This window comes from Mercenaria mercenaria, chromosome 2, assembly GCF_021730395.1.
Source record: "Mercenaria mercenaria strain notata chromosome 2, MADL_Memer_1, whole genome shotgun sequence".
Taxonomy (NCBI): Eukaryota; Metazoa; Mollusca; class Bivalvia; order Venerida; family Veneridae; genus Mercenaria; species Mercenaria mercenaria.
The window spans coordinates 91,621,933-92,151,553 of record NC_069362.1 but is presented as its reverse complement, the minus strand read 5'-3'; the positions used below and the strand labels follow the sequence as shown (position 1 = coordinate 92,151,553).

At 35.4% G+C, this 529,621-nt stretch overlaps 12 protein-coding genes and 1 long non-coding RNA gene across 16 annotated transcripts; 6 read left to right on the top strand and 7 right to left on the bottom strand.

The window, feature by feature from the left end:
- Positions 1-16,005: 16,005 nt before the first annotated feature.
- Positions 16,006-47,378, bottom strand: LOC123564573 (caspase-3-like). Of its 2 annotated transcripts, none has more exons than XM_045358247.2 (6): positions 47,248-47,378; positions 33,548-33,659; positions 29,737-29,984; positions 25,258-25,439; positions 24,249-24,390; positions 16,006-21,054 (listed from the first exon to the last, which is right to left on the bottom strand). In XM_045358247.2, the coding sequence occupies exons 1-6, from the start codon at positions 47,258-47,260 to the stop codon at positions 20,819-20,821; spliced, it is 933 nt and encodes a 310-aa protein (XP_045214182.1). In that variant the 5' UTR covers positions 47,261-47,378; the 3' UTR covers positions 16,006-20,818. The 2 variants fall into 2 exon arrangements, with proteins under 2 accessions (XP_045214182.1, XP_053393185.1); XM_053537210.1 differs by lacking the exon at positions 47,248-47,378 and adding an exon at positions 33,869-33,890.
- Positions 47,314-57,949, top strand: LOC123564572 (evolutionarily conserved signaling intermediate in Toll pathway, mitochondrial-like). Of its 2 annotated transcripts, none has more exons than XM_045358245.2 (6): positions 47,314-47,381; positions 49,356-49,859; positions 50,422-50,533; positions 53,487-53,710; positions 54,799-55,009; positions 56,367-57,949. In XM_045358245.2, the coding sequence occupies exons 2-6, from the start codon at positions 49,359-49,361 to the stop codon at positions 56,639-56,641; spliced, it is 1,323 nt and encodes a 440-aa protein (XP_045214180.1). In that variant the 5' UTR covers positions 47,314-47,381; positions 49,356-49,358; the 3' UTR covers positions 56,642-57,949. The 2 variants fall into 2 exon arrangements, with proteins under 2 accessions (XP_045214180.1, XP_045214181.1); XM_045358246.2 differs by having other exon boundaries at positions 47,379-47,472.
- Positions 57,950-69,057: 11,108 nt separating this feature from the next.
- On the bottom strand, positions 69,058-74,905 carry LOC123525283 (uncharacterized). Its single transcript, XM_045304200.2, has 2 exons — positions 74,170-74,905; positions 69,058-70,585 (listed from the first exon to the last, which is right to left on the bottom strand). Exons 1-2 carry the CDS (start codon positions 74,606-74,608, stop codon positions 70,032-70,034), a joined length of 993 nt encoding a protein of 330 aa, XP_045160135.2. The 5' UTR covers positions 74,609-74,905; the 3' UTR covers positions 69,058-70,031.
- Positions 74,906-78,256: 3,351 nt separating this feature from the next.
- Positions 78,257-82,039, bottom strand: LOC123562370 (uncharacterized). Its single transcript, XM_053527268.1, has 3 exons — positions 81,711-82,039; positions 80,492-80,811; positions 78,257-78,984 (listed from the first exon to the last, which is right to left on the bottom strand). Exons 1-3 carry the CDS (start codon positions 82,037-82,039, stop codon positions 78,257-78,259), a joined length of 1,377 nt encoding a protein of 458 aa, XP_053383243.1.
- Positions 82,040-90,215: 8,176 nt separating this feature from the next.
- Positions 90,216-92,390, top strand: LOC123562904 (uncharacterized). Its single transcript, XR_006688673.2, has 2 exons — positions 90,216-90,381; positions 90,498-92,390. It is a non-coding gene; the product is annotated as an uncharacterized LOC123562904 (long non-coding RNA).
- Positions 92,391-98,590: 6,200 nt separating this feature from the next.
- On the bottom strand, positions 98,591-107,224 carry LOC123562902 (uncharacterized). Its single transcript, XM_045355489.2, has 2 exons — positions 106,668-107,224; positions 98,591-106,368 (listed from the first exon to the last, which is right to left on the bottom strand). Exons 1-2 carry the CDS (start codon positions 106,988-106,990, stop codon positions 104,997-104,999), a joined length of 1,695 nt encoding a protein of 564 aa, XP_045211424.2. The 5' UTR covers positions 106,991-107,224; the 3' UTR covers positions 98,591-104,996.
- Positions 107,225-122,606: 15,382 nt separating this feature from the next.
- LOC123564570 (uncharacterized) lies at positions 122,607-137,914 on the bottom strand. The gene is made up of 5 exons (XM_045358243.2): positions 137,710-137,914; positions 133,789-133,824; positions 131,658-131,804; positions 127,968-128,119; positions 122,607-126,658 (listed from the first exon to the last, which is right to left on the bottom strand). The coding sequence occupies exons 1-5, from the start codon at positions 137,816-137,818 to the stop codon at positions 126,446-126,448; spliced, it is 657 nt and encodes a 218-aa protein (XP_045214178.2). The 5' UTR covers positions 137,819-137,914; the 3' UTR covers positions 122,607-126,445.
- Positions 137,913-194,920, top strand: LOC123564569 (DNA repair and recombination protein RAD54B-like). Its single transcript, XM_045358242.2, has 26 exons — positions 137,913-137,980; positions 139,560-139,660; positions 144,627-144,703; positions 147,142-147,335; positions 147,936-148,003; positions 148,216-148,237; positions 150,530-150,584; positions 152,262-152,349; positions 152,779-152,866; positions 164,442-164,599; positions 165,480-165,634; positions 165,938-165,985; positions 166,442-166,523; positions 166,740-166,820; positions 167,946-168,095; positions 168,486-168,597; positions 171,982-172,161; positions 173,334-173,557; positions 179,181-179,351; positions 180,180-180,306; positions 181,620-181,726; positions 187,280-187,345; positions 188,782-188,895; positions 190,635-190,784; positions 191,509-191,583; positions 191,953-194,920. The coding sequence occupies exons 2-26, from the start codon at positions 139,562-139,564 to the stop codon at positions 192,052-192,054; spliced, it is 2,793 nt and encodes a 930-aa protein (XP_045214177.2). The 5' UTR covers positions 137,913-137,980; positions 139,560-139,561; the 3' UTR covers positions 192,055-194,920.
- Positions 194,921-199,619: 4,699 nt separating this feature from the next.
- LOC123562369 (uncharacterized) lies at positions 199,620-421,154 on the bottom strand. The gene is made up of 163 exons (XM_053537208.1): positions 421,003-421,154; positions 408,441-408,578; positions 406,449-406,520; positions 396,185-396,366; positions 394,070-394,144; positions 391,190-391,291; positions 388,372-388,476; positions 387,497-387,622; positions 378,124-378,300; positions 377,170-377,287; positions 367,427-367,581; positions 364,319-364,525; positions 363,274-363,414; positions 362,208-362,375; positions 360,964-361,181; positions 360,092-360,221; positions 359,574-359,659; positions 358,902-359,004; positions 358,300-358,425; positions 349,855-349,907; positions 345,808-346,072; positions 345,291-345,515; positions 344,628-344,768; positions 344,145-344,285; positions 342,854-343,042; positions 339,201-339,353; positions 338,774-338,968; positions 338,275-338,421; positions 337,591-337,791; positions 337,016-337,165; positions 335,034-335,363; positions 334,167-334,352; positions 333,452-333,622; positions 332,057-332,239; positions 331,128-331,280; positions 330,025-330,228; positions 328,841-328,987; positions 328,081-328,284; positions 327,353-327,490; positions 325,795-326,121; positions 324,923-325,108; positions 323,846-323,983; positions 320,988-321,173; positions 319,214-319,351; positions 316,978-317,169; positions 315,130-315,276; positions 314,587-314,766; positions 313,685-313,813; positions 312,350-312,547; positions 311,576-311,731; positions 311,038-311,229; positions 309,415-309,546; positions 308,112-308,789; positions 307,614-307,811; positions 306,400-306,516; positions 305,517-305,696; positions 304,501-304,635; positions 303,688-303,876; positions 301,499-301,639; positions 300,608-300,925; positions 299,712-299,894; positions 298,217-298,345; positions 297,351-297,548; positions 296,836-296,979; positions 295,979-296,164; positions 295,496-295,639; positions 295,050-295,244; positions 294,309-294,443; positions 292,810-292,995; positions 292,141-292,269; positions 291,637-291,822; positions 290,714-290,842; positions 289,803-289,982; positions 288,814-288,957; positions 287,974-288,162; positions 287,155-287,283; positions 286,337-286,522; positions 284,756-284,890; positions 281,568-281,765; positions 280,976-281,222; positions 279,718-279,809; positions 278,701-278,823; positions 278,102-278,293; positions 277,468-277,599; positions 276,954-277,139; positions 274,834-275,004; positions 273,349-273,552; positions 272,531-272,665; positions 271,826-272,017; positions 271,374-271,517; positions 269,738-269,914; positions 269,179-269,307; positions 268,769-268,960; positions 268,006-268,125; positions 266,719-266,910; positions 266,165-266,299; positions 265,238-265,423; positions 264,206-264,325; positions 263,710-263,895; positions 262,949-263,080; positions 256,847-257,038; positions 256,270-256,401; positions 254,033-254,227; positions 252,817-252,951; positions 252,361-252,537; positions 251,607-251,726; positions 250,777-250,983; positions 250,209-250,334; positions 249,704-249,889; positions 247,800-247,916; positions 246,851-247,051; positions 246,124-246,273; positions 245,241-245,426; positions 244,561-244,701; positions 243,813-243,998; positions 242,974-243,087; positions 242,313-242,495; positions 241,761-241,883; positions 240,707-240,892; positions 240,149-240,277; positions 239,148-239,333; positions 233,291-233,416; positions 232,725-232,925; positions 232,184-232,312; positions 231,704-231,886; positions 231,015-231,149; positions 230,501-230,689; positions 230,149-230,268; positions 229,287-229,472; positions 228,476-228,601; positions 227,239-227,430; positions 226,851-226,973; positions 226,416-226,598; positions 225,921-226,043; positions 225,310-225,624; positions 224,434-224,619; positions 223,377-223,508; positions 222,865-223,044; positions 222,017-222,145; positions 221,510-221,692; positions 220,812-220,943; positions 220,229-220,417; positions 219,326-219,454; positions 218,444-218,623; positions 217,689-217,817; positions 216,850-217,032; positions 216,496-216,621; positions 215,760-215,942; positions 213,941-214,252; positions 213,195-213,314; positions 211,347-211,541; positions 210,614-210,751; positions 208,450-210,408; positions 208,024-208,145; positions 207,064-207,314; positions 205,285-205,466; positions 204,842-205,072; positions 203,379-203,467; positions 203,100-203,198; positions 202,485-202,568; positions 201,892-202,107; positions 201,022-201,252; positions 199,620-200,722 (listed from the first exon to the last, which is right to left on the bottom strand). Exons 2-163 carry the CDS (start codon positions 408,541-408,543, stop codon positions 200,662-200,664), a joined length of 28,773 nt encoding a protein of 9,590 aa, XP_053393183.1. The 5' UTR covers positions 408,544-408,578; positions 421,003-421,154; the 3' UTR covers positions 199,620-200,661.
- Positions 421,155-441,314: 20,160 nt separating this feature from the next.
- LOC123564567 (uncharacterized) lies at positions 441,315-442,501 on the top strand. The gene has a single exon (XM_045358240.2). It carries the CDS (start codon positions 441,327-441,329, stop codon positions 442,488-442,490), a length of 1,164 nt encoding a protein of 387 aa, XP_045214175.1. The 5' UTR covers positions 441,315-441,326; the 3' UTR covers positions 442,491-442,501.
- Positions 442,502-445,898: 3,397 nt separating this feature from the next.
- On the top strand, positions 445,899-463,682 carry LOC123564568 (methionine-R-sulfoxide reductase B1-like). The gene is made up of 4 exons (XM_045358241.2): positions 445,899-446,076; positions 460,082-460,224; positions 462,790-462,915; positions 463,437-463,682. Exons 1-3 carry the CDS (start codon positions 446,022-446,024, stop codon positions 462,904-462,906), a joined length of 315 nt encoding a protein of 104 aa, XP_045214176.1. The 5' UTR covers positions 445,899-446,021; the 3' UTR covers positions 462,907-462,915; positions 463,437-463,682.
- An 11,413-nt stretch (positions 463,683-475,095) lies between these two features.
- LOC123564566 (ribonuclease P protein subunit p21-like) lies at positions 475,096-481,778 on the bottom strand. The gene is made up of 5 exons (XM_045358239.2): positions 481,645-481,778; positions 481,035-481,135; positions 480,079-480,161; positions 477,499-477,674; positions 475,096-475,753 (listed from the first exon to the last, which is right to left on the bottom strand). Exons 1-5 carry the CDS (start codon positions 481,705-481,707, stop codon positions 475,577-475,579), a joined length of 600 nt encoding a protein of 199 aa, XP_045214174.2. The 5' UTR covers positions 481,708-481,778; the 3' UTR covers positions 475,096-475,576.
- Positions 481,779-503,295: 21,517 nt separating this feature from the next.
- On the top strand, positions 503,296-528,900 carry LOC123562901 (protein PERCC1-like). Of its 2 annotated transcripts, none has more exons than XM_045355488.2 (2): positions 503,296-503,394; positions 523,803-528,900. In XM_045355488.2, exon 2 carries the CDS (start codon positions 523,847-523,849, stop codon positions 524,861-524,863), a length of 1,017 nt encoding a protein of 338 aa, XP_045211423.2. In that variant the 5' UTR covers positions 503,296-503,394; positions 523,803-523,846; the 3' UTR covers positions 524,864-528,900. The 2 variants fall into 2 exon arrangements, with proteins under 2 accessions (XP_045211423.2, XP_045211422.2); XM_045355487.2 differs by lacking the exon at positions 503,296-503,394 and adding an exon at positions 511,525-511,821.
- Positions 528,901-529,621: the final 721 nt, after the last annotated feature.

The following is a 529,621-nucleotide window of genomic DNA, read 5'->3' as shown; positions in this document are numbered from 1 at the left end:
ACAGAGGGGATTTGATTCAAACTTAAAATCATTATTCCACTCAATAGACACAAGAACCATAACTCTATAACTCTATCAGCATTATTTCATGAATTATTTCCACTTATACTGTTGAATATTTGTGCCCACTTCATATCTGTTTACATGAAGAAATGATCTGCAGAGCAAATCTTAAATGATTTGTTCAAAGTCTACCACTGAAATCAACAGTTAAACAAGTAGTTCTGCTTGAGATATTTTCAACTTACTGAATTTGATTGAATTAAATTGCCTGACCAACCATCCCATGATACACTGAACAAAACATTTCTGATATTTCACGCAGAGTGGTTAAGGGTCCCCCAACCTCAGATCACTTTCCACTCAGTACTACAGATTCAAGCCTTACCAGGGGTTGATCAAGTTCATGTGTTGAATCTACCCAGTGAGCTTCAATAATGTTGGTGATTCTAGTTAAGGGTATCTGGCAAACAGAATAGGTCGTGAAAACTGGCTTATCAAGAGTCCAGTACATTGGTTCTGCTCAAGATATTTTCCACAGAAAATGTTTAAACTGTTTGACAAACAATTCTTTGAGTTTCAAAAGAATAGTTGAGCTTTTGTCAGCATCAGTATTAGCGTCCATGTCACAGTTCTGTTAAAGTCCTGCCTGTAAGCATGTTTCTCAGAAACTACTATGCCAAGGGCTTTCAAACTTCACACAGGTCTTTGGCATCATGAGATAACTAGTTATTATTTTGTCAAAATTATGACCCTTAAGCATGTTTCTCAGGAATTACTTGACCAAATGTTTTTAGATTCTCCAGATGTCTTTGGCATCATAGGATGACCTCACATGGCAAGTTTCTCTCTTTTTTTAGCAAAATTTATGCACCCGAAGGGACGTATTATGTTATACGCCTGGTGTCCGTCCTTCCGTCCATTAGCAATTTCGTGTCTGCTCTGTAACTCTTGAACCCCTTGAAGGATTTCAAAGAAACTTGACTCAAATGTTTACCACACCAAGACGACGTGTAGAGCACATGTTTTGGATGTCTCGCTTCAAGGTCAAGGTCACACGGCTCAAAGGTCATATCAGTTTGTTTCGTTTCCGCTCTGTAACTCTTGAACTGCTTGAAGGATTTCAAAGAAACTTGGCACAAATGTTCACCACACCGAGACGATATGCAGAGCGCATGTTTTGGATGACTCGCTTCAAGGTCAAGGTCACACTTAGGGGTCAAATGTCATATATGACTGCTTTGTGTATATTGCTCTGCATTGTAGTGCTCTTGTTTTTATTTGGCAGATCCCATTTTTGTTCACTTACAATAATTTTTTTTTTTAAATTACTTCCCTTTTATCTTGCTATAAATAGCTTATTTTGAAACTTTTTTAGTATTGACCTTAGGGAAAAACCGAGACCACTTTTCTGTGGTAAGACATGGATGGTACCTCCAATTGTTAGGTGTATTTTGACATACCTGTACCTGCTAAGGATTTTTTTGTGGACTTTTTGAAATTCTTCCCTTTGTTGTTCCTGTCCTTAGGGCTTCAACAGTCAAGTTCTTTAAATTTTGCTCCCATCTGATGTAACCCTTCGGGCGTATATTGCCCCGCTTGGTGGAGCTTTGTTCTAAGTAGGCTTGTATTAGTTGGAAGGGCTTAAAATAGTTGAGCACACTGTCATTAGACGGCCTGTTATATTATATGACCATCAAAGGTAGTTCTGCACTTTCGGATCAAATTTTTTTTTACAATGTAGAATTGGATTAAACGCTGATTTTTCAAAACTTCACAATATACTTAGAAAATTCAGCAAATAAAAGATAGGATGCTTGATTTTTTGCTAGACCAATTTGAAAGAATTGGACCTCACCAAAGTTTTTATAATGGGCATATATGGAAAATTACTATTTTGAAAACATTTTTGCTAATAGAAAATCTTCTACATTGTAGAATTTAATTCACAGTCGTAAATAAACATATGGTCTATAATATGGGAAAATACAAGAGGGTAATGATGACCCTATATCATTCAGCTGTTAAACTTGACCTTGGAATCATCAAGATAAATATTCTGACCAAGTTTCATGAAGATAGTGTTATAAATATGGCCTCTAGTGTTAACAAGCTTTTCCTTTGATTTGAGACGGTGACCTAGTTTTTGACCCCATTATAACCCAGTTTCAAACTTGGCCTAGGAATCATCAAGATAAACATTCTGACCAAGTTTCATGAAGATAGGGTCATAAATGTGGCCTCAAGAGTGTTAACAAGCTTTTCATTTGATTTGAGTGGTGACCTAGTTTTTGACCCCATCATAACCCAGTTTCAAACTTGGCCTAGGAATAGAGACCCTAAAATTTTCAATGATAGTAATACATTAAATAAAATCTAGAAATTGATTTCCAAGTCCTTGAAATAACCAAAAATGATTTCACAAATGTGAAGTTTATGATAGTTTTGTTAATATAAATAACAGAAGTTTTAATTTTTAATTTAAAGTTGTGATCCACAAAGAACGACAACTCCTGCCTAGTACTTATTAGCGGAGATATCTATTAGTTTACTTCCCTTGCTATTACACAATTGAATGGAAAATGAAAACTGTTTTAGACACAATATCATACTTTTTTGCACAACAAAAACATTAAGGATTTATTCATCTGTGTTTGATTTACCCCTCAAAACATGGTTCCTATGATTCTGTCAACTTGCACATGGTAAAAAATTAACTTTTAACAAGCCAATAATAAAATGAAGTACCAGTAAGTAACTAATAGTGCAGATAATACAGTTTTGCTTGTATCAAAATGTCACAATAGAAGCACTTTTGTAATACAGAACACCTGGTAGGATTAGTAAAGGTGCAATTATATTGATTTCTATTTCCTATGCCTACTAGGAATCATCAAGATAAACATTCTGACCAAGTTTCATGAAGATAGGGTCATAAATATGGCCTCTAGTGTTAACAAACTTTTCCTTTGATTTGAGTGGGTGACTGAGTTTTTGACCCCGCATGAACCAGTTTCAATCTTCAAGGAATCATCAAGATAAACATTCTGGCCAAGTTTCATGAATATAGGTTCATAAATGTTGCCTCTAGGGTATTAGACCTGGTGACCTAGTTTATAACCCCACATGACCCAGTTTTGAACTTTGCCTAGAGATTATCAAGATAAACATTCTGTGCGAGTTTGTTTCAAATCAAAGCATAAAAAAACCTCTATATTGATACCCATGATGGAATCTAGCTGGTTTTCGAAAGGAACCGAGATCTTATTCTAACTTAAGTTATATGTAAGTGTGGTTAAAATCAAGTATAAAATGTCACTTCTATTGTGTTCACAAGGTAAAAATTAACAAATTTTGGCTCTTTCAGGCGTAATTCCGGAACCTATGATTGGATCTGATGGATTCATCATGGAATGTTGTTAAGGATATTTTGCAATTTTGCATCAAATCAAACCATAAACTAGAAGATGGTTTTGTAGAAAAGCGCATGTCTCCCCCAATGCATAGTCATATAGGCAAGAAGTCAATAGGGGACAGAAGCGAAAGTCAAAGAGACACTGATGGTCGGCTGCAATAGGGATAATCTACTCGGCATGTCCAATCATTCCGATAAGTTTCAACATTGTGGGCCTAATGGTTCTCAAGTTATGAATTGGAAATGGTTTTCTATGTTCAGGCCCCTGTGACCTTGATCTTTGGTTGAGTGATCCCAAAATCAGTATGGTCATCTGCTCTGCATATCGAATCATCCTATTAAGTTTCAACATTCTGGGTCAAGCGGTTCTCAAGTTACTGATTGGAAGAGTTTTCGATGTTCAGCCCCCTGTGACCTTGGCCTTTGATGGTGTGACCCCAAAAACAATAGGGGTCATCTACCCTGCATGTTCTATCATCATATGAAGTCTGAAGGTTCTAGGTCAAATGGTTCTCAAGTTATTGACCGGAAATGGATTTCCATGTTCTGTATGCTGTGACCTTGATCTTTAATAGAGTGATCCCAAAATCTTTAGGGGTCATCTACTCTGCATGTCCAATCATCCTATGAAGTTTCAACATTCCGAGTAAAGTAGTTCTCAAGTTACTGACCAGAAATGGGTTTCCATGTTCAGGCCCCTGTGACCTTGACCTTTAATAGAGTGACCCCAAAATCAATAGGGGTCATTAACTCTGCATGTCCAAACATCCTATGAAGTTTCAACATTCCGAGTAAAGTAGTTCTCAAGTTACTGACCAGAAATGGTTTTCCATGTTCTGGCCCCTGTGACCTTGACCTTTAATAGAGTGACCCAAAATCAATAGGGGTCATCTACTCTGCATGTCAAATCATGCTATAAAGGTTTAACATTCTGGGTCAAGTGGTTCTTGAGTTATTGATCGGAAATGGTTTTCCATGTTCAGGCTCCTGTGACCTTGACCTTAAAAAGAGTGACCCCAAAATCAGTTGGGGTCATCTACTCTGCATGACCAATCATCCTATGAAGTTTCAACATTCTGGGTCAAGTGGTTCTCAAGTTATTGATTGGAAATGGTTTTCCATGTTCAGGCCCATGTGACCTTGACCATTGATGGAATAGGGGTTGTCTACTCCATAAGCCCTGCCATCCTAAAAAGTTTGAAGGTTATAGGTCAAATGGTTCTCCAGTTATTGATTGGAAATGATGTGTGACAGACAGTCGGAAGGACAGACGGACAGGGCAAAAACATGTCTACCCCAGTGGGGGGAGACATAACGAAGTCCATATGGCTGCAAAAGCCAAAAATAGCAAATTTTGGCCCTTTAAAGGGCCATAACTCTGAAAACCATGATGGGATCTGGCCAGTTTTCAGCAAGGAACCGAGATATTATGCCACTACAAGTTGTGTAAGTTTGATTCATCCCCCGCCACGAGTGGTGGGGAGTTATAGGAATGGTCTCTGTCTGTCCTTCCGTCTTCCGTCCTTCTGTAACATTTTTTTATGTCCGCTCTGTATCTCCAAAACCCCTTGAAGGATAATCATGAAACTTGGGTCAAATGATAACCTCATCAAGACGATGTGCAGAACCCATGAGTCAGCCATGTCGGCTCAAGGTCAAGGTCACAACACAAGGTCAAAGGTTTGATCCTTCCATTTCATTTCTACTCTGTATCTCCTAAACCCCTTGAAGGATAATCATGAAACTTGGACCAAATGATCACCTCATCAAGACAATGTACAGAACCCATGAGTCAGCCATGTCGGCTCAAGGTCAAGGTCACAACTCAAGGTCAAAGGTTTGAGCCTTCCATTTATGCTCTGTATCTCCAAAACCCCTTGAAGGATAATCATGAAACTTGGACCAAATGATCACCTCATCAAGACAATGTACAGAACCCATGAGTCAGCCATGTCGGCTCAAGGTCAAGGTCACAACTCAAGGTCAAAGGTTTGAGCCTTCCATTTATGCTCTGTATCTCCAAAACCCCTTGAAGGATAATCATGAAACTTGGATCAAATGATCACCTCATCAAGATGATGTGCAGAACCCATAAGTCAGCCATGTCGGCTCAAGGTCAAGGTCACAACACAAGGTCAAAGGTTTGAGCCTTCCATTTCGTTTCTGCTCTGTATCTCCTAAACCCCTTGAAGGCTTATCATGAAACTTGGACCAAATGATCACCTCATCAAGACGATGTGCAGAACCCATAAGTCAGCCATGTCGGCTCAAGGTCAAGGTCACAACACAAGGTCAAAGGTTTGAGCCTTCCATTTCGTGTCCGCTCTGTATCTCCTAAACCACTTGAAGGATAATCATGAAACATGGAACAAATGATCACCTCATCCAGACTATGTGCAGAACCCATGAGTCAGCCATGTTTGCTCAAGGTCAAGGTCACAACACAAGGTCAAAGGTTTGAGCCTTCCATTTTGTGTCTGTTCTGTATCTCCTAAACCCCTTGAAGGATAATCATGAAACTTTGACCAAATGATTGCCTCATCAAGTCAATGTGCAGAACCCATGAGTCAGCCAGTTGGCTCAAGGTCAAGGTCACAACTCAAGGTCAAAGGTTTGAGCCTTCCATTTAGTGTCCGCTCTGTATCTCCTAAACCTCTTGAAGGATAATCATGAAACTTGGGTCAAATGATCACCTCAAGACGATGTGCAGAACCCATGAGTCAGCCATGTCGGCTCAAGGTCAAGGTCACAACTCAAGGTCAAAGGTTTGAGCCTTCCATTTTGTGTCCGCTCTGTATCTCCTAAACCTCTTGAAGGATAATCATGAAACTTGGACCAAATGATCACCTCATCAAGAGGATGTGCAGAACCCATGAGTCAGCCATGTTGGCTCAAGGTCAAGGTCATAACTCAAAGTCAAAGGTTTGAGCCTTCCATTTCGTGTCTGCTCTGTATCTCCTAAACCTCTTGAAGGATAATCATGAAACATGGACCAAATAATCACCTCATCAAGACAATGTGCAAAACCCATGAGTCAGCCATGTTGGCTCAAGGTCAAGGTCACAACTCAAGGTCAAAGGTTTGGGCCTTCCATTTATGCTCTGTATCTCCTAAACCCCTTGAAGGATAATCATAAAACTTGGATCAAATGATCACCTCATCAAGACGATGTGCAGAACCCATGAGTCAGCCGTGTTGGCTCAAGGTCAAGGTCACAACACAAGGTCAAAGGTTTGAGCCTTCCATTTCGTGTCCGCTCTGTATCTCCTAAACTCCTTGAAGGATAATCATGAAACTTGGACCAAATGATCACCTCATCAAGACGATGTGCAGAACCCATGAGTCAGCCATGTTGGCTCAAGGTCAAGGTCACAACACAAAGTCAAAGGTTTGAGCCTTCCATTTCGTGTCCGCTCTTTATCTCCTAAACCCCTTGAAGGATAATCATGAAACTTGGACCAAATGATCACCTCATCCAGACTATGTGCAGAACCCATGAGTCAGCCATGTTAGCTCAAGGTCAAGGTCACAACACAAGGTCAAAGGTTTGAGCCTTCCATTTTGTGTCTGTTCTTTATCTCCTAAACCCCTTGAAGGATAATCATGAAACTTTGATCAAATGATCGCCTCATCAAGTCGATGTGCAGAACCCATGAGTCAGCCAGTTGGCTCAAGGTCAAGGTCACAACTCAAGGTCAAAGGTTTGAGCCTTCCATTTTGTGTCCGCTCTGTATCTCCTAAACCTCTTGAAGGATTATCATGAAACTTGGGTCAAATGATCACCTCAAGACGATGTGCAGAACCCATGAGTCAGCCAGGTCGGCTCAAGGTCAAGGTCACAACTCAAGGTCAAGGGTTGAGCTTTCCATTTTGTGTCCGCTCTGTATCTCCTAAACCCCTTGAAGGATAATCATGAAACATGGAACAAATGATCACCTCATCCAGACTATGTGCAGAACCCATGAGTCAGCCATGTTTGCTCAAGGTCAAGGTCACAACACAAGGTCAAAGGTTTGAGCCTTCCATTTTGTGTCTGTTCTGTATCTCCTAAACCCCTTGAAGGATAATCATGAAACTTTGACCAAATGATTGCCTCATCAAGTCAATGTGCAGAACCCATGAGTCAGCCAGTTGGCTCAAGGTCAAGGTCACAACTCAAGGTCAAAGGTTTGAGCCTTCCATTTAGTGTCCGCTCTGTATCTCCTAAACCTCTTGAAGGATAATCATGAAACTTGGGTCAAATGATCACCTCAAGACGATGTGCAGAACCCATGAGTCAGCCATGTCGGCTCAAGGTCAAGGTCACAACTCAAGGTCAAAGGTTTGAGCCTTCCATTTTGTGTCCGCTCTGTATCTCCTAAACCTCTTGAAGGATAATCATGAAACTTGGACCAAATGATCACCTCATCAAGAGGATGTGCAGAACCCATGAGTCAGCCATGTTGGCTCAAGGTCAAGGTCATAACTCAAAGTCAAAGGTTTGAGCCTTCCATTTCGTGTCTGCTCTGTATCTCCTTAACCTCTTGAAGGATAATCATGAAACATGGACCAAATAATCACCTCATCAGGACAATGTGCAAAACCCATGAGTCAGCCATGTTGGCTCAAGGTCAAGGTCACAACTCAAGGTCAAAGGTTTGGGCCTTCCATTTATGCTCTGTATCTCCTAAACCCCTTGAAGGATAATCATAAAACTTGGATCAAATGATCACCTCATCAAGACGATGTGCAGAACCCATGAGTCAGCCGTGTTGGCTCAAGGTCAAGGTCACAACACAAGGTCAAAGGTTTGAGCCTTCCATTTCGTGTCCGCTCTGTATCTCCTAAACTCCTTGAAGGATAATCATGAAACTTGGACCAAATGATCACCTCATCAAGACGATGTGCAGAACCCATGAGTCAGCCATGTTGGCTCAAGGTCAAGGTCACAAAACAAAGTCAAAGGTTTGAGCCTTCCATTTCGTGTCCGCTCTTTATCTCCTAAACCCCTTGAAGGATAATCATGAAACTTGGACCAAATGATCACCTCATCCAGACTATGTGCAGAACCCATGAGTCAGCCATGTTAGCTCAAGGTCAAGGTCACAACACAAGGTCAAAGGTTTGAGCCTTCCATTTTGTGTCTGTTCTTTATCTCCTAAACCCCTTGAAGGATAATCATGAAACTTTGATCAAATGATCGCCTCATCAAGTCGATGTGCAGAACCCATGAGTCAGCCAGTTGGCTCAAGGTCAAGGTCACAACTCAAGGTCAAAGGTTTGAGCCTTCCATTTTGTGTCCGCTCTGTATCTCCTAAACCTCTTGAAGGATTATCATGAAACTTGGGTCAAATGATCACCTCAAGACGATGTGCAGAACCCATGAGTCAGCCAGGTCGGCTCAAGGTCAAGGTCACAACTCAAGGTCAAGGGTTGAGCTTTCCATTTTGTGTCCGCTCTGTATCTCCTAAACCCTTGAAGGATAATCATGAAACTGGAACAAATGATCACCTCATCCAGACATGTGCAGAACCCATGAGTCAGCCATGTTGGCTCAAGGTCAAGGTCAAACACAAGTCAAAGGTTTGAGCCTTCCATTTTGTCTGTTCTGTATCTCCTAAACCCTTGAAGGATAATCATGAAACTTGACCAAATGATGCTCATCAAGTCAATGTGCAGAACCCATGAGTCAGCCATGTGGCTCAAGGTCAAGGTCACAACTCAAGGTCAAAGTTTGAGCCTTCCATTTAGTGTCGCTCTGTATCTCCTAAACCCTTGAAGGATAATCATGAAACTTTGGTCAAATGATCACCTCAAAGACGATGTGCAGAACCCATGAGTCAGCCATGTTGGCTCAAGGTCAAGGTCACAACTCAAGGTCAAAGGTTTGAGCCTTCCATTTTGTGTCCGCTCTGTATCTCCTAAACCCCTTGAAGGATAATCATGAAACTTGGACCAAATGATCCCTCATCAAGTGATGTGCAGAACCCATGAGTCAGCCATGTTGGCTCAAGGTCAAGGTCATAACTCAAAGTCAAGGTTGAGCCTTCCATTTCGTGTCTGCTCTGTATATCCTAACCTCTTGAAGGATAATCATGAACATGGACCAAATAATCACCTCATCAGACAATGTGCAAAACCCATAGTCAGCCATGTTGGCTCAAGGTCAAGGTCACAACTCAAGGTCAAAGGTTTGGAGCCTTCCATTTATGCTCTGTATCTCCTAAACCCCTTGAAGGATAATCATAAACTTGGATCAAATGATCACCTCATCAAGACGATGTGCAGAACCCATGAGTCAGCCGATGTTGGCTCAAGGTCAAGGTCACAACCAAGGTCAAAGGTTTGAGCCTTCCATTTCGTGTCCGCTCTGTATCTCCTAAACCTCTTGAAGGATAATCATGAAACTTGGACAAATGATCACCTCATCAAGACATGTGCAGAACCCATGAGTCAGCCATGTTGGCTCAAGGTCAAGGTCAAAACAAAGTCAAAGGTTTGAGCCTTCCATTTCGTGTCGCTCTGTTATCTCCTAAACCCCTTGAAGGATAATCATGAAACTTGGACCAAATGATCACCTCATCACAGACTATGTGCAGAACCCATGAGTCAGCCATGTTGGCTCAAGGTCAAGGTCACAACACAAGGTCAAAGGTTTGAGCCTTCCATTTGTGTCTGTCTTATCTCCTAACCCTTGAAGGATATCATGAACTTTGATCAATGATCGCCTCATCAGTCGATGTGCAGAACTGAGCAGCAGTTGCTCAAGGTCAAGTCACAATCAGGTCAAAGTTGAGCCTTCCATTTGTGTCCCTCTGTATCCTAAACCTCTTGAAGATTATCATGAACTGGTCAAATGTCACCTCAAGACGATGTGCAGAACCATTGATCAGCCAGTCGCTCAAGGTCAAGGTCACAACTCAAGTCAAGGTTGAGCTTCCATTTGTGTCGCTCTGTATCTCCTAACCTCTTGAAGGATATCATGAACTGGATCAAATGATTACTCATCAAGACATGTGCGAACCCATGATCACCATGTTGCTCAGTCAAGGTCATAACTCAAGTCAAAGTTTGAGCCTTCATTTCAGTCTGCTCTGTATTCCTAAACCTTGAAGGATAATCATGAACTGACTCATCAAGACAATGTGCAAACCTGAGTCAGTCATGTCGGCTCAAGTCAAGGTCCAACTCAAGGTCAAGTTTGAGCTTCCATTTATGCTCTGTATCATCCTAAACCCTTGAAGGATAATCATGACACTTCTGATCAAATGATCACCTCATCAAGACGATGTGCAGAACCCATGAGTCAGCCATGTTGGCTCAAGGTCAAGGTCACAACACAAGGTCAAATGTTTGAGCCTTCCATTTTGTGTCGCTCTGTATCTCCTAAACCCCTTGAAGGATAATCATGAATGACAATGATCGCCTCATCAGTCGATGTGCAACCCATTAGTCAGCAGTCGGTCAAGTTGAGCCTCCATTGGTCGCACTGTATATCCTAAATCCCTTGAAGGATAATCATGAAACTTGGATCAAATGATCACCTCATCAAGACGATGTGCAGAACCCATCAGTCAGCCATGTCGGCTCAAGGTCAAGGTCACAACTCAAGGTCAAAGGTTTGACCTTCCATTTTGTGTCCGCTCTGTATCTCCTAAACCCTTGAAGATATCATGAAACTTGGGTCAAATGACACCTCATCAAGACATGCAACATGAGTCAGCCATGTCGCTCAAGGTCAAGGTCACAATCAAGTCAAAGTTTGGCCTTCCATTTGTGTCCGACTGTATATCCTAACCTCTTGAAGATAATCATGAAACTTGGATCAAATGATCACCTCATCAAGACGATGTGCGGAACCCATGAGTCTGCCATGTTGGCTCAAGGTCAAGGTCATAACTCAAAGTCAAAAGTTTGAGCCTTCCATTTCGTGTCTGCTCTGTATCTCCTAAACCCCTTGAAGGATAATCATGAAACTTGGACCAAATGATCACCTCATCAAGATGATGTGCAGAACCCATGAGTCAGCCATGGTGGCTCAAGGTCAAGGTCAAAACTCAAGGTTAAAGGTTTGAGCCACTATCCATAACAGCGACGGGGGATATAGCTGTCTTTTAGACTGCCTTGTTAAAACTGATTGCAAAATGTGGTCCCTATTGTGTTCACAAGCAAAAATTGCAAATTTTGTCCCTTTAAGGGGCCATAAATCTGGAACTCATGATGGGATCTGGCCAGTTTTCGACAGGAACCAAGATATTATGCCAATACAAGTTGTGTGAAGTTTGATTAAAATCAGTCGCAAAATGAGCCTTCCATTTTGTGTCCGCACTGTATATCCTAAATCCCTTGAAGGATAATCATGAAACTTGGATCAAATGATTACCTCATCAAGACGATGTGCAGAACCCATGAGTCAGCCATGTTGGCTCAAGGTCAAGGTCACAACTCAAGGTCAAAGGTTTGAGCCTTCCATTTTGTGTCCGCTCTGTATCTCCTAAACCCCTTGAAGGATAATCATGAAACTTGGGTCAAATGATCACCTCATCAAGACAATGTGCAGAACCCATGAGTCAGCCATGTCGGCTCAAGGTCAAGGTCACAACTCAAGGTCAAAGGTTTGAGCCTTCCATTTTGTGTCCGCACTGTATATCCTAAACCTCTTGAAGGATAATCATGAAACTTGGATCAAATGACCACCTCATCAAGACGATGTGCAGAACCCATGAGTCTGCCATGTTGGCTCAAGGTCAAGGTCATAACTCAAAGTCAAAGGTTTGAGCCTTCCATTTCGTGTCTGCTCTGTATCTCCTAAACCCCTTGAAGGATAATCATGAAACTTGGACCAAATGATCACCTCATCAAGATGATGTGCAGAACCCATGAGTCAGCCATGGTGGCTCAAGGTCAAGGTCAAAACTCATGGTCAAAGGTTTGAGCCACTATCCATAACAGCAACGGGGGATATAGCTGTCTTTTAGACTGCCTTGTTAAAACTGATTGCAAAATGTGGTCCCTATTGTGTTCACAAGCAAAAATTGCAAATTTTGTCCCTTTAAGGGGCCATAAATCTGGAACTCATGATGGGATCTGGCCAGTTTTCGACAGGAACCAAGATATTATGCCAATACAAGTTGTGTGAAGTTTGATTAAAATCAGTTGCAAAATGTGGTATCTTTCATGTTCACAAGAAAATGTATAGGTCTGTGTGCTTGTTTATTTTTTTAGATATTTGCTGATAAAGAGATCACATTATACAACAAGAGGGTCATGATGACCCTGGATCGCTCACCTGAGTAATATGAGCTACATGTTTCAAATGTCAAACTGATGATAAAATATTAAGAAAGTCTGTAGGTCACATTCATGGTCAATGAAATTCATTTTTACGATTTGTGTGCAAAACTGTGTATGTCATTAAATTTCAAGGCTGTATCTTAAAAATCAAGAAAGTAGGTCAGTAGGTCAAGGTCACAGTCAAGTGACATCATATTACTTGGGGTCATCAGGTAATTATAATTAAACAGTCTTGGAAATAGGATCAGATGATTTTTAAGTATTTTTTCCTATATAACTCACATAATAACTAAGTGACCCCAGGGCAGGGCCTCTTTTAACCCCAGGGGCATAATTTGAACAATTTTGGTAGAGGACTACTAGACAATGCATCATACCAAATATCAAAAGCCTAGGTCATATGGTTTCAGACAAGAAAATTTTTAAAGCTTTTTCCTATACAAGTCTATATAAAACTTGGGACCCCCAGGGCAGAGCCTCTTTTTACCCCAGGAGTACAATTTGAACAATTTTGGTTGAGGACCATAAGACAATGCTACAAACCAAATATCAAAGGTCTAAGTGCTGTGGTTTCAGACTATAAGATTTTTAAACTTTTTTTCCTATATAAGTCTATGTAAAACTTGGGACCCCCAGGGCGGGGCTATATTTGACCCTAGGGGGATAATTTGAAACTTCTTGGTAGAAGACCACTAGATAATTCTACATATCAAATATCAAAGGTCTAAATGCTGTGGTTTCAGACTATAAGATTTTTAAACTTTTTTTCCTATGTAAGTCTATGTAAAACTTGGGACCCCCGGGGCAGGGCTATATTTGACCCTAGGGGGATAATTTGAAAAATCTTGGTAGAAGACCACTAGATAATTCTACATATCAAATATCAAAGGTCTAAGTGTTGTGGTTTCAGACTAGAAAATTTTTAAACTTTTTTACCTATATAAGTCTATGTAAAATTTGGGACCCCCGGGGCGGGGCCATATTTGACCCTAGGGGGATAATTTGAACAATCTTGGTAGAGGACCACTAGATAATTCTACATATCAAATATCAAAGCCCTAGGCCATGTGGTTTTGTACAAGAAGATTTTCAAAGTTTTCCCTATATAAGTCTATATAAACCATGTGACCCCCGGGGCTGGGCCATATTTGACTCTAGGGGGATAATTTGAACAATTTTAGTAGAGGACCACTAGATGATGTTACACACCAGATATTAAAGCCCTAGGCCCTGTGGGTTTGGGCAAGAAGATTTTTAAAGTTTTTCCTTTTGGTTGCCATGGCAACCAGAGTTCTGCATGGAATGAAAAACTTTGAACAATTTTGAAAGGGGACCACCCAAGGAACATTCCTGTGAAGTTTGGTGTGATTCTGCCATGTGGTTTTCAAGATTTTTTTTAGAAAATGTTGACGGACGGATGACGGACGACACACGACACATGTCACACGATGCACATTGAGCAGTCACAATAGCTCACCATGAGCCTTTGGCTCAGGTGAGCTAATGATTTTAAGTCCTTATTTGGTACCATTTAACATGTCGAATGTTTTAATATTATATTCTACCTTCAGAAAGATAGTAACATTGCCATTTTAAATAACTTACTCATAGGTGGCCATTAATTCATAAAACGATTTTCATTTCCGTATAACGAGTCCTGGCATTAGACTGCATTATGTGGAAAAATGATGTTAAGCTATTACTTCCAGTTAATCAAACTGGTATAACAACCTTAAGTAGACCATGGCAGAGTAGTTAAGGGCCTTTTCTTCACAGCACTTTCAGCATACTGCTCCAGGTTCAAGCTTTAACCTGCAGTTGACAAGTTCATGTGCTGAAACTTTCCAGCAAGCTTCTATAAGGTTGGTGATTCCGCTCTAGCAATCCGGAATTGCTCTGCAATCTGGCCAACCAGAAGCCAGTACATACAGTAGAATTAAAAACATGCTTCCTACCCCTATAATGGCCTGCCATAGTTAACTGTGTATGTAATATTCAGTCTTTAAGTCAACAAAAGGACAAGCAGCTAATGCCTGACGGCGTTTTGGCCAGGTTTTCCGAATTAGGTGATAATGAGTTAAAGATCTAATAATAGCATACAATAAATAACCCCCAAATTAATAAGCAATATTGAAGGAATAAGAGAAAAAAAGAAATGGACAGGTAGACAATGAAATTAAAGAAAATATTGGTGTAAAAAATAATAGTAAAAAAACATTTTCAATGTTTATATCCCTGTGACCTTGACCTTTGACCCTGAAATCAACTGGGGTCAGGTACACATCAAGACAAACATAACTATAAGTTTCAAGGTCCTAAGTGAAATACTTGTTCCGATATTGAGTGAACAAAAAGGTTTACATGTTCAGGTCCCTGTGACCTTGACCTTAGACCCAGTGACCCTGAAATTGATTGGGGTCATATACACATCAAGACCAACATAACTATGAAGTTTCAAGGTCCTAGGTGAAATACTTGTCCAGATATTGAGCAGAAACCATTTTCAATGTTCAGGTCCCTGTGACCTTGACATTTGACCCAGTGACCCTGAAATCAATAGGGGTCATGTACACATCAAGACCAACATATGTATGAAGTTTCAAGGTCCTAGGTGAAATAATTGTCCAGATATTGAGTGAACAAAAAGGTTGACATGTCCAGGTCCCTGTGACCTTGACCCTTTGACCCTGAAATTGAAAAGGTTCATGTACACATCAAGACCAACACATCTATGAAGTTTCAAGGTCCTAGGTGAAACACTTGTCCAGATATCGTGCAGCAACCATTTTCAAATGTTCAGGTCACTGTGACCTTGACCTTTGATCCAGTGACCTTCAAATAAATAGGGGTCATGTACACATCAAGACCAACATACCTGTGAAGTTTCAAGGTCCTAGGTGAAATATTTGTCCAGATACAGAATGAACAAAAAAGGTTAACATGAGACTCATTATCCATCCATCTGCCCGGACAGACCTAATCTAATCGAAAATCCGGCCAAAAAGGACTCTACTGACCACAGGTAATTACAGCCAAAGATTTCTACTTTTCAGTTAACATTTACAATCTCAAGGTAACTGTGACCTGGAATCTTTGACATACTGACTATCAAAGCAATAGCAGTCATCTGACCAAAGCCAGTCATCCACTGAAGACTGGGCTCAAGCATTTTCTACCTCCTGATAAAAAAAAAAGGTCAATCAACATGCTTCTCTTTGAGGCAAGGAATGATTTCTAAGAGGTTCAACATAATCTTATTCATAAATTAATAATAAAAATATAAATGGAATACAATAATGCAAAAAAAAACAAAACTCTAAAGTATTCTTATTTATTATCAATAATTATACAATACAAAGTTTAAATCAAGTGGCCTAACAATGAATATTCAAAATGCATAAGAAATGTATGATAAAGAACTGAGTAGTGATACAAGTTGTGTAAAAGTCAAAAGTAGTACCATGAAATCAGTAACATGTCAATAAATTAGCACTTAACTTTGCACTGTCACCTCTGACTGCTCCTCTATATACATGCAGTTAAACACATTTTGCGCTGAGGTAACAAATAAGATTCTTCACAAGGCAAAGTGAATGAGTTCTTACTGCAGCATTTCATAAACATAACAATAAAGAACATGGAATTCTAAGCATGCTTCAGACCTACAAAGCCAGACTTCAGAGTCAACTCTGGTGAAGGACATTCCTCCTTGCTTGCTAGAAAACTTGGAGCATGTCTTTCAATTCAAGTACACACAAAAATGTCAATGTTTGTAGAAGAATGTACAAAAGTCCTTGCACTTTTCAGATCTATCCTCACATTGCACATTATGAATTAAGTGTGCAAAGAATACTGAAGGATCAATCATGCCCAACCATACAGCAGAAAAATATTGCAATTGTTTTAAGTAAAACTTTTCAAAGGGGACATTGGCTACATTTGACCCATTAGTGCCATTGCAAATGGCTGATTGTAACAAATTTCTCAGACTGATTTTCAATGCGTATTATATTCCAATGTATGTTTTTTCCCAAGATTTTGATACAAAATCAGGGGTGCTTAATATACACGCTAGAGAAATATATTTTAGTTTTTACAGTAATAAAAACTGTATAGTCCACACAAATGTAGTTCATTGTAAATACTGCAATAACCCTACAACCGCAGAAAGTGAAATGAAGAAAGTAGGAAATGTGTATAATACCGTTTCTGAAGAGACTGATTTTTTCATAATAAGCCACTCATTTACAATTATTTATTGCAGAAAGTTACATGCAACCTTTCTTTACATCTCATATAAAGCTGCAAGGATTTTCCATATAGGATCAGTACCGAAAAAGAAGGCAGCTTGAAATTTAAGAAAATGGCAATTCACTGAAGGAACCAGTCAGAAAATTAAAATTTTTTTTTTTATATCATTCAGTAAATGTAATCTAAAAGTGCATGTGTATATAACCAATCAGTGAACATGCTATTTTGTTTTATGTTGCTATTAAAGGAAATGAAATAGTTGCATTTTTGTTAAATGTTTAAGACATTGGTTATTCTCTTACTTTGTGTCCAAAAGTTCACAACACTGAACTGCTTAGAAGGATCAAATATACGAGAATTTAATACAGCCAGTTTGAACAATAGCCTTTAATAAATCAATCATTCAAAATGTAAGGAATAAAAATGCACTATATAGTACTCACACTGTATATGACATAAATGAACACATTTATTATAGTAGTATGGCATGAATAAGCACAAACAAAATGAAAAAAAAAGCTTATAAACACATTAACCTCAAAAGCTTGTACTAGACACATCTAAGAAATTAAATCTACAATCTCAAACTGATATGCTTTTAAAAATAATTGCCTGTAAAAATTACAGTATTGGCCTATCACACTGACACTAAATTTGATAAGAAAGAGCATTTAAATAAAGAAACTGACATGGTTAACTTTTTCCTATCACATAAACACAAACAATGAAAGTTAGAATGAAAAGGCCTCTAGGTATCACCATCAACTTCATGCAAGCAATATGGCCTGCTTCCTTTTATGACCTTATATGATATTCTTTGTACAAACAGCAGATAGTGACAAGTCTGCAAAAGGCAGCCACTTTAACCATTTATCCAGACAGTTTCTCAGTTACTGTAGTTTGCCATTATGATTTCATTTTTCATTTTAGTATGTGTCGAAGTTTTAAAATGTGGAAAATTACAATTTTCACACAATTTCACACTTTCGATATGTAAAACATAAACCTCAAGATCTAAATGTGTATATTTAAGTGTAGCAATCAACTCCAGTAAATTATCGGACAATTTTTATGCTGACACTTATGTACAAGTACTGAAATGACTGCTTCTTTCATACTAAAAAATGAAATTAGAACATTTACAATGATAAATGTACATAGCAGAATTAAATTTCATAAATCATAACATTTGTTCATTTGGGCTGACAAAGATGATAACAGATCTCTATCAGCCAATTATTCTATAATCAGGTTCATGACATAATTACTATCTCTCTTAAGATGTTTTTGACTAAATTCCCACTATCTGCAAACCTTTCTGTCTAAATTATGTTAAACCCTTACCCTGCTAAAATTCTATAATGAACTTGTCCATCTTTCAATTTGGACAGTACCATTTATTTGAAGGGGTGTTAACTGAAAATTTACTGACTGAATGGCGAACACTGGTCGCAAAGGCAGAATCAATTGTTTCCAGCATGGTAAGGGTTAAGGTGTAAAATTGAAAGAGTCATGATACAAGGATAATTTAATGGAGAAGGAAGTTCAATATTTTTACAGGAAAGGTGCACAGCAGTTAATATACTTCTGACTGGAGAATAAACTCTTGCATACATAAAAAATGCATTTAATATTCACTGTGACAAAGCATATTTTTGTGTCAAATACACCACCTCAACTAACGGTCTAAATACAAATACTTGGATCGAAATGTAGTAATTCCATTTATAAACAATGTTGATTCACGGGTGGGGTGAATATTTGTGGATATCTATGCTAGCTATTTATCACAGTGTAAATATTATTCAATCTGTGCATTACAATACATCTTTCCTTATACCAGCATATATACATAAATGCAAAAATCAAACTTAGGCACTGGATATATCAGCAAATAAATTACTGTAACTAAAATATTTCTACAGCATACATAAAATACAATTCACTATGTGATATGAGACACTGAAATATAAATGTTAACATTTTCTTTAGGGTGATCACGAAAAGAATCTCAAAATATTCACCACCTGATTTCTAAAGAGCATTTACTAAAGTTTCTGACATTTAAGTTATTGAGACAGAAACTTTTAATTTATAAATCTTTATAAATAATTTATAAAGGTTTAACAAAAAGTTGTTATATAAATAAATAAAAAAGATTGACTTTAAAGATTTGTTTTTATCCAGGTTCACTTCATTTTTAAAAGACCAAGACTTATCATAGAAAAAAGGCAGTGGCTAGGGGTCTGGTAATTGGATCGCTAGTTCCAGTGTCCCAGGGCAGGTAATCAATATTTTAATACTTGCAGAGGTTTCCATTTAACTGATTATCGTAAACTGTGATTCAAAAATCCAATACATGTAAAAACATGCAAAAATTTTGTTTGCTCTTGCCACTGCCTAATATAAAAGAGTGCAATATTTATATTACAATATACTACTTGCAACTAAATCTTTCAATACATTTTTTGAAATAAGACAGTGTTTTCAGGCTTTTTAAAGCCTTAGACATCCAATTTCTTAAATAAGGATTTCCACTACATGAGTAATCACTACCTCTCTAAAATTTCATCAATATTTCAATATTTTCCCCTATCTCCATAGCTTAACTTACAGAGCTACAAACATGAAATAAAAGGTTCTCAAAATAAATTGTTAAAGACATAGAAAATATCCGACCTTGCAAGTTTTCTTCAAACTAGTTGCAAAACTCCTTACTGATGCTGTGCCCACCATTTTGTCCAAAGAATACACTAGCTATCACAAATGGGATATCATCCACACTGAGTCAACTACTGACCAATAAAATTACAAGCAAGTAGTATTCAAGTTTACTAAAGTGCTGTCAGACAACTGGTGATGCTTAGTCGGTCCATTTTCATGATCGATCATCGGAAGTAATCAGACAGGGGTTTTCAATCAATTTTCAATTATTAATCGAATTTTTTATAGCATAAAATGAAAATATATGTAACAATTACTGTTTCTTAATGTGGCAGCTAAGTATTTTATGAATCAATATGTTTTTGTCTGTCTATGAAAAGCCATTATTAATGTAGGTTTTCCGACATAACCGGCAAACCACAACCTGCAAATCAAGATAAGCCTTGACAGGAGGTCTTTCCTGGTGATGCTGGCGCTGTCAGATTTGTCTGATTTGTTGCCATTTTGAGAAACTTTTCCGCAAACGAAAGAGTAAGTCACACAGAGAGACAAAAACAACAGAAAAACTATGCAAGTTCTGTGTAGAAGCATACTCGTTTGAGGCACAATTGATTGCTCAAAACTATAATTGATTGTCACCAGCTTAAGACATTTTCAATCAATTTGTGAGTTATAGTCGATCATCGTGGCATCACTTCTGATAACTTACATAGTTAATTTGCTGTTTCGAAAAGAAATGTCCTTTTACTAACTCGAAATTCATCTATCCCAATTTATAAAGGCTGAAACCCCTGAGCTTGCAAATAAATGTTAAAGAGCTACTTATGGACACTGCACATTTTTTCAAGTTAACATCAATTCCTTAATCTTCCACAGACAGTCACAGCTGCCAGTAAAATGATGTTATGACAATCCCTTTGACACATGCCAAGTCAAAACCTCCCATATCATAAAAATAATGAAGACTATAATATGTGGTGACAGAATTTGGTAACATAAAAAACAATTGACCAACAGATTACCTGTTAAAATACCAAATTATGTGGTGATAATATTTGACTTTAAGTCATCCTATATTAAATAATACAATCAGGTGATATTGGATGGCAAGGCACCAACAAAAATTTGTTATTTACCCTTTCAAGGGGCATTTTCATTTGACATGGTTCTCATAAAATTGCCTAAAATAGATATCACAGTTTTCTTATGCAAAGTTTATTTCTTAGGCTTAAACAAGACTTCTTTAGTCAGCATGGACGTAATACATGGAATCTGCTTCTTCTGATTCATAAACTCTTTTCCCGTCTTCGACTCAAACTCGTAGGCGACTTTCTTGTTGACCCGCGTCATGATTGTAAGAAGATCCATATCATGCCAGTGCTTGGCAAGAACATCTGACAGAGCCTGAACAAACCATGAACCGTTGGCGCTATTTCTCCATGAGTAATATCCTATTAATAATAAGTAAGTTGGTTAATACACTGAAGCCATAAAATTACATTGCAGTTATATGTGTATATTATTCTGTGAAATTGTTTGGTTTTGGGGATACAAATTTTCGCTGTATCAGCTAAAATGTTTTGTTCACAGAGATATGAATTTGTGGATTCCTGCTGCTAATTTAATAAAAAGAATGGGAATTTTACTTGTCCATTTGGACTATTTGTTGACTGACTCAACCATGAATTCCACAAAAAGTTGTCCCACACAAATATTAAAGATTTTAAAGTATATCAAGAAATGTCTGAACATTACAATACACTGGTCAAAAACAGAAATCTAAGCATAAGTTATGAATGTCTTGAATACACGGCAGTAATTAATTTCTAACATACAACAAACAATCAAACAGATAATGGTATCATATGACTTTAGTATAAACAGGAAAGTAACTTATAGGATAATTAAGTCAAATACACATTGAAACTGGGCTGTATGCTGTGGCAAATAAACAAGTCTTAGACAGAAAAGTGATTTTCTGAAATTTAAGTTTCAACTATTTGTAAAGAAAACTTGATTCTTGCATGCTGGACTTGTGTGTTCTGGTGCTTTTACCCACGCCATAAAAAACATCTGGTACTCCCTAAGCTAGATGACTGTCGTGTTGTTAATGACAACTAAGATTTCTGCACTGGCTGTATGTTTTTATGTAAAATTCGATAAAAATCAAATACCTTAATAGTTCTTCTTTATTCCTTAAAGTATATTCCTTAATTCAATTATATAACAAAAGTGCAAGAATGTCACAATATACGCCTGTCGCAGCAAATTAGCAAATAGCAGCTGTGTTTGCAAATGGAATCTTAACTTTGTGGTTGTTTAGTAATTATTGTTATTCTTTTGTTTTTCTATGTCCACAAAAAAACTCCTTACCAAGTAGAGATACCTTAAAATACACCTAAAATTTGAAAGTAACATCTATGTTGTACCACAGAAAAGTGATAAAGTGATCTTGGATTTTTCCTACGGTCAATTCTAAAAAAGTTACAGTATAGGTTATTTATAGTAACAACTAAGGGAAGTTAATCTTAAAAAAAAAAAAAAAAAAAAAAAAAAAAAAAAAAATCCCAAAAAAATTTGTAAGTCCACACACAAATCCTTACCCTGTAGAGATAGGTCAAAATACATCTCGACATTGGATGTAATATGCATGTTGTACTACAGAAAAGTGGTTTCGATTTTTCCCTACGACTTGTAATGAAAAAGTTGCAATATAAGCTATTTATAGTAACAACAAAGGGAAGTAATTCTAAAGAAGGGACCTGCGCATGACACTTCGTCTCATGATGGTGTACAAATGTGCCAAGTTACATCAAAATCCCTCCATGCATGAAGAAGAAATGCTTCGGACAAAGTCATTCTTGTATCTGACCTTTGGCCTCTAAGTGGACCTTGACCTTAGACCTAGGGACCTGGTTTTTGTGCAAGACACTCCATCTCGTGGTGGTGAACATTTGTGCCAAGTTATATCAATTCCCTCCATGCATGAAGAAGAAATACTCCGGACAAAATTTTCGTTCTTGTATCCTTTGACCGCTAAGTGTGACCTTGACCTTAGACCTAGGGACCTGGTTCTTGCGCATGACACTCCGTCTCATGATGGTGAACAATTGTGCCAAGTAACATCAAAATCCCTTCATGCATAAAGAAGATATGCTCCGGACAAAGTCATTCTTGAATCTGACCTTTGATCTCTAAGTGTGACCTTGACCTTAGACCTAGGGACCTGGTTCTTGCGCAAGACACTCCACCTCATGATGGTGAACAACTGTGCCAAGTTTCATCAAAATCCCTCCATGCATGAAGAAGATATGCTCCGGACAGTCATTCTTGAATTTGACCTTTGATCTCTAAGTGTGACCTTGACCTTAGACCTAGGGACCTGGTTCTTGCGCTTGACACTCCGTCTCATGATGGTGAACAACTGTGCCAAGTTTCATCAAAATCCCTCCATGCATGAAGAAGATATGCTCCGGACAAAGTCATTCTTGAATTTGACCTCTGACCTCAATTTGTGACCTTGACCTTAGACTAGGACTGGTCTTGCGCATGACACCGTCTCTGATGGGGATCACTGTGCAATTTCATCAAAAACCCTCCATGCATGAAGAAGTATGCTCCGACAAGTCGTGACGCGCTACCACCCATGCCACATGGCTCCATAATACGTCCGTTTTCAAAGGGGTTATAAAGTTATATTAGGGAATAAATAGACTATGGTACAAATATAAAATAACTGCACAGTCTGAAACCTGTGGATTCAAACCACAATTCAGGTTGACAAGAGCTCGTAAACGAATCCCCTTGAGCATTCGTATTGCAAAGGAACAGAATATTTGGTCATGTATACAAAAGTACTCTACTTTTGGTAATTGTGACCTTGACCTTTGACCTATGACTTAAAATATAGAGTAATCTGCTGGTCATGATAAACTCCCTATTAAGTTTATATCTAGGCCAAGCGTTCCTGAGTTACACCAGAAGCTTTAACTGTTCTGGGTCACTTTACCTTGACTTTGACCTACTGACCTCAATCAATAGGGTCATTGCTGATCATGATCACCTCCTACAAGTTCTTATCTAGGCCAGATTCTCAATTATGTCGGAACCATAAACGTTTTGGTCACTGTGACTTGACCTTGACACTGACCTCAAATCAAAGGGGTCATTGTGGTCAGATACTCCATCAATTTCATGATCTAGGCACAAACGTCTTGAGTTATCATGCAGAACTGTTTAACTGTTCAGGTCATATGACCTTGACTCTACCTATAGCCTTAAATTAATAGGGTCACTGTTGGACAGACAATCTCCATGTCATTATGATTCTAGCACAATGCATCTTGAGTTATCATTGGAAACCATTTAATGTTCTAGGTCACGTGATTACTTGAATACTGATCTCAATCAATAGGGGTCACTTGGTTATGAATCTCCTATCTATCAACTTTATGACCTAGCCAGCGTTCTTGTTATACCCGGAAACGGATGGTCTATACCGACCGAAGATCGACGACGTCACATACGACTCTGCAAAATATACCTACTTCTTCGAAGGGGGATAAAAGCCAGCACTTTCCCTGACTCTTGTTACTTCCTTAAAGGCAACAATCTGTTTTGCAATCATCAAGAATAACATACATACCTGGTACAACAGAATAAGCAATAAGAAAGTCAGCCTCAGAGGGAATCTTGTATACTGTTATTTCTCGCTCCATTTCCATCTGACCTTTGGCATCTGATGTATTTACACCTACACCAGAGTCAAACTGCATACCTTGACATGCCTAAAACATAAACTTCTTAGTTTTACACTTATCCAAAACTTTGAAAATATCTCACATCTTGAAAACCTTAGGACAAGGTCACTAGATACAGGTAAATCATGATTATACAATAAACATGTTGCAGAGTTTTACCTTTTTTAAAATGGAGTGGTAGTCTAACAGAACTTAATGTAAGAATCAGAGATACAGTGAAATACCTCTCACTCGAGCATCAATGGCTGAAGCATCCAGGCTCACTTGAGCAATTCATATTGTTCATGGCAGTATTCCCTGATTTTTTATGTTTTGGACCACTTATTAACCCTGGAACTTGAGTATTATGGCTTTGCGACCTTGACTGATCAGTGTTATACTGTATTCAAAGTCTTACAGAAAAGCCAAGTCATTACTTAGTAATGACTGACTCATAGCCAACTGAATTATATCTGTCCAGTACAAATCTGATTAATTCATAATTTTAATTTTTTTTTAAACTCTTTAAGGTCTAGTTAAGTGTGGTCCTTTTCTGGAGTTGAATGCATGTTTTAGTAAATTGACAATTCTTTTGTAAAGTAATATATGTTTTCATGTCCTGTTTAAGTTTCATGTAAAACAACTCTTTCTATGATATGGTGTTGTTCGATTTTTTTTTCTCAAAATATGGACCTAGCAGTTAAAAGACATTATATTTTACCAAAAACACTGTGTCAGTACTCAGAAAATCAAGTTTTAAATATTCTATTTTCTCCAAATAGACAGACTCATTTAGAAAATGTAAGTAAAGTGCTGGCACTTTCTTACACTCACTTAAAGATTCAATAAAATTCATTCAAACAAACACTTCTTCAGTCATATTTCTTTACAAACATGAAGAATCAAAATACAAACCTGAATAAAAAATAACTTTGGTTTTCCTAAAAGTCCTTTGCAGTTATTTCCCTTGAATGGTTCTAGAAGAACTTTAACTTCAATCTTCGCATCTGTTCCAAAAACTATGCCCTCCTCACCATGACTAAGTATAGCACAAGCAAAACAATCTGAACTGCGATTATAGGAATCATCACCAGCAGCTGAAATATAGTGAAATATATTGATAGTTGCTAATGTATAAAGCATATAGGCATTAAATACTGTAGACTGAGTAACCTTCATATGTTTTGTATTTCCCAATCTGAGGCAATACTCATAATAGTCATATTCAGTTTTAAAGAATTTCAGGCTTCATAACTCGTTATACTTTTAGAGATAATGCTAATATTGAATAGCATTTCGAAACCATATTACACTTTGTGCCCAAACATTTATAGCAAAACTAGAATGTTGCAGGCCAAAGGCCAACAATGTCAAGCCCATTATTTTCTGATACAAAGTCTGAATGACTCAAACATTTCAGCCAATTAAAACAAGTTTCATTTCAATATCTTGAACCAAACTAAAATTATTTAACAGGAAAAATCATCTAAACAAAAAAAATTCTAAGTCTACAAAAAAGATCTTTACCAGGTACAGATATGTCAAAATACATCTGAAATTTGAGTCTGGGGTCTGGGAGTTGCACGCCACACTCTATCTCATTGAGGAAAATATTTATGCCAAATAAAAAAAGGATTGCTTTATGCATGGCAAAGTTACAGCCCGGAAATGTCCTAAAATGACCACTGACCCCTAAGTCTGACCTTGACCTTTGAGATAGGGACCTGGGGTTTCGGCATGACACTCCGTCTCATGAAGGTGAACATTTATGTCAAACAAGAGGGTCATGTTGACCCTGGATCAGTAGGTCACATTCATGGTCACTGAAATTCAGTTTTAAGATCAGTCTGCAAAACTGTACATGTCATCATTTCAAGGCTGTATCTTAAAAAACAAGAAAGTAGGTCCGTAGGTCACATTCGTGGTCACTGAAAGTCAGTTTTAAGATCGGTTTGCTAAACTGTACATGTCATCCAAATTTCAAGGCTGTATCTTAAAAAACAAGAAAGTAGGTCAGTAGGTCACATTCATGGTCAAGTTTTAAGATCGGTGTGCAAAACTGTACATGTCATCCAAATTTCAAGGCTGTATCTTAAACAAGAGGGCCATGAAGGTCCTGTATCGCTCACCTGACCTACTGACGTAAAGATCATCAAGATTTACATTCTGACCAAGTTTCATTAAGATATGGTCATAAATGTGGTCTCTAAAGTGTTAACAAGTTTTTCCTTTGATTTGACCTAGTGACATAGTAATGAGCCCGCCTGACCCAGATTTGAACTTGACCTATAGATCATCAAGATCAACATTCTGACCAAGTTTCATTAAGATATGGTCATAAATGTGGTCTCTAAAGTTTCTAAAGCTTTTCCTTTGATTTGACCCGTAGACCTAGTTTTCGACCCCACATGACCCAGATCCAAGCTTGACCTAAAGATCATCAAGATTAATGACCTGGTGACCTAATTTCTGACCCCAGATGACCCAATATTGAACTTGTCCAAGATTTTATTAAGGGTAACATTCTGATCAAGTTTCAATAAGATTGAGCCAAAATTGTGACCTCTAGAGTGTTAACAAGCTTTTCCTTTGATTTGACCTGGTGACCTAGTTTTTGACCCCAGATGACCCAATATCGAACTCGTCCAAGATTTTATTGAGGGTAACATTCTGATCAAGTTTCATTAAGATTGAGCCAATATTGTGACCTCTAGAGTGTTAACAAGCTTTTCCTTTGATTTGACCTGGTGACATAGTTTTTGACCCCAGATGACCCAATATCGAACTGGTCCAAGATTTTATTGAGGGTAACATTCTGACCAAGTTTCATTAAAATTGGGCCAAAGTTGTGACCTAAGAAGTGTTAACAAGCTTTTCCTTTGATTTGACCTGGTGACCTAGTTTTTGACCCGAGATGACTCAATATCGAACTTATCCAAGATTTTATTGAGGGTAACATTCTGACCAAGTTTCATTAAGATTGGGCCAAAAATGTGACCTCCAGAGTCTTAACAGTCAATTTATTGACGACGGACGGACAGACGACGACAGACACAGGGCGATCACGAAAGCTCACCTTTGAGCACTTCATGCTCAGGTGAGCTAAAAACAAGATAGTAGGTCAGTAGGTCACATTCCACAAGGCCCAGATTCGAACTTGACCTCAAGATCATCAAGGTTAACATTCTGACCAAGTTTCATAAAGATACAGTCATAAATGTGGCTTCTGGAGTGTTAACAAGCTTTTCCTTTGATGACCTGGTGCCACAGTTTTTGACCCCACCTGACCCAGATTTGAACTTGACCTAAAGATCATCAAGGTTAACATTCTGAAAAAGTTTCATTAATATATGGTCATAAATGTGGCCTCTAGAGTGTTAACTACCTATTCCTTTGATTTGACCTGGTGACCTAGTTTTTGACCCCACCTGGCCCAGATCTGAACTTGACCTAAAGATCATCAAGATTTATAATTTAACATTCTGACCAAGTGTCATTAAGATATGGTCATAAATGTGGCCTCAATAGAGTGTTAACTAGCTTTTTCTTTGATTTGACCTGGTGACCTTGTTTTTGACCCCAGATGACCACGATTCGAACTTGACCTAAAGATCATCAAGATTAACATTCTGACCAAGTTTCATGTAGACATTGTCATAAATGTGGCCTCTAGAGTGTTAACAAGCCTTTCCTTTGATGACCTGGTGACAAAGTTTTTGACCCTACCTGACCCAGATTTGAACTTGACCTAAAGATCATCAAGGTTAACATTATAACCAAGTTTCATATAGATATTGTCAAAAATGTGGCCTCTAGAGTGTTAGATTTTCCTTTGATTTGATCTGGTGACCTAGTTTTTTACCCCAGATGATCCAATATCGAACTCGTTCAAGATTTTATTGAGAGTAACATTCTGACCAAGTTTCATTAAGATTGGGCCAAAAATGTGACCTCTAGAGTGTTAACAGTCAAATTGTTGATGCCGGACGATGACGACAGACACAGGGCGATCACAAAAGCTCACCTTGAGCACAAAGTGCTCAGGTGAGCTAATAAAAAAAGGATTGTTTTATGCATGGCAAAGTTACAGCCCGGAAATGCCCTAAAATGTCACTTGACCCCTAAGTGTGACCTTGACCTTTGAGATAGGGACCTTGGGTTTGTGCATGACACTCTGTCTCATGAAGGTGAACATTTATGCCAAATAAAAAAGACTGCTCCATACTTATCAAAGTTATCACCCGGACAAGCTCTAAAATGATCTTTGACCCCTAATTGTGACCTTGACCTTTAAGATAGGAACCTGGGGATTGCGTATGACTCTTCATCTAATTGAGGTAAACATTCATGCCAAATATAAACAAGATTCCTCAATGCATGTTAAGTTATGGCCCGGGCAAGTTCTGATATGACCTTTGACCTCCAAGTGTGACCTTGACCTTTAAGACAGGAACCTGAGGTTTGTGAATGGCACTTCATCTTGAGATCAACAGTCGTGCCAAATATAAACAAGATTGCTCCATGCATATCAAAGTTATGGTCCTGACAAAAAAAGCCGGACGGACGCACTAACGCCATTTGGAAGACTATGCTTTTGCTTCCGCAAGCGAGCTCGACAAAAAACAAAACAAAAACAAAAAAGACTGCAAATAATATCAAAGCACTCAGATCCTATCTGAGCTTTAGAGTATGATTGCTGTAAATGTGATCTTCAGAATTGCAAAGTAATTCTTTGGTGTTTGTGTTGGATTTATAAATGGTACATACATATTACTGATATTTACTGAGAGGATCCCATTTATCCAACTTTTCCTTTAATAAAGCTTTGTTTTCAATTCTGGTTATGCAATCAAAAACAAACAATTAGTTTTACAGGCCTAGCCTATTCATGATATGTATTATAATTTTGCCTTTTCAACTTTAAAATCAATATCCTACTATTTTATTTTGACAAATATTGTTAATGGAGTCTACAGTCACATAAATGTACATACAAACAAAATGTAAATCAAAATAAAAACCTGCTTTGAAAACTACCTGCAAAGAAAGCAAATTTATAAAAAAAATTTAATGACTTTTCTCACTGTTGAATGAACCACCAGTTTCATTGATTTTGGAGCAATGTTAGTTCTGTATTCTGAAAAAAATATATCAATTAGAAGTATACTTCTCCAAAAGATGTAATTTAAATGATTACGGTATGTACAACATTTAGAACCATATTAAATGAGCAAGACATGAGGCATAAATACCACCGAAAGTGCCCGACTGCTTTCCAATATAAAGCAAACTGGTTTTCATGCAGCACACTGCTCAACATTTATTTACAAATGGTACAAAGTTTTTTCTAATGAAAATAGCCTGGTAGGCAAAAAATACCAATAAATCTCGAACCTTTTCCAAGAACTATGGCCATGTCTCTAACAACGAGATTGTGGTATATATCAACATCAAATCCCATCTCCATAAACCTCATATTCAGTGCCGCCGCATCCTGGTCTGTGCCAGTCCTTTCTCCTAGACCAAGCTGGCGATCAAACGTCCTGTTGTTTATAATTATTGCCTTGCCTCTATGTGGATAATCCATCTTATATTCATCCGCAAAAAAATCCTCAGCTGATATAACTGGTTCTCCATCACCACTGAAAACAGAAGTTTCCTCAGTTTAATACAGTGCATTTTTTAACTATTATGAGTGAAATATACATGTATTGCATACTGCTATAGAGGAGAAGATTTTTGAAGTTTTCCCTAAAGTTATGTTGAGAAAACTAGCCCAATCCACTGGCAGCCGTGTTTTTCAACAAATCAACATGACTTGAATCTGAAAGAGGGTCGCATAAGAAACATTTCAGTAAACCATTTTGAATTCTGGCCGGCAGTTTCAGGAGAAGATTTTCAAATTTTTCATATAACCATACAGAGAAAGCTAGCTCTCTAATGATGACACAAAATTTTCAATATAATCTGAAGGAATTTGGTAAAGGGTCACCTAAGAAAAATTACCATGATATTATTTTGAAACCAAGGCAACAATGTCTGAGGAGAAGCTTTTTTAGAACAGTTTTTCCTTTTAGTTGGTATTTCAATGGAAAACACAGATTTGAAGAAATTTGAAAGAGGTACACCTATATATATTCCTTTGAAAATTGGTTGAAATAGGCTGTTTTATTTATGAGGAGATGTTTTTTAAAAACGAGAGGCCCAAATGGGCCTAAGTTGCTCACCTGATGAGGACCTTGATCATCTGACCTTGCTTCTGACTAAGTTTGGTGAGCATTCTTTAAGAAGTTCATTAAAATAAAAGTTATTTAAAGGTGTCTTATATATTTTGCTGTGACAGCCGAAAAATGCATTGACATTTGAATAAACTTCAAGATAATAAGTTATTGATTTTTTTCTATTTTTAGCTCTGGTATCCCCTAAAGGGACCAAGCAGAATCATTTGAACAAATTTGGGAGAGGACCTTACAATGATGCTATAGACCAAGGCTGACAAAGATCAATCAAGATGCTCATGACAGATATTTCTTATTTTAGCTCTAGAGGCCCCTACATGGGGCACAAGTGCTCCCATTTGAACAAATTTGGGAGAGGACCTTACAATGACACTACAGACCATCCATCCATTCAAGATGTCATTTAAAATATTTTTCCATATTTAACTCTAGCTGCCCTAAACACTCCCACTTGAACAAATTAAGGAGAGGAACTTACAGTGATGCTACAAACCAAGTTTGATGAAGATCCATCAAGAGGTTCATGTGAAGAAGTCATTTAAAGGTATTTCTATTTTTAGCTCCCATGGTCCCTACACAGCGCTAAGCATCCCAACTGGATCAAAATTGGCAGGGGAATTTATTATGATGCTATACACCAAGTCTGATGAAGATTCACCCAGTGATTCAAGAGAAGAAATAGTTTAAAAGTATTTCTATTTTTAGCTACTGTGGCCCCATTTAAATAACATTGGTGGAGAACCTTATAATGATGCTCCAGACCAAGTTTGATGAAGATCTATCAAGCATATGAGAAGAAATACTGTTAAAAGTTATTTCTATTTTTAGCTCTAGCAGCCCGTAAAAGAAGCCCAGTGCCCCCCCCCCCCCCCCCCCCAACCACATTGAACAAACATGCTGAGAACCTTATATCTTATTATTAAGCTACAAATCAAGTTTGATGACGATCCATCAAGTGGTTCATGAGAAAAAGTCATTTATAGGCATTTCTATTTTTACCTCTAGTGGCCCCTTAAAGGGGCAAAGCACTCCAGTTGAACAAATGGGGAGAGGACCTTATAATGATGCTACAGATCAAGTTTGATAAAGTTCAATCCAGCAGTTCATGAAAAGAAGTCATTTTAAGGTATTTCTATTTTTAGCTCTAGTGGCCGATAAAAGGGGACAGTTGCCCCCTTTTGAATAAATTTGAGAGAGGACCTTATAATGATGCTGCAGAATGAGTTTGATGAAGATTCATCAAGCGGTTCATAAAAAGAAGTTGTTTAAAGGTATGTCTAATTTTTGCTCTAGCTGCCCCTAAATGGGGCTAAGTGCCCCAATTTGAACAAAATCTTGAAAAGGCCTTACAATGATGCTACAGACCAAGTTTGATGAAGATCCATCCAGCAGATCATGAGAAGTTGTTTAAAGGTTTTTCTATTTTTGGCTTTAAAAGGGGCCAAGCTGATCCATTTGAACAAACTTGATAGAAGTCCGTGCCAGGATGCTACTGTCTAGGTTTGGTGTAATTCTAACTAGTAGTTTCAAGGTAGAAGGTATTTGAGCAAAAATGTTGATGCAGGAAGACGGACGAGGAATGATGGATGCGGGACCAACCATGTTAATAACTCACCCTGAACAAAGTTCAGGTGAGCTAACAGGTGTGACAGATGAAAGATGGATGGACAGACAACGAATGGTGTGGGATCACAATAGCTCACCCTGAGCACTTTGTGTTCTGGTGAGCTAAACAAGTGACAGAGTATTGCAGTGGCAATACAGAAGTCCCCTACCAGTGATAAAACAATTTTGCTTGACCTTCAATAGTGACCTTGACCTCTGACCAACAACCATGGGTCATGTGTGCTACACATAGTCTAATCATAGAGAACATTTCTGTGTAGTACTAAAAAATTCCTTCAATGCAAAATTTAAAAGTAATGGAGCAAAAACAAATCGAACAGTGACCTCGACCTTTAACTGACAAGCATAGATCATGCATTGACAAACTGTCTAATCATCGGGAACGTTTGTGTGTAGCACTCCATCAATGCTATAAAAGCAAAAACAATTTTTACTTGACCTTCAATAGTAACCTTGACCTTTGTCCTACAAGCATAAGTCATGTACATGCATAATCTACATATTGCCCTCTATTCAAAGACCAAGATTTATGACTTTACCTTGAATACTTCTTGAGTTATTGCAGGATTCAGATTTGCGAACAGACAGAAGGACAAAACAAAGACAAAACTCTGAATCATCTTTTTACTCAAAGTGTTTCCAATTTATGTTCATACTGCATAGGCACGCTCTGAACCATAAAGCACTGGTATTACTCAATCAATAATCCCTGTATGAATTCACACTGAAAACAACGCTCACATAACTTTGGTTTGGAATCATGCAAAATGGAGAAAGATAGGCTAATCAGATTTTATGCTAAGCACTGGTTCCACCACTTTAAATTAACACACAAATTCTTTTAGCTTTCCTAAACATGCAGATCCATCATTGATTAGAAATTTTGTACTTGATGTATCAATGATGCATTGATTTATCAACAATTATTTGAAATAGTGGCACTTAAAAAAATTAACAGCATACAATATTAGTTACAAATTTAGCGTTACAAAAGACATCATTGTAACTGTTAGGTTTAGAGTCACACGGACACAACTGAGATCATATGGCAACTTTTCCAGTTTGTGACTGCGGAGAAAGACGTTTTTCTACTTGTTATGTATCGGGCATGGACTTGAACCTTAGTAGAACCAAAGATTTTCTACAAGTCAGCTGGATAGCTTCTCCACATGAAGAATTCTACAATCAGGTGAGGTTCAAACACAGACTGTCAGGGTCAAGTGATTAGAAGTTTGCACCCTTAACCACTTGGCAGCAGAGACCCCCTCCATTTTTTAAACAGATAAAAGGAAGTTTTAAAAATGAAAGTCAAATAATTATTATTAAAGCAAGCAACTTACCCAACAGCTTGGAACTTTGGAACACCAATGCCTGCACTGCTTGAACCACTCATAGGTTTGGCATCAGTGGTATCAGTGGGCTGAGCATCAACCACATCATTTGACTTCTCACCTGAAGATTGAAATATTATGAAATAAATTTCAACACATGAGTCATCAAGAAAGTAAGGAATATCTGGATATGCTCTCAAAACTCCAGGCTGTGCATAATTAAAAAATATTACGTAATAACCAGAAGAAAAACAAATGAATCAGTTTAATCTGTACAAAAAGAAAATATTTATATTAAAAAAAAATCTAGTAAAAATCTCTACACCACACCTCTCATGTTTCAGTCAAAGTCTAGTAAAGATTATGTTCCTTTACCAATGAATATTTTCCTTCTGAACCAGTGAACATTCAAGTTTGTTATGCTTTTTCTTCCTTCGCTTTAGTTTAATGGCCCTAATATTCTTCAGTCATACTTTTATCTTGCACAATGATATTTATAATATTTTTATAATACTGCTGACCATTTAGAAAAAACTGACCATCTGTGACCGGTCATTCTGAGTCACTGACACTTCTATTTCTTTCATTCCTGGTCACTGACACCTATATTTCCTGCCAGTAACAAATGCCAATATTGAAAAAATAAGACTTTTAACACATGAAGGTAACAAGCTTAATGTTTATCTACTTTTTCCCTGACAAAATGAGGTATTTAAGGTCACTGGCAGCAGCTGGTCAGTACACCAAAATCCAACATATTGCCCAGAACACACTTCAGAAATCAGTGTACCTCCAATTTTATGTCATTTTTTTCTAAATTTAGAAAATGCATCCTTAGTTCAATAGTAATTGCAAGAGAAATATTTTTAATGATTTTCTGCATTTCTATAATAACTCTTAGGCCAGAGTTTTTTAATAACTTGGGTTACGGGAGATTTTCCAAAAATGAGCATAAGGAGGAGGGAATAAAAATAAAGTAGGAAAATGTTAGCATCGGAAAAAAAAATAAAAATAAAATGAAAAAAAAACACAAAAAATTTTATTTTGTAAAAAGTGCCACTGGGTTAAAAAAAACTGTTGTTTCAGGCAAATGTAGATTCACAACACAGTCTAGATAAATCAGACAAGTTATTTTCCCAATTTGAAGCATTTTATTCCCACTTTCTTTATTAAAGCCTCCAGGTTGTATGTTATAATATTATGTTGTAGAAACTATTAAATACTTGAATTTTTTTGCATGTTGCTTGCCTGCTTTAAACATATATATAGCTTGCTAATAAATAGAGACTAAACATGCCTGGCATTGTATTCTGTTTCTGGTGTTGGTGTGATTATATATAGTGTAGTGTAGTATTGTTGTCACATCCTATGCATATTGTGTTTCTGACCTTTTAACCCTTAGCACTCTTAAGTTTCTAAAATGGACAGGTTCATCATTCAATTTGGGCAATACCATTTATCATTCGAAGGGGTGTTCACTCAAAATGTACTGACTGAATAGCGAACAGTGCAGACAATCATCAGTCTGCACGGATGTATTTATGCTCCGACATGGGCCGTTTTACACAACACATGCCACACAGTCCCAAGCCTGTTAAGTGTGAGGGGTCTCTTAAAAGTTACTGAACTCCATATCTGGCTACAACTTTGAAAGTAATTTGAGGTAGACTTTAAAATTTAAATTGCGAATTTTAAAAACAATCAGCAAAGGTACTACATTCAAACTTACACATACCTTTTCTTTAATAGTTCAAGATTTTGTAATATTACTCAGTATCAAATGTTTTAAAATATTAAAAGTAATTGGTCCATACATGGAGTTCAGTACCCTTGCAGGGCTTCCATTATGATTCAATTTCATGCATTCAGGACTGCCTAACATTCAGATTTTGGAGTCTCTCTTAAATTTTCTTGGAGTCCTACATATTTTCACTTTGTACAGTTACTTTCAATACCATCATCATCACCATCATCATCATAAATTATGATGTCACACTGGGAATTTTTTTCTCTGAGCCACTGCTTTTTCCGAAGATAAAATTATGAGGCCAACAACGGTGAATGCATAGCATTGACGTTCTTGTAGGACTACATTATATGTACCAAAGTACTCATACTACTCAAGAAATTAATGTAGTTATTACATATTTCTTAGTAACCTTTTAAAAAGCTATTTAGAAAATAAATTTGTGTTAATTTCTAAAATTATCATTTTTATAAAAATCATTCTGCCATTTAATAAAAAAATTCTGAAAATCACATTGAAAATAAAGATGTCAAAATAGAAAATTAAAAAAAAAAAAACAGTGTTTTATTTTGCACATTGCCTATAAGTGGGTGGGGTTCGATGCCTTCGCATGTTGTATTCTCGAAAAATACTTCAAAATAAGAGCTCCTTTTGCAACAGTTGTCAAATTTTTCTTAAATGTAGACTTTTTATTGGCTTTTTATTAAGATTGCACTAAAAAATCTCGTCAGAAATGACAGAAATATCCGAAAATCATGGTCGCGAAAACGGGTGACAAATTCAGAAAACGTAAGTTAGAATTAAATATTTGATAAAATACCTATGTTTTATTGCTTTTCTTTCATCATAGCTATTCAATACTTACAATTTCTGCTTGTGTAAAGCATTTATATTTGTTTTTGCCCAAACTAACCCTCGGCAATCATAGAAAATTTGTCTAACGGCCGACTGCTCATAAAATCGTATCAAGTGCACAAAATGTTGATTATAATTATCCAGTTTGTTATTCAATAATCTAATTATCGCCAATTAACTGCCTGATCAAATAAAAAAATTGCAAATTGGCTCCCTCCCTTTCAATACTACACAGATTATCGATTTTTTGGTTCGTAAAACTGGCAATATTCGTAGTTTTGCAGACAGACATAGCTTTGGGCCATTTTCGCCATTTAGAAAATTTCAGAGCCACATTTAATTTTTTGTCGCAAATGGCTCAAGTGGCGATCGACAGCGTGAATCATTACTTTCATCATCATACTAATTGGTTCAGAACAGTGCATAAAGTAATAGAATTTAGAGAAAAGGACCACTAGATTGATTAGAAAACATCTTATTTAACAAAAAATATTTTATTGTTTTTTAAATTTAAAGCAACAGTCAGCATTTTATTAAAATCACCAGACTTACTGTTGTTCAGCTACAAAACGAAAATCCACTTAAAAAAATCTGAAGTACATTTTGCTTGGAGTAGAATTATGTCAAATTACGTCATTCAGCTTGCAATACCAAACCAGTAACTTTTATCCCACATCAAAGAAAATCAATAAAGGAAAATTTTGCCGACACTCCTTTTGATGTCAGCCGCCATGTGCTGGTCGAAATGTGTCAAAGATATGTTTTTAAGAGGTCAGGAGACAAATTGAATGTTTTTTTTCCTTCTAAAAATACTGTAAAAGGATTTATCATTGATGAAAATCCAAAGTAAGTAGCAAATTTATTACCGGTCGGAAAAAGTGTATTAATTTAAACTGGATGTGAAAAGTCATTTGCTAAAATATAGTTACTTGCTGAGGTTTTTGTGCTGAAATTATCGATATATTTTCCACAATTAAGTTACTTTGTCTTCCAACTTAGGAGCTTGTTTCACCAATTTAATCCAAGCCTTTTGTTGTCTGCAATTAACGCCTTCTAAACATGTCAGCTGATCTGGATAACGGTTTATATTTACAGACGTTCTCTATCAGACACGATACTTTCACACACTTCAAACACTGCCGGCAGTTTTTACGAGGCTGTCAATCATCAAGTGTTAAACCGCTTTGATTAGTTATGGGGCGGAGCTAGTCACGTCATTCTAGTAAAGTTACGTCACGGTGTATTGATTTTGTAGTCCTTTGGGAATAGGAGAGATCGTGTTTGTATACAAATTCTATTTTTAGAACTGATAAGACAGTGATCGGGTGGGCAGAAGCCGACCGTCCATGTTTTTTGTAAACAGTGATGTTTTTCTAACGGTCTAAACTTTCTTAAAACACAAATTACATAAATAATTTTTTGATCAATGGAAAGGTTATAAAACAAGCAATTTATTGATTACTTTTAATTGTTATTTCGAAATAAAATGGATTAATTATGAACGCTTAACTTACACTGTTTTTCTAAAGGTTGTGAAAATCACTACGCCGCTTTTAAAATTATATGTCATTTAAAACGGTTATTCATTGAAAAAAGATATTTGGATACAAAAATATGAAGATTGTTAGTATTTCAAATCTTTTTGAATTTTGAAAATCCATAAATGAGCAAAAAAGTTATTAAAAATTAAAAATTCTGATTCAATACGCAAACGGTGTTAAAATCATTTGTTTTGCCAACCACCAGATAAACAGATGTTAACGCGTGACGTCACGGCGATCTCTCCTATAGGAGAGATCGTGTTTGTATACAAATTCTATTTTTAGAACTGATAAGACAGTGATCGGGTGGGCAGAAGCCGACCGTCCATGTTTTTTGTAAACAGTGATGTTTTTCTAACGGTCTAAACTTTCTTAAAACACAAATTACATAAATAATTTTTTGATCAATGGAAAGGTTATAAAACAAGCAATTTATTGATTACTTTTAATTGTTATTTCGAAATAAAATGGATTAATTATGAACGCTTAACTTACACTGTTTTTCTAAAGGTTGTGAAAATCACTACGCCGCTTTTAAAATTATATGTCATTTAAAACGGTTATTGATTGAAAAAAGATATTTGGACACAAAAATATGAAGATTGTTAGTATTTCAAATCTTTTTGAATTTTGAAAATCCATAAATGAGCAAAAAAGTTATTAAAAATTAAAAATTCTGATTCAATACGCAAACGGTGTTAAAATCATTTGTTTTGCCAACCACCAGATAAACAGATGTTAACGCGTGACGTCACGGCGATCTCTCCTATATCGGAAGTCCTTTGTACGCGCTGTGATATTTATTGTAGGTTAATATAGACACTGTTTTATTTTCCACCACGGGACATAGATGCAAGCGTCGGGGAAAATAAAAATAAAATCGCAATTTTGAATTTTATTTTTATTTGGATTTTTGGAGAATTAGGACCGGCGCTCCCGTAACCCAAGTTATTAAAAAACTCTGGCCTTATAGTAATTTTTTAACATATATAGAAAATATAAGGACTTAAGTTGTACATTCTTTCCTTAAAAGCCTAGTGTAGAGCTAGCTCATTGTTTCCTATTTAAGGTATAGGTCCATGTTTCGGAGAAAAAAGTTCGAACTTCATCAAATCATAGAAAGAAAGCATTGTTTTACATGAAAATTTAACAGCATATAAAACATTAATATTATTCTACAAAACCATTGTCAATTTACTCATATATGTATTGAATTCCGGAAAGGGACTGCATGAAGGGGCCACACTTCTGGACAGTTCAGCGCCTTTAAAAACTCACCATTTTTTAAAAGCTGTTACATGTCTTCGTTTTGATGCATTTGCAAACATCGTGCGTGTGTTTAAACTTTACATAACTATGTAAAACATCGTTTTTGACAATTGTTTACATTTATTTCTTTACAAATGGCATTCTTATTTAAAGGGGGACAACTCATTTAGAATATTTTAAGTATCCAACTCTGTGGGACAGAACAGTAAAAACATGTATTGGATAGATAAGTTGTGTGTCAAGATGCTGTTTATTTACTAAAAAAATCTGTTGTTTTGTGATATACTGCTAAACCTTAAGTTCATGCCTACTAAATAATGATTCTATTGCACTTGTTTTGATAGTGGAGGAGAATGACTCGGATTTGGAAGAGTATCCAGGGACTTTTTTTGCTATTTTTCACAGCCGAATGCATACTGTATTCCCTAGTCAAAAATAGCTATATTTTCCCCTGAAATTGTTATATTTTCCCTTCGATTTTAAGAAATTGATCCGTAATATGCATAGCGAGTAATTTTACGAAAGTCAGGATTTATGTATTTTTCAATACAAATTACCCAAACGCTGCTTCAAATTTACAACTTGTACAGTGGTTGTTGACTTATAATGTTATGTCACGATAACTGTGTTTTTCAGCCTGAAAACAGGTGCCGAATTCATAAGGACATTGACACCAGTTTTTGGAAATTGGTACAGGGCCTGTTATCATGAAAACAATGACTAGGTTTCAACTTTTGTTGTTTATTGTGCTATATTTTCCCCTCCAGAAAGCCGCAGGTTGTTTTAAAAAAAAAAAAATTTAAAAAAAAATCACTCCTATCAACAGTAGCACTTGTATCTTCCTCCCCAGCCACATCAGGTGTGATACAGGCTACTCAGGTATTCTGAATCAATTTAAACTGTGGGTCACTGTAATACTTTAATTACTGCAGGTCCACCAATACATAGTAGTCTGTGTCTCTGTACAGAGGTACTCCTCTGCTTACAGTATGATGTGACTGGGGGGAAAATACACAAATTTCATTATTTAAAATTGTATACAGTAAACCGGTAACATAAAACTTTAGTTTATAAGTAAGCTATTTCACCAACAAATTAAACAGTAATTAAGAATGAAGTACATAAGAGACAAGTGACCGAGTATTTCACTGGCAATACAGAAGTCCCCTACTGGTATAAAACTTTGCCAGTGTTCGTCCCTTGTGGTTGTTGGCATCAGTGTTAAGACTAAAATGCTTCAAGGCATTTTGGAACCAAGAAACAAGAACTATTTTTACTTAAATTTCAATAGTGATCTTGACCTACAAGCACAGACCATGTACATGACATACAGTATTTAGATAATCCGTCAATGCACATAAAAGTTATGGAGCTGAAATAAATTTTTACTTGATCTTTTACAGTGATCTTAACCTTTGATTGACAACCATGGGTCATGTGTGCCACAAATAGTCTAATTATAGGGAACATTATTTCTGTGTAATAATAAAACAAGAGGGCCCTGATGGCCCTATATCGCTCACCTGTTATCATTGCACTTGAGGACAAGAAGGTCCTCAGAAAAAATATCTAAGTCCAAAGGACAGGAACAACAAAGGAAAGAAATTTAACCAAAAAGAAAAAAAAATTCTTACAAGGTACAGATATGTCAAAATACACCTAAACATTGGAGGTACCATCCATGTTGTACCACAGAAAAGTGGCCTCGGTTTTTCCCTACGGTCAAAAATAAAAAAGTTACTAAAATAAGCTATTTATAGTAATGTAAAAGGGAAGTAATTAAAAAGAAAAATATTGTAAGTGAACAAAAGAAGGATCTGCCAAATAAATCTATTGACATAGATGAAATTTCTGGTCAGTATCTTCATTAGTTACAGAGATATACCCATTTTAATTTGAAATAAAGGGAGGTAATTTGACATAAAATCAGTCTATAGTTATCTACCCTGATTAGCTCAGTCCAACTAATGACAATAATGAAATTTCAAATAAGTCCTATAAGTACTTACTGATATAAATCCATTTTGACAACAATCAGGGAAGTTAATCAGACATAAAATAACTCTGGAACCTATGATTGGACCTTATTTGTCATGGAATCCAAGATTTATTGTTGTTGAAGATATTTTGGAAGTTTGTATCAAATCAAACCATAAACGAAGTCTCAATATGGCTGCAAAAGCCAAAATAGCCAATTTTGGACTTTTAAGGGGCCATAACTCTGGAACCCATGAAGGAATCTGGCCAGTTCAAAAAAAGAACCAAGATCTTGTGGTGATACAAGTTGTGTGCAAGTTTGGTTAAAATCAAATCATAAATGAAGTTGCTATTGTGCAGACAAGGTCAAAATAGCTAATTTTGGCCCTTTCAGGGGCCATAACTCTGGAACCCATTATGGGATCTGAACGGTTCAACAAAGGAATTGAGATCTTATGGCAACATAAGTTTTGTGCAAGTTTGATTAAATTCAAATCACAAATGAAGCTGCTATTGTGCAGACAAGGTCAAAATAGCTAATTCTGGCCCTTTCAGGGGCCATAACTCTGGAACCCATAATGGAATCTGGCCAGTTCAAGAAAGCAACCAAGATCTTATGGTGATACAAGTTGTGTGCCAGTTTGGTAAAAATCAAACCATAAATAAAGCTGCTATTGTGCAGAAAAGGTCAAAACAGCTGATTTTGGCTCTTTCAGGGGCTGTAACTCTGGAACCCATACCTTTAATATGAAAATATTTAAAATGCTTGGTATTTCTTTTTATTTCCATATAATTCCGAGTTTTACATTCGCATTGGATAGATATACCAAATATTTAACAATCTGAATCAAAAGGTGGGTTTTAAAATGCATGTAGCTTCTGAATTTCATTTTTTTCCATTCTATCTTGGTTGCGCAACCAAGACAGGCAAAGGGAGGTAATAATAATTTTTCAAACTTGCATTTCTAATGAATTCAATCTATATATGTAATTGTTAATGCAATTATTTTACGAATATAATACAATATATCGGTTAGTTATACATTTTCTTAGGTAAAGTATGTTTATCACATTTATACTTATGATAAAATAACTCGATCTTGGTTGGGCAACTGCAATAAGAAAACCAATTATAAAAAATATCTCCAGTGAAAACCTAACTTGTATTAAGCGCTAACTGAACATAAATGAGTGTAAATGATCAGATGTTAAAATTTAAAACAAATCCATTACTTAGCCAAAATCTGACTATCCACCTTTAACCGACACGCAAAGATCACAGGTTGACATATTATCTCATCATGGGGAACATTTGTGTATACCACTAAGATAATCCATCAATGTATATAAAAGTTATGGAGCAGAATTTGTTTTTACTTGACTTCCAATAGTGACCTTGACCTTTGACCTCCAAGCATAATTCATGTACATGTATTATCTACATATTACCCTCTATACACATACCAAGTTTAATGAACCTAGCTTGAATACTTTTTGAGTAATTGCAGGATCCAGTTTTGCGGATGGACAGACAAACAGAGGGATGGACAGAGGGCATTCCTATAGTCCCATCTGGTGTTCCACTGGTAGGGGACTTATGAAGTTATCAAATTTGGCTCACATATATATTAGTTTGAAATAACTGTGCAGAAAGTGCTAACCTGGGCAGCGGGAATAAAATAAATATACCGGTACTAATAATCTGAGCAAAAAAGCATTGTACAAAAAGTACATACAGGTTGGTATGACTTACCAGTAACCAGCACCTTCCTCTTGAAAGTAGAAGAATAGCACATAAAACATGAATAAAAGAAGGAAGAGGCTACGGGTTTGGTATCTAAATCATAATCGATATACTATAATTGTATTAGTGGTGCATATGGTAATTGCTGGGAAATAATTATAATGATTATAAAGTTGCTCTTATTACGTACACTTTGTACACTTCGTAAATATTTCTATAAATAGCTTTCACTTTAGTTGGAGCCATATTAGATAAGAAATTTTAACAATGATTTCTGTTAGTAATTGTTATACTCAAAATGTAATTTAAAAGCAAATTAACAATGCAGGTGCAAAATACTAAAGAAAATCATAATGTTATAATCCTTCAGTCAACATCTTCAATTTATAGGCCAAACAAATTGCTTACTACTATTGATATTAAATGATAACTTAGCAAATTCATGATCATCCTTTTGTTTGGATTGAAGGATTATAACTACTTCTTGCAATAAATTTAAAATAACAAAAAACAAGAGCTGTCACTAATGGTGACAAATGCCCCCGCAGCACCATGACCTTTGACCTGGTGACCTTGACCTGGTGACCCCAAAGTCAGTAGGGGTGGTGTACTCAATAAGTACTATCAGCATGTCAAGTTTGAAGGTCCTGGGTGCAGTGGTTCGCGAGTAAAAGGCTTTCATGCAAAAAGTTAACGTTGGACCCTGTGACCTTGACCTTTGATCTGGTGACCCCAAAGTCAGTAGGGGTGGTATACTCAATAAGTACTATCAGCATGTGAAGTTTGAAGGTCCTGGGTGCAGTGGTTTGCAAGTAAAGTGCCTTCATGCAAAAAGTTAACGTTGTGACGAAAGAAACGAACTAACTAACTAACTATGGAATGGACGGACAGTTGAAAACTAATATGCCTCCCTTCGGGGGCACAAAAACATGAGCTACATACTGTAATTTATATGTATATGAGTTTTTGATTTCTGAAATCATCTCTTGTTTTTGATAGCCTGTCAATGATTGGGGTAGATCGGAGGGGTTACCAACGGTTACTGAGGTAGTTTGCGTCATGACTTTTACTTCAGTAATCAAGCCACAAATTGACTCTAAACTAATTATTTAAAACGATTGTTCCTAATCCCGTAACTACCCGTACCGTACATTCATACTGGGAATTCATCTTTTGTGTATGGAGAATGGCAGAGAACTAATCCAGATATATTTTCATCCTTTGATGTATTCTATGGTATGGGGATTAGGAACAACCTTTTAAAACGGCATCTATAAAATGTGTCTATCTCTTCCTAACACACAAACAAATCTGAATTTTACAATGTAATACTGCCAATCTTTCAACACTTTTGACTTATGACCATATTTCCAAACTCTGTTCTGCATTTCACACCCATATCCTAAGTACTGACACGTAAACATTGATTTTAAAGCTTTCTTTTCTCTGCTGCTGTTAAAGCTAATCTATACAGTAAATATTAACAGCATAACATAATGTTTAACAGCATAACAATAAAGCAACAATTTAGAATTATTCAGACATTTGACATAGCTAATTATAGAATCCTCTCTGCAAATAACATTTTCAGTAGTCATACTGATTACCTGACATCTAGGCAGTCCATATTTGAGTCATCTAAAGTTACCCGAAGCCTTACCATCTATCTTATAACAGTGAAACAAAACACAATCTAAACACCTCCCCAACCCAATTTCTATGGAAATTACTCTTACCACTCTGAGTTACAGGGCCAATTCCTTTCACCCAACCCAGGATACGCCCGGTCACGTAAGCGGCAAAAATAAATCTCACCCATTTCAAAATAAATGAATAATTCGGCGTACACCAGCCGCACGTGCTGCATTAAGTAAAAATTAACTTTCTAATGTGTATATGATTTTCTATTGTCACCTGTTCCAAATAAGCTAGTGATTTTTTCTTGTGGTATGTTTCTTCCTTTATTGGTATTATACTACAAATTTCCAAATGTTTGCCAATCCCGTAAAATCACCGGCACATATAGGACTGATGAGGGCAGTGCCGGGAAGCAAAACGAATGCCTAGCCGGTTGCCAGCAGGGAAACAGCGTACATCGCAAATGTGGTCAGGGCACTCGTTTGGCCATTTTTGATGCCGAATATGGGTACCATTCCCCTCATAAAATAATATGTTTTTTTCCCCTTTCTCAGAAGAAAATTCCCCTGATAACAGGTGTTTGACACAACTATATATGAACTCTCTTTCAAGTTGTATTATAGTGCCTCTAAGGAAGAATACTGCTTCAATATAGTTACATTAGTTAAAAATGATTGAAAACAGTATTAATAAGTGTGAAAAGCAGTAACATATATATGGCTAAAAACTTCCCCTTTGTCTTAAAACAACGAAAAATTCCCCTTTCTAAGGGTATGGGTACTTGTCCCCAAAAGTTGTCTAGTGCCCTGGTGGTGGTAGTAAATAAAATCAAAGAAGTATAAAATACACAGAATCAAAACAGGAGTTGATCTCGCATTGTCTTGTATCACCACATTAACCGGCGTTACCTTACTGAAGCATTTGCTGACTTGGATCACTTGTGGTCAAATCAAGGCGCCCAAATCAACAGATCTAGTACGCTTAATTATTAAAAGCATACATGTGATAAGTTCAGAATCCCAAAACTGGAGGTTTGCCATTTTTCAGCTGGAGTTGGGGTCTCAAACTGGAGGTTTTTTATCGACATAAATTAAGCGCGCGGACACATAACTTAGAGACAAAATCCAACATTTTTGGCCACAAAATAATGTATATAAGTCTACACCAGAAGAAACAATCCTCATAACTCTTGATTCGAATTTTGACAGAGTTATGCCACTTTTTAACTTCATTTTTTTTTTGTTAAAGTTTTATATAATGTCTAACATCTCTGTTACATTCAAAGCTATTGACTATTATGCCCCTTTTACTGGCAAAGCTTTAATTGCCCCTTTTACTGGCAAAGCGTTAATTCAGAGTCAATCACTGAAAAAAGTCGAGCATGCTATCTTATAATTACAGAAGCTCCCTCTTGTTCTAACTTTAAACTTTCTTAACAGATTAAATTTGTAGAAACAAAGTCTCAATTTAGGTCTGAAATGGTGGTGAACATGCATTAACATTATTCTACTCGAGGACTTTAAAAAAAAACGAAGTTCTAAATTGGTCTGAACACAACTCATAAATTATGTAAATTCCTTACCCCACCCACTTTCATATAAAAATACTGATGATTTTGACATGAAAAATAGAAAACAGAAATGCATCAACATGTATTTACCCTTACCAAAATAATGTAGATTGATGTTATCAAATAAATGAGTGTGTTTTTCATCCAATTTTCAATGAAATATGTCCGATGTAGTAGCAAATTAATTTGGTAAACATTGGAAGAAAATGGCGTAACTCCATAAGGGGAAATAACACTCCTGTTCTAAAAATAGTAATGGGTTGGTTTTTCCAACAATTATTTATGTGATTTTATTACCGAGCAAAATTTTTCTTTGAATAATCAAAATTCATTTCAGTTGGGAATTATTTCTTATGACTGGGAGTTTTTTTGCTTCAAATTGGTAAAAAATGGAGCTTAATTGGCATTGAGAATGGGCAGATATTCGGCCCCGTGAGACAGGTGGAAAATGCCCTGCTTGTCTAATCCCTTATCAAAACAAACAATTAATAATTCACCTGTGAAAAACAACTCTTTCCTCCAGCTACATGTGTGTCAAACATGTATAATACACAACAGTCGGTGACACTTTGATTTACTGTGCAAACATGTTTGGCACTCCTCGGTAATTATCAACCCAGTCATAATACTGATTTTTTTTTTGAAAAGCGGGAGAAATATGGTTTTGGTCGGGAGACGGGAGGCATGGTGAAAAAATCGGGATTTTGACCCTCCCGCGCGGGAGATCACATGTATGATTAAAAGTATTACACAGGCAATACAGCCGACCGAACTGGGCCCAATTTTCAAACGACCACTGTTGATTTCTCAGACTTCCAATCATAAATTCACTCCTTCCCTGTGTAGAAAATACTAATAACATTAAAAAACACTATTAACATTATAAACAAACGATCTAAAGATAGAAAGTTTTTCGGCAATGGCTAGGATAACTTTATTATATGCATGTCCTAACATATATTTGATGCCTTTTAGATACTTCCTATCCTTATTGGGTTGTCTAGAAATACGGAACTTCCGTAATCTTAGAATCGGAGGCTTAGGATTACGGTATCGTAATCCTACACTACTGCCAAGTTTTTCACAACACAAATTTTTATCCTTCTGCTTTCTGTTTCATACACAGGTAAATCGAGATCTCATTCAGTTCCAACGTGATGTTGACGCTATTCGCTCTATATGAGTTTCAATGGCATGCCTTTTTAACTTGCCGATCTTTTTTTTTTAGGCTCTTTTATAAAATAAAGCTCATATATGTTGAAAAAAATGTCCGAGGAATACTACACTGCTAAGTCTATTTAAATAAAAATGTCTCGAGATATACAAGATAAATCTCAAAAGCATGGTGATATGTAAACACACAATTACCTTGTTCGCTCATTTTGAAATTAATATAAATCAATGTTACACTAAAATTCCCTTTCTGTTGTTTTTGATGACCTAATCTGTTCTGAGTCAGTGTACGCCAAGCGCTTGAACAACAACAACAACAACAGTGAAACGTAAGTTCATTTTTAAAGAATTAATTGATTGTCATCAAGTTAGATGCTTTGAAAAACGTTCTTATTTAAAAGATACGCCCTCCGACCATTAGTACGTACACAAAACGTTTACTTTGTAATGCAATCTTGTTATTAGTGCTAATAATGTAGTGGTATGGTAACCGGACAGAGGAGTAAGCGGATTGACTACTTAGCCCAAGGAACAACGTGGATGTCATTAGGGGTGTAACGATACATCGAACTATCGATGCATTGCGATACTAAGTGTCCCGATAGCATGCATCGATAGAAAAGTCACGATCCAATAACAATCGCCGATAGTTCCTTCAACAATCGATAGTTTCGATAGTTTTGAAATTTTAGTAAATACAGAAGTAATTTATAATTCATAAACCAAGAAACAGAGCCAGCTTTCATTTGCGCCTCGGAAAATGTTTACGTCTCCATTACAATAATTACCCTCACGGAATTTAACTACCATAAAGGACTGAGAAGTCTGGGAGATAATTAATAAATTTAGTTTCTTAGAAACTGTGATTAAATTTATTTAAATAACCTGTTAATCTTAGATGAGAAAATGTACTATGGACATTGAGAAAGAAGGCTACTTGTATTGTACAGCAAACAATTCGGTAGGGCCCTTCATTTAGTGCTGGTACACCTTAATCCGATCCGTTAATTTTCGTCTTTTTCGATGCTTTGGGTTATTAAACATGTTGACATTCGCAACAAAATGGCCGATTCGTTTGAGTATACCTTGCATAGGTTTATTGTTTTACTTATTGTTCCAAAGCCAAGGAAGGCAAGAAATATTTAATGTTAGAATTATTTCTGTCCATTTCATTTATACAAACATCTCAATGTGTGTTAACAGCAATTATAAACAGTGCCGTCTCTTACACTGTGTAACAATGCCAGTTGGTAGCTTTACTGTATAAAATATGATGGCCGATAACTATTGCAATAGTATCGCAATAGTAACCTGCAATAGAATAGTATCGCAATAGTTTTTAAGCAATATCAATAGTATTGCAATAGTCAAAATTGGCCTCAATAGTCACCCCTAGATGTCATATTACATTTTGCAAAATCAAAGCTGATTTTTCACCAGTACATTTTTGATAGTTAACAGGATTAAATCATAGTCAGCCCAACTGTGAGCTACAACGTACTCTTTCAATAAATATTTCCCAAAACCATGCATGCACCACTGACCTCGACCTTTTGGTTTCCATAAAAAACTTTTTGGTAAAATGCTAGTAAAAATAAATAGCCAATGAAGCTTCGGGTTTCCAAAGAGCATGCGCATATACATTCAGCATTTGTGTTCTGTCTTGAAGGTGGTTAGTTCAACTAATTGTATGGGAGTCGCGATATTGTGATAATTTTTGCACAGGTCAATACCTCTCCTCCAAGTACAACATAGGAAGGGCCTTTTCTGTGGTATTAGTGAAATTTTAAGATACCTGGGAGGAATATCCATTTTTTGTTCCATTCAGTTGATGTTCATGAGAGTGTCATTGCATATGTTTTAAACAACGCACCCTAAAGTTTACACACAATTTACATGGCCCCGCTTAGTGTCACGTGATCGATAACCGCACTGTCAGCAACAAGAGTGTAATGGCGGACATGTAATACAGTGGGGTAACTAATTGAAACATATAGTGTTATCGCTTTATTTTAATTCTACAAAACTCCTGCTCCTCCATCTTTGATGGCGCATGTGGCTGATCCGTCTGTATAGACATGAGTCCATGTTTCCGGAGGATAGTCTTCATTGATCATGGCTAGTGTGAGGCTCTTCCGATTGCCTTCATCCTCTTGTTTCCCGCAGTCAAGATGAGAAACAGCAAGTCTCACAGTCACTGAAGACAGATCATTCCCTAGAGGCTCTAGGTAGAGAAGTTATAAAAAAATGTCTTTACTTGATTTATGCACATGTATAACCGAATGTTTTTTATTCTTTTTCAGAGGATGAGTGCCTGTATTTTTTGGCAGTTGATTAAAAATAGATGTAATAGAGTTCCATTTCATCCTGTAATCCAGGTACTATGTCAAAGAAGTATACACACAAAATGCACTTGTGCTCAGTCCAGAAATCAGTCATATAAATACAAACAGTATCAACAATATATACAAACTAGACAGTTTTCTACCACAAACATACATAGAGCTGTGGACAAAGTGACAAAATCATTCGATGAGTACTACTCTGCAGTGTTGGAAGCTCACAAGTCGAATGAGAACTTGATATTATATAAATATCGTGAGATATCCAAGGATGAATCAGAGAGAGAGATTCAGCTTCGGAGATGGATGTTTAATGAGGCTGTTGATATTTATATAGAGAAATCAGACAGTCCGCATGCTTCTGCCCTCAGGAGAGGGCATGTAGAATTTATTAGTCAAGCCTTGCAGAGAATGCGTGAACTTGGTGTTCACAGAGAGCTTGCATGTTATAAAGCTTTAATTAAGGTAAGAACTTGGCTTATCATCATAGAATAATGTGTGTCCAGAAGTTTACTAATTGTTACATAATTTGTTGGTGACTGGATAAGGGATATACACTGTTAGGGAAATTTATATTTGGCAAGAGCTAACCAAACGGTGTTCCAGATTTTATACAAGTATGAATTTGTTCCCTGAATGTAACTGACAATTTCTGCACATACTTTTTATTCACCTATTCACCAATGGACTTCCTTGCAGAGAGTACGTACTGGGGTAGGACTTTAAGTTAAACGGGCTTCATTGAATGATATCAGTATCTGTCGGAAAATAGTTTTGAACCTTATACCAAAATGTTACAGGTGGTCTAGTGGTTTAGGTGTCTGCCACTCAACCAGGGAGAGGGTGGGGGTTATGGTTTCAAGCGCCACTAAGGTCATGACCACGCCTTCTCATATGACACCAGTACTGGTACTGGATTTTCCAGGAAGCTCTTTTAAGAGTGATTCAAATAAGCCTGAAGGTTTCATCAGTCAAGCTTAAGTAAATTAGTATAAACTAAAATGTTACAAATGATGTTATTCTTCAGGTATTTCCAACTGATATAATGGTACCTAGAACAGCGATGCAAGTAGAGTTCTATCACTATCCAAAACAACAAGACAGCGCTCATGAAATACTCGAACAGATGGAGGATAATGGTAAAATTGTTTTCTAACAGTTGTTTTTTTTGTTGTTGTTTTTTTTGCTTTTTCATTCATATACATTAAATACAGTGGAACACCACTAGCTCAAGTATCATTGGCTTGACACCCTGGTACACTCGAGCATCCATGGCTCAGCACCTTGGTACACTCCAGCATCGTTGGCTTGACACCCTGGTAGACTTAAGCATCTGTGGCTCAGCACCTTGGTAGATGCAAGCATTGTTGGCTTGACACCCTTGTAGACTCAAGCATCGATGGCTCAGCACCTTGGTAGACTCAAGTATCATTGGCTTGACACCCTGGTAGAGTCAATCATCGATGGCTCAGCACCTCTATAGACTGAAGCATTGATGGCTCATCATCTTGGTAAGCTCAAACATTGATGGCTCAGCATCTTGGTAGACTCAAGCGTCATTGGCTTGATACCCTGGTAGACTCAAGTATCGTTGGCTTGACACCCTGGTATATTCAAGCATTGTTGGCTTGATGTCCTGATAGACAAGCATTTTGTGTGGTCCCTAGCCATATTCCTGATATTTTCTGTATTTTGGTCACTTGAAACATTGGATAACTTAAGCATTTCACTCATCCCCTTGTGACTTTGAGCAATAGGTATTTTACTTTAATCAATTCTTTGGGTTCAGATCAGACGTGTGTGCATTTAGGGTAGAGACCACCAATTGTTTTCCCATAGACTTACATTATAACATTATGGCGTGTACGGCCTTCCATACATCGAAACATGTATATCTAACTACATATTTTTCAAGAACTATCTTAGTTCTACCAAAATATCGGACGAATAACATATGAATAGTGATACTTTATTTAAGTAATTTTCGTGTGAATGAGATGACCCCCTGTTTACATCGTTGGCATGGCAGGAGAAATTCGTTTGATAAAACTTTTTTTCAATACACATAAAATGTAGCAAATTTTGTCAAAATGTATAATAAAATAATGTAAATGCAGTGAAAAAATATCAATTTTGAAAAAATAATCACTTCCTGGGTTTGTTTACATGACTGACCAATCAGAATGCACAGACGTTACCTTATTCCCAGGTATACACTTACCTCATTCCCAGTAAGTTCCCTGTACTTTTTTGAATTGGTGGTCTCTGACCTATAACCATATAGACATCAGCATCTGAAGTTTAAACCTTGGCATTCCAGAAGATAAATCATAAGAATCGTAAGAAGGCCATGATTATTTTTTGCCTCATAAAAATGTGATGATAAAAAATATGCTAATCTAAATTAATTGCTTGGTAATGCACTTGACATTACAGTGTTTGGCAAAATTTGATGTTATGATGGACCTTCACTTTTATACAACCATGTTAATCTGCTTTGTTCAACTTAACATATACATTTGTAATTCAGGTCATGTTAGGATAATTATTTTTGCTTGGCTTTTACAGGGTTTAAAATTGATTTGGATAGCTTCGTCTTTCTTCAGTATGAGAAAACAAGTGTCAGTACAGTCTTACATGTGATTAAGTAGAGCTTGAAATTACAACCTCTAGGTGTAGTTTTTGATCCAGTTATCTTTTAGCCCATATTTATTATTGGTTACAAGTAATACATTAAATAACAATTCCGGTACTGCTAGACGAAATGTTTAGCTTTCGTCAATAAACATAAAACCATATTAAATTTTTAGATGGTGTTAGAGCATACTTAATTTGTTGTTGAGTTACTGTATTTACTGGCTCTTCCACTGTAATATAAAAGTCAAGGTGATTTACTTATAGCTACAGTCACACATACGGATATGTCCGTGCGTTGAGGTACGGTGCGGATTGGATTGATCTGTGGTGGGGCGGACATGGATAAGTACGGTGGAGTACGTCTTAGTACGGGAAAACTGGTGAGAAACAGGTAACAAAAAGATACAGGACGCAAATAAGTACAGATAGGTATGGCGTACTACATTGAACTACGTTTTACTGTTCCTGTCAACTTGCTCAGCATGTGGATGGGTCTGCAGTGAACTACGTTGAATTATGCTTAAGTACGGGCAGCCTCGGATAATTAAGTTCAGCTACGGATCAATACACATGACTACGTTTGCATTAAGGTTTAGTAACGGGTCGGTAAGTTTCATATAAATAGGCCACATGTAGCCAGCAATTTCATTACGATTATCTTTGACATCATGTCAAACTACGGCAAGGTACATTTCAGTAAGGATAACAACGTTTTGTATGTTTAACTACGGATGGATAAGTTTCAACCAAGTTGGACGAAAGTCACACTCAAATGGCTATGGATCGCTCAAACTTTTGTGCATGTTCAAAAGTTGGAGAAACTTGCAAGTTTGGGATAAGTCTTGAATACGTTTTGACCAAGTGTTGGTACGGGTTGATAAGGATTACTACTTTGAAGTACGGCTCAGGTACAGATCGATAAGGATTACTACGTTTTTATCCGTGGCTAGACATAGCTATCCGCGCCGTATGTGTGACTGGGGTATAATATACAAGGCAGAAATATTAATTTATACTACATGTACATGTAATTTATAATGCATATGTGGTTAATTTTGTAAAGTGAAGATGTTTGTGATTTTTTTTTTGCAAATGTGATTCATTTAAAAAAATAACTCATATTAGTTTGTGCAAAATCATAACACTTGGAAATACAATCATTTACATGTTGATTTTATTCTTATAAAACATTTGATCAATAAATGTTAGCAGCTTTTTTGCTAATTACTAGTATATAAAATGTAACAACAGCAGATGAAAACATTATTAATTGATAATTATTTTTACACACTTGACTGCTCACATTTTATTTATGACATTTATAAAAAAGACTCCAAAACATTTCTGCATGCAAAATATCTACTTTCGGTGTATAGTGAAATGATTGTGACACTGAAGTTATACACTTACACAATATTTTTTCATGGAAACAATAAATGATTTTCTTGTTCATAGGTTTGATGCCAGACCAAGAAACTCGGGATTTAATGGAAGCAAGATTTGGAAAGCACACTCATGTGGTACGGAAGATTAGACGAATGATGTATTGGTTTCGGAAGTTCCAGAATACCAATCCTTTTAAACTGCCTCACTATCTGCCGTTAGATCCTATAGAACTTGCCATCCTTGCTTTGAAAAAAATGTCTGTAGACCTTGAAAATGAAATTAAAGTATTTAAGGTAATTTTTTTTTTTTTTTGCTTGATGATTTGAGAATAGGTAGAGCTGTTGCACTCCACCATAGGCTGTGGCATCCTGATTTGAATTAAGTTTTTATCTGTAAGCTTGTATCTCAGTAACCACCAGTGGGAATGAATAGAAACTTCCTACACCCTTTTACTGTGATGATCTGATGTGCAATGCACATGTTCCATATCTCTGTTGTGCTTTTATACAAAGTTATGCCCCTTTTTTGTCTCTATTCATCTAGTTAGATTGCTTTTAAATATGTTTTTGTCCTCTGACAGTTCTTGTTAATATATATTATCAAACAGGTGTTGAAGGCTTCTTGTCTTTCAGTTAACACATTGTCACCTCAGTGCAAAAAGTGGATAACTCCATTGATTTAAAGGATTTATTCACTTTTTGCACTAAGATGATGTCATGTTCACATGTAGGATAAGTAATAACCTATTTAAAGCAGTCTCCTGCGTTAAAATACCAGTTTCAGTTGCCCCCTTAAATGACTACCTTAGACAGGGAAGACTTCAAAACAGAAATTTTGATTATGATATGATATTTCCAACCATGTTATTGGTATATTGTTTTTTTTTTAAAAGTATGAAAATGTAGTAATACTTAAGAATTTGTTCAAGAGAGAAATCTACATCAGGAAATATTTCAATATTTATTTCAAATAACTTTCAAGCTATTGACATATCCTTAGGTAATATAGCAAACTTTGATATATACATTTTATATCAGATACAAGTTTAATGCACAGAAAAGGTAAGTGTTTCAAAACATCATTATATTTAGGATCAGTTCGATTGATGAGTTTTTTTTTTTCTAATTGGTATATCAATGTTTTACTAAAGAAGCCAACAAAATTTCATGGTATTTCTTACCAGCTAGAATTGATATTGCATTTGGCATCATTTTCTTGAACCTTAATGCCATGTTCTTGTACTATCACAGTGCGTTCCAGATTACCATGGCCTTACCATTTCATAGGTTAAGGTGTCAAAATAACAAGTATAACAGAACACTGTAATCATGAGTAATACACATATACAAACTACTGTATCACACAACTGTTTTTGCTGCAGGTTACCGACCAGGGACAACAATTATTTATAGCATCAGCACAGAGTCCAACCCAGAGAGACATGATTAGGAAACATTCGGAATCTGTCCCCTTGTATGTAGAGGGAGGTTATCTTGTGTGGCTAAGGGACAAATGGCAGACTTACTTCATACTGAGATCAGATAGTGACTCCAAACTGTTTCAGTATCGTACTAAAGAAGAGGAGGATGAAGGTGAGAGTTAATTCAATTATCGTGTATCCATTTGTTCTTGTTTCATGTCCGCTTGATATCATTTTATCTCCTTCCACCACAATGAAACTATGTACAGGTTGCAACCAAGTTATACCCATATGTCAAAGATAAGAAAGTACAGATTGTTCCATGTGTCTTGTTGCTGGGGAGACTTAAGGTTTTTTATTGATCTTTATGCCCCTCTTTGGAGTAGAGGGGCATATTGTTATGCTTATATAGTTGGTTTGTCTCCCAGTGGGTAGACCATCTGGTTTCCGATAAAAAAAAAAACCTGGAGGACACTTGGGCCTACAATGGTCAAATTTCATAGGATGACTACCTTTGGTCACCTATTGTTTTGGTTGTTAGTAGGTCAAAGGTCAAGGTTAACCTTGAGACTGAAAATGATTTCTGTCAATACACGAAGAACGATTGGGCCTATGCCCGTCAAACTTTATAGGATCATTTCCTGTTGTCAGCGGTGACCCTATTGTTTTAGGTGTCATTAGAACAAAGGTAAAGGTCACAGTGACCTTGAGCCTGAAAATGATTTTCAGTCAGCATTTGGAAAGTGTGTGAACTTTTGGCCATCAAACTTCATAAAATGCTTGTCAGTTGTCAATTGATGACTCCTGGAAATTTGGTGGTCAGTGGAACAAAGGTCAGAGTCAGAATGACCTCAGGTCTGAAAATGGTTTCAGGTCAGTAACTTGAAAATGCTTTGGTCTAGGGCAGCAGTTGGCGAATGATTGGACCTTTGGCTATCAAACTTCATGCTGTTGATTGTCTATAGTCAGTTGATAACCCCAGTTGTTTTGGGGATTACAGTATACTTTACTGATCTGACTGAACACACAGTTTACTCTGACGTCCATCATGGGGGCATACGTGTTTTACAAGCAGCTCTTGTCTTAGCTTTTTTTATCCATAAGTGTTCAAAAATGGTTCCAAATTTAGAGACTAGTACAAGATTATGACATCAAGATGGTTGTCAGATTTTGAGCTTAATCTTAAAATAGAAAGTGGCAAGGTTGTATTCTGTAAGTTTTATAAACTTTGAATCTGTACCAATATTTAACCTTCAGACAGCTGGCGGTGAGTGCTTCTGCCTTTGCGACCAGTGCAGACCATGATCAGCCTGCACATCCTTGCAGGCTGATCATGGTCTGCACTGTTCTTTATTAAGTCACTAATTTTTCAGTGAACACCCCTTTGAGTAATAAATGGTACTGCCCAAATTGAATGATGGACCAGTCCATTATAAAAATTTAGCAGGGTAAGGGTTACTGTAGTTTAATTACTGATATACTATAAACTAAAGTTATTTTCACAACAGTTTTTTTTCCCTTTTATGTAGACTTTGAGATAGAGACTATATTTGACACTGAAGAGCCAAAGCAACTAGCTCCAAGGCCAAGTGTTCATCAGCAAGAAGATGGCACGATTCTAGGCATGTGTATAACTGAAACCAGCACTAAAGACTCACTCGTCAGCTGGATACGGTGTTTACAAGAAGCAAACCCTAATCTTGAGAAAATTCCTATAGTGTTTACCTTACGATCACCTGAAGAGGGTATAGTACCAGTTGAAGACGAGGACATAAAAACTGAGCAGCTGGAACCTTCTAAATGATAAATGCTCATTTTAGGATTTTTAAAATTAAGTATTAGATTAAATATTCTGTAACAAGTTTCTATCATAATTTCTTTCATAATTTTCTTTTCCAATTGATCTACTTGGTAAAATGATACTACACCATCATTTGAAGAACTTAAAAGTTGGGTAATAAGATTGTTGTTTTTCTAAAGTATGTTTTAATTTATCCAAAAAGTCTGGGATATTTTCCGTGGAATTTATTGTAAACTTTTCAGTTGGCATAATTAATCAGTGTATATTGTTTTTGTTGTAAATGAAAAATTTGATAAAAAATCAGTTTTCAAATTCTTGTCAGCTAAACTTTCACACTGATTTTGCTGTCAATAGTACTAAACTACCCTGCTACCTGATTTTGATACCTAAATGATTTCTTATGGTTCTAGTTAAATTAGGAAGAAATTCATGAAAATTTATGTTACAGCATACATGAATCAGACAGTTGTCATGTTTCTTAGGAAAATTGTTTTAACGTCTACATGGTTGTACATTTTGCTTGAAACAGTTAGTTTTAATATAATTTTTGCTTTAGTTATGCATAAATTTCACACTGATTTTGCTGCCAATAGTACTAAACTACCCTGCTACCTGATTTTGACACCTAAATGATTTCTTATGGTTCTAGTTAAATTAGGAAGAAATTCATGAAAATTTATGTTACAGCATACATGAATCAGACAGTTGTCATGTTTCTTAGGAAAATTGTTTTAACGTCTACATGGTTGTACATTTTGCTTGAAACAGTTAGTTTGAATATAATTTTTGCTTTATTTATGCATAAATTTCAATGTTTATAATACCGGTAATATTTTCTTTTCATTATTTGATTTTTAGATGTAACAAGACTGGAAATTGTTTGACTATGATAAGAAATGATTTATTTCTAAAATATGTCTCTTGTTAATCTATACCCCGTGTATTTTTTGGTTTGGAAGTACTAAAGTTTAATAGAGAATATCTTTTAAGCTTACACTGCCACTACAGGGTCAGTATTCATCAATGTTTATAGTCTGAAATTTTAGAGTTGGTCTTAAGAAAAATCCAACAGTAAGCAAGTGCTGTAATTTTGAATTTTTAAATTTATGCTGTGGATATATTTTGCTGTACACTAAAGAAGACAGGACTGGTGCTAGTCTGTGTTTTGTTCACAGGAGATAACGACTGAGGCTATTAAAATTTTGTTTAAGGCATCGCCTACAGTGGCGGCCATTTGACTCAAAATTTTACATGCAAATTTTCATAAAAATAAAAGATGACTGAGTGGTAACAATAAAGTCAATAAATTTGTCATAATTATGTTTTAAATATCTATGTGAACATATGCAAGTAAAAGGATGTGCATTTCACTACCTGTATTATGCCTTTATTCGATATTTTTCTATGACAAAATTTTGCAATTTTACATGCAGTCAAATTCAATATATATTCAATACATTTCAAAGATAATTACAGCCAATTGTAAAGTAGACCGTGAGGAATAAAGTCTTCAGAAATTATTTTGAAATTTTACCTGATTACTGAATTATACACAAAAATCACAACACCATCAATTTATCCAATTTGTTTTATCTGTTCACACATAATTTACATGTATATAAACAGGTGATATTATAGGATTATGTATAGGTTTACCTGGCTACCTGTGGTCAGTAATGCATGTACAAAGCAACATTTTAAATTAAATTTACATGGGGTTGTCTTTTTGTGTCTAATGCAATAACCAGGAACAATTTCCACAAATGATAATTTGACCAGCTGTTAAGGCTTTAGTGCAATTTTCAAGAGAAAAATACTCGGCCTGAAAATATGAACTGATACTGAATTGTGACTGTGGCGATGCCTTAATTATATCCCTTGTCTTCTCAAAACACTGGAAAATCAGAGCCAAGACTTATGAAGTCAGAATATATAATAGAATTATTTTTTCTAAATAAAAAAAGATTATCTAGTAGGTAGCCAGACTAGACAGGTGCATGCAGTTTCTTTTCAGTTAATAAGGGCAGAGCAAAAAGAGTATTTGACCGTTCTCTATGTCCGTCGTGCGTCGTCCGTCAACAGTTTGTAAAAAAATCTTCTTCTTGAAAACCACTGGGCAGAATTACACCAAACTTCACAGGAATGATCCTTGGGTGGCCCCCTTTCAAAATTATTCAAAGAATTGAATTCCATGGAGAACTCTGGTTGCCATGGTAACCGAAAGGAAAAACTTTAAAAATCTTCTTCTCAAAAACCAGAAGCCTAGAGCTTAGATATTTGGTGTGAAGCATTGCCTAGTGGACCTCTACCAAATTTGTTCAAATCATGACCCGGGGTCAAAATTGACCCCACCCCAGGGGTCACTTGATTTTACATAGGAAAATCTTAAAAAATCTTCTTCTCAAAAAGCAGAAGCCCTAGAGCTTAGATATTTGACATGTAGCATTGCCTAGTGGACCTCTACCAAAGTTCTTCAAATCATGACCTCCGGGTCAAAATTGACCCTGCCCCAGGGGTCACTTGATTTTACATATGAAAATCTTCAAAAAATTTCTAAAAATAAACCAGAAGGCCTAGAGCTTAGATATTTGACATGTAGCATTGCCTAGTGGACCTCTACAAAAAAATTTTTAAATCATGACCCACAGGGTCAAAATTGACCCCGCCCCAGGGGTCACTTGATTTTACATAGGAAAATCTTAAAAAATCTTCTCAAAAACCAGAAGCCCTGGAGCTTAGATATATGGTGTGAAGCATTGCCTAGTGAACCTCTACCAAGTTTGTTCAAATCACGACCCCACCCCAGGGGTAACTTGATTGTACATAGGAAAATCTTAAAAAATCTTCTTCTCAAAAAGCATAAGCCCTGGAGCCTAGATATTTGACATGTAGCATTGCCTAGTGGACCTCTACTAAAATTGTTCAAATCATGACCCCGGGGTCAAAATTGACCCCGCCCCAGGGGTCACTTGATTTTACATATGAAAATCTTCAAAAAATTCTAAAAATAAACCAGAAGGCCTAGAGCTTAGATATTTCACATGTAGCATTGCCTAGTGGACCTCTACTAAAGTTGTTCAAATCATGACCCCGGGGTCAAAATTGACCCTGCCCCAGGGGTCACTTGATTTTACATATGAAAATCTTTAAAAAAATTCTAAAAATAAACCAGAAGGCCTAGAGCTTAGATATTTCACATGTAGCATTGCCTAGTGGACCTCTACTAAAGTTGTTCAAATCATGACCCCGGGGTCAAAATTGACCCCACCCTAGGGTCACATGATTTTACATATGAAAATCTTCAAAATTTTTCTGAAAATAAACCAGAAGGCCTAGAGCTTAGATATTTCACATGTAGCATTGCCTAGTGGACCTCTACTAAAGTTGTTCAAATCATGACCCGGGGGTCAAAATTGACCCCGCCCCAGGGGTCACTTGATTTTACATATGAAAATCTTTAAAAAAATTCTAAAAATAAACCAGAAGGCCTAGAGCTTAGATATTTCACATGTAGCATTGCCTAGCGGACCTCTACTAAAGTTGTTCAAATCATGACCCTGGGGTCAAAATTGACCCCACCCTAGGGTCACATGATTTTACATATGAAAATCTTCAAAATTTTTCTGAAAATAAACCAGAAGGCCTAGAGCTTAGATATTTCACATGTAGCATTGCCTAGTGGACCTCTACAACATTTGTTCAAATCATGAGCCCCGGGGTCAAATTGGCTCCGCCCCATGGGGTTACTTGATTGTACATAGATAAATCTTCAAAATTTTCTAAAAAAAAAACCCAGAAGGCCTAGAGCTTAGATATTTGACATATAGCATTGCCTAGTGGACCTCTACAAAATTTGTTCAAATCTTGACTCCCAGGGTCAAATTGACCCAGCCCCCAGGGTAACTTGATTGTGCATAGGGAAATCTTCATAAATTTGCTAAAAATAAACCAGAAGGCCTAGATCTTAAAGCTTTAGCTAAGAAATTTGTTCAAGCAAGCAACTCTACTCAGGTGAGCGATATAGGGCCATCATGGCCCTCTTGTTTGCTTAAGTGAGGTATTTGAATAGGGAAGAAGTATTCACCCACTTCATTATTAAACACTTGCTTAGATTTTTTTAAGAACAGCATTTTTACCATGTTTCATACAGTTCGTGTAGAAAAGTATGGCATGTACAGTATTAAGAAGGGTTTTCTATGATTTAACCTTGTGAATGTTTTTTACCACTGCTGACCCAGTTAGTAGATGGATTTTATACAGTAACTTTCTCAACAACCAATATTCTGAAAATGTTTCATATAGATCAGGTATAAAGTAAAGCCACTAGAGTGTTAAAACAGTTTCAGGGCTCTCACTACTGGGCAACTCTGGCGACAGTCACTGAAACCTACTCCACTTAGATTTACTCCCATGTCAAGGTTAAAACTTTGCCCTTGATTTCCAGCACTGACATGTACAGTTAATAAACAGCTTACAAGAAACACATCTCTCAGTCACATATAGCATCCTTTCTCAGCATCAGTACTCCCTGAGAGATCATGCAAGTGAAACTGATTAATTCTTTGCAGAGTATTTGTGATTAAATTTTTAACTAGAGTGAGTAGCTGGCGTTTTGTAAGCTCACCTGAACCACAGGTTCAGTGTGAGCTATTTGAATAGGTGGAAAGTACAGTGTCCATCATCCGCAATTTACCTAAAGATATTCTCGTCAGAATTACACCAAAGTTGGTCTGTAGCATCCTAGCAAGGTTCTCTCCTAAGTTTGTTCAGATTGTTTAATTTGACCTCTTATGGGCTGCTAGAGCTAAAAAAAAAAATGGATGAAAAACGCCTTTAAAGGACTTGTTCTCATTAACAGCTAGATGGATCTTGATTAAACTTGGCCTTTAGAATTGTTGTAGGGTCCTTTCTATAAATTTGTTGAAATGGGGACACTTGGTTCCTTTCAGAGACTGTTAGAGCTAAAAGTAGAATTACCTTTAAACAACTTCTCATGAATCTCATAATGGATATTCATCAAATTTGGTCTGTAGCATCATTATAAAGTCTTCTCTCAAGTTTGTTTAAATGGGGACGACTGGCGCCTTTCATTGGCCACTATAGCTATGAATAGAAACACATTTTAACAACTTCATATGAGCTACTTGATGGATCTGCATCAAACTTGGTCTGTAGTATTATTATAAGTTCCTCTTGAAGTCTCCCAATTTTTGTCCAGCCCGCTTGCGGAAGCGAAGACATAGTTGTCCAAATGGCTGTTCGGTGTATGTGCGTGCGTCCAAGTGTGAATCCGTGTGTCCGTCCGGATTTGTTTGTCCGGACCATGACTTTGACATGCATGGAGCAATCTCATTTATATTTGGCATGAATGTTAACCTCAGTGAGACGGAGTGTCGTGCGCAAACCGCAGGTTCCTATCTCAAAGGTCAAGGTCACACTTTGAGGTCAAAGGTTAAATTCAATAATGACTTTGTCCGGAGTATTCCTTCTTCATGCATGGAGGAATTTTGATGTAACTTGGCACAAATGTTCACAACCATGTGACGGAGTGTCAGGCACAAGAACCAGGACCCTAGGTCTAAGGTCAAGGTCACACTTAGAGGTCAAAGGTCAGATACAAAAATGACTTTGTCCGGAGCATTTCTTTTTCATGCATGGAGGGATTTTGATGTAACTTGGCACAATTGTTCACCATTATGAGACGGAGTGTCATGTGCAAGAACCTAGAATTACTTCCCTTTGTTGTTACTATAAGTAGCTTATATTGTAACTTTTTTATTACTGGTCGTAGGGAAAAATCAAGACCACTTTTCTGTAGTACAATATGCATGTTGCATCCAATTTTGAGGTGTATTTTGACCTATCTCTACTGGTAAGGATTTTTGTGTGGACTTTGATTTTTTTTAAAGATTTACTTCCCTTTGTTGTTACTATAAATAACTTATATTGTAACTTTTTGCAATCATTTTTAGCTCGACTATTCAAAGAATAGTCTAGCTATTCTACTCACCCTGGCGTCGGCGTCGGCGTCACACCTTGGTTAAGTTTTTGCATGCAAGTACATACAGCTATCATTTAAAGGCATATAGCTTTGAAACTTATTTATTCTTTTTCTAGGTCAATTACCAACCTCACTGGGTCAAGATCCATAACTCTGACATGTATTTTGAGCAAATTATGCCCCCTTTTGGACTTAGAAAATTCTGGTTAAAGTTTTACATGCAAGTTACTTTCTCCAAAACTAATGCAGATATTGAATTGAAACTTCACATGTGTCTTCGGGGTTATAAAACTAGTTGATAGCCACAAGTCCCATAACTCTGACCTTCATTTTGGCCAAATTATGCCCCCTTTTGGACTTAGAAAATTCTGGTTAAAGTTTTGCGTGCAAGTACATACAGCTATTACTAAAAGGCATATAGATTTGAAACTTATTTTTTCCTTTTCTAGTTCAATAACCAACTCACTGGGTCAAGTCCCATAACTCTGACATGTATTTTGGGTAAATTATGCCCCCTTTTGGACTTAGAAAATTCTGGTTAAGGTTTTACATGCAAGTTACTATCTCCAAAAAAAACTAATGCAGATTTTGAATTGAAACTTCACATGTGTCTTCGGGGTTATGAAACTAGTTGATAGCAGCAAGTCCCATAACTCTGACCTTCATTTTGGCCAAATTATGCCCCCTTTTGGACTTAGAAAATTCTGGTTAAAGTTTTGCGTGCAAGTACATAAGGCATATAGATTTGAAACTTATTTTTTCTTTTTCTAGGTCAATAACCAACCTCACTGGGTCAAGTCCCATAACTCTGACATGTATTTTTGGAAAATTATGCCCCCTTTGGACTTAACAAATTCTGGTTAAGGTTTTACATGCAAGTTACTATCTCCAAAACTAATGCAGATATTGAATTGAAACTTCACATGTGTCTTCGGGGTTATAATACTAGTTGATAGCAGCAAGTCCCATAACTCTGATATGCATTTTGGTCAAATTATGTCCCCTTTTAAACTTAAAACTCTTTTGATATTTAACATTTTTGGTAATATTTTCCTGCTTCTGGGACAATATTTCGAATAGTCGAGCTTGGCTGTCTTGCGGACAGCTCTTGTTTATTTGGCATAAATGTTTGCCTCAATGAGACAGGGTGCCATGTGCAACTCCTAGTCCTTTTGACAGCTGGCGGGCTCGACATGTTGCCCGTGGGCATCTAGTGTTCAAATAAGGATACTCAGTCCCTTTTAAAGGGCCACTAAAGATGGAAATACATTTAAATGACTTCCACTGAATGACTTAGTGAATCTTCATCAAATTTGACCTGTAAGCATCATTATAAGGTCCTCTCTTACATATGTCCTAAAGGGGGCGCTCAACTTCTTTTAGGAGCTGCTAGAGCTAAAAATAGAAATACCAGAAACAATTTTTTCTAATTAAGCATTTAATGGACCTTCATTAAACTTGGTCTGTAACATCATTATAAGGTCTTCTCACAGTTTTGTTCAAACAGGGGCATTCGACCCCTTTAGGGGCAGCTGTAGCTAAGGTAGAAATACCTTTAAAAGACTTCTTTCCATGAACCGCTTGATGAATGGACATCAAACCTAGTCAGTTGTGTCACTGTAAGTTCTTCTCTAGAATGTGTTCAAATTTGGGGCACTTTGCTCCTTTAAGGGCTGCTAGAGCTAAATATAGAAATACCTTTACGGATTTTCAACAAATTGGTCTGTAGCATTATTATAGTGTCCTCTTCCACATTTATTGGATAAATTATGCACATAACAGCTTAAGAAATCCACATAACAACTTACAAAATGCTCACAACAACTTGTAAAATGAACAGTCAACTTGTTAAATGCAAAGAACAACTTGCGAAATATACAGAACAAAATGTAAAATGCTCAGAAGAACATGCAAACACACGGTATAACTTTTGAAATGTACATAACAATTTATGAATTGCACAAAACAACTTTAAAAATGTGCAAATCAACTTATAAATATACATAACAACTTGCAAATTGCACAGAACAACTTACAAAATGCTCAAAACAATGTGCAAAACACACAGAACAACTTTTTAAATGTAGACTGCATGGACAGAGTACAGAGTAACTTATAAAATGCACAGAACAATTTAAATATGGAAGAGGCTTATATATATCACTAGTGGAAGTAACGTATCTAGGATACAGTACAGGCCCATGAGCCATATACACTTATACACTTAAATTTATTACAATGATAATGTTTTCTGAGAGAAAAAATGCCAAAAAGTCATTTTGAATTTTTTTTTGCCCCTGTGACAATTCCGATTATTGTAATAAATTGAAGTGTATATGGCTCATGGACCCATACTGTATCCTAGATAGGTTACTTCCACCTGTGATATATATTATATGCCATTTAAGCCTATTTATAGGCGACTCATCATGGGCAACTCCTCCACAAGTCTGATAACTATTTTAGTTGGAGGATAGTGTAAGATACAGAAGATGCTCCAATTCCAGAAGCTTCCCTGGTTCTTTACCATGCCAGGTGTGAAGTTTCCATACACAGGACTCCTTTCCCAATGTTGTTATTTTGGTTTGAAGAGTGGGGGATAGAACTCACAAACCCAGGTTTCATAGTGAGACAGTGTTACCACTTGACCACTGCATCCAGTCTTTTAAGAAACGGCTATATTGTACAAGATGTCAATATAACCAACATGATTTCTATGCAGAGAAATGTAAGCCATGTAGCCGTAGTGTGCACATAATATTGTAGCAGATCAAAAAATGGTCTGCAAACGAAAATTGACAAGTGCCAGACAATTTTCTAAAATGATTAGGTAAATGAATTTCAAAGGCCCAGATATTATCAATCAGTATTTTTCTAGGGATTCCTTTGGATGAACAAATTGTATACAGAAGTGACGAAAGGATGAATAAAATTTCCTGGCTTCATAGAAAAGGTTGTAGCTGGAACATTTACCTAAGGTGCTGATAGTTGGTTTAAATCACTATCCATCTTCAACTTAAATTTTGAAAATTAAGCTGCATAGACACTATATGACCTCGAAACACGATTGAAGAAAACAAAAACATTAAAATGTTACCCCTGTTGTTTATAAGCATTACGGAACTGTATCTAGAATGTTACAAATGTATGTTGACATGCCAGAGCTCACAGCAACAGTTCTGTTAGTGTGAACATTGTTCCAGTTTAGGTTATGTACTAACGGAAAATTAACCTATATTTTTGTGTTAACTCAGACTGCATGTATTTTCTTAAATAATGCCAGTATCTGTGCTATTTTGTATGTAATCTGTGACACTGTTAACAAATCAAATAACATCCTTATTAAACCAACGTTGTACAAGAATCTGTCAAATCTCTGAAAAATATGACCACGACATTTTCACTTGTAACCAATGGAGCTCCTTCAGTACTGTTGTAATAAGATTGTGACGGAACGTTCCCCGTCGTTACATGACCGAAATACTGTTGAAAAACGGCGTTAAACCCAAACCAAACAAACAAACGTTCTGTGATAAAGCAAGCTGCTGTGTTCTGAACATATATATATATATATATTGCAGTTCGTCAAGTGTGCTGTTTGGAATACCACTTAACAAGGCATTAAATCAGCCTATCCGAGATTGACAATGGTCTTTGTGGTAACACTGGTAAGATACCACCTGGGCCCAGTCGTTCGAAACTTTAACAGGCGATTAAGCTAACTGTTGATTAACTTTTTGAGTTATTTTTCGGCATTTCAGACGACTTTGAAAAACAAATGTATAATGTAAAAATTATGAACAATGAAAACTCTTTACAATAAAATTAAAATATCATACAAGTACGTGTTTCTCACCAAGTTAAGTATTTTGAATTAAAGTTTAATAGGCGGTTAGTTTAACAGTCGGTTAAAGTTTCGAACAACCGGCCCCTGGTGTGACCTATTCTGTGTAGTTGAGCATGTCCAACCCGGCACAGGGTTGATTTGCTGTTCCATAGGCTTGTATAATGATCCTCAGATTACTATTGTGTATTGAAGTCTGAAATTGTAAACCAACGAGTATTATTAGTACGACAATGGTTCAAATAAATAAAAAAGACATAGGTAATTAAAGAAGATTTCATTATCATCTTTAATAGCTTCGTTTCATGGTGAAGACCATTTTAGACAACAAGGAATAGAAAAAACAGTACCTGTAGTTGCAGATTCGACCTGTTTATTCCCAATCTGAACCCCGCCTCCAACCACGTGTGAAAGGTTTTTTTTTTGTATTCCTTTATGATTTTAGCAAACTGACCTCTGCACAATTATCCTTGTGCTTTTAAAACTATGGCATTATCAAAAAAGCTTTGCGGGAGTGGTGGAGCATTATAGTCCCTGCCTTTTCAGTCTGTTCTATCCGTCTCCTCAGGGACTATGTCCAAAAGTTGTAAACTGTTACGTTATAAATTGAACTGATGCATAGTATGTTATACATATGATCGGCTTACGAGTTCTTTGAAACAGAAATCATCTCTCTAAAAAATTAAAACTAGACACATCGATCAGTTTATGTCTCCAAACCAACTAAGACGACAGTTCTGGTTCTTAGTTGGAAACAGAAATTCGTGTGAATCGATGCTCTACCCCGGGTACATTAAAGAACATAACTGTCTATTCATAATGATTTAGGCTAAGCCTTAGCCTATATCTAAAACTTCTCTCTCTGTCTGGTCCTTTTCGTCTCTCTCTGTGGATCTGATCGCTCTGTATCAACACTGGTAGATGATGAATATGCTGTATACATAACCAGGATCTGCAAAGACGTTCGTTAAGTCCTCTCCTTATATATATATATATATATATATATATATATATATATATATAAAACATGCCATGTTTAGGAATACAGTTTTACGAAAGGTAACTGGTATTCCCGTGAGAATTAGGCCCAATTGTTCATCACCTGTCGCAGATTTGATTTTATATTGTAATAAAAGATTTGTTTTATGCTCGAGCCTTTCTCCAAATACGTAGGCAGATGTATTTTACAATTTATAATAAATATATATAAAAAAAACAATTAATAAATAAAGCTAACAATTCGGATACTAATATTGCATTTCAATTTATTTACATCTCTTTAAATATAAGATGTAATGATATTATCCACACACAATTATGATGAGGGAGATTATTTAAATTTTATTATTCTAATTTTCGCTTATTTGGATAAGGATGTACCCCATGATATATTTCTCATTTAAGGGGACGCATACTTTGAAATTAGAAAAAAGTGGGTGGGGTATTATAAAATTTACCTGCAAAAAAAGTACAAGGTTTTGGTAAATGAAATGAATACTGTTTCAACTGTTATAAGTACACAAAGGATTGAGTCACTAAAATAAAAATGTGAAAAACTGAAACAAGAAAGTTATTGTTGAATTACATAACACTTCTTGTGTACATTCAAAGTCAACAATTAAGACTTTTTTGGTGCGAAAATAATAGTGCTTCACTTTGTCCAAACATTTATCAATGTCCTACAGATTCTAATTTAAAGAAAGAATGTGAAATTAGTTCACTGTCTTGCTTTTCATTTGGCATATGTGAGCTAAAACACATTATTTAGTTTGTTTACAAAGTAGTGCATAAGAAAAGATACGGTGGTCAAGGAATGCCACATTACAAAACTAAAAGAGTATATTCCCCTTAATACATTAAACATTTATCATTACAGAAGTCTAGTGGCTTACAATAAAGGCCTAGAAATGTTGCCATTATTAATTTTTAACTTGGTATTCATGAACTGCAATGCACTTAAATATCAAAACACATTCAACAAACTTTTGAAAATGTACTGTCTTAAAAATCCCTAAAATAAGGTATGAAATTTGGTTGCGAGGACCAATCAATGTGTATATGTGCAAAAGCAACATTCTAATCTTGTTCACAAAAGTTACTAATACACAGCAGGAATGTCAATGATCAAAACTGGACGAATATACAGTTATCCTCATTTTAATGTCATTTATAATTTGTCCTTGAATTCTCCACCATACTTTTCATAACTCTGTTTGCACGAGTTGCACGAGAATGCTGTCATTCACGTAAAAAAATGGGGTCAAATAAGTTGTAAATGTAATATCATGTAAACGTAGTTAATGGATTATGCAGTTCAAGACAAACTTTATCTCATAACGTAACGAACATGTATAATGTTGTAACAACAACTTTACTTACACTGATTTAAGTAGCAGTCGGTTTATAAGTGTCTTTATTGATTCATTTTGTGTTTCGTTATTGTTGTCAAAAGTATAACGGAAGTGCCTCACAACTGAAGCGGAAACCAGTTTGATGCGCAAAGTAGTCCACTGTAGGTAATATTTTTTGACAAATGTCCACAGAAATTAATAATTTTCTAATATTAAAGATGAATATCTGAATAGGATTCATTATTTTATCATTCGAAATATAGAACTAAACAAACGTTAAAATTAGAAATAACCATTTATTTACTAAAATTGCAGGGTGCCCTGCAAAGAAAGTTACAGAACATTGATCAACTATCTCATTTAAGACGTAACAATAATAAGTTTGCGATAATACACGAGATCATATCAGAATTTTAAGTAAAGTTTAAGTATATTCTGACTTATTATCACTAAAGAAATGGCATGTTGTGGCCACTCAGAAAAGGTAAGTTTTTCAGTCGACCGGAAGGAGACCGGACGCACCTGCCTAATATGAAATACCCGTATAAGCAAAATTTATCGAGGCAAGATATAGCACACACCGCCGTCTATGTAAAGGCTACAACGGACGCAAGGCAAAATTTACATTGGTTTACGCTAAGCAAATCCATGCAAGGAGACTGTTCAATAACCTTTAGATACCAGTCGGGAAAGTTATCAAAGCGAGGCTACGACGGACGCAAGGCAAGATAGACACAAGCAAGGCTATGTAGGTATTACCTCAGTACTAGGACAATACCTATGCAATTACACCCGACTTATTTGAAAGTTGGAATCTATATACAGACACTCCGTAAACCGCAACAGACGACACTTGCCACTGACCCGAACAATTTCTATTGCCCGAATTCCAGTTTCCGTTCTGCTCGGGTGCCCGAACTTTTACCGAAACCGGACTTCGAGTTTTTAATTAATAAAATATTGAAAGTGTATGTAAATATTTACCATTAAGAAATTTACGTCTTATAAAGTACGTCCGATCACCTCCCGAGTCGACAGAATTTTCGGCCACAATAAATTGCATTTCAATTTATCCCCCAAAATTCTGGTAAGCCTTTGATAATTATATAATAGAGGACCTAACTGATTGGTTAGTATACATGTATCAGAAGAAAACACAAAACGATAAACGTTATTTAGATGTTACTTCTATTTTATTTAAGTTGAACAGTGTTTAGAAATGACATCTTTAATGTAATCAAGGTAGAACTCCAATCCAACATCATTTAAATGTACACCGTCACTGCGGTAGAAGTTGGTGCTACTGTCGATGTCAGGCATTATGACATCACCATTTCCGGACTCCAGTACAATTCTACGGCCCAAACGATTTAAACGCTTTCTTTTTTGTTCTAAAGTTTTATGCCCATCCCTTGCACCCTTCCATACACGCCGTTGAAGGATATCCATCCAAACAATCACTGTATTTGGGAGAGCATCCCTTAGGTAGGAAACTTCCCTTTGGATAATTTCTCTAATTCCAGGGGTTTTAATGTTAGTTAAATCGTTCCCACCTAGGCTTACTATTATCATTTTTGGTGGCAGGCACAGGAGAACTTGAGCTTCCACCTGATGTCTGAATCCTTGCCAACCCAGTCCTCGCACACCCCACCAGCCTATCTGTATATCCTGAAGTCTCAGGTTAGGTTTTCCGGTTTTCTCAGCACGGACACCGGCCCAGTAGGGAATAGAATCCCCTAAAACCCATACGTCTAAAATGTAAGATTTCAATGTATTTTAACTTGAATAGAGGTGATATTATATGACTATAAGTAACTTATTGTGACCAATTAAACAAAGAGAGCGCGGGCAGATCATTAAACCAAGTAAAATCTACACTGGAATATTGCGTATGTATAATTTGTAACAATCCGACGACCATCTGCCCATTTTCATAATAACCTCGGACGGGAGACCTAAGATTGCGAGATCAGTCGCTCTTCCAATCCTAAAACTGTGTGACCTCAGATTTAGTGTACTATAGCCTGCCATGTAAATAGCTTTTGTCAAGACATGCGTAAATTGCGATCTCGTGACTGCCGCTCCATTCTGGTGACAGAACAAAGCATATTGGCTTTCCGACCGCACTTGTAAAAACTCAAGAAGTTTACGAACTGGGCATATATTTATCGCTTCCTTTTGCTTTGGTATTTTGAATAGAACGGGGTTTCCTCGTTGGTTTGTTTTATAGCGCCTAAGTTTGATGAGGATATAGCTATCGTTCTGAGTTAGGCAAACATCCTCTCGTAACAGTGTATTACTCCGCTGATAAGCGCGATTTGCGACTAATTCGCTGACCCGAAATAGACCAAAGTATGCTAGAGTGAATAATGATGTAAACAGCTTAGTTTCATAGATATCATAACAAACGGAGGGCAATGCGTTACAAACTGCTTCAAGTACGTGTTTTCTTAACGGAGCGCGTTTGTCACGGGTTTTTCTATTTCTGTGGCAACCTTCAATAAGTTTTTTTATTATAAATACTTGAGCAAGATCTGAGTATCCTTGTAACTTGTGAAAATAGTTAATGCCCGCCAAATATGTTGTGACAGATCTTGGTGAGAGACCTTTCTCGAAACAATTTGTCAAAAATAGCACAATCTGCGATATAGGTATTGGCCAGGATTTAGGTAGGTTATAATCAGACCTAAATGTTTCGAACATGTTTAATGCCGTATGATATGTTGTTAAAGTATTTGGTGCGACCGCTGTATTAAGGAGTTGTCTAGCTCTGTATTGAAGACGTGCTACAGGAAATCGGGTACCTGACAAGGTTCGGGGTCCGCCTCTGGCGCCAACTCTCTGAATCTCTGTAAGTTAAAACGGGACAAGGAGTCGCATATGTCGTTATGACAACCTTGAACATGTTCCGCTTTTAACCAAATGTTCATTTTTAAGCATTGCAGAGTTATTAACCTGACCAAGCACATAACCCTTTCTGATTTCGATGATAATTTATTGAGGATATGTACAACTGCCATGTTATCGCATTTGAATTTCAGTTTTTTATTCTTCAAATCCGAGCCCCATGTAAACAACGCTACTAATATTGGAAAGAGTTCTAACGTTGTAATATCTGCAGTAATACCCATTTTATGCCAGTTGAGAGGCCATTTTGCTAGGCACCAATGACCCTGAAAGTAAATGCCGAATCCGAGACCCTCACCACCTGCACTGTCTGAATATAGCTGTATATCAGTGTTTGAGACCCAGAACTTATCATGAAATACTGAAATCCCGTTGAAATCGCCCAAGAAGGTAAGCCACATGTTCAAATCTAACTTAATCATGTTTTTGAGTCTTAAATGTTGATAGGGTTTAGTTAAACCGCATACAGAATCAATTAAACGGCGTGAGAATGGCCTAGCCATAGGAATTGCGCGGCAGCAAAAGTTCAGTGACCCTATGAGGGACTGCATCCGTTTAAGAGTTGTCTTATTGTGGGGAAGCATTTCTTTTATTTTTTGTATAACCTCTTGAATTTTTGTTAAAGGTATCCTTACACGCATGTTAATTGAGTCCAACTCCAAGCCAAGAAAAACTAGTACCTCTGTGGGTCCTTCGGTCTTTTCCTCCGCCAATGGGACGCCTAAATCTGACATAATGTTCTCAAAAATGTTTAATGCCTGGGTACACCTGTCTAACGTTTTTTCACCCCCCAAAAAATCGTCTAAATAATGAATTAGGCCCCCGGTTTTGAGCTTTTGTTTTACGCAAAATTCCAAAAACCTTGCGAATCTTTCAAAGGTTATACAACTAATGGATGCGCCGAAAGGTAGAGCTTTATCAAAATAGTAGTTTTCATCAAAACAGAAACCAAGTAATTCAAATCTGAAGGTTGGATAGGTATAAGCCTGTATGCATTTCGAATATCCGTTTTGAACAGCTTACAGTTTTGACCTAGTTCTTGGACCATTTTGACCGCTTCATCAAAGCTAGTGTAATGCACTGTACATACTTCCGGATCGATAAAATCATTCACAGATTGACCTTGGGGATACGACAGGTGGTGAATCATCCTGTATTCCCCAGGAGTTTTCTTGGGCACAAGGCCAATGGGCGAAACAATTAAATTTGGAAATGGCCGTTCAGAAAATGGGCCACCTACTCTACCTGCTTCAATTTCCTTCTTTATTTTAGATTTTATCAATTCAGGGTTCAGTGCAGTTGAACGTAAATTGTTTGCATTTCTTGGTAATCTTGGGCCTGTATATTGAATAGGAAAGCCATTTGTAAAACCATTTAGCAGAAATTCGGCCTCTTTTTTGTCATATAACCGTAAGTATTGTTTTAAAACTGAAATTTTTATTGGGGTTTTAGCTAAACTATAGATGTTTGAAGTGATAAGCGGTACTGACGGGGTGCCCCGCAATGTATCGCTTATTTTTGTGGCATTGGTACTAATGTTTTCTTGGGCCTCTAAACGAGCCGCGTCTATTAAAGGGTCTCCCGCGAAATGTATTTTGAGTCTGTGGAAATTGCATTCGGACCGGAGTTGCCGCCCCTGATCTTACACATCTTACTTCCGGGTGCGGTCCCGAACACCTAGTGCATATATGCGAGAACCTACAGTTAGGCCAGGTGCAATTTCCACTGTTAAAGTCATTACAAGTAAACCTGAATGGGTTCACTGCATTTCTCAGTGTAGGACGGAGTTGCATACAACGCCACCAGAGCTCATTATTTATTTTCGACCACGGCGAGGGGGAGATAGCTTGGCGTAAGCGGAATTGTTGGTCGTATTCTCGCCAGCTAAGCCCATTGTTCCTAATTGCGCATTCCCTAATGTTGAACATGTAATGAAGCATTTCATATACTTTATCGGCGTGATTTGATAAATATATGGACGTGTAAATGATAAAAGCATTGGTCCATTTTTCAATGTCGTCAATCTTTTCTTTACATTCACGCTGTGACGTTTCTATACACCCATCTGCGTTCAGTTTAAATACAGTGCCATTACAGTACTCTGCGAGTTCAACTGCCCCTTTTAATAATAAAGAAAGATTAACGTACTCCCCTTTACAAATTTTTTGCTTCAAGGACGCTGGCACGTGGGCTGCTATGTCGTCGTCTGCGAGGCGGACCGACGGAAAATTTATATTTATACCGGTCTCATTGGTAGAACCAGCTGGAAGGTTTAAAATATTTGCATTTTCCCCGTGCGTAATGTCACATCTTGGAGGGTTAGTATTACCTGTAACATTACTATTGCTACTGGTAGGACCAACTGTAGGCCTATCTATAATTCGGGACTCCTGCATTAACTGTTCAAAATCAATAAATTGGTACCTACCCGCATCGTTCTGCAGCAGTGGATGTTCTGTGACTTCGTCCAGCTCCAGCTCATCTCGCCCTCGTTTCCGGCTATGTCTGGGTCGTTCGGCGTTCGCAGCAGGCGGGGTGCCCCGCCTGTTGCCCCTCTGTTCATCGGCCTCATTCCTTCGTGGATAATCTCCCTGTTCGTCGGCCCCATCTGCTCGCGGATTTTCCGGTTCGAATCCTTGAGCAACATTCGCTTGTGGTTGTACCGGTGGCGGAACATGAAGGCGTGCCCTGTTGCCTCTCAAAACTCTATCTGGTTCCTGTCTGTCGTCGGCACGTGCCGGGGCCTGAACCGGCGCCCTGTCCGGTGAGCGAGCTCTGTTTCCTCTGTTGTTAGCAGGTTGTGGATGAGCTCTTACCTGTCTGTTTGGGATACGACCGCGAAGTCTCCCTCTTACACCACGTGGCATAATTCGTTAACGTTGGAATTAACAAAAATAATTGTCAACGTGTAATTTCTAGTAGATTCTAGCTAGCGTACTCGTCGAATGTAGTTTTTCAACTGAAAAGGTTGCACGTGAATCGGATTTACTTGATTGCCCGCCTGGTTCCTTTTCATGTTTGTATAAAGTAACATTGAATAAACCGGGAAACAAATCTAAATTTTGCGACCAGCCGTGCGTGAATAAGCTGACCGCTTGACCGAATATCTCAGTATATTTCTCCAAAAATAAACGGAATTATTTTTATGCAAAATAATTTTTATTATTTGATAAGAAATTATAATCATCGACATGTTTTCTTTAAAAATCGGACACGTGCTGACACCTAAGTTGTCTCCCGTTGTTTATTAGAGTTACCTTTCGTCCGGCGCAGTAATACATTTGCAGTGAATCGCCGAGAAGTCGTGGGAAAATTAAAAACCATGTAAACAAACTAAAATTAACCACCTTTTCAAGATGAATTTCAAGTGATCGACATTATGCATTTAACCCGCCTGACCTGTGTAGCATCTTAGATATCTGTTCTAAGGTATTCATTGTGTAGAATGTCATGTTATGCCCTTGCAATGCTAATCCCCCTCTGATTTTTTTGTTTACATTTTTTATCAATGAGAAATATGGCGTCCATCCCGAGGTGAACTGACGTGGCGTTAAATTTTTACATCTTTAAGCAAACCTGGTGTGTTAGAAAGAAAATCTCATCCCTTCAACATTATTTGGAACACTGTTATTGTAAAAAACCTGTTTTTTCCTTATACAAAAGCTTAATATTTTGTGTTGAATGTACTTTCACAAACACCTCTGTTTTCCTATTACATTCATAGTACCACATCCTTATCCACTAAATACTGAATATTACAGGTGTCCATCAGTATTATATCAGTTTAGGAATATGTTTTTTATTTTCCCACCATCGATTTCTTGAATATGCACCACTTCTGCATTGCTGTATGAACTGTGAATGTAGCAATATGCGTCCCCTTAATAATATTTGCATAAGCGTATAGTCATGTTGGAAAACAACAATAGCCAAATTCAGGGACCACAGCCTCACAGAAACGAAGTCCTATTGCAGTGCATGTATGTGTAAATGATTGATACTCAAAAAAAAGACAATAAGATACTGAAGATAAAACAAACAAATAATCATTTCTTTGTTACAATGAAATGAAGGTAATGATTGATATATAGATAAACATGTTCACCACATAAAAACAATTGTTATCCACTTGAACATATAAACTACTTTATCTGAGGTATATGGTCACACATTTAGATAAAATGTACCGGAGTTTAAATATTACCGTCGTTGACATATTCCTGATTCTATAAGATTATTATTGTTATTAATATTATTATTATACCAGATTTATATAGCGCCCTTTTCATGATCAATTTCACGTTCAAAGGCGCTTTACATAGTTCAAATGCAGCCGCATAGGGCGCATAATTCATCCTCTTCCAGCCAAGATCAAATATTCTTTCAATATAGGATTTTTGGGATGTCTGTGCGTATGTAAACTATGCCTTTTAATGCACACATTAAAATACAGCCCCGACGCATAAACCCTGCAGAATAACGCACTCATTGAATAAAGCCATACATCGGTTTTATGACAACAGTATGTGCGTTTTATATAAAAGACAAGGTTTACATATGCATGAACACCAAAAAAAGGCCTTTAAATGAAAAATAAATGAACAGCTGAATCGCAACCATGATCATCGAATAGGAATTGCTCTATCTGAAAAATATTGTGCTTCGAAAGTTCTAGGTGTATATATCGATGACACTCTGTCTTGGCAATCCCACGTTAGTACCGTGGCCAATAAACTAAACTCAAAAATTGCTCTACTTAGAAGAATTGCATTTTTCTTAACAGATGAGATGAAAATATTGTATTACAACGCATAAATTATGTCAACCATGGAGTATTGTTGCAATGTCTGGGGACTTTGTCACAAATCGGACACTGATAAAATTACATCTTTGCAGAGACGCGCCATAAAAATAATCACAAAATCAAAGTGTAGCAACTTTGATGAAGTATTAAAAAGTTCAAAACTTCTGTCTTTTGAGAACAGGTGCAAATACCACATTTCATTATTAGTGTACAAAAGTAAAACAGGAGATTGTCCTATATACATTTCAGATTTACTACATTTTGTTCATAATGATCATTACAGTCTGCGCCCAATCGAAAACATGGATCTTTCTATTGTTAAACCTAAAACAAACTACCTGAAACAAACATTTAGCTACAAAGCTGCACTCATATGGAATTCACTTCCTTCTTACATTAAACTTCATAATAATAATATAACTACTTTCAAGCATAATTTAAAGAATTTTCTCTTGTTACAATAGTTTTTAGCAATTAATTACTTGTAATTACAAGAATTTTGTTGAATTGATGTTACTGTACTCGTTTCCAATAATAATAATATTCATACTATCTTATTATTCAAATCTGGAGCTATTTATTATCTTATGGGACAGACTTTCTTTTTTGTATGTATCTTAATTGTCATGTATAATCTTTTTGACGCATGGTAATTCTTTTAAAACATAGTTATTGTTACATTACGTTTATTTAAGACTTCTTTAATTTGAGACGTATTTGTCGAGAAAATTTAAGTAATTCTGATATGTGTATTTTTGTATAAATGTTAAATTATAAATTGACTGTATAATTGTGTGTATGTGTGAATGTATATCAGTTGAAGGCCATACTGGAAATAAGTTGTAAAATATCTGTATTTGTACACTTAGTATGTCACCTTCAGAAAATAAAGTTATTATTATTATTATTATTATTACACTTACACGTTTCGTCCAGAAATAAGAAAGTTATCAAACCAATCAAATTTGCATGTATTAATATATGCTGGATTATTTTCTGTGTAAATGCGTAATGCGTACATTCATTCGAAGCTCATGACTGATGTACATGGATTATTTAAACTTTCAGCCGCCGCAACCAGGTAACATATTTAAATTTCCATTACCTGTACTTACATTGTATTCTTGAATGCAGGAATACCACATTCATTCTCTTTTGCCATATATACCATGCCCATGCAAAGATAATTTCACTGAACTATATTTGAATATATAAACATTTTCTCCACTTCATATGAACAGCCTTCGTTTCAGTTCTGCTGAATAAAAAAAAACAAGACAAAACAGTACAATGGACTGTTGGCGGCACTGGGCATATCAAATGAAACCAGAGTAACACGCGACAAACCAAGTCACCCATGGACTTCCAAAGATCTGATATTGCAGACGAAAAAAATATGTACATTCGATGTAATAACGTCCAGATGGACAGTTTATATAAATAACTGTAAGATAAACACCTTATATATACTTAAAGCAGAGAGAATCGTGTCCAGAAGCGACATAGTCTGTGTACATGTTCAGTATAAAGTTCTGTATTGACATCAAGTTTTAAACGTTAATGCTCTTCGAACAGTTTAATACTTGGGTGCAAATATTGCTGTCAGAGCATATAGTTTTGAATATTATATGTACATTGGTATGGAAAACTACTGAGCCTAACGCAGAAAGTACTATCCTCTGTGTTTCAGATACAGTACAATGTATGCTATTTACTTCCGACGTAATGCATAAACACTAATTTCATTCGACTCACACCCTATCATTATTCTAGACTTCCTTTTATCACAGACCACAGTATATGGATTAATTAGTCCTTCTGTCGCATTAAGGAGTTCACCTACTTCTTTTCCGTCATCCCCTATTTGAACTAAATTCTTCGAAGTACGTCCAGTAACAAGCATATGATTCCCGGGTAGCTGACAAATCCCGTTCAAATCCCGTAATTTTGGATCATTAAATGTCCATACTCTCTTACCATCTCTGTTCAAAGCAATGACCCCATTTCTTTCATCTGCAATGTATACCATGTCCGTAATTGGCTCCATGATGATATTTTTCGGATATGAGAACAGACTCTTTCCATCTTCGTCTGTTTCAAAGATCCTAAGAATGTCCCCACTTCTCTTGTATACGCAAATCTTTGATTTACGTGACCAGCTATCGCAGGAGACATACAGTTCATCATGTTTTGTATCAAAGTAAAGACCTGTACACCTCTGTTCCGTGTTGAACGATGCTCCCAATGATAATGTGTCACCACAGGATACGAACTGCACCTTCTTCTCTGTCCGAAGTGTCACTGCTACTTCCACGTTCTCAGTTTTGCACAAAGATGAAGGGGATCCAGGTAATACTATGCAATCTGCTATCTCATTACTTTTATCCAGTATTTTTATTTTTTTATTTTTGAAATCAGCGACTACAGTGGTGTCATTTTCTAGTAAGCAAATACCAGTTATGACACAATCTCCTATGGAAGGGAATCTCCGCCAGGACATGCATGCTGCTAAATGACATTACTATGTTATTTACTTACATATGCGTTCTGCAACATTGCAACTGCATTTTAGTTTCTTACATTTGCCTTACAAGAAATTCATCTTTAATGCTTCTTAATGCTAAGAAAACAGTCCATTCATGAATATCGGTTATTCTTGCATGTAATTGACAAGTGCGTTTAACCTTTTTGTTTGCTTAGTGTAATATTGAAATGTATACTCATGCTATTACTAACTGTATTCTATGTTTTCTTACGCGTATTTGAAGTTGTTGCTACTGAATGTAAAGAGCTATCAACAACGTTGTGACTTGTGAATATTCCGAAATTTTCATAACTTGATTGTTACTGCTTTTTGGATTTAACATTAGTGATGCTTGCAACCACTTTGTTCTTGTTTATATTACAATTTCCCTGCAAAAAATGATATACTAAAACACACGGCTTAATAAATATTTAAACTTGCAGTATAACAAAAATTTAAGCGGTAGTGCATTACAACATTACAGGGAACCAACAAAAAGCAAAAATTTTAGCGCAAATCAGTATACACGGGAGACCACTCTCGACAGCAAATTCACGTGTTCGGTAGTTTCCGTTGGTTAAACGGTGAGAGAGTCTAAACTTACCCGTGTATACTTGTGTTGTTTTCGGAGGAAATTACGTCCCTGGACAGCTGGAAATTATGAGTACTATTTTACTAAAACACCGTTCATGGTTCACTGATTTTACGGAAACTGCCGGAAATTCTGGTTCCCAGCTTTCTACGAATTTCATATTACAAATGTTAAAGTCGCATTTGATTAACTTCGTGCTGCGTAGTGCTTACGTAGCACTGTTTTCGCCTTGCATACATTTCAATCATTGCAATACTAAGAATTTATGAATTTAAAGTATAGTATACTAGTAGGGACCTACATAGAAAAGGTCTACAACAGGGACCTATATATCAAAAACAAAAAACAACGGGCAACAACTAAATGTTGCATGTGTTAGTTTTATATAATGGAGGAACGATTTAATCAATTTCAGAAAGTAAAACGTACAAAACACTTAGAACTTGTCCACATAAACCTTTTAATATGCCACAGAATGGATGCATTTGCCATTTACACGCAAGAATATGCGTTTTACATACATCCAGTGACGAAAGATGCAAGGTATGTGCCACTAACGGATGGAAGGTAACACAAAGACGCATGGATGTTGCATTTAGTTTAAAACGAATAACACAAGGCAACATGCATTTGTCATTTAGCAGCATGCATGTCCTGGCGGAAATTCCCTAAAATGCAATTGCAATGTTGCAGAACGCATATGTAAGTAAATAACATAGCAATGTCATTTAGCAGCATGCATGTCCTGGCGGAGATTCCCTTCCATATATGTTGCCAATTAGTCGACAGGTTGTCTACTGATGCAGACACATCTCGGACTACCCATTCACTATTTTTGATCTTTACAAACATTTGTGCTTCATTTAGGCCTTTGGTATTTAACTGGTTTGAACTTTCTTCAGACACTGACAAAACGGTCTCCAATTCCTTCACATCAGCCTGAGCGACATTTACAAGTTTATCATGTTTGGTCCGCACTTCTTCTCTAGAGGCTTCTGCGAGTTCTTTAATTCTCATGATAATGCTTCTTTTATCCTTTTCCAATACAATTTGTGAAATGACTTTGTTTAGACATTCGTTTGTATCGCTGTGTTCTTCCGCGTCAATATTCTTTGCAGATTCATTTAAATCATTAACATTTTCACATGACCTGAAAAAAAAAACAACAACATTTGCTTGCATTTGAAATGTAGCATCAAAAGTTATATAGATTATCAGTTTATAGTTCATTGTGTCATTTTCTTGTCTAGACATAAATATCTTGTTTAGTTTGGTTTAAAGTATTAAGAGGTCGGATTTAATTGGCGAAATATCACTCCTTAGGATTTAGTGCGACTTCTTTCCAGATTTTATTCTTTCGAGCCGCATAATGTGTGTAACTAAATGTAAGTTTGAAACACAAACTACTTGAAAGTTTGTAACATAAACTTAAAGAAAGTTTGAAACACAAACTAAATGAAAGTTTGAAACACAAACTGAATGAAAGTCTGAAACACAAACCCATGTTCAAGCAAGCGTATGTCTAAAAATTTCATCTAGATGATGTTATCTAAATGACATCAGGTTATGTTATTCCTTATAAATTTTGATAGTAAATGAAACGGCCGAACATGATCATTTTTTAACTGAAATGTCATCCGGAATTTCTTTATTCTCAAATAACAGTTTTGTAACTGCAGGAATAACGCATTTTTTCGTGTTTTAACATCTGTAGATCGGTTGATTATTGAGCCCGATACAGACATACACAAAGAGTGTAGAAAAAATTACGTAAAGTTAAATGAGTTTCAAATATGAGTCAAGATTTCTGACTTGTTTAAGATGACAAACTACCGTGATTTAGAGCTTTAAACTATAATTCAAATGAACCTCTACACATTGCATTTTGACCTGTATGCTTATGATTTTGCTTTTATGTCAAAGTAGTATATTGTATGAATGATCTGTAATACTTTACATAACATTAAAAAATTATAATACATGTGTATTCCAGAAAGCTTTCCTGTTGTTTAATGTAAACCTTTTCTAAACATGAAAACTTACAATTACCTATGTTTGATGGTAACGCATGCCTCACAGCAAACTTCATCATGGTCCTTGCAGTATCTGTCTAAAATCCGTCCGTGGTGTATGCTACAACGTTCTGTCAATAGTTCTTGTCCACTACTGCACTCCGGTCCATCCGTAATATGATGTGATTGTAAAGATGGAAATTTACTATGACCATTTACACACTGACTGCAAATGTACGATCCACAATCTTGACAGAATTTCGTAGCTTCTTTATTTGCGCCATTCCTTGAACATGGAATGCAACAGTTGTCAAACGCCTCGTCAGAGTCGTTTATAGATATTGGTACATCTGCATTTGCCTCCATGTTAATACATATATTAACATTTTATTATATAACATATCGCTAGCTAAAGTTGTATAACTTCATGTAAAGTAATGAACAATTCTAAATGCCATGAGTTTTCATGTTACAAGTAAAATATACAATTAAAAGAACACCGTTCAACTCCTACGGAAACAACAATGTTTTATTGCCTGATTCGATTCTTCGCGAAGATAGAATATTACAGAAAATATATTTATTATTAATTATTAGTTATTATCAAAACAGATACATGTACTCATTTAACAATATTATTTGTGATAAAAAAGAGTAGAGGTTTCCACCATTTGCCATGGTACTATTAGTTTAGTTGTCTTTATAAAGTAGAAAGAATAAGTTTCAAATTTTTACATACTCATTATGTTTGATATTAACATTTGCAAAAATTTTAACAGTTATTTTTACATAAAAATAAAGAAAAAAAAAAATTACAGAGTGTAATGATATTGATATAAAGTAGTTAGGTACACTACCTAACACAAGTTTTAGTTTCTACATAACATTGAATACGAGACAAGTTCAAGACGTTCCATGGCATTTGGCTATAAGCTGGAACTCTCCTACTTTCTCAGTAGATCACCAAAACCTATGTCTCCGCCTCAGCTTTCCGATGCTCAGCCTATATTTGCTTTCGTCTATAGCATTCAACTACCCTTAAGGTAAAACTCCTATGCGCTGGCCATATAGCTCAAAACCATGTTGAAATTCTACAACTCTTCTTTAGTCTATGAACTTCATCCGCCCTGACAGTGTAGTTGCAATAACTTCCTTATCAAAGTACTGGGATAAATTATTAGTTGAATCCTCGGTGTGTCTTCTTCTATCGCTTGATACAGAATGATCACTCTATCATCCATCTACATATTTATACCTAAGCAGGCGTGAGCTTTGATTGGTGCTATTTATAAAACTTGTTTCTGATTGGTTCAAATTCGAACATGGTATTTTACAACGAGTACTTGCTCTAACAAATAGTTGGTTCCCTTTTATTATTATAGGGCGCGTTCGGCATACATACTCGAAGTAACCCGAGTCACCCTGAGTATTACTCGAGTATAACTCGTGTAACCCGGGCGGTAGTAGTTGTGTCACCCGAATTCTACCCACCTCCTGAAGCTGGGAAAGCCGTGTGATCGTATCCGAATGCATTAACACTTTAAACATGGCGTCTTTGGTAGACTGGTAAAAGTTTGGGTGCAATTACTATCAAGGCTTTATCTCAGTTACCACAGATGATATTGAATTGAAACTTAAAGCAGGTCTTTCCACTCATCAGACCTACCAAAATAATCTAGTTAGATAACTCTTGAACATATCTTATGTAAATTATGGGTCTCATTTATAGACATTTGCTTTGAAACCTATTTTTACTTTTAAGGTCATTAACTAACCGCAGGTGATCAAGTCTCATTACTCTAATACGTATTTTGACAAAATTATGCCCCTTTTGGACTTAGAAAATGCAGTTTTAAGTTTTACTTGCAAGTTAGTACATCCAAACTAATGCAGATGTTTGGTTAAAACTTCACACATTTCTTCGGGTCTGTAAAATATGGTCACATCAACATATCACAAGCCTCATAACTGTTACTTGAGTCAGACCCCTTTTGGGGGTTAAAGTTTTGCATGCAAGTTTTTTTTAAAAAAACTAATGCAGATACTGGGTTGAAACTTCACACATGTCTTCCATGTTGTAAAGGACATGACATCAACTTCCATAACTCTTACTTGAGCTTTGGCCAAGTTATGCCCCACTGTTTAAACTTAGAAGAAGCTGGTTAAAGTTTTGCATGAAAGTTACTATCTCGGAAACTAATTCAGATATTGGATTGAAACTTCAATACATTTCTCCAGTGATGTAAAGGAAGGACAAGGCATCAATTCCCATAACCTTTATTTTGGACAAGTTAATTATGCCCTCTTTCTTGTGCATAGATTTTGTTGTGTTTGCATGCAAGTTGCTATCTCCAAAACTAATGGGTTAACATTTCTCACATGTCTTCAGGGTTGTAAAGCAAGGTAAAAGCATCAAGTTCCAAAACAATTACTTTAATTTTGGCAAAGTTATGTCCCTTTTTCAGTAAGAAAATGACTGTTCAAATTTAATTTAATTTTTAAAAACTAAGGGCGGTACTGGGTTGAAAACTTCTTATATCTATTCAGAGTTTTTAAGTTAGATCATAGAATCAAGTCAAATAATCCTTGAATCATTATTTCAGTTCTAGAACCGAAAATCATTCATATTGACAATTGCCTTCAAATAGTGGAGTGTGCTGTCATTGTTCTTTTAAAACCTTTTACTTTCTTCTAAATGCAGAGTAACTTTGAAATGCTCTTTTGGCATTCATGCCCCCATCTGTAAATACTGCTGAATATGACATAGGTTGAGAAATCTGCTTCTTACAGCAACATCCATGTCAAGCATATTTCGAGGGTCCTCGATCTGATTCTTAAAGCTTGTAAGTTTTCTTTCTAGGTTCACAAGGGACAACTTTGAGAAAAACATCTAGGCTTAAGAACACATAATGAGTGATAAGGACAAATAATCCACAAAAGAAGTCACACATCGATGTTGAAGTTATAAGTAAAAAATCAACCTCCCTACTTGCCGACAAACCATCTTTCCACAGACACATATGGACACATATGTTGTCTAGTTAGCTCAATAGTTGATGTACTGTACTGCCGGTCCAAAGGTCACGGGTTTGATCCGGTTAGCGAAGAAATTCCTTCCATGGCCATTTGCAATCTACCTCAGTTCATACGAATGTAGAGTTGTCAGTTCCTTATGAAAGTGTACTGGTAAGCCACTTAGGTTGCTAAGCTTGCCAGGGAGAGTGAACATTTGTTACCATTAGTGACTGTCAGTCATATATGGCAATAAGATTGTTGGAAATGGTTTTGAACCCAATTGAACAACATCAAGAACTGGTACTTGGTCTTTTAAAAGTCAAATAAACATTTAGCACATTTCATGGCTGTACTACGTACAAAGTTTGAAAAAAAGTATACTGTTTGTTATGTGCTATTTGTGAGCATGGTGAAATCAGTTATGTCATTTTAAACAAAGACAATTTATTAAAAAAAAGGAAAGAAATTCATTAGCATAGGGGAATAGAGACAGCCAGCAGAGTTGAGCTTATTCATTTTCGTAACATATTTCTTCAATGGACATGGTGATATCAACGTCCCTGGCTAAAAGTTGTGGATTCGATCACCTGTCAAGATATACAAAAGTAGTTGAAAATGGTAAATGTATCAGCAACTGTCCCTGGTATTCATTTCAAATGAGGAAAAGGGATTCTCTAACACTTGCGTGGCAATGGTTACCGTCCAGAGCGATTCCTATAAATGGGTCTTGGCAAACAGTGCAGATTGAACACCGCAAAACAGATCAGGGCTCCACTGTTTCCTTAAATGAATTTCAGTCACAACAATGAAAAAAAAAATAATTATACCAAACACCCTTTTAATTTGAAATGGTCCGGGTTAGTAGAGTCATGTGAAGATATAAGAGGATTAATATATTCTTGCTTCGGAAATGATTTAAAGTATAAATTAACATAAAATAGAAATTTCTAGTCTATTAAACATTATGGGCTAAACATTTTTTTCCAAGTCAAGTATTACTTGATCCCAGAATCTGAAAAGTCGATTGATAATAATCCAGTCTGATTTTTCACTCTGACAGAAGTCGTACCAGTTCATCTCTAACAACGATACCAGACTGTCTGTCCTCATTATGGTCATCAAACATATCTATAATATGAACTAAGGCAAAGCCTCAAAGCGAGCTCAAAGAAATCGGATTTATCTAAAAAATAGTATGCATCATTTATTTGTCACAAAGAAACTATTCACTAGTTACAAGAATTCAGGAGAACCTATTCACTTGAAAAAGTCTACATTTAGTGTCACCATGCCTATAACAGTGAATATCATACGTTGCAAAATGTATGGGAAGCCGGTGTCACGGTGACGTCATTACCGCGTTCCCGTTTCTTTCTGCTTATTAATAACATTTTTTCCATTTTCTGGCCGATGCTTGATCTTTTAAATGCAAATAATATTTATTTCAAACAACTGGAAATCATTCTTTCATTATTGTTGAGTGATGAATAATTTTTAGCAATTGAATGAAGTTCTGTATTCACTCCGGAAAGAAGTACTTCCTGTAAGCACCAGTCCGCTAGGGTGCGCTTTTTTAAAACTTCCGACGAAACTTTTCAAATCCATCACCAAGTGTGAAAGTATACTTGCGTTACCGTAAAGCTCGATTCTCGAGCAGGCCCTTTGGGCCTGCTCTTCGAGCTCGCTATTAGGTTCTTCACAAAAATCATTTATTTAATTGTCATTGAAAATGCAAACATTATGTAAGATACACGCAGCGGCAATGTAATCAACTAACAGCACTGTATCGCATACATAAAACATATAGTCCACTAATTCAACATAATTTCTGATACGAGGGATACTGTCTCGTCTGATCAGCTGTTTATTTTGGAAAATGAAGTCATTATGTGTCAAAAGTAGCAACGATTCTTTATTATTGCTATTGTTACAGCTCAGAAGCTTTTGAACTGTTAGCATATAGGTAACGTTCTCCATCATTTTCAGATACTCGATAAAGCGTTCGGACTACAATTGTTACTCGTGTCACTCATGTGAACTCGGGTGATCTAGTCAGAGTTACACGGGTTTGTATGCCGAATGCACCCATATATAACATAATGTCTGATGCTGGGATCCAGCTAACACAGTAATTAACCCAATCGTCCATAAATGACTAAAATGCTATAATTTATAGCAATTAAACAATAATTATAGCAATGATAGCATGAAATGGGAGTCAAACACTATCTGTGCTTATGTGTTACGTTATCAATATATCAAATATACAAATTATTCTGACAAATAGCTCCCTTCCCAAGAAACACCTGTCAAGAATTAAAAGGTTTTATGGAGATAAAATGTTGTCTATATTGTCCAGATATTTTCATTATATTAAGGCTTATCAGGACATTATAAAGTAACTCTTGTTTAGGTTTGAAATCCTTGATAATTTATGTTGTTAAGAAAGGATGCTGGTATTTCATTGGTTAATGTAAATTTGCATATTTAGTTTCGAAATGATTTTATTGGTAAAAATGCTTTTAAATTATCAATATACGATTGTAGTGAGTTTTTAGAAAAGAAAAAAAAACTTGGTTCTCCAAGGTGTTCACATCAATGGTTTCCCATTAGAATTAATAGTCAGTGTTTAAAATATTTGTTTGGTTTACCAACATCGGAATTATCAAATTGTTATTACTTCTGTTTAACTGTTTTATGTGTGTACTCTGTGGACAATTGTATTTTTATGCAACAGTATTCATGCCGGGTATCCGAGAGCATAAAAGCATATTACATTTGGTACACAAACGTTGATTCCTATCAATGTTTGTATATCTCCCCTCTTCAGTTGCTAATTTATGCGAAGAACCGTTCTCAAACGTGGTAAAGCTTTTCTATACTTTTCATTTTCTATAACAGTGAGGTACTTTTCTTGAACAAAGTCACTTTTGAACATATTATTACTCTCTAATTGAACTCAGAACACTATTGTTGAAAATATTGATCACAAAGTCTCTGTATGACATTATTGATATGTATTGTTATCGCATTTACATCATTCCACAGGTATGTGTATCCTAAGTCAGCTAATAGATTTTTGACATTTTTAGACCAATTATTTATTGGATTACCGTTAGAATCTAACACATACTGCTAATGTATTTGGAGTCTTACTAATTCTATGCTAGTATTGGGTCATTTTGATTCTGCGTATTATTGATAATGGACATCTGCCTAGTTCTTCCAATACAGCGGGGGTAGTAGTCTGTTGTCGAACACCCAATAGCTGTTTTAGAATTTTTAGATGTACTTTTTCAATATCTGTTGCTTATGAAACCCCCATATTTCTGATCCATATGATAATATTGGCATGATCATACTTTCAAACAATCCAATATTTTAGTTACATTTAATGATACCACATCAAACTAGAGCGATCCATGAAGCTGATAAATGTACCCCAGCACGCACAGACACACAAGATTGCATAATTATGTGGACTGTATGTATACCGGTATAGTATAGTTATAAAAAACGAAATCCCATAACTGTGCAGAATTTTTTTCTGAAAGAACTTTACATGCACCATGCACAAGCAAAGCTGGTACTGAACACTTTCGTGAAGTTTCATTAAATTGTGTGCTATAGTTCTGGAGATAAGGCGCGCACGAGATTGCATATGCAGACTCTATGTATATAGCATAGTAACAAAAAACAAAGTCCCATACCTCTGCGGAATATTTATCTAAAAGATCGTAACATGTACCATGCACAACTAGGGTTGGTACTGATCACTTGTGTGAAGTTTCATAAAATTGTATGCATGGGTTCATGAGATTAGGCGCGCGCAAGATTGCATATGCAGACATAGTAACAAAAAAACAAGTCCCGTAACTCTGCTTTTTTTCTGAAGGAACCCAACATGCACCATTGACAACTGATCACTTGTGTGAAGTTTTATTAAATTGTGTCAAGGGGATGAGGAGAGTTGGTGCGCACAATGTTGTGTCTACTGACAGACAAGGGAGCAAGTAGGTCGCATTAAAGTCAAAATATCGTAAGCCACGTGCAGAATGTAATTCCTGTAACACTGCTGCCTCAAATTGTGTGCAGTCCATTTTTTTTTTTGAAACATTTCGTCATGATTTTAGCTTCAGATGTTCAACAACTTTAACCAATCCATTCAATTTTACTATAAAAGAACACCGTTTAAGCCAGTGCAAGGGGCGTGAGGGCAATTTCACATTCCATTATCTCTCATTATCAGACTCAACCAAGCCAAGTCTGCTATCATTTTGCTTGGTTGTGTTCTATACTTCCAAAGTATTATCTTCAGTTTTTTTTCAACTATCACAACAACGGTCTGTATGCGTCATGTGATGATTATAAAAAGTCTCCCTGTACTCCGATTTATTGTTGTTATATTTTCTGGTCCTTTGGGATCATTGAGTCCATTCATTTTTACTATTATAGAATTTTGCTTAAGCTGGTGCTAGGTGGTCTGAGGGGTGGTTCACATTTCATTTCCTCCCATTAACAGACTCAGTCAAACCGAGCCTGCTATTTATTTGCTTGGTTGTATTCTATGCTTCCAAATGATCTTCTTAAAGATGTTATTATTATTTCTTTAGCAAAATGTTTTCATCAACTATAGGTGTCGGTCAGAAGGCAATCAGTATCTTCGTAGAAGTTTTGAATATCATTAAGCATTTGTTTTTGTTTTAAAATAATTTAGTTTAATTAATACAATTTTAGAATATTTAATAAGATTTAGAATTAGATTTGTTATTGTGGTACTGTTCAAAACTTATTTTAAGTGTTTTTGACTTATAATGTCTTGGTATAGTGTAGCCATTAGCTATATGATTTGCAATATTTCAAATAATGTTTAGGATATATTAGAATATTTCTAAAATCTATATGTTTCTGCATTTTATATCCGTTCCGCAGCCCTAACGAATTAAAACGTATTAGCGTCGGATGGGCCCATTACTAAAACACGGAACGGAATGGAATGAAACAATACAATATACGGAACAGAAATTAAAAAGACGGAACATATATTACGGAATAATTTTGAATGGAACAGAATAAAAATACGGAACAGTGTATCAAAATATGGAACATTACCACTATTTTAGAATAAACGGAAAATATATAGATCTATATATAACGAATAAGTTCAAAATAATAAAAAAAACATACGGAACACTGCTATTTTTAGATTATTTTTTCGGATTTTCCAAAAGAAAACGGATTTTCCAAAAGAAAAATCTAAAAATAGAACATATTTAGCACACGGAACTGTATATTTTTGACGGAACAGGAATTTAAAAAAACGGAACACGGAACACTTCTATTTTTAGTAACTGTTACGGGACAGTAAATTACGGAACAATTATGGAATAGATTTAGGACTCGCTATTTAGAACAAATAAAAATAGTGTACGTCATAACGTAAATTGTAACAATTAAGACGTGACGTCGTTCCGTAGCAACGTCAGAGTTAGAGTCGCCATCATGGCGCAAGCCATGATACCAGATGATGAAAAACTATTCAAACATGTCCCTTTGTGTTTGAACGAGATCTTAACATTGCTGAAAAGCAAAGACACCGTCAGTGAGATACCATTTCGACCATCAGGCGGTGATATTTATGTTTACAAAGCTGAACCTTTGACGTCAACTGACTGGACTACGAATGGGCATAGGTAAGATTTTGTTAACACTCATGAATGTGTTTCATTTTCAGATCTTGTTTTATTAACAATGATACCTAAGTTTTTCGTTTAAAATTACTGTCACAAGCTACTCGGTTACATTTCAGTTGGAGCAATCTAGGATCGCGGAAACCACTTCCTAGAAAATCTCCAAAATATCAGCAAAACAGCAGCAAGATGTACGGCTTTCAAGAGACGCAATATATAATACACACGAATTAGCGTATGAGGGCAGCTTTGTGCAATATATGTCGACATATCCAGACCTCTGTGTTGTAGTTTGTGACAGTGAGATGATTGAAGAATTACATGTTGTAGCCAAATTGAAAGACCCAGACTTTCTTTTTTTAGCTATGATACAACCTTTTCTCTCGGTGAATTTTATGTATCCCCACTTGTATTCAAACATAATATGTTTGAACAAAACCCAGTTGTTGCAGGCATGTTTTTAATACACGAGCGGAAACTTCAAGAAACACACGACACTTTCTTTCGAAAGTTGAATTCCCTTGTCAGAAATATTAAAGGCCTGCCGATAGTGACAGATATGGAATCGGCTATAGTAAGGTCGATAAGAGAGCAGACATCGCTAACACAGTTGGGCTGTTGGAGACATTTGCGACACGATGTACAACGCTGGATAGCAGAAAATTACCCTAAAATACACAGGAAAAGGTACATTAACGATTTATATGATATCCTAAGAGCAAAGACAAAAGCAGAATGTCAAACAATAATTCAAGAGAAAAAGTCTTCATGGGAGGAAGGGTTCATAAAATATTTTGAACGCCACGTCGAAACAAAGCTGGACTACTTCTGCTTTGTTCAATTAGCAACAAGTGTGCTTTTTACGAAAACAATGGCGTAACTACAAACCTATCAGAAGGTTTCAATTTTCTATTGAAAGTCTTCCAGAATTGGAAAGAAGTCCCATTGGATTGTAAGTCCCATTGGATTGTTTAATGATGTCCTTGAAGCTCATATACGGATTTTATTCCGAGGAGTGCAGACGAGGTAGGGCAGGTCTTGGAAACTTACCAAAAGTTTGGCACACCAACTGAAGTTTTTGAGTCAAGAAAACTAGTTTGTCATGCAAAGGACATGGTTACCTCTATAAAAATAATGAATTTATAAGAAGCTCTGAGACTTTAAGACAACCTGAAAATGAACATTCGTCAAATACAAGGGTTTTAAGAGCAAAACAGTTAGTGGAACAAGACCACATCTCCTTCTCGCCAAAGCTTGGTGCTTTCACAATTATGAACACAAAAGCAATATACACGGTTAGATTATATCCCTCGGAAAATTGTTCGTGTTCACTTAAAAAAATTGCATACGTATTTTGTCTGTCAAGCTCGGAATGCGAATGGCATTAAAGCCGCAATACTTCGACCACCAAAATATTGGAGTTGTTAGGAAAAACGATAGACAATCCACACTCAAACCCGGAAGAAAGCGCCCAAGGCCAGGAGACGTAACACCAGAGAGAAAGCATGGCAAGTTAGAACCTCCAGAAAACGCGGAACAGTCACCAAAAATAGTGATCGAAAAATTACCGGAACATGAAATGGAACAAGAAAACGCGGAACAGCAAAATTCTGATAACACGGAACAGCTATTACCGGAACAGAAAATGTAACAAGAAAACATTTCTGAAATGTCTAGGTCTACATCCGAGGCATATACTGACACTCTCAGACAACAACAGAAACGACCTTTCGAGCGATTTGATGAAGTTCCAAAATTATCAATGTACCCTAGGTCCGTTACGAACCCCTGTAGGATTTGTGTTTATTCCGAGCTCAAATATCTTTTTGTAGATGATGTAGATGATGCCTGGCAGGATCGCATAAATATGTGCTGGCCGTCCTAAGGTTATCCATCAAGTCAGGCGAGTTGCTGGGAATATGCACTGACAAACGTGCGAACGTTTGATTTTCAGAAGTGAAAAAAAGTATGTTTTTTTTGTTCATAAAATGCAATAAAAATCATATTAGGTGTTTAGGAGTGATGGCCAGTCTAAATAGACTTATTCTGACTGTCTTGTCAGTCAGAATCCAAAATACGAGAACCGTTTATCACTGTAAAAATAATGCATACGTGGTGTACACATGAATCTCTCAGCAGTGAGGTATTCGTTTTCATTGACGAAAATTAAAACAAGAGCGCCGCCTTGCGGTTGTAGACGCTCATTGATTTTTTTGTCTCTGTATAATAGAAATATTGTCCTACCCATGATTTTCTAAGTCAAAAAGGGGAAATGATTCTTGCAATGTAGAGTTACGGAACTTGCTGTGCAGAGTCAGCTTTTAATGGCAAATAATTATAGCTCTGACCGTAAAGGAGAAAAGCTGACCTAAACGCAAAACGTAACCAAGACATCTGATATTTTCTAAGTCCAAAAGGGGCCATAATTCTTGCAAAAAGCAAGGTGGAGTTATGTCTCTTGCTGTACAGAGTCAACTTGTGATGAACAAGTGTTGCAAGTTTAAAGCAATAGCTTTGATAGTTTAGGAGAAAGCTGACTAAACACAAACTAACCTAGAAATTGATTTTCTAAGTCCAAAAGGGCCATAATTCTTGCAAAAAGCAGATGGATTGTGTTTCTGCGTACGAGTCAGCTCTGATGTGAACATCTTGCAAGTTTTAAAGCCATAGCTTTGATAGTTTAGGAGAAAAGCTGACCTAAACACAAAACTTAACCCCTAGAAATCTGATTTTCTAAGTCCAAAAGGGGCCATAATTCTTGCAAAAAGCAGGATGGAGTTGTGTTTCTTGCTGTACAGAGTCAGCTTCTGATGGTGAACAAGTCTTGCAAGTTTTAAAGCCATAGCTTTGATAGTTTTGGAGAAAAGCTGACCTAAACACAAAACTTAACCAAGAAATCTGATTTTCTAGGTCCAAAAGGGGCCATAATTCTTGCAAAAAGCTAGATTGAGTTATGTTTCTTGCTGTGTAGAGCCAGCTTCTGATGGTGAACAAGAGTTGCAAGTTTCAAAGCAATAGCTTTGATAGTTTTGGAGAAAAGCTGACCTAAACATAAAACTTAGCCAAGAAATCTGATATTTTCTCAGTCCAAAAAGGGTCATAATTCTTGCAAAAAGCAGGATGGAGTTATGTTTCTTGCTTCATAGAGTCAGCTTTTGATGGTGAACAAATGTTGCAAGTTTTAAAGCAATAGCTTTGATAGTTTAGGAGAAAAGCTGATCTAATTATAAAACTTAACCAGGCAACGCCGACGCCGACGAAGATCAAGTGATGACAATAACTCATCAATTTTTTTTTTTAAATCAGCTGAGCTAAAAATGGCATTGTCCATTAAAGAATTGAACCTCCTTATCAAGATGTATTTGTTGATTATAAGGTTTCTATATCAATTTCAACGACGACAAAATGCGCCGTCTAAACAGCAAATGGAAACTGTGCACAAGGTTGATTTTCCAAGCAGGTAATCCAATTTGGACTGTGAGTAGAGAATAGTAGTAAATTATTCATAATTATGTTTTTCGCAAAAAAAGGTTGGCAAAATGTTTACCGGAAAAACATGTCGACCTGTGTTTTCGAAAAAAATAGGCCGGAGAGCCAGTTTCCTGTCCAAAATGTGTGATTTTAATAAAGATTGTGTGACATTCTATTCTGATACTGTCCCGCTGAGACAGAAGCTGGAAATATATATACAATGTAGTTTAATTTCCTCTGTTTTCGAAATTCCCCTCTTTCGAGACATTCCCCTGATCTACCACCCGTATTTTGAAAACGTTGGCAATTAAACTGTTGCAATATGAATGTTTAACATGTTAGATGACATTCGTCATCTAGTCCGAGGGCTGTTCGAAAATATCGTAGACTTTTGCTGTCGAAAGCCGCCTTTTGTGTACAGTGCAATGAGAGATATATGCTTGGAATTCGCAATCTTTGTGTAATTCGGTCTTACATTTTTTCGTAACATTTTTGTAGACATACAGAGCGCATATAGAACGTTTTAATTACCATAGCTACGCATAACCGGCGCAGTCGCTTTTTCATCTGAGAACCACAACATCAAGGCGACATACGCCAAAAGAATGGCGTCATTTGGACGTGGAAAGCGGAAATAAACAACGTCTGGACTAAATGAGTATTGCTGTTGGTAGTTCACGTAAAGTCGTCATCGGCTCGCATAGACAAACAGACCTTTGCTTAGTGATGTAGAGATTTTGACAAACATCATCTGAAATAATAAACTAATGAAGCAGACGCCATGACAAGGTTCGGTTATCTGCGTTTTGATCTTCAAGTGGTACAGATGTCTCGCAAATGGCCCGGAATTGCTAAAAGATAGCGAAGGACGAGAGAGAAAACAAAATAAATCCGCGACTCGACGTTAACGACAATCTATAACGCATTGGATAAAGACCTACTGCTCATGGTGCGCACCCTGTCTGAGATTCTTGTCGTGTGTTTATACTACTTTCAGTATTCGAACTAAACAATTTCTTATGACTTAGAAATTGTTCGTTAAAATTATCAAAAGTATACAAATATAAATTAACGCAAACTTAATGAAAGCATCTTGATGAAGTCAAGGCATCGTTAACGTCGTTGAAATATGATCAACGACACCGTATTTTTCTGTTATTTAGAAATGAATTAACTGAGAAAAATAGAGTGGCTGGAAAACGAATAGCAACGAGTATTCCACAATGTCAGGAACACATTTGCTGTATGCCGTCGTCGACAATAATTTAGGGACAATTTTCTTACCCAAAATGACCAAAACCGCTCCATTTGATACGAGATCATGCATTACTGATCCGGTTTTTCAAAGTAACGATCGGACGCGGTGAAAAATGACCATCTAAAAATATCTGAAGCAAAATGGACTACTCAAGATTTCACCAATTATAGTCTTTATTGAAAGTATTCACACGTAAATATATTCAACAGAATGCATTGTAAGTTTAGTCTACATTCAACACTTTGAAAAAGGCTACATTAAAATTTCTTTTGTCTTTTAGTAAATTCAAAATCCAAGACTAGTCAAGAGTCTAAAACTTATCCTAAAAGATCAGTGTAATATAGAATTATATGCTCTTTATCATGAGCTTACAAAAATACAAAAACCATACCAGAAATGAAGTTATTATAGATTTTGTAATGTAAACAAGCCCGTAAAGAATTTTTTTCATCAATATTTTTCTACTGTGAATGCACTCAGAACAGGTGGTATTGTTATAATTGATTGTCTGGACATAATCCTGAATGTTTTTACAAGTGTATTCATATAAATTCCAGAAGGTCTTAGACCCAAGAGGACATTGTGATACATTATATGGCGGTGTATATAACATGATTTTACACATGAATTTTGACAACTATAAACTACTACTATATGATTATGATATCATGCCATTAATATCCATGACAAAGCAATATTTGGAAAGTTATTATTTCGTACTGGTAACAGTAAATGTCTGGTATATTGGGTTATAAGCTATAATTTCCTCCACCCTTTTTATACACACATCTATTTCAGCTGGATTTTTACTTGAAAAATGCATATAATTCCACTTTAAACCATATCTGACAATGACAGTGACCTGCGGTATGAAATTTAATACAAATACCCACAGTGCATTTCGAGTTATCGGGTAAATATTACTTATAATTACTTATATATAAATGCGAATTATGATACACTTACAAGTATATAAACAGAACTTTGACAATGACAATGGCTGCTGACAATAATTTTTGTCAATGTAATTACATACCAAATAATATATTAGTTATTGGGTAGATATCACTTATGATTAAATCAATTTTATACAATTCACCATGATAAAACGTTACAAGCATGGATCACCAGCTACGACTCAGCAAAATTACATATTCGGCTAAACAGATAATGTATGTAATAACTACAATTTTGGGACTCATACAGCCGGTTTATAATATGTATATGTTTTGGTCTGGCCAAAACCGAAATACAAGACCAACTTAAGGACATTATATGTATGTACAATTGTAATATCAAACACATGAACATGTATTTAAAACACATAGTTACTACAGAGATGAATGCAACTTTGCTAATATCATTATATATCTGAATCACTATAAAAAAAATCGGATCTAATTTCAAAAGCCTTATCTACGAATATACTAAAGTCCTTACTAATTTAACAATATCGGTATTAAATAGTTCTATGAGCGTCAACATATTTGGACGTCTCCAATAGTAAGTATGTAGTCTATTCTTAAGTCAGAAAGCATGGTACATTCTAAAACAAAATAAAACTCATCTTCTAAAATACTATAGCGGTTACATATTCTTTCATTTAACCAAAGAGCTATAAAATGTATTTAATATTTCTTTGACTTTAACGGAATACTTACTGGTTTCGTCCATCTTACCATTTCAACATTTAATCAATGAGAAGATAGTCTTAACTTTGAAACACATGGTGGAGGAAAACCCCAGGTGCCCCTCCGTGCATTATTTCATCACGAGCGGGTACCTGGGTAGAACCACCGACCCTCCGTAAGCCAGCTGGAGGGCTTCCTCACATGAAGAATTCAACGTCCCGAGTGAGGTTCGAACCCACATCGTTAAGAGGCAAGTAATTTGAAGTCAGCGACCTTAATCACGGAGGCCCCTTAATACTAATCAAGGTTAAATAAGGTTGGATTTGAAAATTTGAGATACTTCTGTAAAAAGAATTTTTGCTAGAATCATATAGTCCTCCAGACCAATTTTGTTTAAACTGATCTTTTATTCTTTCTTTGTTTAATCATACTTAGGAATAGACTTATATTTCCAACGTCTTGGGATAGTCAAGCCTCATAAAAACCAAGTATACAAAGTAAATCTTTCACCAATGAACACCATTCTTTTTTCAGTTAGGATTACTCTCTGTATCTTCTTTAAACACAAGATAAACTTTTCTAATGTATTTATCATCGGTTGGATGTAAAATCTTAATCCAGTACTTTATAATCTTGAAAAATCTTACATATTGAAAAAATTGCCTACCTAGCTCACCATATATAAAATTTCTTTACACTTAGTATATTTTTACAAATCTGTATATGAGCTCTTTCAATAGCGTTACCTTGAATAAAACTCGACACTTCACTTCAATCATTTAAAATCGGCGATACCAGTTTATCAAATAAATCCAATCTATGCTTTACTTTGGATTTATTTGATAAACTTTATTTTGCTATGCTTTACTTAAATATCAGTAAATTGTTCATTTTCAACATTTCGCTTTTAAAGCTTGGCCAGCGAGTGTTTTTTTTTTTTTTGAGCTTCAGAAAAAGATCCACAGGTTGTAAAAACAATACCTAAATATGTATTTGTTACTATTTCAAACGGGTTTCCATTATAATTGAACAATAGATTACGTTGTAAATGAACACCTTTTCGAAAAATCATAATTCTGTTGTGTTTTTTTTTTCTGTATTCACAACCAGTTTCATCGTTAAAATATTCATACAGTGCATCTAAACTATTTTGTAATTCACGATTGCTATTTGCAAATATAACAACATCGTCAACATATAGAATCAAAAACATTTTAAACATGTGTACGTCTATACCTTCATATCCATTATTTATATCAAAGGCCTGAAGGGCCTGAGTCGGCTAATGATTGATGTACTGACAGTATAGTCTACCAGTTTCAGTTTGTTTTTAGTTTTTTTCTTAAAATTTCATAACACAGCTCGATATTTACCCAAAATATCATATCCGGATACGATTACACTTTTCTCCGGTTTCAACAATATATTTTACAAATTGTGATGATACGAAGACATTTAGCAGCAATTGGCAGTATCTGACATTGAAGTTTACGGTTAAATTACCTCTTATTTAAATCTTTTCATAAAAAAGTTGTTTCGTTTCGTGAAAGCAGCCAAACATAGACGATCTACTTTCGATTTCAAAAACTACAAAAAAATACAATTTAATGTTTCGCCGATTTGTTTATTTCTCGAAAAATAAGAATTAAAATCATTTTTAATATCAGTAGTAACTAAACAAACCAGTAAGAGCTTCTTCTTCCGATAATTTATCCGTTTACTGACTGCAAAATTCAACCCACGCAAAGTTTATAGAAATCATACGATGCGTGTTTACGTTCAATGTGGGAGAATTAAGGCTGATCGGCTATGTTACCTAACGCATCCAGACGATTCAGATTTTGTTTTTAAAAAAGCATTGTGTGCGTTTCTGTAATTTTATATACGTTTTTATACGCTTAGAAATTATTAGACATGCGTATTTGCATTATTTCTATACGTAATTTACGCTAATACGCATCTTATCTGGAGCCCTGTGGAACTATTTTTTTGTCTTTCGCTGGATGTTACCCAAGCTTTGTAAGCCTGCGCAATTCTTAAAATGCACATTTATGCTTAATAAGTTACATCCGAGTATTGCACAATTACAAGTCATAAATATGACAGATTACATCGTATATTGGTCATAGCAAAGGGAATTGACACAACTTAACTTCATTCATGCAGTGAACTGTTTGAAGTTTGAGAAATCTAATGGAACTACATCTCTTCACGTGTTATTCGGTCCGCTTAGAGAATCGCTGAACAGCAAGGACTCGTCAAAAGGCTTTCAGCCTTTAGCCGACTCAATAAAAAAAACCCCCCAACATCTTCTATATCATTTAAAAACGGGAGATAAGCATTAATGTTGTCTGACACCAACATACATTGAAATTAATCAATATTTCACTCTTGACTTTACAGCTACATACATACAGAACAGAACAGAAACTTTATTTGAACTCAAGCATTTACAGTTCATCGTCATAAATGATTATTAAAATTAAAGAACTAAAAATTTATTTTTATAGCTCTTTGTTAAAATATACATTTACAGTTTCACAGATTATATGGAAATTTATAATAAGAGCATATAGGTAAACAAAAACGTACACGCAATGTATGAGAGTGTTTAACATGGAATACAATTAAGAATAAGTATATCATTACCTTTAGTACAAAACGTAGCTTAGTAAATTTATTTAACACTGACTTTTTATCCGAGTTGAGTAAAACAATAAACTTGTACATACTTGGAGCTATATTGAAATATCTTTGTTTATTCTATATCTTTTTTATTTTTCCTTCTTTTGAGAAGAAACACTTATGGTCAACATTTTACACTTGAATGAGCAGGTAATGGATACAAGGGTACTGTCAAAGGCATCCGAATACCAGTAGGGCGCCGCCATCTTGGACTTACGCATATAGTGACTTTAGACATAAATATCACCCTATTTTAGAAATCAAATTAAGATTTTTCACTGCCTGAGATGATGCTACAAACAACAAAACTTTGAAATTTCATTGAAATATTATATCGATTTAATACCTTTATTTTAGTTAAAAGTTTTTGATTTTACACAGGGAGTCTATGATAAAGTCCGAGTAAAATGTAATCATTACCCAAGTGAAATTAGTATCATTCCGCAATGTTTTGGACATGTTAAAATTATGAATTACAAATAGCCTCTGTGTCAATGTATGTTCGTACGTTTTTACGTAAATCTATTGTGAAATGTATGTTATTAAATAGCAGGCTGGCAAGGAACAATAATTCGTATAGAGTGCTAACCCGTGCATTGAATATTTGATACTGTAGAATAGAGATTAATATAATAAATGAATATGCATGATCTAAAAATAGACTCTCTATGTTATGAAATAGCAACTGGTTACGTGATGCTTCAGATATATCTGTGCTTTTTGCAAATGCTGAAGTACAGGTTTGCAAATGCTTCTTTTCATTTTTTAACCTGTATTGATCCTTTACTCGCGTTTCGGCGTTTCGTAAATGAATATGTGAAATTTTTCTGTATATATAATATGCGGATGCTCGCTTGGGGGGAGGGGGGTGGGGGTGCACAGAATTTCGAAGATTTTAATATTGAACATAAAGTTAACTAACTGAAATTCATCACTGTTATATTAGATATCTGTAATATAATGCTAAAATCAGACTTTTTAAAAGACAAATCATTGCCGCTATGCGCTATTATTCTATATCTATTTTATTTATCCAATTGTGAACGTTTATTTGCAACATGTGAGTATTTTTTGTGACCGTACAATATATTACCGTATTGGATGCACGTGCGTACAAAAAAAAACCCTGTATTTTTTCCGTACAGTCCCATGTAATCTGGTTCCCTGTTTCTCTACACTTTGTTAGATGGCCAAAGGCAATATTTTTTGCCAATTTGCCTAATAAACTGAACTTTAAGATACGAGTAAACAATTTACCTAAAACACTTACTCTTCATAAAATAAACAAACGTGTTTGTAAACATGGACGGTTCCAAACTGAAGGGGATCCATGCTCAAAAATAATGACAAAATACAATAAATATCGCATATCCGTAGCCCTGACCAACCTATAAACCGGGTCAGTCTGTTTCATCACTGATAGTTCCTTCCTTGTGTAATGGAATAATAAATTCAGGAAAAAATCCTGTATCAAAAAAAAATGTTAAAAAGTGACAACAAAAAAGGTGATAAAATATTTTTTTCCATGAATGAAAAAACTCATTTAAATATTTATCAGGACCACTACTTTGATTAGATTTTAGCTGATTTATAGCTTTTAAAAGACAACTCTCCTCAATTGGAATATGATGTTAAATCCATTCTGCTTTGATGTGACATACTTTAATGCCTTCGGTCATCAATGCCATAATAAGAACGCACTCGGAGGCGAACCTGATTTGAGAATCAAAAATAAACGTTTCACGTGATATCTAGTATTTTAAAATCTATAAGAATATACTCTGGAACTTAAATGGACATTTCCTTTTAAAACGATGAAAGTGTAGTTATAAAAAAAATCTAAATTCGTAAGATATGAATCAAATCAAGGACTATAACTACCTACTGAAGGAAAATACCTAAAATTAATTTCTATTTTTTTTTATCTCTTATGTTTTTGCTGGATCATTTTCATATCGAAAATGTATCGTGCGCAGAAGTCATTACGAAAATTATGATAAACTTGAATTCCGCAAAGAATAGGAACATCGTTTGACAACAGATAAAGAATGTAAATAGAACACCTCTCCCCGCTACCCCCCCCCCCCCCCCGCTGCATTCACCATCCGAACCACTTTGATATTGCCAAATAAAAACTTTCCAATTCAAAGAATAGATAGAAATAAAAAAATAACAATTTTAAGATGATTATTATTTTTTTGAATACGGAATGAATTGATCCCCATTTGTGTATAATTGGATACAAAATCAAAGGCTGAACCTTGTTAATTGAACATTTTATTTAAAACTAAGACTTTTAATTATATTACAAGTATTATGTAAGCTAATTGCGACAGGTGGTAAGTTCTGTGAGATCATGTTAGGAAATAAAACAAAAACTTTATTATCACTTTATTTCACTTTCCTTAACCTAAATTTGTCGAGATCAAAATTGCTGAAAAATAGTTTATTAATCCAAAATCATCAATGATAATGCGCATTAGTTAAAGTATATCATCTGTGGGTTTGCAAAGATCTACATATATTTTTCTTTGTCTTGCGGTGGATATTTACTATTAAACAAACTAATTATTGATCCAATAGATTGAAATGCAATATATAACTCCAACGTAATTTATATTCTGCGGTCATGTCTTTTTGCCCTACGTCTTTGTGCGAAAATTGTCTCCCTTTGCTAAGGAAATAGCTCTCTGTAAAAAGCACATAATTTTAACATGTCCAAAACATTGCAGAATGATACTAATTTCACTTGGGTGATGATTTCATTTTACTCGGACTTTATCATAGACTCCCTGTGTAAAATCTCAAATTTTAAACTAAACAAAAAAATTTAAATCCATATAATATTTCAGTGAAACTTCAAAGTTTTGTTGTTTGTAGCATCATCTGGAGCATATGCAGTGAAAAATCTCAGTTTGATTTCTTAAATAGTGTGATATTTATTTCTAAAGTCACTATATATTCATTGTAAATATACTTCGTTATACCAAAGTGGAAACTGGCAGGTACTCGAAAATGCAGCTCTCTGATTGGTCAGTTAGAACCCCTAATGTTCAGTGATGTCATGATAAAGTTATGAAAACATGGTAATTTTATGTTCATATAAACTAATATGCAGAAATTGCACATATTTTCAAACATGACATTTGGGTCTAATTAGTATACCTTTAAATCCTCTTGGGTAGGTCACAAAAGTTATCATAAGAACTCTGTGACATCTTCAGAGTTATCACCGGAACTCCGTAACATTTGAAAAATCGGGCATAAAACTGTTAAATAGTGGTTTATGTTTGCAACTTTGCACTAAAATTAGGCTATTGCGTGTGATGAGGATGAAAAACGTGAATGAGTAGATTAATATGTATGGATAAGAAAACGATTTCGATATTTTACAAAATGTCTTGATTTCAAAGAAGTGGCGCTGATTATTAGACTAAACAGTTTTTTTTCTGACGCATAACACAAAACATTAGGCAACCTTGATCATCAAACTTTAGTTTTACACCCCATTCTCTCTTTTTCAAGATAAATAATTACCATTTTGTCGACCGATTCCTTGTTTTGTCATACAGATATCAAAAGAACCCTGTAACGTTTTCCAGGAACTCTGTAACAATTATCAAAAGAAAACATGACAGGTTATCAGAAGAACTCCGTCCTTCATGTAACACTTCCTCCCCCGTGTAGGTACCATCTCAAGAGATTGACAGAATAATTTCGCGGATGAAGTTATTCAATGATGACCTAAATTGGCCATTTGTCATCTTGTAGTATAGCTGTATTATACCGGCATTATCAGAATGATTTTCACGAAGTTAATGTAGGAGGAAAAAGTAGGTCACTGGGTTGTGATGGGTCTATAGTTTAAAGACCCACCACAACCTAGTGACCTATTTTTCTGATAATACAGGTAATACACAACTATACTACAAGTTGTCAGGTGGACAGTTTAGGCCCTTCTTGGATAAATGTGTCTGCAAACTTATTCAATCAATCTCTTTTCAGCATAATTAAAAAATAGATAATAAGTATCTTACACACTGTAGTAACAAAGTGTGATCAAAATTTAACTATATACACTGATAATGGTGCGTATTGCTACAATAAAATGTAAAGACATTAAACACATTGTCTTGGTCTAATATTTCACTATCACCAGTTATTTCGTGGCGCGACGTTAAAGACACTGACCTCCAGATTTTGGCTAAAAAAAGGATTTTTCTTTCAAATTGAAGTTTGGTCATATTACGAACATTAGAATGTGAGTTTTTATTTTTTTAAACTATTTTTAAAACGCCAACTCAAGAAAAAAAAGATGACCGCGTCGGGAATCGAACCGGGACCGCCGCGGCAATAAAAAAGTTATCCGCTGTCGTTACCAATAACGCTATAAAGGATTAAGTGTTCAATGCGCGTTAAATATAAATACATGTATTCATAATCGAGGCAGTTTACCTCGAGTAAAGCGTTACAAAAGCTTTTCAATATTTATAGTAAAAAGTAGTAAAAACAAGTAATTCACATGTGTTTCGGTAACATATAGTCTCTCAGTAATTAAGTTTCAAAGCATTCTTAAGAAATACAGCATTTATTTTCAGATATCTAAAAAAGGTGTTTTGTTTTGTTGTCGAACGATCTGGAGGTCAGTGCCTTTAAACGCGTCACACAATAAATGCATTCTTTTGTATTTCTATGATTGTTATCATTTGTACGAAAAGTTGTTTTATACTGGGTAAGATCGTTATATTGCTATACTTAGAGATGGTATCTTAAAATTTCAAATTTTCCTTTTCAGGTTTTTTTTCGGTGTATAATCAGTGGCTGTACTCACAGTATTTGATGTATTAAGACAACAATTTGTTTATACAATGTAAGATACTTACTTTTCTCTGTTTTTAAAACTATACTGAAAAGAGATTGTCTAACCAAGTTTTCAGATGAAGCTGTAAAGATACCTTAATTCAGGGATGGCCTAAATTGGACATGTGTCAACCTGTAGCATAATTGTATTATACCAGTATTATCAGAATGGTGTCCAGGAGAGAAAGTAGATCACTAGACAGTGGAAGTTGGGTGTGAAACGTGCATGATTTGCAGGAGATAATAGATACCTAGTAACCTAAGCCGACAATAAAGTTTTAGGGGAGTTGTCGCAATTTTCTCCAAATATTTTACCACGGATAATTTTTCGGCTCAAATACCTCTTTTCCAGAAAATGCTACTTTTTTTTCAGATTTGAACTTTAATGCAGTTAACTACACATATATCTAAAATAGGTAGTGCTTAATTGAGGTTCGTATTTTAGTTCGACTGCCTATATCAAGGGGCGTTTAAAGTTTCTCTAAGTATAAATTTCATATTGAACACGTTTAGTTAAATACATATGCTATGTTGTCCGAAGTACCTTGGCAGACAACATATTAAAATTCAATTTGATATTGCGGTGCAAATATTGTAGTCGGTTCTAGAAATATTTTAGTATGCACCGTGACGTAAAAACAAGTAAAGAGGCGATATGACCTCATTTAAAGCAAAATGGGTTGGCTAGATACTGGTTCCTAAACATAAGGTATTTACTCTCTATGTAGTGCATAGACACATATCTCATTCGAAGAACACCCTACCATCAACCTAGCATTCCTTTTATCACAAACCACCGTATAAGGTCTTTCCAATCCTTTTGTCGCATCGAGGAGCTCACAGACTTCTTGTCCGTCATTCCCTACTTGTACTAAGTTGTTCGAAGACTTACCAGTCACCAGCAACTGATTCCCTGGTAGTAGACAAACACCACATAAATCTTTTAGTTTCGGATCATGAAATGTCCATTCTCTCTTGCCATTCCTGTTTAAAGCAATAAGTCCTTTGCTTTCATCTGCAATATATATCATCCCTGTAACTGGTGATACGGTGATATGTTTTGGATATGAGAATAGACTCTTTTCAGAAGGACTATTTCCAACTTCCTCGGTTTCAATGGTCTTGCACAGGGTACCACATTTCTTATATACGCGAATCTTCGAGCGATTCACAAGTCCCCAGCTATCACAAGAAACAAAGAGTTCATCATGGTTTGTGTCAAAGTAAAGTCCTGCACACCTCTGTTCTGTCTTAAATGATGTTCCCAGCGTTAACGTATTATCACAGGTAACAAACTGGACCTTCCCCTCATTTCGAAGTGCCACTGCTACTTCCTGGGGCCCAGTTTTGCACAAAGACGAAGGGGATCCAGCTAGCACTAAGGAATCCGTTACCTCATAGTTTCCATTCAGCCTTTTCAGTTTTTTATTTCTTTCGTCAGTGATTGCGACCATGTCAGCTTCCAAAAAACAGATACCGCTGATGAGACATTTTTCTTCCTGTTTCATTTTAACATTAACCATCTCATGTTTTTTAGCTGTGAACGGTTTGTTAACGTTGTCTTCAAAATGACCAAACGATTTCAGTTCTATCACATTTCGAAAGGGTTCAAGTTTGAAACAGTAATCAAGTACACTTTGTTGCCAATTAGTGGACAGCTTATCTACTGTTGCAGACACATCCTTAACTACCTTTTTACTTTTCTTTATATTTACAAATGTCTTAACATTCAGATCTCTGGTGTTTATTTTTTGTGACTTTCCTTCAACTAGCGACAAAATAGTTTCCAATTCCTTGACATCCGGCTGTACAGCATTCACAAGTTTTGTATGTTTGGATAGAACTTCCTCTCTGGAGGCTTTTGTTAGCTCCTTTATTCTCTTGATCATAGCATCCTGAAAATTGTCAATGTCATTTAGGATAGTATTTTTCTCATTGTCGATGCTCGATATGTAGTAGCTCCTTTTATCTTGTTCCAATATGATTTTTGAAATGACTTGGTCCAAGCCTTCTCTTACATGTTCGTGTTCTTGGACGTCAATACTCGTTGAAGATTCTTTTATTTCGTTTAGATTTTCACATAACCTGGAATAAATTGGTTGGTAATTTCTTTTTGAGAAAATCCCTTTTGAAATATATTTAAATCGTGGGTTATTACTGTTTATAAGCAAGATCATGTTATGTCTTGTACCTCCGCAGTGCAATTATGCGTTAAATAATACCTTGATAATTATTTAATGATACGCGCAGGCTAATGTAAAGCTTTTAAATGGATGGGTGGTATTAAACTGACTTTTTCAATTTTGGGTATAAAAAGTGAAAGTTAAAAGGGCAAAAACTTAAAATGATTTACATAAATTCTAAATTTGTTAACTTCTGATTACCTGTGATCGAAAACAACACATGCCCCACAGCAAACTTCATCATGGTCCTCACAGTATCTGTCTATAATCCGTCCGTGATGTATGCTACAACGTTCAGTTAACAGTTCTTGTCTTCTCCAATGCGTATTTCTGGCCACTGCCTTATCTACAATGCGGTGCGAATGTAAAGATGGAAATTTACTGTGATCTTTTACACACTGAACGCAAATATTTGACACACAGTCTTGACAGAATTTCGTAGCTTCTTTAAAAAATCCATTCCTTGAACATGGGGTGCAATGGGTGTCAAACACCTGATCAGAGTCCTTTGTACTCGCCGCCATATCTGTATTATAGAGGAAAAACTGTTATTTGATATCCTATTACTTCCTTATCGGCTTAAATGTAAATGTTCGCGACTACGTAAGTGTATACGTATTTCGATCAATTTCGAGGGGTTTTCTCAAAACATTATACAGAACATGTTTTAATAGCATAATTCAGCCAGCTTATAAAACAAATCAAAACAGGAACGTACGTAAAAAAGTCTGGCACAAACCAAATCCTGTGATAAGCAAAATCAGCTCTTCCTAGGGTGGTCTCACTCAGCTATGCCGTGACTACGAGACTTGATATAAATATGATATTAACTAATGATACGTTATTCGTTAATTTATGTACATAGAAAAATCTTGGTCCGAACCATCCATTTATAGTGGGTTGTTTTGTTTGTTTTGGGTTTAACGCCGTTTTTCAACAGTATTTCAGTCATGTAACGGCGGGCAGTTAACCTAACCAGTGTTCCTGGATTCTGTACCAGTACAAACCTGTACTCCGCAAGTAACTGCCAACTTCCCCACATGTATCAGAGGTGGAGGACTAATGATTTCAGACACAATGTCGTTCATCAAATAGTCACGAAAAACATCCCGCCCGAGGATCGAACTCGCGACCCCGCGATCCGTAGACCAACGCTCTTACCTACTGAGTTAAGCGGGCGGGCTTTTATAGTGGGTTGTGAATGGTGAATGACTTTTAAATCCTTGTGGATTTTCTGAAAGTTGGTTTTTATGAAAGGATAACCTCTCATGAGAAAGAAAAGTATCATCCTCAAATTTTCATGTCACTTTATGGCGGCCATCTTGAGAAACAAAATGACCGCCATTTTTTTGCTTTAAATGCCTTTTAAATGTTAAAAAAGAAGGGTTTAAATGCATATGTGTGCACAATTATCTTATTTTTAAAGATACTTCTAAGCTCAGATACAATGTCAAAATTGTTTATCAACTTTATAGGTCATTTCATTTATTTCAAATTGGCCGCCATTTGCTTCAAAAAACCCTATTTTTTTCCCATTATTTTTCGAACATTGCATCTTGAATAAACAAAGGATTAGAATCTAGTTTTGGCTTAGCAGAATGGCTAATTTATGACATGTGGTATATTCAAGATTTTTAAAACTGTGTGGCAATAGTTTTACATCACTATGTAACTGCTGTAATTTACGCTACAGGCATCTATGTTACGCAAATATAAGTTTTTTTTCAGTTTAAAATAAAGTTTATACAAGTAGCGTAATAACTGCGTTATTTTATGCAGGATTCATTTTCATAATGACTGACTTTTGCACATTTACTCACACCACGTTTACATTTCACCAACTGTGTCAAGGTATCGGTGGAAGCTATGTCTTCTGAGGATGTCAATACAGGTTTCATTTCCAAATTTTCATCATTTATTTCCCAACATAAAGCTTTAATGGATCAAGAAACACAGGATCAACAATTAAGTCTTGCAGCCAAATATTGGCTTGCAAATGAGACCGCAATATATGTTTGATACCAAGCAGCATTTTAATTATTCCATTCACAGATGATAGTGTTAAAACGTTTTCCAGCGCATTTCATCTGGATTTGTGGCATTTAACTTTTGTGAACTTAAAAGCCTACACAAACAATCCATGCACCCATCAATTACATGAGATGAGGGTGAATCACCTCCTAATTTAGCTATGGTGTCAAGAGTTTCATCGGAGCATTCAAGTAAACACTTCAGTGCAGTTTTCTTTCCCACACCATTGCTGTGGCCTGTTGTATCTGACCCATAAAGTGCATGTATTTCCGGTAGTGCCTTAGCTTTTTTCTCACTTTCTTGTGTTCCTGGGCTTGGTCCAATCCTATTGATGTAAATGGGATGTTGTTTTGAGAGCTGTATGCAAAGTCTACTCCAGGTCTGTAGATCATTTTCTTTTGCTGCATACGCTCTCGCTATAAATTCAAAGATGTTTTGGGCATAGTCAAGCCTGTTGTATACAAAGTACATATATGTTTTCCACCTTTCCAAAGATGACAGATACAAGAACAGTTGTTTATCCTTGATTGATCGATGGAAAGTCAAAAGTGTCATTACTTGGCGGAAATTTATACATAGGGTACTTTTCATGTTCTTTGTCAAAATCTGCTAGTTGCTTTTCTAAGTTCAGGCTTTCAGCTGGAATCATTACGGCTTGGTGAGCTTTCTTCATCTCATCCTTTGAACCAGACTCGATAGCTTCCTCCAAGCTCTTGAAATCTGTCATAAGGGCATCATATACATTTTGTCTACTTTCAAAGAAAGCAGACATCCAAAGGTCTGTGAATACTTGAAGGGTAGTCTCATTCACTTCAACAGCTCTATTGTAGTGATTGCCGTTTATGATTTGACTGGTCACAACCTCACTATATAACCCAGACTTTATCCACAAGTCATCTATACCACTGTACTAAAGTGTCTTTCCCAGACATCGCATGGCACATGAGCTCGTATGAAATGATCCTGGTAAAAGCCACCATTTTCCACTATAGTGTTCAGGGTTCAGATATTCCAATTTAAGAGCTCTTTTATATAGATCCATGTCAATTTGTTTGTTTGTTTGTTTTGGGTTTAACGCCGTTTTTTCAACAGTATTTCAGTCATGTAACGGCGGGCAGTTAACCTAACCAGTGTTCCTGGATTCTGTACCAGTACAAACCTGTTCTCCGCAAGTAACTGCCAACTTCCCCACATGAATTATCAGAGGTGGAGGACTAATGATTTCAGACACAATGTCGTTCATCAAATAGTCACGGAGAACATACGCCCCGCCCGAGGATCGAACACACGACCCCGCGATCCGTAGACCAACGCTGTACCTACTGAGCTAAGCGGGCGGGCTAGATCCATGTCAAAGGTAACCATAACCTTACCAGAGTTGGAACAAGCTATCTTATTCAGATTGTACAAGTTTTCTAACACAGTTACTAATGTTACCCAGTCACTAGCACTAGGGTTTATGATTGGAAGTGTATGTTCCTGGTCAGAAATATTACTGTACGTAGTCTGAGATGTGATTAGAGAATTATATGCTCTCCATACAGGAATTGTTGTCATTGGACCATTCTCCTCACTTGGCTCATTCACAATTTCATGTCTGTTTATGAATCTACCTAAAAGCCACATTAAATCTTGGTTCTCAGCATGAATACTTTCAGACTCATGTTTGCCTATGCTATAATCACTATACTTTGGACTTGAAGAAGGTTTAGGGTTGCCCTCAATATGGCACTCTTTCATTTTCACTACTGTTTCAGGGACATCTTTCAGAGCATTTGAGTTAGCATTTGATGGGTCAATTCGAAACTCGTTACGAATTGTTTCATTGTGTTTGTCATAATCAAAGGTTTGATACACACGGAGAGCTGTACCATGAAAGGAGTTTTTGCCATCAGTAGTGTCAACTGTTTGTTAATATTATCAGCACTTGCGCGAATGGGAATTCCTTGAATAAGTTCTGGTGGGATGTAACATCTGTCAAACTCTGCCATGCCTTAAATTACAGCAATTGCTATCTGGATAGTTAAATCTGTTACTCTTTTGTAAGATACACCCACTGATGCTGCATTCAGAATATCTACATGTATATTGTTCTCAATACGATTTATATAGCATAAAGTTTACAATTGCGTAAAGCATTTTAGCTCATTTGACAATCAACTTAACTTCTTCTATAAGCAGTATTATACGCAAATTAACAAATGTATAAATGAATGACAGGCACATGTGAAACAACAACTTTTGTACAATAAAAACTTATTACTGCGTAGACTGGTGGGCACAAATGTAAATTTTTAAATGTAGTTTTTTTTTAAGTTGTTATCATCCTCCTCCTCATCATCATCATCATTATCATTATACCAGTAATTTTCAAATTGTTTTCTTTTTCATGTTTTAACATCTGCAGAATTCCGAGTGATTGGTTGGTGATCGAGTTGATACAGACATACACAAAGAGTCACTAGAAAAATTGACATGATGTTAATTGTGTTTCAGGTCAAGATCTCTGACTTGTTTAAGATGACAGACTACCATGATTTAGAGCGTGACCACGCCTCCTGGCAGCCATGTTTTTTGACGAATCGGAATAATTTGAATAATCTTGGTAGAGGGTCACACAAGGACCATTTGTGTAAAATTATTTTAAAATCGGGCTAGCAGTTTCACACAAGAAGATTTTTAAAGTTTCCACTATATACATATAGGGAAAAGTGATCACACCCCCTGGCGGCCATGTTTTTTGACGAATCGGTAAAATTTATGCAGTTTTGGTAGAGGGTGACATAAGGACCATTTGTGTGAAATTGCTTCAAAATCGGACCAGTGGTTTAGGAGGAGATGTCGTTTGAAGATTTTTCTGTTTATAGTTCTGGTGGCCCCTGTGTGCAACCAAGCGGAATCATTTGAACAACTTTGGTAGAGAACCACCCAAGGAACATCCAGGCCAAGTTTTATCAAAATCCATTTTGTGGTTTTGTAGGAGATGTCATTTAAACACAATTGTTGACGACGGACGGACGACTTGACGGACGGACGCACGCACGACGGACGACGGACACCGGTCACAGCGTGATCACAATAGCTCACCATGAGCACGTTGTGCTCAGGTGAGCTAAAAATAATAATCGGGCGAGTCATTTTAAGATGACACTTTATATTTTGATCTCAACAGAGCCGTAGGCAGATTTGCTCTGTAAATTATGCCACATCATCTACTGTCCCATTATTATTTTTTATTTTGTCGCCGTGGCAATAAAAAAATCCGCTTTCAACAACTAATTCCCGTGTGTTTTCATAACATATAGTCAGTCAGTAATTAAATTTCAAAGCAATCTTACGAAATGTAGCACTAATTTCCTGATACCTGTTTTTAGCTCCACTATTCGGAGAATAGGGGGTCTATTCTACTCGCCCCGCCGTCGGCGTCGGCGTGACCTTTCTTGGTTAAAGTTTATCGGCAACCTTTGTTTTTCTGTCATATCTTTGTTACTATTGCTTATATCTTACTGTAACTTCACATAAACATTGCCCGGTATACAAACAAAGTATGTGAGGGGCTGAGCCCATTATACCCAAGGTCAAGGTCACCAAGGTGTTATACTTAGGTTATTTTTAGGTTAAAGTTTATCGGCAACCTTTGTTTTTCTGTCATATCTTTATTACTATTGCTTATATCTTACTATAACTTCACATAAACATTGTCTAGTGTACAAACAAAGTATGTGTAGGGGCTGAGCCCATTAATCTCAAGGTCAAGGTCACCAATGTGTTATACTTAGGTTATTTTTAAGGTTAAAGTTTTTCGGCAACCTTTGTTTTACTGTCATAGCTTTGTTACCATTGCTTATATCTTACTGTAACTTTACATAAACATTGTCCAGCATACAAACAAATTATGTACAGGGGCTGGGCCCATTATACCCAAGGTCAATGTCACCAAGGTGTTATACTTAGATTATTTTCAAGGTTAAAGTTTTTCGGCAGTCTTTGTTTTTCTGTCATATCGTTGTTACTATTACTTATATCTTACTGTAAGTTCACATAAATATTGTTCAGCATACAAACAAAGTATGTGTAGGGGCTGGGCCCATTATACCCAAGGTTAAGGTCACAAAGTTGTTATAATTGGAATTATTTTCATGTTAATTTTTTTTTCGAAAGCTTTATTTATAGACATATCTTTGGTACTTTAAAAGATAATGACTTGAAATTAAAAATATTTCTTTATGATCATCATTTGCATGTGTGGTTACAAACCCCATAACTCTGATTGTATTTTTGACAGAATTATGCCCCTTTTGTACTTAAAGTTTTTTTTGCAATCTTTGCTTTCTGGATATAACTGGTAACAATTCCCATAACTCTGATTTGTATTTTTTACCAAATTATGCCCCTTTCATACTTAAATTTTTTGACAAACTTTGTTTTCTGGACATAACTTTGGTACTATATATAGGATAATGACTTGAAACTCAAAATATATTTTTACCATCATCATCTGCATGTGTGGTAACAATCCCAATAACTCTAATTTGTGTTCTCGACAGAATTATGCCCCTTGGTGTATCTTCCTTTTAAAGTAGAGGTCTCTTATTGAGACATATATTCATTTACAGTCAAATCGCCGAATAGTGGAGCGCGCTGTCTTACGGACAGCTCTTGTTTTGTGTTGTTTTTATTTTATTTTTTGTTGTCCTACGATCTTCAAGGCACGTGCCTTTAAAATGAAATCAACATTTTGTTTCCCATATTATACTACAAACATGTATTTATATGAAAATAGAGATGGAGTTTGAATTAAGGTAGTTCTGCATATTTGGACCAATTTTTTTTCTACATTGTAGAGTTTGATTAAACCCTGACTTTTCAAAACTCCAAAATAATTAATTATATTATGCAGTTTGTCCGCGCAACGTCACGTGCATCGCATCATGACGTCATAATGTCGTGACGTTAGGATATAGTTGTAGAAATTCTTGCATACCAGACGGGGATTCCGGTGTTTTTACCGATGCTGGAAAAATCCAAGATGACCCTCGTGCTGTAAATGACGTATTACGAACTATATGTAGAAGATTTATTTAGTAATATACATTTTATTTCATAAAACGGAATAAAATTCCAATACCTTGACAGTTCCTCTTTGTTCCTGATAGTTTATTTCTCGATTCAAAAAACGTTATTTTATCAAAATATCATAACGTTACTCTGCAACTGATAAAACAAAACCGAAAATAAGCTTTGCCATTTGTCTTTGAAACGTTATGACGTCTTTTCTGTTTACGGACGTTGGTTTCCCGCGCTTTGTTTAAATGCGCTACTATAAAAGAAATAGTTCTAAAAAGAAAGACGTTCGATTGATTTTATTTTTACAAGAATTTCTTGAATATGGTATGCAAGAAAAAGATCCGATCACTAGCTGTAGGTGCAGATAGGAATATCTGGCTCTCGGGAAACTGTTTACGCGGTAACTCGGCAGGAGCCTCGTTACCGCCTAAACAGTTACCCTCGAGCCAGATATTCCCATTTTGTTTGAATGTTTTTGTTTTTGTTCTTTTTTTCCATAGGCCTATAAGCTGTTTCTCATATTCTCAGGGGCCTAAGGTGTTGTTTATTCACAACAAGAGATTAACCATGTCATAAACAGGATTTTGTTAAATTCACTAGTCTTTCAGATGGAGCCATCAAATGTTATAGAAATTATCCCGACTAATTGTTTTGATACAGTATTTGATACCGCCCCAACCTCAGAAATATTAATGCTAAGAGTTTCTCGTATTCCCGTGGATTTAGATTTGACTCTTCCGCACAAACAACTTGTAGAATTTAAAACATTTAAATAAAGAGATAAATAGCGGCATTAATTGTACTGATTGTTCAGCTACTTCATATCATAATACTTTGAGTGAACTTACGTATGCATATTTTTCTGTTTTCTAGTTTGGAGGACTTGTCTGATATCAAGGTATTCAAGGATAAGCCATGGGCTCATAGAGAGGAGGTCGACATGGTCACGGATGAAAATAGAGTCATTTGGCAACGTCTTGTTGGATGATCAGGAGATGCCTGGGTTTCCATCCCGTAGGGCTGTTCTTGGGGAACGGAAAGATCTTCAGTTTTCCAAGTTGACTCGGACTGAGGCAGGTCCAGTGGAGGTCCCTGTACCAAATGTGGTTCTTTCCAAGGTGGGTTTTATCTTTTTGCAGCTTGATCATCTTTTTTGATTGTCTGCTTAAAGACGAGATTAACATTCTAGTTCTTGTTCTAACGCCAGTTCTCCGTTGAACCTCCCATAGGTTATGTCGATCTCCTGTCTGACTTATAGTAATTTGGAGTACCAAGAGGTATAAGAATGTCCCTTTTAAGATTTTATTTGAGAGAAACGTTGTGTCTGAAGCCTCTAATTCTTGAGGAGAAGTTGGTAGTTACTTGAGGAAAGCAAATAAGTTCTTAAACACTGATTACGTTAATAACCTTCCATTGAAAAATGGTACAAGCCCCAAAACAAACTGTTAGGAGGAAGTCTTGGTACTTTTTTCAAGTCAAGTATTTCCGCCATGAAATAATTGTCCTTTATCTTTAGTTTTTTTACAAAGTTCAAGCCTCCTGTGTGTAATTTTTATACATTAGTTCATAGGGTAAAATGGTCAGAAAACTCAAATTTGAACCTGGATATCGAAAGGAACAAAAGTGCCTTCCTCATGTTAAAAGTGTGTGTGGGGTGGGGTTGGGGTTGGGAGGGGGGGGGGGGGGGGGGCTTTTAACACGAGTAAAGCTGATTGGCTGCAGAAGTGTTATACCATACACTGCTATACAGGACAAAACAGAAATTTCATTTTGCATTAAATAGCATATATGCATATTAATTTAAGAAATAATATATCTCATCCAGTGATTTGTCGTTGAATAAATCATTGTTTGGAGTTCAGATGCGAAGGAATTATATCACGAGGGCGCAGCCCGAGTGATATAATAATACGTATCTGAACGACAAACAATGATTTTATTCAAGGGCAAATCACTAAATGAGATATATTATTTCGATTCTAACACGTTACCAAGGATTTTAAAGTACATCCTTGACGACATTCATTAAATATTGTCCGTTTTCAATCGGTTTCTTTTCCAGCGCGTCGCTATGCCTTTTGACGCCATGACGTAATAATTGTGACGTCAGAACAGTGATTTGTTGTATATTAATTCACTGTTTTCTGCCTTCATTGTTTAATAGGAAAATGAATCGGATCGTGTTAGAATTAAGAAATAATATATGTCTCATCCAGTGATTTGTCGTTGAATAAATCATTGTTTGAAGTTCAGATGCGAAGGAATTATATCACGAGGGCGCAGCCCGAGTGATATAATAATACGCATCTGAACGACAAACAATGATTTATTCAAGAGCAAATCACTAAATGAGATATATTATTTCGATTCTAACACGTTACCAAGGAATTTTAAGTACATCCTTGATGACATTCATGAAATATTTGCCGGTGTTCAATCGGTTTCTTTTCCAGTGCGCCACTATGACGTTTGACGCCATGACGTAATAATTGTGACGTCAGAACAATGATTTGTTGTATAATAATTCATCGTTTTCTGCCTTCTTTGTTTAATAGGAAAATGAATCGGATCGTGTTAGAATCAAGAGCAAATCACTAAATGAGATAATATTATTTCGATTTTAACGTTACCAAGGACTTTAAAGTACATCCTTGACGGCATTCATTAAATATTTGCCCGTTTTTAATCGGTTTCTTTTCCAGCGTGCCGCTATGCCGTTAGACGCTATGACGTAATAATTCTGACGTCAGAACAGTAAATTGTTGTATAATAATTCACTGTTTTCAGCCTTCTTTGTTTAATAGGAAAATGAATCGGATCGTGTTAGAATAGCCAGTACAAGAGTATATACAATTGCACATGTGAAAACTCTGAAAACGATTTTAACACACTATAAAATATCACTATTGCAAAACATTTTTTACTGAGAAAGTATCTATGTGATCGAACCTTTTGTCAAGAAAAGTATAGGAAAACGAAGAATTAAGTTACTTCTCTAAGTTTAAATGCAAAATATAAATCTTTAGAAAGATTGCTTTAGTCCTTTGACTTTTCGCTTGACATTAACCTTTAGCCTGTTGGCGGAAATTGCTTCTGCCTTTGCGACCAAAGCAAACCAAGGCCAGTCTGCACATCCATGCAGGCTGATCTTTGTCTGCTCTGTTCGCTATTCAGTCAGTAAATTTTCAATGAACACCCCTTTGATAAACAAGAGGGCCATGATGGCCCTATATCGCTCACCTGAGTTTAATTGCTTGCTTAAACAAATTTCTTTGCTAATGCTTCAAAAACAAACAAAAAACTAGGTGAGAAGGTCATGGTAAAGATTCTTCAAGATAAGTACTTAAATCTGTTAAAAAATTATACAGGTGGTCCAAATATCTTTGCTGTAGCTTCAAAAACAAGAAAGTAGGTCAGTAGGTCAGGGTTAATAATATTTAAGATGAGTATTGAAATCTGTATCAAAAGTTCTACATGTGGTCCAAATTTATATACTGTAACTTCAAAAACGAAAAAGTAGGTCAGTAGGTCACGATTAAGACTATTCAAGATGAGTATTGAAATCTGTATCAAACATTATACATGTGGTCCAAATCTTTTTGCAGTAGCTTCAAAAACAAGAAAGTAGGTCAGTAGGTCAGGGCTAAGAACATTAAAGATGAGTATTGAAATCTTTATCGAAAGTTATTGACGTGGTCCAAATTTCTATGCTGTTAAGATCGGTGTGCAAAACTGTATATGTCATCCAAAGTTCAAGGCTGTATCTTAAAAAACAAGAAAGTAGGTCAGTAGGTCAAGGTCACAGTCAAGTGACCCCTAATTACTTGGGGTCATTAGGTAATTATAATTAAACAGTCTAGGAGATATGATTAGATAATTTTTGAAGTATTTTTTCCTATATAACTCATATACAAGTAAGCCCCCCACCCCGGGGCGGGGCCTCTTTTCACCCCAGGGGCATAATTTGAACAATCTTGTTAGAAAACCACTAGGCAATGCTACATACCAAATATCAAATACTTAAGCCTTATACTTTCAGACAAGATTTTTTTCCTATATAAGTCTATGTAAAACTTGGAACCCCTGGGGTGGGGCCTCTTTTCACCCCAGGGTTATAATTTGAATAATTTTGGTAGAGGACCATAAGGCAATGCTACATACCAAATATCAAAGGCCTCGGTCTTGTGGTTTCAGACAAGAAGATTTTTAAAGTTTTTTCCCTATACAAGTCCATATAAAATTGGGACTCCCGACAAGGGGCCTCTTTTCAACCCAAGGTAATAATTTGAACAATCTTGGTAGAGGACCACCAGGCAATGCTACATACCAAATATCAAAGGCCTTTGTATTGTGGTTTAAGACGAGAAGATTTAAAAAAAAAATCCTATACAAGTCTATGTAAACCATGTGACCCCCCAGGGCGGGGCCATATTTGACCCTAGGGGATAATTTGAACAATCTTGGCAGAGGATCACTAGGTGATGTTACATACCAGATATCAAAGCCCTAGGCCCAGTGGTTTTGGACAAGAAGATTTCCAAAGTTTTTCCCTATATAAATCTATGTTAACAATGTGACCCCCCCCCCGCCCCTGGCGGGGCTATATTTGACCCTAGGGGGATAATTTGACCAAATTTGGTAAAGAACCGTTAGATGATGCCACATACCAAATATCAAAGCCCTAGCTACTGTGGTTTTGGACAAGAATTTTTTTAAAGTTTTTTTTCCTTTCGGTTGCCATGGCAACCAGTGTTCTGTATGGAATTCATTTCTTTGACTAATTTTTAATGAGGATCATGCAAGGAACATTACTGTGAAGTTTCATCAAAATTGCACTGGTGGTTTAGGCTGGGAGGTTGACGGACGACAGACAATCACTGACCACAAAAGCTCGGCCTTGAGCACTTCGTGCTCATGTGAGCTAATAAGTTGTACTGCCGAAATTGTATGATGGACCAATCCATTTTAGAAATTTAGCAGGGTAAAGGTTAATATTTCAGTTTTTTTTTTCATAGTCGGCAATCTTCAGTAGTATGATTTGAAATATTTTCGTCTTATGTCATAGTACTTTGGACAAATAAGTAAAAAGTGAAATTCGCTTTCGATGACATCATTGTACAGTTTTAGCATATCCTTTCTTCCCAAGTTATACCATGATGTCTGCTTGCCTCGATCGCAAGGTTGTGTGAAGAGAGTCTAAATTAAGTCCGTGATATTCTTTATGCAGTTCAGATATCGTTCTTGATTAAATTCATGTTTGTATATACTATATGAGGATAATCTGCTCGAGTTATTAATATTTGAGTACCAATGTTGCATATAGATGTCTAATAGTCTGGTTTTGATAGCACAGAAATGATTTCTAAAATTTGCATTTTGGTATAACCATATACATTTCATCATTTGTAAACAAATTGTCAGTATCACTATTAATATTGTTTAGTAGATCGTTCACAAAGTACAGAAAAAGAAGTCTTGAACTTGGGTTTCCCTGTTTTGCGCCGATAATAGAATTTCTATATTTAACTGCTGCTCGGACAGAGCATTACATGCTTTGAATTGCTATTAAGAACCTTGAACTTACGTTTTCTTGAAATAAATTTACAAATATATACGATCCATCTAATCTGTCGAAGCATTTCTCAAAATCAACGAATGCTGGATACAGCTTTTACCTTGTGAAAGTGTTTTAGCGATGACAGAATGTAGTAGAAATATACAATCAGCAGTTGACTTTCCCTTTTGAAAACCATATTGATTATCAATGATCTTATTATTTTTCTGTGACCAGTCATTTAATCGATTTAGGTAAATCTGAGAATATATTTTTGCAATAATATTAATCAAAGTAATTTATTTCGCTTCGTTTTTATTTCCAATTTTAAATGTTGGCATTACTATTAAAACATTTGCCCCAAGATTTGGCACATTCGCCAGATAAATACATTTTATTGAATATTAATTGAACTAATTTCTAAACTTTTCAAATCTGAGAATACATTTTTGCAATAATATCAATCAAAGTAATTTTTTTCGCTTCGTTTTCATTTCCACTTTTAAATGTTGGCATTACTATTAAAAACATTCGCCTCAAGATTTGGCATATTCGCCCGATAAATATATTTTATTGAATATTAATTAAACTAATTTCTAAACTTTTCAAATCTGAGAATACATTTTTGCAATAATATTAATCAAAGTAATTTGTTCGCTTCGTTTTTATTTCCATTTTTAAATGTTGGCATTACTATTAAAAACATTCGCCCCAAGATTTGGCATATTCGCCCGATAAATATATTTTATTGAATATTAATTGAACTGATTTCTAAACTTTTCTAGTTTCGTTTTTTAGTTTACTGGCATTTAGTCTGCATTTCAAAGTAACAAACCGATAAGATGGCCACAGCAGTCATCCGTTTGAGAAGCGGGAAGTTACTTTCAATGTAGAACATAATTATCCTGCACGATATGTATATAATTTATAAAACATTTCAGTTAGATGGTCACCAGTGATGTTTACTTTTAACAAAAGTGCAATTATCAAGGTGTAATTTGTATATATCCTAATATCTCTGTAATTCCGGCTGTGCAAGATGTAAACATTTTATCAATTATTCCCTTTTCTTGCTGTCCCCCGGAATGTGGAACCAACGAAAAGAGCAAGTATTGTTTTTAGAGGGCATTCTTAGAGACCTTCTTTTTTCAACTAAAGTACATAGAAATGTGGTTCTCAAGTAAAAGGGTGTGTAAGTATTCAACTGGAGATGTCTTTCCAATGGTAAGGCATCTAAAGTTGCAAAAAGAAAAAAAGTATTTTAGGATCAAATTTGAGGTCTCCAGAGGAGCAAGTGATGTTCAGTTTTAAAATCTTACCAGTATAATAAGACATTACATTGGTCAAGCACAGATGTTGGTGGACAGTCGAAAAATAAAGCATCTGAAGCTACCGGGTTAACTCTTAATACACATTCTGTAGATCTTTTGAGGATGAGTTAATGTAAATTTTTTGTGTTGTGGCAAGACCAGAATTACAGAGATAATAAGAATAAACAAAATTGGCCAAATGTTTTTATACCTATATTTTTATTATGTTTGTTGTTCGGTGTTTGTTGTCATGTAGTCTTTTGTTTTGTCTTTTTGCAGAGGAAGCTTAGAATCAGCACATTAATAATTTGGTGTTTGTGTTAAGACTCTGTTGCTTTATGTTTTATGTATCTTTTAAACGTTTTATCATGTTTTATATATGAATGGATTTTTAGCTCATCTGATTTTTTAGGAAAAAAAAAAGATGAGTTATTGTCATCACTTGATCGGCGTCGGCGTTGGCGTTGGCGTTGCCTGGTTAAGTTTTATGTTTAGGTCAACTTTTCTCCTAAACTATCAAAGCTATTGCTTGCAACACTTATTCACCATCAATAGCTGACTCTGTACAGCAAGAAACATAACTCCATCCTGCTTTTTGCAAGAATTATGGCCCCTTTTGGACTTAGAAAATATCAGATTTCTTGGTTAAGTTTCATGTTTAGGTCAGCTTTTCTCCTAAACTATCAAGGCTATTGCTTTGAAACTTGCAACACTTGTTCACCATCAGAAGCTGACTCTGTACAACAATAAACATAACTCCATCCTGCTTCTTGCAAGACTTATGGCCCCTTTTGGACTTAGAAAATCAGATTTCTTGGTTAAGTTTTGTGTTTAAGTCAGCTTTTCTCCTAAACTATCAAATCTATTGCTTTAAAACTTGCAACACTTGTTCACTATCAAAAGCTGACTCTGTACAGCAAGAAACATAACTCAATCCTGCTTTTTGCAAGAATTATGGCCCCTTTTGGACTTAGAAAATATCAGATTTCTTGGTTAAGTTTTATGTTAAGGTCAACTTTTCTCCTTAACGGTCAAAGCTATTGCTTTAAAACTTGGAGCAGTTATTCGCCATTAAAAGCTGACTCTGCACAACAAGTACCATAACTCTATATTGCTTTTTGCAAGAATTATGGCCCTTTTTGGACTAAGAAAATCATGGTAGGACAATATACAGAGACAAAAGTTTAGATGAGTGTCTGCATCCGCAAGGTGGTGCTCTTGTTAGGCTTAAATGTTAATAATACAAGCTTTACTGTGAGGTGAAATATGTTAGTTTTTTGTTGCTTCAGACAAGGGAATTGTGAATCAGCTGATAAGTATTTTGTATGTTCGTTGTGAATGGTTTTTGTTCGGAGGTGGAAAATGCTTGTTTTTGTATTTTTGTCGCTTTAGACAAGGAAGCTGTGAATCAGCTGCTGTGCATTCAGCAAACCAATAGTTTAGTTTTAGTTGTGATGCAGTTTTATATTTTATATATATACGAGTAAATGTTGTTTTTTTTCAAATGTTTCTTTGTTTTATTGGATGATAGTCTGTATTTAGGCCACATTTTAAGTGTATGTGATATAAATTTTTCAGTGTTGTTTTTCTTTTCTTTTTTGTCATGGGAGTATTTTTAGTAGGTAATGTTTTATTGTATATTACTGCAACAGAACTAGAAACGAAGAGAAATGTAAGTAATGGGCAATTAAACTGTATTTGCTCTGCCATAACCAGAGGTAGCAGAAAATTTCTTAGAGACTTATTTTTGTTTCAGGCCGTTTAAGGTTGTTAGCAGAGTAACAGATACCTTGTCAAGATGTAAGTAATTGGGTATCTATTTTTTTGTTTGTTGGGTTTAACGTCGCACCGACACATGCAAGTATAGGTCATATGGTGACTTTCCAGCTTTTTTGCAGCAGTTAACATTTCTACCATGTTTTATCCAAGTACTCCAAACGATGACATACATTGTAATGAATTACAGACAGACAGGATGGATGGAAAGACATACAATGAATAAACTATCCCTCCACCTTCGGAGAGGGATAACAATTTAAATACACATCAAATCATACCACAGTCAACACTGTCATAACAGGTAACATTGCTGGTATTTTGTATGACTGTTAGGTTTAATTAAATAACTCATTCTAAAATCTAAAATATCTTAATGACAAGAAAAATTAAAGACAGAGATCTAAATCAAATTTATTGCATCACTAGTATAAAAATATAAAAAATCAAATGTTGCATAATTATATAATCAGTTTAAATATATTTTGCACAATTTATATAAAATCAAGGCAAAACAGCAGAATGTAAACAGAAAATTGACACTTAATTTTCTAAAACCAGTAGAATAAATTCTAATATGTTACCTCATGATATGATACACTGATGTTTTATGGTCATTTATTTGGTACAAGAACAATTTTAGACCTGTCCTCAACTTTCAAAATGAAATCTGCATTTTGGAGAAAATCTCAATTCAAAAAGAAAACATTTTGCTGATTCAGAAGGTGAAGACCATCATTCAAAAGCTTCCAATTTATTCAGTTACAGCACTTTTAATAATTTCTCTTTCATGTAACTTTGTTACGTCAGTTATATTGTTCCAGTGGTGTAGTGAAAGAAAAAAATCGTGCACTTAAAATCTATACTTGGCATAAGCTGAAACATACTCAGAACTTGAAAGAGAAAAAATCTGTACATTGCTCTAAATCCTGAAAAATAAAACATGAAATCTCTCTGAAAAATTTTGATTGTAAAAGCTAAATACTAACATTATCTTGATATGAATGTGTTACGAGACAGATCGCCATCATATATTTTGCATACTTAAGTACCGAATAAGCTGTATGTTTAATCATTACTAAAAGATAAAACACTACTTCTATACAATTAGAATATGTAAATAAGGTTTGATCTTCATTTTAACAATAAGCAACATAGCTGTTACCTAATTTGTTATGAGATTTATTGTTTCTGAAAATCAAAATAGATTTTCATTATGATAATTCCAGTTTCTATGTCTGAAGCAACCAAAAACAATTAACATTTTATTGTTAGTAATCACAGGAATACATATAACTAACTATTTAAGCTGCAGTAGTATACATTTATAAACACAACATATAACTATATGAGTTTGATTCTGTTAATTTTGATTTTAAACAAAATGGCAATAAGAAACAACATTAATTTAGGACACAGAAATGGGAACAAATAACAAATGTTGTACAATAAATCAAGTTCTCCAAAAACATTGTTCCCACCCCATCTCAAATCAATAAATTCGTCACTTGTTTCTATATAATATTTGAAATTCAAATACTGCAACTTTTAGTTCCCAAATGAGTTTAATCTAGCCCTAAGTAAGTTTCTTACCAAAATCATTATACGGAGAACGCTGACAGAAAATAAATTGCAAACTGAGAAAAAACGTAACTAATAAATGCACACAGATATCTATCACAGAATTTAAATACTATATAATAACAACTACACAATAATTCAGCCTATGAAGGAAACAAAAGACAAATATTTTAGAAAATGAGCAGAATAAAAGATGAATAACAAAAATGCACAAGTCAGTGTACTTGCCACTAACTCTTATGAGTATTATCACAGAAGCATGTAAAAATATATTGTCCATCTTGATGATATGTACTCTGCAGATATGTATAATTAATACAGGACTCCTATTAATCTCCAGTCCATAGTTTGTGATTGGTCTATAGTTAAACACTAAATTCTGCTCTTTTGAAGAAAGCTAGATGTGTTCACTGAACAAGGGTGCCCCCACTTCCTGTCAATGTATGGTCACATGTTACTTGTGGATAATGCAAGACTAAGTAAATCCTTATATTAACTTGAGTCGGGGATATGAATTAAAGTCAAAGAGGGTGGAGTTTGGATACTACAAAATATCATCAAGAAACACAAGATACAAGGATCTGGAAGAGTACAAATTGTATATACTTTAAGGAGTTTGGTGTTAGGTGGTGCTCATATACCTGTGACATAGACTTTCAGGCCCTCAATCAATTGTTTGATAAAGTCAAGGGCCATAACTCTTGTCTTGCAGAGTGAACTACCAAACAAACCCCAGGTGATCAAAGTCACTTGCTGAATAACTTTCCTATATGGGTTCATGACTAGGTCAAGTACATTGTACCTTTTGAAATATATGTGACAAACATTTACCGGCTTGGTATGTATCTTTTCCTAAGTCAATGGCAATAACTCTAGTCTGGCAAATCTCAAACAGCTTCACATGCTATGTAACAATCCTTCAATGTTTAATGTCAAATACTTTTTGAAATACATGCCACACTGACATGTAGGTCCATTCAAACATATGTTTGACTAAATCAAGGGAATAACTCTCGATCTCAAGCATTATCCCAGTGCACAACTTCACAATTTAAACAATATTCCCATAAGGTTAAATGATTCTAGGTCAAATATTTTTGAGATAAATTCAACACAAATACTGATAGACAGACATACATATGGACAAGGGCAAATCTAAGTCCTACACAAAATCAAAGCCTCGAGATGTCTGGTGGTTGCGGGTTTTGCTAGAGTTATTTTCATTTTAAATGCCAATCTATAAATATACATGTATAAGAAACAAATACAAATGTACTAATGTGCCTCATATCTAAGATAAACTCTGCCTGACCTTACATGAACAGCTGGAAGTCAGTGATGTAAACATGGGCTGAAATACCTAATCATTGACAGATCTTATATAATCTAAATGGCCAGTGTGAATGGATAGAGGATGAATAAGAACTATTAGATCATTGATAATTCATCCGCATTGTTCATGAATGGGAATAGTTTGTGTAGCACATGAACAAATTCCTTTGGATGTGATTTGGAATCAAATAAAGATGCTGCATGATTGTCAGAAATACACTTAACTTTGGTACCGGGATAAACCCCGCAACCAAAAATGGGGTTTGGGGGAGGGCACAAAAAAAAATATATATATTTCTAATGTTAAGGTAGTTCTGCACGTTTGAAAAGCCGGAAGTGATGGCGTAACGTCATTTATCCGGAAAACGTAGAATAAAGCCAGGATTCGGCGTACGGAAATGAAAATCACTTTATGAATTAATCGAAACCTGTGAGTAAATTTATTACAATGGCACTGTTTCTACATGTCTTAAGTCAAAATATGATATTAAAACATATGGGACGTTAAAAAATTCAAAATAATGTCTTAAAATTAACGTGAAATGTCCGGTTCCTTTTAATTATGGTCAAATATCTCAAAAATAAGCACATGGAGCTATACATTTTCTTACACCAAATTAGAGGCCATGTGATTATATACAATTGTGAGAAGTTTTATCAAAATCTACATAGTAGAAAAAATTCTATTCGATAAAATGTTATGAAAGTTATGATTTTCCCATAGACTCCCAGTATGAAATTTTGCGTGAGGTCCACATTTTTCAAATCAGTCTAGCAAAAAATCAAGCACACGACCCTATCTTTTTTATTTGCTGAATTTTCTAGGTATATTCTGAAGTTTTGAAAAATAAGAGTTTAATCAAATTCTACATTGTAGAATTTATTTCGATCCAAACGTCGGAACTACCTTAAATAATAGAACAATTACTGAATGGCTTTCCATACAACTGATTTGACTATTCACCAACAAGAAAATACTATTGCAATCACACTACCCCTGATTCTGAAATTCTATGAAGCCTTTTTCATGTTGGCTGAAGTTAGCCCAAAGACAATTAGTAACATCATGTTGACCTACTGTATGTTAGCCAATTAACAAATACACTGGGACATGTTTGCTCATTAACAAAGGTAATTTATACAATTTGATGATATAACTTGTCTTAAAGGTAATTTCCTAGTTTTTTAAAATTATTTATGACCTTTTATAACTAGTTTTCAAACAAAGCCACATTCAATGTAGATCAGACAATGTTAAATCAAGTGAATCCAACTTCCATGTTACTACACATGGTACTTGTGCTAAAAATGGAAAACCTAGATAATCATTAAAGTTCATCATGAGAATCTGTGTTTTCCTCAATCTGTCCAGCTTCCTCTACTGTTACTTCTTTCTCTTCTAATGGCTTGGCACTTGTTGCACTGTCAGCAGTATGGTTTGGTTCAACTACCTTCTCCTGAACAGGATTTGGGATTCGAACCTTTTTCCCTTGTTTAATGGAGAAATCTTCTGCAACAGGGTCATAAGTGATTCCACCATCCTGAAAAATGTATCATAATTCATTTTTTCATTTTTATGTTGATTTTCTACAGTGTGTATCCAGAGTATATATGGTAGTCAATTCATATGAATGATAAGTGACTTCTGTGGTTGGGTGGTTACAGTCACTGACCTTGAATCACTTCCATTCACCTATGTGGGTTTGAAACAGTGCTCAGGGTGTAGCATTCTATCATATGAGGAAGTCATCCAGGTAGATCTAGTTTACACAAAGTCATAAGTTCTCCCCATGTACAAAATAATATTTCAAGTGACACCTTAGGTCTTCCTCTACTATCAAATCTTCAAAGTCACAATATTCAAATCTTCAATCTAATCTTACACATAAAACTAGTTAATGTGATTAACCATGATTTAAGCATTAATTCACTGTAGGGAGATTATGTACTGTAACTGAGGTAATAAGTATTAAATAAGAAGTAGCTGGTAAATTTAAGTTGGTCTTTGATATGTTACATGAAACTGACTTCACCAAAACGCTTTCATCATGTAACCATAATAATTCTAATATATATATTGTTTAATTCTGTTAAAAACACGCTCACATTTAAATGGCGTCATGTTAAAGTGCGATGACGTCAATGTTTTTGTTGCGACCAAGAAAGAACGATACTATATTTTTACCACTGTTTTAGATAAAGAGCACATAAGAAGCAAAATAATGTATAGAAAAATCGTGTTTTACTCAAATTAATACACTCAAGATCGGTTATACGTTGGCAGAATAATTCACTCAGGCGTATCATAACGTAACGTAACGTAACATTTTTCGTCCATTAATTACGTTAAAACACAGGTTTTCTATACATTATTTCATGCTCAGGTATTTTACTTTCATGATTAACAATAGTTGAGTTAGGATATGGAAGGATACTGGACTAAACAATGCAGTATTCCAGTATCCTTCAAGGGTTGACATTACTGTGTCGAGGCACACTGCCTGGGGAGTTCCCCAACCCAAAGAATAAACTTACGCAAACTATTTCCCTGACAGCAACCCTTTGTCATAGATACATGACATTGAATCTATGTTCTGATAGGTGATAAAATCAAAATCCTGTTGCAGTGCATGATTGTTTCAATGTCTTAAAATTTTGCTAGTACTTATTTTCACTTTTTCTATACTTCTCTTAGTAATAATAAGAAGCTGTGTGTAATTTAGGATAATGAAAACATTAAATCCATCTGTGAATATCTTATATACAATAACTTACTCAAGAATTTCTAAAAGTAAGTCTTGAGACATGGTATCAACTGAATTTTACAAAATCCTATAAAACCTGACCTACCTCTTCATTGACCTCAAGTGTCCTAGTTTCATGACAAGCCTTAAGTACAGTGCCACAAATCATCTGTGTTATATCTAGATAACTTGTCTGTTTACCAGTGGCATGTTTCCGACCATATTCTGTTATCAGAACAGCTTCCATCCCTTCGTCTCCTACAGTCAAAATATTTATACATTACTTATTTCTTTATTCAAAAGAAATTAATTCATGTTTATTTGAAATTATTTGTCTGTTAACTAGAAAGGTGTCCATTGACGATGTGCCCACTACGTGATGCATAAAAGTGTATGTCCTGTATTAGTTCTTTGACAATACAATACATATTCTTAACCTACAAACTAACAAGAACTGTCTGTAAGACAGCACGCTCGCCTTTTCTCAGTGCTTGACTCTGAATTAGAGTTTTGCCAGTAAAAGGGGCATAAATCTGTCAAAATTCTAATCATAGTTATGGGGATTGTTTCTCCTGGCCTGGTGTAGACTTTGATAGTAAATAACTATTTTAAGTTTCAAGTCAATAGCTTTGATAGTAACAGAGATATTTGACTTTATCAAAAATTTTAATAAAAAAGTTCTAATTTAAAAAGGGGCATAACTAAGAGTCTATCAAATCTAAGTTATGAGGACTGTTTCTCCTGCTGTAGACTTTGATGTAAATAACTACTTCAAATTTCAAGTCAAAAGCTGCTTTGATAGTAACAGAGATATCTGACTTTATCAAAAACTTCAACCAAAAAATGCTAAGTTAAAAAGGGGCATAAATCTGTCAAAATTCAAATCAGAGTTATGGGGATTGTTTCGCCTGATGCAGACTGTGATAGTAAATTTAAGTTTCAAGTCAATAGCTCTGATAGTAACAGAGATATTTGACTTTGTCAAAAACTTTAACCAACGGCAACGTCGACGCCTGGGCGAGTGCAATAGCTCTATATTTTCTTAAAAAGGTCAAACTAAAAAGGACCACTAGGTCAATGGTCAAGATCACAAGGTGAACGTCATTCTTTTTTTGTTGTTGTCTAGCCTATAAATTTATATACATAGGTATGGAAAAGTTCTGCAAAAGTAATGCACCCTGACATTGTGTCACATCATGTGACTAATAACAGAATAATTTTGTAGGTCTAAAAATAGAAAAACTTTGTGACCTCTCTAGAGGCCATATTTTTCACAAGATCTTCATGAAAATTGGTCAGAATGTTTGAGCCATTTTTACGTGGTCGGTAGCAGGGTGGGTGTGGGGAGGGTGTTCCTTCCCGCTTTGAACTGTAGTCAGATTTTGAAATGGGCATTGTGGCAGGTGGTAAAAGGGCAAATGTATCAAACTGTAAAGTGGCAATATGGGGGGAGGGTGTGGGAGGATACCCCCTCCTGCAAGTAGGGTTTGGGGTATCACCACAAGGAAATTTTGAAAATGTAGACCCTTGATACAGCCTTTGGTGCGATTTCTAACTGAAAATTTTATGTTTCAATTTCTAAATATTACCTAGATTCTTTTTAGTATTACAATATTCAAAGTATGAATGACTGTCACTTCATATTTTTACTTTCAGGTCATGCCTCAGCGCTAGAATATAAGTCTGATATTGATTCTATGTATGTATTATAAAAATAAATTCTAGAATCATTTCTGTTACAATAATATCTATCATGTCTGTTACTTTAATGTTTAAATTTCATAACACAGCTCGATATTTACCCAAAATATTATATCCGGATATGTCATTACACTTTCTTTTATTCCGCCAAAATCTCCAGTTTCAACAATATGTTTTACAAATTGTGATGATATGAAGACAGTTTAGCAGCAATTGGCAGTATCTGACATTGAAGTTTACAGTGAAATTATTTAAATCATTTCGTAAAAAAAATTGTTTCGTTTCGTCAAAGCACTCTAACATAGACGATCTACTTTCGATTTCAAAAACTACAAGAAAATACAACTTAATGTTTCGCCGATTTGTTTATTTCTCGAAAAATAAGAAATAAAATCATTTTTAAAATCAGTAGTAATTAAACAAATCAGTAAGCGCTCTTTCTCGGGATAATTTATCCGCTTACTGACTGCAAAAATCAAGCCATGTGTCATCATGAAAAGCAGAATGGGTGACGGTTTCATTTTTTTGCGAACCTGAATCGTAAGCAAATTATCCAAACCAGTCAAAATTCCAGACAGGTTACAATCTAGATTCTTTCTAGTATTACAATATCCAAAGTATGACTGTCACTTCATCTTTTTACTTTCAGTTCATGCCTCAGGACTAGAATACGAGTCTGACATAGATTATATGTAGGTGTAATATAAATAAATTCTAGAATCATTTCTGTTACAATAATATCTATCATGTATGTTACTTGAATGTTAAAATTTCATAACACAGGTCGATATTTACCCAAAATATTATATCCAGATACGATTACACTTTTCTCCAGTTTCAACAATATATTTTACAAATTGTGATGATACGAAGACATTTAGCAGCAATTGACAGTATCTGACATTGAAGTTTACGGTTAAATTACCTCTTATTTAAATCTTTTCATAAAAAAGTTGTTTCGTTTCGTGAAAGCAGCCAAACATAGACGATCTACTTTCGATTTCAAAAACTACAAGAAAATACAATTTAATGTTTCGCCGATTTGTTTATTTCTCGAAAAATAAGAATTAAAATCATTTTTAATATCTGTAGTAACTAAACAAACCAGTAAGAGCTTCTTCTTCCGATAATTTATACGTTTATCGACTGCAAAATTCAACCTACGCAAAGTTTATAGAAATCGTACGATGCGTGTTTACGTTCAATGTGGGAGAATTAAGGCTGATCGGGATCGGCTATGTTACCTAACGCATCCAGACGATTCAGATTTTGTTTTTAAAAAAGCATTGTGTGCATTTCTGTAATTTTATATACGTTTTTATACGCTTAGAAATTATTAGACATGCGTATTTGCATATATTATCTATACGTAATTTACGCTAATACGCATCTTATCTGGAGCCCTGTGGAACTATTTTTTGTCTTTCGCTGGATGTTACGCAAGCTTTGTAAGCCTGCGCAATTCATAAAATGCACATTTATGCTTAATGAGTTACATTCGAGTATTGCACAATTACAAGTCATAAATATGACAGATTACATCGTATATTGGTCATAGCAAAGGGAATTGACACAACTTAACTTCATTCATGCAGTGAACTGTTTGAAGTTTGAGAAATCTAATGGAACTACTTCCCTTCACTGTGTTATTTGGTCCATTTAGAGAATCGCTGAACAGCAAGGATTCGTCAAAATGCTAAAGCGTTTAGCCAACTCAAAAATGGTTTTTGTTTAACTGTTGGTTATCCTTGAACATATTCATGACTATTTGGTAAGAGCCGTTGCAGTGGGTCATATTTTCAGTAAATAAGAAGTCTCAGCTACAAACTGGTTTTCATATAAAATACTCGTAGTGGACTTTTAATATTAACTTGTGGTGACCAAGAAAAGTGTTCTACTATATTTGATCTACTGTTTTACATATAAGACATATAAGAATTGAAATAATATACAGCAAACAGGTGTTACCAGGTATTTTCTCAGGCTAAGTAGTATGACATTATTCAGCAGGAAACACACACTCAATGTCAAATTTTAATTAATACATGCCTCAGCTATTCATTATTTATTATCAAGTTATTATTTATTTACTTACCTTTGATGTGTTTACAAACTTGTAAAACCTTCTTGGCATCAGTATCATACTTGTCAAAATTATGTATGTCACATACTCGTTTCAAAGCACGGGTAACTGTTTCACCCATACCTCTAGTGGGCTTCCGGCTTAACATAAAATCAAGTTCTGTAAACAGAATTGACAGCAAGTTATTTTAATCCTGTTTCAAAAATATGATAAATATAGAGTGATGGAACCAGTGCTCAGCATAAAATCATTACAAATAGGCTCCATACAGAAATCCAATTAGCCTTCTTTTCTCTAGTTTCCATCCGAACTAAATAATCAAGCACTAACTTTGTATTGTTTTTAGAAGAAAAAATAAAGGAAGGGCTATCTGTAGTCTCCAGTATGCTTGGGCTAAAACAAAATTAAAAAGCAGGACCAACTTTGAATAAAAAATGATTTCGAGTTTCACTGTTGTCAGTTGAAGTGTATTTATACCCTTTTTATTTAAAATTTACAGTTGTAAAAAGTGGGATTTTTTTCTTCAGATTTTGGCCTTCAAATGAAACTACAGATATGATTATAACTGTGGACAGTTGATTCTTCTTAAATGTAGGTTTCTTGTACTTTATAGCTCATCAGAGCACGAAGTGCTCAAGGTGAGCTATTGTGACCGGTCAGTGTCAGGTGTGCGCATTTACCTTGTGAACACTTCAGGGGCTTCAGTTGTGACCCAATCTTTATGAAACTTGATCAGAATGTTTGTCTTGATGATATCTAGGTCAAATTTGAAACTGGGTCATGTGGGTTCAAAAACTAGGTCAGTAGGCCAGATCAAAGGAAAAGCATGTGAACACTCTAGAGGCCTCAGTTGTGACCCAATCTTTATGAAACTTGGTCAGAATGTTTGTCTTGATGATTTCTAGGTCAAGTTTGAATCTGGGTCATGTGGGGTCAAAAACTAGGTTACCTGGTCAAATCAAAGGAAAAGCTTGTGAACACTCTTAAGAGGCCACAGTTGTGATTCAATCTTTATGAAACTTGGTCAGAATGTTTGTCTTGATGATTTCTATGTCAAGTTTGAAACCGATTCATGTGGGGTCAAAAACTAGGTCACTAGGCCAGATCAAAGAAAAATCTTGTCAACACTCTAGAGACCACAATTTAAGTTTGAAACTCATGAGAATTAGTCAGAATGTTTGTCTTGATAATCTTAGCTCAAGTTTGAATCTGGGTCATGTGGGGTAAAAAACTAGGTCACCCGATCAAACCAAAGGAAAAGTTTGTGAACACACTAAAGGCCACAGTTGTGACTCAATCTGTATGAAACTTGGTCAGAATGTTTGTCTTGATGATCTCTAGGTCAAATTCAAAACTGGGTCATGTGGGTCAAAAACTAGGTCAGTAGGCCAGATCAACTCTGGTGAGCGATATAGGGCCATCATGGTATTTTAACTTGATTTTCGTTTCACAATTGCTGATTTTATTTCTATTTTAATGGGAAAATTCATGTGGGACAATATATGCTTTACCACACAAAAACAAAACAAACCAATTTTATTCTTAAATTATAAAAACCTTTTTTGCTGTAAAATGCTCATTCCATAAATAAAAAACAACAACAACTAAGTATCAGTTTTACTCCAAAAATACAAAATTTACTTCCCAAATATGAAAGACAGCACTGTCACATCACTATACTGGAAAATAAAACTTTACTGCTGTCAGACAATATTTCTTAAAATTGTAGAGGTACTTGTGACATTCCATAATAATGAAGTGCTGGAATAAACTGAACACTGAGTCCCCAATTCTAGTCATGAATGTTTAAATACTGCACTTATCATTATTTTATATGGCTGTTTTAGGCAACTTGTAACACTGTGATATATAAGACATACGAACATAATAAATGAGCTCATAATTATAATGGAAATTTATCAATTAATCTAAAACAGTCAAAGACTTAGTTTATAAGTTCTTTGTAGCTTTTTATTTGTTATTTTAGAATGTTCAGAATTCACGTCTCGAACAATCACAGTCAGAAATATATATTCTTGAGACATGACTTCGTCTTCAACTGATAATTTATGTTTTATACGTCACTCAACCCATAGTAAATGAAATAGAGTACTTGCAATTAAAGACAAAACGAGATACTAACCTTTGACAGTGACCTGACAACCCAAACAGAACATCTCTGAAATATGAAAAAAAAAGAAAAATGCATTTAATAACAAGTGAGTGAAGTATTGCCATGCAATACAAAGTCCCCTACTGGAAGGCACCTAATTTTTTCTACTGCAGTATAACATAATGAACTGATATCTGTCAATGATGTATAAACAATATTGTACTACATATACAATATGTTATAACATTATAACAACACACTTGGATTAAAATGTGCATATATAAAAACCCACAGTTGTTTTCATATTGAATTTTTTGGGCTGATTATAAAAATGTTATCATGTAAGTTATTTATAGTAACAACAAAGGGAAATTAATCTTTAAAAAAAAAAAAAAAATAAAAAAAAAAATAATAATATGTCCACAAGAAACTCTTTACCAGGTAGAGATAGGTCAAAATACACCTAACAAGAGTGCAAGAATGTCACAATATATGCCCGTCACAGCAAATTTCTTCACTCTAGCACCTGTATTTGCAAATGGAATTCTAACTTTGTGGTTGTTTAGTAATAACTAAGTGTTTTGTTTTTGTAAGTCCACAAAAAAACTCCGTACCAGGTAGAGATACCTTAAAATACACCTAAAATTGGAAATTAACATCTATGTTGTACCACAGAAAAGTGGTCTTGGTTTTTCCCTACGGTCAATTATAAAAAAGTTACAATATAAGTTATTTATAGCAACAACTAAAGGAAGTTAATCTTAAAAAAAAAAAAAAAAAAAAAAAAACATCAAAAAAAAATTGTAAGTCCTCACAAAAATCTTTACCAGGAAGAGACTGGTCAAAATACACCTCAAAATTGGATGTAGCATGCATATTGTACTACAGAAAAGTGGTCTCGATTTTTCCCTATGACTAGTAATGAAAAAGTTACAATATAAGCTATTTATAGTAACAACAAAGGGAAGTAATTCGAAAGAAGGGAACTGCGCATGACACTTCATCTCATGATGGTGTATAATTGTGTCAAGTTACATCAAAATCCCTCCATGCATGAAGAAGAAATGCTTCGGACAAAGTCATTCTTGTATCTGACCTTTGGCCTCTAAGTGTGACCTTGACCTTAGACCTAGGGACCTGGTTCTTGCGCATGACACTACGTCTCGTGGTGGTGAACATTTGTGACAAGTTATATCAAAATCCCTCTATGCATGAAGAAGACATGCTCCGGACAAGGTTTTCATTCTTGTATCCTTTGACCTCTAAGTGTGACCTTGACCTTAGACCTAGAGACCTGGTTCTTGCGCATGACACTCCGCCTCATGGTGGTGAACATTTGTGCCAAGTTATATCAAAATCCCTCTATGCATGAAGAAGAAATGCTCTGGACAAAGTTTTCATTCTTGTATCCTTTGACCTCTAGGTGTGACCTTGACCTTAGACCTAGGGACCTGGTTCTTGCGCATGACTCTCCTTCTCATGATGATGAACAATTGTGCCAACTTTCATCAAAATCCCTCTATGCATGAAGAAGATATGCTCCGACAAAGTCATTCTTGAATTTGACCTTTGACCTCTAAGTGTGACCTTGACCGTAGACCTAGGGACCTGGTTCTTGCGCATGACACTCCGTCTCATGATGGTGAACAACTGTGCCAAGTTTCATCAAAATCCCTTCATGCATATAGAAGATATGCTCCGGACAAGGTCTGTGGACGCCGCCCGCCCGCCCGCCAGGGGCGTTCCCATAATACGTCCCGTTTTTCAAACGGGCGTATAAAAATTGGATGTAACATGCATGCTGTACCACAGAAAAGTGGTCTCGATTTTGTTACCGCCAGTAATAAAAAAGTTACAATAAAATCTATTTATAGTAACAACAAAGGGACGTAATTCTAAAAACAAGGGTGCCTCATGGTGGTGAACATTTGGTCCAAGTTACATCAAAATCCCTCTATGCATGAAGAAGAAATGTTCCGTACAAAGTCATTCTTGAATTTGACCTTTGACCTCTAAATATGACCTTGACCTTAGAGCTAGGGACCTGGTTCTTGTGCATGACATGTTGTCTCATCCAGGGGAATATTTGTGCCAACTGATATCTAAATCCTGCTTTGCATGACAAAGTTATAGACCGGACAGGAAAAAAGTCCTCTTGACCTTTGATCGCAGTGTGACCTTGACCTTTAAGCTAGGGTACTGGGTTTGCGCATGACACGTCGTCTCATCATGGGAAACATTTGTGCCAAGTAATATTAAAATCCCTTCATGGATGGCAGAGTTATGGACGGGACAGGAAAAAAACTCTGTTGACCTTTGACCCCCAATTGTGACCTTGACCTTTGAGCTAGGGGTCCGGGATTTGCGCATGACACGTCGTCTCATCATGGGGAACACTTGTGCTAAGTGATATTAAAATCCCTTAATGAATGTCAGAGTTATGGACCGGACACGAAACAGACCCTGTTCATGCTATGTTAACATTTGACTGCTAAGTGTGACCTTGACCTTTGAGCTAGGGGTCTGAAAGTTGTGCATGACACATCGTCTTATTATGAGGTACATTTGTGCCAAGTAATATTAAAATCCCTTCATAGATGGGAGAGTTATGGACCGGACAGGAAAAAAGCCTTGTTGACCTTTGACCTCCAATTGTGACCTTGACCTTTAAGCTAGGGGTCCAGGTTTTGCGCATGACACGTCGTCTCCTCATGGGGAACATTTGTGCCAAGTAATATTAAAATCTCTTCATGGATTGGAGAGTTATGGACCGGACAGGAAAAAAGCCCTGTTGACCTTTGACCTCCAATTGTGACCTTGACCTTTGAGCTAGGGGTCTGGGATTTGCGCATGACACATCATCTCATCATGGGGAACATTTGTGCCAAGTAATACTAAAACCCCTTCAAGGATTGGAGAGTTGTGGACCGGACAGGAAAAAAGCCCTGTTGACATTTGACCTCCTATTGTGACCTTGACCTTTGAGCTAGGGGTCCGGTTTTTGCGCATGACACGTCGTCTCATCATGGGGAACATTTGTGCCAAGTAATATTAAAATCCCTTCATGGATGACAGAGTTATGGACCGGACACGAAATTGCGGACGGACAGAATGACGGAATGACAGAATGACGGAAAGACGGAATGACGGAAAAGAGCATTCCTATAGTCCCCAAAACTGGTTTTAAACCAGTATGGACTAATAATGAAGCAAAACAGACTGATGGTCCAGTTTTTACTGTGGTCTAACTTGTTCAAGCTAGGTGACATCACTGCTTAATTTAGATTTTCTGGTGTGTGTAGAAATAACTTCCAGCAGCCTTTAATACGGGTTAAACCTATTGGCCTATGGTTTAAGAGGTGCTTGGTTTAATCCCCTGTAGACAACTAGTGGTCCTCGAGATGATTTTAATGGTGTTAGAAATTTTGTAACAGACTGATGCACAGGAATGTTGCTTAGCTTTGAAAAGTAAAGTGGGAGGAGTGCAGTGGCTGTATGTATACAGGAGGCATCCAACAGCAGTGCTGTTGGGTTTAACCCTTCAACAGCCTGGCAGCCGATCTTACCATTGAACACTGTATATATAAGTTTAAAGCTTCAGGTACAATAGCAAAATGACTAAAGCTGGTTCTAGATACTGGGATCAAACAGGATTCCTCAAGGGCAGATATATAGGTGAGAATATGGTCTTATTAAATTATACTTTAAAAGGTCCAATATGTGGAAGAGATTATAAAACAAATTGTTAAGTGTGTGCCCTTTTTTAATTTTTCCATACCCAAATTGGAAAGCATCATATTATTTGAGGATTCCAAAAGGGTTTGTAAGATTTTGTTCAATATTTTACAAAAACTGGGAATACAAAAAGAAGACCAATGTTACTTCTAGAAACCTGTCACGTCCAGTCTTAAATTCTAAATTCTGCAAGGTGCTCTGCTAATTGATACTTACCTTCACTTATATCTTTGGGTCTCTTTAATGCATTACTAACGCCATTAGTACAAAACAGAAGTGTGCAAACAATAAAAACAATCTTCGTCATCGAATTCGATTCCATCATGGTTTCTATAATGCCAACAGCCAATAAAGTGCAATCAATCAATCAAAGACACGTCTCCTACAGAAAGCGTCATTTTACCGGAAGTTGATAAACTGTGTTGACAGGGAAGGGAAATAACTCTGACACCGCAATAGCGCGGTCAATTCGATTTTATACTTTTAGGTAAAATTGATAAAATGAATAGGCTTTCAGATTATTTATGAATTTTTCCTAGTGTAATTATGTACATGTTATAAGAATGATACATATTTGTTGTCAGATTGTTGAAAAAACTACAATTCGTCAGTGTATGGATTCGTACTCAAATTTGATCGACCACAGTATATCTTGTGATGATGATCAAGTAAGTTAGGCTGCTTAACTTAAGTTAAAGGATAGTTTGTGGTAACCCATACAGAAATGTTATGTTGCAATTTACTAGTCCATAGGGAATGTGATGAATATTCCATTGTATACAATAGAATTCCATTTGAAAACCTTTGCTAGGGAGGGGCATTGCACTTTGGCACTTTGTCAGTGGCTAGAGAACCGGAATTGGTTCCCTAGACAGCAAACTTATTCTTCTGGAACTGGTTCTCTAGCCAAAGTACCGTGCATAGGCTAGGGAACCGGAATTTTATTTCTATGAATAAAGTTGCCAAAATTCTCTTTGTTTCTTTTGCTATGTATATCATGCATGTTATTATCTTACTATTATCAGGCTGGTAACATTGCCCGATCGGGCTTATGGCACAAAAAGTAATATTTCTTGAAAAATAATGAAGATATTTCTTTCAAACTTGGTCCATTTATTAAGCATAACAAATGATACAAATTAGAATAAAGATAACTTGTTTGCCTTCAGTTTTGGTAAAATTATTTCCCCTTTTCAGATTTTTATGACCATAATCTTTGAAGTCCAAAAAACAATGTTCTAATGCTAAGTTTAAGACAAAAAAGGGTTAAATGGCTTTCTAATGCTCAAAATTATTGCGCTAGTACATGAATGTATAGATTTTACTCTGCTTTCACTTACAACATTATAGAGAAATGTTAGTTCTAAAAAAAATGCTCGTACATCTGCACTAGAAACAAAGTATTTACCCTAAATATATAGAATAAAGATATTGGCGCACAAGTGTGGAGCAATAGAAAGCCATTGAACCCTTTTCTGTTTTAAACATTTAATTTAAACATAATTTTTTTGGACTTCAAATATTATGCATCATAAAAATCTGAAAAAGGGAAGTAATTCTAACTAAACCGAAGGCAACAAAGTTATTTCTATGTTGATAAGCATTATATGTAATGCTTAATAAATGGACCAAGTTTGAAAGTAATATCTTCATTATTTGTCAAGAAATATTACTTTTTGTGTCGTAAGCCAGATCGGGCAATGTTACCAGCCTGATTATGTATATAAGGATTTTTTAAAATATTTAATTGTTGTTATAATATAATATACTATATTATAAAATACTATTCCACATTTGCAAATTTTAATATTATCCAATAGATATGTCTTTATATGTATCAATCTTTCCCAATTAAGACAAATTCCAAGAGTGATTTCCCATTTCTACGAGTGTTGGTGGCATTACCAAGATGATGAAAATAAAGGCCTAGTAGCTCTGCAGCTAGCCTTCCCATGTCTCCTCAGTCATGCTGTTTTTCACTATCCATGGAGGTTAAAAAAAAAAAAGTCAAGCACTCGGGCTGTTCTTCAAGCTTAAATCATTTTATATAATAACTACATTTACAGGTATGAGACGATCTGCTGCGCCAAGCCAAGTGGGACGGGCAAAGTTTGTCTCACCCATTCTTCCATCAAAAGGGCCATCTAGCACCAACTTTAAACAAAAGGTAAATTTTTGAGATATGCCTATCAAATCAGAAGAAAGAGAGCTGTCAGATTTATTTAGATTAATGTATGCCATTGATTTGCAGGTAATTGTGAGTTTATGAACTGGGCTGTTACACCAAAAATGTTTTTTTTTGGCTCAGAGAAGGGCTGTGATCAGACAGCCCAGGCAGTAAACTGCATCATGAATCATAGTTTCATGTGATTCACTGAAAAAAATGCACACATTTAAATTGCACTGCAGATCCAATACAAGTGTGCCAGTCATTGTACAGCTTAATGGACTGGAGTGACATTGAATAAAGAAGGAAATATTCATAATTTGTACCTTTTATATTTTTGAAGAATTGTTTTAAAAGCACATGCAGGGTCTTTTTTTACGACTGGGGGAAGAGGCCCCAGCCTGTCACTGGGGGAAGAAAATAGCGCGCGACGAGCAGTTTTGGGGGATTTTTTCACTCAGGGGGGAATTTACAATTATGCATAATAAACCCTTTAAACTATGTTTTTATTACATATTCTTGCAACTTTTAGCAACTATACACACTGTCACTTAGCAATAGATGGACTTGCACTAATGTTCACTTATCATTGTAACAAGGTGGGTGGGGAGAGTTGAAATGCTCAAATCATTGAATATTTAAAGGTCACATGCTTTTATTCACAAAAAATGCTTTAAAATAAGAGTAGCTTTTGCAAGAGTCATCATATTATTATTAAATGCATACTTTTGTTGGCTTTTTATTTCAATTGTACTAGAAAATCTTGTAAGAAAGGATAAAAAAAGTCCGAAAATCACGATCGCGAAAACGTGTGACAAATATGAAAAAAAAACGAAAGCAAACATTAAAAATTCTTGATAAAATACCCGTTTTAAATTTCATCTTTTCACCAGAACTATTCCATACTTATAATATCTGATTACTTAAAACATTTATATTTTATTTTGCTCTAGCAAAATACCTCGGCAAAGATAATAAATTTGCGTAACGGCCGACCGGCTTATTTAATCGAATCAAGCACATAAAATAATTACTTTAAATTAACAACACATATTACACAATACAGCTTAAGCTGTTACCGCTAATTAACAAGAGGTACAAACACGATAATCTGACGCTGCATTGTTATTACATACTGATGATAACCACGTGTCAGTCGGCGCGTGGCGTGATTGACATCTGTCAGTAGCTAATTAACATACGACGCTCCGCCTACTGTCATACTTACGCTGGTGTCGACAAACAGTATAAAGTTCACTGGGATTTTGATTGACAAGGGGCAGAGCTTTCGAACTCGTTACGCATCAAAGAATATTACCGCGAGACAAGCAGACGCCCACGGCATATTATGTGCGGGTCAGATACGAGTTTTTATCGATTTTCGCTGGTCAAAACCGGAACCTCGGGTCCACTGAACGCTCTTTTAACATTTTTCTATTATTTCTAAAGGTTTTCACACCCATTGAAAATTGTGAAAGACCGTCTGCAATTGTGAACGGGTCCGATATTCGGTCGGGAAAATCGCTGGGAGTATTCACCATTGCTTTTTTATACGCCCGTTTGAAAAACGGGACGTATTATGGGAACGCCCCTGGCGGGCGGATGGGCGGTTGGGCGGGCGGGCGGCGTCCACAGACCTTGTCCGGAGCATATCTTCTACATGCATGGAGGGATTTTGATGAAACTTGGCACAGTTGTTCACCATCATGAGACGGAGTGTCATGCGCAAGAACCAGGTCCCTAGGTCTAAGGTCAAGGTCACACTTAGAGGTCAAAGGTCAAATTCAAGAATGACTTTGTCCGGAGCATATCTTCTTCATGTATGGAGGGATTTTGATGAAAGTTGGCACAATTGTTCATCATCATGAGACGGAGTGTCATGCGCAAAAACCAGGTCCCTAGGTCTAAGGTCAAGGTCACACTTAGAGGTCAAAGGATACAAGAATGAAAAATTCAAGAATGACTTTGTCCGGAGCATATCTTCTTCATGCATGGAATGATTTTGATGTAGCTTGGCACAGTTGTTCACCATAATGAGAGGGAGTGTCGTGCGCAAGAACCAGGTTCCTAGGTCTAAGGTCAAGGTCACACTTAGAGGTCAAAGGATACAAGAATGAAAACTTTGTCCGGAGCATATCTTCTTCATGCATGAAAGGACTTTGATGTAGCTTGGCAAAATTGTTCACCATCATGAGACGGAGTGTCATGCGCAAGAACCAGGTCCCTAGGGGTAAGGTCAAGGTCACACTTAGAGGTCAAAGGATACAAGAATGAAAACTTTGTCCGGAGCATTTCTTCTTCATGCATAGAGGGATTTTGATACAACTTGGCACAAATGTTCACAGCATGAGACGGAGTGTCATGCGCAAGAACCAGGTCCCTCGGTCTAAGGTCAAGGTCACACTTAAAGGTCAAAGGTCAGATACAAGAATGACTTTGTCTGGAGCATTTCTTCTTCATGCATGTAGGGATTTTGATGCAACTTGGCACAATTGTACACCATCATGAGACGGAGTGTCATGCACTGGTCCCTTCTTTAAAATTACTACCCTTTGCTGTTACTATAAATAGCTTATATTGTAACTTTTTCATTACAAGTCGTAGGGAAAAATCGAGACCACTTTTCTGTAGTACAACATGCATGTTACATCCAATTCTGAGGTGTATTTTGAGCTATCTCTACCTGGTAAGGATTTTTGTGTGGACTTGTTATTTTTTTTTTTTTCGATTTTTTTTTTTTTTTTTTTTTTTTTCTCTTTAAAGATTAACTTCCCTTAGTTGTTACTATAAATAACTTACGTTGTAACTTTTTTATAATTGACCGTAGGGAAAAACCAAGACCACTTTTCTGTGGTACAACATTGATATTACTTTCAAATTTTGGGTGTATTTTAAGGTATCTCTACCTGGTAAGGATTTTTTTTGTGGACTTAGAAAAATAAAAGAATTACAATAATTTCTAAAAAAAACAACATTGTAAACAACTAGAAAATTAAAATTCCATTTGCAAATACAGGTGCTAGTGTAAACAAATTTGCTGTGACGGGCGTATATTGTGACATTCTGCACCCTTGTTTACGATTTTGGAGGGGGGAATTTCGGACATAGGGGAATTTCGACTGCGGTAGGGGAAATCCTTGGCTGTGGGGGAAATCCTCGGCTGGGGGACGAGGCCGATATTCGGCCTCTGCTATAGAATAAAAAAAAACCCTGACATGATACATGGCTACAAAACCCTAGCTTCAACACCAAAAAGTAGTGATAAGGAAAGGAGCTGTCAGCATTTCCGTGGTGCAGCTGTCACCGTTTTCAAATTGTAAGGATTTACATTCTGTCATGTAACTTATTTTGAAAATCAGAGAAGTTTCAAATTAAACACATGTGAGTAAAATTTATATTGTTATAAACTTATGAAGCTGGAATACAAATATATATCAAAATCAGATGTCCAAATCGGGAGAAAAACTCAGGTCACCTCAATTTGCATAAAATTTTAACAAAATTTCTGTCGACCTGTAGTAAAACTGTACTTACACTGCACTACATTCTCCAGTCAGACGTCTTCAAATTAAGCTCCTTCAAAATGTAAAACACTTTGTAAATTTTATTCACATGTTTAAAATTTGAAAACAGTGGTAGCTACACCGCGGAAATGGCGACGGCTCCTTATCACCGCTTTTGAGTGGTGGAGCTAGGGTGTATAGTCGTGTTATAACAATTTAGGTAAATTAAAATTGAAGAAAAATGTATTTGGCTAGGTAAAGAAAAACTTGACAGTGGATTAGAATTAACACCCTTTCAGATGGAAAATTGTGTTTTATGTTGTATTTGAGATTTAAAAATCAATTTATTGATTACAGGTAATCTGCAGCTGAACATAAAGCCACTGTGTTGTAACCCCACCATGATTTGACAGTTATGTCTCCCACCACACAGTGGTGTGGGAGACATATCGATTTACTCCAGTCTGTGTGTGTGTCTGTCTGTCACAAAGCTTGTTCGCACTCTAATTCGAACATTTCTCATCTGATTTTCACCAACATTAAACAAAATGTGTTTGACCATAAGACCTCGGCCAAGTTCGATAACTAGCCAAATCAGTCCAGGCGTCTTGGAGTTATTGCCCTTGAATTACCAAAATTTGGCCTTTTTACTCTTGTCTGCACTCTAATTCGAACATTTCTCATCCAGTCTTCACCAAACTTGAACAATATGTGTTTGACCATGAGACCTCGGCCAAGTTCGATAACTAGCCAAATTGGTCCAGGCATTTTGGAGTTACGGCCCTTGAATTACCGAAAAATCTGCCTTTTTACTCTTGTCCGCTCTCTAAGTAAAACATTTCTCATCCGATCTTCAAACTTGAACAAAATGTGTTTAGCCATAAGACCTTAGCCAAGTTCGACAACTAGCCAAATCCGCCTAGGCACTTTTGGTTTATGGCCCTTGAATTACTGATTAGATCCACTCATCCAGACCATCTAATTGGATCCACTTGTTTAAACCATCTAGAGAAACTAGACATTTTTCATAGGAGCAGTTGTGGGAGACATGCGCTTTTCTCAAAAGCATCTCTAGTTACTCATTTGAAATTCTTTACATTTATAGTTACCAAATAACCCACAGCTTTTGATTTAAATGCTTCTTTAAAATATTCAGAATTTGCTGACAGTATTAAAAAAAATGACAAGGTAGTAGCTCTTACACTATTTTTTCAACCAATTGAAGTGGATTGAATCCAGCTTGGCAACAAAAATGACAAAATCAGTGAGGACAGGTAAAAAGAACAAGATTCCTGGCATACGGATATTGATTTAAAGTATATGATTTCTTTTTCACTTGTGTTATTCTTCAGTTTATTGAACGTATAGGATGTATGTTGTAACAAATGGCCTGATTAATCTGGATTATTCTGACTTGAGAACAGGTAATTGTGTAAAATATCCAAAATGTTTTCTATATTCAGGCATCTCTCTCTCCACAAGTAAATGTTTCTTTGACGTCACAAAACAATGTTTTGAAGAGGATTTTTCCAGATTCAGTGTGAGTTCTTTATATGGTTTTAATATGCATAGGTTTTTGGTTTCTAAGAACAGTACACATTATGTATCTTAGAAAAATAATATTTTCTTCAATTTAGGAATCATTCTGCTGCAATGGCAGTGCAGAGTGTGTTTGTTGTAACAAGGCTTTATTTGAATAATAATGATTCTTTTATAGTTTAAGTTATTATTCCTCCTGATAGCAAAGACCTGGAAGGTATTTATAGTGTTTGAACTGAACCTCAGTCAGTCACATTTCTTTATGTACTCGACTACTCCTATGATTTTCATCTGATTCAAGTGAAAGTTGGTTTGCTTTTCAACATGAAGTGGACATGTGCCAAGAACAGTAACTCTGCATTTTAGAGTTTGGGCCATTTAAGTTCTAACAAAATAGGAATTACTTGGTTTAAATTTGTGTTTCTGTCTACTTTTCTTAAATACTATAAGAGCTATGAACCTTTTTTGCAAACTTTTTTATCATCAAAAATTGACTTTTGGCCAAGAATAGTATAAGTCCAATTTTTAATTAGTACTTTATTTTAAAGAAATATAGCGTTGAAACTCCATACACTTCTTTATTATCACTAGATTAATAAGTAGGTCAAGAACGGTAAATCTTTTGCATTTTGTAACAATTACGGCCCTTTTTAGCTTGACTATTCATAGAGGTTCCATAACTCTATTTTACAAAATTATGCCCCTTTTTTGACTTAAAAATTTTTGGTTAAGGTTTTGTATGTAAGCTGGTATCTCAGTAACCACTTGTGGGAATGGATTGAAACTTCACACACTTATTTACTGTGATAAACTGACTTACATTGCACAGGTTCCATAACTCTATTTTGCTTTTTTACAAAATTATGCCCCTTTTTCGACTTAGAATTTTTTGGTTAAGGTTTTGTATGTAAGCTGGTATCTCAGTACTCACTAATGGGAATGGATTGAAACTTCACACACTTGTTCACTGTCATGATCTGACATGCACAAAGCAGGTCCCATAACTTTATTTTGCTTTTTTACAAAATTATGCCCCTTTTTCAGCATAGAAATTTTTGGTTAAGTTTTTGTATGTAAGCTGGTATCTCAGTATCCACTAATGGGAAAGGATTGAAACTTCACACACTAGTTCACTGTCATGATATGACATGCAGTGCAAAGGGTCAATAACTCAACTTTGCATTTTACAAAATTATGCCCCTTTTTGAACTTAGGAGTTTTTGGGTTAAATTCTTATATGTAAGCTGGTATCTCAGTACCCACTAATGGGAATGGATTGAAACTTCATACACTTGTCCACTGTCATGAGCTGATAAGCACTAAGCAGGTTCCATAACCCTATTTTACTTTTTTACTAAATTATGCCCCTTTTTCGACTTTCTTATTCATTCAAGCGACAAGGCTGTTAAATAGTCGAGCGTTGCTGTCCTCCGACAGCTCTTGTTAACTTAGAAAATTACTATTTCTTGGATATTTTGTTTTGTTTTAAAAGGTACACTATTCATGAATAGTATAGCTTTGAAACTTTATATATTTTTTTGTCGTCAATAGTTGAGTACGAAAGTCAAGAACCATAACTTTTAACTTATGTATTGCCTTATATCAAACTCTTACAGATCAGCATTTGCACCTGCAGGCAATGATCTTGTTGGACTTACCAATATACAAGTACTGTTGTACCTCCTCCTACAGTCTGTCTGTTTAAGATGAAATTCCACATATGAAATCAAGATAAAGTCCATATGACATTTGGATGCCTTAGGGTCAAGGTCACAGTCACCAAAAGTTGGTGGAACTTTTTTTTTTCAATGTGATCAACAAAAAGATGTTTAACATTTTATGACTTTAGTTAGGATCGACTTACTGACAACAAACTTGGTTTATAGAAAGCTTACGTGAAAAACTGGCTTCCTCCTTTGATGTAGAACTGTGGGTGAAATACACTGTATATTGGCCGGCTTTGCGGAGCTCTTGTACTATAACAAGAGTCATTTAGATGCTCTAGGGTCAAGGTCATGGTCACCATTTCTAAAAACAGAAAAAGAGTTTCTGCTTTGTAACTTGAGAAAGAATCGATCAATGGCAGTGTAAGTTGATGTGTAGGTAGTTTGCATGGAAACAAAGTTTGGGATTGCAGATGGGGTCACTATTCAAGTGTCAAAGTCAGTTACCATTGCTAAAAATAGAAAATACCTTTAATAACTAATGACTTGGGGCCAGGAGTGACATATGGCAATGAAACCCCTATGCTAAATTTGTATATGTACTTTGAATAGTATGGTTTGATGCATTCAGATATGTATAAAAGTTTTAAACAGAACATGATTGTGCAAAGTTTAAAAACTGGTTTTGGTGGAATTTTCACATTTGTTATTCTCTGTTTTTTTTTTGGGGTTTTTTTTTGGACTTGAGCATTTGTCATGCATGATTGATTTTCAGTGATGATAAGCAAATAAACAGTAAATCTCCAGCGGAAGTCCAGAACAGATGTAAACGTAACTCCTGTGACTGTGATGGTGAAAAGATTGTTACTCTTGTGGCAAAGAAACCAAGATTTCAGGCCCCAACACTCAACAAACAACCAGTTCTTGCAAGTCCTGCAACCAGCTTGAAAACAGATATTGAGAATATAGGTAGTAACCAGTCTGTTGTTAGTTTAGTCAGAGAATAAGTTACGAAAAACTTGGCAAGAGCCTTCAGAAATTGATTTCTAAGAATTGTCATGTTAGCAAACATTAGCTTACCAATTTGTATAACTTTTTTCTCAATTCATAAAATAATTTTGAGAGAACTTTTGCATCTGTGATTGCAGAGAACAACAACTGTGGTTTTAGACAGATATGTATGGGTTAATTATCTGGTCTATTGGGAGAAAGGAATGTTTTTATTAACAATATTAGTCTCTTTTTAAAACTAAGGCAAAACAGATGTATTCATCTGTGTATGGATTACGTCACTGAAACCGACCTTTCTTAGAGAAATTAACATGATACTTTGAAGATAAAAGGAATGATCACTCTGTATAGCACATTGGACCAATATTCTGCAGCTTAGTCAAGAAATCACATGTTGGAATTACTTTGATTAATGCTGTGCCAAGTTCCAACTGAAGTAACAAAACTGAATTCTTTTCCAATTCTCTCTCGCATATGGGTTACAGATCAAACATAATATTTAATAAACCATGTTTATGGGAGACAAAGACAGGAGTCAAGTTATGTTTTATTTTGAAGGTGCTAAAGAAACAGGAGGAAATACTGGTTATTTCAGTGTTGTTTGGTGCAAGAGATCAAACAAAAAGGTAAAAATGAATATATTTTACCGTAGGTTTACCACCTGGATTATTTTGCAACAAATGTTTTCTGTTAAGAGTTGTAGCCCATTGAAGTAAGATCTTTTTGTAAATTGCTGGTTCTGTTTCCTCAATTCTAGGTAAAGTTTCACAAAAGCTTCTAAAGTATCTGGGGTTATTTAAATTTCGTAGACTGATATCGTATCTTTTTTTTGTTGCAGCACAAAAAGTGGGAAGGTGATGGTGAGTGAATTTATACATTGTTGTAAATTGTTCAACAATAAGAAAAAAGGACTGTTCATTTTTTCAAATTTTTAAGACTGTTCAAAATACTGTAGTTCAACACTGCACTTGGATACTTTCTGTCATCAGAAACCCTATATTCTGATGGAATTTCAAAATTTTCTATACATGTATATAACCAGTAATTGATTCAACCTACAGAAAGGAATGATGGGAAATATTTCTCTAAATCTTTGTTGCTTTACATGAAACATCATAGCAGTTGCTGCAGTTCATGTAGCAGTGAGGTTATGATTTCCTACTTAATATATGGGTACCAGTATATGGCTGCCTCATATATCCTTTGTTATTAGCTTGACTATTCAAAGAATAGGTAGAGCTATTGGACCCGGATTTGGTTAAGAAACTTCACACACTTGTTCACTGTGATGATCTGACATGCAGTGCATAGGTCCATAACTCTGCTTTGCATTTTTACAAAATTATGCCTCTTTTTTGTTTTTGGTTAAGTTTTTAGCTCGACTATTCAAAGAATAGTCTAGCTATTCTACTCACCCTGGCGTCGGCGTCGGCGTCACACCTTGGTTAAGTTTTTGCATGCAAGTACATACAGCCATCAATTAAAGGCATACAGCTTTGAAACTTATTTTTTCTTTATCTAGATCAATTACCAACCTCTCTGGGTCAAGTCCCATAACTCTGACATGTATTTTGAGCAAATTATGCCCCCTTTTGGACTTAGAAAATTTTGGTTAAAGTTTTACATGCAAGTTACTTTCTCCAAAACTAATGCAGATATTGATTTGAAACTTCATATGTGTCTTTGGGGTTATAAAACTAGTTGATAGCAGCAAGTCCCATAACTCTGACCTTCATTTTGGCCAAATTATGCCCCCTTTTGGACTTAGAAAATTCTGGTTAAAGTTTTGCGTGCAAGTACATACAGCTATTTCTAAAAGGTATATAGATTTGAAACTTATGTTTTCTTTTTTAGATCAATTACCAACCTCTCTGGGTCAAGTCCCATAACTCTGACATGTATTTTGAGCAAATTATGCCCCCTTTTAGACTTAGAAAATTTTGGTTAAAGTTTTACATGCAAGTTACTATCTCCAAAACTAATACAGATATTGATTTGAAACTTCACATGTGTCTTCGGGTTTATAAAACTAGTTGATAGCAGCAAATCCCATAACTCTGACCTTCATTTTGGCCAAATTATGCCCCCTTTTGGACTTAGAAAATTCTGGTTAAAGTTTTGCGTGCAAGTACATACAGCTATTACTAAAAGGCATATAGATTTGAAACTTATTTTTTCTTTTTCTAGATCAATTACTAACCTCACTGGATCAAGTCCCATAACTCTTACATGCATTTTGAGCAAATTATTCCCCTTTTTGGACTTAGAAAATCCTGGTTAAAGTTTTGCGTGCAAGTACATACAGCAATTACTAAAAGGCATATAGATTTGAAACTTATTTTTTCTTTTTCTAGATCAATTACCAACCTCACTGGGTCAAGTCCCATAACTCTGGCATGTATTTTGGGCAAATTATGCCCCCTTTTTGACTTTGAAAATTCTGGTTAAAGTTTTACATGCAAGTTTCTATCTCCAAAACTAATGCAGATATTGAATTGAAACTTCAAATGTGCCATCGGGGTTATAAAACTATTTGATAGCAGCAAGTCCCATAACTGATATGCATTTTGGTCAAATTATGCCCCCTTTTGAACTTAAAACTCTTTTGATATTTAACCATTTTGGGTAATATTTTCCTGCTTCTGGGACAATATTTTGAATAGTCGAGCTTGGCTGTCTTATGGACAGCTCTTGTTGAATATAAGCTGGTATCTCATTACCCACTAATGGGAATTGATTGAAACTTCAAATAATTGTCCATTGTCATGAGCTGATATGCATTGTACAGGTTCCATAACCCTGTTTTGTAATTTTACAAAATTATGCCCCTTTTTCAACATTAATATTCATTCAGTTGACAAGACTGTTAAATAGTTGAGCGTTGCTGTCCTCCAACAGCTCTTGTTTCAGTATGTATTATAGTTGCAAAAAGTCAAAACAATGAAAGCTATTCATGAAATATAGCCTTACATATTTAACTGTATCTGTAAAGGGTGGAATTACATTTTTTGAACATGTACATTTACCTTTTAGTTTATAGCAAGTGATTAAATTTATAGAACAATTTCAACAGACATTTATTGTTATTATATAGAGATTTACTATACATATGAAATCACAACATGTTCAATACCTGCAAGTTTTTGTTTCAGCTGTGCTAGTTACCAGTGGAAGGAGTGTGACATTGTATGACATAGAGGGCAAGGAGTAAGTACTACCCTAAGTTTGTCTGTATTGAATGTTTTACAGAGTTTCAACTTGCATGTCAAGAAGATCTTATTTCCCTGTATTTCTAAGAAAATATCAACATACAGCTAAATAAAATTAAGACTCAAGCATTTATAACAGTCCCCATAATGTGCATTTGTTTTTTATAGAAAGTACGTTTTAGCCTGACTAATCGAAGAATAGGTAGAGCTTTTGGACTCGCTAATTCCTAGGCATCCATGTCTGTGTCAGCGTACACTTAAGAAATTAAATTTTTTTTGGTGTTAATGCGAAATGAACGACAGAATAGGATCAGCAAAGCTAGCTATTCATGTTTAATTTGCCGATCCTCTTCTGTTGTTCATTCCACATGAACTTTGGAAAAAATCAATTCATTTCTTATTAGCTCATCTGATTTTTTGAAAAAAAATGATGAGTTTAAATAAATATTGTCATCACTTGAGCGGTTGTCGGCGTCGGCGTTGCCTGGTTAAGTTTTATGTTTAGGTCAGCTTTTCTCCTAAACTATCAAAGCTATTGCTTTGAAACTTGGAATACTTGTTCACCATCATAAGCTGACCCTGTATAGCAAGAAACATAACTCCATCTTGCTTTTTGCAAGATTTATGGCCCCTTTTGTACTTTGAAAATATCAGATTTCTTGGTTAAGTTTTATGTTTAGGTGAACTTTTCTCCTAAACTATCAAAGCTATTGCTTTGAAACTTGGAATACTTGTTCACCATCATAAGCAGACCCTGTACATCAAGAAACATAACTCCATCTTGCTTTTTGCAATAATTATTGCCGCTTTTGGACTTAGAAAATCATTTTCTTGGTTGAGTATTATGTTTAAGGCAACTTTTCTGATAAACTATCAAAGCTATTGCTTTAAAACTTGCAACAGTTTTTCACCATCATAAGTGGACACTGTACATCAAGAAACATAACTCTATCCTTCCCTTTTGCAAGAATGATGGCCCTTTTTAGACTTAGAAAATCATGGTTAGGACAATATTTCTATTATACAAAAAATCAGATGAGCGTCAGCACCCGCAAGGCGGTGCTCTTGTATTAACATTATATTTCCTTTTCATCTGTAAACAAGGTTATATTATAAATTGCATACATTTTGTTGCATGTAACATTAAAATCAGCTTCCCTGCCATTCTATTCACCAGATGGAATAACTGCGACATCTAAGGAATGTTCTCCCTGACTATACGCGGATGTCGTCAAAACAGCGTACCGTTATCACTAAGCAATGATTGTAGTGATTTTCAATGGAAAAGAATAGTGCAAATGGAAATATATCCTTGTCAGAGTCACAATTTGGTTCAGATTCTGTATGTAAGGTATTTCAGTATTCACTTAAGGGAATGGATTGAAACTTCACACAATTATTCACTGTGATAAAACTGACATGCATTGTACAGGTTCCATAACTCTGATTTGCATTTTTACGAAATCATGCCCCTGTTTCTGCTTTTATATTCATTCAGTTGACAAAGCTGTTGAATAGTCAAGCATGGTTGTTCTCTTACAGATGTTATTGCAGTAAATTTCTCTGATTTCCTTTACACAAAGAATTGTTTCAGAAGGTAGTTGGGTTCTGATTAGTATGAACTGTTGTGATGAGTATAATGTTAGAAAAAAAATAATCTTAATTAAACTTACAGGATTGGAAAAGGTTCAGGTTACAAGTCTGCTGAGCTTGCATCATTGAAGGAAGATGAAACACTTCCAATTGGGGGAAAAGAAATACAGGTGAGATGTTAATATTGAAGTCAATTCAGGACATTGTAATGCAATCTGCTTGTCTGCAAAATTAGAAAAAAGATGAACAAAGGGACAAAATTCTTTGTGTTATATGATGTATTTGAAGAACTAAATAGTCTTGTAAAAATTTTAGACAGAAAAGAGGTATATTTAGGCAAATTGCTTCCAGTGGGTTCAGCATAACAAAAATAATACAGTATCCTGATTAAATCAAGGTCTTTCAGCCATTCATCTGTCTCCAGGAAGGCCTTTGGTTCTCAATGTGTTTGTACAATAATATCCAGAGTGGCACCATGTGTCGAGCAGTGACCATTTCAGACGATCAAAACTGTGTTGGAATGACTTAATAAGAAAACAACAAAAAACAACAGAATATAGGAATGGTAAATGATAATAAATTTTCTTTGTTTATTTAAGGTGATGTCGATATTAACAGAAGAACATTTTAAATCTGGCAAATGTTTCACAGGAAGTATTACAGCACCTAGCACTACATTAGCTAGAGGTAATTTTAGAGGAACTGTTCTAAATAGTGACATTAGTCTGTAATACTGGCTTAAATATAAAAAAAATCATATTTCATCGGATTATATAAATTTCAAGTGGAAATTTTTATATAAAATTAAATATTAAGTATGTTCTTGTATTTACAAACACTTATTGCTCAAGGGCATACAGACTGAGCAAAATGTTTAAGTTATCCATGGTTTCAAGCGACCCAAACTTTGGCAAACTACAGGAGGAAACACGATAATCTTCACACTGAAAAAACTTTACTGATGTTTAAGTTTATTCACTTTGGTGTTTCTTCCCCTTAAAATTGTTTTTGAAATCGAACAAAGCAAATTGGATTCACTCTGTGTGTCTTCAATAGACACTATGAATGCTTAAACAATTGATAGCTCAGCCACCAAGGGGTGGTGGTGGGGGGAGCAGCAAGAAGTTGTTGTCCTCTTTATTTTCTTTTGCTATGTTAGCTTCATGGATTTGTGTTCTGGATTTGATCACCTGATTGATGATTTCAGCATCTCTAGCAGATGCTGATGTTGTTTTCTGGTTAATGTCGTACTCCAAAAATGAAGGAAGCAATTTGGATAATGTACTTTTTAGCTCACCTGAGCACAAAGTGCTCAGGGTGAGGTATTATGATCGCTCACCGTCCGGCGTCCGGCCGTCCATTGTACGAGCCCACGAATGAACATTTGTTGGATACTGTAGGCTTACTTATTTTAGCGGTGTACTAATAACAGCGCTTTTAGCGCTATCGTACGTGCGCTAATTCATGTCCGCGCATTAATTTGTCCAAGCATTTTCATGTACATTTTTATTTGATGATGTTTTCTTCGAACTTTTGCAAATAAATACTCTTGAGAGTTTGCACTAGTTACACTGCTTGCTAATATTTTAAGGTTCGTATGATATTCCTGTTTATTGTTCATACTATTATTTTAAATATATGATCATGCAAAATAAAATATTTAAGCTTATAGTTTGTGTTTTTTTTTCTCATTTGATCAAGTTGTTATCGATTTCCGATCACCTTCGGGCATGTCCGTTGTTGCAGTCGCTCGTTTACGGAAAGGTGTGAACATTTGTATTAAGACACAATGCATGTAGAACAAAAGGGATTCAATGATTAAAATGTGTGACAATCTCGTTTTATTTCAGCAATTATAACTAGTATACAGAATATAAAACACGCAGATTATTATAATTAAATACAAGAAGACAATACAGTTACGTAGGCAATATTATACTTTATATACTGTACGTAAACATACAGCTACATCACAGTTGAAAGTATCTTTGAAACAAGAGGACCATGATGGTCCTGAATCGCTCACCTATCCCCACATGACCCAGTTTTGAACTGAGTATGATGTTGTTATTTCTATTATTTGACACAGTGACCTAGTTTTTGAGCACATGTGACCTAGATATCATCAAGATAAAAAATTCTGACCAATTTTCATGAAGGTCCATTGAAAAATATGACTTCTAGAGAGGTCACAAGGTTTTTCTATTATCTGACCTAATGACCTAGTTTTTGAAGGCACGTGACCCACTTTTGAACATGACCTAGATATTACCAAGGTGAACATTCTCACCAATTTTCATGAAGATCTCATGAAAACTATGGCCTCTTGAGAGGTCTCAAGGTTTTTCTATTTTTAGACCTACTGACCTAGTTTTTGACCGCACATGACCCAGTTTCGAAATTGACCTAGATATCATCAAGGTGAACATTCTCACTAATTTTCATGAAGATCCATTGAAAAATATGGCTTCTAGGGAGGTCACAAGGTTTTTCTACTTTTAGACCTACTGACCTAGTTTTTGACCGCGCCTGACCCAGTTTTTAATTTGACCTAGATATCATCAAGTTGAACACTCTCACCAATTTTCATGAAGATCCATTGAGAAATATGGCCTCTAGAGAGGTCACAAGGTTTTTCTATTTTTAGACCTACTGACCTAGTTTTTGGACTGCACGTGACCCAGTTTTGAACTTTACCTAGATATCATCAATGTGACATTCTGATCAATTTCATGAAGATCTCTTGAAAAATATGGCCTCGAGAGGTCACAAGGTTTTTCTATTTTTAGACCTACTGACCTAGTTATTAACCGCATGTGACCCAGTTTCAAACTTGACCTAGATATCATCAAGGTGAACAATCTGACTAATTCTCATAAAGACATGGGTGAAAGTTTTCCGGAATACTCCGGAAGTTCCGGATTTTCCATCTCGGCCGGGATCGTTTTTCCAAATCGTCTAAATCCGGGTCGAAATTCGGGGGGGGGGGGGGGGGGGGGGGGGGGGGGGGGGGGGGGGAGTGGGTGTTGGTATTGTGTCATCAATCAACAAAGCTTGAAAAATCAGTCGATCGGCGACAAACACAATCGACTCTGTGTTTGCAGCGCATCTCGCATATTGTCAATATATAACGACAATTTTGATTGGCCCGCATAGGCGCTGTACTTCAATGAAAACAACTGTTACGTTTTTCATAAATTTTACATGCGCCGAAAAGTTCCCGCGCGTCAGAATTTGCACGGACTTTTGTCTGCAGCATGCATTTCTCGATTTCTTGCATGCAATTTTATCTTCAAACACCACGGACATGTAGCCACCTCGTATATTGCGAGTTATGTCTTATACGAGTATTGGTGGGTTAAATTCTGGATAGGGACGAGTGGACCCCTCTGTATGCTCATCCGATCGGACGCGTGGATTTTACCTCGTAACTTTACCAAATGCAGAAATTACATCCCTAAAACTAACCTGGATTGACTGGAATTTACCCGCGAATCGTAAAGATATCAAAACGTCATACCAGTAATTTTCCATTCCACGAACACGTGCGACCTATCGTAATAATAATATCTAATTTAGGCTAGATCGCCGTTACTTTTGTTTATCGACACGTACACAAAAAACGCGCGTAGTGCATTCATTTTTTGATATAATCGCTTCAAATTTTCAACACCGCTTGAGAAGTAATACAGTTTGAATTCTATAACGATTTTAATAAGATATCGACAGAAATGTAGGCAAAAGTCTATAAAAACGATCGAATTTTCATACATTTATTTGTAAAATTTCAAACAGCGCGATCTTAAATATTTATTTATTTCTAAAAGTAAATAAATACTACATTCTATGGTCATAAAATTCAGACTTTTGACAAGAAAGTACAAAAAACAGAATTAAAAAATCTTAAATAATAAAAAAAAGCGGCAGCTATTTCAATACAGGAGTAAAACAATTTTTGGCAAACAGATTTCTGTGTAATGCGGCAGAATAGGTTACGTGACCTCGTGAACGTAAATAGAAAAATGGTTTTAAAATAAAGCAGTATGATGTCGCTGTGGTTTTAAATAAGTTTGATAAGTAAATGAATATTTGTAGATGTATTTTGACACGACACTATGTGAGATATTCTTCTCAAACAATAATGTAAAAAAAATTAGGGCAAATAGGTCACTTATCGTTTGACACATTTACCTGTCAGTTTTATACGGGATATTGCACATTCGCTTTTAAAAAAATTAAAGAAGATACTTTTTTTACTGTTTTAAAGAACCGAGGCGGTACGATCAGACAGTGATGTGTCACATGGCGCGAAAACATGACGTAATGCCATGACAGTCTCGGGCAACTTTGATCTCCACTTCAGATGCCATGATACCGAACACACTTCTTTTAGCTCTTTAAGGGGTTTTAACTGATGACGAAAACAAGGCCAGTACTTATTTTATCAACAGAATATTTACCGATAATTGTTAATGTTTTTTTCCGCTTTGAACAGGGGTGGGTTGATGATAATTATTTTTTCGGGATTTTCGAATCCAAAGCAATCTAGATCAGATAGGATACAAGAAAAATAATTAACAGCTGCATACTGATAAAAGGAAGAAAGATTCCTGTTTGTTTTATATGTAATGTTCGTCCCGGCAGTGCAGGACCGAATGTCCGGCCATTTTTGGCAACTTCCGTGATGTCTGGATTTTATTATACACACCTTGTAGAGTTCCAATTATAAAACAAGCGTCAACCACGGAAAAGTCACTTTAATAAAAAAATATTGTAGTGATGATTACTCGATCCCGTTACGTACCGAAATTTACTTCAACTGTTTGTTTCGGAGATTAACACACCGTAATTAGGGCTAGGGCTGCACGGGATAGTGCCTGAAAAATAATGTTTTTACCGCCAGCGTATAGTAGACGCAACTTGACCGCGATGGTTGACCTTAGGCTGATTATTCATATCGGTTATTTCATTATAGAAATCAAGTGTGCTTAGGGTAGCCGTGTATATTTATATGGAATTAGTTTGTATACAGTGCAGTATCAAAGTATATATACTTACATTTGATCAATTAAAACTTTCCAATATACTAATTTATATTTACACAAAATTATATTTCCTTCTTCTCGTGCAGCTCGTGTTTTACGTACACTCCTTTTCAATAATAGGTTGTGCTTCATTATGTATTATAATGCAGAGGTCAACCATCGGGGTCAAGTTGCGTCTACTATACAATACTTAGGACTTAGAAAGCAAACATGGTAACAAATGGAGATGGGCTTGGCTATCTGAATGTGACACTGATGGTGATCGATGGGGTCTTTGGCTACGAAAACCGGATATTGCAGGGTCTGCATTTTGTGAATGTTGTGTCAGAACATTAAAATATGGTGTCATGAAAAAACAAAAATGTTGCTAGAATTTTCAGGTAGTTTCAGTCTGAATCTTACAAAAATATGTTGAGGGTATATTGTTGAAACAAGTCCTTGACTTAAAAAAGTTACTGTTAACTGAAAATCATGCATTTTGTGCAATATAATAAGTAAATTTTTGGCACACATATAAGGGTAGAATAGGGCTGTTCTAAGCGTTCAAAAGCACTAATTCTCAGAAGCTTCCGGGGGGCTTCGCCCCCCTGGCCCCCCTACCAGGGCTTTGCCATGGACCCACCGGGGCCCTAGCGGCCCCCAAGCCCCCAGCAAATTTTTCAGGATTTTCAATATTCCATACTTTCACCCTTGTAAAGATCCCATGAAAAATATGGCCTCTAGAGAGGTCACAAGGTTTTTCTATTTTTAGACCTACTGACCTAGTTTTTGATCGCACGTGACCCAGTTTCAAACTTGATCTAGGTATCATCAAGGTGAACATTCTGACAAATTTTCATGAAGATCCATTGAGAAATATGACCTCTAGAGAGGTCACAAGGTTTTTCTATTTTTAGACCTACTGACCTAGTTTTTGACCCCACTTGACCCAGTTTCGTATTTCAACTAGATATCATCAAGGTAAACATTCTGACCAATTTTCATGAAGATCTCATGAAAAATATGGCTTCTAGAGAGGTCAAAAGGTTTTTCTGTTTTTAGACCTACTGACCTAGTTTTTGACGGCACATGACCCAGTTTCGAACTTGACCTAGATATCATCAAGGTGAACATTCTGACCAACTTTCATAAAGATCCCTTGAAAACTATGACCTCTAGAGAGGTCACAAAGTTTTTCTATTTTTAGACCTACTGACCTAGATTTTGACCGCACGTGACCCAGTTTCAAACTTGACCTAGATATCATCAAGGTGGACATTCTCACCAATTTTCATGACGATTCATTGAGAAATATGGCTTCTAGAGAGGTCACAAGGTTTTTCTATTTTTAGACCTACTGACCTAGTTTTTAAACCCACGTGACCCAGTTTCGAACTTGACCTAGATATCATCAAGATGAACATTCTGACCAACTTTCACAAAGATCCCATGAAAAATGTGACCTCTAGAGTGGTCACAAGCTAAAGTTTACGCGCGCACAGACGCACGCACGCACGGACGACGGACGTCAAGCGATCACAAAAGCTTACCTTGTCACTTTGTGACAGGTGAGCTAAAAATACAAGTATCATCACGGCACACTATCTTAAAGTCATACTTGGTACATGTTTTAAAGTTTTTAGCTAGAGGATTTTTTCGATTGCGTAATTTCAAATAAATCGTACTTTCTTTAGCCCGCTAACAGTGAACAAATTTGATTTCATAATCAGTATAACTTATAATTACAGCAGAAACACATTACATAAAAATTGCCGATGGTTAAGTTTATTTCCGAAAATATTCGTGAATCTCCGTAAATCTCCGAGAGCCTCATCTCGGACAGTGCTAAAATTAGAAATTAGCGGTCTCGCGAGAGTGCTAATTCACGTCCACGCATTAATTAGATATTTCACCAAAAATTGCGTTTGCGCTAAATTTTTGCCGCGCTAATAAATCTACGCCTACAGTATAGAGAACAATAGGTAACGGTAAATTCTTTTCATTCTGTAGTGTTTATTGGGTACTTTTTGTAGCATATTGGGTACTTTTTAACAAAAGAAATACCCAATAAAGGTCCATCTGTAGGAACGTCCGTCCGTCCGTCGGTCCTCCGTCCACACTTTCCTTTAAACAACATCTCCTCCTAAACCAACAGGCCAATTTTGATGAAACTTCACAGGGATGTTCCTTGGAGGGTCTTCTTTAAAAATTATTCAAAGAATTGAATTCCATACAGAATTCTGGTTGCCATGGCAACCAAAAGGAAAAACTTTGAAAACTTTCTTGTCCAAAACAGCAAGGCGTAGAGCCTCTATATTTGGCATGTAACATCATCTAATGGTTCTCTATGAAGATTGTTCAAATTATGCCCCTGAGGTGAAAAGAAGCCCCGCCCCGGGGGTCCCAAATTTTACATAGACATATAGGAAAAAAACTTTAAAAATCTTCTTGTCTGAAACCACAAGGCCTAGGCCTTTGATATTTGGTATGTAGCATTGCCTTGTGGTCCTCTACCAAGATTGTTCAAATTATTACCCTGGGTGAAAAGAGGCCCTGCCCCGGGGGTCCCAAGTTTTACATAGTCTTACATAGGAAATTTTTTAAAAATCTTCTTGTCTGGAACTGCACGGCCTAGGCTTTTGATATTTGGTATGTTGCGTTGCCTAGTGGTCCTCTACCAAGTATATTCAAATTATGCCCGTGAGTTGAAAAGAGGCCCCACCCAGGGTGTCCCAAGTTTTACATAGACTTATATAGGAAAAAACTTTAAAAATCTTCTTGTCTGAAATCACAAGACCTAGGCCTTTGATATTTGGTACGTAGCATTGCCTTGTGGTCCTCTACAAAGATTGTTCAAATTATGCCCCTGGGGTGAAAAGAGGCCCTGCCCTAGGGGTCCCAAGTTTTACATAGACTTATATAGGAATTTTTTTTAAAAATCTACTTGTCTGAAAGTTCAAGGCCTAGGCCTTTGATACTGGTATGTAGCATTGCCTAGTGGATCTCTAACAAGATTGTTCAAATTATATCCCTGGGGTGAAAAGAGGCCCTGCCCCAGGGGTCACTTGTTATATAAGTTATATAGGAAAAAATACTTCAAAAATTATCAAATCATATTTCCTAAACTGTTTAATTATAATTACCTGATGACCCCAAGTAATTATGGGTCACCTGACTGTGACCTTGACCTATTGACCTACTTTCTTGTTTTTAGCTCACCTGAGCCCAAAGTGCTCAGGGTGAGCTATTGTGATCGCTCACCGTCCGGCGTCCGGCCACACTTTCCTTTAAACAACATCTCCTCCTAAACCACCAGGCCAATTTTGATGAAACTTCACAGGGATGTTCCTTGGATGGTTTTCTTTAAATATTGTTCAAGGAATTGAATTCCACACAGAATTCTAGTTGCCATGGCAACCAAAAGGAAAAACATTGAAAATCTTCTTGACCAAAACCACAGGTCCTAGGGCTTTTATATTTGGTATGTAGCATCATTTAGTGGTCCTCTACCAAGATTGTTCAAATTAGCCCCCTAGGGTCAAGCATAGCCCCGCCCTTGGGGTCACATGGTTTATATAGACTTGTATAAGGAAAACTTTGAAAATCGTCTTCTATACAAAACCACATGGCCTAGAGCTTTAATATTTGGTATGTAGCATTGTGTAGCAGTCATTTACCAAGAATGCACACAATATCCTCTGGGGTTAAAACTGGCTCCACCCTGGGGGAGTGCACATGGTTTAAATAGACTTGTATAGGGAAAAACCTTTAAAAAAAAATTTGTCTCATTGTCTCAAACCATAAGGCCCAGAGCTTAGATATTTAGTATGTGGCATGCTCTAGTGGTTCTCTACCAAGATTGTTCAAATCATGGCCCTTGGGTCAGTATATGCCATGCCCAATGGGTCTCTTGTTTTACATTGACTAATATAGGAAAAATTTATTACCAACAGGTGAAGTTGTATACCCACACCCGGTCACCCCCACGGACCTGGTCATGCCCCTCTCCCCTTCCCCACCCCCTCCCCCCCCCCCAAAATTTTTATTTCTTACAGCAGCAAATTTATAATTTACTATAATTGTAATTTTTTCTCTGTATACAATATTGCAAATGGTTTAGGCTTCAAATGCTTACCATAACCATGTACATTATTAGGTTGCCCTCTTCATACACTACAATGAACATATAAGTATTTATGACTAACAAATATATTTTACCACAAGCATGTATGTCTCTGAAAGTTTAGTGTCATCTGTGAATGTGTTGATAAGTTTAAAATGTTAAATTGTCTATAAATAAAAAATATATAAATTGATAAATGAAGTTTGTCATATTTGAGTCAAAAAGGTCTGCAATGTTTAAAATTTTGCTTGCCATAGAAATGATATCCTGTTGGTTATGAACAGTCACCGTCTGGATGATCATTGAGCACAGTTATTATTAGCAATAACACAGATCTGATTAAGTATTGCATACGTTCTCTTTCACTCAGGTGAGCGATATAGGGCCATCATGGCCCTCTTGTTTCTAGTAAGCCTAGCAATTGGTATATAAAGTTCATTGCTGTTGTCATCATCACCCTGAACACCGATGTCTGATAATGTGAACCCTGCTTGACAACAGCAGTTTGTTGTTTGCTGTTTGTGTAACACACACAGAAAATGGGAGTGCATCTAGTTGTGACAACATGAAGTCATGGTCATCGATAGCTGAAAGCTGTTGGAGTTCAACTCTTTTCCTACAATGCACTTTTAGATTCTGAATCACTCCTAAGTCCATCAGTTGTGTTCTAAGTGTTCACTAAGTATTACTGAGGTTCTGAAGTTTCAGGTGACAGGGTGTGTTGTCTGCTACCATTGTGATAACTCTGTTGCTGCGTTTCATGTCAACATCAATTTTCTTGAGCAAGATTTCAAAGATCTGCCATGTCATCCAGGCTTTTTTGTTACTTCTGTATTGCACCATCTATGTTTTAATGTTCCTGAAGCATCTAGGATTCACAGATTTATCGATTATTATTAAGGTTGGCAGCTTGTCAGTGCCGGCCATATTTGTGCATGCCATAACAGTCAACAGCTCTTTTCTGCTATTACAATTGATCTGATTTAAGTTTAACACCTTCTAGGGTACCATAAAAACTAGAATATATGACGCAGTTTTTTTACGATTTTTTTCATTTTCTCAAAGGGGTGCGTCATATATTCCAAGGTAGAGCTTCAAACATTTTTTCCCAGCTTGAAAACCCGAAAATATCGGCGAAAATCAGACAATATTTTGTCAACTGTCATGTCATGTGTTTACATTTTGGGCCGTGCTTTTTTAACCTCCTCTTGAAGAGCATTTTATTGGGTGGGTCTAAAAACACGTACGGAACGGAACCTCTGATGATACATGGTAAAGTGATTTTATTTGTGAGTTTAAATTTTTTGTATTTGTAAATTTAATTAACAAGTATCGTACATATCCAGAGCACCGGATAATGTGTCTGTTTAATAATTAGGCAAAATACAAAATTTCGTGGTTCCGGGTTGTAGGTGTTTGATCATTAAAATCATTATCTTTCAAGAATGCTCAAATAAATTGCAATTAAAACAGATTGTTTGTTATTTCTTTATTTCCAGCAAATTATTACTGATCAATACAGCGGCTCATACATTGTTAAACAAACACGCTAATTAGCAGCGATTTTGTGCCCATAATTATGAGATGTTTGTTCGCACGTCTGTTAAAGTTTGCTAAGGTGTTGACAGCTTGAGAAAGTTCTCAAATACTTTAGAAAGAATTTGTCTGTCAGATATTGTCACTGTTGTTTGTAACCCATTATGCAGCAATTGCGATTTTCACGAGAAATCGTTTTTACCCATGCCGCTAATGGCCAATTTCGACTTTGTAAACAACGTTTTCTGATTGAATTTTCAGTGCGTAATGTAAGCATTTTTCCCAAGATTTTGATACAAGATCGGGGGTGCGTAATATACATGCTAGCGTAATATATTCGAGTTTTTACGGTAATATTTCTAGGAATAACCTAGTCTTATTGATGTTTCCCCAAGTGTTGGGACAGCCTCAAAATTGTTCAAAAAATTCTTTTTTTGTATCTAATATTTGGGACAGAAAATATCTTGGACATTTTTCTGTTCCTAATCTTTGGGAGTTGGGACATTGTGTGAAGTAATTATTGTGGAAACAGAAAAGTGAGAAAAATCTGGGAATTTTTTTTCTTGTTATATTGTAAAATATGCCAGAAAGAAGATGTAGTTTGAATCAATGTTTTGATTGAATGTAAAATGTATCAATTTGGTATATTTCACATATATGAATTTATGACAATAAGAATTTCATATTCACAGTAACTGTTATACAAATTAATATTAATTGTTTCAATCCTTTCTGAAAATCTTTTAAATCTATCCCAAGTATAAAATTGCAGTGACATTACACATGGCACATGGAGAGAACACAAGAAACATGTCATAATATCAGTTAATCTGCTCAAACAAACAAAATTTTCTTACCTGAAAATTAATTTATAAATGTTGAACATCTTTTTGTCCAGTGACACAAACTAGCAAAAGAGTTTCATAATTTTCAGATTCACAAGATTCCCTATTTTGGTGAAATTAAAATCCCATCCACTTCAAGATAAAAACATTTATGAAGACAGAGTTAATTCTGCTTTAGAGATGTAACAACTTTACCTGTCAGTCAAAAACTCTTAAACAAATGGAACTTCAAAGGAGGTGAGGACAAGTGTTGATCTTATGAAAGTGGTGCAGTTTTCTTTTGATCTCTCTAAAGGTGGTTTAACATTAGGCATAGTGTAAAAAAATAAATTTGACTTGGAAGTTTTATAACATATTCACTAATATGATTCCTGGGTATATATGTGAGAATAGTTTGTGTATTGTTCCTTTCTAACCATCCAAGGTAAAATTGATGTCCCTAATGTTTGGTACATTTTTTCTGCCCTTTTTTGGAAATGCAGTCTTTGAACAGTAAAAAACAATTATTTGTGTTCAAAAATTTAGGAAAAAAATACAGTACAGCATCTGTGGCTTAAGCATCAAGGCCAACTCAGCATTTCATGTAGTCCTTGGATGTATGTCTTACTTTTTCTGTGTTTAGATTGCTTGAAAACCTTGATAATTTCAGCATTTTGTTTATCCCTGTATGAGTTTGGGTGATCAGTGTTTTACTGTATTTTGAATGTAATGTGGTAACCTTCTTTGTTTTACAGTTCAAGTAAAAGCAGTGTCAAGGCCGTTCAATAAGCCTTTGAAGTCCGGCTGCACAGACAGTTCAATATGTAAACCAGAGCTTGTAGCAATCAAACCTCGACATGATCCTGCCATCCCTGGTGCCCTCATCATGCCAGCTCCAAGTGATAGTCACCAGGTACAGGATATTTTAGAATATTTTGAACTTTCTGTTTACACATATGTTGGGGACAATGAGTTTAGTTGTAACTTATATTTAGACATTGAACTTGCTTGTATTTATATAAAATTTCTGCCATCATATGTTGTAGCTGTAATGTATGCAAGATTATTTTCATGCATTAGTCTATATTAATGAACACAGCGTTTGTGAAATAATAAGCCTAAATAGAACCAATTTCAACACTTGCTGGATTTATCTACCCTGGCAGGGACAGTTTTTAGCTTGCCTGAGCACGAATTGCTTGGGATTAACTATTTTGACCGCTCACCATCTGGCGTTTGTCCAGCATCCATCCATCTGTTGACAGTCTGTCCTTACTGTTCTTCTGATGATATCTTTGGTCAGAATTGCACCAAACTTTGTCAGTAGCATTCTGGTATGGTCCGCTATCAAGTTTATTGAAATATTTCATCTTGGCCCCCCCGCCCGAGCTAAAAATAGATAACCATTTAAATGACTTCTTCTCATGAACTGCTTCATAGATATTCATCAAACTTTTGGTGTAGCATCATTATAAGGTCATCTCCCACTTTCATTCAAATGGGGACACTTGACCCCTTTGAAGGACTGCTAGAAATACCCTTAAACAGCTTCACTTGAACTGCTTGATGTATCTTCATTAAACTTGGTCTGTAGCTTGGACAAAATTCTGCCCAAAAACCACTATTTTGTGTATATAGGGGTTTACTCCTACCAGCACTAAAATTGTATATTGATCCATATTACTGATTTATTCTTTAGTCAGTTGTTTAATTATACATTGTTTCAGTAATGTCTTTATTTAGATTCTTACAGTTGATAGGCATGCATTAAAGCTAGAATCTTGATATTTCAGTGGCAGTGGAACAAGAGGTCTTTGCCAGTGGTGGATGTTGTAGTTGACCCCTACCTCTCCACACACCTCAGACCCCATCAGAGAGAAGGTGTCACATTCCTCTATGAGTGTGTAATGGGTTACAGAAACTATGGTGGACAGGGAGCAATTCTTGCGTATAAATTTGACTCAATTTTGTCGTTTATATCTTTTGTCACAAGTTAGATGAAAATATGTTGCCGACTTGAAGTTGGGATGACAGTATGATTTAAGTACTGTTTCTGACTACCAGGATGTTTACACACCATCTCTATGAAACATATGAAGAAATATTTCACATTTATTTAAAAGACTTAATTGTATCAAGCTAAAAAGATTGTTAAAAGAGCAATGAAGTAAGATGTTTCAGATATACATTTTGTTTGTGTTATTCATCTGTAATTTCTTTATGTTGAAATACTTCTTTCTTTCTGTTCCAGAGATGATATGGGTTTAGGAAAGACATTACAGTGTATTTCTCTTATCTGGTAAATTTGTCTTGGATTAAATTTCTAATTTTGAGTATGATGCAAATTGACTTACAAGGCCTCCTTTGCAGAGTTATTAAAGTCGCTCACTTTGAATCACTTGCCCCTTAGTGCTGTGGGTTTGAAACCTTGCTCACAATGTAGAATTCTTTCATGAGTGGAAGCCGTACTGACTTTCCGAAGGTCAGTAGTGTTACACAGGTACCCCATGGGCCTGAAATAGTACCTAGATAGGTATCTTGCATTTTCCTCCACCATTAAAAGCTAGAAAGTCGCCATATTACTTAAAATCATGTGGATATGACCAAAAATAATCACAACAGAACAAATTGACTTGTATTTTGTATGTGTCAGCCTTTACCCTGAACAAAACAAAGAGTGGCTATATCAACATGAAAAAGTTAAAAATGTCCGAAACTAAGACATTCAGTAGCTATATTTCACACTATTTTCTAGGACTCTTTTCAAACAAGGACCGTATGGGGGCAAACCAGTGGCAAAGAAGATTCTGATTATAACACCTGGAAGTTTAGTCAAGGTAAATATAAAGAAGATGTCATTCAAACATTGTTCCATAGAAACTGTTAAAACTTTTTTTCCTTAAAATTTGAAGCTCCCTAAAAATTGCCAAATTGGCTACACCCATGAAGTAACTGCTCAAAAATCCTATAATTTTACAGTACAAAGGACCCTTTTTAATGTTGTTGCTGTCACTATATCAAATACATGTATGGAGTTTTGCTATTTTACTTAGAATTGGTACCAAGAATTCAAGAAGTGGCTTGGATTTGAAAGAATACAGATTTTTGCAGTTAGCTCCGACAAGAAAGTTGAGGTATAGATTGTTATGGTTTAACTTTATTCCTGGTAACTACATGTACTTCCATTTAAAAATGATGGAATGTTGCTTGGCTAAACACTTCTAATTATATTTTATGTGATACTGACTACCATTGGCAAGTGGTATGCAGTCGTTAACTATGTGTTGTAAATTTTCAAAGGGGCTATATGGAAACAGTTTTTTGTGTTATCGTTTATTCAAAAAATAGGTAGCGCAATTGAACTCATCCAGGCATCCGCATCCTGATTTAGTTAAATTTTGTATGTAAGCATGTGTCTCAGTAACCACTTGTGGGTATGGATTGAAACTTCACACACTTGTTCACTGTGATTGTCATACATTCAGTGCACAGTTCCCATAACCCTGTTTTGCTTATTCAAAAAAGTCACATCCCTTTTTCAACTTAGCAATATTTTAGCTATCATTTAAAGGCACATAGCTTTGAAACTTATTTTCTCTTTTTCTAGGTCAATTACCAACCTTACTGGGTCAAGTCCCATAACTCTGACATGTATTTTGGGCAAATTATGCCCCCTTTTGGACTTAGAAAATCCTGGTTAAAGTTTAGCATGGAATTTACTATCTCCAAAACTAATGCAGATACTGGATTGGAACTATAGATATTTTAACATTTAGGGTAATATTCCTGCTTCTGGGACAACAGTTGGAATAGTTGAGCATTGGCTGTCTTACAGACAGCTTGTGTTTAACTTGGCCATAGTTTTGGTATTATTTTATTTAGCATCGTAAGAGGGGAAAGTTCTTGATTCAGAATTGTTACCCCATAACTACATGTTTATTTTTATGATTTTATTTTTTTAATTCTTTGGTGATAAGCCTTTTGAATTGTTAAAAGTTTCTGTCCTCAGAAGCTCTTGCTAAAATATATTTTGTTCACTGTCATGATTTTTTCAGGCAACATCTTTACCAAAATGCTGGTTAGTAGCTCTTGTTAGTTAATAATCTCTGTTTATATATGCACTAAATTCAAATAAACCCTGTTATGTAATGTGTTGCATTGTAACAGTACTTTATTTTGAATGTAAACTGATAACACAAAAGTTCCTTACTATGCAAATTTGAAGTTGCTTTACAACAGTGGTTCATTTTCTCTGCCAGGATTTCATGAAGACCTCTATATATCCAGTATTGATTATATCCTATGAGATGTTTGTCCGTATGTATGAGACCTTACAACAGTTGACCTTTGACCTGATAGTGTGTGATGAAGGTCATAGACTGAAGAACACCAACATCAAAACTACATCGGTATGTGTTTTTAACAGTTTATGTTAAAACGTATTCATTCTCTGCTTTGAAGATTAAACATTTGCAGATTTCATTTTGATATATCTAATCAAATGGTTCTCACTTAAGAATTTCTACTGTGTTTTTAAGCTGTGAAACTAACATGGATTTTAAGCTTCATGTTACCGGTAGTTTATGACAAAACAAAAGTAAAATGTTGCTTGGTCCGTCACAAGTTTTCCTACTGTTTTGTCTGTCAAGATGAGTAAATGATCTTCATCAGCTTTTTGCAGAATTATAACTCTAATTTAAGACTGTTCAGAAATTACTCTTGACCTCTGTGTGTTAGCCTTAATACAGAAAAGCATGAAGACACAGACAGTAAAAGAGGTAACATATATATGTTTTCAGCTGATTATGAGTCTACCAACACAGAGACGAGTTATATTGACTGGTACACCAATACAGAACGATCTTCAGGAATTCTTCTCCATTGTTGAATTCTGTAATCCAGGCGTGCTAGGTATTCTGACCTTATTTTATGCAATAAAAATCTTTTTTCTCAGGTATTTCATTTCCTGTATGAATAATTTCTGAAGTATTTTAGAAAATGCTTGTTTCCTTTTGTATCATCGAAATAAGTCAAAAGATCATGGCCCATATTCATAAGTATTTTAAGTCTGAATTTTGAAATGCTAAATTTTCTTTTTGTTCTGTCATTGTTATATTTGTACTCCTTGTAATGACAATTTTCACCAAGATCACTGCTAGGGAGTGTGAGGAATGTTGCACATTCCATTTCCTCTCGTGAACAATCAACCGAGTCTGCTATTATTTTATTTGGTAGCATCCAAAGGATCTTCTTGCAGATTTTATTTGCATGAATGTTCTTTAGTCAACTACAAATAACTCTGCAAAAATATTTCATTAAATTTGCCATGAACAACAAAGTTGTGACAAATTGAATATTTTGCATTTCAAACCTTAGACATTAATGAATATGTTTAATGTGGTGTCACAAATTGACATACGGGCCTTATTTTATCTGTAGTGTAAATGCAGGTATTGCATCATCTTTTTGTAAATTTTTGAGTTATTGAGGTAAATGTCAGATTTCACGCATGAAATACCTCTCATGTTTTTCTGTATTTCATTACTTAAATTTCCATGTAAATTTCATTGAATTCTGTTCAGTAATAAGAAAGTTGATATTTTATAAACTTCAGTAATTCGTGTTTTTATCCCCAAAACCACTATAATGGACCTCAAATTGTCAATTTAAATTCGCGCCAAAGTAGTTAGATTCCCCGGCTATATCGTGAATCCCGTGAAAATGACAATAGTCGGAGTCCACGGCTTAGCCGTGAATCCTATGAAATTTAGTATTTGGCGGGACATTATCCTTTAAATAGACTGGACTAGATATGCCTTGCGCACACCACCTTCCGACTTTATAGACGAATCTATGTCTGAATTATTTTCTTGCTAGAAATTTATGCTCGATCGAGGTAAGAAATTTATTTGTTAGATTTTTGTATGATTTTTGCATTACGATTATTATTTGGTAAATTTTTGTTCATTCTACAGAATTCTATAACATTTACTTTTCGGCACATGATTTTGGCTAGTTTCGGTATGTTAGGATAATTTATTAAATTTTTCAGACTTTTGTAAATTATTTCGAAAGAGGAATCTAAAAATGTTTCATTTATATAAGATGTTAGATTTATACTGAAATTTGTATCGTGATAATTGTAAAGCACTGTTTCAAAAACTTATGTCAAACATTTTTGTTAATTATGGAACGCCATTACTGCATTGTATTGTTATGTATAAATCTATATGGCAAGTCTAGTACCATGTATGTAATATATTATTAGCTCATCTGATTTTTTGAAAAAAAAATGATGAGTTATTGTCATCACTTGAGCGGTTGTCGGCGTTGCCTGGTTAAGTTTTATGTTTAGGTCAGCTTTTCTCCTAAACTATCAAAGCTATTGCTTTGAAACTTGGAATACTTGTTCACCATCATAAGCTGACCCTGTATAGCAAGAAACATAACTCCATCTTGCTTTTTGCAAGATTTATTGCCCCTTTTGTACTTAGAAAATATCAGATTTCTTGGTTAAGTTTTATGTTTAGGTCAACTTTTCTCCTAAACTATCAAAGCTATTGCTTTGAAACTTGGAATACTTGTTTACCATCATAAGCAGACCCTGTACATCAAGAAACATAACTCCATCTTGCTTTTTGCAAGAATTATTGCCCCTTTTGGACTTAGAATATCAGTTTTCTTGGTTAAGTTTTATGTTTAGGTCAGCTTTTATCCTAAACTATCAAAGCTATTGCTTTAAAGCTTGCAACACTTGTTCACCATCATAGGCTGACCCTGTACAGCAAGAAACATAACTCCATCCTGCTTTTTGCAAGATTTATGGCCCCTTTTGGACTTAGAAAATATCAGATTTCTTGGTTAAGTTTTATGTTTAGGTAAACTTTTTCTCTTAAACTATCAAAGCTATTGCTTTGAAACTTGCAACACTTGTTCACCATCATAAGCTGACCCTGTACAGCAAGCAACATAACTCCATCCTGCTTTTTGCAATAATTATTGCCCCTTTTGGACTTAGAAAAATCATTTTCTTGGTTGAATATTATGTTTAAGTCAACTTTTCTCATAAACTATCAAAGCTATTGCTTTAAAACTTGCAACAGTTTTTCACCATCATAAGTGGACACTGTACATCAAGAAACATAACTATCCTGCTTTTTGCGAGAATGATGGCCCTTTTTAGACTTAGAAAATCATGGGTAGGACAATATTTCTATTATACAAAAAAAATCAGATGAGCGTCAGCATCCGCAAGGCGGTGCTCTTGTTGTAATTTGAAATTGTGTGACAGTCTATTGCATACACAATAAATGTCCGTTGTAGTGTATGGCATTAGATATTATATGGATGCCAACTATCATATAACGTTTGATTTACATTGAATTTTGTTAATTTGTAGTTGTAAATAATAGCTGCAGTTTATCATGTCCGTATCTATAATGTTTCATCATATACTTTTCATATTATTTCATACTTTAACTTTAGTCTTTTAAGTAAGTAATCTTTGTAATAATGGAAGAAATTAGTGACGTATTTTTAATCATGTGACGTCTGAACTTAGTAGCACATATGTTTTGTATAAGTAGCACGTATTATTTATGGGAGCCTACGGAGGTATGGTGTACCCAAAGGAGCAGTTTTATGCCCTGACTTATTTGTTTGCTATGGTGCTTACCATATGTTATATATTTTAGCTTCTTCCGCCAGACGATTTTACCTGGTGATGTCATAACCCGGAAGTACAATGCCCGAGGTTCACTTGTCTTCACTCGCCTGGATGTGATATTCCCAGCGCAGAGCTTACGTCCCATGGTTGTGCTGTAAACCGCAAAGACGATGATTTTTGTTATCCTCTGAAGTCAGCTCAGGGATGCAATCACCTACCACCATAGGGAGCCAACACGGAATCAACGTATTCACGGTTTAAAGGGACTGTATTTTGAATTTAGAAGCTGCGTTTTGTTTGTGCTACTTAAAGTTCACAATTGAATTAAAGAACAGTGTCACGTCAGATTAGAATGGAATTTAAGAACTTTTGTATCTAGAGATACTGAACTTTCTTTTTTTTTTCTTTCTTATAATCAGTTTTTTTTTTCTTTTCATATCTATTCATTGTTAATAATCATCTTTTGTAAATAAATTTGTAAATATTGTAAAGGGTGTTGATTTGTTCTGATGGTTACTGTCGCCGGTACGGCCTTTCCTGTCACATGTGGTTCAGCCAAATTAAATGGTGACATGCATGTCTATACTATCCAGGTAGAGTTGCTTATCAGCATTTAAATTTATGATTAGGTACCAGTGCAGGATTTAGAAGAGTTTATGAGGACCCTATAGTAGCTGCACGTCAACCAGGGGCTACAAAAGAGGAAATTTCATTGGGTGAGGAGAGAGGGGCAGAGTTAAGCAGAATGACTCAGATGTTTGTATTGAGGAGAACACAAGAAATAAATAACAAATATCTACCACCTAAACGTAAGAAATTGTGCTCTTTTTTCATGAATTTACATTAAATAGATCTTAACATTTAGCTAGTTCTTTGCAAGATACAAGATTGAGGTATAGAAGTAACTTTCTTATTATATCTGAAAGTATGTAGATTTTAAGAAATTGTACCAGCTCATTTGTACTAAGTGTATGGAGAGTTATCCTACTGGCCTCAGCTTCTGTGTCTTGGTCCTCATGGACAGTTTGGTTGATGTACCAATGCACTACCACATTGTACTACATACTGTTTATGCCACTAAGAATTAATTTGTTCATAATACATTATTTTTATTCATGTCTTTCAATTCACTGTATATATTAGGATGATTTTTTACATTATTATGTTAGACTGGCTATAGCCAAATATGTTATCCTCTTTAAATAAAGTTATTATTATTATTATTATTAGGGCTGTCATCGATAGAAACGATATCGATGTATCAACGATTTTTTTTTTGTCGATCGATTATCGATTCCCATTTTCAAAAATCGATATTTTACAGGGAGAAAAAACTACCCAAATAAACACTCAGACCCTAAAAAACAACTTAAGTTCACAAAGTTGTAAATTTGGATGAATGCAAAAAAGGAGTGAAGGCAAAATAAAAAAGGAAAGATGTTATTAATTTTTTGGTATTTCTTTTATTTCATAAATACAAATACAACACAATCAAACAGAAATATGGAAAGTAGGCAATAAAACTTAGAATAGCATTTACAGGACGGTATATAGTATTATATGAACAGATAGGTCGTTTATCTAACTTAATAATCAATATATTGATGTATCGTCGATATTTGTCTTCTGATATATCGGTATCGTCGATACGCCTAAGACCCAATCAATGACAGCCCTAATTATTATTATTTAGGTCTGTTTTATTTGATGGTTTTGCTTCAAACTTAAAATAGTTGTTCAAGGTTGGAAAGTTGCCATATGACCTAAAGTTAAGTCTTTTTGTCTTAAAACCCAACTAAAGCATGTTTAAGACATCTGAGACGGAAGTACAGGTAGTTATGCGTACAAGTTTTACTGGTTTTATTGAGTTACATACGTTTGTTTATAAGCATTTTGTCCATCAACAATGCTCCTTTGTTGATTCATTTATTTGTTTCATTAACTGTTGTCAGTTGTTTGTTTAATGTTGCAATACTTGCAGGAGATATAGTGTTATTTTGCCGACCAACAGCCTTGCAGTTGACACTGTACCAGCAGTTACTCAGATGCCAGTTGATACGGTCATGTTTATCTGGCAGTATGTCTGGTTCACCGCACCTGATCTGTATAGCTGCATTAAAACAGCTGTGTAATCATCCCAGTCTAATATACAGGAAGTCAGAAGAACATGAAGGGAATAAACAGTGTGAGGAATATGATCAGAATGTAAGTTTGTGCATTCTTACATCATTGTTCAGCCTGAACAAAAACTAAACTTTTAAACACCAATACCATTGTAAGCATTTATATATTCCAATTAGGATAATAACTCCCTGAATTTGTTGCCAGCATTTCAGTCTAAGTTTGCATAACTTGTGATCACACTGTCTCAGTGAATCTGTTACAGAAAAGATGTTACTAGGTTACTATATCAGTATTACTGGTGGGTGGGGTGAAGTTTTATAGATTTTGTGGTTATACTGGTTTGCAAGATATCATCTCTGCATGGATAACATCCACACTTCGTAATTATGTTAGTTAAACACTTTATCTCATCAAGTTCACCATCGGTCAGAAACATTAAAACTCTTCAAACAAGTCTGTTATTTTTAATGTTTTTGAATGAAAAAAAAATAAAGTGTTATTTTATCTCTACTGCAAGGCAAAAAGACAAATTTTAGTTGCCCTTTCCTGGGCCTCTTAATAGATCATGTCCTTTTTAGCTCGACTTTTCAAAGAAAATGTAGAGCTATTGCACTCGCGTCGGCGTCTGCGTTGGTTAAAGTTTTTGATAAAGTCAAATATCTCTGTTACTATCAAAGCTATTGACTTGAAACTTAAAATAGTTATTTACTATCAAAGTCTACACCAGGAGAAATAATCCCCATAACTCTGTTTGAATTTTGACAGAATTTTGCCCCTTTTTAACTTAGAATTTTTAGTTAAAGTTTTTGATAAAGTCAAATATCTCTGTTACTATCAAAGCTATTGACCTGAAACTTAAAATAGTTATTTACTATCAAAGTCTACACCAGGAGAAATAATTCCTATAACTCTGATTGGATTTTGACAGAATTATGCCCCTTTTTAACTTAGAATTTTTGCTTAAAGTTTTTGATAAAGTCAAATATCTCTGTTACTGTCAAAGCTATAATCTTGAAACTTAAAATAGTTATTTACTATCAAAGTCTACACCAGGAGAAACAATCCCCATAACTCTGATTTGAATTTTGACAGAATTATGCCCCTTTTTAACTTACATTTTTTGCTTAAAGTTTTTGATAAAGTCAAATATCTCTGTTACTATCAAAGCTATTGACTTGAAACTTAAAATACTTATTAACTATCAAAGTCTACACCAGGAGAAACAATCCCCATAACACTGAATTGAATTTTGACAGAATTATGCCCCTTTTTAACTTAGAAATTTTGTTAAAATTTTTGATAAAGTCAAATATCTCTGTTACTATTAAAGCTTTTGACTTGAAACTCTAAATAGTTATTTACTATCAAAGTCTACACCAGGAGACACAATTCCTATAACTGTGGTTTGAATTTTGACAGAATCATGTCCCTTTTTAACTTAGAATTTTTAGTTAAAGTTTTAGATGAAGTCAAATATCTCTGTTACTATCAAAGCTTTTGACTTGAAACTTAAAATACTTATTTACCATCAAAGTCTACACCAGGAGAAACAATCCCCATAACTTTGATTTGAATTTTGACAGAATTATGCCCCTTTTAACTTAGATTTTTTTGTTAAATGTTTTGATAAAGTCAAATATCTCTGTTACTATTAAAGCTTTTGACTTGAAACTCAAAATAGTTATTTACTATCAAGGTTTACACTAGGAGACACAATTCTCATAACTATAATTTGAATTTTAACAGAGTTATGCCCCTTTTTAACTTGGATTTTTTTTTTTACTGGCAAAGCTCAAATTCAGTCAAGCACTGAGAAAAGTCGAGCGCGATGTCTTACGGACAGCTCTTGTTATCCCTGCCGAAGGGGGAGGGATATGGTTGTGGTGTTGTCCGTCCGTCTTTCCGTCCGTCCAGAGCCATATCTAGGAAGTAGTTTGGAATATTTAAATGAAACTTCATATACATGTTCACCACTATAGGAAAATGCGGCGCGTCAAGTTTCAGTCAGATTGCCTAAGTAACACCGGAGTTATGGCCCTCAGTAGTTTCTAATGTTAACTATATAGGGTACTAAAAATATGGCAATTTCTGCTTGATTTCTTGTGACATATTTGACCTAGAACTACGAAACTTGAATTACATTTAGATCACCATAATGTGGTAGTGCACACACAATTTCGTCAGGATCTCTTTACTATAGTAACTTCAGAGTTCTTGCTCTTTAATTGTTTAAAAATCCACATATTTGTACATAACAAACTAACCAATTGGTAGAATTTCATTAAACTTCTTTCATTTTTTTCCATTAAACATGTGAAGTTGTGTACCCACACCCGGTCACATAGTGACAAGTTGAGCTTTTGTGATCACCCTTCGTCCGTCGTCAGTCTGTGCGTGCGTCAACAATTTCTTGTCTGCACAATAGTGATTTCATTTATGATTTTATTAGCTCATCTGATTTTTTGAAAAAAAAATGATGAGTTATTGTCATCACTTGAGCGGTTGTCGGCGTCTGCGTCGGCGTCTGCGTCGGCGTTGCCTGGTTAAGTTTTATGTTTAGGTCAGCTTTTCTCCTAAACTATCAAACCTATTGCTTTGAAACTTGGAATACTTGTTCACCATCATAAGCTGACCCTGTATAGCAAGAAACATAACTCCATCTTGCTTTTTGCAAGATTTATGGCCCCTTTTGTACTTAGAAAATATCAGATTCTTGGTTAAGTTTTATGTTTAGGTCAACTTTTCTCCTAAACTATCAAAGCTTTTGCTTTGAAACTTGGAATACTTGTTCACCATCATAAGCAGACCCTGTACATCAAGAAACATAACTCCATCTTGCTTTTGCAAGAATTATTGCCCCTTTTGGACTTAGAAATCAGTTTTCTTGGTTAAGTTTTATGTTTAGGTCAGCTTTTATCCTAAACTATCAAAGCTATTGCTTTAAAACTTGCAACACTTGTTCACCATCATAAGCTGACCCTGTATAGCAAGAAACATCACTCCATCCTGCTTTTTTTCAAGATTTATGGCCCCTTTTGGACTTAGAAATATCAGATTTCTTGGTTAAGTTTTATGTTTAGGTCAACTTTTTCTCTTAAACTATCAAAGCTATTGCTTTTAAACTTGCAACTCTTGTTCACCATCATAAGTGACCCTGTACAGCAAGCAACATAACTCCCTCTTGCTTTTTGCAATAATTATTGCCCCTTTTGGACTTAGAAAAATCATTTTCTTGGTTGAATATTATGTTTAAGTCAACTTTTCTCATAAACTATCAAAGCTACTGCTTTAAAACTTGCAACAGTTTTTCACCATCATAAGTGGACACTGTACATTAAGAAACATAACTCTATCCTGCTTTTTGCAAGAGTGATGGCCCTTTTTAGACTTAGAAAATCATGGGTAGGACAATATTTCTATTATACAAAAAAAATCAGATGAGCGTCAGCACCCGCAAGGCGGTGCTCTTGTTTTAACCAAACTTACACACAACTTGTATCACCATAAGATCTCGGTTCCTTTCTTGAACTGGCCAGATCCCATTATGGGTTCCAGAGTTATGGCCCCTGAAAGGGCCAAAATTAGCTATTTTGACCTTGTCTGCACAATAGCAGCTTTATTTATGATTTGATTTTTACCAAACTTGCACACAACTTGTATCACCATATCGAGGGTTCAACGCAATAAGGGTGTATCTACATATAATTATTATATGTAGATACGCCCTTATTGCGTTGAACCCTCGATATGATCACCATAAGATCTTGGTTCCTTTCTTGAACCGGCCAGATCTAATGGGTACCAGAGTTATGGCCCCTTAAAGGGCCAAAATTGGCTATTTTGACCTTGTCTGCACAATAGCAGTTTCAGTTATGATTTGATTTTAACCAAACTTGCACACAACTTGTATCACCACAAGATCTTTGTTCCTTTTTTGAACTGGCCAGATTCCATCATGGGTTCCAGAGTTATGGCCCCTTAAAGGTCCAAAATTGGCTATTTTGGCTTTTGCAGCCATATAGAGACTTCATTTATGGTTTTATTTGATACAAATTTCCAAAATATCTTCAACAACAATAAATCTTGGATTCCATGACAAATCAGATCCAATCGTAGGTTCCAGAGTTATTTTATATCTGATTACCTCCCCTGATTGTAATAAATATGGATTTATATCAGTAAATACTTACAGGACTTATTTAAAATTTCATTATTGTTATTAGTTGGACTGAGACAATCAGGGTAGATAACTATGTACTGCAATTATGTCAAATTACCTCCCTTTATTTCAAATTAAAATGGGTGTATCTCCGTAACTAACGAAGATACTGATCTGAAATTTCATTTATCTCAACAGATTTATTTGGCAGATCCTTCTTTTGTTCACTAATAATATTTTTATTTTTTTTTATTACATCACATTTACGTTACTATAAATAGCTTATTTTTAGTAACTTTTTTATTATTGGCCGTAGGGAAAAACCGAGACCACTTTTCTGTGGTACAACATGGCTGGTACCTCCAATTTTTAGGTATATTTTGACATATTTATACCTTGTAAGATTTTTTTTTCTTTTTGGTTAAATTTCTTCCCTTCGTTGTTCCTGTCCTTTGGACTTAGATATTTTTTATGAGGACCTTCTTGTCCTCAAGTGCAATGATAACAGGTGAGCGATATAGGGCCATCATGGCCCTCTTGTTTCAATCTTGAACCTTCCATGAATATTTATCAACATGCATAGTTGTACCATCCCCCCAACTCACCCCCCACAACCGCACAAACTTTTTTTCCCCATTAATTTTTAGTATCAACATGTGAAGTGAAAATAAAAAAAAAATTATTCCTTTTTTTAATTTTTCAAACCTTCCATGAATATTTTTCAAAAATCGTCCAGTTTTCAGAATACGGAATTTCCGGTTTTCAGAGGTTAAAAACATATAGAAATAAGAACAGGAAAAGGGGGGAGCTTGAGTTTCATGCGGTTTTCAAAGGTTTCCGGTTTTCAGAAATTCCACTGTATTTAAATTATAATTTGTATTTAGGTTTTTAGTTTGAAGAGACAATCTTTTTATGCCCCCGAAGGGAGGCATATAGTTTTTGAACCGTCTGTCGGTCTGTCCGCAATTTTCGTGTCCGGTCCATATCTTTGTCATCCATGAATGGATTTTCAAATAACTTGGCATGAATGTGTACCACAGTAAGACGACGTGCTTTGCGCGCAAGACCCAGGTCCGTAGCTCAAAGGTCAAGGTCACACTTAGACGTTAAAGGTCATATTTCATGATAATGCATTGATGGGCGTGTCCCGTCCATATCTTTGTCATTCAGGCATGGATTTTAAAATTATTGGGCATGAATGTGTACCACAGTAAGACGACGTGTTGCGCGCAAGACCCAGGTCCGTAGCTCAAAAGTCAAGGTCACACTTAGACGTTACAGGTCATATTTCATGATAGTGCAATGATGGGCATGTCCGGTCCTTATCTTTGTCATTCATGCATGGATTCTAAAATAACTAAGCATGAATGTGTGGCACAGTAAGACGACATGTCGCGTGCAAGACCCAGGTCCATAGGTCAAAGGTCCTAAACTCAAACATCGGCCATAACTATTCATTCAAAGTGCCATCGGGGGCATGTGTCATCCTATGGAGACAGCTCTTGTTAACTTTAAAAATTCAGAAGTATTTTGTAATATTTCCAGAAATCAGTGTATGAAGGTCTTCACTGCCTGTTTCCTGAGGGATTCTGTACAGATGGAGATTTAGAGGAACATTCTGGCAAGCTGGCTGTACTGAGCTCTCTGTTACACCAACTTCACATGACAGATTCTGGTAAACCAGAGAAAATAGTGGTAGTCTCCAACCATACAAAGGTTGAGTAAATTTGTTTCTTTTGTTGAAATCGTAAGTAATTTAGGTGACTTGGTATCTTAATGTGGTAGTCTAAAGGAGAACAGTGTAATTATGTTATATGGCGACTTTCAGTCTTAATGCAGTTGTCTTAATTCAGTGTTTAAAAAATGCAGATAATCTAAAGAAATAAACAACGATTTGCAAACATTTCTTTAAAGGGAGGAATTAACAAAATAAATATTAAAAAAGAAAACAAAAAGAACAGTTAAGACAGAAATGTAAATAATTTAGCTTATTTAGTATAACATTTTTTTATCATTAGGAAGACAAACAGGATTTATAATGTCTGTCATGTGTTTACGAATCGGATAGAAATATCACTCTCGAGGGCACCTGCACATTGGGCTGTAACGAGGCTTGCCGTGATAAATTTGTCTGTGTATGATTTATCATTAATTCATGGCATCATGTATTATTGTCTGATTGATTATAAAAAAAAAACCTATTAACTATTCATGATAAAGTGAAGTATGTTCTTTATTTCATCGTTTTTGCTTATAACAAAATATCATACAGATAAGATTAACCCTTACTCTGCTAAATTTCTAATCTTTCAATTTGGACAGTACCATTAACTGTTAAAGGGGTGCATACCAAAAAGTTTTTGACTGGATGACGAACAGTGCAGACCATGATCAGACTGCACGGATGTGCAGGCTGATCTTGGTCTGCACTGGTCGCAAAGGCAGAATCACTTGCCGCCAGCAGGCTAAGGGTTAATTAAGGTGTACATATATTGTTTAGTCATACCTATGTGTATTATTTGAGCATAAATGTATAATTTACAGACATTGGACCTGATACAGTGCCTATGTAACCAGAAACAATACCAATATTTGAGACTTGATGGGCAGACTCCTACCAGTAAACGACAGGAACTTGTCCATAAATTTAATAGTAAACATTCACATGAGTGTAAGTTATTCCTTAAAAATATTCTCGTTTTCGAAAAACCAAAAATTGTTTTCCTTACCAACATCAGATAGAAGTTTTCGAAGTGTCAGATTTGCTCCTTTAAACTGACTTGATAAGTACAGATTAAATATCAAACAATTAATTTGTGAAATAATTGTATATAAGATGTATAGAGATAAAAAAAAAAGACTAGAGCAGGCTTTTTGATGTTTGTTTCTCACACAGATCAAATTTATTTGCATATACATTGTTCTTTTCTTGATAATTTTGGTCAATTGATTTTTTTTGACACTAATACTTCTTATTATTGGAGAACTTCAAAACTTAATAGCCGGCTGAATGTGACAAGTACATGTCCTGTATTGATTTTTAGGTCAGAAGCTCAGAAGTCAAGGTCACATTGACCTTTAGCTGAAAATTGGGTCAGTAGATGTCCTGTATTGTTTTGAGGGTCAGAGGTCAAGGTGACCCTTTGCTGAAAATAGGGTTGCAATCAATAACTGAAGACCACTTTGGCCTACATTTGTTAACTTAATAGGATGATTGCCTGTGGTCGGTAGATGACCTCTATTATTTTGAGGGTCTGAGGGCAAGGACAGAATGAAGAGCTGACTATAGGTTTCAAATCTATAACTGAAGAACAATAGAATGATTGGCTTGGGCCAGTAGATGACCCCTTACGTTTTAGGTTCAGTGGGTGAAAGGTCAATGTTGACATTGAGACTGAAAAAGTTTTGGGCCTAGTAATTAAAGATCGCCTTGGCGTACAGTCATCAAACTTTGTAGGATGATTACCAGTGGTCAGTAGATGACCCCTGTCATTTTGGGGTCAAAGGTCTACGTAACAAGTGACCTTAAGACTGAAAATGGTTTCTGCTTAGTGACATAAGAACCCTATGGTCTGCTGCATTCATAATTCATAAGACGATTGCCTGTGACCAGTAGATGACCTCTTCTATTTCTGGGATCAATAGGTTAAAGGTCAAAAGCCACAATAAAGTTGACACTGAAAACAGTTTCAGGTCAATAACTTAAGAATGCTTTGGCCTATAGTAATCAAACTTCCTGGAAGAATCCTGTGGTCAGTAGTTGATACTTATTGTGGGTGAAAGGGCAGCATCAAAGTGATCTAGGGACTACAACTGGGACAGGCCAACATAAAAATGGCTCACGTTTAACTCTGTTTCCACTTCAACTCAAACTGAAAGCTGAGTGAAACATTAAAAAAATGTTGACTTGTTTATTATTCAGATATAAGAACATTTGTGATCTTTGAAGTATTTTGATTTTCTATGTTATTTTATATGTTTCAGTTGTTTTTCTGTTGAGTTCCAAAGCTGGAGGTGTAGGTTTGAATCTTATAGGAGCGTCAAGATTAGTACTCTATGATGTAGACTGGAACCCAGCTAATGACTTACAGGTACTACATATATTAATCAGAATGTTTAAGGGGCCTCTGTGGCTGAGTGGTTAAAGTTGCTGACTTCGAATCACTTGCCCTTCACCATGGCTCCGAGCCTCACTCGGGCATTCACTTCTTCATGTGAGGAAGCCATCCAGTTGGCTTACGAAAGGTCAGTGGTTCCACCCAGGTGCCCACCTGAAATAGTGCATGAAGGGGCACTTCTTCCTCCACCATCAAAGCTGGAAAGTCGCCATATGATCTGTAATTGTGTTGGTGTGATCTTAAACCCAATTTTGTTGCATCAGAATGTTAATGTAGATTAATGAATTAAGATTTTTTTATTTTGACATTCCAGCTGTTTAATATTGTTGAGTAATTAATTTTGATGGATTTTTAGCTCAAGGTGAAGGTGAGCTATTGTGACCGTTCATTGTCCGGCGTCCGTCGGCATGCGTCATGTGTCAACATTTGCCTTGTTAACACTCTAGAAGCCACATTTGTGATCCAATCTTTATGAATCTTGGTCAGAATGTTTGTCTTGATGAATTTTAGGTCAAGTTCGAAACTGGGTCATGTGGGGTCAAAAATTAGGTCACTAGGACAGATCAAAGGAAAATCTTGTTAACACTCTAGAGGCCACATTTGTGACCCAATCTTTATGGAACTTGGTCAGAATGTTTGTCTTGGTGATCTCTAGGCCAGGTTCGAATTTGGGTCATGTGGGGTCAAAAATTAGGTCACTAGGTCAGATCAAAGGAAAAGCTTGTTAACACTCTAGAGGCCACATTTGTGACCCAATCTTTATGAAACTTGGTCAGAATGTTTGTCTTGATGATCTCTAGGTCAAGTTCGAATCTGGGTCATGTGGAGTCAAAATTGGTCACTAGGCCAGATCAAAGGAAAATCTTGTTATCACTCTAGAGTCCACAATTTAAGTTCGAAACTGGTGAGAATTGGTCAGAATGTTTATCTTGATGACCTCTAGGTCAAGTTTGAATCTGGGTCATGTTGGGTCAAAAACTAGGTCACTCGGTCAGATCAAAGATAAAGCTTACTAACACTCTAGAGGCCACATTTTTGACCCAAACTTTATGAAACTTGGTCAGAATGTTTGTCTTGATGATTTCTAGGTCAAGTTCGAAACTGGGTCATGTAGGATCAAAAAGGAAAATCTTATTAACACTCAAGAGTCCACAGTTCAAGTTTGAAACTGATGAGAATTTGTCAGAATGTTTGTCTTGATGACCTGTAGGTCAAGTTCCAATCTGGGTCATGTGGGGTCAAAAACTAGGTCACATGGTCAGATCAAAGGAAAAGCTTGTTAACACTCTAGAGGCCACATTTGTGACCCAATCTTTATGAAACTTGGTCAGAATGTTTTTCTTGGTGATCTCTAGGTCAAGTTCGAATCTGGGTCATGTGGGATCAAAAACTAAGTCACCAGGTCAAATCAAAGGAAAAGCTTGTTAACACTGTAAAGGTCACATTTGTGACCCAATCTTTATGAAACTTGGTCAGAATGTTTGTCTTGATGATCTCTAGGTCAAGTTTGAAACTTGTTCATGTGTGGTCAAAAATTAGGTCACTAGGGCAAATCAAAGGAAAATCTTGTTAACATTCTAGAGTCCACAGTTTAAGTTTGAAACTGATGAGAATTGGTCAGAATGTTTGTCTTGATGACCTCTAGGTCAAGTTTGAATCTGGGTCATGTGGGTCAAAAATTAGGTCACCCAGTCAAATCAAAGGAAAAGCTTGTTAACACTCTAGAGGCCACATTTTTGACCCAATCTTTATGAAACTTGGTCAGAGTGTTTGTCTTGATGATCTCTAGATAAAGTTCCATTATATTACTTGGCCCTAATGTATCCCATATTGAGACAAGGTGTCATGTCAAAATATATTTTGAAAATATGACCAGTTACATTTAACTTTCTCTGGCTGAAATGAGTGGCAGGAGTGTACAGATAAACTTATCTGAAGCAGTTTTTATCCCCTGCCGATGAAATCGGGAGGCGGGTATTGAAATGGCGTTGTCCGTCCGTCCGCAGCCATTTCTCAGTAACTAGCAGGTAGAATTTCATGAAACTTGAAATAAACATGAACCAACATACTGCGATGATGCCCGTCAAGTTTTTTTTTGGATTGGTCAATTTCCGTTAGAGTTATTGCCCTTTATTTAATGAAAAATGCCCAAAAATGTCCGTCCGCAGCCATTTCTCAGTAACTAGCAGGTAGAATTTCATGAAACTTGAAATAAACATGAACCAACATACTGCGATGATGCCCGTCAAGTTTATTTTGGATTGGTCAATTTCCCTTAGAGTTATTGCCCTTTATTTAATGAAAAATGCCCAAAAATATCCGTGCGCAGCCATTTCTCAGTAACTATCAGATAGAATTTCATAAAACTTGAAATAAACATGAACGAAAATACAGCGATTATGCCCGTTTTTTTTGTTTTGTTTTTTTTATTGGTAAATTTTCCTTAGAGTAATTGCCCTTTAATTGTTTAAAAATCTACAGATTTGTACATAACAAACCAACCAATTGGTAGAATTTCATTAAACTTCTTTCATTCTTTTCCATGAACATTTATTATAAACATATGAAGTTGTGTACCCACACCTGGCCACCACCTTGCCTTGGTCACACCCCCCCCCCCCCCCCCAAAAAAAAAAAATCATTCCTTTGTTTATCCCCCCACCAAAGGTGAAGGGGATATTAGAAATGCTCTCCATCCGTCCGTCCGTCCGCAACGATATTTGTCCGGAGCATAACTCCAAAAGTACTTGAGGGATTTTCTTCAAACTTCATACACTGATAGAACACATTGGGAGGAAATGCAGTGTGCAAAAACAATAACTCTGCCTTGCCTATTTTTTGAGTTATTCCCCTTTATCATATTTTCTTAAAAAAATTTGTCCGGAGCATAACTCCAAAAGTACTGGAGGGATTTTCTTCAAACTTCATACACTGATAGAACACATTGGGAGGAAGTGCAGTGTGCAAGAACAATAACTCTACCTTTCCTATTTTTTGAGTTATTCCCCTTTATCATATTTTCTTAAAACATTTTGTCCGGAGCATAACCCCAAAAGTACTGGAGGGATTTTCTTCAAACTTCATACACTGATAGAACACATTGGGAGGAAATGCAGTGTGCAAAAACAATAACTCTACCTTGCCTATTTTTTGAGTTATTCCCCTTTATCATATTTTCTTAAAGAAATTTGTCCGGAGCATATCTTCTTCATGCATAGAGGGATTTTGATATATCTTGGCACAAATGTTTACCACCACGATGCGGAGTGTCATACGCAAGAACTAGGTCCCTAGGTCTAAGGTCAAGGTCACACTTAGAGGTCAAAGGATACAAGAATAAAAACCTTGTTCGGAGCATTTCTTCTTCATGCATTGAGGGATTTTGATATAACTTGGCACAAATGTTTACCACCACGAGACGGAGTGTCATGCGCAAGATCCAGGTCACTAGGCCTAAGGTCAAGGTCACACTTAGAGGCCAAAGGTCAGATACAAGAATGACTTTGTCCGAAGCATTTCTTCTTCATGCATGGAGGGATTTTGATGTAACTTGGCACAATTATACACCATCATGAGACGAAGTGTCATGCGCAGTTCCCTTCTTTAGAATTACTTTCCTTTGTTGTTACTTTAAATAGCTTTTATTGTAACTTTTTCATTACTAGTCGTAGGGAAAAATCGAGACCACTTTTCTGTAGTACAACAAACATGCTAAATCCAATTTTGAGGTGTATTTTGACCAGTCTCTTCCTGATAAGATTTTTGTGTGGACTTGCAATTTTTTTTTTTTTTTTTTTTTTTAAAGATTAACTTCTCTTAGTTGTTATAAATAACATATATTGTAGCATTTTTATAATTGACCCTAGGGAAAAAACAAGACCACTTTTCTGTGGTACAGCATAGATGTTACTCTCCAGTTTTAGGTGTATTTTATTAATTTTATTACATATAAGGTATCTCTACCTAGTAAGGAGTTTTTTGTGGACTTTAAAAAACAAAAGACTTACAATGATTACTAAACAACCACAAAATTAACATTCCATTTGCAAATATAGCTGCTAGAGTAAAGAAATTTGCTTTGACGGGCATATATTGTGACATTCTGGCACTCTTGTTCCCTGTTAGCTTTCCATTCCTTCTTTTTACAGTAGCCATATAGAAAAACATCATAGTTATACTCTTCATGAAAATTAATAAAATTTAGCAGTAAACCACCTCACTACTGACTTATTCTTTCTTCCACATCTTAAAACCCCTGATGCGGACCACATCCTTCAATTATGATATGCCCGGTGGGGGGATTAGCCATGTCTGACATGGCTCTTGTTCAAACCTTCCATGAATATTTATCAACATGCAAAGTTGTACTGTTCCCCCACCTCACTCCTCCACCCAGCTGAGTCATGCCCACCACCCCGATCATGCATCCTTCCCCCGCCAATTTTTTTTTTTTTTTTTTCATTTTAAATTTTCCATCAATATTTATTATCAACATGTGATGTTTCTTACCCTCACCTGGTCACCCCCACTGCCCCCCCCCCACACTCCCCAAACCGAAAAATAAAAGCATTCATCGAATTTGCTTGTTCAACCACTGATACCTTTTGAAGCTAAGTAAATGTAAGCAGGATAGATCTGTTGAATAAGAGGGAGGGATAACATATTACATGGGTATATCTATAGATTGACCTTCAGGTAACTATGGATTGACTATCAAATCTTTACAGCTTTTCCATATTTTCTACTTTAGTTTACAATCTTGAACCAGATATTAGTTGAAGTACACATTATTCTTTGGGTATCAAGGTACTTTAGAATACCATGATTTTTTTTATCTCACCTGAGCACAAAATGCTTAAGGTGAGTAGTGCATCATTTACATCATAATTAACACTCGAGAGGTCACAATTTTGACACAATTTGGTCAGAATATATTTGTCTTAATAAGATGTCAGACAAGTTTGAAACTGTTGTCAAAACCCAATTCAGGAAGAACTATAGAAAAAAGCCTTGTTAATACATAGAGGCCATATTTTCTGCCAATGTTTTAATCAAACTTTGTAAGAATGTCTTTGAAATATAGGTTAGATCTAAAACTTGGTGACCTTAGGTGAAAACTATGTCACTATAGGGACCAATCATTGAAAACTTTGTTAATACCATAGAGGCCACCCTTTTTACTTTATCATGAAATATTTTTGTCTGCATATTTTGTCTCTAGTACATTTTGTATATCTATGTCAATTTCAGAACTGTGTTAATTATAATAACAGTATTTTAGAATATTTAAAGAGAATCTTAATGAAAATCTTGTCACAGAAAAGTTGAATCAGACAGTAACTTTTCCAGTTTCGAAAAACTTGGATATACTACCAGTTAATATTATTTTAGAAAAGGTGAAAGATACTGGCCTTGATTGCAGGAGCAGATTTGGCTCTGTAAAATATGTTATAAGTTCTAATCTATGTGCTACTGTTTTAGGAAAAGAAATTATAAAATTCTACTGATACACTCACATTTTTTCAGGCAATGGCGAGAGTATGGAGGGATGGACAGAAACACATTGTATATATATATAGACTGCTAACCACTGTAAGTATGACCTTAAAATACAGTGTAAGGATGAAATACACTGTAAAAGCTAAAATAAATAATGATGTATATATAAGTATAAGCTCTGAAAGTATAGCCCCTTTACATAAAAACAAAACCACAACATTATCTCATAAAGCAAGCATAAGTCCCAGAAATACAGTATAGTACATGTAAGTTCATATTTTCAGAATAAAAAAGTGGATGCTTATGCTTTCTTTTAAATTTGCATAATATCTTTGAACAAGACTTGTCTACTTTTATAGATTCATGAAACCTTGCGTGAGTCTTGATTATGATATGAACTTGTGCACCTTCTGTTTTTCGTCTGGCTCTGCCCCCTATTTTCGGAGTTATGGCCCCTGAAATAGTCAAAAATGCACATTTTCACCTTATACATGCCTAGCTCAAAAAGTATTTGATATAGATTCATGAAACCTTGCATGAGTCTTAATCATGATATAAACTTGTGCATCTTCAATTTTTCATTTGGGTCCGCCCCCTATTTTCAGAGTTATGACCCCTGAAATAGTCAAAACTGCACATTTTCACCTTGAGACACGCCTAGCTCGAAAAGTATGATATATAAATGATTGAAAACTTGAATAAGTCTTTATCATGATATAAACTTGCACACCTCTGTTTTTTTTTTTTTTTTTTGCTGGCTCCACCACCTATTTTTAAAGTTATGGCCCCTGAAATAGGAAAAAAAAAAATGCACATTTTCATCTAATTATGTGCCTAGTTCAAAAAGTATTTGATGTAAATTCATTAAACCTTGCTTGAGTCTTTATCATGATGTGACCTTGCACATTTGGCATTCTTCTTGAGAATCTTAGTGCTAATTACAGTGTTATGGCCCTTGATATAGACAAAATAGGGGATTTTTTGTTTGTGATGCTCATAGCTCAAAAAGTATATGGCCTATAATAATGAATCCTTTTCATAAAATGTTTGTTGAGGCTTTACCCAAACTGCAGACATTTGAATTATTGCCCCTTATTTGTGACAAATGTACCAGTGGGGGGCACACCCTGTGCGCTACAGACACATTCTAGTTGTTATATTTTCTGGTCCTTTGGGATCTTGGAGTCCATTCAATATATGTGTAATAGAGTTCCGCTTAAGCCAGTGCTAAGGGGCTTGAGAGGTGTTGCACATTTCATTACCTCTCATGAACAGACTCAGTCAAACCGAGTCTGCTATTATTCTTCTTGGTTGCATTCTATGCTTCCAACGAATCTTTTTATAGAAATGTGATTTATTCTCAGTAAAACTGCTTACTTAACAATTCTTTCAGAATTTGGATTTTTAGTCTGTGTTCTATTGGAAATATTTGTAATGGATTGTTTCAGCTGATTTCACAAACAAACTCAGTTTTTCTAAAACTATAGGGCAGAAAATTTGATAAAAACATCTTTGTAACCATAATATAGGGTAGTATAGAAGAGAAGATATATCAGAGACAGATCAGCAAGCAGGGACTCAGTGGTGCTGTCATGGATGTTAGGGAGAAAAATGTTGTGCAATTCTCATTTGAAGATCTCAGGGTTGGTGTTTTTCTGCAAGCATTAATGACCTAGTATTTAGTGATGAGATGACACTTGTTTTACTTTGGTTGACTTATACATTACCAGATAACAGCCAAAAAAAGGCAAAAATTGCCTGATCTGTGAGTCTCTAGCCTGTTGCTGTGTGGAATGTGGGCTGAAGGTTATAGAACTTAGTTTAAAGATCTGTCATGATTGGTTGTTTCTAATTGCAAAATGAAAATTTTACATATGGCAAGACTGCATTCTGAGGCTTGTGTTCAGAGCCAGTGCACATATGAATGTATAGAGTCTGAAATTTAGGTTATAGAGTTAAATATGATGTATAGATAACACATATTTTTGTGTATGTTATAATGTATGCAGAGTCCTGTGGGTTTGCATTGGGACTGTTCTAGTATAAACTGTTTAAAAGCTAAAAAAAGGAATACAGTGGTTATCAGTGTCATTAAATATTTGTGAAATGCACATGAATGTCAGCCTTGTTTTATCATGTTGACGTCGTTTGCTTTTACGTATTATAAGGACGTAGTACATTTATGCTTTGCTAGGGGCCGTGCATATGTTATAAGTTGTGTTAACAGCATGTGTGTGCAAGAATCAACGAAAGTTTACTCTTGTATTAAAACACGCCTGAAAATGACAAAAAAGGAAGTTTTATTCAAGAATAGACGCTAAGCCTGAACACACATACTCTAGACTTAAGAATACCAACTGTTCAAATTGCAAGTGGTTTTTTTTTTCGTTTTATAGTACATTTATTCTGTTGAAATATTATATACTGGTTGGGAGCAAGTTTCCGGACAGGACCAGTTTCCGGACACATGTAATATCCACTTTATTCCGTTGTTATTCACGTAATTCTTTCATCTAGATCATTTAGATGTTTGTTCTTCATGTCTACAACAAGCCACTATATTACAAGGCTGTATAATGTTAGGTTTTAGGATGATACTTCGCCTGTGTTTACAAAACAACTTTCTGTCTTAACGGGGCATGAAGATAGCATTGCGCATGTGCAGTAGTTTACACTTGCCGAGGTATAAAGTGGGGAAGAAATAATTTAACTACATATTGATTGTCTGCTGATAACATGTGCTACTTTTAATTTCACGGTAATAGTTACATAAAATGCAGGGCTGTCGATTTTTGCACTAATTTTATTCTGTATCTATTGGGCTTATCAAGAATTCGTGTTAGACGAAATTCGAGTTTTTATAGTCAACTTCGGTTTGTTTTCGTAGCTGCTACTGAACATCGGGTTATGTTTCATGTGCATTTTTGAAGAGATTAATGATACAGAAATGTGTAAAAGTAGTTTAATTACTTATTTCGATATCAAAATAACAGCAAAACATGGTCAAGACCTAGATTTGATCAAGGCTACTGGTTTACCTCACGGGGAAAATAACTACTTTTAGTGACTTCATTTGAGGCCTCATGGAACCCATATTTTACGTCACAACGCGATGCTTATTACAACATCGGATGCGGAAGGAGCTGAAGTTTGTGCAATGTGGGCTTCATTTATGTCAAATACTTTTTTATGGAATAATGGAGCCGAAATATGAAAATGTGTCCGGAAAATGGTTCCCAACCAGTATAGACATTATGTTTGAAAATTTGTATTTCTTAACACACATTTTGATTAATATGAAGATGAAAATTCAATCTGTTCATCAACCATGAAATTCATTTAATTATTTGTCAGTTGTAACATCCATATTTTCATTTAACAGGATTTATTTTCTGTGAATACATCAACAGACTGTGATACACATGATTTACTGAACTGTGATTGTGGTGCCAGGAAAACCTCAGAACCTGTCCAACAAAATACACATACAGTAGAGAATAGACAATGTCAACTGGGAATCAAAGCAAAACCTGTAAGTATGATGACTCATAATTGTTATTTAGAAAGGGTATCTTCAATTTTTGTGACTGGATGCAAATATGTTAGTATAGTCGATCTCTAAAGCAACATTTTTTTTTTACATTTTTGACTTTTCATAGATTTGTTAGAGATTAAGTTGAAGAACAGATGGCCCATTATATAGAGGTAGGCCCCTTTTAAAGTGAAGTTTTTGTTGTCTTTTGATATAATTATGCTGCACTTCCATGAACAAGAGGTATATTCTCTGACAGTCAGTAGACAATTTGGTTTCTGATCAATAACTAGAGAATACTTTGTCTCACAATGATCAATATTCATAGGATGATTGCCTGTGGTCAGTAGGTCAAAAATCAAGGTCAAACTGACTTTGAGACTGAAAACGGTTTCCACTTAATAACTTAGGAATGCCTTGACCTACAGTTGTTAAACTGCATAGGATTATTGCCTGTGGTCAGTAGGTCAAAATTCAAGGTCAAACTGACCTTGAGACTGAAAACGGTTTCCACTTAATAACTTAGGAACGCCTTGACCTACAATTGTTTAACTGCATAGGATTATTGCCTGTGGTCATTTGATGGACCCTATTGTTTTTTTTTTGTGTGTTGGTTGGGGGTGTCAGTAGGTCAAAGGTTAAGGTCACAGTAACCTTGAGACTGAAAACTGTTTTCCTTTAGAAATGTAAGAATATAGTGAAATACTTTTATATTTTGAAATAGAAGAAACAACATTTGGGTATGGATGAGTTGATGGAGTGGAAGCACTACCAAAGTTCTGTGATAGATAAAAACCCTGTAAGTGGTTTTTAAATACCTATTTCTTTTAAAGGTCTTCAGTAAATGTGCTATATACTCTTGTTTTGTTGGGTTCCAAGTGAGGCAGACTCAATTTAAGCTATATGGCAAGTTTCAAATTTCAGTGGTTGAGAAAAAGCCAATCAAATTATAACACCAAATTAATCTTATATTAACTTTACCAAGGAAACCTGTATGACAACTTTGTGCAACTTATTGCAATTTCTTACTACACTAAATGAAACTGAGCTTTGTAAATAGTTTACTTTTTTCCCAGTTAATTGATAAGTACATGACGTGATCTTGTTTGATAAACAGTAAGTGTGTTTTTCCCCACGTCTTTCATGAAATGTTTGATTTCTGTTCCAGTCCTGGTGTTTACACGGTACTGCAGACAAGGTGTCATTTGTATTCTACAATGAAATCAAGGGAAATACAAAACAAAACAGTACAGACTTGGAAGATACTTAGTCAAGAAATCATCTGTATAACACTGACATCAATACATGAAACATATTCAACCAGTGATAAATTAAAAATGCACTACTTCAAGCATTGTTAGTGGAGGTATTTAATTTGTCAGTGCTTCAAATTGTTCTTACATGTCCTGAACAGTGGAATGAATCATTTCTTGGAAGAAGCACCTTTGTGAAGCCTTGTTGAATTTTGCTGCAGTGAAATGGGGATATAACTGTCATACACACAGCAGTTTGTTGAAAAATAAAAAAAGCAGAGAAATAAGTTTTAAATTATTCAGGTTTTGCAAAGGCAAAGTTGGATAATGGTCTGTGCAGAACATCACCACTAGGGAGATTGGAGTTTTGTACAGAGGTTGTTCCGTTTAGAGGTCATTTGACAGAGAAACTTGTCTTGTTGGAAAGAAAAATATGTACATTTGTGGAGGTGTTTGCATCATTCAGTAACTTGGAGAAGACTGTTTTGTTACATTTGTTTGTTTGTTTTGGGTTTAACGCCGTTTTTCAACAGTATTTCAGTTATGTAACGGCGGGCAGTTAACCTAACCAGTGTTCCTGGATTCTGTACCAGTACAAACCTGTTCTCCGCAAGTAACTGCCAACTTCCCCACATGAATCAGAGGTGGAGGACTAATGATTTCAGACACAATGTCGTTTATCAAATAGTCACGGAGAACAAACGCCCCGCCTGAGGATCAAACTCGCGACCCCGCGATCCGTAGACCAACGCTCTACCTACTGAGCTAAGCGGGCGGGTTGTTTTGTCACATTGTGTAACATACACTTTAGCAATTCCCATTTCTCTGTTGAAGCCTATTTATTTATTCATAGACTGTAGAATTAAGTTTTTGCTGATAATGTTTGACTAAGCTTGATTACTGCTTTCTGGACTTTTGACCAATATTTGCTGATATAGGGATATTGTGAAGTTCGCTGTCAAATTTTGCTCTCACCAGAGTTCGAACCTGGGACCTTCAGACCAGGAGTGCAAAGCACGAGGCCTGCACAACTATGCCTTCCTCTGTTGGAATTTAACCAAAGACATTTTTCTAAAACATGGTTCGCACAGGTCCTTGAATCTGATCCTAAGTCCTTGAAAAGTCCTTGATTTTTTTCTTCCAAAAATCCCCTGAAAAAGTACTTGAATTTTGAAAAAAAAGGTAGAAAAGTCCTTAAATTTTGCTAAAAACATGGGTGCAATCGTATTTTAGGGGAAAAATACAAAAAATAAATAATAAGTAAGTCAAAACGAGCGAAAAAACGGTGTAAAATAAAAATACATGCACACCCACGGAGGGAACGCTAGTTGAACACCGTTTCGGTACGGAAGTTAGATACGGAATAGCGATTTTCACAACGTTAAAATATTATGCGCAAGGTCATTGTAGCGTGACTTATCAACAACAACAATGAGTGGCCCAAAAAATAAAATGTAGTTTCGCCAATAAATTGCTTACACAGGATGATTATTCATCGTGGTTAAAGGAGTTTAAGTCAGACAAGCATAAGTGTATGTGATAAACTCGGAACTATGGGAGAAAGTTTGTGAAATCACATGCAAAAACAAGAAGTGAAGTCCCTTTAGGACAAATTGAAAACTAGTCTTGAGAGCTTGAAAGACTTATAAGAAACATGTACTAAGTATGTATACAGGCAAATATAGCTCATAAAAGGTAATCCCATTGAAGATATCATAAAGGTTAAGATATGCAATTGTAGCTTATGGAAAATAAAATTGTTCTGTAACTTTTCTTCTATCATAATGCCTTATGAAGAGCCTAAATGGTTTTGTAATTTAAGATATAAAGCGATTAAAATAGTCCTTGAAAATTAATAAAAAGTCCTTGAAAAGTCCTTGAATTTTTTTTGCCAAGTCCTGTATGAACCATGTAAAAATATGTTTATGCTAAGAAGTTGTTAACTAGAAGCAATGAATAATAATGGTATTGCACAGGTAATGCACTGTTTAACAGCACTCGTGTTCATATATATATACCTATTGCAGTCATTTGCTTCCAACTTCTACAGATCATTTAAAGGTGTTCAATCACATTTAAACAACATTTAATGACATTTTTTACTTTTTGTATATTCTGGTAGAGAATTATTTAAGGAACAAAAAGACCGATTACATAGAGTTAGATTCCTATTTGAAATGTATATTTTATTATTTCTAAAAAAATTTGTAATTACTCCCCTTTAATATGAAAGTATATAAAAAGCTGGGTATTTCTTTTTATTTCGATACAATGTCTAGTTTTACATTTGCATTTGATAGACATATCAACTATTGAACAATCTGAACCAAAATGCAAGTTTAAAAGCTGTGTGTAGCTTCTGAATTCATTTATTTCCAATCTATCTTGGTTGCGCAACCAAGATAGGCAAAATGAGGTAATAATAATTTTTCAAACTTGCGTTTCTAATGAATTCCATCTAAATACATAATTTTTAATGCAAATATTTTACAAATATATTACAATATGTCTAATATTTATACATTTCCTTAGGCAAAGTATGTTTATCAAATTTATACTTACGATAAAATAACTCTATCTTGGTTGGGCAACCAGGATTGGAAAATGAAATTTTAAAAATACCTCCAGTGAAAATCTAATTTGTATTAAGTGTTAAGTGAACATAAATGAGTGTAAATGATCAGATGCTAAAGTTTCGAACAAATCCGTTGCATGGCCAAAATCTGATTATCCACCTGTAAGAGACAAGAACTAATGAACCAAGTACACAATGTAAGACTAACCTGGGTATGCAAAGCAAGTATTAGGGTTGGAAACATAACCATTTCTATTCAGAAATATATGCATGTGCAGCAATAGTTGAATTAAAATATGCAAAATGTTTTCAGTGTTTTCTTTTATTTGATTTTTGATAAAACTCTCAATGCCAAGTGTTAAATATACTTGAAGTGATATGCAGTTTCTATCCCCCACCCTTTTAGGCCACTTATAGTGATTGCAGAGTCGGTCTGTCCATTCCTTGTCCTGAATAAGTGTCTGTTCTGTAAATTTGTCATCCATCAAAGGATACTACTTGGTACAAATTTTCCCCATAATGAGATGATGTGTCATGCATATAACAAACCCCTAGCTCAAAGGTCAAGGTCGCACTAAGAGGTCAAGGGAAATGGTGTTTTTAGCTCAGTTTTGTGATCACTCGATGCCCGTCGTCTGTCAACATTTAGCTTGTGTATTCGATAGAGGCTGTATTTTTCAGCTGATCTTCATGAAATGTGGTCAAAATGATTACCTTGATAAAATCTAGGCAGAGTTCGAAATGGGTCATCTGGGGTCAAAAACTAGGTCACTAGGTCAAATCAAAGAAAAACCTTGTGTATGCAATAGAGGCTGTATTTTTCAACTGATCTTCATGAAATTTTGTCAGAATGATTATCTTGATAAAATCTAGGCTGAGTTTGAAAATGGATCATCTGGGGTCAAAAAATAGGTCACTAGGTCAAATCAAAGAAAAACCTTGTGTATGCAATAGAGGCTGTATTTTTTAATTGATCTTTATGAAATTTTGTCAGAATGATTGCCTTGATGAAATCTAGGACAAGCTTGAATATGGGTCATCTGAGGTTAAAAACTAGGTCACAAGGTCAAATTATAGAAAAATCTCGTGTATGCGATAGAGACTGTATTTTTTCAACTGATCTTCATGAAATTTGGTCAGAATGATTGCCTTGATGAAATCTAGGTCTAGTTTGAATATGGGTCATCTGGGGTAAAAAAGTAGGTCACTAGGTCAAATCAAAGAAAAACCTTGTGTATGTGTTAGAGGCTGTACTTTTCAATTGATCTTCATAAAATTTAGTCAGAATGATTGCCTTGATGAAATCTTGATGAAGATCCATCAAGCAGTTCATGATAAGAAGTTGTTTAAAGGATTTTCTATTTTTAGCTCTAGTGGGCCCTTTAAAGGGGCCAAGTGCCCCCATTTGAACAAACATGGGAGAGGACCTTATAATGATGCTTCAGACTAAGTTTGATGAAGATCCATCAAGCAGTTCATGTGAAGAAGTTGTTTCAAGGTATTTCTATTTTCAGCCCTAACAGCCCTTAAAAGGGGACAAGTGCCCCCATTTGAACAAACTTGAGAAAGGACCTTATATTGATGCTAAAGACCAAGTTTGATGAAAATCCATCAAACGGTTCATGAGAAGTCATTTAAAAGTATTTCTATTTTTAGCTCTAGTGGCCCCTAAAAGCGGCCAAATGCCCCCTTTGAACAAACTTAGGAGAGGACATTTAATGATGCTATAGACCAAATTTGATGAAGATCCATTAAGCGGTTAATGGGAAGAAGTCATTTAAAGGATTTTCTATTTTTAGCTCTAGCGGCCCCTAACAGGGGCCAAGTGCACTCATTTGAACAAACTTGGGAGAGGACCTTATAATGATGCTACAGACCAAGTTTGATGAAGATCCATCAAGCAGTTTATGAGAAGGCATTTCTTTTTTTAGCTCTAGTGGCCCAAGTGCCCCCATTTGAACAAACTTGATAGAGAACCACACCAGGATGATACAGACCAAAGTTGGTGTTATTCTGACCTGTAGTTTCAGAGGAGAAGATGTTTAAGTAAAAATGGACGAACGCCGGACCATCCACCCTATACTAATAGCGCACCCTGAATCTTCAGTTCAGGTGAGCCAAACAAGATGGCCCTAGGTCGCTCACCTGAGAAACACACCATACAGTGACCTATTGATTTCATGGAAACAAATATTCTGACCAATTTTCATTAAGATTGGACCAAAAATGTGGTCTCTTAAGTGCAAACAAGTATTTTATTGGATTTGACCTAGTTTTTGATCCCAGATTACCCATATTCAAATCTGACCTAGATTTCACTAAGGCAGCCATTCCTACTAAATGTTATGAATATCTGGTGTAAAATGCAGCCCCTATTGCTTACGAAAGATTTTTCTTTGATTTGACCGGGTGACTTAGTTTTTGACCCCAGATGATCCATATTCGAACTTGACCTAGATTTCATCCAGACAAACATTTAAATCAGATTTCCTCAAGATCTGGTGTAAAATGCAGTTCTTGTTGCATACACAATACTTTTCAAGGCAATCACTCTGACTAAATTTTAAGAATATCCAGTGTAAAATGCAGCCCCTATTGCGTACACAAGGTTTTTCTTTGATTTGACCTAGTGACCTACTTTTTGACCCCAGATGACGCATATTCGAACTTTACCTTGATTTTATCAAGGCAATCATTCTGACCAAAATTCATGAAGATCAATTGAAAAATACAGCCTCTATCGCATACACATGGTTTTTCTTTGATTTGACCTAGTTTTTGACCCCAGATGACCATTTTTCGAACTTGGCCTAGATTTCAACAAGGTAATCATTCTGACAAACATTCATGAAGATCAATTGAAAAATACAGCCTCTATCGAATACACAAGATTTTTCTTTGATTTGATCTAGTGACCTAGTTTTTGACCCCAGATGACCCATTTTCGAACTCTGCCTAGATTTTATCAAGGTAATCATTTTGACCAAATTTCATGAAGATCAGTTGAAAAATACAGCCTCTATTGCATACACAAGCTTAATGTTGACAGACTGAAGACAGACGCCTGACATTGACGGATCACAATAACTCGCCTGAGCAATGCTCAGGTGAGCCAAAAAGGGAGATACTTCAAAAATGGGATCGAATGGAGTTATGGTTCCTTGTCAGTTCACTCCCTCTCACTGACTTCTACCATTATTATATGTAGAGTATGAAATCAATACCTTATATAATATTCAAACTATGCCCCGGACAAGGTTTTCAAACAAGATGGCCCTAGGTCGCTCACCTGAGAAACAAACCATAACAGTGTAAACATGTTTGACCTAGTGATATCATGGAAACAAATATTCTGGCCAATTTTCATAAGGATTGGACCAAAAATGTATTTTCTTTGATATGACCTAGTGACCTACCTTTTTCTCCCCAGATGACCTATATTCGAACTCTACCTAGATTTCATCAAGGCAATCATTCTGACCAAATTTTATGAAGATCAATTAAAAATACAGCTTCTATTACATACACAATGTTTTTCTTTGATTTGACCTAGGTTTTGACCCCAGATGACCCAAATTCAAACTCCCATCTAGATTTCATCAAGACAATCATTCTGACCAAATTTCATGAAGATCAATCGAAAAATACAGCCTCTATCATATACATAAGTTTGTTTTTTATGTGACCTAGTGTTTGATCCCAGATGACCCATATTCGAATTTGATCTAGATTTTATCAAGGCAATCATTCTGAATAAATTTCATGAAGATCAATTGAAAAATACAGCCTCTATCGCATACACAAGGTTTTACTTTGATTTGACCTAGTGACCTACTTTTTGATCCCAGATGACCCTTATTCAAATTTGGTCTAGATTTCATCAAGGCAATCATTCTGAATTAATTTCATGAGGATCTATCGAAAAATACAGCCTCTATCGCATACACAAGGTTTTTCTTTGATTTAACCTTGTGACCTAGTTTTTGACCCCAGATGACCCATATTCGAATTCAATCTAGACTTCATCAAGGCAATCATTCTGACCGAATTTCATGAAGATCAATTGAAAAATACATCTTCTATCACATACACAAGATTTTTCTTTGATTTGACCTAGTGACCTATTTTTTGACCCCAGTTGACCCATATTCAAACTCAGCCTAGATTTCATCAAGGCAATCATTCCGACTTAATTTCATGAAGATCAATTAAAAAATACAGCCTCTATCGCATACACAAGGTTTTTCTTTGATTTGACCTAGTAACCTACTTTTTGACCCCAGATGACCCATATTCTAACTTTACCTAGATTTTATCAAGGCAATCTTTCTGACCAAATTTCATGAACATCAGCTGAAAATACAGCCTCTCGCATACACAAGGTTTTTATTTGAATTGACCTAGTTACCTAGTTTTTGAGCCCAGATAACCCATATTCGAACTCGACCTAGAATTCATCAAGGCAATCATTCTGACCAAATTTCATGAAGATCAATTGAAAAATACAGCCTGTATCGCATACACAAGCTAAATGTTGACAGACACCGGACGCCAGACATTGAGCAATCACAATAACGGCAAGCAAGGAGGTTCCAAAGCATTGCTTAGGTGAGCTAAAAAAGGAGATAATTCAAAACCTGGACCACCTAGAGTTATGGTTCCTTGTCACTGCATTTCCTCTGAATGAGCTCTATCATTGTATAAAGTTATAACTTGGTACCTTCAGTACTTTTTTAGTTATCCTCCGGACAAGAAGTTAGACGGCCGTACAAGGTGGCAACTATATGCTCCCCACTTCAGGGAGCATGAAAATTGAAATTGAATTGCAGTACCAGTCTAATAACTGCAGTATATGACCAATTGATTTAGAGCTTAAAATTGTATACCCAGACTTGTGTGCAAACTCAAGTTTTATAACTTGGAGACTGACCTTGGTCATTCTCATTATTTAAGAATAAAGTGTGGTTTCTGGTCTTTTTATTCCACACAAAAAAGCAACAGCAGAAGTATAGTATCATTTTTTTTATTTATTTATAAAAAATACAAATCTCAAAATTTAGCAAAAGCTATTTATTACAAAATTCTTTGTTCTCTTTTTTTCAGTTAGCACAAATTGAACAATTCAAAATCTATACAATTTTCCTTCCTGTCCAAAACTACTACCTCCACATGATCTAAGGATGCAGCAGTTGAGCACAGAGACTATGCTTTGTGACATGGATTTATCTTTTAAGTGTACAAAAATAACTCTTAGCACTCTAACAATATAAAAATGATATGTATATATATATATATATATATATAAGAACAGCAGTAACAGTATGTGTGCATTTACTATAGTTGCAAAACATATATTTATTTATAGTATAGGACATTCTAAGTAAAACTAACATTGTGTCTAGAAATCATTAAAGCTGAGTATCGTACCAGGTACAAATGTGATCAAAAGCGAGATTCAAAACTGTAAAATTGACATAAAAATTCAAGAAAGTTTCTAAAGTGACATTCTAAATCAAGAAAAATTAGCAAAAAAAATATCCAGAAGATAGCTGCTAATGTGTAACTTTAAGTTTAAAAATGCAGCACTAATGAAACTATGCACATAATATATCGGCTCTGTTTAGAGAAATAAGAATACATGGCATCAACATAACTAAATGCTTTTTTAATATATTGTCTATAAAAGCATGAATAAACCTATTTGAACAAAAATGGTTGTTCGCAACATCTGTGTGTCATTTTGAATATCTAACAAAATTAATATCTTGAAGAGTTAACAATCTATAAATTTAGCGGCAAACTCAAAATGTAAGAGTATAAAAATAGAAAATAATTAAGGAAAATCAAAATAAACTTTATTTCAAGTCATAACAAGTCTTTGATTCTCTTCTTTATCGATAATACTTCATGTCCATAATCCTTTGGTGTACGATTTTTAACACATTTTAAAGTCATTAACAAATTAGTGTTTTTCTTCCCATTTTTTTTTTTGAGTGACACAAAGTTGTAGAGTTGCATTATTTAAGATATGGCAAGCAAATTGTGTTATCTAGAGAAGAGTGGTATCTTGTGTATATGTAGTGTGAATTGCTGGACCTGTAGATTCATCACTGAAACACAGAAAAAAACAGCATTTTAATTGTGTTGCATAGTGTAAGGGCAACTATATCGCCAACTTTTGGGGTTAAAGACAAGTGTTTCAAATGAAGGCACTTGAAACTCTGGGGTCGACAGTAAAAGTTTAATGTCTTGCAAGAATACATTGATTTGTTCGAATATAACACTCCAGTCTGGTATTCAAGAATAAACTGAAGTCAATTTAGTATAAAATTGAAGGAAACACAGGTTAAATTTGCACTTTAAATGCTGTTAAAAAGAAACTGCTTGATAACAATAAAACAATACATACGCTACATAAACTGGATTTATGGCAGCAGTTCCAGATGTCTCTACGTCTGTTATTCCTTCTGCTGAAAAGTTCATTGATAACTGTGCTTCTCCGCCTACAGCTTCATCTGGTGGTACATACATGGCTAAACTTTGAGTCTCGTACTCGCGAAGGAAGCTTGGCGGCTCTACAAATTCTGGGGTCTGGTATGTTGTCTGATAGACACGGTAGTTATTGATGTATTTTGTGTATCTGTAAATTAAACATCAGCATTATAATACTTTGTAGTGCTGCCAGATAGTGTTAAGGTTTTAGGAAACATTTTCTTTTCAATCCTTTAAATTTATGTGCTTAACAACAAAGAAAGTTTATTTGCCAAATCCTTCGAGTATGCACAAACAAATATTGTTAATTTCATATTGTGTTTAATATTTTTCGTACATGTATATAACCTACATGCAAGGCATTGATTTGTTTTCTGTTGGGTTTAACATCAAACCAACACGTACATGTATAAGTCATATGACTTCTGATGGCAGAGGAGTGAGTGAAGAAGTTATATTGGAAAGGTGAATTGAAAAACATCCTAAAAAACATTTTTATGAAAACATATATACCGGTATAGTGTTAAAAATATCAGTTGTTAACATAATAATAGCGCAATAGATCTAAACAACCTTTCAGGCACCAACATGCTCCTGGCTAGAACCATTGACCATTCATAAATGAGCTGAATGGCTTTCTCACATGAAAGAATTCCACTCCGCAAACAAAATTTGGAACCCAGAGCCCTGAGAGACAACAGATTCAAAGTCAGCAATCAAGGAGGTCCCTACAAGGCAATGAGTTCTGAGAGACAAAACAGATTTGCAAATCTATACATAAACTTACCTGGAATGTGTGAAGACGAGAACTATGATTCCAACAAGAGCAAGTAGTATAGAAATTGCAACGAGGGCTACCAGAGATGCCCATGGATCATCCGTCCACCATATGTATGATTTGGTAAGAACAAAGTCACGAGTGATAGCACCTGGGTATGGTGGATGAACATCTTCAACACTAAGTTTAGTGGTGATATAGCTGATAAACTGGCCATCAAACAGACTGGAAAAAAGAACAGTTAAAATGTCATAAGTAACGGTATATTTGCCAAGTTATGCATCAATGTTGCTCTTACATTGTACAGGTGGCTAATGAAAATTAAGTTAACTGAATGGCCTATTTTTTCAAACCCGTCAAAAATGATCAACACTGATGTGAAAAATGACCGTGTGTGTGTGCATTTCATTTTTATTCTATGCCTTCTGGAATAGACATTTTTATTAAAAAGACTTGTTCAAAAACTGAACAACATAAAAAATTCATTATCCAAATCTTTTTGTGACTTTAAAGTTTATGTGGCCTACCATACAAAATTTATCGAAACTTATTTAACTATAATTCCAGAGACCAGTGATAACAAGAGAACATAATGTACTTACCCTTGAACAGTTTGATCTGTGTTGAGGAGAAGTGGGAAGTTTGGAGGTATATCTGGTTGAGCCAAGGCAAAGATTACATCAGTTCTGAAATGTTTTTTTATTGAAATATCAAACAATAAACTATATTTGCAACTGCTGATCTACGTTTAACCTATTTTGAAACTCTTAAATCCTGTTACTCATAAGCATTTGTGTGAAATCTTCATCAATTACCGATAGTAACATTAATATCTCCCAAAGTGCTGTTAAAGGTCCAGTAATCCAATAATATTTTCAGTAATAATGGCGTAGGCAATCATAATCTTGTGATACTATGCTTGTCTTCTCAATTGAGAGAATATAATTTTACCACAAAAATATAGAGTTTCATATCGATCTCCATCCGTGTTCTTTAATACTATCTAGTACATTTTTTTTTTAAATGGATATGCCTCTAGATACACATCACAATAACAAACTGTATAAAACAGATATTAACTTCTACCAAAAATCTAAAATAAGAAAATATTATTAATTGAAATACATAATATACAATATATAAAAACAGCCTTATTACTTCTTTAAACAATAATTTTATTTTTGCACAACTCAGTGGCCATCATTTAAGTGACTTACCCAGTCTCGTCTCTTAGCACTTCATTTTGTCCTTTCTGTATACGCTTGAATTCAAATCTGTCTATCAGACAGATATAGCCAGTGAAGTCTTGTATAGCCCTGAAAGTTTCAAAAATTAAACATTTTATGCCTGCAATTTTATGTAACTTTTCCATTTGCTCACATTTTCACAAGAGATACATTATGTATTTAATACATTATGTATTAAACAAAACTGACGTTATATCAAGTTTCAATCAACTAATGTGTCTAATGAAGGATTTTTTGAAAATAGATTACCTTCTGAGGTTTTCAATTTCCTCCACATAATTCCGTGGTGTACCAGGTAACACAGCAACAAATCTATGCTTATCTTCTACAAGATGTATCTGAAGATTATAAAACAAATTTATGTGCATCTCCAACAAATGGACAATATCAACTAACTCTGTGTGCATCTCAAATTAACATGACATTGTGACAATATAATTTATGTGAATTCTCAAATAAAACAGACAATATTGATTAACCTTATGAGCTTCTCAAATAAATAGGCAATTATTGATTAACTTTATGTGCATCTCAAATAAATAGGCAATATTGATTAACTTTTATGTGCACCTCAAATAAATAGGCAATACAATTTTTGTATTGATTAACTTTATGTGCATCTCAAATAAATAGGCAATATTGATTAACTTTATGAGCTTCTCAAATAAATAGGCAATATTTAGAGCAAAAAGAAGCCTGTCCCAAATTACCGGACAGAGTAACTACCAAACAATAGATAAAATACTATAATATTCTGGCCATGCAAAATGATGCCTGATGAAATACGTCTTCTTCCAATTGCAGAGCAAAATAATGTTTACTGCAAATTATGGAGCAAACAGACATCCAAAATGCATAGCAAAATTAAGTGTATCCAACAAGAGCTAACACTATTAGTGACAAATGCCCCCGAAGTATGCCCAAGAATGCTACAGTTGTCTGTGCATGATAAATTAACTCATTTTTGGGAACATTTGTGCCAAGTAATTTCAAAATCCCTTGAAGAATGGCAGAGTTATGGACCGGACAAGAAACAGGCTATGTTAACCTTTAACCTCTAAATGTGACCTTGACCTTAGAGTTAGGGGTCTGGATCTTGTCCATGACATTTCCTCTCATTATGGGGAACATTTATGCCAAATAATTTCAAAATCCCTTGATGAATGGCAGAGTTATGAACTGGACACGAAACAGACCCTGTTAACCTTTGACTTCAAAGTGTAACTTTGACCTTTGAGTTGGGGTTCTGGGTCTTGCGCATGACACATCGTCTCATTATGGTAAACATTTATGCCATGTTATTTCAAAATCCCTTCATGGATAGCAGAGTTATGGACCATACATGAAACAGACCCTGTTAACCTTTGACCTCTTAAGTGTGACCTTGAAGCTAGGGGTCTGGATCTTGCGCATGACATGTTGTCTCATTATGGGGAACATTTATGCCAAGTTATTTCAAGATCCCTTTATGGATGGCAGAGTTACAGCCCGGGCAAGAATTTACATGGACAAACAGACAGAGTGATTTTAATATGCCAACCTTCGGGGGGCATACAAATTCAGATAAAATGTCAAATAAAATGCTTTTGAATAATATTTTGGAGAAGTTTGTAAGACTAACAAATCTCACATTCTTCTCTTTGTTTACAAAAGTAAGACTTGCAAGAAAACAAGAATTTACACCAAGTGTAAGATAACTGAGGACAGCTTACCACAACTTCAGCATCTATGCTGTTCTGGTTAGTGGATTGTCCTGGGTTGTCCTTGGCTTGAACCGCAAATCTGTATGTTGGAACTTTATCCTTTAATTCGCTTGATGTTTTGATGTCTCCAGTTTGAGGATCAAGTGTAAATGGCATGCTGGTATCAGCTGGAAAATCTTTTTCTTCAAGTCCACGATTATACTCTACAAGACCTAGATTTCCAGAGTCTATGTCGGAAGCCTATCAAAAAAAAAAAAAGAAAAAAAGAAAATAGTGTTTTGATTAAAACAGAGTATCTGAGAAAATGTAACTTTTAAAGTCTTAAAATGTTTCTATATAGACAGTAGTCACTATATTTAAAATAATTTCTTAACCAAGCTGTAAACTGCACATGTACTTGGGGTAATATTTTGTCAAACATTTTTTTTTACTTAACATTCATCAAAACTTACAGAGATGGTAAGGATCATCTCGCCAGCTGCAATATTGTCTTGGTACAGACCAAAGTACTTGTTCTTGACTTCGCTGTCTTGTTGTGGGTAAGTGGGTATGGACCATTTGGGAGAGTTATCGTTGATGTCAATCACTCTGATCCGAACGGTTGCTTGTTTCCAGGCATTGTAGATAGAACCCACTAAAAATTACATGTTAAAATATGACGAATTAATATTTTATAGCCCATTTTAATGTACAAGTAAAATATGTCGACTTAACATTTTATAGCCCTTTTAAATTTACATGTAAAATATACTGAAGTTAAAGCTCACTAAAAATTACATATAAAATATGTTGACTATATTTTAAGGTATTATAAACAGAGCCTACTTAGGTTCCCATTACATTTTCAGATGTTTTAGACAGGGCCCATTTAGGTTTTTCTCCAAAGAATAATTACTTTGTTCAGTGACTGTAAACTAGATGCCCACGGGCAACATGTCGAGCCCGCCAGTTGTCAAAGGACTAACAGAACCAAGTTTTAACCTTTGACCTCTAAGTGTGACCATGACTTTTAAGGTAGGGCTCTGGGGGTTGCATGTGACACTCAATGAGGCAAACATTAATGCCAAATAAAACAAGAGCACCACCTTGTGGGTGCAGACGCTCATCTGATTTTTTTGTCTCTGTATAATAGAAATATTGACCTACTCATTATTCAAAAAGGGTCAAGAAAGGGTCCAAAAGGGGCCATAATTCTTGCAAAAAGCAATGCAGAGTTACGGTACTTGCTGTGCAGTGTCAGCTCTTGATGGTGAATAAGTGTTGCAAGTTTTAAAGCAATAGCTTTGACCTTAAAGGAGGAAAGTTGAGCTAAACGCAAAACTTAACCAAAAAATCTGATATTTTCTAAGTCCAAAAGGGGCCATAATTCTTGCAAAAAGCAGGATGGAGTTATGTTTCTTGCTGTACTGAGTCAGCTAATGATGGTGAATAAGTGTTGCAAGTTTTAAAGCAATAGCTTTGATAGTTTAGGAGAAAAGCTGACCTAAACATAAAACTTAACCAGGCAACGCCGACGCCGATCAAGTGATGACAATAACTCATCTTTTTTTTTCAAAAAATCAAATGAGCTAAAACGACTGCTTTATGCATGGCAAAGTTACAGCCCGGACAAGCTCTAAAATGACCTTGACCTTTGAGATAGGAACCTGGAGTTTGTGCAAGACACTCCCTCTCACTAAGGCTAACATCCATGCCAAATACAAACAAGATTGCTCCATGCATGTCAAAGTTATGGTTCGGACAAACAAATCCTGACAAACACACGCACACATGCACTGATGCATGTACATACACCAAACAGCCATTTGGACAACTATATCTTCACATCCGCACGCGGGCTCCACAAAAATGATCAATTGCATGTGAACATTTTATGGAAAAAAAACAATACATTCAAGGACTTTTGTTGTAAGTAAAAAAAATTCTAAAATGATTCCCGTTTTTAATTCTCTCATTTGTGACGAACACACTTGTCCATAGAACTTCAGTGCAGTATTGTAGTGTAACATATTTAGGCCAAGCAGACAGAACATATCAATGTAACAAGTAAGATATCCAATCAAATTCACTGATACATATACTGGTGCCTCTTGATTTCTGCATTACACTGAATTTCATGTACAGGAAACTAAATTTCAATCAAATCACAGCAAGTGTGTAAAGTTTTAACCATGTTCATTAAAATTTAATATTGAATCACAAATGCGTGAATGTGTCTTAATATGCAATACCTTGACGTTTGGTTCTTGACTCAGCAACTTGCACATATAAATCATATTCATTCTTTTTCTCATAATCAAGCTGCCCGCGCAAGATCAGAATGCAGTTCTTTGAATATCTGTCTGGTTCCAGTGAGAAAAGTGGACCTGCTGTTCCCTGAATATTTCCCTCCAAGATCGTACAGACTATAGAGCCCTCCTGGTTCACTACATCGAGCACCTGCACTTCAGTGCCTGAAGCTGTATTCTCTGCAACTAGTAGCCTTTAAAAAAAAATTAGCAAATCCAGCAGTCCGAGTGGGAAATATAAACAAATAACTTGAATAGCAATCTCCTGCATCTAGATTTAGTAAAATTAGGTATTTTTTGCAAGGTTTAGATGTTCCTTATATTTCAAATTGTGGCTGGTTTGTGTAGTATAATATTAGCTATGTAGTTGAAATGGTACCTAACCCTTACCCTACCTAAGTATACCACAACTACTACAGATAAGTGCGACATTGAAACACATATTACCTATCTCATATCAGATTCTGCAAGATTTTATCATAGCTCCTTGCGGAATATATAGGAAATTTCAACAGGGACACCAGCCTCATTATCTTGCCAGATTTGTTAAAAGAATGTTTTTGTGATTTCTTTGTTAAAAGAATGTTTACAATAAATCAACAGAAGTTTCTGTAACAGCAGCTATTTCAGAATTATGTAACACAAGATTTGACTCGTAAAAAAATGGAATATCTTCTTAACCCTTACCCTGCTAAATTTTAAAATGGACTGGTCCATCATTCAATTTGGGCAGCAAAACTTATTTTAGGTTTTATTTTCAATGTCGAGTACTGCCAATGTTGTTCATCAAGTTACAGCAGAAACAAAATCAAATGTTTTTTTAACATGTTTCTAAAATAAACTGGCCTTAAATGCAAGTTCCTAATTGAAAAAAAAAATCATAAATCAATCTAAAATACTTACGACCAGAGGGGCTGTATGAATCCCAGTTCTGTTCGTGAATCGTTGAACGGTACATAATTTATAATTACTGTGGCTTCGGTAGATCTTGGCTGCCAACCTTTGTCTGAAGCTGTCACTGTAACCTTTAAAGCAAAACACATTCCATTTGAAACAGTTACTGGTAAGCAAACGGAATAATAGAAAGTTGCATGATCTCCAAACAAATGAAGGACAAATTAAAAAATTATACACATGTAATTATCATTGAAAAACTGCCAATAAATCTAAATAGAACATTCTCACAGACCAGAGGTCTACCATGGTTCCTGGGGACCATGCTGAAAGTCTGACTGATGATTATGATAGAAAAATACCCTTACAATAATGTCAATAAAATATCTGTGATGTTTTTTTTTTTTTTCAAATATTAAGAAGACATTCACTTACATTGAAAGTGTTGTCCTGTAAAAAGGGCAAGTGCACCTGTTGTCTGATGATCAGCTCTCCAGACTGTCGAATTTCAAAGAACCTTGAGTATGAGTTAGGATCGTTTTTCAAACTATATATAATGTCTGCATTTGGAGTATCTTTATTAAGTGGCACTTCTATATCTGGATCAGAAGCAGGTAAATTGGCAATTACCAAATATAGTTGATCACGCTCATAGACTGTTTTCTCATATGTCAAACCGTTGGTGAAGACTGGTGCAAATCGGTTACGGACAATTTCTACAGTAACCAATGTAGTGGAAGTCTTTGGTCTAAATGACAAATCGTATGCTTCAACTTCTAGAGTGACCGTCAGTGGTACCGGCGTTGTTCTTATCAAACTTCTTGATATTGTAATATCACCGACAGTTGAACTGATGGAGAAGAACGGTCTTGCATCTGGGGGCTGTATGTTCTCGCCAAACTTGTAGCGTATTATACCACTGTTACTATTTGGATTATCATCATCTGTGGCTGATACTGATACCACTATTGTTCCAATGCTATCATACTCTGAAATTGAAGCATTCCATCCATCCTGTACAAAAACTGGTTTATTTGGATTTCTGATGATATCGACGATGACGTTGGCCTCAGCTGTTTGAGCAGCAGGAGTTTTATCAGAAGCAAGCACAGTTATAGTATAATATTCTACATTGTCTTGATATAGATACGCTTTGGTGGTGATCACACCAGTTGTTTCATCAATATTGAAGTAGAGAGATGCTGGAGGTTCATTTTTGATTTGATAGACTACATCATCACCGTCAGCATCAGTAGCCTCAACTTTAATAACAGAGTAATTGATCTCTTCGTTCTCATTAACAGATGTTCTGTATGGAGTGTTTTGGAATGTTGGAGGATTTGGATTTCGTAGAACATTCACTGTAACCTTCACCTGATTGAACTTAGAGGGAACTCCCTTATCTGCAGCAATGATAAACATGGTATATGTTTTGGTGTTCCGGTCACTCCTGAGATATTTAATTACACTAAGTTCTCCGTTGTTTTCGTTCACTTTAAAGTAATCAAACAGATAGTTTGGTGACCTGTCAGACTCACTTATCTGATAAACAATTTGTCCATTTGAACCTTTGTCTTTGTCTGTGGCATTTACCCTACCAAATACAGAATATAAGGCGATGGTCTCATTAATGGTAAATACAAGGTCTCCATGAGAAAAGATTGGAGCATTTGGGTTCCTGTTAATATACACTGTAATAATAGCTTCAGCAAACACATTGGGTTCTCGCTGTCTATATGCATGAACTCTAAGGATGTAAAACGGAGTATTGTTGTCATCAAGAATGAATGACTTGTTCACTCTAACTTCTGCTGCATCATTATTCATTTCCAGTCTGAAGTACTCCCGTGCCAAACCATCTCCTCTGATCGCGTAGATTAAAGGTCCATTTGGGGTTTGATCATCCGCTTTTAGAGTTACCAAGAATTTACCAACATTCTCATTCTCATCTAAGTAGTAAGAATATCTATCTGGGTTAAATGTTGGAGCTCCAACTTTTTGTATATTGATTGTAACACTAGCATTATCGGATAGTGGAGGAATACCCTTGTCACTGACACGAACAGTAAATTGCCAATTAAGCTGATCTATATCTTTCAATGTAACTCTAGGTGTAACTGCACCATTGCTGTCAATCTGGAATTTTTTATTTGCTTCTTCATCTATAATATCATATGTTAGTTGTCCATTCAGAGAGTCTGCTGGGTTACCATCAGTACCTCGGATCTCAAACACTACAGTATCCAAATCAGCACCTTCAGATATGGTCCTAACATAGTTATTTTTGTCCAAAATGACGGGCGCAACATTTCTCTCAACGCTAACTGTAACAGTGGCAGTAACTGCACGCACTGTGGCTGGGTCAGGGCTACGATCGGAAGCGGTTACATACAACTGAAAATCAAAATCAAAATTACATAACTTAAAATGTGCACGATTTTAATCGAGTTAGACTTTATTTCTTCAAAAATTTTATCCTCAACCCACCCTCCCCCTATTTATGTATATTTTTTGTATTTTTTTTATTGCAGAGAAGTAAGCAATGAAATAATATCAACCAAATGATATAAAGACATAAATAATAGCCTGCTGCACTTACCACATACTGTGATGGCCGGGCAGGATCATAGGAGACACGCTCGGACAAAGAGATAAGTCCGCTATTTGAATCAATCCTGAAATAATCTGTACCAACATTTCCGACTACAAGGCCCCAGTCAATTGCATTCTCTGGATACTGAAATAGATTTGGGAATACAAAAATACACTGGAAAATACTAAAAATAGATTTGGAAATCTGTAATAAGACAGTGTGTCTTAAACAATTGTCCCAGAAAACAAATAATAATAATAAAGACTTTATTTATAGAGGCAATACAGTTAGGTCTAACCCAATCTTCCCTTTAAGCCTCAAACAACTGTATGGTCAGTATTACAAGAACATTTAAGGGATTTATCTTCAGTAACAGGTTTGCTTACTGTCCATACTTGTGAAAAATGATGTCATTGTTTTAAACAGCCCTATCTGTTTCACAAGTTGAAAATGGATAGAATGAATAGTCTACCACACACATTAATTCCAACTTTAAACAAGAGCACCACCTACAGCTGCAAATGCTTGTCTGTACCTGCTTAACATTATGTAAGAATAGAAAATGGTTTTTCACCTTCTTACTCACCTATTGATGACAAAATATTATGTATAACATGGCAATATATTTCTTCCATTATAATATTTGCTTTTTGATTCGAAAAAATACATATTTAAGCTGGGAAATTAAGTGAAAAAAAACTTTCATTTAAAGGTTGTTTGGTGATTCTGTCAAACTTACAGTAATGTCGTCATCTGTACCATTGATTTTAATGACAAACGTTCCTGTTGGGTCATAATCCTTTATGGAAGCATAGTATGTAGTCTGGCCACTATCGAACCGCGGTGTGTTCAAGTTACGTAGAATCTTTACGGAAACTGTCAAATAACCTTTGTCCATTCTCTCCATTCCAGTGTCATAGGCTGAGATGAACAACTGAAAAACAAAAATCCATCTTTATAAAAGATTGTGGTCATCACTGCATTCTTGTCTATAAAATTTACACTCGTGAAAGACGGGCAAAATATTACAAGAATGATGTCAACACTGTACGACATATTCCACTTGAATTAAAATGTTTGATAGAATGATACATAAAATCCTCAACAGGGCATATATCCTAAAAATATTATTAGACATGACAGTCCCAACAATATGCACATGTCCACTTCATGTTGATGTTTGCAAAGTTTCATTTCAATTAGATGGAGTACACAATGTTCTGATGTAGTTGCAGTTAGTCCAAACATGACCCGAACTCCAGAAATAACAAGTGGCAAGAGTATTGCAGTGGCAATACAGAAGTCCCCTACCAGTGGAAAACTTTCAATAGTGCCCTTGACCTTTGACCAACAAGCATAGGTCATGTGTTATAGCAATGTTGCATCATGAACATTTCTTAGCACTAAGATAATCTATCAATTGCATATAAAAGTTATGGATCGGAAAGAATTTATACTTGACGTTCAATAATGACCTTGACCTTTGCCCTACAAGCATAAATCCTGTATGTGCATAATCTACCTATTTCCCTCTATTCACGTGCCAAGATTTATGAACTTAGCTTGAATTTTTTTATAATAATTGCATGATCCAGATTTGCGGATGGACAGGGGACTAATAACAGCACATGGAAGTCTGAAACAAATGCTCATGTCCACTCCATACTGATAATGTATACAAAGTTTCATTTCAATTAGATGAAAACTGTAGAAGAAGTTGAATACACAATACTCTCACACAGTTGTAACATTTCAAAGTCCAGCAAGGAACTATGTTTTCAAAACAGAAATGACCAAAGATGTTGGTTTTTTTTTTTTTGGAGGTTTTAAGGTTAAAGGTGAAGATCATATGAGGTTCCAGGTCATCTATATATAGGCCAGTTTGTAGGTTTTGTCGAAAGTATTTCAAGTATGAAACTTAAGCTGGGCATTAATGTGGGCTGTAGATTACAGTGTACATGTATGTAAACACAGTAACAAAAATCTGCAAAAATATCTAGTCCGAAACATTGTGAAATTAAATCATGTTAAAAAAGATAATCTAAACTTCATCCAGCGTGTCACTACTGAACAATTATGTATCAGTAATCAACTGATATTATATCCTCAATATACTGATATATCAATCAGAAAATTTGGGAGAAGTATTCAATCTATTTAATCTAAAGAGTAGGTAACAACATTTTGCACTTGAAATTTATATGGTTTCTCTGTAAGGTACAAGCATAGCTTAAGTTATTTACAAAAGTTACTTAATATTGCTGGTTTTACTTCTTTTGATTTTTTAAAGGCAGTATCTGTGCTTTTTCACTTTTTTTGATGTTACTGTAAATAAACCAATATATATTGCTTTGACTAGATTTTCAATACATCTGTATTACAATTAAGGATGACAGCCCTATATTGTACATGTTTGGAGAAAAATGCCATAAGTGAAGCTATTGAACAAGTCAACTATAATTCCATAATATTTGTATATATATAAAAAGGATCATACAGTGTTCTTTTGTGCTTCGCCTAGATCATAATGATATACACTGTCCTATATACAACATAATCAAGTCAATACACCAAGTAACAGACTTACCGTGTATTCCCTGATATTGTTGACAAGACTCTGTGTAACAAAGATCTGTCCTGAACCTTCATCCAGACGGAAAAAGGATGTTCCTGGCGGCATTCCCTCCAGTATGTAGCGAACGGTGCCCTGTAAATAGATGTGTTGAGCATTGCGCCATGTGTCCCATAAATTGATATAACAAGAGCTGTCCATAAGACAGCCAATGCTTGACAATTCAAACTGTAATCCCAGAAGCTGGAATATTACCCTAAATGTTAAAATATCTATAGAAGTTCAATCCAGTATCTACATTTAGATTTTAACCAGAAGTTTTTAAGTTCAAAAGGGGACATAATTTTGCAAAATACATGTCAGAGCTGTGGGACTGATGTTATGACCTAGTTTTATAAACCTTTAAAAAAAAAGACTATCCCATAGTATAAAAATAAATTTGTTTGCATGGGTAATGTTACAGTCCATACTTAAAAACTTATGAAACTAAGATGTGTCCATAGTAATTTTGAATATATAAAAATAAATTTCTTTTAAAACATGTTTTTTATTACTTTCAAATACTATAGCTTGTATAAAATGCAAAGTATGGAGAGTGGAAATTCCAGCCTTGGTTGGATGTATCCAAAACCTCGGGTGTGATAATTTCTCCATCAGTCTGAAATGTCCTAAAACTTGGGAACTGCAATTCAACCTTTGGTTGGAGATATCAAAAAACTTTGGAGTGGTAGATTCACATTGTATGAGGTTTATAAACATACCCTTAGATCTGGATCAAAAGCACTGACAGAATAGAATGAAGAGTTGATCGCCTGTGTTATTGGGATCTCCACTTGGACATATTGGTCTGCGAACCTCGGAGGACCAGCAAGTGGTGTAACAATCACCCGAACAGTTGCTGTGTCAGTCTGCGGGTTTGTCTTACGGTTGTCACGAGCCTCCACTTGGAATTCGTATGTGGTTCTCTGGGTCAGGTCTATCAAATCTTCCATGAGATACACTTCTCCACTCTCCGACAAGAACAGAACTTTTCTGACTTCTGGTGTAGCCAGGCTTACATAGGTGATCTTGTCCTACAAACAACAATTCATATAATATGACATGCTCTAATTTATATACAGTAAAATCTGCATATACAGACTAAACTTAGTAGACCAAACAATGGTCTTTCTTTGCATGTGGTCTATATTCACAAGTTGTGAATATAAATGAGCCGCGCCATGAGAAAACCAACATAGTGGGTTTGCAACCAGCATGGATCCAGACCAGCCTGCGCATCCGCGCAGTCTGGTCAGGATCCATGCTGTTCGCTTTCAAAGCCTATTGTAATTAGAGAAACTGTTAGCGAACAGCAAGGATCCTGACCAGACTGCGCGGATGCGCAGGCTGGTCTGGATCCATGCTGGTCGCAAACCCACTATGTTGGTTTTCCCATGGCACGGCTCAAATTTAAATACATAAATCAGAAATAATATCAAGTCTTCAGAGCCAGATCATCACAGGTGGTTTTAAGCCATTGTTGTACTGTATTTCTTGGTTACCAGATATATCAAGTCTACAGATTTTATTCCAAACTGTTGGCATCCCAAGTCAAATAATACATGTTAATTCAGTTATTCTATAAGTTTGTACAAAGGAAAAATATAAGTATTAAAAGTAGTCAAAACTACAAAAACTTTTTAAAACCAAGTCACTTTATTTTACAAAGGAAAAACAAATAAATCAAGCATCTAGAATTTAGCTAGAGTTAGACAGAATCTTCAAGGATGAGCAGTTCTAGTTCATAGAAGCAAACTTGAGCTGTATGCCTTCCTCACATGGAAAAATTAGCAACTCAAGCAAGGCTTTATATTCACACTTGTAAAGGGCAAGTCATTCAAAACAAGCCACTTTTTAAAACTGAGTCACAGATATCTAAATACCGGTATGAACTGAATTCCTTAAAAAATCAAATATTTCCATTTTTAATTTTTCTTTGTGGGTTAACATTGCACAGACACAATTACAGGTCATACAGTGACTTCCCAAATTTTTACTGGGGGAGGGAGTGGGCACCTAAGTAGAACTATCAAACTTCCACATGCAAGCTAGATGACATCCTCATATGGAAGAATTCTACACCAAAAGCAAGGCTTCAAACCCACAACAGTGAGGGGCAGGTGATTCAAAGCTGGCGACCTTAACTACTCAGCCACTAAAGTATTTTGACATATGCTTCTTTATATAATACGTCACGTTATTGCTGATTTATGTTTTGATATTTAAATTATTTGCCTTAATTCATGCACTAATATTGCATGTCTGAGTTAATGCGAACGTCTATTGCTTTTATGTTTTGATATTACAATTATTTCGTATTCAAATGCTATGCATGTATCAGCTTAACATTGCGTTAATTATACTGCTGTCTGTTTCCCACAGTTTTCACGTAACGTAATATAATATTACGTTATTGCTGTTGTTTATTATTATCATTCCCTGAAGAGGGCATGAAGCCAAAACGTTGGAATATAAGGATATTGTAACTTGACTGCGTGTTTAGTTTTTTATCCACTACATTATGACATATAATGTTCTAACCTTATCTGAATCTGTAGCATTTACAGTTAAAATGATATCTCCAGATGGGAAATCTGCATTGATTTGTTTTTCATAAACTGACTGGGTGAATGTTGGTTTTCCAGGGTTACGGTTGATGTTAATAGTCAATGTCCCGTATTGTTTGTTGTTTGGCCAGACGCTATCATAGACTTCTACCCGAATCTGCAAACAGAAATATTTTTTTACTGACACATATTCAACTAAGAAACTGACAATATCCTAAATGTGGTCTAATTTTTCAATAACATACCGTAGACAATTAAAGAAACATCAGGTTTTTATTTTTACTCGTCTAATATTTAATTTAGCTGTTTAACATATTTTGCACTAAGTTATAGGTGTATTATATATTGACATACATATAACGTACTCATACAGCTGCATATTTTTCATTCATACAGCTGTGTACATTTATACAACTGTGTATTATACGTTCATACAGCTGTATACATTTATACAGCTGTGTATTAATTATTCCTACAACTGTGTATTATTATATTCTATGTTTTATACAGCTGTGTATTTTACATGAAAACTCCCACTGGCATACATTCAAAACTAGCGTATTCAAAAAACGTCAAAATGCAGTGAAGAAAACAAATGAAAACTTCTCAGACAAAATAATTTAATAGTGACAATATAAGGTACCTGGTAAATTCTATATATACCAAGACAGAGTCAGAATAGTGTAATATATGGAAACTTATAAACTTACAGTGTATGTTCCAGATTCGAGCGTGTCAGACATTGGCGAGTATCTCACAGTAATTCTTCCCTCATCATCAATTTGAAAGTACTGGCTGCCTGGGAAATCTCCAACGATTCTGTATATAATTTTTCCCTGCAAAAAAACACAACGGTCAGACAATTTTCATCAAAAGTTTTTCCCACTTTCTGCTCAAAAAAACTTATGAAGATCTCATCGTGTAGGAACTCTAAAACACCTACTTTTTCATAAAATAATTTCAATAATAAAATCATTTCTGTGTCCTCCCTCTTTTTTAAAAAAAAAAAGGTCAGGACATAAATTGTTCAATGAAAACAAAGTAAATACGTTTTGATTGCTTACCCTTAAATCCTGATCAGTTCCATCCACGTCAAAAACTAGGAAATTAGGTTGAGCCGTTTCTTCAATATTTACTGTTCGTGGTAGGTTAATCTGAGGATCACGAAGATCACGTGGTACATTCACATACACAAAGCCAGTTGTGAACTTGTTTGGTGAGCTGTTGTCATCCACTCTTACTTGAATCTACAAATTGAAAAACGTGTACAGGTAAAGCTAAATTTGCCTTGTTTTGTAGGGTTTTAAGTTATATGGACATAATGATCATATCATCATATGGCAACTTTCATGGTGGAGGAAAACCAAAGGTGCTCCTCCAACTCCTGGAGAACTTAAACCCAATGAGATTAGGGCAACTGATTCTAAGTCAGTGAGCGTAACCATTGTGTCACCAGAGAAGAGATCTCAGTTCAATGCAGTGCAATATTAAATTACAAATCTAATGAGATGACAGATAAATAAAGAGCAAGGCAATAGCAGACATTTCTTTTTTTTTTTTTTGTATCTATTTCATAGTGATGGAATAGAATTTACCTTGTACAATTTATGAAACAAAAAAAAACATTACCTTTTAAAGTAATCACTATTCCTCACTGAAAGAATATATAGTTAAGCCGCACCATGTGAAAACCAACATAGTGCATTTGCGACCAGCATGGATCCAGACCAGCCTGCACATCCACACAGTCTGGTCTGGATCCATGCTGTTCGCTAACGGTTTCTCTAACTGCAATATGCTTTGGAAGCGAACAGTATGTTGGTTTTCTCATTGCGTGGCTCATATATATAATTTTGGTGATCTGAAATTATCTGATTTACAGTATACAATCTGGTAAACATACCTCATATCTTGTAGTCAGATCTGGATCATCTGCAAGGCTTTTCCTAAGTGTGATAAGACATGTATCTGGGTTGATTTTGAAGTACTCATCTGCCTTTGTATTACCAATGATGGAGCACTTTGGGTTTGACTGAAAATGTATTATAAAGGTATTTATATTTACTGCATGGTTTTTCATGACTTACCAAAATATTAGAGTGAAATATATCTGACATTTTCACAGTGAAAAATTCACTGGGTGAAAAACTGTAAATTCGGAAGAGTGTAAGTGAGTAAATTTAGTCAAAACATGAAATGAAAAGAAAAAAATCTGTTTGTTTTATATATAAAATCAAAATATCTTCCACTCATGAACAACACATCTTAACATTTTCACTTGTGGCTATGCCCCTCCTGAAAAATTGCATGTGGTGTTTCGCTTGTGAATGATATAAAATTTAAACTGAAACAAACAAATATCCTCTATATAATAAAACTTGTAAGACAACAAAGAAAATATTTCATGGCTTTCAAAACATACTGCATATAATGTTTGATTATAATAATTAATATAAATTATACATGTAGTTCTTACATAATTTATTTAAAAATAAACAAAATAAAAGTCAAACTCTGAACTTCTAATATGTGTAAAACCTTTTTTTGAAACAGAAAATTAAAGTTTAGTTGTAACATGTTTTCTTAGTTTTAAAATATGTTTTTCATACATAGCACAAGTAGCGTATGTATCTCTATCATCAATGATAAATTACTCACACTATCGGGATCTGTCACATTAACTGGGTATCCCCAGGAAAGACTTTCATCTTGATCAACATTTAGTTCAACATTTGGTGGATTTATTCTTGGTCCATTTAGGTTACGATTAACCTTCACATAAATTGTGGCAGTGGTCCTCAACAATGGACGAGCCGTATCATATGCAACAACCTTCAACTGTTGAAAATCATAAAACATTGTCATGGTCAGTCAATACCACAAAATGGTAGATCATTTCAAATTATAAAATTTTTAGAGTTGAAACATATCTTGTGTAATTCATTTTTCCAGCTAAAATTAAAACAAAGCTTTTGTTAGGAGGCTAAATACATTTATTATGTAAAATGGCTGGGTGATCCAATTCTATCCCAAAATATTAATCCCTACTTCCGAATATGAAGCTGGTGGATCCATAACAACCAAGCAAGTTCAGTTGTATTACCAAATATTGCTTGTAAACTCTCTGTTGCCAAATGGTTTCAGTGTTGAAACCAATTATAGCTAGGATAACCTTGGTGCCAGCCCTGTGCCGGCTCAGTGCTGGTATCTATTTTTAGCTATGCTGTGGTGCTGGTAGTAATGTTATTTTGATGATGCCAGTGTGGTGCTGCTTTTAATCTAATTTCAGATTGGTGCCTGTAGTGTCAATGTTGGTCTATTTTCAATCTTTTGTTTTGCTTATTAAGAAAACTGCATTCACATTTTTCATGAACTCCACAGAATGTTTTGTAAACTACATGTTGTTGGGTTATTCTCCCCAAAAACAATACCTCAATCAAGCACAATTCATTTTGACAACATTTTCATATGAATCAACTTCAATAAAAACAGAAGTAACAGTAACTGCTCAAAAACAAATATAAACAGTATATAACATACCACATATGTGTCTGTACGGAAACTGTCATATCTAAGATCACGGTACAACTCGACGAGGCCGGTAGTGTTGTCAACTTGGAAATAAGATTCTGCTGGGAAGTCACCAATTAGTTCATAGAACATACGACCCTGTAAAACAGTAAGATCATTTTTATATTGAATACGTTGATGCCAGTTCACTTACGTGCCTTTTCAAGGCAGATACCATCTTGAATTTTTGTACAGCTCTTAGCAAACTTAAGTTGCTAGAATCCTAATCACAGGTAAAAGTGAGTTTTAACATTATGTAATAAGAATGATATGTGTGAAACTATTTTATAACCAAGGTCTCTGAAACTCAATTATATGCCATATCAACAGCCTCCATTCAAAATCCTGAACCTATCTTTTTCAGCAATTTCCATTTTTCATCATTAAATACAAAAATTCATTAGCTTGGAAAATGACAAATCCCTTATCCAAGCCGAAAAGCCAAATGAAACTGAATTATCATTGTGGATAGAATAAAATTATAAAAACGAAATTACAAATTGCAACTCCAGCATCTTGTATATAAATCAAATCATCAATATTAGTGAAGGACTAAGTTTTGTGGATTTCAAGGTTAAGTAAAACTATGAAACAAAATCTTAATAAACAAATAGAATTCTAATTCATATTATTTGCAAAAGTTTAAATACACAAATTAATCAACCACAAAACAGTAATTTTAAAGTCAAAACCACTAGATTTCAAACCCATGACATTGAATGGTTTTATAATATGGAGAATTAAGGACAGCCCGAGACTAAAATGCAATTTCCTTTCATCTAGAAAAAAAATTAATTTGCTTCCCCTGAGAAGTTAGGCTTCTGCATGTCTATCATCCTGAATAGAGATCAATGATATGAAATAATGACTAACCTCTATATCCGGCTTGGTTGCACTCAGTGTTTCCAGATCTAGTCCCACAGGCTCATCTTCATCAATGGTTTTCCTATATTCAACATTAGTAACCCATGTTGGTGGCTGTACGCGAATGACATTTATAATAACTCTTGTTGTGTCAAACTTTGGATTTTGCCTGCCATTGTCAGTTACAGTAACATCACACTACAATAACAAAAAGGGAATTAAATCAAAATTAAAAAAAAAAAAAAAAAAAAGAGCATGTGCAAATATATAGAACAACATCAAAACTCAAAACATTTACTTTGAGATCTCTGGTATTATTGTAGGAATTCTTAATATTTATACCTTAATGAACACTGCTACTGCAATGGAATTTCATGTATTTATTTATGAAGCTCTTGAATAAACAATCTAAATTTTCAACATGTCTGAATGAAAATAGAGATTTTAATTCATTATAAAATATAATATACTGCCAAGATGACATCAAATTGAAAAACATTGCCTTACATTTAATGCATTTTCATGTAACTATTCACAAGATTCTTACAATTATATCAAGTGATTTATTACAAGCATGTATACAAATACTCACAACAAAGCTGGAACCGCTTGTGAGCATGAGGTTCTTGTCCAAGGTCAATACACCATAATTCATTACACTGGACTCCATCTTGAATGTATCTAGACAGTCCTGGTTGCCAGTTATGGTGTATGTGAGCTGATCCTGTTAAGAGTAAAAGCTATGTGATCATCTTCTACCTGGAATGTTCTATTTCTCTTTTCTAATTATTATGCACAGAGAACTGTTTTAAGCTACATCAGTTACTATGGTAGTTTACAATGTAACATCTCACTACACTACACAAGTTTAACTATAACTTCCGTTTCCACTAGATTTATATAATTTTTATTTTCATTACTTTGTCTCCAGACCATTCTGAGCATGCCTTTACTACCGACTCATTCCAAAGATTTATACTGTAGTCGATGTCATATAAAAACCTATGATATAATTTCTGACAATAGTCATGAAAAAAAAATAGACTTACCGGTATGTAGCGGTTTTTATCAATAACCTTTAGCCTGGGCGGCAAGTGAGTCTGCCTTTGCGACCATTGCAGACCAAGATCAGCCTGCACATCTGTGCAGGCTGATCGTGGTGTGCACTGTTCGCTATTCAGTCAGTAAATTTTTAGTGAACACCCCTTCGAATAATAAATGGTACTGCCCATATTGAATGATGGACCAGTCCATTTTAGAAATTTAGTAGGCTAAAGGATAAACACTTACCCCATCTGCGTCTGTTCCATTCACGATGGTGACAATAGTATTCAACGGTTCATTATCATACAAAGTGACAACATACTCGTCACGAGGAATTATGGGTGGATTTACATTTCGAATCACAGTGATAGTCACATCGGTATATGCTGCTCGTAAAGGTGTGGCTGGGTCATACGCTTTCACAGTTATCTTAAAAAAATTTAAATATTGGCATACTGTTAACAGGGAAAAAAATGATTTAAACATTTGATTTAGCATTTTGAAATCTTATAACATATGCACTAAATGTAATATAAAATAGCTTTAACTGCTTTAGATCAAACAATGTTTCATATACATGTATTAAACTTTAAAGAAAATGAAAAAATTTCCTTCAGTATGCAAGGTTCTGTGCTGTCCGGTCAAAATACACTATAAAAAGTGTTTATTCAAATTTAATTTCTTTATAAATATTAATATTAAGTGTTATCATTTATAACAAATTAATCAAAGATTCATGGTCATGATACTAACAATATAGAAATCTCTGTCATCATTTTTCAAGCTTCTGTTGACACGGATGTCTCCATCTTCGTAGTTTATGTGGAAATAGTATGGGCTTGGAGGTTGTCCAACAATCTCAAAAACAAGGTCCGGTGTTCTCTGCAAAAATCAAGAATGAAATATTTTTGTTTGAAACAAAAAAATCATTAAAATGTCAATGAAGTGTACAACCTTTTAATGAGATGTTCACACAAACAGGGTATAGCTTGCAAAAACTATTGTGAATATCTGCAAAGAAACTTAACGAAAAAAGTAGCAACACTGAAAATAATCTTTCTTTTAAATGGACTTTTAATAAAATGAACAATCATGTGACATTATACCTTAAGAAAGTTTAAAACTTCCTAAAAATCAAATTTACTCATATGTTTGGCAGAGTCTCCTTTCAACTTTACTTAAGACTCACTATAACCTAGCGACCACATTCCCATCCTCTTAAACAAATTAGCCCAAATATAGGGTTAATATTATACCACAAATATCAAATCCTATACTGAATATAGCAAATAGTTTAACTCCCACATATGGTGAATATTATACCGCAAACATCAATTACCAATTTTGAATATAGCAAACAAATTAGCCCCCATAAATGTCTATTCTACGACAGAAATCAATTACAATTTTAAATATAGTAAACTAATTAGCCACCATATATTGTGAATATTATACTGCAAAAATCAATTACCAATTTGCAATATAGCAAACAAATTAGCCTCCATAAATGGTGACTATTCTACAACAGAAATCAATTACAATTTTAAACATTAGAACTGCAAGCAATTTACAAGGAAATTCAATCATTTAGTGGAACTTACAGATGGGATTGGGTGAACAGCTTCGACCTTGATAACCTCCGTGTTGATCTGAATGTTTTCTCGTATGGTATTTTCAAGTGGCGGGTTGAATGTTGGGATGCCAACAGGTACCACCACGATTCTCACATTTGCTTGACTTGATCTTTGAGGGTTACCGTCATCAGTAGCAACAACAACAAACTTAAAATAAATGATAAAGCACTTACGCATATTTTCTATCAATTGTCTAAAAAATGTTAAAATACAGCTTGCACAAAGATGTTATGAATGTTAACCAGACTGTATTTTTCCTTTGTTTTGGAAGACTGTTCATTAATTTTGTAAGACAGACTGACATTACACATAGACAAACACACTGTACTGTGACTGTAGAGGTGACTCTATGTACATGTATTAATGCCATATGGCAAGATATATTCGCTACCTCTCAGAAGTTGTGGGGTGTAATTTATTTAAAAGCTTTAAAAAAATTGATTGCAATCATATAAACACTGGTAAAATTTTCAACTTACATTAAAGTCTTCCCCTTGACTTCCTACTAAACTTCTGCGGAGATATATTACTCCGGTATCAGAATTAATGTAGAAGTTACGATTCACATCCTGACTCTGGCTGTTATCTTCAATACTGTATGTTATCTTATCCTGTTAAAAAAAGTCATGATTACAAAACTGCAAAGTGATAATATAATGCAAATTAGCCCATAAAGATAGCATGAAGTTGAGCAGTGGGTAGATAGAGGCTATATATTTCATAGAATAAACAAGAGTGAGTATTGCAGTGGCAGGCAATACAGAAGTCACATACCAGTTTAAAACCAGTTTAATACCAGTTTAGTGTTCGTCCCTTGTTGTTACTGGCAACAGTGTTAACACTAAAAATGCTACAAGGCAATTAAGACCTAAGAAACAAAAAATATTTCTACTTAAATTTCAATAGTGACCTTGACCTACAAGTATAGATCATGTACACGACATACTGTCTCATCATGGGGAACATTTGTGTGCAGTATTAAGATAATCCATCAATGCACATAAAAGTTATGGAGCAGAAACAAATTTTTTCTTGAGCTTAAGTAAGTCTGGTTCAAGAAATTACTGCACCAGAAAGCATAAATTTATAACAAATGTTTGGAAGGAAATGACGTCAATGTCATCAGACAATGCTGACGTTCCTGCACATTACATGAACATTCAACGCTGTACAACATATTTTAATCTTGTTTTCAATAATAGAGTTGAGTGGTACATATGCAATAAAAAGGTTATAAAACAGGGCTGATATGCCACACGGCAATATTGGAATACTGGACCAGTACTGGCCAACATATCACCTTAAGGCACACCAGCCCTGTATGATAACCTCTATCTCCCAAAATATAACAGGTGACAGATGTCCTTCAGAAAATGGTTAAGGCTATCAAATCATGAATCAACAAGGGCAAATCTAAGTGCCCGCCCACAAATGGAAAGCAATACCCTGCCTATATACAGTTTTGTATCTTTTAACTGATGCCTAGTAACAACTGCCATCTTGCAGTGAAGAGTTCAGTAATAACTGATGACTTACATTGTCTAATGGATCTGACGCTGTAATGTTAACCACACTGACAGCTAACTGATGAAATTCATCCAACTGTACAAAGTAATTTGAACGATCAAACTGTGGGAATCCTTGGTTACGATCAACTGTTATCTGGACTTCTACCCTGGCACGATTCTCAGGTACCTTATCGTCATATGCCACAATGTACAACTGAAAAAAAAAAGGTGATTTTTTCTTTTAAGCATTGAGAATACTGTCAATCCTGTAGAAAGCATCCATCGAAAGGGAAAGACAAGACATCTATTTAGATGGTCGCTTAATACATTTAAAATCCATGAGAAGTTGGCCTATCGTGCCTTTTCGACACAGACTTCAGCCTTACAGCGATGGCTCTTAAAACAGGTTAACTTAATGTTTAATTAAAACCCTGGCATGCCATTCAATGATACAGCATAAGCATAAAGTATCTAAATTCTAGTCCAAAAGTCTACATATTTAATAACCACAGTAGAATAAAATCTGTAAAAAGATCCTTTGGAAGCAAAGAATGCAACCAAGAAGAATAATAGCAGACTCAGTTTGATAGAGTCTGTTTGTGAGTACAACCTGAAATTCCTGACAAATTTTCTCATTTTGACTAAGAACATCAAAGCATTTAGAATTATCTGGGAGAAAAGTATGTACTAACTGTGAGATATTTTGCTATTCATATTTTTAATAAATCGCGAGATTAATTGCATTACAACTCTTTTAGCAAACATACTTGCCAAGAGACTATGTGCTTCAATGCATTGGTGGAATCTAATACAATGTAGGGATAGTACTGCTGTACTAAATTGAACAATATCAATACTATTAAGTATTGCTCCAGTCAAAACTGGTCTTTTAAGTCTTACTCACAGTATATAATGTTCTAGCCTCTGTGTCCCCTGTCAAATCTCTCAAAATGTAGATTTCACCAGTAGTTCGATTCACAGCAAAGAAATAATCGCCCAGGAAACCTCCATCAGTCTCATAAACGATATTTCCTCTAAGATCGCCATCCTTTGCCAATACAGAGCCAATAGTATAGCCTGTGGGTCGAGTCTCCTCTGTTCTAAAAGCAATGACGGCTTGTTGTGGATCGAAAGCAGGGTTCTCTCTGTCGATGTCTACATTAAAAATGACCTGAGTGTTGGCCGTCTTTCCACGGTTATCCGAGGCAACAACTTGTACCTAAATGTATTAAAGTTTCAAATTACACTCTGGCACTAAAATGTCAGCAATTCATTAACATGGAAACAATACATTACTGTACAACATGACATCATAACATACGGCTTATCAATATTTCTATATAAATAATAGGGTACTGTAGTTGTTACAGTAATTTAGTTTTATATTCTCTCATATCAAAATATTCAAATTTCTAAATATTTTTTGTATCAAGGGGCATTCTGAAATAATTCCATGTCCAGTATACACTGTATTTATCATAGTGTTAAAGTATGGAAATAAATGTTCCAACTTACTGTGATTTGAGATGTGTTTGGATCAAGTTTTCGTCTCAGAGTCATTCTTCCTGTGACAGTATCGAGACTAAAGTATTGGCTGACTGCAGCATCATTTGCTCCGAAATCATATGTTACTGTGTCCTAAAATTTACATTAAGTTTATAGCATGAAACATCAACCTTAATTTTTAAGAAGAATATTTCCAGTAACAGTTGTAAAATTAAAGAAGTATACTTAATGTATACTGAAACAAGAGCATCGTCTACAGGTGCAAACACTTGTCTGCAAGTGCTGGACAATATGTAAGAGAGTAGTTTTAGTTCAGATTTTCTAAGTATAAAAAGGGCCATAATTATCAGAGTTATGGTTTTTGGCATAAATAGTCAGCTTATGATGATAAACAAGTGTGCAAAGTCCCAAAGCTGTAGCTCTTAAAGCTTTTGAAAAAAGGTGGACCTAAAAACATTTTAAGGTTTGTGCAAAGAAAAGGACTCAAGAATTTATTCAACTTACTCCATCAGGATCAGTGGCAAAGAGAGTGACAGCAACTTTGCCTGGATTGTCACGCCATTCAAGATCTCTGAAGTATGGAGTCTCATTAAATGATGGTCCAAAATCGTTGCGAGTCACTGAAACTGTCAGATTAGCAAATGCTGCCATATGCCGTATCTTGCTCTCATATACCCTTACTCTCACCTGTAAATAGACATGGCAGTAGCATCATGTATATTGCTACAGTAATGGATATAGCACAAACTAAACATGTATATACTGGCAATTTCTATAAGAAATCAGGTAATAAAATCATACATAAAGCCATCCTTGACATTTTTTGTACTACTCTCAGTATAAAAGTTAATAAAACACACATACTCTATGCATCTCAGCCCAAAGAGTCTGACCTTTCAAGAACTTGGGAAACAAACAAGTGAATATATTTATGCATACCGTATAGCTCAACTGATTGGTATTCCTAAGGCTTGATGATACTGATATCTGTCCATTGCCCTCATTTATCTTGAAATACCCTGGAGCATAGCCATCGCCAACAATGGAATACACCAACGAACTCTGTTAATAAGGAAATATTTAGATACATACAATCAAATAGCAAGTAAAGTACCACAATTATAAGCCAAAATACATGCAACCTTAGAACAATTCCTATAATCTTAAATTACTGTCTACAGAATTATTTTTTTTTTGTGTACATATTATGAAAACTACACAATAAAACATAAAGTAGTCGAAACTAAAAAAATTTCCCCATAGTCCTAAACCTGTGGCTTCATATAATTTACTTCAAAATGGTCACTGAAACAAATAAAGAACTTACTCCTGCCAAAAGATCTGGATCAAAAGCCTGGACTGAGAAAATGACTTCATTTGGTAAAATATTTTCTGAAATGGTGACACCATCAGGAAGGTTGTTAATTACTGGTGGCTGGTTACGCAGCACGTTGACCCTCATTGTAGCGTATGCATATTTAGTAAAGTACATTCTGGAGTCTCGTGCCTCAATGGTAAACTGCAACACAAACAGAAATAGTGAAACAACATCATCATAGACAGCTAGGTATCCTAACCTTTACCTGCTAAATTTCTAAAATGGACTAGTCCATCATTCAATTTGGACAATACCAATTATTATCAAAAGGGGTGTTTACTGAAAAACTGACTGAATAGTGAACAGTGCAGACCATGATCAGCCTGCAAGGAGGTGCAGGCTGATCTTGGTCTGCACCGGTTGCAAAGGCAGAATCACTTGCCGGCAGCAGGCTAAAGGTTTTCAAACCAGTCTAAGGGTGCTCATAAATTATCAAGAGTGTATCAAATGAAAACATCAGACAAGACTGTTTTCAACTTGCTAAATTTCTGTAAAAATAGGGATCTGATTTACTATGTTTCATTTTTGATCCATGCCCTTATTGTAGCACATGTTATATCCATTTTGGAATAAAAAAAAATATACTAAGGCCACTATTTTTATTTTTGAGATTTAACCCTTATCATGCTGAACATGATTGATTCTGCCTTTGTGACCAGTGCAGATCAAGATGAGCCTGCACTGTTCACCATTCAGTCATTATCTTTATGGTATGCACCCTTTTTAACACAACAGTTCTGTCAAAATTGGAAAATGGACAAATTCATTACAGAAATTTAGCAGGGTAAGGGTTAATTGTGGTCAGATACAAGTGAGTGGTGCAACACATAAGGCAAAACAATATAGAATTTGTGATCTATCTTCAAACAGTTATAACAATGCATATTGTCAATATTTCCACTAAATATTTACATATATATTGGCAAAAATATGCCTGACGTTACTGCCAAATTTCAAATAACATCAATAGTTAAAGGACAGTATTCATTTCATGCATACAAGTCATCAAACACATCAAGTAAATATAGCGATAACTGAAGATGCAGCGGTGCACCATAAAGTCATCAGATTATGTGTAGACTTTCATGATTACTGATCCATATTACCCAACTACAAGTAAATACTTCTGTATTTCATTATAATCAAATGATTTATTCTTTTTTCATTAATAAACTTGAAAACTTACCACATATGTGTCATTAAGCTGATTCTCAGCAAGAGTTTTCCTGATCATGAGGGCTCCGCTGGAACGGTCCAGGTAAAAGTATTGAAGAGCAAGAGGTGAGTTCACAATGCGGTACGATACTGAATCCTGTTATACAAAATATTGATACATTAGAGTAAAAATATTGTTATAGTCAAACTACATTAACTCCAACTTGGGTAACTCGTACACCACCCTCTTCTTGAACTCGTCGTCACGTCCCAGAAAAATCCCTGTATAATGAATTTTGTCCGATAACTTGAACAACCGATCACTCGAACAAATTTTGCTGGTCCCACTGAATTCGAGTTAACAAAGCTTGACTGTATTTCAAATGCAAGAAATAAAACATATTAACCCCAAAACAGCCGATTTGAAAATGTCATATATAGGTCCTTTTTAATATAAACAAACTACTTTTAATCAAGTTTTAAAGATGTCAATCTAACCAGAGACAGACAGGCCTTCAAACATAATTCATAAAAGAGTTGGTATTTGCTTATCTTGAAAAAATAAAAAGTTACATTATTTGCTCCAATCCAATTTCAACAATCTGATTAAACCAAATGGCATTTAAGGTTATAGAACCTTTAATGACAATCAGAAATTTATATATATGAGCCATGCCATGAGAAAACCAACAGTGCATTTGCGACCAGCATGGATCCAGACCAGCCTTCTTCATTTTCCGTGTGGAGTCATCTGCTTGTAAGATATATTAATGGCAGAAGAATGTTGATTTATGAGAATACGTGACTGTCTGAAATATTGCAAAAATTTAAGAAATACTCACTCCATCTTGGTCAATGGCTGTAACCCTGAATATCTCTTCAAACAATCCTCGGTACTCATTTACTGAGGTGAAGTATGATCCGGGGTTCACAAATGAGATTTCATCACCATTTCTTATCACAAAAATGTTGACAATAGCTTTTGCTCTGTTAGTAGGGAAGAATGTGTCATATGCTTCAATTTCCATCTGTAAACATAAAAAAAGTATTTTTTTATCAAAAAAAGCCTACCGGTATTTTGAGTTAATGATCAAACATTTAAGTGTTCAAGACAATGTCAAAGATTTGTGTTCATGATAAGCTCAAAGATATTAGAGATCATGACTATGTCAAAGATGTAAGTGTACACAACAATGTCAAAAATATAAATATTCGAGACAATTCCACAGTTGCAGGTGTTCATGACAATGTCAAAGATATGTGTTCATGAAAACGTCAAAGATATAAATGTTCATAAAAATGTCAAAGATATAAATGTTCATGACGATTCCACAGATGTAGGTGTTCATGACAATGTCAAAGATATGTGTTCATGAAAATGTCAAAGATATAAATGTTCATGAAAATGTCAAAGATATAAATGTTCATGACCATTCCACAAATGCAGGTTTTGTTGATGTCATAAACAAGACTGCATAATGTGAACTTCTAACAAAAACCATGGACAGCAAAGTATGAGCAGATTTTGTCCAGAACAAACAACAAATTGATCCTTCTACTGTAGTTGTCAGTAAACCAAAGATACTTCAAAATTAATTTAATATCTAAAATGTTCCGTCATTAACAAAATTTGAATAAAAATGTAGAAAATACAAAACTGGCACATAATTTTATTCATAAAATTCAAAATGTAATTTCACTTACCCTAAAGTATGTATCTCTAGTAACACTGAGATTCTTGTTGACTGAAATAAAACCGTTCGTTGGGTTAACCTTGAAGAAAGCCATTGCATAGCTGTCGTTGGCTGCAACATAGCGGATGTTCTGAAAAATAAATGTACCTGTTAATATTCACCAGACTTCTAAATGGGTTTTGTAAACTGATGGAAATCTTCTAAGACCTGCTTAGATTTGTCAAAACTTCAACCCTTAACTCATACTAGTCTTGAACAATTTGATGAACCCACACATAGGATTAACCCGCACAAGAGCATCCCGATTAATGTTATAAAATGCTGACGTGTTTCACAGAAGCATTGAAAAAATAAAACCTTACCTCTCGCATGTCTGAATCTGAAGCAACAACAGAGGTAACAAACTGGTCTATAGTGTACTTGTCATCAATTGTCACATTAACTTCTCGTGATTGGAAGACAGGATCAGATCGGTCCCGATCAACAAAAATAGTCACGGCTATTGTACCAGTCTTTTGAGGGATGCCTTGATCGTTAGCTACTGCGATAAACTGTGAATAAACAGATTTTTTAAGGTAAGAGTACAATTCATATTTTGAAATGATTTTAAAGGAACTTAAAGTGAAAACTTTTAAATATTTGGGGAATATTTCTCAAGAGACAGATATATATTTATAATGTGTATTATAATAATTTTCTTAAAAAGTAAAAACTGTTTGAAAGAATCAAATTACTGATGAAGTTTCTGACAATATTCATTAAAACGTGAAATAGGCCACTTAATATTACTAATCTGCTATATACATTTTTTTTTATAAGTTTATCATGCTGAAATCATAAAATACTGATCCATGCAGAAACAAGAAGGTTTCTTACTTTGTATTCATCACCAAATCTTCTGCTGTCTCTCAAATCGCCATTCACTACAATGATGCCCGTTCTCTGATTCATTGAGAAGTAAGTTTGTGTTTCCGGAGGAGAAGGAGATTCCGTGAAATATACGATTGTATCCTGCAATAAAGATTGTTACTGTCAGTGTTTTCTAACGGTGTATAGAAAGACTGTAAAACGAAATGTATTTGCAAGAAGTTTTGCTAATTTTGTGTTATTGTTTTTTAATTCACAAAAATCAACTTCACAGAAATTCAGATTTTTCTTACCTTTCCTAGAGAAAAATGTCCTGCTGAAGTACTGATTCTTTCATTAGTAGATTTTTAAAAATTTTGCAATATATGTCATGTGGAAATATGTGATATAACATTATGTGAATGGGTAGATATTGAAACCTAATGTGATAATATAATCTCAATGTCTCACAAAACATTCATATTACAATATTTTTACTTCATAAATACGTTTTAGTACATACATACTTTACCAAATTTATTGAAATTACAATGTGAATTTGCAATTTTCCCCTATGTTCAAAAGTTCAGTATTTCCAATAACAGTAACTTCATTAGAACAGTACTGTAATGAATGAATGAATGAATGAATTTTGATTTTACAGTTAGATTACATATTGCCAAGGAAAAATGGATGAAACACTTTTATTTTTTACTTACACCATCAGCATCTTCAGCCTGCAACCGATCTATTGTGAATCCAATTTGCCTATTTTCAAATACTGAGTACTGGATTTCACCTGCTCCAAATGATGGTGTGGTTGGGTTTCGTGTAACAGAAATATATAGCACTGTTTCAGCTTTATTTGTAGGCCGTGCTGTGTCATACGCCACTACATATAGCTACAAAACAATAAAATATATGACGATAAGATATAACTTTGAAAGATCTCCCAAGTGTAGAGTGCAGGCATGAAGAGTACCACCATTTAACCTATATTTATAGTTATTTTTATTCATCTTAACATATTGGGTTAACCGTGGGTCAGCAGAAACAACTATAAATCTGCACAGGCAAACTTCAATGTCAGCGTATGGGAATAAATCAGCAGAGAGCTCATTACAATGTAATGTTTGTCATTGTATTGCATTTATTTCTGAATTAACACGTAAATGCTCTATGTATGATTAAACATTTACCCTGTAGACAAGAGCTGAAAAATCGTCAGTATCGAGTCCTTTCATTAATTCCACATCTCCAGATATTGGGTCAACCCGGAAGTAGTTGATGGCAACTCTGTCACCTATGGCTTCATATCGTAACTGGCCCTGAGAATAATATGGAGAATTTAAAACATGTGTATAAACTGTAACAGAACCTGTAATGAGTTTCATCCATTACAAATTCAAAGTTTGCCAAAAGAAAAACTTACAAAATTCAAAGTTTGCCAAAAGAAAAACTTACAAGTGCATCTCAGTGCAGGTTTCATTTCATGCTTCTGGAAATTATAATTTAGATATTTTGCGACTCAAATGAAATAGCCTAGGTCAAATTTGACCAAAATCAAGGAATAATTTTCCAGGAAATCACAATGTTTTACAAAACTTTGGGTCTTGATCCATCCTCTAAAATGTCATCAGTCAAGGACTAACAGAGTGATTCCAATGATATTCAAGGTTTGTTCACAACTGTGCCAAGATAAATCAGTATAAATGCCAAAAGTCTAGACAAAACTTTTACCAGCAAGTCTCTGTCGAAAGCTCGCACTCTGTTACTGATGGTCCTATTTACGGGTACATTGAATAAAATATCTGCTCTATATGCTCCATCTGTATCAGTGTCTAGCCATACAGGTTTTATATCATCTGGGTTACGCACAACAGTTATTTCCACTTGTCCCTGCACAGGTTGTCCCCGTCCATCGCTAGCTTGAACCGTCAACTGCAAAAGTTCTTATTTTAATCAAATTTTCTGACAGTAAGTGTAACTGATGCTGCACACCATAGCATAACTGTTCAACTATGACCAGAAGCTGCTTTAATAATTATGCAGTTGTAAATAAAATAAACCCTCCATTAACAACACATGCGACATTGAACACATCTCTACAAAGACAGACATTTATTTTCCTCATTACATAAAAGATAGACCAAACGATCGCTGGATTGCGATAATTGGTGTCCCGGCAAAAAGCATCACTGGCATAATTATGATCATGATCATGACACCATGTACGAACGATATTAAAATAAAGACATCAGTCACATTTAGGTATAAACCAGAATCTATTACATCATTATACGTACTGTGTATATATCTTGGGAAGCATCCGTCAATCGATCTTGAGTTCTGATTTCACCCGTTTTTTCATTAAGGAAGAAGAAACTTGTAGCATCACCTGTTGATCCTACCAGGTCATATACAACTGTGTCCTGTAAACAATTACAAATATCTTAATTATATTCATCGTTTAAACACTTTACATACAACTCTATTATTTTGGTGAGCACATTCTGATAGTCAGGTGAGGTTCAGAATACATAGAGAATATTTGTTTGAATTAGTGTTATATCTAACAACAAATACCTGCCACATAGGGATTGGGAATAGCTAGAACAAAATATCATTTTATATAGACATGAACTTTTAACATCACTGCAGAACTATACAAATACTCATGAAACTGTGATAACACAAAGTGAAATGAAATCTATGGAGCATGCCAGACAGAGAACTGATTCCTTCACTCCTTCTACAGGTAGCATTGAACTAATTATAATAATTGAGCCGTGCCATGAGAAAATCAACACAGTGGCTTTGCGACCAGCATGGATCCAGACCAGCCTGCGCATCCGCGCAGTCTGGTCAGGATCCATGCTGTTCGCTAACGGTTTCTCTAATTGCAATTGGCTTTGAATGCGAACAGCATGGATCCTGACCAGACTGCGCGGATGCGCAGGCTGGTCTGGATCCATGCTGGTCGCAAAGCCACTATGTTGGTTTTTTCATGGCACGGCTCAATTATCTATATAGACAGAGATACCGGTAGTTTTGCAAATACTATACTACCAATATGCACCTTATGGTCATTTCATTTAGAGTACTTACAATAAACTGACAAAACACAAACTGCAAGCCAATTTAAAACTGCATGCAACAAAAGATCACTCTTTGCACAAATTATAGCTTTTACAATTACAAATCATAAATTATTTCTATATATTCATGCTGTAAACATATCTTGGGTAAACAGTACAGCCAATGCTAAAATGCTATCAAGAACTGCTTTGGCATTTTGCCTGCAAAAACGTAACAAAAAGGCTTACTATGAAAGCAATGGCGTCTAAAAAAACAGTCCGAAATACATCAAAATAGCAAAACAGCTCTTAAATATAATTCATAGAGTATGAAAACAAAGAGCTTCTACTATATCAACTAAATTAACTATCTAAAATTACACTGTTCAGCATACTAAATACATGAAAAAGCAAAGGCCAAAAGTCTATATGTTACATATATAACAATGGGATCTCAATAATATCTATGGACAATAATGCCTAATTCATTTATGGACAGCAGCTGATATAACAAGACTACTGCTCTAACATTTTGAATGGGGTTTTTCTTTTCTTTTCTTGACAAGAAAAGGCAGTAAAGTTCATGCTTATCACATGAAATTAAGAAGGTAGATTATAAAAGAGCACTTTGTTTCATCTAATTAGTGGAGAGAAACTTTGCAATACTGGTCAATCTAACTCATATATATCTGTTAAATAGCAGAAGGTCTAAGAAAAATCAGGGACTGTCAATTAAGTTATGTAATACAGAGCCGTAAATGAGATTTCTAAAATGGGATTTCGTACAAAACTAATGTACTTTTCATTTAAACTGTTTAATTCACATATTCTGTCTTTCTTCCTAAAGTGAGCAAAATCATTTAACAGGCACAGGCAAGCAGAATTTGTCATAACAGGACTTTTCTAAACTTTAAAGACACCTAATGCTGATTTCATTTTATAGCTGGTATTTTTGTAAGAAAAGTTACTACTAGTACCTTACTCCCTTGTTTTAAACATTTATTTACTCAGAATTTAGAATTCACTTATAATATGCTGCTTCTGTATTAAGGCAACATTTTTATTAACCTTTAGCCTGCTGGCTGCCAAAGATTCTGCCTTTGTGACCAGTGCAGAAACATTAAATTAAATTCTATCTGTGCAGTCTGATCATGGTCTGCACTATTCACTATTCAGTCAGTAAATTTTCAGTCAACACCCCTTTGAATAATAAGTGGTACTGCCGAAACTGAATGATGGACCAGTCCAGTTTAGAAAGGGACAGCAAAATTAATGGAGTCAAAACTGCAATTATGTTTCAACAAAAGATGTCCAAAGCAGACTGAAATCAATGTGACAGAATACATGAATGAAACATTAATTCTATCAGATATAAAGCCTGCGACTAGCTTCCTGCAACTATATATATATATATAGCTGGCCCTGCAACAAATCTATTTTAACAATTGTCTACCATCAGTATACATGTAAAAATAATGCTTCAAGGTGAAATTAAGCTACACCTTTATATACATATAGCAATACAGTATGATAATATATATTATTCTTTTTTTTTTATCTTAAACCTTTCAAATACTTGTTCAGTCTTAACACTTTAAGTACAAAGAAATGTGCCCAGTAAGCTTTCATTTTTTCCCCTTTATATGTATACACAATGCCAGGTGACTGAACCTGTTGCATTGCCAAAACCATAAATTTAGAATGCCACACATACTTCATACACCCAAAAATGACCCCATGGGCACTCAATTTGGAAAAAGTATGGGGGTTGGGCATTTTTAATATTCACATAAGTTAATAAATCAACTAAGAAAATATTTATGGTGTATAACATAGGTGTGTGCAAACTTTCATGAGAATAACCAAGACTGAACATGTATTTTAAGGTCCAAAATCTGGAGCACTTCTTTTTACCACATAATTCTAAAAAAGAAATAAAATCAACACTGCATCAAAAGTTTACTGTAAGATTTTGGTCAAATGAATTAATTTCTATTTTTTTCTTTTTAAGAAAACTTTGTTACAGATCACAAAACATATATTTTCCGAAATTTCCACAAGAATTCATAAATGTCGGTACAACTATAAGAATATTTTTTAAAACATGAATAAATTTCAGTACAGGACATTATAATTTTTATACTGTTCCTCATACAGATATATATTATACAAACATAACTTTCTGTGGTAACTCATTCAACTTGTGGATTGTGAGCAATTATTATCATAAATGTAGTTACATAATAAATATAAATATATATAAATATATACACACACCATTTCCTGGGATAAGGAGTTTATAGTATAGTAAATCATTGTAGGTATAAGTCTTATCATACAGGTAGTAACATGATATTGTGTACTGGTTGGGAACCAGTATCTGGACAGGACCAGTTTCTGCACACATGTAACAACTGCTTTGTTTAGGTGTTATTCGTGCAACCTTTTCATTTGGATCATTTGAATGTTTGTTCTTCATGTCTATGAAATAAAACTGTTCCACAAGACTGTAGTATTAAGACAATACCCTCAACTGTGTTTACATACCAATTTTTGGTCTAAATGGCACGTTGATGTAGCATTGCACATAGGGAATAGTTATAGCATATGTTGAGGTATCAAGTGAAAAAGAAACTGCATATTCCACTGCTAGTTTTGGTTACTTTTTACTTAACTGTAATTAAGAAATAATATATAGAAAAACTGTGTTTTTATGTTATCAATACACAGAAAGAGGTTATATGTTTGCGGAATAATTTTACGAGGACGTAGCCCGAGTGAATTATTCTGGCAAAGTAGCACCAGTTCTGAGTGTATTAAGTTAGGTAAAACACGATTTTGCTGTACATTATTTTGATTCTAATTAAAAATTATGCCTTTAAACAGTAGATAAAATATAGTAGGCTCTTTCTCGGTCGCAACAAAAACATGGATGTCATCGCACGTTAAAAAGACTTCATTTTAGCGTAAGCGTGTTTACTTAAGCAAGCATATTAGAATAATCACATAAAACACAGGGTTGTCTATTTTTGTGCTGATTTTATTCTATATCTATCTGAGTTATCAAAATGTGTGTAAGATGAAATTTGAGATATTGAGAGTAAGCTTCTCTTGCTTTCTAAGCAGCTTTTGAAAGTCAGGTTACTTCTGATGTGCATTGTTGGGAAGATTAATGATAAAAAGATGTGTGAAAATAATTGATCCGCTTATTTTTATATCAAAATATCAGTATTGAAACCATTGTCATCAAAGTATTTGTCTAGCTACTGGTTAACCACATGGGGAAAGTGATAATTTTTTATGATTCCATTTGAGGCCCTAGATAGCTATGTCACTAGGTCAAAGCTGAATTTGATGTGGTTTTGGTTTCAACTACGTCAAATACTTTTTGAGAAAATAATGGAGAAACAATATGAAAATTTGTCCAGCTTCTGGTTCCCAGCCAAAACAGTTATTTTTCATAATAATTTTACTGCATTATGTATAGAATCATTGTACATGTAGTTACATGATATTAAAGATAATATTTTTTTTGCATTATGCATATAATCTATGTAATACACATAGTAACACATTGTGATTTTCAGATTCTGATATTTGGTAAAAGCATACTGGCATTATATTCATAATAATTGAGCCGTGTCATGAGAAAACCAACATAGAGGGTTTGTGACCAGCATGGATCCAGACCAGCCTGCGCATCTGCGCAGTCTGGTCAGGATCCATGCTGTTTGCTAACGACTTCTCTAATTGCTATAGGTTTTGAAAGCGAACGGCATGGATCCTGACCAGACTGCACGGATGCGCAGGTTGGTCTGGATCCATGCTGGTCGCGAACCCACTATGTTGGTTTTCTCATGAAAAACTTTTCTTTTGACATTTCAAAATTATTTAATGTTTAAACTGACTGCTTACTTTCCCACATAACAAATCTGTAAGAGGAGCTTTTCATTGTTGAATGGGTACTTTGCATTCTTAATTTGGTACTTTTCGTTTTCAACCCAGCAAAAGATGGGAATAAATTTATTAAATTTATTAAATAAACAAAATACTAAAATGTGCTGTTCTAAGTCTATTTCAGACTTGTTGTAACAGACAGCTTAGAATGCTACATCATTAAATTTCTGCTTTGAAATTTCTACAAGAGTTATTGTACCAGTATACAAGCAATGGTGACTTTAAGAATATGATTCTTTTGATTTAGAACTATCACTTATGACCAACTAAACTCTTTTAGAAACTCACACAATGAATAATAGCAAAGTTTGTCGGAAACAATGAATAATAGAAAAGTTTGTTGGACACAATGAATAATAGAAAAGTTTGTTGGACACAATGAATAATAGAAAAGTTTGTTGGACACAATGAATAATAGCAAAGTTTGTCGGACACAATGAATAATAGAAAAGTTTGTCGGACACAATGAATAATAGCAAAGTTTGTTGGACACAATGAATAATAGCAAAGTTTGTCGGACACAATGAATAATAGCAAAGTCTGTTGGAATTATGATGAACAGCCACACTTGCCAGAACATGCATAATGTTAGCAATATTTGTCAGAAAACTGTTGACAGACAGCCATACTTGTCAGAACAAATAATGAATAGCTATATTTGTCAGAACACGGATGATGGATAGCCATATTTGCCAGAACACTGATGATGGATATCCATATTTGCCAGAACACTGATGATTATAAAGAATAGCAGTATCTATCAGAAAATTCATACTGAATATCCACATTTGTCACAACAATGATGAACCCCAAAAAGTGTCTTATGATAGAAAAGAATAACCATACTTTATTAAAATGAAAATAACCATATTTGTCAGAATACCAGTGAAAATTTGACCCACCTATCTGCAAGAACCATTTTAACAGTCAATTAGTAGACACATTTTTCAAAACAAATATGACATGGAATTCTTGGCAGTCAGCATAAAAGCCTACATCTGTAGCAGAAATAACATTTGTCAAAATTTTGGAAAAACAATACGAGAAAGCTTCGTTAATTTTTTTGAAATAACAATATTGTAATCGAAAGAAAACGACTTAAATCTATAATGTTAAACAAAACACTTACTCCATCACTGTCTGTAGCAAGAACTGTGCCAACCAATGATCCTGGCAGGACAGTCTCATTCACTTGGAAACGGTAGTTTGCATTTGGTTTAAATTCAGGAGTGCCTGGATTCACAATTACAGAGACAGTCATCGTCTGTGTAGCCTTGTTGTCAGGATATAAATTGTCATAGGCCACAACTTCCAGCTGTCAAATCATATAAAAATACATTTTAATCACAGTAAAAAAACAAAAAAGAAGTTTTTTTTTATTCTGTATTTGAAGTTAATTATACAGTAAGGCTCAAACAAAAAAAATGTGTGAACTTCTATATAGAGAATACACGCATAAAACTGAAATGATACAATCAAACAAAACCATGATTTAAACTTGATTGATTTATTCAAATAGTAACTAAATCATACCTAGTCCCCATCATAAAGGAATACCTGGATTACTTTCTTGCAAGCAAAAATTGAATTTTGGTAAGAATTTTAATACCGGTACACAAATCCTATTGTGTTCGAAAATCTACCATCCAAATTTCATTTGTGTTTAGACTGTAAATCCTTAAAGTGTAAGTTAACTCTGCTCAGTAAGATCTCTGTGTGCAATTCTGGTAAAAAAAATCTTGGAACCCTACACAAGATAGCCACAGTCCTGTAGTTCTATACTACCATAATTGGGATTTGAACCCGTGACCGATATATAAAGGATCCTAGAGCAGTGCCCCCCGTCTTTTCTTAATTTTGTGATATTGAACTGTCCAATATTTTGGCCAATGGGAAATATGTGCAAAATTTAAGTCTCAAATGAATCTGCATGAAAGATTAGTATCGAAAACGATGATGAACATATGAATGGGTTTCTCATACTACAATAAAACATTATACCAGCAAGTGTTAGCAGCATGTTTGCTAATACAACAAAAGAAATAATCATTTAAGTTAATGGAAAAAAAAAACATTAACAAAACACTTCAATATGCAAAAAGAAAATATATTCCCTTGTAGGGTACTTACAATATACGTGCTTAATCTATCCGGTCCGTTATCGATGTCCCTCAGCAAAGTAATCACCCCGGTTCTCGAGTCTAGGTTGAACATGTATCCAGCAGGTGGACGACCAACAAGATCATAGGTCATGTTACCCTAAAAATACATAGGAATCAAATATAAATATGAACTAGAGCTATCACTAAAGGTAATTAACACACCACACTTTCCTTTGATACAGGGGAAGTAAAATGATGTGATGTGTAACAAACTTAGGGTAGAGACAGGAAATTCTATTTGTGAGACTTTCATTTTATAAATTCATGGCGACAAGTAACAAAATATATAAAAATTTATTTTTATGCGGTATCAGCTTTTTATGAATCTGATTCCATCACAAAACAAAGCAAAAATCGGCAGTGTTTAGAAGTGCATGCTATACAGTATTTGATTCCTCACACAGCAAGTCTTTTGAAAATAAAATTTCTTTAGTAATTTAATAATGGACTGAAAATGAAATATTGTATGCATAAATGCCCAGATTTTATTTGCATGAAATTCTGTCTCATATTCCTGTACACTTACAGCTAGGTCAAGGTCAATGGCTTGAACTGTGTGTACTTCTTGTCCAGCCTCAGCGAACTCCTGTAGGGGAGTAATAACTGGTGTACTGGTGATGCGCGGGGCATCATCAATGTCCACATCTACCTGAACACTGGCGGTCGCATCCTTTTCTTCTACTGGTCTCTGATCACGCACTCTTACAAAAAACTGTATAAGAAACACATGTATCATGAATATTCTTGGGAGGATAATTTTTTTTGTGGATTTGATGGGCATGGTTATCCACAAAATGAAACACCAATGAAGAAATAAAAATCTCATTCAGATACCTTCAAAGTTAAAATCAACAAAATTATACCCCAACAAAACAGCAGTTTTAGCCAAAACCACAAAATTTCATGTCCATGAAATTGAACCATCTCACAATACCCAGTTGCAATAGCTTACTTTCAATTAACACTGAGCAATCAACCAGAACTTTCACTTTGCCAATATATCAACAATTTAGATGAACAAACCTTAAAAATAAGGAACAAAAGCCTGACCATTAACTTGACATACAGATGAAATAAAGCATAAACACTGTAATTGAAGGGACATTTGCCTCCAGACAAATATCAAAATTACTAACAAATTAAGACAGATATCAGCTGATATTAGATATCAGAGATGATAAACCAGTATTGTTTAACCTTTACCCTGCTGGCGGCAAGTGATTTTGCCTTTGCGACCAGTTCGCTATTCAGTCAATAAATTTTCAAAGAACAGCCCTTTGAGTAATAAGTGGTACTGCCAAAATTGAATTATGGACCAGTCCATTATAGAAATTTAGCAGTATAAGGGTTAAACAAATAGAATGTTATTGATAAAAAGTACAGGTGATTTCTGTCAAATTTATATATGATTAACATTTTGGGGAGTTTTGTACATTTTGTTGATAAAAATTTGCAGAGATGCACCAAATAACTTTAAATTTCTTCCCATTACAATAACTAACAAAAGAAAGTCTTTCCAGAGTTGAAAAAAAACCTAGCTGACATCAAACTGGAGTCATGCAGATTTTAAAATGACTTACCGTGAATCTTGTTTTGGGTGGATCTTTGAGAGACTTCTGGAGACTGATAACACCTGTGATTGGGTTTATGAAGAAGTAAGATAAATCTTCATCATTACCACCAAGTGAGTATACCAAAGTATCCTGTGAAGAAATAATATAGATGATCATATCATGGTTATTGTAAAATAGAAACATGTTGCGGCTTTTTTTTTTCCTTTACATGCTCACTGACTGAATTCACAAAAATAAATAATTCCGGAAATGCATTTATTGTTATACATTGTCCTATATATTTCAAAGGCTGGCCATAAATCGTGAATGCTATGCTTTACTATTTATTATTCTAAAAAAAACTTTTCGCCTATGAAAATATGATCTGATCATACCAGTACTTGAAGAAAAATGTCACAGCAATATTTTTTGTGTCTAAGTGATGCAATTCTATACATCAGTGTAGTTAACAGCAGCAGATTACTTATCTGGACAACACAAATATACCTTTCAAAACAAACCCTATAAATAATTCATAATTTATTGTAAAATGATTTAAATGTGATCACAATATCATACCCCATCCAGATCTTCAGCATCAACATCAAACAGCATGTCGCCAACTGGGAATGTTTCATGTACTTCTCTAACATATGGTGCTAATTTAAACACAGGGCCGCTTGGATTTCTAGATATATAGACAATCACATTGGCTGTTGCAATATATAATGGCTCTCCTGTATCGTAAGCACGAACTTGGAACTGGAAATAGGGGGAAAAAAACCATTTCAAATCAATTCACTTCTTTTGTTATACAAGTCCTCTAAAAATAAATTGACAAACTTCTACTGAATATTAAATAATGCTATTGTTTTTCAAACAAGTCATATTTCAAGTGGTTTCAATAATGTAACATTAAAAGTGGTCAAAGAACTGATCCTTAAAGTAAGTTTATATCACATAGCATAAAGACATGCTTTTTAACACCTCAAAAAAAAACCATGTTAACCTTAAGCCTGCTGGCAGGATGTGTTTCTGCCTTTGTGACCGGTGCTGACCAAGATCAACCTGCACAGATGTGCAGGCTGATCATGGTCTACACTGTTCGCTATTCAGTCAGTAAATTTTCAGTGAACACCCCTTTGAATAATAAATGGTATTGCCTAAATTGTATGATGGACCAGTCCATTTTAGAAATTTAGCAGGCTCAAGGTTAATTTGAATAGGAGATAGTGCATACCCTATACACTAGATTAGTGTAGTTTAAGAGGGATTCCTTCAAGCTGAGTTCTCCAGTCGTTTCATTCAGTGCAAAGAACTGCGGAGGATTGATCAACTCATAAACAGTCGGACCCTGAAAAGAACAACAATAAACACATATATTTGTTCAAGCTTGTTTGAAATGAAGTATTCATTCCTGTAATGAACTCAAAGATAAAGAATCAGGACAAGGATTAATAATTATAAAAGGCAAATATTTCAGTTTCCTTCTGAGTTCTACAGATATTCTTTCAACATCTGAGCTAGATTAAAATTGTGAAGAACATACTGTATATTTCCACTTAAAGAGTAAGAATGAATACACTTATGTGAGCTTGTAAATTTCCACTAAACACGTGAAGAATCTACTTACTAAAAAAAACCTGTATATTTCCACTAAAAGTGTGAAGAATAAATGTACAATATCATGTATATTCCCACTTCAATATACACTTACAAGAGCCTGTACAATTCCATTTAAAGTGTGAAGAATAAATGTACAATATCGTGTATATTCCCACTTCAATATACACTTACAAGAGTATGTACAATTCCACTTAGTGTGAAATATAACTGTACAATATCGTGTATATTTCTACCTCAATATACACTTACAAGAGCCTGTACAATTCCATTTAAAGTGTGAAGAATAAATGTACAATATCGTGTATATTCCCACTACAATATACACTTACAAGAGCCTGTACAATTCCATTTAAAGTGTGAAGAATAAATGTACAATATCGTGTATATTCCCACTTCAATATACACTTACAAGAGCCTGTACAATTCCACTTAAAGTGTGAAGAATACACTTACGAAAGGCTGGTTATCTGTAGAGCTTATTTTTCCAATGCTGTATCCAACATTTTCAATCTCACTCATGAAGAATTCAAATGGATCTGAACCAAATCGAGGTGGGAAGTGATCCCTGCTCACAGTTATTGTCATCACTCTGGGAATGCATTTCTTTGGAATGCCACTGTCACATGCTTGAATTGTGAGCTGTATACAGAAACATATATCAGATTAGTAATTAACTATCAATAGATGCATATATCAGAAATAATAACAAGGTATATATTGAAATATATAACAGAAATAAAAAAGAACATATATTAGAATAGCTACAAGTTATTTACAGAAATATATCAGAAAAGGTATAACAGAAAAGAGCTACAAGTAAGGGAGCCAAACAAGGTATTTTTGGTAATTGAAAGAACACTTAAAAACATTTTTATATACTGTCTCAAAAGTGTTAATGAAAGATACACTACATACATCAGCACATGCATGCTTTAAAAGTGTTAACGAAAGATACACTACATACATCAGCACATGCATGTCTCAAAAGTGTTAACAAAAGATACACTACATACATCAGCACATGCATGTCTCAAAAGTGTTAACGAAAGATACACTACATACATCAGCACATGCATGTCTCAAAAGTGTTAACGAAAGATACACTACATACATCAGCACATGCATGTCTTGAAAGTGTCAACGAAAGATACACTACATACATCAGCACATGCATGTCTCAAAAGTGTCAACTAAAGATTACCTCAAATGAATCAATATTGGATCCAAGTACTGATTCCTTCAGTTGAACAACTCCTGTTTTACTATCAATCATGAAATATTGTGATGGTCCTGAGGTTAGCGCTCTTACCACTTCATTCGTAATGGCATATGTAATTTCATCCTAGAAATAAAAGAGTTGACTTTACAACTGTTCTATGATAAATACATGTAATATCATCTAATTTTGGAATTTGTTCACTCCTAATCCTTACTAGTCTATTAATATCACATCAGTACTAATCCTACAGAAGTTTCAGCTCATTCTATCAAGGAAATAATAAACTTTTTTTCTTTCCATTTCCATCATAATATATAATAATCTCCTTAGGTACTGTTTTATTTCACAAGCATTTTAATTTGTACATGCAGATGACCAAATCTGCAGTATATTCTAGTATAATTTTAGCATGATACTATCGTCTGTACATTCCAGAGGGTTATTCATGATCAAACTTTATAGAAGAAAATTGAAACAGGTTATTATTTTTGTTGGGTTTAACATCATTTTTGACAGTGTTTCAGTTATATATGTCCATTAGTTAATCTGCTCAGTGATTTTGCCAAATAACAGATAGCTAAATTATAACATTATGTACCTTAAAGACAAAATATTACAGTTTTCAAACTAAAACATAAAACTGCAATGTAATGTAATCTTACATTATCTTGAGTATCTCTCGCACTGACATTTGCAACAATGTCAAATTCAGGTAAATCTTCACGAATTGTTACATCATCAAGGAAAAAGGTCCATTCAGGGCCTCCCTGGTTACGGATCACTGTGATGAACACATCTTTGTATACTTTATTACGAGGTCGAAGAGCATCATATGCCACAATTCGAAGCTGGAACATCAATCAAACAAAAATTGAACACATACATTGGACATTATTATTACATAGTAGCTATAAAAATTTCCTTTCATGCAACTGCAACTCTAATAGGTTCTAGTTTTCAATATGGCTGAAACTATAAATTAAAATGGATTTATACTGACAAATCGGAACTGATCAATAAGTTCTAAAAAACAGAAATTCCTAATACCATCCTTTGAGTTCTATTAAATAATATATAATATCAGTATTTTCATTTATAAAGAACTTGGATCCAAACTGATGAAAAACCTGTTACAAAGAAGGCAGAACAAACATCAACAAGAGCTTTTAAATCATTAATATTCATGACAGACTTATTTTCATGAATTTTGTAGTCGCTTAATTGGTGAAAGTAAACCAAAGATAATCTTATCCTTAAGGTATTGACCCGTAATGACAATCAGAAATTCCGTTTGAATACGTATTCACTGTATATGTATATAATAAAAAATAAGTTTCTGTTAGGGCCGAAGGATGCCGGAATCACATATGAATAATATATTATTGCATGGAAATTGCCGATTATCATTACGGGTCCACTACCTTAAATTTGAAAATCCACGAGATGAAGATCACACAAAAAAGGGTCATTTTAGTAAAAAAAATAAAAAACACTTTATGCCAATGAAATGAAATGACTTAACAGAATTTTTAAAATGGTACTGACCTGGAATATATTCATGTTCCTAAAGCCACTCATCAAACTGTTCCTGATGAAAACATCCATAGAGTTGCTGTCAAATCTTTTTATACCAAAGTAATGGGATCCTAGTGCTGAGGCCGGTGTTGAAACCAACTCAAAGGTAATCTGCGAATCCTGCAACAACAAAAAATGTTAATTATTCTCAAATGTAGGAATGTCACTGAAACCATACCGAATGTAATAAGGAAATTCTGAAATGATAAAACATTCGCATCATTCTAAAATGAGCCGTGCCATGAGAAAACCAACATAGTGGCTTTGCACCCAGCATGGATCCAAACCAGCCTGCACATCCGCCCAGTCTGGTCAGGATCCATGCTGTTCGCTAACGGTTTCTTTAATTGCAATAGGCTTTGAAAGCGAACAGCATGGATCCTGACCAGACTGCGCGGATGCGCAGGCTGGTCTGGATCCATGCTGGTCGCAAACGCACTATGTTGGTTTTCTCATGGCACGGCTCAAATTAAGATTTACCAATACAACTTATCCTATTAGTTTGAATACTTCTCCTAACAAATAAAGTTATAACAATATTCCATCAGCATATTTACATATAACTAAATTGTTTACATGCAGCTATAAATCTATCAATTATCAACATCTCAATGGTTAACAGAAAGATCAATGGTCTTATACATGTCATATTTCTATATGTTACAAGTGCAGAATTTTTCTCGCCAACACTAATTACCTGAAGATCACTGTCCTGAGCTGTGATCCTGTTACCAAAGTTTGTGATTGTAAAATTGACTGCTTCTTTCTCAGACACTGATAGCCTCAGTGGATCCTGTCCAGTAAACTGAGTGGAACTGTCACGATTAACAATGATGTTGACGTTAACTGTTTGGGTCTTAGAAACCGGTCTGAAGTTATCTGTAGCCGTCACTTGGAGCTATAATAGAAACAAATACGTAATATATGATATTAAGTGTCTGCTAAAAATTGTACAATGAATTTACTACCATACATAATACAGAAAAATCTACTAGTTAAGAACTTTCTTTTTTTTTAAATACGACAGACTGTACAGCTATATTTGGCAAATAACTTGCAATGTTCTCCATTCTGACTCCTTGGAACCTTACTGGAATAAACAATGAAATCCTTGTACAAGTACCAGTTTCACAAGAATGGAATTGCATGCCAAGATCAGGAACAAGTGAACTGTACCTTTCGGCAGTATAGGAAGTGTGTAATACAACTTGGTCAACACACACACCTAGACTGCCACTATCTCGCAACTAAAAAAATCTACTGCAAAATGCAGAATGCCCAGGTACATAATACAGACTATTTTAGGCACTGGCTGGAATCAGTATAGGACCACAGCCATCTGGCATGGCAACTGTCACAAGTAACATCATAACTCCACAATGTTAATGATGGAAAATATTACATAGTTTATAATTTAGTGATTCTATTACATTTTTATATGAAAGTGGATATTTTTTTGATCTTGTTTGAAATTTAGTCCAGCTTAACTTGAAATTATGTTTTTAGTAAGAATTCCTCATTGCATATAATCATATTCTTCCATGTTCAAGGGTAGTTCTGTACAAGAAAAATAATTAAATAATTACCCCATTCTACTTCAATAATCCACTGAAAACAACATAAAATGAATACGTTTTGTTACTTACAGTATACTGCGTTGCCTGCCCAATGTCATTCAGGACATCTCCAATAACTCTTATCACACCAGATACAGGGTCGACATAAAACAAACTACTTGCACTAGCAGAAAAGGTTACTTCATCCTGCATACAGGGAGAGGAAATAAATTGAATTTTCATTTTTTTTTCTAACTGGTTTAAATCTGTCTGTATATGGGATGAGAGATTTAAGAAACACTCACCAAGTTTAAGCAATACCATTGCTACAGTATACTCAGAGATAACCAAACTCCAAACCAGGAAAGGAGAAGATTCAGTTTTGCTCAAAAAATGGTCTAAAAATTGAGATTTCCAAATTTTCTTTCACCAAGAACTGTAATTGTTTTATCAAACATGCAATAGTTTGTAATCTATTCATCACTGAAGAAAATATCAGACATAAATGAAAACACTGTTAGCATTCAATACAATACAATACTGGTTTATTTGTAATCATACATGTGATAAGTTCAGAATCCCAAAACTGGAGGTTTGCCATTTTTCAGCTGGAGTTGGGGTCTCAAAACTGGAGGTTTTTTATCGACATAAATTAAGCGCGCAGACACAAAACTTAAAGAAAAAATCCAACATTTTAAAAAGGCCACACAATAATGCATAAGTCTACACCAGAAGAAACAATCCTCCACAATTCCTGATTTGAATTTTGACAGAGTTATGCCACTTTTTAACATACATTTTTTTTTTGTTAAAGTCTTATATAATGTCCAATATCTATGTTACATTCAAAGCTATTGACTATATTATGCCCCTTTTACTGGCAAAGTTTTAATTCAGAGTTAATCACTGAGAAAACAAAGTCTCAATTTATAGATAGGTCTGAAATGGTGGTGAACATTGCATTAACATTTTCAGTCTACTTGAGGAAAGAAAAAAAAACGAAGCTCTAAATTGGTCCGATCACAACTCATGAATTATGTCAATTCCTTACCCCACCAACATTCGTATAAAAATACTGATCTTTAACGATTTTGACATGAAAAACAGAAAACAGAAATGCATCAACATGTACCCTTACCAAAATAAGGTAGATCGATGTTATCAAATAAATGAGTGTGTGTTTTCATTCAATTTTCAATGAAATAAGTCCGACTTTATTAGCAAATTAATTTGGTAAACATTGGAAGAAAATGGCGTACCTGCATAAGGGGAAGTAACATTCATGTTCTAAAAATAGTAATGGGTTGGTTTTTCCAACAATTATTTATGTGATTTTATTAATTTGAATAATCAAAAATTCATTTCAGCTGGGAATTATTTCTATGACTGGGAGTTGTTTGCTTCAATATGGTAAAAAAAATGGAGCCTAATTAGCATTGAGAATGGGCAGATATTCGGCCCCGTGAGACAGATGGAAAAGGCCCTGCTTGTCTAATCCCTTATCAAAACAAACGATCATGTTATCAAAATTCACCTGTGAAAAACAACTCTTTCCTCCAGCTACCTGTGTGTCAAACATGTATAATACACAACAGTCAGTGACACTTTGCTTTACTGCGTAAACATGTTTTGCACTCCTCGGTAATTATCAATCCAGTCATAATACTGATTTTTTTTTTTTTTTTTTTTTTTTTTTTTTTTGTGAAAAGCGGGAGAATTATGGTTCTGGTCGGGAGACGGGAGGCAAGGTGAAAAAATCGGGATTTTGACCCTCCCGCGCGGGAGATCACATGTATGTTGTAATACATTACAAGTATAGGAAACTAAATTTATTAACTGATTTTTTTTAAACAAATCTGAAAGTTTTGGCAAAGCTGTCAACCACAATAAAAAAATGACCACATATTCTATGAAAGAAGCTAAACCTGTGGTTAAGATAATCTTTGTGGTCCTTGGCCGAATTCATATGCTTGAATATTTAAAAAACAACATACCAGAACATCTCTATCAGTAGCGAACACCTGACCGATAGAAGTGTACATTGCAACTGTCTCATCAATTAGTATTTGATAGGATGCTGGATTAAACACTGGTCCATTCTCATTCCTCACAACTCTTACAAACAGGGTGGCAGGTACCCAGTTTTCTGGATACCTCGAGTCATAGACATGCACTGTCACCTGCATAGTAAATCAACATTTTATGTCTTATTTTCAGAAATTTGTTTTTTCTTGTTTCATTTAGATTTAATATTTTTTGTAGAATATTTCAGTACTGTAACTGCAACAGTGTATCATCATTCTGCACCAGTAGAGACCTGTGCTCCACAAGTAATCAACAACTTCTCTACATAAAAAAAACAGAGCTGTATAACAAATGACTTCAAAGGGCAAGCACCTATATCCTTATATCTCACACTTGTTTCTGTCTGCTTTTGAAAAAAAAAAATTATTTCGTTTCTTTTTCTTTCTTTTTTTTTGAAAATTTACTAGTACATACAGTGTAGTTGAAGACATTTCTCTGGGACATGTTGAATGATCTTGCAGTCTCTATCAATCCATTAGGCTGTAAGGTGAAGTATCCTACGCCATTTCCAGTTGGTTGTAGTTCATAGACAATGGATCCCTGCATACAGAAAAAAGTACAAGAAATTACTCATTAAAAATGGATCCCTGCCTGCAGAAAAATGGACATGACCATGTTCATTAAAAATGGACCCCTGCCTGCAGAAAAATGAACATGCTAACTGAAAGACAATGGATCTCTGCCTGCAGAAAAATGGACATGACCATGTTCATTGAAAGACAATAGATCCATGCCTGTAGCAAGAGCATGATCATGTTAACACAGGACACCTGCATTCAGAAAAAAATAACAAACACATGTTTATTACCTACAGCTCTTTGCATTAAGAAAATATGAAGATGCTCATTAACAATGAATCAGTGCAAATTTACAGTTATAACATGAAAAAGCATCTTTGAAAATTTATTTCTGATGTTTTGTAAAATAAAACACCTTTTTGAATGGTTTATCAGAGTATCGGTTTATAGTACGAAACACTGACCTCTCCATCTGAAATGATATCTTGATCCCTCGCTGTAATAGTTTCCACACTTGTTCCAATATCAACATTCTCATCAATAAATGCCTCAATGACACCGTTTATCTGGTTTTCGATTTGTGGTGGCACATCGTCATACTCTACATTGATTGTAATTACTGCCGTGCCGGTTTTCTCCGGGTTTCTTTGATCTCTGGCTTCTACAAATGTCTATAAAAAACCCACACACATTATAAATGCAGAAATTCCAATTTTTACTAAACAATTTAAAATTAAGGATGATCAAAATGACCCCAAAAATCTTATAAAGACTCACATGAGACAATGCATTTTTCCCTTTATAAGATACATGTTGAAGTGAGTTTACATCATTCCACACCTTGAATCACTACCTTAAACCAGTTTGTAGCTACAAATTTAAGGGAAACATATTGGAAGCCTATGACCAAATCTGCTTTGGCCACTTAGACCCCATCAGAAAATTTCAAATCTGGCATATTGAATTGTATGCTTCCTCTTTCCTGCAAAAACAAGCCCGTAATAACAGGAAAATGTGAAAAAGCCATTTAAGCTAATGAACTGACATCTATGTCTGGAAACATAATCTTGATTAATTTGTTAGCAGCAAGGGTTTACGCCTTTCCGGCCAATGCACACCAAGGTAAGCTTACACGTCCATACAGGCTGATCATTGTCTGCACTGTTTGCTATTAAGTCAGAAAATTTTCTGTAAACGTCCCTTTGAATAATAAGTGGAACTGTCCAAATTGAATAATGGACCAGTCTATTTCAGAAATTTAGCAAGGTAAAGGTTAGCAGGACCCTATACTTACTCGGAAGACTTTTGTTCCATTATTGCGCAAGTCTCCTAGCACATATATTCCACCCTCTAGATAATCAATGTCAAACATTTCTGGTACTCCTTCACCTCGCATTGAATATATAAGGACATCCTAGAAATATAAAAAAAAATTGAGTTATTCTCATGTAAAAAACTGGAAATCACTCACTCCTTCCATCACCGCAATCATGAATTGAATATAAATACTTAGCCTATTTCAATCCGTGTATAATCATGATTTAAGGAATGTTAAAAGCTACCATATCACCATCACTGCATTCAGCAAATACCTATGCCATCCCCATTTAAGGAACATAAATTATTCCCCTATCCTGTCATTTCAGGGAATATCAATACATACCACATCCAAATCAGTTTCTTTTATTTAAGGAATGTGAATTCCCTCCCTGAATTACCCACTTTATCAAAATCTCTTTGTATTACTTAAAATCAGGAATACCTTCCCTTTTATTAAATACATTATTTCAATCAGTCCCTATTTACTAAGGGAATGTAACTACCTCCCCTCTATTACATACCGTACCTTTTCCCAAATCAGTTTCTATAATTTAAGGAAAGCAAATGATTCCCCTGTGTTGAATAACATATTCCAATTTGTTTCATTCACACTTAAGGAACATGTTTACCTTCCCTATATTATATATCTAACCCCAATCAGTTTCTACTATTAAGACACATGACTTATACCTCCCATATTCCATTATATTCAGTACATCAATACTCACATTATCGCCATCAGTTCCACTCATCATATGGATAGGTATCCTGGTATTATGATAATCAAATATCCTAACATTTCTGCTGGCAATAACAGGAGCAAAGATATTACGGAGCACTGTTACATACAGGTGAGTGTATACTTTTTTCGATGGAAAATTCACATCATAGACTTGAAGCTTTACCTGGAAATTAAAAATAACACTTGGCATTTAAATGGAAGTATAACATACCTGGTAGAATGAATAATAACAAAAATGTGTCATTTTATCAAACAACAATTTTTTTAAAATGTAGTACATTTGTATATCTGTCTGATATGCCATTGCCTATGTGCAATACCATTCTAAAAGTAACTCATAAGTTTATTTTATTTTGAAAAGAAATAAGTATTAGTCTCATAACAAATCAAAATTTTGGGCAACTGTTTCTGTTAAATCCCCTGTTTAGCAACTAAAACTTACATCAAATTCTGTAACTGGGTCTCCAAGGAGACTGTTTCTCAGCTTAACAATGGCCTTGTTTGTAACTGGATCCCTTGACACATTGAAGTAGAAAGGAGCTCTAAGCTCTCCGACGACTTCATAGAACAGTTGACCCTGGAAACATGTAACATATATTACACACACTTGAGTATGCTGTACATGAACAAGTATATAAACAAATATAAAAAACATCCTTACACTTTTAAGATTTTCTTTTTATATAAACAAAGAAGGATTTTACCATGTATTGTCTTGCTGATTAAAACAAGTTTCCCAAAATGACCTACCTTTGGCTATTCCACCTTAAGGTATTAGGCCCCTAATAGTAATGTTTAAAAAATGGCATTTGATTGGTATATTCTTACAGTTGACCAAGCTTCGCACTTTGTTGTAAATTTTTAAAAACTTTTACCATGCTGTTTTTTAAAAAGTTTGTGTAATTTATGGTATTTCCTCAAGCTCAAATAGAGACAAATTTCAAAGTGGCGGCCTTTATCCAAAACGTTTGCAGAGAATTCATTTTACCATTATTTTTTATGAAAGAAACATCAAACTATTGGTAAACAATTATAAAACTTAAAATAAAACTGTCAATATCATTTTTTCTAGGGTGCCTCAAGTAAACAGATTTAATGAGATAGAATTCTAACTCCAACATTGAAAAATTAAGGTCGAATCCTGCGGGTCTGTTTTAAATTTTGCTCACTTCATTCAAAAAAAACCTTGGGGCAGAAGTAAAACCTACCTACATTTCTTCCACAATATGTATTCTAAAGAATGAAGGCAAAATAGAGAACTTTTACCGCATGTAACTCAGTATTTTTAAAGATGTCTAACTGTACCCCTTCTGTTTCAGAGGTGAATCCACTTTGAAAAGCAATAAATTGCTTATCAAATAATTTTTTTTCCACTTTTGTACAATAAATCCCTTCCTGGTGTACTTTGAATGTGTTAGAATGGAAATAGATTTTAGTTTTGCGTGCTTTGTTGGCAAATAAAACACATTTTTAACAAAGCACACAAAACTAAAATCTATTTTCAAAGTAATAACTGGCCTGTGGCAAAGAAAAAATAAACCAGAGAATCATAACTAGCCCTTTTATGTGAAAATACGTATCAATGCCTCTGTTTCTTCATTTTTTTTCATCTTTAATCTTACATGAACAAGACAAAACATAGGATATAAAATACTTACAGCAAATGAATCAGGATCACTAGCTCCTATGTCAACATTCAAGGTATAACCAGGCTGTTCAAGCTCCGACACTACAGCAGTGTAGTTCGCCGAATCAAATACTGGTGGGCTGTCAAACACTACCTCAATAGTAACTGTTGCTATGGAAAATTTCTTCAGTGGATCTGGTACTGAATCCTGGGCTTGCACTTGGAACTGTAAAGTGACAGCTTAGTAAGAATATACAAATGGAAGATGTAAATCTCAAAAGAATCCGATTTTATGAAAGATAATAACTGATCATTCTACAAAATAGCAAAACAAAGTTGAAACTAAGAATGTCCCTTTTTAAGCAACTATAATTTCAAAGAAAAATAATTGAAAATCAAGTTTGATTGAAACTGAACATTACATATTAATCTTGAAAGTACAGAGTAATTATAAACTCTCTTTTCTATATTTTCTTGCAAAAGAAACACATGTTCTACCGCTTTAATCAAGCAACACATCTAGAGAAAAATACATAACTAGACAACTAGAATGTGTCTGTAGGACAAAGGGTGTGCCCCCCATTGGTACATTTGTCACAAATACGGGGCAATAATTCAAATGTTTGCAGTACTAATGGGGTTCAGCCTAAACAAACATTTTATGAAAAGGATTCATTATTCTAGGCCATATATTTTTGAGCTATGAGCATCACAAACAAAAAAATCCACTATTTTGGCTATTTCAAGGACTATAACTCTGTAATAAACGTAAAGATTCTCAAGAAGAATGCCAAGTGTGAAAGGTCACATCATGATAAAGACTCAAGCAAGGTATCATGAATTTACATTAATACTTTTTGAGCTAGGTACATAATTAGGTGAAAATGTGCATCTTTTTACTATTTCAGGGGCCATAACTTTAAAAATAGGGGGTGGAGCTGGCCAAAAAATAGGAGGTGTGCAAGTTTATATCATGATAAAGACTTATGCAAGTTTTCAACCATTTATATTAAATACTTTTTGAGCTAGATGCATCAAAAGGTGAAAATGTGCATTTTTGACTATTTTAGGGGCCATAACTCTGAAAATAGGGGGCGGAGCCAGACAAAAAATAGGAGGTGTGCAGGTTCATATCATGACAAAGACTCATACAAGGTTTAATCAATTTATATGAAATACTTTTTGAGCTAGGCACATCACAAGGTGAGAATATGCATTTTTGACTATTTCAGGGGCCATAACTCTAAAAATAGGGGGCGGAGCCAGATGAAAAATAGGAGGTGCGCAAGTTCATATCATGATAAAGACTCATGCAAGGTTTCATCAACTTCGGACGGACGAACGGACGTAGGGACGGACAAGACCAAATCTATATGCACCCCACCACTCATGGGGGGCACGAAAATGACATCAAATTTGCGCTAACACAACCAGAGCCGCAGTATATGAGCCATGCCTTGAGAAAACCAATATAGTGCATTTGCAACCGACATCTGCTCAGTCTGGTCACGATCCATGCTGTTTGCTAATGGTTTCTCTGATTGCAATAGGCTTGGAAAGCGAAAAGCATGGATCCTGACCAGACTGCGCAGATGCGCAGGCTGGTCTGGATCCATGCTGGTCACGAACGCACTGTGTTAGTTTTCTCATGGTGTGGCTCATATCTTCTTTGTCAATAGAGTAAATTCATACAACAAGAATGAATTTTGACTGGACTTGCAAATTCTTCAAGATAACCGTAATTACAAAAACAAGCGATTTCATGATACTGAACTAAATAATTATAACACAACCTAATTCTTCGCAAAGTTATTTTGCTATAAAAATGATAGATGCTTTGTACCTCATATAAAATCATTTCTTCACTGACTGACCCTACAGCATTACTGGCAATTTATAAATGAGAAGTATACAACTGAAAATGAGTTTGACTAAAATCTAGCAAAGTTCTGAAATTTAACCAAGTTGCTCCTATAAACAGTAGATAGGGTAACATTTGTGAGATTTTTATGTTGCTAGGCTTCGTTACTCCTCAATTACTAAAAAAAATTCTATATTACTTCAACAGTACATGGAAACAGTAAATGGCTACAAAATGAATTCTTTATACAATGTAACACAGAAGTCTGATGTCTTATCAAATCACAAAATCAAAATGACAGAGAATAAAGACTTAGGTTTCTGTAGCACATTATCAAACACTAAATAAAAGTGGTGTAAAGCTTTCATTCTACACTACAATATATATATGTAATACTAAAAATTTACCACATATCTGTTGTTATCTTTAGCATCATCCAGTGGTCTTAACAAAATGATTTGACCTGTATTTCTATCTAAGAAGAAAGTTCTCGAGTCCAGTGCTTCCCAGTTACTGTCTTTCTCAAAGGTAACAGTGTCCTGGAAGAAAAAAGTTTGTCTCAATTGTTGGTTTTTATACTGTTTTCAATAATATTTCTGGAACATACGACCCTACATTTAATCTATCCAGTGTTTCTGTAAGCAGTACCAGTATTAATGTAGGTTATAGAGAACTTCCTAAACACGTACCAGCACTGGGTGAAAGCTCATGCACATCAATGCATGCTCAATTTAGCATTTTCCTGCCAAAAATGAGTGGACTTACCTTCACCTGTTTAATTTACTTGTACTTATTTCAAGGGGATAATATTTCCTGCTTTTTTTATCTTGACACAGTTAATGAGTAGGCTACATTTACACAATTTCAGCACAGAGAACACTTGCAATATTCACTACTGCTATTTTTGGACAAAATAAATTAAATGTAAATGCAACTGTATACTGGGGTAAAGGCCGCTACACACTTTGTAAATAATAAACTTACCCCATCTGTGTCTGTAGCATTCATCCGAAGAACAGTTGTTCCAACAGCTTGTGTTTCATCAATGGAGACAAAGTAATTCGCTCCAAGATTATCTCTGAACGCAGGTGCTTGTGGATTTCTATTAACATTGATAGTGACAGTGGCAGTGGCTTGATCAGTCGGGTAAAAACTGTCATATGCAATGATCTCAAACTGTGAAGACAAACAAATGCAAAGACTGAAATTGTTTAAGTTATGCCAATAACAAACCTCGATCAATAAAATTATCCTTTATACATTTTTAATATACACTGCAAAGGATCTGTTATTTTTGTGCCTAGTATTTAGACAGGTAGGTCACTTAGTGTAGTCGCAAATTTATGGTCCTGATTATAATCAAGCATTATCTCTTAAAGTGTAACAAGCTGGAAGCCTTAAATTCTGAAAGGGATCTGCAGACGACATAGTAGGCGAAAAATTAAAATCCTTTTAACTGTAGTAGAAATAACATTTCTCATATTTATTGAATAATATGCATAGTTAAAAAAGAAACGACTGTTTAAAATGTGAGTGTGTAATTTTCATGACGTGACTAATCACATGCCAGTTCAAGATAACACCTTAAAATCAATAATCAAATTCACATTCCACTTTTATTTATGGGTGTTATTCATTTTTACAAAGGACAATGTAAGATAGAGATTGACTGTCATATTCTTGGCAGGATGATTTGTCACAATTAGTGAGTAGGTTATAGGAAAAAGATGTTTCCTTTTGTGAAGAAAGCACCAAACTTTGTATGTAACTATTTTGAAGTATGCTGAATCCAAAAACAGGAGGAGACACGCAGTTCACTAACCTTGATTAGCTTAAAATGAGGCCCCAAAAAGGGACATATATTTTATTTATTTTAATCATATATTTTTGAAAGCAATGTCAAAAAGGTTAATTTATAACCTAAATAAGTAACTATTGTTGACATAATATTTATTTAGTTACATATTAGACACATTTAATATATATGGCACTGACAAATGACATAGATGAGGCCCTAAAAGGGGGAAATTAAAAAAAAATCATTTACAGGATGACTTTATTTTTAAGTGTGAATATTATATCACTCAGGTAAACAAAACTAATTTTAGTATTAAATTATATCAAAATATTATTTAAACATTCTTAACATTCTGAGGTTCATTAAGGTTTTATAAAACAAGTTCACATAATATACATACATACTGTAATTCATATAATCGATTTTACAGTGCTTATACTGTACATGGGGTACTGTTAGTTCGATTTCCTTATTATTATGCATTCAAAAGAGCAGCTAAAGAAGGGGTTATTTTGTGTTTTTCTTTTAATTCAGTATCTAATTTAAATTCATGTAAAACGTATTATACAAAACATAATTTATATGTTTTTCAAGACAATTAATGAATTAAGCTAAAGCATACGATCATCCTAATGCTTTTTACAACAAAAGAAAATGTAATGTGAACTAAATGTATTGTTGTATTTATTATTGCTAATTTATACTACATTCAATGATACTAATTTATTTGAATTAGATTAAGATTTCAAGTTTAAGAATCAGTTTAAATTCCGCTTTCTTGAAAATAGCACTGGTATTGTATGATAGATTAACCTTTGTATGGTTTCAACCAACGATTTTCCTGTTGATCTGACAACACCTTTACCACTAGACGGTCTCTCCCCCACTGAACCTCTCCACAGAGCTTATAACTATAAACATTTCTAAAGTGCAGTGATTTACTGCAGACACCCCAAGAATGCAAATAGTTACATATAAAAAATTGTTTAAGATGAAAATATGATACAGAAATAAAGAAAGTCATACCAAATAGAGTTGGATGCAAATTTTTGAAGGTAAAGATTAATCGATTAGTTTATAAACAATGTCTCCTTAAAATATACAGAGCGACAGTTATTTTGCGTATTAAGCCTTTTGACAAATAACGAAACAGTGTATTTTCTGTCTTAGGTTCCAAATCGGCCTATATAATGATATCATATATCTGATAAAAAAATGATCATTCAGAACATTGTACTTGTGGGTCAGAGTTGAGTATACTCTGCATCTCGGTATAGCCGATGGAGCTCATTCAGCATGGGTAAAACGACTATTGCAGGCCGTCCTAGTTAAGTCCTAGAATAATTACTTGTTTAGGGTAATGTCCCAAGCATTTTTTCGTGAACTTACAAAAGTTGAAAGAAAAGTAACGACCAAGATACCCTAAACAAAAAACATTTAATTTTAGGCGTAACAACCCTTTCAATATTTAACTTAAACCGTAATAGATTTGCAAGTATTTCACTCTCTAGCACACATGTCTTCAAAATGTCTAAGTACACAGGATTGGCTTGATACATTTATATCTGCCTTTGTATGTATTCTTGTAGTTATGTTGATGAGTTTCCTCCAATGAAGCGTATTACATAACTAAAGCCAAGTACCATTTCTCTTGTCCATTTCCAGTTGACAGGATTAGCAATGTCAATGTATGCTATGAATTCCTGTCTACAACCTGCCTGATACAATGTTTTTTGCTACATACATGAACATCTCTCAGGGGGTTGCTTTCAATACGTCTAATTGCTTAAGAAAATATATTCTCTGGCTTCATTTTTATATTTCTTTGCAAGATAGAACAACCTATCCTTCCAGTTGCCATGTGCGCTTCTTGAATATTTTAACACAGCATAACTATAAGTAAAGATATCATATGCCTTGCAAACGTATTGAGACAGTATCACAACCAGGTAATGCATTATAAAAGTGTTAGCTTTAAGTCTACGTTCTTTGATGTGTCTTTTCCTGTTAGATTTTTGTCCTTGTTTTTATGCAAAAAAGACTGCTTGCTATGGAATTAGTCAGCATGTACCAGAACTGTTTGGAACAGCCAAATGAAGCTACAGCTAACAACTAACAATCTGTTTTACTATAGAAAATAACAGAGTGTATCAGTATTGGTTGCTCGTAACATTATCCCTTTGTGGTTTTGTTTTTATGCATCTGCGGCAAACAAATGTGTACCTTGTCGCACGCATACCAGTTAGTGCACCACATGTTGTAACTTCGAACTTTTGGAACAATACATGGTCATGTTATTAGCAAAGGTATCAAGCTGTAAGTCAGTAAATGGTGCCAGATAAAATTCTAGTTCCTAAAGGAAATAGGCAGCATGAAAACATCTAAATTACCTGATGTTCACATTTCTAACATGTTTGGGGAGAGAAATTAAGGTATGAACATTCTAAATAGCTGACCTTCTTTATTCTAGATAAAATTGACAAATTTCAAATGGCTACAGCACAGAGCAGGACCCGTTTTAAATGTATGTAGCTGACATTTTTACATTTTCTTAAAGAATATTGTCAGTGCTGAAAAAAATCTAAAGAAAATTGGGGGTCATGTACTTCAGTCAAACAAACCAACTACAATATCAACTTAAAATGATACCCCAAATTGTATGACCTACATTTCCATAATAAATCTGTCATGCTATCATATTATTGCGAAAATGCTTCCTATATGTCAAAGATAGATCTGTTATGCAAGTTTACAAGTTATGTGATTTCAGCAAAAAAAAATGTACAAAATAAAGGAAGGAAAAAAGCTCTATAGAGCAAAGAAAGAGGACTCCTTGAATGCGCCATTTTGCGACTAACATGATTTTTTTCCGCGCCAGTTTTCTATTTAGTGTCTGTATACCTTTATAATTGTGACCCTTGCATTGCTTCATTATGTTGAATCTGGATTGACCAGTAAGGACTCTTGACTTTCATTACTATGTGCACTTCTGTGTAACACATTCATGTATAAGAAATATAAATTTGTCAAACAAATGTATTAGAGAAGTACTGGGAAGCCTATTACAATTCTTAGATATCTATTGAATGGGTGTTATTATCAGTTTCTTTATTTTATGGGTCTTTGGATGAGTTGTTAGATCTGAAAACATGATTATGTCATAATTATACTGTTATGTAACATACAAAAAATATCCATTGAAGGGCCTCTCTTTTTTATATAAATCTATTGCCCTAATAAATACAGATATGTAGGTGGACCTAAACATGTGAATATGTTTTACTTTTTTGATATTTTATACATTATATCCATGAATTCTGTTTCTTTACTTAAGTTTAGTTCAGTAATATGATATTTTAACACTTGAAATAAATTAATTTGCCCTTAAAATTTTAACATTTTCCCTTTAAAGGACCTCATATTATTTTCCTGAGTTATGTATATTGAATGTGTATAAAATGTAATTGAATAAATTTTGTGTCAAGGATTATAATTGGTTAAGGTAATGAATTATCATTTTTGAAATTGTTACAGATATATTCAATTGAAATAAATAAAAGGTAGTTCCCCTTTGGGGCCTCATGTTTTGGTCTATTCAAGCCAACAGATCGTATATGTAGTCCATTTCTGATCTAGTACACTTTATAATACTTAAATACAAACTTCCAAGCTTTCTTCATAAGAAACATCTTTTAACACACAGTTTTGAAATTAAACATGCAGTAAAATCTGATTACCCCCCTTTTTAGTATGTATCTTGAGAAATAAGAGTATTTTGTAGTAAACTTTGTATATCTGTCAATACCAAATGGTTGTTTGTCTATGATAGTAATATTTTATTCATGTTTAGATCATATGAAACATTACTTTATAGATAAATTTCAATTTAAAGGGAAAAAAAAAATTTTTTCAAGACATTTTTACCTCCCTTTTTTAAATTGATTTAAAAGGAGGTTCCAGGGCAGATATAGCGTGTCTCCTCCTCTTGTAGGATTTGGGATACCTTAAAGTAATTTCATGCAAAATTTGGTGCTTTCTTCACAAAGGGGAACATCTTTGCCATTTTTTGTTCCTTATCTTACTCGCTAAATGTTTTCATGACTTTGCATATAGTCACACAGCGACTATTGCAGCAATATTTACATTGATAAAATAGCCTTTTTCCATTTCTTTTTATTGGTCAAGTTAAATTAGACAAATAAATCATTGATCAATTTCTTGAATAAATAAATAAACATCCATGTACTTTAACCCTTACCCTGCTAAATTTCTATAATGAACTTGTCCATCTTTCAATTTTGACAGTACCATTTACTGTAAAAAGGGGTGTTTACCAAAAAGATATTGATTGAATGGTGAAAAGTGCAGATCATGATCAGACTGCATGGATATGCAGGCTGATTATGATCTACACTGGTCGCAAAGGCAAAACCAATCATGTCCAGCATGGTAAAGGTTAAAGGATGCAACTTTCAAATCATAAAATAAAAGTAATTAACGCTAACAAGAGATCTCTACAGGACAGCACATTCAACTACTTTACATATGACTAATGGCCATAACTTGGCAAGACTTATAATAACAGAGTGATATCATTACAACTTATAATAAATTTAAATTTCATTATGACAATGTTAACAACTTGCATGCAAAACTTCAACCAAATTTTCTAAGTAAAAAAAGGTCCATAATTTGAACTTAATTAAAAGTTATCTAACGTGATTACTTCACTAGGTCTGATGACTAGAAAGTATTGCGTGAAGTTTCATTCCAACACATATAGTTGTTACTGAGATATAACTTGATAGTTAGCTGAACACTAAACTATAACCAAATTTTCTAAACAAAACATCACCTATTGAATTAACTTCAACCAAGCGTTATCAAACTTGGTTATGTGATCTGATGACTGGGAAGTACTGAGAAACAGCTTGATAAATTGTTGCATGCAGAACTTTAATTACATTTTCTAACATGAAAGGGACATAACTTAAATTCAATTCAACCAAGAGTTATCCTGCTTGATTATTCCAAGGAAGCATTGAAACTAAATGTTAAGTTTCAGTCCAATATATGCAATGGGTACTGACATATAATAAACTTCTTTGCAAAACTTGAACTGATGTGCGACTCAAGAGAACCCCGGTACCAACATAGATGCCAACACCTGGGTGAGTAGAGTAATTCTTCTCTGAATGGCGACAGTAGGGTAATTTTAAATATGGATTGAGTGGCTATCACTTTATTCTCTATACTAAAGTAATAGCAGAAATGAAATGAAACATTACCAGATACTGCTGAGCAACGGTTCCATCACGGTTCATGTTTTTGGTGGTTCTGATGGTGCCATTATTTCTGTCGATTTCGAAGAAAGAATTTGATGATTCAAAGCGCCCTGTTGATTCATAGATGATCACACCCTGTAATCAATATAATATAATATAATTAATGAAACTCAGCCTATCAGCCTACGGAAGATTATCAATATATAAGGGGTACAGATTAAGAGCATTTTAAAGCAAATTAAACTACTATCCAAAGATACTTCATATCATTATAGTCTATGTATTTTTTCAATAAACCCCTAAATTCTTTTTTTCTACTGTAAATATCTACTTCATTAAATCTAAGTGAAAAAATCCTATCTTTTTTTTTTTAATCCACATATTCATTTCTTAGCCATTTCAAGACTCTAAAAAATCGGCATTTTCACAAAAACCCGTTGAGCAAATGAAAATAATTCATACACTCTACCATAGCAAAAAACACAAAGTGATAAACTTATGGCTTGGAAGTCCCAACTGGCCTTTCTGGTACACCAAAAGCCATAATTGATCCAGAGGGTTTTTATAAAGCTAGGTGTATTATTATATTCAGGAGGCATATCCCAACCTTATATTGACCTTTGTTTTTTAATATCATAAATTGACATTGCTATATGATGTCCTGTTTGTCCCGTACCGTTATTATTGTAGTGTGTGTAGCACACTACCATTATCAGTTCCTCAAAGGCCGCTACATAAAATGATATGCTGAAATTACTACATACCCTTCTATCTGAATCTTGGGCATCAGTATCAACTACAAATGATCCTGCAGGAGCGTTTCTATCCAGAGAGCGGATATATGGACCAAAAAATATTGGGGAGACACCATTACGCTTGATGGTAATGGTAGCAACCGCTTGAGCACATTTCAAGTATGGACCTCTCTCGTCACAGACTTGCAGTGATACCTGAAAATGCCATTAAGTAATCATAATGAGCCACATCATGAGAAAACAACCTAGTGCATTTGCGACCAGTATGGATCCAGACCAGCCTGCGGCATCCGCACAGTCTGGTTAGGATCCATACTGTTCGCTTTCAAACCCTATTGCAATAAGAGAAACTGTTTGTGATAGTGTAAAACAGAAAATCAGAAAATACTCATGGGAAAAAAATGAGTGCTAAAAAACTGCAAAAAAAGAAAAATAAGAATTAAAAAAAAAAAAAGAAATTAACACCAGAAAGATGAATGTACAAATTAACGAGAAAAAGACATACCTGGTTTGAAGGTGGACCAGAGCGAGACACTGATTTTCTCAGTGTTATAACTCCATCTGTTGGATTAATGTAGTAAAACTCCAAACTACCAACATCAGTTATTGAGTATGTCAGGGCATCCTAAAAAAAATATTGAACATAAATCTATAGATACTACATTGTATCAACAGCTAACAGGAGTTGTCCTCCATCTAATGGTAACAGCACTCTCGGCTATTTCGATGCTAAACAGTGAAATAAGGCAAACATGAGGAAACTAGAGCTATCACAGGAGACATTAATACCCCTGTAAAGGAAGTTTCTCAACTGACTAGAAAATATCAAGTATGTGGGGAAAACTGGGGTGTTCCAGTGCCTCATCATCCATCTAAGAAGAAGTATACCCGTAATAATTATCATGGACATTTAACTTTGAATCAAACACAAGAGACAGAATAAAAGTGCAAAGAAACATCAACTAGACATTCTAAGTATAAAAGGGGCATATTTCAAGAAATATTTCTTCCACAGTAATGGATCTTGTGGTTATGATGTTGGTGATAACGTGGAATAACTATTTCATGTTATTCAAAATAAATCAGAACTTTAACCTGAAATTCTAAGTTAACATGTGGGGCATAATTCATGGGATATTGTCAGAATCATAGCTGATACCTCAGATGATGGTGGTGAGTTATGAAAAAAAAACACAGCTATTTTGAGTTTGAAGCAAAAGTTATAATGGAGATCAGGTATAAGAACATCAAAACTTTAACCAAGCTGTAGATACAGAGACAGACATCAACGATGTAAGATTGCTCAACATTTACTTTGCATCATTAAGTTTTAAATCACAAAAGAGTAAACAGCAACATTTCACGTACAAAAATCGAAAGTAGTACCTTCTTGCAATAATTCTCTTCCAGATCTGTGACATTTACCATATTTCAAAGATGAAACTTTCTGAACTAGATCCACTACAGAACAAAGGCCCTTATTTCAATCATGCCAAAAAAATGAAATAAAGAGAAAAAAATACTGATGAAAACTTACATTATCTGCATCTGTGGCATTGACATCAAGAATGAATTCTCCAATGGGATGTGTGTCCCAAATTTCTGCATTGAGGTTACCAAGGTTAAGTATGTCTGGTGTATTTGGATTCCGTGTGACTCTGATAGTGAGAGTATCCTGGTCAACTTCATCTGGGTAGACAGAGTCAAACACTCTCACTTGCAGCTGAAAATCATTTCATAACATGACCAATGTAATGTGCTTGAAGAAATTTTTTTTTCCAAATCAGAAAAAAAGTTACACATTTGCTCAAGAACATTCCAACAAACTTTCATGACTCTAGCAAATTATATTCTGAAAACATGAGACACAATCTTTTGGGTCCTAATACACATATTTTTGAGTGAGTCAAGGGACATAACTCTGGTTAAAAGGTGTTATATAAAATACAGGCACACACTTTCTCAAGCTTGTTAACAATCATATGATGTTTGATGACACCAGATGAGTTTTTTTTGGTTGGTTTAATGTCACACCAACACAATTATAGGTCATATGGCGCATTCCCAGCTTTTGATGGTGGGAGAAAGACCCCAGATACCCCTCTGTGCACTATTTCATCACAGGCAGACACCTGGGTAAAACCACCAACCTTCTGTAAGTCAGCTGGATGACTTCCTCATGTTTCAAACCCACATCAGGGGGTTGGGGGTTGGGGGGGGGGGGGGGGGGGGGGGGGGCAAGTGATTCCTGGTCAGTGACCATAACCATTCAGCCAAAAATAGCTTTTTGTAGATATAGGTACACACACAAGGAAGAGTTTCAGGGATATAGAATAAGGCAAATACATGTGCCCACCTCTTTAGAATTTTGCTGGGCAGAAAAACGCAATATAAATTTCCTGACATAATTATAAATTATTTGTGTACAAATGCATAATAAGTGCAGTATAATGTATCTACTTACAATGTACTCATTGCTAAGGTCCTGTCTAAGGCTACTGTCCTGTTGAACTAAAACTTGCGCTTCATTTCCATTCACCACCAGTTTAAACAAGCCCAGAGCAAGGTCCTCTCCAACAATTTCAAATGTCAAAGTTCCCTATAAAATAAATTTGTTTTCTAATCACTATACCTTTATTACTGACAATATTATGATTGTGCTATTTTACAGTTTTAGTATCTCATGCATTTAACCCTTACCCTGCTAAATTTCTATAATGAACTTGTCCATCTTTCAATATTGATGGTACCATTAACTGTTAAAACGGGTGCTTACCAAAAAGATACTGACTGAATGGCAAACAGTGCAGACCATGATCAGACTTGCACTGTTTGCTATTATGTTAGTGAATTTTCAGTGAACACCCATTTGAATAATAATGGTACTGACGTTGAATGATGGACCAGTCCATTTAAGAAAATTAGCAGGGTAAAGGTTAATACAAATGTTTATCAGTATAAATATATATAAAGACATGACAATACAAGAAGACTGTTTACTGATGTGGTAACACTAACCCTGAGGTCTTCATCTCTGGCCTGGATAGTGAAGAAGGATCCATCTGTCTCCTGTCTTGTTTCCAAAATGGTTGGGGCTAAATTTGGCAGATTCAAAAATTCTGGAGCAAATCTGTCTCTAACAACAGTGATCTGGACCTGGGCTGTATCAGTCCTTGCAGGATTGCGTTGGTCAGATGCTTCAATTGTTAACTATGTAAGAAACAGAAATTAAACTATTATTGAAATTTAGTTTAATTTGATGAAAAATTTGTAAACATGAAAAATACCTAGTATATAACTGTCACTGAAAAAGTGTGATTTAAAGCAGTTTTTAAAATAAACTGAAAAACCATTACGATCAGCCTAGCTTTGTAAATGTCTCCTATACTGTAAATGTCTACTATAATATAAATGTCTCCTATACTGTAAATGTCTACTATAATATAATGTCTCCTATACTGTAAATGTCTACTGTCTCCTATACTGTAATTGTCTACTATAATGTAAACGTCTCCTATACTGTAAATGTCTACTATAATATAAATGTCTCTACACTGTAAATGCTCATAATATAATGTCTCCTACACTGTAAATCTATTAATATATGTCTCCTACACTGTAAATGTCTACTTAATATAAATGTCTACACTGTAATGTCTACTATAAATAATGTCTCCTATACTGTAATGTCTACTAAATATAATGTTCTATCGTAAATGTCTATGTCTCCATACGAATTGTCTACTATAATGAACGTCTCCTATACTGTAAATGTCTACTATAATATAAATGTCTCCTATACTGTAAATGTCTACTATAATATAAATGTCTCCTACACTGTAAATGTCTACTATAATATAATGTCTCCTACACTGTAAATGTCTACTATAATATAATGTCTCCTATACTGTAAATGTCTACTATAATATATATGTCTCCTTTGCCCTGTGAAATCAGTATAAAACTTAAGACTTAAAATATAGTAAGCAAAATAAAATGTCAAACTGTTTTGATAGAAATGTGCAACTCCACTTTAACCATTTAGTTATGAATCACTACTGTTTTGTTCTCTTTTGATAACTGTTCCATTTACCCCACTACACATCAAAGTAAATATTTTCGAAAATTGTAATTCAAAAACCTTAAATGAGGGTTCGAGATTATAAAGCTGACATCTGAGTCTCGAAACCCGTGCATCTGATTGGCTGTTAATGAGTAAAACACTGAAACTGACCAGTTGCAAGTTCTGTGACTGGACACCAAATTAAAAGTTTTATATCTTGAAACCAGATATCAGCAACATACCGTGTAAACCAGTCTTGGGTCATTCTCCAGAGAGCCAACAACCATAAATGTAGCAGAAAATGGGTAGATGAAGAAGTTTTCTGATTTATCTCCACCAACTATTCTGTACCGTACTACATCCTGTAATTGTAACAGTGAAACAGCTATGCATACTCTTTTTCTTAAAACAAACACACACCATACGGGGCCCATAAATAAATTTTTAAATAAATACTTTTCTTTAAACACGTTCACAACAGAATTTAAGCTATAGTTAGTTTGCATATCAGCTATATGCAGCAGTCAATCAACATCATCAACAAGTTCTCTGCAAGTAATAATACTGACTTCTCCACATAAGTTATAGGTGCAAGACACCTTTGACACAATGTCAGTCATTAAGGAAAACAGATGCCTCGCCTACAAATTGATCCCAAGACCTACTTGTTTGAAATTTTGTATCCTATCTACTGAGCTTACCCAGCAAGTTTTTCTCATAAACAAAGGTAACACAAACTTACTCATCAAATCAATCAAAAAGTGCTACTGAATTATTGCTTTGTAGATATTGCAAATAAGCCAATTAACCTTTAGCCTGCTGTGGCAAGTCATTCTGCCTTTGCGACCAGTGCAGACCAAGATCAATCTGCACATTTGATCATGGTCTGCACTGTTCGCAATTCAGTCAGTAAATTTTCAGTGAACACCCCTGCGAATAATAAATTTTAGATGAGGGGGGGGGTGGGTGGGGGGGGGGGGGGGTAAATCATGTTCAAAATCTTACGCCATCTGCATCCTCAGCAAGAATAGGTGTAGATACTGGATAAAGAGGAAGTTGGTCTTTTTCCCACACTTGCCCAGTATAAACCTCTTGAGTGAAGATTGGAGGGTTCTGGTTGCGTCTTACTGTGATATTGACAAGAGCTGTTGCTGTCTGTGTAATACTCAATTCCTCTTTCTTCGCCCTAACTGTCAACTGCAGAAAGAATTTTAGCTTAGCAAATGCAATTTCATTACCGTTTTTTTTTTTTTTAAACTTACTTCATTGTCAATATTTGGTTGTATTCCTGGCCAGAAAAAAGTAATTTTTCTTCTAAGTCTAATGAATAGAAAATTATCAACCCAGCCTGTGAGCAAATTAAAAGCAACTCTAATTTATAAAGAAACTCTGGGAAAATCATTTCAAACACCTACCTCATAAAAAGGTCTTTCCCTGACGCTGTCTGTACGAAGGTCAGTTCTTACAAGGATGTCTCCGTTAGAAGCAACCTTGAAGTACTGGTTACCGTCTGCCCCTTCTACAAGACTATATATAATGTTTGGCTGAAAGAGATAAACAATTTGTGAGTAAATCAACTTTATTGAATAACTAGAAGATAAAACAAAAGAACATATGCAATGCACCTCTCGTATATCGAACTGATTTTAGGATTCTGTACTTACCACTTGTATGGTCATATACATTGTAAAATATGTTATATATACATCCCCCCATTACACCCATTTTCTGCTGATAGCCAAACGTGAACATGTTCATTTCGAGCGCTCAACGCGAAACTAGTCTAAGTGTACATAGAAATAGAAGCAGATAGACTAGTTTCGTGTTGAGCCCTCGATTTGTATTTTATTCATATTCATAAAGAACAGGAAGAATTTCCAAGGGCAACTTTATTTACAATAGTCCAATAAAACTTAAAAATCATTTTAGGACTTATTCAAAGTTTTTTTCTGTTGAAACCAAATAATAACTTACGCCTGGGAAAGCTCTAGCCTGAACAACAACTTCATCAACAGGTCTGTTTTCATCAATGGTTTCTGCATAACTTGGGGCGGTAAAGGTCAGAGTTCCCTCCAACCGATCGATAGTAACCTTGATATTGATGAAACTCGACTTCTGGGGTGATCCATTATCTCTTGCATATGCTCTCAACTGAAATTTGAAATAAAAAAGTCTCCTTAATAAAGACATTGTCTCAGATAAAATCAGATATTTTTGCAGCTGAAAATTTGTTATTTCCAGAAATTGGTATAAGTTTATATGAGGGAAAACTGTGATTTATGAAGAAATTGTAAACATCCTGCATTTTCTATAAAAGAAATACTGCGATTTATTTTTCACATATCCAGATATTTAGTGCATATAGCATAAATAAATCCATCATAAAAAAGTCCAGTTTTGGAGAAACTTACAACCTTCTAATAGGTTTAGTTGGTTAAATTACAAGTGGAATCTGTAAGAAATCTCAAAAGAAATTTTATAAAGACAAAATAGACATTCATATGAGCCGCACCATGAGAAAACTTACATTATAGTGCATTTGCGGCCAGCATGGATCCAGACCAGACTGCACGGATGCGCAGCTGGTCTGGATCCATGCTGGTTGCAAATGCACTATGTTGGTTTTCTCATGGTGCGGCTCATATAAATTCTGTGAAATCCTTTAATATGGCTGTACAACATTTTGTGTGTTTCACCACTGCATCATCAAACGTAGAACACATCTCAACTAACAAACCCAATTTGCAGTCATTTTATCTTTAAAATTTGAATAAAATGACTTCATGTCCCAGATTGCGCAATTTTAAGCCATAGCAAAAAGGATTTAACAGCATTTTATAAAACAAGTGTGTCTTAATGGCCCTCAGTTACTCACCTGACCTTGACTGCTTGAACTTAAATATATGTATGATACACTGAGTCATGAATGGTAAAAATGATGTCCAGTATAAATAAGTGGCCCCTACAACGAGCAAAGTGCCAGCATGTGGGCACATTTGGGAGAGAATCTTACAATGATGTTACAGACAATGTTTCTTTAAGACCCAGCAACAGTTCATGAGAAGGAGTTATTTTAAGGGCCCTATTTGAACAAACTTGTGTCAGGACCCTACAATGATGCTACAGACCAAGTCTGATGAAAATCCATCAAGCAGTTAAGAAAAAGTCATTAAAATATATTTTATCTGAAGCCCTAGCAGACCCTGAAAGGGAGCAAGCACCTCCATTTGAACAAAACAATTCATTAAGCCATTCATGAGAAGAGGTAGTTTGAAGGCATTTATATGTTTAGCTCTAATGGCCCCTAAAAGCTAATGAAGATCTATCAAGCAGTTCATGAGTAGCACTTGTTTAACGGTTTCTCTGTTTTCAACTCTAGCAGCTTCTAAAAGGGGTAAAGTTGAACCATTTGAAAAAAAAACTTATAAAGAGGACCTTGCCAGGATGCTCCAATTAAGTTTGTTGTAATTCTGATGAGTAGTTTCAAAGGAGAAGATGTTTATGTAAATTGTGGAAGATGGACAATGGAAGCCAGACTGTCCACCTAACTAAAAGCTCACCCTGAACCTTTGGTTCGGATGACCTAATAAATTAACACGTAAATACAAACCAGAAGTTCATCATTTGCTATGACAGTGTTGATTAAGTTTTCTTTGAGAACTAAGGAACCATCTTTGAACAACTGGAAGTAACTGGCATGTCCACTGTTGGGATTCCTGTCCTCGAGGAAAAATTCAAACTCATTGTTGGGTTCCTGAAATAATACAACAAATAAAACAACTGAAAGTGTCCAGAAACAATCATACATGTAGGTTAAAAATCAAGATAACAGTGAAAGGTTAAATCAAGAAAGGACAAAATACATTTTTCAAAAACCTTGAATAGGTATTTTACCATGCAGCACTGCCTTAATAAGCTTTTACATTACACAATATATACTGAACTTCCACCACTTATTCCTGCTGCTGCACAGAAAGAGATGCAATGTTCCCTCCCTTAATGCCAAAGATCTTACTTCACAGTCCCTATCCTAAACCTATATCAGAAGACTATTCTGCTTACGTTAACATCCGCATCACTAGCTGACACAGTGAGAACTGTTGTTCCTACAGGTGTGCTTTCAGGAATAACCTCTTCTAGGTCTCTATTGTTGTTAGCAAATACAGGTGGGAACAAGTTCTTCTCAACAAATACATGAAGGTAAGCATAATCGACCAGAGGTGGTGTACCGCCATCTTTCACTTCTAACTGCAACTATAAAAGAAAAAAGAATAGAACAGATAAAATAAAACAAGTGTGGGAATCCTTAGTTTAAAATCTCCTGAACATATCCTGTTAATTATACACTATTTGTAATAATATAATAACTATTATCCATAAATGCACTTTAAATTTTATTCTAGGAAGTTCATTTAACCATCATGCTAATGAAAACTTTGTTTACTAAAACTAATGCTACTTTGCTAAGGCTTTAGATTCTCTTCTTGAAATGAAGTATTTATTTTGAAACTACTATAGTATACAATTCACATCTGAAATTTTACTTCTGATTAAGTCATTTCCTGTTAAAAATGTTTCTACATTTTGCTGGGTTTATGTTACACCGACATACTTAAGTCATATGGTAACTTTTCATCTCACTAAAGTCTACATCCCTTAGAGGTTTAGAAACAAAAAAACAACAATCATGACCATGGAGCCACCCTCACTGCACCCCCATTCCTCTACCCCCTAACTTCCCTTACCCAACAAGAAATATGAACTTACATAGTAATCTATAGGCTGCAGAGCTTCTAGGTTGACTCCTGGCTTGGTGATAACTACACCACTGGAAGTGATATTGAACACGTTACGTGCAGTTGCATCTCCCTTAATGGAGAACTCGAGATCTCTGAATGGAGTCTGAAATTTAATTTTCAAAGTTATTTTGCCAATTATTTCTTATATCAAATTACAAAAGCTTCATTAGTGTAAACCAGCATGTTTTTATTAATTCTCAATGTCTTTTTTTCCTTTTTTCCTTTTTTTTTACATGATTACCTACAATTTGAGGCAAACTTATTTAAACATTAAAATTCTCAGTATGTAATTCTATTATTCCTTAACTGACACAAAAATCTGACGTGTATGTTTTTTTTTCCTCAATGTAATTACCGGGGTACAGTTTTGGTCTCAGATTTTTGAGTGAGAAAACAAATTCTTAGCCTACAAGACAACATCTGTATCCAAAATTATTTCATGGCCACTAAGGCTTTCCTTTCTTAATGGAAGCATCATTAACCATTTTTTACCATAACAGACAGTTATACAAACTGATTTACCAAAATATGACAAAATGGTAGAAAAACAAAACAACCACATGCAAATTCAACATATTTATGAATATCAAACTGCATCTTGTTCTACAAACATAAACACTTCTATTTTGCAAATTCTTAACCCTTATCATGCTAAACACGAATGGTACTGTCCAAATTGAAAGATGGACAGGTTCATTATAAAACACTGAAGAAATCACTGATAAAAGGCTATAAGAAATTACCAAATCTACAGTATAAAAAAAGGAAAATATTAGGCATATTTACATCAGTGTCAGTATCTATGTATTTTGTCTGGAACACAGTGCCACCTGCAGGCAGGTTCATAGGTATACCACCAGATTCGTAATTACTATTGGCATCAGTGTCGGTAAATCTTGGTGGTGTGTTTCGGATCACCGTCACTGTAACCCGGGCCGACTCTGGTGACTGATTGTTTGGAGTTCCTCGATCCCGTGCATATATATTTACCTGAAAAAAAACAACAGTTTATCCATTTTATTCGAAATATGAAACAGAAGAAAGAATTAGATTCCCGGACATTGCCATAATTAAAGAATAACTCATGTCCATTATTGGAACCAAAGTTACAAAACAGAAATTTTTTTTTAGATCAGTCTCAAAACTCAACCATCTGATTGGTTAAATTTTAGCACAATACTGAATATACCAATGAGATAGCTGTATTTCTGAAACTGTTTAACCATAGTACTGTTTCTCATCATTGACAGGTTTATCTAAGGAACATAAATTTTGTACTTAAATGGCGGATATTTTTCCTTTTATAAATAATGTGCTGAAGCAACTACCGATATACTGAACTGAAACTATGATTATCATTCATTCAATAAAATTCAAATTTGATGGAAATTTGTGAAATGAGCCATGCCATGAGAAAACCAACATAGTGTTTTTGCGACCAGCATGGATCCAGACTAGCCTGCATATCCGCGCAGTCTGATCAGGATCCATGCTGTTCGCTAATGGTTTCTCTAACTGCAATAGGCTTTGAAAGCGAACAGCATGGATCCCGACCAGACTGCACGGATGCACAGGCTGGTCTGGATCCATGCTGGTCGCCAATGCACTATGTTGGTTTTCTCATGGTGCGGCTCAAATAATTATCTTCAGTACTGTAGATTCTTATCATATTTACATCAAGAATATTCTTGCATGTCAGACGGGATTTTCTTATATTTTTCCCTTCACTGGCAGAAGGTGGGGTTTGAAATATCTGGTTCAAAGGTAACTGCTTTTGCTGTAATTTGGCAGAGCCTCGTTACAGTCTAAACAGTTAATCTCAAGCCAGATATTTTAATCTGCACCAGCCCTTCAACCAGTGAAAGATTCTTATAGTATCAACCAATAGCAATTTTACTAAAAAGAAAGTCATTGAAAGATGTTTACTTTGTTTTGTTTTCTCAGATTATAAGTCAAATAAACACAGTTCCTGTTGTATGGTGACTTTCCAGCTCTAACAACAGAGCACCCCAGTTGCACATTTCAGCTGTATTTAAGAAAATACAGGTACAGGTGGGCACCGTATTAGAACCACCGTTTGCCTAAGATAGATAGTTAACTTCCTAACGCCATGTCTAGGGCATGAACTTAAACCCATTAAGACATGGGTCAAATCATTTGAAGCATTCAGCTACTGAGACCCTTTAGCAGAAGCTGAACATTTTGAAAACATTCAACTACTGCCTTTTTTTAATTTCTATCAGTCAACTGTAATGACATTAAACAACTTACTGTAACAGTGAACTGGGTGAGGCTGTTAGGGTACTCCATCATTGACTTTTTCAAGGAAAGTACACCAAGATCGCCAGTTGCCTCGGCCAGTCGTCCGACGTTGAAGAAATCGCCGATGTTGGCATCATTGCTGGCAGCATCAAGGTAATAATCAATATCATTATTGGGAGACTGAAACAGAAGTATTAGATTAAATGGATGTAAATCATAGCAGCTATGTAATCTAGCTTAGAGTAAATACATTTATATTGTTTGGGGGCTTGCAAATTTCATTGATTTATTATATTTTAAGAAAATCCCAACGAAGTCAAAAGCTGTCTGACAGCAAACTCAACTTTTCAAGGGCTTGTCAGTTTAATGGATTTTACTGACCACAGGCAATAATTCTATGAAGTTTGAAGACAGTAGGATATCATTCATCCTCAACCTCAGATTAATGTTAGGAAGCTGGCAGTTACTTGCGGAAAACAGGTTTGTACTGGTACAGAATCCAGGAACACTGGTTAGTTTAACTGCCCACCATTACATAACTAAAACAAGAGCACCGCCTTGCGGTGCTGACGCTCATCTGATTTTTTTTGTATAATAGAAATATTGTCCTACCCATGATTTTCTAAGTCTAAAAAGGGCCATCATTCTTGCAAAAAGCAGGATAGAGTTATGTTTCTTGATGTACAGTGTCCACTTATGATGCTGAAAAACTGTTGTAAGTTTTAAAGCAATAGCTTTGATAGTTTATGAGAAAAGTTGACTTACACATAATATTCAACCAAGAAAATAATTTTTCTAAGTCCAAAAGGGGCAATAATTATTGCAAAAAGCAGGATGGAGTTATGTTGCTTGCTGTACAGGGTCAGCTTATGATGGTGAACAAGAGGTGCAAGTTTTAAAGCAATAGCTTTGATAGTTTAAGAAAAAAGTTGACCTAAACATAAAACTTAACCAAGAAATCTGATATTTTCTAAGTCCAAAAGGGGCCATAAATCTTGCAAAAAGCAGGATGGAGTTATGTTTCTTGCTGTACAGGGTCAGCTTATGATGGTGAACAAGTGTTGCAAGTTTTAAAGCAATAGCTTTGATAGTTTAGGATAAAAGCTGACCTAAACATAAAACTTAACCAAGAAAAAAGCTGACCTAAACATAAAACTTAACCAAGAAAACTGATTTTCTAAGTCCAAAAGGGGCAATAATTCTTGCAAAAAGCAAGATGGAGTTATGTTTCTTGATGTACAGGGTCAGCTTATGAAGGTGAACAAGTATTCCAAGTTTCAAAGCAATAGCTTTGATAGTTTAGGAGAAAAGTTGACCTAAACATAAAACTTAACCAAGAAATCTAATATTTTCTAAGTACAAAAGAGGCCATAAATCTTGCAAAAGCAAGATGGAGTTATGTTTCTTGCTATACAGGGTCAGCTTATGATGGTGAACAACTATTCCAAGTTTCAAAGCAATAGCTTTGATAGTTCAGGAGAAAAGCTGACCTAAACATAAAACTTAACCAGGCAACGCCGACGCAGACGCCGACGCCGACGCCGACAACTGCTCAAGTGATGACAATAACTCATCATTTTTTTTCAAAAAATCAGATGAGCTAATAACTGTTAAAAATGGCATTAAACCCAAAACAAACAAAAACTGACCGAAGGGGTAATACAATATTTAAAATGAATAAGAAAATAATGTCATCATCAGCAGTTTGTTTTCTGCCCATTCATATTTATTTGTGAAATACAAGTCATATGTAACAGAATAATATAGGTATATATAGAGGATATTACATAAGCGTCTTTTCAAATTGAATTTATTAAATGAGTTGAATAAAATAATAAGATGCAAGGCTCTGCCGAGCATTTTATCAATTTTATTAAACAGTTTAATTAATTCAATGTGGAAAGTCACAAATGTAATATTCTTTTAGCATTTTTCGTCGAAACATCCAAAGTTCTACTTTCTTTTACTATATAAACAAGTCAATTTGAGCAATGTCTCCTAAACTATAAACGACGTCCATGTCAAAGCTTTATTACACTAGTGTATTATCATTTTTATGTAATGGCTTTATTACACTCCCGCGACGTCAAACATGTGATATTACAAAATCATATAATAGAAACACTCACCTCTTCATCGTTATCTGTTGCTGTGACCTTGATCAATTCAACACCAACTGGTTGTGTCTCAAGGATACGTTTGTTATAGAATCGAGTCGAGAAAGTTGGCAGGTTTCTGTTTCTACGAATGTTAAATATGAGAAGCTTTGTGTCTGTCTTAGCTGGACTTCCTCCATCCCTTGCCCTTATTCTCAGCTGCAAATTAAAATAATTTCTTATGTTTTGTTTTGTTCAGCTTATCTTAGCTAATAATTAGAGTCAAGCATTTTAACAGTGGAGTAAGACCTCAAGTGACCTTTCGGACATTATTAAAGGCACAGTCATGGTAAAACCGCTGACCATCTGCATACAGTGAAACACTGCTTGTTCAAGCATCAACTGCTGGAGGAGCCAAGCTTACTTAAGCAAATCATGTGCTACCCTGCCCTTTTCCTTGTATTCTCTATGTTTTGATCCTCAAAACTTAGTATAACTGGAACATTTTACTATCCCTCTGCAACTTACAAGCCATTCCATAGCTCACCTGAAGTTGGTTAAAACTGTTATCACTCTCGAGTGCTTTAATGAGGAAAACATTCCCATTACTGTTGACTTGAAAGAAGCTTGTAGCAATATCATCACCAATCAGTTCAAAACTAACATCACCAAATGGACTCTGTAAATAAACCAAATGTAAATAGTATTTAAAAAGTAATTTTTTTATTCTGTTTAACATTTTAAAATCCTATCTAAGATAATTTACTCCTCTTAATACAAAATACTTTCAAACTGCTTCTTTGACATGTTTTTTTGTTGTTGTATTCAAAGGCACTGTTAAGTTCCTCCTTTGCTGTTTCTTTTGTTCTTTACAAAGACACTTTCAAGTTTCTCCTTTAACAGGTTTGTTTTGTTCTTTACAAAGATAATTTTTCAAGTTTCTCCTTTAACAATTTGTTTTGTTCTTTACAGAAACACTGCTCCTTTAACATTGTGGTTTGTTTTCACATGTTTGTTTTGTTCTTTATAAAGATACTTTCAAATTGCTCCTGTAACATGTTTTGTTTCACTCCTTACAAAGATATTTTGCTGTTTTGTCATTTACAAAGACACTTTGCTCCTTTTAATATATTTTTACAAGTGAATTGAATACCCATGTATTTGCATATATTTAAACTTACTATGGTATCATTATCACGTGCTTGCACGTCAAACACTGACTGTAAGGAATCAACAGGGCGATTTTCATTTATGTCCACTTCAGCATTCAAATTGAGGATTTCTGGTGGGAATCTGTTGCGATCCACATACACTGTCATCTTGCCAGGAGTCCTTTTATTTGGTGTACCAAGGTCATAAGCAGCTATGTCAAACTGTCAGGAGGGAAAATACTGCATTAGTCCTATCAATATATCGTAACTCCAAAACTTTCACAACACTGAAATTGTGGTAAAAGTTGTAGACACCTATGTTTAAAGAAAACTTGAAAAACCAGTTCTTTTTGTTGAGACCCATGTACATATGTAGGTTGCAATAACCTTTTAGATCATTACTACAATTTATATGGACATTGAAATCATACCATCTAAATTTACAAACTTCATTTCATAAAAGAAGTGATCAACCAACTGTTATATAAGTGAATTAAAAAAAAAAAAGAAGCTTCTAACAAATTCAACACTGTTTGAAATATTGTAAAATCAATACATATACAAGGCTATCTACAGTACTATTCTGACAAAAAATTATAGCCCCAAATGGGATTAAGGTTAGGACTCACTTGATACGTATTCTGTGTAAGACCAATCTGGCTTACAGTCAAGTACATCTGTCCTGTTGTGGCCTGCACACCAAAAAAATCTGTTGAGGTCACCACTTCATATCTCACATTGCTGTATGGAACCTAAACAAAGATATTTATAGTCTGAATATAAAGGCCACTATTTTCTCTTCACATCTAACCAGAAACAGGATTTTTTTTGCTGGGTTTAACATCGCAACAACACAATTATAGGTCATAATTATGGGCAACTTGTTTCATCACAAGCAGGCACCTGGGTAGAACTACTGACTTTCTGTAAGCCAGCTGGATGGTTTCCTCACATGAAGAATTCAACGCCCCGAGTGGGGCTCAAACTCACATCGATGAGAGGCAAGTGATTTGAAGTCAGTGACCTTAACCACTCTACCACAGAGGCTTCTAACTATAAATAGAATAAATTTACCTGTGTAGACAGAGAAACTGTTATGAGAGTTGATTCAGATGTAAGGTCACTTAATCCCTTTGCATTTATTCATCACTGTATTATTACAGAAATTAGATCAATATGTAAGCTAGATCATATTCAGTTACGAATACATGGATAAATACTATTTTCTACGGTTGTTCCGCTTTAGATATACAGAACTCCAATGTTCACCCCTGACAACATTTCGCTGCATGCAAAAATAGTATTTCTTTCATAAACACTAAAAAATAACCAAACAAAGACCAATTTGATCACATACTGACATTGAAACAACAAATTATAACAAGAGCACCACAATGCAGAGCACTATACGCCCAAAGGTATGACCTTTGACCCCTAATGTGACCTTGACCTTGAAGCGAACCATACAAAACATGTGCTCTGCATGTCGTCTCAATTTGGTGAACATTTGTGTCAAGTTTCTTTGAAATCATTCAAGCTTCAGCCTTCATTTGACAGTGTACTTTCTGAATCTGGTCATCAGGAAACCTTTTTAATTGTGACTATAAACAGCAGTCCTAGTTATTTCCCTGAAATATAAATCTCACCTTATTGTCCTGATCTTCAGCAAAGATTGTAAAGAATGGTGTATTTGGATTTAGTGTCTCTTTTATTCTGAACTCAAACTCATCAGTTGTTCCTAAAATAAAAACAACTCATTTCAATTATCTTCCCCATTTCAAACTCATTCCATATCCAGTAAATAAGCAAAAGCTTCAGGTATGGGTGTATCACCTTCATTTTCAACAGTATTCCACTTACAGCAAAATAATCTAATTAAATGCTTACAAAAATTATGTGGTTCTGGCCCAAACAGCTACTTGATTCTGAACACAAAACAAACAGGAATTTTAGTAGTTCAATGGGATTCAGTAATCAGACTTTTGATATACTGTTTTTTCTTAGACTATTTGGGTTACCCAGAGATCAAACTTACAACATTGTGATTGAGTCCTGTGCTCTACCTACTGAGCGAACCAGGCAGTCCGGCAGGTATTTCAACTTGAATACTGTTTAAGTTTCTCTAGAATTTCCAGAATTTCAGATTTCCTAAAATTGCATCTTCCCAAAATTTTATGCTTCCCTGCAATATCAGCTTCCCAATAATTTATGCTTCCCTGCAACTCCAGTTCTCAATAGCTTATGCTTCCTTGCAATTTCATGTTCCCAATAATTTATGCTTCCTTGCAATTTCATGTTCCCAATAATTTATGCTTCCGTGCAATTTTACTGTCACAATTCATATATAGCTTATGCTCTCCTGCAATTTCAGGTTCCAACTAAGTTACCCCAATAAGTTATGCTTCCATGCAATTTCAGTTTCCTAATAATTTATGCTTCCCTGCAATTTCAGCTTCCCACTAACAAAGTTCCTTACAATTATTTTAGTTTCTCATTAATATGCTTCCCTTCAATTTCAGCTTCCTAATAGCTTATGCTTTCACAGAATGTGAGCTTTCCTATCTTTATACTTTCCCTAAAATATCAGCTTCACTTTGTGATATTTAAGCTTCTCTCAACAGAATTACAGTTTACCAAGATATTCAAGTTATTTCAAATTGCATAGAATTTTACTTTTCCTAGATGACACTGGATTGTTTTCGAATAAAGATGTATGTCACAAAAACAGCATTTTCTCCTATTATATAAAAACATTTCGTCTTGAACAATACTTTAAATCATTCTCCATAAACAGCATGAAACCTCATTATGGAAATGATAACCTATATAAATATTGATGTACATACTAAGCTATAAAATTATTATACAGGTAGATAGGATATGTCATAAAACAAGCAAATTCACCTGGCATAGTGTTTCTCCATTCAGGCGCATACAAGTTTCTGTTAACATTGACAGTAACAACAGTGGTAGCGGAACAGCTTGACGGGCCTCCGTCTTTCACTTCAACTCTCACAAAGTATGTCAGTTCAGAATCAGAGTAAAGACTTGACAGGGTCCTGATTTCACCATTATTCTGGTTCACTGAGAATAATGCACCAATGTTATTGTCACTAATCAGCCGGAAAGTATGCTGACCAAATATAAGTCCCTAAAATGTTCAAACAGAAAATAGATAAAACCATTATGACTTCACACACTATCAACAAATGGATATAAATGCAGTCTCTCCCTGCCCATCAACTGCTTCATAAATAAAGCTTTTATTTTCTAAAATAGTAAGTATTTCTATGTACAGACCTAATTTAAACAACCTATTTGATCTGCCAACCACATATATTGACTCTCAGAACAGGACTTCATTTTTTCTTTTAAAACAAAAATCTTAAACATAGGAATCAATTTAAATTTTCCCAACTTGAAGTCATCCATTTCCAGCAAACAATTGAAAAAAACAATATACAATTAAAACAATTAAAATAATGTTCTTGCTTACGTCAGGGTCTGTATCTACAACATAATCGGACAGTGTGATCAGGGACTGAGTTGTGAGGCTCTCGTCAATGGTCGGTATGGCTGGCACATTCACAAACACTGGACAGTCATCATTTCTGAGCACTGTAATCTCAATCCTGGCTAGCTGGCTAACCTGCCCATCTGACGCTCCATTTTTGTCGATGGCAACTGCATTTAGCTACAATGAAGTATTTTCCTTTAGTTGTAGTTTTATTTTTGCTTTGTCTATTTTTTAAAGACAGCTTAAAGAAAACTTCTATTCTAATAAATAATTGGAACCCATCTTATAGCAGTACTATTTTTCTACCTTCAGATGGTGGAGGAGAAACCAGGTACACAAATATTTTCTCACTTATAAGTCAGAGTCAGAGTATTCTGAATAACATACACAGACTACTTCATTTAAATACACATTACTTAGTGGATGCACAATTTTTGCCAAATATAACTGTAAAACCTATGGTGTGAAGATAAATCTACTTCATCCATTGAGTTTCAGATAATAAAATCCACCCTCCATTTGGTACATGTTCAAAAACTATATAGAGCCTCGAGTCTGGATAAATATCAACCTCTGGTGAAATTTCCTTATCCATCACCCATGACAAGTAGGTATCTTGGTCAAATCCCTTGACATTTTACAAGTCTGTTGAGCCATTACTTGCTCCAACAAAAAACTAGAACTGTCACAGGAGTGACTCATACCCCCACCATAAGGTCTTGTCACAGAAGAATGGCAACCATAAGGAATCTTAAAAATACTTTGGAGTACTTCATCCTGGGCTTCCACATATAAGTAATACTAGTATAATATTAGAGATACACTAAAAGTGAATACAAAAAAGTGTCTTACCGACCCATGTTACCATGGAAAAATGTTTTTACTTTTTACATAGGACTTATAATAAAAAAGTTAGAAAAATACCTAAAATATTGAAAATCTAAAAATAGGATTTCTAAAAATACACTAATTCCTCTGGAATTTAAGGGGAAGAAACTCAGTACAAAGGTTAAAAAAAGGTTACTTCCTTTTGGCTTACATCAAAATTAACCTTAAATTCTAGGTAAAAGGGGACACAATTCAAGAAAAATAGTGTCAGAGTTATGCACCTTGTGTCACATGATGTGGGTGATGAGGTGGAACATCTATTTTAAGTTTGAATCAAATCCATTCAGTAGTAATTGAGATATAGTGAAAATACATCAAAATTAACCTTAAATTCTAAGTAAAAAGGGGCATAATTCATGAAAAATTGGTGTCAGAGTTATGCACCTTGTGTCACATGATGTGGGTGATGAGGTGGAACATCTATTTTAAGTTTGAATCAAATCCATTTTGTAATAATTGAGATATAGTGAAAATACATCAAAATCAACCTTAAATTTAAAGTAAAAGGGGACATAATTCATAAAAAATTTATGTCAGAGTTAAGCACCTTATGTCACATGATGTGGGTGATGAGGTGGAACAACTATTTTAAGTTTGAATCAAATCCATTTAGTAATAACTGAGATATAGTGAAAATACAACAAAATTAACCTTAAATTCTAAGTAAAAGGGGACATAATTCATGAAAACTTGGTGTCAAAGTTATGCACCTTGTGTCACATGATGTGGGCACATGATGTGGGTGATGAGGTGGAACATCTATTTTAAGTTTGAATCAAATCCATTTAGTAATAACTGAGATATAGTGAAAATACAACAAAATTAACCTTAAATTCTAAGTAAAAGGGGACATAATTCATGAAAACTTGGTGTCAAGAGTTATGCACCTTGTGTCACATGATGTGGGTGATAAGGTGGAACATGTATTTTAAGTTTGAATCAAATCCATTTGGTAATAACTGAGATAATAAATTTCGGGATGCGACAGGACGGGACGGGACGCGACAAAACTGACTCCTATATACCCCCGTCAAACATGTTTGGTGGGGGTATAACAACTGGCTCAAGAGGTCTGTAACAGGAGTACTAAAAATCCATATGAGATAGGAGTGAAAAATGACGCAGAAGGTGTATGAGAGAATCTAAAAAGCAAAACAGTACATAGGTTAATGTGAGGAATGTACATTTTTTGAGAGGAAGGGGATGTGGGGGTGTACAGGTGGGAAGGAGGGAGATATGTGGGATATTGAGAAGCCATCAAAAATTTATGATTTGAGCCGCGCCATGAGAAAACCAACATATTGCGTTTGCGACCAGCATGGATCCAGACCAGCCTGCGCATCTGCGCAGTCTGGTCAGGATCCATGCTGTTCGCTAATGGTTTCTCTAATTACAATAGGCTTTGAAAGCGAACAGCATGGATCCTGACCAGACTACGCAAATGCACTTTTTTGGTTTTCTCATGGCGCGGCTCATATCATATTAAACAAAGGTAAAAATACATATAACAATACTTTATCTTGAAGTCTGTGTTTGCTGGGGGTTGTTTGTTTTGGGTTTAACGCCGGTTTTCAACAGTATTTCATTCATGTAATGGCGGGCAGTTAACCTAACCAGTGTTCCTGGATTCTGTACCAGTACAAACCTGTTCTCTGCAAGTAACTGCCAACTTCCCCACATGAATTAGAGGTGGAGGACGATTGGTTTCAGACACAATGTCTTTTATCAAATCGTCACTGAGAACATATGCCCCACCCGGAGATCGAACCCGCGACCCCAAGATCCGTAGACCAACGCTCTCCCTATTGAGCTAAGCGGGCGGGCTTGTTGGGTGTTTAGAGGGGTAACTTGTTTTGACTCAAAATGGTCATTTCATGGGATATGAATTTATGGATTTCAACCTTTGAAGATAACATGACTAAACTCAAGACTGATGACAACAATGTATGACACATACCCTTTAGATACCCATGACCGTATAATAATAAAATCCACAAAAGATTTATAGTAAAGAAAAAATTATCTGACATGAAAGTCCCAGTAATATCTGTATGTCCACTCCATGCTGATGACATATACAAAATTTTATTTCAATTACAAAAATGGAAATGGAAACTTTATGAGATGGAGATGGAGTACTCATGGAAGTGTGGTAGAAGGATAAATTAATGGATGAAAAGACAAATTTTTTTATTGGGATTTGATTTTGTGACTCGATTTAAAACTGATATCAAGGAAAGTTAGTCCACTTCAATTATTAATAATTTTACAGTACATACCACATAGAGCTTTTGTTTAGTTGTATCTTCATACAATGGTTTCCTGACTGTGACAACACCATTTTCACTCAGCTCAAAATATAGCTCACCAGTTGGTGTTCCACGGCTTTCGAAAATAAACTGTCTCCATGGATCCTGTAAAAACAGAATATAAATAAAAACATCCTCACAAGTCATGTTTCTCGGTCATTTCTGATATCAATGCTTATCCAAATAAAACAAGAGCTGTCAGAGGACAGCAACGCTCGACTATTCAACAGTCTTGTCAATTGAATGAATACAAAAGTTGAAAAAGGGGCATAATTTTGTAAAAATGCAAAACAGGGTTATGGAACCTGCACAGTGCTTATCAGCTCATGACAGTGGACAAGTGTGTGAAGTTTCAATCCATTCCCATTTGTAGATACTGAGATACCAGCTTACATACAAAATCTTCGCCAAAAACTGCTAAGTTGAAATAGGGGCATAATTTTGTAAAAATGCAAAGTAGAGTTATTGAACCTATGCACTGCATGTCATATAATGACAGTGAACAAGTGTGTGAAGTTTCAATCCATTCCATTTAGTGGATACTGAGATACCAGTTTACATACAAAAACTTAACCAAAAACTGCTAAGTCGAAAAAAGGGCATAATTTTGTAAAAATGCAAAGTAGAGTTATGGGACCTGCACAGTGGATGTCATATCATGACTGTGAACAAGTATGTAAAGTTTCAATCAATTCCCGTAAGTGAGTACTGAGATACCAGCTCACAAACAAAACCTTAACCAAAAATTTCAAAGTTGAAAAAGGGGCATAATTTTGTAAAAAAACAATATAGAGTTATGAAACCTGTGCTATATAAGTCAATTTATCACAGTAAATAAGTGTGTGAAGTTTCAATCCATTCCCACAAGTGGTTACTGAGATACCAGCTTACATACAAAAACTTAACCAAATCAGGACACTGACGCAGATGCCGGCGCATGGGCAAGTCCACTAGCTCTATTTTTGAATAGTCGAGCTAAAAAGCAATATATTATGTAACAGTAGATCTTATTCTCATGAGAGAAAAGAATTATTTCTTACAGGTAGAAAAATTCCATATCAGTTCATGTATATTCAGTTGAATGTACATTCCACACTATTACATTGTGTAATGGCATACTTCTTAAATAAGAATAAAATTAGCATTCAAGAAGGCCAATCTACACAACTTCTCTAACTCCACACTTGGTTTTTATTTTCATATCTCTGTCAAATATTTAACACATTTTAAGAATTATTAGACACAGTGTTTAATAATTATTTCAATTCTATTTTTAAAGTCTAACATTGGCCGAAAAATTGTTTATTCTGCAGATGGCATGACCTGCACCAAGTCCGACAGACTCAATTACTTTATTTTAGGACCATCATTCTGTAACTGTCACTACTCAATGAATTTACATAAAACTGTTATATATTTTTTCTGCCAATATGTCAATAATTAACAGAAACATGAACAAAAACTTAACTGTGGGATCACAAAAAATGTTAAATATACAGAAGTACTGTCCCCTTGCCCATTCCCCACAAACAAAGAATTAGAGTATCATACTTTGGTATCTCTATCTGTAGCAGAGATACTATCAACCTCTGAGTTGATACTTCTGTCTTCTTGTATGACCCACTGGTATAAGGCTTCGTCAATTTCTGGAGCGAACAGATTCCTGGCTACCTGAATGGTCAGGTATTCACTGTCTGTCTTGGGTATTGGTCCACCATCTGTTGCAGTGACAAACACCTGCAAATTGTTGAAAATAGGACAGTTTATAAAAGGTCAATAAGCATAATTTTAGCAGGCTCATTACAAAGTCACTGTTTCCTGTCTGGCCTTAAAAAACAAACACTGAACAAAAAAATAGTATCAGCAAAAATAATCTCATCAAACCTTAAAACTTATGTATTAAAAATATCAATAAAGATATCTCATATTTATATAGCTGTAAATCAATCCAAATTTCCAGGAAAACAAACGCGTATTTATCAAGACTTCTTTTATTTACCCTAATATCTTCTAAACAAATATAAACTATAAATTAACCTGCTTGTCAACAGACTACCATGGATGATAAGATACTGTTAATGCTAACTAATTTTGTCTACAGTTTACTTCATTAGGCTTAGCAGTTATAACTGTATAAAATTCTATAAAATTAAGGTTTTCCAGCGAAAAATGGAGCCTTAAGTGATTCACTACCTACTTCAGCCTATAAATGAGCACAGAAGAATTGTTTTTGCACTAACTGGTGAGTTATGGTCCATTTCTTCTCAAACTGAGCATACACAGTATCTTAAATCAGTCTTTTTCTTTTAATTATTTTTAGAATTTCTATTTATTTCGTTTTTTCCATGACTGATTTTACAGTATCTTACCGTGTATGTTTCCTGTATGTGATCAGCATATGCACGCCTTGCAGAAATCCTGCCGCTGACTGGATCAATTACAAAGTAAGATTGGGAAGTACTTTCTCTCATACTGTATGTAATATTTCCAAATGATGACTGAAAATATCAAAATTAATGCAAATTATAGTATGAATCTTTCTATAAATAGCTGGTCAACTGTGTTATGTAGACATTCTATAATAATTTCAATAGTTATTGATTCAAGCAATTTGATGTGAAAATTATGAAAATTTAATTCTGATGTCATGTGATAAAACACTGAATGAAAATGGCATACTGGTAAATAGTTCCTGTTTGTCCTCGGTCCTCAGGCAATAGTTTTCGGTATTGACTGCTAGCTATTCAATATGTGTATATCAAACACCTGGTCATATCAAAACCTCATTTACATATTTCACTTTTTATTCAATTCATCAATGACCAGTGCCACTGTTATATGGACTGAAATTTCCATAAACCATATTACTATTATTAAATATGATAAAACTCAATCCTCATTCAATAAAACATGTAATACATGATACTTTACCTGCCAATCAGACAGAAAATGCAATACAAACCACTGCTTTGGTCCATATAACATTATTTTGTATAGGTGCCAAGTCTGTGTACTTGCATATAGACACCAATGGTATGTGCTATTTGCTAATTGACAAAATGAAACATCAATGTATGTTTGTAATGGATCTAACTGTATTTTTGCAAAATATTTTGGCAAAATGGTAGAATGGCAGGTGCTAAAAACTATATTTTTTCATTTTGGGAAATGCATTAAATGAAGCTTACAGTTGTATCTGCATCCGTTGCGAAAGCATCATAAACACTGGCACCAGCTCCATCATCTTCTCGTATTGAAGCAGTCGAAGGTAGATTTTGGAAGACCGGTGGGAACTCATTGCGTGTTATAAGCAGACGGGCAGTTTGTGGGTCTGATGTTTTAGTGGGACTGCCTCCATCAGTGGCAGTGACGAAAATCTGCAATAAAATTAAGAAAATGAGATAGGAATTTGGAACAGAATCAGCAACAACTGGCTATGTTTCAATGGAAGTAACCTGACTTAAGATACAGACTGGCAGACTGGCTATGTTTCAATGGAAGTTTTGTATACTGACTTAAGATACAAAATAGTTAAGCTTCAACAAAAGTCTCGTTATTTGACTTAAGATACAGACTGACTTGGTTTAAACATAACTTAGATACAAACTAGTTATGTTTCAGGGGAAGTTTTGTAACCTGACTTATCATACTTAGATGCAGGCAAACAGGCAAGTGCAAAAGCTCCAGTATTTCAAAAATTTCAAACACATGAGATAAAAACTGCAGCAATTTAACATTTGGCTCATTTGTTTTTACTAGATACTAAGTTAAGTCACAAGTTAAGTAACTACAGTTTCAAAATCCTACGCTCTACATTTAAGGTGACTGCCATATAGTAATCAGCTGGTGTACTTTTTTTAAATGCTGCTTTTTGGTTATTTGTAAAAGATAACTTTTCCTGTTTTGGAAAATAAAAGTTTCATTATGTGTGTGTTTGGAAATTCATACCAAACTGAAACAGAAAACCAATCAACGCAATCCTTTGTAAAATGCTGTTCTGCTAAACAATCTGACAAACTTCCACTCACCGTATATTCGTTTATTCCTGCACAAGGTGGTGTGTATAATGTTGATTTGGCAAAGATTTGGCCTTGATTATTAATCCTGAAACAGTCTGTTACTTGTGTACCAGAGGATGGGTCAATATCATATCTCTGTACATTATTTGGTGCCTGAAAATTTAAAACAATACATTAAAATACAGATTATACATGTATTGGCATGCACTTTATTTCACATGTATTGCTTTGGAAGTACCAGTTTTTATCTAGAATTGCCCAAAACCAATGTAGCTGTTTCTCACGGTGTGAGACCGTTTTTTTGTGTACATGAAATCTTTTGAATTGACCAAAACAGTTATTTCACGGGAATATCAGTTCACAGATTCCACTATCCAAAATATAATGGGAATTTTATAATTATTTTCCTTGGATTTTAATTTTGTTCACAATCGCAAAATCCACAAAATGCGTCAAACTTTATTATTCATGATTTCACAGTAGGTTCTAAAATTTTTATTGATCCTTGAACTGTTGTAACCTCAGATCTATCACAAGGCCATTATGAAAACATTGGGCCAATTCATTTCACTCCACCCGGGGCACGCCGGTCACATGAGCGGCAAGAAAAAAATTCTCGCCGGTTTATTAATAAACGAACATTTCAGCGTACGCCGGCCACGTGAGCTGCAAATACAAAATAATAAATTTCCAATTTATTATGATTTTCTCTTGAGGCCTGTTCCAATAATTTAGCAAAAAGTTCTCGCAGTATGTTTCTACATTTACTGGTACTAACCCAAATTTCCAAATGTTTACCCGACTTCATATCACGAAAATATATGACTTGCCGCTTTGCCTATCTCGCAAGACCGGCGCACATCGGCGTATGCCGGATAGACCCGGGCAGTGGCTGGAAGCTAAATGAACGCCTAGCTGGTTGCACGCGGCGAAATGGCATACACCACAAAAGTGAAATGAACTGGCCCATAACGACACATTTTATATTATTAACATACCAGATCACCATCCACAGCTACCATAGTGAAAAGTTCATCTCTTATGTCAAACGTTTCAAGTACTGCCCTCGAAACAGCTGCTGGTATTCTTGGAGTGTCGAAATTCGACTGAACGGTCAGTCTTAGAGTTGATCTATTGAATTTTGCCGGGTCCCCACCATCTTGAACTCTGACAAATATCTGTAAGAAATGGACATTCATGTAAAAACAGATGACAACTAGAGATGCTTTTGAGAAAAGAGCATGTCTCCCACAACTGCCTTATCATCTAAATAATAAGTCAGTCTTTATATACTGTTTTCTGAATCCACATGTGCATGCGCTTTCTTGACACCAAAAGGACCCCTATACTACTAGTAGTATAGGGGTCAGTTTGGAGGTAAAACTACGCAAGAAATCTTGAGTGGTTTTGGTAATTCAAGGGCCATAATTCCGAAGTGCCTAGGCCGATTTGGCTAGTTATCAAACTTGGCCGAGCACTTATTGGCAGACATATTTTGTTGAAGTTCGGTGAAGATCTGATGGGAAATGTTCAACTTAAGAGTGCGGACAAGCTTTGTGACAGACAGACACACACACACAGACACACAGACTGGAGTAAATCAATATGTCTCCCACACCACTGTGTGGTGGGAGACATAATAAAATAAATCCATTTTCAAAACTTTTAACTTCTGCTTAAAACAGACACTATCTGGGAGAAACTAAAATATTATTAGAGGGTCACTATTTCAAACATGAATTAATATTTTACTTGAAGAGACAAGTACAAACATTAGGATTTTAGCAACAAAACCCTGTAACAACATAAAGTAAAATGAATTGCTATGATTCAATAAATTTTAATTTACCCTGGTGAAAATCTATACTTCATCCTTAAATAAGGGAAACAAGGATCAACAATAGCTTACTACAATGCCAGAAGACGTGCTCAAAGATGGGAGTGGTCCAGTAAGACGTATCTCTCCGGTATTCGCATTGATCGAGAAAGCATTTGATGCATGGAATAAAGAGTATGACAATCTTCCAAACGGAGAAGTCTGAAAAACAACAAATAAAAAATCATTTTCATGAACATCAGACACAAGAAGTATTGATTACATGGCTGTTGTTCAAATTTATATATAAATCCCTTGACTCTGGTTGACAACTGAGAAAAATCTTTCAAAAGTTATCTTCATTTTTTTTGCCTCGATGATTCTCTACGAAAAGATAATTATGGTAAATTCAAAAGGAAGATGGCCAGCTGCACAGTGGTTAGCTGGCTAGATTAAAGTGCTGTTCATCCAATTAAATTTCTACTTACAATCTGACATCTTTAAGGAGAGAGTTTCAAATAAGCTTTCAGCTTCCTACTCAATCCTGCATGCTTTTTTGATATATATATACATGTTGTAAATTTTGTGATTAATAAAATATTGTTTAAACCAACTGACATCTGGATTAATGATCAGTGCGGAGTAATTTTGTAAACTGGTACTGATTCTTGCATTAGGCATATGAGATAAATAGGATGTATACCATGGGCAAACCTAGAAATTTCTTGTTCCTTTCATTAACCCTAACCTTGCTAAATTTCTATAATGAACTGTCCACCTTCGTATTTGGACAATACCATTAACTGTTAAAAGGGGTGCTTACCAGAAAGATACTGGCTGAATACTGAACTGTGAAGATCATTAGAAGACTGCACAGAATTGCATGCTGATTATGATCTACACTGGTTGCAAAAGGCAAAACCAATCGTGTCCAGCATGGTAAGGGTTAAAAAAAAATAACATAGGACTAAAAATCATGAAAATGGGGGAATTATAGACTTTGTCAAGCAGCTCACCGGTGGATCCTGATCAGTTGCATCAACATCATAAATCAAGCTATTGTTTGCAATGCTTGACGTAATCTCTCGCACCATTGGTAGATTTGTGAACACCGGTGTAAAATTATTACGTCTAACTGTAAATGTGCAGGTCAATGTTGAAGTTGAAGGTAGATTGCCACCATCTCGCAAGCTTATTGTGAACTAAAATGTCAGAAAATAATATTTAAGGGTGAAAATGTTTTCATACTGCTTAAACAAATGTATACTACCAAAACATATAAGCATCCATTATCATAAGGATTTCGCAACTTAATTCACTTACAAACATAATAATTAATAGCTCAGGTTAGATAAGCTAAAAACTGCTTCTTGTTGCCTGTGGATGTTTGACATATTGGTTTAAACTTATTTATCAAGATATACACGATATATAACATCCATATGTATAACATCCATACAATACAAATATCAAGACAAGTGGATTGAATTGAAAGCTACTAGATCTTGACATATTCATACCTCATAGCTATCAGATCCGGTACCAACAAGCTCTCTGATCAGAGTTATCTGCCCAGCACTGTTAATGGCAAAGTAGTTGTCAGCACCTGGAGTAACTGGTGTTAATTCGTAACTTACGACCCCATAAATCTGCAACATTAAAAGTCAAAATAACTGAACAACAGTAACTTGGTATCTGTAAAAAGAAAACATTGTGGAAAGGACTTGAATACTGGGCTTGTCCAGCTTCATGAATAAAGAGCAACAATTCAATGAAAATGTTAGATCTACCAAAAGCATTCAGACTTCACACGTTTTGAAAACAGAAATCTTTCATCTAAAGTTTGCCAGACCTGATTCAATCCTTAACAAGTTCAAAAATATATATATAATGTAAAAAAATAGTTCTTACTTCATTTACCAAAAAAAAATGACAAAACTACTGTTATTACGAAGATGCTGTGATTATGCAAAGGGAGTTCCATAAAATCCGAAATTTTCGCAACTGTTTACTTTTAGCTGTATTTGTTGAGTGCATAATTTCTTGCAAAGTGCTGTTATTATTGCTAATAGCCCATAAGTTTGGCTACACATGGCTATGATCATACCTTTCAACTAGATTCTGATTTTAATTAAAACTTAGTCTAGCAAACTTTTAGCCTCATATATATATGATTTAAAAGTACATACACCACTATCAGTATCTCTCGTAAGGATCGTCTCTAGAACATCTCCGACTGTTCTGATCTCATCCACCTGTTGTCCACAAGCAGTGCTTACAAATTCTGGATTGCGCAGATTATTATTGATGCCCAGTCTGAATACAGCTACATCACACAATGGTGGAACTCCCTGATCACAAGCTTGTATCTGGATCTGTAAACAAACATACTTTCTGTTAATTTTCTATTAAATATTGGATTTCATTCAATACTCTTTTCAGTTACAACCTCAATATTTTTCTATACAGAATGCTTAAATTTCATTTAGAGCGTGTGTCATATTTTCTGACTTCATTTTAACTTTCAATTTCAAAAAGGCTAAATAACTCTTTATTATCATTAATATATCGTTTTCATGAGTAGATGCCAACATAATAAAAAGATTATTGGCTTTCCATTGTAAAACATGCACTTTCTTTCATTGAAAAACAGTGACCCTGAAATTATTCAATCTACTACTGTAGGCATAGATTTGAAACTAGTTTTAGTGTTTTTGCCTTCTTCGCTTCTTTAAAATATATAAACCAGCAAGCAATATGAGAGATATTTCACTTAAATTCAGGCAATGGACAATTATAATTTATATTGCAAGATTTTCACAACAACCAACAACATATACACCCCTGCAACACTGCCAAGTGCTACAATAATTAACAGACCTGCAACACTACCAAGTGCTACAATAATTAACAGACCTGCAACACTGCCAAGTGCTACAATAATTAACAGACCTGCAACACTGCCAAGTGCTACAATAATTAACAGACCTGCAACACTGCCAAGTGCTACAATAATTAACATACCTGCAACACTGCCAAGTGCTACAATAATTAACAGACCTGCAACACTACCAAGTGCTACAATAATTAACAGACCTGCAATATTGCCATGTGCTAGAATAATTAACACACCTAAAACAATGCCATGTGCTACAATAATCAACAGACCTGCAATATTGCCATGTGCTAGAATGATTAACTGACCTGAACACTGCCATGTGCTACAATAATTGACAGACCTGTAACACTACCAAGTGCTACAATAATTAACAGACATGCAACACTGCCATGTGCTAGAATAATTAACACACCTCACCTAAAACAATGCTATGTGCTACAATAATTAACAGACCTGCAATACTGCCATGTGCTAGAAAAATTAACTGACCTGAACATTGCCATGTGCTACAATAATTAACCTTTAGCCTGCTGGCGGCAAGTGATTCTGCCTTTACGACCAGTGCAGACTAAGATCAGCCTGCACAGTTGTGCAGGCTGATCATGGTCTACACTTTTCGCTATTCTGTCAGTAAATTTTCAGTGAACACCCCTTCAAATAATAAATGGTATTGCCAAAATCATATGATGGACCTGTCCATTTTAGAAATTTAGCAGGCTAAGGGTTAACAGACCTGCAACACTGACAGTGTCATGTATAAGAACAATAAATGAAATAAAGTGTACTTACAGGATATTCTGACTGGATATCTCCGGTGAGTCTTGCATTGAGTCTAAGAGTGCCAGTGTTTTGATCCACTGAGAACAGATTTCTATATGATTCATACAGACCAACAATGTTGTATGTCACAGTCCTGAAAGGGTCCTACAAAATAAAAAGACAGCATATGCTTTTAAATACTATCATTTGATTTTTGTAACAGACACAAACTTACTTCTATATAACACAACTTTTACATTGAAATATGTAATATAAATGTTTCACTGCAGCTGGCTTCAGTTCTAAATAGACAGAGTGCCGAAAATCTTTTTTACACTTACTATATGTAAACTGTGTATGGTTTGGGTAGTCCAAATAGATTAAATTGAAGATTCAACACAGAGGAGATAATAACTAGTACCCAATCACTGATGTTGGTTTTTACAAAAACCCGGAGGCTGAAGCTTGAAGCACTGCTGAAGTTGTAACTGCATCTTCTGATTAAACACCTAGGTCTAAGGTTATAAACTTGAGTTTGAATACCAGTCTCAAATCTTCAGCATTTGATTGGCTGTTTCTGAGCCTCTTTTCGGACTAACCAATGATAAAGCAGCATCTGGAGACTGCTCTTCAATCTTACTTTAATAACCTTGGACTCTACAGATTTGTCCAAGAAGACAGACATGAATAAGATTTTGATAATCAGAAAAGTGGAGATAAATTAATTCAATATCAACTAACTAAACAATTAGCAAACTTTATCTTACATACCCAAACAGCAGTATCAGCATCAGTTGCCGTGACAACATTTGAAATCACAGAACCCGCAGTGTCAAAAGCTATAGTCTCAGCATATGTATCTACATTTTGGAATACGGGAGTAAAGTAGTTTCTATAGACTGTGATCACTACACTGGCTGTGTTTGTGAGACTAGGTTGCCCACCATCACCAGCTGTAACTGTAAACTGGAAATAGAAGAAAGGAATATCACTCAGTACATCTCCTGATAAATAAAAACAATTCCTTTTATCTGTACAGTAAACAAAACTGACAACATTTCACTGATGATCATCAACAATTTTCTGATAATAAGTAAGCTAAATGGTATACAAAATTCAATATAAAAATGGGAGGAACCAAAGAAAATTTATAGTCAATTTCTATGCTGATTTTTTGTTTTTCCAAATTACTTATTTGGTTCTCTGTGACTAATTACCCTGTATGGTGTTCTATCTGCATTGTCTAGATAAAGGTTATCATTAACGTAAATCCTTCCACCATTGTCAATTCGGAAGTATTTAAGTGCGTCTGCCTCTCCTAGAGCATTCTGGAGTCTGTAAGTAGTTGTTCTATATTGCGCCTGAAACACAACAGATAGACAGTAAGTATTCATTGAAACTACATGTATAAAGAAGGGGAAAACAAGATACATGTATGTCTCTTGTAAGATTCAGTCAGCAACCTTAGCCACTTGGCCACAGGGGCCCCCATTAAGGGATATAAAAACATGCAATAAAACGGTTTTTAACCTGAATTACAAAATAACAGGATGAATGCTGTGAAAGCATTACTATTTGAGATGGACTCATTTTCATGAGAGTTCTGGAAAAAAATAATCTACCTTCAAACTGTGAATTCCACAAATTCATGCCACACAAGAAACCACAATAATTTTGCATTTATCTAAATTGATACTTACAAGTCTGTCACTATCGATAGCAGTGACTCCAAGTACAAAATTTCCAAATTCTTCTGTTTCTGGGATTGCTGCAGTATACTCAGCCTGTGTGAACTCGGGTGTTTCTAGGTTACGGTTAACATTGATTGTAACAGTCGAAGAGGCACTGCAGGATGGATCAACAGGATTTGTTACCATGAGCACAGCCTGCAAAAACATTATCATGAATATAAAAAACACACAAACTCTAGCCAACTACCTGTCCTGCAAAACACTAAAAACTTAATTTGATTTTATAAAGTTGCTATTGATTTTGTTGAAATGTTGTGAAAAGTGAAATGGAATAGATCTACTGATATGAACTGGACATTTTTTGCATTAATTTGGCAACTACTGACAGTTACTCTTGTGAAGGAGTGACTTTATGGAAGTATCTAATATGTTTAAAATTTACACTGCTAAATTTCTGTAATGAACTTGTCCTTCTTCCAATTTTGACAGTACCGTTAACTGTTAAACTACTGAGCTGACTGGGCGGATCTAAGCAAGCAAGCCAGATAGCTATCTCGCACAAAAGAACTCCACAATCTAGGTGTATTGATTTTTTTGTTTTTCTTGGGTTTCAAGGCACAACTACCCTATTCAATATAGCAAGTTTCTAGCGTTTGATGGTGAAAGAAGACCCGTTCTTCATAAGTAAAAATTGTACACCTCAAGTGATGTTTGGAACCAACAAGAGGCAAGTGACTCCAACCATTCAGCCTCAGAGGCCCCTGCAGTGTCCTGAACAAACAGCACTGATTCACAGGTGCATGGCCAAGGAGGTTCTAAATTTGATGTAGGGTAAAACTCAAGCTGTCAACATAGATTATACCAACCCTGTATACTGTGGCCTCTGACACATTCAAGCTGGATACGGTCCTGATCACTGCTTGTGTATTTGATATGTTTTCTAGTCTAAAGAACTGTTGCATCTGTGCATCACCCATCATTGAAAACTCGATAACATTATATGGGCTAGTCTGCAAAATAAAATCATTAGCAAATTGTACTCAAATGTGTTGCATATCATATCTCAGGTATACCCTCATTTTTCTACTACCTATGAACAAATTCTCAACAAATATGATACAGATATTAGATACCATGAATGCAATATTTATTCGTAACAAGTAGAAATGTTATTAAATATGTAGTTTAGAATCTCTGATACAAGTTTCTTATACACTACAGGTATGCAACTGCAGAATTTGTTTTTTTCATCTTCAGCTCTCAGCTGGGCAGACATAAAGTCAATGAGCACTAATTTGTGTAAACACACTGTAATGTAAGCACATATTGTAGTGTAAGAAAATATTGTAACATTTAAACATAACATGGACAACAAACTCACTGTATCAGTGTCAGAAGCTGTTATTAGTATGTTGACTTGAGTGCCAACATTAGCATCTTCCCGGATAACACCTGTGAAACCTCCAATTGGTACACTCAACTGCGGACAAGCACGATTACGATTTATGTTGATCACTACTGTGGCCTGGGTATTTGTAGGACGTGGTGGGATACCATTGTCTCTCCCTATAAATCTTATCTGGAAACAGTAAGTCATCCAATTATTATCATTCGTAATGGATATTTCTAACAGCAAAATGAAAAAAAACTTATTCTCATCTAATTGTTTTTCTGTGTAATAAATGTCTTCCCTGTTACCAATGTATTTCTCCAGTTCACAATATCTACTGACACACTCAAATGCATGTGAAATTTATATAATGAATGTGTTAAAGGGTTTATATAAAACTTTCTAAAATTTACATTTTAAAACTTGGAAGCAATTGTAACAAAAACTACCAATATGCTAAATGTAATTCAGGCAGGTTTAAACAGCCTTCCTTGTTAACCTTTAGCCTGCTAAATTTCTAAAATGGACTGGTCCATTTTTCAATTTTGGCAGTACCATTTACTATTCAAATGGGTTTTCACTAAAAATTTACAAACTGAATAGCGAACTGTGCAAACCATGATCAGCCTGCACATCTGTCTGATTGGTCTGCACTGGTCGCAAAGGCAGAATCACTTGCAGCCAGCAGGCTAAAGGTTAAAATTAACTGTGTAATGTTTCAACAGTTTGAAATAGGAAATTTCTCTATTGTAGTCGCACAGTAAATTTTGAGCACGACCAAATTATATCAAACATGCCAAAACCTTCATCAGTAACGTAATTTTAAATCTATCATGAACAAAAAGTGATATTCTCACCGTGTAAACATTGAATGGTGCATCAACAAGGCTCTGTTTAACACTTATAATTGATGTTACTGGGTTCAGGTGGAAGTATGTATCCCAGTCACTTGGGTTGGCAGAGTCTACTGTGAATGTCACAGCATGCTATAAACAGAAAAAACATTGATATATAAACATACTGCTAATGTTATTTAATGCAAAAAAAAAACAAAAACAAAAAAAAAATACCAATGCAAAAAGAAATTAGGTACTGTGAATGTCACTTTATATTTTGCGTTGAAAAGGGGCCATAAAGAGATATTTTGACTATCAAAAACATTTTCAACCTTTTTGATACATGACCAAGTGAAAGTAACTGTCAGGTGATGTGACCGTGCTGATATTTTGAATGTCATGTAAGGGCAAATACAGTCGAGTCCACTTAATATGAACTCGCTTGATACGAATTTTCGGATAAAACGAACGAAATCCGGATCCCCCGGCCGAGTCCTTCTATTTCCTTTGTAAAATTATTTCAGTAATAGCGAACTCGCTCCATACGAATAATCGGTAGATACGAACACATTTTAGAAGTCCCAATTAGCTTAATGTTATAATTATCCATCTTTTGATACAAATTAATTTTAGAAGTCGGCGGCCATTCTGCCAGTCGACTGGATGAAGTTAATAACAAATTAATTTTATGAACTTTTCAGTGGTTTAGAAGATATGGAATGGACATAAAATTGAGCTATTTGATCTCTGACCTCTGAGTGTGACCTTGAACTTGAACCTAGTGAGGCTCACATTGATGATGTTTTGTACTTCAGTGTATAATAAATTTAATCAAGAATTATCTATCTTGGTTATATCAGTAGGTCTAATGACTGAGATGCTAAGTGTTAAGTTATGATAAATACATGTTGTTACTGTTGATGCAGTTTGATTGTAAAAGCAGTTTGATTGTAAACTGCATGCGAAACTGTAGCCAAATTTTCTAAGTCGAAAAAAGTCATAATTTGAATTATATTCAACTAAGAATTATCTAACTTGATTACTTCAATAGGTCTGATCACTTGGAAGAATTGTGTGAAGTTTCATTCTAATACATACAGTTGTTATTGAGATACAGCTAGCTTAATAGTAAGTCACATGCAAAACTTGAACCAAATTTTCTAAGTTGAAAAAAGGGCCATAATATGAACAAAATTCAACCAAGAGTGATCAAACTTAGACATTCCAATTAATTTGATGACTAGGAAGCCTTGTGTAAGAAGTTTCAATCCAATACATGCGCAAAACTTTAATCAAGGTGCAGTGTCGACAATTCTGCCGATCCCCAGTTAAGTAGAATAGCTCTTGTTATCCTTCAATTATTTGAGCTAAAAAATGGAAAATGACTGATTACAGATGTCATTTTAATATCCATGAAAGAAAATGGGAGTTGGAATGGGATTTATACTTTCAACAGCCTTCTTGATAGACAGAACTTAAATAGAATGACAGGCAAAAGGAAAAATATTCAGCTCACCCCATCAATATCAGATGCTTCCAGTTGAACTATCCGGGTACCAAATTTATCATAATCATTTACAAACTCGGTGTATGTTGTTCTGGTCCAAGCCGGAGCATTGGGATTTCTGTTAACTGTCACTGTCAGGTTTGTCACTGCAACATCATCCGGTACTAAATTATCATAGGCCCTCAGTCCAATCTGAAAAGATGTAAAACATGTGATAGATGTAATGTTACCATTTATAAAACCATCAAAAAAGCCATTGAATAAGCCTATGTTAAATAGAGTGCAACCTCTCTAGAGCAATACTGCTGGGAAATCTGTAATGTTGTACAGGGGCTGTTGCTCTGCAGTGGTTAATTGTCAATAATTGACTAAGATGTCATATGAAAATATTTGTCATTACAGGCAGGTACTTGCTCTTAAGAAGTATCGTTAAGTAAGGTTAGACTGTGTACATAGAAAATACCATTAACACAGGTTAGACTGTGTGCATAGAAAATACCATCAACTCTGCAGTTGTGTAGTATTCTTGCAATTCTTTTGTTTTTCAAAGTCCACAAAAAAAACCCATTACAAGGTTAGAAATACCTTGAAATTCACCTAAAATTTGAAAGTAACATCTATGTTGTACCACAGAAAAGTGGTCTTGGGTTTTTCCCTATGGTCAATTATAAAAAAGTTACAATAAAATAAGTTATTTATAGTAACAACAAAGGGAAGTAATTCTAAATTAGGGACCCGGTTCTTGCGCATGACACTCTGTCTCATGATGGTGAACATGTGCTGGTGGTAAACAGGCTGTGAGGAAGAGGCATTTATCAATAGGGAGCATTCTATAGCGGAAATACAGAACTAAGAGTTTGCATTTCCTTTGGTTTCTAAATCCATCTAAATAAAAAAAAACCTACCACGTAAGTAGTTAACTTGTCCTCAGCAAACAGTGGTGATTTCACATAGACACCCGCTTTACCATCTGAAAGACTTCTAATTCCAAAATACTGAGAAGCTGCATCATAACCAGTAATCTCATATTCTATTACACCCTGTAAATCATTGTCAATTGCCTCTGGAGTTACAAAATTCAGTTCTAGCTGTTGGTTAAACAATATAGAGGCAGTGTATGGTGGGTTGTTGATGAACTCTGGACTCTGCAGGTTACGGCCAACGGTCACTGTACACTGTACCTGTGCTGATTTCTCTCTCCCATCTTCCACTCTCACACTAAACTGAAATTGCAAAAAAGTTTAAACTTCTGGTGATCTAGATTCAAGAGAATAAACTCCAGGTTGAGAACCAGCCTCAGATCTCAAGCATCTGATTGGTTAATTTTGACCTCAATCTTAAAACTGACCAATGGCAAGACTGCATTCTGAAACTGGTATACAAATTAAATTCAATAACCTTAGAAGCTTAATATGATACTTTGTTACTCAAGATTTCTTTCTTTTATTTTGCTCAAGCAAAAGTATCTTTATTTCAAACCACAAAAATGTTATTATAAGACAAAAATGACATTTAATAAGGTATTCATACAAGTATGACAAAGTAAACATAATATGAAGTACCTACAAGAACATATACTAGTCAAGACCTGTTTTTTTCCAGTATGTTATAGAAACCTTAATAACCGTGGGAAAACATGCTTTAAAACTGATAAATTAATAAACATTGCAGTGTTTCAATAAAATGAAACCAAATGGGCCACTTTATTACAGAAAACAACTGTTTCAATAATAGCCATAACAGTACCCTTCTTTTACGGATATTTCATTTATAATATAATAAAATGTTGTACTTACAATGAATGTACCAATGTTGAAATTTGGTCTGTCAAGATACTCTTTGAGGAAAACTTGTCCCGATGTAGGATTGACAAAGAAGTAATTAGAGTGATTGTTCAGATTTGAAGTTACCATTGAAAACCGCAAATTGGGCACATCCTAAAATAAACAGATTTTTAAACTACCAGAGGTGAAATACTCCATAATTCTGAAAAAGGAATTCATTTTATGCAAAACAAGTTAAGAAGACACTAAATTATATTCTTAACTCTATATTAATGACTACATTTAGTAATATGAAGCCTCAGTATTTGCTGAAAAATATCTAAATTGACAACTTTGACAGAAATCAGCATATGACAATTAAAGAAGTCCACACCTTTGAAGATCAAGAACTACCTTCTTTCCTTTTTTGACCTCTGGTCACTGAAGAAACAAATATTTTAACAGGATGGATCGTAAAAACTTTTTTTTACAAATTGTGTCAGCTAGTTTCAGCCAAAACTGTCTTAGCTTAGGTGCTGTTGCAATGCTTTTAAGACTGCTTTAGGGGCATACAAGAAGGAATTTTGCTATGGCATTTTCTAACCGATGAAGATTTTTCTTTGTAACTGCAGGGTGGACATGATGACCATAGTCACATATACTCAATCAGTGAAAATTGTTAAAATATGGCATAAAAAGTTCACTCTTGTCATAGTAAGGGTAAACCACTGCCAGATATATACAGAATATAGATACCCTTGAAAAAAAAATTAAAGGCATTTCTCAGACTTCATAATGAACTGAAACTATCACCTGCTCCAACTTCATTATGAATAGAGACTATTACCTGCTCTAACTTAACCATTAATAGAGACTCAATGATTCTTTATCTCAGACAGTTATTTATCTACAGCATTCTAAACCGATTTTAAGGGACCTCTTGTGCTCTAGAACCCTCTCAGAAACTACAGTATATTGACCGGGATTACAGACTTAATAATGAACAATAAGTTGACTCCTTTCATAGCAGTCAAAGCATTATCTTTCACTTTTCTCCTTTTTTCCTTGAGTTTTTACACTGGGAGGTTCAAAAATTCAAGCAGAATGTAACAGGGCAGTAAAAGCAGGCATTACAAACACAAGTTGTTAGCAGCTACTTTTGGGGATGGAGGTTTAGGGGTCAGTAAAGAAAATATTCTGAGAAATAAAAGAAACTGCAAGGGAAGGAAGAGGATAAGAAAAAAGCTACAGAAATAAAAGTAAAAATAAGTATACTTTCACAACTTTCACAGGGTGGGGATGGGGGCACAGTATGGGGGGCATGGATTGCAGAATGTGACTGGGGGAAACTAAGAAACAACTATAAGTAAATGAACTTTGAAAAAAAATAGGGGAGTGAGCAGGGGAGAGATCCCTGTAACCTTGGCCTGTGTAACTCTAAAATCAATAGGGACCTTCATCATTGTGTAAAGTAGTGGCTTTTATACCTTTTTAGAGTCTGGAAACGAAAAAAATGAACACATCTGCATTCAGGTGTTCATGTCCTTGATCTCTTAGTCAATAACTGTTGAAAGCCTTCACTGTTACACTTTATAATTTAGAGTCTGGAAACCATCTTCAGTATCCAGGTCACTTTGACCTTAACCTTTAACCAACTGACCACAGAACCACAAGAATTCTCTACAATTGTGCTAATAATCATCATGTAAAGTTTGAAAGTTGTAGCTATTATGCTTTCTAAGCACCTGGAAATACCTTTAATAGCACTGACCCTAAAAACAATAGGAATACTCATTGTGTACAGTTCAAAAGCCATAGCTAATGTACATCAGTACAACCATTTTCTGTCTTCAGGTCTTAATGGCCATGACCTTTGACCTATTGACCCCAAAATTGGAATCATTCTCAAGTGATGCTTAGCTACCAAGTAAAGGTTGAAAGCTGCAGCTGTCATACTTAACGTTTCTAGAAACTGAAAATGTTGACAGATGGTCAACACCATAACACAATGTGTAATATTTTTCAAAATGGGCATATATTAAGCATACTTCTTGTATTCCAAGTATCTGTCAAAATTCCTTGGCATTGCTTATAAATACATGTATGTATAAAATATTTCTACATGTGCATGCACATATGCATACTTAAAGTCTCATCTCTGATTTCTGAACAAGAAATTTTACCATTTTGCCATTTTGTAACACGGCAACAACAATACTTACAATGGCATCATTATCTGTTGCATCAATGTCAGCGATAACAGTGCCTTGTGGTGTTGTCTCTGGGATACTTGCAAAACATACACCAGATGTTATTACTGGACTACTCGGGTTTCTGTTGACCTGGATTGGAACATCTGTTGTGATTGACTGCGTGGTCACTTCAAACTGACGTGTTGCTTTAATTTTCAGCTGGAACAGAATAAGTAGCATGTGATTACACTTGACCCGAGTCTGCATTAAAACATTCCACTACCTATATAGGATTCCCTTCCCAATCCACCCTTGTCACCATTCATGAATTGAAAGAGAATCAAAACAACATTACTGATTTCTTGTTTATATTGTATATTTGAGCCGCGCCATGAGAAAACCAAAATAGTGCATTTGCGACCAGCATGGATCCAGAACAGCCTGCACATCCACACAGTCTGGTCAGAATCCGTGCTGTTCGCTACCAGTTTCTCTAATTGCAGTAGGCTTTGAAAGCAGATGCACAGGCTGGTCTGGATCCATGCTGGTCGCAAACGCACTATGTTGGTTTTCTCATGGTGCTGCTCATTTGTATTCAACTGTCATTTCCTTTAAATGCTTCTATTGGGAAAATGCCGATCTCACAAAGGCACTTGTTATAGACTATAAGGCAATAGATAATTAATTGAATTATATTTCATTCAATGATTTAGAAGAAGTCCTAAATGCAGAGGGAGCATAAATAGTAGTAATAATATAAGAAAATCAAGCAAATGGAAAGACTTATTAATTAGTGATAATTATCATATAATCACAAGCATGGACAAAAACTGGTCAACATACTGTGTATTGTTCAGTTCCTGATTTATCTTCCAACAAGCTCTTAACCACAGAGATTACACCAGTTGTAGAATTAATTTGGAAGTATACAGAAGCAGTTAAGTACTTATCGTTGTCAATACTGAAAGTTACACCATCCTGAAATGAGAAAAAAAGAACATATAATACAGTGTTATAAAGTATGCTGGGCCCTCAACAGCTTAAAATAAACTTTTAAAACAAAAATAACTACAACAGAAAACAGCAAGAATAATATATTTTTTACATGATTTTTTTTTTTTAAATCCCCAACTGAAGACCAAGTGCACAATTTCACATGTTATATAACAATCCTCTAATGTTTTATGACACTAAGTTAAATACTTTTTTGAGATACATGCAATACAAACTGGCATGCCATTTATGTTTTTTTTTTTTACTTAATCATGGACCATAACTCTGGTCTGGTAAAAGAAAAACAGTTGTGCACAATTTCACATGGTAAATAATACTCCTATTTTCATGACCCTAGGTCAAATAAAGTTTAGATTTGTGCAACACAAATATTATGTCCTTTCATGCATTTTTTTACTAAGCCAAGGGCCATAACTCTGGTCTGGATGAGTGAAATCTCAAAAAAAAACCTCCAGCTGCACATCTTCACATGCTAAACAATATTCCTGTGTTTCATAATCTTAGTTCAAATATTTTCTGAGATACAAGAGACAGAAACTGTTAGACCCTTTATATGCATATTTTAGACTAAGTCAAGGGCAATAACTCTTTGTCTGGCTGCATTATCCCAATTAAAACACCGGGTCCACAACATCACATCTTGAATGAAAATCCTGTGAGGTTTGATGGCCTTGAATCAAATACTTTTTAAGATATACACAACAAAAATTTGGACTGACAGACTATTTTTTCACCTTTTCATGAAATACAAAATGTTACTACTCCGCCAAGGAAACATGTCACAAACTTGATTGAAATTATGTTAATGGTTCCAGCCATTTTATAATAGTCTTTGTAATACTTACCGAGGGTAAAGTTTTTGCAGTGAGAATAGTGTAGCCAAGCGGAACAGTTTCCACAATTTCGCCACTATAAGGAGTCTCTCTGAAAACCAATGTGCCTGTATCTCTAATGATATTGACTTGCACTTGAACGTTAGTTCGCAACTTGACATTTGCTCCCTCATCTTCAACATATATGTTGTACTGGAGAATAATAAGAACATTTCAACACTTTAAATTTTTCTGTTTCTGAAAATGTTTAAATTTTAATCTGTTCCTATTTTAATAACTTTATAATTTAGTACTCAAACATCTGCTTCTATTATTAAAACCTTAAAAAAAATTATAGAAAAAAAAATTAATTACATACTCATAAATCAGTAAAACTAATGCTTTTTGGTGTTAATTTCAACACTTTAAATTTTTCTGTTTCTGAAAATGTTTAAATTTTAATCTGTTCCTATTTTAATAACTTTATAATTTAGTACTCAAACATCTGCTTCTATTATTAAAACCTTAAAAAAAATTATAGAAAAAAAAATTAATTACATACTCATAAATCAGTAAAACTTATGCTTTTTGGTGTTAATAGTGATCTACGAAATGGTCCTTATTAACACAAACATTTTGATATAATCAACTTATTACAATGTTTCAATAAATTATTGAAATAGAAGTAGAATACTTCTGGTAATTTCATTGAAAAAAAACCCAACAAATCTGTGCTAAATATGTTTGAATTTGAAACATTGAAAAAAAATTTAAAAAAGAAAATTTGTCTATTTTACGCAACTATAAGACCAAATATATGACATTTATGGGTGAAAATACTGCATCTGATGTGCACTCTTTGGGAGATATTTCCATCTTACACTGAAACAAACAAATATACAAACAATATACTTACGATGATTGGGGAGTTTGGAATTGTCAGATCTCCTTTAACCCTGATTACACCATCTGAGTCAATCTTCACATAATCATTTGGTGATTGTTCATAGAACTTGAATTTATTGTTTGGCTCCTGAAAAAATGCAATAGTTCAATATAGAGAAAACTAGTCTAAACTGAAACCCATGAAATATTCAATTATTTTGCCTTAAATGTCTTTAATTCTGTTTAGATGGTTGCCGAGTTTGAGTATGAACTAAATTGGGACAATAATGTGGACTGCAGGCAAAACATTAAAATTACATATGGACAAACCAGTTGCAATATGCCCAGGGGCATAAAGAAGTGGCTAGTTGCAGTATGACACAAATGCGTAAGATCGCTTGATACTATGATGTGGATGTTTTCCAAATAGATTCGTTTCTGATTTCACATGGTGCTAAAATACCTTGGCAAAATTGTCATTGCCAGTACTTCTGGGAAACAAATAACAAAGAAATTTCAACAAGTAATAATCAGATTTAACATTGATTGACCTTTATCACTGTATATATATTGAAGGCGAACAGTAAATCAGTTTGAATGCATGACATTTATTTCTTTGCTCTATGTGCTACATATATAAGACTATGTATAAATACAGTGAGTAGGGAAGGCCTAACTGATGTAAAAAACTTATGCTGAATGTAATTTCTTTTCTGACTGAATGGGCTTTAAAGATTTCTTAAGCCCTGATTAAAAGTGTACACAATCCAGAAGTTTTAACAATAATGCACACAAAGTCAGAATTTCCAAAATAACAAAAATACAAATTTTACTAGCAGGACCATTTGCTTCAAACATTTCAACACTAAAGTTTTTAAGGTTAACAATTTATAATAGGGTTCAGGCTCTTGGTGTACCTATAAGTGAAAATATCTGGTACATAAAATATCCCTTTAAATTGTACTTTTCCTTTGTTCGCCTTACCTTTGGTCAGGACGAGTTTACAATGTGATTTTTTTTTCATTCTGAAGCATCTGAATATAACCAAATGCAATTTCAAGAATGATAATTAGGTAAGTCTTCAAAAAAAAAAATTGGCATTTGAAATAAGGCTACTTCCCTTAGCAAACTGTGTTTGTATTTTTTTCTCTGTTTTCTAAGGTCCTTCAAATGTTCACCTTCACCATAAAAAAGGCTGTTTCTTTAAATTCAGGGAGAGAGAGGAAGGTTAGATGAGAAACATACCTTGGGGTCAAGGTCAGTAGCTTGAACCGTCAGGATTTCATATCCTACTTGTCTGGTTTCCTCAACATTAACCTCGTAACGGCTGAAACCAGCTGGCAGATTAAATGTTGGTGCCAACAGATTGCGCTCACATGAAATGTCGACATCAGCAAGTACTGAATTGGGAGATGGACCACCGTCCGTAGCAGTAAGGACAAGCTGCAAGTAAAGTAGTGATCACATGTATAACTTACTATAAAAACACTGACAACACTCCGCAAAAGAAAAATTAACACTATGAGCCTACCAGTTATTCTACTTTTAATAAAATTAAATGGTGATAAAGTAATAAATTATTATTCCAGCAGAAACACAAAATATATAAGAGGAAGTAATTAAAAGGATTTTCACATTAATTATACTGTGGGATTTGATAAACAAAACCGTTACTGTACACATATTACTACAAATTTATGCTTCATGGATGGTCACAATGTTAGAGATACTAAAAAAACTTACCGAATAGTCATAAGAATCATCTGCTGAAAGAAGCTGTTGATTAACAACATGAATTTCACCACTCTTGCCTACAATATTTCGTAGACCAAAGATCTGTTCAGAGAAGCCTGATCCTGCAGTAACTCTAACAGTCACATCTCCATAAGGTGACGTTATGTCATCATCATCCCAAGATATTCTAGTAACTAATGTTCCATTTGGAGAGTTACGTGTTACACTTCCTCTATATCGATCATCATTAATAAATATAAACTCTGGTGGGAAGTCATTTCTATCTACAGTAATCGTAACCGTGGCAGTATTTGTTGCAGGATTGTTGGGATTTCCAATGTCATTTCCATTAATAAAGACGGTGTAAGTCGACAATCTGTCTGTATCATCACTTAACGATTTGATCAGCTGAAGCCTGTTTCCGTCAATCCTGAAATAATCGGCTTTCGGTCTTGTGTCATCAACTCTCATTTCCACTTCATCACCATCAGGATCACTTAGAGTGATCGATGCGATATCTGTGGCAGTTGGAAAATGTTCAATGATTTGTTGTGGGGTGTAACTAGATGGGTTAAAAGTAGGTGCACCAGCGTTTCTGTTCACTCGTACTTGTAGGAATTTGTATGTTGACAAATATGGATCACCGACTCTATACTGGTTTCCTCCATCACGTACTTCAACTTGAAGCTGTAAGAAGACAGAACGAAGTCTGGTATATTACAAAAACATGACATAGTAAGTTAGAAAATGAGCTTTCTAGCATTTCTATAAACTTTTTCAACAGTCCCAATGTAACAGCATTCCAAATTCAAAAAATAAGCCAGCCTCAAAATGATTCAGTGATTAGTAACAAAACCAAAATTCTTCAGATCTCAATACAAATTTCCATTTCCTGTGTTATTTTGCTACGCGAGACTATAATTTCCTGTGAGCAAACGGCAGTGAGACTTACACTGGTACAAAATATCGTTACTATCTAGACTATACGGGTTATGCAATAAAATTATTTGTCAAATCTGGCATGGTGCTTACTTGCCGATGAATGATTTGCATTACTTTGAAGGTGTTAATGATCCAGTATTTGTCATTGTGTCAAATTTTCTACTCACAAGACTTAGTTTCTTACATATGGAAACTGAATACTTCAAAATGAGTGACAAAGACAGTTAAGCTGTGATAAGCAAAATCACTATAAAATCAACAGTATAATTAGAACATTACTCTTACTATACATGTATGTTATACAAGTCCATTTTAGAAATTTAGCAGGATAAAGGTTAAAATAAAAGCATTTTGAGCATTTAATACTTACAGTATACACTTCCTTTGAATCAAGATTAATATTTCTCAACAAGCTTATTATACCAGTATTAACATCCACTGTGAAAAAGTCCGTATCAGGGTAAGTCCCTGCCAAGTAATAACCAAACTGGTTAAATGGGATCTGAAAAACAAAAACAGTCTCATATGTAGCTATTATCATATAATGCTAGAATACTTGTGAATTCTTTTTTTATTATTTATTATTCCAAGTGCAGTAGGAGACTATTTTTGTGGTTATCATATTTAAGGTAGTAGAGGCGTAATAGAGTACCTCCTTTTTGAAGAGTATTCAATTCCTACCATAAACCCACTTTTACTGCAATTCTCAGGGGGGCGTAGGTTCAAGCCCTTCTGGGACCAAATGTTTCTTCCTTATTTTCCATTTTTTCTATTAAGTTTTTTTACTTCTTTCAAGACTTATGATTGATTTATTGTACAAAAATGGGGGAAAAAAGTTGATATGCGATTTCTTGCTGTTCAAAGTGAATTTACTACTTAAACAGAAGGGGTAGAGTTACACATCTTTAAAAATATTGAGTTACATGCGGTAAAAGTTCTCTATTTTGCTTTCACTCTTTAGATTACATATCGTGGAAGAAATTTAGGTAGGTTTTACATCTGCCCCAAGGTTATCTTTGAATGAAGTAAGCAAATTTCAAAACAGAAACACAGGATTCGACCTTATTTTTTCAATGTTGAAGTTATAATTCTGTATCATTAAATCCGTTTACTTGAGGAACCCTAGATAAAATGATATTCACATTTTTATTTTGTGTCTTATAATTGTTTACCAATAGTTTGATGATTCTTTTATTAAAATTAATGGTAAAATGAGTTATTTGCAAATATTTTGTATAGTGACCATCACTTTGAAATTTGTCTCTACTTGAGCTAGAGGAGATACCATAAGCTATACTAAATTTAGAAAAAACGGCACGGTAAAAGTTTATAAAAAATTGCAAAACAGTGCGAAACATGGTCATCTTTAAGACTATACCAAGCAAATGCCATTTTGTAAACATTGCTATTACATCTCTACTACCTTAATTAACACAATCTGCAAAATTCCAACAAAGTAAAACAAAATAAAATCACCATGCGTTTTTATCTTCAAATTTCAGATCCATGTACACTTGTTCTCACAAAGCCATTTTGCAAAAAGTGCAAAATTCTACGCTTGTAGAATTACTTTTGAATGTCACCGACTTTCACTGAATTCATGGATTATTAACCCACAAAATCAAATTCCATGGAAAAGCTCAAGACCTCCTTCATTTTCAATTTAATGATTTCAAGATCACAAATATTTGTCATATGAAATGCTAAACTGTTTCTCTTACGCATCCTAATTTTAATTTTTATTGCTGCTTTATTTACAGAGAATATACATCTTGCGTGGAAACAGAACTCACAACTATACAATCCACAGATCTGTGCTCTCCATATTGAGTTGAGAGCAGGGTACAAATTGCTCTTTTTATAAATATTAGCAATAATTAAAACATTACCATATGCACAACAAGTGGGTAAGACAGCTTGGCATTTGATAATTTCACTGTTACAACTACATTACATAGTACATACATGCTTAACTTTAGTGAAACAGACTTACTCTTGTATCACTGTCTCGTGCATTTACATCGAATACCAATTGTCCAGCAAGTCTTGTAGAATCAATCAGAGTACTGTTTGGTAAATTCAAAATTTCTGGAGCAAAGGTATTTCTGTAAATAGTTATTGTCACGGTATATGTTACGCCTGTTTTTGGATTTGGACTGCCTCCATCTTGGGTTGCAATTGTAAGCTGAAATTGGAATAGACTCGTTAATATTCACTGCCTTGAAACAGTTTCTTTTTTTGGTTTCGTTACACTGACAACAAAGCAATTAGCTCATGAGTTGACAGGTACCATGTTTCTCGAAAGAACCAGCAAGAATTTTTGCAAGTAGATTTGTGTTATTTGAAATTAGTAACAGAACAATGCACAGCAACCTGCTGTCAATCTCGAGTGGTTTTCAATGCAAATTTTTTAAATTATCCATAAAATGTAGGGAAATACGACACAGACCAAACAAACTGCTAGGGTTATCCATTTTTTTTTGTTACTGATATTTTTAATCATGAATTTCAATCTTCTATTCCAGACTTACTGTGTAGTCATTAAAACTGGGAGGATTAAGAAGGGATCCAGCAACTTCAATTTCTCCAGTCTCCATGTCCAGAATGAATGGGTTTGTTAATGGCGTTCCGGATGAGCCAGTGCTTGAAAGGCTGACAAGAGAGTATGTCACTGTATTGTAAGGTGGCTGAAATAAAGCAAAGTAATGTTTACATTATATAGCTGTAAATAACTTTATAATTCTGGAAATCCTACTAAATCTTTATTACAGTATATCTATCACCTATGACTGAATCTTGACAAAAAGCTTTTATAATTCAAAAGAGCAGTAAACATTCATTTACACTTTTCTATAATATTTTAAACTGTAGAATTAGTCATTATACAGGAAATGTAACAGGATTAAAACTCTATAGGAGATTCCCAGATTTCAAGGGTAATTCAAAGAATGCATTTAATAATAAATTGAGCCGTGCCATGAGAAAACCAACATAGTGGGTTTGCGACCAGCATGGATCCAGACCAGCCTGCGCATCCGCGCAGTCTGGTCAGGCTCCATGCTGTTCGCTTCCAAAGCCTATTGGAATTGGAGAAACTGTTAGCGAACAGCATGGATCCTGACCAGACTGCGCGGATGCGCAGGCTGGTCTGGATCCATGCTGGTCGCAAACCCACTATGTTGATTTTCTCATGGCACGGCTCAATTAATCTAAAACAGTAAAGAATTTACAGCAGTGGTTGCATTATATTTATATTGAATGACTCTTGTAACTCTGCAATTTAAATAAAAAGCAACACAACTCACATTTCTGTCATTATCAACAGCATTTAAATCAACAACAACTGTCCCTCGAGACGTAATTTCTGAAATTTCTCGATTTATTGTGGCAGAAGGCTCCCCTACACCAAGCTGTGGTGCGAAGAAGTTGCGCAAAACATTTACAATCACTTCAGCCGATGTAACTTGTGGCACTTTACCCCCATCTGCGACCAGAACCAATAGCTGAAATAGTATTTTTGGTTTGTTTTTAACACAGCTATTTTTTCTTACACTGCAAAATCTTTTATGATTACATGGGTATGAAATGACATACTTTTTATGAAGAATGGCTGTATGTTTGGATAGAAAATTGTTAAATTCTTGTGCATAAAACAAACATAACACTTCTCAACAAGAACATACAGAAGGCAGATAAAAATGATTTTTTAGAAAAATGTCTGTCAAACTTTCAAATAGAAACCTACATAAGATACAAATTTGTAATCTTTTGAGCTGGCTGTACCGAGTTATCACAATTTGGCTGGAAATAAATTTCCAGAGTATATTACTTTGGTTAACTCACTTTTAACCCAAATTGAAGTCAAGTACTCTCTCATACAGCAATTTTTGCCATGAAATATCAATAAACTGCTTGCTAGTGTTCCTTCCAGACAGAGAAGACTATTCCCTACGTAAGTTGTTGATTTACTATATTCAACATCAATTTGCTTTCACCATTGTTTTATAAACATTGGCTTCAACATGAATTTTTCTAGCATGTTTTAACATTCTGCCTGCTGGCGGCAAGTGAATCTGCCTTTGCGACCAGTGCAGACCAAGATCAGCCTGCACTGTTCGCTATTCAGTCAGTAAATTTTCAGGTAACACCTCTTCAAATAATAAATGGCATAGTCCACATTGAATGATGGACCAGTCCATTTTAGAAACTTAGCAGGCTAAGGGTTAAACTGCTTCAACTGCTGCCATAATGCAGAAAATCACATGCAGAATATAATCCTACCCTTCTTCCCCTACTAAGTTTCAATATCATTAAAGCCTAGCTGTATGCTTTTTTAAATCATTATATAGAAAGGATATTTGTTAATTTTCAAAAAAAAATGATATTTATCCGTCACTGCAAAAGGACAAATGCAATATTTTCATGAATGTGTATCGGATTCCATCTTGTTTTTGAAAAACAAATTTAAAAGTCATACAACACCTCTGATAAAGTTTTCTCAGTTAAACATGACTGTCATATATGTATCTGTAATTATCACAAGACATCTAAATACCATAGTGGAATCACTTAAAAGTAGAAGCTGACATAGCTTTGGTCCAAAAAACTCCAAGGTATATCGGTATATCAATTATGTTTACCTTGTACTGGTCCAACGGTTCTGTGAGCAGGCTCTGACGCAGTGTGATAACTCCATTACTGTTGATCTGGAAAAGTCTTTGGGCTTCATTGTCATAAGTTATACTGTAAGACAGTGAATTGAATGGTGCCTGAAAATTCAAAAATAACATTTCAAGCATATGTCTATTAATAAATTCAAGCTATCTAGACCCAAAACTTTATTTATACATACAGTTAGTATAAAATTGTATCACTATTATTATTGCTATCATATCAAATATGTAAAGCACTCTTTCCATATTAATGTATATTCATATACATATGGATCGTTACAAAACTGGCAAATATATTGCACTATAAATATCGCGATCAAGTTGGTAAACTGTTCAAGTTAGAGAGCCAAGTCAATTTTTTGCCATTTTGAACAATTCAAGGCCCATACTGAACTACAGAAAGACTTTGATGACATAGCTGGTTATCAAACGTGGTCGAGACATTATACCCATTAACATTGTGACCAAGTTTAGTGAACATCAGACACGAACTTTTCAAGTGTACTATTTTAAACCTAATGAAGAGAACTGTTAATACACACAAACTTGTTAATTTTACATTCGCATAAACTTTATCTAGTAATTGTTCATATTTTCAAATATGAAATTTGGGTCTGGTAAACCTTTAATTGTTGAACAAATCCAATGGTCCTATCTCAACATTACTGCAGCTACAGGCATGGATATGGGTAAAACTGCTGATCTACTGCAAGCCAGCCTTTTTATTTGAAAGAGACAGTGTTTCAAACCAAATTTAGTAAGAACTTAGTAATTCAAAGTTGGCAAATTTAACAACTCAACAATAGGCGTTCCATTGCCTGTATTTGTACAGTAATTGCGCACATCTTACATTTACTAATATTACATACCCTATTGTCATTATCCTCTGCTTCAATGTCAAACACAGGGGCAAACAAAGTATGGTTTTCGAATATTGTTGTTTCAAAATTTGTGTTAGTGATCCGTGGCGTATTCAAGTTTCTGTACACAGTAAATGTACATGTAAGTGGTGAAGATGTCCTCTCACTATCCGTGGCATACACTTGTACCTGTAGACAAGAAAAATGACAGTAAGACCTATATAACAATCATTATGACATAACTCGTCCAAACAAGTTAGTTTTTAACAGTCTTTCAGCTATGTACAATGGTCAGTTAACCTGACATTTATTTTTCAAATTTCTATTTAGTAAACACCCATCTCAGCAAATAATTAACAATTTTCTCACATAAATCAAAGATGGATAACAAGTGACTTCAGACAGATCAAGTGTCTTGCCCATCATGTGACAGAAATTTTGGTATCACAAATGAACAATGACTTACAAAATGAAGTAACTCTTAATAATCCGATCAGTGTAAGATTACTCAAAATAACATATATGGTTTCTGAAAATAAAAAAAAATCTTACCCTATATTCTGTACGTCTTGACAGATCATCTTTCAAATTTTTGGCCAATCGTATTTCGCCAGCTCCATTCGGAAGTTTTGATATATGGAAGTAAGTTTGATCATCAGTTGTAGTGTCAAAGTAGTAGGTTACTGTATTAAATTGATTCTAAAATGGAAAAAAACACAGCACCATTTTATAAGCAACAGTAATGAGAAGACAAGGTTTTTTTCCTGTTGTACCTGTTTCTCTTTTAGAGGTTAATTCACTATAACAAGTGGGCCAAGATGGCCCTAGGTCGCTCACCTGATAAACATACCATAACAGTGTAAACATGTTTGACATAATGATTTCATGGAAACAAATATTCTGACCAATTTTCATTAAGATTGGATCAAAAATGTGGTCTCTTAAGTGTAAACAAGCATTTTCTTCAATTTGACCTAGTGACCTAGTTTTTGAGCTAAGATGACCTATATTCGAATTTGACCTAGATTTGATGAAGGCAATCATTCTGACTAAATTTCATCAACCTCGATTAAAAAATACAGCCTCTATCGCATACAAAACTTTTGTTTTTTTATTTGACCTAGTGACCTAGTTTTTGATCCCCGATGACCCATATTCAAATTTGACCTAGATTTTATCAAGGCAATCATTCTGACCAAAATTCATGAAGATCAATTAAAAATTACAGCCTCTATCGCATACACAAGGTTCTTCTTTGATTTGACCTAGTGACCTAGTTTTTGACCCAAGATGACCCATTTTCAATACTGGCCTAGATTTCATCAAGGTTATCATTCTGACAAAATTTCATGAAGATCAGTTGAAAAACACAGCCTCTATCGCATACACAAGGGTTTTCTTTGATTTGACCTAGTGACCTACTTTTAAACCCCAGATAACCAATTTTCGAACTCAGCCTAGATTTCATCAAGATCTTCACTCTGACCAAAATTCATGAAGATAAAATGAAAAATACTGCCTCTATTGCATACACAAGGTTTTTCCTTGATTTGACCTAGTGACCTAGTTTTTGACCCCGGGTGACCCATTTTCGAACTTGGCCTAGATTTCATCAAGGTAATCATTCTGACAAAATTTCATGAAGATCAATTGAAAAATACAGCCTCTATCGCATACACAAGGTTTTTCCTTGATTTGACCTAGTGACCTAGTTTTTGACCCCAGATGACCCATTTTCGAACTCGGCCTAGATTTCATCAAGGTTATCATTCTGACCAAAATTCATGAAGATAAAATGAAAAATACAGCCTCTATCGCATACACAAGGTTTTTCCTTGATTTGACCTAGTGACCTAGTTTTTGACCCCAGATGACCCCTTTTTGAACTCGGCCTAGATTTCATCAAGATAATCATTCAGACCAAAATTCATGAAGATCAGTTGAAAAATACTGCCTCTATCGCATACACAAGCTAAATGTTGACGGACGACAGATGACAGACAGACGATGGACACCGGACATTGAGCGATCAGAAAAACTCACCTGAGCATTGCTCAGGTGAACTAAAAACCATTTACTAGTAGTCGTGAAAAAAAAATACAGTTGAAAAAGATAAAAGGTAAGGGTAGATTTCCTGGAAGCACAGAGCACCCCAAACCCAGCCATAAAACTCGGTATCTCAAATTCCAAGGGATTAAGCGTTTTACTTGGAAGCAGGCAAAATTTGACTCTAAATGATATTTTGTGCACGTTTTCATTATGGTCATCTTACCTACTAATACTTCTACAGCACACAAAACACTTTTAAATGATACCAAAGAAACAAGGGGTCACCAGGCATCAAAATGTTATATATTAAATTTTGTGGATCGGATACCTTAAAATAGTTTGTCAACATACCTTAACATCAATATCTGTAGCAATCACTGAGGTAATGAAAGTGCCAGCAGCTATATCCTCTGAAAAATCTCCACCACATGGACCACTGCTTGTATCAAACACAGGTGTATTAAGATTCTGTCTTATGTTGATAGTCAGTGCACTTGTAGATGTCCTTGGTGGACTGCCACCATCTGCTGCTTTCACACGATACTGTTACACAGAAATTACATCATAATACTGCTACACAGAATTGTATATATTGCGTGAAAATGAAAAAGGATACAGTCATCTTCAATATATTTTGGTGTGACTTAACCTTTAGCCTGCTAAATTTCTAAAATGGACTGGTCCATCATTAAATTTGGGCAGTATTTTGAAGGGGTGTTCCATGAAAATTTACAGACTGTATAGTGAACAGTGCAGGCCATGATTAGTCTGCATGGATGTGCAGGCTGATCTTGGTCTACACTGGTCACAAAGCCAGAACCACTTGCCAACAGCAGGCTAAAGGTTAAATTTTGCAAAATCAAAATCTAATAAGTGGTCTACTTTATGTATAACAAGAGTGCCAGAATGTCACAATATACGCCCGTCACAGCAAATTTCTTTACTCTAGCACCTGTATTTGCAAATGGAATTTTAATTTTGTGGTTGTTTAGTAATCATTGTAAGTCTTTTGTTTTTCTAAGTCCACAAAAAAACTCTTACCAGGTAGAGATACCTTAAAATACACCTAAAATTTGAAAGTAACATCTATGTTGTACCACAGAAAAGTGGTCTTGTTTTTTCCCTACGGTCAATTATAAAAAAGTTACAATATAAGTTATTTAGAGTAACAACTAAGGGAAGGTAATCTTAAAAAAAAAAAAAAAAAATCCAAAAAAAAAATTGTAAGTCCACACAAAAATCTTTACCAGGTAGAGATTGGTCAAAATACACCTCATAATTGGATGTAGCATGCATGTTGTACTACAGAAAAGTGGTCTCGATTTTTCCCTACAACTAGTAATGAAAAAGTTACAATATAAGCTATTTATAGTAACAACTAAGGGAAGGTAATCTTAAAAAAAAAAAAAAAAAAATCCAAAAGAAAAATTGTAAGTCCACACAAAAATCTTTACCAGGTAGAGATTGGTCAAAATACACCTCATAATTGGATGTAGCATGCATGTTGTACTACAGAAAAGTGGTCTCGATTTTTCCCTACAACTAGTAATGAAAAAGTTACAATATAAGCTATTTATAGTAACAACAAAGGGAAGTAATTCTAAAAAGGGAACTGAGCATGACACTTCATCTCATGATGGTGTATAATTGTGCCAAGTTACATCAAAATCCCTCCATGCATGAAGAAGAAATGCTTCGGACAAAGTCATTCTTGTATCTGACCTTTGGCCTCTAAGTGTGACCTTGACCTTAGACCTAGGGACCTGGTTCTTGCGCATGACACTCCCTCTCGTGGTGGTGAACATTTGTGCCAAGTTATATCAAAATCCCTCTATGCATGAAGAAGAAATTCTCCGGACAAGGTTTTCATTCTTGTATCCTTTGACCTCTAAGTGTGACCTTGACCTTAGACCTAGGGACCTGGTTCTTGCGCATGACACTCTGCCTCGTGGTGATGAACATTTGTGCCAAGTTATATCAAAATCCCTCCATGCATGAAGAAGATATGCTCCGGACAAAGTTTTCTTTCTTGTGTTATTTGACCTCTAAGTGTGACCTTGACCTTAGACCTAGGGACCTGGTTCTTGCACATGACACTCCGTCTCATGATGATGAACAATTGTGCCAACTTTCATCAAAATCCCTCCATGCATGAAGAAGATATGCTCCGGACAAAGTCATGCTTGAATTTGACCTTTGACCTCTAAGTGTGACCTTGACCTTAGACCTAGGGACCTGGTTCTTGCGCATGACACTCCGTCTCATGATGGTGAACAACTGTGCCAAGTTTCATCAAAATCCCTCCATGCATGTAGAAGATATGCTCTGGACAAAGTCTGTGGACGCCGCCCGCCAGGGGCGTTCCCATAATATGTCCCGTTTTTCAAACGGGCGTATAAAAAGCAACAACTTATTCATACAAAAAAAATAAAATCAGAATTATTGTAAGGGCTAATTTTCACTAAGTAATTAAAAACACATAATGCTCAAAAATCAATCCCTCATGAATAGTTTTTACTGTATAGTAATATTTTGCTATACAGCAGTTCCAAAATTAAACAATTCAAGTAACACTGTAAAAACTCACAGAGAATTGATCCAATGGTTGCCTCGACAGATCCTGTCGAACTGTCAGACTACCAGCGGCAAGGTCCAAATTGAAGTAATCGGTGGCACCAAAATCACCAAGAGTTTGCAGAACAAGGTTGTCATTTCCAAACGGTGCCTGGAATTGAAAAAAAAATACAGTCCCTTAGTGAAACATCTTGAGGAATTGAAAACTGGTAGTGACCTTGCTTATGACTTTGAAGCTTACCAAACATGTCAATGAGAGTTGTGTATGTTCTTGTAAGGGTTGACACAATTGTACTGAAACTGGTATAAGTGTTACTACAACTAACGGAGAAAAAGTAAATAACACTTTCATCAGACTTGATAGCACTGTACTGAAACTGATACAGATGGTTACTCTGTCTACTGAAGAGGAAGCAAACATCACCTATCTGACTGCTGAAGAGAAAGCAAGTAACATTTGCAATATGGTCAATATCACTGTTTTGAAGTTGATACAAGCTACTACAACTACTGCAGAGAAAGTAAGTACCACCATGGAGGTAATATAGAGATGGAGTGCAGACCAGATAATTGGTGCTAATTATTTATTATACCAGATGTAGTTCCTTGCTGAGCTCCTTTCAGAATCCTACGAGAGATATCACCGCAGACACTTAATTATCACTATTTCACATGTAATTAACATAATCCTTTGAATACACTGTGCGGCACCGCGGTTTTATCATAAAGCAGCAGATGCATCAAAATTTCAACAAAACGAAGTTGTGGGTGACATATGCGCACATGTCATAATTTGAAACTAATACAAACAATGCGCACTGATGGGGATTCATCGGTAGAATAAATGTACCACTACTTAAAGCATGTATTTCCATGATATTGTAACCCTTCAGACAGCTGTTGTGACTCAGTAAAGTAAGTACTTACAGTTTTCTATGTAGTCATTTTAAACTAAATTCTTCAAAATTCCTAAAAAATTTAAACAAGTTAAATTGAAGTCAATGTATCAAATTTTCATTCACTTGGTATTAAAAACGTGAGCAATTGTGAGCATTTTAAATAATGACAATGTTTTTAGACTGAATATTTTACGTAATTAGTCTTTATTACAAGTTTATAGGAGTCGTTCATATAACTATATTAAATTTTATTTATTTAAGCAGTTATTCAGTTACCAAACCCATTCTTTGCATATTTATCTATCTATTTATTTTTTGATTAATTTATTTCGCAGATTCAGTGAAGCTGGTGTGAAATCTCACTGTTAAATTGGAACATTTTTCTCTCAATTTTTGAATGTGTATTTGAAGTGTCAGGTAGGTACTAAACTGAAAATATTGGAACATTCCGAACCCAGTATCGGACTATTCCGGCTGCTTATCGGGTCTCACTCGATAAATTCCGTATGAAGCAACATGATGTGATTAACACCTAATTGCTACAGATTGACATGTACTTATGAGAGGATAACAAAGCCGCGGTGCCACACAGTGTACCTTTGAAGTGCTTTCGTCCGCACTCCATCTCTATATTACCTCCATGGTACCACTTACATCAGGATCACTACCACTGTACTGAAACTGATATAAGGACTTACTACAACTGCTGAAGAGAAGGCAAGTACAACTTACATCAGGGTCAATATCACTGTACTGAAACTGATACATGTTGTAACTACAACTGCTGAAGAGGAAGCAAATATCACTAGCATCGGGGTTGATATCACTGTACTGAAACTGATACAAGTAGTTACTACAACTGTGGAAGAATAAGCAAACACTACTTACATCAGGATCACTATCACTGTATTCAAATGTATAGACAGTTTCTCCAGTAGCTATATCTTCATCAATGGTGATTTCTGGCAGAGCATTTCTAAATACAGGATCGAAGTTGTTACGAAAAACACTGACTATGGCTGTTGCCGTGTTACTGGAACCTAGGCCACCTCCATCTGTAGCAGCTATTCTCAACTGAAATATAAAGCAAACATACCACTGAAATATAAATAAAATATAAAGCAAGGAAGCCATTGCAATATAGCTGATTAACAAGAGTGCCAGAATGTCACAATATACGCCCGTCACAGCAAATTTCTTTACTCTAGCACCTGTATTTGCAAATGGAATTTTAATTTTGTGGTTGTTTAGATATCATTGTAAGTCATTTGTTTCTGTAAGTCCGCAAAAAAACTCCTTACCAGGTAGAGATACCTTAAAATACACCTAAAATTTGAAAGTAACATCTATGTTGTACCACAGAAAAGTGGTCTTGTTTTTTCCCTACGGTCAATTATAAAAAAGTTACAATATAAGTTATTTATAGTAACAACTAAGGAAAGATAATCTTAAAAAAAAAAAAAAAAAAAAAAAAAAAAAAAATCCATAAAAATTTTTTAAGTCCACACAAAAATCTTTACCAGGTAGAGATTGGTCAAAATACACCTCATAATTGGATGTAGCATGCATGTTGTACTACAGAAAAGTGGTCTCGATTTTTCCCTACGACTAGTAATGAAAAAGTTACAATATAAGCTATTTATAGTAACAACAAGGGGAAGTAATTCTAAAGAAAGGAACTGCGCATGACACTTCATCTCATGATGGTGTATAATTGTGCCAAGTTACATCAAAATCCCTCCATGCATGAAGAAGAAATGCTTCGGACAAAGTCATTCTTGTATCTGACCTTTGGCCTCTAAGTGTGACCTTGACCTTTGACCTAGGGACCTGGTTCTTGCGCATGACACTCCGCCTCGTGGTGGTGAACATTTGTGCAAAGTTATATCAAAATCCCTCTATGCATGAAGAAGAAATGCTCCGGACAAGGTTTTCATTCTTGTATCCTTTGACCTCTAAGTGTGACCTTGACCTTTGACCTAGGGACCTGGTTCTTGCGCATGACACTCCGCCTCGTGGTGGTGAACATTTGTGCCACTTATATCAAAATCCTCCATGCATGAAGAAGATATGCTCCGGAAAAAGTTTTCTTTCTTGTATCCTTTGACCTCTAAGTGTGACCTTGACCTTAGACCTAGGGACCTGGTTCTTGCACATGACACTCCGTCTCATGATGATGAACAATTGTGCCAATTTTCATCAAAATCCCTCCATGCATGAAGAAGATATGCTCTGGACAAAGTCATTCTTGAATTTGACCTTTGACCTCTAAGTGTGACCTTGACCTTAGACCTAGAGACCTGGTTTTTGCGCATGACACTCCGTCTTATGATGGTGAACAACTGTGCCAAGTTTCATCAAAATCCCTTCATGCATGTAGAAGATATGCTCCGGACAAGGTCTGTGGACGCCGCCCACCCGCCCGCCGACTGTCTGATTAATTAAGAAATAATAAGTTCCCAAACGTGGTTTATCGTAGAATAACCAGAGTTTTGAGTTCTTTTGCATAAGAATATATCACGAAGGCCATAGGAGATTTGAACAATTTTGGTTAAGAACCATAAGACAATGCTACAAACCAAATATCAAAGGTCTAAGTGTTGTGGTTTCAGACAAGAAGATTTTTAAACTTTTTTTCCTATATAAGTCTATGTAAAACTTTGGACCCCCGGAGTGGGGCCATATTTGACCCTAGGGGGATAATTTGAATAATCTTGGTAGAGGACCACTAGATGATGCTACATACCAAATATCAAAGCCCTATACCATGTGGTTTTGTACAAGAAGATTTTCAAAGTTTTCCCTTTATAAGTCTATATAAACCATGTGACCCCCGGGGTGGGGCCATATTTGACCCTAGGGGGATAATTTGAAAAATCTTGGTAGAGGACCACTAGATGATACTACAGACCAAATATCAAAGCCCTAGGCCATGTGGTTTTGTACAAGAAGATTTTCAAAGTTTTTCCTATATAAGTCTACATAAATCATGTGACCCCCAGGGCGGGGCCATATTTGACCCTAGGGGGATAATTTGAACAATTTTGGTAGAGGACCACTAGATGGTGCTACACACCAGATATCAAAGCCCTAGGCCCTGTGGTTTTGGACAAGAAGATTTTTAAAGTTTTTCCTTTCGGTTGCCATGACAAACCAGAGTTTTGCATGGAATTCAATTCTTTGAAAAATTTTGAAAGGGGGCCATATAAGAATCATTCCTGTGAAGTTTGGTGTAATTCTGCCCAGTGGTTTTTAAGAAGAAGATTTTTTTAGAAAATGTTGACGGACGACAGACATTGAGCGGTCACAAAAGCTCACCATGAGCCTTTGGCTCAGGTGAGCTAAAAATGGTAACTACTTTTTATGACCGCGCTACGCAACTTGATCGGATGACGTCATTGCACGCGAGTGGTTTATTGCAGAATAACCCGAGATAGATTTTGCTCTAAATGTATGTAGGTTATTTGCTTGTCGTGTTAGAATACTTGTTTAGTGCTATTTCTCATCAGGTAACCTAACCAATGTTCTTTGATGTTGCCCTAGTACCGACTTGTTCACTGCAATCCACTTCACCACATAAAACCAAGGTAGCAGAAATATGACTTCTGACATATCTCTTCCGCAAAATTGTCAGGGTTTAGAACATTCACCTAATCCTAGAATTGAACCAATCTCTCTCAGTCTTGTACACTATATACAGATAGGAGTAGCTATGTTCCTGTCAATTATATAAATTAAACTGTTACCTCATAGTTTAAAAGCCTATCAACATCCCCACGTAGATCAGCTTTGACGGAAATTGCGCCACTGTTGCGGTCAACCGAAAAGAACTGCTCAGCTTTTGTGTTTCCAACCAATGTATAGTACACAACATTGTAAGGTGACTGAAATAAAATGAAAAATAAAGTTATATAACATTTTCCATAAATGCTATTAGATGTAATAAATTTGTAATCAATTTACAATATCTGTACTTGTATCAATACCTGTTTTAATAAATTTGAAAGTAGATGAAAAGAAATCTTGGTGTTCTCCGACCCCTATTATACCAGTTACGGAGATAATAAACGGGGTTACCCACATGGGGCCTCAAAAAAAAAAGAATAAAAAAAAGAAATCTTGGTTAGGTAATGCACCCAGATTTTGAAAACAGACAGCAAGTGCACTCACCATAACAAAAAAACCCATTCTTAATAGACCAAATAACAGTTGGACAAATAATTGTCTCAAAAAATAACTTGTCTCTTACTGTACATTACATTGTATTTTTACTTTTACAATCAAATTGAAAATGTTGTCACTTAATGCAAGTGGTCCCTACTGTTTGGGTCTAATTTTTTAACATGTTCATTTCCACCAAGTTTGGCATGGAATGGATAAAGTTAGATATTGGTAAATATGCAAGAAGAAAGTAATTTTTCTGCATTATTTCAAAAGCGTTGCAACGGTTTACTACCTACTGCCTACTGTACAATAATTTTTGGCTATTTATAAGAACATCTTGCACAAAATCCTATGTCAATAAGTTTGAACTACTAGTCACTTTCAGAGTACTCATTTTCATGTACTTTTTTGAGAGAAATTAATTTTCACCTAAAATGCGTGGGTTAGTCCCTTTAACAGGCATGGTCCGACAAGGAAGTTTGTCTTTGTTATTTCAATCTAGATTTTTATATAGCAAACATTTACCATATAAAACAAAATCTCAACTTCTGTGCAAACTTAACTGCTGTTTAAAGTAACTTAATAAACTCTACCTGTATAATATAGAGAACATTTATCAGTAGCATCATAAGATATGGAATTATTAAGTTTATATTTACCGTAAGGTCTCCATCATCAGCCGACACAGTTAAGATCACGGTGCTTGGTGTGGTTTCCTCTGAGATTCTCTCATTTAAATTAGTAACGTCAAATGATGGCCTTTGGTTATTGCGGTTTATGTTCACAACAACAATTGTTTCGTTTTCCTTTGCTGGAGAGCCGTTATCATACGCTGTCACAAGGAGCTGAAATTTATCAATCATGCAATAAAATTCATTCCTTTAATAGATTATCTGCTATATTTAATATTTTTTGTGCATCACACACAACATTTTGAGTGTATGAATAAAATTTTTACATATTACATTTTCATATGCCTTTTTTAATTACACTTTTGTTTTGTTTTTCCAATACACTTCTGTATGTTTTTTTTTTATTACACTTTCATACTATGCTTTTTTCATTATAACTAAGTCTCACCATAAGAAAACCAACATAGTGCATTTGCGACCAGCATGGATTCAGACAAGCCTGCACATCCGCGCAGTCTGATCAGGATCCATGCTGTTCGCGAACGGTTTCTCTAATTGCAATAGGCTTTGAAAGCGAACAGCATGGCTCCTGACCAGACTGCATTGATGCGCAGGCTGGTCTGGATCCATGCCGTTTGCAAACGCACTATGTTGGTTTTTTCTCATGGTGTGGCTCATATATTCATTAAATGTTATGATGCTCTGCATGACATCATCAACATTATTCACTGTAAACATTATACCCCTGATATAGGCATTGAAAGCTGAAACTAGTTGGGAATAAATTTAGTAACAGTTTGAAGTTGTTCTTCCATTTTCTATCATACATTGTATTAGGATGAATATAAGAAATTTTTAGGAGTATATCTTTCAAAAAATACACTGAAAATTGTTCTTACATTGAACTGTTCAATCGTCTGTACTTCTGTATCTCTTAGATCACCCAGGAGCCTGATTACACCAGTATTTTCATCAATGCTAAAGTAATTTGAATAACTTGTACTCAATTTATATTTAACAATGTTGAAGGCGTCTCTGTTGTCAATAGCGTTAACATCAACAATGATTCCTGGCTGACTCTGATAGTCAATAGATGTTGAATATGGGTATGTGTTGGTGGCTGAGTTAACGTAAATTGGTGGATACTCGTTTCTAACAACATTAATCGTGATTTCACCAGTGTTACTGGAGCGCCTTCCACCTCCGTCAATAGCTTGTACGTATACCTGTAATAGTGTAAGTGATATTGCTAGTTAATACAATATTTTTCATTGGATAACAAGAATGAAAACAACTTTGTGCGTGTTTTTCATTCCATAAAGGAACCAAAAGAACTACTCTGGCCAATATCACATACCAACCTATAAACTCTACTTGAACACAGGCCAATATCACATACCAACCTATAAACTCTACTTGAACACAGGCCAATATCACATACCAACCTATAAACTCTACTTGAACACAGGTTAATATCACATACCAACCTATAAACTCTACTTGAACACAGGCCAATATCACATACCAACCTATAAACTCTACTTGAACACAGGCCAATATCACATACCAACCTATAAACTTTACTTGAACACAGGCCAATATCACATACCAACCTATAAACTCTACTTGAACACAGGTGACTTTCAATTACAATGACAACATTTTTAATGACTAATATCAAACACTGAAATTCTCTTACATGCAATATAATTTACCTATACATTATACATGAAAAAACAAAAAAAAACAAAAAACAAGTATAATTACAACTGATTTGATAACTGCCTGTTTCTTGGTTTTTAATTCATTTTTAACGTATGGCACATATATCTATGGTATTAGCAAATTTGGTACTATATATTGCTATAGTGGTGGTGGGGGGATGGTATTAAGAGATGATACAATTTTTGGAATAAAGGAAACTCTGAAAATTACTTCAATGAGATTTGAATAGATCTGAAATAATATATCGTACTATATTTATACGAGAGGTATAATGAAGGATCATGCTACTGATGGATTGTAATTGTTTGTGCCCAAACAGTATGCATCAATGGTCAGTTGTGGCTAAGAAACTCTTGCCAATAGTTCCCTACAGATGCTTAAACACTAAAACCTACTTTTGCCAACAGAACACTGCTTTTAGCACTATTTTCCTCATCTTTTCACTCTACTTCAAAAGTTGTCTTTTAAATATTGTTGGTATAAATTGTCAACATGAATACTAAGACAAAGTAGATGCCATTACTTTAACTGCAATAGTCTAAAACATCTCACTGGCCACCTCTAATCCATACAATGTACTGGTATCTATGGATACGTCTATCTAATGCTACTCTAAAGTTACTTTTTTCAAGAAAGGATAGCATGATTTACTTCTTGTAAGTCTGAAAAACTTAAACAAGAGCTTTAAGAAATTTATTTGCAGCATAAACATGGTTTGAAAAATGTACTTACAACAAATTGGTTCTGTGTTAAACCAATGAGAGATTTCCTAATGTTAATCACACCAGTATTTTTATTTATAACAAACTGATCTTGTGCCTCGTCAGTGGTAGGTGCAACAATCTCAAATGATACGTCACCAAACGGACTCTAGAATGGAAAATGAAAAAAAACGAACAAATAAGAAATGCCTGAAAGTTGTGTCACAAGTTAAACAAAGGACCTGACACTGTTTTGTCTTTTTTATTCAATACTTTTCCAGTTTATATTTTTTTATAAAGCAAACACAGCAGTACCATAGAAATATTAGAGTGAACTCTTAAAAAGAAACACACCATTAAGTCTTAGGCGGGATCATGTAACCTATTAATTGGCAGTCAATTTGCTTCTACACAAGTATGCTTGAAAAAGAATAGGACAAAAATATGACTTTGACCCAAGGAAGTAGGGTAAAATTAGAAAAATTTACTGCATTTTAAAAGGCCTCCTTAAGCAGTAAAGTTAAACATTCATTAACCCTTACCATGCTAAATTTCTATAATGAACTTGTCCATCTTCCAATTTGGACAGTACCATTCACTGTTAAAAGGGGTGCTTACCAAAAAGGTACTGGCTGAATAGCGAACAGTGCAGATCATGATCAGACTGCATGGATGTGCAGGCTGATCATGATCTACACTGGCCGCAAAGGCAGAACCAATTGTGTCCAGCATGGTAAAGGTTAATTGACCAAAACTTACTGTTGTATCAGAATCATCGGCATTGACATCAAACACAGTGTATTCTGTTGTGATGTCTTCAAGTATCTGTACAGCAGCCCTGAACTGGCTCCCGGCATCAGGAAAGGTCAGAACTGGCCGCGCCAGGTTGCTGTCTACTGATATTGTAAGATATGTAACGTCACATTTTGGTACTGGTCCTCTATCACACGCAGAGATATCCAGCTGAAATAAACATTACACACACTTGAAAAAACATATCAAATCACATATTCTAAACATACTGTGTAATTTCAAAGTCAAGTGAAAGTGCACAAAAGCTAATATTAGTATATAAGGACCATGATTCCTAGGATTTTGGTTCCTCAATTAAGGATACAGTTGCATATGATTAGGGTGATAATTAAGACTAAAAGTATGAAGTGAGGTGCGTATGGCCCAACAAAAACCTTCAAGAGTAACAGAAATAAATAATAAGTGTCATGCTTAGAAATAAATAATCAAAAGGTTCAGAGACTTGTGCAAAAAAACCAAACAAAAAAAAACAAACTCAAAGGCAATAACTCAACAAGAGTTCCACAAAATGGGCACTAAATGCATCAGAGGAGGAGAAAGTGAAATTTAGCATTTTTTTCATTTTGTGTGTGTGTGTGTGTTTGAGGGTGTAATGTAGTTGTTGGGTAGGGGCTGGGTTTCCAAAACGCAGTGATATCAAAAGTGGCTATCAGCTTTCTTAGAATACATGGACATAGTTCTCGTTTGCTCTACACCCTTTACTTACAGTATATTCAGAAAGTCCAGTATTGAGATTTCCAACGAGCCGAACATCTCCTATTTTGGTGCTGCCAGTAGCTCCATTTCTAGTGTCCACCACAAACATACCATCGGGATTGTTTCTGATGGCATAGGTAATGTCTTGAAATGGGAACTATGCAAATACAAGAAAGAAAAACAATTAAAGTTATAACAAAATATAATGTTTATTTGTTGGATATACCATTATGTATATTGCATTTATTTGTTTCTAAGATCTGCATCCCTGTCTATTATTTATTTAGCTGAACAACAGAGAGGCTGCAACTTCAAGCTTATACTGTTTTATGCAGAATTTCTTTCAACATTTCAATAATCTGATCTGTCATAAATCAGAACAATGCAAGTCATTCCCATTGTATTACCATACATGTCCAACTGTACTTGCAAACCTATACAATTAAATGGACTGCAGAGAGCAACCGTTAACACTCAAGTTTCAGCGGGATTTTTTTATTATGTATAAGGATTTTAGTACATGTATGTGTAGACACACCCTATCTTTTATTCTGAAAATAAATGCCATAAGTGGGTTCCAAATCCACAAATTTGTAATTTATATGAGAATTTGACACATTTATATTTTGACAAGTTACAACTAAACATGTGTTCACAGGACTCTAGTGCCCCAACTTAATGTCAACATACATGGCCTCCTGACTCTAGATGAAATATTTTTGAAGGTAAATGCAATAAAAAAGTTTAAGCACTTTATGTGTATTTTTCACTAAGTCAAAGACAATAACTCTGGTTTGTATGAGTGAAATCCTAAACAGTGGACAGGGTGCACAGATTCACATGCTATATAAAAATCCTCTAATGTTGTACAACTCTAGATCAAATAGTTTTTGAGAAATATTGCATCACTTTCAATGAATATACAGAGTTACCTCTCTTTACTGAACAAAAACAAATAAAATGTAATTGTTGTCCACAGGTTTGTTGCTTTGTAGAGCTTAAGTCAGAAATTTCTGTTATGCAAAAGACAATTCATGTAAATAATGTATTTGAAGGCAGGTATTCACTATTCTGAGGTGTTGTTAATAGAGGATATACTAAACAAGAAAAAGATTTACCATAATTGACTTAACACTTTTCATGAAAGTCAGATGCTATTTCAGAAAAACCACTTTATTAGTTTTTTCTACTTACCCTCCTTGTCTCATCAGCATCTGAAGCAGTAACGCTATAAACTACAGAGTTAAGAGCTTCTGACTTGGAAATTGAAATTCTTTCGTTCTTTGTATTTGATATAACTGGGGTCTCTAGATTGCGCAGCACTGTGACAGTATACTGAGTGTTGGTCGCTGATGTAAGTTTAACATCACCTCCATTATCTTCTGCTCCAATGTTAAGCTGCATAGAAAAGTTATACTGTCACTAACGATAACCATGATGCAATGGAGATGGTGGTGATAATGATTAAGATGTTACTGATGATTATAATGATGATGATGATTAAGATGTTGATGATGATAATACCGGTGCAGATGATGACATTAACAGTATCAACATTTCACCTTAGCATTGGTGGCTCAAGTACCAGGGCTGACAGAACAAATCATGTGTTCAAAGGTCACTTGTTTTAATATATTCTGCACTTGGATTGTTCCAAACACTGGATAACTCAAGAATCAAGCACACCCCTTGCAGCATTGAGCAATTAGTGTTTTACTGTATCCATGTTCTGGGATCCACTTTTTTTCCACGACATGAGTATTTGACATTTGGCGTGTATTGGGGAGAAGAAAAATCTTATTCCGAACCTTTATAATGGTTTTAAATATTTTCTGAATGAAAAAAATATCTTTAATCTTTTAAAGATCATCTTTGTTCTATGTAAAGCGCCTTTGAACGTGTTTATCATGAAAAGGGCGCTATATAAATCTGGAATAGTAATAAACAAGTTGATAACTTTAATCATAGCTGCATGTAAAAAGGTTACTTTTTTACACAATTTTCAAACCAGTACACTCATTTTCATAAGAAAATGATTTAACATAAATTTTTTTATAAATGTTTGAAGAAAAAAAGATCATAATTTAATTTTATTTAGGGCTAACTTCTACAAATCTGATTAAATCATAAAAACGAGCAAAATTAGCAGTATGTAGAAAAAACCTGTAATAATGCTATTTCATACATCCTCATTTCTACGACTTTATGCAAGTTTCTACAAAGCAGTACAGCAGATCTAGAAGAATCAACCTTAATTTGCACATAATATCAGAACTTTACACAGTAAATATACTTACAGTGTATGTTGTGTCAGAAAGAGACTGTGTATTGTCGGATGAGTACAATTTCCTTCGTACTTTTATCTGTCCAGATTGACTGTCAATGGTGAAGAAATTTGTTGCTCCTGCTGAACTTCCAGCAATAAAGTATCTTGGAACATTGTATGGTGACTGAAGAAAAACAAGAAACAAAGAAATTACATGAAAACCAGATTTTCAAACTTTGCATCAAGTCAACATGTTCTATTTAAGAAAGGGTCATATTCTGTTATATATATTTGACTGCATCCAATCATGCTATTCAGAAGTAAAGATACAACAAACATAGATGTACCATTGCCATGTCAATCCTGACTCAAGGCATTTGTTTAACCTTGCCCCTATGGCAGACTTATGACTCTTTAGTATAAAACAGTACGGCCAAGACCAGGATTTGAACCACAACCCATTCATTCCACATTATAAAACATAATAGACCAACGCTTTAGCACACTGGTGGAACTTTCAAAGTATGTTGATGAAATTTAGTTATACAAGTGGAAATCTTCTTTTCTTTTTTAATTTTTATTAATAGTCTCCAAATACAATCTAAAGCAAATTCTTCATATAAGCCAGCTAATCAACTTTGGTGACAATTATAACTGAAGCTATAAATAAGAAACCACATTTTTGATGACCACGGTAATAGAAATATATTTTTAATAGCTGTGACCTTAACCTTGACCCTATGGTGTCAAAATGTCGTTTCATTACAAAAAAGAAATTGGGGTTTGAGCCATGACCCTTCTTTTCAACATTAGAAAAGGTACAACAGACCAATGTTTTAGCCCCTAACATTCAAAGTATCACCTACTGATTACCTTGATTGAAGTCTGTTGGCCACTTTCTTAGGGTTTGTGCTAGTCCTGTTACAATGCTGTTTAAAAATTACCATTAACAAGACTTACCGAGGAATCTGCATCAGTGGCCTGAACAGGTTCTCCAACTGCGGTTTCCGCTACCGCATTTTCAAGTATCTCTGCTACCATGACTGACTGAACCATTACTGGTCGCTCAAGATTTCTGTTTATTTTAACCAGAAGTGTAGTTGTACCTGTCAAACCACCATCATCTTTAACTTGTATTTCCAGCTGTAAATACATGCAGGTAATCATGATTCTCTCACAAAACAGAACAAAATTGTTAAGTAATTTTTATTTGATTTTTAAGCCCAAGGCCAATACTACTGGTATATATTGTTCAGAATTACAAAGTCATTTTTTTTTACTGATAAAAATGTATGTAATTTTGTAAGCTTCCAGAGTTACCTGGACAGAAGCATGGTAATGACATGAGCCACACCATGAGAAAACCAACATAGTGCATTTGTGACCAGCATGGATCCAGACCAGCCTGCGCATCCGTGCAGTCTGGTCAGGATCCATGCTGTAAGCTAACAGTTTCTCTAATTGCAATAGGCTTTGAAAGCGAACAGCATTGATCCTGACCAGACTGCGTGGATGCGCAGGCTGGTCTGGATCCATGCTGGTTGCACACTATGTTGGTTTTCTCATGGCATGGCTCATATTAAGACAAGCAGGTCTAACTGAGTGAACTCCCAAATAAAACCCATGGTACACAACTTCACAAACTGAATAACATTCCTATAGTATTTCATGACACTACATCAACTACTTTCCGAGATTCATGTGATACAAACTTTTACGTCCTTTGTGCACAAGTTTGACTAAATCAAACTTTCAGACAGACATTTGGATAAAGGTAACCAACAAAGTTATTACAGGGCACAAAACGTGCAGACAAAGTGAATCAGTTAAAATCTTCAAAAAGCAGTTGAAAACTCACTTCTTCAAAGACTACTATTCATTGTTCTAAAATTCATACTACAGCAATTACATAGAAACAAATTAAGACTTTGTGTTAATACTGATGAATTGTTTTTACTGCTTTTAATGCATGAGTGTACAACGCCATTGAAGATGCTTTGTGTGTTGAAATAGGCGTTTAAGAAAATTCTCAAGTTTCAAGTTTCAAGATATGAAAACATTAAATGCAAAATTGATCAAATTTTTGCATCTGTTTATTATAACATGGAGAAAAAAGTGGCAAACAAAAGAATGTTTATAGCAGATCAATATAGACCACAAAATTTTGATTTGAAATTAAAATCCTACATGGTTGAGTTAAAACTTTAGTAACTTCAAAACTGAAAACGCAATAACCAGAACCTGCACTTCTTACTACAAAAATAACACTGGCTTCAAACTACATTATATTTTCATCCTACAGGTGCATAACTTTAATTCGAGGCTTACATTTATTTTGAAGTTAAATTGACTTACCTCCCATTCATTCACTCTATCTTGATTAGCTGGTTCCAGTAATGACCTGCTTGTCTGTACTGTCAGTGTCCTAGTTGCTGGAGTGTTAACAAGAGTAAAGAAGTTGTCTGCACCAGTTGGATACACTATGTCAAAAGTCAGTGTTGAGAACTTCCCATTTAGTCCATTACTCTACAACAGAAGAAACTATCTTTAGAGAAAAAACTTACGTCATAATTATATAAACCAACGAAACCTTATTGAAACGCAAGACAGGGCTTTTCATATACAGTTGAACTTCGTTAACTCGAACTCGACAGGACCAGGTTTGAGTGATTGGTTGTTCGATTATTGAACAAAATTTATTATATAGGGTTTTTCCGGGACCTGACGACGAGTTCAAGAGAAGGGTGGTGTACAAATTATTTGAGTTAGAGTTAACGAAGTTTCACTGTACACTCTAGATATATTTACTTTCATAAATAAATATATACATAACAGTTGATAGCACATATATTGAAATACTTTGCAAGTACACACCATTATCATTATAAACAAAATATCTGATAGAGTTTTTCACGACACAAATTTTTATCCTTCTGCTGTCTGTTTCATACACAGGTAAAACGAGATCAGTTGTGTTCCTGCGTGATGTTGGTGAGATTTGCTCTATATGCCTTTCAAGTGGCCGATCTATTTATTTTTTAGCTCTTTGTATTGAAATACTACATCATACCTCATCAGCATCAAAGTAGGTGAATGAGGTGAGATCAAATCCTGCAGGCACTGTTTCATCCGGGAATACAGATTTTTGTGGCTCAGTGAAGCGTGGAGCTGTATTTCTTACCACTGTCACAGTAAGAGTAGCTGTATTAATATTCGTCAGCCTTGGTTCTCCAAGATCGTAGATTTGAAAAAACAGCTGTTAAGGTATAAAATGTTTTCATATAAAACTCATTTTTTGTCAGCATGGGAAACAGTCATTCTTGAACTCAGTAGCATTCTAATCCTAAGAATAGTTTGGACTCAAAATTATGACAGTAATAACAGTATTTTAGACAAATAGTATTGAAAAGTGTCCATGTTTATTCAAGCAAAACTTGCTGCAGATTAAATTAGTTAACAAATTGGCAGTTTGTACCTCCCATTAGTGAAGAGTACTTAAAAGTTGAACTCTGATCTGAGAAACATTTCAATATTTTTTTTACAATGTAGAATTTGATAAAACCCTGATACTTCAAAACTTCAGAAAAAAATAAAAATATTCTCAAATAAAAAAATTGGGTCATTTGCTTGACTGATTTGAAATATGATCTTGCACAGGTCTTTAAATAGTCTACTGGAAAATCACAATTCTGATGACATTGTATAACATAAAATTTCTAGTACAGTTAATCTATTCAGTCTTTCTTGAGTCCATTTCAGTCCAAATTTGTTCTGCCCAGTCAATGCCAATAGATATAAGGACTACAGCCCTAATAATTATGACCTCTCAGAAAAAACGCCCATTACTTGTTGCATAAAACACATAGATTATAAACTTTAAGTGAAAGTAACCAAAACAAAATGTCAGTAAGAATATTCATTCTTGACTATTAAATACCTGAAATTGTAATCTGTTTTGAGTATCTGACCCCAAGTCTTTCTTCACAGACACAACACCAGTGTCTGCAGCAACTGCAAAGAAATCCTGTCCAACTGAGGTTGGTAAGAACTGGAAGTTGACAACATTGTTTGGTTCTTGGTTATCAGCATCACTGCCTGACAGTTGTGCAATACCAACACCGAGTTCCTGATCTTCTGGAATGGTCACTGCTAAATTCAACGAATTTGTATCAAACGCTGGTGTTTCAAAATTTCGTCTCACTGTTACGATCAGCAAGGCAGTTGCGCTCCTTGAAAAAACTCCATTGTCAAAGGCAACAATTCTTACCTAAAGAAAAGAAAAAAAGATTTTAAACCTGATCTAAGTTTTCCTTGTTAAACTGTAAAATCAGATAGTTCCCAGAGACTAAAAAGATCCATACCTTTAAAATTGGAATTGTTAACGAGGTAGAATATAAAAGAAATAGATCTATATCCATCTTTTGGACATTTAGGGTTACATACATCAATTTTAGAACTTTTGTGTATAATTCAGCCGCACCATGAGAAAACCAACATAGTGCATTTGCGACCAGCATGGATCCAGACCAACCTGCACATCCGCACAGTCTGGTCAGGATCCATACTGTTTACTTGCAAACCCTACTGCAATTAGAGAAACTGTTAGCGAACAGCATGGATCCTGACCAGACTGCGCAAATGCGCAGGCTGGTCTGGATCCATGCTGGTCGCAAATGCACTTTGTTGGTTTTCTCATGGTGCAGCTCACACATTTTCACAAAAAAAGTCAGCAAATTAAGCAAAGATAGATCCCTCTAGAAAATTTCTGATTTTGCAGTTACCATTTAAATGTGCATTTCAACATTTCAGAAATCTCAACTTCTGCATAAATGTTAACAAATATATATCAGCATAATTATAACAGATTTTTGAAATATTTTTATTTATATATTTGCATCAAATACAGAAAATTCTCCTTATTTTTTTTAACTTTACTAAATATATAAATAAAATGTGTAAGTAATGCTTTATGTATAATCCAATGACATGCAGACATGCAGTAACAGACATTTGTAAGAAAACATTTCTAGCAGTAGTCCACACTGATACCATATTTAGCAAATACATGCATCAAGTGTGTACGGTTTTATGGATAGTCATATACTGTTTATACACATATATGTGTTAATTTTATGTTTACATAAATTACATCTTGTAACTGTTGGTATTTTAAAATATGAAATTTAGGTCTAGTACACCTTTAAAGTAAAGAGTACTTGTGTTGCATTAGAAACCAAAAGTTTTGTGAAGCAATGTAATCTAGATATTTACATGAAAAATTACAGCTGTCAAGAGACAGCAATGCGGTTCATGAAAAAGTCTTTTAAAGGTTTTTAACTCTGGCAGCTCCTAAAAGGGACCAAACTAAACCCTTTGAAAAAAAAACTTGAAAGAAGCCCATACCAGAATGCTACCAACAAGGTCTGGTATAATTTGGTCAGTAGTTTCAAAGAGAAGATGTTTAAGTAAAAATGTTGATGCAGAACAATGAAGGATGGACGCAAGACCATCTACATGTACAGACATCTCAACTTGAAAAAAGTTCAGGTGAGCTTAAAAGGGGCATAATTTCGTAAAAATGCAAAGCAGGGATATGGAAACCCTGCATGTCAGATCATCACAATAATTAAGTGTGAAGTGTCAACCCGTCCCTATCTTTAGAGTCCGAGATTCCAGCTGACATACAAAATTAAACTTTGTAAAAAAGCAAAATACAGTTTTGAAACCTCTGCACAGTAAGTCAGATCATCGAAGTGTATAATGTGTAAAGTTTCAAACTATTCCAATTAGTAGATACAGAGAAACCAGCTAATATTCAAAGTTTACCAAATTGGGATGCAACTGAAGGGTGCAGAAGCAGACACATGGGTAAATGCAATAGCTTTTGCTATTCTTCAAACAGTCAAGCTTTATACTTACTTGGTACCTTGAAGCAGAGTCTAGAGTCAGGTCATCATTCACCCTAACTAGTCCTTGATAGCTAGATCCAATGGTCTGATCCTCGATGGAGAAAAGACTTTGACTTAGAGAATCTCCAATAATTCGATAAGAAATCTGGTTGTTCTGGGGCTGTAAAGTCAAAGACATGTCTTCATGACAGTTTTCAGATATACAAAAATTATTTCTATACAAAATCTATCATGGCATTCACTGCAAATAGTAGGTCCTGAAAATTGAAAGTCCCCTGAATTTGTTTCTTCATTTTACAAATTAATTTTTTCAAAAATTATTATTCATGGGGGGGCGGGCAGGCAAATGTTCATGGATTCTACTGTCGAATCAATCTATAAAACCAAACAAATTCCCAAAGATCAAATAAGCTGACAATTATTTGTATGTTCAAATCTGAAATGAAACCACAAAATTTTGTATATCAAGGAGCTTTCACAACAATCTCCATATGCTCCATAAACGAAATTACATAAGATTTATAAAAATATAAAAACAAAAATATATTCCAAATTTTTTTTTACTGAAAACACCATCATACTTACATCAGGATCAGAATCTGTCGCAGAAACAGTCTTTACAAGTGTTCCAACTGCATCCCTCTCACTGATAGTAGCTGTATATATGCCACCAATAAGATCAAAGAATATTGGGCTTCGGTCATTGCGTGTAATGTTGAATACAAGGTTCAGGTTAGAAGCCTGCAGTGGTGTTGGTACACCCCTGTCTTTCAAACTTAATTCAACCTAGATAACAGGATAACAGATGATAATATTAATAACTCATAAAGATGACACTGTTAAAACCAAAGTATTTCAAGAAAATTTTTAAGACACAAATAGCAACAAACACACAAACTTGATCCCCCCAAAAATGATATACCATTCACATATGTTAGGTTCATGACCCAAATAAATTTATACTGGTGTACTATTGGACCTTTAAATACAACAAACATTTCTTTTAACTCTAGTCTGATTAAAAAAAACACTTTTCAGTAAATGGTGTACTCCCTGTAAATGGAATAAAGTGAAAACAGGTTGAGCAGGCAGTGAAGACGGCATAGAATAAGAGGATAACTGACTATAATTAAGCAACAGGAGTCAACACACATTTCATCTGTACAGACTTACATTCTGATAATATAAACACTGTATTAACAGGTAAGTGATCTTTGTTGAAAATACAGTTTTTAATTAGACAATAATAGGTTTGTGCCAGATTCTTACATTGAATACATTCAAAGTTCTGTCACGAGCTGGTGACCTCTGCAGGTACACGTAACATCTACCTAAGTCATTGTCTGTCTCTGTTCGGAAATAGTCTCTCGCAACAGCATTTCCGACTACTTCACAATCCATCAGATTATGTGGTGCCTGCAAACATCAAAGCAAGTTAAAGGAAGCTGGGTCATTGGCAAGCATTACTAACTTCAAAATCAAACCACTTAAGTCACATTGCTCTAACTAGTATGACTTAGGGAAAAACGTGCTAAATTTGAGTTAGCAAGTCAATCCGAGTGGGGATAGTTTACATACTGTCAATAGTTGGCCTAGTTTGTAACTCCTACTAAAAGGCTAAAAATCTAACTACCAGATCCAAGCAGATGTAACGATTTACCATAAAACTTGTTAAATGGCAAACATTACTGATTAGGCTCAACTGAATGAAAAAAAAGTTTATACTCTATAACCCCTATGAAACCTAAATATTTAAAAATATACTTACACTGAGATCAAGATCTCTAATGTTGATCGTTGCAACAGGGTTGGTGAGGAAAAGGTTTTCACTGACTGGGATTGGGGCCGAGAATGAACTAAACCATTCTGGACTATTTCTGTTCCTGTTCACAGTTAACGTAAGTGTATAGTCTGTAGACCGTTGAGCTACTCCAATGCCGCCATCAGTGACTGTGAACGTCAACTGAAAACATGACCAAAAAATAAATAGAACTATTCCTCATTTTTAAAGCTTTGCACTACTGGAAGCAGTAATTTTTAAAATTTCAACTTATTGTTAATTCTGATATCCAAGTCATTTTTTACCATTGAAATTCTTTTTACTAATGTACGACAAAATGTCTAGGGTAAAAGTTTCAGAATTATCCATATTTTACAGAAATTAAACTGATCTTGTAAATTAACTGAAAACGTACGATGTACTCAAGAGCATCATCTGAGCTAATGGGATTATTGGTTGTGTAGATATCCACAAAGCTGTCATCACTGAATCGTCGTTCTATCCTGAAGAATGTCAGAGCATTGGTCTCTCCTGTGAATGCAACCGTCAGGGTTCTGTATCGAACCTCCTGAAAAAATAAATGTCAGTCTTCTTATTCAGGGTTCTGTATGGGTTGAAGGTGTAAAATTGCCCTTGTTGATGTATTTCATCATAGAACTTGGCATTTTCACTGGTTTTATGGGGGTGTAGGTGATTTGTATACTAAACACACATATGGAAGTTATCTGTTTTGTTTTACATTACAGTAGTTGAATTTGTATTTTACAAATAATAACTGAACATCTGACATAAGATGTTTGGTTAGAATCAATGGAAGAAGAAATGCTTTTTTTACTTTCAAAAATTGAAAAAAAATCTGAACTTTGACTATAGAATAATCCATATTTTCTCTCAAAAGAAATTATGAACTTAACAAAATTCCTGTAGCAGCATAAAATCAAAATAACAGCATTTAATAAGACTAAAAACTACCAGTATACTTAGTCTTACTTTCCAGGTTTCTGCTATGCTGATTTACTTTTCAAATTGATTGGACAAAATTTTCTATACACCCTGTGTTCATATGTAGTCTACAGCTTGTGCTACTGGCCATGCTATAGTTTAATACTAAACTATGCTGGGTTTGTCAAAAATTTTAGAAAAAAAAAAAACAATGTGAAAATGAATTTCTAATGTCATATAACAATACTCTTATTTAAAGGCTTGCCAGTCAATAGTCAAAAGAAGAAACGAGGCAATGCCACGAAACCAGGTTTTCAACACTTTTCATAAGAATAAACAAGAGTGCCAGAATGTCACAATATACGCCCGTCACAGCAAATTTCTTTACTCTAGCACCTGTATTTGCAGATGTAATTTTAATTTTGTGGTTGTTTAGTAATCATTGTAATTCTTTTGTTTTTCTAAGTCCACAAAAAAACTCCTTACCAGGTAGAGATACCTTAAAATACACCTAAAATTAGAAAGTAACAACTATGTTGTACCACAGAAAAGTGGTCTTGGTTTTTCCCTACGGTCAATTATAAAAAAGTTACAATATAAGTTATTTATAGTAACAACTAAGGGAAGTTAATCTTAAAAAAAAAAAATACAAAAAAAAAAATTGTAAGTCCACACAGAAATCCTTACCAGGTAGAGACTGGTCAAAAAACACCTCAAAATTGGAAGTAACATGCATGTTGTACTACAGAAAAGTGGTTTCGATTTTTCCCTACGTCTAGTAATGAAAAAGTTACAATATAAACTATTTATAGTAACAACAAAGGGAAGTAATTCTAAAGAAGGGAACTGCGCAAGACACTTCGTCTCATGATGGTGTATAATTGTGCCAAGTTACATCAAAATCCCTCTATGCATGAAGAAGATATGCTCCGGACAAAGTTTTCATTCTTGTATCCTTTGACCTCTAAGTGCGACCTTGACCTTAGACCTAGGGACCTGGTTCTTGTGCATGACACTCCGTCTCATGATGGTGAACAATTGTACCAACTTTCATCAAAATCCCTCCATGCATGTAGAAGATATGCTAACCCTAACCCTAACCTAACCCTAACCCTATTTTTAGTAACAATGACCTTGACCTTGATCCCAGAAACCCCAAAATCAATCCCAGTTTTTGTCTTGATATAAGCTACATATATACCAAGTTTTATTCAAATATCTTTACTGAAACAAAAGTTATTGACCGGAAACCTTTTTTCTATTTTAAGTAACAGTGACCTTGACCTTGACCCTAGAAACCCCAAAATCAATCCCAGCCTTTGTCTTGATATAAGCTACATACATACCAAGTTTTATTCAAATATCTTTACCGAAACAAAAGTTATTGACCGGAAACACCAGTTTGACGACGCCGCCGCCGCCCGCCCGACATTTACCCCAATCTAATAACTCAGGTCTGACCATTGACCAGCAACCCGTTCAATGAATATATATATATATATGACTTTACAAAGAACACCTCTGCGATGAAATTTTTTTTAAGATGTTCTGCCGATGCCAAGTATCAACTGCACAAGTCCAGCAAAGAGAACAGTTTTGTGGATTTCATACAAGTCAATGTTAATACAAGTAAATTCAACAGGCCTATTCAAATTAAACTCGTATTCGTAGCAGCTTATTTCTAAACATACAAGAGATGTCAGAGGACGGCAACACTCAACTATTCAACAGCCTTGTCAATTAAATTAATATAAGTCAAAACAAGAGCACCGCCTTGCGGGTGCTGACGCTCATCTGATTTTTTTTGTGTAATAGAAATATTGTCCTACCCATGATTTTCTAAGTCTAAAAAGGGCCATCATTCTTGCAAAAAGCAGGATAGAGTTATGTTTCTTGATGTACAGTGTCCACTTATGATGGTGAAAAACTGTTGCAAGTTTTAAAGCAATAGCTTTGATAGTTTATGAGAAAAGTTGACTTAAACATAATACTCAACCAAGAAAATGATTTTCTAAGTCCAAAAGGGGCAATAATTATTGCAAAAAGCAGGATGGAGTTATGTTGCTTGCTGTACAGGGTCAGCTTATGATGGTGAACAAGTGTTGCAAGTTTCAAAGCAATAGCTTTGATAGTTTAAGAGAAAAAGTTGACTTAAACATAAAACTTAACCGAGAAATCTGATATTTTCTAAGTCCAAAAGGGGCCATAAATCTTGCAAAAAGCAGGACGGAGTTATGTTTCTTGCTATACAGGGTCAACTTATGATGGTGAACAAGTGTTGCAAGTTTTAAAGCAATAGCATTGATAGTTTAGGATAAAGCTGACCTAAACATAAAACTTAACCAAGAAAACTGATTTTCTAAGTCCAAAAGGGCAATAAATCTTGCAAAAAGCAAGATGGAGTTATGTTTCTTGATGTACAGGGTCTGCTTATGATGGTGAACAAGTATTCCAAGTTTCAAAGCAATAGCTTTGATAGTTTAGGAGAAAAGTTGACCTAAACATAAAACTTAACCAAGAAATCTGATATTTTCTAAGTACAAAAGGGGCCATAAATCTTGCAAAAAGCAAGATGGAGTTATGTTTCTTGCTATACAGGGTCAGCTTATGATGGTGAACAAGTATTCCAAGTTTCAAAGCAATAGCTTTGATAGTTTAGGAGAAAAGCTGACCTAAACATAAAACTTAACCAGGCAACGCCGACGCCGACGCCGACAACCGCTCAAGTGATGACAATAACTCATCATTTTTTTTCAAAAAATCAGATGAGCTAAAAAGGGCTTTATTTTGTAAAAAAAGCAAAACACCACCTGTTAATTCTGGAATTGCCCTTATGGGACCCATGCAATTGAAGTCAGTTCTTCACAGTGAAAAAGTGTTTGAAGTTTAAATCCATTCCCACAAGTGGTTACTGAGAAACCAGCTTACATACAAAATCTTAAGCAAATCGGGATGCAGATGCATGAGTGAGTCCAATAGCTCTACCTATTCTTCGAAAAGTTGAGCTAAAAGTATCTTGAAATATCATCATCTAGGTTCATTCACTCATTTGGATATATTGACATGTATTTCTATTGTGCAGCATGTTTTAATCTTACTGTATTTTGTTTTTAAAAAGATACATACCAAATCTGAATCAGACATTGCAAATGAAGACACCAGAGCACCGGTGCTAACATTATCGTCAATTGATTCCGTGCGACTGACTGATGGAACTGTTTGTGGTGCGGTGTTACGTATCACATTAACTGTAACTTTGAGATCACCATTATCTGGTCGGGCTGGTGTCCCTCTGTCAGTTCCTCTAATGGTCAGCTGACAAATAAGAAAAAAACTTCAAAATCGAAATTGAAATCTAATTCTGGCAATGTAGAATTACCGGTAACCCTTTTAAAAAAAATCTTTAAAGTGTTTAATTTCCTGCAGTGATTTTACTAAAATATGTTTACAGTAATCGGCCGATGTTTACAATTGCCTTCGGGTATGATTAAACGGTTAATTGGAGTTTCAAGTATTTTAATGCAAAATGTGTGAAAACACGCCAGTAAAGTTTTTCACAGGTCTTGTTAAAAATTTAATGATCAGTTTCAGAAATGCGTTGTAAAGTATATTTTAATGAAAAACAGCATTTATTTAAGATTTTACGTGAGCTCTAAATTTTACGTTACATACAAAAGTAATTTAAAACGCCGGGTCCCGATACCAGCTATTAGCTTTGCCCGAGTCATTGGTATTTACTCCCCTTGAATTGTCTTCAATATAGAGGTACGCGGTGTAAACAAAGATCGATTTTCTTAATTTTGGAGTCGGGGAAATGTTTGGTCTTTTTCTATCCCCATATTTAGGACGAGACCAGAATCTCGGTAAAAAATGTGCATCATATTCGTAGGATGACGATAACATTTTAAAACATGGTGTTTATTTCAAAGTAAAAGCAAAAAAAAAGGATCAGGTTTATGAAACAGGCCCCATATTCACATTTTTGGCCTCAGCTGAGTATGAAATTTGAATTTAATTTTCAAATTGACTATAATTCAAAGATTAAATTCTAGTTGAGATTTACTATCAATACTGGACTGTCACTTGAAAACAGTCATCAATTTAACTTTTATTTTTAAACATGCAATTTTGAGATATATGACAAAGTTTCATTATCAAACTCAGCTAAGACAGAGACTGTTAAGTGAACATGGGGCCAGAAGTCATCTATATTTGACAAAACAAGCAGATAATTTTACACTTTAATGTGGCTAAATGTATATTTATTTACAATATGTACCAAAGTAATTATAGCCGTGGTTAACTTAATGAAAATCATAGCCAACTTAAACATGTATTTATGGTTAGCATAAAAAAATAACAGTCAAAAGTAATACAAAAAAAATACCAACATTAAAAGCTAAATACTTCCAATTACCTGTATAGGTCCACTGAAATTTTCTGTAAGAGTCCCAATCACTGTGACAAGGTTTGAACCAGGATAAATAATAAACTTGCCCTGGGCCGAGGCAGGGAACACAGATTCTATAGAAAAATCTATTTGACTGTTTCCAGTATTCTGAAATGCAAGAAAAAAACATACACATATTTACTGTCTAACTTAGCTTCCTCCATTGAAACTACAGTAATTCGTTTTCAATGGCTGTAAATCAAATTTACCCTAAAGGCAGATCATTTCTGAACCAGTATCAATAATAACAAGAAGGAAACTTGATATACTGCACTCAAAATAGTTCTCAGTTGGGTAAAAATTATATTGCCTATATATATTTCAAACTACAAAAGACCAGACCTGCAGATACATTTTTTAAATGTTTGACGTGTTGATCAACATTGACATACAATGCAGTAACATAGTTTTTATTAGAAATTTGTATAAATCTTATTTAAGTTAACTTACCGGTTGGTCGTCATCTGACCCAAAGAGACCAAAATTAAGTTCCAGTGAATTACCCTGGCTTGTCTGATATTCAACAAAGTCTTCAGGTACACTTATATCGGTAGTAGTGGCCCCGATAACAGGTGCGTTGTCGTTAACATCCTTCAAACATAAAAAATTATCATTGCAATATACTGTTAAAGCATATATTTTTGCTGGGTCAAAATTTCATGAACTTGAAATTTTGAGTATGTGTGCAAGGTTTAATACTCACAAAATTGTAAAATGGTATCCTACTTGAATTTAAATAATATTAATGATAAATACTTTTGCAAGGATCAATTTTCACGAGATGTAGGGCCTTGCAAATATAGCGAAAATTAAACCTTTGCGAAAATTTCTGCTTTTACAGTCGCAGTAGATACACATAATTATTGTTCTTAAAAGTTAGGTATACCACACCTCATATGCCTAAGATGCATTTCATTTAATCTCCTTTCCGAGTTGAAAACAATATTTTTTCACAAAACTGACCAGAAAAGAAAAGTAAGACTGCATAAACTTCAAGGCTAAATTATATCATTCTACATCCATTCATCCAAACATTACTGCAACAGACTCTGCTGCAGCTCTTTGATGTATCATAACCACGCACACCATTGAAATAGTAACATCTCTACTTACGCGTACGAAGATGTCAACACGTGCTCTAGCTTGACTGTTCGGTGCATTTTGTGCAAAAGTTAGTCCTTCGTTAGTTGTCACCCAGAACGAGTATGAGGTTTGTATCTCATAATCTAAAGCCCTTGCAGTTCTGATCTCACCAGTGCTGGGGTCAATTGTAAAGTCATTGTTTGGCTCAATTTCAAATCTGTATGTTATCTGATTTGTATCATCTGCATCATTTGCCTTTTAAAATAAAGATAACTTATATTCATTGGCATTGCACAATATTTCCATCTTCAAACTAAGTTAACAATCCTGTCAATTGTTTTGAACAGCTTTTTCAAACAGAAAATTATCTGTAATGTGCATGGAATTTTTGTACTGGCAAACAATTAAACACATATTTAAAGGAATTTTATTCAGACTGAGTGTAATCCATAGACTATAGCAGCACTTTAGACAAAACTATTGACTTTTACATGTTTGCTGGATTAAAAAAAATTCTTTACATAGACAAGACAGAAAATGGACTTACCATAACTTGAAGATTATTCCCTGATGCAATTGATGTGACAGCAATTCCAGCCTGACCTTCTTGTACTTCGCCCGTGTAGATCGCATCCACAAAAAGTGGAATGTTGTCATCCAAATCATTAACATTTACCGTCACTTTAACCATATTGGCAAGAGATGGACTGCCTGAGTCGATAACACGTGCAAAAAATACATACTGGTTTTGCTCTTCATAGTTAAGTGCTCTGGTAGTTCGTATCTCCCCTAATCCTGAGCTTACAGCAAAGCTGAAGAAGAAATTTAGATTTAAAAATTAACAAAAAAACAACAACAAAACAAGAGGACCATGATGGTCCTGAATCGCTCACCTCTTCCCACATGACCCAGTTTTGAGTATGACATCGTTTTTTCTATTATTTGACATAGTGACCTAGTTTTTGAGCTAATGTGACCCAGTTTTGAACTTGACCTAAATATTATCAAGATAAAAATTCTGACCAATTTTCATGAAGATCCATTGAAAAATATGGTCTCTAGAGAGGTCACAAAATTTTTCTATTATTTGACCTATTGACCTAGTTTTCGAAGGTACGTGACCCTGTTTTGAATTTTACCTAGATATCATCAAGGTGAACATTCTCACTAATTTTCATGATGATCTCATGAAAAATATGGCCTCTAGAGAGGTCACAAGGTTTTTCTATTTTTATACCTACTGGCCTAGTTTTTGACCGCACGTGACCCAGTTTCGAAACTGACCTAGATATCATCAAGGTGAACATTCAGATCAATTTTCATGAAGATCCATTGAAAAATATGGCCTCTAGAGAGGTCAAAAGATTTTAATAATTTTAGACCTACTGACCTAGTTTTTGACCGCAGTTGACCCAGTTTCAAACTTGATCTTGATATCATTAAGATGAATATTCAGACCAATTTTCATACAGATCCCATGAAAAGTATGGCCTCTAGAGAGGTCACAAGGTTTTTTTATTATTTGACCTACTGACCTAGTTTTTTAAGGCACGTGACCCAGTTTCAAACTTGACCTAGATATCATCAAGGTGAACATTCTGACCAATTTTTATGGAGATCCATTCACAAGTATGGCCTCTAGAGAGGTCACAAGGTTTTTCTATTTTTAGACCTACTGACCTAGTTTTTGACCGCACATGACCCTGTTTCGAACTTGACCTAGATATCATCAAGATGAACATTCAGACCAACTTTCATACAGATCCCATGAAAAATATGACCTCTAGACAGGTCACAAGGTTTTTCTATTGTTTGACCTACTGACCTAGTTTTTGACGGCACGTGACCCACTTTCGAAATTGACCTAGATATCATCAAGATGAACATTCAGACCAACTTTCATACAGATCCCATGAAAAATATGGCCTCTAGAGAGGTCACAAGGTTTTTCTATTATTTGACCTACTGACCTAGTTTTTGATGGCATGTGACCCACTTTCGAACTTGACCTAGAAATCATCAAGGTGAACATTCTGACCAATTTTCATGAAGATCTCATGAAATATATGGTCACTAGAGAGGTCACAAGGTTTTTCTATTTGTAGACCTGCTGACCTAGTTTTTGACCGCACATGACCCAGTTTCGAACTTGACCTAGATATCATCAAGATAAACATTCAGACCAACTTTCATAAAGATCCCATGAAAAATGTGGCCTTTAGAGAGGTCACAAGGTTTTTCTATTATTTGACCTACTGACCTAGTTTTTGATGGCACGTGACCCAGTTTCAAACTTGACCTAGATATCGTCAAGATGAACGTTCTGACCAATTTTCATGAAGATCTTGTGAAATATATGGCCTCTAGAGAGGTCACAAGGTTTTTCTATTTTTAGACCTACTGACCTAGTTTTTGATGGCACGTTACCCAGTTTCGAACTTGACCTAGATATCATCAAGTTGAACATTCTGACCAATTTTCATGAAGATCTTTTGAAATATATGGCCTCTAGAGAGGTCACAAGGTTTTTCTATTTTTAGACCTACTGACCTAGTTTTTGAAGGCACGTGACCCAGTTTCGAACTTGACCTAGATATCATCAAGATGAACATTCTGACCAACTTTCATAAAGATCCCACAAAAAATGTGACCTCTAGAGTGGTCACAAGCAAAAGTTTACGGACGCACGCACGCACGCACGCACGCACGCACGCACGCACGGACTGACGACGGCCGACGGACGCTGCGTAATCACAAAAGCTCACCTTGTCACTATGTGACAGGTGAGCTAAAAACTGAAACATATCATAAACTTCAAGACATCTTGAAACAAAATACAGACTTAAAACCATAGGTATTTATGATGCATTAATATTAACTATTGATAACGTAGTGTTTTAATTATTTCACTGTATAAGAAATTACTTCTCCTTAAAACTTTTTAAGAGAGCTATGATGAGCCTATATCACTCAATTGACTAAAATGGGTACAAAATTTCTTGGCACTTGCCCTCTGCAGAATACTATAGTATTAGACCTCAGGGTTTTATACAAGAAGATTTCTAGTTTTTTTCTTGTATAAATTCATTTAAAACTAGAGCTGCTTTTGAGAAAAGCGCATGTCTCCCACAGCTGTCCCTATGAAAAATGTCTAGTTTCTCTAGATGGTTTAGACGAGTGGATCCAATTATAGGGTCTGGACGAGTGGATCCAATCAGTAAATCAAGGGCCATAAATCAAAATAGCCTGGGCGGATTTGGCTAGTTATTGAACTTGGCTAAGGTCTTAAGGCCAAACACATTTTGTTCAAGTTTGGTGAAGATCGGATGAGAAATGTTCGACTTAGAGAGCGGACAAGAGTAAAAAGACGGATTTTTCGGTAATTCAAGGGCCGCAACTCCAAAATGCCTGGACCGATTTGGCTAGTTATCGAACTTGGCCGAGGTCTCATGGTCAAACACATTTTGTTCAAGTCTGGTGAAGATCGGATGAGAAATGTTCGACTTAGAGTGCAGACAAGAGTAAAAAGGCCGATTTTTCTGTAATTCAAGGGCTTTAACTCCAAAATGCCTGGATCGATTTGGCTAGTTATGAAACTTGGCCGCGGTCTCATGGTCAAACACATTTTGTTTAAGTTTGGTGAAAATCGGATGAGAAATGTTTGACTTTGAGTGCAGACAAGCTTTGTGACACACACACACACACACACACAGACTGGAGTAAATCAATATGTCTCCCACACCACTGTGTGGTGGGAGACATAACAAGTGATCCCCATGTGCAGGCCAATTTTAACCCAAGAGGCATGATTGCAATCAGTTTGGTAAATGACCACTATACAAAGCTACATGTAAAATACCTAAGCTCAAGGCATTACAGTTAGTCATGATGATTTTCTCATGTAAGTCTATGCAAAACAAGTAAACCCCTGGGCATGGCCATATTTTACCCTAGGGGCAATTTGAACAAACTTGGTAGAGGACCTCATCACAAGCCAAACATCTAAGCTTAGAGCATTGGGTGTTTTAGAGAAGTATAGTTTTAAAGTTTTACTTTAAAAGTCTTAAAAAGTTTAGGTAAAAGAAGTGAGCCAAAGGACAGGGCTAATTTTGACCCCAGGGGCATGATTTGAAAGAAGCATGGCAGAGGGCAAGTGCACAATGCTACATACAAATATCTAAGTTCTGGGCCATGTGATTTTGGAGAAATGATTTTCAGCTTTTCCTTTTGGTTCCGTGGCAACCAGAACATTGCATGGAATGGAATTCTTAATACAAATTTGGAACATGACCATCCAATGAACATCCAGGCCAAGTTTCATCAACTGGTTTCACAGGAGACGATAAATGTTTAAGTACAAAAATATTGACACATGATGACAGACATTGGACCCGAAGTTGTCAGAACATACGCCTATACTAATAGGTTATCCTGAACAAAATTCAGATAAAATTTTGGTCATATGAAAATACAAAATAACAGTTATAATTCATAAAATTATAAAAGCAAATATTATTCTGCAAAACAGTTTACTATCTTTCTCATTTTTCAACCAGCATCATCTAATACATGTATACATGGATAGTTCACTTACGCTGTTGTGTCAACAAGCTGAAAACTGAGTGTATCTCCATCACCATCAAATCCCTGAAAAATAGTTGTTAAAGAAAATTTACAATTCAGGTGATAGAAAATCCAAAAATACATATTCTTCTATCTTAAAAACATTTTCATAATATAATGACTATTTCTTCTCTATACAACAGTATATATTAACTAATGGCAAACAAAACTATGCCATTTGCTCTCTTAATTGCCATTTACCAATTGCTATTTGCCAACTGCTACTTTCAAGTTTTTTCTTGTTTGCAACTTGCCAGTAATTACTGAAGGCCTGTGTGCCATGCTAATTGCTAAATACTTAAGGACAGATATTCAAGTTAACTGCAATTTGCTTAATGCTAAATGTAAAACAAGAGCTGTCCGTAAGACAGCGCGCTCCACTATTTGGCGATTTGACAGTAAGTGGGGGACTAATTTTCATGGATTTCGTGGTTGAGTCAATCCACGAAATTTAATCCCAACGAACAAGTAAAATTCCCATTCATTTCATGTTCAAAAGTTGAAATCCACGAATTCATATCCCCACGAAAGTGCTGTTTCGACCAAAACCACGAAATTTCATGCCCACGAAATTTAATGATTTCACAGTATATGTCTCAATAAGAGACCTCTACTTTTAAAAGGAAGATACACCAAGGGGCATAATTCTGTCAAGAACACAAATTAGAGTTATTGGGATTGTTACCACACATGCAGATGATGATGGTAAAGATATATTTGAGTTTCAAGTCATTATCTTATATAGTACCAAAGTTATGTCCAGAAAACGAAGTATGAAAAAAAATTTAAATATGAAAGGGGCATAATTTGGTCAAAATTACAAATCAGAGTTATGGGGATTGTTACCACACATGCAGATGATGATGATAAAGATACATTTTAAGTTTCAAGTCTTCATCTTATATTGTACTAAAGTTATATCCAGAAAGCAAAGATTGCCAAAAAACATTAAGTATGAAAGGGGCATAATTCTGTCAAAAATACAATAAGAGTTATGGGGATTGTAACCACACATGCAGATGATGATTATAAAGAAATGTTTTTAATTTCAAGTCATTATCTTTTAAAGTACCAAAGATATGTCTATAAACAAAGCTTTCGAAAAAATTTAACATGAAAATAATTCCAAGTATAACAACTTTGTGACCTTGACCTTAAGTATAATGGGCCCAGCCCCTGCACATACTTTGTTTGTATGCTGGACAATGTTTATGTGAACTTACAGTTAGATATAAGCAATAGTAACAAAGATATGACAGAAAAGCAAAGGTTGCCGAAAAACTTTAACCTTAAAAATAAGCAAAGTATAACACCTAGGTGACCTTGACCTTGGGTATAATGGGCCCAGCCCCTGCACATACTTTGTGTGTATGCTGGACAATGTTTATGTGAAGGTACAGTAAGATATAAGCAATAGTAACAAAGATATGACAGAAAAACAAAGGTTGCCGAAAAACTTTAACCTTACAGATAACCTTAGTATAACACCTTGATGACCTTGACCTTATGTATAATGGGCCCAGCCCCTGCACACACTTTGTTTGTATGCTGGACAATGTTTATGTGAAGTATATGATATATGCAATAGTAACAAAGATATGACAGAAAAACAAAGGTTGCCAAAAAACTTTAACCAAGAAAGGTCATGCCGACGCCAATGCTGGGACGAGCAGAATAGCCCCCCTATTATCCAAATAGTGGAGCTAAAAAATTATACCCAAGGAAAACTACCAGGGAACCATGGTATCCAAGGCAAATTACCAGGAAACCATGGTACCATAGGCAAACTACCAGGAAACAATGGAACCAAAGGCAAACAACCAGGAAACCATGGTGCCCAATGTAAATGTCCAGGGAACCATGGTAAACATCCGGTATGCTAGAATGTCTGAATTGAAGCAAAAACATGTTCTACCAGTCATGGGAACATGGAGCCAAACTTTTTTTATGAAAAATATTTTTTAGTAGAGGCAAAGTTATGTTAACACAGGCAAATGACTATATAAGAGCCTTTCCAGTTATTTCACTTATCATTTTTGGCATTTTATGTTACACATCACTTTCGCAGTGACTATTATATTATTGTTTAAAACAATACATGAGTAAATTAGTATTATTGTTTAAACAATTACTATTGAGATAAACAGTTTTATGTTTAAAACAATTACTATTAGATAAATTGACATTGGAAAATAGCATTTTGCATAACTTTGCATTACATTCAAATTGTATATGCCCACCTTCCATGACTTCACATGTAAATTATAATTTGCTAACGCTATTTATATTACATCGCCAGTTTATGTTGAACTACATGTGTCACAACCATATAGGCTTAATTCCGCATAAACTCAGTTCAATCCTAAGACTTAAATAGTGAAACATTTGGTCATGTCTCAAAATTGTAAACAGTATTGCTAAATCTGATATGAACATCATGTTTTCACAAATTCAAAATAATTCATTAGTTTATGAAAATGTCTTTAACTTTAAGTTAAAAAAATTAACTTATATTATCATTTGGCATAAGCACAATTTAATTTAACATTACCATTATTAATGACATCATAGTATTTGAATGTAGCATTTACATAAAGTATTTGGTGCATTAGAGCTAAGTTAATCGCATTAGCATCAATATTTGTGAATTGCATTTGGCATTATAAGGTGCACCGCTTTTTCACAGCAGAAATAGCAACTGGTGATGCATTTGCAATAACAACGGGTAAAGTTAAACACACTTGCAAATTGGCTATTTGCAAAAAGCAATCCCATGTCATAACAGAATCTTGCATACTAGCTTTTATGCAGAAATTCTACTTGAACTCACAAAGAACAACTGAAGAAAGATCTAAGACGTCTAAAAGAAATTTTGTCAACTGGTCTAAACTATATTAAAACAATGTAAGGATTATGCTTTTCTTAAAACAGCTACAAAATCAGGATTATACCGCAACTAAAAACAAGAGCACCGCCTTGCGGGTGCTGATGCTCATCTGATTTTTTTTGTATAATAGAAAAATTGTCCTACCAATGATTTTCTAAGTCCAAAAAGGGCCATAATTCTTGCAAAAAGCAGGATGGAGTTATGTTTCTTGATGTACATAGTCAGCTTATGATGGTGAACAACTGTTGCAAGTTTCAAAGCAATAGCTTGAATAGTTTAGGAGAAAAGCTGACCTAAACATAAAACTTAACCAATAAATCTGATATTTTCTAAGTCCGAAAGGGGCCATAAGTCTTGCAAAAAGCAGGACAGAGTTATGTTTCTTGCTGTACATGGTCAGCTTATGATGGTGAACAAGTGTTGCAAGTTTCAAAGCAATAGCTTTGATAGTTTAGGAGAAAAGCTGACAAACATATTACTCAACCAAGAAAACTGATTTTCTATGTCCGAAAGGGGCAATAATTCTTGAAAAAAGCAGGATGGAGTTATGTTTCTTGACGTACAGGGTCAGCTTATGATGGTGAACAAGTGTTGCAAGTTTCAAAGCAATAACTTTGATAGTTTAGGAGAAAAGTTGACCTTAACATAAAACTTAACCAAGAAATCTGATATTTTCTAAGTACAAAAGGGGCCATAAATCTTGCAAAAAGCAGGATGGAGTTATGTTTCTTGCTGTGCAGGGTCAGCTTATGATGGGGAACAAGTATTCCAAGTTTCAAAGCAATAGCTTTGATAGTTTAGGAAAAAAGCTGACCTAAACATAAAACTTAACCAGGCAACGCCAACGCCGACACCAATCAAGTGATGACAAAAACTCATCTTATTTTTTCAAAAAATCAGATGAGCTAATAAATGACATTAACATAAAAAATAGTGTGTCCTTCCTCAACCAAACACAAATGAAGTTAAAGTAAACTTTTCCTCCATCACAAACACACACAATCATGAATATACTTGACAACAACCAAACACAAATGAAGTTGTGAATATACCGTTCCACATGACCAAACACAATTGAAGTTGTGAATATACCTTTCCACATGACCAAACACAACTGAAGTTGTGAATATACCTTTCCACATGACCAAACACAAATGAAATTGTGTATATAACTTTCCGCATGACCAAACACAAATGAAGTTGTGTATATAACTTTCCACATGACCAAAAACAAATGAAATTGTGTATATAACTTTCCACATGACCAAACACAAATGAAGTTGTGACTATAACTTTCCACATGACCAAACACAAAATAATGAAGTTGTGACTATAACTTTCCACATGACCAAACACAAAATAATGAAGTTGTGAATATAATTTTCCAAATGACCAAACACAAATAAAGTTGTGAATATAACTTTCCCCAACCAAACACAAATGAAGTTGTGAATATACCTTTCCACATGACCAAACACAAATGAAGTTGTGAATATACCTCTCCACATGACCAAACACAAATGAAGTTGTGAATATACCTTTCCGCATGACCAAACACAAATGAAGTTGTGACTATAATTTTCCACATGACCAAACACAAAATAATGAAGTTGTGACTATAACTTTCCACATGACCAAACACAAAATAATGAAGTTGTGAATATAATTTTCCACATGACCAAACACAAATAAAGTTGTGAATATAACTTTCCCCAACCAAACACAAATGAAGTTAAACTGTACTTATCTATGACCAAAAACACACATAAAATTACCAATTTACATTTCCACAACCAAACATACATGAAGTTACAATTGTACTTTTTTTCAACCAAATACCAAAGAGTTTAAAATAATACCATTACTAAATAACCAAATGCAATTACAATTTCATTTTGATATGAAGTCTTTTATAAAGAAAACAAAACCCTTTGCTTTTTGTCACACTTTTCTTAAGCTCAAGCACAAAACTAGGATAATAAAATTCTAAACCCATGCACTAAACAATTAAAGTCTATAATAATAATATTATTATCTTTCTAGCCATATATTCCATCAACCACATCCAACAGTCTCCACATGCTGTATTTGGTAAAGAAGCAGAGAATTCAAACAGAAGATGTCTTAAGGTATTAGATCACTAATAGAGAACCTCCTTTTTGAAGAGTATTCAATTCCTACCATAATCCTACTTTTACTGCAATTCTTAGGGGGGCGTAGGTTCAAGCCCTACTGGGACAAAAAAATTTTTTTCTTATTTTCCTTTTTTTCTAGTAAGTTTTTACTTCTTTCAAGACTTATTATTGATTTCTTGTACAAAAATGGAAAAAGATGAATTTGATAAGCGATTTCTTGGTGTTCAAAGTGAATTTACTAGTTACGGTAAACAGAAGTGGTAGAGTTACACATCTTTATAAAAATATTGAGTTACATGCGGTGAAAGTTTTCTATTTTGCTTTCACTCTTAGATTATATATTATGGAAGAAATTTAGTTAGGTTTTACAACTGCTCTAAGGTTATTTTTAAATGAAGTAAGCAAAACAGAAACACACGATTCGGCCTTATTTTTTCAATGTTGAAGTATGAATTCTGTCTCATTAAATCCGTTTACTTGAGGCACCATAGAAAAAATGACACTGACATTTTTATTTTGTGTTTTATAATTGTTTACCAATAGTTTGATATTTCTTTAATTAAAATTAATGGTAAAATGAGTTCTCTGCAAACGTTTTTGATAGTGGCCATCACTTTGAAATTTGTCTCTATTTGAGCTTGAGAAGATACTATAAGTTATACAAAATTTATAACAAGAGCGCCGCCAAGTGGGGCAATATACGCCCGAAGGGTTACATCAGAGGATGGGAGCAAAATTTAAAGCACTTGACTGTTGAAGCCCAAAGGACAGGAACATTAAAAAAAAATATATATTTCTAAGTCCACAAAAAAAATGTTACCATGTAACCATGTAAAGTTATGTCAAAATACATCTAAAAATTGGATGTACCATCCATGTTGTACCACAGAAAAGTGGTCTTCGTTTTTCCCTACTGTCAATGATAAAAAGTTTCAACATAAGTTATTTATAGTAACAAAAAAGGGAAGTAATTTAAAAAAAAATTATTGTAAGAGAACAAAAAGGGAACTGCTAAATAAAAACAAAAGCACTGCAATGCAGAGCAATATACACAAAGCAAAGTCATATATGACATTTAACCCCTAAGTGTGATTTTGACCTTAAAGCCAGTCATCAAAAACACGCGCTCTGCATGTTGCCTCAGTTGGTGAACATTTGTGCCAAGTTTCTTTGAAATCCTTCAAGCAGTTCAAGAGTTACAGAGCGGACACGAAACACACTCATATGACCTTTAACCCCTAAGTGTGACCTTGACCTTAAAATGAGACATCCAAAACATGCGCTCTGCACGTCCTCTCAGTGTGGTGAACATTTGTGTCGAGTTTCTTTGAAATCCTTCAAGGGATTCAAGGGTTACAGAGCGGACACGAAATTGCTAACGGACGGATGGACAGACGGACACCGGGACCATAACATAATATGTCCCTTTGGGCGTATAAAAAACGGCATGGTAAAAGTTGTTTAAAAATTGCAAAATAGTGCGAAACACGGTTACCTTTCAGAGTATACCAAGCAAAGGCCATTTTTTAAACATTACTATTAGTGATCTAATACCTTAGCAACAGAAGCTCATGGCCTTGTTCTTATCTACTCTAGTTATTTCAGAATGGGTACCAGAGCCAAAAAGTATTTCATTTCATTCCATTACAAATAATTTCAGAAAAGGACTCTAAAATCTAGAATGCAAATGGAATATATGGTAAGTTAACCTTTAACTTGCTGGCAACAAGTGATTCTGCCTTTGCTACAAGTGCAGGCTAATCATGGTCAGCACTGTTCCCTATTCAGTTAGTAAATGTTCAGTGTACACACTTCAAAAAATAACTGGTATTGTCAAAATTGAATAACAGACCAATCCATTTTAGAACTTTAGCAGGGTAAAGGTTAAAATACAAACAAACTTACGTTTACACCCGCCTAAAACCAAACATATTCAAACTATTATAATACAATTATAAACTTCTACAACAGCAAAATGTGGCATTAAAATGCTTCATAATCTAACTAGAGCTATCACTAAAGGTGATGAATGTACCCCCCGCATGCACTGACACAGTACATTGCAATTTGACACACACAAGACTGTATAATTATGTGGACTGTATGTATATAGACTGTATGTATACAGTATAGTAACAAAAAACAAAGTCCCATAACTATGCAGAATATTTATCTAAAAGAATGTAACATGCACCATGCACACATAGGGTTGGTACTGATCACTTGTGTGAAGTTTCATTAAATTGTGTGCAAGGGTTTGGTAGATTAGGCACGCACAAGATTGCATATGCAGACTGTATGTACATTGTATGTTAACAAGAAACAAAGTCCCATAACTCTGCAATTTTTGTCGCTGAAAGAACCTAACATGCCCCATGCACAGCTACTGTTGTTACTGATCAGTTGTGTGAAGTTTCATTAAATTGTGTCAAAGGGATGAGGAGAGATGGTGGGCACAAGATTGTGTCTATGTATATAGTATAGTAACAAAAAAACAAAGTCCCATAACTCTGCAAATTTTTTTTCTAAAAGAACCTAACATGCCCCATGCACAACTACTGTTGTTACTGATCAGTTGTGTGAAGTTTCATTAAATTGTGTCAAGCGGATGAGGAGAGATGGTGGGCACAAGATTGTGTCTATGTATATAGTATAGTAACAAAAAAACAAAGTCCCATAACTCTGCAAATTTTTTTTCTAAAAGAACCTAACATGCCCCATGCACAACTACTGTTGGTACTGATCAGTTGTGTGAAGTTTCATTAAATTGTGTCAAGGGGACGAGGAGAGATGGTGCGCACAAGATTGTGTCTATGTATATAGTATAGTAACAAAAAAACAAAGTCCCATAACTCTGCAAATTTTTTTTCTTAAAGAACCTAACATGCTCCATGCACAACTACTGTTGGTACTGATCAATTGTGTGAAGATTCATTAAATTCTGTCAAGGGGATAAGGAGAGATGGTGCGCACAAGATTGCGTCTACGGACAGACGGACAGACGACCAGACGGACAGACAGACAGACAACCTGAAACCAGTATACACCCCCCCTTACAACTTTGTTGTCGGGGGGTACAAAAACACAAAGTTACAATTATACATTTTCGATCCCCAAACAACAAATAGATGATCATACATTTCTTTAATTATTTGGGTGTGAAGTGGGATAGGGAGGGGGTTTGCATTACACAGAACATACAAAACTTTCCAGTTTCCATGAAGGAAGACCCCCATGACACAGGTGAGCAAATACGTAATATCCTCAAATGAAAGAATTCTAACCCCTGAGGTTTCAAACTGTGTGCATTTAGGAGCGGCTGATTTGAAGTTAGCGGCCTTAACAACCTGGCAGCAAATGCCTCAATATACATTTCTAAAACAAAAATACTTACACTGATGGTCCCAACATTGGCATTATCTTGATTTTCATCAACATTGAACACATATTCCTGACGGTTGAACTGTGGAGCATTGTCATTCACATCTGTAATGTCCACAGTCACTGTTGCTGTGCCCTCCTGCAAATTGGTGTGTAGATTATTATTATTAAATATGTCAGTTTTTTCTGTCCACTGCTGCCAGCTCAATTTTTAAGAATTTCTTTTGTTTAAAGTAATGGACCCTTAACGACACGTAAATTTCCGTATGATTACGTATTCCCGTTAGGCTATTTGGTATTCTTCAGATGTAAAGCAGCTGAATGCGCTAATAACTTTCCGTAAAAATTGTAAAATGCCTAAATTGCATACAGAGAGTACGTAATATGCCGACTGGCATTACGGGCCCACTACTTAAAACGATCTGTTACCTAGCCTAACCTAGTCACTAGAATATTAATAGAAATCAAGTAATTACACCAAACTGATCCAATCTGTAATTTACAAAATAATGTCACACTGAATATAAGGAACACTATACTTCCTGAAGCAGAATTTGCAAATATCAATAAAGTTTTCAAGAGTAACAAAATGTTTAACAGTATACCAAAACTTACCAAGTTAGTATTGTCTTCAGCAATAACTGTAAACACATATCTTTGTTCTGTCTCATAGTCAAGGGGCTTTAAACCCGGTGGACCAGTTACTCGGATATCCCCACTAGAAAATAAATTGATGAACACAAGTAAGTCAAACAAGAGGTCCATAGTAGCCCTACGTCACTAATCTGACCACAACTATCTGACCTTGAATATATGTATGACATACTGAATCATAAATGCTAATAAAGCTTTGTTAAAAAGTATAAAACTGGAAAGGTGCCTTCAATTAAACAAATTTGAAAGAAGACCTTTCGGGGATGCTACAAATCTAGCTTGTACAATTAGTTCGAAGTGAAAAAGTAATTGAAAGATATTTCTATTTTTAGCTCTAGTGGCCCCTAAAAGTGGCCAAGTAGAACCATTTGAATATCATTTGAAAAAACTGGGAGACAACCTTATAATGATGCTATAGACTAAGTTTGATGAAGATCAGTCATGCTGTGCATGAATGATGGCTTCAGATAAAATGTCTTATATACCCACCTTACCAAGAAATAAAACGTTCTATGAATACTTTGGCTTATTGCTCAAGGGAGTGCACTTGCTGGGTTTACAAACAGGTAAGAAATTCAGTTACATGAATGTCCATTTGAGTCATTCATTTTATGCACAGAACAATATACTCACGTGTTTTGGTCAATGTCAAACTTATCAGAGCCAGTTATGTATGTCTCAATTCTGTATGTCAAAGGACCACCTTCAGGATCTACAGCCTGTAATAGTGAAACAAATAAATTTTATTTGAAAATCTGACCCTGTATACAAACTGCAAATCTATCAGGAGCTTCAAATATATGTCAAGCGTTTATATTATGTTGGAGGCCTAGATATGACCCTGTGTAGATACGAGTATTTTTCAGCTGGTTTTATTTTGCAATTGAAAACTCTTCACGCTCATTGGCATTGTTAATAAGGGAATGACCATAAGTAAATAAAGGCATGGCAGGGACTGACCCTTAGTAATGTATTATTAAACTTGACCCAAAACTACTCCAGTGTCACCCAAAGGAACATTTGTGCAAACTATTTTAAAATTACATCTGTAGTAATTTCTTATAAACATTTCTTGACTTTTTAAAATGACTTTGACCACAGGATTATCTAGATTTACTAACATCTCAACCTGAACAAAAAAGATAACTTACAGTGCGCGTTAAGACCAAAGACTGGCCTGGGGCAGCCTCACTTTCTTGGGTAATGAAATTGTTGGCAGCGAACACTGGAGGATTCAATCCAGCAGATGTAACAGTCACTGTTAGCGTCTCTACCTCTGTCCTGTAAAAAAAAAAGTTTTCCTAATTTACCAAACTTTGCATTTTTTAAACATTCCTTTTTTTCAAAGGCAATTACATGTTTGTAATGATACCTGATAGATAACTTCTCTTTTAACAGCTTCTAAGTGTTCATTATACTTTCTGACCAGACACATGCCAGACAGTTTTAAAATATTCCCAAATTCACTCTTGAGAATGTGCAACATGTACATATCAGCCTCTTTGTCAGAAGAGCATGATTAACAAGCTGACCTATTTACAGCTGCACAGAAGAAATAGTGGTTGGAAAGAGGCTCTGAAGAGAAATCTGTAGTATTGAGAAACAGTAGTCTGCTGCTATGCTATCTCTCTGCAAAGAGCTCACTTCAAACCTTCCTATCCTGCATGTACTTTTAGATAGAAATGGCAGCCGACAGTCAATCAAAAATAAAATTATTAGTCTATTAGACTAAGTAAGAGACCTGTAAAACTGTTTTAACAGCCTAAATATAATATTAAATGAGCTGCATCATGAGTAAACGAACATAGTGCATTTACGACCAGCATGGATCCATACCAGCCTGCGCATCTGTGCAGTCTGGTCAGGATCCATGTTGTTCGCTTTCAAAACCAAAAGATAACAGCATGGATCCTGACCAGACTGCACAGATGCGCAGGCTGGTCTGGATCCATGCTGGTTGCATATGCACTATGTTGGTTTTCTCATGGCGTCACTCATGTAACGAACAGAAAAACTCTCATACCTTGGTCTTATAGCACCATTATCTGAAGCTTCAATGGTCACCACAAATGAAAGATCTTTTGACACTGTACCATTCAAGTAAATATCCCCATTAGGCTCTAACTGCAGGATACTGGTTACCTCTGCATCAGTCAGGGAACCACTCGCAACAGACACACTCTTTATTCTGTATGAAACGGCTCCATTATTGCCAGCATCGATGTCTGTTGCTCTTATTTGCTGTGAAATCAAAGTAAATAAGTGTTTGACAAATGGTGGAAAATAATTATATAAAATTAAGGTTGACAAAAACAATGACATTAGAACCAAGGTCACAAACTGACAGTTGATCAGCTAGAAAACGTCTAGAATAGTTGTAATTTGAGAAAGCTGAACAGTGTTCTGACCATTAATTTTGTTCAATTTTCCTGTTTATTTTAGTATTCTCAGACCATGATTCATTTCCGATAAAATTAAGAAGTAAACATTTGGGGAATTTTTGTGAAATTTTCAAAAGACATAGTTCTTGAAACATGCATGCTAATTTCTAACAATAGGGGCTTTAAATGACAAATAAATGCTAAAATATCTTTTACAGTCAGTGAAAATATTGGAATTATCACAAATCAACATTAAATTTCCATAAAACAAGTTAGAAAATGTAACTGTTCACAGATACTTTCACTGTAAACAACATCATATATTGACCTTTAGCCTGTTGGCAGCAAGTGATTCTGCCTCTGCGACTAGTGCAGACCAAAATCAGCCTGTTCACTATTCAGTCAGTAAATTTTCAGTGAACACCCCTTGGAATAATAAATGATATTGCCCAAAATGAATGATGGACAAGTCCATTTTAGAAATTTAGCAAGGTAAAGGTCAAGTCATCAACACATAATTTGAACAATTGGAAATGTTCCATTTAATAAAAATGCATTCACTGTCTGTTTTGACAGTTTTCAATTCCTAAAAAATCATTACTTGTTTACATTTATTTTGTGCATTTAAATTTAAACAAAAAATTTAATCAAGAAATTCAAACTTTCAAATATGAAAATGGCCATAATTTGACAAAAATGCATTTGAGAATTATGGTTCTTGACCTACTTACTCAATTTTTATTAGAAACTAGTGTACAACATTATAAAACCATAGCTCTTACTGTCAAGAAAAAGTGAAACAAATACAAAAATCTTAAACAATGCAGACACTGACGATCAAGCAATAACAATACCTTGTAGCTAAAAAATATTTTCTGAAACTTACATTAGAGAGAAGTACCCTATTGAAACCAGAGTAATCCCCCTCTGTGATCGTTCTGGTGAAACCAGAAGCAGTGAAAGTAGGCTTGTTATCGTTTTCATCTTGTATGATAACTGTGATCTGTCTACTACCAGACAGTGCTCCCGCGCCTATGTTCTCTGTCGCTTGAACCTTAATTGAGAAAATGATAACAAAAATGTATATTCAAATGCCCTATAGAAGATTTACAATTGTCAAAGAGCCATATTTTGGTTTAAATTTAGAAAACATTAGAACAGCCCACATTTATCTGTTTTGACAAGAAGCTTTGCAAAGTGGTGCACAAACTTCAAATGAAAGTAAAATTTAACTGAGTTAATAATGGTAACTTTATCAATCAAACACAATCAGAAACACATATGCCTCTTTACAGCCACTTTGCCATTGTACAAACAATTACTGGTGAGCCTAAGAAATGTTGTACTGAAACTTGAAATTCTCATCAAAGTACGTATGTTACCACTAGACAGATGGAAAGCATTTAAACTGTACAATTGTATGTAATGCAGAAATATTACCATGGCTAATCCTGGCATGTTAACCTTTAGCCTGCTGGTGGCAAGCGACTCTGCCTTTGCGACCAGTACAGACCAAGATCAGCCTGCACATCTGTGCAGTCTGATCATGGTCTGCACTGTTCATTATTCAGTGAGTAAATTTTCAGTGAACATCCCTTTGAATAATACCCGGTAAGTGGTATTGCCCAAATTGAATGATGGACCAGTCCATTCAGAAATTTAGCAGGGTAAAGGTTAAATCAGTTATCTAACCAGTCAAATTCTGTCTCTCTAAACTAGAAAAACAATAAAAAAGACTTCTTGGACTTTATTACCGATATGCGCCAGTTTCTGAGCTTTGTTTCTGTGTATCTGTTCTAGCCAATAGGAAAAGCATTGGAACAAATTTGATGTAGATTAACACAAAATACAGTAACAATTGATTTATGTCACTGGACATAACACAGCTGAAAAAAAATTGATCAGAAAAAATAACAAATGTAAAAGTTTTAGAAATATAAAAATTGTCTTACTGTGAAAGTATAAGATGGTGTATTCTCCCTGTCCAATGGACCTGTTGAATATATTATGGCAGAGTCATTGAATGACTGGATAGCAAAAGGTACCGATGGTGTGGTAATAGTGTAAATGTAGCCTTGATCATCACCTTCAACCTGAACAATGAAAAACCTTGTATAAATTTCACATTTTGTAAAATACTGTATTAAATCATTTACTTTCATGGACATAAAATTTTGTGGTTTTGACCAAAATGTCTCTTTTGTGGCTGCACAAATATAAAGCAAACTTGTCCATTTGCTAGACTGAGCTAGAGATGTTTAAACACATATTAAGGCAACTTCACACATTTAAAACTACTTCCAAAACCTCAATATAATAGAGCAGTACACATTAACTGACAAAATGGTCAGAAAGGCATTCTAAGTTTTATCATTATCAATATGTCATAATTTAAAGGTCCATTACTAAGGGAAAGTGAGTTGGCAATTTTTTTCATAGCCAGTGCATAGACTTCTGCAAGAAACTAAATAATGAAGATTGGCAGGTCAAAATTTACAGAAGGTCTTTGGAACTAAAAGAAATATATGTGTATTATGTTGAAATTTCAATGAATCGATAGAATGACCCCCCAGGTCTTTTTAACTTTCTTCACACTTCATAGAAAAATAATTGTACATATACTGCGATTTATTTCGAATTTCTACATACCAACTTTCATTTTCCAATAAAATGAAATAGTTTCTGTGCTTTTTAAAAGAAATTAAAATGTTCACTTTCCTTAGTATTGGACCTTTAATATGTATTTCTGTAATTATGAATTCATGGACCACAAAATAAATCTGAATATTGAAAGGAGACTGGACCTCCATTAAAGACAAAAAGCTTCAAATTCACTGATAAGCTTACATACAATACCATTCCTGTTTAATTAAAACACTGTATTCCAGTCCTGTTTAATTAAAACAATGTAAAGTATCCAACATCATGTTGGCAACATGTACTTTTATCTTTTAATGAATTTATGAAAATTTGAACAAACTGAGGAAAAGTACATACCACATCTGGATCAGTGACTATTATTTGCAGGGATGGATCTCCTGTTGCAGATACACGAACATTAGTCCCATCAACCACATTTTCACGTATGTAACCTGTTGTTCCACCAGTTAAAGTGGAGACTACTGGTGGGTTAACATTACTTCTTTGTACTTGAAACTCTATGGTTGCTAAGCGGTACATCTCATTATTATCCGTTTGTTTTGCCTAAAGTAAAGCACTGGTGTGAAATATTTGTTTGAAAACAACAGAAAACAATTTTTACAGCAGAAGATAGATCATTATTACCAACAAAGGATGATTTTACAAAACAAAAAATTCTTTTTAAGAAGTATCAAAAAGACTGACACTAGTATTATTTCTAGAGCCCAAAAAGGGGCAGGGGGCTGCCAAAAAGCAGCAGGGTGCTGTTTTTAATAGGAAAGTAACTGTTGCATTTCCAGATGTTTATAGTTATGTATTCATAACATTTACGATTATTGCACACTTATCAAAGGATAAAGAGGTAAAATTTAATGATATATGAGCCGTGCCACGGGAAAACCAACATAGTGGGTATGCGACCAGCATGGATCCAGACCAGCCTGCGCATCCGCGCAGTCTGGTCAGGATCCATGCTGTTCGCTAATAGTTTCTCCAATTCCAACAGGCTTTAAAAGCGAACAGCATGGAGCCTGACCAGACTGCGCGGATGCGCAGGCTGGTCTGGATCCATGCTGGTCGCATACCCACTATGTTGGTTTTCTCATGGCACGGCTCATATATTCTTACAAATGTCACCAAGGATGTCAACTTATTCACGCGAATATGAAATAGTGGAGGCCTATAAGCCTGAAACCATGCAACATGTTATAACATGATGAAAAGGTCTATTTCAGGTCACATTGTCAACTAATATTTATCAAAATTCATTTTATATTGATTTATATCGATAGGTCTTTTATCAATTTTTCATTACAGAACAAGGTCAGAATGTCACAATATACGCCCGTCACAGCAAATTTCTTTACACTAGCATCTGTATTTGCAAATGGAATTTTAATTTTGTGGTTGTTTAGTAATTATTGTAATTCTTTTGTTTTTCTAAATCCACATAAAAACTCCTTACCAGGTAGAGATACCTTAAAATACACCTAACATTTGTAACATCTATGTTGTACCACAGAAAAGTGGTCTTGGTTTTTCCCTACAGTCAATTATAAAAAAGTTACAGTATAAGTTATTTATAGTAACAACTAAGGGAAGTAAGTTAATCTTTAAAAAAAAAAAAAAAAAAAAAAAAAAAAAAAAAATCCAAACGAGCTGTCACTAATGGTGACAAATGCCCCCCGCAGCACCTTGACCTTTGACCTGATGACCTTGACCTTTGACCCCAAAGTCAATAGGGGTCGTGTACTCAATAAGTACTATAAGCATGTGAAGTTTGAAGGTCCTGGGTGCAGTGGTTCGCGAGTAAAGTGCCTTCATGCAAAAAGTTAACATTGTGACGAACGAACTAACAGACGGACAGTTGAAAACTAATATGCCTCCCTTCAGGGGCATAAAGAAAATTGTAAGTCCACACACAAATCCTTACCAGGTAGTGATAGGTCAAAATACACCTCAAAATTGGATGTAACATGCATGTTGTACTACAGAAAAGTGGTCTCGATTTTTCCCTACGACTAGTAATAAAAAAGTTACAATATAAGCTATTTATAGTAACAACAAGGGGAAGTTATTCTAAAGAAGGGACCTGCACATGATACTTCGTCTCATGATGGTGTACAATTGTGCCAAGTACATCAAAATCCCTCCATGCAAGAAGAAGAAATGCTTCGGTCAAAGTCATTCTTGTATCTGACCTTTGGCCTTTAAGTGTGACTTTGATCTTAGACCAAGGGACCTGGTTCTTGCGCAAGACATTCCGTCTCATGGTGGTGAACATTTGTGCCAAGTTATATCAAAATCCCTCCATGCATGAAGAAGAAATGCTCCGGACAAGTCTTCATTCTTGTACCCTTTGACCTCTAAGTGTGACCTTGACCTTAGACCTACGGACCTGGTTCTTGCGCATGACACTGTCTCATGATGGTAAACAATTGTGCCAAGTAACATCAAGATCCCTCCATGCATGAAGAAGATATGCTCCGGACAAAGTCATTCTTGAATTTGACCTTTGACCTCTGTGACCTTGACCTTAGACCTGGTTTCTGCGCATGACACTCCGTCTCATGATGGTGAACAACTGTGCCAAGTTTCATCAAAATCCCTCCATGCATGAAGAAGATATGCTCCGAACAAAGTCTGTGGACACCGCCCGCCCGCGCTTTTGAAATTCATCAAATTTGTGCATTTTCCAGTTGAAATTACTTACAGTAGGATCAGACTGCATTGATATACACTTATTATTATATTAAACAATGGTCTAATTTAAGGCATGCATGAAGAAATCGTACAGGGCGCTTTTCACGTGCTTGGTAATCAGCTGGCCGCTTATGGACAATACATTAATTGGTGCCATTTTGACAGTACAAAGGATCAGTACTCTGTATCGATTAATTTCAACACTTCAGTCAATTTGATTCTCATCGACTGTGTGTACTCGCCTAGCATAATTTGCTGATAAAAAATCAGCGAGGCATGTCTTCAGGATTTCACATCAAAGGCGGGAGGGTGCATTTTAAGGGCAGCGTGGCAGCAGTTAAAAAGGGCAGGGCGCCCGCTGCATCACTCTAGAAATAACACTACTATAAATATTTAATTTTCTATTTTTGTTTTTTCAATGTTTTGTTACATTCAGTTGTGAGTTACTCAGATACAGACTTACATAGCTTATATTCAGTACGAAATGTTTAAAGGCCTGCGCTAGAATTCAGGGTGAAATTTTCCCCAATAATAGAATTTCTTCAAACTTTGGATATTGAAGGACTATCATCTAAGAAACAAAAATATGTAATGAAAATTATAGGTCAGTGGAAACTTAAAATGAGTTATCTGCCCCTGAAAAGGTCATTTTCCCCAAAATACTCAGTAGTTTTATTGACATTAACAAGACAGCAAGAGTTGCATAAGAAGACTTGCTATGAGTACTGATAACAATACTTGTAACAACATAATGCAAGATACCTTTAAATAAAGTGACACTGCTTTGGCATCTCTCCTGCTGATAGCAATGTTCTGGCGAAGTTCTGCTGTATAAATGTTTCGACCAGGAAGAGCTGCATCAGTTGTTGGTCCAGATGTTTGTACAGAGAAGTAATTTATATATCCTTCTGGCTTACCTGAAGGAAGTCATTAATCTTTTTTACATTTTAGTAGAAATATGGGTACAAAATTCAACTTCAAAGTGCTACAGATTTACTAAAATGTTTTTATTTTCATTTTTAACCTTTACTACAGAAGTGCAGGCTGATCTTGGTCTGCACTGGTTGCAAAGGCAAAAGCACTTGTCGCTAGCAGACTAAAGGTTAATACGCAACCAAAAAAGACTTGTACTATAAAGAATTTGCGCTATACAGCAATTTGAACTTTTTGCTTTAACTGCTGCAACATGTTTTTCAATTTGTGTATCAATCTGTTTGTAAATATTAATAAAAATAATGTAAATCTCGTAAAATAAAAATAAGTGAATGAAGTATTGCCATGCAATACAAGGTCCACTACTGGAAGGCACCTTATTTATTCTACTGCAGTATAACATAATGAACTGATATCTATCAATGATGTATAAACAATATTGTACTACATATACAGTATGTTATAACAAAACACTTGGATTAAAATTTGCATGTATAACAAGAGTTGTCGGAGGACAGCAACGCTCGACTATTCAACAACAACTATTCAACGTTGTCAATTAAATGAATACAAAAGTCAAAAAAAGCGGCATAATTTAGTAAAAATGCATGTCAAATCATGACAGTGAACAAGTGTTTGAAGTTTCAATCCTTTCCCATTTGTGGATACTAAGATACCAGCTTACATACAAAAACTTAACCAAAAACTGCTAAGTTGAAAAAGGGGCATATTTCTGAGAAAAAAAATAGAGTTATAGGACCTGCTTTGTGCATGTCAGATCATTACAGTGAACAAGTGTGTGAAGTTTCAATCCATTCCCATTAGTGAGTACTGAGATACCAGCTTACATACAAAACTTTAACCAAAAATTTCTTAGTCAAACAAGGATGCAACAGTTGTATGCGCAAATCATATAGTGCCCTTCACCTAAGAGGCCTCAGTCGTAAGTGTGACACATCTTCTCAATATGGTTCACATTTGTGTCAAATTATTTTCAAATCCCTTGGTAAATGGCAGAGTTATGGACCAGACAAGAGACACCTTTGACTTCTAAGTGTGACCTTGACCTTGGAGCTAGGGGTCTGCATCCTGCATATGACACCTCATCTCATTATAGGGTACATTTATTTCAAAATCCCTTCATCAATGGCAGAGTTATGGACCAGACAAGAAACAGACCATGTTAACCTTTGACCTCTAAGTGTGACCTTGACCTTGGAGCTAGGGGTCTGAGTCATACTGATGACACGTCGTCTCATTATGAGGAACATTTATGCCAAGTAATTTCAAATCCCTTAATGAATGGCAGAGTTATGGACCGGACACAAAACATACCCTGTAAACCTTTGACTTGAAAGTGTGACCCTGACCTTTGAGCTATGGTCTGGGTCATGCAAATACCATATCGTCTCATCATGATTAACATTTATGCCAAGTTGTTTCAAAATCCCTTCATGGATGGCAGAGTAAAGGACCGGACACGAAACAGACCATGTTAACTTTTGATCTCTAAGTGTGACCTTGACATTGGAGCTAGGGGTCTGGGTCTTGCGCATGACACGTCGTCTCATTATGGTGAACATTTATAGTGTTATTTCTAGAGCTCAAAAAGGGCAGGGTGCTGTCAAAAAGGGGCAGGGTGCTGTCCGAAAGGGGCAGGGTGCTCTTTTAGACGTGAAAGTTACCATATATATATATAGCAGTAGTTGCATTTCTAGATGTCTATATTGTTTATATTTATTCCATTTATCTTTATTGCACACTTAAAAGAAATGTCACAGAATAAAGTGGTAAATCTTCCCCAAACCAGTAACAAAGTTTACAAAGGCTTTTTACTTACTTTATAGTTTAGGTTAAACCATTCAAGCCTTTCTCTTAAAAAATGTCACCAAGAATGTCAACTTATTCATATGAATATGAAATAGTGGAGGGCCTTAATATAAGCTTAATCTTGAAACCAAGATCATGTTGTAAACAACATAGTTAAAGGCCTGTTTCAGGTCACATTGTAAACTAATAATTATCAAAAGTCATGTTGTATTGATCAGGTCTTTCATCAATATTTCATTAACAGAAAAGTGCTATTACAGTCATGTTAAAGTTTACTAAAACGCATATCCAAAATATACTATCCGGATACTGGTACACTTTCGGAATGTTGTCTGAAAGTAGTTTTTACTCAGTTTACATGACCCACTAGGGTAAACCAGAGATAGTTCCTAAAATTTTAATGTTTCTCATCATAAAAAAAACCCCGACTGTCAGCTTTTTTGAAGGAAATATGGAAAAATTGCATACGACATCGGGAGTAATAAGACTCGTGAACGGACATTCTAAACTTACTTTTACTTTCGATATTCATTAAAATTTGTGCATTTTCTAGTTTAAATTACAGTAGAATCAAACTGCATTGATATTATACTTGTTATTATACTATAAAACAGTCTAATTTAAATTTTGCACAAAGAAATCTAGGGCACTTTTCACGTGCTCGGTAATCAGCTGGCCGCTTACGCACGCCTTTTTGACATTTCACAGGATCCATACTCTTTATCAATTAGTTTTAACACTTCATTGATTCTCATTACCTGTGTGCACTCACCGTGACGTAATTTGCTGTTCAAAAAATCGTCGAGGCATGTCAACAGGGAAATTGGCGGGATTTAGTAGAAGATCAAAGGCAAGAGGGCAGCGTGGCGGCAGTAAAAAAGGGCAGGGCGGGGCGCCCCGCTGCGTCGCTCTAGAAATAACACTAATTTATGCCAAGTAATTTCACAATCCCTTTATAGATGGAAGAGTTACAGCCCGGACAAGAATTTTCCGGACGCACAGACTCACGCACTGACGGCTGGACAGTGCGATTTTAATATGCCCACCTTTGGGGTCATAAAAAGGGGCATAATTTTGTAAAAAAGCAAAATAGAGTTATGGAACCTGTGCAACAGAAGTCAGTTTATCACAGTGAGAAAGTGTGTGAAGTTTCAATCCATTCCCACAAGTGGTTATTGAGATACCAGCTTACATACAAAACCTTAACCAAAAATTTCTAAGTCGAAAAAGGTGCATAATTTTGTAAAGAAGAGCTGTCCGTAAGACAGCCAAGCTCGACTATTAGAAATATTGTCCCAGAAGCAGGAAAATATTTCCCAAAATGTTAAAAATCAAAAGAGTTTTAAGTTCAAAAGGGGAAATGATTTGGCCAAAATGAGGGTCAGAGTTATGGGACTTGCTGCTATCAACTAGTTTTATAACCCCGAAGACACATGTGAAGTTTCAATTCAAAATCTGCATTAGTTTTGGAGATAGTAACTTGCATGTAAAACCTTAACCAGAATTTTCTAAGTCCAAAAGGGGGCATAATTTGCCCAAAATACAGGTCAGAGTTATGGGACTTGACCCAGTGAGGTTGGTTATTGACCTAGAAAAAGAAAAAATAAGTTTCAAATCTATATGCCTTTTAGTAGTAGCTGTATGTACTTGCACGCAAAACTTTAACCAGAATTTTCTAAGTCCAAAAGGAAACATAATTTGGCCAAAATGAAGGTCAGAGTTATAGGACTTGCTGCTATCAACTAGTTTTATAACCCCGTAGACACGTGAAGTTTCAATTTAATATCTGCATTAGTTTTGGAGATAGTAACTTGCATGTAAAACTTTAACCAAAATTTTCTAAGTCCAAAAGGGGGCATAATTTGCTCAAAATACATGTCAGAGTTATGGAACTTGACCCAGTGAGGTTGGTAATTGACCTAGAAAAGGTATAAATAAGTTTCAAAGCTGTATGCCTTTAAATGATAGCTGTATGTACTTGCATGCAAAAACTTAACCAAGATGTGACGCAGAAGCCGACGCCAGGGTGAGTAGAATAGCTAGACTATTCTTCGAATAGTCAAGCTAAAAAGAGAAATAGAGTTAAGGAACCTGTGCAACATAAGTCAGTGAATAAGTGTGTGAAGTTTCAATCCATTTCCACAAGTGGTTACTGAGATACCAGCTTACATACAAAACCTTAACCAAATCGGGACGTGGATCAATTCAAATCCGCGTGGATGCGAAGCTGAAGCGGACGTCAACGCATGGGCAAGTCCAATAGCTCTACTATTCTATGAATTGTTGAGCTTAAAACCTACAGTTGTTTTCATATGGCATTTTTCTGGCCAATTATCAAACAAGAGGGCCAAGATGGCCCTAGGTCGCTCACCTGAGAAACACACTATAACAGTGTAATCATGTTTCACCTAGTGATTTCATGGAAACAAATATTCTGACCAATTTTCATTAAGACTGGACCAAAAATGTGTTCTCTTAAGTGTTAACAAGTATTTTTTTCAATTTAACCTAGTGACCTAGTTTTTGAGTCAAGATGACCTATATTCGAATCCGACCTAGATTTGATCAAGGCAATCATTCTGACTAAATTTCATCAACCTCAATTGAAAAATACAGCCTCTATCGCATACAAAATGTTTATCTTTGATTTGTCCTAGTCACCTAGTTTTTACCCCAGATGAACCATATTCAAACTTGACCTTAATTTCATCAGGGCTATCATTCTGACCAAATTTCATGAAGATCAGTTGAAAAATACAGTCTCTATTGCATACACAAGGTTTTTCTTTGATTTGACCTAGTGACCTAGTTTTTGACCACAGATGACCCATATTCTAACTAGACCTCCATTTCATCAAGGCAATCATTCTGTCTAAATTTTATAAATATCCAGTGTAAAATGCAGCCCCTATTGCGTACACCATGTTTTTCTTTAATTTGACCAAGTGACCTAGTTTTTGACCCTAGTAGTACCCATTTTTAAATTCCATCTAGATTTCATACAGACAAACATTCTGATTAAATTTCATGAACATCCGATGTAAAATGCAGCACCTATTGCATACACAAGGTTTTTCTTTCATTTGACATAGTGACCTAGTTTTTGATCCTGGATGACCCATATTCCAACTTGACCTAGACTTTAGCAAGGTAATCATTCTGACAAAATTTCATAAGATCAGTTGAAAAATACAGCCCCTATTGCATACACAAGGTTTTTCTTTAATTTAGCCTTGTGACCTACTTTTTGACCCTAGATGACCCATTTTCGAACTAGCCTAGATTTTAGCAAGGTCATCATTCTGACAAAATTTCATGAAGATCAGTTGAAAAATACAGCCTCTATCGCATACACAAGGTTTTTCTTTGATTTGACCTAGTGAACTACTTTTTGAACCCAGATGACCCATTTTCAAACTCTGCCTAGATTTCATCAAGGTAATCATTCTGTCCAAAATTCATGAAGATCAATTGAAAAATACAGCCTCTATCGCATACACAAGGTTTTTCTTCTATTTGACCTAGTGACCTAGTTTTTGACCCAAGTTGACCCATTTTTGAACTCGGCCTAGATTTTATCAAGGTAAACATTCTGACAAAATTTCATGAAGATCAGTTGAAAAATACAGCCTCTATCGCATACACAAGCTAAATGTTGATAGACGACAGACAGATTACAGACAGACAGACGTCAGACATCAAGCAATCACAAAAACTCACCTGAGCATTGCTAAGGTGAGCTAAAAAGGTGTCATAAGTTATTTATAGTAACAACAAGGGAAATTAATCCCTAAACAAAAATTCTATATAATATAAGTCTACAAGAAACTCTTTTACCACATAGAGATATGTCAAAATGCTCCTAAAAATTGGATGTAACATGCATGTTGTAGCACGGAAAACTGGTCTCGATTTTTCCCTATGGCCAGTAATAAACTAGAGCTATCACTAAAGGTGATGAATGTACCCCCCGCATGCACTGACACAGTACATTGAATTTGACACACACAAGACTGCATAATTATGTGGACTGTATGTATACAGTATAGTAACAAAAAACAAAGTCCCATAACTATGCAGAATATTTATCTAAAAGAATGTAACATGCACCATGCACAACTAGGGTTGGTACTGATCACTTGTGTGAAGTTTCATTAAATTGTGTGCAAGGGTTTGGTAGATTAGGCACGCACAAGATTGCATATGCAGGCTGTATGTACATAGTATGTTAACAAGAAACAAAGTCCCATAACTCTGCAATTTTTGTCGCTGAAAGAACCTAACATGCCCCATGCACAACTACTGTTGTTACTGATCAGTAGTGTGAAGTTTCATTAAATTGTGTGAAGGGGATGAGGAGAGATGGTGCGCACAAGATTGTGTCTATGTATATAGTATAGTAACAATCAAAGGCCTGAATGGCCTGAGTCGGCTAATGGTTGATGTACTGACAGTATAGTCTACCAGTTTCAGTTTGTTTTTAGTTTTTTTTTCTTAAAATTTCATAACACAGCTCGATATTTACCCAAAATATTATATCCGGATACGGTTACACTTTTCTCCAGTTTGAACAATATATTTTACAAATTGTGATGATACGAAGACATTTAGCAGCAATTGGCAGTATCTGACATTGAAGTTTACGGTTAAATTACCTCTTATTTAAATCTTTTCATAAAAAAGTTGTTTCGTTTCGCCAAACATAGATGATCTACTTTCGATTTCAAAAACTACAAGAAAATACAATTTAATGTTTCGCCGATTTGTTTATTTCTCGAAAAAAAGAATTAAAATCATTTTTAATATCTGTAGTAACTAAACAAACCAGTAAGAGCTTCTTCTTCCGATAATTTATCCGTTTACTGACTTCAAAATTCATGTGTGTGTGTAGAAACCCACGCAAAGTTTATAGAAATCATACGATGCGTGTATACGTTCAATGTGGGAGAATTAAGGCTGATCGGGATCGGCTATGTTACCTAACGCATCCAGACGATTCAGATTTTGTTTTTAAAAAAGCATTGTGTGCATTTCTGTAATTTTATATACGTTTAGAAATTATTAGACATGCGTATTTGCATTATTTCTATACGTAATTTACGCTAATACGCATCTTATCTGGAGCCCTGTGGAACTATTTTTTGTCTTTCGTTGGATGTTACGCAAGCTTTGTAAGCCTGCGCAATTCATAAAATGCACATTTATGCTTAATGAGTTACATTCGAGTATTGCACAATTACAAGTCATAAATATGACAGATTACATCGTATATTGGTCATAGCAAAGGGAATTCACGCGACTTAACTTCATTCTTGCAGTGAACTGTTTGAAGTTTGAGAAATCTAATGGAACTACTTGCTTCACTGTGTTATTTGGTCCATTTAGACTTAGAGAATCGCTGGATAGCAAGGACTCGTCAAAACGATTACATCGTTTAGCCGACTCAAAAAAACGAAGTCCCATAACTCTGCAAATTTTTTTTCTAAAAGAACCTAACATGCCCCATGCACAACTACTGTTGTTACTGATCAGTTGTGTGAAGTTTCATTAAATTGTGTCAAGGGGATGAGGAGAGATGGTGCGCACAAGATTGTGTCTATGTATATAGTATAGTAACAAAAAAACAAAGTCCCATAACTCTGCAAATTTTTTTTCTAAAAGAACCTAACATGCCCCATGCACAACTACTGTTGGTACTGATTACTTGTGTGAAGTTTCATTAAATTGTGTCAAGGGGATGAGGAGAGATGGTGCGCACAAGATTGTGTCTATGTATATAGTATAGTAACAAAAAAAAACAAAGTCCCATAACTCTGCAATTTTTTTTTCTTAAAGAACCTAACATGCCCCATGCACAACAACTGTTGGTACTGATCACTTGTGTGAAGTTTCATTAAATTGTGTCAAGGGGATGAGGAGAGATGGTACGCACAAGATTGTGTCTATATATATAGTATAGTAACAAAAAACAAAGTCCCATAACTCTGCAATTTTTTTTTTCTTAAAGAACCTAACATGCCCCATGCACAACTACTGTTGGTACTGATCACTTGTGTGAAGTTTCATTAAATTCTGTCAAGGGGATAAGGAGAGATGGTGCGCACAAGATTGCGTCTACGGACAGACGACCAGACGGACAGACAGACAGACAGACAACCTGAAACCAGTATACCCCCCCTCACAACTTTGTTGTCGGGGGGTACAATAAGTTACAATATGATCTATTTATAGTAATAACAAAGGGACTTAATTCTAAAAACATGGGTGTCTCATGGTGGTGAATGCTTGTGCCAAGTTACATCAAAATCCCTCCATACATGAAGAAATGCTCCGAACAAAGTCATTCTTGTATCTGACATTTAGCTCTGTATGTGACTTTGACCTTATACCTACGGACCAGGGTCTTGCACATGACACTCCATCTCATGGTGGTAAACATTTGTGCCAAGTAATATTAAAATCCCTTAAAGGATCGTTGAGTTACAGACTGGACAGGAAAAAAGCCCTTTTGGCCTTTGACTTCCAAGTGTGACCTTGACCTTTCATCTAAGGGCTCAGATGTTGCACACGACACATTGTCTCATCCAGGGAAATATTTGTGCAAACTGATATTTAAATCCTGTTTTGCATGACAAGCTACAGACCTGACAGGAAAAAATCCCATTGACCTTTGATCTAAAAGTTTGACCTTGACCTTTAAGCTAGAGTTCTGGGTTTGTGCATGTCACGTCGTCTAATCATATGGAACATTTATGCCAAGTAATATTAAAATCCCTTGATGGATGACATAAACATGGACAGGAAACAAGAGCTGTCCGTAAGATAGCACGCTTGACTTTTCTTAGTGCTTGACTCTGAATTAGATCTTTGCCAGTAAAAAGAATTCTAAGTTTAAAAGGGGCATAATTTTGTCAAAATTCAAATCATAGTTATGGGGATTGTTTCTCCTGATGTAGACTTTGGTAGTAAATAACTGTTTTAAGTTTTAAGTCAATAGCTTTGATAGTATCAGAGATACTTGACTTTATCAAAAACTTTAACCAACGGCGACGCCAACGCTGATGCCGAATCCGGGGTGAGTGTAATAGCTCTACTTTTTCTTTAAAAAGTCAAGCTAAAAAACCTATTAACCTTTGACCTCCAATCGTGACCTTGACCTTAGAGTTAAGGGTCTGAAAATTGTGCATGACACCTCTCATCATGGGGAACATTTGTGCCAAGTAATATTAAAATCCCTTTATGGATGGCAGAGTTTTGGACCAGACATGAAAAAAGCCCTGTTGACCTTTGACCTCCAATTGTTACCTTTATCTTTAAGCTAGGAGTCCGGATTTTGCGCATGACACGTCATCTCATTAGGGGCAACATTTGTGCCAAGTAATATTAAAATCCCTTCATGAATGACAGAGTTATGGACCGGACACGAAATTGCGGACGGACGTTCCTACATATGGATACTTATATGGCTACTCTTTTGTTCTCTCTATTGTTCTTTTAGCCATGTAAGAGGAAAATAGCCACATAATAGCCTTACGGAATGAATGACATCAAAGAAAAAGTACAGTTACCTATTGTTCCTATAGCCACCTAAGTATGCAAATGTGAGCTTGGACAGAAAGACGGACGGACGGACAGAAAAGCGCATTCCTATAGTCCCCGAAACTGGTTTTCAACCAGTAGGGGACTAATAAAATAAAACCCATGCCAATCTTACGAAATCTACAGTTATTCTATAAACTTACTGCCAACAATTTCAAATTCTATGGGTGCATTCAGCAGATCCAGATCAAAGGCACGAAGACTAGCTGCTGTATTTTCATTTCCTTGAACAAGTGGAATTACAGGAATAACACCAGTGGCCTGCAATGTATTATATATAGCATACCTTACCATAGAATTTACTGTGAAACTATTGCTCTTTTTCTCAGCAGTACACTTTGATCCATCTATTAGGTAACAAGGTGTTTCTTTTGACTACATTTTATGAATCATTGTGAAGAACTCTGATAGCAGGAACAGAAACTTTTTTGCAGTTTCCAAATATATTTCTTTGAAAAGTCGAGCTAAAAACCATTTTGATAGAATATTCTCTATAATTCGACCACCATAAAATTTCAAGGTATCATAGCATAATAACAACATTAATGTGTAGAAATTTAGAAATAATTTTTCAGAATAGTTCATGGGCCAATATTTCACAAAGGGGAAAAATACCTCTTTGGCCATAAAACTTACACTATTAAAGATATTCTAAAAATTCAAAATGCTCCTACTACCACCTTTAGATGCTTAGTACAATTACCTGGATTAAGCAAAATAAAGCTGGACATTCATGAAAAATTGTGTTACAGATTTGGTGGCTCAAACAGTAGCTTTTTGATATAAAAAGCATCCGAAGTAGAAGTCTAAAAACACCAATACATGTATAGGTATTAAATTTGAAAGTCATTCACTAAAAATAATGAAACGACTAAGGGTAAAGTACTGCAAGTTTAATCTATTACTACTGCTATGATGTTTGAAAACTTAACTCTTCTTCTGCCTTCACTGTTTTCGCCTATGTTATGTAAGTTTTGTCTTTACAAAGACAATCTGAGTAAAATATTTAGACAATAATACTGACATATTTTCAATGACTGTCAGAATCTTTCAAATTCGACAACAAGACGTATAAATCAACCCTTGCAATTTATTACCCTAGTTCCAGAGGTAATGAGTGCTCTATAGGTAACACCGTCACAGGAATTAACAAGAGTCGACGTATCTCTGCATGCAGTGTGGTAGAACGATGGTGTCAGATCATCGCTATCTTCTATACTTATAGTAACTGTAGTTGTGGAAGTCTTCCTGTCAGCTTCATTTAGCGAGTTATCCTTTAACACAAAAAGTATGGTTACTCTTCAGATAAAAATTCAGATAGTGTAAAATTGTGTAAAAATATGGTGGGTATTACATTTGGCAAATTAGACAAAAACAAGAGCTGTCTCCATAGGATAACACATGCCCCCGATGGCACTTTGAATGAATAGTTATGGCCGATGTTAGTGTTTAGGACCTTTGACCTATGGACCTGGGTCTTGTGCGCGACAAGTCGTCTTACTGTGGTACACATTCATGACCAATAATTTCAAAATCCATGCACGAATGACAAAGATATGGACCGGACACGCCCATCAATGCACTATCATGAAATATGACCTTTAACGTCTAAGTGTGACCTTGACCTTTGAGCTATGGACCTGGGTCTTGCACGCGACACGTCGTCTTACTGTGGTACACATTCATGCCAAGTTATTTGAAAATCCATCCATGGATGACAAAGATATGGACCGGACAGGAATGCACTATCATGAAAAATGACCTTTAACGTCCAAGTGCAGTGCTCGCGCTGCCAATCGACATTATCGCCAAATGGCGATTATTTTATTCAAAAGTCGATAAAAACGCAATTTTTGGCGATAGAAAATGGCGATTAATTAATAAAAATGCTACAAAAAATATTGCAAAAAAATCGTCCATAAACAGCTGGAACATACATAGTTTTATCGACAAAAACGTGCGAAGTCGGTAGCAGGAAGTGTATTTGCCCAGAGGCATAATTACCACCTCTAAACGGTGACTTTGACATGCTTAATTGAACACAGTCTGCTGTTTATTAAATCGCCAGTAATTATCGGCAATTAGTGTGACACCTTGTGCCAGTTTTGTTGTTCACAGTTTGATCTCGGCTGGAGATAACACTCGATCTTTAATTAGTATCATAATAATATATATTATTTTTTATATTGCTTTCATCAAAATAATATTAAATTTATCTGAAATTAAAATTGTTAAAGAAAAACACTCGCTCTTTTACGGTATGTAACGGCAATTTTAGATTTTAGCATATACAGTAAGCGCTGAGAGTAGTTTCCCTTTACCGAAATGGCGAAATCGCAAATAAACTTATTTAGGCTGAACACCACTAAATCCAGCTGTTCTTTATTTCATATAAAATCCACTCACTTCATAACGGTGTTTCGACATTTTCTAGCATATCAGATTTTCAGAGACTTACATTCCCATAAAGAGCTAGATCGCTACTTTAGAAAAACAAAAAGAAAAGGGGGTGTTAACTTTTATATAAGAAAACTACAGTTCGTTAAATACAACCCGCTGAATTTACTACTTTTTGCTTCTTTCAATTTCTCTTTTCGTGACATTAAATTCTTACGCCGCCATTTTTATCTAGCATGCGATAGGAACATGCCGATTTCATTACAATGCAAGTGATACATACTGAAGCGCGGTAGGGTAAAAGTAAGCACGTTGCTGCCGAGAAAATGCACAAGGAAAGGAAAAAAGATTAGTACTATTTATATTTGGACTACTTGTGACTAGACCTGCGGAGGCTTACATTCTATTTGGTAGTGGTCAGCCTATAAGAGAAAATTTTTTGTCTGATTTTTCCATGAATTTGCATTCATTCTCAAGGTACACCTATTTCACAATGATTCTGCTTTGTTTTGGTGCAAAATATTGAGAAAATGTAGAGAAATAACCATTCATTACAGGTCACCCCCATCCCCAAAAATATGCAAAATTTAGCCCTGTGCAAGCAATATTTCAATTAATTTTACCTTATTCGTGGAATTTACATTTACCATCCATTTAATCGTTACGATGTTTGTCATTTTCATTCAGAAACATGCTAATTTCAATATTATTTAGACAAATGAAGTGCTAAAATGCGAGAAAAGACATTTACTAGGTCCTAAAACGAACCAAAATAGTACCACCTGGTCGAAAATTCGATCTAAATTCCAAAAACACAAGAAATTTAAGCGTTTTCAGCCATTTGTTACCGTTTTACATCATAAAGAATAGATTAATGGCATTTCCATTCATTTTCGAGGGCTTCAGAAAATAACATGTATTGCCCCTTATAGGCTGAACACCACTAAATCCAGCTGTTCTTTATTTCATATAAAATCCACTCACTTCATAACGGTGTTTCGACATTTTCTAGCATATCAGATTTTCAGAGACTTACATTCCCATAAAGAGCTAGATCGCTACTTTAGAAAAACAAAAAGAAAAGGGGGTGTTAACTTTTATATAAGAAAACTACAGTTCGTTAAATACAACCCGCTGAATTTACTACTTTTTGCTTCTTTCAATTTCTCTTTTCGTGACATTAAATTCTTACGCCGCCATTTTTATCTAGCATGCGATAGGAACATGCCGATTTCATTACAATGCAAAGTGATACATACTGAAGCGTGGTAGGGTAAAAGTAAGCACGTTGCTGCCGAGAAAATGCACAAGGAAAGGAAAAAAGATTAGTACTATTTATATTTGGACTACTTGTGACTAGACCTGCGGAGGCTTACATTCTATTTGGTAGTGGTCAGCCTTTAGAAGTTGGAAAATCGTCTATACTGGTATTGATGATAAACCCGAACAGAAAATGAGGTTTTTTACCTGTAACTTTTTTATTTCTGCAAATTGTAATCAATGGTTGGTATCAAAATAAAGCTTAACCTTTACTGAAAACTTTACATGATTCAAATTTATATTTAGTAAGTAAACTCACACGAAGTGAGGCCCTGAAAGGGGTATGTAAAAAGGGGACTGTATGAACGTTAACTGATGATAAATTCGAACACTTTGTCATTTACAAAATTTTCTTGGTATTATTTTACTGAAACTTTCCCCAAAAAGCTGCAACAGTCATTCCTGATCAAGTAATGAAAAGTTACCAAATGTCAGGCCTTCATGTTTTGACAGTGAGCATGCGCAAAAAACACCCTCTTCCCCAGTAATTTTGGATAAATATCTTTTAAACAAATTTACGTAAGTCATTTATTTATACAGAATATTTACCAATTTTGTTTTTGTTTACACCAGTTGGTGTTGTAAGTGGAAACTATAAGATGGCGTGTTCAATTTTATAAATAACTGATTGCAATCGAATATTTCCAAGGTGTTCGACTTTATCATCTGTCCTGGTTTATCATCAGTACCAGTACCCGTGAATACTATGCATTCATGACTCAGGGTTGGTCCCGGGGGTCATAAATCTGCACATTTTACACGAGGTTCAACGGTATGTTCAGTGATATGGGGAATGTATAATGACATTTATTGAAAATGTATTCAACTTGCAATGAATTCGAATAAAAAAACAACAAAAAACAAAAAAAAAAACCCCACAACATTATTCCGGTTTGTTTGATAAATACTGTTTTATGACTGAACTGTTTGATTATTCAAAGCCTATGATAAACATGAATAATGATAATTGAAAAATAAAGTGTGTTTAAGTGGTCCATGAACAAAAAAAGATTAAATAGTTATAAATACCCTGTTTTATGTTTTTTACTGAAATGCGAAAGCGCACGCGAATAACGCGCACGCCAAGTTTGTCTATTAATTTTTTCCCTGAAAAAAAAGTGGCTATTAATTTATAATGGCCAGGGCCAGCACTGCTAAGTGTGACCTTGACCTTTGAGCTACGGACCCGAGTCTTGCGCGCGACACGTCGTCTTACTGTGGTACACATTCATGCCAAGTTATTTGAAAATCCATCCATGGATGACAAAGATATGTACCGGACACTAATGCACTATCATGAAAAATGACCTTTAACGTCTAAGTGTGACCTTGACCTTTGAGCTACGGACCTGGATCTTGCACGCGACATGTCGTCTTACTGTGGTACACATTCATGCCAAGTTATTTGAAAATCCATCCATGGATGACAAAGATATGGACCGGACACGAAAATTGCGGACAGACTGACAGACGGTTCAAAAAAAAAAATTCAAAGGAAGCTGTATCCTTTTGATGAAATTTAATATCGTGAGAGATTCATTAAAATCAGCCTTCCATGTCTTATAATGATTTTATAGCATATACAAGAACAGAAGTAAACATTAATCTCCAATTCTTTTGTTGCTTTATAAAATTTGTATCATAAAGTCATATTATTAAAGAAACAAGTGGATGAAATATAGCAATACAAAGTCCTCTGCTGGAAGGCACCTAATTTTCTTTACTTCAGAATAACATAATGATCTGATATCTGTCAATGATGTATAAACAATATTGCACTAAAGATACAATTTTTTTTTATTTTTATTTTTGTTGGGTATAACGTTGCACAGACACATTTAGGTCATATGGCGACTTTCCAGCTTTGATGGTGGAGGAAGACCCCAAGTGCCCTTCCATGCATTATTTCATCACGAGCGGGCACCTGAGTAGAACCACCGACCTTCCATAAGCCAGCTGGATGGCTTCCTCACATGAAGAATTCAACGCCCCGAGTGAGGCTCGAACCCACATCGATGAGGGACAAGTGATTTGAAGTCAGCGACGTTAACCACTCGGCCACAGAGGCCCCCTAAAGATACAATATGTTATAACAAGAGCTGTCACTAATGGTGAACTAACGAACGGACGGACAGTTGAAAACTAATATGCCTTCCTTCCTGGGCATAAAAAAACACTTAGATTATAATTTGCATATACAAAAACCTACAGTTGTTGATTGTTTCATAACATATATACATGTACATATAAACAAGAGTGCCATCATAGCAAATTTTTTTACACTAGCACCTGTATTTTCATATTTTTTTTTGCCAATTATAAAACAAGAGGGCCATGATGGCCCTATATATTGCTCACCAGAGTTGATCTGGCCTACTGACCTAGTTTTTTGACCTAAAGATCATCAAGACAAACATTCTGACTAAATTTCATAAAGATTTGATTACAACTGTGGCCTCTAGAGTGTTCACAAGCTTTTCCATTGATCTGACCTACTGAACTAGTTTCTGACCCAACAAGACCCAGATTCAAACTTGACCTAGAGATTTTCAATACTAACATTCTGATCAAGTTTCATAAAAATTGGGGCACAAATGTGGTCTCTAGACTGTTCACAAGCTATTCCTTTGATCTGATTTACTGACCTAATTTCTGACCCCACATGACCCAATTTCGAACTTGACCTAGAGATCATCAAGACTAACATTCTGACCAAGATTCATAAAGATTGGGTCACAAATGTGGCCTCTAGAGTGTTCACAAGGCAAATGTTGATGGACGACACACAACGCATGACGCACGACTGACGCCGGACAATGATTTGTGCTCTGGTGAGCTAAAAAAGCAAAACAAAACAAAGGATCAAGTTAATCCTAAACTAGAAATATGTCCATGGGACACAGATGCCCCCACTTTATGAAAATGGACACAAATTTTTTCCTAGGTCAGAGGCCATAACTCCTACAATACTGAATGAATCCGGACACGAAACCCCAGGTGCACAACTGCACATGCTGACCAACATTCCTGTAAACTTCGGTGACTCTAGGTCAAATAATTTTGGAGCTACGCGCGACACATTAAAATGATCAATTTTTAACTAAGTCAGGGGCCGTAACTCCTACATGACTGAATAAATCCGGACGGGAAACCCCAGGTGCACAACTGCACATGCTGACCAACATTCCTGTAAACTTTGGTGACTCTAGGTCAAATACTTCTGGAGCTACGTGCGACACAACACTAAAATGACCAATTTTTTACTAAGTCAGGGGCCGTAACTACTACATGATGGAATGAATCCGGACGCAAAACCCCATTTGCACAACTACACATGTTGAACAACATTCCTGTAAAGTTTTGTGTCTCTAGGTCAAATACTTTTGGAGCTAGGCGCGACACAACACTAAAAAGACCAATTTTTACAAAATCAGGGCCTATAACTCATACAAGACTGAATGAATCCGGACGCGAAACCCCAGGTGCACAACTATACATGCTGACCAACATTCCTGTAAAGTTTTGTGACTCTACGTCAAATACTTTTGGAGGTAGGCACGACACAACATTCTCGGAAGGACGTACGGACAAGGGCAAGTCTGTATGCCCCCCTCCCCCCAAAAGTGGGGGCATAAAAAAACAAAGCAGTCTGAAAGACAGCTAAATTCCCTGCCACTGCTATGGATAGTGAAAGGGTAAACCTTTGACCTTAAGCTGTGACCTTGACCTTGAACTGACATGGCTGACTCAAGAATTCTGCACAATGTCTTGATGAGGTGATCATTTGACCCAAGTTTCATGAAAATCCTTCAAAGGGTTTAGGAAATACAGAGCTCAAACCTTTAACCTTGAGCTGTGACCTTGACCTTGAGTTGACATGGCTGACTCATGAGTTCTTGATGAGGTGATCATTTGACCCAAGTTTGATGAAAATACAGAGTGGACACAAAATGGAAGGCTCACACCTTTGACCCTAAGTTGTGACCTTGACCTTGAGCCAGCATAAGTTCTGCACATCGTTTTGATGAGGTGATCATTTGACCAAAGTTTTATAAAATTCCTTCAAGGGGTTTAGGAGATATAGAGAGGACACAAAATGGAAGGCTCAAACTTTTAACCTTGAGTTGTAACCTTGACCTTGAGCCGACAAGGCTGACTCATGAGTTCTGCACATTGTCTTGATGAGGAGATATAGAGCAGACACAAAATAGAAGGCTCAAACCTTTCACCCTAAGTTGTGACTTTGACTTTGAGCTGGCATGGCTGACTCATGTTCTGCACATCGTCTTGATGAGGTGATCATTTGACCCAGGTTTTATAAAATTCCTTAAAGGGATTTAGGAGATATAGAGTGGACACAAAATGGAAGGCTCAATCCTCTGACCTTGAGTTGTGACCTTGACCTTGAGCCGACAAGGCTGACTCATGAGTTCTGCACATTGTCTTGATGAGGAGATATAGAGCAGACACAAAATGGAAGGCTCAAACCTTTCACCCTATGTTGTGACTTTGACTTTGAGCCGGCATCGCTGACTAGTGTTCTGCACATCGTCTTGATGAGGTGATCATTTGATACAGGTTTTATAAAATTCCTTCAAGGGGTTTAGGAGATATAGAGCGGACACAAAATGGAAGGCTCAAACCTTTGACCTTGAGTTGTGACCTTGACCTTGAGCTGACATGGCTGACTCATGAGTTCTGCATATTGTCTTGATGAGGTGATCATTTGACCCAAGTTTCATGAAAATCCTTCAAGGCGTTTAGGAGATATGTAGCGGACACGAAAGTGTTATGGGCACACGACAGATGGACGGATAGATGGAGACCATTCCTATAACCCCCACCCCCCACTTGTGGCGGGGGATTAAAAAACAAGGGTGCCTACTGGTGGTGAAAATTTGTGACAAGTTATATCAAAATCCCCTCATGCATGAAGAAGAAATGCTCCGGACAAAGTCATTCTTGAATTTGACTTCTGACCTCTAAGTGTGACCTTGACCTTAGACATAGGGACCTGGTTCTTCCGCACACACTCCCGTCTCATGGTGGTGAACACTTGTGCCAAGTTACATCAAATTCCCTCCAAGCATGAAGAAGAAATGCTCCAGATAAAGTCATTCTTGTACCTTTGACTTTTAAGTGTGATCTTGACCTCAGACCTAGGGACCTGGTTTTTGCTCATGACATTCTGTCTCACGATTGTTAACATTTGTGCCAAGTAATATTAAAATAACCTTTAAGGTTTGTTGAGTTAAAGACTGGACAGGAAAAAAAGCCCTTTTGGCTTCTGACTTCCAACTGTGACCTTGACCTTTCATCTTAGGGCCCATGTTTTGCGCATGACACATTGTCTCTTCCAGGGGAATATTTGTGCACACTGATATTTAAATCCTATTTTGCATGACAAAGTTATAGACCGGGCAGGAAAAAATCCTACTGACCTTTGATCTCCAAGTGTGACCTTGACCTTTAAACTAGGGTGTTGCACATGACACGTCATCTCATCATGGGGAACATTTATGCCAAGTAAAATTGTAACCCCTTGATGGATGACAGAATTCTGGACAGGTCAGGAAAGAAAACCCTATTGACCTTTGACCTCCAATTGTGACCTTGAACTTTGAGCCAAGGGTTCAATTTTCACCCAAGACATGTTGTCTCATCATTGGGAACATCTGTGCCAAGCAATATTAAAATCCCTTCACGGATGGCAGAGCTATGGACAGGACAGGAAAAAGCCCTGTTGACCTATGACCCTTATTTGTGACCTTAACCTTTGAGCCAGGGGTTAGGGTTTCCAGCGGGTTACATTGGGAACAACTGTGCCGAGTTATGGACTGGACAGAAAACAGACTCTATTCATGCCATGTTAACATTTGACTGCCAAGTATGACCTTGACCTTTGAGCTAGAGGTCTAAAAGTTGTGCACGACTCATTGTCTTATCATTATGAGGTACATTTGTGCTAAGTACTGTTAAAATCCCTTCATGGATGGCAGAGTTATGGACCGGACAGGTAAAAAGCTCTGTTGACCTTTGACTGCCAATTGTAACCTTGATCTTTGAACCAGGGGTCCAGGTTTTGCACATGACACATCATCTCATCATGGGGAACATTAGTGCCAATTGATATTAAAATCCCTTAATAAATGACAGAGATATGGACCAGACACGAAAATTGCAGATGGACGGACAGACGGAAAAACGGACGGACGGACAGACAGAATAACGGATGGACGGAAAAGGGCATTCCAATAGTCCCCATAGGGAACCAGTAGGGGACTAATAATATATCTCATTTAGTGATTTGTCGCTGAATAAAACCATTGGAGTTCAGATGCGAAGGAATTATATCATGAGGGCGCAGACCGAGTAATAGAGTAATATACATCTGAAAGACAAACAATGATTTTATTCAAGAGCAAATCACTAAATGAGATATATTATTTCAATTCTAACATGTAACCAAGGATTTTAAAGTACATTCTTGATGACAACCATTAGATATTTGCCTTTTTTCTGTTGGTGTCTTTTTAAGCGCAACGCTATGCCGCTTGACACTATGACGAAATAAATGTGATGTCAGGAAAATGAATTGCTGTATAATAACACACCATTTTCAACCTTCTATGTTTAATAGAAAAACAAATTGGGTCATGTTAGAATGATCTTTTATCATTATATTAGGCAATATTATTAATTTTAGAAAATAATCTAAAAATGCAAACAAAAAAGCAGTAAGATATTAAATACCCTGGCCTCGACAACGATACTGAAATCTAAGTTGGAATTTCTGTTTAAAAGCTCAAAGTCAACTTTGTTTTCCAACATGATGTATCCTTTTGAAGATTCAGGCATTGAGAAAACTCTGTTTGTACCCTGAAAAACAAAATACAAAATAAGCAATAAGTCACACAAGGTAAATCTCCATCTTGATGAAGTAAACAACGGAAGATCTTCCAAGCTGTTTGGACAGTATGGAGCTGATACAAAGTTGATATATCTGACCTTTGACCTCAAAGCACAACAAGTGACCTAATATAGCCTCCATATACTGTTTGTGGGGGAATAATAATGGGATAAGGAAATACCCATGCTATATGTATGTCAACATCATGTTGATGACGTAAACCAAGAGATGACTGAATTGAATGAAAACTATAGGAACTGTTGAGTACACAAGAAATTGTAATGGACTGACAGACAAATGGAGTGCTGGATGGATGGAGGGATGGATAGACAATTCAAACACTACATGCCTCCTAGGTCTTTGATAATAGGCATAAAATTCAGCAAATTTATGTAAATATTGATTGAGTACAGCAAACCAATGTGTCCAGATTTTGTCTTATTATAAAGTTTTGATACGATTCAGAGGTAATGAATGAATGGTGCCAGAAATGCTGAATTCTGTCAAACAAATGTTTTGAACAGTCATCGATCTCATGGATAAAGCACATAAAGGCTAAAAATCTATATACATGTATGTGTATGTCTCAAATAATTTTTTTCGTATTTTATTACACAAGAAGAAAAAATAAACTTCAGAACTAGTGTCACCTGATGACCCTAGGTTGTGGTTCAAATCCTACTTTCTCTCCCTGTTATGGATAAATCAAAATACTTACATAAAAATTTCCTGATATGATGTTATAGAACGGCTTTTTGTTTTCATTAGCATCCAGATCTGTGGCAGCAATGGTATCAAGCACAGTGGACGATACTGGAGTAGCCTGAAAATATATCATATATTGTAGAGCTTATATCTACAACAAGAGGGTCATGATGATCCTGAATCGCTCACCTGAGTAATATGAGCCACATGTTAAAAATGGAAAATATATTAGAAAGTAGGTCAGAAGGTAATATTCATGGTCAGTGAAAGTCAGTTTTATGATCAGTGTGCAAAACTGTACGTGTTAAACAAATTTCAAGGCTGCATCTTAAACAAGAGGACCATGATGGTCCTGAATCGCTCACCTGTTCCCACATGACCCAGTTTTGAGTATGACGTCGTTTTTTTCTATTATTTGACATAGTGACCTAGTTTTTGAGCTCATGTGACCCAGTTCTGAACTTGACCTAGATATCATTAAGATAAAAATTCTGACCAATTTTCATGAAGATCCATTGAAAAATATGGCCTCTAGAGAGGTCACAAGGTTTTTCTATTATCTGACCTATTGACCTAGTTTTTGAAGGTACATGACCCAGTTTGAACTTGACTTAGATATCATCAAGGTGAACATTCTCACTAATTTTCATGAAGATCTCATGAAAAATATGGCCTCTAGAGAGGTCACAAGGTTTTTCTATTTTTATACCTACTGGCCTAGTTTTTGATTGCATGTGACCCAGTTTCGAACATGACCTAGATATCATCAAGGTGAACATTCAGACAAATTTTCATGAAGATCCATTGAAAAGTATGGCCTCTAGAGAGGTCAAAACGTTTTTCTAATTTTAGACCTACTGACCTAGTTTTTGACCGCAGTTGACCCAGTTTCAAGTTTGACATAGATATCATCAAGATGGACATTCAGACCAACTTTCATACAGATCCCATGAAAAGTATGGCCTCTAGAGAGGTCACAAGGTTTTTCTATTATCTGACCTACTGACCTAGTTTTTGAAGGCACATGACCCAGTTTTGAACTTGACCTAGATATCATCAAGGTGAACATTCTGATTAATTTTCATGAAGATCCATTCAAAAGTATGGCCTCTAGAGAGGTCACAAGGTTTTTCTATTTTTAGACCTACTGACTTAGTTTTTGACCGCAGTTGACCCAGTTTTGAACTTGACCTAGATATCATCAAGATGAACATTCAGATCAACTTTTATACAGATCCCATGAAAAATATGGCCTCTAAAGAGGTCACAAGGTTTTTTCTTTATTTGACCTACTGACCTAGTTTTTGAAGGTACATGACCCAGTTTCAAACTTGACTTAGATATCATCAAGGTGAACATTCTGACCAATTTTCATGAAGATCCACTGAAATAAATGGCCTCTAGAGAGGTCACAAGGTTTTTCTATTTTTAGACCTACTGACCTAGTTTTGGACCGCACATGACCAAGTTTCGAACTTGACCTAAATATCATCAAGATCAACATTCTGACCAACTTTCATAAAGGTCCCATGAAAAATGTAACCTCTAGAGTGGTCACAAGCAAAAGTTTACGCACGCACGAACGGACGGACAATCACAAAAGCTCACCTTGTCACTTTGTGACAGGTGAGCTAAAAACAAGAAAGTAGGTCAGTAGTTCAAGGTCACAGTCAGGTGACCCCTAATCATTTGGGGTCATCAGGTAATTATAATTAAACAGTCTAGGAAATATGATCTGATAATTTTTGAGGTATTTATTCCTATATAACTCATATAACAAGTGACCACCAGGGCGAGGCCTCTTTTTACCCCGTGGGAATAATTTTAACATTCTTGTTAGATATCCGCTAGGCAATGCTACATACCAAATATCAAAGGCCTAGGCCTAGGCCTTGAACTTTCAGACAAGAAGATTTTTTCCCTATATAAGTCTATGTTAAATTTGGGACCCCCAGGGCTGGGCCTCTTTTCACCCCAGGGGCATAATTTGAACAATTTTGGTAGAGGACCACAAGGCAATGCAACATACCAAATATCAAAAGCATAGCCCTTGCAGTTTCAGGCAAGAAGATTTTTAAAGCTTTTTCCTATATAAGTCTATGTAAAACTAGAGACCCCCAGGGCAGGGCCTCTTTTCACCCCGGGAGAATAATTCGAACAATTTTGGCACAGGACCTCAAGGTAATACTAAAAGTCAAAGGCCTAGGTCTTGTGGTTTTAGACAAGAAGATTTTTAAAGTTTTTTTTCCTATATAAGTCTATGTAAAACTTGGGACCCCCGGGGCGGGGCGTCTTTTCACCCAAGAGGCATAATTTGAACAATCTTCACAGAGGACCATTAGATGATGTCACATGCCAAATATCAAGGCTCTATGCCTAGCGGTTTTGGACAAGAAGATTTTTAAAGTTTTTCCTTTTTATTGCCATGGCAACCAGAGATCTGCATGGAATTCAATTCTTTGAACAATTTTGAAAGGGGATCACCCAAAGATCATTCCTGTGAAGTTTGATGTAATTCTGTCCAGTGGTTTTCAAGAAGATTTTTTTTAGAAAATGTTGATGGACGGACGACGCAGGACACATGACACACGACAGACACTGAGCAGTCACAAAAGCTCACCATGAGCCTTTGGCTCAGGTGAGCTCAAAATAAAGGTCTATGGTCAGTTTGCTGTTGTTTTTTTCATGTGTGATTTTTTTTTTTCTAGACAGTACAATAAAATGCTTATCCATCAATTAAAAGAAAACCATTCATTCTATAAAGATCACTTGTAAAATATTGAGTAAACTGCATAATTAAACTGTTTTAAACTGAAAAAAAATCTGCTTACCTCTTTAATATTCACTTGATACGAAGGTTGTCCAAACTGTGGTGCATTATCATTAGAATCTCTCACATTTAGTGTCATTTCTATGTACTCTGTTGCTGTCAACTATATAAATTTCATAACAAAAATTTGTAATAGAGTTACAACATCAGCCCAATTATGAACATTTGTCACAAAACATATTGCATGCAAACATACTAACAATGTATATAAATCATAACTATACAATGTACCGGTATATCATATAATGAATACATAATAAAGTTTGAAAACATCTCGAAATCTCCAATAGGTGAATGCTTTCAAATTTCATAGATTTAATTTGATTTTATATTTAAATAGGCAAGGAAAAATAATGAAATATGTTATCATATTAAAGGGAGGTAATTAATAAACAAATGAAATGCATGACAATTGTATGGTACCAGAAAATTTCTTTTTCAGGTACACATGCACCAGAAAAAGTTGACTCTACTGTTGGTGAATGAAGAGCTGCACTACATAATCCACCTGAGCCGTGCCATGGGAAAACCAACATAGTGGGTATGCGACCAGCATGGATCCAGACCAGCCTGCGCATCCGCGCAGTCTGGTCAGGCTCCATGCTGTTCGCTTTTAAAGCCTATTGGAATTGGAGAAACTGTTAGCGAACAGCATGGATCCTGACCAGACTGCGCGGATGCGCAGGCTGGTCTGGATCCATGCTGGTCGCAAAGCCACTATGTTGGTTTTCACATGGCGCGGCTCACCTAATGTTTTGCAACCATAGTAATGCTGCATTTTTCATTCTACAAGTCTGCAATAATAGTTAAAGCCACAAGAGCCGTTTGTAAAGGTAACTTTTAGAACATCAGGTACCAGTTAATAAAATTCGGGAGTTAATGTGGACCAAAAAACATTGTTGGTTACCAGGTATTTACACAATATTTCTTCTGAAGCAACAAAGTTTTCACTTTTTGCTTTTGCTGACCAGTAACTTTGACCCTGTTTATTTACATTTTTATGACCTTTTGGCAAAGGTTGCATACATATTTATTGGATATTGATTAAATTGAACAAAAGACCACATGTTATAACAGAATTAGCCGTTAAATTGATACACATGAAGAAACATCAGGCACTTCTTGGTTTCTTATACATTTACAATTACAGCTAAATGACCCTTGTGCAGAATCATGGACCGGACAAGACACAGACGATGATTATCTATAACCTCTAAGTGTGACCTTGACCTTACAGCTACGGAGTCTGGGTATTGAGCATGACACATCGTCCCATTATGATCTACAAAGAAGGTCATAACAAGGACTTGCTTAAAGATTTTCTATTTTTTATCTCCTGCAGCCCCTAATAGGGTGCCAGAGTGCCCTTATTTGAACATCTCCTGTTCAATAACCCGGTTTTTCAATTCTAGTCAATAACAAATTTCTGAAAATAAAAAATGTATGTATTCCAAGTGTGCTAAAGTAACCAAAACCAAATTACAACTTGATCAATAATACTTGCGCAGTATAGCTCAACTCAAAAGCATCATCTGTAGGAAAATTTCTAACAGACTTGAGAACAGACAGATTTTATAGTTACTTTAAATGTACAAACAAACATAAGAACCACAGTGGTCTTAGACTGATCACCTGAGTTACATCGCTTGCTTGAACAGTTTTGGTAGATGGTTTTGCATGGAATATGTCTGTGAAGTTTTGAAATAGTACCAGTATTTTCTGACAATTATATTTTAAATATTTCTAGGAGAGGGCAACCGTAAGCTAATATAATTTGCCTTCCAATTCCTGAAATGTTACACTAGTACTGTAAATATTTCATTTTAATAAATATGGGTGGGTAAAGTGAGCATGTGTTGGGGATGGGGGATGTGGTGTAAGAGGTTGGGAGAATGATGACATAGGATACTAACAGACAATATCAAACAAGAAGATTTTTAAAGTTTCCAATACATACATGTAGGGAAAAGTGACCACACACCCTGCTGGCCATGTTTTTTGACAAATCAGAATAAATTCATCAATTATAAAGGGTAATCAAAGGAACATTTGTTGAATCATTTTAAAATTGGGCCTGCTGTTTCTGACAAGAAGATTTTCAAAGTTTCCACTATATACATATAGAGAAAAGTGACCACAATCCCTGGTGGCAATGGGTTTTTTTTTAACAAATAAGAATAATTCAAATTATACTCAAAGGATTGTCAAAGGATCATTTGTGTAAAAAGATTCTGAAAATCACTGTATGGAAATATCAGTTGTATCATATGGAAAAATGACAATGCCCCCTGGCAACCCCTGGCACCTATGTTTTTTGATGAATCAAAATAAGTTGAATAATCTTGGTAAAAGGTCACACAGGGAAATTATTTTGTGAAATTGTTGTAAAATCAGACAACTATTTTCAAAGTTTTCACTACATACATGTAGGGAAAAGTGACCACATCCTCTGGCGGTCATGTTTTTTGATGTATCAGAATAATTTGAACATTTTTGTCTGGTAGAGGGTTACTCAAGGACTATGGTATTTGTATGAAATTATTTCAAAATTAGGCCAGCAGTTTCACACAAGAAGTTTTTAAAGTTCACACTAAACATATCTATGGAAAAGTGACCACACTCACTTGTGGCCATGTTTTTTGAAACATTGAAATAGTTTGAAAAATATTGGTAGAGGGTCACAGAAAGACTATGTGTGTGAAATTTCTTCAAATGTTTGAATTCTTTTATGTTTTTAGCCCATATAGTTTGAGAGGAGATATCGTTTGAAAAAAGTGAGAAGGGATGGACAGACAACGGATGGTGAGTGATCACAATAGCTTACCCTCTGCACTTAGTGTTCAAGTGAGCTAAAAATGAAAATGTCGATTTTTATACTTACACCGTCGATAAAATATTCACATGCTAGCAGGAACGAGATAACATCCAAATCATCATTGTTATCGGTATTATTGCCCTGAAATTAAAACAACATTCACATGAAAACATGTTTTTTTTGGTTGGTTTAACGTCGCACCGACACAATTATAGGTCATATGGCGACTTTCCGGCTTTAATGGTGGAGGAAGACTCCAGGTGCCCCTCCATGCATTATTTCATCACAAGCCGGCACCTGGGAAGAACCACCAACCTTTTGTAAGCATGAAAATATCTTGTAAGGCATTTAATAAAACAATGCAAATATGTATCATCAATGGAAAGTAGAGCTATTGCTTTATTAATAACGCAACATATGCCATTCAGTTGGTATTATCATAGGGAAGGCATGTTTCAATTCAGTTGGGATGAGTACTAACTAAGATAAAGAGTTTGCTCAGGACAGATAGTAAGGTATCAGAGTATTGCAATAGCTCAGATTTGACTTCACAGCACACTTGAAAAGATAAATGAGCTGTGCCATGAGAAAACCAACATAGTGGGTTTGCGACCAGCATGGATCCAGACCAGCCTGCACATCCGCACAGCCTTGTCAGGATCCATGCTGTTTGCTAACAGTTTCTCCAATTCCAGTAGACTTTAAAAGCAAACAGCATGGATCCTGACCAGACTGCGCAGATGCGCATGCTGGTCTGGATCCATGCCGGTCGCAAACCCACTATGCTGGTTTTCTCCTGAATGGCACGGCTCAAATGGACATCAACTCCACTTCTATCCAAGCAATCTTGATATCATGTTTTAGTTGTGGAGATCATAGCAATGATATATGCACCAGATGGTTTCATCATACAAATCAGGCATTTCAGTTGCTGAAATTAGCATAGCACTAATTATCACTACTGAATTTCATCAGAGCTGAAACAATGTCTTTTAAAAACTGACCATCTTTTATCTTATTCCACTGCTTGATGAATAAAAAACTGCTAAAACTTGTCATGAAGATTCTGTATATGCAGTTGACTTACCCCTGTTAACCTAGTACATGTATCAAATTTGAACTTTATTTCATTAAAGCAAATGTTCTGACTCTGTTTTATGTAAATCAAGTATAATGTTAATTTAGAAATTATTATTGCCTTTTGAATGTTGACGTATTTGTCTACAAATTTTCATTGTAACCTAGTATTTGACCATAAATAAATCAGATTCCAATTTAACCAGATTTCATAAAGGCAAATATTCATTAAATGTAAACAAGAGTGAAAGACTGTCACAAAATACGCCCATCATCGAACTTGGCCTATTTCAAGGGCTAAAATCAAAGAGTGCCTTGGGTGATTTGGCTGGTTATCAAACTTGGCCGTGATATTATGCCAAAAAACATTGTCAGCAAGTTTGGTGAAGATCAGATGAAGAATGTTCGACTAAGAGAGCAGGCAAGGCTAAATTTGCAGATTTTTGAATAATTCAAGGGCCATAATCCAGGAGTGCCCGAGGCGATTTGGCTGGTTATCAAACTTGGCCGAGATATTATGCCCACAAACATTGTCACTAAGTTTGATGAAGATCGGAGGAAAACTATTTGACTTAGAGGGCGGACATGCGATTTGGCTGGTTATCGAACTTGGCCGAGATATTATGCCCACAAACATTGTTACTGAGTTTAGTGAAGATCAGATTATCTATAAAGTGTTCAATAGGTTTTTCTAATTTGACCATGACCCAGTTTTTGACTTTGGATTTCCCAATTACGAGTAATGAAGATTAGGCAGAAGATTTTTCCCTATAGAGTACATGTTAACAAGGTTGTTTTTTATTTGTTTCAGTGACCTAAATTTGTGCAAAAATTGTGACTTCCACAAAGTGTAAGCAGTCAAATTATTGAGGAGAACGATGAACATAGAGTGATCATGATACATGTAGCTGACCTTCAGCACTATGTTCTCCAGTGAGCTACAAGAAAACCGTAGAAAGTATGTTTTCAATTTGTTTTGGTTAACATTTGACAAATACTACTGTCTGACTTCCCGACTGTATGACAAGGATTTCAATAGTTGAAAGCACTTGAAGAATAACTATTACCAGTACTCTGGACCTGAATTTTATAAGATCTACCTACATCTCGATTTATTGGTTCTTCCACCAGTAACGTAATATATCCAGATCCATCCCAGCCAACAGTTATTCCATATTTCACCATTGTATTATAATCTTTTGGTGTTGAGCCATTTAAAAAAATATTGCTCGCACCTCCAATTGGCACACGGATCATTTGCAGCTTCTCATCTTGGGGTTTAAAATCTGTAAATAAATATTAAACAAGGAGCTAGTTCAATAAACGCTTCATGCCACCGGTGGCATCCTTGTCGATACAAAGCAACCTAAGTCCAAAAAGAGGTCAAGTTCAAGGTCAAGGTCAAACTGAAGTCAGTGATGTCTGAAGATGAGGAATGGTCACAGGCTACATCTGCATTAGTATCAACAGGGTGCATGTACCACGTGACTTTTTCGCTAATCTGGGGTGCCAAAAACATGGCGAATTCCTCGATAAAGGTAACATTTTCTTAAATATCTTTTCACCAACTTGTTCAAATAAAAAGAAACATAGATGAGTGCCGTCTCATATGAAAATCCAACACTCGGCTGCAAGTTTTTTGTTTCAAAGTCCGCTCTTTTTCTCTAAAAGTGCAACCGCGCATCTGAAGTGAACAAATTTGAGGATGTTAAGACTGGGGACATTTCGCAAATTCTATAGATAAACCCTTTAAAAGGCCATAAAAGACTACTTTGCGACATGGATATTTGTACGAGTGTTGTCTTGACGTATACACTTCAAGAAATTACAAATTAAGAGCCTTCAATAGCTTCCGAGTCCAGATTTATCAAATTGCTAAGCAGGGGTCCGTTTTTCTTGATGCTAAGACGGGGGCGTGATTAAAAGATATGTTATTGGAAGTCTTGTATTTCATTAACCTGCTTCATTTAAGTTTTTTTTCCATGTTTATACTGCTTACTTTAAGAAAAATCTAGCTATATGTCTGGTAAATTTCAAATTGTTATGACAAGTGAAAGCTTTTCGCCGACTGTAAACTGTAAAATTTTACCTAAAGTGAACTACTTAGTACTTAATTTGACTGATTTAATTGAAAATGCATCAACTTTCACTTTATGTACTACATTTCTAACGCGATTAAAGTGTCATGTCCAGATAATTTTATAGTAACCATGTAAAGAATACTGTTAAGTTTTTGAAAAAGCATCAGTTTATATTGAATTCTGTTTCAGCCGCGTTAACTTTATTTTTTTAGGCTGAATAAAATACATTTGCGCAACTGACATTAGCGATAGTAAGTTGTCAAAAGAAATCGAAATGTAGATGTTATTTCCAGATATCTTATTTTAAGACATTTTGTTCAGAATGTCCTTTTTGGTTTAAAAATATGAATTATTATTATCATTGTAGTACTAAAGCGCATTTACATTTCAGACATTTGTGTGCCAGGAATGCGGAAGGGCTTATAATTCCAAAAAAAACCACGAAAGAGGCCAGAGAAATCTTGGACCTTACATGTATAACTGCGGCGAGCGGTCTTTTCCGGCGAGACTAATAACATTATTATATTACGATCTCACATTGGCATATTTTAAGCATTGCCCATTTTGTCCATCTCTCCTTACTTCTAGAAATTGGTTTGACTATAATTTGGATTACTTTACATTTTTCACAGCTGATACTGCCGTGGTTTGCAGGAGACCGTTTGGTCCTGTGTTTCAATGACCCTTAGTATGATCTGGTGCCCAACTTCTCAATCAAAGTAAATTTGAAAATCATTTCGAATTTCAAAATATGGTCATTTATGATTTACTTTTGGTCGGAAAGGTAGCGCTTTTCCCCTTTATTTTATTTTTTTTTATTAATTATTGTTCTTCATTAATTTCAACTGAAGTGCATTTAGTATATTAATAAATGGGTTCAAAAGGAAATTTTGTGACAAAAATGCATTTAAGCAAAATTCTTGTTGATAAGAGTTCTTTTATTTTGAATGTGAAATGTTAGTTTGTTGCTAGGCACCTTTTTGTTTCGATGATATTGTTGGTAAAAATATATGTTTTTTTTATATCGAATAGCCTACACAGCCCACAGAATATCATTTTACTGAGCCTGTAAATGTCTCAAGTCGTTTGAACGAAGAATCGGTCTGCGATGTATACGCTTGAAACCGATTCTCATCTTTTTTGTAGATCGAAAGGGACTGAAATTGGCTTTAATTCTTTTTCAGTGCTATTAGCTTTGCAACAACTTACTAAGAAACTAGATAGTGTCAACGTTTTTGCATGCATTCATAAATGATTTTACCTTCAACTTATTAGTCTTTATTAGTCCCCTACTGGTTGAAAACCAGTTTCGGGGACTATAGGAATGCACTTTTCCGTCATTCCGTCATTCCGTCCGTCCGCAATTTCGTGTCCGGTCCATAACTCTGTCATCCATGAAGGGATTTTAATATTACTTGGCACAAATGTTCCCCATGATGAGACGACGTGTCATGCGCAAAACTCGGACCCCTAGCTCAAAGGTCAAGGTCACAATTGGAGGTCAAAGGTCAACAGGGCTTTTTTCCTGTCCGGTCCACAACTCTCCCATCCTTGAAGGGATTTTAGTATTACTTGGCACAAATGTTCCCCATGATGAGATGATGTGTCATGCGCAAATCCCGGACCCCTAGCTCAAAGGTCAAGGTCACAATTGGAGGTCAAAGGTCAACAGGGCTTTTTTCCTGTCGGTCCATAACTCTCCCATCCATGAAGAGATTTTAATATTACTTGGCACAAATGTTCCCCATGAGGAGACGACGTGTCATGCGCAAAACCTGGACCCCTAGCTTAAAGGTCAAGGTCACAATTGGAGGTCAAAGGTCAACAAGGCTTTTTTCCTGTCCGGTCCATAACTCTCCCATCTATGAAGGGATTTTAATATTACTTGGCACAAATGTACCTCATAATAAGACGATGTGTCATGCACAACTTTCAGACCCCTAGCTCAAAGATCAAGGTCACACTTAGCAGTCAAATGTTAACATAGCATGAACAGGGTCTGTTTCGTGTCCGGTCCATAACTCTGACATTCATTAAGGGATTTTAATATCACTTAGCACAAGTGTTCCCCATGATGAGACGACGTGTCATGCGCAAATCCCGGACCCCTAGCTCAAAGGTCAAGGTCACAATTGGGGGTCAAAGGTCAACAGAGTTTTTTTCCTGTCCTGTCCATAACTCTGCCATCCATGAAGGGATTTTAATATTACTTGGCACTAATGTTTCCCATGATGAGACGACACCCAGTACCCTAGCTTAAAGGTCAAGGTCACACTTTGAGATCAAAGGTCAAGAGGATTTTTTTCCTGTCCGGTCTATAACTTTGTCATGCAAAGCAGGATTTAGATATCAGTTGGCACAAATATTCCCCTGGATGAGACAACATGTCATGCGCAAGAACCAGGTCCCTAGGTCTAAGGTCAAGGTCATATTTAGAGGTCAAAGGTCAAATTCAAGAATGACTTTGTATGGAACATTTCTTCTTCATGCATGGAGGGATTTTGATGTAACTTGGACCAAATGTTCACCACCATGAGGCACCCTTGTTTTTAGAATTACGTCCCTTTGTTGTTACTATAAATAGATTTTAATGTAACTTTTTTATTACTGGCGGTAGAGAAAAATCGAGACCACTTTTCTGTGGTACAGCATGCATGTTACATCCAATTTTTAGGTGTATTTTGACCTGTCTCTACCTGGTAAAGAGTTTCTTGTGGACTTATATTATTTTTATTTTTTTTTTTTTTTTTTTTAAAGATTAATTTCCCTTTGTTGTTACTATAAATAACTTACATGATAACATTTTTATAATCAGCCAAAAAAATTCAATATGAAAACAACTGTGGGTTTTTATATATGCACATTTTAATCCAAGTGTGTTGTTATAACATATTGTATATGTAGTACAATATTGTTTATACATCATTGACAGATATCAGTTCATTATGTTATACTGCAGTAGAGAAAATTAGGTGCCTTCCAGTAGGGGACTTTGTATTGCATGGCAATACTTCATTCACTTGTTCATTTTATGAAATTTAATGCCAGTTTTATTGTGGTCAGTTTATCGAACCATCGTTCCTGGGAAGAACCGGCACCATATTCAAATCTTCTTAAAGACAATGTCCACTTTCTTTCATAAGAGACATGGTTGGTTTCGGGCTTCGAATCGCAGTCGTCTGTGAGAGAGATCTTAGAACATGACCTCTTTATAGTATGATTAAGTATCAAAATGATCACTGCGTCTATTAAACTTGCAATGTGTTTTATGATAAATATTGGCTCTGAATTATGTTTTCTTCTGTGGTAATTCAATGGTTTAAAAAAATTCTTTAAACTTTAACCTTCGAACATTTACTATGATTTCACAACACATGTGAAGAAATTACCAGCACATACTCTGATAATTCAATACATGTATCTAAATAACATTATTAAGACTTTGAAAGTATGATAATTTATTTCATTTCAAACTGCAGTTTAGATATATATTCCAATAAAAGCCGTAAAAATAGCACACAAGATCTAAAAAGACAAATTTTGAGATTAACATTGCTGTGCAGATTATAACCCATTTTCAGAAGCAAAGCAAAAGCAAGAACGGTTCACATTCTTAATAATTAGAGACCTGTTTCAGCTAGAGTTATCGAAAGTTAAACCAAAGAAACCAATTAACTTAAACAATGAAGACAAAACGAATGCGATAAAAAACAGACTTTTCCAAAGCCGACTTGGAAATGTAGTAATATTGTTAAGAAGCGTCAACTTGACACATAGGGTGTCACCCAGGTATTGAAGTACTTCCGGTCGTTATAGCCTAGGAAGCAGTTCTTTGAAATTTGAAGTTCCCAATTTGAAGCCATCTCTACTTTGACTTGTTAAACATTTTGTGTCATTTCTGATGTCTTTAACAGTTGTTTTGTTTGTGTGTTTTTTTTCAGGACTACATTTCTGTGCGGAGAGCTATTCCAGACTGGCAGCCATGACAGATGTGGGTTGGAAATCATAAAGAGTGACTGAGTACTTTGATATGTAGCAAAGAAGTTCATTGTTGATGACAGTGTTTCTTTATGATTTATTGAATACGATCAGAAATACAGAGCTCTCAATGCTGTAAACTTTTTGTTGTGAAATTCGCCGCTGAATCCATTTCCAAAAGTGTTTGTTTTACTATACAACAAAGAAGGAGAAATTGTACCGGGCCGACACCACAGAGTGAAAGTTGGTGCATTTTTCATTAAATCAGTCAAATTAAGCATTTCACTTTAGGTAAAATATGCAGTTTAAAGTCGGTAGAAAGCTTTCATTTGTCATGACTATTTTAACATACATATAATGGGATTATTCTATAATGAGCAGTATCAACATGGAAAAACTTTAACTGAAAATGAAATACCAAAGACTTCCATTACCAAATCGTTGAATCAATCCCCCGTCTTAGCATTAACAAAACCGGACCCCTACTTACCAATTTCATAAATCTGTCCCCGGAAGCTATGTAAGGCTCTTATTTTGTAATTTCTTAAGGTGTATATGTCGCGAGAATATTCATACAAATATATGTGTCGCAAAGTAGTCTTTTTCGGTCTTTTAAAAGGTTAATTTATTGAATTTACGAAAATGTCCCCCATCTTAACATCATCAACTTTGTTCACTTCAGTTGCGCGGTTGCACTTTAAGAGAAAACTAACGGACTTTGAAACAAAAAACTTGTAGCCGAGTGTTGGATTTTTATGTAAGATGGCACTCATCCATGTTTCCCTTTATTTGAACAAGTTGGTTAAAAGCTATTTAAGAAAATGTCACCTTTATCGAGGAATCCGCCATGTTTTTGGCACCCCAGATTAGCGAAAAAGTCACGTGGTACATGCACCCTGATCAAGTCATTCTAGTTAGGGGTATTGATGCTACACGAAATGGTCCCATTTGGTTAACCTTGTATGGATGTACGAATGGACGGACGGACAGGACAATCACTATATGCCTCCCGCATCAGTAGATGCCGGGGGCATAAAAATCAAGTATTGATTTTTGTATTTACATTAACAGAGTGATGACTTGTTTGTACCATTAAAATACACATGAGCCGCGCCTTGAGAATACCAACATAGTGGCTTTGCAACCAGCATGGATCCAGACCAGCCTGCGCATCCGCGCAGTCTGGTCAGGATTCATGCTGTTCGCTTTCAAAGCATGTTGCAATTAGAGAAACTGTTAGTGAACAGCATGGATCCTGACCAGACTGCGCGGTAGCGCAGGCTGGTCTAGATCCATGCTGGTCACAAAGCCACTATGTTAGTTTTCTCATGGCACGGCTCACATGTAATAGTCATCAGAAACAGAGACAAAACATCACTGGCTTCTTGTGACTTTTCATAAGTCTAGAACATACCCTACTAAATTTCTAAATTTGACTGCTCCATCATTCAATTTGGGCAGTACCACCTATGATTCAAAAGGGAATTCACTGAAAATTTACTGACAAGTATTTATCAGCTAGTAATCTAACAGCTTGCAAACAGAACAGAACCATCAAATCTGCAGACAAGATCACAGAGAACTTTGACATTATAACATAATCTATGTTCTGACCTAGCTAAGTAAGACTCTCAGAGAGTCTTTGTAATTAATCTATATTGCTGAAACTTTGCACAGCATGATTGAAGTATATGCAATATTCCTGTCCAGTATCGTTAAAATTTGTACACATTCACAATGTATATACTGGTATGTAGGGCAAAGTAATTTTAATTTTATTTTGTTGGGTTTGTCGTACCGACACAATTATAGGTCATATGGCAACTTTCCAGCTTTGATGGTGGAGGAAGACCCCAGGTGGCCCTTTGTGCATTATTTCATCACGAGCGGGCACCTGGGTAGAACCACCAACCTTCCGTAAGCCAGCTGGATGGCTTCCTCACATGAAAAATTCAACACCCCAAGTGAGGCTCGAACCCACATCGATGAGGGGCAAGTAATTTGAAGTCATCGACCTCAACCACTCGGCCACGGAGGCACTCGATAATAGAGTACCTCCTTTTGAAGAGTATTCATTCCTACCATAAACCTACTTTGACTGAAAATTTTCCTGGGGGTGTAGGTTCAAGATCCACTTTTTCCTTATTTTCCTTTTTTTCTAGTAAGTATTTTCTCTTTTCAAGACTTATAATTGATTTATTGTACAAAAGTGGAATTTTTTCATTTGGTAAGCAATTTCTTGCTGTTCAAAGTGAATTTACATCTGAAACAGATGGGGATAGAGTTAGACATCTTTAAAAACACTGAGTAACATGTGGTAAAAGTTTTCTATTTCGCCTTTTAATACTCTTTTAGTTACATGCTGTGGAAGATGTAGGAAGGTTTTACTTCTGCCCCAAGGTTACTGTGAGCAGAATTTAGAACAGCCCCACAGGACTCGACCTTAATATCTCAATGTTAAGAGTTATAATTCTGTCTCATTAAATCTGTTTACTTGAGGTACCTTTAGAAAACAAGATATTGACAGTTTTATTTTGTGTTTAATGACTGTTTACCAATAGTTTGCTTTTCTTTTACCAAAATTGATGGTATACTAGTGATAAATTCTCTGCAAACGTTTCGGACAGTTGCCATCACTTTTGAAATTTGTCTCTACTTGAGCTTGAGGAAATACCATGAATTATACAAAATTTATAAAATACATCATGGTGAAAGTTGTTTAACAAGAGCTGTCACAGGAGACAGCATGCTCGATTATTCCGATGCTGGATAGTGAAAATGGGCACATCTGAGGAAACTGAAGCTATCAGTGGAATATTTAATGACTCCAATTGGACACTAGCTTATGTTTGTGTCAAAAGAATGAAAGAGATTATAAAAGTTAATGTTATCAAAACATTAAATAAGCATAATTCTAAGCAAAAAGGGGCATAAATCATGAAATATTGGTGCAAGAGTAATGCACCTTGTGTCATATGCTGTTTGTGATGATGTGTACCAACTACTTTTAGTTTAATTCAAATCCATTCAGTAATAAATTTACTGAGATAGAGAGAAACTGCACCAAAACATTAACATGAAAGTCCAAGTAAAAAGGGCGATAATTCATGAAATATTGGCACAGCAGTTGTGGCCCTTGTGTCATATTATGTGAGTGATTATTGAAAAAAACTATTTAAAGTTTGAATACAATCCATTTAGTAATTAACACAGATAAGGTTAAGGTGCACCAGAACTTTAACCTGAAATTCTAAGTAAAAAGGGGGCATAATTCATGGAAAATTGGTTCCAGTTATGCACCTTGTGTCATATGATGTGGGTGATGATGTGAAACAACTATTTTAAATTTGAATCAAATCCATTTAGTAATAACTGAGATAGAGCAAAAATTGCACCAAAACTTTAACCTGAAATTCTAAGCAAAAAGGGGGCATAATTCATGTAAAATTGGTTCCAGAGTTATGCACCTTGTGTCATATGATGTGGGTGATGATGTGAAACAACTATTTTAAGTTTGAATCAAATCCATTCAGTAATAACTGAGATAGAGCAAAAAATGCACCAAAACTTTGACCTGAAATTCTAAGTAAAAAGGGGGCATAATTCATGGAAAATTGGTTCCAGTTATGCACCTTGTGTCATATGATGTGGGTGATGATGTGAAACAAATATTTTAAAATTTGAATCAAATCCATTTAGTAATAACTGAGATAGAGCAAAAATTGCACCAAAACTTTAACCTGAAATTCTAAGTAAAAAGGGGGCATAATTCATGTAAAATTGGTTCCAGAGTTATGCACCTTGTGTCATATGATGTGGGTGATGATGTGAAACAACTATTTTAAGTTTGACTCAAATCCATTTGGAAATAACTGAGATAGAGTGAAAGTGCACCAAAACTTTAACTTAAAATTCTAAGTAACAAGAGCACCGCCTTGCGGGTGCTGACGCTCATCTGATTTTTTTTTGTATAATAGAAATATTGTCCTACCCATGATTTTCTAAGTCTAAAAAGGGCTATCACTCTTGCAAAAAGCAGGATAGAGTTATGTTTCTTGATGTACAGTGTCCACTTATGATGGTGAAAAACTGTTGCAAGTTTTAAAGCAATAGCTTTGACAGTTTATGAGAAAAGCTGACTTAAACATAATATTCAACCAAGAAAATGATTTTTCTAAGTCCAAAAGGGGCAATAATTATTGCAAAAAGTAGGATGGAGTTATGTTGTTTGCTGTACAGGGTCAGCTTATGATGGTGAACAAGTGTTGAAAGTTTTAAAGCAATAGCTTTGATAGTTTAAGAGAAAAAGTTGGCCTAAACATAAAACTTAACCAAGAAATCTGATATTTTCTAAGTCCAAAAGGGGCCATAAATCTTGCAAAAAGCAGGATGGAGTTATGTTTCTTGCTGTACAGGGTCAGCTTATGATGGTGAACAAGTGTTGCAAGTTTTAAAGGAATAGCTTTGATAGTTTAGGATAAAAGCTGACCTAAACATAAAACTTAACCAAGAAAACTGATTTTCTAAGTCCAAAAGGGGCAATAATTCTTGCAAAAAGCAAGATGGAGTTATGTTTCTTGATGTACAGGGTCAGCTTATGATGGTGAACAAGAATTCCAAGTTTCAAAACAATAGCTTTGATAGTTTAGGAGAAAAGTTGACCTAAACATAAAACTTAACCAAGAAATCTGATATTTTCTAAGTACAAAAGGGGCCATAAATCTTGCAAAAAGCAAGATGGAGTTATGTTTCTTGCTACACAGGGTCAGCTTATGATGGTGAACAAGTATTCCAAGTTTCAAAGCAATAGCTTTGATAGTTTAGGAGAAAAGCTGACCTAAACATAAAACTTAACCAGGCAACGCCGACGCCGACGCCGACAACCGCTCAAGTGATGACAATAACTCATCATTTTTTTTCAAAAAATCAGATGAGCTAAAAAGGGGATATAATTCATGAAATATTGGTACAAGATTTATGGCCCTTGTGCCATTTGTTTTGAGTGATAATGAGGAGTAAACAAATCCATCAAGTTATTACAGAGATAAAGAGAAAGTACATCAAAACTTTAACCAAAGTTCGGACTCGGAAGGACGCCGACGCCGGGTCGAGTAGGATACTTCGCATAGTTGAGCTAAAAATTGCAACACAGTGTGAAACATGGTCAACTTTAAGAATACATTAGGCAAATGCCATTTTTTTAAACATAACTATTAGGGGTCCAAAACCTTAAAATTCCAAAGTCTAAATTTCAGACGTTAAACGTTAATGATCAAAGGACATGTTATTATGATCTACAATTATTTTACCTGTTTCCTCAATGTCTACTCTAAGCTTTCCTGATTGAATAGGCGTTCCATCTGCAAAGTCGTATATCTCACCTAAAAAGTAAAATCAAAACATATGTAAATAGGCTTACATATAACATCACAGGAACCTGGATTAGGCAAAATGTAAGTAAAAATGACTGTACATGTCCTTGGAGATATGTTCTGGATTAAATGCCTATGTGTAGTAACTACAGACCTTATATTGGATTAAATGCATATGTCTGGTCACTAAAGACTAGGCAGTGTAAATATCAGTTTATTTAGCAATTCAATCAACTACACATGTTTACAGATTACTCTGAACCTCCACACTGCAAAGTGCCTATTAACTCCCTTGACATTTAACTAAGCCTGCAGGATTAGTCTGGGGGCTCGTCTGGGATTTGAACCCGAGACCTCTCGCAACCAAAGCGAGAATCATACCCCTATGGTTAAACGCATATTTCTGGTCACTTTAAAATATGCAGTGGTTTAAATGGAGATTTTTGGTCAATATAAAATATGCAGTGCATTAAATGCATACATTTAATGAGCATATATTTAATGACATACGAAGAAACCTTTATGGATATTAAATTAATCAGAAGGTACAACCTACTTCCCTACATCAGATGACTTTTAAGTTAAGCTGAATCTGTCAAACATGAAATCCAGTGCAAACTATTATGAAATTGTTTCCACAACTGACTTTGTAAAAATAATTCATCATTTTAGCAAAGGAATAAGGCACCTGTATCATTGAGACTGACAATTTCAGTAGATTGCTCAAAATTTTGTCAACAATCACATCATGAATTATATACTTACAATTCATCAATGCCATAATAAATCAGAATATCAAATCTGTTCCATATCCAGACTTTTAATTTGCCATTATGATTTTATGATAATTACTAGTAGTAAAACAATTAAAGAGTGCCTAAATGTCACAATATACGCGTCACAGAAAATTTCTTTACACTAGCACCTGTATTTGCAAATTTTGTGGATGTTTAGTAATCATTGTAACTCTTTTGTGTTTCTAAGTCTACAAAAAAAACTCCTTACCAGGTAGAGATACCTTAAAATACACCTAAAATTTGAAAACATCTATGTTGTACCACAGGAAAGTGGTCTTAGTCAATTATAAAAATGTTACAATATAAGCTATTTATAGTAACAACAAGGGAAGTAATTCTAAAGAAGGGACCTGCACATGACACTCTGTCTCATGATGATGTGCAATTGTGCCGAGTTACATCAAAATCCCTCCATGCATGGAGAAGAAATGCTCCGGACAAAACATTCTTGTATCTGACCTTTGGCTTTAAGTCTGACCTTGACCTTAGACCTAGGGACCTGGATCTTGTGCATGATACTCCATCTTGTGGTTGTGAACATTTGTGCCAAGTTATATCAAAATCCCTCTATGCATAAGGAGATATGCTCCTGAAAAAGTCTGTGGATGTTGCCTGCCAGCCCTCCAGGGGCGTTCCCATATTACGTCCCATTTTTCAAATGGGCATATAAAAATACAAGATAAAAAGAGTTGAAAATTAACTTTACAGTAGCAAGAACTCAGCAGCTGTGTACATCTGACTCGAAAGGTAAAGTCATACATGTCTGTATAAAAGTTTAAATCTAAATCTTGCATTAAAAAGGATGAGATGAATTGTCTGCATCACAATATGTGCCGCACCATGAGAAAACCCAACATAGTGCATTTGCCACAAGCATGGACCTGAACCAGCCTGTACTTCCACGCAGTCTGGTCAGGATCCATGCTGTTCGCTTTTAAAGCCTGTTGCAATTAGAGAAACCGGATGCGCAGGCCTGTCTGGATCCATGCCGATCACAAATTTTTGTACTCTGTTGGTTTTCTCATGGTGCGGCTCAACTGTATTTGCCATTTTAATGTAAGTTACCATTAAAGTATATTTGCCATTTAAAACAATAGCTGTAAGATGAAAATGGAAAATACATTTAACTTACATGGTAGGTTTGCCGGAGATGGGGTTTGTGCAAATGCATGATCCAAGAAAGTAAGTATTGTCCACAGAAGGCACACCAAAAATGATTTGGCGAGGACTGCCATTATTTAGCTGTGTTGAGGCCTTCTTGCCCCAGTGACTGAAACAGAAGTTAAGACAAAGTCAGCAAATTTTATATTCTACTAAATGTCAACATGCTGAAATTCTTGGTACCAACTTTTATTTGAACCTTTTACATCCTTACCATGCTAAATTTCTATAATGAACTGATCAATCATTCAATCTGGACAGTACCATTCACTGTTAAAAGGGGTGCTTACCAAAATTACCCTGACTGAAGAGCTAACAGTACAGATCATGATCAGACTGTGATCGTGTCCAGCATGGTAAGGGTTAAAAAAAAACTTTCATAATATCTTAGGTTGGGGTTCAGAGTAATTTTGGGTGAAAAGAGAAACTGAAAGAGTAAACTTTTTTCTTTTTGTGGGTGGTGAAAGTGGGAACAGAAATGGAGACGGTTGGAAGTAAGTACCACACAAAAACTCCAAATGTTCAACTTCCCATGCTGTACAACATTCCTATACGGTTTCACGACTCCCACGCAAACACTTTTTGAAGTATGTTGGACACAAACTATTAGGCTCTTCATTCATATTTTTGACTATGTCAATGGCTATAACTCTGGTCTCGCAGACTGAAATACCAAACTCAAAACCCAATGTTGAAGTATTAACTTCACATGCTGAATCATAGTATTAGTCAAATTCTGTATGTGATATATGTGACACAAACTTCCATGCCATTTATGCATATCTTTACTAAGTCAAGAGCTGTAACTTAGTCTGGCAGAGTGAAATTCTAAAAAATCCTTGGTACTTAACCATATTCTGAATAACATTTCTATAAAGTTTCATGGCTCTATGTCAGATACTAGTTGAGATACAACTATTATGCGGCAATTTGCACTACATTAAAAATAAATCAAGTCCAGTGTAGTTTATCTGTTTTAATTTAATAAAGTTTCAATATTTTAACACAACAGAAATTTATCTGGTTCACCAGAAATGTGTTGGAACACCAAACACAAATTTAAACGCTTAAGTCCATGCAGAACACCACAAATAAAAATAGTGTAGTTAATCTTTATGAAGGAACACCTTCTACTTTGTCATCTAAGAGTAAAGTGCAAGAATATGCTATTTTAAATTAAGAAACATCATGTTAAAATATATGAAGGATTCTCATTGGTTATGTGAAGTGACATCTGACATATTTACACATATGGCTTGAGTAATTACTTAGTTATCATGTAACACAATATTTGGCAGGTACTTAATGATTAAACAGAAGAACAGGAAAAACAACACAAAGCATTTTTACAAGTTGACAGCTTGGCTTCCTGGCTTAACAATCTTTTTGAGACTTTGAGAGTCACCTTAACATAATCTGACACTTAAGTAATTTCCTATAGTAAAAGAAAATGAAAATTTCCAATGACTGAAATAAACATAAGAATTTACAAAACTAATTATTAAATCAACTCTAACTTTAAAAGACAAACAGTTTGATACTAAACATGTCAGTATTCTATAAATATAAATATTATTTTAAATTTTATAAAAAATGCATTGTATAAAAAAAATGACAAATATTTGCTTCATAATAACTTCCCCCTGCTTCTTTTACTTTGGTCCCCAAAGTCAAATAAAATATTGAATATGAAATATAATTATGTATCAGTTCCAGTCACTAATTTTTTTTTCAAAATTCTATTAGTTCCAAAGTCACAACCCATAAGGGCCTGAAGGAGCTATGTAGAAAGGTCTAATGAATTCTTCTTTTGAGGTACATGCAACAGTGAAGTGGTCCTCTTGGTCACAGAGCTTGCATGTTATTCCAATGGAAGGACACTCATTCTGGGTGTGACTTACGTTACCAGTGCATCGTGTGCAGGCATACAGGAAGATGGAATTTCCTTTACTTTTATCTGTTTTATTTAATTTTATGATTTCATCTGCCAGGCTTTTTATTTCTCTTTCACAAGCCCAAACTATTTTCTCTAGTCCTTTAATTTTATCACACTGATTTTCTGCGATGGTTTCAAGGTGATTGTTTTGTATGTTTAACATGGCAACAACACGTTTTGAAGTATTGATGGTTTCTTCCAGCACTGAGCATTGATCTGTGATTTTAGAATGTTCAGTTAGTAAGGTGTCTTTACTTAGTTCCATTTCTTTCATCTGATCGCGTAATTTTGTGATGAGTTCAGACTGGATTTTAGACTTGTGAGTCAGATATTTGTTCTCATCCTCTAGAGACCTAATCATTTGGTTTTTGGATACATTTTCCTGTTGAATCGTCAACACAACTGATTTGACATCTTCTGCTTTAGCTGAGATATTCTCCAAATGGAATCTTGCTAATGAATTGAAACACTGTTTTTGTAGTTCTAAATCCTCCATTTGGTAGAAAGGAAGGTTTTCAGCATCCTTTCTGTTCAGGAATGCTGTCATTCTGGCAGTGTCCCTTAATTTCTTTTGTTTCTGAACAAGTGATGGTGACCTATAGTGCACACTGGTGTGATACAGTTGTTGTGATTGCTGAAGTATCCTGTAGTTCTGATTGATAGGAGATAAGTAGATCCAGTTTCCATGTTTATGAGTTCTTCTGGTAAATCCAAACATATTTCCTTGCAGTTTCATTTCAAGTTGACTTTAAAGTTCAGTAAAATATTTTCTTGTAGATGTGGGGAATATAAGATGAGTAACTCACTTGGATTATGTCCTCAGAGGTACATGGAAAGTCAGATGAGCTAAAAAGTCATCTGGCCGGTTTCTCTCACCAAACTATTATGCGGCAATTTGCACTACATTAAAAATAAATCAAGTCCAGTGTAGTTTATCTGTTTTAATTTAATAAAGTTTCAATATTTTAACACAACAGAAATTTATCTGGTTCACCAGAAATGTGTTGGAACACCAAACACAAATTTAAACGCTTAAGTCCATGCAGAACACCACAAATAAAAATAGTGTAGTTAATCTTTATGAAGGAACACCTTCTACTTTGTCATCTAAGAGTAAAGTGCAAGAATATGCTATTTTAAATTAAGAAACATCATGTTAAAATATATGAAGGATTCTCATTGGTTATGTGAAGTGACATCTGACATATTTACACATATGGCTTGAGTAATTACTTAGTTATCATGTAACACAATATTTGGCAGGTACTTAATGATTAAACAGAAGAACAGGAAAAACAACACAAAGCATTTTTACAAGTTGACAGCTTGGCTTCCTGGCTTAACAATCTTTTTGAGACTTTGAGAGTCACCTTAACATAATCTGACACTTAACACACCCTATTACCTGATGTCCACCACGCCGAGGGATGCGGCTGCCACAGAGGTAGGAAATCAATAACGGTGAATAGTGGTGTTAGTTTTTTGAGCTGTATTTTTTCATTTCGACTTTCCATGAAGATATTCTGGTGCAGGCATATGTGTAAATGCCTAAACATATTATATGATTAATCCTGGTCGCCAACTTTGCGAAATAAAGAAGTATTCAGCTGTTTAAATTGGACGTTTATTAAAATTGATGCGAAAATCATATTCAACGGCCCAATTCGAAGTGTTTACAAAATAATTTGATCGGGTTTACCTCACACGTCAAACGATCAATCATCTGGGGATAATCCTGGCAAGTTTCAAGTCTGTCCGTACGTCTACACCGACGTTATGATCCTCCAAAGGAACCCGGGTACAGTCACGTATGATAAACTTTACCGCAGAGGGCATTTTTAAATGATGCCCATCCCACCGAGGAGTCAAAATATAGGATATCGTTTACGACAGAGGAAAATTTTGTGTAAAAATGTCTATTTTGGCTTTGTTTTGCTTTTGAGACCTGGGAGGTCATGGAATTATTTGCAGTATGCATTGTTTATACTTGTGTTTAATAATGGGCGATTTTCAATGGCGAACACCGCTGTAACACGGTGGTAATCAGCCTAGATTGAACTTCTATCTATCTCCGACGTTGTTTTGCTACTATAAGTCTTCGTTTTGTAAACTCAATTTTGTTTCAATTTCTTTTATCATGAAATATACAGAAATAATGATATCGTAAGTCCTGATGGTATCGGTACTTGCGTTCTTGCTGGATTCAGTGTTGAATTTATATACAATTATATTATATACAATCTAGACTGATTGCAAAACGATTTATCATTTAATATAAACCGTAAATCTGATACTGTACATGTTTGAGTTGTTTTGCCACTGAAAGTCGTCGTTTTGTAAAATCATTTTTGTTTCTTTTTTATCATAATATACAGACATTTGCTGCCAGCAATGAAATCCTAAGTCCTGGTACTTGCGTTCTTGCTGGACTCAGTGTTGAATATAGGTTAATATTAAATATCAAATTGTTTTGCATTATCAAGCTTTCATACTAAGAGGCTACTGATAGTAACATAGTTCTACATAAAAGATCCGTTAGGCTAGAAAATTTAAATATATTTGTTGTCAGTGGCACAAGTCAAGTGATTGGTTCTAAATAAAGCTGTTATTCATTAATCGTTTACAGAAATGTTCTAAACAATTTATTTTGTATTCAATTTCAGAACCAAAGATGAAGGCATACACGTGTTATTAATGTAACAATGATTTTGAAGTTAACACTGGAGTGATTGACCTTTTAGTTAACTGTCATGTCAAGAGAGATCTATCAAAATGCAATGGAAATAACTAAACCATCTGTTATTACTATCTGAAATGAAGATTTCATTCTGATCGATCTCTCTTGAAAACTTTAAAGATGTATTCAATTTTGATATTTTGCCCTGTAACTTCGATACATGCCCACACGCTGGTCACTAGAAATGAATATTTCACCTTCATTTGGAATCACGTCGGTATATGTTTTCTGTCCTATATCCAGCATTCCAAATGTTTTCATCTTATTCCAGTTCCATGTACTTAAATGGCCAATCACTCTAGCGTAAGCTGCAAATCAGTGTCTTAGCTTTTTTTTAAACAATTCTCATGCATTTCAAATATATATGCTTAAATATACTACTCGACAAACTGTGTTAAACTATATGATCTCATGTGTATTTAAATGAAAGCTGTATATAATAAATGCAAAACGATTTAATACCTAATATTAACCGTAACTTCAACACAGAATCCTGCAAGAATGCAAGTATCAGGACTTAAGATATCATTATTTCTGTATATTTCATCATAAAAGAAATTGAAACAAAAATGAATTTACAAAATAAACATTTACAGCAGCAGAACCAATCTATACATGTAGCAGATAGTATGCAATGCCGGAGATAGAAATACAATCTAGACTGACTAATACTGTTACAGCGGTGTTCGCCATTGAAAATCGTCCATTATTAAACATAAGTATATAAACAATGCATACTGCAAATGATTCCATGACCTCCCAAGACTTAAAAGCGAAACAAACAGCCAAAATAGACGTTTTTACACCAAATTCCCCTCTGCCGTAAACGGTATCCTATATTTTGACTCCTCGGTGGGATGGGCATCATTTAAAAATGCCCTCTGCGGTAAAGTTTATCATACGTGACTATACCCGGGTCCCTTTGGAGGGTCATAACGTCGGTGTAGACGTACGGACAGACTTGAAACTTGCCAGGATTATCCCCAGATGATTGATCGTTTGACTTGTGAGGTAAATTCGATCAAAATATTTTGTAAACACTTCGAATTGGGCCGTTGAAAATGATTTTCGCATCAATTTTAATAAACGTCCAATTTAAACAGCTGAATACTTCTTTATTTCGCAAAGTTGGCGACCAGGATTAATTATATAATATGTTAAGGCATTTACACGTATGCTTGCACCAGAATATTTTCATGGAAAGTCGAAATGAAAAAATACAGCTCAAAAGACTAACACCACTACTCATCGTTATTGATTTCTGACCTCTGTGGCAGCCGCATCCCTCGGCGTGATGGACATCAGGTAATAGGGTGTGCTTAAGTAATTTCCTATAGTAAAAGAAAATGAAAATTTCCAATGACTGAAATAAACATAAGAATTTACAAAACTAATTATTAAATCAACTCTAACTTTAAAAGACAAACAGTTTGATACTAAACATGTCAGTATTCTATAAATATAAATATTATTTTAAATTTTATAAAAAATGCATTGTATAAAAAAAATGACAAATATTTGCTTCATAATACATGCAACACAGATATTTAGGCCCTTTTTTATTTTCAAAGGCGGCAGATCTGAGCTTACAGTGTGAAATTCCAAACAAACCCAAAGTGCATGCTAAATAAGTTCCAGTGATAATATAATATTTTTTGATTACACATCACAGATTTAGATGGATAGTGAGACAGAGAGACAAGAGTAGGTCTTAAAGTCCCCTCCCAAATATTTGGGGGTGGAACAGTGAATATATAATAATCAGCACAATTGTGAAGTTTGGCTATTCCCAAAGGTTTATTACAGAGCCTTACCTCTGCTGTTAAGGACTGAAATAACAAAATTGTATTTCAAATCTAGCCACCAATAACAAAGACCAATTTCCATCTAAATTAAATGTCAAGTTTTAACTAGAGGAGTTGAGCACACAGGCTTCAGGTGTTGCTGTTATGAAGTCCAAACAAGTAAGATAACTCAAGAAATATTAGAGCTGTCCATAAAACAGCATACTGACTATTTGACATCTTCTGTGATGAACAAGGGCCATAACTTGACAAGACTTATGTAACCAACTCCTATTACAAATTGCAATAAATTAAAATTTCATGACTTCATAACTTTAATGCAAAACTTTAACCAAATTCAAAGTCAAAAACAAGTAGAAAAAGGGCCATAATTTGAATTTCAACCAAGAGTTATCTAACTTGGTCAAGTCAGTAGTTTCAAACCAATACTAGTAGTTGCTACTGAGATACAACTTGACAGCTGACCAAATTTTCTTAGTCAAAAAGGTCTATAATTTCAAGCAGTTTCAAAACTTGGTTACTTTCAGTAGGTTTGATGCCAAGGAAGCCTTGCAAAAGTTTCGATCGATACATGCAATGGTTAGCACCCAAAACTTTAACAAAGGTGTGACACCAATGCCCAACTCAAGTCAGGCTAAGAATTCTGATATGAAAGTCTCGACAACATGCACACAACCACTTTATATTGATGATGCAGTCCAGTTAATTGGAAGAAAACTGTCCGAAGAGTTGCATGCATGAGTACATAAGACTGACACTATATGCTTTATGTGTCTTTTACACTGTGTGCATAAAAGAAAATTAAGGTAGTTTTGCACGTTTGATAAACCGGAAGACATGACGTAACATCATTTATCCAGAAAACTTAGAATAATTCCTGGATTCGGCGTACAGAAACAGAAATCAGTTTATGAATAAATGGCAACCAGTGAGTAAATTTGTTAAAATGGTTCTGTTACTATCTTTCTAAAGTTTAAATATGATATTAAAACATCTGACACTTTAAATAATTCAAAATAATGCCTAACAAGAAACGCGGCAATGCCACAAAACCAGGTTTTCAACACTTTTCATAAGAATAAACAAGAGCGCCGCCAAGCGGGGCAATATACGCCCGAAGGCTTACATCATAGGATGGGAGCAAAATTTTAAGAACTTGACTGTTGAAGCCCCAAAGGACTGGAACAAAAAAGGAAAACTTCAAAAAACAAATCTAAGTCCACAAAAAAAAATTCAAAGTCTACAAAAAAATCCTTATCAGGTACAGGTATGTAAAAATACACCTTAAAATTGGAGGTACCATCCATGTTGTACCACAGAAGAGTGGTCTCAGTTTTTCCCTACGGCCAATAATAAAAAAGTTTCAAAATAAGCTATTTATAGTAACATAATTGGGAAGTAATTCAAAAAAAAATTATTGTAAGTACAAAAAAAAAAGATCTGTCAAATAAAAACAGAGCAGAGCAATATACACAAAGCAAAGTCATATATGACCTTTGACCCTTAAGTGTGACCTTGACCTTGAAGCGAGTCATCCGGAACATGCACTCTGCACATCGTTGCAATGTGGTGAACATTTCTGCCAAGTTTCTTTGAAATCCTTCCAGCAGTTCAAGAGTTACAGAGCGGACACGAAACAAACTGATATGACCATTGACTCCTAAGTGTGACCTTGACCTTGAAGCGAGACATCCGGAACATGCGCTCTGCATGTCGTCTGGGTGTGGTGAACATTTGTGTCAAGTTTCCTTGAAATCCTTCAAGGGGTTCAAGAGTTACAGAGCGGACACGAAATTGCTAACGGACAGACGGACAGACAGACAGACGGACACCAGCGTCATAACATAATACGTCCCTTCGGGCGTATAAAAAGTATACTGAATCACAGTGCACCACTTTAAAGCAAAACCCTAACCCTAACCCTAACCTAACCCTATTTTTAGTAACAATGACCTTGACCTTGATCCCAGAAACCCCAAAATCAATCCCAAGCTACAACTTTATATAAGTTTTCTATATACCAAGTTTCATCATGATAGCTCATTCCTAAGTTAAGTTATTGACCGGAAACCCTTTTTCTATTTTAAGTAACAGTGACCTTGACTTTGACCCCAGAAACCCCAAAATCAATCCCAGCCTTTGTCTTGATATAAGCTACATACATACCAAGTTTTATTCAAATATCTTTACCGAAACAAAAGTTATTGACCGACACACCAGTTTGACGCCGCCGCCGCCCGCCCGCCCGCCTTCCCGACCGACATCTACCCCAATCTAATAACTCAGGTTTTCGTTGAAAACCTGGTTAAAAATAGGGGGCGGAGCCAGATGAACAAGAGCTATCGGATGGCAGCGCGCTCGAATATTCGAAGAATTGATTGAAGAATGGGGTCAAAATATTTCCATAGATTTTCAGACAAAAGAAAAAATTGGTTAAACAACAAGAGCACCGCCTTGCGGATGCGGACGCTCATCTGATTTTTTTTTTTGTATTATAGAAATATTGTCTTACCCAGTCTAAAAAGGGCCATCATTCTTGCAAAAAGCAGGATAGAGTTATGTTTCTTGATGTACAGTGTCCACTTATGATGATGAAATACTGTTGAAGTTTTAAAGCAATAGCTTTGATAGTTTAAGAGAAAAAGTTGACAAACATAAAACTTAACCAAGAAATCTGATATTTTCTAAGTCCAAAAGGGGCCATGAATCTTGCAAAAAGCAGGATGGAGTTATGTTTCTTGCTGTACAGGGTCAGCATATGATGGTGAACAAGTGTTGCAAGTTTTAAAGCAATAGCTTTGATAGTTTAGGATAAAAGCTGACCTAAACATAAAACTTAACCAAGAAAACTGATTTTCTAAGTCCAAAAGGGGCAATAATTCTTGCAAAAAGCAAGATGGAGTTATGTTTCTTGATGTACAGGGTCTGCTTATGATGGTGAACAAGTATTCCAAGTTTCAAAGCAATAGCTTCGATAGTTTAGGAGAAAAGTTGACCTAAACATAAAACTTAACCAAGAAATCTGATATTTAAGGTTTCATGAATCTATATCAAATACTTTTTCAGCTAGGCGTGTCACAGGGTGAAAATGTGCATTTTTGACTATTTCAGGAGCCATAACTCTGAAAATAGGGGGTGGACCCAAATGAAAAATAGGAGGTGCGCAAGTTCATGTCATGATAAAGACTCATGCAAGGTTTCATCAAATTATATCAATACTTTTCGAGCTAGGCGCGTCACAAACTTCGGACGGATGGACAGACGCACGGATGCATGGACAAGACCAAATCTATATGCCCCCACCACTCATGGGTGGGGGGGGGGGGCACAATTAGCTTGAAATAGGCGGTTTACTTTAATCATAGCCAAACAGCTCAAAAATAAGCACAAGGACCTATACATTTTATTTCATCATATTATAGGCCATTATAATATTTATTTACGACTGTGGGAAGTTTCATTAAAATCTACATTGCAGAAGAATTTCTATTGGCGAAAATGTTATGAAAGTTGCGATTTTCCCATACACTCCCATTATGAAAACTTGCATGAGGTCGACATTTTTCCAATCTGTCTAGCAACAAATCAATCTGACTGAAGTACATCTCCTATTACGCTATGCATAGGATCTGAGAACAAGCTACCGATAGCCTCGTTCTGACGAACCTTTTGCTAGCCAATCAGAGCTTAACTTGCAACATTTTGCAAATCTCTATTTAGCCTTGATTTTTGATATTTACAATACTTATGTCATTATGTGTCAGATAGCCGGTTAGCTCAGTCGGTAGGCCACTTGCTCAGTAAGCGAGGGGTTACGGGTTTGAGCCCTGGAATGACTGCACTTTTTTCTTACTCTTTGATATTCGAACAAGTCGTCTGATTGGTTCAAATAAAAACAGATTTGCGAAAATAAAAATAGCAATACTGGAGATCCAAAATATACAGAAGACGTTTGTGAATCGGTCTTTCTCAGATTTGTTTAGAAGATCAAGTACTTAAGTCAGATTGGCAAAAAATCAAACACACGACCCTACCCTTTTCATGTTTTTTATTTGCTGAATTTTCTCAGTATATTCTGAAGTTTTGAAAAATAAAGAGTTTAATCTAGTTCTACATTGTAGAAAAAAATTCGATCCTAACCTTAATAGGAAAAATGCATTAATAAATCAAAACTCATTTCATTTTAAAGAATCACTTATTACTAAGTACACTATCGAAAACATGTCACCCATTACTGAATGAGAACTTTTAAAATATGTATGTTTTATTTCTTTTGTATTGTATTGCTGGATATTAATGCATTAATATGAGAATTACATAACCGGTTTGCAAACTATATACATGCAGAAACTACACCCCAGATTAGTCAAAATCTCTCATCCGCTAACTTGACTATATTGACAGTATAAATCCAGACTCTACCGACAGCCATCATAAATTTACACGCATCATTTACATCCAATAATGTCACACTGAGAATATTCCCATTTTTAGAATTTCAATAAAAGTGTTAAGTTTATAAGTCTTTGAAAATATAGTGACTTACTATATGATGTCCTCGTGTATACAACTGATTAAAAAAAGAAGTCATTATTTTACCTTCCAAAACAATTCTGAAAATTGATGTACATTTAAATGTATTAAAAACCTCAAAATCCTGCTGATTATTATTAACCTTTAGCCTGCTGGCAGCAAGTGATTCTGCCTTTGCGACCAGTGCAGACCAAGATAAGCCTGCACATCTGTGCAGTCTGATCATGGTCTGCACTGTTTGCTATTCAGTCTAAATTTTCACTTAACACCCCTTCAAATGATAAATGGTACTGCCCAAATTGATTGATGGACCAGTCCATTCTAGAAATTTAGCAGGCTAAGGGTTAATATTTAGCCTGTTGGCAGCAAGTGACTCTGCCTTTGCAACCAGCATAGACCAGGATCAGCCTATACAGCCTAATCATGGTCTGCACAGTTCGCTATTCAGTCAGTAAATTTTTAGTAAACACTCCTTCGAATATTAAATGGAATTGCTCAAATTAAATGATGGACTAGTCCGTTTTAGAAATTTAGCAGGCTAAAGGTTAATTATAAGCTTACTGTGGTCACTTATGTAACATGTCTGAGACTTACTTCTCTCTGCTCAGAGATTGTTCTCTCAAACTATTTTCTAGTAGCACTGCAAAGATAAATTAAGATGGTGTATGATAATTAAAGGTAGAGATGAAAATCAATGTAAGAGAAACACTTAATTTTTTGTAATTTCCAAGACGGAGAACTAACTTTCTGTTGTCAAGTTTTAAAAATGATCGATTACATCTGGGGAAGATTGTTTAGAAGGCATTTTACTTCTTTAACTTCTCTTGTTAACTTTATCTGATACAGTTAGTTGTTTATTAAACTGAAAAAAGGGACATCGGTGCAATAAGATCATTGCAGTTCTCAAGATCGTATGTATAGCTTTTCAATATTTAAGTGAATCTGAATCTTTCAATAGAAGAACAACAGTTACTGGTTTATACAATAAAACATAATAAGCTACATTTCGATAGAATAATTGCCACCTAGACAAAAAGGTCATTGTCAATTTTGTCCTTAAATTTGATCTGTTGATGTCAGTAGCAGTTAATTGTAATTGCGTCTTAACACTCTTTCATGCTAAAAGTTAGTGTTTTTAACCATCAAATGAATGTTCAATATCAGAAATTTGTATTGACAAAATGTGCCCCCACATTTAAACAAGACACATACACACCTACCAGCCTACAGCTACATGTGACAAATTTTTTATCAGATATATTGGAAACAATTGGCACTGAAATTATCTGCCTTAAACATCTGAAATTAGTCTTTCAAGGGGATCCACAACATATTTAAAATATTAAATGACATTATAAACGATAATGCACACATTTAGATACAACAGAACACTTTTAAAACATTCTTTTTTGTCAAAAATGTAGAAGCATTTTTTACTGATTTGTTTTTTACCATTTCAATCAACAAACTAATCTAATTGAAATATATGAACTGACAAAAATAAAAAACAATAATGATTTACCTTTAAAATGACAAATATATCAAATATATCGAAAAATCCAGCTTCCCAGAGCGATGCTTTGAAGATACTACACAAAACTGCAACCTGGTCACACCTGACACTTGTTTTGGGTATGAACACCACACCTTGTGTATTCAAGTGTGTAGTGTCTACCGGCGTTTTCATTGAAGAATTAGCTGTCTGACAAGCTATTTTTAGAACGTATAGTATAGAAAATGCACTCATGCGTTAACTGGTAAAACCGGTTTGACAGCTCAAGTTCAGATACTTGTATAATGCGGTTGAGGGCGTTGCACTAAAAATAGAGCCCAACCACTGGCCTACTTTTTGGCGCAGTTTTCAAAAAAGCAAGACAAAACAACTTATATAAGCAGAATAAGTTAAAATGGTTTAAAGACGTACTTAGATATTCTAACGGGAAAATTTAAAAGAAACAGTCAGCTTAATCTGAAATATGTGCCGCCGTAGGCGTTTGGCGCATTTGTTTGGTAAATAATGAGGCTATATATATAATATAGTATAAAAACATCAGTAGACAGTCCAAAACCCAAAAATAAGTCCAGCACCCATTTACTATATATAGGTTGATTCAGTCCTAGACTGTCTATTGATGTTTTTTTTATCCTAGTAGAATCTATATAGGGCCAGACAAATGCGCCGAACGCCTATGTGTGTGGCATCGAAGAAGTGTTTATAGCTCTTTGGTGGCATGCAGCAGATTTGGTTTTAGTCCGACTAATTTGTCGCAATCGTAGGAAGTAGAGTAAAGTTTCTGGGTGGTAGTCGACGAAAGTCCCCACCTGGAATGAATGGAACAACTTATTTCCAGCTGAACCCACAACAGGCATCAAATATACCTTCCCAGCCTCCAGTCTAGGCAACATTTCTAATTTACATTTAAGTAAATCACCCATTACTGAACAATAGTCGGGATATCAGCCGCGACCGGGCATTGAACCCGGACCGTTGGCGTGTCCAACCTGCTAACCACTTCGCCACTAACTCCCTTAGCTGGAAATACTGACTTATTTTCCTTATGGGCAATATATCCATTCGCGTCCGTTAGACTGCCCGTCACAAATAAACAATCTGACCGTCGAATTATTTTGACTAATTTGGTTTAAGACTCATCCAGTAGTGCCGCAAGCCAACCAAACTTGACTGAAAAAAGGATCGAGGCAGGACTTGTCTTACGGGAGCGGGCACAGGGCCTTACGTGAAAATATGTATAAAGTTACATCGGTTATATAATTACGACATCTACCAATTACGCTTCAGTAATCGTGTTATTCGCCTAGAAAAGTAGAAAAATCTATGAACTCACGGCTACTAAACGCTAGCGCCACCACCAAATTGTGGTGATAACGAAAAGAGCTATCGACATTTCCGTGGTGCAGCTATCGCCCGTTTCTACTTGTAAACAAGTGAGTAAAATTTATATTTTATCTTCTATTTTTATTGATAGAACTTTTTTCGAAAATCAGAGAATGTAGTTCCGTGTAACAACACTTTTACTACAGGTTGGCTGTGATTTCATTAAAATAATATGCAAATTGTGGTGTCAGGAGCTTTTCTCCCGAATCTGACAGTGGCACATTTTCATATCGGCCAGTATTCGAACACCATTCTGATGTATAGACACACTGTAAGAACATACCTGCGCATGCAAATGGTGTAGAAATGATAAATAACTATATAAGCACACACCATGAATAATAGAATCTCAGGTTAGAAGAAATATACCAGGATTTTTAAAAGTGGTGGCGCTATAACTCTAGTGATGGCGCTATACAGTAGTGGTGGCGCTGTTACGGCATACAATAATACGAACTGCTAACGCATCTGGAACAAAACAAACACCAACATTCTCTAACTGATAATTTTCCTGCAAGGAATTATGTTATTAAAGAAAGAAAAACACGATCATAGTTTATTTACCTTGATGAAACATTATCTAAGAAAAAAAAAGAACAAAATACTCACAGACCCTTGGGACTCTTGTAGTCAAAGTAAATATTTTCCATTGTTTAAAACGTTACTAAATGTAGAATTATTTCTAACCTTTAAATATTCTACTTAAATATAAACCTAAGTGTACTTTAAATTCAGGTCAAGAAAAATAGCAGCAATACTTTTATTTCAAACAAAGATTTGTGTCCAGGAAATAATCTGAAGATAGTGTAGAATTTATTTGTTATATTAAGATTCTGAATGTTACTTCCCTTTGTTTTTATACGTCGTTTGCATGTCATTGTAAACAAAAGACCTTACTGTCACAATTGTTTCTGAAAAGTGAGTACAGTGCATTTTCAGTTCCAGTCGATTGAATATGATTAATCAATAGAGCTTAGATGTACAATCTGTCAAATCCATATACATGTAGATTATTTTGCGATCATGTAGAGGTTACTACATGTATTTTGTTGAGTAACGTAATTTGGGTGTAGTGTGGGATAGGTTGATAACATCCATTATTGTAGAAATTTCCGTGGCTTGCAGACAGACATTTTCATGTATTAAAATTGAATATATCAGCCACTAATCATATATAACAGCGCCACCACTACTGTATAGCGCCACCACTTGAATGATAGCGCCACCACTTTCAAAAATAGTCGTGTTTTAATTTTTTACTGTATGTTTCGTAATTCTTTTGTGTATGGGAATAAGTGTAATTCATTTCTACACCATTTGCATGCGCAGGTATGTTCTTACAGTGTGTCTAATCATCGGAATGGTGTTCGAATACTGGCCGATATGAAAATATGCCACTGTCAAATTCGGGAGAAAAGCTCCTGGCACCACAATTTGCATAATATTTTAATGAAATTACAGCCAACCTGTAGTAAAAGTGTTGTTACACGGAACTACATTCTCTGATTTTCGAAAAAAAGTTCTATCAATAAAAATAGAAGATAAAATATAAATTTTACTCACTTGTTTACAAGTAGAAACGGGCGATAGCTGCACCACGGAAATGTCGATAGCTCTTTTCCTTATCACCAGAATTTGGTGGTGGCGCTAGCGTTTAGTAGCCGTGGAACTGTAAGACGTAGTTTGTGATGACAAATCAGACTTTTGAGGCCGACATTGACACCATCCGGTTTTTATGCAAACTAATATATAAACACTGAATTATAAAAAAAATACTTTGCATGTAAAATCGTCTCGCCTTTGAGCCAAGAGTTACAAAGTAACAGAGCGGATACAAAATTGATAACGGACGGACGGATGGACAGACGGACACCGGCGTCATAACATAATACGTCCCTTCGGAAGTATAAAAATGCGATGGTCCATAACGTAACTACGGTGTTCCGTTTGGACAATCGTGACTTTTTATTTAATACTAAACCGCGATGCACGATGGTACGATGACGAAAACGCGATGGCGCGATGGCACGATGATGAAACAACGATGGTACGATGGTGAAATCGCGATGGAGCGATGGTACGATGGTGAATTGTCGATGTAATATCGCGTTTTCATCATCGTACCATTACGTTTTCACCATCGCACCATCGTGCCATCGCGTTTTCATCATCGTACCATCGCGTTTTCATCATCGTACCACCGAGTTTTCACCATCGTACCATCGCGTTATCATCATCGTAACATCGCGTTTTCACCATCGTGCCATCGCGTTTTCACCATCGTACCATCGCGTTTTCACCATCGTACAATCGCGTTATCATCATCGTACCATCGCCTTCCGGTTAGAAATGCGTAGTTCTCTGCACTCGAATTTTTGTCAACAAGATAAATGAATCTCAATGTATTTTGTGAGAAGCAATTTACTATTTAGACTCTGCTGTTTTGCAAAATATTTTACAAAATGTTCAGTGCTCAACTCATTAAAACTGTGTAAAATCTTCAAGGCCACGTCCTTTGTATTTTATGTATGCATGAAATAAATAAAAAGCTGGGTGTAATAGTCACATGATATTATTCAAACTCAGCTTATTATTGTTAGGATGTAGATGGTACATAGTGCAATGTGAAAATGAGATTGTATCAAGCCTGTATTACTGACACATATACTGTACCACAGCGCATGACGACCGGAAGGCGATGGTACGATGGTGATAACGCGATGGTACGATGGTGAAAACGCGATGGTACGATGGTGATAACGCGATGGCACGATGGTGAAAACGCGATGGTACTATGGTGATAATGCGATGTTACGATGATGAAAACGAGATGGCACGATGGTGAAAACGCGATGGTACGATGGCGAAAACGCGACGGTACGATGATACGATAGTGAAAACGCGATGGTACGATGATGTAAACGCGATATTACATCGACATTTCACCATCGTACCATCGCATCATCGCGATTTCATCATCGTGCCATCGCGTTTTCACCATCGTACCATCGTTGTTTCACCATCGTGCCATCGCACCATCGCGTTTTCGTCATCGTACCATCGTACATCGCGGATTAGGATTCAATAAAAAGTCACGATTGTCCAAACGGAACACCGTACGTAACACTGTATATATTGCTTTAAGTTGTTTTTAATTAAAACATGTAAAAATACCAAAAATGTAGTATGTTTGTAATATGTATACGAAATTGTGATAATATTGAGAGTGGATTAAAATTTGTGTAGTATCAGTCACGGTAACAGATATTTCATTTATATTCCTCTGTTTTAATTTTACCGACGTTGAATCAAAGCTTTTAGTAACACGACATCGATAGGTGAATAGATAAGGCAATATTCAGCCTTATTACAAAGACATTAAATTAAACTGGAGATAAAAACTGTACGGAATTGTTTGCAACCATAACTTATCAAGAAAACTTAGGAGGTGTTTGTAAAACACATACGCTCGGCATGATGTTACCTCGCCGAATGTGTAAGTATCATGTCGATTTGACTTTGACCACTCATTTTTAGGTTTCCATCACATATACCCTGTATACCTGGGTTTGAATTTAATTTTGAAAAGAAGATGTTATGGGAATCGAAAATCAAGATGTTATGTTTTTGAGTCAGCGGTCAATTTTAAAATCAAAGCCTTTCTCCAATAATCAGTGCTTACACATAATGTAAAACTAGATGTACCTAAAAGAAATAGTAAAGAATTTATACTAAATTACTTATACAAAAACTGATATAAGAGTCCTTCTTTTCATAGAATTTCTAACAGATTTATTGCTTTCTCATTCTTATATTCATATTGATATTTTTTTCACTACTTAGGCCTACTTATCTAGATGTAGACAATAAATAGAAATTCTAATACTATGTAATTGAATTATCTCCCTATATAATGATACAATATAACTATATATCTATTATGATTATCAATGGGACAGCAAAATATTTGAATTGCATATTTGCAGTCTTTTGGCTTACAATAACATAGCATTTGAGCCGTGCCATGAGAAAACCAACACAGTGGGTTTGCGACCAGCATGGATCCAGACCAGCCTGCGCATCCGCGCAGTCTGGTCAGGATCCATGCTGTTCGCTGACAGTTTCTCCAATTCCAATGGATGCGCAGGCTGGTCTGGATCCATGCTGGTCGCAAACCCACTATGTTGGTTTCCTCATGGCGCGGCTCATTTATTGTTTGAAATGGAATCACAGAAGTGACATTAACGTAAACAATACAGCAACGTCCCACTAAAAAGGTTTTTTCAAATGGAACAAGTTTTCTTTAACCAAGACGACCATAGTGACCATAAGTCGCTCACGTGGCCTTAACTATGAATCATGAAGACTAACATTTTTATTTAGTATAAAAACATAAAACATGTCATGATATACTTTTGTTCACTAAGACCTGGAATTCCGACAGATGCAATATACGTATAAATGGATCTGATTGTTTTGAATGTCCTAGATCAAAAATTAGAAAGAGAGCGAAACGGGATAGCGGTGGGGTTTTAGTTTATTACAAAGATATTTACCGCAAAGTTCTTGAGTTGATTAGTATTAATCCGATTGGGGTTATATGCTTTAAACTGAAAAAAGAGTTTGTTAATTCTGACCATGACATGTATTTCTGTACCTGCTACATTTCAGCCGAGGACTCAGCTGTAATTAGAAATGTTAATTCCAGTATGTTTAATCGTGATTTTTTGGATGCTTGAACACGGATATTCGAAGATACAGTTAGACTGGCATCAGTCGTTGGAGTCATTGAATGTAAAGCACCTGGCCATAAAATAAATCCTCTCTGATACCACTTTCTAAAAAAAATTACAATATCTCTTGCCTCTGTCTCTTGTGCCAGTGTGAAGAAATTAATATTATTACAGATTATTTGATCTCAACAGACTTTGTAAGTCTAAGATACAGTGAGCACGGTGACATATATTTTTTTTCTATAATTTATTTCCATTTTTTACATCAAAAGCATCATAAATTCACAACAAAATTGATTTTATGTGCCAGAAAAAAACGTTTATATATAATATTAAGCGTAGTTGGAACAGTAGCTCTACATAAACGAGAATTATCTGAAAATACATACATATACATGTCTATAAAATTAGTGACACATGTTGTTCAGCATTAGGTGATACATATTATGCTCCAGTTGGAGACTATTCTAAACAGAATGAGTAATAATATATAATCAGTGTAAAGACTATGCACATGATTAGATAGTTTTTCAAACATTATTTGAGCAACTAATCAGCAAATAAAGTTGACTTGCAATGTTTAGATCTTACAGTTAACATTGTTACAAGTTGTATTATAATTTGGTATCCTTGCCCAAAAGAACAAGGCAGTCTGAAAGACAGCTAAATCCCCCGCCACTGCTATGGATAGTGAAAGGGTAAACCTTTGATTTTAGCTGTGACCTTGACCTTGAACTGACATGGCTTACTCATGAATTCTGCACAACGTCTTGATGAGGTGATCATTTGACCCAAGTTTGATGAAAATCCTTCAAGGGGTTAAGGAGATACAGAGTGGACACCAAATGGAAGGCTCAAACCTTCGACCCTTAGCTGTGACCTTGACCTTGAGCTGGCATGGTTGACTCATAAGTTCTGCACATCGTTCTGATGAGGTTATCATTTGACCCAAGTTTTATAAAATTCCTTCAAGGGGTTTAGGAGATATAGAGCGGACACAAAATGGAAGGCTCAAACCTTTGACCCTAAGTTGTGACCTTGACCTTGAGCCGGCATGACTGACTCGTGGATTCTGCACATCGTCTTGATGAGGTGATCATTTGACCCAAGTTTTATAAAATTCCTTCAAGGGGTTTAAGAGATATAGAGCGGACACAAAATGGAAGGCTCAAACCTTTGACCTTGAGTTGTGACCTTGACCTTGAGCCGGCATGGCTGACTCATGGGTTCTGCACATAGTCTAGACGAGGTGATCATTTGACCCAAGTTTTATAAAATTCCTTCAAAGGGTTTAGGAGATATAGAGCGGACACAAAATGGCAGGCTCAAACCTTTGACCTTGAGTTGTGACCTTGACCTTGAACTTACAAGGCTGACTCATGGGTTCTGCACATCGTCTTGATGAGGTGATCATTTGACCCAAGTTTCATGAAAATCCTTCAAGGGGTTTAGGAGATATGGACCGGACACGATTTTGTTACGGACGGACGGACGGACGCAGCACCATTCCTATAATCCCTCCGCCACGGCGGGGGATTAAAAAAATTGACCAGTAGGCATCAGGAATCCAACTACAGTACACACTATAAGTTAGCAGCTTAAGTTATACATAGTTTACCTTGCTTATATTTAATCGCATCTTTAACATGGTATTGATCTAGGGGAGGAAACTGTAACAAATACTTTTGTGTGGAATTGCAGAGTTTCATATCTTTTCTATAGTAACTTTTTCAACAAGTTATATGAAAATGGTCAGAATGGAAAAAAATCAGTAAAAACAGGGACCTAAATTGATCATACATTATTCCTGGTAAAAATAACCATTAGTCAAAAGCTAATCATATGCTCCATAGATAGCATGTAATTCAGACCCGAGTTAATTGAGAAATAAGAACAAAACAAAAAATAAGACAGTTATATTTGCTTGGTGACCTAAATTCACGCACAGGTGAGCAACCTGATTATGTGTCTGACATACATTTGGACCGTTATGTTGTCGTGCCGGATAACTGTGATCATGCTAATAGCTTATCCGTGCGGAAAAATAGCGATAAGCACGTAAACAAGAGCTGTCGGAGGACAGCAACGCTCGACTATTCAACAGCCTTGTCATTTGAATGAATACAAAAGTTGAAAAAGGGGCATAATTTTGTAAAATGCAAAGTAGAGGTATTGAACCTCTGTACTGCATGTCATATCATGACAGTGAACAAGTGTGTGAAGTTTCAATCCTTTCCAATTTGTGGATACTGAGATACCAGCTTACATACAAAAACTTAACAAAAAACTGCTAAGTCAAAGGGGCATAATTTTGTAAAAATGCCAAGTAGAGTTATGGGACCTTCACAGTGCATGTTAGATCATGACAGTGAACAAGTGTGTGAAGTTTCAATCCATTCCAATTAGCGGATACTGAGATATCAGATTACATACAAAAATTTAACCAAAAACTGCTAAGTCGAAAAAGGGGCATAATTTTGAAAAAAAAGAGAGTAGAGTTATGGGACTTGCTTAGTGCATGTCAGATCATGATAGTGAACAAGTATGTGAAGTTTCAATCCATTCCCATAAGTAAGTACTGAGATACCAGCTTACATACAAAACCTTAACCAAAAATTTCTAAGTCGAAAAAGGGGCATAATTTTGTAAAAAAGCAAAATAGAGTTATGGAACCTGTGCAATGTAGATCAGTTCATCACAGTGAATAAGTGTGTGAAGTTTCAATCCATTCCCACAAGTGGTTACTGAGTTACCAGCTTACATACAAAACCTTAACCAAAAATTTCTAAGTCGAAAAAGGGGCATAATTTTGTAAAAAAGCAAAATAGAGTTATGGAACCTGTGCAATGTAAGTCAGTTTGTCACAGTGAATAAGTGTGTGAAGTTTCAATCCATTCCCACAAGTGGTTACTGAGATACCAGCTTACATACAAAACCTTAACCAAAATCGGGACGCGGACGCGGACGCAGACGCCGACGCCGACGCCGACGCCGACGCATGGGCGAGTGCAATAGCTCACTATTCTATGAATAGTCGAGCTAAAAATTAGTAACTCTTTGTATTAAAAGAGAATAATTGTATGGGATACATCTAAAAAGGATGAATTTTGACCTTACTTAGTAGTAGTTCATATTTATTTGATGATATTACAAATAAGTTAGAATTGGAATCGGTATTAACCAATGTATTGACTCATTTTCTAAGTTAGTATATGATATGTCATTTCAGTGTTTTGGTAAATCTTATTGTAGTAGAACACGCCCAGATAAAAAAGAAAATCACCATGGTTTGATGAAAAATGTCGTGAAGCAAAGAACAACTTTTTAAAAGCTAAACGAAATCTGAAGTCTAATAATTCGGTCGAAAATAAGATAGCCTTTTTAAGATGCAGGAGTCATTTTGCCAAAATTAAAAGACTGGCGAAAAAAATTTTTTTTAACAGGGAGAAACAAAAGTTATCTGATCTGAGTAAAAATTCCCCACGTAAATTTTGGCAACATTTAAACAAATTAATGGGTAGAGGTAAACAAGAGGGTTATGATGATCCTGAATCGCTCATCTGAGTAATATGAGCCACATGTTTCAAATGGCAAACTGATGCTGAAATATTAAGAAGTCACATTCATGGTCACTGCAAATCAGGTTTAAGATCGGTGTGCAAAACTGTAGATGTCATCCAAATTTCAAGGATGTATCTTAAAAGACAAGAAAGTAGGTCAAGGTCACAGTAAGGTGACCCCTAATCACCTGGAGTCATCAAGTAATTATACTTAAAAAGTCTAGGAAATATGATCTGATATTTTCGAAGTAATTTTTCCGTTATAAGTCATATAACAAGTGACCCCCAGGGCGGGGCCTCTTTTCACCCCGGGGGCATAATCTGAACAATCATGTTAGAGGTCCACTAGGCAATGCTACATACCAAACATCAAAGGCCTAGGCCTTGAACATTCGGACAAGAAGATTTTTTTCCCTATATAAGTCTATGTTAAACTTGGGACCCCCAGGACAAGGCCTCTTTTCAAACCAGGAGCATAATTTGAATAATTTTGGTAGATAAACACTTGGCAATGCAACATACCAAATATCAAAAGCCTATGCATTGCAGTTTCAGGCAAGAAGATTTTTAAAGTTTTCCCTATATAAGTCTATGTAAAACTTGAGACTCCCGGGGCAGGACCTCTTTTCACCCTAGGGTAATAATTTGAACAATTTGGTAGAGGACCACAAGGCAATACTACATACCAAATATCAAAGGCCTAGGTCTTGTGGTTGTAGACAAGAAGATTTTTAAAATTTTCTCCTATATAAGTCTATGTAAAACTAGCGACCCCCGGGGCGGGGCCTCTTTTCATTCCAGGGGCACAATTTGAACATTCTCCATAGAGGACCATTAGATGATATCTCAAGCCAAATATCAAGGCTCTACGCCTTGAGGTTTTGGACAAGAAGATTTTTAAAGTTTTTCCTGTCGGTTACCATAGCAACCAGAGTTCTGCATGGAATTCCGTTCTTTAAACAATTTTGAAAGGGGGCCACCCAAGGATCACTCTTGTGAAGTTTGGTGTAATTCTGCCCAGTGGTTTTGAAGAAGAATATTTTTTTTAGAAAATGTTGGCTCAGGTGAGTTAAAAAGCTGATGATGTTAGTTTACATGATTTTGCTAATTATTTTCCCTCAGTACCAAATCCACCTAATGATTAAAGTCACCCAGGATTTGATGACGTCTCTAGTGATTTGCCGGTTGATATTGAATTATTGGATGCTGCTTTTACTGTTGATGAAATTAAGAAAACTATTTTTTTAAATTTAAATCGTTATAAATGTTGTAATACTGAGAATAATGTTGCTGATTATATCATTGCACCATATTTATGTCCTATTTTTAATAAAATTTATGACTCGGGAATATACCCCGAGGCGTGGTCTAAAGCTATAATTGTACCTATTTACAAACATGAGGGCCATGAAGGTCCTGTATCGCTCACCTGACCTACTGACCTAAAGATCATCAAGATTAACATTCTGAGTTTCATTAAGATATGGTCATAAATGTGGCCTCTAAAGTGTTAAATAGCTTTTCCTTTGATTTGACCCCGTGACCTAGCTTTTGACCCAACATGACCCAGATTCGAACTTGACCTAAAAAAAACATCAAGTTTAACATTCTGACTAAGTTTCATGAAGATACAGTCATAAATGTGACCCCGTGACCTAGTTTTTGACCCAACATGACCCAGATTCGAACCTCTAGAGTGTTAACAAGCTTTTCCTTTGATCTGACCTAGTGACCTAGTTTTTGAACCCAGATAACCCAATATCAAACTCATCCAAGATTTTATCGAGGGTAACATTCTGACCAAGTTTCATTAAGATCGGGCCAAAAATGTGACCTCTAGAGTGTTAACAGTGAAATTGTTGACGACGGACGGACGACGACGGAGGCCGGACACAGGGTGATCACAAAAGCTCATTTTTGAGCAATTCGTGCTCAGGTGAGCTAAAAACAAGAAAGTAGGTCAGAAGGTCAAAGTCACAGTCAGGTGACCCCTAATCACTAATTATGATTAAAGTGCTTTTATCTGAAAACAACACTTTAATCGTACTCACCACGCTATTTTATTTTCTGACTTAAGTCATTTCTTACGTATCTTAAGCTTTAGCTGTTTTATGACTAGAACTTAAGTTTTTACTTAGACTTAAGTTGAAATCACCACAAACTTAAGTAAAATCTTAAACTTGAGTCAAAACTTATACTTAAGATGCTTTATGAATACGGCCCCAGGTCTCAGTGTATTGGATCTGATATCTACCAATCCAATGTATAACCAGCCACCAGTAATAAAGAAGCTAGTGGTTTGAAAATCAATTTTATTTATCATAATAAAACAAACTATATGATTGTCAGCAATAATTATACTACATTTTAATCAAATGAATAGAATTTCATTCATTCTACCCTTTTTTTTCAATCATAATGTAAAAAACTTTTTTCTGATTAAAAAAAATAATCAAAAACTGCTCAAAATTGATATACAAAATGACATGATTTGTAGAAACATGATTTATTAAGTTCACAAATAAATATTAATAATAAAATAAATAAAATATTTTTTGAACTTTTTCTGCATTTCTTGTGTTCTAAGCAAATATAATGAAAAAAAAAATTGTTGAAGTTTTAAGATGATTTATTTATTTGCAAAATGGCCAAATGTTTTTTGATTTCCAAGAAAACAAAGTATTATGACAATTACTATTTACATCATAGATTTCAAATGACAATGAACTCTTAACTGTACAAAGTATAACATCACAGCACATATTTTTATGTATAAAACCCCTCATAAGTAACGAGTTTTAGATGCGTTTTGTAAGATTTACTGAGAAACTACTTTTAAAACTATGAGAGTTTTTAAGTAAGGTTATTGGACCCAAAAAGAGTAAAATTGATACAGTAGTTTCAAATTCATAACTGTTGTAAAATTAAAAGAAATGATGAATATCTATCAATTTAATAAATTTGGGGAATGTGCCTAAATGTAAAAACAAAATACAACCATCATAATGTTTCAATTTTCAGATTCATTTTAAGATTTACTTAACAAAACCAAAGAAGTATAAAATACTTTTATTTTTATAGCTCTTTGACAAAACCAACAATGTTATGATCATTTTATAACACTTCCAAAGAGTAAAAAACATGATAGTTTCTTCACTACACAATCAAGTACCGCGTTTAAAAGGCAAGCGATCAATGTAGCATGCACAGATAAACTTTTACCTGTATCATGCCTGACGCTAATTTCCACTAGGTTATAACACACTAAATAGTTGTTGTTCTTTATTCTATATAAAACTGACCTATTTCCAATGGCCGCAGCACACATCAGGACCCATTTTAAATGTCTGTAACCTACATTTTCCCGGAGAGTATTGTCAATGCTAAATAAAAATCAAAAGGAAAGTGGGGGTCAGGTTTGATGCATGAAAAATAATTTCAGTCAAACACACAAACTGCAAAATCAGCTAAAAAATGAGACCCAAATTACACTGGTGGTGTATGATCTAAGTTTCCATGAAAAATTTTGTCTTGTTGTTATTCCATTATGAAAATGCTTCCTACATGTCAAGCATAGATCTGTCATGTGATTTTAGCAAAAAATTGCAAAGAAAATAAGGAAAATAGCTCTACAGAGCAAAAAGCTGAGAACTATTTGTATCCGCCCTTATGCGACTACCATTTTTTTCGCGCCATTTTTCTATTTAGGTGTTACCCCGGTATAGAAGTACTTCCGGGTCGTTGTATCCTAGAAAGTACTTCTTTGAGATTTTGAAGTTCCCAATTTAACGCTATCCCTACTTTGACATATTATATTCCTAGAAAGTAGTTCTTTGAGATTTTGACGTTCCCAATTTAACACTTTCCCTACTTTGACATATTATATTCCAAATGCATTTATTGATACTGTGTACATTTTTTTGTCATTTCTGATGTCTTTACCAGTTGTTTTATGTGTGTTTTTCAGGATTACATTTCTGTGCGGAAGGATTAAAAAACTACACCAGACTGGTGGCCATGACAGATGTCAATGGGAAATTTAAACATGGACTAGATACTTTGATGTGTAGCCAAAAAGTTCATCGTTGATGGTGGTGTTTTTCTGTGATATATTGACTGGGATAGTATTACTCTTCAGAAATACAGAGCTGTCAATGCTGCAATTGTGTTGTGAAATTCACAAACCATGTCCAAAAGTGCTTGTTTTACTATACAGCAAAGACGGAGAAATTGTACCGGGCCGACACCTATATTTAGTGTCTGTATGCCACTACCGGACACGGTTTTATGGCTCTTCAGCATGTGTACTGCTGTCAAATCAAGCCAACTGCGCTGGTGTATAAATTTGTTAATTGAGGGGCCCATAGTAATAAAAATCTTAACTAGCCTGCCAGCTGGGGGGTGGGGGGGGGGGGGCCCCTACCTGGACACGTGCCTGATTGTATTTATTATATGATTGTTGTCTTTGCCATACTTCTTTGCTCTATTTGTAAATGGCCAAAGGCAAGTTCTATTTGCTGATTTTGTCCATAAACTTGAAACACTATTATAACCGGTTAGATATTGCGAAGTTCTCAATAGAAATTGATTTGGTTGACCTCAATTATTTTGTTATTGTTTTCGATGGAACTTTCATTAATTGGTCAGAAATGTTAATTACTTTGTTTACCTGGTCCGCATATAAATGCTGTTTACAACTTCAGCGAAGTTAATCTTAGTCGAATGTTTTGTCTAATAGATTTCACCTTAATCGTTTTGTTTGTTTCAGTACCTGCAGTCATTAATTTACGAAAATACCCAATGGTGATTGATTTTACAAATGTTGTTTACGGTTATATGAGTACACAATGGACGCTTTGACTGGCATGTTTTTAAAATTGCTATGAATATTTTGTAATACTTGTAAACATGTTATTGCGATGCAGTTCTTGGAAAAGGTTTAAATACCCAGGAAAAATGTTTAGAAAAAAGATGGAATCAAACGGATCAAACAGCTAGGAGGGAATCAGGAGGACAGAATTAGAGGAAAGGGAATGTTTTACAGAAATGGAATCGGATATCTGAACAATACGAGATCGGGCTAGAGACAGCGTTAAAAAATATGGAAGATTACGGAAGGGTTGGAGTGGTTAGGTTATTATAATGTAGAACCTTTCGGCTTAGAAGTATATATTATTTAAAAGTTTGGCGGTGGGACAAAAACTGTTATAGAAGCTAATGTATTTATATCTGGATCGGTTCTTAGTATAGTTCATGTAGATTAAAAACTGCGACTTTCTCCATCTATGCAATTTACAAAGTGGCGTGTGGTATTACACAGTCGTAAATTTAACATGGTACACAATCAAATATAAATGTATATGTGTGTTGTGCGTGTGTGTGCGTGTGTGTTAGATTTTGTAAGTTTTAAATATTTTTAAAATTGTTCTCAATATGATTAATTTACTGTTTTTTAGTTTCATACTTATCAAATAAATGACAAAAATGTGTTGTTGTTGTTGTTGTTGTTGTGTGTGTGTGTGTGTGTGTGTTTTATTTTGTTGTTTTTTTGTGTGTGTGTGTTTTTTTTTTGTTTTTGTTTTTTTTTTTAATTTTTTTGAAGATTAATGTTTTAGTCTCATTTTTCCTGCCCATTTCTATATGTAGAATTATCTGCACAGATTTACTCCAGGCGGAGGCTGCATGTCTAAGCTTAATATAAATATTCCATGCTTACTATTCCGCATGTAATACACACAGAACAGTTTTTCAAGGTGGATTTTCAATCTGAGTTTGGCCAAATATATATTTCCTGAACGATGGCGTGTGGAATCTCTGTTACGTTTATTTTAATCATATTTTATTGCATATTTATATATATTCACACATGTATACATCACATTTATACAAGCATTAAATAAAATACATACAAATAGGATGGGCCAAAAGTTATTTCTAGAAACATTATCTAGGGTCCTCCCCCAGAACAGTCAGCCTATAAGTAGCTCAAAAGTAATGTGTTATGGTTGTGTGGATGGTTGTACAATTTCGAGATTTTTACAGTTAAAGATTTTGAAAAATATGCAATTGAAAAGAAGTTAGGTGTATATATAATGTACAAATAATACGGTAAAAGTGAATTCCACCCGAAACATGGATTTATTGCCGTCTCTTTTCCATGCACGTGCATATCATTTCGCACTGGTACATGTAAAAAAAACTCAGGTAAGACAAATAATCGGCTACATCAGTCATGCGTTATTCAAAAATAATCCAAAGGTGTACACGTAGCTAGGTTTTCTCAGGGCGACACGATTATCATGAAAAGATATCTTTAGAATATTCTAATATTTCATAAAACTCCCTGCACTACAAGAAATTACCCCCAAAAATGTGAGCAGCGTGAATGCCATAGAATACACAGTTTTGCTTATTTGTTAGTTATTCGATCACTCAACATAGATCTACCAAAAACACTCGTAACCGTGATCCACAGCCATACTTCCGACAACAGGTTAAGTTGATGTCAATGTCTATTTTTCAAGGCTTGTGTTGTTTAATAACGTTTTTTATTTAGATAGACACTTGAGTTGGCTTTGGTCCATTTAAATTTATTTATTCATTCATTTGGGTTTTACGGCGCACCAACACAGAATATGTTATATGGCGCCAAACAGGACTACAAATTTCGGTTCCACATCTCATTTACATCGAAATAAAAACATGAGGTATGGAATCATAATTTGCATACCTGCTGGAATCACAGAGTTACTGCAAAACCAAGTGTTATGACCTTATTAGTCGCCTCTTACGATCAGGCAAGGGTAAGGCAGTGGTTCCAATTCTTTTCATACACAGATCGTTCCAGAACCACATGGGGCAAGACATATTCAATCATTTTCTTTTCAATCGGAATTTAACAAAACTACCCGACGCAAAAAAATTAACCTACAAATGCTACTTGAAATTGAGATGAGAGGTTAATTTTAAATAAGCTGGGGTGTTTAAGGAATATTTATTTCATCTGTAGTTTTAGGCCAAGAAAGTAATAACAGATTCTTTTCAAATACTATAAAATGAACCTTTAATATATAAACTACAGTGATGGTCGTTTTTTTTTTTTTGGTCGTTTCATCGACTGTAAAAATTGGTTAATCCACTGAAAAAACTTCCAAACTGAAAATCATTAAAACCTGCAGCTTTCTCAGAAGCAAAACAGAAGAAAGTATATATCACTACTAAGTTACCATCGAATTACCAGTTTTCAAACCCCTAATGAATTTGGGGAAATTACTTGCAATTAATGAATTTTACAGGACATGATAAATTTGTAACCAAGTCAAGTAATGACTTGGACATTTAAAAATAATGAATTAATTAACAAAGCAATACATCTTTAGCAATAAACAAATGTATTTTCAACATGGCGACAGATTCAATAACCTGTTTTCAAACCACCTGCAAAAATGCATGTAGTAATTGTTTTAATGATGTAATTAAGAGCCTTTTAAGTTTTTGAACTTTTTTAAGTGAAGGCAGATTTTGATATTTATCACATTTTATAGTTATTCTTTATGTCTGTCTTTTTCTCAAAATAAAATAACAGATGACAGGAAAAATAAGAAAAAAGTTCGAAGATTATTATCTGTTAGTGGTACGTTATTTAGGCCAAGTGAGAAACTAAGAAACATATTTTCTCAATTGAAACAAAAGCAAAATGACAGCATAGTTAACAGGTTTTTATTAAAATTGATTGAGAATGGTACGAATCGATAACACTGGAATTATTGTCACCTCGGTCACATTTTTTGGTCATATTTTACAGAATTCATAAAAGCCAAATACCAGGTTTACTTTTGCCAGAGAGAATGCTACATTTCTCGCTTGCAGTTTTGATAAAGCTTTTTTTACTAGCAATATTATTAAACATTATACAATGTAGACCTTGACGAAGTTTGTAAAGCCCTTTCCTTTTTATTGAACAACATTTACATCAGGTTTGGGAATGCAGTGTTTAGACAAGTAGTTGGTATTCCCATGGGAACAAATTGTGCACCCCTTACCGCAGATTTGTTGTTATATTGTTATGAAAGAGACTTGATGTTGAGCCTTTCTCCAGATACGCAAGCAGATATTATAACTGCATTTAATAATACATCACGCTATCTGGATGATATTCTTAACATGTATAATCCGTTTTTTGGTCAATTGGTGGGTACCATTTATTCTAGGGAGCTTCAGTTAATTAAAACTAACAATTCGGATACTGATGCTTCGTTTTTAGATTTACATCTCTCTATTTATGACAATATTATACATACTAAAATTTATGACAAGAGGGATGATTTTAACTTTAGTATTGTAAATTTTCCCCATTTGGATGGGGATGTACCTCAGGCTACATCTTGTGGGGTATATATTTCTCAATTAATTCGGTTTGCCAGAGCGTGTAGTCATGTCAAGCATTTCAATGAACGTAATCTATATATTACAAGTAAACTTCTTCAGCAAGGCTACCGTTATTACAAACTGCGTAAATATTTTGCTAAATTTTACTATCGTAATTCTGATTTAGTTTTAAAATTCAATAGTAATTTAAAGACACTTCTGCGAGAAGGTATAAATTTCTAAAAGCGTTTTTATGGGGATGTGGTTTACAAACTTCGTAAGATCTTGGGTCATGGTAATTTTCCAAATGTATTTGGTAAAATTATAAAACGTTTTATTAAAAGAGGTTACGACCCAACTGTTTTGAGACATACCGCATGTTTAGTGTTCAACCCGTTTACAGTTGGACACTACGCTTCCCTCTTTGATTGTGTCTGGCGGAAGAGGGGGAGGACTCTATGATAAGCAGTTTTTAAATCCTACCAGGACTGAACTGTTTTGATATCTGTCTTCTGGCCTGATTCGTTGGGCCCTTAAGTGTGTTTCTCTTGTTGCTCTGTCTTCTGAAAAGGCATTAAGTACATACGTTTTTGGTTCTAAAGGTTTGCTTTTTATATATTTATACACGAGCATTTTTGTGTTTTACATGCCATGCCTTTTTGTTTCCATTATGTGTGTCAGAGATTCCCCTGGAGGGGATTACTTTTATTTACACTGTCCCGTGTCTTTGGAACATGGTGGGGGTAAGAGTGAGGTTGGGTGCGCACCATAAACCGGTTTAAGCTCCCCAGTGGTGTTTTTGCCACTGACCGTTCCAAGGCGGTGCCCCACTGTGTTCCTTTGTTTGTTCGTTTGGCTTTGTGAGTGTGTGTGCGCGCGCGCGCGCGTGTGTGTGTGTGTGTGTGTGTGTGTGTGTTTGTTTGTGGTACGCACGTCTGCGTGCTGTAGGTTTCGTTTTGGGGAGGCTGCGATTTTGGTACGTGGCATTCCCTGTTTGATTTTGTCTTTGTTTTTTTACATTCAATTGTACAAATAAATTTTTGATTATGTCACATAACTTATATATGATTTTGAAGAGTAGAAAATGAGTAATTTTCTCAGTGAAATATACTGCTTTACATAAAATAGATATTGTACACAACAGATATATGCAAACATGAAAAAAAGTAATAGTAAAAAACATCATTTTTGCACATCCTCTAGAAATCATTTAAATACAATATTTGTTTTTCATACAATTTTAATTTTGACAGCTGTAGCAGGTTCCTTATATACCAAGTACCTGCAACTGCCAGTGATGGTATCATTCATGTGCTACTAGTTAAATAAATAGAGCATAAGTTTTGGGTTTGAAAACAGGTGAGGTTTGAAAACAGGTACGTTAACAATAAATGGAAATCGTGTTCCGCATACGAAATACCGGATACCGTATTTTAGCTAAGCGCTATACCTTGAGAACTTGCCTTACGACCAGTAAGTTTAACCAGTGCCCTTGGCAAATGTATGGAAAAGATAGTATACTCCAGAATATATGCATACTCAGAACACAAAGACATCATAGATGCAGAACAAGAAGGCTTCAGGAAAAATCATAGTACCACACAAGCACTGTTACGATTGGTGCAAAATATATTTGATGGTTTCAATGAAAACAACTACACACTAGCTGTATTTCTAGACATGGAAAAGGCCTTTAATACAGTGTGGGGGGATGGTTTGTTGGTCAAAATGTACAGATTTGGAATCAAAGGGAAGATATGGAATTGGCTATCAAATTTTTTAACAGGTCGGAAAGCAAAATGTAGTGTAGGAGATGAAATGGGAGAGGTCTTTTCATCAGATATGGGGTTACCACAAGGATCTGTGCTGTCCCCTTTACTGTTTAATCTCTACCTGACAGACATATTCACACAGGTAAAAAGTAACAAAGTAAAATTTGTAGACGACGGTACCATTTGGAAAACTGGAAATGATATACACCAATTAGAAACATCATTAAATACTGATTTAGAGGCAGCGCATGCATGGACCCAGAAATGGCGAATGAAGCTCAATTAAGAGAAAACTGAATACTCAATATTTAGCCGAAGAAAGGATGACATAGATAAGATACAGATTACACTGAACAAGAAAACACTACTTAAAACAGATAAACCAAACATTTTAGGAGTTATACTTGACAAGGAACTTTCTTTCAAAGATCATATTGAATATGTGGAGAGGAAAGGATTACAAACATTGTCTACATTGATAACAGTAGCAAAAACAGAAAAAAATAAGTGTTAAAAACATGGATAACCTTTACACTAGCTTAGTGCTACCACAGCTTGAATATGCAGCACCAGTTTGGCAAATTGCTAACTGTCAACCCCTTCAGAGGAAAGGATTAGCTGTCTGTCTAGGATTACCTACTACTTCCGGTAAAGATGCTGCTGAAGTGCTTTCTGGGGTTCTACCACTTGACTTTAGAAGGGAGGAACTGAGCATCAGAGAGTGTGGAAAAATATTTGCAAAAAACAAAAAGGAAAACATTGCGAAATGCCTAGAAAGTTACATGGGAAAACACACAAATTTAATTGAAAAATTCAGATCTCCTTTTGGCTACATGTTAACACAGATAGAAGATATGAAGTCACTGACCAACTTGACAATGAATAGTATAGAACCAGAATTTTCCTACCTTGAATATCTACAGCCGTCCCGAACCAGACCTGATTACTGGAACAATCTTGGTTGTTCCGAATCTAGAACCAATAAACAAGTGGAGGATGCAAAGCAAATTATCAAAAATATACCATCAGATGTAGACAACAGAACAGCAGTGGCTTTTACAGATGGTTCCTGCAGAGGAAATCCAGGTCCCTGTGGTGCTGGAGCTTGCATCCTTCTTCCAAACACAGAGTTAGTTGAACTGAAACAACCGGTATCAAAATTATCATCCATCCTTGTAGGTGAAATGGTGGCTATCAAGATAAAACTTAAAACAATTCTAGAAGAGTGTAAGAGATTACAAATCAAAAAGTTAAAAATATTCAGTCACAGTCAGTCTGCTATAGGCATTATTAATCTTGGATGGGAGAATAAAACACACAAATTCTTGTCATCAGAAATACTCCAACTGTGGAAAGATCTAGAAATGGCTGGAGTAGACATCCACCTTGATTGGACCCTAGGACATGCTGGTATCAGTGGGAATGAGACAGCAGACAGACTGGCCAAAGAGGCAGCTACAGAGGCAGAAAGCATGACAGATGATGAGGTAGTTACTAGTCAAGCAGATATCTGTCATGTTGCTAGAGAGTCGGTACGTATGAAATGGCAAAGAAGATGGGATATCAGTGAGAATGGACGACATTTATATCAATTCAGGCAAGAAGTTAAACCCAAGTACATCAATTTTCAGGGATTGAAGAATCAAAAAATATTGCTCCAGCTGCAGTGGGTATTGCCTTAATGAATACCAAAATAAAATACAATAAAATAGGAAATAAAGACACGCCATTCTGCAGATGTGGAGAACCAGAGACTGTGATACACTTTATAGACGAGTGTCCCATATATGAAGTCCATAGAGAAAGGTTAAAGCAGGAGTTATTCCTTAACATGGGTATCAGGGACTTCAGCGCTGAACTTTTTCTTGTAAATACAGCAGAGGATCCCTACAAAGAACACAGGGAAAACTTGTCAGCTATAATTGATGACTTCATTGAAGCATCCAAAAGATTTGTTTAAGCCTTTTTTATAAAATGAAAAAAACCGAATTTCGCAAAACATTATACCATGAGTTTATAAGAGTACATACTAGAGAAGAAAACGTACAACGTGTACGGTATATACCGGAGAGACAGCACGGTCATTAGAAGGCTTTGACGAAACGAAACGTATATTCAAAGTATATGTGAGGACATTAGCATTGAACTAGACAATAAGAGAGTCGAAATAGTGCGCAGCAAGAAAATCCTTGGAATAACATTGGATGACAAACTCAGTTTTCAAGAACATATAGCTGTAAAAACAAAATCAGTATATGAAGCATTGAGAAACATAGATTTATTTATTAATCAAAATGCTGGTTGTGCTCAATCCAATTATATGAGATTGTACAAATCCCTGGTCTTACCTGTGATAGACTAAGGAGCACCCATATTTATAACATCAAATGACAGCTATTACAGACAATTCAATGGGGTACAAACAAGTGCAATGCTAAAAGCAACTGGATGTGTTTCAACTACCAGTACAGACACTTTAGGAATTCTTACTAATTGCACCCCAATGGAACTTCATATGAAATTGCGTCAGTGTCAGGAATTAGTAAGAATAGCAGAAAAAAGATAGACAGACCCTCTAAAAAAAGAATTCAATACATGGATGTCAGAATGTCAGAACTCGAAAGGCAGACCAAAAACATCCCAGTTAATGGTCAGTAGATTCAATGAAGTAAGAGAAGACATCAAGTTAGAAAACATTGAACAGGAATTCCAGTACAGCAAAAAGCATCTTGGGTTATCCAGGACCAAACAGTATGTCCACACAGAAACCTTTCATAACTCAAAGGATATTCAGGTATCAAATATAAAAGACATTTTATGCACTTGTAAAGATAACTGCATATTAGCATTCACAGATGGATCTGCCATTGGGAACCCTGGTCCAACTGGAGCCGGAGCTGCAGTATACTTAAATGGCTATGACTCTATCCCAGTTTTATTAAAAAGGTCAGTGAGCAAAAGGGGAAATAACTTTTCTGGGGAAATTGTTGGTATTGAAATTGCTCTGGAATTCTTGACTGAAGTAACAAGTCCAACTGCTAAAAAGATACATATATTTACAGACTGTCAGGCAGCAATAACATCAGTGTTCTGTAAAGAAGTACCAACAAAAATGATAGAAAACATCATCACAATCAAGAAATATTTGGCAAACCTACAAGACAGAAAATATAAAATAGAAATTCACTGGATCCCAGGCCATAAAGAACTTACAGGAAATGAATCGGCAGATTCTCAGGCAAAAGCAGCTGCATCTGAAATGTGTACATCAGATACTGAGGAGAACACAGAGAAGAGAGATGCAAGGGAAGTAGTCAAAATTATGAAAGAAAAAATAAAAGAAAAATGGAACAACAAATACAGCCTGTCAGAAAATGTTTAAAATATTCAAGAAGTTTACCAGCAAGCAGGAGTTAGGTCTTTGGTGGGAGAGGAAAACAGGGAAACTTTTTGTATGATCAATCAGCTATTAAGTGGACACACAAGATTAAATGCACACTGGTCAAAAATTGATTCAACAAAATCAGCAATGTGCTGCCAATGCAAAGTTCCAGAAACAGCACAACATTACATATTCCATTGTGCCAGATTCACAAAACAAAGAGAGACACTTGGTCGGGACATAGAGACAATACTACATAGAGAAAATATTAGTTGTGGAAATATATCAATGGCCACCCTAGTAGGAGAACTGGCTGATATCAGGGCTGAGGCAAGGAAAGAATTAATAGAAGTTTTCAGCCAATATATTCAAAATTCTGGTCGCTTCAGCAGCGAATCGGAATAAACTTCTTCCCAATATTGACATATAATCAAATAAGCAAATGAGTTTAAGCACATGAGTTTAAAAAGTACCAAGGATGACAATGATGTGGCAACACATTCGCACTAGGTCAGAGACCACCAATTCAAAATAGTACAGGGAACTTACTGGGAATGAGGTAAGTGTATACCTGGGAATAAGGTAACGTCTGTGCGTTCTGATTGGTCAGTCATGTAAACAAACCCAGGAAGTGATTATTTTTTCAAAATTGATATTTTTTCACTGCATTTACAGTATTTTATTATACATTTTGACAAAATTTGCTACATTTTATGTGTATTGAAAAAAAGTTTTATCAAACGAATTTCTCCCGCCATGTCAATGATGTAAACAGGGGGTCATCTCATTCACACGAAAATTACTTAAATAAAGTATCACTATTCATATGTTTTTCGTCCGATATTTTGGTAGAACTAACATAGTTCTTGAAAAACTTGTAATTAGATATACATGTTTCGATGTATGGAAGGCCGTACACGCCATAATGTTACAAGTTAAAGGTCAGTAATTCAAATCCTTCTTTGTTTCATATAAAAAAACGACAACTTCAGGTCGTCTTTACGTATCTTTAGAGAACATCAATTTTCCTACACCTATTTTTCATGAAAGTTCTATCAAAAATTAACGAAAAAATGAAAAGAAATTAGGGGGTTATGTAGTTCCTAGTGAAATGCCAGTCAGTTGTGGTCTGCTACCCTAAAAATGGCGCATATTTACTCTCGTCCGCGCAATAAACACCTATTTCCGGTTTCGATCTGCAAAACTTGCCATGTTGGCTGTATGAACATGAAAACCGTCTCATTTCATGCAGAATGTCTTCTAGTAGTGAAAAACGGTGATTAAAGCACTCGTTATACACGAATTTGCGCAAAAAAATGGGAAAATTAGGATCTATTTATTATGGACTTCTTTCGACTACACCACGGAAGCACATTTTCGACCGCATTACTGACCTTATTCCTACAATGTAAGTCTATGGGAAAACAATTGGTGGTCTCTAACCTATACACATGTGTTTAAAAAGTACCAAGGATGCGCTATGACTAGATACCGGAAAGGGCCCTTTCCGCAAAAAGGACTTAACATGATCGGAAAGGGCCTGCCATATGTTTATTACTGGAATTTAGTTAATTATTTCTTCATATTTCATTATGACATAATAAAAGAAAATAAATTACAAAAAGAAAGTCATCAATTTGTTATTTTTAAATGAATTATAGACAAAATACAAGGATGACAATGATGTGGCAACACATTCGCACTAGAGTTAACACCTACACGATAGCGAACTAGAACAACAACAACAACAACGAAACGAAACTTACGTAACTTGTAATATATCGTGATACTGCTAAAGTTACACCATCAGGTATTCATTCACTGATACGAAATGTCTTTTTGTTCGTGGTTTGGTGGTGAGAAATACAGGGATCACTTTGATAAAGGTAAGATAACCACCCTCCAGTTATCCACAATGATTTCGGTCAATCAAATTCGGATAGAAATATAACCAGAAAAAAGCTATATATAACTAGTAATCTTAAACATTTATAACGTATTGTTTTTGAAGACCTTTCTGCAATCTACCTGATAAGACCCTTGGGGACTACTTCTCCAGAATGTATTCAGGGCTCTCGTTTTGCAAATTTTGGGGTCTATTGGCCCCATGATTTCCCCCTTAAAAAGTATGTTTTTTCCCCACTAAAAAATTACCCATTGAGAAAAGAAAAACAAGTCGAAAGATTTCCTGCGGCCAGAAGTTATACAGACCAGAAATTGTTATGGATGTATGTTTGACCAGTCTGCCTAAAAAGTTACTTATGGGTGAATAACGTGCTTGTTTTTTTATAGCTAAAATAATTCAGCTCAGAGATGTTTATATGTTGTTACGGATCTCTGAGCTGAAACGAACCCCGTATTGAAACCTAACCAGAAGTCGTGCCAGAAGTCTGTCAGGCTATAATTTTATCAAATCAAATGCCAGAGACTTGCCTTTTTATTTAATATATTCTTAATCCATTTTTCTTTTGATTTGGCGTAAAATGAACCATGCAACACCATTTGAAAACAAATTATACCCAAAAGTTTCAAATGGGTACCACTGCCTGCAATATTTTGCTCACCATTGCAGTTGTCACGTGATCGAGGTACTCTTCATTTTGAAAATAAATCTAACGGTAAAGAATTATTATTTATGGAAATTCTGTGAATTTAAACCTTCTATGGTATAATTTTATGAATTTTGTGAAAAATTATTACATTTTTAAATCAATTAAATTCATTAGATATAAAAAATTTGATCCTGAAATTCAAAAATAACCATGTGCTAAGAACTTCGCATGACGTCATCAGTTTCTCGCGAGAGTCAGTGCGCCGATGTTGCTGGTTAGGTAAACAAATGGGGTTACGCCATAACTTAATGGACGCGACCATCAGACTATAAAAATAGCGTCAGTTAAGTTATGGTAGCCTGAACTAGTTTTTTTATCATACCATTATGCTTCATTGTAGGAAATATTACTCCATTCTACATGATTTACAAGTAGATCTATGAAATATGTAGTCAAAATAATTCAGCGTTCGCATGTAAAATTATTGGTTTTATATGGCGTGTAAACACACAGTAAACATTGATTGTGTACAGTACATTATCATACAAAGGTTTAAATCACTAGAAAATTCGTAATTTTGGATATTATTTGATAATTTTAACATAGATTAATGAGGAATTGAATCCCCTTTCAATATATATAAGTTATATTTTAATTTATGGCTAATTCGTGAAATAATCGACATTTAAACCTATAGCATGTAAAGCGTCGGCAGCGATGAAAATTCCATCGGAAGTTGCTTCAACTGTTTTGGTCATTCGACTGTTTGACATGAGTGGGGATATTGCCCATATGAAAAAATCATCTAATATTTCCTAGGATAGTGCAAAGAGCTATAAAAATAAATAGATTGGCAACTTGAAAGGCATATAGAGCAAATCTCGCCAACCTCCCCTGACAAAAAAACGAGATCTCGTTTACCGGAAGTGGCGCTTTGTATGCGAAAGCAATTATTCATCGGTAAAATAATTATCACCGTATGACCACGCTTCTTTCGATGGCAAAAAAACGTGTACTTCGTGTCTTAAGACCATTTCAAATTAAACTAATTTTGTTTTAGAAGCTAACATGTATTTTAAATGTAGTTTTAAAGGTACAAATTGTAACTCCATGCTCGCTGATGTTTGTTTTTAGTAAGATAACGCCGAATCACGCTCTGACACGAGCTCACGCGAGATTACAGCCAGTTGCCATTCTGTGTATTTTATACTTCTTTGGATAGTGTCAAATTAGTTGGACTATGAAATATGTATTACTTAATTCTGAAAGTTATTGTTTTTAGCAAAAATAACTATATTTCCCTTTCATGTATAACATAACTTTTAGCTCAACTGGTCACATTCCTTGAATATATTGAAATACTTTACTAGAGCTTTCACAAATGTGATTTATGCCTTCACCTGGACTTTGTTGACAACACAGGACCATAATCCAGGAAATCGAAGGGCAATTAACACAAAAACTCTTATGCACAACCAGGTTACAAATATTGATAATTCCTGAAAGTTTGAATAAATTATATGAGCTAATGAATGAGGAATTTAGGTCACAAAAATTTCTCTATATATCATATAGACTATATCAGTAAAGTGTCATGTGAAATCACCCAGTCCCCATGTGCTACACTACTTGTTGCATTCCATTAAGAAATGGCAAGCAAAAAGAGTGATCAGTTGACAATTTTAACTATCTTGGCTTTGTACTAGCAGTGGTGGTTCATTTTGCAAAGGAATAGAGGCATTACTGAGCAGATAAAGCTCTTGAATCGATGTTTTCACTAAAAAGCATTACTTGATACATGCAGATTCTTCTGTATACTAACTTAAATATGTTTGATGCATATGTAATGTCTGTAATGTCATATTGCTCTGATTATGACAGTTATAACTGTCAGACTGTAGACTGAAAGTCGTGACATAGAAAAATGGGTCATCACGAAAGCAGTGACATTTAAGAAAAAGTGGCATTAAGTGTACTTTGCTATTTATATAATCTGTCCAATGGTAGTCATTTATTTGAGGCTGAAAAACACTATATTGGCAAAAAATAAGTTAAATAGTGAATAGATATATCAATATATGAAATTCTGACCCAGTTTTCAATGATGGCAAATACTAGTAACACAGAAATTGTCCTGAAACCTGTGACTTTTTGGTCACAATTTCTGTTATTAAGGCTGGTCTGAAAGCATTTCTTCCTTTGACCAACATCCCTAAGTGTGATATTGATTGATGAAAGTGGGTATATACATGTATTTAACAAGATACTGCATTCATAAAACACTGGCCTTAAAGCATTATCATAGACAAACCTACAGCTAGATAAATGGACAAACAGATTATCACTAGATGCAGTTGGCTGAAAATTAAAAAAGGTGAAATACCTTCACATAGTCTTTAGTCCTTCTCTTGGACATCAGAAGTTCAGAACCAATGCCAGCAGAACCTGTTTCTCCACGCCACTGTTCATTATAAAGCCATGTATGGATGTACGCTGACCTGTGGAAAATCGCTCTCCAGCAACCTGAAGAACAACAGATGTCAGTTACCTATGGTTTAAGATATAAAGTCCTCCTCCTCCTCATTGTCATCATCAGAATCATTTTCATCAAGATACAGAGGATATTTAATTGTTTTAGAGTAAGATCGAAATATATTTCACTATAATGCAATATTTTTGAGTGAAAATGTAAATTATGGTGTTCACGAGTGAAATATATTTCAATCTTACACTGAAACAAACAAATTTTCTACTTATTTTATGTATTTTAATGGTTTTAACAAAATTATATCCAGTTTGTCCTCGCAACATCACGTGCATCGCACCATGACGTCATAATATCGTGACGTCACAATATCTTTGTAGAAAAACTGTAAATAGTTCTATTACGCTTCCTGATTTCTTTTACATTTTATTATGATAGAATATAAATATTTATGATCCTTTTCTAGTATTTCTATACATGTATATCTTTACTGAAGTATATTTCGCAAGGAATTTTCTATTATTAATAATTCATATTCTTTCGCATTCAAGTGTAGTTCCGTACCAGTGAAAAATAAAAATGACTTAAATAAAAATGATATTTTCACTGTTTGAATTAAAAAGTGAAAATATCAATTTTATTTCACTGATAAATTTCAGTATTTCATTGAAGAGCATAAAATAAAAAGATATATTTATACCATATATATTATAAATCACATTAATTTTATCATAATCATACCACATTTTATGACTGTCATAATGATTTAGTATAAATACCACAAAGGTGCCATTAAAGAACAAATGCCGATGTGGCTGCTCTGAAGTAGTAAGATCAGATATGGAGCTTCAATGTGCTTGCTGATGTCTGTTTTTGTTTTCAACTGCACAAACTGATTTTCTTATTCAAGGACACTTAAGGACCATGTTTGTGAGCACGCCTTTCAAAGTCACTTCTGTTTTGTATAAATGTTCTATGAATTTCAGTTACCTGTTAAAAGTCCAGTCAGTTGGTTGTGTCTTAGAGACATTGATATATTTAAAAATTCTGAAAGTTGGTCAACGTCTTACTTCCAATTCCTTCATTTGAATACAATATAATCCACTACAATTTTTTGTTCTTTCTACATTCATCCCTTCTTAATTCAGTAAACGCTAGTTGCCAGTCATTGACATCTTAAACAAAAATTTAATGAAAGGAACTGAAAGGAATGGATGGTGTAACTGGTGAATTTCGTTGCTTAAAAAGGTATAAAGGTTGTATCAGTCTATAGAATGGGTCAATCCTGAAAGCCAAAATAATTTGGCAAAAATTACATGATAAGTAAAGCGAGCAGTTGTCTGAGCATGTCATTTAGAAGCCTCAAACAAGTGCTTCACAACTTGGTCAACACACACACTTTGCTACAGTGATCAAGCAGTTTCACAAGTCTACTCCTGTGGAAAACAAGGCAGTCTGAAAGACAGCTAAATCCCCCACCACTGCTATGGATAGTGAAAGGGTAAACCTTTGATTTTAGCTGTGACCTTGACCTTGAACTGACATGGCTGACTCATAAATTCTGCACGTCTTGATGAGGTGATCATTTGACCCAAGTTTGTTGAAAATCCTTCAAGGGGTTTAGGAGATACAGAGCTGAAACCTTTGACCTTCAGTTGTGACCTTGACCTTGAGTTGACATGACTGACTCATGAGTTCTTGATGAGGTGATCATTTGACCCAAGTTTGATGAAAATCCTTCAAGGGGTTTAGGAGATACAGAGTGGACACAAAATGGAAGGCTCAAACCTTCGACCCGTAGTTGTGACCTTGACCTTGAGCTGGCATGGTTGACTCGTAATTTTTGCACATCGTTTTGATGAGGTAATCATTTGACTCAAGTTTTATAAAATTCCTTGAAGGGGTTTAGGAGATATAGAGCGGACACGAAATGGAAGGCTCAAACCTTTAACCTTGAGTTGTGACCTTGACCTTGAGCCGACAAGGCTGACTCATGGGTTCTGCACATTGTCTTGATGAGGTGATCATTTGACCCAAGTTTTATAAAATTCCTTCAAGGTGTTAAAAAGTTAGAGATCAGACACAAAATATCATCCCATGACCTTTGATCCCCAAGTGTGACCTTGACCATGACCTAGCACAGATGGAACATGGGTTCTGCATATCGCCTTGGCGAGTTAAACATTTGGTGTTGATATAATGGAATTATGTAAAGGGGTTCAAAAGATATGGACCGGACACGAAATATCACCCCATGACCATTGATCCCCAAGTGTGACCTTGACCTTGACCCAGCGCAGTTGGAACATGGGTTCTGCACATCGCCTTGGTGAGTTTAACATTTGTTGTTAATATAATGGAAATATGTCAAGGGTTCAAAAGATATGGACCGGACACGAAATATCACCCCATGACCTTTGATCCACAAGTGTGACTTTGACCTTGACCCAACACAGTTGGAATATGGGTTCTGCACATCGCCTTGGTGAGTTTAACATTTGTTGTTAATATAATGGAAATATGTCAATGGGTTCAAAAGATATGGACCGGATACGATTTTGTTACGGACGGAAGGAAGGACGGACGGACGCAGACCATTCTTATAATCCCTCCGCCATGGCGGGGGATTAATAAACTATATTTCTCAAATCCTGAATTATGGATGTGCAAGAGTTATCCTTCCTTGGGTTACAGATACAGTATTTCTAAATTGAAATTGCATTAAGAAGATTTGGTAAACAGAAAGTAATGAAAATATTGAAAAACTTATATAATTGTTGTATTCCACCAAGTATTTATTGCTGTTTATCTAAAGCCTAGAGGTAGAGTGCCAGTTTTAAGTGTGGTAGGTTGTGAGTTTGCTGCCTAGTTGCATCTTACGAAATGCATGAAAAGTGGTACCAGTAGCTCCTTTGCTTGGCACTCGGCATTAAAAGTGTAACTGACTTCTCTGCTCTCATACTAGTTTTTGAACGAATACTGTCAGAATTGAGGTGTTGAGAGTAGTTAGTTATGTCTCTAGGTCTCCTTGTTTCATAGGAGACATACTGGTTTTACAGTAGCCATTTGCCAATCAGCCATTTTACATTTTACTTTATCAGTGCTTCCTCACAGAAACCTCTTTCTGGATTTTAATCAAACTTCATTACATGGATTGGTTTTGCAGGTCATCAGCATGTCTTTTGCAGAGTTAAAATCCCATTATTATTTTTCAATACAACATTTCCTGGACAGTTATTATCCCCGAAAAAAGTCTGAGGGATATAGTTTTGGCGTTGTCTGTCTTTCCGTCCGTCCGGAGCCATATCTTGGAAATGGTTCGGAATATTTATATAAAACTTCATATACATGTTCAACACTATGAGTTCTTGCGGCCCGTCAAGTTTCAGTCAGATTGCTCTAGTAACACCAGAGTTATGGCCCATAGAAGTTTCCACTGTTAACTATATAGGGTACTATAAATATGGCAGTTTCTGCATTATAACTTTTGATATATTTGACCTAGAACTATGAAACTTAAACAGAATTTAGATCACCATAATGTGGTTGTGTACACACAATTTCGTATGCATTTATTTGTAAATTAAGAGTAATTGCCCTTTAATTTTATAAAAATCCACATATTTGTACATAACAAACTTACCATTTGGTAGAATTTCATTATAAAATGTCTTTCTGAATCATTCTTTTCCATGAACATTTATTGTAAACATGTGAAGTTGTGTACCCACACCTGGTCACCCCCTTACCTTGATCACACCAACACCCCTCCCCCCCCCCCCCCCAATAAAAAAATTATTCCTTATTTTATATTTTTTTTTCAAACAAACTTCATATACATGTACCACTATGCGGTTATGAGGCCCATCAAGTTTCAGTCAGGTTGCCCTAGTAACACCAGAGTTATGGCCCTTAGAAGTTTCTAGTGTTAACTATATAGGGTACTATAGATCTATAGATATGGCAATAACTTTAGATATATTTGACCTTGAACTATGAAACTTAAATAGAATTTAGAGCACTATAATATGGTTGTGCAAACACAATTTCTTACGGATTTCTTTTGTAACTCCAGAGTTATTGCCCTTTAATTGTCTAAAAATCCACATATTTGTACTGGTCACCAGCATCAATGACTTTGATGAATATACTGGTCACCAACATCAGTGGCTTTGATGAATATACTGGTCACCATCATCTATGGCTTTGATGGATATACTGGTCACCAGCATCTATGCCTTTGATGAATATACTGGTCACCAGCATCAATGGCTTTGATGAATATACTGGTCACCATCATCTATGGCTTTGATGGATATACTGGTCATCAGCCTCAATGGCTTTGATGAATATACTGGTCACCAGCATCTATGCCTTTGATGAATATACTGGTCCCCAGCATCATTGGCTTTAATGGATGTACTGGTCACCAGCATCAGTGGCTTTGATGAATATACTGGTCATCATCATCTATGGCTTTGATGAATATACTGTTCACCAGCATCAATGGCTTTGATGAATATACTGGTCACCAGCATCAACGGCTTTGATGAATATACTGGTCACCATCATCTATGGCTTTGATGGATATACTGTTCACCAGCATCAATGGCTTTGATGAATATACTGGTCACCAGCATCAATGGCTTTGATGAATATACTGGTCACCAGCATCAACGGCTTTGATGAATATATTGGTCAACAGCATCTATGGCTCTGATGAATATATTGGTCACCAGCATCAACGGCTTTGATGAATATACTGTTCACCAGCATCAGTTGCTTTGATGGTTATACTGCTCACCAGCATCAATGGCTTTGATGAATATACTGGTCACCAGCATTAATGGGTTTCATGAAAATACTGGTCACCAGCATCAATGGCCTTGATGAATATACTGGTCACCAGCATCAGTGGCTTTGATGAATATACTGGTCACCAGCATCAATGGCTTTGATGAATATACTGGTCACCAGCATCAACAGCTTTGATGAATATACTGGTCACTAGCATCTATGTCTTTGATGGATATACTGGTCATCAGCATCAATGGCTTTGATGAATATACTGGCCACCAGCATCAATGGGTTTGATGAATATACTGGCCACCAGCTTCAATGGCTTTGATGAATATACTGGCCACCAGCTTCAGTGGCTTTTATGGATATACTGTTCACCAGCATCAGTAGCTTGGATGGATATACTGGTCAGTGTGGTCACCAGTTTCCAAGGCTTAGATAGACATATTGTCACCAGCTTCCAGGGCCTAGAGGGTCTCTAATGGCAGTTGCTTTGATGGGCATACTGGTCATTGTTTCTTTGACTTAGATAGACATACTAGTCACCAGTTATTTTACTTAGATGACAGACTTTACTGTATTGCTTAGACTGGAGAGAGATACTTTATACTGGTCACCAGCTGCTATGGCTTAGAGGGATGGCAGATATACAGGATTTTCTTTTCCAAAAATTGTGAAGAGGCCCTAGGCTTTTGGTTTTGTGGAGAAAAAAACAAGTGTGATTCTTCTTAAAACTGTGAAGTTTCAGGGTTGTTTTCCCAAGAATTGTGAAGTAAAAAGTGCTATATTTTAACATGCTTTATGAAAAACATTTTTTCACTATATTTTCAAAATTTTTCTTGAGAATTATTCTGAATGGATTTTTTTCCGGTTTCGGATCCATGCAGAAGATATTAAGCAAACTTTTATGTTTTGAACCTGTTTTTAATTTGTGAAGAGTATTTGAACTTAAAATAAAACTATTTTTGAACAGATTCTAATTGTTAGGCTAGTAAATACACCAGTTTCTTCATAAATGAATCGAAGTAGAACATTCATTCATGGTGATTGTAAAATGTCATTATTGACAGGTAATCCGAGTCACTGTCATATAGAAATAAATGTAAAACTTTACTATGAGAAATAGATGTTATGTTAAAACTTGTTTTTGTAGTGAAAGTATGACTTTAATCTCCAGCCTTATACCTGGGAATTAGGTAAAGTTTAGTCTGTTCTGACTGGTCAGTAATGTAAGCAAAACCAAGAGTGGTTTATTTTTCGAAATGGAGCCTTTCTAAAACAAGATGGCCATGAAGGCCCTGTATCGCCCACCTGACCTATTGACCTAAAGATCATCAAGATTAACATTCTGACCAAGTTTCATTAAGATATGGTCATAAATGTGGCCTCTAAAGTGTTGAATAGCTTTTCCTTTCATTTGACCCGGTGACCTAGTTTTTGACCCTACATGACCCAGATTCGAACTGGACCTAAAGATCACCAAGATTAACATTCTGACTATGTTTCATGAAGATACAGTAATTAATGTGGCCTCTAGAGTGTTAACAAGCTTTTCCTTTGATTTGACCCCATATGACCCAGATTTGGACTTGACCTATAGATACTCAAGATTAACATACAGACCAAGTTTCATTAAGATATGGTCATAAATGTGGCCTCTACAGTATAAACTAGCTTTTCCTTTGATTTGACCTGGTGACCTAGTTTCTGAACCTACATGACCCAGATTCAAACTGGATCTTGAGATCATTATGATTAACATTCTGACCAAGTTTCATGAAGATACAGTCATAAATGTGACCTCTAGAGTGTTAACAAGGTTTTCCTTTGATTTGACCTAGTGACCTAGTTTTTGAACCCACCTGACCCAGATTTGAACTGGGCCTTAAGATCATCAAGATTAACATTCTGACTAAGTTTCATGAAGATACAGTCATAAATCTGGCCTCTACAGTGTTAACAAGCTTTTCCTATGATTTGACCTGGTGACCTAGATTTTGAGCCCGGTTGACCCAATAGTAAAATCGTCAAAGATTTCATTGAGGGTAACATTCTGACTAAGTTTTATTAAGATTGGGCCCGAATTGTGACCTCTAGAATGTTAACAAGCTTTTCCTTTGATTTGACCTGGTGACCTAGTTTTTAACCCCAGATGACCCAATATTGAACTTATGCAAGATTTTATTGAGGGTAACATTCTGACCAAATTTCATTAAGATTGAGCCAAAACTGTGACCTCTAGAGTGTTAACAAGCTTTTCCTTTGATTTGACCTGGTGACCTAGTTTTTGACCCCAGATGACCCAATATCGAACTCATCCAAGATTTTATTGAGGGTTACATTTCATTAAGATTTGGTCAAAATTGTGACCTCTAGAGTGTTAACAGTCAAATTGTTGATGATGGACGACTGACGGACACAGGGCGATCACAAAAGCTCACCAAATATGGTTAGATAATCATATACATGTTTTGTTTTATGGCATGCCATACACGCCATAATATTACAGTTGAAGATTATGGGAAAATAATTGTTGGCCTCTAACCCATATTGTTAAGGCGCATATTATATAACATCTGGGTAGAAATATCTACAGAGTATAAAACCCACTGTGCAGAATCCTTAATCAAATATACGCAAATGGTCGATCTATACATTTTTTTGATTTTTTTGACGTACATGTTCAATTGCCATGTTGGAAATGCGCCTGCATATTTGATTGAACTCTTAACACCGAAAATCCCCCAGCGCTCCCTCAGATCCTCGGAGTCATCAGTTGACTGTTACATCGTCCCTTTCAACAAGCGAAAAACTTTTAGTGATAGAAGCTTTAGTACTATAGGGCCAAAGTTGTGGAACAATTTGCCGTTGAACATCAGACAAAGTTCTTCAATTGACTGCTTTAGGAAAAGGTTGAAAACGCATTTCTTCAGAGACTACCTTGCATTATTCTAAGTTTTGACTGAGTTTTAAACTATGATGCTGGTGACAGTGATAGAAATTTAATGTTTGTCTGTGATAATTGTATGTTAGTAATATTTTAAAATATAGTATTATCATTGACTTTAAATTAATAATTGCTATTTTGATTCGTTTTAATTAATCTTATTTAAAATATTTTATATTTAATATTTTATTTCAACTTGTATTGTAAAACGCCATTGAATATGTTTTAAATGTAGAAATAGGCGTTTAAGCAAATAAACCAGTTTCAGTTTCAGTTTCAGTTTGATTGGGAAGTGGCTGTTTTCAGCTTGACTTTTTGAAGAATAGTTTGAGCTATTCTACTAACCCTGGAGTCGGGGTCACACTGTTGATAAAGTTTTGCATGCAAGTACGTGTAGCTATGTAGTATGCCCACTTTCGGACTTTGAAAATCATGGTTAAAATTTTGCTTGCAAGTACATAAAGGCATATGTAGCTTTGAAACTTACTTTTTCTTTTTCTTGGTCAAGTACCTTTCTCACTGGGTCAAGTCCCTTAACTCTTAACATGTATTTTGGCCATATTATTCCTCCTTTTGGACTTAGAAAATCCTGGTTAAAGTATTGCACGCAAGTACATATAGCTATCATTTAAAGGCATATAGCTTTGAAACTTATTTTTTATGCCCCCCTTCGAAGGAGGGGTATACTGTTTTGCAGATGTCTATCAATCGGTCGGAATGTAGACCAATCCGTTTCCGGATGATAACTCAAGAATGCTTGGGCCTAGGATCATGAAATAGGTAGGAAGGTTGGTCATCACCAGCAGATGACCCCTATTGATTTTGAGGTCTGTATGTCAAAGGTCAAGGTCACAGTGACCCTGAATAGTAAAACGGTTTCCCGATGATAACTCAAGAACACTTGGGCCTAGGATTATGAAAGTTGATAGGGAGGTTGGTAATGACCAGCAGATGACTCCTATTGATTTTGAGGTCAGTATGTTAAAGGTCAAGGTCACAGTGACCCTGAACAGTAAAACGTTTCCAGATGATAACTCGAGAACGCTTAGGCTTAGGGTCACGAAATTTGATAGGGAGGTTGGTCATGACCAGCAGATGACCCCTATTGATTTTGAGGTCAGTATGTCAAAGGTCAAGGTCACAGTGACCAGGAACAGTAAAATGGTTTCCAGGCAATAACTCAAGAACGCTTGGGTCTAGTATCAGGAAAATTGATATTAGGTTGGCCATGACCAGCAGATGACCCCTATTGATTTTGAGGTCATTAGGTCAAAGGTCAAGGTCACATTGGCCAGGAACAGTTAAACGGTGTCTGATCTTCTTGTCGAAAACCATAGGGCCTATGGCTTTGATATTTGGTATGTAGCAAAATCTAGTGGTCCTCTACTAAGATTGTTCAGATTATTTCCCTTGGGTCAAATATGGCCCCACTCCAGGGGTCACGTGGTTTATATAGACTTGTATAGGGAAAAACTTTGAAAATCTTCTTGTCCAAACCACAAAGACTATGGCTTTGATATTTTGTAATGTAGCATCATTTAGTGGTTCTCTACCAAGTTTGTTCAAATTATCCCTCTAGGGTCAAATATGGCCCTGCCCCAGGGGTCATATGGTTCATATAGACTTATATAGGGAAAAACTTAGAATCTTCATGCCCATAACTTACATCATTCATATTTGGACCACATGTTTAGTTTTGAATGGCAAGATGAACATTGACATGAGTTGACCTTGATCTTGACCTAGTGACCTACTTTCACATTTCTGTAACTACAGCCTTCAAATCTGGACCACATGCATAGGTTTGTGTACCGAAAAAAAACTTTGACCTTGTTATTGACGTAGTGACCTACTTTCACATTTTTTAAGGTACAGGCTTCAACTTTGGGCCACATGCATAGTTTTTTGTTCAAAAATAAAACTTGACCTTGATTTTGACCTAGTGACCTTCTTTCACATTTCTCAAGCTACAGCCTTCAAATTTTAACCACAAATTTTGTGTACCGAAATGAACTTTGATCTTGAGATTGACCTAGTGACCTACTTTCACATTTCTGAAGCTACAGGCTTCAAATTTGGACCGCATGCATATTTTTGTGTTCTGAATTGAAATTAGACATTGATTTTTACCAATTACCTACTTTCACATTTCTCAAGCTACAACCTCCAAATTTGAAGCACATGCATAGTTCTGTCTACCAAATGAACTTTGACCTTGAAATTGATCTAGTGACCTGCTGTCACATTTCTCAAGCCACAGCTTTTAAATTTGGAGCACATACACATTGTTTTGTACCAAAATGAAATTTGACCTTGAATTTGACCTTGAGCTAGTCTTGAAATTTGGAACATTCAAAAATGGCTCAGTGGATGGCACCAAGATCACTGTAATCTCTTGTAAGGTTAAAGGTCAAGGTCAGATTAAACCAGGATGGTAGAACTTTTCCTTACAGTGAGCATATAATTTCTGTTCCTTGTGCAATTACTGAATGCATCAAGGGGGGCATTTCGTGTTCGTCGTGCTCTTGTTCTTGTTCTAGGTCAATTACCATCCTCAAAGGATGAAGTCCCATAACTCTAAAATATATGGTATTTTGGCGAAATTATTTCCCCTTTTAGACTAAGAGAAACCTGGTTTAAGTCTTGCATGCAAGTTTCATAACTAATACAGGATATTGATTTTAAACTACACATGTCTTCGGGGTTATAAATCTAGGTGATAGCCTCAAGTCCCATAACTCTGATATCATTACATGTATTTTGCAAAATTATGTCCCCTTATGAACTTAAAAACTTTTAATTAAAGTTTTGCATGCAAGTTAGTATCTCCAAAGCTAATGTAGATACTGGATCAAAACTCTATAAATATTTTAATATTTAGTGTAATATTCCTGCTTCTGGGACATTGGCTGTCTAATGGACAGCTCTTGTTGAATTGTGAAGTAGCTGCTTTTTATAATTGTGAAGTAGATGAATATTGGTTGCTGTTACGTAGTGAAAAAAAATATATATCAGAAAAGATGCCAGCCAGATATGAAGTAGGGCAATAGAAGTATGAGTTTAGACTTGTTCAAACGTAATTATATTCTAAACTTTTTTATTTAAAGGAGTGTATGCCTGTTCAAACTGTGGTGAAGAACTGTTTCATAGTTCGAAGAAGTATGAGCATAACACACCATGGCCAGCATTCTACGACACTGTGACACCAGACTGCCTTTCAAAGCGCCAAGAATCTCCATCAGCCCTAAAGGTACTCATAATAATAATTATATGCTAAATTGGTCAGGTTTTAGCTCACCTGAGCATGAGCTTTTGTGATCACCATGTCCGTCGTCGTCAGTCGTCCGTCGTCAACAATCTGACTGTTAACACTCTAGAGGTCACAATTTTGGCCCAATCTTAATGAAACTTGGTCAGAATGTTACCCTCAATAAAATCTTGAACGAGTTCGATATTGGATCATCTGGGATCAAAAACTTGGTCACCAGGTCAAATCAAAGGAAAAGCTTGTTAACACTCTAGAGGTCACAATTTTGGCCCAATCTTAATGAAACTTGATCAAAATGTTACCCTCAATAAAATCTTGGACAAGTTCGATATTGGGTCATCTGCAGTCTAAAACTAGGTCACCAGGTCAAATCAAAGGAAAAGCTTGTTAACACTGTAGAGGCCGCATTTATGACTATATCTTCATGAAATTTGGTCAGAATGTTAATCTTGATGATTTCAAGGTCCAGTTTGAATCTGGGTCATGTAGGGTCAAAAACTAGGTCACCAGGTCAAATCAAAGGAAAAGCTAGTTAACACTATTGGGGCCACATTTATGACCATATCTTAATGAAACTTGGTCAGAATGTTGGTCTTGGTGATATATAGGTCAAGTTCAAATCTGGGTCCGATTGGGTCAAAAACTAGGTCACTAGGTCAAATCGAAGGAAAAGCTTGTTAACACTATTGGGGCCACATTTATGACCATATCTTCATGAAACTTGGTCAGAAAGTTAATCTTGATGATCTTTAGGTCAAGTTCGAATCTGGGTCTTATTGGGTCAAAAACTAGGTCACTGGGTCAAATCAAAGGAAAAACTTGTTAACACTCTAGAGGTCACAGTTTTGGCCCAGTCTTAATGAAACTTGGTCAGAATGTTACCTTAAATTATAAAATCTTGGACTAGTTCAATATTAGGTCATCTGTGGTCAAAAACTAGGTCAGATCAAAGGAAAAGCTTGTTAACACTGTAGAGGTCACATTTATGACTGTATCTTCATGAAACTTGGTCTGAATTTTAATCTTGATGATCTCAAGGTCCAGTTTGAATCTAGGTCATGTAGGGTCAAAAACTAGGTCGCCAGGTCAAATCAAAGAAAAGGCTAGTTAACACTCTAGAGGCCACATTTATGAACATATCTTAATGAAATTTGGTCAGAATTTTAATCTTGATGATTCCTAGGTCAGGTGAGCGATACAGGGCCTTCATGGCCCTCTTGTTTATGCTAATAAAATAAATTTAGTTTTGCTTTGTTATTATAACAAATAGTTTAATTTCAAGGTTTCTTTTAAAAGCAAGACAAGCACCAAGCCTGCAAAGAAATATTCTGAACTGTATGTTTCATTTGGTACAGTCATATCCCCAGCAGGATATGAAGTAAAACCTGGGGACTAAGTAGTAATTACTGTCACAATTGAAGTAATAACTTGTACCTCTTTTATGCCTGTTGCTATAAAGGGACTTTGGTGGGTTTCAGATTGTCTCCCTTATTGGATTATGTCCAAGATAATAAAATTGTAAGTAGGTCCCATCATTTGGAATCCTCTGACTTTATCACTGTTTTGCCTATGAGATATCTCAGTTTTAAGGTATGAGATATCTTGCATTTTTGTTAAATTAAATGTCTGGAATGTCAAAATTAGACACTTTAGTGTTTATAGAAGATGTAGTTGAAGGCATTTTTAAATCAACAGTCATGATGATCAATATAACTTAGCTTCATTTATAGAAGATGTAGTTGAAGGCATTTTTAAATCAACAGTCATGATGATCAATAACTTAGCTTCATTTACATCATATTGTTACAAGTAACATAGCGATAACAGAGTAATCCAAATGAAAGGACCTACTTACTTTAATAAAGTATGAAAGGGAGATAACTGACCAAGGTCTCCCATTGAGACTGTGTTTAGCTTGGATTATTCGAAGAAAAGGAAGAGCTATTGTTGGCGTCAGCATTTCAGATAAGTTTTGTATAGCTGGTATCTCAGTGCCCATTTCTAGGAATGGTTTGAAACTTCACACATTTGTTCAATGTGATGATCTGTTATGCAGTGCATAGGTTCCATAACTCTTATCTTGCATTGTTTTTTTTTATAAAGTTATTGTCCCTTTTTCTACAATTTTTGGTAAAGATTTGTATGTGAGCTGGTATCTCAGTATCCACTTACGAGAATGAAATGTAACTTACTACACTTGTTCACTGTGATGGTAACACTGTACTGTTTAGATTATTGTTAGCATATAATTTAAAAAATACTTAGTGCTGTATAAAATATGCCAAAAGCACAACAGTCATCCATGTTATTTTGGGACAAACTGAACACTGCCTGCAGCAATATCCAGTATCACACTAGTTTTCTTTTACACGAAGTACTAGCAAATGTCATCACTGCATGCGAAACATGAATTTTATTACACAGTCCACTTGTACAGCATAGGAAAAACTTTCAGCTTTTTTTATTTAAACACCTACATGTCTTAAATGAATATGATAAATACCATACCTCTCCACATGTGTTCATCTTAACTGTGTCATTCTGCAGGTATCCTGTGCTAAATGTGGAAATGGTCTTGGTCACGAGTTCCTTGGTGATGGACCAAAGAAAGGCCAGAGTCGTTTCTGAATATTCAGTGCCTCATTAAAGTTTATACCAAAATAACATAAATAGGTGAGTATACCATGAAAAGTATTGATCTTTGTAGTTAACAAGTGACTGTACTAGATCCTGTATGTCAAATTCATGTTCATTTTCAATGAGGGGTCTCTATGGGTTTTGGGATGAAGTCATCCAACTGGCTTTTGGTCTCAGTGGGTTTTGTTAGGAAGTCATGCACCTGGCTCGTGGAAGGCTGGTTGTGCAACGTTTGTACATGAAATAATGCCTGCAGGGGCAAAAGAGGTCCTCTAGCTCCATTAAAGCTGAAAAAATGCTATGTGACCTATTCACTGTGGCTGTGAATTGGAACCTAACAATCTGACACTCATTTTCAATACTTAAAATTATAACTATGAATGCAGAATGTGATATAAAAACATAAAACTACTGATTTGTAAGTTGCCAAGAACAAGAGATATGTCTTGAAAAGATTAATCAAGAAAGACATTCTATTAAATGAAGGTGTACCGGTACACAAATTTGAAGTTATTTATTTTTAATGCTTTTTTGACTTGCTTTTTTTGTTTTAACAGGCTTATTTTCTGAAGAGAAAATTGGATTTCCTGCAAGCAAGAAAATGATACACGTCTTTACCCTAATGAAAAATGATTCATTCTTCGCTGGGACTAACCACTGGTACACTATATAAGAACAGCATTAAATTGAGTAAGTTTCAGAAATGAAGCATGGATGATCAAATCTGAGAATAACAATTGTTGCCAAGTTAACACATCTGACACAAGACACAAGAATACAGTTTCAGTTATTTCAGTGAACATGTTTCTAGACAACTTATGGGCAGAGTTTCTAGGTCTTGAGAAATGCTATGCATCTAGACAACTTAGCCACTAACTGGATATTAGAATATGATTTTGTCATAATCGTTCCACATTTTTTTTGGCTCCTGAAATAATTGATAAATAAAAAGAAGTAAGTTTTTAAATTTTCTTCATCTCTTAGTAGGGTAAATTTGGATAATTTCTCAACAGCATACCTTTTTCATCTACATCCTCTTATAAGTTTTGTTTGCTAAAAAACCCATGGTTAACTTGAAAGGGATCCAAACAAATCATAGATAGTTTGGAATGGATAACAGGACATTATAAATGCCACAATATTCTTTAACATAACTGATTATATTTAGTCAATTTATAGAGTGCTTCAAGCGCTAATAAATCATTAAATCATATATGGGCTATTCCATGTCAAAACCTGTATTAGTGACAAGAAATCAAAATTGAGATAACGAAATATTCATGAAGCACAATCTTTAACCTTTCAAATCTGAGAAATTATCTTCACTATTTTAAGACTTACAGTGGTTTTAAGTTAGGCACTAAAAGCATTTAGAGACCTGAATTTAAGAACATCATGAAAGCAGTATTATGTCCTGGTGTATGGTGTGTATTATTCATGTCATTTATGTGACAGACTATGCATTTCACTTACTATACATTATACATTTGACTATTTAGAAACAGTTTAAAATGACTTTACTGAAAGATATCTTAACCATGTATTTTTTGTTTCATCACAGGCCTTTCAACTATATGCGTCTGTATTCTTATGGTGCACTGGTGCTTTTGAATTCTGGTTGCCATGGCAACACAAATAACATTTTCATTTGCCTTAGATAATTGAATTACAACATACTAGTTTCTGCAGGAACGTAAGAAAAACAATGATATTCCAGTATTTTAAATTTTTTGTTATAGAATAATTATTCATGTCAAGATAGAATGATCCATTTATATACATGACTGTCTAAGATCATACTTTGTTCAAATTTACCTTGATTTACCTGATTGTTTAATTCGAAGTGAAAATAGAGCTATTTTTAGCTCACATGTCACATAGTGACAGTGTGAGCTTTTGTGATCGCGCAGCGTCCGTCCGTCCGTGCGTAAACTTTTGCTTGTGACCTCTCTAGAGGTCACATTTTTCATGGGATCTTTATGAAAATTTGTCAGAATGTTCATCTTGATGATATCTAGGTCAAGTTCAAAACTGGGTCACGAGCGGTCAAAAACTAGGTCAGTAGGTCTAAAAATAGAAAAACCTTGTGACCTCTCTAGAGGCCATATTTTTCACAAGATCTTCATGAAAATTGGTCAGAATGTTCACCTTGATGATGTCTAGATCAAGTTCGAAACTGGATCACGTGCCTTCAAAAACTAGGTCAGTAGGTCAAATAATAGAAAAACCTTGTGACCTCTCTAGAGGCCATATTTTTCATGGGATCTTCATGAAAATTGGTCAGAATGTTCACCTTGATGATGTCTAGATCAAATTCGAAACTGGATCACGTGCCTTCAAAAACTAGGTCAGTAGGTCAAATAATAGAAAAACCTTGTGACCTCTCTAGAGGCCATATTTTTCATGGGATCTGTATGAAAATTGGTCTGAATGTTCATCTTGATGATATCTAGGTCAAGTTTGAAACTGGGTCAGCTGCGGTCAAAAACTAGGTCATTTGGTCTAAAAATAGAAAAACCTTGTGACCTCTCTAGAGGTCATACTTTTGAATGGATCTTCATGAAAATTGGTCAGAATGTTCACCTTGATGATATCTAGGTCAAGTTCGAAACTGGGTCACGTGCCTTCAATAACTAGGTCAGTAGGTCAAATAATGAAAAAACCTTGTGACCTCTCTAGAGGCCATATTTTTCATGGGATCTGTATGAAGGTTGGTCTGAATGTTCGTCTTGATGATATCTAGGCCAAGTTCGAAACTGGGTCAACTGTGGTTAAAAACTAGGTCAGTAGGTCTAAAAATAGAAAAACCTTGTGACCTCTCTAGAAGCCATATTTTTGACAAGATCTTCATGAAAATTGGTCAGAATGTTCATCTTGATGATATCTAGGTCAAGTTTGAAACTGGGTCACATGCCATCAATAACTAGGTCAGTAGGTCAAATAATGAAAAAACCTTGTGACCTCTCTAGAGGCCATATTTTTCATGGGATCTGTATGAAAGTTGGTCTGAATGTTCTTGATGATATCTAGGTCAGGTTCAAAACTGGGTCACATGAGCTCAAAAACTAGGTCACTATGTCAAATAATAGAAAAAAAACGACGTCATACTAGGTTCAAAACTGGGTCATGTTGGGACAGGTGAGCGATTCAGGACCATCATGGTCCTCTTGTTTTAAATATCTCCTTATGAACAGGTAGAAGATGTGTGTTGTCTGTCCAGAACATGCCATACTCAGTTAAAAGTTTTGCTTGTAGGAAATCTTAGAGGGATTGTACATGTCGCATATATTTGAGTAGAGTTCCCATTTTGATGGAAGAATGATGTCTAGGGGCATAAATCCTCCCTCAGGAAAGCTCCTAGATGGAAGAAAGCCAGTCAGAGTGATGGACCTTGCTCATCATGTGATTTGTACAACCACATTAGTTTATATGGGATAACGTTTGAAATGAAGGCTGACTGGATTCATAAAAGATGAACAATACAGAAGCTTGATTGAAAAGAGAGCATTTTTTGTTCAATATTGATAACTTTGCTTGTAAGCATAAGGATATTTCATAATCGTAACAGTTACTAGGTATGACTACTTTTTAACTTGATTTTAAGCATCATGGTATTCATCATTAACATAACCAGGGCCCAACATGATAAAACTAAATTCTGAAAAGAAGATTTAAAATTCTTGCATTTAATTGAATGATTCCAAACACAGTTTTAACCCTTATCATGCTGGACGCAACTGATTCTGCCTTTGTGACCAGTGTAGATCATGATCAGCCTGCACATCTGTGCAGTTTGATCAAGATCTGCACTGTTTGCCATTCAGTCATTATCTTTTTGGTAAGCACCCCTTTTAAGTTTTAACAGTTAATTGTACTGTCCAAAGTGATCTGCACTGTTCGCCATTCAGTCAGTATCTTTTTGGTAATAACCCCTGTTAACAGTTAATTGTACTGTCCAAACTGAAAGATGGACAAGTTCATTATAGAACTTAAGCAGGGTAAGGGTTAAAACTGAACCGTCTCAAGCATTATCCCATATAAAGTTTAGTTATTGTTGGTCTGTATCCAAAGATTAGGGTCTGGTTTCATGCTTTATCGTTAAGTTGTTTTGCTGACTAAAACTGTCTCTGCTAAAATATAGTATACTTCTAAAACACCGGAAGTTGCTGATGATGTAACTAAGCAAATGAACTTTAAGGTGATCAAAAACAAAGTTACATACAGCTAGGTAATGATACCTGAGTAACTCAAAGACAATTGTTTTGTTAAAAAGTTGGAAGTTTCATGAATTTAAGGAAGAATATATTTTTTTTACTGCAGAAAGCAATATTTTGATAAAAATAGACTGTTTAACAAAACTCTTGGCAGTCTTTGTGTAACAGGTACTTCAACAAGTAAATTCTTTGGCATAAAGTGCAACAAAACAATACTTTAAACTAAGTATTTGTAAATATTTACATTTTCTTTAATATAAAAGTTTCAAATTCTGATACATTGGTTAATTTAGAAACACTTAAAGGAGAAATTGATATTATTTTCATAAAATCAGTTTTATTTCAAACCCAAGGTATTTAAATTTTTTTTACATTTCTCTGCATTTTACTATTTACTCTTATATGAAAACATGTCTTAGGCTGAAAACATAGGCTGAAAACATAGTGAGGAAGCATAAAGTTTAACTTTCTTTTGTGACCAGACTGTTATCTTTAGACCCATTTAATGTTATTATATATGTACGTCCATGAAAGCTTTTCTGTAAGTCTTCAGTTGTGACCTTTATCAGTCTGTAAACAGCTGACTGTATTCAGAGGACAGAGAAAAAACAACAACATATTTTATAGTACCAAGTTAACATGTAAATTTATTCATATATTGGTCTTATAGTGTTTTTATACCCACAAGAATTTTTCTTCTATGAAGATTTACATGAACTGCTTTCATGAAGAAATTTCTGTGATAATTGATACATGTATCTTTTCATTGTTTTCAAATTATACTGATGATTTGTTTTGTAATATTTTAACTGTTTTAAAATTTACCTAATAACTGATTGAAATCTGTCATGTTTTTTCAGTAAAGTAAAATAGATAAACAAATAGAAATGTAAGTGATGAGTTTAATGCTTAAGTGAAATAAATTATCAAGTATATACATTTTTAGCTCATCTGATTTTTTGAAAAAAAATGATGAGTTATTGTCATCACTTGAGCGGTTGTCGGCGTCGGCGTCGGCATCGGCGCCGGCGTCTGCGTCGGCGTTGCCTGGTTAAGTTTTATGTTTAGGTCAGCTTTTCTCCTAAACTATCAAAGCTATTGCTTTGAAACTTGGAATACTTGTTCACCATCATAAGCTGACCCTGTATAGCAAGAAACATAACTCCATCTTGATTTTTGCAAGATTTATGGCCCCTTTTGTACTTAGAAAATATCAGATTTCTTGGTTACGTTTTATGTTTAGGTCAACTTTTCTCCTAAACTGTCAAAGCTATTGCTTTGAAACTTGGAATACTTGTTCACCATCATAAGCAGACCCTGTACATCAAGAAACATAACTCCATTTTGCTTTTTGCAAGAATTATTGCCCCTTTTGGACTTAGAAAATCAGTTTTCTTGGTTAAGTTTTATGTTTAGGTCAGCTTTTCTCCTAAACTGTCAAAGCTATTGCTTTAAAACTTGCAACACTTGTTCACCATCATAAGTTGACCCTGTACAGCAAGAGACATAACTCCATCCTGCTTTTTGCAAGATTTATGGCCCTTTTTGGACTTAGAAAATATCAGATTTCTTGGTTAAGTTTTATGTTTAGGTCAACTTTTTCTCTTAAACTATCAAAGCTATTGCTTTGAAACTTGCAGCACTTGTTCACCATCATAAGCTGACCCTGTACAGCAAGCAACATAACTCCATCCTGCTTTTTGTTATAATTATTGCCCCTTTTGGACTTAGAAAATCATTTTCTTGGTTGAGTATTATGTTTAAGTCAACTTTTCTCATAAACTATCAAAGCTATTGCTTTAAAACTTGCAACAGTTTTTCACCATCATAAGTGGACACTGAACATCAAGAAACATAACTCTATCCTGCTTTTTGCAAGAATGATGGCCCTTTTTAGACTTAGAAAATCATGGGTAGGACAATATTTCTATTACACAAAAAAAAATCAGATGAGCGTCAGCACCCGCAAGGCGGTGCTCTTGTTTGTATTTAGAATTATAAGGTGATAATGATTTGTATGGTTTTGCTTTTTGATGCCTAAAATGATTTGTAATTTATAAAGACAATCAGATTGTATATCTTTCCTGTATCTTGTCTGGGTAAGATCTGAGCAAGATGAAAACATGAGCTGTTAACCTGTAAAATTTTGTATGTGGAAATTGTCTTTCGTTGAAGATTTAAATTTATTTGTTTTTGTTTGTCTCCACTTTTGAAATTATCAGGTAGATGATTTAATGTTGTATATTTATACTGAATGTTCTTGCCTGTGTATGTGTGCAAGTGTGTGTGTGCTGATATTTTTAACCAGGTTTTTTATAAGGTCACTAGGATCAAGGTCAAGGGCACTGTTACTAGAAGAAAACATGCATTGATGTATTGAAGTTTAACTTAGCTTATAGGTAACTACAGAAACAAGAGGGCCATGAAGGCCCTGTATCGCTCACCTGACCTATTGACCTAAAGATCATCAAGATCAACATTCTGACCAAGTTTCATTAAGATATGGTCATAAATGTAGCCTCTAAAGTGTTAACTAGCTTTTCCTTTGATTTGACCAGGTGACCTAGTTTTTGCCCCCACATGACCCAGATTTAAACTTGACCTAAAGATCACCAAGATTAACATTCTGATTAAGTTTCAAGAAGATACAGTCATAAATGTGGCCTCTAGAGTGTTAACAAGCTTTTCCTTTGATTTGACCTAGTGACCTAGTTTTTTAACACACCTGACCAAGATTTAAACTTGACCTATAGATCATCAAGATTAACATTCTGACCAAGTTTCATTAAGATATGGTCATAAATGTGGCCTCTAAAGTGTTAACTAGCTATTCCTTTTATTTGACCCCCGTGACCTAGTTTTTGACCCGACATGACCCAGATTCGAACTTGACCTAAAGACCATCAAGTTTAACATTCTGACTAAGTTTCATGAAGATACAGTCATAAATGTGGCCTCTAGAGTGTTAACAAGCTTTTCCTTTGATATGACCTAGTGACCTAGTTTTTGACTCCATCTGACCCAGATTTAAACTTGACCTAAAGATCATCAAGATTAACATTCTGACCAAGTTTCATTAAGATATGGTCATAAATGTGGCCTCTACAGTGTTAATTAGCTTTTCCTTTGATTTGACCTGGTGACCTAGTTTTTGACCCGACATGACGCAGATTCAAATTTGTCCTAAAGATCATCAAGTTTAACATTCTGACTAAGTTTCATGAAGATATAGTCATAAATGTGGCCTCTAGAGTGTTAACAAGCTTTTCCTTTGATATGACCTAGTGACCTAGTTTTTGACCCACCTAACCCAGATTTGAAATTGAGCTATAGATCATCAAGATTAACATTTTGACCAAGTTTCATTAAGATATGGTCATAAATGTGGCCTCTACAGTGTAAACTAGCTTTTCATTTGATTTGGCTTGGTGACCTAGTTTTTTATCCTACATGACCCAGATTCAAACCGGACTTTAAGATCATCAATATTAACAATCTGACCAAGTTTCATGAAGATACAGTCATAAATGCGGCTTCTACAGTGTTAACAAGCTTTTCCTTTGATTTGACCTGGTGACCTAGTTTATGAACCCAGATAACCAAATATCGAATTCGTCCAAGATTTTATTAAGGGTAACATTCTGACCAAGTTTCATTAAGACTGGGCCAAAAATGTGACCTCTAGAGTGTTAACAAGCTTTTCCTTTGATTTGACCTGGTGACCTAATTTTTGACCCCAGATGACCCAATATCCAACTCGTCCAAAATTTTATTGAGGGTAACATCCTGACCAAGTTTCATTAAGATTGGGCCAAAATTGTGACCTCTAGAGTGTTAACAAGCTTTTCCGTTGATTTGACCTTATGACCTAGTTTTTGACCCAGATGACCCAATATCGAACTCGTCCAAGATTTATTGAGGGTAACATTCGGGACCAAGTTTCATTAAGATTGGGCCAAAAATGTGACCTCTAGAGTGTTAACAAGCTTTTCCTTTGATCTGACCTGATGACCTAGTTTTTGATCCCAGATGATCCAATATCGAACTCGTCCAAGATTTTATTGAGGGTAACATTCTGACCAAGTTTCAATAAGATTGGGCCAAAAATGTGACCTCTAGAGTGTTAACAAGCTTTTCCTTTGATTTGACCTGATGACCTAGTTTTTGATCCCAGATGACCCAATATCGAACTCGTCCAAGATTTTATTGAGGGTAACATTCTGACCAAGTTTCATTAAGATTGGGTCAAAAATGTGACCTCTAGAGTGTTAACAGTCAAATTGTTGACGACGGACGGACGGACGGACGGACGACGGACGACGACGGACGCCGGACACAGGGTGATCACTAAAGCTCACCTTTGAGCACTTCGTGCTCAGGTGAGCTAAAAATCAAGGTTGGTCAGTGGGGTCAAGTTCAAGGTCAGCATTACTTAATGATTTAATTAATTTATTACTTTATAAATCTGTATACTTAGAAAATGCCATTGAAGTGCTGTGATCTACAGCATTGGTCTAATGTACCCTTTGTAATGTGGAAAGGAAATCATGTCCAAAGCCTAACTTTTTGTAAAAAAATGTCAAGATCAAGTTCACAATTACTAAAATACTTTTTTCATTGTGACTATCAAAAAGGTACTTTTCAGTTTATAGCTTTAGTAAGGATTTACTTACTGTCATCTAACTGGTGTATAGCAAACTTAAATGAAGAAATGGCTTTGGACTGTATTAATGTTACTAAAATAAAGAATTGTTTCCACTCAATATCCTTAGTTTGTGTCAGAAAACCTGGTGTGTAGGTAGTTTTTATCAAAGACAAGCCTGAGAATACATTTTGGGGTCACTATGGTCAAGGTCATTTTTTTTGCTAAAAATAGAAAAATGGTTTTTACTCAACAACTTATTAATCTGTATACTGTGAAAGTTCCACCTTGGTGTGGTGGGCTGAAGTGTTGGTCTATTGTACATGATGCAATGTTGAAAGGACTGATCGAGGTTCAAATCCTGGTTCAGACCTTTCTTTTTTTAACAAAAAAAAAGAGTGAATTAGCTGCGGTATGGGTATGGTCATACTAATAGTGAACTCGGGCTGAATGACACATTTGTGCTTGTTGTATCTACACCTGAATTGCCTGATTGGATGCAGTCAAATATGTATAACAGAACATGACCCTTTTTAAACAGAACTTGATGGCATGGTGGTTTTCGTGGATTTTCCACTTCTCTCATCTAAAACATTATTTACTGTACAATGTGTCAATATGGATAATTATTCCCCTTTTTCAACTTACATTTTCATTCAACTGACAAGGCTGTTGAATAGTTGAGCGTTGCTGTCCTCCGACAGCTCTTGTTGTTCACTATTGTTCTTTTTAGCCACCATATAAAAGAATTTTAGCCACATGCAAGAAATGGAATGAATAAAATTAATGTTATCTATTGTTCTCCTAGCCACATAACTATCCTACTGTATGTACAAACACATTCACAGACAAACAACACCAAACCTGTATCCCTCCACCTTCGACCAGGCATATTTAGTTCTTCCGAATAGCCCATTTGTTTCATAATTTAAGATACACCCCTTTTCTGTAAAATACAATTTAAACTGGAAATATCCTCATTATTACAGCTGGCTAATTCAATAATACAGACTTTTGGCCAAATTGATTTTATTATTTATTTTTCATGCCATTAAAGACATTTCATTTGCTTTCTTTTGTCTGATAAATAACAGCATCTTGCGATCAGTAAGTTGCTTGTACCTCTGTTTAACTTTTGTGTCATCTGTAAAAAGATTTCTGTTTGTGTAAATTTAGAAATTACCTGTAGTTTGGTTTTTACATGTATTTATCAGGTGCTTTTTTTTCATGTATTACATATTTTGATTACTGTTGTACTTTTTTTACTGCAAGATTGTGGTTACTATTTTATTTGACTTTGATGTGTAGATGCCTTTTTATTGTGTTATATTGTACAACAATCAAACCAGTTTAAGGTATTTCTTGATTACACTTATTCTGAAGCAATATTGTATATGTTTGAAGTGTACACTTAGGGAATGTTTTTCTCAATATATTATACCTCATTTGACTTTTTTCCTTCTTTATTCAATGTGATGTCATTTGGTCCATTAAACAAAGCAATGACATGTTTGTTTTATACTGTTCAGAGCTCAATTTATACTGATGCTTTCCTTCTATGACAAGTTCTGTCATTATTTTCAGACAATTATACTGTTCAAATATGAACAAACTCAAACTTCATTCCATATAATGTAACAAATGCTACACAACACTTCAGTCTGTATGAGATACCAAGTTTTATTTGTCAGATATAACTTGAGCTTCATCCTCATTTAGAAAGGTAACAGTAATTATTAGGTAATGGATAAAGTCAAAGGACTCACAAGTTCTGTTTCACCTTTTTTGTTGTTGTGCAAATTGTGTTTTCATTAGTAGTCTATGTTCAATGTATATATAATAACAATGTTTTAAGATTCATTATTTCCTTGTATAAGATGGTTGTCAATAAAAATACAATCATACTGTCAGTGAGTCGTTTTTTTCTAAACTTTCCCATAATCATTTTAGTTTTATATAAGAAACAGATAAATCAGCTGTCCAATTAGAGAATATGCATAATGAAAAGGTTAAGAAAGCACTTTGTTCAATATTGCACATGTTCTTGCACTAACAGCACCATAAAGGGAGGTAATCCAAAACAACAGATTTAGTAACACTTTCTACTAACAACCAAATATTCAGACCTTTTGCAAATATATGACAAAACAATAAACAAAAGTAAGATACAACAACAAGAGTTGCACAGGAGACGGCGCGCTCGACTATTTTGATGCTGGATAGCGAAATTGGGCACATCTGAGGAAGCTGGAGCTGTAACTGGAGTGTTTAATGATCCAGTGTGTAGAGATAGTACCTAACTTTCTCAAATCATAGGTATAAAGTTAAAAAGCTTTGAAATGAAGGCAAATATCCATGTATTTCTCAAAAATAGATATACTGACATTTTAACCAGAAGCATGGAAATGTATAACTCTTCTTGAACATGGTGAGCAGAAACATCAAAGGGACATAATATATTGAATATTTGGGTGCATTTGATTTAACAATTCAGCTGTGATCTGGATTGCTAAATAATGATCCATGATGCTGTTCGCTAAAAATATAGAACATCTGGAACAGTTTGATAACAGCAAAAACATGCTGTAACAGAATGCAAATATTTAAGCTCTGACCGGGACTCAAACCCAGAATCTCTCACACCTAAGGCAGACACTACCACTTCCCTATAACAGCAGTAGCTATAGTTATAGCTAGGCAGTTTAAGTGCATCCATATTCTCTTCCCGACTACATTACGTGAACTGGAACAATTTTGTGACAATAACATGTTCGGTGTACTCCAGATTATCGGCACATTCGCTTTGTTACCTAATGGCAATTTTCGTGTAAAGAAGAAATATAATCTAATTTTGCCAACATTTTAATCGGTCAAAACTGCCCAAATTTCTCCGACGTGTTTCTTAGAGTATGAACTGACTAACTGGTAGTACCAGTGAAATATAACTTATACTGAATCTTTTATATTTGCCCTTTTAGCAGCTTGAGAACAGCAAAGACAGCGAGCTTTGTCCAAATTTAAGCAATCATTTTACGACTTTTGAGAAGATTTCAATTGATAGGAAATTACGTTACAAACTAAATACCTTTCTGCAGCACATAAGTCATTAGCATTCACTGTCAATCAGTATTATGACTAAGATCAACTGTCATTCATTCATTCCAATGATTCACAGACAGAGTCCGTTGTTTACATTTTTATCATAACCGGTGCACTTGTAAAAACCAATATATTTTGAAAAATCGAAGTATGCGAAGAGCTCTGATATGGTCTCTTCAATGTGAATGAAGATATTGGACAATGGCATGTCTATGTGAGTCTGATAGCTTGTTCATGTCAAAAAATTCATAAAAATGCAAAAAACAACATACATTTCATTTATTTTCCCTATGTACATCAGTTTAATCAATCTGGATCTAAATTTTGCAGTATCAAATTAAACCGAACAAACTGGCCTTACACAGAAAGATTAAATTTATCACTGATAATCTCAAACTGATCAAATTTATTATGACAGGAACATAATAGTATTGGGCCAGGTTAGCAGTTGCGACGTTACCTTAGAAATGAAACACAAGATAATTCTGTAATTTGTAATTTACACTAACATTTATAATACTAAAGTAGTTTGCTGAAATGAAACATTTAAACACACTATATAATGGTAATGTGTTAGTGGTAATTCATATTCTTTTCATATCCCTTGACAAAACACCTAGGTTTTGTAGCTCCATTACTGACCTAATGACACGGTTTCTGACGAACATGAGTAACTTACAGAAACAAGCATGCTGTCACACTGACCTTTTTCCTTCTTTGTACAAGCATTAGTTTCACACACTCAACTTTTGGTTAAAGTTTTTGTCCAAGTATTTGAAAAATCACTCTGTCCAGAATTACCACTGCTTGAGTTGAAAGATTTTTCTTCAGCTTGTTGAGTGTCCTGTTTCATGTTTAGTTTTCCATTTGTCTCTTTTGTCTGGTTTCCTTTTCCTTTCCCTTTGGTCTTGTTTCCACCCTGTAATGGTAAATGTTTGTGTTCAGGTTTAACGTCTTTTTTCAATTTTTCAGTCATATAAACGACGGTGTCTACTTGCAGCAGTACAAACAATACCCAACTTTATGGTGCTGTCTCACTGGAATATCATGCCGTAGACACACGACATGATACCCCACCCAGTCACATTATACCGACACCGAGCTGACCAGTCCTAGCACTATCTTCTTAATGCTGAGCGCCAAGCGTGGAAGCTACTAGTACAATTTTTTTTACGTCTTTGGTATGACGTGGCCAGAAATTGAACCCACGACCGCCCGCACTCAATGTGGGTGCTGTACCACTAGGCTACCGAGGCAGTGTGAAATGTTAAATGAGTCTTACAATGGGACTGCAACATGCTTTGCCACTAGCATGGAATATACTAATTTCTTGTTGGTTTTTGTTTTTAGTAAATATTATCTCATACATTAATTTTGTCACTGGTTTGTATATTTGAGTATTATAATAACAAATACTACTGGTTCAATTCTTTTTTATTACTTCCCTTTATGGCTCAGGTAGAGTAAGTTCTTGTCCACTGCTGATAGAAGTGCTTTTCTAACCATGTAATTCAGCACATCCTCTATTTGGCTAGCAGCTTTATTTAAAGAAATCATCATAAATGCTTGTCATCATAAATGTTTAAGTTACTTACAAATATAATACATCATGAAATGCTTGAAAATAGACGATGGAACTCCTTTGGTACCAACTCACATGTAAACTAAACAATAACAAGAGCTGTCTAAGGACAGCAATGCTTGACTATTCAGCAGTCTGTCACTAGAGAAAGTAATGATTGAATGAACACTGAACGTTAAAAAGGGGCATTGATTTTGTAAAAATGCAAAACACGCAAAACAGAGTTATGGAACCTGTACTATGTATGTCAGTTTATTACAGCGGACAAGTGAGTGAAGTTTCAATCCATTCCCATTAGTGGATACTAAGATACCAATTTACATACACAAATGTTATCAAAAATTGCTACGTAGAAAAACGTAATTTTGTAACAAGAGCTGTCTGATCAAAAGATGTGTGGAGGGTATGAAAACATTTGGTTAAGATATTTCCGAGATACATGCACACAAGCAAAACTACATGCACACATGCAAAACTGTCCCACAATTTCTATGTGATAAAGGAGCATAATTTCGATAAAATGAAAGTCAGTTTTATGTTACTTTAAAAATGAGGCCAATTCATGATGCAGAAAAGACCTGTGAAGTTTGAAAGCCTTTGTCAAAGCAGTTTCTGAGAAACCTGCTTACATGTAAAACTTTAACCTTTTGTGACGTCAACGCTGACAAAAGGGTGATTACAAAAGCTCTCCAATTTGAAAAATTTCAAACAGTCGAACTAAAAATGTCAGTATAAAGACTGAATGCTTCGATAGGTATAAACAACACTTGGACTTCATGCAAAGCATCCAAATTACACCCATTTGTTAAACGCGATTCATAGATGATTTGCAAGAAGTCCCAATGTGCTTTTTAGTTTTTTACCCTCTAAACGCACAACAATGTATTCAATTTTTAAACATATTTAGACTTGTACAGATCCTAAAAACATAGTGGACATGCATATCAACTCAACCAATATGCTTTTCAAGTGGGTGCACGTCCAAATATATTGATGTATTGCACAGAACAATGTTAAGGTACTTACCATAATAAAAGAAAATTGTTAGAATGAAACAGAAGCTTCTGAAGATATTTCAGTACCTTGTTTGAGCCTTTATGTCTCTGCTGTTGATGTACAGTAACAGACTGTCCACTGACAACAGTATCTATCCAAGCTTCCTGTCTATCCATCCACGGTATGTTCTTCCCATTATAGATAAATCGTCGGAATGTTCCACATTCAAGACAAGTCACAACAGTTTGTTTTTGTCGTTTTTCTAAAGACAAAACACTTGGCATGATTAAAACCTAACTATAAACAGGATATTTGTTTTAGTGTTAGAGTGAAATATCTTTCATCAACTGAGCGCCAGAAGCAATACCCAGAGGAGCATAGCAACAATGAAAAGGTAAGATCTGGTATTCACAAGTGGAAGACCTTTTGATCTTACAAGTAAAATAAACTCTTTGACTGGGTCTTTCTATTGGTTTTAACCCTTACCATGCTGCACATGATTGGTTCTGCCTTTGCGACCAGTGTAGATCATGATCACCCTGCACATCTGTTCAGTCTGATCATGATCTGCAATATTCACCATTCAGTCAGTATCTTTTTGGTAAGCACCCCTTTTAACAGTTAATGGTACTGTCCAAATTGAAATATGGACAAGTCCATCATAGAAATTTAGCAGAGTAATGGTTACACAGAATCTACTCATTTGGCCTGTGCACAGTGGGAAACTTTCACTGTGTAATTACCAAATACATTTCACTGTCATATCTTAATAGTTCAAAGAGAAAACTAGAGCTATTAGAGGACAGCAATGCTCAACTATTCAACAGCCTTGTCAGTTAAATCAATATAAAAGTCGAAAAATGGACACAATACTAGTATTGGAAAGATGCAATACAGAGATATGGAAACTGTGTACAAGTGGCTACTAAGATACCAGCTTACATATGACAACTTAACCAAATCAGGATGCCAATGCTAACACCGACACACTGATGAGTCCAATAGCTTTACCTATTCTTCGAACAGTTGAGGTAAAAAATGGGAATGAAACTGTCTATCCATCCACGGTATGTTCTTCCCATTATAGATAAATCGTCGGAATGTTCCACATTCAAGACAAGTCACAATGGTTTGTTTTTGTCGTTTTTCTAAAGACAAAACACTTGGCATGATTAAAACCTAACTATAAACAGGATATTTGTTTTAGTGTTCGAGTGAAATATCTTTCATCAACTGAGCGCCAGAAGCAATACCCTGAGGAGCATAGCAACAATGAAAAGGTAAGATCTGGTAAAACAGAGATATGGAAACTGTGTACAAGTGGCTACTAAGATACCAGCTTACATATGACAACTTAACCAAATCAGGATGCCAATGCTAACACCGACACACTGATGAGTCCAATAGCTTTACCTATTCTTCGAACAGTTGAGGTAAAAAATGGGAATGAAACTGTCTATCCATCCACGGTATGTTCTTCCCATTTTATTAAATTCTTTATAACTTAAAATGTAAAAGCCTTTAGTTATTCATGACAAACCAGTTGTCACAGGAGTGACGTATTATACCCCCACTATATGGCCTTGTCACAGAACTAAGCCAATGTCAAAACCAAACTTGCTTGACCTTTGACCTACTGACCTCAAAATGGTCATGATCAACCTCCCTATGAAGTTTCATGATCCTCGTCCCAAGCGTTCTCAAGTTATTGTCTGGAAACGGTTTAAATGTTTCGGGTCACTCTGACCTTTGACCTTTTAAACTCAAAATCAACAGGGGTCATCTGCTGGTCATGACCAACCTCCCAATTAAGTTTCGTGATCCTAGGCCCAAGAATTCTGAAGTTATTGTCCGAAAACCGTTTCAATGTTCCGGGTCACTGTGACCTTGACCTGTGACCTACTGACCTCAAAATCAATAGGGGTCATCTGCTGGTCATGATCAACATCCTTATGAAGTGTCATGATCCTAGGCCCAAGCATTCTCAAGTTATCATCCAGAAACCGTTTAACTGTTCCAGGTCACTGTGCACTTGACCTTTGACTCAAAGTCGAATTTGACCTGTATTTCATGATCTTACACCTTTTTACTAAAATATATGATTCTAGGCCCAAGCATTCTCAAGTTATCATCCGGAAACCTTTTAACAGTTCAGGGTCATTGTGACCTTGACCTTTGACCTACTGACTTTCAAGTCGAACTTGACCTGTATTTCATAATGTTACACCTGTGTACCAAAATTTAAGATCCTAGACCTAAGTGTTCTCAAGTTATCATCTGGAAACCGTTAAACTGTTCACTACGACCTTGACCTTTGACCTCAAAGTCGAACTTGACCTGTATTTTCTGATGTTACACCTGTGTACAATTTTTTATTTTATTTTTAAATCTGTCAAGCCTTTCATGAGTTATTGTCCGGAAACCATGAAAACCAACGGACCGACCGACTAACAAACAGACTGACAAGTTCACTCCTATATTATACCCTCCCAAACTTCGTTTTGTGGGGGTATAAAAACATTTATTCAAACTTTCTACAAGTATGTTTGTTTCTTGTCTAGCAGGTAACTATTTCTGCAACATTCATAAAATAATTCTACCCTTGCATGTTTCAAATATTATTAGCCTGAATGTAACTGAAACATTTTATCAATAGATGTACATACTTTTCACTCTATAAATAGCAGTAACTCCAGGCATTAGCAAGACACAACATCTCTTGCACAGTTTTCTCTTCATATCAGGATGTCTAAAATTGAAAAATTAACATTTCTCAACAAATAATTGTCAGATGTTACAAGCTAATGAACAAAATTAGAATACTATTAATATGTGAAGATATATATATGTAATATTTGCTTTGCATTGAGAATTTTTTATGTGTACTAGTTAGTTCTTTAGTGGGATAATACTGCGCTCCTAAAGTTACACAATATTTCTATTGCAGAACATATGTGCATATTTCTCTGGTACAAAGCTATAATCCAGTAAACATTGGCATGAACAGTTTTAGTCAACTTTGCAACAAAAACTGAATAATAATACATTATTAATATATTTTCATTGAAATATATCAACTTGATATGAACATTTATGTCAACCATAAGAATGATTTGAAGGGTTGGAGTTTTGTTAGTAATACTTCATTAAAGTAACCTCTGATATCAAAACAGCTTCAGTTAAATATACTCTCAGTCTGAACCACTTTATTCTCTTCCATCATAGGTCTGACATAGTCTGGAGACAACCTGTGGTTTGCAAGAATAAACCTTTTAAGATGATCACTGCAACTCAAGGTCAATAAATAAAATTTGTTTTGTATCCATAATATCCACAAATTTCAGGCCGTTTTCCAACATAGCATGCATTTTGGTTAACACAAACAGTTAACCTTGTGTGTTCCTACACTCCATATCAATTCTTTTTTTGTTCACAAGAACTTGATAACAAATCAGTCAGAGGTAGACAAAGTAATGACAGTCTGTCAAAGTGTGGATCATTGCCTTGTCCACTGGATTGGGCACAGCCGCACCTGACATCTTGACCGGCAGTCTTGTACTTTACCTACTTGTATAACTAAGCTGGTAAAGTAAAACATCAAATTTTTCATGAAGTCACTCACAATTGAATGCCCTGCCTTCTTGCAATGACCATCAGTGTATTGATATAGAACCGACATAAACTCAGATCTTCAGGATTTCTCAGCAGACTTTGATAAGCTGCCTGCAAAATATGTAAAAAAAAATACTGTTTAATAAACTAATACATTAAAATGAATACAATAAGTGGGCAATGATGGTCAGAAGTTGCTCACTTGGCCTTGATTGTTCAACCTTGAATATATGTGTAACACACTGAATCATAAATGGTGACAACTGTATTTAATATAAACTGCAAAAAAAACCATCAATATATCCTACACCTGAGCTGGGAAGAAGATATTTATATCATTGCTCCAGACCTGAGGCTGATAAAAGTGTGATATTATATTTAACTGGTGACAGAAATTGAGAGGACAGCATTCAGCACTATGTAACTCTATTTAAAGACAATTCATTTTATCGCTCTGGCTCACATTTGCATGTTCAGCTTCCTTCTTTTGATATAGCTTTCTATATTGCACATTATGATGTGTACTATCCGAATTCCGACTACTATTTCACTTCACAATTTTCAACTCGTTTTCCAACTTATATGGACAAAGTAAAACAGTAGGAGAAAAGTAACTAAACCTGGTACAGAAAATTAACTCTTTTGTGAACATCCTCGAATGCAATGCCTTTTATTTTAACCATTTTTATGCTTAAAAAATATTTTCTGCAAGGCCCAATTTGTTATTGTAGTTCAAGACGAAGACGAAATTCACAGCGTTGTCATCTTCAAATCGTATTTTATAGCAGACAACCCAAACCAGTACCAATGTAAAATATATCAGAATGGCTTCTTTTTTACGAATATTAGAATTGCTGTTTTTCTCTTAAATATGCTCTTTGTCACAAGCACCAAGTACCTCGGAGTACACCTGACGCAGAACCTCTCCTGGAACACCCGCGTACATTGACAAGTTCACCAAGAAGGGGAACAGTACCCTAGGTTTTATCTATCGGAACCTCAAGATTAGCAATAAGGAAGCCAAGACCACAGCCTACATCTCACTTGTGCGTCCAAACCAAGAGTACTGTTCCACCGTATGGAACCCCTACACTACGGACCAGACGAGAAAGTTGGAGATGTTGCAGAGGAGGGCGGCCCGCCGGTTTACGATGTCATTAATAGGCACCACAATACCAGTAGCGTCGCTGCCATGCTGGACCACTTACGTTGGGATACGCTGCAGTCCTGAAGAACTAAAGCCCAGCTTACCATGCTATACAGGATTGTCATGCAACAACCTGGTAGACATCTCAGACCAACAGTACCTTACTCCAGCTTCAAGTCGCATCAGATCTACAAATAGCAGAAAGTACAGGCAGCCATCATCATCTACATCGTACTATAGGAACTCCTTCTTTCCCTGGACCATCACCATATTGAACAGCCTACCATCGGCGACCGCCCGCTGACGCCACTGACCTGGTATCCTTCAAGTAGTGGCTATCATCACTGAAGTTCTAAGTAGGACCATCCCAGCTACCGCGGCCACCGTAACCGGAGAGGCTTAGGTTAAAGGGGCGAAAATGTAGCTGGGTAACACTTTTTATACTTCTCCCTATCCCACTCTCTTCTTACTATCTATCCTTTCCATATCTTTCCTCTTGACCAAACCACCCGTCGCGTGATAGTCAAGTGTGACTGAGTCGACGTATGATGTAGACAGATGTAGATGTCTCCGAAACTACTTTGCCGGTGCAGTCATACCGGATTATTTTTCATAAAGGACTGAATATGTTAATCATGTGAGCTAGGTATGCATAAAATATCTAGATTTAGCCGAAACCCCGACCAGCAAAGATTTAGCCGAACCCCACCCCCCTCTCCCAACAACAACAACAACAACAACACACACAGTGCTCATCCACGAACGCGGTGGGTGCGATTTATTTTTATGAAGTCCAAAATCCGTATTTACTCATAAAATCATGATAATAATTGGAAGTATAGCAATAAGTTATGCTTCTTAATATATTATAGCTTAATTGGCCCGGCACTTACTGAACATTTAGATTACTGTCACAGCTAAGACAGTGGCTCGGGCGGTTAACAGAGCTCTCGGTTTACTAGATTTATATTTAATCATATTTTATAACTCATTACAATCACGATTTCAGTACATATAACCAAAGAGCAAAAGGGTCGGAAAACAAGTTCTGACAACACTAGGTACTGCCCTTCCCTACATCCGATATCTGTATGCCATGTAGTTCGATTAATTGTGAACGGATTTCGTTCAAATTTTGAATATAAATAACTTAACACATTAGATTTACTTCCTCATAATTTAATCTCAACTGATAAACATACTAGTAGTCATAAAACTTAACAAATAGAAAATATCACTGTAAAGTCCGAATTCAGAAAATGGCATAACGCAAAATTCTAACAATTATGTGAAAAGTAACAGAATCACAGAACAGTTTGTACGTCCGAGGAATTAATTCTTCGTGTTCTCACAACATGCACACACCTCTGCCTCATCGACAGCACGTAGTTCCGGATCACCCATTGGAGAGTATTCCTCCATGCATGCACAAGGTCCTGTTTTAGTTCACAGAGATTGCGAGGGGCTGCGGGTTGACTCGGTACTCGCCTGTTCAGCTCGTCCCACAGGTGTTCAGGAACATTGAGATCCAGTGACATTGGCGGGAAAGGCAGCTGCCGCACGTTCTGTTGTGTTGCAGTACGAGCGGTATGGGCCGATGCTCCGTCTTGAAGCAATTACATGACACGTTCACCAGCTCGTAGGTGCGGGATTGCGACAGGGACGAAGATGTCCTGCTGGTACCTCGCTGCATTAAGGTTCCTGCGAACAACTATCAAATTTGTCTTGGTGTGTAACGACACTCCGGTCCATACCATTATACTGGTCTCGTTGAAACACACACGCGTCGTTCAATCTTTTACCTCGACGTCTGTTCACTCGCATCCTTCCGTCGTTGTGTTTAAAGTGAAACCGACTCTCGTCCATGAACAGGACATTTGACCACTCATCCCGTGTCATACACTGGTGCCTGCGGGTCCACTACTCCCACTGTTGTCGGTGACGTGGTGTCAGAATAAGTCCGCTGAATGGCCGCCTAGCTCTTATTCCTGTTCGCGGAGCCGCCTGACGACTGTTTATCGACTTACGGGTCCAGCATGCGTTCCATTGGTCGCCCTCGCAGTGCATGTCGCGGTCTTGAAACGATGTAACGATCCACGCATCCTGTGCAGGCGTTGCCACCCTTCTGCGAGGCTGCCTGGGCTCATCATCAACTCGGCCTGTGCGCTGAAACTTCTGCCGAAGGCTAACCATGATGTATTCATGTCTGCCAAAGACTCGGGCAACCTGTAAAGAAAATAACTCAATACTTTTTCACTGCTAAATATACATTTATGTTATAATTTATTTTATGTTATAATTTATTGTGAATAGATTCATTTTGTAAATATTTGCAGTCAAAATATCGTTATATTAGAAATTCGATTTACTTAATATGTGTCTGAGTGGATGTCCGGCTTGCAACATGCATGCCGATTGCGCGACCGCGATCTTGGATATTCATCCTAAACATTACACTTTTAATAGCTAAATTCATGAACATCTCAGAAATTTCCAGTGCCTAGACTGGGCTTCGAACCCCGGACCTCAGGATTGACAGTCAAGCGTGTGACCACTAGACCACCGGCCCACGAAGTAGATACTTTCGCACTTGTCCAGCCGCAGAGTAAAATAAAATCGGGTCGGAAGAAATTGTAAGTGTTTATAACATGAAAACATGAATGAAAAGCAAGGAAATTGTGAAACATGTTCAGCTGCACATGGGTTGAAAAGAAGGAAATGCCAGATGGGAGACTATTTCATAAGACAATAGACCTGGGGAAAACGCGTATTATGATTATAATCAATGGTTGCGAAGCATAATTTACCCCTGTAAAGTCATGAAATTTTCTCTAAAGTTTAGTCTTTATTCGAATAAGCATACATGGCAGTAAGCAGTTGGCATGTAGATCTATTGTTTCGTATTTCGCAATTAACAATTAGCATTTGACATTGATAATTGCCGTTAGATAGTCAATATCGGACATTGAGCATTTGGCAAATACTTCCATAGACATCAATGTTCAGTTACTGGGAAATTCAAATGCTGTTAAGTAGTGTTATACTTTAAATTGTGCAAATTGTTTTGAAAAATATGATATAGATATGTGCCTTCACTTGCAGTGACACAAAAGAGTAATCATATATAACAACTATTTCCCTATTAGATGTGTAGCACTCCATCGTGTTCCGTGCTGCCGCAAGCTACAAACAGTGTCGTCTGCTGACCTGACCGAAGTAAAGACTGGAGAAAGTCGTAGATGAAACAAACACTCAAATCTGTATAATGATAATCATCTAAATGTATAAGTAATTGAATGTGCGATATTTTTGAGAGATTTTATTTTGAATAAAAGTATTTCATTTTAGTTATAAGTATAACGTGTGTTATTGTTTTTAATTAATTGGAATTAATCAATGTATTCTTAAAATTACATTTAATCGAGATTCGGATGACGAGTAAGAGAATACCTCTGACTGCCTGCTTGAAAATTTGAAAATTAATATTTAGAACCATGCTGATCATTAAGTCATTTCCAAAGTACATGTATTCCTTAAATTACCCGAACATAGCTCTAAAATTTTAGAGTCGTCTACAAATTAATTGCCCACAGAATAAAACCGTCATAGTTATACCCAGCCCTACTGAGATACGTACCAAGACCCGATTTTCTAACGTCTCGATGGGCATTCTGTCTGCGCCAGGTTTTATTGTTTGCCCATTTTTCACATGGGTGCAACCCACATATATGTTCCAGACATTAAAGAAAACTGTTTTTTTTTCTCCCATGTACATAATATTAAGAGTAGTCAAAGACACGTGAGGTTCTTCTAACTATATGTTATATATAAAACTAAAAGTTTTTCATCGGTCCAATTCCTTGAAGCAATCATAATCACCCGCGACCGACATTTGTATTGAGGACAGTAAGGATAGGAATCACCCATTTACGATACGTATTTTGAGGACTGTGACAGTTACAATCACCCATTTACAGATATAGCGCCCATTTACGATACGTGTGTTGAGGACTTAACAGATATAGCGTCCATTTACGACACGTGTGTTGAATGAATGAATGAGTTGGGTTTTACGGCGAATAGACACAAAAAGGTCATATATCGCCGAGAAAAAGTCAAATGGATTACGTTAATTGCAAAGCATATATAAAACTATTAAAGTAAAAGCGTATATACATATATAGTGTAAAAATCAAATGCAAACATCAAAAAGTATAAAAGTGGTGAATAAAAATCAAATAAGTTTCAGATTTTATGATATATACCTATTTGTTTCAAAAACTGCAAAATTTTGTCGGCTGAAATTTGCTCGTACAGCTCTTTTAGAGTTTCAGCATTATAGTATGAGTTGCGCTGTGGATCGAAGTCTATACAGTCGATTAAAATATGTTTAATAGTAAGTGGTGTTTGACATGGTATACATTCAGGTTGATCTTCTTTGTTCAGGAGATACGAATGAGTCAACCGAGTATGACCTATTCGACAACGAGAAAGAACAACTTTCTCCCTGCGAACAGATCTATTTCCTTGGTGCCATTCACCTAAAGTAGGTTTAATTTCACGAAGTTTATTGAACGAAGCATTGTTCCATGAGGACTGCCATTTAGTTAAAATGTATTTGTTGATATTTGACCTAAAATCAGTATATGGTAATTTCAATTTAGATTGATTTAATGAAAGTGATTTCTTTGCTGCAGTTCATGAACCCTGAGAAGAATGTTTTGAATGAGAGGATTTTCTGTATTACGGTTGTGTATTGATTGTAATACAGAAAGTGAGTCGGAAAAGATGATAAACTTTTCTTCATTATATTCTGAAATAAAATTAAGGGCCAAATCAATAGCTTTTGCTTCTGCTGAAAAAATTGTAGCGTTATTTGGTAAACGTAATTTTGATTGATGCAGATGGCTAACGGCGGCACATCTAACCTTTGAATCATCTTTTGAACCATCTGTATAAATAGGAAAATGTTCTTTGTAAGCCGACTTGATTTCGTTATATCTGGACTTGAATATTTCAGGGTTTGTTTCAGCCTTTTTCAATGCGGTTTTCATATCAAAAAGAACTGTTGGAGAATTAAGAATCCATGGTGGTGTATTCAGAACTAAATTATGTTTTACATCATCAAATTCAAAATCTGTTTCCTTCATAAAATTATCAATGCGAAATCCAAAAGGTTTAATTTGTTTTGGTTTTCTGTCATACGAATCGTGGTACATTTGTATTTGGGTTTAAATATGATTTTATGAGCAGGGTTGGATTTGTTGGCAGCTACCCTCAGAGCATATTGCAATGACAGTTTTTCACGTCTCGTGTAAAGGGAGGGTTCGTTTGCTTCAACATACAAGCTTTCAACAGGCGATGTTCTAAATGCGCCAAGAGCAATACGAAGACCTTGATTATGAATAGTATCCAACATCTGTAAATACGATTTTCTGGCTGAACCATAAACAACACAACCGTAATCTAGCTTGGATCTAATCAAAGCTCTATACAGTCTCAACAAAACCTTGCAATCTGCTCCCCAATCAGTATTTGAAATTACCTTTAAAAGATTCAACGATTTCAAACATTTGGCTTTCAGGTATTTTATGTGTGGTATAAAAGAAAGCTTTTTATCAAAAATAACACCAAGAAATTTTGCTTCGTCAACAACGGGTATTTTTGTACCATTTAGAAAAAGCTCAGGGTCACAATGTTGTTTCCGTAATTGACAAAAGTGGACACACTGAGTTTTTGACTGGGAAAATTTAAAACCATTTTCCATGGCCCAAGTTTGAACTTTATTCAAACACTGCTGTAACTGGCGTTCAATCGTACGCATATTTTTTGAACGATAACATATTAGAAAATCATCAACATATAATGAACAATTTGTCCCTGGTGACAAACATTCCACAATATTATTAATTTTGATGCTAAAAAGTGTGACAGATAAAAAAGAACCTTTTGGAACTCCCTGTTCTTGCTCAAAAGAGTCAGAAAGGGTAGAACCAACACGTACTTTAAAATTGCGATCTGATAAAAATTGCGATATGAATGTTGGAAGACGACCTTTTAAACCTAAGTCGTTAATATCATTCATAATACCATATTTCCATGTAGTGTCATAGGCTTTTTCTAAATCGAAAAAGACAGACACTAAATGCTCTTTTTTAACAAATGCATCACGAATAAAGTTTTCCAGTCGAACAAGATGATCAGTTGTGCTGCGCTGCTTGCGAGAACCGCTTTGAAAGTTTGTAATTAGGCCTTGAGATTAAAGATACCAAACTAGTCTAGAATTGATCAAACGTTCTAGAGTTTTACATAAACAACTCGTAAGGGCAATCGGTCTATAATTACTGGGGTTAGTGTTATCTTTCCCAGGTTTTGGTATTGGAATAACTATAGCTTCTCTCCAGGAATCTGGAAAAAATGCCAGTTTTCCATGTAATATTATATAAATTTCAAGTAGGATGTCTAATGATTCTTGTGGTAAATGTTTTAAAAGTTGATAATGAATTTGGTCTGGGCCAGCTGCAGTATCGTGACATTTGTCTAAAGAGTCAAGCAATTCTGTGAGTGAAAAAGGTTTATTATAATCTTCATCATTATTTGAAACAAAATTTAAAGGTTTACTTTCTTTAGTTGATTTTATGTTTTGAAATCTTTTATCATAATTGTTTGAGGAAGAGGTTTTTGAAAAAGTTTCACCAAGTGTATTGGCAATGTCCTCCTTGCTAGATGCAATAGACTGGTCTGATTTTGTAAGATGGGAAACATTTGAAGTTTTTCCTTTTCCACTTATTTTGCGAATCATTTCCCAGACTTTTTTAACCGATGACCTAGAATGAGGCACAACCTATTATTGAAAAGGAGTGTACTTAAAACACGAGCTGCACAAGAGAAAGGAAATATAAATTTGTGTAAATATAAATTAGTGTATTGGGAGATTTTAACTGATTAAATGTAAGTATATATACTTTGATACTGCGCTGTATACAAACTAATTCCATATAAATATACACAGCTAACCTAAGCACCCTTGATTTCCAAGATCAACCATCGCGGTCAAGTTGCGACTACTATATATGTGACATTTTCTAAAAACGTATTACAAGCGTTATCTATGATAGACGTTTCAATATGTAATTTGTAAATGACACATGTGAAGAAACGACTAAGACTTTTTTTATTCAGACAGACAGACAGATACTTTATTCACCCAAGGTATATGATATACAACATGAGGATATGCAATATGTTTGTTTTGTTTTTTTAACAATGTATTGTTTGTTCCGGTAGCAGTCAACAGAATATAAAATATGAACTATTAAATTAGCAGTATACATAAGTGTCAAGGGGGAACTCATAGAATTGTATCTCATAACTCATTTACATAAGTGCAAATTACTTGTAATTTTTCTATTCAAGATTATATCTGATCATTTCTGATTCATTAACACACATATTTAATTATAAACACATGTATACAATGCACTAATAAGCAAAGTTATTTTACTATAATATGGGTAACTATTTCTTGCGCGGAGTAGACGAATGACAATTGTAATTAGGTCTGTGAATGAGGGCACATTTACATATGCACGCAAAAAACAGAAAAAGTGATTTTTACGTTGCTATATTTAGACTGCAGAGTTAAAACAGGTAAAAGTAGTGCTGAGAATGTCAACAACTGGATTAACTTCTTAAGGTAGGCAATGTTCTTTCTATAAATACTAGCGTCTACTTTCTGAGTTTTGTATGATCGGGTGGTACTTCTTAAAACTTCGCTAATATTACTCTTATTAATTTACAAAAGTCAGCTAATTTAGATTCATCGAGTCGACGGTCTGCATAAATGCTCGCAAAGAGTGATCATTATCGGTGATATTACAGTTTTTTAAGTAAATATTTCTCTTACTACTGAAATAATCGCACTAAATAAATAATGCTGTTCATTACCGATACAATCGTTATTGCATAGCGTGCAGATACGTTCTTGGTAAGGTGTTCCGTCGTAGCGACCAGTTTCTACTGGTAGTCTATGATTACTAGTACGGAATTTGAAGAACGTTTTGTAGTCTGTTGTTGAAAGGATATTAAAGTATTTTTCGTATTCTAAGTTATATTTAAAGCTGTTATAAAAAAGTCCTTTGTTTGAAAGCTGCATTTGACCATGCCAGTTTTGCTTGAACTGGTCGATTAACGTTTGTTTTATTAATTTGTGTGTGCTTTTTTTAACGGCAACGTGCTGGTTTAGCCACAGATCTGGCCGTCCTACAGAATTAAGAATTTCCTTGATTTTTGAGACCCATTTAAAATTTACATTGTTATTGCGCAACATATAGTGGTATAATAAAAAGGAGATCTTACTTTCTTTTCCTAGTAATAACCTTGTCCAAAATAACCTTATTCATCAACAAGTGCATAGCAAAATTATCGTCTCAATTTTATGAAAATGCTATATTATTTCCTTCATTTGCATGCAAACAACTGCTGATTAAAATACTAAGATCTCATAACTATTTTCTGAATCCCGCAGAAAAGATGTTTTAAGTAATCAGTAATTGTTCGATATCTGATCAATAAAACTTTTCATCATCCTTTTATCAGTAATAAATCTCATTATCAGATCAAATATACCGACAAACACACATTTAAGATAGACCAAGCAATTCTCACGGCGTGTGAAAATTTTTAATTAACCGATACATTCTGACCGCCGAAGGTGTGAACAATTTTGACACCTCTGCTCGAGTTTTCCAGAAGCAATAAAGAGTAAATTAATACACAGGGACCAGGTGTCATGCTCGAGCGATCGAAGGAAATCGGCCGGGACCACATGAATTGCTCGAGCGAGCCCAGGTGCTCGAGTCATCGGTGCTTGAGCGAGCGGTATTTCACTGTATTGAATTTTTTAATGGCTGCTCTACGTTTTCGAACAGCGGTCTTACAATCATCATTATACCAAGGCTTATTTTTATGTTTACCATTTCTTGAAGTTTTAGGAATGGATTTGTCAGCAATATCGGACAGAAGAACTGGAAACCGATCAATAGGATCATAAAAGTTAGTAAAATTCTCCAAAGTCAAATCATTTTTACATAGCGTTTCAAATTTCTTCCAGTCAGCTTTATTAAATTTGAAATACGAAGGGTGGTCTGATGGCAGATTAGAAGTATTTGAAATAATAATTGGAAAATGGTCACTACTATGCAAGTCATCCAGTACTTTCCATTCAAAATCAAGAAAGATGCTCGGATTACAAATTGTCAAATCAAGCGAAGAAAAGTTACCTGTTGCAGGATGAAGATAAGTTTTGGATTGATCATTTAGTAAACAGAGGGCATTTCTTTCAATAAAAGTTTCAATAATTTGTCCTCTTCTGTTGCTGTCAGAACAGCCCCAAAATTCATGATGACCATTAAAATCTCCCAGAAGCAAAAATGGTTGTGGTAATTGTTTTATAAGATCATCAAGCTCTTCAAGATTTAGTTTAAGTTTAATAGGTATATAAATCGAACAGACAGTAATTGGTCGATGCAATGTAACATTAATTGCAACTGACTGAATACTTGTATTTAGAACAATTTGCCTGTGCGGACATGCATTATTAATAATAATAGATATACCACCAGAAGCTCTATCAGTGTTAGTATTTATGAAGTTATACACGGAATAATTTTTGAAAGCTATTTTGTCCGTTTCCTTTAAAAACATTTCACTAAGGCACATAAGCGAAGGATTATATTTTGATAAGAGAAGGAGAATTTCATTATAATTTGCTTTAAGTCCGCGACAATTCCACTGGATAATTTTACTTTCCATTTACAATAGTAAACAAAAATTGAACGACTGAAAATTTAAAGTATTAGTGTTGCATTGACTCAGGAGGTGGGAACCTTTTGATCTTCCCCTCCTTTGTGCTAGTTACACTGGACGGAGCAGATGATGGCGGATCGTTATCATCTTCCCCCGTCAACCGGTTCATATCAAGAGGGAACCGGTTATGGGTTTGTATGGGATCATTTGATCCTTTTCCAAACCCATCAGTTCTCAAGTCAATTTTTTGTTTGGGTGTTTGACTCACCCCACGTTGATTAGTGTTTGATGAAACGTTTTGTCGTGACGACGGCGTACCTGAATACTTAGGAACATTTTGTATAGCTGGTGGCAGTGTTGGTTTAGCAGCTGCCTTTTGAAGTTGAGATGCCTCTGAAGGTTTTGCTGGTACTTTAGGCTTTTCATTTGGTACAGAAGTTTGAGTTGGATTTTGTTGAGCAGTCACTGAATCTGTTTGAGTGAAGGCATCAATGCACTGTGTTGATTTGCTAGAGACAGATTTAGTTATTGATGAATAAGTTTGTGCGAGTGTTGGAGATGTAAATTTGGCATTGGCAATTTGTCTTGCTTCTGGAAATCCAATGCCTTGTGTGAATTTGACATGAAGAACCTCCTTTTCGATTTTCCATTTCTTGCAATCACGAGACTTGGCTGAATGTGGCTCGTTGCAGTTCACACAACGCAATGGACGACTACAAGTGTCATGGTCATGAGAATATCCATCCTGTCCGCCTTTTGGGCAAGTGTAATCGCCTTTGCAGTTTTTCTCATTGTGCCCAGACTTAAAGCAATAATAGCATTGAAGAGGATTAGGAATATATGTTGTAACTTTTGTAATGAGGTATCCAACTTTTACGACTGAAGGAAGAAACGGAGTGCCAAATGTAAGAATAATAGTACTTGTGTGAATTTCTTTCCCTAATTTTTATACGTCTAGCAGCAGTGACATGTTGATCTGAAAGGCCTTGCACAATCTCCGTCTCCGAAACCCCTGCAAGGTCAGGACAACGAATGACCCCCCTTGAGGTGTTCAAAGTACGGTGTGCAATGCACTTACATGGCCGGTTGTAAAATGAAGTTAAGGAAAGTAAATTTCGTGAATGTGAGGCTTTCTCAGCTTCAACAAGCAGATCACCAGTTCGCAGTTTTTTGACTGATTTCGGTACACCAGCAATACCTTCGATGTTTTTTTCAATTATAAATGGCGAGAGGCTTGACATTTTGAATGTTTCGTCTGTTGACTGGATTAAAAGAAATCGTGGAAATGCCATGTTGGACGTGTATGGTCGGTGAGAATTCTCACCTACCGTGCCGTCAGAATCTGTTTCGGTATGCGGTCGTTTTTTATTTTGGTTTTCCATATTAAATGTTTAAAATTCGTCACTCGCAGCCCCCACCCGCCGCGGAGTCCAACAAGGGAACATGAAAACAGAGCGGATATCCAGCTAATACATGTTAGGGATACTGTAGTGATATACTCGGCCAGGTATTTTTCAATCTTGTTCATATCACCAGCTGTAATGCAGAAAAGCAAACATGGGATTCAAGGGATTGTTACTCTACCCAACCGATTGGCTCTAAGCCACCGCCTTCTAGGAAACATAGATTGAAGTACATATGAAAATATATTGTTAAATACATTTGTGTGAACGTAAGATGAAGTTTATTGAGCGCAGTAAAATGTGACAATACAGCAGAGTAAAGACAGGTTTTGTGTGAGGTATTTTGCTCCAAAGTTGTGTTTGTGAAAATATAAAAATTATCACATAAAGATGCAGTTTGAAATAAGCAATAGAAAATGTAAACGTAAAGGTGAGATTTCCTAGGGCTTGGCATGACTAGCCGATTGATCGTATCGGGCCAATACGACCGCCAGAACGTCTACACCGAATTAGAGGCCAAAGATGTGTATTGGCATCCACATCCCGGGGAGAAGATGCGCACATGCAAACAAGTACGCATCATCTCCCCGGGATGCCATGGGGCACCTCAACATCCAGGACCCTCCTCTCCGGCTTACGGGCCGCCACCCACGGCAAACAGGTGGCTCCATTTTCGGGGGAGTCGTACCCCTCTGCATGGAGATACAGCCAGCATTTTCTATCCCCCCGCCGGCAAGGGGCACACGTGTGTTGAGGACAGTTACTTATTTAACACTCATCTTAAATAGTGCATGTATATTTGGATGTGTATGGCAATGTTTACATGAAGATACCGTGACCACACTGTGCATGCGTATGTACGTGTGTACGAGGGTGGGGGTGGTTAAAAGTTAAAGCACTCGCCTCGTAGATTTGTTCAATTGATCGAATAAGGGAGAAAGATACATCAAAAGAATATATACAGGAAACAAGTTTCTATTTATCTCGGTGCTGTGTTAATTTAACAAGAATGGTGTTAATATTGTATGACACTTGTCCCCAAAAATGCTCGAACGAATGATAAATAGGTCCACAATACGGCCGTAACTCCAGAAAAAAAGCAGACACAGAAATCACGATAACATGCGCAGGTCCACTTCATGTTAATGATGTATACCAAGTCTCATTCCAGTTGGATGGAAACTGTAGGAGGAGTTGAGTACATAAAGTTTTAATGTAGTTTTAATATTTCAAAGTTCGAGAAGGGGGCTAGAATTCCAATATATTGGGACATGAAAGTTCCGAATATATGCGTATGTCCACTTCGTGTTGACGAGAAAACTACTTAGCATAGGAGGAGTGCTTCCATAACCTATAGGTTAGGTTTTGTTTGCCGCTGATCGTCACTCTTTACAATAATCAACACATGGGCATTTACTCATAAATATGACAGTACGATCAACAATGAGATGCTATATAATGGGTAAGATATAAAGCAAAGTCATCAACGAAATACCTTTCAAATACACTGGAATAACTAGATGCCCACGGGCAACATGTCGAGCCTGCCAGCTGTCAAAAGGATTGGGAGTTGCACACGACACTCCTTGTCTCATTGAGGCAAACATTTATGCCAAATAAAAAGGAGATTGCAAAAAGTTACAATATAAGTTATTTAAAGTAACAACAAAGGGACGTAAATCTTAAGAAAAAATTAAAAAATTCTAAGTCCACACAAAAATCCTCACCAGTAGAGATAGGTCAAAATACACCTGAAAATTGGATGTAACATGCACATTGTACTACAGAAAAGTGGTCTTAAGTTTTCGCTACGACCAGTAATAAAAAAGTTACGAATATAAGCTATCTATAGTAACAACAAAGGGAAGTAATTCTAGAATCTTGCGCATGACACTCCGTCTCATGATGATGAACAATTGTGCCAAGTTACATCAAAATCCCTTTATGCATCAAAAAGAAATGCTCCAGACAAAGTCATTCTTGTATCTGACTTTTGACCTCTAAGTGTGACCTTGACCTTAGACCTAGGGACCTGGTTCTTGCGCATGACACTCCGTCTTATGGTGGTGAACATTTGTGCCAAGTTACATCAAAATCCCCCCATGCATGAACAAGAAATGCTCCGGACAAAGTTGTAATTCTTGTATCCTTTGACCTCTAAGTGTGACCTTGACCTTAGATCTAGGGACTTGGTTCTTGCGCATGACACTCCATCTCATAATCGTGAACAATTATGCCAAGTTACATCAAAATCCCTCCATGCATGAAGAAGAAATGCTCCGGAAAAAGTCATTTTTTAATTTGACCTTTGACCTGTGTGACCTTGACCTTTGAGATAGGAACCTGGGGTTTGCGCGTGACACTCCGTCTCACTGAGATTAACATTCATGCCAAATATAAACAAGATTACTCCATGCATTTCAAAGTTATGGTCCGGACAAACAAATCCGGACGGACGCACGCACGGACGGACGCACGCACGGACGGACGCACGCACATACACCGAACATCCATTTGGACAACTATGTCTTCGCTTTTGCAAGCGGGCTCGACAAAAACTGATAAAGTAACATGAAAAATAATAACAGTCCTGTTGCAAATATTACGGTGTTCTGTTCGGACCATCGATATTTTTATTTCTGAACCCCATATCTCGAAAGTCGAAGTCCAAAACAACAATGATGAAATTCGAAAACACGATGGTGAAAGTCAAAATCACGATGGTGAAAACTCGAAATTTCGATGGTGAAAGTTGAACTCAGGACACCATAATGATGAAAACGCGATATAATTTCGCGTTTTCACCATCGTAGTTTCGTGTTTTCATCATCGTGTTTTCGACTTTCGACTTTCATCATCGTAGTTTCGACTTTTAACATCGTAGTTTCGACTTTCTTCAACGTTATTTTGACTTTAACCATCGTGGTTTTAACTTTCATCATCGTAGTTTCGTGATTTGGAATTTCGAGGTATTGGGTTCAGAAATAAAAATCTGGATGATCCAACAGAACACCGTAAAATATAATAATTGTAATGATGATAATAATAGAATCGTCCAAATTGTCCAGATTTAAAATTATGTCCGTACATTTCTAACTCAATGATTGCAACTACTGAAATATCACATGTAAACATAAATATCACTGCTATACCGTTGGGGTCTTGACAAAAAATACGTACACTCTAAATCTTACTAAATATTAGGTTTTAGAATATGTAAATGTGTATAGATCAAATTGTCTCTTATATTTCTGTATAGAAAGGCATACGTATTTTTAAAATATTGTAATATTGTAATGTTTTATTATGCGATACGTATGAAGAGACAAAAATAAACTATTTGACTTGACTTGACTTGACTTAGATTATTTTCATGGAATATGTACTTGTTACAAGAGTTAACAGTGTCATTTTTGATATGAATTTTAACAGCCGAATTGATGAGAAAACACACTATTCTCCGATACAGGAAATTTAACGAAAATAATGTATGACTCAAACACTGTACTCTTTAATAAAAAAATAAGCGCGATATATAGTAAAATACCTTTTTAAAATGTAATTCAGTAAAAAGAATTAACTTTATATGAATCGAGAAAGATTTTCTGTTTACTTCTTTATAATTTTTTTTTAACAAAGCCTGTGTGATTACAATTGTCAACACACATACCTATTTAGCATATCTTGTAATCAAACTAATTTGTGATGCTTATGTATACGAAAATAGTGTCAATGTTTATAGAAACGAAAACTTGTGGAATGTTAACAATTTGCCAATCATTTATTTGTATTTAAATAAGACACCACAATTTCTTCTTATCTAGGGAGTCTCTTCATTTAATCCTTACTGGGAGATAACTCTGTTGAGTTGATGATAATTCAAGCAACATCTTAACATAAACAAACACAGCTTTCACGTGACAAATCAAAGTGTCACAAATGGGAATTAGAGAATAAAATGTCAAGCATATCCGTGGAACAGTTCGGATGCCCTGGACAACGTCGATTGACTGCTGTGTATGGAATTACAGTTGTTGTCTGTCTGAGTTAATTTCTCCTTTGATTTTGCGGGGAAAATATCGTTTTCATCCTTTTATAGATAAGATATTTTTGTCTGCTCTAAGCCTTTTGAAATAAAATTTGACGACATTATGTTTTTTTTTCAGGCCCAAGAAAGGATAACCCCGTTTATTTTATATAATATTAAAGTGTACCAGGTAACTTTGACCATAACCTTTCAAAAACTAACCCCTAGGAAAAAGTAGGCTTCTGTTGACCATATACAATATTCTTACGGAGTTTGACAGTCGTAGACCAAAACGTTCTTTCGCTATTGAATGGAAACCATTTTCAGTTTCCGAAATACTGAGGCCTTTGCCTTGGACTTACCGACTCCCGAAGCAGGATCCTGACCACAAGCCATCATGTCATCCCATAAAGTATGACGGCTGTATTTCGGAATATTTCTCAGTCTCGGCATCACTGTGACCTTGACCTTCTGACGCATAAAACAACACCACAGACAGCCATCCTACAAATTCTTATAGCACAATTGTATTTCCAAATTTTCTCTTGTTAATGAACGGAAGCAAAATAATTTATGGACGGGTCAACCGGACGACAGACGGATTGGACAACATGAGCAAAACTATGAACCGCCTTTGGTATTAAGTCATTTCGGGAATGATATGAAATAAGGCACTGCCTCAATCGGAAATCAATCCGACTTCAACTCATCCCATAATATTTGAAATAATGACGGCACGGATCGAAGGACACAACAAGTCGATAGTAAATATTTCATTCGGTATATCGCATGTTACCGTAGCGGGATCGATCCCGATTTTCGTCGCTTCGCGCAGGATCGATTCCCTATCAATTTAAAGGTATATTTTGGAATAAAAACAACACTGCCCATATTTGTACTGATGTGCAAGACGTTGCGGTTCGGACAAGTTTTATGGACGCTTATTAGGCACATGGAAAAGGCGTGTTCTTCCAAAAAACCCAAGTCAGACGCTCTGTGCACGTGCCGGAAGTACACATTTTTTTAATTCGATTCGGTGTATCACATGTTACCGTATAGGGATGAAAATCGGTAGGATCGATTCCCTATTGTGCAAACAGACATATCTCTCACTGACGTATATATACTTGACAAGCAGAAATTACTCCGGAAATATTCTAAGTCGGTTAAATATTTTCGCTATATGTTTCCAGATTAAGAATACCTATTTTTTCCGTCAATGAATGCTTGAAAAAAAATCACTAGTTGTTTTTTGTTTTTTTCGATGACAGAGATAAAATCCTGGATGACAAAGCAAAAGATTCGCAACTATCACGTACCCAGTAGCTAACAACGCTCCGTTATTGGTATCTACAGTACGCAAAATATGATTTATCTTTCCACAATTTGATATATGCCTCCTACTTCAGTCATATATCATCGCTTTAACATATTCCAACCATTACCACCTAGTAAGATGTGAATTTAAAATTTTGATAACATATTTTAATTTTACAACTGTTGGTTTATGACTCAATGGATTATCGATGGGTTTAGTCGCGGGTGTTAAACAAAATGTTTGATCTAAGACCTCATACGGAAACCGACATGTTCTAAATATTACCCGGTATTAACCACAAAGCCAAATAAATAGTGAATTGCAAGTTTTCCCACGATTTTTGAAATGCGCATAACATATATACGGAAATATAATTTTTAAATAAGACATAAGAAAAGGAGAAAGTATGTACGTGATTACGAATGAATATTAAAAAATGAACAAGGAAACTAAAAGCAATCCAAATTTGCCAGTAATTGTTGTCCATAAGTTCACATGTCAGAAGGAGTTGGCTGGTGTAAGAATGTTCTGGATGGAACGATGACTGTAACCGTATTTATGTAATACATGAAAAAAAAAAACAAGTGACTGCGATTCTTTCATGCTTTTACAGCAATAGTGAAGAAATGCATTCTTATCTGATTTTGTTAGAAATCATGATTGAAAATCTCTATAACTCATTGTTATATAGTTAAGCCTTTTATTTATATATATTTTTTGACAGGTGAAGCAATTTTGGAACTTTTATGTTTCTTTGTCCACACAACTGTATACTCTGGGTTATTAAAACTGGTACCATTTGAAGATAAGATATGCACTAAATATTGGGACAAAAAAAGATAGAATGGTAAATGAGAAAGTCAACTGATCTGAACTTCACTAGGGTCACGATCGTGCATCTCTTCAAATTTCCAAGGAAGCAGCTAGGGATATCAGCAGTAAAGCAGGCTATAGGGTACCAGAAAAGAGTACAACACTAGAGTGTACCAGAAGCACAGCAAAGTAGAGAATACCAGACTAGAGGGTATAACACTGGAGGGTACCAGAAGCACAGCAGACTAGAGCGTACCAGTAGAGAGTACAACACTACACTAGAGGGTACCAGAAGCACAGCAGACTAGATCGTACCAGTAGAGAGTACAACACTAGAGGGTACCAAAGCACAACAGACTAGATGGTACCAGTAGAGAGTACAACACTAGAGGGTACCAGAAGCACAACAGACTAGATGGTACCAGTAGAGAGTACAGCACTAGAGGATATTAGATGGTACCAGTAGAGAGTACAACACTAGAGGAGATTAGATGGTACCAGTAGAGAGTACAACACTAGAGGGTACCAGAAGCACAACAGACTAGATGGAACCAGAAGAGAGTACAACACTAGAGGGTACCAAAAGCACAACAGACTAGATGGTACAAGTAGAGAGTACAACACTAGAGGGTACCAGAAGCACAGCAGACTAGAGGGTACCAGTAGAGTTTACAACACTAGAGGGTATCAGAAGCACAGCAGACTAGATGGTACCAGTAGAGAGTACAGCACTAGAGGGTACCAGAAGCACAGCAGACTAGAGCGTGCCAGTAGAGAGTACAACACTAGAGGGTGTACAACATTAGAGTGTACCAGAAGCACAGCAGACTAGATGATACCAGTAGAGGGTACGACACTAGAGGGTACCAGAAGCACAACAGACTAGAGGGTACCATTAGAGAGTACAACACTAGAGGGTACCAGAAGCACAACAGACTAGAGGGTACCAGTAGTGTGTACAACACTAGAGGATACCAGAAGCACGGCAGACTAGATGGTACCAGTAGAGAGTACAACACTAGAGGATACCAGAAGCACAGCAGACTAGAGGGTACCAGTAGAGAGTACAGCACTAGAGGGTACCAGTAGCACAGCAGACCTGAGGATACTAGAAGCACAGCAGACTAGATAGTTCCAGAAAAAATGGAACCAGTAGCCCAGAAGACAAGAGAAAACAAGACTAGACGGTACCTGAAGCGCAGCAGACTAGAGGGTACCAGAAAAGATGGGTCCAGTAGCCAACCAGACAAAGAGAGGAACAGACTAGAGGGTACCAGAAGCACAGCAGAGTAGATAGTACCAGAAAGGATGGAAGCAGTGGCCCATCAGATAAGAGAGGAACAGACTAGAGGGTACCAGAAGCACAGCAGGGTAGATAGTACCAGAAAGGATGGAAGCATTAGCCCATCAGACAAGAAGCACAACAGACTAGAGTGTACCAGAAGCACAACAGACTAGATAGTACCAGAAAGGATGGAACCAGTAGCCCACTAGACAAGAGAGGAACATACTGGAGGGTACCATACCAGAAGCGCAACAGACTAGATAGTACCAGAAAGGATGGAATTAGTAGCCCACCAGACAAGAGAGAACAAGACTAGAAGGTACCAGAAGCACAACAGACTAGATTGTACCATAAAGGATGGAACCAGTAGCTCATCAGACAAGAGAAAACAAGACTAGAGGGTGCCAGTAGCACAACAGACTAGATAGTACCATAAATGATGGAACCAGTAGCCTACCAGACAAGAGAGGAACAGACTAGAGGGTACCAGAAGCACAGCAGACTAGATAGTAATAAAAAGAATGGAAGCAGTAACCCATCAGACAAGAGAGGAACAGACTAGAGGGTACCAGAAGCACAATAGACTAGATAGTACCAGAAAGGATGGAACCAGTAGCCCACCAGACAAGAGAGAACAAGACTAGAGGGTACTAGAAGCACAGCAGACTAGAGGGTATCAGAAGCACAACAGACTATATAGATAGTACCATAAAGGATGGAACCAGTAGCCCACCAGACAAGAGAAAACAAGACTAGAGGGTGCCAGAAGCACAACAGACTAAATGGTACCAAAAAAGATGGGACCAGTAGCCCACCAGACAAGAGAGGAGCAGACTAGAGGTTACCAGAAGCACAACAAACTAGATAGTACCAGAAAGGATGGAAGCAGTAGCCCACCAGACAAGAGAAAACAGGACTAGAGGGTACCAGAAGCACAACATACTAGAAAGTACCAGAAAGGATGGAAGCAGTAGCCCATCAGACAAGAGGGAACAAGACTAGAGGGTACCAGAAGCAAAGCAGATTAGAGGGTACCAGTAGCACAGTAGACTTTAGGATACTATAGCACAGCAGACTAGAAATCTAAAGGTTGCCTTTTGATCAGCAGACTAGAGGGTACCAGTAGCACAATAGACTAGAGGGTATCGATAGCCGACTAGTGGGTACAAGTAGCACAGCAGTCTAGAGTGTACCAGTAGCACAGCAAACTTGGCGGTACCTGTAACCCTGCAGACTAGAGGGTAACAATAGCCCAGCAGAACAGAGAGTGCATGTAGCCGAGCAGTCTAGAGAGTATCAGTAGCACAGAAGGCTAGAGGGTATCTATCTGTAAGTCAGCGGTCTTCATGGTACCAGTAGCATAGAAGACTAGGGCTACTAAAACACAGCAGACTTGTGGATAGCAGTAAAACAGCAGATTTAGGGGAAACCAGTAGTACAGCAGACTAGAGGCTATCAGTAGTACAGCTGTCTAGAAGGTCCCAGTTGCCAAGCAGCTTGGAGGGTACTTGTAAGCCGACAGACTAGAGGCTACAAGTAGTAAAGCAGACTAGATGGCAGACTAGAGGGTACCTGTATGCCAACAGACTAGATCGTACTAATAGCACAGCAGACTAGAGGCTACAAGTAGTAAAGCAGACTAAAAGGCAGACTAGAGGGTACCTGTATGCCAACAGACTAGATGGTACCTGTAGCATAGCAGACTAGAGGCTACAAGTAGTAAAGCAGACTAGAGCGCAGACTAGAGCGCAGACTAGAGGGTACCTGTATGACAACAGACTAGATGGTACTAATAGCACAGCAGACTAGAGGCTACAAGTAGTAAAGCAGACTAGAGGGCAGACTAGAGGGTACCTGTATGCCAACAGACTAGGTGGACCTGTAGCACAGCAGACTAGAGGCTACAAGTAGTAAAGCAGACTAGATGGCAGACTAGAGGGTACCTGTATGCCAACAGACTAGGTGGACCTGTAGCACAGCAGACTAGATGCTACAAGTAGTAAAGCAGACTAGAGGGCAGACTAGAGGGTACCTGTATGCCAACAGACTAGATGGCACCTGTAGCACAGCAGACTAGAGGCTACAAGTAGTAAAGCAGACTAGACGGCAGACTAGAGGGTACCTGTAAGCCAACAGACTAGATGGTACCTGTAGCACAGCAGACTAGAGGCTACAAGTAATAAAGCAGACTAGAGGGTAACTGTATGCCAACAGACTAGATGGTACCTAAGGACTACCAGTACTACAGCAGACTAGAGCTTCCAGTAGCCCAGCAGATGGTAACAGTAGCACAGCAGACTTGATTTTACCTGTAGAGCAACAAACTAGATGCTACATATAGCACATCAGACTAAAGAATACCAGTGGCTGTTCACTGGCTGTTTTACAGAGTCAACATTACGTGCCATATTGAACGAGAGTAGGAAAGTGGTTTGTATAACTGAAAGATAATAACCACCTAAAACCGCCCTCCATCTATGAGAGGCAAACTTTAGATAACGACATGTCTTAAATGCTTTTCCTTTTAGTTTTCTTTGGATTTTTCTTTGGAGTTTTTAACTAAATTGATTGTAAGTATGCCTTTTATGTTGCTTTTGTTTTCGGACAAGTAAAACAAAATCGTACAAGGTCATATTGATTAGTATGGAAAGTATTTTACCAAACTTGTAGTTTGTTCGAAATTTATATTTATGAAATATGAATAAAACAACACAGCAAAACTGAATATAACGTATGATCAGTGCGAGTAGTTTTTGTAAATGTTATCTAATTAAGAATTATTGAAAATATTAATTAAAGTGAATTTTTTGTAAGTTTATTCATTTAAATGTATACATTGTAAATAAATAAATAAAGGATTGATTTAATAATTTAATAATACAATTTGGTATATCATATGCGCATAAAATGTTTTTATTTTCATGACCTCTGAACAAAATCTGGTTTAATGATGCAGTTTCTTTTAAACAAAATGGCGAATGTTCCAAAATTTTTTCATTTGCAGACAGTATATTTTACAGTTGTACTCGAGTACATGAGACTTTTCGGGTATAAGAAATAACTTTTTTGACTTTAATATATGGTTTTGTTAAAGAAAATTTTAATGGCATTACGTTTTTTTAAGGAAACAAAAGCCGGCAGAAATATGCCACCTAATTTTATATTTTCTGTTTGTATTAAAGACAATTTATAAGATATTTTAAATACACCTTTTCTTGCTGAATGCTTTTTGACAATAACTGATGACGGTTTACTAGGGTTCTACAACACGAGATACAGGATAACAGAGATCTTTCGCGTTTCAGAATTTTTGTTAGTTAATGCTATGAATTAATATGTAAAAATGTTGATTTTTAACAGTTATTTGTACGAATATATCCATCGTTTTTATGTGACAACTTTCGTGCAAATTTCCAGTATAATCCACCGAAATATTTTTGAATTCTATCGTCATTAATTATTATAAAACATTGTAAACGTAAAAGGTCAGAAGAATAAGGACTCAAAACAAACATTTTTTTTTCGGAGCATAGATCTAAATGTCTTAAAGTTTTTATTTGTTTAAACAACATAGTAGCCTACTTTGAATACATTCCTTCGCGCAAGAATTCCTTGCTTATTGAACCAGTGTTCATCCTTGGTAACAAACTCGAATACCATTTCACGGGGACACAAAGCACTTGGGGAGATCCATCAATAGTTCCTCATTTGATTGACAAGACTTAGATATCTACCTACAATATATTGATGTGCCTTCTTTACTAGCGAAGATAGCCAAATCATCACCCTATTCTTGTAGTGTCAAACTTTCTAGATAAAATTTCGGGATTATTCTAATTTTGTAGATAAATGAAGTGCCAAAATAAATGTTATCATTTCCTTAAAATGACCAAGCACTTTTAATGATATTAAAATAGCGTGTCCAGTGTGGTCAAATGAATGGCTGTAAATCTTAAGATTAATTCAACAGTTCACTATTTGAGATGTGCAGATACAGAATTTTAATATAAGTGACATGGCATTTCATAAGAAAGTATCTGCTAAATTCAAAACAGAGTTGTCTTCATCTTCATAATTATGTTATGACCTGTATCATAATCCAATTCAGAATATTTTATCATATTGTAACGTAAACATATACAGTTTGTTGTTACATAAAAATATATTTACATGATTATATTATCATATATTTTATAGCATCACGAGTCATGCGGGTAAAACTATTTTTCCATAAGAAAAAATCCTGGTATAAATCGACGGCCTGTGAAAAGTTCGAATTTGGTTTTCTTTTTTTATTCTAATGATATATGTTGCTAATACGATTTTTTAGTCTTTTTAAATTCGACAACAACATTTGAATATGACTGAAATTATAGTGAAAAAATCCCCAATGAAGACGCTTCTTCGGCAGTTATAACTTAGAATTAACAGAGATATTTTAAAAATTCATAAAACACCTTTTGCGTTCTTTATAAGATAAGATATCATTTATTTTAGTGACATGTGCATTGTTTTAATTTTTATTTGTCAGAGGTATTGTTCAATCAACAAAACACATGTTTCAAGGCTGTAGAACAAAACATAACAAAATATGTCTTATTGTTTTTGTTAAGATTACTTTAACAATCATCAATTTTACAAATATACAGTAGAATATGCACATAAATCGGAAATTATTTCGGACATTAAGGCTCTATTTCAAGTGAAATCTATAACTTTATACATTTTCCTATTTTCTCTGCAAACACAAACATTTATGGTAAGTTCAGTTATGACGGTATCTGGCGGAATCCACTATATTTCCATTGAAATATTTTTGTTATTTTTCCCTCGAATTTGTTAATTGTTTCTTTTCTTTTCTACTTTTCTCTGAGTTCAGTCTTTCTCGGTATACCATTTTTTTTCTTTTTAATCGTCTCTTTTTACCTGTGACATTTTCACCATTTTCTACTGAAAAATTGAAATTATAAATTATATATTTGTTTATGTGTGGATGCGGATGCGTGGGGTGGGTGGAGTGCGGATAAGATGAAATCGTTAAAAATGTGTTCACAAATTGTTCTTCAATACCCGTAATTCATTTTTATAAAATATTTTCTATCTGCAGTAAATTATGTTTTATTTTCCGCTGTTTGGAGGATTGGTCTCTGTCGCTCAATAGCTTGACAGGTCAGCTCAACTTCCCCATATTCGAGATAAGCAGGGATTACCGTGTTTTGTCTCCGGATATGTCCGTATAATATTGGAGACCCCCACATGGTTTAATAGGAAGTTGTACCAAAAATGTGCAAATTCCGTCTTTTATTATTCAACAATTTACTATGCCTACATACGAAAGTTTTCAAAGTATTACATATCGGTCGTCAGAATTTTTGCGGACACGCCGAAACTAGTTTACACATTATATGATGGGGGTGAGGAGGGAAAGGAAGGCTAGGGGCGCGAGTAGTAATTCACGGGAGATCTTTAGTTCCATACAAAAAGCATATGAAAAATTCAGCACGGGTCTTGTTGCATACACGTGTATGTTATATTTTTCCGAAATATATTATAGTTCATATTTCATATTAGTTCCTGTGTCAGAATATAGAACTGCTCGGTTTGGTCAAATCTCTAGTTATTTTTCTGTCCCTGTATTAAACAATGATTATGGTTAGATTTCAAAAGCCTAATTTTATCCCATAACGTCCGTAGAGGAGTTTTGAAAGTTATTTATTAAATGGAAACTAGTGATCTGGTGGTTATGGCACAGTGGTAGCATTCATAGTTTCCTAGAGATATTGAATATGTTTTCATCAATAAGTTTTTATAAGGAGAGAAACTGAAAAAGTAGTAGGAGGTCCTCTGGAAGTTCAGAACGCGACGGGGCAACGTAAGAGCAGACAAGAATTTACTGAGTCTGTTATAGTTCAATTAAACGGAGTTCTATTATAAACAGCACTGACTAACAAACTCCGACTGCCGAACTTTTGGCAGCAGTGGTTGTACAAAGCTTATGCATGTATATAAAATAGTAAATATTACATGGCCACGAAATTTATCACTTATGTAATGATTTTTAATTAAATAAAAGATCAAAATAAACAGAGCTCAAACTATCCAAACGGACTGCCTCTAGATTTTTTATGTATTACTGTAAAAAAATATATAGAAATCCTATTATTAAAGATTGATAATTTTTTCAAGACAAATAGAAGAAAGGGCAGTCGTGGTGCTCCTTTTATGAATATAGTTATAAGTTGATATTTGACAAAACACTTTATAAAAAGTTCTACTTTAAATTAGTCAGATAGTTTTCATTAAATGTCTTAACATTACAAAACAGTTAAATGTAATCTGTAGCATAGCACATTATAGTCGTGATGCATTCCTCCCACACCAGTTTCTCAATGTTTAAAAAAAAAAACAAGAAAAATGTTGTAAAAAACTATATTAACATTTATTATGTCAAAACAACGTTTGAGCTATTTATTTTTAGAGTTATATAATTTCATGAAAATAAGAGTAAAACCTGACATTTTTTTTCGATCAATGCGTCTTATCTTTAGAACTTCAACGAATGGAGATATCTGAGAAGAACTGAAAGACGTTTTTTCTTCCTTGTTTTTTTTTTTTTTTTTTTTTTTTGTAAAACCAAATGGTTTTAAGTCATCTGCAGTATACAGTTGGCAATGTCTTCGTGCATATTTGCATGTAGCTCTCTGCAGAATCGGTCATATAGCAATTGAATTAGTTTCTTAACGTGAACGGAACTTCCGTAGCATTTACGGGTGCGTGTTTGAGGTCCGCTAGGGTTTAAGCACGCTAACAGACTGAAATTTAGACTTACTATCTGATCCCCCTATTTGATAAATATTGATGAGTTGTTCTAAAAACTTGAAAGGCTTTTAATTTTTGTGTCAAAATTTTTGGGGGCACTTAGAGTTGTCATTGTCCATCCGTCTGTCCGAGCCCACGTTTGCATACATGGTTATAGGAACTAAAGGTAACTGTACTTTTTCTTTGATGCCATTCATTCCATAAGGCTTTTATATGGCTATTTTTCTTTTACGTGGCTAAAAGAACACTCAGTAGAGAGAAAAAAATAGTAGCCACATAAATACCCGTATGTAGGAACGTTTGTCCGTCTGTCCGTCCGTCCACATTGCTTCGTTCATATCTCAAAAGGTACTTTACGTAGAGTCATCAAACCTCACAGGATTGTTATTCAGTACGGCAGTTGTGCACTAGTGTTTTTAATTTTGATTTAATACAGCCAGACCAGAGTTTTGGTCCTTAAATTAGTCAAACATATGCATAAAGGGGCCAAGTTTGTGTCGCATGTATCTCAAAAAGTATTTGACCCGGTCTTAGGAAACATTACAGGAATATTAATTTCACTTTGCAAGAAAAAAAAGTCAAAAAATTAAAGTTTTTGCCCCATTTATCTCAAAACTTACTTGGCCTAGAGTCATTAAACATTAGAGGATTGGTATTTAGCATGTGAAGTTGTGCGCCTGGTGTTCTCTTTGGGATTTCAGGCAGCTAGGCCAGAGTTTTGGTTCTTCACTTAATAAAAAATAAACATAAAGTTCTTAAAAATTAAAAACGGACACACGTCTATTTTTTTTTACTAGTACAATGTATATTGATAAAACTTTTGAAATCATTAACAAATCCGTCATAGAAGCTTATGGGGTATTAAACGTTTTAATTTTCAGTCATTTGGACACTTATTTCAGAATAGTTATGTGAGTTGCGTATTTTGCAAGAAAAAATGACATAGCATACAAAGCGTACGCCGCCTTTAAAGGGACCGGACTCAAAATTTTGTCTAAAAGTGATCTTTTTAAAAAATTGAAGTTTGGCCATATGAACATTAGAACATGAGTTTTTATTTCTAAACTATTTTTTAAAAAATGTTTAACCGAGAAAAACAAAAACATGTCCGAGTCGGCAGTCGTACCTGGGTTACCTCGACAATAATGACTTTCCTACCATCTTGACCAATATACCACGACTTAACGACCGTTTATATATAAAAAAAATTGTCAGATATCAGGGAATTATTGCATGGTTTTGGAACTTACTGATTATGTTATGGAAACACATAATTAAGAATCAGTTTATTTTACTATTTTTTCCATTCAAAATTGAAAAGCATTTGAAATGGGGTACCAAAGGCAAACTGCTTTTATTATCAACTTTCTTTTTTCTTTCTTGCCGTACGATCTGGAGGTCATTCTCTTTAACTGACATGGCCAAAAATAGTTTCTCTTCTATATATCACAAACATGAGAACAACATAAAAGAGAGAAATTATAGAAATGGGGTACACAACCAGCATACAGGATAAACACTGCATCCGGGAACGGTTTCTAATGCTTGTTTGCTAGTTCCAAATTCAACTTATCAGGCAAAAATAATGCCCGCATGGCTTAGCTCTAAATAAACGTCCACATTAGAGGTTGAGGCGGTCTCACCACACCATTAAGTGATAAACTGTGGAGGAGTCAGTCACCGCTCATCCGACATGTTGTTTGCAACTGTATCCTCTTTTCATTTAACTTCTTTGTTTCTTTCATGGCTGGATTTACTTGTCAGTTTATTCTAACATGGCTCGATTTTTGTCCGTTAAATAAAAAGGGAAGCCATGCGTTATATATTCAGTGATTAACAACGGTTGGCGCGCGGACCGATGAGAGAACTTTATGACGTCAACTATTTCGCATGATTTAAGGTTCATACCTTCTCCGCCAAATGAAGTTCAGCATTATCTTTATCACCATTAGCTGGCGAGCATGCTTGAATGAAAATAAACAAGACCTTCTTGTGTGTTTTGTTTTTTTGTCTGCTCTACCACAATCCATCGGTCAAAATGCTTGAATATTTACTTTTGACCACTCGGGCTAATGCCCTCGTGGTTCAGTTCCTGTGCACGTAGTAAAGCAGGCGATAAAAATACCGCAATAGCCTTGATCACCTAATATTTATTTAAAGTCTCGCCATTTACAAACATATAAAATACATTTATATATATACCTAATAACGAAGAAAGAGATCAAGCGTTGTATATTCTGCAATAAACAACAACTGACGCGCAGACCGAAGAAAAAACTACGTCAGTTACGATGTCAAATAGCCACATGACGCCCGGTTCATTACAACTCGGATGAATAAAGGTCAGCATATTTTTGTCATTTCTATTTCCATGAACATTTAAAGATAAAAGTAAATAAAACCACACATTAATGTGAGATAAATTCCATTTTTCACTCAAAACAAACACATGTCCTCTATAACTTTTTTTCATCAATGTTTCTTTTTGTTTACCACTGACGTCAATGGAACGTCAGAAATTTCAAAATGTGATTCTTCTTTGAAGATTGATAAATATGTACGTATACAATGAAATATATCGAAATTAGAATATATAGCCAAGAAAATATGTCATTGTTTTATAACGCTGCTCAATTATAGAATTTACAGTAGTTACAAAAATCTGTAGCATGGAAAATATATGAATGTCTATTGCAACTAATACATGTAGTTGTAAATGACGTTATGTTAGTAATTTAAATTTGACCTGTCTATACATAACAATTCAATTTAAAAAAAAAATAAAAAAGAATATGAAAACAATTGTCAATCGCTCATCTAAGGTACGACGCCACCACTTATATTAAATTTGTCCCATTGAATATATTCAGGTACACAACATTAAATTCCAAGGAATAACTGAATGTTCAGTTCTTTGGATTAGATATCTTTGCAATTTCTTTGTATGAGATTAACTAATTCGTAGGTAACCTGCTGTGAATTTACTTTTGCCAAGAATACTCGTAGTAACTTGTTCGCCTTGTAAAAAGTGCGAGATTTTGTCACAAGTTAGAAAAAATCCCCCACAGATGCAAAGTTAAAGTCTATGTAAATGCACAAGAGCCTGAAATTCTATCCAAAAGTCACCAAAAGTCTATATATATATAAGGACCTCCCTCTCTATATATATATAGAGGGTGGGGGGCTTTATATATATATATATATATATATATATATATATATATATATAAATATAGAGAGAGAGAGAGAGAGAGAGAGAGAGAGAGAGAGAGAGAGAGAGAGTGGCTTTTGGATATAGAGAGGGGGTCTTTTATATATATATATAGACTTTTGGTGGCTTTTGGGTAAAATTCTGCTGTGGTAAATGTGTATTTGTTATTAATAAATTAAAATTATTTCCTAACAATTGATATAGGCCTGCATATTTATGTATATCTGCCCAATGTGTTTAACAGGCAGATAAAATAGTCTGAATCAATTGAAACTATCAAATATGTTCAAGCTTAACACGCCATAATAAACAATATTGATGACATAACAGTTTTAAGATATTCTTTGATAAATGTTTATGTCACTCCAAACAAAAATCCAACAATATGGGTTTTCCATTACAGTTCAACTGAAACCTAAACTGGTCAATATATCGAGATTATACTGTCATGTCTTATCTAAAGTTGACTTTTAGTTTAGTAATGGAAATCTCTTGTGTAGGGCCGATTTGAACAGAATTTTTATTTGTTCCTGCAGATACAATACGGGTTCGCCTATTGAATATTCATGTTAAAATATGATTAACTTATCTCGAATGTGATTGGATAATACTCTACTTTATCACCACCCCTCCGTAGGTGAGAAAATGACAATATTTTGATAAACGAGCTTGACAGATAACACATCTTTAAATTAAACATTGAACTATTTGCGAATAAGACCTAACTCAATAGATTGGAGTGTTACTCGAGTGAAATTGGAAATCAAACTTACGGTTATAGATCAGAACAGTGACAGGCATGATACTGTGTTAAAATATCAGACACAACAACTTTACTTACGAAAATAGAATTGTAGAAAATATTTAAAGACTATGTTGAGATTTACACGGAATGGAATATGTGCTTTGTGCATGGTATAAATAATGGAAATAGTGTTAATCTTCTCGTGTGTTAATAAACATCAAAGTAAGTGCACTTAAGATGCCGTCTGCTTTCAATGTTTACGTTTTTACTTTCTTTGATAACTTTATTTCATTGCGTGGATTGTTTAGCTGGTATCGATTTATGTGCATGTTATCACACAATATTGTAATACGAGGAATTCAGAAATTCAGTATTTCCAGACAAAAATAATGAAAATCCTTCAAAGATTACTAGTTAAATTATACAATATATAGTGATATGTTGGTCATCTACATGTACACCTCATTTCTATTGCCATTGGCACAATTTTTATGTTACTTTAAGACGTTGTTTGGAAACGAATGCTTTAGTTTTTTTAAAAAATTTAAACTGCATCTGGTACCCGACCGCGAGAATAACATACCAACATATTCTTTTTGTTTATCTGAAATCAGAAAATGTGTTTTTGTTGCTGCAACGGCGTTCATTGAACGTGATATACATTTGTATAAAAGCATTAGATGCACTGACTAGTTTCCGTGTCGTAAAAAATCAAGTGTCTATCACAATACAACGTTGACAACATGTATGGTCGTGCTATTATTTTAGTATAAGAAGAAAAAGTCACAGTAGAATAAATGTGACTATTCGCAAGGACCGAACTATTGCCCATTTCTGATGGAAAACTGTTTTCCCTCGAATGTCATTAACCTCGGGTGACAGTTGGGCCAAACTTCTAATAAAGTTGACCAAAAAAAAAAAAAAAAAAAAAAAAAAAGTGAAATATTTACATATGTATGTCTTTCCTTCGCTTAGAATGTTTTTGCCAAATGAGAAATTTACCACAAATAACCCGACCGTTGTGATAACTTTTAACATTTGATTGTAGAAATACGCTATGGCGTGGTCTTCAAATGACAGTCTTATAGATTTGAGAGGTATCATCGCAATGTCTAATTGTTTTGGCAATGAAAAGGGGTAATTTAACTTCCTGCACCGACAAATTAGTATGATTGGTTTTCTAAACAATATCGTTCTTAAAACAGTCCTAGCCAGTTTTTGGCAGGTTATATAAGAAAAAAAAGAAAGAGAAAATGAGATGTCTGATTATTTTCTACATCATATATAAGTGGGTCCGTTTTTTTAAAATAACATATTCAGCATATAGTTCTGATAATGAATCTTAAGAGTTATGACTGCTTGCAATAAGATTCTGGGCAGAAAGCGACCTGAAAGTGTTGTCTTGTTTTAAAGAAAATCCGAAAAATGCACATCTGACAAATTGGTGTGTAATAAAAGATTGGGGAGATTCGACCTTTATATCACGATACAAGTATATTCCGTAAATATGTTTTAACTTGAAGGGTATCTTTGATTGTTTCAAGTACAGTATTCGATTCAAATAAAAAAAGCGTTGTTTTATGTGAAATATTGGATTGATATATGTCGGTCTGCATTAAATTTCAATAGCTATCTGTGATGTGCCTGCGTTTATCTGGGCACCTGACGAGCTGTTTTGATAACGGACGAGTCCCTGACGGGTTTTATCTCTTCCTATCAATATATATTTTCATTTTCATTACGCGCGTATCGTGTTTGTTTTTGGCTTATATAATAGAAAAATTGTGTAAATTATCAAGTGTCAGATACGGTTTTTGTTTGTTTGCTGATATTATCTTCGTTTAAATAAGTATATTTAGTTAAAACATCATAATCGCATGTATATTGCAAAATAGACTGAATAACATACAACAGGACACAGGATGAAAAAATACGCACAATCATGACTAGGCCTACATGAAATAATGCGTGAGAACTCACATTATATTTACGAAAGCAGGAAGAACATCATTTAACAGACACTGAAATAATGTTTCCTCAACTAATATTATACAGAGTAAAGCCATGCCAAACTGAAGCTATGTTTAGCGTCCCTATTATTTTTTAAAACCTACCAGGCAGGAAAAAAACGAAGAAAGTATTGATAAAAAAACAAAGACAGCCGTTAATTCCTGATAGTTAACCGCCCATGAAAAAAAATGCCCGAGTTTAGCAATTTATTTTTTTAGAGATTTGCATCATGTAAGTATGTAGATCTATTAAGTTACTTTTAGTCATATCAAATAGTACTTGAAAATAAAATCTGTTAGAAGTAAGCCGATAATTGAAAGTTTTATCAAGACATGCAAAGAATAAGTGTGCACCAAATACTTATCATTTTTTGCTTGCGAGATTGAAATTTATTAGACTTTATAGTTCTTTTTGGAGATAGTTGAAAGTTTAGTCAAATACATTAAACGGTTAGCATTAAAGAAACACGGACAAAAATGGAGAAAATGAAATGAATGAAATGACACCAAAGGTTTCAATCATTGTGAATTGTCGCAACAAATATTCGTAAATCCGACTTCGATAATTCTTTCATGGCATACATTTCTGATATTAGGCCCAGTCCACCCGGAGTCGAGTGTTTGGACATATACTAAATAAGATATTTGCCTTGTAAACGCCTTGAATCAATTGCTTCACAAAAAGCGATTCAACCGACATAATTACAGGCTTTAAGATTTAGTAACACCAACCAAATGTTCTTTTAAGGACTAGTATCACTAAAAATATTTGTGCTACTTTTCACAGCACACTCAGACCCGTCATGCTTAGGTATAAATTGAACTAGCAGACCTATGAACAAAGCTGAATAGGCTAGCTCTGTTTTGAAACCTTTAAACATCTTCTTTCTCCATAAACTTTATTAATTTCATAGTTGTGATTGTACGTGTGTAACTTTTCTAAAAAAATAACATTTTTCATAGGTCTACATATATTATGCTGCATTACCTAATATTATGTATGAAAAAGGAGTAGAATCTACCGTGATTATTAAGAGGTTAATATACGGCTTGATTGTGCCTTCTTGCATTTCGTAAACAGTGCCATCAGTATTTGACAATCGATCTGAAAATCATTCAGCGCACTTTCAGCCGCCATACTGACGTTGCTACATGACGTCAACGTCAGAACGCGCTGACGTTCCGGTTACCCGGGGCCGTTATGATTATGGCGCGTGAGGCGCACTGCGCCCTTATGAATTCGTCAATAGATGCCGTAATGACTGTTTTAAACGGCCTTTTTGTTACTATTTATAGTAACGTATATAATAAGAAGAGGTTAATATACGGCTTGGTTGTGCCTTCTTGCCATAATGGCACGCCTAGTGTCATAAAGCCCACGGGGCCGTTATGAAACTAGGTGTGCCATTATGGCTAGAAGGCACAGTCAACCGTTTATTGACCTTTTTATGCCCCCGAAGGGAGGCATATAGTTTTTGAACCGTCTGTCGGTCTGTCAGTCTGTCGGTCTGTCCGCAATTTTCGTGTCCGGTCCATATCTTTGTCATCCATGGATGGATTTTCAAATAACTTGGCACGAATGTGTACCACAGTAAGACGACGTGTCGCGCGCAAGACCCAGGTCCGTAGCTCAAAGGTCAAGGTCACACTTAGACGTTAAAGGTCACTTTTCATGATAGTGCATTCGTCTCCGGTCCATATCTTTGTCATCCATGGATGGATTTTCAAATAACTTGGCATGAATGTGTACCACAGTAAGACGACGTGTCGCGCGCAAGACCCAGGTCCGTAGCTCAAAGGTCAAGGTCACACTTAGACGTTAAAGGTCATATTTCATGATAGTGCATTGATGGGCGTGTCCGGTCCATATCTTTGTCATTCATGCATGGATTTTAAAATTATTGGGCATGAATGTGTACCACAGTAAGACGACGTGTCGCGTGCAAGACCCAGGTCCGTAGGTCAAAGATCCTAAACTCTAACATCGGCCATAACTATTCATTCAAAGTGCCATCGGGGGCATGTGTCATCCTATGGAGACAGCTCTTGTTATTATATACCTTCGCTTCGTATTCATCTTGGTATTTTCTTTTTACATATTTTTTTCTACAAACGTATAGGGCCTAAGAATAATCTGTATTGATTTTTTTATAAACAGTGCCATCAATATTTGACAATCGATCTGAAAATCATTCAGCACCCTTTCACCCGCCATAATGACGTTGCTACATGACGTCAACGTCAGAACGCGCTGACGTTCCGGTTACCCGGGACCATTATGATTATGGCGCGTGAGGCGCACTGCGCCATTATGGATTCGTCAATAGATGCCGTAATGACCGTTTTAAACGGCCTTTTTGTTACTATTTATACACATGTACTAAGAGGTTAATATACGGCTTGGTTATGCCTTCTTGTCATAATGGCACACCTAATGTCATAATTGCCCGAGGGCCATTATGAAACTAGGTGTGCCATAATGGCTAGAAGGCATAACCAAGCCGTATATTGACCTTTTTATTATATACCTTCGCTTCATATTCATCTTAGTATTTTCATTTTACTTTTTTTTCTACACACTTATAGGGCCTAAGCATCAGTTGTATTGATTTTTCATCAACAGTGCCTTCAATATTTGACAATCAATCTGAAACTTTCACCCGCCATAATGACGTTGCTACATGACGTCAACGTCAGAACGCGCTGACGTTCCGGTTACCCGGGGCCATTATGATTATGGCGCGTGAGGCGCACTGCGCCATTATTGATTCGTCAACAGAGGCCGTAATAACCGTTTTTAACGGCTTTTTTGTTACTATTTATAGTAAGGTATATAATAATAGTGTATAATATTAGATAAAGCATCATAATATATAGTTTACTTTTTTCAGCTGTCTATGAGTATGCTGCCCTGCTGCTTATATAAATCGCCGGTCCATAGTTTATGCCATATGAGCGGTCTCTATTCAACAGAAATATTTATGCCATATGAGCGGTCTCTATTCAACAGAAATATTTATGCCATATGAGCGGTCTCTATTCAATACAAATTTTTATGCTATGTGATCGGTCTATATTCAAGCTATCAAGTATAAAAAAAATCAAAAACAAAACTGTGCAAATCATTTTGATGTTATGTTATAAAACACTTATTGAATGACTTAGACCTCGGGCAGTAGTTTGGACTATTGACCGGCAAGCCATTCCATAAGTGTGCATTATATATCAAATACGTGACTGTGGTGTTTAACTTGAGACTAGCCCTCCGAAAATTACATATTCAGTGACGTCGGCACGGGCAAAATCATCATGCACAGACGTCAGACGACTAAACTTTTTGCGACTTTTCATTAGGGCAATAAACGACATGTTCAGAACCGATGAAGTGCCAGTTTTAATATTGGGGAATTCTGGTGGGTCTTAAAACAAACCGATATCTGCTGGTTTTAAGACTCGTATGTTTTAGTCTTGCATACGGGTTCTAGCATGTCACACTACAACCATCGCGCTGGTCTCTGTTGAAGACTCTTGAACCAAGTTTAGCACTGTGTCAGCTGTCTGCTTGATTACTGTGGTTAGTTTTTGTGACACTTCCTACTGTTTCAGAGTGAGAATATGTTCCGAATATTTATCAGTGTTGAAAGGATATCTTGGGATTATCAGTAAAATGCAGGTGTGAAACAGGTGTAATTTCAGTACAATGTATTGACAGTATCTACATAATATTAGTTTACTGCAAACTTGAGTTGACTATCAGAACAGTCAAATTCTGGGAGCATACGCAAATTTACGATCCGTTTTCTTTTATGTTTGAACTGGTTAACGTCGTCAATTAAGGATGTTAATCAAATCTTGAGCGGAAATTTCGAAAGTGTGTTAAATGTCTGGTGGCCATGAAAAAAAAGAACGATATTGAATAAAAATAGAACGGAATCGCTAATCGGTCTACGGACAGTAGGTAACAGTAATGGCACGTGACGGATTCCACGTTGTGGAGATCTGCATGATTTTGTTCGCCTTTTAAACAATTTTTACAATGAATTAATTCTTGTTTTTTTAATACTTTTTACTAAAAGATGTCACGGTTAGTTTAAAGGCTGCGAGTAGATTGTACTCAGCTTTTGGTATACACACACGGTTCATTCAAACTTTTGGATCTAAATTTAAACTGTTTCGTAAAATAAATAAACAATATGCCATGTTTTGGGCAACTTTTGATATGGTGAAATGGCAGCTATCAATTAAAGATAAGGCTATCGTTAAACAGTTATTTCCATAATCAAAAAGTCTTAATTACATATAAGGTTTGTTTTCTTGGACTGATAAGCGCCCTCTATTGTGGAAACGTGAAGTGTATTTGCACGACAGGTTCGTATCAAAGTATCACAAATAACTTTGTATTGCGAAGTATGATAAAGTTGCCAACAGTCACTTGTTCTAAATTTTGTGTATCACGGAAAAACGCTTCCGAATATGCCTAGTCACTATTAGTCATGAATTTTATTCTGCCGCAACATCATTTTGTTTAATAGTTTTTAAATTATATTTACCTAAAGATCTGTTTGAAATCGACATGTTGTAAGAAAACAATTACTGTTATCCAAAAGCTTCAATTTAAGTGTTTAAATGGAGTCTACATAAGTGCATATTACAAGTCTGATCGTCTTAGTTTATTATTAGTCAATTTGTTTGAGCTCGAATCTGATGAAAGATCGAACGTTATTTGATTAATTCTCGAGGACGCTTCCTGGAAAAAGCAGCAGTGGTTTCATTTGAGGAGACATGGTCATGAACCCAGTGGGCTCGAACCCACGGCCTCTGGATTAAGCAGGCGATACCTTACCCACTAGACCTCCGCCCCTCTTACCATCTTGCAAAGAGAGGAAGCCGCATATTTGACCTCTAATGAGATCATAGGATGTTACGTATCGTAGAATTTAATTCCGCTCTAAATATGTTATATATAATCTACTGTAAAACGTGAATAAGTAGATTTTTGATCGTTAATTAAGAATTACTGAAATGTACTAAGCTTAGTTTTCTGTTTATATTTTACGTTTAAAAAATTGCAGGACAAATGGTGAATCATTATGTATAATTAAATTGTTAGAAAAGTACAGCTGTCAATGTGGCACACAAACTACTGCACCCATAGTCATAAAGGGAGGGAACATAAAAACGAATAAAATTCATTATTTTCTGCTACGTTACTTATACGCTCCGCTATATTACCAAATATTCAAACCTGGCAAAAATTAAGAAAAATAGGAAATAACAAGAATAAATATTAAGCATGGCAGCCACATTACAACCAAAGCTGGCTGACCGCACTATTAGGTGGCACATTCAGAACTGATCAAAGTAGCCAAGGCATTAAGTCTTTTGTAACAAAACTCTTATATTCAAGTCTAAAACAATTTTAGGACAAGCCAGTGTGAATACCCACCGCCCTCCGAATATTGTTAAACTGGCCAAACGTCAGTCTTGAAATATATTAACTTTTACTTTAAAATTAGCCTGCTGGTGGCAAGTGATTTTTGCGACCAGTGCAGACCATGATCAGCCCGCACGTTCGTGGTCTGCAATGTTCGCTATTCAGACAGTAAATGTTTAGTGAACACTCCATTGAATAATAAATGGTACTGGCAAAATTGAAAGATGAACCAGTGCATTTTAGAAATTTAGCAAGGTAGGGGTTAAAGATGCACCTTTGATATGCTAACTTCGTAAGGAAATTTAGACCGGACAATCAGAAAGTAACCTCCCGCAGTCACGAATTCTAAAATCTGAATTGAGTAATGCAGTATATAAAGATCGAATAGTATGAAGTACGAATGCCAACGTTTTAACTAGGAAAAACATTTTTGTTCTGAAACAAAAGTCAGCTACTAGTGTTATGTGAAATGTTTAATTAAAGCAAAACTATGTTTGTACTTATCTCTAACCAAATGTTAAATAACACTTGCCTGGCACTAGCATTGTACGAGTCTGTATTTGTAATTTGCTTCGGGGTAATATTTTTGGTTTTGTTTCTAAACGTTCATTCATATTATATGTCAATTGATTCACATTTTCATAAGTGTTAGCTAAAATGATACAGAGAAGTAAAAAACTGCCCTGTTATAAGGCCAAGCAGCCTGTTTGCTGTTGACATCTGCTGTATCTGTTAGTATTTTTGAGTACATATTGAGTATATGTGGTTTCAGGTATATGAAATGTCGATGAGCGTTATTAAAAGTTGAGCAAATTTCAGCTACTTATACGTGCCATTTTCTGTTCAACTTTCCTTTTTGAGACCACCAATCAGAAACCTTCGAACCTTTACTTCGAAATAAAGTAAAGCTTAGTCCGTCCTGATTGGTCAGTGATGTAAACAAACGCAAGAATTCAAAATTTTGTCATTTTGTCTTGTGTGTGCAGTGTATGTATTTGTCTACACATTTTAACAGAATTCGTTATATTTAATGTGTACTGAATAACACGTTAAATATAGTTACATCAGTTATCTATAGCCTACGGAAAAAAAATCTTGTCTTTAACTGACCAGTGAGTTGGCAGCAGCCGTTAATGTATAAAAACACTAACTATAGCCAGAATCACATTGTATATTCGAAATAATAGCGGATTCAAATTACACTACGAGGAGTATTTGTTCACTTTAAATACATTTCCCAGAATTCACATGTCATGTCATTTTGGTTGGATATTCTTGCTGAAATGATTATACATTACTACAATTTAGTGTATTAACCCCAGCCAGGCACCTTATTTACACATTTTATGAGCTAAAGTTTTTTCACTTAGCGGGTAAATGCTGCTATAATATTTTTTCTTGTATTAACGTACTTATGTTACTTTCTATTTGAGAACATTATCTTCAAGAAAATATGAATTAAAGATATCTTAAAAGTGTGAATGTGCAAATTAGTTTAAAACTTATCTTTTTACTTTCTGCAAAAGAAATCAGCGAAATTTTCCCCGTAATTTACGTAATTATTTCCCCCGCAAAATACGGAGGGGTATTGTTTTGGCGTTGATCGTCCGGATGTTCGCCCGTCCGTCCGTCTGTTCGAAATTGAAAATGCTTATAATTCAAAAAGTGTTTAAGCTAGAATCAGCGAACCCTATATAATTATTAATTAGCACATGGCCTCTGCTTTAATTTGGTATTACCCCCCCCCCCCCCCCCCCCCCCCCCAGTAAAAGCAAAGTTTGTTTCCTCTTTATCTGGTAAAAAATAGGTATTTTTGACTTCACATTTAGTATTATCCTCCTTGGTCCAGTAAAAGCAGAGTTATTACCCTTGATTTGTTTGGGGGAAAATGAAAATGCTTATAATTCAGAAAGTATTTGTGCTAGAAACACCAAACCTCACATAATCCTTTGCTCACATAATGCATTATCCCCATTGACTCAGTAAAAGTAGTCTTTCCCCTTGATTTGATTAAAAAAAAAAGAAGAAAAAAAAAACAATTGAAAATGCTTATCATTCAAAAAGTATTTAATTAGATTCACCAAACCTCACATAATGATTTATTTGCACAGGACTTTTGCTCTAATGTTTTATTACCCCCTTGACCCAGTAAAAGCAAAGTTATTTTCCTCTTAATCTGGTAAAAAGTAGGTATTTTTGACTTCACATTTGGTAATATCCTCCTTGACCCAGTAAAAGCAGAGTTATTACCCTTGATTTGTTTGTGGGGAAAAATGAAAATGCTTACAATTCAGAAAGTATTCCTGCTGGAATCACCAAACCTCACATAATCCTTTGCTCACATAATGCATTATCCCCCTTGACTCAGTAAAAGTAGTCTTTTCCTTTTGATAAAAAAATTAGAAAATGCTCATCATTCAAAAAGTATTTAACTAGATTTACCAAACCTCACATAATGATTAATTTGTACAGGACCTTTGCTCTAATGTAGTATTACCCCCTTGACTCCTGACCCAGTAAAAGCAGAGTTTGTTTCCTCTTGATCTGGTACTGGTAAAAATAGGGATTTTTGACTGTATCTTAGTAACCTATTGGTGGATCTTCATGAAATTTTACACAAATATGGAAGACTGTAGGGCAGTGGTGCATGCACAGTTGCGTCGGGATCCCTTTATTAATCAGAGTTATTGCCCTGTAATTATTTTGCAATACTTAAATTCCCACATAACAAAGTAATCCATTGACGAATCTTCATGAAATTTTGCACAAATTTAGATCATTATATGGTGGTGATGCATACGTATCTTTCATCAGAAACCCTTCAGTAAATGCAGAGATATTGCCCTTTAATTGTTTTGAAATTAGTAAATTCCTAGAAAACAAAAGTAATCCATTGACGGATCTTCATGAAACTTATAGATCACTACAGAAAAAGAGTCTTTCCTCTTGATTCTGTAAAATATATGAACCAGCAAACCGTTACAAAGTCCTTTTGTAGCTTGTGTATGTCTGGAAATAAAATATCTTTTAAAATACTCCCCTCATCCACAAATCAATATTCGGCGGCGGATATAAATTCACTGAATTTACTTGTTTTCATAATGAAGATAAATATTGATAACAAATATCAAATTCCATATTTGGCTATAAGTGAAACCTGCTTAATGTAGTAGCAGCACATCATTTAATGAACATTTCAAATAAAAGATCTCTATATAAACATGTTACAACTAAACATCTGTCACTCATTTGTCTGTGTATATATAAATTGATGAAAATTTCATAATAGATAATTATGAATTTCACGCATTTGCAATACAGCGTTTGACATTGCGGGGTTATTAATGGAGAGTTCTTAATATTAATATTGTATTCAGCCATGATGCTCGGCATGAGGCCTGTGGTAACTAGGGACTGAATATTCCGATGAGCATGTCAGCAACGTTATGAAGCAACAGTGTAAACAGTTTTTGTTTACAATATCATCCTACGTACAAAGTTTAATTAAAATCGACCGTAACAATAATGAGATTTGTAGAAATTTCTTCGGAGGAATATAAATTGTACGGATTTAATGAAACTAGAAATGCTGATTTCATCCAAAGTTTTCCCATACAATCTAAATAATACGAGATCTTTTTATCAGAATTATGCATGTAATCGAGCCACGGTGTAAAATTTTGATAAATTTGATAGTTTAGATTTTAGCTCCATATCAATACGGTTTGAGCTCGTTGTCAATGAGAATAATCGGTAATCTCAAAAAGCTTAAAAGCATTCAAGTGTCAAAGAATAAATCACGCGGTGACATATATACAATGAAACTTTTATCGGCTTTACTTTTTAAATGGAACTTATCATTAAAATTGAGGGAATCTTTCCCATAGAGAAAATCTGTACCTCTTAATGTCACTTTCCCAGCGTTGACAAACCCTGTATAGGTGTCTAGCAACAATATTTTAATAGCCAAGCATGGTTAATATTATCAGGCTTAAACAAATTCTAAACACAGGTTTATTTTGATAGTGATACCTTTTTACAGCCGTTATAAGCTGTTTCAAAACATCGCCGGTTCCGTTTTCCCTGTCATAGCGAATTTAAGTTCACTCCTGCATGGTTTTATAACCGAAAGTTCATACCCTTAAGTGCCCAGATAGGGATATAAATTGGACTGTCTAAACTACATAGATACTACAAAAGTAAACGGTCAAGGAAATGGGAAAAAATGGAATGACTGCGCATGAAATAGCACTGTCCTTTTCTTCCTAGTCTTAAAAGTTAAAACATTTTCGGAGATGAAAATAAGGAAGAAATAAGAATACCAAATGGCTTTAGAAATATACACGAAAACAGAACGGGGCGAGCGAAACAATGTAAAGACACGAATTTCATACTTATCCAGTGAATCACCTGCACGGACTATTATGTATAGTATTGTTCCATTGAAAATTAATTACAGGCGCAAAAATTAAATTTCCAACATAAACGTCGGAAGAAGAATTCATACCGAAACTTTGTAGATATATATCCCAGTCGATTGCAAAATATGCACTACAAAGGCAAAATACCACATGTATCCCGACAGTATCAGTATGGCATATGTTTCTGAAAATAATAAAAAGAGAATACACTGTTGATCCGTTTTTGTATTTCAGACATCAGTACAAAGGCGTTTGTTCATGTCCTGTTTCTTCTCATGATGACGAAGTTCAAACTTTATCTATAAATAAAAGTGTACATTTTCATGTTTATATTTTCAGGCTGAGAGATATTGAATTTTCTGTTATCACATCTAAACTGACAGATGATTGACGTGGTGGGTTACGGTCAGTATAACCGGCAGCTTCCAGGTATCCATGACAACAGCGGAATGTCCATGCCACATGGTGCCCGGATGTCACCCGGAAACACGCTACAGACGTTACATCCGGTTTCACAAGAGATACAGCACACGCAACACACTCAGCACACTTCCGTCATCAAAAAACTTGACCATTCTGTAGAATCATTCATTCCCAGTACAAATCAGCACAACATTAATCAAAACAATGATTCAGATAACTTGCAAAGTGAAAATTTTGATGCCTCCAACGAATCGATAATTGACGATGAATTCAGCGATCATGATTCTCATTATTCGGAAGACCTGGAGGATATTGACATGGATTTGGAACCAAAACCGGACATGACGAGACAGTTACTAGATTTCGCGACTATGGTGAGCACCGATATTCAAAAATTCTTTGGAAGAAAGAAAGGGGAAGATGACTCTTGTGATATTTATGAAGACAAATGGAAATCAACAAAGTCTGGTAGAGAACTGTATTACGCCGATCTTATGAAAATTGTTCACGGTGAGGATAAACCTAACGGTAAGGGAGGTAAAAAATCACCACCACTTCTCGATATTTCAAACTCTGTAAGTGAACAGAGGGACAACAGAAACTCATTTACTGGGAAATTCGATAAGAAGTTAGGTATTGGTCCTCTAAATGAGCTATTTGAATATGGTTTACGCCATTTTTTGACAGACAAAAAACTAAAACATACCAAAGAATTAAAACGTCTGAAGACTGATTCTAAGAAATTTGACAGTGTGGCACCAATGCATACAAGGAAATTACCAACCTCTTTCTGGAAAGAGCCTGGTTCTCAACAAACAAACTCTGGAGAAAGCAGACAAAATGGCGGCAATTCTGTGTTGCAGACGAACAATCCTCCTGACTTTAGTGATCTGTTAGAAAGCTGGAGACTTGATCGTAACGAGTTTAGTGGTGACATGTCATCAAGTGAAGTGAGCATGTCCCCAGAATCAGTCTGAAATTGGTTTAAAAATAATGTTCTTGTATGCACATGTGAATGAAAATTTAAATTATCATCTGACATACATTAACACTGTTGTCTATACTATTTCGCAATTTTTTTTAGGAACAGCGTCGCTGAAAGTGCTCTGTTTGTGAGAAAAAGATATGTCGTATTTCTATTTACGACGGTGACCAGTGCGTCTGTCTCATACGAAGTGCTAGTGAATCATTTTACTGTGCTTCGTTACGTATATGTCTAACTTATACAATTCCTTACATAAATTTTATATAGGGCCTCTCCTGATTGAAAAAGAGATTTGACACCAAGGCCATATTTCAGGTCTTACTAACAACAGTTTTGTGAATTTTACATGCACACAGATTGATTTCTTTGTTATGTTCTGAATGATAAAAAATCAAGGGTTAGAATGCATTTTGTTTCTCTCCTAATGTAAGTGAGCAGAAGTATATTAACTAATTACAAAGTAATTTGCTATATGTATTGACAATAAAATTTATAATATTGCGTCCATCAATTGATCATAATTCGCGCCCATTTTTTTTTCAAATGTGAGAGACTGTGTTGTAAGTGCTTTGAAAAAATGAAATAGATTTGTTAATTTTAATGCACCTGTTTCTGCTCGTATGATTTATTTTTCGTTTCTAATAATAAGCACAACTATCGATTATCTGTAAGTTAGAACATATATAGGCAGAACTGTATAACTCATGTATTCTCACGTATCTTCAGTTTGTATCTTTTTCAGAAAAGTGTGTGTGTGTGTGTGTGTGTGTGTGTGCGTGCGTGCGTGCGTGCGTGTGTGGGTGCCTTCTGTTGAGAACCCAATTTTGCTTTCATTGCTAAAATGCCACATCAATGAGATGAGCCCGCCCGCTTAGCTCAGTGGGTAGAGCGTTGGTCTACGGATAGCGGGGTCGTGAGTTCGATCCTCGGGCGGGGTGTATGTTCTCCGTGACTATTTGATAACAACATTGTGTCTGAAATCATTAGTCCTCCACCTCTGATTCATGTGGGAAAGTTGGCAGTTACTTGCGGAGAGCAGGTTTGTACTGGTACAGAATCCAGGAACACTGATCAGGTCAACTGCCCGCCGTTACATGACTGAAATACTGTTGAAAAACGGCGTTAAACCCAAAACAAACAAACATCAATGAGATGAAATAAATGGTGCATTGTTTCCGTTTTTAAACATAACTTTACAAAATTATTATTCTTTATAACCTGGTGTAGTTCATGTAAAGCGATGGAGTAAAGGTGGTTAATCTGATTTTGCTCAAGTAATGGACGTGTTTGAAACTTTAATAACTAATCATTTACACGTTGTTTGTGTTCAGGAAACTTCAGTCTCCCAACATTATTTTAGCATAAGTGTAAAAGTAATAAACGCAGTATGCCTAAGAAATAATACGAATTTAAAGACTTTTGTACTGCATTAGTCAGAGGTTTATATTGACAATTATATATTTTGCCGAAATTCATTAAAATGCAAGTTTGTAAAAATACTATAACTTCCCGTTGCGCAAACAATATAATTTGCAAATAGATTAATTTCAAAGCAAACGCAAATGTAAAAACTTGAAATCATACTGAAATCCAAATCCGCTTTTTAAATAATTTTATATGTATGAGGATAATTACAAAGTTTCATAAAAATAATAAATCATACATTTCTAACAAGGATCTAACTCCTTAAAAAATCTCTAGATAAAAAATATGTTATAAAATGTTGCCTAGATATAACTGACCATCAAAGTTAAGTATAGCTTATCATACCCCGAACTTCTTTTTACATTGCATTAAATTTGAAAATCGCACATAAACTTCAAACAATTGCCCGATTGTATCTATTGCATTTTTTTAATAAGTGTGCCTTTGTTTACAAGTTGAGTGAAAAATAACATTTTTGTTGCTGCTGTCTTCATTATTATGTGCTGTATGTGTATATAGTGTCTTATCTTGTTTATTTTGCTGTTCTGTTGTTGTTGTTGTTGTTGTTTGGTACTCTCGTACCTGGGCGGGGAAGAACTGATCTGATTTGTAAATGTTCTTGTGTATATCATTAAAATTATTTTTCCATTATTTAGAAACTGATTATTCTTGCATTTGAAACATTATTAAAGGTGAATAGGCAATACTTGAAAACATATCGATTGGGACATATCTTGTTGAAACATTTAAAATGGCGAAAGAATGTATTAAGAACGGGCTACACGAAAACAGCCTTTTGACTCATTCCAAATAAACAACAGTCATGATTATAGTCATTACTAAATATGATAGTTATTGCAAAATTATATCAGATACAAATATATGAAGGGTTTGATTCAGTGTGTGCATTTTTACACTTGAATTAATTAAACCGAATACTTTAGGTGTAATCCATTGAATAACCAAAAAATGGTAATATCCATATATGGAAGAAACGATGGCGACGGCAGGCTTCCCAAAAATGGCCACAATTGCTTTGCAATAAAAAATAGATCTATATCTAAATTTCAGGGACGAACGCCATGCCTGTTTTATGCTTCAGAATGTACTGTCTGATTACATATGTCGAAATGTTGATAAATACCTTTTTATTATGTCATTTGTTGTAAATAGACTTCATGTTTATTAATGTTATAATTTCTAGTCGAGAACTGATGGCCGCTGCGTTGATTAGTTTTGAATTTTTCAGATTCTAATTCATGTGTATAAGATACTTATTTTGAATGATTTTTGTTGATATTAATTGTTTATAAAATGAAGTCACGTTTCAGAAAGTAGAGCAGCCATTAGGGAGGATTCATTATTTGAATAACAAAATGTATGGAAGATATTTTTCAATCAAATGCATACAATTATTCGTTTTAACTTAAAGTATTTTTATGATATATCAACGTATCAAAGATAATTTTCATATTTTTGAGTATATTTTTGTTCATTTGAAGACAATTTATTCTGCACTTCGTCATAAAGTTATACGCGTAAAATCTTACTAAACAATTTTTTCTCTGTCGCTGAAAATTAAACGGGGAAAACGTGGTTAAACTATATTTGAATGGAAAATAGCATTCAAAATCCTTCTTTTTTGTTTCACTGATACCTTCCACAGAGAAGATGCATGTAGGTACCAGGCGAAAAGTGCAGCGCTGTTGGATAAATTGAAGAAATATTTCTTGCCACATATATATTTTGAAATGTGCTCTTAATCTTAGTAAAGTGCTTCTTGGATAAATATTTAAGGTTTTTCCCTGCATGGCGAATTTTTTAGAACTATGTTCTCACTACGACAATGCTCTCCGGACAAAGGCGTATTTAGAATTTATGTATGTAGGCATTTGGCTCCTATTTTTCAAGGATACAAATGTAAATGTTATTGAAAAAAATGTTTGTGTTCATTAGATAAATATTTAAACTAGGGCAATATGCCATCTTTAGTATTACGATATTGGCAGTTTCAACATGAAAAGTAGTTAACCATAGGATACTTGTGTTTCGTGTAAAATATGCTCAGTTCAACCATTTAAGACATAAAATTCGTTACTTGCAAAACAAGAAATGCTAGCTATGGGAGATGCTATTTTGAATTATTATTATCCGGACCAAAAATCAAAGCTAGGTTTGCTAATAAACAATTTTTGAGGATGAATGTCCAATTTATTTTTCTTTCACACAAAATCCCCAAAATGCCTATACCTGTGGTGATTCAAAAAACAATTTGTGTAATTTTAAATTAGGCTTTTTAAATTAGGCTTTTATATAATACGTGACACCTTATATTAGATTAGACATTATTAGATAAAAGCAAATTATTTGTATAAAGTCTTTAACATCTGAAATTTGGTGGGACTAGCATTTTCATCAAACCCTTCGGCCTCCTTTTAGTTCTCGCATAAAAGTCATTCAAATGTATTTTTCTTGAATATGTTCAATGTTGTTACTCAAGTGTCGGGTATGCAGGGTAATATTGTAGTATTGTATATTGCTTGATGATAAATCTGAAGTTTTGTCTTATTACATATGAAAAGATAATAAAATTAACGTAATTCAGCCGTGTTGTTTTGTTTGCTGCCGGTGTACCTTGTATTTCTTCGACGGGACCGTGAGTTCTGAAATATCAGAATAGCGTTCTTTTACCCGAGCGTGTGGTATCGAATATGAGAATAGCGGCGATTCCATGCATCCCGCTTTGTAGTATGACATTACTGCTCACTATTTATTTCTCCTTAATTGCATTATACTTTTGCCACATACATGTATATGATGCGTTACAAAATGTTTTTTTTTTAATTCATTTGTTTCAGAAGTCAAGAACTGCCGGTGTCTAAGAATTAATTATGTGCATACTAGGTTGATCTTACAAATAGTGAGCGGTATTATCGTTTTACAAACAAGAAACTGCACACGGTTTAGTACATGGACATGCTTTATATAATTTGAACTTATAAAAACGTCAAACCTGAAACTTAACTGTATTAGCTCTACATGCACGTACAAAAGGTTTAGGCATTTTTTTTCGCACCCCGGTGTTCTATCACTATGTCTGGAAGAAAAATTCTATCGATGACATACTTTTAGACAGACATTAGTGTCACTTCAAAGTAACGAGGGTATATTTTGGCTATTTTTCTGCTGTGTGTTATTTGTAGGTATCAACTAGACTAAAGATAAAGTCAATCATACACATGTACATATTTTTTCTACTTTCAATAAACAACCTGTCATTAAAACGGTATGTCTATTTAGAAGAAGGAAAACTTAGTATTACAAA

Coding starts and splice junctions, on each gene's coding strand:
- LOC123562902 (XM_045355489.2), bottom strand. CDS start 106,990: ATGGCGGCGAGTACAAAGGACTCTGATCAGGTGTTTGACACCCATTGC. Junction 106,369..106,667: donor TGTGTTGTTTTCGATCACAG/GTAATCAGAAGT, acceptor AATTTATTCCAG/GTTATGTGAAAATCTAAACG.
- LOC123562901 (XM_045355488.2), top strand. CDS start 523,847: ATGATTGACGTGGTGGGTTACGGTCAGTATAACCGGCAGCTTCCAGGT.
- LOC123564570 (XM_045358243.2), bottom strand. CDS start 137,818: ATGATGGAATCGAATTCGATGACGAAGATTGTTTTTATTGTTTGCACA. Junction 133,825..137,709: donor ACCCAAAGATATAAGTGAAG/GTAAGTATCAAT, acceptor TTCATATTTCAG/AGATGTTCTGTTTGGGTTGT. Junction 128,120..131,657: donor AGTTTGTAAACACATCAAAG/GTAAGTAAATAA, acceptor TTTTGACTGTAG/GAGACGAAGGGATGGAAGCT.
- LOC123562370 (XM_053527268.1), bottom strand. CDS start 82,039: ATGGAGGCAAATGCAGATGTACCAATATCTATAAACGACTCTGACGAG. Junction 80,812..81,710: donor TGCGTTACCATCAAACATAG/GTAATTGTAAGT, acceptor TTTTTTTTTCAG/GTCATGTGAAAATGTTAATG. Junction 78,985..80,491: donor GTTTGTAAAGATCAAAAATA/GTGAATGGGTAG, acceptor TTTGCTTACTAG/AAAATGACACCACTGTAGTC.
- LOC123564567 (XM_045358240.2), top strand. CDS start 441,327: ATGGATAACCTTTACACTAGCTTAGTGCTACCACAGCTTGAATATGCA.
- LOC123564572 (XM_045358245.2), top strand. CDS start 49,359: ATGAGTGCCTGTATTTTTTGGCAGTTGATTAAAAATAGATGTAATAGA. Junction 50,534..53,486: donor CGAACAGATGGAGGATAATG/GTAAAATTGTTT, acceptor TCTTGTTCATAG/GTTTGATGCCAGACCAAGAA. Junction 53,711..54,798: donor ATGAAATTAAAGTATTTAAG/GTAATTTTTTTT, acceptor TTTTTGCTGCAG/GTTACCGACCAGGGACAACA.
- LOC123525283 (XM_045304200.2), bottom strand. CDS start 74,608: ATGCCACGTGGTGTAAGAGGGAGACTTCGCGGTCGTATCCCAAACAGA. Junction 70,586..74,169: donor ACTGCTGCAGAACGATGCGG/GTAGGTACCAAT, acceptor CTTACATTTTAG/ACGTATGGGTTTTAGGGGAT.
- LOC123564566 (XM_045358239.2), bottom strand. CDS start 481,707: ATGGTTAAAATAAAAGGCATTGCATTCGAGGATGTTCACAAAAGAGTT. Junction 477,675..480,078: donor TGCTATTTATAGAGTGAAAA/GTATGTACATCT, acceptor TTTTGTCTTTAG/AAAAACGACAAAAACAAACT. Junction 475,754..477,498: donor GACATAAAGGCTCAAACAAG/GTACTGAAATAT, acceptor TTACCATTACAG/GGTGGAAACAAGACCAAAGG.
- LOC123562369 (XM_053537208.1), bottom strand. CDS start 408,543: ATGGCAGTCCTCGCCAAATCATTTTTGGTGTGCCTTCTGTGGACAATA. Junction 273,553..274,833: donor TCACCCAGTTCACTGTTACA/GTAAGTTGTTTA, acceptor GTTTTTTTTCAG/GTAAATATATATGCACGGGA. Junction 243,999..244,560: donor CCAATATTGATTCATTTGAG/GTAATCTTTAGT, acceptor TTCTGTATACAG/CTCACAATTCAAGCATGTGA.
- LOC123564573 (XM_045358247.2), bottom strand. Junction 29,985..33,547: donor CCAAAGTTCCAAGCTGTTGG/GTAAGTTGCTTG, acceptor TTCTGTTTTCAG/TGGTGATGGAGAACCAGTTA. Junction 25,440..29,736: donor GGCCATAGTTCTTGGAAAAG/GTTCGAGATTTA, acceptor ACTATATTTCAG/CTGCTGGTGATGATTCCTAT.
- LOC123564569 (XM_045358242.2), top strand. CDS start 139,562: ATGAGACGATCTGCTGCGCCAAGCCAAGTGGGACGGGCAAAGTTTGTC. Junction 168,096..168,485: donor CCAACATCAAAACTACATCG/GTATGTGTTTTT, acceptor ATATGTTTTCAG/CTGATTATGAGTCTACCAAC. Junction 172,162..173,333: donor CAAATATCTACCACCTAAAC/GTAAGAAATTGT, acceptor CAATACTTGCAG/GAGATATAGTGTTATTTTGC.